General features: G+C 40.1%; 4 protein-coding genes and 1 long non-coding RNA gene across 6 annotated transcripts; 2 read left to right on the top strand and 3 right to left on the bottom strand.

Annotated features, from left to right (window-relative positions):
- The first annotated feature begins 17,881 nt into the window (after positions 1-17,881).
- Positions 17,882-38,789, top strand: angpt2b (angiopoietin 2b). Its single transcript, XM_051390108.1, has 10 exons — positions 17,882-18,200; positions 18,361-18,974; positions 23,990-24,145; positions 24,837-24,958; positions 26,919-27,151; positions 27,611-27,735; positions 30,524-30,625; positions 33,760-33,926; positions 36,687-36,817; positions 37,068-38,789. The coding sequence occupies exons 2-10, from the start codon at positions 18,657-18,659 to the stop codon at positions 37,226-37,228; spliced, it is 1,515 nt and encodes a 504-aa protein (XP_051246068.1). The 5' UTR covers positions 17,882-18,200; positions 18,361-18,656; the 3' UTR covers positions 37,229-38,789.
- A 134,426-nt stretch (positions 38,790-173,215) lies between these two features.
- On the bottom strand, positions 173,216-176,987 carry LOC127357696 (homeodomain-interacting protein kinase 1-like). Its single transcript, XM_051390051.1, has 7 exons — positions 176,913-176,987; positions 176,623-176,804; positions 176,290-176,413; positions 176,035-176,154; positions 175,787-175,873; positions 175,436-175,623; positions 173,216-175,242 (listed from the first exon to the last, which is right to left on the bottom strand). Exons 1-7 carry the CDS (start codon positions 176,970-176,972, stop codon positions 174,861-174,863), a joined length of 1,143 nt encoding a protein of 380 aa, XP_051246011.1. The 5' UTR covers positions 176,973-176,987; the 3' UTR covers positions 173,216-174,860.
- A 7,755-nt stretch (positions 176,988-184,742) lies between these two features.
- On the bottom strand, positions 184,743-414,817 carry csmd2 (CUB and Sushi multiple domains 2). Its single transcript, XM_051389619.1, has 72 exons — positions 413,847-414,817; positions 397,197-397,413; positions 376,744-376,856; positions 348,809-349,003; positions 344,458-344,665; positions 305,375-305,487; positions 303,396-303,473; positions 300,321-300,408; positions 299,057-299,181; positions 295,026-295,147; positions 292,656-292,759; positions 290,379-290,491; positions 285,749-285,931; positions 283,573-283,763; positions 283,163-283,298; positions 280,077-280,271; positions 278,340-278,478; positions 277,145-277,332; positions 276,233-276,421; positions 275,530-275,646; positions 274,795-275,010; positions 273,632-273,820; positions 272,040-272,209; positions 271,757-271,913; positions 271,372-271,563; positions 267,694-267,820; positions 257,430-257,632; positions 257,086-257,277; positions 255,892-256,030; positions 255,479-255,666; positions 252,157-252,351; positions 251,269-251,385; positions 249,255-249,368; positions 245,109-245,204; positions 244,227-244,430; positions 243,226-243,350; positions 240,595-240,691; positions 239,585-239,689; positions 239,245-239,363; positions 237,302-237,371; positions 235,955-236,071; positions 235,569-235,778; positions 234,010-234,198; positions 231,545-231,722; positions 229,393-229,538; positions 229,214-229,294; positions 228,412-228,525; positions 222,344-222,532; positions 221,264-221,410; positions 218,724-218,912; positions 217,248-217,433; positions 216,892-217,086; positions 216,404-216,577; positions 216,124-216,297; positions 215,231-215,404; positions 211,808-211,996; positions 210,853-211,026; positions 209,489-209,671; positions 206,079-206,255; positions 203,683-203,862; positions 203,307-203,480; positions 202,922-203,095; positions 201,065-201,138; positions 199,902-200,013; positions 199,431-199,610; positions 197,894-197,959; positions 197,374-197,535; positions 195,557-195,669; positions 194,792-194,879; positions 192,249-192,381; positions 191,451-191,628; positions 184,743-190,889 (listed from the first exon to the last, which is right to left on the bottom strand). Exons 1-71 carry the CDS (start codon positions 414,019-414,021, stop codon positions 191,469-191,471), a joined length of 10,806 nt encoding a protein of 3,601 aa, XP_051245579.1. The 5' UTR covers positions 414,022-414,817; the 3' UTR covers positions 184,743-190,889; positions 191,451-191,468.
- A 130-nt stretch (positions 414,818-414,947) lies between these two features.
- Positions 414,948-440,896, top strand: LOC127358295 (uncharacterized). The gene is made up of 7 exons (XM_051391276.1): positions 414,948-416,024; positions 417,882-418,020; positions 418,228-419,230; positions 420,503-420,643; positions 422,061-422,203; positions 430,173-430,244; positions 440,566-440,896. The coding sequence occupies exons 1-7, from the start codon at positions 415,759-415,761 to the stop codon at positions 440,599-440,601; spliced, it is 1,800 nt and encodes a 599-aa protein (XP_051247236.1). The 5' UTR covers positions 414,948-415,758; the 3' UTR covers positions 440,602-440,896.
- Positions 440,897-461,002: 20,106 nt separating this feature from the next.
- Positions 461,003-468,602, bottom strand: LOC127357420 (uncharacterized). Of its 2 annotated transcripts, none has more exons than XR_007882257.1 (4): positions 468,526-468,602; positions 466,058-466,238; positions 464,401-464,498; positions 461,003-462,470 (listed from the first exon to the last, which is right to left on the bottom strand). It is a non-coding gene; the product is annotated as an uncharacterized LOC127357420 (long non-coding RNA). The 2 variants fall into 2 exon arrangements; XR_007882258.1 differs by having other exon boundaries at positions 466,097-466,238.
- Positions 468,603-535,539: the final 66,937 nt, after the last annotated feature.

Below are 535,539 nucleotides of genomic sequence, written 5' to 3'. Positions count from 1 at the left end.
GAAAATTGCAACATCAAGCTTGGTTTAGATCCTATTAACCCTTCCATGCAGTATAGAATTGATCAAAGAGTTAAAAAAAGAGTCTTAAAAAATAGTTGATGCATGGATTTTAAAGCTTTAAATTGACAGAGCCAGGCTAACTGTCCCAGTCTGGCTTATGCCTGACTATATTAAACAGACAAATAAGAGTGGTATCAATCCTCTCTGCAAGGAAAGAAATAATTCCTCAAAACTATTTCTATCAAGTCACCTTCAGTGAATGAAAACTAACAAATTAGTCTTTTAGGCAGCTGTCTAATACATATATACGGAGCCTGCTTGCTACTGCTGCTCCGTTATTATGTGACAATCTGCCACAGTGCGCCAATCTTATTTGATTTAGCATTTTCACATCAAAATCTCACACACAAAACTGTATAAAACACTGTGAGAGCACATGCAAATCGCATTTCAGAAAATTGAGAGATCAAATGCACGGAACTACATCTATATCCAAAAACCTGCTGTGCTGATCTTCTCACGGGTGAAAACTGAAAAGACTCATCATCCAGTCTTTCTCATTATAAACCAATCCCCAGCCTCCTCATACTTCGAAAACAGACAAGGAAAACATTGGCCTCTCCCCATTTCCCTCAGAATCTTTCTGTCTCTTTTTCCCTGCTCATGTTTAAATTCTCTGGGGAATATGACTTAACTGTTATTTCTTTAAATGAAAGCAATCACATCTTGTTTCACGAGTGGATAGCAGATATCATAGCTTACTGAGAGATGCATGAGGCAACATGCCACCCAAATTCAACCAATACGTGATCAGCGCACATCCTCAGCTCATACACCCAACCCAGTTATTATCTGGCCTCCACACAAATGCACAAAAAAAGAACAAAGCAAGCACACACACACACACACACACACACACACACTTACACATGCTCATGCATTTAAGCGCCTAATTGAAATATTATGAGTGACCAGGGAGGTTTTAGTTCTGTGCTGGTATTCAGCTCTCAGCTCCCACTTTTTCCTGAGAAAGATCTGTTTCACACAGACAGGCTGTGTCCATTGCTGCTGTAATAAGACGCCTGAGAGAAGGGAAGAATGGAAGTCATCATTAAAGTCTGACGCAAAGACAGGAAGACACACACAAACACACACACCCACCGTATGACGATGACAGACAGGGTAAATATTATTCTTGAGTGCAGGTGTGAGGAGTAGCGGCACAGTGATAACAGAGGAGGTCATTAACAACCCAGCAGGGTGTGAGGCCGACCCCGGGCCTGTATTGTGTCAGGTCCTCCGTTGAAAAGACGTAGTTTAGAGTCAGAGCAGAGGGAGGAGAGGTACGTACTGACAGGCTGATGATGTACAGGCAGAGGATATTAGTCTGTCTGGTATAAAACATATTCATTAGGGTGTTTTGTGGTTATTCTCTCGCTGTGAAAATCGTTCCAGTCAGTCGGAGGCTAAAGCTTTTTTGACATGTAAAATCATTTGGGAATTCAGCAGATGAAGACATTTTGCGGTGTGATTTGGTTGTCGATCACAAAGCCAACAGTGCAGTGCATTATAGGGTGTGTGTGTGTGTATGTGATGTAAAGATAAATGCTCACACATGCCCTCAGACTTCCTTTCTTTTTTTCTTCAACGACATCATTCCTAAAAGTAAAATTCTTCGTCTATCTATGTGCGTCCCACTGTGAAACCACTTTGAAAGCACCAATCCTTGTAAGTGCCTTTAAGTCAGCATGAGTCAGATCCAGTTTCTCACCGAGGCCGGCCACCTGCGTTGAACCTGATGTAGTGGCAAGACCCAGCTGTACGTTGAGAACTGGCCAAGAGTCACAGGCTGACAATGCGATGACTGCTGCGGAGATGAAAAAAACACACCGTTTAGCAGCCACTGACCCCAGTCTGAGCTAGGTGAGGTGTTTCTAAGCAACAAAGCATGGCACACATTGCACGTCAGACCAAAAGCCCAGAGCTGCCTTCCACCACCACCGAAGATAAGGGATGAGAGCGAGGGGGGCAGCAGATTGTTGCTGTTGCTTTAATGTGTTTGCATTGGCTAACATGTAAGAATATTTCATGTTCTGACATTATTATGGTAGCTAGATACATTTTTATAGTTGTATCCTCCGCAAGTTTTCCCAGCCTCCCCTAAATTTGATTTAACTTTTCGGGCGCTGAAATGCTGTTTTCAGCGAACATAATTGGTGAAATATACTGGCCTGTGGAGGTGGTCTGGCATGGAGCTACGTGGTCTTTAAATCCTGTTTGAGCTCTTGGTGTGAGATTTCCAAACTTCAAACATCATAAATAACAGCAAATCCAAGTTATCACAATAGATGTGTTACAGATGTAAACTGGAAACTGTCAGATTATGTGTAAGTAATATTTTTTTGGAGGGGGGGGGGGTTATGGATTATGCTGCCACGTTGTACACATGTTGAGCTGGCCCACTCGTACGTGACCCTTAAAGGAACAGTTTGACATTTTGGGAAATACACTTATTTGCTTTACTGCCAAGAGTTAGATAAGGAGCGCCAGTTAGCTTAGCTTAAAGGAAACAGCAGGAGGAAACAGCTAGCCTGGCTCTGAACAAAGGTGACACATTCTGCCCTCCGACACCCCCGACACCTCCAATGGGAGCTAATTAACATATTTTAGAGGCGTTAGTAGGTGCTAAGTTAACTGCCTGCAGCTTCATATTTAGTGTGTAGATAAGAGAGTGCTATTCATCTTCTCATCCAACTTTATACACAAATTCTGTGTATTTGTATTATTATTGTATTATTGTCACATCAGCTATTTTTTATGTTTCATAAAATCTGAGGAATGTTGCTCAGTCTTTTTTCTTTTGAAAACGTTTGCTATCCTTGCACATCTAACATCTACTACAGCATAATAATGTCTCCTGTTCTGTCATGGCTTTGAATTTAAAAGATGCAATAAAGTATCAGACATTTTCTGTTCCTTACAAATATGTACTGTGGAGAAGCCAAACTCAGAACCAGTAAGCTAACCTTAACTCCCCTCTGCCCTGCTGTAGTATAACGGAGCTCTAACACCCCGCTGTTCGCCGTCTACACTGTTATCTACACCCAGCCAAGAACAAGTCCGGGGATATATATATGCTGGGGATGTTTTAGACCTGCAGTACACTCCGCTGGAAAAATAAAGGGAAAATGTTGTGTTAGTCTGACAACCGTGCAGCACAGGAACTGTCAAATTGCATTGATGGAATGCAAAATAAATCCACAAGGGAGCGCTGGCCAATATTGTCTGAAAAACCACTGCAACCAAAATGAGCCAAGACAACCGAACAATGGTCATGAACAGTCCAGCTCTGTGCCCCCCGGGTGATCCAAAAGAATGACTTAAAAGGATATACCAGGATTCAATTGTATCTGCTAAGTTTCAAATGCTTACATATGTGTGAATGTGGGACAGAAAGGAGGGATTGTCTATGGTGGACGTCGTCCCACAAAGCTGGTGTGTCTTTCTTCAAAGTTAAGATGACATTTGATTTGTATTATTTTTATTGTCAGCGGTATTCTTCGAAGTTATTTAAATTGCACAATTAATTAATCACTGTATGTATGAAGATAAATATGATGTCGCCATGGTGAAGTGGTGCCGTGACATAACAGGAGGCAGGACAATTTCATGCAGGTTTGATGTAATCAACTTCATTTCCTGCATTTAGGTCTTGAGGAGGTCTTCATGCAGTAAACCTGACATGTTTTCAAAGGGCACGTTACACTTGTCATTCCATCTTTATCCCCTGTTCATACACACACGCACTCACATTTACAGATATCAGAACTACAAAAAATGCAGATAACTTTCACACGCTAAAAAAAATCCAAAAAAAGATTGAAGGTCCCTAATTTAGCTGCTAAACAGCCAGATATATTTCTCAGGAGCTGGTGAGGACCAAAACAGATTGAGCTAAAAGGAGATTGAATATTGAACTGGTGATCAGAAATAGAACTCCAAATGAAAGCTAATGTTCAATGTCTGTTGGATAAGTAAAGAAGCAGCTGGTTGCTAAAAGGTAATACGTCAAATGCTCCGCAAGTGGCCAAAAACAAGTGCTTTAAAAATAGTCTGGACTAAAAGCATGTGTTATTATAGATTCATGGATAACAATAGCAGTACGACAGCTGTGGCTGAGATCATGCACAACGAAGTTAACAAATCATACTAGCCGTTTTCTGAACAGCTCAAGAGCAGCTAATACTGCTGGTAGTGGGTCAGTGAGTTCAGTTTTACCCATTGTTAGTATTCCCCACATCACAAGGACTTCAGCCCTGGATCTGGATTCTGACTAAAAGTAAAAGAGCTTAGAGAAAATCCAAAGAGGACTGTATATGTGGCCATTCCTAGACAGCCGTGGTTGAGACAAAGATCCACTCCCATGACTCACAGTCTGAGAGATAATGAGATAAAAAAATATTTGCATATGTGGAGACACACACACACAGACACACACTTTAAGGATAATTTACCAGTAAAGATTCTAAACTGAAGTGTCAATTTCTACATTATAGAGTTATAAAATATAATGTTAAATAGCAAAGACGTACCTTAATTACTGTATTACATTTGGATGACATGCACAAATGGATTGTTAACAATGCCATATTTAAATTGTTAAAGAGAACTGTAATTAAATCTTACGCCTGCTGCGACATTCCAACATCAGCTCTGAATTGGATTAAGCAAAGAATAAAGCAGAGAATGATTCATCTTTACAAGCGGTAAGCACAAGCTCTTGTTCATATTCTAGCATTTATCCTCTCTTGTTCGTATACGTACTTAATACGTACTTGAACAAATTAGTCCAATATGGTCCAGGTAATCACTCAATTGTACCAGAGAACACACAACCGAAAAACATCCAGCTGGCTGCCTGAGCCTGCAGTGACACATATAAGCTTATATACTATGAGGTAAATTAAAGGACACACAGAACAGTTGCCAGGAAAACATACACATCAACACTTCAAATCCAACGCTGACACAATACGTTTTTTAATCCCTGGCATGTTTCAGAAGCTCCTTGAAGCTGAGGGCTCCCTGAATCCTTCAACCCCCCTCCAGAGGCACCTCTGACAAGCACTAGTCTCTTAACTATATTTCAGATCAACTTTAAAGCTGCACTACTCAACATTTTCATATTAAATACGGATCAAATGATCGATTTGTTTTGTGAAAGGGTTCGCTCACAGTGACAAACCCAGTCAGTGAAAAATACCTGAAAAAACCCACACTTCCTGCCCGGCACCAACAGCAGACAGACAAAGTTAGCTGGGTGAACATAGCGGAGCATTCAACAACTAAAATAAACGAAAATAAGTTTGAATATCGGCCTTACATTGGTCAGCCAAAAACACAACTCCAAATCATTGTTTTGCTAACACATTTGCCATATATTTTTAAAAGTGAGTTTTAAGTTTTACAGCTTGTTGTGCTGCCCCAAAAGAATCAATAGACCTTTTTCACAGCAGCCATTTTGATATTAACTAGTAAGCACAGGTGTTAGTATCAGTGGTAACACATTTGATAACCCTACTATTTCATGTTTTCCACAGAGGTCCTAAAGAAGCAGCACACAAAGCTAAGAACACAGATTTTATAATTCAGCCTTATTCAGTGATCTTGTGTGTTGCACTTGTGTTCACAAACATTGTTTTTTGCCATGTGACGTTTATACTAGGTTCTGTTTTTGTAATCTCTCCGAAACCAATAGGAACAGATGCAATAAACTGCCTGCCTATATGTTTGTAGTCATGTATGTAAAGCCTGCCAATGGCCTACAGTCTCCATTAGGCCAGAAGAAGGGCAGAAGGCTCTGGTTTAGTCATCTGGACCTTCCACAACTACTCTGGTGTGTTCAGTCCAACTTATAAATTAGAAGTGATTACTTTGTAATGTATGACATAAAGCACTACTGACAAATAGGGCACAGTTGGAAATCATCATGCTTGAATAAAAAATATTGAGTATCGTAGTAACTTAAAAGCACCTATCTACACACACTTACAGACACACACCGCAGCTGGTTAAACACACATCAATTCGCCTTCACATTTACAATCAGTTGCCTAAGATCCCATGCTGACATTGTCTGACATTTAAGTAAAACACATTAAAACTGGCTAATAACCAACATTCCCCAAACAGCGCGTGCACACACACACACACACACAAGCAGAGTCAGACTCTTGAGTAACACCAGATGCTACATAGCTGACTTAATATCAAGCGGTATTTAGTTTTTTTTGTTTTTCCTGGGGTCTATGCTAATGAAAGCTACAACATGCTCTCCGAAAATTGAGCAATGGGTTAGTTCGGGCAAGACATAACTACGTCTTTCTTCTAACTTCACACAACCACGCCGTATTGTAAAGTAATAACAACAACAAGAGATAGTGTTTTAACTTTTTGTTAGATGTTTCTCTTTAGGTGCCCGGGGAGGAATGAGCCAGGATGAGCATATGGCTCGCTGCAATCTCTCTGTTTTCCATCTCGCAGGTTTCTATGAAACAGACCAGCTGTAACATTCCCATCATCTCCTCCTCCTCCTCCTCCTCTTGTTGTCCAGACACCACTGCAGAGGATTTTCATCCCATCCCTCAGGGTGATCTTGTACGATAAGACTTGCTAGTTTCGAGCCTTAACCCCCAACCTGTGGATTTGTGTGCTCTTATAACCAACTTCTTCCTTGTTTGGACTCTGTGAACTCTTTCTCCCTCCATTCCTACTTGTCTTCATTTGCCTTATCTTTGACCATTCCCCTTTTCTGTCTCCTGTCCGGCTCCATCAATCTCTTTATCTTCCACTCTTTCATTCCTTGTCATTCCTGTCTTCTCCCAATAACAACCTTCAGAGCTCTCGCGCTGTGCATTTGTCACTGACATTTTGGTGAGAGTTGTCATACCCTTTTCTCTCAGACTGCATGGTTAATTGAAGCCCTATGTGGCCAGTGATCCATATTGTTGACAACATTTTACTTTAACACCTCCATCTGAATTGATACTTCCTCCATATAAAGACCTGTGTGGCCTGACATGCAGCACCTCACAAAGTGGTTTTTGGGTCAATGGACTGTGGTATACCATGTTCCTGTAATATTTTTTATTTTAGCATCACGCTGGGCTGCATGATAGATGTAACACAGATCAAAATATGTACATCAGAGTAAAAAGGCTTTCTATATTTAAAGTGTGAAAAGCAGATAGGAAAAAGATAAAATTGAGATACTAGAGGCGGCTGCCATAAAAACACAATTTCCTTGTGCACTCAATTGCCAGGCAAACAAACCCAATTGTGTGAGGTGTACTTTTGTTTAAAGAAGAAAATGACAAGGTCAACAATCACAGCGATTTGGAAGTAACAGCTGTTTGCAGAAGTAAAGAAATTCATATATCCCTTACAAAAGGAGAATTGGTCATGGAACAAAAATAATTTTATATGATGGAAGCATGCAGTTAAAAGACTCAATATTCAATCAGTGCTACACAAAAGAGGAAATAACATGTTTGATAGAGGGGCCAGGGACAATTTCATGGCACAAGACATTATAATGAGCTTCCATAATAGCACACATTTATGTGTGTGTAATTGTGTGTTTCAGCCCATGATTTCTCGCATTTCTAGGACATTTTGTCCTCACCACAGTTCTCCTCTTTCCTTTACCTGCCACCAAATGCTAACTGACTCAGAAACAACCTGGGACCTAGAATTGAATTCGGAGGCAGGGCTGAAATTGGCATTTTCGTTCATGCAAGTCTAAACAGACCAATGTTGTTTTCATATTGTTTGGATCCCACCTGATGTCAAGGCCACTTTTCCAGAGCTGCTATTGTAGCAAGGAGCCGTGCAATGAGTAAATGAGAAAAAACAAACACACACACAACCACACACAGCCCATTCTCTGAGTCGGAGCAGTCGTGAGTAGTTATCAGTATTGGAGGGATCTCAAGCCCTCCCTCATCACCATCAATCTGTCTAAATGACTCTTCTCCCTGCCCTGTCTCTCCACTGCTGCTGCCGCTCGTCCATTTTGTCCACACATTTTATGTCCCTCCAGGTCATATCAACATCTCTCTCCCTAGCTCTCTCCCTCTCTTTAATTCCTTCGTTTACAACCACTTATCTGCATGCTTTTTTTAAAACATTTTTTTCACCGTCATTGCTCTTTCTTTCCACTCCTCTCTCTCTCTCTCTCTCTCTCTCTCTCTCTCTCTCTCTCTCTCTTTCTCTCATTCAAGTGCATTTCTCCCCCTTGATGAAACTGCCCCATGACTAAGCGAGCCCCAGTGTGATGGATAGCCTAATGGGAATGGATGAAGCATTAAAAGCATAATTCACAGGGACATAATGTTCCGAAGACTTCAGTGAGATCCACTCAAGATGGTCCTGTGTGTGTGTTTGTGTCAGATTGGAAGATTATCTATGTTTGTGTACGAATGGAGCCGAGTTTGCATTGCATGTGTGGGCATAGATACACATTGCCTTCATGCTTTGTTATATCTCAGATGTTTTGTGTACAGTTTTGGTTCAGCATCCCGTTAAACATTACATATGGAGGGTCATTTTATGTTCATTTCAATGTGAACCAGAGGCTGTCAGATGTAGCACAGCTGTAAATTATCCGTCTCTGTGGCACGAGTTTGCCATCCTCCACTGCCCACAATGTCTCATTACATTTAGATACATAAATAATGAACTGTATATACTATATACTACAAACTAGTATACTATATATATATATATATATATATATATATATATATAAAAATATATATATATTGTTCGTATACATATTGTTTTCCATCTATCTCAGAGGCTGCACATGTCTCACTTTCTACTCTCAAAACACTAAGGATGGGAGAGCCATGTCAAGTTAAAGTTAGGGAGATAGCCAGATCCAGCCTTAGCTAGATTTATTTTTTCCCCCCGCCCCTAGCTGTAGCCAATTTGTAATTGAAAAATCCCTTTTGACGAACCAACATCTTGGTAATTTAGTTTGTTCTTCCAAATAACACAATGAGGCAGGAGCTACTTCCAATCTTATGGAGATTAAAAAAAGAAACCGCTTAAAGGCCTTGTTAAAAGTTAGGCTAACTTAATAGAATAGCAGTAATGGTAACTGTGATCAAAACTTTATGATATGGATATTAATAGTGGATGGAGACAGCAAAACAGATACATTTAATTCCTACTATGAACTAAATGATAAACAAATATAAATAGTTTATTTTCCTAAACAAACTCTTTAAAGGACAAAGAAGACTTTCTGTTTGTACAATACAAACAAAGGGTCTTACCAGTATTTCCCTTGCATTCCTTGAAGGTTGTCCAATGGCAGAGTGCTCTCTCTACAGTTTTTACCCCTCATTTATGGTATATATGTAAATGAATATTCAATATTAAAAGGCATACAGTTTAGACATTACAACATTTCTATCTGTTATGCAGTTTCCCAGCCAGCCTAAAAACTTGAAATCCTGTTGTCTCAACTGTCTCAACAGCTCTTTGCTGAAAACTTGAAATTAAAACAAAGGTAAACACATACATTTGCACTGACACACACACACTCTTTAATGATTAAATTAAGTCATCTGAAAGGCACTAATGAGCTCCAATCAGTGACCATGTTACCACCTCTGGAACCGGACACTAGGAGCCTTAAAATGTACATGGTGCACAGTACACACAGTACACACAGTACACACACACACACACACACAAAAGATACCCCCTGGAGTGAAATAGTGAAAAGTGGAAAACTGCACCCAGGTGCTGGTGTCAGGAAAAGGAAACTGACTAGTGAGTGTGTGAGGGGTCAGAGGTCATGTTGCATGTGGAACACATGAAACCCTCATGTAAGTACAGACATGCAAAGCCATATGCAGTGTGTATAAGACTGTTTTTTCTCTGGTTCTGTCTCAAACATGCAACAACCTTAATAACCCCACCATTTTACAAAGCAGTGACACATGCCTACACAACAGTTGTAATACAACACCATTATCTCGACACGGCAGCACATTACAAACAAACTCACTTTCTATGGCATTCAGTAAAAGCAAACGGATTCAAGCCAGCATACTCGTAAGTACATATTTTTCATAAGCTTGGAAGGTGGCAATGGTTGGGCTATTGGGCCGGACTTCCTGATCCTCAACACACAACAAAGGCAATGTGAGAACAGCTGGGGAAAAGCAGCTGCTTCCAATATGCATTTCATCCATAAAATACTTTGTATTACCTAATCTCACTGCACAACAAGAGAGGTGCCTCCTAACCACATACACAAACACACACACACACACACACACACACACACACACACACACTCGCTCCCTCCCTCCCTCACACACTGCAGTTTTGAAATCACATATGAAGCATATTACAGGTCTTTCTAGCCAGAGTCAGGGGATGGAAACAGACATGTTAAAGGAGCAAAGGTGACGTGAACTGCGATTGCATGAGGCAGATGATTTTCCCGATGGCTTAAAGTTTAGCCTCTGTTGCGACATCATCATTTTTTATATAATTTGTTCATTCATTGCTGTGATGACGCACTAACCCAGCATCACGACCAATTCTGTTAAAATTTTGCATAAGTCATTGGGCAGGAAGCAACAGTAGTAAAAAAACACCACATGACTGTGTTCATCTGCCTATTTCTCTAATTAATTACACCCAGGCTTCTAACAGGTTCTCGTGGTGTTTTACAAGAGACAGCTTGCTATGAATAATGGTCCCTGGGCTGTGTAACAGGCAGCTCTCACATAGCAGACTGCATGTGTCACAGACGGATAGGCACAGCAATTTAGTTGGTGAAATTTATAAAGGGAAAGCAAAGTTGGGACGTTTTTCATTCAAGAGAAGTGGATCAAATGGGGAACGAATGAGGAAGGTCGATGAGAGACAGACGTAGATCTGGACCTGCTTTGCCTAATGTTCCTATTTTTATGAGGGCTGTTAAATCGTCTATGTAGAGTGGTTGGCAGGCCCGAACATACGCTGAGAGCTACATTCTCACAACTCTTTACCTGTCTACTTTTAACATTCGACTGAAGTTGGAACCTGTTTTCCAAGCGCTCATCTGTCAGCGCCAATATTTTCTCGGTCTGCCTAAGCCTCAATCAATTACACACAACTACATTTCATTTCTTAATTGCAGTAAGGTTGGGTTTTATGGCCAATCATAGATTTTTCTTGCCAGCGCAGGAATTTCCTCTTTGGAATAGCTGGGTTGCTTTGATAGGCGGGTCAGGAGAGGTAAAGCTATCCTGTGTCGGGAAAGAAGAACACCAACCATTCTATTTGTTTAGTCTCCATGGAAATGAAAGTGTATCATTGTGTACACAATCAAAAGGGTCCACGGGTGAATCACACTCCATGGCATTTGAGTTACAATTCAGTCTCCAGCTCTGAATGTGTGGCTTTGTTTGTTTTGGACCTGTCAGTTTGTGATTATGTCATCATCGAGCACCTTTGCCCAAGTGATCTGGCCCACATCAGGAGTTTGATTTAGCTGCCCTGCATGTCTTTAATGAACACCAACTATAGCAGGACTTGTCTCACTCTTTGGTTTGTCAGATGCGGTTCATTCAAGTTCATCTTATTTTCAGTTCAAATTAGTGAAGCTAAACTTTGTTTTCTCTTTAGAACAGCTCCCCTGGGCTCTCTGTTGCCTGGTTGCCTGGTTCTCTCAGAAACAGCATGAGGAGAGGCAGCAAAGCTATGCTAACATCATGATCGTTGTTATCATAATTATTATTAACCCAGTGCAGACAGCAACAGGCCAGCCTAAGCTGGGTGCTTCTCACATTTCTCTCACTTACCAGCCGGAAAAAACAGATCTTTAACAGATGGTCATTTGTGAGTGACAGCCTGAGCAGATGAGAGTGGATGAGGGTGTTAAGTTTTTCGGACGGGCCTTTAAAGGAGGAACTTTTAAGGGGAATCTGGGGCAGGTCTGTTTTCTCTTTCTGGTCTTTCCACCCTGCCCAGGAGGAAGGTCTAGATTGCTGTGTGGAGTGATGGGTCCCACTGCGTGAGGCTACGGATGGGTTCAGAGTAGTGAAAACTTTCAGAAAGTTTGGCTTCTAAAAATAAAATAAAATACTGGCCTCGTGTTTTTTCCCTTTTCTTGATCCTATTTAACACGATTGCTCTCATGTTTCTCTTCATAGTTTTATTTCTGTCACTTTCATGGCAATTTTCTCAGGGGACAGGGTTGGGTGACAAGTGGTGCAGACAAGGAAGAAACCCAGTCATTATACTCAGACTAGAGGGAGCGGAGGCTGAATGTCACCTTCAAATCCAGCAGGCGGATTGATTCAGGGTCTTGAGGGAGCAGCGGGAAATACCTCGGCCTGACAGGAGACACTAAACTAAACAACCAGCGTTCCCCTGGGAGAGCGTTAAACTGCAGCACACTATGAATTATCGGCCCAAGGCAATTTCTTTTTACATCATACTTTGTTTTATATGGCAGAAAAAAAGTGTTTATCTTTGAGATGTACATTTCAATAAACAAAGCACTTAACCTTATATATGAGATGTTTCCTTCGAATTTCCAGGACAAACCTTAAAATAGTGCAGACGACTGATGTAAAAATATATCAACACAGGTTTTTATAACAACACAATTCATCACTTAAAGGACATTTTAGTGTGTCTGGTAATGAGATTTCGATCATATGGCTAAGAATGTAACAGTCCTTATTATTTGATGTAACCTCTTTATTGTATTCACCCTCTTCACTATCTAAACTTTGCACAAAAAGTAAGGACATTTGTGTTTGGTTGATTATTTCTCTGTGGTAACAATGCTTTTTGGCAATAAATCTTATACCGTTGGAAAGCCTGTTTAGTTCCCTTTCAAATGGTGCCCCATTCGGCTACTGGCAGGCCATTCCATCCTCTCCACTCCCACAATCTGGAGGTGGTCTCTGATAAACCCCGCCCTGTGGGGGCGAGTGTTGTCATCTTAGAGGATAGAGTTCGGTCCCAGACTGTGGAGCTATGGGATTACAACTGGTTGCAGAATCTCATCTCTATATCTCTCTGCATTGAGATTGCCTCCAATGATGACAAGCCTTGTTTTTCCAGTGAGGGAGATGGCGCCCCACACCATCACACTGCCTCCACCAAAAGATGTTATTCTATCAGTGCAGCAATCAGCATAGCGTTCTCCAGGTCTTCTCCACACTTTGACCCTACGATCCAACTGCCATATTCAGAATCTGGACTCATCACTGAACATAACGTTCCTCCACATGTTCTGGTTCCAGTGCACATGTTGCCGACACCAGCGCAAACGGGCCTGACGGTGAAGGGCAGTCATGGCAGGAGTCCTGGCATGACTGCCAAACAGGCACCTGATTGGCATCACCTGGGGGTACCAGAAGCTCAAAACAAGTGTCAATAGCAACAGCAAAATAACCTGTTTGGCAATGGCAGAAAAGATTTGGCGAACTTTTCATGGGCGCAACCCACATACTCAGCGCTGCTGCTCATCCCACAAATGCATATTCCTTACAAATGGGGCACCATTTGAAAGGGAACTAAACAGGCTTTCCAACGGTATAAGATTTATTGCCAAAAAGCATTGTTACCATAGAAAAGTAATCTACCAAACACAAATGTCCTTACTTTTTGTGCTAAGTTTATTTTCTCAAGACTCCAAGAGAACTTCAACGATGTAGTCACAAGCAAGACTAAGCGTCGACAGCCATGCTAGCAGCTCTGGCAGGCTGTAATTAGTAGGGCTTGAGCTGAAGGTTAACATCAACATGCTAACATGTTCACAAGGATAATACTAACATACTGATGTTTATCCAGTCATGTTCACCATCTTAGTTTTTAGCGTTAGTATGCTAACATTTGCTAGTTGGTACTAAATGAAAACTACAGCTGAGCCTGATGGGAATGTCTTTAGTTTCCCAGGTATTTGGTCATACATCAGACAAGCAGAAATTGTGAACCGATTAAGAGTTAAGGGACCACCAAAGTTATCTTGAGTTATCTTGAGGGGGACATGAATTTCTGAACCAAATGTCATGGCAATTCATTCACTAGTTTCATGTTACTAAAAACCTCATGGTGGTGCTAAAGTAAAAGTGTATCACTAGAAGTCTGTAGGGTTCATCATCTGTGAATCATTAATTTCTGTACATGTAGAAGTTGATATATATTAGTTTGGACCAAAGTGGACCCACTGACCAACACATATCTAAAACGTTCGGTGGAGGATCACCAAAGTCGTCGGGATTCCTTCTCTGGGCACCAGGATATTGGTACCAAATTACATAACAATCCATCCAGTAATGTCACTTAAAACCGAAATCGTCCAAGTCAGGAAGGTCTCATCCTCTGTAGACCATGAATCTCTGTACAAAATTACATGGGAATCCGTCTTACACTTACACTGGACCAGAATGGTCAGACCGACATTGCCTGTACTGTATGTGAAATATGTGAGAAAGGGAAGAGAACATGTTCAAATGTTTGTTCCACATGTATCTGGATGCATATTTCATGTGAGATAGTATACGGAGTGTTTGAGAAAGGGATGTAGGCCTGGTTTATGAGGAGATATTTTTTTTATGAAAGAATACTGGACAGCAGTCAAACTCCTCTCAGCACACAGCAACAACTACTTTTCACTTTCCCTCATAACCAGTTGTGTAACTGAAAGCAGACTCTGTTTAATATTAAATATTTACTCCCATGTTGTGATTGAACACTGGAAACAGTCAGATCATACATAGTGCATTTCTGGACACACAACAGACTTCATACAGTTTGATTGTTCAAGCCATCTCCATAAATAATGATATCAATATATCTATGACTGGGTTAGATTGCCACTTGGTTTATTCCTGCTCAGTCCTATCCTCTGCCAAAAAGATCTAATCCCATCTTCCTTTTCAATCTGTCTATATGAAAAACTAGGTGCAATAAAACACAAATGTGCTCTTTTTTTATTCTCCAGAAAGAGGCCACAAGGGGAACAATGTTCGGAGTTCTCCCTCTGGATATTACAGTGTCAGTGAGTTTGCACGAGATCATTACTTAGCTGTGTCCTGTTACCCGATACACTTGCTATATGCATCTTTCATTTCACCCCATACAAGTCCCACATGTAAATATGTTATAAACCTAAAAACAGCAGCATACATGTTTGTGCACACATCATCTAAGTGGGAATACATCCTTTTTTTCAATTATCTTGTGTTTCTTGTATCAAAGTGCCAGATTTTTGCAACTGTGGGACGTACTGCACATAAAAAGTGACATCTGATTATTATCCATGGCAAGAATAGATACTACAGGGAATTCTTCCTGCCGTGAACAGTAGTTGGACGTTGTTTAATTTAATCAACATTCAAGTCAATTTGTCTGACCAATGTCTACAGTGAGACGCCGCGCAGAATAAAACAAAACCACACCATAGTTTAAGGCTGAAGTAAAGCATCCTTTGTTTTTCTACAGGAGAACAGCACCACTCACGGCTCTACTTGTGAAATCAGCATCATCATCTGTGCAGTTAATTTACTAATGAAAGTCAGTAAATTGTGCCGCGTTCGCAAGGTGGCCGCTGTATATACAGTCCATGCATGACCGGGATGAATATGAGTTGATGCATATCGCTATAGATCCAAATCATTGCTATTCTGAGTGATGGGGCCACACACTGGGCTTTAAAACTGCAGGGTCATTAAGCGTCCACACAACAGTGGCAGTGTGGAATGCTCATCATGCTTGGGAGATAAGGGCCAAGGCCCTACAGTGCATGAAATGTGTACGCAAGATTAAGATGTCCATACTGTAAACTCCTATCCTAATGCAGTATTAACATGGGAAAAAAGCAACTAGAAAAATGTTGAATTTGAAAGTCTAATATTGGTTTGTTCCTCTTTGGGAGTATTGATCACAGGAAGCAAACAAACAGCCTTCCTGTCGGAGGTATGACAGGGCAACTTCCTCTCTTGCTATCCTTGGAGAGTTGTTATTTTGCTTGTTTGAGTCAGTGGTAGTTGATCACTGTCACAGGAAAGTATTGAAAAGAAGCAGGATGTATTGAAAGTGAGTTTGGTGCCCTGCTGTGACTACATCCATTCAGACTATGATTAAGTGGACAATCTGTGCTGTAGTGTGGATTGAATGTTTTATAGCACAGCGGGCGATAAGGCCAGGAAGGCATTTATGATACATCAGAAAATAGAAGCAATAGCAAGGAATGAAAGAACATCTGCAGAGCCCATAGAAACAGAACAAACCGTGGATGCCAAGCTGAATTAGGCCAATTTCGACTTTAATTAGTATATGAAAAAGAGCAATAACATTCTATAAACACTTGAACCCAGGCCCTGAACCCAGCTTCTACCATTGTGTAGCTCTCTGACAAAGCCTATAGTCAAAGAAAAAACTTTTTAGCCCTGAACCGACAATGCCATATAGCAGATTAGCTGTTAAAAATATTCAAGTTGAATTGAAATTAAAATGTATTTTTGCTAAGAAATTGCTATTTATGTCATTGTCGGTAATTATTTGGCTGTCAAGTGATTAGCGTTCTCCAAGCTAGGGAGGTGACGTTGTTAACCATTGCTTAGCCTCATCATTTCAGGTTACAGGACAACCTGCTGACAGTTTTTACAGTCTGGATATTTGGCATTAACAAAACTGGAACCTAACAGACTCACTCACTCAAACACTCAGTAAGTGTTAAAATAACATGAACAAAAGGTAATGTCTAAAGGGAATTAGTGCTAACGTTAGCAAGCTGACTAGCTTCTACTTTTCCAGTGAAAGATAGTTAGCCCACATTGCGAGCTTCAACTTTTGGACTGGAATGCAAACGTAACGGCACAATGGTTCCTTCCAGTTGTTGAATGTTTTTTACAGAGGCATAAATTTGTAACAGTTGATAGCCAACGCTATATGAGCTTTCAGATATCAACACTGCCATGGGAAATGCCAACCGAGAGTCTTGAAGCTTAAGACACGTAGACAACAAATATTTCCAAAAACACGTTTTGAAAATAGACACAATAGCTGCAGTATCACTGTAGTTAAAGGGTATTTCCTTACACAAAAAGTGAGACGAATTTCTGGCAAACCAGAGAAAGCAGCAGTCAATTCAGCCAACAACAAGAGGCAGAAACAGAACAACACATGGTGTTACACCGCAGCCTGTGTCAAAACATGGAAACCAAGTTCTTCACCAAAAATAAAACTCCAATAGCAAGAGACTTAGACCAAAACAATATTTAAAAAAACTGACAAACTGACATTTCTGTGGAAACAGCAAAATATGTCAGAGCATGTAACAGCCTGAGGGAAAAGCAGCAGAACAACAACAAACTACCTCCTGTTTTCTTGTTATCTCTTTCCTTATCCTATGGCACTCATCATTACCACTATATCACATTGTTAACTATCTAGTTTTAATAGTTCTGTTTTGAATGATTTCCTTGTAGTATTTGTTTTTTTAAACCACAGTATATTATTTGTCTCAACATGAAGGTTAATTCTTGACCACATATTTGTAATAATTTCAAGATTCCCTTACAAGCTTTTTCCAGAACTTTTGACCATATCTCACAGCCTTTTTCTGACAAATGCAGTCTAGGAAATCATTTCTTTTTTTTTTTTTTTTACCTTTTTAAATATACTTGAACCTATGTATAACACATTTGTGCAGTACTGCACTTAATTAATTATGGTCATGCTAATAAAGCACATTTGAATGTCAGAGAGAGAGAAAAAAGAGGGAGAGAAGGAGAGAATGGGAGGGAGCAAAAAGTTGTCAGAGAAAGTTCCTAGTTCTTGCTCTTGTGGTGAGCAGAGTGGCTGTGTGTATTTTTGTAGCTTCCTCTTCGAACCCCCGCAAACAGGAGTACCGCAAGAGAGAGGCAGAAAGTGATAGAGGGAAGGGTGGCTGAGTGATTATGTGCTAAGGAGGTGCATGTGTGTATATGTGTGTATGTGTAGGTGTGTGTGTAGGTGTGTGTAGAGAGGTTCGCCACTCTCTCTCTCTCTCTCTACTTTAAGAGCTTTACCACTTCAGCCAACATCCTGAAGCGGGCCACTCTCCACTCCACCCCTCCTCTTCCATCTCCTCCGGACCAACGCATGGACTCCAGCAGCTTGAAAAGAAGGCAGTGAGTAAAGCAAGTTTTCAGAAGAGAGATAAATGGTGGGGGGAAAGTCTGCTGTTGGTTTCCTGGACTGAGCTGCATGCGCTGGCTGATTGTTAGAGTTACAATAGGAGGCAATCCCCTTTTCCTGTGTGTGTTTTCTGTCTGTCCTCACGAGGAACAGCGGGAACAGGAACTGGGCAGAAGAAGACTTCTGGATGCAACAGCAAAGAGGAGGACCAGCCAAAAGAGGAGAGGAGAAAGTGATAAAACAGAGACAGGAGCAGCAGGGGCTGGACTGAGAAGACAGTAGGAAGACAGAGTCTTGAGGGACACTTTAACAAGAGTCGGAAAAAGATACAGGAGAGATAGAGGGCCAAAGGGGAAACTTACCTGACCCACTTCTCTGCTCTGCCAGGTGGAGTGACCTCCTTCTTCCCCTCTCCTCCCTCCCTCCCCTTTCCCTCTCTTTCCCCTGACATGGGCCGCCTGTTGGCCCTGACCCTCGCCTACCTGGCCTACCTGCTGGCCACCGCGATTGGCTCAGAGCGCCGACAGCACCGCGTGCAGCACGGCGCCTGCAGCTACACCTTCATCCTCCCTGAGGTGGAGCACTGCCATCCCTTAAAGGACTTCCAAGTCACAAACACCCTCCAGAGGGACTCCCCACCCGAGGCAGAGCCCGATACAAGCCAACCTAAGCCGGGGCAGGCCCAAAAGGAAAGGCCTTCCTGGCAGGAGAGGAAGCTGGAGAGTCTGGAGAGTGCCATGGAGAATAACACCCAGTGGCTACAGAAGGTATGTCTCTGCTTTGCTGTCACACTGACTTCCTCTTGTCTGTTTCCACATGTCACATTGCAGCCTGCAGACCTTCAAACTGAATTCTGACAAAAAGAAGCATGGGATGTCCACAGGATACACTATCCAATAACATCTGTTGACAAGCCTTCATTATTGATAAGTTCAGTGCTTAGCTGGGATTTTCCTGGATGCTTGCTGTATGCATATCTGGCTCCATGACAACGCCTGGTGTACGAGTGTGTGTCTTTATTTAAGACCACTGGGATGCCAGAACTCCCTGTTGCATGCGAGAGGAGAAAGACAAGATGAAATAAGTTTGCTCATATCAGACGATGCCAAATATGTCTAACACAGTTAAACCTGCTAAATTAGTATTCCCCCCCAAAAGGCATCAAGAACATGAAAACTTCACTTTTGACTCATGGTTTAGCCCGTTTAAAACTTCTCTGTACCAGACTCAGCTGACACACAAATATAACACTTTCCTCAGTGAAAAATATTTGTTTATCTGCTGGAGACACATTTCAGCTTCTCTCTCCGGGCTGTTGGCCTTTGCAATTCCATTTAGCTCAGATTATGACTGACTAAAATGAAATGATGCGATTAAAAGTGGCTTCACAATAGTGTTTTCATTGCTAAGGTCATCAGGGCACAGAATCAGTGTTGGGCCATTGTCTGGGAGAGACTGACTGACATGCCACTGCTCTCCACCCGTCTCTCTATTCTTGTCTGCATCACTCACAGAATATTTATGGTATACACTAATCCTTGGGCCGATTATAAGGGTTTGTGTCGAGTGTTTGGATTGGCCGTCTGAGAGCAAACATGTTGATTATATTTCAGGATTGGAAAATGGGGTATTATGAGTGCCAAAGCTCTTCCTGTGCTCCTGTCACTTTCCACTCTAGCTCTCGCTCACCACAAAATTGTCTGCGTTTTTCTTTCCTTCCCTTTCCCCAGCGTCCATTTTCTTTTGACACCCTGTTCCTCTCTATCCATCTCCCTCACTTCTATCTGGACCGTTCTGCACCTCCGGGATGATGAATGTGTCTCAACTCACACCTTGACTTCTCGACTATCAGATCTCGAACTCTTTGTCTATCTCGCTCACGCTCTCCTGGCACGCACTCGGAATCGCACATATGAAAACATACACATTCAGTTCCCCTGTGTACACTCTGTCTGATGCTCAGTCTATGAACTGGAGACCTAGCTTCCATGGGAAGCATCCCATGAGGCCACAGTGTATGTGTATGTGAGAGAAAGAGCGAGGGAGAGAAAGTGAGGGAGCACACACACACACGTTCCTTCATGCAGTTCATTATTCATGCATACATCTCGCAAAGCACTAAATTGTAAAATACAAAAGCATCACATTTTACACATGTCTTGGACATATTCTGTGTAGCATGAAGTCTCTTCTTTCCCACTCTCTCCTCACCAGAGCTGTGATATGAGCAGTCATAACGAAAATACTGTTTAAATCAGAAAAAGCTCTGCTGACACATATCTTGTACTGTTGCCAAACTTCCTCCACATAACGTCTGGAATGAACACAAAGATCCAACCTTTCACCAAGTTACCCCCAACAGGCCACAGTGATGCATAAATGATCTCGCTGTAGGTGGGATTTCCACACAAACACAGCGCGACCCTGGAGAGCCTCTTTTAGATATGCACATGGGTATACTGACCTTTGACCCCAGATGGCAAGGCCTTTTCAGCACCTTGTGGAGCTCATTAAGCCTATCTGCATACGCCTGGGGAGAAATTGGCAATATGCATGCGGAAGAGCTTGAGGCATGTGTGTCGGTGTGTCTGTGAAACTTTATACGATCGCACTCAAAGCTCCCCAGGGATGGTATGATTCTTACTGTGAGCCTTCCACCCAAAACCCTTGAAAGAAAACACACACCCACACACAAACTTAAGAGCACACAGACTAATTCAGCATGTTCCGCAGAGGAATCTGAAAGTAGACGAGTGCAACAGGACTGTATTCATGTTCCAGATTCCTTCTTTGGTGTTTCCAAGTAGAAACTAGTATGTTTGTTTTCTTTTGTTCTAACCCCCAACGTAACCCCCCCCCCATCTAGTCCCTTTCGCCTTCTCCTGCCCTGAGGGTTTGCAAAAAGGGATGTGAGCATGCTTTTGTTAGTGCTTTTAAGAGCCTGTGCGGATTATGCTAATGCAGAAATATTGCAAAGAGATCATGGTGGCTACCCTTGGCAACCCGATTTCTTGGCCCAGTAATATTTCATTAAGCCAATACTAAAGTATGTCACACAAATTACTCACATTATCAAATTGGTCTCCATTTTCTTTTATTTCCTTAAACATACACCCATTTCCTTCTTCTTAAACAATCTCAGACTATCGCCTTTAAAAGTCAGTTTGTCAAAATTACAAAAACATTTTTCTTTCTATATATCTCTAGGGGCATCTCGGCAAGATATAGTTTTGGTTTTATCTGGCCAAGAATTTGAGATTTCTACATCTGTAATGACAGCGGTGAATGGAATTTTGTTTGTGGTGCTAAGAGCATTGAAAAAATGCTTTAAACAAGAAGACTTTACTTAGGCACAGCAATGCTTTGAGCTAAATGCTAATGTCCATATGCTCAGCATACGCCAATGCTGCTGCTTAGCAGGTTTAACTTTTACCATGTTAACCATCTTAGTTTCCATTGTTAGCATGCAAACATTAGCAAACCAGCACTAAACATGGAGGACAGATGGGGCTGTTGGGATTGTCATTCGTTTGGCCATAAACCAAAGGACTGGACAAATCACCAATGCTATTACAATACATCCTAAGGGATACATGTCTGTATCAAATCTTAAGGCAATCCATCCAGTAGTTGACGTTTCACTCAAACACACAAATGTCAACCTCATCATAGCACTACAGGAAAAGTCAGGGGGTCATCAAGGTAATTAAGATATATTATATTGGGACTGTAAATATTTGTACAAAGTATGGCTCCAATCCATTTAGTAACTTTGACCTAGATGAAATGTCAAGGATCACAAAAGTAATTCCGCTAGGGACCATGAATGTCTGCACAAAACTTCATGGCAATCCATTCTATTTTTTTTTTAGATGTTTCCACGGAGACTAAAGTGGTGGATCGACACTGCCAAACTCCAGACGAAAACAATTCCACAGCAACATCTCTCTCCGGAAAAAAAATCCCCAAGAGCATGCTATCAACCACTCATTGGGACAAACTAATTAAGAGAAAGTAATTTTAATGAAAACTGTCCACAGTGAGATATATGGATTAATCAGAACAACGCAGAGATTGTTTCTAGAAGGAGATTTTGCTGCTTATTTTCGTAAAAAAAAAAAATGCTTCTTTGTCATTTTAGTGCGCTGATCTTTAAGGCCTACAATACACTTAATGTATCTTGGGCGAAAGGTGGATTTACATCGTGCGGCACTGCCATATCAGTCATTTTTTGACAGAAATGTATCGTTCCTCACAATCATAGCCATCTTTTCTCAGCCCATCATTATCATTTTCCAGAGCACCAGATATGTTCCCCCTCTCCTCTGCAATTGTAACTGAGAACAAATGTGTCTATTGGCTCACCAATTAAGATATCAAGTGATACTCCAAGGATTTTCTCAGCACTGATCCCTTCTATGTTGCTAGACACAATAAGACAGAATTATACTGTGTCCCAAATGTGATTTATCTGGCAGCATGGAGCAGAATGTGACAGAGCAGCAATTAATGCAAATGGCAGTGGGAGATGGAGTGTATCAAGACCTCTGGATTGAGTTCTATCACAGACGGCTGTAATAGGCACACTTTGGACAGGCGGCTGATAGCAGCTTCAATACACGAGGCTGATTATGATGCAGGGATCTTTGGTTCTTCCTTTGGAGTTGGCTTTAATCCGCTTGGTAATCTCTTCATAACCTTCGTTATGAGGGGATTTTTTCGGCCGTCTCAGTTGTCCTGAGGTAGCAAAATGTGAGAGATGGATTTACAGAGCAAGTGGGAGGAGGGGGGGGTGTTTTAATGAAAGAGGGAGTTAGTGAGAGATCTCAAGAGGAAGTAAGAGACAAAGAGAGAAAGACTACAAGGAGGCAAACAATTTAATTGGCCATTCATCTCTATTTGCCCACTTGAATCAGTATTTTTATACTGCATAAAAAATAGAAAAATCCCTCTCCTGTGGCAATGCATTATCATAATCTCATTCCTCTCTGAAATGGGCATTTGCATTGAAAAAAACAATCTTATTCTCATTTGAATTCTCTTCGATTTTTGCAAATACCGACCCATTAGCTGGATTGTTTTGAATGCTTTCTCCTTCGAGACTTCATTTTCCAGTCATGTGGTTTAATGAGTAAAGTCTGATCACTCCCTAGAAAAGTCATAAATATTATTGTTCAATATTCTACTCTGCCTTATTGCTAGGCACAGACCATTGCCCTTTAAACATCAAGCAAAACTTCATTGTTCACGGTCGGAAAAGCTAAATTTGTCTTCAAGATGCCGTTTGCTCCAACCGACCACATTAATAAGAAAATCTATTTATTGGAGCAAGATGGATGTCATCCTATTTATACTCCTGGTGCAACATATGATGGGTTTTGCCAATGCTTCTTTCTCTGGGCTTGTTATTTATTACAGAGTGCAGGCAACTATCCCTGAAGTCCTGTACACGAATATCATAATGTCAGCCTCTTAGTGTCATTACTGCTCTTTTTGAAATCCCATTGAAATGCCTATACACTGCATAATTATTAATGTAGGGGTTGGTATGCCTGAGGTAGAGCTGCAGATGAATAGATGGATGGCGAGACACTGTAAGCACCCTAAGCATATTCTATGACTCCATTGTAATACCTGAAAAGAGTTGAAAAAGACTCCAGGGTTTCTACTTTCACACTGCATTAGTCAATGAACATACCTCCTTAAATATGATTATCACCGCAATGAAACCAGGGGATCTGACATCCTGGATAATATTCTCAGTCTGTTTGTTCTTTTACAGCTGGAGAACTTCATCCAGGAGAATGTGCGCTCTGGGATGGAGGAAATGAAGAGAACGGCCGTACACACCCAGACAGCTGCCATGCTGGAAATGGGAACCAACCTCCTCAGCCAATCAGCCGAGCAGACCCGCAAACTGACAGACGTTGAGACCCAGGTGAGCCCATCAGGAAGCGTTTTAGTGAGCCTGAGATAACTTGTTTGCAGCCAATCCAAATGAACAACTGTGCGGGTCACACCCATGCCAAAACAAATGATGTCACTTGCGAAACACTTGGCGAATAGCTAATTGAATGTAAATCAGATGTAACCCGCTGAGAAGCCATGCCCAAAGGTGGCGGCAACTGCTTTAAAACAGCTGGTATTTGGTTCTACAGGGTCTGATTGACACAACGAGCTGAGCTCGGTGTCTGACAACAAGCCAATTAAAACATAAAACTTAGTAGCACAACACAGATGTGTCTTCAATCATGCCACAGAGCTGTTATTACAGATTGGGCTGTTTGGTCCCCATGCTTTCTTTTTCTCTTATCAAAGTCGATATGAAACCGCAACCTGTACAAATAGCTGAGCTGCTTTGTTTAACTTTTTGTTTCATCTCCAACTTCAAAAACATGTCACAGGTGTGAGGTATGAGATAATTCTTGCACACGTTTTCATTCTAAGATCAAAGAAATAGCATTATGAGCCTTGTGATGTGCTGTGCGACATTACTCATCCCCAAGGGTAATTTTTAATAATTCAGCTCCATCAGTCTTTTCATCAGTGTCCCTCATCACTCCCACCCATTCTTCAACCTGTGACAGTTATTCTTCTGCTATTTATTTATTTATTTGATCAATCTATAGGTGTTAAACCAGACCAGTCGCCTGGAGATCCAGCTGCTCGAGTACTCGCTCTTCACTAACCGGCTGGAGAAACATATTCTCCTGCAAACTCAGGAGATCTCGCGCCTCAGTGATAAAAACAGGTGAGTACACACACACACCTCAAAATAATTTTTTAGGCACTGCAACACTTCTGAGGTGGGTTTGATGGTAGATTTAGAGAATAGGCACTTTATTTCCCCCTTTTCTCAAACTTTTGGACAACACAAGGTTATATTATGCCGAAATTTGAGTGTTTTTTTTTTTTGGATATTCTGTTTGTGAGTCTTTAGAGACTGTAGGTGGCGCTATTTTCTTTGCTGCTTTTCCCTTACTGATTCCAAATGAGCTGTTGTGGTTGCTGTAGGAAACATAACACACATCTCTTCTTGAGCACCAAAGAATGGATCTCAGGAAAAAGCTACTTGACACTGGGTGGCATAAGGGCTTCAAAAATGTTGTATTCTGAATATGGTATGAAACAACAGCTGGAAAAGAATATGCTGAGTGACTTCTGCAGATCTGAAAAACAGGGCACTTAACAACCATATAATGTGTATTGTGCAGGCATGTGTGTGTGTGTTTGCCAGTGAATAGGCAGTGCATGTTAGGAGGGGTTTCCCATTCTTCTCTCTAGGAACACAAGGTCAAATTAAGGCCAGCAGGGTTTAAGGACAGGGTGCTGGGCGGTGTGAAAGGGAGCGGGTTGTTTTCTCTCTTTGTATCTGATTGTTTATGTCTCCATCCATCTGTACCAAGTGTGACTGTGGAGAACACAGTGCCCCAGCTCTAACACCTGTTACACATCTGGCCCTGCTAGGCCCCGCTCTGCCCTCTGGCCCTCGTCCTTCAAGTCGGTGACATGGCTCTGACATGTAAATAAATGAATTCATCTTCACAAGGATAAACGCCATGACGGGACCCATGAAATTAGAAAGGTCATAGTAGATTTGCAGCCAGCCAGCTGTGGAATAAAAAGGAAATGAGGATTGCAGGTTGTAGGGGGCTACTGCCGCTGATCCTTGAGGGCATGAAGCCAGAATTTGAACCGCTGCCAACCAAAAAGAGCAGAGACATGTTTGTTTTCACAGGCATTAAATGTAAAATACTATTGGCAGGGAGATGAGAATTTTGTGGAAAGAGTGTGAGAGCAGTCTAATAGCAATATATATTACAATAATAATAAATAGCACAAGATCATAAGCATAACAATTTAATTGCCCAGGATGCAATGTGATCCAGAATGCCATGTTTGTTCTGTCAAACCCTCTAACTGTTTAAACATTGCTGTGCTGGTTTACCGCTGCGCACTACACATTGACTGTTCCTCAAAGTAAAATACACATAATGGAGAACAATTTGTTAGCTCGGTTTGCCACTTTTATTGAGTGTTCCCCCACAAAGCAAATATGAAATGGAAGGGATGCTAAAAATGATTTGGATTGATCCAGCTTTCCTTCCAGGCCACATACTGAGTCGCTGCCTAAAGCGGGAGATTGAGGATACATGTTAGTGCAGCGGCTGTGTGTGCACAGGGCTGAAAAGTAGCTTGTTCAATCTGGGTGGCTGGATTGTTTCAATAAATAACTGCTGCAGAGTCGTTAGTCAAAGCCATAAAGATCCGGCAGCAGGGATTTATGATCTTCATTTGGAGGTGGGGGTGTGGCACTTGGGCACGCACGCACACACAGCGCACACGTTGTCAGATTGTTGCCTCGTGGCTATGATCGAGAGGCTTAGCATGCAGGCCCATCTGTGAATGCTGCTGCAGTACAGGTGTTTATATGATGTTAGCCCAATGAGACTGTCACGCTCATGTCTATTAGTCATCCTCATGTAAATGTGCAAGTTTGTGCAACCTCTGCTGTAAAGGTAAATCCTGAATGAATGGATTTTCCAACTGCCACCACTCTCTTATATCTTCTGCCACCCGTACCATTCAATATGCATTTTAACACTTGATATGATAATATGTCTTTGTACTTTTACTTGTCTCCAGTGCACTGTGATGTGTCTTCAGTCAACACTAGACTCATAATGATATTTTGCTTTTGGCTTTGGCAGTTTTCTGGAACAGAGGCTCTTAGCGCTGGAGGCTCGGTATGGGAGGGAGCTGCAGGGCTTGGAGAGCGAAAAGCAGCAGCTTCAAGAGCTTCTGGAGAGGCAGAGTCGACTGGTCAGTCAGTTCCAGGGTGAACTGGGAAGCTCCACACTCAACAGCACCACGCTACAGAGACAGCAGGCCGTGCTCACGGACACCGTTCAGCAGCTGCTGGCTATGGTCAACCACTGCAATGGTAAGGCTGAGGGGTTTGCTGTCTTTGTATGAGCAAATTGTACTGCCAGCATTTTAAACAAGAGATAAGATAGATGGAAAGATATATTTACATAAGGAAAATGTTGTGTAGGTTTAAAAGAGAGAAGCAAATATTAACAATATGAAATAATGAAGTACTTACTAGTATGTACAATTATACATTGCATTCCTATGATTCATTACTAGTGCAAAAAAACCCTGATTAATAGCATCAATAAATACCAGAATTTAATGCATGAGATTTGTGGTTTCATCATTTTACAACAAAAATCACACCTAGAGCAGCTTGTAATTCACCCTACGTACATGCATGCACCGCAGACATTGCACGCTTAAGCCACAGCTTAACATTACAAGAGAACTCACATATTGGGTTGGGATTTGTGTGCAAAACCCATAAGGTTGCCATCTGTAAATAAATGCCTGTATGTTTTTACAGAAATCTCCAACGTTCCCAAGGAGGAGCCGCTTAGTTTCAGGGACTGTGCGGAGATCCTGGGATCAGGAGCGACAGAGAGTGGAATATATAGCATACGTCTCCCCAACTCCACCCAGACTGTCAAGGTAGTAAAACTTTAAAGGTCACTGGCCTTTTCTTGCAAATATCACCTAACTTCCTGTGACGTGAAACTTTTTTGGTAAGTTCATATTTAGTACTGGCGTAATTTCACTCCAGCCTACATAATGTAACGCTCACACACACTACATAATGGCATTCAGGCGGCTTATCATTATTTGTCGGACCGCAGTAAACACTGGGAGGACAAACTACTCTGATGTAATGGTAATTTGCAGGGGTTTAGGGTATGGAGGTTGATGGAAATGCCATGCTGGGTTACTGAGAGCTAAAATAATAAGCAACAGGAGCATTATGCCCCGCAGGCTTCATGGTGAGTGAGTGTGCACTGCTGAATGCAAAGTCAGAAGAGCTTAGAAGGTACCTCTGCTGACCTGAAGTAGCTATTCCTTGCCAAGTCAACCATGACATCCACCAGCAGGCTATCCTTTCTTTGAATCACAGCATTCTTGGCTGGGTTCTTCACTCTCAGAGCTTTCCACAGAAGAGGATGGATAACAGTGAAACAGTTTTTTGTTATTCATTACTTTCAGTCTAGTTTGCTGGCTGGCACCATCTCCTATCGACTCTGTTTTCCCCTGTTCTTCCTCTTCATTTCCTGTGGGTAAGGCAGCCAGGTGTTAGGCATTGGTGCCATGTGTTTCCTGCCAACTGGGGCCAATGTACGTTTCCACTGATGTTAGTACTCCCCAAATCATTGCTGCTTTCAATCTATGCCATCTAATTCCAATGTGGCTGGTAATCTGGGTGGCTGCGTAAAAGAAGTGGGGCAGATACAAATTGCCCCATTTTCAAAGCAGAGAGCAGGCTTTTTCAGTTGGACAAGAGACAAAAAGCATACACATGTGCGAAATGCAGATATTCCTATATGAGATCCATTCATCTACCTAACTCTTAATGACCAATGTGAATAATGATGATGTTTATAAACCAAATAATTAATAGTTTGGATCGACTTCTTTTTCAATTTTTCAGAACTCTGTTGTGCATACTTTTGCACAGGGCTCATAAAATTAAACACATTAGGGCTTCTTTCTCTCTGCTTCTCACTAAACACATATTGTGAAGTAACATTTTCCCCCGAGAGCCATTTACAAACAATAACTACTGCATAATCTTTTTTTAAAATCATAATAATGCTTTAGTTGTCTGGATTTCTGCATTTTATTGTAATGGGTTTGGCCCCATGCAACTCCTTGCTGGCTAATAATAATAGTAAGTGAATTTGAAGTATTAAATATGGATCTGATCAAAATCAGAGTAACGACCACAGAATTTTATTTTAAGACCCTGTTTTTATATTCAGCGTGATGCCTTTAAGGCCAGACCAATGGCTTAATGTCCTAGAGGATAATCACAGCATATTGCCAGTCTGTTCTGTTTTCTGAAGTCAAAGATCTGAGTGCCTTTTGACCTTGATTTAGCTTTCCTATTCTGGGAAAGAGCTGGAAACTCTCATTTCATTTCTAGCAGAAAATAGCCAGGAGAGACGTTGAAATCGAGAGACCCCTTGGGATGCTGTGCACATACCAGCATCTATACTGCATGACCCTTGAGACAGGTCAGGGCGGTTGTTTGGTGAACAACAGTCAAGAAACCGGTAAAGCAAATCAATTTGGTTTCATCCATAATGATCCACACTGCAGGTTGTAGAGGTTGTAATTGAGTCAGAAATGTCACTGGCAATATCTATAATTTGACGTGAAAACACTGAGATTCAAACACAGTGTCTAAGAAAAGTACCACCCGGCAGCCTTGAGGTATGCAGGCTGAATGCACTTCAATTAAAAAGGATTTCAGTAACAAAAAGCATCTAATCTTACCACCCACGGAAGAAATTCACACAGTCATTTAATCACGATACCTAAGGGAAGCTGGAATATGTCCAGTTTAACACCTTGAATGTGTAAAACAAGTCCCTTAACAAGTCTAGATTTCAAATTCTGTCACTAGATGAATAAGTGCAATTCATTCCTATTTGTTCTCCCAAACATACAGTATCTACACATGGCAAAATATGTAGTCAAGTAAGAAAGAAAAGAGTGTGTGTAACCAAAAACACAGATGCCTCTTCCTCAACCCCCACTCAAGGGGATAAGAAAACATGTTGATACATTAGTTTTTCCTTCCCACCTGGGTCATATCATTGCGTGTCACCCTGAAATGTTGCCCACCCCCACCCTCCAGAAGCTTCCACAGCATTCTTCAAATTACATAAACACTAATGGTGTGCTATATTTCTTGTCATTTCTTGCAATTTTTATCACAACTTTCCACTTGTAGACCCCTCCAATGTTGTAAGATGTGATGTCATCTCAATTTGTTTTTGGTTGGTTAGCCTCCAGTGTTAAATAATAATATATTTTAATTTTGTATGACAGCTTTAAAGATCCCCACCACTCACAAATGTGTTTTTCCTATGTTTATGTCCCCTAAAATGTCAGATCTGACTTTACTGACTTGTATCTCAGCAGCTGGTGGAGATTAAATAGTAAATAATGGATTTACATTTGCTTGCAACACAACTCCAAAGCAATGCTCTGCTTCTAGTGAATGTGTACAATTATTGAGACAAATGTGGCTTCTATTAGGAGTTAATATATCAATGTTGTGTTTACCGCTTGTTCCGCTGCCCCCAAGTGGCAAAAACAATCCACTATTTCAGCTTTAAAAATGGGAAACATCTGATCATATCAGAAGAATCTCACCAACTCTTTTTGTGTAACCCAGTCCTAAAGAATAGAATCTTGGTGTAATGTGCCTTTATTTTTACAGGTGTTCTGTGATATGAAGACTAGAGGTGGTGGGTGGACAGTGCTGCAGCATCGGAGAAACGGCTCCGTTGACTTCCATCGTGGGTGGAGGGACTACAAAATGGTGAGTTCTGCGGAGGCTAGGGTTAAGGTGCATCATTGTCAGTATAGGTAGTGTGGATCAGTATTGCGGGAATGACAGGAGGTTCCAATAACGTCCACGGACGGTTTGGCACGGAGAGGCGTGGGATACCGGCTAGCCTGTGATCCCAGGTGACCTGCGGTTGTTGTATTTGGCCGCCCTCATGTTCTCTACCACCCCCCATGTTATTGCACCTGCTCTCGCTCCCTCTCCCTGTCATACTCCCACACACCCATATACACACGCTCGTGCACAAACACACACACAAGTCATGTACTTCATTGACCCACAGAGCACTACTGTTTGTATCCATCTTTAAAACCCCAATAGCTTTCCCGTGTAGGGAAATTAGTGTGTGGTGATGAAAGTAACAACATTTCCAAATACAAACTGGATATAATAAAATTGTCCACAAGAGACTCTAACTATATTTTGTTTTTGGACTTACATTTAGATAATGCTTTTTTCTATCTCATCATAACGTTTTCTCAATAGAATCGATATTGTGTTTGCGCAATAAAGAAAAACAGAGAAAAACACATGCTTGTAAGCCCTTTCGACTGTGTTAAATTACACACGGAACAAATGAGCGAGGCTAGTTTGGGATTGAGCGGAGTAGCAATTTGTCTCTCACCCACGCCAACAAATCAATTGCCGCAGCATGCGTAGGAAATAAAATACAGAGAAGACTGTGACTACAAACAGAGTGAGGAAGAGAGTGACCACAAAAAGCTTAAAAACCTCTTTCAAGAACAATATTTTTACAAGTGGATGATAAATATTTGGTTCCAGTTGGGGCGTGGGAGCACAGGGGCCCTGTAGATGGCAGATAACATATGTACTGAAATACTTCACTGCCTTCGTCCACACTCAATATTCTCATAAAATGTGGTCAGTGTTGATCAAATGTTGCACCCAGGCCTGCTGGTAAAATGATAAATGCTCCAAGGCTCTCAATATATATTTACTCTCACTTACGACCAATAACAAACAGCGAGTATGACAGCTAGACAAAGTGACTTAGAATTCACAGGTAAACAAGGAGAAAAGGTCCTTCTCTCACACCGAAGAAAAGAATGCTTCGAATCTGCAGATGTAGAGTTTGATTGTTCACAGTGAAGGTGTAATTATAGAAGTAGTCAGTCCTAGTTATATGCTTATTGACCAGATAACATATGCATCCTTACTGTCTTTTTCACACTGTGAATCAACTCCTCACTTTCAGTTGTGTCAGTCAAGCAAATTTCCAGCCCTCCGTGAAATTCAATAATTGAAACCATATTTCGTCCATCTTTTTAAGGCGAGATGCCTTTGAATGGGACGTTACATGTTATTGTCATATCCCTGGAGTGACCCATTTCTGTCAAAGCCAAAGCGTGTATCTATTTTCAATTAATGCTGCGGTTTCCTTTGTGAAGTCATAATAATATTACTGTGCCTTCCACCTGTTCATATCGTTTAACGTTGACAGTTGGAGTTACATCCTTGACATTTCTCTTTGATATACCAGTCTCTGCATATTCCACCTCCCTATGATGTAGCCATGGTTTAATAAGCTCAAAGAAAAATCTACAATAGTGTGTCTTAGTAAGGCTGCCAGAACAGTTTCAATGTTTGTTGCCTTCTACACGTCTTTAAACTCTAATGGAGGAATGAACACCATTCCTCCAAAAGATATTTAATCAATGGATGTTTTGATGATGGTGGAGAGTACTGTCTAACATGTATGTCAAAAAATCTCCCAAGCAGTGTTTGAGCCATAACAGTGTGGGACGGGGTCACTGTTCCAGCCAAAGTGGAAAATAAATTCTATTATGAAAACTGTAAACCTGTTGAGTGTGAATATAATAGGTAATTAGACCTGACCTTTTTATATTAGACATATAGCAATAGCATATATAGCATATATCTGTATCTAGAAACCCAGATAAATGTACTGTAGTTCACATTTAGAGATAACACTAGACTACCTTCATTACAGGAATTACTAAAATGACTTTTTTCTGACTTGTAGTCTAATCATTGCATTTACAAGTAGCATATTTAATGATGACTGCAATGTAGTTTCCAGTTATGGTTATCACAAAGAAGTGAATAACAAGTAACATTTGACAGTTGAAGTTGAAGATATCAATAAAGAATAAAGAAAAAAGATATCCGATATCAGTCATCTAAATTGATTCTGTTGACAGCTCCCAGTCTTTTGGATGCTGAGCTAATGTTACAATTTCACATACTGAAGAAGGTTCTACTCAGCTCTGAATGTCTGGAGACCGCAGAGAATAAAATATAAATGTGATGGGGTTAGAATATAACTGAGGGATTGTTTCCTGTCTACTAGCATTAGCTGATGCCTAATTGATATCTGGCTACGATGAAGCTAGCTAACGTTAGGTCATTTACTTATATTATTTATCTATTTATACATTATAACATAAATCCTAGTTTGGCAAACTCTCTATTGATACAGCTTATACAATCTACAAACGAGAAGCCCTCTAACAGCATTGAACCAGCTACTAATTTTGAGGGGGGCAATTCAGTGCAGAGAGGTTATAGTATTAGGACATTTTATGTTTTAATGGGGTAATTCTTCATGCTCATTAAAGCACGTTGACCCCCTGTGTGACCTGTATGGAACAATCTGCATTTGTTTAGCTTCAACTGTCTGTATTTTTAAGTAGCAAAGCAGAACATTTCTTACCTAAATGTATTTTTTTTTAATATATATATTCTTGCAGTTTATTAGTCAGTGTTGTCTTCCATTGCCAAAAATGAGATAGAAAACTTGTGTTCAGGTCCAGCTCCAAAGTTCGAACAAACAGACCACAAAGCCAGTTTTTATTTTACTGCAAGTGTTGCAGGCATAGATGGATCACTGGTAGGATATTAGGGCAAATTAAAGTCTCAATTGACCAGTCCCTAGCTTTGGGAGTATTTCACTTCATAAACTTAGTGGACAGCCTTAGCCCATCAGAATGATAAATGTGACTTCTTAAATTGAGGTCCATTTTCGTATTAACTCCAAAAACACTTGGCAGGTCCATGGTAAAATCAGCCCCCTTGTTAGAATATTTTCTTTTTCTATTGTTTCTCTGTCTTTGTGTCTAATCCAGGGCTTTGGAGAGCCGTCTGGGGAACACTGGCTGGGGAATGATATCATCCACAAGCTGACCAGCTCCCAGGAATACAGTCTGCATGTCCAGCTAAAAGACAGAGAGGGGAATGAAGCCTTCTCACATTATGATCGCTTCTGCATAGACGGAGAGGACAACAACTACAGGTAACCTAACAGCATGACATATTACTCTAATTTATAACAGAACATGCAGGCCAATTTAATTTGGCTTGTAATGATGCTATGCTCAAATAAAAATTCACTATTTGAATCATTAAATGATCCAATTACCAAAAGTGTAAGTAATTAGTACATGGACTTCTTTCACTTTGTCAGAAATCAGACATGAATAGAACCATAATGAAGGTCCTTCATTTCAGTAAAGTGTCTATTGTGAAAGGCATAATTGCAATGCAGTAACACCCTGTCAATCTCTGCCTTCTCTCTGGGTGCAAGACTCTTAATATCACGATGAATTGGAAATGGTTATTGACCTTCCTATTCTCTTCTTCTCTAAGCTTGCTTATCCCTGAGCACTGAAGTTAAGGAACCACTTGGACCATTTTTAAGAATGCCATTCAAAATGATGAGCTTAGTGGAGGGCATGCAGCCACTGCCTCCATTTTTCTTTTCCCATCACCGCAGCTACCGCTGCCCCTGAAAATCCCCAAAGGGGAGCCACATCCACTGGAGTATAACAGGAACGCTTGGCAATACCTGCCCCTGCCAGGAACTGACAACTCAAACCAAGCTCCCCGCTAACCCTGCAATCACTAACAAGATTATGTGTGGGTGTGCTGAAGTCATGCTTCCCCCAAAAACAGACAGAAATCAAATACAAACCAAAATAGTTCAGTTTAGATTTAATTTAAATTCACAGGAATTTGCTCTTGTTTTGGGGAAGTTTATGGAGATTGATGCTCTGAGAGATGACAAATCATAGTCATATGTGGGTGTATGCCTTCCAAGCTCCCTAATAGTGCAGCAAATTGCATTTGCTTGAGTTTGTTCCACATAATTAGCGCGATGAAACTGAATGTTTCACAATGTTGCTGTAGGCTACACCGTGTGAGGTGAAGCACCTGAATGAATATAATCACCTCTGTAGCTTGCTACCTCTGAGATCATGTTCTGTGTAACTAGTTCAATATGTACCAGCTTTACTAGCATGCTGAAGATGCTGGCTTCATTTGTGGGTTCATATTATAACTCCCAAGTCAGAGCTGTGGTGCTATGCAGCCAGTCAGCCAAAGCCTCCTCAGCTGCATCCAGTCGCTCCCTAGAGCAACATGGAGGTCTTCACCTAAAACTCAGTAACATTATTCATACATTAATCATCAGCATGACAGACCACTTTCCCCTTTGAGGTAGCCAAGAATAGCCGTTCTTATAGTAAAGGCATTCCTTTTAATGCAACAGTACATTTGTCATTAAAGGATACGATAACAATATAAAAAGACAGTCACCTTGAAAAGGATTAGCCTGTGGTCTGCGGTATTGGCGGAATAGCTGAACTAATACATCAGGAAGTCATGGCTAATGCAAATGTTTTGGGAAGTAGGAAGAGCTGGCACAGTCCACGGGGCCACTCTTTCCAATAGGATATCCTGTAGCCTGTGGTTGCCATCCTGTCTAATTTGACAGATTTTAAATTTCTCCACACCACCGATACTTCATGAAGAGAAAAGTTAAAGCCGTCTAACGAAATATCCCCCACATGTATTATTCCAGCGTCTCTGCTTGTGCCATCATTATTCCTGTCCCCTGCACTGTCATTTCAAACTCCCTTCTTGCTGCCCATCATGATGTGTTGCCCTGCCCTCTGAACTTACAAATTCAAGAGGAGGATTCTTCATTTAGTCATCACAGACAGCGTGCCCTGGGCTATGGAGGGGGGTCACATAACTCAGGGGAGAGTCCAGTACTAACTAGACAGAATGACAGGGCAGAGGAGAGGCCAGACAGCAGGGCTGACCTCCTCGTCCACTCTCTTCAAACCAGAACTGGCACACACACACACACACCGATGGACAAACACACACACACACACACACACACACACACACACACACACACACACACACACAGATTCTGCTGGGCCGCTGTGTGAAAATAATTGAGCAAATCAATTTAACTTGGGCAGAGATTTCTTTCAGACTGTTTGGGTTGTTTCACAAAGCACAGCATGGAGGAAAAATAATGAGAAGTTCTTTAGGTTAGTTTTTGTATTGATGTTTGGCAACTAGGGGAGATGCTACCTTGTATTAAAAAGTATTGTACATATACTAAAAGGGCTATAATCTCCTCCAATGGTTTAGAGGTGTTTACTACTTTATATTGTTTCACTATTTTTTACTTAACTTTATTATCTTTGATTGCGGGATCATTTATACAGGGTATTTTGAGTTGAATACTATTAATATGAATAATACACCACCTAAAAGTACAACCCTCTACACAAACTATAAATGACAAGGTGGAGCTGCAGTAGAGGAGCATTGGATTTTGCTCTACTTAAGATGCTGTCTATTTGCACTATTTGCCCAACTTCAGCTCTAATGTCAGGTATGCCCAGAGGCAAATCCGACAAAGAGTGAAAAATTAAAAGTGAACTACAAACTGTCTAGAAAGTTAGACTCACCAAGTTAGATATTTTGCCTCTCTCATCCCTTTGGTATCCTGTGGTATTAAGGAATCACAGACCAGCGGATTTGGTAAACATGATTGTGCTGTGTTCAGTTTACAGACATAACATTATATGATGTCAGAGGAACTGAAGTTCAAACATTTTTTCGGGCAGTAACCGCTCGCTGCCATTTGGAGCTGCCAACAAGCAAAGTTGCCTAACGCAGTTTAAATAATGCATAAAAGCACCTGCGGCAGGGTTTTTTTCTGAATTTCTTTTTCTGCACTCTCAAAATCCAGCCTTCATGCCGAGGGCTTTAGTGGCACAGCTGGACGGACCAGCAGCCTCACGCACACTGGCACCCAGTTCAGCACCAAGGACAGAGACAACGACCGCTGCACCTGCAAGTGCGCCCAGCTGGCATCTGGAGGTACGCAGCACCCCCACAACTTCTGCTACTCATCTACCGCCGTCTCAATCTGTCTCTCCTTATAACCCACCTTGTTAAACATTTCTATCCACCCCCTTGTAAATGTCCCGAAGTGCATTTCATTTTCCCTCTGCAGCAATATAAAGTTACTGCTGACTTACAGCTGTACATTTGGGTGTTGCATTTCATGAGCTTGAATTCAATTAATTCAGACTTTTTCCTTGAACTCTCTGACATATTTCCTCTGCAGGTTGGTGGTTTGAGGCTTGCGGTCCATCCAACCTGAATGGCATATATTACCCCGGCTCATCCAGTGTGGTTCGCTACAATGGCATCAAATGGTACTATTGGAAGGGTCCAAATTTGATGGCTACAATGACAACCATGATGGTGCGCCCTGCAAACTTCTGATGGCGTGATGTCAGATGAATGTCACCTCCGATGAATATAATGAACAATATCCAGAAAATGGTATATTATGGGAGGAAGTTCAGATCAGACTGTTGATGGTTTCAGCTTTTGGACATCTTGGAGGGGTGCTTAAGCACTTGCCTGGGGACATGTGCAGGTCCTCAGCAATTCCACTAACAATATATATTCACAAAGGTGCCCAGACTATATTTAAGGGAGGAAGGAGATGGAGGGTATTGAGCTTTGCTACATATGACAAAACACAACGGATCACGTCAAATTATGCACTTACATAAGACCAGTTACTCAAACCAATATTAAATTCAACTGATCAACCTAGAGACGCTTTATCGCTATAACTATTTTTATATCAAAGTATGAAAACTTATGTTGTCTGTTTGCTGTAAATACATTTTTGAAGCGATATGGCCAAACTGCAATGAGTCACAGTCTTTTGTATAGTTTACAGAAAGTCAACTAATTAAATAAACTCTTTACTATAAAGTCTCGATTTCACACTAAATGGTTTGTGAACTTTGATCTTGGTATTTGTGATATATGTAATGTCTAATATTAAGTTATAATTCCTATATTCAATGCCCTGATTGTAACTCTATTCCAGTAGCATCACTTGACTATAAAACATCAGTACCTGTTTAAAACTGTAGTTCAATTCATTCACATTATAACGTAAGATAACCTACAGTGACTTCAGTGGTTTACCATTGTTAATAAAACAACACCATAAAGAGCGGCAACAGGCTTTGCCCTTTGCTGTATCTTCCAAAGGGCTTTTCAGGATGAAATATCCCCGATTCTTTCCAGGCACACCTCTCATAAAAGTTTATTTGTGAGAGATTTTGCTCATAAAAGTACATCATACACTTTCACTGGTGTGATTTACTTTCAAAAATGAAACATTTTGTAATAACATCTGGGAACGAAGTTGTAAATTCAATTTTTACTTTGTTTAAACAATAAAATAACACATAGTCTTTGGCGCCTATAATCCACAGTGCCAGGTGCTTGTTACCATGTAGGCTACATAAACTCCAACAAGCTACACATGCTGGATGAGACGTTCTGGCCATTGATCTGATGAATCATCCAATAACACTGGTCCCTGTGGTGCCCATTAGAAAGCGGATGGGTTTCACCTCGACTAACAATGACCTGGATGTCCCAGTGTACGCTTGGGGACAGCAGCCATTGCTAACTGGAAGACGACACACAAGGACATGGGCTGACCGGGTCTACAACGGCTGCTAATTGTTGCGCTTCATTCGCTAAAGGACAGACAGAACATTACTGAACGCAATTCATTTCTGACTGCTGCAAATTTAATACAACTGCAGAAATGAGACAAGCGTAATGAAGTGTGAGTCAGGCCTTGGTGTTTTGACATGTCCTGCTCTTTCAAGTCAGTCTCGGAGATACTTAAGAAAGAGAAAAATATTTGCTCTCTGGTTATGGAAAAAAATATTGTTAAAAAAATAGGAAATTATTCTTTTGTTTTTTTTTGTTTTTTTACAAATAAATAGCTTCTCTGTGTGTGACTTCACTGAATCTCTGAAGGTCTTTCCCAGGCTCAGCTGCCTTTGATTTACAACTCCATTAGGAAATATGCAGGAGCTGCTCATGAAAGTAAAACTAATCAAAAGGATAACAGCGCTGTTGCTGTGCTTGACCATTGTTTAAATGTGTGTGTGTATAAATATATGATGCAATCTGTGAGAAAACTACAAACATAATCACAAGTGGATCCAGTGCCAGCAGCTATATGGATGTACAACACACTGGTCGTGACGATACACCTGATACACCGGATGACATACTCTACAAGCAGAAACGCAACCGCACACACACGCACACGCACACACACACACACACACACACACACACACACACCTCTCTCTCTCTCTCTCTCTCTCTCTCTCTCTCTGCTTGCATGCAGTGACCCCATTGCTAAACAAGTTTATTACGACCTCCAAGGGCCGGACAAGCGATAGATCACAGCGGGGGAGGCCAGGGGTGAATCCATCAAAGCGACTTTAATAAAGACCACTTGATTTGGCCTGCTGGCTGAACAGATGAAATGGTTGTGTTCGGGTCCAGTGAAGCAGACCAGAGTCTGGGCCGCATTGCTTCTCTGCTTGTCCCAGTCCCTGTTTATTAGGTGGGTTATTTGTAGGCACAGAGGCAGAGAGACAAAAGAGATGGTAACTTCAGAACTGTGTTGCCATATTATCAATATTTGTCTGCTGTATATACTGGTTAGCACAGTGGTGGACTTAAGGGGAGCAGTTTATTTTCCTGTTTTTACAAATAAGGAATGCCTCAAATAGATTCTTACAATGAGAGATTTGACTTTCATCCCTATTAGCTCTTCATGCACAGTGTAAACAGTTCTACAATCTAATGCTTAAGCTCTGCTTTGGCAGGTCCATCATTACAAATCCACATAGTTGCTCAATCCCACAAGACTTAATTTAGAATTCTAATAAGATCCCAAGGTTTTTAAACATTCCGAATATGCCATTTGAGTATAGAAACTGCTTATAAAGTGATGCAAAACATTCACATTCTTTGAAAGCATTCAGATTTTTATTTTTTACTCAGGGCCATATAATTTGAATGGACCAATGGAACAAGCAGATACAGGGTATACAGTATATGTGATGGTGTCAAACAATGGGGGAATTACATTAACTAACTTTGAAGAACAGTTACATAAGGGAATATTTTCCCATTTTGGGAAATATGCTTAAAGGGTGCGCATTTCTATGCATCCTTTCACCCGTGATGAGAGCTCACGCAAATCTTTTCAGACATGGGAATCCGCAATCAGTTGGCAAAATATGAGACAAAACGATAATGGCAATTGAGGCTTTTTTGCCTCAACTGTAATATCCAAAAAATGTTAAAAACACACAAAGCAAGCTCCCTGTGCCCGGGGGAAAATATTTTGCCAAATTCCCTTTCAGAAATCCGATTAAATTCATTACGTGTCCGTACACATATCTCTGGAAACACAGAATAAAAGATAAAAGGTGTGATGTGTCGACAGTCTTCCTGACAATGTAATCCATGAAGAAAAACTGTTTTTCTGTACAAACTGTGCATTTTGGATTTTGTCACCTCAACTCATCAGCCTCCATTGGTTAGCCGTGTTATTTTAGCAACACTTAAGACTGTGGGAATGAAAGGCATAAAAAAATTATGATTTCTCAAGAAAACAAGCTTTTTGGTGGATTGATATATTCCAAATGAAACACTGACTCATAACACCAATAATTCACTGTCAATAATGTGTGACAGTATTTGATGGGTTTATTCAGCCATTACCAAAGTATTTGTTTTTCCGTTTTCTGCTTCATGTTTGCTGGACTGAGTGCACCTTTATTCCAATGTAGGTATGTCTTTACACTACTGTTTGTACAAATGAAAGACAGAGAGCACAGCATGTTACATAGCAAGCTTTAGATGTGTTTTGTCACCTTTGGAGCCAGCTAGCTGTTTCACACTTTTTACAGCTGCTGGCTGTAGTTTCATATTTAGCCCGGAGACATCAAACACACATCATAGAGTGGTATAAATCTTCTCATCTAGCTGTTATTGAAAAAGCTAATATTGGTCATTTAGGAAATTAGGACTCAGAATGTCCAAGCTAAATAAAAATATTTTAAACCCAACAATATGATGTGAATGTTTAGTAGGAGCCGTTGTTGTGCTGCATTTTTTGCGTGCTGTGTCAGCATTCAAGCATAACAAATAGTTATGTCAATAAAGCAACTCCATTCGACTTAGTTGAAAGAGACATAGAGAAAGAGGAATGTGTTTGTTGGTTTGGTGGAAGGGCAGAGGAGGGGACGGGCATGCATGTATCCTCGTAAACGTTGACCCGCTATGTATATTAACTGATGTGTAACCTGGGCAGTTTCTGCCCCGCTGGTGCTTTAAACCTTGCCAGAGGATTTATCATCCAACCCAGCTAGACAGATAAATGCGGGAGAGGTTAAAGAAAAATGTACAGACTGCAGGAGAGAGAGAGAGAGAGACTGAGAGGAGCAAATGGGGGAGGCAGTGCCAAGTGCTCATAAGTCCTTGTCTCTCCCTACTCCTGCTCCAGTGTCTTTGATTCATAAGGGGTATGATGGCTGGCCAGGGCAAGGGCCAGGTATGGTGTTTTGGCAGGAGGAGGAAAAGAGGGAGGGCCGGGGACTGATTTGTAATAGTCGTCCTTGCTTTGTGGTTTACTGTGTCAGCATGCAGCCCATTTAACAGTGGTCATCGAAAAAGCAATACCATCCGTATATCAGCCTGTCACGTGCGATTCATCAGCTCCTATGTCTCTTGAGTTTTTCTTTATAGAAAGAGAAAAGGCAAAGCAGCAGTTATCATGTCATGTGTGAAAAGGTGAAAAAAGGAGTGGGGGTGGGGGGGATGCCACCTCAGGCCACTTGGGGGCACTGGTGGCACAAAGAATTTCTTTTCTCCCACCTTTCTCTCTTGTACTTTGTCGAGAGATGTGAATGTGGCTGCCACTCGCCGCGCCGTCTTCTCTGTCTTTCCCTCCGCCACAGGTCTGGATTATATAACTATGCATTCGTTAACACATCTTCTGCCATGTGCTCCCTTCTCAGCAGATGGTTAACTGAAGGCTACAGAGGACATTAAGGAAGGGGGGGCGGCGACTTCCTCAGGGAAATCACATCACAATCTCTCATAGGGAAAAGCGCTTTAAATCAATATGTGGACTCACTTAAAAAAGGCTGACACTATATGTTCATTAAAGGTGTATATCTGTCAAGTAAGCAGTGTAGTTTTGAGAATCAAAATCATAGCTGACACACATAATAAGGTAAACAGTACACAACTCTTTATTGAGGGAGGGGTCCAATTAACTGTTAACCTAATTGAACTGTCTGGCATTTCTGTTGTTGCATTAGCTTGCAGGCTAACCCTCTGTTTTCATCTCTCTTCCTCTCTAGCTGTCTCCAAAAGTACTCTCACATCACACCTTCCTTTTTAATGCAAACAGCATGTCTTCCCGGACTGAGTGATAGTGTAAATAAGACATAAAGGCAGGCAGACAGGGTTGAGAGGCTCAGTTGCTGTTCAACTAAATGTTAGAATGGGCGAGACGTGAGATTTGAGCCGGTTTTTGAATATGGTATGATCCTTACAGACACGCTGATCTGACAAACGGCCGTCACACTGGAATATTTACGCTTTACAGGGTTCACCAAGGATAGCAGTACAAATAAAAAAAAAAAAAAAAACATAAAAACATCAGCAGCAGCAATTCTGCGGACAAAAAGGCATCATAGACATAAGAGGTCAGAAGAGAGTGACAAGATATGCTCATGCTAACTGACAGGCCACAAATGTACACTGGCTTAGTGCAACCGTGATGTGCAGAGGGATGACTATACCTGGGTAAAGCACATGGAGCTATACAAACTACAGATAAAGTTCCATATCGTGTGATCTCCAATAACTGGAAACTGAAAATATGTCACCTTGTTCAACAAATCCCATCACATAGCACCAACTGAGCATCATCTGAGCTCCACAGCGTACTGACAGATTGTTGCTGACCAACGCTCAGCCATTTAACACCACAGTCTATTCTCTTTCAAATGGATGCTTCCAGCAGGATAATGTGCCATAAGATGCATTAATGTGCCTCCAAAATATTTGAAGGAACTGTGTGATGCTATCAAGTCAGCATGGGCCAGGATCCCTGTGGAAAGCTTCCAGCGTCTAGCTGAGTCAGCACTTCAAGGAATTCAAGGTTGTTTAAAGTGACATTATGCAACTTTTTCTACCTTAAAATAACAGCTTCAGAATCATTTTGATGCTTCAGTGACTTATAGGATGAGTGGTGCCCCTGTCATTCCCACTCTGCTCCCTGTACTCGCACTGTGTAACTTTTGGCTCTGGGTTGGGACGAGTGCGTAACACTTTATGGCACTGAGCCACACACTTCAGCTATGTCAATGGTTTTGATGAAAGTAGATCATATTTTATGGAGAGATACAGAATTTCTGGATGGACAGTGAAGTAAACTGCTGCCAGCTGTAAACTAGTTACCTCAGTTAGGGCTTGTGTCCATATATATAGGGTTTTTCTTGTGTGTGTGTGTGTGTGTGTGTATGTACGTGTGTGTGCGCGATTTATTAACACACAGAAATTCAGACTTTAAACAATAATTTAATAATTTATACAGGTCATCACCATCTTAATACTTAGTATTCACCACTTACAGAAACATACAGAGGGCAAAGCAGAGCTGTATTGCATTGCTTTATAATAGAACCATTCATAGATGAATATATCTGTATATGTGTGCCTGCAGAGTATTCTGCGTGGGTGTGTTTGCGTTCACCTCAGTGCTCAAGTCTGTTGAAATGGCAGCTTGTCTCTCGGGCAGTGTGTGTCTGGCCATGTCCTCTAGTATGTGGGCAGAAAACAGAAGGGCTACTTTCTTGCTTTCTGTCCTGAATTACAGTGGAAAATGTGGCACTGTGAGATAAATGTTTGCAGAAGGATATAAGTTTACCTATAGCATCGAATACCAAAGGCGACCACCTCCTTTACATGTTACACTGCTGGTAATGGTTTGATTAGGTGTGGAGTTTTTTATGTAATTAAGGCAGACGTGAATATGATAATTGATCCTTTTGTTCTTGAGTAAAACTGTTCAAATCTAAATTTTGAGACTGAGAAAGTCTGCCAAACTGGTCTATTTCTGTCCCTCTGTGTTCAGTACCTGGCCAGACCAATCAGAACAGGTTTCTCTCCTCATCAGCCCAAATGCCAAGAGCTCTGCAATTACTGCTGTAATTGGCTTGAATTGGCCATTAGTACTCAGCTTGAGTCAGAGTCCAAAACATACATCCACAGACAGATGTGAATTCAATCAAACAACCCCAGTCCCTCACTAATGCACTGGCTAGACCTTTTTTTTAAACTTCACAGAGATTAAAACAGTGCGTTCCTGCTCTTTGATGAGTGGGAGTTCAAGTACAAGAGGTTTTGTTACTTCAATTCTCAGAAATGGTTTTAGCAAATTTTCAAAATGAATAACGAGCTCGACAGTGATTATGGAAGTGGCTGTCAAGATGGAGATAGGATGAAAGAATGTGACACAGAATGAGACAATGCACGGTAACGAGAAACTTTGCAGAAACTTTGCTATATTGTCACTTTAAATAATTAAGCCATCTTCGCTAGGTTAATTATTTTCTTTGATTCTACTCATGCATGATGCCAATTGTCATTATGAGTCCCTGACACTCTTCATAATATCTAATACTTGTAATCAGTGTTGTTGGGCGTGCTGAGTGTCAGTTTGTTGATGTGGGTCAGACATAACAGGTGTCTGAGTTTACAACTGCCAATCATAATTGAACAGGCTTAAATCACTTGCTGCTATTAATTCTCCGATTTCATTATGTGCAGCAAACAGACGGCTGTGCTTCAGTTATCCATGATCAGAACCTAAGTGCCATGCTGTACTGTGAAACCACACTCAAGAACATGTTTCTATACGGAGTTCTTTAATCTAATTTGCCCTGAAAGAGGCAGGTTCCAAGAAAATGCAAGTGGAGCTAGCTGAGATGTTCATGCTTGGTCAAGGTAATGCATCATTAAATGTGTAAATAAGAGCTATTATTAGCAAGCTAGAGTCACTCCTCTACTATAAAGCAATGTAAACTGAACATATAAAGTGGTTTATACCACTTGACAGGTTCATCTCACAATTCGGCAGTCTGCACAATCCTACAAGCTACTCGCCCTGTTTATGTCCTGTCCCTGTCCCTTGAAATCATGGACGAGGAAAAGCTGATTCATTCAGTTGAAATGAGGGGCTGTCTATGTGATACCTCTTCAGTACACTATAAAAACCTGGATCAGCAGAGAGCTGCAAGTTACCGGTAAGAAAATGTGTGTGTTTTCTGTCAGGATGCTTAACAGAGTGTAGCTAATGTTAGCTCGTTTTACAAAGTAGAGATGTTGGTATGATCTGACAGATCTATCATCAGCTAGCTATTGTTAGCTACTGTTGGTTTACAGTTGGTAGAGGGTAACGTTAACATTAACATGCAATTTCAACACATCGATTATCAGAGTTGAACAACGTTAATCAAAGTCTGTTTCAGTTTTGTTATTTTCTAATTGTATCTTTAGGAGACAATTAGAAAACAAACACACAAGGAAATTTATATTCACACAAATAGGCCTATAGTTGTGAATTGATAAACTGTATAATGTGATGAGAAAGAGAAAAAAGAAAGATGACTGAGAGAGAGAGAGATAGATGATTGGTTGTGCAGCAGTAAAAAAAAACAGTAATCACATACTATAATAAGTCTATAGAAAGAAGCAAAACCATAAATACTGTGCCACCCCTGTGGCAGGTCACTTAATATTTGCTACTGGCATTTTTTTTTTCCTGCCTCTTTTGATATTTATGTAGAAGCCTTTACTGCATTTTTTTTTTTTTTTTACCAGTCACAGACAACATTTACCCTGTGTTTTGGCAGGTGGCAGGCCTTAATTTCATTCCATTACACCAGGGCTATTCATCTAGGAGTTCGCGCCAAAGCCTGGCATCCAGCCCCCAGAATGGCCACTGATGATTATTTTATATATTTACTGTACTACAAACTGGGTGTCTGATGTAATAAACCCAGAGAGAGGCAGTATTAAGTTACAGCTAATGCAGGCTGAATGTTTCCTACTTCTGCAGCTTCACATTAAAAGCATTTAAGTTGACTTTTATTATGAAGAAGTCATCACAGGAAACTCAATGTGTTTGTCGGTGTGCTTGATGCTGGCTGTACGCTATCGTTCATCTCTACAACACAAGACAACGGTCATTTTTTGGCATTTCTGACAGTGGATCAGTTTGTAATTTGTCAGGGAGTAATGGAACAAGAACAGGCAGCCACAGTGAGCTGTTAGATGGAGAGCTGCTGGCGACAGGCTGCACACCTTCAACTTCTCAGCCAGGAAAACAAAGTTACTTTCACTGTCAGTATACAGACTCAGACACAAACTGGCTAACAACCTAAACAAACAATGCCTTATTATTTAGATTGCTTAGACAGATATCACCTGCAGCCAGCTCTAGTAAATAATAAATGCAGCCCCTACAACTCCTGCTCACTATCATTATCCGAGCTAACTCTTAACATACATTAAGATTTTCTTAAATGAGCGCTTGCTTGACACCTTAACCCTAATTTGCATATTTAAGAGATATAAATTACATGACACTTTGATTTGCATATCAAAGGTGTTTATGTAATAGGCCATGCTCCACACTGGAAGTAAAATACTGCAAATGAGACCATCCCCATGGGGCAAATTCTGCTGAAGGAAATCTGTTCACAAAAAATGGAGTCTAAGGAGAGTAGTCTAAGTAAAAATATATTCTTATTTTTTAAACACAACACAAAAACCATGCTGCCTATCTGTGCATTCCTCTACCACTACATATTCTTAATATTTCCATAATATTGAGCTGTTCATTTAAAATTTCTGAACTAAGTTTCGGACTTTACAAGTCCTGGATCTGCTCTAAAGTCAGTTAATAATAGAACAAATACATCAGTATGACAGCACCCATTGTGATTTACTTGTAAGAACATGTTCTGATACCGGCCTACATTCAAATAAATACAAGTAAATCTTAGAATGTGTGAACGACTCCTTGCCCTTACAGCATTTTAAGAAATATTGTGTCAATGGACCAATGCCAAAAAGTGTTAAACCTAAAAACTCTAAATCAAAATGATTTTCAGAGTGGGTTTTCCTGTTAATACCCTCCTCAGGTCTTGCATTTTCAGTTAGCAGTAAATGTTGTAGCACAAAAATAAGGGATGGAACAGTCAGATGTTTCACTTCCCCCAAAAGAACCCATACAATCCCTTTCCCCAGATCTGAAAATCTCTTAAAATAGCTCAAATACATCTCACTCTTGTCTGTGAAACCAAAAGAGCATGCGCATCACTTCTTCCTCTCCTTTATTTCTACCTTTGTTTCTTCATTTTTTTCCCTCCCCCTATCTGTATGCCCCTCACTTTCATCCATTCTCTGCCACACAACACACTCCCATACACATGGACACTGCGAATCACTACACACTTGTGACTTTTCATAGAGCTTTGTAATGGCTTTGATCAATAATTGATCAAGAGAATTTTCTGTCTGTTCAAAGAGTGTAAGGAGCATGTGGAGGCAACCATTTTCACTTTCTCCCAAGACCCACGCAAAGAGCAGCCCCATTGAGCTTAGCTCCACAGCCACCCGACACACAAACTGGTTCCACAATAACATAACACAACATCTCTGCATGTCTGACATTACCTGAAGCTCTGGGACCTGCCAAGTCATATACATCCAGGCACAAGACAGCAGACCAAGGTAACATGTCACCTACTGAGATCTTAAATGTCTCGGGAGCTGAGATCTAAAATGTCATGGCCTCGGGGTTCAACTGCTTTCAGATAGGCAATTCTGCGTGAGAAATCTGTCCGGGTTCAATGTCTTAGCGTTGCCACTGTCACTTGACAGCTCTATTTTCTAACCCATGAAAAGGACATGTCAGGTTGTCTTAGCAGTCATTGTTTCTCTGTTGTGTGTGTGTGTGTGTGTGTGTGTGTGTGTGTGTGTGTGTGTGTGTGTGTGTGTGGATGCAGAAGTGACACGGAAGGTAGACAACAGTAGAGAAAACCTTTTTGATTATTTCCTCTTTGGTTTGCCCATTTTATCTTTAACTTTAGATATGATTTAATCACAAAATCTTTGCTGGCTACGTTTTAAATATCTGTCAACGCCTTCGAATGACCACAAAGTAAACAGAAAGTGCTACAAATAACAGACTTGTGAGTTTGGCTCTGTTGCGTGTTAGCTGGTGCAGTGGTGCTGAGTGTTCTTCTTCACTCTCCTCTGTAGTGCCTTGTGTATGAATGTGTGCAATTCCTGTGTGTATACGCTCCTGCTGTAAGAAAGGATTCCTCTGCATTCCTCTGCCCTCTCTCCACATGCCCAGCCTCAGGGACCCCGAGACGAAGGAGAGGATGGAGAAAAAGAGAAAAAAAAAAAACAAAACACTGGAAAGTAGAATACCAAGCGCTGTTGTCTAGGAGCTGTTTACTCTGTCTGCAGGCTACATGCTGTGTTTGAGCAAGTGTGAGTGTGAGTGTGAGTGAGTGTGTGTGTGTGTGTGTGTGTGTGTGTGTGTGCGTGCGCGTGTGTTTTGTGTTTACTCCCCTTGCTTGTACGGGTACCAGGTGTGCTATCGCAGACTGAGCAAGAGACAATACTTGTCACTGAGAGAGGGAGAGGGGTAGTGAGAGAGAGAGAGAGAGAGAGAGAGAGAGAGAGAGAGAGAGAGAGAGAGAAAGGGGGCGAGAGTTGGCGGAGGAAAGTGAATGAAAAATTCATACGACTGCAGGTCCCAAAAGCCCTTCTGTCTTTGCCAGGAGTCCTCAGCTTCAAACTGCTGGGCAGGGGCGATGGGACTGTGCCAAAGAGATGGTAGGGACACACACACACACACACACACACACACACACACACACACACACGAAGCAAATGGAAGAACAGGGCCAAAGGAGGTGTTATCTAGGAATCTGGAGTAAGCTGAAAGGAGAGTCAACAGCACAACAGCAGTATCCCTTAACATCAACAGGGTGCACAGGACAGAATCCTAATAACATCCTGTTCTAGTGGCAGCCATTACAACCAACCCACAGTCACTCCTGTAAATGAGCAGAGTGATGCAATGTGTTTGTCTCCTAAACCTGTGTGCGCTGAAAGAAAGGTTATATGATTTCACCCGTGGTCTTTATTGTACCCACCCCACTGAAATAGTGTAGAAAAGTGATTTGATCCAAATTAAGCTAAATGAGAAGCTCAATGCTGAGAGAAATCCCAATGCAGGCATGCAAAATAAATCAGAAGATAGGGATCTTTGTCATTATAAAGACAACATCTAGATGCATACCAGTGACACAGCCTTGAGCTGACAAAGACGGGAAAAAATGAGGGGAAAAAAGGAGCGAGTGAGAAGAAGAAGCCTCCTCTTCTTTACTCACTACTGCAGCGTTGCCATAGCCACCACTGCATCCTTAGGATGCCAGGGCAGAGCGAGTTTGAGGAGGTAGAGCAGATGAAGGAAGCGGGGGAAAACTTTTACAGCTCTACCTCTCTCTCACTGTGTGAAAGTGGGTCAACAAACACACACTGACTCACTCTCTCTCTCTCTCTCTCTCATACACTCACACACAGTACCCATCATTTTCCAAACTGCTCAGTTCTGCTTGTGTGTATGAGGGGATCAAGCACTCTGTGAGGTGGGGTCTTGAAGAAATCTGGCTTTTCTCCAAGGGCACATGGAGACGAGCAGAGAAGCAAAGACAAACATGCTGTGTTTGACATGGATTGCCCAACACCCCTAAGATGTGCATCAACAATAAATCCAATCAGGCTTGTCAACACACTCTGCATGAGAATATTTAATTAATTTCATTTTGTTGCACTGTGCTGTGAATCCATTTTTTAAAAGCAATTAATACTTTCATTCACTGTCCTGAAATCATTATTATTATTTTTTTAATTAACCAATATATTAGGTGTTAGCTTTAAAATACCTCGATTTATTATAAACTTGATTACTTAATAGTATGTCTTACTGTGGATGACATGTATGTGAATGACATTCCGAGTGAATTGGGGGCTGCCCTGCTTAGAATTGTAAGAATGGTTATTACGCTAATTGACATATCTAATGCTATCAGTGCATTAGTTCCTACATGCCATATATAGGGATTCAATGAAATTAAGTATTAGTAATTCACAATACAATTTACGTGTCGTTGGAACAACTCATCACCTGTATGCAACAATAAACTGTACAAATGTCTGCTATGTGGTTGTAGGCCATAAAATGACATATAAAATATGTAGATATAAATACTACCTGGCATAATGTTTTTACCTATAGAGAATTAACACATAAACCTAATTCTTAGGCTACAGTATTTGGGGTGAAGTCAGAAGAAACATTATTTCAAGCTAAAAATTCAATTACAGACAGTTGAATCTACAGGTATAATTTTCAGACATTCTTTTCCATTATCAAGGGAGCAGAGACAATATATGACCATGTTCGACTGCCTGAATTTGTTTTGGATGTAGGGGTTTTGAGAAAACACAATACATTAGTGCAATGACACTTTCTGTGTTGCACAATTAAAACACATTTTTTGTCCAGGTGGAAGGTAGTTCCAAAAGACCCCCAGTTTTACTCTTGGCTGGGCAGTAGGAAAAAGCATAAACAGAAAACTGTGGGTGTTCTGTCATGCTGGAGCAGGAGGATAGTGCATAATAGGCTAATGCTACAGACTACTACTCCAAAAGAAAATGGAAGCTATTTATAAGGCAAAAATATACACAGGCACAAACAATATTTAAATATCTATTACAATTTCATACGTCACATGTTCTGTTTCCACTTATCCATTCTTGATTCCTCAAAAATGTTCCAAACAAAACAGTTATGTTTCCATTTACTGTAAATCACTAGTTATGCACGCCTTAGTGAAACATGTATAGTGTTTAAAATCAGACCAAAGATAATGAACCAGAGGTAGCATTTAGAAGTGTGGCAATGATCCAGGACAGACCGTGGTGATCCAGCAAAAAGCAACATGCGATTGGAACAAAGCTTTTGTACTGTCTTAGGTAATGGTCATAATGCCCCAGAATATGTTCATGCTAGTGCATCGGTGTAAAAGTGTGTCCAAATTGTACAGTATGACAAGATATCATAAAAATACCTATTTTTCTTAGTTTTTCATTAACAGATTGCGGATTGCAACTACCTCAGTGGTTGTTAAACTCGAGAAAAAAACCTGAATGGCCATATAGAGCCAGGTTTGTTCTGGGCTACTGTAGAAACACGGCGGTTCAACATGGTGGAACCCCATGGAAGGTGACCCACGGCATCTGTAGATATAAATGGCTCATTCTAAGGTAATGAAAACATAACCATTTTTATTTTCAGGTGATTATACACTGATAAAAACATACTAATAAAAATAAAAATAAAATCTAAACAACTCTAAGGAGAGCAAAAGACACTGAAAAGACATCTGATCTGAAGCACAGATTGCCACACCTGAGGCATGCTTGGGTTTCGAAGTGTATCTGTATTTGTGAGGGTATCATGGCTGTGTGAAAGGGACAAACCCTCTTTGCAATGTGTTGACTCCCCAACCCCCAATTTCACTATAGGTTTAGATGTAGGTCATGAAGTCCTTCATCACCATGAGTGCGGACATCCATCTGTAAGCACTATTGGTTTATCCTCATGGTCAGGATGGTCATTTCTCTGTCAGAGTAGAATCAGTCCCTGGAGAGCCGGAAGGGGGCATTTACCAGCATTGTAAGACATATGGCACATAAACACATAACTACTCACATGTGCACACACATACACAAACACTCGAGCCATTTACCAACATGACGCAAACACAAGAGTGATGAGAACAGACGCAGATGTCAAGGAAAATCACATATAAGCAGAAGAACTGGTTGGGGACGGGTGTGTGTGTGTGTGTGTGTGTGTGTGTGTGTGAGAATGTATGTGTGTGCACATGTGTGTGCTCTTCTCCAGTGCCCCACATCTCTTACAGTGACATGATGTGCATGCGGCGGGAGCAGGGGAGCACTCAACTGAGTCATAGTCCTCAGGGGGCAAGTGTGATGATCAAGAGGACCTTTGGGAGAACTGAAGCTTTACCTAAACAGCCTTCCACTTATTCCCAGAGTCATCTCTTTTACCACTTGCAGACCTGGCCCCATAAATTCACCGGTCGGGTCCCTGTGGAACCATACTGATGACGGACCTTTAGGAGTAAAAGTTATCATAGACTATTATTCTGGTGGGGTTGGTGGAAGATATGTGTGATCTCCAAATGTGAGACAAAGCCCGTGTAGGGACAGAGATTCTGTTTTGTACAGTACAGTACGTATTTTTTTTCTGACCCCATCACCCTGCAGCCTTATTATGCTCTTATGGCCTCACTCTGTTCTATGCCACTACCCCCACAGAATCTTTGCCTTCCTGGCTACCCTGAACCCCTGCGGATTGCGGTGTCCAGAGTTGAGGCCTAAAGCCTTAAGCATCGCCATCAGGCACCAAGACAGCAGCTGTGCATGACACATGTTCACTAAAAACTCCTCTCTCCGCTTCATTTCACTGCTCCTTACTCTTCATTTCCCTCCTGGTCTTCCAACCCACCCTTTTCCTTTTCTCCTTTGGCCCACCACCACTCCATTCGGAACAGGTGATCCCCCAGAGGGCCAGTTTTAAACCCTTCACTTACTCTCCATGCTGTTTCCTCCTCCAACTCTGTCAACCACCACGGAAACCCCATTGTGAGTGACAAACTCAGACATCTGTCTCAAGAGCCGGCAGCACAAACCGAGGAGGATGCCTCCAAGAAAAGGTCCAAACTTGGTAGAAAAAAAGCCAAGGGGCAGCTGCTGCGTAACACTTTTCGAATCTTATCCATCAAACAAGTTTGACGGCATTGTACAGTATGCTACCCAGTATAAAACTTTTATTGATAATACTTCTAATACTCTCCTAAATCGACCTCATTGTCCAAACAGTGAACCCTATACATTAGTAGCCTAATTCTAGATTCACAGTAGATGCAAGGGGTAAATGGGAGTTCCGTCGTAGATACCAAAGGTATTTGATTTAGACCTCATGGGTGGATTTCTCCCATTGATGGAACCATCAGCGGCTACGTCAATAGCTAGGCTGTAACCCTGTAATGTACAACTGCAGTATAACTCAAGCTTAAAGGTACAACATTTGGTATGCAAGAAAAAGAAATCTCAGTCTGCAGTGTCAAATTCCTGCACTCTCCTGACCTCCTCCCTATGAATTCTGTGCAGTATAACAATGTCACACTTTTAGGATTTAAACTAATCTAAGAGGCAATAATTCACTCCAAAAACACAGTGGTGTATAAATACTCTTAGTTTAAGTAAGAAAGTCATGGCTATGGTTAAATACTGAAAAACTCATTGAGTTACATCTGGTGCATTGAGTCAGCATTGACTTTACCATGACCACAATCTTTCCCCAATCTTAAAGTGCTCTAATTGCATGTTATTTTTTTTATTTTTTTAGCTATGTCCACTATGAACTGCACTGAAAGTTTGCCTGACTGACACCAGGGAGAAACAGATTTGTTTCTTTCTTACCAAATGTTGTTAGGGTTAAGTTTGATGTATAGTTGTGCTTTACATTCAATGTGAAAATGTCTTTGCTATGTTGGCACAGCGTTTCCTACAAAGCATATATGTGGAAGCAAACAAGTTGCACTGTATGTATATGAATGTAATCTTAAGGTGACTAGTAATGATAGTTTTGGTGTGTCAAAAATGATACACGCTTCCTCACAGCTAATAAACAATGAAAAAACGAACATCCATTATGGGTACAGCTACAAATGTGTACGGCTTTGTAAGGTTGAAAATTCCATTAGCAGTCTATATTATACTCTTTCCATGATTGATACCTAACAACATAACACTTGAGCTGCACACGAGTATAAGGAAAGTTGGCTGTAATGCAGTGTCAGAGAGCTTCATCACCCTAAGGTGCGCAGAAATGAAATCCATCAGGTCTAAATCTAGCATCGATATCTCTCAACACTGGGCCCTGACTCCAGCAGTTTGTTCCATTACCATTCCAGCAGGTTTATCTAGAATATGCCTTTTCCAGCTCATTATGCCCACTTTAGGCTCCCATAAGGTCATTAATCCCAATCACTGTGTTCATTTTCACACATGCCAAACCATTATTCCACACTTGGCATATCTTTTTACCCTTCTGTAATGCTCTCTTGCACGTACATGTGCACAGACAGACACACATATCGCCACAGTTTCCATCTACTTAGTCATTCTGTTTGTGTCACACTGTCTGCGATTGCATAATAACATAAAATACTGTGAGGGGGATCATAAGATGATAATGATCAGAGAAAATCTTGCCAAATATAGGCTTATGGACTTGAATTTATCTGTGATGACACATTTCAGCACCCTTCAATACTATGAGTTAGATTTGTGAAGCAGCTTGCTCGTGCATAGATGATTTGCCCTCATCCAGAATATTTGTCAGGCTGAAGAGCTTTCCAGCCCAGCGCTCAATGTCTTATAGAGATTACTACTGTTTTGAGAATATATTATATAATCTGCTGAGGTGCCCCTTGGCAGCGAAGGTAACCGTAAACAATAAATGCACAGATCAGTTTTCTCTAGTAACATTTGTTAGTCACTCAACTGTCCAGTAATTCATCCTTAAACAACGGGACGTCGTGTTAACAGAGGAAGAGGAATAGACATCTGGGTTCATTAGCATTCTTCAACACCAGCAGAGAACATATTCAAGTAATATGGTATGCAAGAAGGTATGAACAGCATGTGCATGCTTGTGAACCTGAGATATGAGTTGAGATGTGAAAATGATAATGCCTTTGAGTTTCTGTATTTGTAAATGATCAATGCTAGGGTGCTGAACTCAGTGTGTGCAGCATTGGGGAATCAGTTGCTAATGCTAATGAGCAGAGCAACAGGACGGGGATCAGAACACACAGTCAGAGAAAGGAGATAAAGAGGGAAGATGATCAATGAGTGTGATTTGTGCCAAAAGCTCTGTGCTAGGGGATTCATATTTCTTCAGGGGGGGTTGGTTGTTAGATAGAAGTACTAACAAGTGCAGTAAAAGATGTATATAATTTAAATTATTTGTTTCACAGTAGCATGCAAGCCTGTAGCAAACCCTAGTCTCTCTCTCTCTCTCTCTCTCTCTCTCCCTCTCCCTCTCTTGCTCTCTCTAACACACACACACACTGAGATGATGACACTCACTCTTGGCAGCTTAGTATTCACACACACCCACATGGCTGTGAGGGAGTAGCCCTGCAGAGGATGGAGAGGAGAAGCATAATAGGAAAACTCATTTGAAGGGAACTCAGGAGCCCAGGACCACATTAAGCTCAGCCGCCGGCCTGAATGAAAGATCATGTCGAACTTGTCACACAGTGAGTATGTGTGTGGGGGTGGGGGGGTGTGTGTGTGTTTGTGTTTGTGTGTAGAAGAGAGAATGAGAGACTGAGAGGATAGAAACAGAATAAATATGATAAGAAAAGATGAAAAAGATGTGAAAATCGAATAAAGAAGGCTGAGTGTGCAAAAAAAAACGAGTATTCAACACAGTCCCCTGGCTCTCCAGGCAATGACATTTTTCAGTTTCCATCCTTCATTCAATGGATTTCACAGTCCGCAATTTTAACAGACAAACTGTTTTCCTCCAGTTTACTCCACAGTTCTAACAGTTATTGATTCTTCTGGGCCAAAGCAGTGTGTATTCAGACCTGAATATGACACATACCTGTACCTGGTGGGAGCAACGTTCTTACTTAACTTTTACTTGGCCAACAACAAGTTCTTTAACTGAGAAAGCACACGTAAACAGAAATGACAGCACAAAGCAGCAGAAATATCTTATGTAACAGAGTATCTCAGATCATGATCCCGTTTCCTGCCAGACAATCCTCTGTGTGAACGCCTGCGTCTTCCAAAGCCCTCAGTCAGGGGAACACTGGCTCTCATTCCACAGAGGGCGCTCACCTCCTTTTTTTCCCCTTGCACTCTCTGTCTCCGACTTGAATTTCCTACAGGCACCAAGATGACTTTGGCCCATTTTCTTTCATTTGGTCGAGGTCAGACTGGAGGAACACCTGTGGGATTCACCCTTTGAAGAAAAAAAAAATCGTTCTTTTACTTTCTTATTCTCTACTTACTTTGTCCCTCCTTTCCACCCCTATTTAGCCAAGGTCAAAGAGACAGTTGCTCCTGCTGGCCGTGGTCTCATGTCTCTGGCCGGATCGTCATGCAGAAATTGAAAGCATGGACATCTTGGGAAGGTCCATCTCTGCATTTAGACCGCTTCATACATCCACACTTCCTACTGTTTCTAAAATGTCAGAGCGGGGGGGGGGTCTCTGAATAAAACATCATCTGTCTTTCACTCTAGAAGGATTTACCTAGGAGTGAACTCTGTAAAGTGAAAATCTCATGACACATCAGCTCAAAGAGTGACTGACCCTTCCAGTAACTTTTGAAATAAATTCAATCACAGTGACGCCCACGGGGGAGAGCAACAATGCAGCTAAGAGATGCATTTTACAGATCACACACTTCCAAGCTGCCTTTGGTCTTGGCATATTTTGAGCTGTGATATCTTTTTTGAAAAATTAGTTTTACTTGACTCAAGCTGACTTAAGTTATATCAAGCTCTCAGTTTAGCATGTTAGGCCAAAAAGAATCTCGGGGTGAACTGCAGTTTTCATAACAAGAAGTGTCAGAAAAATCACTATTAGCATGTCTACTGTTTGAAGTTTTCATAACTAATTCTACATTTTTGATATAGTACAGTTTTAGACTTGTGACTGAAGAGAATAATGTGAGTTAATACCTCTCAAAATCTGACAACTTTGTAATAATGTGTTTAAGAGTTTTCTTATTATAAACTGGTGGCAGTATGATGAATCAAAAGAGTCCCTACCGCAGCAACCCTGGTTTGATTCCAACCTTTACTGCATGTCATTCTCTCCCTCTCTCCCCAGGTTTCTGTCTATCTTCAAACTATCACTATCCAAATAAAGGCATGAAAAGCCACTCAAATATATATATATATATATATATATATATATATATATATATATATATATATATTTGATTGTGTTTTATATGTTTTATATTCAACTTTTTTAGTCATTTTTTATTGAAAATACAGCCACTAATCAGGTAAATACAGGATGAAACAGACAACGTTGGTAATAATGATTAAACAAAGTACAAATCACCACCACCCTCAGTAACAGTTATGGACTGTTACTCTGCTCAAAGGCCTTGTCTAGTTTGAGGCAGAAATACTGTGAGTTTCTAGAAAGCCACAAAAAGAGGATGCCTTTAATGGATAAAGAAATAATGCAGCCTTTTGTAGGTGTGTGTTGGACATCTTTGTCATTATGAAAACACTGGATAGTCAGTTAAAAAAGAGAAGCTAAAAGAGGAACAATGAAATAAAGAATAATAATAATATATTTTTTCTAGGTGAGACCATTAAGGATTAAATGTGCAGACATTTTAGATAAAACAGAAATTATTTCCATGCTATTAGTGATGTGCTCTTCTCCGGTACTCTAACTTTGTATAATCGATTAGGCAGAGCTCACGGATGTGACATGTGTTTTTTGCTTGTGCCTTTCTCAATAGCTGCTGCTCAAACTACAATTAGGTCTTGCGACGTCCAACCCCCATGACTTGGAATGAGCTTAAACAATCAATTCCAGTAGTGAGTTCCTATTGAGTTTTAATCAAGATTTCTACTTTGTTCTGTCTTCTCTCACGGTTGCCTGGCCTGCAGATTTCACAGGTCAAGGAACCATTCAGAAAGCTTTAATTAGCTTTCTCAAGCTAATGAGTTCTCAGGCATCATACAAATTGTTCTGTCAAACCCTGACTTTGAGCCAGTTCTCGGATTGTTTGGATGTGAGCTCAACAGAATAAAGGACTTTTAATCATGTTCAAATTCATTACCCCCCAAATGAGTAATGCTTCACTCTTCTCAGTCATTTTGCCCCTTATTCGTAGTTAAAGCTGCCCCTCTGCCCGTGACAGACGCTAGCCGACCTGTTTAGTGTGACTTCCATCATCATTACACCGGATAGATCCATCCCTGGCACATTTCGAGGGGGAAATTGTAATAACAAGTCGAGGCTGATGGACTGAGAGCGGGAAAAGGAGGCGACGCAGGAGGAAGGTAATTTCGGACTTCGGAGTGAATTTGAGCATCCGTTGCCTTCATGAAGACAGCAGGGCAGTGAGGAAGCTCAGACAAAAATATGAGCTTTGGTTTAAAGATGAAAAATGGCCATCTGACCCCATTCCCTTTTCCCCAGATCTCATTCAGCTCGGACTAAATGGGGATGGGTATTGCCTAAACCGATAACTTGCCGGACCTGAAGTGCCTTTTTGGAACCAGTTTCCGGGGAATTGAATTTCAATCGTGTGAGCAGTAAATGAGGAGGAGATTTATGTGGCTGTGCGTGGGAAAAGGGTATAACAAGGCAGCAGCCGCAGACACTTTACACTTTGTCACATCCACAAAGAAGGCATTAGGGCTTTGACCCACTTCAAGCAGGGCCGGAATAATGCTGCTGCTCTCTAATGCCGCCATAATGGTCGTTGTCATCATCCTTGTCAACTTTATTCACGCTGTCTTTGTCATTATATTCACGGGTGAAATTTCTCCCCAAGACCATTAGGCTACTATTAATCCTATGACTATTTATGCACATTGTTGATTCCCATGCCCTATCATCTTTATGATGCTGTTATCGCTTGGGGAGGGGTGCTTTGAAGAAGAGGAGCCATACAGTAAAAAGACCAGCCGTTATTTACCTCTCTCCATCTCTTTCTCCCTATTCCTCCATCTCTCTTTCTTCCACTAGCTTCTGATGTGAGACTGATAGAGCTTGGAGCACAGCCACTCGCTGTCAGAGCCCAGCTAATGGAATCAACATGGTTGACGGATAAACCCACCGAAAATAAGTTGTCAGAGAGCTCCAGGCCCTTCATCAACCTCCCTGCCGTGTGTGGCACTGCCTTGACCCCTCCCAATGCCATATCAGGAGGGTGTTTTATCTTCAGCATGCCGAAATTACGTTTCAAGTTTTTATTTATTAATGTATACTTTTTGTTCACGGTGACATAAAGAATTGTGTTATGATTGTTCTTGGGGTCATAAAAAAGGCTCTGAGGGATGGGTTTACCCTCTACCTACAGCCTGCAGCTTGTCCACCTACCATCACCTCTAAAGCTCATAATTAATATGCTACCACTTGTTAGTTTCATCCACACAAAAATTGAGGTGTAAAAAAAACATGTTGTGGTTTTATGAGGGGTTATTTCCTTAACTATTTCCTTGGCCGGACAACGTAACTTCTCAGACTCTCTCTGACGGCAAGACTCCAGAGAGTTAACTCGCCCAGCCATAAAATAGTCCACTTTTACGCTTTCGGTTTAGTATGAATCAAATAAACGAGATATAACGTGTTCATTAGTGAGCTTTACAGGGTTCTGGTAGTTGGATTTTGTTACTTTTGGACGGAGTCGGGGGTTGCTCACTCTGTTTCCAGGCTTGGTGCTAAGCTATGAGATTTGAGAGTGGTATCAATCTTCTCATCTAACTCTCGGCACAAAAGCAAATAAGCTTATTACCCGCAAAGTCGAACTATTGCTTTAACATAAGCAGCAGGATGCAGCGAGTCGGAAAGTTTCTGAATTCTTACTGTAAATACACAGTCTGACTCCAGAGGAAGAGATATGCATAACATTGAAAATATAAGCTAATGCATATGAGGACAAATTTGTGTGGAAATGTGGAATGCCAGCAGAAAAACAGAGGTAAGATAAGACCAGTGAGGCCAAGGTAAACCCGAGTACAAACACTGGGCCAAATACCAAGATACCATAAACAATGACCTTATGTTTATCCAGTTGAATAATTCTCAGACTGTGTGATGTGTACCTTTCTACAGGGCATTGCAAAAATTCCCCTCTGGCCAGCAGAGATAGAAGGAAAAGGAAAAAATGAAGAGAGTGAACTGCTTCTGAGCTCAAGAAACACGATGACTTGCAGTGCCCTCTCTCCCAAGAATGTACCAAAAGCTTTACTTACTTTATGCCTTAAAGGACCTAATGTTCTGTGTAGGAATTCTGCCAGTATGCCAACTTAATCAATACTGTATGCAAGTAAAAGAAATGCTCTCACCGGGACTTCATTCACAATGGACAAACAACACATCTCCCGCAGTTGTACCCGAGAGATGGCATTGAACATTGAAAACCTAGTGTCTACAGTATTTGTTTCATGTAGGCCTGTGCACAAGATAGACAGATCTTTTTAAAAAATCTCTTTTTTTCCACATCTACAGCGCAGTATGTTAGGGTTTCTCTCATATGACGTATCCCTCATCCAGTTGCCAGAATCCATGAAAGCGGTTGTGCTCAGTGCCAGCCTGCTGCTGTGTTCTCTTACTCTGGAATCGATGGATCTGGGCTGATCTGTCAAACGGAGGAGGCTGCTCTAGCCTTCTTCATCCGCTATTCATTTTGAGAAAGGTCCTCCAGTTTTCCAAACATTGATTTCATTAACAAGAGACACTGCGATGTAGACAAGTAAGAAGAACTAGGTCAAGGATTTCACACATTCACTGCATCCCTGATTCCTTCTGTGCAGTACCTCAGAGCTCCACCAGGAGCCACTGTAGATCCATCTGTGCCACACAGAGACAGGCAGGAAAAAGAGTGGGGGGCATGCAGGGAGGTAAAAGGAGCTCAATGTATTAGATCAGCCACCCCACTGGTTTTGTGTACCGACAGCTGTGCTCTATAACCCACTTGACAAGATTAAAAGTCCAAACATATAAACAAATAGACAATCTGCATCCTGGCTTGCAGAGGCTCAGTCATCGAGCCCATGCTCCCTCACTCCGTCTTCTATCTGCACCTTGTGAACTGCAGATGAGACAGGGGAAGAGTGCTGGAGCATAATTTGGGGCTGCTTATAAGATCAGAAAATGTGACCCACTTCAATGTTGCACTGACTAAAAGACGCAAGATTCTCATAATATTTCAGGAGGCGCTCCTTCATAATCTTGAATAATATCCCACGCGTGTGGATAGAAAGAATCTCTAACCTCTCAGTGTTTGGCTTGTGGGAGCCGGTGCATGCCTGTGCCATTGTTTGCAGACGGAAGGAGAAAAAAGAAAAGCGAGACAGAGAGAAATGACAGATGACAGATCCACAATGCTCAGCAGCACATCTCTCACTACACAGCCACACAGCCAGTGCTCCTCTAAGCTAAGGCATCCATCCATCCGTCCTCTTTGCTCGCTGGCGCTTTGTGTTTTTTCGTTTAGTTTGTTTGTTCTGACATGTTAATGGGACAGCTGATGGACTGGCAGTCTGATCCAGCTAGAGGGGCAGGGGGCTGCTGTGTTTATTTTATTCTGACAGCGAGGAGGAAGGTCAGCATGCTCATAGCTCACCTGCCTTCTCCTTTCTTTCTCTCTAGCCTCGCGTTCTGCTCCCTCGCATCCTTCCAACCTGATTTCTGCCTTTGTCTCGTTTGCTTCCATCTCCCACGGTGTGTATTTGGGCACATCCGTCTCGGCTCATTTCCTCTCTCATGTTTGGAGCTCCTCTCAAACATTTCCCCAATGATTGACCGACGGCTGCAAGGGAAATTGGGACAACAAATTAGATGAACTTTGATGCAATACCGAAAGTAATGCCCTGCAACAAAAGTAAGAAAAGCTCAAATAACACCTTCTGCAAGGGGAAAAAAAGGCTAAAGGCAACAGAAGCATTATGAAACTCACAGGACTAATCTCTAGAAGAGTTTCTACAGCCTGCAGACTGCCAGAAGGAAAAATGTTTTGAAAGTAAGTACACTGAAAGAAAATACAAACTAAACATACACAGAAGCAGACACATGCATTTGCATACACCAATACTGCTGACTTTAAAGCAGGAATCTATCAAACATTCTCCTATACAAAAAGTGCAGATGGAAATTTAACTCCTAGATTATGTTGCAGCTTCTGAACGGATTAAATCATTTTGAATTCTCCACATTCTTTTCCATCTCCCAATTCCAGAGAGATGCCTTCAAATGGGCCAGTATTAATGGCTGACTAGGCAGGCCGGTGTGCTGCAAGCCACAACAAGCCCAGACCACATTAGGCTGCTGAGACAGAGGGTGATGGAGGAGGTGGATAACTCACATTGAGCAGGGAGAGCCACAGCACAGCCACGCACCACTAATGGCGCTGAGGAGTGCCGCAACTCTCCACGAGTCTCCTTTTTCCAGCGCTTTTATTTGCTTCAGGCCTGAGAGCAAGCGGGAACGCAGAGCTTTGACCCGTAACGCGGACAGGTCAGGTGTGTGTCTGTGTATGTTTTTGTGTTGTTGTACTGTAAACAAATCTGACTGTCCTTGAGTGAGGATTTTTATGATATCAATTTAATCATTTAGATATACAGATTTGAACAGCTACCTGGTAAATGCTAATGGAAAAATGGTAATGATTCTGAATGTGTCTGAACAACCAGCTCGGAGACTGAACACTTTACTTTATTTCAACACAGTGTAACATCACACGTCTCGTTCAAAACAAGGCATTAATAGCTGCCAACATCACAAAAACGACGAAAGATGATATATAACGTTATCAGTTACTTACAAATAAACTCACTACAAACTCACTATGTCTCCCATCCTGTCCCTGCCCGAACCCTCTGTGTCCTTATACCTAGAGTCAAACTCCCCGCTGGGTCCCCCACTCCTCTGCTTGTAGTGTTTAAACTCTCCCTGTCCTTAGGGCTTCCAGTCCAGCTAGAGTCAACTAATAGGACCGCTAACTAGCTAGTGGCAGCAGATAGTACAGTTAGCATATCCAACAGTGGGCCGGTAAGTGGCTCCCTGTGTTACAAAAGTAAAGGTCTGTGTTGCAACAATCCCATGATACTTTGGTCCTGGTGAGATAGCGCAGCTCCCGAACAGAGTTTGATGTTGTATTTATTTATTATATCCAACTAATGAAAAGTGCGTTGACTAAGACTCTTCACATCGATGTGGGGACAGACGTAATGATTTGCAGGTTTAATGAGGAATACTTTCTATAATTTTGGATAATTTTGCCGATGGCATATTGGCAGAGAGGAAGCTCTGCTTGCATTGAGATATTTGCTATGTTCTATTGTTGGAATTAAACTGTCAATCGATTCTGTAATGATGGCATAATACATTTAGTAAGTTTTTCAATCATTTAGCAATTCCAAACTTTTAAATGCAACTGCTCGTTACATGATTTTTTATTTCTTTAAAATAAGGTAGAAAGAGTTAAAAGCAAATGAAATGCAGTATTTTCAATCTGATTCTAATATTTACCTCTGCCGAGGAGGTTGTGTGTTTGTTTTTTTCTGTCAGCAGGATTATGGAAAAACTACAGATTTTCATTATACCTGATGGAAAGGTGTACCATGGGCCAAGGGAGAACCCATTAAATTTTGCAGTGGATCCAAATCATGGGGCAGACAAATTATTTTTCACTTGCGTAAATATTACAAGATAGGTTGGTTGTAATACCGACAAATATAGTGGTTGTGCTTGCAGATAGATTCATATTAGACTGGACTATTGGTCTACTGCCCTTTCTAGGTCATTATTTTTCATCGCAGTAACCTAACTCAAAGATGGTCTGTACAATAAAATACATTTAGAGTCAGATGAAACCAAGACAGACCTACCACAAGATTTTATGTTAGTATAAATTCAAATTCTTAACCACTATTTAATCAATCTGCTTATCGTGAACTATAAAGCTAAAATATTAGTTTTAGTGATGTATAGCCGATAGTAGAACGTAAAGATATATTGCGAGGCAGTTAAAGCGCAATACAAATATAAGATACATAAAGATTCAAATTGGTGAGATGAAAAATAAATCATGACTCAATCAATTTCACTTCACAAAAGAAAATAGGCATTGTTTTGCACAGTTTATATACCCTACCACAGAATAAGAAAATAAATAATCTATAATTTGATGAAGATGAAAAAATATATTTTGTAGATTTTTGTCTGACAATGTTTTTCTTTTTCATTTTCAATCTCATTTTGTTATAAATATTGTGAGAGAATTGCACTGAAGACCCAGTATCGTAAATTGTATTGTTTATTGTAACATCCTTACCCACAGTTATGTAAAAGCATGCTAACCATGCCATACTCTAAATAGAAATAGAAAGTGAGTAACTACTATCGCCCACCGTCTTTTTTTCCCTGCTTATAACTAATTTGTCACTATTCATGACATGCCAGGTCCAGCTGCAGTCTAGACTAATAATGCTATTAGAGTTATTTGTCTGTGAGCGCTTTGTGACACCAGAGAAGGTAAATAAACACATTAGGCACTTTAATGTGCTGAATACCTTACTGTCAGTCATCAGAATTGGATTTCCTTATGCGGGCCCACGAAGAGCTGATGATGCAGGATGACATCACCAAAACTATCAAATACATGACTCTACTCCTCTTAAAACCAGTAAGTAAGTGTGAATGTGAACCAGACCAGAACTACAAGGCCAAATGGAAGTAGAGGTGGTTAACTGATGGTGATGAAGTTTTCTAAAGTGTGTGTTTGTGTGGAAGTTAAAAATAAGTCCATATGTTGCAGAATATGTTGGATAGCCAGTGATAAATGTGAAGTGTCCCCCAGTGAATGTAATTCTGGGAATCACGAGGTATAGAGTTTCTGAAATTGTGTAACAAATCCATAAAAATGCTAAGAAGATAAACGGGGCTCTAATGTAGCCATCTAACAGACCATTGGCAATAGCCAGTAAACCTCAAACAGATGAAGAATTTCAACTCTCCGTCATTGGGAAGAAACAAAAAATAATACAAGAAAATATCACACACTCTCTTCAGAAGATGCCAGATAACAAATAAACAATCATTAGACAGGGAGAGAGAAAGAGTGACTTCAAGAGAAAAAGAGAAAAATGGAACGACTAAGAGAAAAAGAGTGAAAAAAGAAGAGAGAGAAAATAACGCTTGTTGTTTTCCGCCAGTCCTTAATTATCTCTCTCTGTTTATTTACTCTCCATCCATCCCCTTAAAGCTGTAGGGCCTTTAACACCCTTAATCAACCTCTCTCCCCAGCAGGGCCTGTAGCAACCATCTTCACTCGCCTACGTAATTGACTCTTCGTGTTTGAGAGGCAATAAAAGTTTATGACTATTAAACATAACATCAAGCGGGCTGTCTTTTTACCAAACTATTAGCGGGGGGAAGGCACGTTGTGAACCGATAATTAATTGCTTACTCTGGGGATGCCTAATTACCAATTGTTGGTGTTATTAGCTGATTAGCGGGTGGATTTGACAGCCCTGAAAGGCTGTCAGTTGACAGAATAGAGGATGGGGCATCCATTGGTGCTTGGAGGTGCTGACATAATTGGTCTTTATTTTTTGAAGTACACATCTTGCACACACTCATGGAGACTGGAAAGTGACAGAGCTCTTGTGTGAATCCCAAGGCTCCTGGTTGATTTAATAGTGGTGGACTGAAAATAAAAAGGCTAAAAAGATAATTGACTGCTTGTTTAAGCTCAGACAACATGACTCACATGTTGGATTCTTTAGTGAATTATGTAATATTTAGACGTATGGTATAGCGAGTGACATTTAATCAAGTGTTTCCCCACATGCTCCATCCCTCCAGGACATTCTATAATTGACACAATCTCATCCAGGTATCACCTAGGGGTCAGCACATATAGAAAGTGACAATAGCCACTTTATTCTCTGTATAATTGGGTGTATTTTTAGGGTTCGGTTTAAAATTGATATGGGAGGCAGGGGCGCTGCTCAGTGATCCATCCTTTGGTGCCAACCTTGGTGGCCGCAGTGACAAATTTAGACATAGAGTGTTCTCTTCCACCAAATTAGATCAGGCCAATGGGCCATGAAAAACTTGTCTCTGTGTCCCTGGAAACAAGTGAAAGCCAAACTGCTAAAGAAATTAACTTCACAAGTCAGAAATTCTATCAAGACTTCTACATTCAACCACATTTTGCCATACTGTATGAAGTTGTTACAGCACGGTTGTCGAGCTACCCAAACATGGATAAAAGATGTTACATAATGAATCATGGTATTTAACTGTGTGTTGATATTCTTTAAATTATGTTTGATTTTTGAGTCATTAAACATATATTAAAGAAGAAAAGGTTATTACGCAAGTTTAGTTGAAGGTTTTAATCACTTCAAAATGATGTTATGGAATCTATTTTATGGCCAGCCCTTTAAAATTTTTACTCCATTAGTTCTAACACAAACTCTTACACAAAGAGAGGACGCTTAATTCATTTGGATGTATTGATTTCCATTTATCTTCAAACTCCAAAACACAAATATCAACTGTACACTGGCATACTGTCTGTCACGCAGCATAAATGCACAAAATACATTTTTGCTTGTCTTTAAAGAGTAAGTACATTCTGCTAGGACAATCACTCCCAACATATCTAAAAACTGCAACAGAGCTAAAAGACCACCAAGGCCACGAAGTGTGTGACGACGTGTGGGAACATTGTCCGACCACCCCACAGTGTGGCATGGGCAGCGATGTGCATTCTCGTGGTGCAGCTAACCAGCCTTGAGCAGCTACTGTTGGGGTCTCTGTTTTCTCCCCGTTCTGGCTGTGGCAGTCACTAAAAGAGCATTTGTTCTGTGGATACCGGTGTTGTAACTTGTGGAGACTTGCTTACAGTTACCAGCTATGTGTGAGAGGCACAACTGGGGCTACATAGCTGGTAACTCAGCTCAGCCAGTGTTCTAGTATTAATGCTTGGCACCACAGGTAAGGGGGGTCGTTGAGTAAACAAAATGTAACACAGTCTGGCTATTACATCACCATTGAGAATCTGGCTTAACTGAATTCTCAAGTCCAAGCATACAAGCTAATTTCCAGCAGGAAAGGCACTTTTTACAGGTACTATTGGAAAAATCCCCTCAATTTACACTAGACGGCAAAAAAAATCTATGTGATTATGTTCAGCGCATGTCACTCATTTTGAAACATGTCATTTATGTCTCAAGGAAGTAAGCCTGCCTGTCATGGTTTATGTAGATCGGTTGGTGGGAATGTAAGGATTTATCATGAGACAATTAAATCGAGATACAAATATGTGAAGATTCAAAATGGTCAGATGAAAAAGGAATCCTGATACCCTTTTTAAACAACAGAGGGCGCTATCTACTTTTGACTTTGCTTGTTTGAAGACCTATGTCACTCGTGTCAGGAGTAGTGGGGTGCCTAGGCACTCAGTCATTTCAAATTGATGCAAAAGTTTTGTTTTCCCTTCCAAATTGAAGATAAGGGTCTATAGAACATTTTTGGTCCAAGGGTCAAGAAACCAGATAGAAAGAAAATTGTTTTTTGGCCCATTTTCCAAATGGCCACAATCGAAATTATGAATTTTTAAAAAAGGTCCTAATTTTCTTAAATTTGCTATGTAATATTATTTGTATTGCTATTTTAAGCCAGTACTGTGTGGGGAATCAACTATTGTTCAAATATGGAGGTTTCTGAATATTATGGTATGGCAAAAACCAAAGATGGCTGCCAATTTGGATACTTTTTTCAAATTATATATATTAATAGCTAAAGTATGGCTGCTATGCTGAGGAAGAAATTGTTTTCATTTTAATTACTAACTTTGTACAATGTCCTGAGTATTGTGAATAAGGGAAGATGTTTATTATTTATTGTATTTCATATAAAGTATTTTGATATAATGTGTGTCAAGAAGATTCCATAATCTTACAAAAACTCCATGGCCTTTAGTTATTTATTTTCTTATTTCTTATTTCCTTATTTTCTCTCTTCTACTGCTTAGATGTGATTGTTAAGTTCATTAATCTGTGTGCCTCATTTGCAAAGTCCATTCAGTCCATGCAGGAAGAGTGAATAAATGCCTGAAGAATACAGTACTTTTTTTTAGTTACTGCTGACTAACCCAACCCTAACAGAGAAAAAATAAAAATAAAAAACAGGTATTTTATGAGATGGCAGGGCCAACGGAATGGCAGTTGTGCATTCTGTGCCAAAAACAAACGGACGAAAAACTTGTTTGCCCTCTTGCGAATCCAGTTGCCAGTCGTAGAGAGGGAGCATACACTGAAATTATCAGCCTTGCACGTCAGTTCAGAGCAATTGGTGCTGCTCCCCACCCAGATGTTGAACTTCCAGATGAAGAATCCATGCAGCAGAACCGTGCATCCTGGCACAAAACATGTCGTAATGTTTACAGGCCAACAGCACTTGACAATGCAAAAAAACGTTATTCTGAAGGATTGCTTCCTGCTACAAGAAGATCCTGCTGGACTGGTGCACCTGTAATATATGTCTATTCTGTGGTGATGAAACAAATGCAGCAGACCATTCTTTCCAGAAGGTAGAACTAACCCAACAGATACATGACAAGGCAGTTGCACTGGGGGAAGATCGTATTGTGGCGCTCCTTTCAGAAGGAGATCTTGTCGCTATTGAAGCGAAGTATCATGTAGCATCAAGTATGCGTAAACAAGACACAGCTTGTGAAAACCTTGAAGTCACAGCAGAAAATTGCTCCAATTCATACAGGAAGAAAGAAGAGGTCACAGAATCTTTGCATTACATGATCTGACAGATATGATGACAGAGAGACTGGAACATCATGGAATCCAGAAAACCGTGAACTGGACACACCTAAAAGAAACAATCCTCAAACACTTTCCGAATTTGACAGAAGAGAAAAGTACCTGTGACCAAGTTTTTATCTTTTGTTCAAAGACTGCTAGGAAGATCATATCAGATGCATCTCAAACACCAGATGAGGAAGCACATACATTACTTATAGCAGCATCCATTCTCAGAAAAGCCGTTTTGAATCATGACACTCCATTCAGGTGTGATGGTTCATTTCCCAAAGGCTGCGAAGAATCATCTGTTCCACAGCGTATGAAGTATTTCTTCCGTCATCTCCTTGCAGGACCCAAATTATCACCTGAACAAGAGAATTCCCGGGAGATCCTCTGTGTGAGTCAGGTGACCATGCTAAATATGACTTATCTTTCCTTGAATTTGAATTGTGAGCCTCCACTTGCAGTGTTCCTGGCCCTCGAACTGCATTTGCAAACAAGAAGCAAGAAGTTGGTTGAACTCTTACACAAATATAATCTGAGCGTGTCATATAAGAAGGTCCTCAGCATTGAATCTAGCTTTGCACAGGCTATTGCACATCAAACAAGGAAAAACGCGGATACAGTCTGTCCTACAAATTTGCGTCAGCGCTAAGGCTGCTCAGTTAATCAAAATTTGATCATGATTAAGATTTTGGGGCCAAACGATCTCAAAACTAATAAAATCGGGGGGAAACAATTTTCTTTACATTTTCTGTTGTGGAACGTTGTATAGAAAAAAGCCGTGTCCCAATTCAGGGATGCAGCCTCTGAATTGGGACACAGCCAGAGTCTGCTTATTTCGCGCATGCGTATTTCCGTCCCTCCCCCACAGCATGCACTGCACATGAGTCAGTCACGTTGTTTTCGTTGGAACAGGTAACGCGTAACAGTTAATCAGTGTTTCCTCTAGGATTTTTTGTAGCAGTGGGGGCAGGCCCATCCGAACAGCGGCAGAAATTTAACAGCTCCAACATAGAGGAAACACTGGGTAATTTCAAATGTTGTGGCAGTGCACTAAAATTTGAGAACACAAATTGTTTTTCTATGGCTTATCATTTGTGTTATTTTATTTAATTTAACTTTTTGTAGAGATTGCAAGAGTGCACTATGACTGTCAATGTAAAAAGGAGACTTGGAAAGTGTAACTGAGGACTTCCTTGCAAAGTGTTTTTGACAAATGTCCAATAAATGCAGCATGTGTCTGAAGTTTAAAAAAATAATCATTTGAATAATCGTGATTTCAATTTTGACCCAAATAATCGTGATTATGATTTTTTCCATAATCGAGCAGCCCTAGTCAGCGCATATTTACAGTTGCAGCCCTGGATAACCTGGATCATAATCCTACATCATGTACTGCAACCTCATCCTTCCACGGAACTGGCATCTCACTTTTTCAGTTTCCTATAACACAGAAGCCTGGGTTGGACCAAGAATGTCTACAAATCAACTCACAGAAAACAGAAGCAGGCAGCAGTGGACCAATCCTGCCTCGCTGGTATACATTTGTACCTCCTGTGGGCAGAAATCTAGTCACCCAACCTCAGGTTAAACTTATGCAGCCAGTGGCAACTAGTTCATTTGATGTGGAGAAACAGCATGAACAGGAATGGATGGCTGCGGTACATGACACCCTTTATGTGGATTCTGATACAGAAAATGGTACTCCAGCAATGTGGACTGGATTGTGGAAGTTTCCGAAGAGAGCTCAACATTCAAATTTTGGGTGCTTGTACACAAGTACCAACAGATCATATTCATGTTTATCCGAGCACATTGGGAAAGGAAGTTTGAACTCATGGTCATTACCCTATGATTTTCTGTCTATTTTTGAAGTTATGCTCTGATACTGAACAAAATATGGCTTATATCGGCCATATGCTAGAAATATCAGTTGCTACTCCTGATCCTGAATCAATACATACTTATGTTCAGATCAGATAATCTGATCAAAAGTTATAACAGTTACCATATTCTGTTAAGGCTGGTGGTGGGTCGGGAGCCGTCAACGCCCCCTAGAGGGTAATTTTTTGATCGGCCTGCTTGACCCTCGAACCAAAATTGTTCTATAGACCCTTACAATCAATTTAGAAGTGAAAACAAAACTTTTGAATCAATATGAAATGAAAATGAGAAATTACCCATACACGGAACCCCACTAGAGGGATATCAAGTCGCTTTCACTTTATATAGAAAAGAAAATGTTTTTGCCCAGTTTATACCCCACCTCACAAAAAAAAATTATTTGATAAAAAAAAATGTAAGAGAAACATTTTTTTGTAGATCATTGTCCTTGAAATAAAGGACTCTTTTGAAGTCATAATTGGTCTCATTTTTTATATTTGGAGAAAATCATATCATGAACCCAATATCCTGAATTGTATCAAATCATGAGTGTATTATTGTTACACCCCTATTGGTTAGGCTTGCCTATTTACCGTGCAGTTCTTTGTCGTGTTCTCTATAACCTGTTGAACCTGCTGCTTGCGATAAAGGAACATAGAAATAAATGCACTTAAACTAGGAACAAAATCAATAAATCACTCTCCTTCTATATTATACAATCCATGTCTAGGGAGGCATGATGACATAGGTGAAGAAAAAAATATAGCCCATAAGAGATACAAGAGATACTGAAGGCAAGAGGGCTGGCAACAAAGCAATAACAGAAAGAGAATGGAGACAGAAAATAATAACAGGTTAAGAGACTTTATTTTTCTTGTTTCTCCGCACAGGCTGCAATTCCAGAGCAGAATATTTATCTAAGTGCTCCATAAGAGGTGGTATAAAGGCTTAAGAGAACTTGTTGCATTAATGAAACGGAGAATGGTAAGTCCATCCTCTGCTACTCTTACCCAACGGATAGAAATTGTCCTTGTCTGTGTGTGTGTACGTGCGTGTATGTATGCAGAAATGAACAGATATTAGTTGGCAGAAAGAAGGTGGTGAGTCATCCTATTTCTAAATTCAGGGATCGAGTGAGTGGAGGAATTACTTTTGACAGAGGGATTGGGATCCAAATGAAGCTTCTTCTTTTTTTATCAGTAAGTTAAACGAGGCCAAATCCTATCATTTTACAGTTGCTAATTTGACTTGGTGGCAGCCGTGTTTGATCAAAGTTTGGCACAATTCAGAGCACATTTTGATCAATTTCAATGCCGTAGTTAGCTGAAGGAATACTGTAGACCAACACTTTAAACATGAGGCAACTCCAAATTCAGATTAGTGACATGTCAATATGATATTAAATGTCAAAACTGACTTTTGACATGACGTTGTTTAATACCAATCAGCATTTCAGTGTAATGAAATAATATTAGAAGCTCCTTTATTATTTGTAGCTGTGAGTACAAGCACCATCAGAAACATTCCCTGTCTAAAGTAAAAGTATTATCAAGAGAAACTGGAAAACTCTACAGTAAGACAGCACACACACAATGCCCTGCAGTGTAGTCTACTGCGCTGTCAACATTTTTTTCTCATGTTCATTGCCTTAGCATCATAGTATAATGAGCATCACACAGCAGTCAGGTTTCCATCCAAATATAGCACGGATTTTAACAGAATTTCAAGAAAATCTATAGAAAAAAATTGCAATAGTGCATGTTTTCATCTACTACGGGTTATGCAAACATTAGGAGTTTATTCATTAACATGGTGGCACTAATTCTCCAGCCAGCTGCCATTAAACCACTGCAGGAGCAGAGCAGCAACATGAGTCAAACCTCAAATGGTCAGAAAGCAAAACATGACACTTCAGTTAATGTTTAAGTCACACGCTTCATGTATGTCATGATCTGCTTTATAAGTCTGTTTCCATTGGACTTTGTAGCATTTTTCTTTGATCAACTGAAATATTTAGCTTTTTTTTTTATTATAAATGAATCACAAGTTCTATTTCTGCCCGACAACAGTGGAGACAGGTAAAGGATAAAAAGATCTTATTAAACGCAGGACATGATGGCTGTCGGCAAAAACTCGTTTTGCTGTATGGTAAGTAGGGTGCTTCAGAAGATGGAAGATTGAGGATTTTTGTTTTGCATTTGCTCAGTGTCTTTTGAAGGTTATGGTATCTTAGAGATGCAAACGTATGCAAATTATTTGAGATAAAAGATTTATGTGGAAAGTTCAGGGGCTGCCTGAATTCTCATAGATTTTTTTCTTCCTCACAACATGTGGTCACATAATTAGTGCATTTAAGCATTGCAGGTTGAAAGTGCTCTTGATGATCAAGGCTTATCTGACTAGAAAACTTGTTTTTATGAAGGTAACACAACTTGCCCTCAGGCAGGGTTAAAGACTTCAAATAGGGGTTGCTGGTGATCAGTTTGCTAAATATTGTCCGCTTCTGGAAAAAGAAAATGAGGACACAAAGTTAAAAGAAAAATCAGCTGAGAGTCGAGAGAGAGTGAGAGAGAAAAAGAGAAACAGAGAGAGATAGAGAAAGAGAGAGGGGTGATTAGGGCTGGCATTGGATAGAAACAAGTTCTGATTTTTGTAACTCTGATGGCCATAAACCAGCAGAGCAGGACTACCTGCGGGACGAGTGAGCCAGAGACCTAAGGGCCATGTCTCTTCTTAACAACAGAGCGCAGTCTCGTTCAATTACCGTTAACTTACAATCAATAAGATGACCTACAACACATGAGTGGAACTTGGCTGCCTTCACTGATGCCTCCATTTTGGAGAAAAAGAAAATCTTCTTCCACTATAGATTTTTCCCGTGTCCTTAGGCTGGTCAATTACATCAATAACTCCCAACAACAACACCAACAGAAGAAAATAAGGTGAAGTAGCTCCTCTGTGAGTTCAGTCCCCCTTCTTTCTTGACGTTCTGCCAGGCAGGTTGTAATTTTTATTTTTTGTTCTCCTTTTTCCCTTTCACAGCCTTCCTGCAATTTTGTAGCCGTCAGAGCCTGGCAGCATGGCAGTTTTACTGCACTCCCTCACTGCGTATCACGACAAGATGGAATCACTGCCTAAAGGTTGGCAGTCAGTGAGACATGGCCTGTATGCTAATGACAGCACAGGAGGGGGGGCACTATACCCAGGCAGAACTGGTGCCAAGCCTCCGTGCCAGTGTGAGTTACAGAAGCAGCAGTTTGCTGAGAGCAGTGGGAGGTCTCCATGTAATCACTTCACTTTGTATTCAGTAGACAGTAAAGTCACAAAAAACAACTTTTTTTGGAGATGAGAGTTGATGCATCTGAAGGGAACGGGAAAAGGGTGGGACAGTGTTGGAAGTTAGAGATGGTGTATGTCTCAGCATACACATTTATGAGTGTACATGTACAGCACCCATCAATCACAGGGAGCAGTACTGCAAAGCTGACTTTCCTACTTTTATTAAAACGCATGCTGTGAGAGTGTGATATGTACCCTTTTTAATACCTGGAAGTTATGCTAAAGAGCAGGATTAATAAAATCTCACCCATAATCAAGTACTGCAGAGGTCACATATCACAATGGAGGGGCTTCCCTGCCGTGCATCATTAGCATCCCTTGTTACTAATCCCTCTATCCTTGCCTTAGTGAAGTTTAAAAGAAAATCCTAAAGAAGCCCGCTTTCATTCATCTTCAATAATATCCCCTTTGTGGCACTTTGAAGATGATTTGTAATTGTTAAGCCTCTAAAGTAAAAAGGGTGCAGAGTGCAAGCTTGGACAAAAGTTTTTTGGAGCAGTTCAGGCAGACAAAAGACTAAAGACATGAATGGGATGAGCGGGGAGGATGGAGTTTGCTGCAAATGGGTGGAATAGCGCAGACGTAAGGTCTAAAATGCTAAATGGAGGGTCGGTTCTGTCAGTTCGGGAGCAGGAACTGAAGCTGGTTCTCCAAGCAGGAATATCAGAGGCACAGGAAAGTTCAATCTTTTATGGGATATTTGACAATGCAAGTCATGTGGAGAGATATTATTAGATATTATTCCACCCACCTTTGTTTCTGCCTACCAAGCAATAAATGGCAGATAGCTATTTTATATGACCAGGCTATGTCTGCATATATGTATGTTTCTTAGCTGATACCTCAAACAGCACTAGTCTGGGCTGTGTTAATGAAGCAAGTTCAGCAGAATATTTGTGATTGGTGGTTTTACAAAGAAAAGACTTTCACAGGACTAGATATTAAGTCTCAGAAAGCTGGTGTCCACTGTGCTCTGTCGACACAGGACCTAATAATGTGCTGGACTGCTGTGCGCCTGTAAGTGAAGCTCTTAATTTCTCAATTTATATTCCAATCTTTCCCAGTGATCATGAGCTTTGGGTGCAAGCATACAAGTAGCCAAAAGAAGTTTCCTTTAGGAGGAGTCTTTACGGGTTCCCTCAGTTCTGAGAAACTGGGAGTTGTCAGACGGGGTCCAAACAATACTCAGTCTAATCGGGTAGGGTAGGGTCTCATTTTATTGAGGTTGGGTCTGTGTGTCAATATGTCGGATTCCCGAGTGGATCAGAGTGGACCGAAGTATTCTAGGTGCAGGAAGTCAGCTGCCTATCCCCACATTTTGCTCTATTCCTGGGCGTATTAGAAATGGGTTTGGCTGTCCTCAAAATGCATTTATGAACCTCAGATTCAGACAGGTTTTTAAACGGGTCCATTTCAGATCTGGAGTAATATCTTGGACCCATGGAAAGCTCATGGGTCCCTCTGCATGGACACGGTTAGGAGGACAGGAATCTGGAAGGAGGTAAGAGTAAGACTGCTGCTCCTTAACACTGAAAGAAGCCAGTTATGGTAGTACGAACATATTCCCAGCACGTCACACTAGACCCTGGGGCAGACCTAGAAGCACTAGAGGGAATATATATCCTATCTAACCTGGAAATGCCCTGGGATCTCAAAGGAGTGAAGGATGTGGCTGGGAAGAAGGACAGCTGGACTAGTTTGCATGGCATAATGCCTCTGCAACCCAGAACCATATAAATGGACTGATTGCGGTGTGCACAGCCATCATGGTTGCAGAAGTATCTGTACTGTATTATAACAACAAGTTCCATCATCCCCCAAACAAATCACATTTGTTGAGCTTTATAGCTCCTGGACAGAAACCAAACCTTTTTAGCTAACCTGGTTTCACGTAAATGTGCTGTACTCATTTTCAAAATTTACACTGGCATGATGCATGTGCTGCAGTAAGGGCTCTCTGTGCACAAAAAAATTACTTTGCACTGACAAAAGTGCTCCATTTGCTTTGTCCTCTCCCAGTCAGCTTTAAAATAAGCCTGGAATTTTGTGGAACACTCTCTACATGTAAACACTCAACCCGTACGGGTTGTAATGGCTCCTAATCAGTAAAATATATGAACAAAATGAAAATGTAATTTCAAGAGCAGGAACTGATGCGAGGAAAATACCTCTTTCCTCTTACTGAGCATGTCAGGTGTGATGAAATGAAAAAAGGGACATTAGCAGAGCAAATAGATGTAGTCAGACTTGCATGTGACACACAGTGGAATTATGTGGATGGCTGGCACTGCAGGGAAATGGAGACAGATCTGCATGCCAAACGATTGATTGTTATCCCCTGGCTCAGTTGAACACGACCCTTCATTTATATGATAAACAGCTAAATTTAATCCAAGCACTTGTCTTTTGCTTTTCTTCCATCCCCTCTCATTTAGCTGTGCTGTTGCATTATCAGTCATCCCTCTATCCTTGTGTTTGTACCCACTCATTCTCTCCTACAACTCTCTCCCTTAGCTTATATGTCGCCATACCATCTCTCTGTCTGTTTCAAACAGTGGTCAGGTGTAGAGGGGGGAACCATTTGGAAAACTTGCCATCTAATAGGCATCCTGTAGCATTACCAGACACCTCAGCGTTTTGTTTTACTTAAATTAACATGTGGTATGGCCTGTGGGAACAAAAAGGGTGTCATATTTGTGTGTACATCGCAGCATGACTTTTGATTGGGGGTGTAATTTACATTGATATTTGGCTGCCCCTGCTAGTTACACCACATACACATACAGACCCATAGGCAACCTCAGGCCACGTCCCACTGAGTGTAATGTGACCAATGTAGCCCCCAGCACAGTTATGAATAAGATTACATTAACTAACATGGAGTCAATTAGACACAATGACTAAACTAGACCTCTGTGAAGGTGAAAATACTGATACCATGCCAGTTGTAATTACTCTGCCAAAAGATTCTTGAAGAATGTGTTCACCCATGTCCTTGTGTATCTGTGAGTGTGTTATGGTGCACAAATTAGTTTTCGTGTGTGGCATATTACTGCAATTATAAATAAAATATTCTCTATTTGTTGCCCAATGCAACCACATTTTTCTTTTTGTTCATTTATGTGACTTTTAATAGGCCAGTGTTTATCTAACAAATTACACATATTTTTCTACAGCTTTCAAAAGTGCAGGAAAAATGCATCCCAAACCTTTCACCGAGCACAGCTAATGAATCACGACACGCGCACACACACCACATAGGCACAGAGAGGCTGGGAAAAAAGTCACAAGAAACACACAAAAAGTTCAAGCGCTCTTTCAAGCCAGTGCAAGATGTGGGCGAGAAGATAGAGAGGCACCGAAATGAACAAGAAAAGGACAAATGTGCACATCAGGGTTGTTCCAAAACTTAAGTCTTCAACAGTCCATGTGACTCGTGTATTCACTGAGAAGATACATTTAAAAACTGTGAAAAAGTTACACTTCTGACGCACTATGATCAAAAGCGATTAGACATATTTTCAAAATCTGTTACTTTACATTAGTGTGGTGACTCTGCTCCCCCCACCCCCCATCCCTTGTGGTTCAGAAATGCACAGTTGCTTGATGTTGGCCGTTGATATAATGAGGAGCTTTCTTCCTGCACAGCACCTTTGATATGTTAAAGCAGTCAGACTCACCAACTGGCAGCAGCATCTGAACAGCACAAGCTTTACCTTCTGGAAACTGAAGGGGAAAGAAAGGGAGAAAGATCAACACAGAGAGAGAGAGAGAGAGTGGGAGGAAAGGGGAGGGAGAGCAAGATGGAAGAGTGAAACAGGTAAAAGAGTATACATTTACAGGCCCCTTTCACAGAAGCAAATGGATGAGGTTGGGATACCATAGGGGAGGGCAACATGGATTACATACTCATGCAGACCCACTCATGGATGATTGACAGTGCCAGTGGCATATCCATGGAAATACTTTTGAAGGGCTACAAAACCCCTATGGGCAGCATTGCACAGGAGCTCCCTCTGGGTGAGTGATTGGAGAGGTTAAGTTGAGATCAGGCTCACTGCCTCACCCAGTAAAATATTACTGGTGTTCATATCATATAAGTGGACCTCTCTGCTCCTGTGAAACAATGAGGAAAAGCTGGACCCCTGCCTGAACACTTCCATATTTTATTCTCCTTCCACATAAGACAAAAAAGAACATTAACATTCATTCAAATAAGATCTAATCTTGGATAGCCATATACACTTCCTATGTAAAAGGCAGACAATAGATCCAAAGGGTTCTGCTGTCATGTGTTTAGAATTCCATCTCAAACTTGGAGCCAGTCAGTGGAAAGGCTCAGTCAATTTCTAGCCTTTCCAATTTTTCAACAAGAATTTCCATCATTTAAAGGTGTGACTAAGTATGAGACTCTCATCCTGGACATTGTCAGTGTGCTGCAAAGTCCTTGTGTTTCAATAATGCCACCTTTTTGAGGACTGGAGAAGAAAAAAAATTGATTAATTTCATTGTAGGCACTGGTTCATTTTGGACATTTCTAGACTTCATGCTGGGGAGTATGTGGTCTTTTATAGAATATTTCAACAGCAACACATTCTGGTCGCACAAATGGCTGCAAAACACTGTCATATAACTAGAAAAGAGCAAAGAATGTGTTAAGAAAAGAAATAAATTCATAAATTGATGACAAATGTGCCTGTGTGTTTAGCTACATCAAACAGTTAATTAGGAAAACAAAAACCATCAACATACTTAGATTTAATATTTTTCTACATTTATACGTTTTCGGAAATCTGAAGATGATGATTGCTAATTAGTACAGCAAGTGGTAAGAGCTATTTATGCTGCACTTCCCATATTCAGCCGGGTTTTGTATGTTTAGCTATGATGCCAATCATATCTCATTACAGTTATACTGACTGAACATTTAATTTATGTGTTACAGCTCAAGGCTTAGTTTGATTTTTTTTTTTAAATCCCAACTCAAATGTAATTGGCTTTAGTAAAACTGTCTATGTTTCACAAGTTAAAAGGGGCACTCGCTGATTTTAACACATGAATTTCAGTTTACTAATTAGAAGTACTACTCAGTCTGTGAAGACAGATAATATTTTCTGTGGCTCTTATGGGAGCGTTCCAAAGTCTGAGAAAAATTACCCAGATGAAGTAGCTTGGAGACTACAAGCGAGTTACAAACTGGGGCATGATTTATGAAAGCGATTACCAAGTAAAAGATGCTGTTGAGATGCATTATGGGAAATGCAGGATCCAGTGCTTTTCGAGCTTGACCTGAATTGGGAACTAAGAATCAGGATAACTGCATTCATTTTGACCATTGTTTTTCAGGGTGCCACCCAAAAAAAACCCAACTTTGTAGAGGTGCAAGTTGCTAGTGTACCTCTTTACTGATTTTACAGTGACTGTTATGACCTCAAATGGGTCTGGGGGAGAGGGGGGTAATATACAGTAAAACTAGATGAGGAATATGACTCAACTTGTTTAGAATTTTTAATATTTTGGCAGATATAAAAACTTAAATCTCCACAAATAAAATAACAATACTAAATTAACTACACTCTGAACTGAACTCCATATGCACACAAGATAAAACGGTTGCAAAAAGTAGGTTGTTCCTAAGATACAAAACTGTCACCTGAAAGCAGCATACAAAAGCTACGTCCTGACAAAATAGTTCACAATGCACAAACACTCTGGGTGCAAGTAAGCAGCAAAATAGTAGAAGTGCAGTTCATTAGAGTACCCCCGAGATGGACTGTGGTTCATTCACCAGCAAATAGCACAAGGGAGGAGGAAGAATTAGAGCTGAGACCCACAGAGCCTGAGGAGCAACACAGTACATATTAATACACTTCTATCAGTTACACCTTTACCTGTGGGGTGATCTAACAGTGACCTACAGCAAAAGCCACCTTATTATGACTTATTATACATGTATTCATAACTTTATCACTTGAGACTCAAAATGAGGGCAACAAAACAGTCATCTATGTATCTACAAGGCTAATAAATGTAAAAAAAAAAAAAAAGTTTTGCAATTCTCTTCATTCTATGTGCATGTTGGAGGGCTAATAAACAAGACCCATTGAGGATTGTAGAGCTGTTCAAGAGTGGGACTGTGGCTGAAACTGTCCTTAAGCTTGCAGCCTACCTTCATATTTCTTTGTACTCTGCCTATGTTATTGCAAAGGGCTGCACATACTGCAACTGGGATATCTGGGATGTTTGAAGATGTACCATGATTTCCTGAGGGAAGGCTAGTGGCTGACATTGTGGATGGGGAGGGGGGGCATGAAAACTATTGATGTACTGGGTAGACTTTACCATCCTCAAGAGAGACCTGGTCTACACAGCAATGTGCTTTTCCACACTGGACTCCGTTGGATCCTTCTAAAATGTCTCCAGATTTATAGCTTAGTGAATTCCCTCTTAACTTGTATTGCAAGTTTGAGCTGCCCTTGTAAAACTGTCTTTTTATCTTTATACTCACCATGAATATCTTTTCAGCGTCGCTTAAAAAAATGGTTCTGCTAACATAATTCTCACCAAAATAGTCAAAGGGAAAGCTGTGCCATCAGACCTACAGGATATGAAGTAGAAATATAATCTTTAAAAGGCATATTCACACGGTTTAGTGAATCACTCATGCAGACATTTTGATTTAAATCTAAAAAGTAAAACTTTTTTTGTGTTTGAGCCTTTGAAGAAGTGGCCTTGGAGAACTAGTGGTGTACTCATCCACTCTCTCCCTCTTTTAATTTCTCTCCTCTGTCATCCTGTCTTTGTCTGTCTCCGTCTCTCTCTTTCACCTTTGTTTTCTAATGCTTTGGCTGGGGAAATGATGAGGAGAGGCAACAAATGATAGGAGGGACAGTCACCCATCTGTTGGCTGATGCATTATTGATTTGCGGCTCCCATCAGGGTGAAAAGTGAAGGTTTCTGTGGGTGGAGTCACACAGACCATACACACTGATAAAAACACACCCAAATACACGTCCACATAAGTCTGCATGTGCGTGAGCTCACATGCAAACAAGCTCACAAGGTTTGTCTGCCTCTTGTTCAATTATTTCGATATACGTGTGACACATTCAGATGGTTATGGTCTGTTACAATTCCTCTACATAATAATTAGGCTTAATAAGGCTCTGTTTCAGTCAATTTTGAACCAAACAACATCTGACACTTTAGTGTCTAGGTGCTCTGAAAAATCTTGCAACAAAAAAAAGCCTCCTGAGAACTTCAAAGGTTACAAATGAAGCAGATGATGGCTGGACAGTTTTATGATATGTTATCAAATGGCTGTACAAGATGACAAGATGCGTCAGGAGTGCTGAGGGCAAATTAGACAGTAGATTAATTATGTTGAATACGTGGCCATACCGCAACACGCTATAAATGTCCTCATCTCCAGCCTGTCTGCAGCAAACAGATGACTTCATAAACAGACAGTGGAGTACGGTCTGTTTCCTCAGGCAAACACGTGTATAGGTGTGTTTGTGTGTGTGAGAATGTGTCACGGAGCTGTATCCACATGCATGCGTGTATGTGGTGTGTGCAGTCCGAATGTATCCTAGTGATGAAAAAGATGAGGAGTGATAAGTCATTTCCACCTCATAAGTTCGGTTGGTGTGTATTTGTATTCGCTGTGTCAATGCATATACACCACGCCCTCTTGCCTTCCTTATCACATGGTATAGTGGTTTTGTCAGCATACTGTGGTGTAACCAGCCTGTTGTTACACTTTAATTATGTCTTCTCATCCTCTTATGCTTCAGGTCAATGCACTGACAGCACAGTTCTTACATGACATCATTTTAAACCGTGCAATGTCATTGTTTAAAACTGAATGGCAGAAGTTTCAAATACATTTTTTATACTTCTGCCTTCAGGGGGTTTTGCCTGCAACTCCTATAGTGGGACTGCTATACATAGTGATTTATTTCAACTGGGGTCTTATTTCTGTAGCTGTGGGAATCATTTCTAACAGTTATGAAAACATCTGGCCCTACCTGTTATAGTTGTTTGCACCTAAATTCCTGTGCAAAAAGGTATTAATGTTGTCATAACTTGTGCGCCACTTTTGGTTTACCTCTAAATAAGTATTTCATTCTAGAAAATAAGAATAAGAAGGGAAAGGAGAAGGAGAAGAAGACACATTAGATTCCAGTACTTGCAGTGTTTATATCCCTAATTATTGAAAGAGTATTCCAACAATTAATACTGCACATCCATACGGACATATTGCACATCCATTGGCCTGCAGGAACAAATGTGTGACCTCCAACATTAAACAAAGCACCTAAAGTTCATATTCTGTCCAGTTCAGCTTCCTCACTCTCTCTTCTATACAACCTTGAGCCCAGCCCACAGGAGGGAAGTCGAAAATATATCAACCTGCCAGATGTGACTCTACTGAGAATGGACAATGTGTGGTAATTGTGACCCTAGAGGCAAAGGCTGAAAAGGGGAATGTATATGAGAGACTGCATGCAGGATAGTAACACTGTAGCATACTTGTACCAACCACAAACTGCCTATTTTATCGTTTAGCTATGATGGCTTGTTGAGGATAAAAGAGGCTTTTGTGTGTGTGTGTGACTACAAAAGCATGTCTGCATATGTAGCTAGGTTTGGATACTGATCTACCCCTCCACAGAGATTAGAGACATATCATTATTTTCCATCCATCCATCCATCAGCCTCCGGCTCCCATGTAAGATTCTTCCTCTCTGCCCTCGGATCAGGTGGAATAATGGAGGATGGAGTAGTGCGCCATTCCAGTCATTCAATTACACGCCCTGGACATGATTCCCCATGAATCGCAAACACACACGCACACATACACGCACACACACCAGCGAACTCTCTCTCTCTCTCTCTCAATCCCTCTCTCTCTCTCTCCTTTTTCCTCTTATTGTTGTAATGGAACTCTGTAAATAAGGCCATTTCGAGTTGAACAAGCTTCAGGATGAATTACACTATATAGGCTCCATGAGTCAAGGCAGCAGCGTAATGGATTTTTCCTCTTTACATTTTTTTTTTCTGCCTGCCTCACTACAGCGTTATGTATTCTGCCAACCAATGTATGTAGTGTATGAAGTGGCAATGTGATGTGTAGGAACGAAGGATTAGATTAAAAAAAAAGAGGTCTATTGCTTGGAAGGCTAATAAACTCAGTGTTTCTGTTGGGCAGAGGAGAGATAACTTTGTCCTTGGCTCGCTCATAACCTCATCAGAATCGCTCAATGAATCACAGAGCGCCATAACTCATGGCAGGGGCAGCTGCGATACAGTTTAGAAATACCCTTGGTGGAAAAAGGCAAGCTGCATCTTGGGTGGAACCGAGTAAAAAAAACATGTTGGAAGACATATAAAACACTAGCACGCACCTGCATTTGTTTCTTTTATATATAGTTCTTTCTAAATCAGTTTGTGATACACAATGTGTGAAACAGAAACACGCACACACAAACTCTGAGCGCATGATTTGTTGCAATTTAACGTGAATGGGTGGTGAACAGATAAAAAGTTGATCCTCCTACTATATGTGCCCCAACCTTAATTATGTACTGTATAGGAAGCATGTACAATTCAAGTTGAAACCAGACATGGTACAGTATGTTGTATTATTCTTATTAAAAAAAAAACACAGAACCAAATACTTTTTTTTCTCTTTGGTAATTTTAACTAGATTTGCCACTACAAAATGGAAACTATGAACAGCAGCTAGAGCTGGTTTTAATTATTCATCACACATGGCTTAAAAGTCTCATAACAGAGCGGTTCACACTTTAACCTCAGTCACTGTCTCATCCCGCACCCTAATTAAAAAGCACACAAAGCCACAACCAAAAATGTGCCTGTCCGAAAGTAACCTTTGAGGTCCCTGTGTTTTTGTACACTCACACAGACACACAGGTAATGTTCTTTGGGAAGACTTTCCAGCTTAACTTGTCTCAGACAAACTCAGTAGGGGCTGAGCTCCTAGTTGTGGATGAGAACTGTGCAGCAAACAGTCTTACATTGTGAATTAACAGGATTAAGTGTTTTAAGAGGCTTGTCAGGTAAACCTGAACCTGCCTGCCTAAAGACTGAGGCTGACTCTGAGCTACTTTCAGCCACTTTGAAGTCTCTAACTATCTCATCCATGACTGGCATATCAGAGAGCCTGTACAACACAGCTACACTGGTACAACACTGTGACTTGGCATGCACTGATATCAAGCACATGAAAAGTGTGCACAAGAAAAGCGTGTACACCTGCACATTCACAAACACACACAGGAAAACCTGGGTTTTAGACACTGGAGGGGTGTTTGACATATTCCCAGCTCTTGGTTGTGCAAAGCCTCAACCAAAAAATTCTTGTGAGTGTTTCAGTTACTAATTTTGCAGCTACGAGACAAGACTTCAAAAGAGGAAGAAAAAAGCTCAAGCTCGCATAATATGGATCCACATTCACACTGTACAAAAAAAAGAAAAATAGTTTTAATAACCTTATACTATAGAGGGATTAAAAGAAATAAAAACTTCCAAGAAAAAAATGAAATAATAACAGTCCATCAAAGGAACGTTGACATTTTCCTCCTCTCTTGGTTCGGTGTAATACCTCTACAAATACAACTTTCTCCCTGAGAAAACATAAAAATGCTTTGTAAACACATATTCTCATTTGTTTGTAGCGAGGAAAACCTTCACATTCTGTCTAACAAGATATTAGAAGCTTAGTCACATCCCTGTCAGACTCTTAACACTTAAACACATTACATCGTCCATTAGTTGACTTGGTTAGCTGATCACCCACAATTAAAAAATAAAGTGGAAAAAATGGAATAAGGAAACCTAGAAATCTCTTGTGTGTGCCTTTGATTTCAGAGGCATGAACTGTGGGATGTAGCAGGCTGGGGGATGGGTTTCTGGAGGCAAAGGGGACCACATGCTGTTAAATAGGTCTACTTCAGGGATGTCATGTCACAGTTTTTAGACAAATGGCCCATGTTCTTGAGTTTTATTGAATGTAGTTTACATCTCCCACAGTGGCGATGTACTGTTGTCTAACAGCCCATCAGCCAAATTAAAATGACTTTTCTCTCTTGCATCCTATTATAAACACAGTTTAGGACAAGTGAATAATAGCTAGACCGAATGGCTTTGATGTACAAACATCATTATTAAGTCAATGTCACTGGGAATTTTGCGAATAATTATGAGTTGACCTTTCAAATCCTTTGTATGACCCTATTAACCAAATCAAATCACTGTTAAAGTCAATATTTCATTATTGTAATAATAATGAATGAAAGGTGCTTCAGGACAAATATGAGTATTTGGAATACTTTCTACATAAAGCTGATTTGAGTGGTAGACTGGTTTTCAAATATTAGCAAATCTTGTGTGTTGGGAGTGTGCAAACAACAAAGTTTCTCTTATATCCTCCCAAAAAATACAAAAAACGTTGGATGTGGGAAAACACAGACAAAGCACATCCCCTCTCCAAAAGACAACACAGTTCGCAACTTCCAACTGCTGTGAGAGCAGAGCGAGGGAGTCAGAGGACTGGACTGCGGCTGCTTGGTGACAGGGGTACAGTTAAGTAAGGTTGCCTTGCAGTGGGTGGTATCACCACAGATCTCCTCAAAGCTTAAACAGTGACACATTTGCTCCCTCTCCTCTTGGATCTTCCTCTATATTATTAATGCCTCACCCAGGAGAGGGAGTTGCCTTCAGCTAGTATCAAAGGCCTGTGCAGACACAGCACTTCCTCCTTTATTAACAAAAACGACTCTCAGATCGAGACTGCACATCACGTACGGAGAGCAAAGAACATAGCCAGGATCAAACAATGTGCGAAGGAGGGAAAGTCTCAATATCTCGACTAAATCCGTATGGGTCTAAATCTTTTCTCCCCCCCCCAGTATTCTCCCTTTACGGTTTTATTTTTTTATGATGTCCCATTTTTTCCCTTGGTGGTCCATACTGTGTGCATCCTGTGGTAAGGATGAAGTTAATGATAATAATTGTGTGGATAATGACATGTGTGTGAGTGTACCAACATGAAAAGGTGTGGTAGTATCCATCCCAGTGTGTGAGGTAAATTTTGACCAAATTCTAAATGGGTGTAAAATGCAAACAAACAAGTTGCAGTTTGTCTAGTTGTGGTGACACACATTTGTATTATGAGGGAAAATACTACTATATATCTGAAATGTACATATATAAAATGTGCATGTTAATTCATGGAGTAAAGCTGGTCTGGGTTTGTGTCGACCACAAGGACATTTGGTTTTGTGTGGAAACTACTTTATCCTGAAATATCCACAGCCAGAGCAGGGCATACTCTTGGGTCATTCACACGGAGAAAAAAATGTTCCCTAAATTACAACAGCCCCTCATTTCAAGTCTGAATATTGTATCCAGAAATATCTCAAATGCTACCATCACCCATCAAGCTTTGAAACCAGCAGAAGTAGTCTGCAGCAGACTGCAGTAGTTGCTATGGAAGCACGTCTCCAGTGTGAATAAACCTAGCCCAGCAAAACTTCGCCTCATCAGATTTTCTTAACACCTCACTTGAGTCACTTTCCATCACATATAGGGAACCTCACCACTTCACATGTGACTGAGTCTTATTATTGTCCAATCCTCCCTTGCATATTCAAAACTGATCTGCTGACAAAACGTGCTGAAATAGCTCAGACCTGATGGTTATTTCTAACAAAACATTTGCAGTCAGTCACTTACCTTAGTGACAAAGTATTTTAGCTGCTTCACAATACAAGCCCTGCAGTGGTTCACATTGGACAGGATCCATGATAATTGACACAGGCATTAAAACTTGATTGTAGTATGGAAAAGAGGAACTGGCCAATCAGAAAACAGCACCGCTCTTCTCTATTAGAAAAAGTAACAGGAATGTGCAGTAAGAGCTGTAATACTTCATGTGCAACATGGGGAGCATTTAAAATGTCACCTCTTTAAATAGCTACATACGTTGGGTAAAATAACTTTCTGTGATGCTGAAACAGCTCAGACTAGGACAGGGACCAGCACAGTTTAAGACAGAAATAGCTCGCTAAAGCATGACACACTGTGCTGACGGGAAATTGCAGCATAGCCTATAAAGATTCATAAGCAGCAGCATGCACTCTGGTCCCTGTTTACTGTCACCAGCTAGAAGTTATACTCTTGACTGAAGTAACATTAGTGATGACCTTTAACAAATGTCAGAACATTTAAATTTCATATTAAAGTCCTGTGATGACGGATTTATTTATGTAATGGAAGTGGGCCCATAACATTCTGGTGATTTAACCCCAATTTGTGTAATGACCAAGGAAGGAAGCTTCAGTATGGAAAATGCTTAACCTTTATCAGGGAGTATGTGACACTGTGGTGTTTCTGATTCAACTGTAGCAGCAGTAAGACACTATGACGATAATCATGTAGTATGAAGGCAGTATATTATAGTATACCAGCTACCTACTAGCAGAGAACAGCAGAGGCAGGATCCCCCTCCGTGCTTTCAGAGAAAATCGGCACCGCTGCACTGTTTTCTTTGGGCTGAACGTTCAACTATGTTTCACTTCCACCTCCTTGTAAATGATGTCAGGTCATGTGTTCCTATCTGCAGTCAAAGCCAAAATGCCTCCTTTGATAGCATTCAACGTGCCCGAGAGAGTATCTTACACACGGAAAGCGGCGCAGCAGCACTTTTTGCCCACTGTGACTCGGTGCTGCTTTACTCTTTAAGGACATTATGAAATTAAAATATGAATACGAAAGCTCGCTGAAGGTGACATAAACAGTTTGAAGTGGAAGATAAACCTTGCCCCATGCTCGCGTGACAGCTGAGAGGTGCTTGAGCCAGCAGAGCTATTCACAACATTAAAGCTCATTAAGGCCCTATAGTTACCTAATTAAAATGAAAGATTGCTTGAGGAAATGCTGTGAAGAACTATGTACACCGCTCAGTGCTCCGTAAATGCAGTTTATATTCTCAGTTTCCTGCACTCCCTTACACTTCCCAAATTTAATTTTGATGCGATAAGTGAGCTAAATTGAAGAATGTCATTACCAGAGGCTCTCACGGAGCGAGCAGTTCCCAGGTGGTGCTACAGTCGATCTAAAGGGCACGAAGTTTAACAACTGTATGGAAAGGATGTGGCAGGTCTGCTACCAAGAATGTTTAAAGATTTAATTAAAAATAACATTATATACTAAATTTATTCCTCTGATTCTTCTTTGGCCCGATCAAAACCTGCAGTTGCTGGTTGGAGATGGCTTGCTTGCACACGGTGCAGAGGAGATGGAGAGACACTGACTCTTGTTTCTTTTCGTGCTGTTTTCAGTTTTTTTTTTTTTTTCCCACTGATTGAGAAAGTGGATGTGAGGTGTAAGAGCCTGTGAAAAGTAAAAATAGCCTGAGTCACATTCGATGGCCGAGTTAACAATCCTGTGGATAACACTAGTAAAATGCTAAACAAATGTCAACCAAGACAGTGAAACAAGCCCAGTATTTCAAACAACTTATCCAGGTAGCTAATTAATTACCTTAAGATGTCAATGAAGTTGTTGATGCCTGACTTAAAGCTCTGTCGATCATAAAGGGTTCAAATTCAGTGCTGACTGCAGGCGTGCTAAACTTATCTGCAGCTGCCAAAGGTGACTTGGCTCAAATACAGTAATGTTACACTCAGCTTAACTCAGCTTTTAAATGTGTTGTATGTTTGACCAGATGTTTCTTAAGTTAGACGTGTTACCCTAGCCAGCTTTGCCTTTGCATTTACATAAAGTGACATAAAGTAAATCTCCCTCTCTTTCTCTCTATACTTACTCTCTCACACAGATGTTCTCTCCAGCACCAAACATTGGCAGCAATTGATTTAACATGAATCGTACTCAGTAATACCAATGTAATTTGGTCTCCTAAAAGAATTGAATTTGGTTCCCTACCCTAGCTGTTTGCCATCTCATCACCACACTAAAACACTAAAAAATAATAACTACATCTACAAACCACCTCCTCATGACTGTTTTTACTGTTTCTCACCTCTGCGAGGTCTCTCTGAACTCTATTAGAAGATAAAAGTTGGAACCACAATCAGGAACACTATAAATTGCCAGAGGTGTGAATTAATTTCTCTAGGGATCTGTGACTTTGACCCAGAGTTTTTCAACAACCCTCTCAAGCTTAAGAGTGACACTGAATGTTGGCCAATGTCAATGATAGGCTGTATTAATGCAATAAAAATGGTCACCTTGCCTAGTTTTTTTAAACACTTTTTCTTCTAGTGCTACCATGTGGATGATCTATGTAATTTTTATTGCCTGAGGAGTGTGGGAGATTTGAAACTAATCCACAGAATGTGATTTCCCTTGGACCTGTTGTCTCAAAGGTGCAGAACATTTTCAAGCAGAAAAAAGCCCATCTTAACTAAGATACAAGGAAAAGTCTCTTCTCAGGGGCCCAGCCCAAGCCTTGACCCCCCCAAAAACAAGAAGTGTGCAACTGAAACTAACAATAGTGGCGAGTAGTGTGTATAAAGACAAACTACAGGATAAGGTAGGATTAATATTAGTGCAACGTTGACTTCCAACTAGGTTTACCCCCAAGAACCTATTATAGACAATAACAATTTACCCTTGAAGTGCAGCAGATGTTTGAAAGAAGAGAGTGATAGGACGTAGTGACCTCAAATATAGCTCAAATCAAAGTTTTACTGTGCCAGGCTCCAGACTGCAATCAAAGAGAGAGTCTTTTTTTTCTATTTCAAGAGTTACAACTCAACTTATCATCTGGCTGTGATTTATCTGAAGCTCAGTGAGAGCATTTACAATTTTAAACACCTAAAAGCTGTGAATTCCCACATCCGTTCTTAAGCATGCTCCCTCGCAGCAGGCTGGATCTTTTCTAATTCTGTATCATACAGCCTCAAACTGCATGTTCAAGCCATACATTATTAATATTTAAAGCAATAGCACATATCTGAAACATCCTGTCTCAGCCGTGAGTGGAAAATTACAATTTCACCCCCTTTCTGTTCCAATCTCAGAGCTCTACTGCTGCTGCCAGAAGATCAGGTGTCAACTACAAGGAGATGATATACCTATTAGTATGATGAGCCAAAATTCATTTTGGGCTTCTCATATACATACATTCTCCTTTTATATAGATACATTTTCACTCTCACATTCATACGTTGTCACATACATATAATTTTACTCACATTTTTTCTCCTTTTACATGTATGCATACATACTACTTTCATATTCATAGATTTTCACTTATTCATTTCGAAGACAAAAATGTTCCCTTCCACATATATGTACTCCCTACTCTCTACTCTTTCGTGTCTAACACATAAAAATCACTCGACACATACATACAGATGTGGTGTATTGGTAGGTGCCGCCTCCCAACTGCAAGTTTCAGCTATTTCCACAGTTTTAAATGGGATTGATTGACTCACAGCAGGCCACTTCAGAATTAAACAATATTTGCTTCTCATCCATTTTTCTGTGCTTTTTGAGGTATGTTTGGGGTCATTATCCTGCTGAAAGACCCATGAGCTGCGACTAAGACACAATTTTCTGACACTGGGCTTCATGTTTCGCCCTAAAATGCCTTGATGGTCTTTTGGTTTCATTGTGCCATGTACAGATTCAAGGCATGCTATGCCTGAGGCAGCAAAGCAAACCCAAAACATATCTGAGCCTCGTCTGTGTTTCAAGGTAGGCAAGGTGTTCTCTTCTTGTTCCTTTCTTTTCTTGTTTGTTCTTTCTGTTTCTTTGAAGGCTCTATTTTTTCTTCTGTTAACTTAGGGTTGGTGTGAGGTGGTGTGTTTTTGTCAAAACACATGCTAACAAGCCACAGTCCATCTGGGAGAAAGAAAATTAGAGCTTTTTTGGTCCAATTTGGCTTTTTTGTGCCTACCTCTTAGAAGTGGGGTCTTCCACAATAGAGCCCATTCTCATTCAGACAATGACACATGGTGTTATTTGAAACTTTTGTACTTTGAACTCGAAGATCGACTTGGATCTTATTTGAAAATGTCCATGATTCTGTTTTTGACCATTCCCCAATCTTTCTGTTCAGTCTTGTGCTAATCTCTTCAGGCCACTCTCTGCTTTTCCTTCTGTTTTCCTTCTTCCATCTGCTGTTGCATGTGTCTGCAGTCTTTTCACTGGCACCATGAGGACACCTGGTAAGGTAGAGGGAAAGTCTTGCTGCACACACCAGTATCCAGCTGCATCAAAAACTGAAACACACTGCCAAATAACCTCAGCTATAAGCTAATTGTGAAATCAATTTCTTTCCAGTGACGTCAGCAACAGAATCAGATGTCTTGTTAGCAGAATAGCTACTTAACCATAGCCTAATGCTAATAGACTGAAAACTAACATGAGCTAAAGTGTGCTAACAGGACAGGTAATCAAGTAACATTCAATTTACCCATACACTGTGTGACAGCATCCTTTGAGGGTCTTGTTAGCATAACCCCTTCACCCCAAACACAGAAGAACAATCTGTCTGGAGAAATGTACAGTCTGTTCTATAAACAGAAGCTCCCAAAGTCCAACTCAGTGCGAGTCCAGGAGCCGGGAAAGGAGCAGGCCAACTGTCAATCACGGCTGTCAATCAGCACCCACACAGTAAACATCACCGAGCAATAATTTCCAAAATGACTCCCCGCACACTTTTGGTGGGCCTGAATTGAGCGATTGAGACAATAATGACTTGTGGAAAAAAATGACTGACTTAGTATTTCTAGAGACGTTGATGCTTTTTGAACTGAAGCCTGGATTTTTTGGAGCCAGCATCTAGCTTCTCAGCCAAACACAGTACATAAATGAGCCACCTGCCTTGTCTTGCATGCGTATATTTGCTTCAGATATACATTATTTTCTCACATAATTTTAATAATATTAAATGTATATATCAAATCTATGTATTTGAGCGTCAATGTAAGATTGTGTGAGTTAAAATATATGTAAATGTGAGTAAAAAAATGTATGGTTATATGATTGGAATTATATGTAGTTGCTAGTAAAATGTATAATTGTGTGAGTTAAAATATTTGAGTAAAAATGTATGACTCAGTTAAAATATTTGATTATATAAGTTGAAACGTAAGACTGAGTGAGTTAAAGTGTAGGATGTTATCAGTGTGAGTGTGTGTGAGTGAATGTGTGTGTGTGTGTGTGTATGTGTAGTAAAGTAAGAGTAAAACATTTATTTGTACAAATGAAGATGTATGAGAGAAGAGTAAAAATAGATATATGTGAGAGGTCCAGTGTGTATTTGAGCTTTCTATATTTCCAGTGTTCACTATAGCAAGACTAGTTTACTTCTTCCTTGTATTTCGATGTCAGTTGATGACAAAATAACTACACATTGAGAGATCCGTTTTATATTCCTCTCTGTGCCTCCAGGGAGCCTCAATCAGGAGAATCTACAGCTCGGTCAGCTATCAGAGTGGAGAATGACACTTCAGACACCCAAACTGATTTCAGAGTATATACACGCAGATGGCATTATTGATTACTTCAGATTTTATAACACGTTGTCAGAGTTGAAGCATACTTTTTATGAGCCAGAGTCCACTGCTGAGGAAATACGACACAGTAGAGCAGAGGTTCACTGCTACAATATATATGGCTGGCAATGTAATATATCATTTGGGGTGGTTATGATTGATAAATGTTGCTAGCATACTTACTATCAGTTGTCTTATTTTGTAATTTATAAGATTGGTCTGTTCTAAAATCCTGATAATGTTTAGCTTCCATGTCCTGTGATGTGTGAAATGTTTAGTAAACTAAACACAAACTGCCCAAAGTACATGAATTCAGATTATAGTCCACATTTTTCATGCTTCAGGCTTGCAAATTTGATGATGATGCACAACTGACTGAAACACTGGTACTAGCAAATGCTTAATCCTACCATATGGTGAAATTGGGCAAAATATGTAGGGATGCACAATAATTATTTGGGCAGATAAATTAACAGCAGATAATGGGAACTGTATATTGTTATGTATTATCCCAATAATTAAATTACAGCCAATGAATTATCCGCCCATAATAAAAAAATACTTATTTTGAATAAATCCCTCCTCCCCCTTTCACCCTTCCTTTCTCTTCAGCTATCACTATTGATTAAAGGCAATATTAAAAAAACAAAGTATGTTTACAAAGTAAGTAAACAAAGTTTTTTGATGTATACCTGAAAAAAATAAATCAACATTTGAATAGTCAGAACAGTTGTTTGTTTGTGTTGTGCTAATAAGAGCTATGGAATATAAAATAATATATCTTTACACCCTACATCCAAGCATTTCTTACCCTCAGGTCTACATAAACTTAACAAATAACTTTGTTGTTTTTTTTAATTACAACAAAGTTTAATTATTGGTTATCTTACTGTTATCGGCCATAAGGAATAGGTTATTATTGGTTATCGCATCAGCTGGGAAAAAATCCATATTGTGTGTCTATTTTATTAAGAATTTAAATATTTCATTTTAGGCTCCAGTGCAACCAGGCTACCCTGATGAGACATATATATATCGACAATTGCCTGTTGTTGGGTGTTGGGCTGACAGTGGCTGGTTGGGAAATTTTAACATATCGCCTAACCTTACAGTGTGTATCCTTGGGTTGAGAGGTAGAAAGGGAGGAAGACAAACTAAAGGAAGAATACCCCTTGCCACCTTAAGGACAACATTATTAGTCACAGGAAGACTGGAGGAGTCATGCACTGCTGAATGTTATTTCTCTCCCCCCTATCAGTAGCCTCATCTCTCTGTATCTCACTTCTACCCTGTCTTGCTCACTCTTCTAGGGGAACTCGTTATCTCCTAGCAGAGAGGTCTTTGGTCTTGCAGAGGCCAAGGAAAGGATCATTGGTTCTGTTTGTGAGTGTGTGTGTGTGCCTGTGTGCCATACAAGTGCTTGAAAGAGAGGGGTGCGATGCCATAATAAAAGCATTAGTGAAGAGGTAAGGGTGGAAAGACTGAAATAGGATGAAATATAATGTCAAGAGAGCCAGAGATGAACTGGAGAACTTTATGTAAGGGAACTTCGTTTTGTGCTACAGCTTCTTGCTTATCTCTTCTATATCCTTGACTCCTTCCATGCCCCTTCCTTACCTTTGTTCCATCTTACCCCTTTTTACTTTCTTTTCTCTTTTCTTATTGCATTCAATTTTTTTCTACAAACAGGCTGTCCTTCAGTTGATCAAATTCAACTTCCTTTTTCATCCCACCTTCACTCCTTTACTGAATTACAGCAGGCAAGCTAAATATATTGACTGCCAAAGAAAGAACAAATAGGCAGGAGATTATATTCCCATTAAAATCTTGGCTGCTTACATTGTTATTGACATGGCAGAGATCCTTGCTTCTGTGAGGGCAAACAGTAAACCTGTGCATGTATATGTGCACGTGCACACACACACAGGGTTTTAAGGATGGTGTTGGTTTCAGCAGTGGCTGTTAGCACTATCCAAACAACACATCCACCTACCAAGAAGGTCTGGTGCTGGCTTTGTTGGGGTCTCTTGACAGCCCACCACCCCCTTGTGTTTCTTTGAAATCAAAGCTCTGAAGCTCCCTTTGGATCACACAGAGCCAAGCTGTGTTACAGAGGCAGCTGTGTGTACATATGCACACTGAGACAGTGTGATGTAAGTAAATAACCCAGCAGGCGCACACACAAACTTGCTGTAAGGACAAAAAAACACAAAATTGCACATAAAGTACTTACAAGCATGAACACACCCTGCCTTCACAGCAAGCAGAATTCACCATGAAATGGAATGGATGGGCTGCTGTTCCACTCATTGGTCTCATGGTGTGTTCATGTAGGTTGTCTATGTGAATGAATGCAGTGAGTACTTGTGTATTTGCATGTGGGGGGGCTTGCTTGTTTATCGGAAAGACAGAGAGTCAGGAGAGAGGCTGTCATCCTCATTTGGTGGGGATGATGCTGTGAAAATGATGTTATTCACCACTGATAGGTAAGATGTGAGCCTCTGTGTTGCTGTCATAACAACAGACAATATGAAAGTTCAGCATCCAGTCATATCAAATAATTCAACTTTCGATTTGTAAAAAAAAGATGTATCTGGGATGTACACAAACCTTTGCAGAGCACACAGAGACACAGACTTATAAAGAGGAAATTGACATTTCTCCTATGGGTCTTCTGAACTAATTCGTTACCAGCTGGGCTTTTAAAAGAAATTCAATCTGCTCAAAAATTATGTTTAACTTAACCGTACATCTCTATAACCCAACCAAACCACATGATGCCGAATTCCTCCTGGTGTTTTTTATTGTTAGCTAAATAAAAAGGGTCATCTGCTGCCTCTGTTGCATTGTAACTTTTATAATAACAATTAACACAGAATCAGCATCTGTTGCTTATTATGGACATCTCAACATTCTACATAAGCAGTGACACTGGGAGGTTTACAAGTCGGTTTGAGAAACAGCAATACAGGGTTTCCCGCAGCACTTTGAAGCTAAGGCGGCCGTCTTAGCAACACACGCCTGCCACCTAAACTACGTCGTCAAAAAAAAAAAAAAAAAAAAAGTAGGCAGAGCGATGTGAGCAATATGAGCAATATCCGCCTTGTTACCCTATCCTGTTTTCTCCCTTTCATTCCAAACCGTGACCAATGCCAGTCTCCCTTCTCCGCAGAACGCATTAAAAAAATAATGAAAAATGTGCCATGAATTTATAATCTTTAAATATGTGATATGCCTCCGAATCGTGTGATGCGTCCGAACAGCGGCATCTGGTGGTTGTCATCGTGCTATCTATCATCGTTCGCCAAACATTCTACAACATTTTTTATCCGGGTGAAAAGAAAACATTTTTGGGTGAAGACATTCATCTGGCATTTGGATAGCCTGTCGCATCGAGGTAAGATAATTATTCTAAATTATCCAAATTCTATGAATACTTGAATAACCTGTAAACTGTTCGCTCGAAGTATCTGAAATTATTATGATAGGCGTAATGTTTTCTTATCAAGGCTAGTTGCGGTTACACATGGTTTTCTTATAGCCATACGTTTGATGATTGCACGTGATTTTCTCTCGCATTGTACACAGCCAAATGGAAAGAAAAACGCAACCAAAAATTGCGGGCTCTCCCCCCCCCCACCCCCGGTCTGACGGCCCACCACCTTGACTAACACATTTCCTGCGGGAAACCCTGCAATGTGCACCTTAAAATGAATTTATGTTTTTAGTCATACTTCTGTTCAGACTGTAGCAATAACTGTTTATCAGCAGACTCAATTCAAATTATTAAGGTTTAATTAAGAACCACTTTAGCAGTAAATTGCTGTAACTCAATAAATATTTAGTTCTGTAAAGTTGACCAGAATACAAATTCATTTTAAAAAGAAACTCATTCCATTCCTCATTTTACTTCTTTGTGATTTTAAAAAGACTGAACACATTGGTACACAATGTTCATCATTAAATCTATATTGTATCGGATATTTAATATCTTAACACTGAAGTGCATTAATGAATGAGAGAGTACACAATTCTTAAACTTGAATGGATGGGCTAGCAGTGGGTTTGCTTTTAATAGTTATTAAATGACAGTTACTATTATAGGCTCTCATCTTTTTGTTTGCCTTTCTCTTTGGTGCACAAGCATTTGTGGACGGGGTTGCAGGTGGCTGTATGGTGTGTGTGTACCTGTCTTCTAATCAGTAATGACAGAGCCTGATAGCATGAAATATTGATCGGAGGAGTCCCACACCATGGCACCAGGGGAGTGTCCAGCCAGGCATCGAGGACCGGCAGACAGGCTTTTAGAGTGAAAAAACACTGTGCATATCACACTCGTATCCTCGTCTCATTTAGATGGTCCTCAAGGCCCCATCAGTGCTCTTTTTTTCTCTCTTTCTTATCACACAAGACTGGCCTCAGACTCATTTGTGACAGGGATACTTGCTTACTTGTTTGTCTACACAGTTTTTTATGTCTGCTGGGAAAAGCTGCACGTGTGCAGCTGATACTTTTAAACTGCAGGTGGGAGTTGTATGATAGAAGTCATTTGACTTTTCTGCAACATACAGGAGGAAGCTTCATTTTGAACAAAAAAGTCTATAAAAAGCCTAAAAGCCTATATGAAATTGTCCTTTCTCTAAGTCCCCTGACTTGAATTCCATTCTTCATGCTTCTCTGTTGTCGGCTTAAGTATTTTAGGGACTAATTAGCTTTAGGTCTGCAGACATGCCTCAAAGTCAAACCTTCTCATGAAAACTTGCTTTTATGACTTTTGTTTAATTCTGCACTACTGAATTTTTGTATAAGTTAGGCCTTTATTTCATTAAGGGCAAAATGTTGGCTACAACTTCAAGTTAAGGCTAAGACATCAAACTATTATTTATTTTTACTTTTTATTCTTTGTGTTGTATGACCTTAAATTAAAGCACTTGACTGTTCTGTGGTGGTGATACAAAAAGGAACACTGTGAAGCATAACGCTGTCAGAAGAAATGGCTAAGAGACTTGTGTTTAATTAAATGTGACGCTGTAGACTGTCTCAGTTCTTAAAGCTTCCGCCTCTCCCTCCAACATACTGTATCTTTTTTTTGTGCAAGTGCTTATGCTGCCATCTTGACTAGGACTCTGGAAGAAAACATCTTATATCTCAATGGCATCTTCCTGGCTAAATAGGATGAATAAAGAAAATAAATGGCTAATCTACCATCTGTCATTTTCCTCTCTAAAATATTTTGGATAAAATATGTGTTGTCTTTCATATGGCCATGGCTCCAAAGTTCAATCACTTGTAAAAGAGTCTTTAAAACATCACAAAATACACTTGATCTTAAACACTTATTTTGGCATAACAGTGGGGACCAGAGAGCACACAGATACTGAGAAAAGCCTGTAAAAGCCTTGCATTCACCCTCCTTGCCTCCTGTGCTTTGACAGACTTCAAAGCAGAGAAACTGCCCATCTGCCTGGGTGTAACACTGGCTTCTAGCCTTGTGGTCCCCGCAGAGAGATAACCAGCCGTAGCTCTAAACACCCCCAGACAGACCCTTATCCCTCTGGCTTAATGTCCTTGCGGCTGAGGGTAATGCAGAGAGATGGATGGCCCCGACCTATCCCTCCACGCCGGGGTCCCTGGCTGTGAGATTGCATGCCTGATACTACCCTCCATCTCCCTGTCTGTGACAACCAAACTCCAACTCCCCCCTCCTCACCTCCTCCCACAAAACCTCCCAGATCGATGCGGCTCACTGATGTGCCGTCCGTCAAATCCATGGGCTAAGCAATACACCACATACCCATAAGGAGTGATGGGTGCGAGACAGTGCATGAAATGGAGGTAACACACACACACACACACACACACACACACACACACACACACACACACACACAGGACTATGTGCTCACCAGTTCCTGAAACGGATCACTCAATCTGGTGCCAAACGATGAGCATTTTTTCTGGCTGTTGTGCCATCTTTCTACCTGGCTCTCCGTCCCTCGCTCTCTCTCTACTCACATCCTTGACATGTCATGATCAAATGGGTGCTTGTAGAGTTCAGCGGTTGACCTGGACTCCAGGCGGCCGCCATTCCATCACATCCCCCTCCGTCCAACTTGCATTCTTTTATCACTTCATCCCTCCATCACCCCTCCATCACCTTACATCCTTTTCTCCATCAACAAATCCTACCATTTCTCTTCCACTCGGGACGGATAGTTTCCGTATCATTCACCTTTATGTGAACAACCCCCCCCCCCCCCCCACCCCCGGCCCTCCTCCCCAACTCATCCCGCTGTGCTCCGCAAGGTATGATAACTGACTGGCTGAGAGGGTAATGGTGAAATGGAAGCGTGGCCACCAGCATGAAATGAAAACATGGGTGATCCACGAAAAGAAATCTATCTTGAACAGATGCCAAGAGGAAGATGAGCACCTTGATTTCACCACATAATCCTCAATCGCTCCACTTTCCCAGATAGCATTATAAGATACTGTACTTCAATAGCTGGCAGACTGGCAAAAGTATTAGCTTTGTAGAGACAAAAGAGCAATGAGACACCTAACATTATATATGCTCAAGATGCAGTGTATCGTAGTGGTTGAAGTGTATAATGGGCTATTGCTCTCATACTCTGATGACTCTTTCTATTCTATTTCTAAATAAGTAAGAGCATTAAGAACATACACACATGCATGTTCAACTAAGGAATTTAAAATAATGTACACCGTTACCCCCAATGAGATCATATGCCCTTATACGTACATACAAACAAGCCTGAATAACTTTTTCATCAGCTTCCTCATGTTCCCCAGTACTCTGTGTCACTTTACAAAAGCCAAGACTGAAAAGCAGGATTTCATTTATATGTGCAAATTGTGGTTAAAGTTCACTCCTCTCCTGAATACAAATAACAGGATTCCAAATGCATGCCATTATCAATGGAAGTAGATGAATGGCAAGAACCGAAGCAATGGTTCCCTTTTGTTCCACAATATCATCCTTAACAGTCACAAAGAAGAATAATAATGAGATAATTTAACACTTTCACCCTTTTTACCTCAAAGTTTGTTTGCAGGGGACAAAAACTAATAAAAGACTTCTGTATTTACTGCTGGGTATATTTACAATGAACAGGATTTTACGAGTCATTGTGAGATCCGGCAATTAATGATATGACACACACGCAGGAGGACTTGTTTAAAGTCAGCACTGCATATGGCAGAAGATACGAGCTGTGGTTACGGGCATCAAGTCGACTGTGGGTGGCCAAAGGTATACAGAAGGGGAGCTAGTGCACCGGTGTAAATGCAGGGCCCTGTGTGAGCAATAAAAGAGATATTTACTGTAAATCTTCAGCTGCTAGGGGAGCGATAAACATCACAAACACAATCAGCTGCTGCTTTAGTGCTGCCTACGCATCTGTTCTTCTCCTGGGAAGAAAGAGACAGTGAAGAAAGAGAGAAGGGAGAGTGAGGAGGGGCAATCTATGGCTTCCTCTGCATTGTAGATACACTATAGATAGTGTCTACTGTGAGTGGCTGAATGACTGCACAGGAGGGATGATTTTTTGCCTATTTTTTTGTCAAATCTCTGTGGATTTTACATATGGTATAAACATAGGATACTGAATTCTGAAGGGAGAAGAAAAACCCCTAAAATAGAGCTCATAATATTGCAAGTGTATTAGTGGATGATCATCCATCATAAATCAGTTACCATGCACCTTATCTTAGAGATGCCATCCATCAGAGTCACCATTTGTTTAAGTGATTCACCTTTTCTATACCACTCTGGCATTCTCCTCTCATCTAGTGCTGCCTATACAGTGATTAGGGCTAATGATCCACTGGGACAATAAAGCACGCCTGGAGGTTAACGCAGAGAAGCCCAATACATGCAACACACAAGGTTGTGAAGATACCCTACGTGTTAGGGTAGCTGATTGTGGAAAAACATTTGATCATAAAAATATGGGAAGAGCAATAATTGGCTGCAAATAGAGAGCATATCAGGTATGTCCATTTGTAAAATTAAGCTAATGGAGGGGTAAATGAAATGTCAGTAGAACTACAAAGTAACTCAAAGTACAGATTAGCAGTGGAAAAACTGAGTGAGTCAAGTTAAACAGACTCTCTTATATTACATTATATTTAACTTCAAATCAAAATGAAACGATGCACATATAACAGGGATACATGGCTTACACAGGTCTCTTGTGTACGGTGGCCGACAAGGGCAAACGCGCCGAAAACGGGCAAAAGCGCCGCAAATGGCAAAACGCTGCACACACAGGAATGATGTAAAACCAAAAACACACAAATACATAAAACAAATGCAACAGAAAAATGCTGCAATCACAGAAACGAAATAGAAGCAAAAACTTTCAAACCCACAAAACAAATGCCAAAGAAAAAGGCTGCAAATACCAAAAACACACAAAACAACAAAACAACTCCAAGAGAGAGAGGCTGCAAATTCGCTCCACAAAACGGAAGTGTACCAGGCCACTAGGGGGACATGAGGGATGGACCAGTCCTGTGGGACCAGACCCGAAAGACATTCTTCTATAATAATATTATAATAATATTCTTCTATTATTGAAGAATATTCTAATAATTCTTCATTATAATATTCTTCTATAATATTATAATAATTTAATTATATTAATAATAATATAATTGCCTGGCGCACTTCCGTTTGTCGAGCGAATTTGCAGCCTCTCTCTCTTGGAGTTGTTTTGTTGTTTTGTGTGTTTTTGGTATTTGCAGCCTTTTTCTGTTGCATTTGTTTTGAGGGTTTGTAAGTTTTTGCTCCTGCTTAGTTTCTGTGATTGCAGCATTTTTCTGTTGCATTTGTTTTTATGTGTTTGTGTGTTTTTGGTTTTACATCATTCCCGTGTTTGCAGCTCTTTTGCCCGTTTGCGGTGCGTTTGCCCTTGTCGGCCACCGTACTTGTGTATCTATCAAGCTGATATTAAGTACAGAGTAGTATAAGAATAGAACAAACCACATAGAACTGGCTGACAATGTATACATTCACATAAAAGCATTTAAATTGCTCAAAAATAAATAAAAAGAAATACACACCGCCTCATCAAGTGACTTATCAAAGCTCATCCTACCAGACTACTGCACAGGCTTCAACAATCACACAAGGTGACTCGACAGCTAACGTTGGTGTGGACAGCAGGCAGAGACAAACTTAAGTAGCCCTAACGTAAACAGCTATATTAAAGCAAACAGCGTACATTAGGTTTTACTCCATACAAGCAACATAACCACAGCATAGTAATGCTTAATCTAATGGCAGCCACGGCGAGCAGAGAGCAGAGAGGAACAGGGCGGGTTTGCCTCATTCACCTGTTTGAGGACTTTCCTTCACGGTGTCCAAATGTTCAATAAGCTTGCCACATCATTTCCCATTGCAATTGAGGCCTTCCACCTTCAAGTGTCCATCTCTTTCTCCACCCGTTTGCAGACTTCATCCTCTGTTTAAACGCAGGCGAAGGTCCAGTTTCAGTTAACATTAGATAAGTTAGCTAAAAACCGGTTCTATGATGAAGTATGCTTGCTAACATTAGGCTAATAGCAGTAGACGTTGCCACGGTATTCTTCTATATTTTTACTTGCAAGTTGTGATAATGTCCTTTTACATTTTGTCTTTTGAGTCTTTTTCTAGTCTTCTACTTCTTCAGGTTTAAATGGCAGTTGGCAAACCAGCTTGTATGTGCATTACCGCCACTATTTGTAGTCTCAGAGGCGTGAAATGACTCATTAAGGAAGGTAACTTCTCTCCAGGCTTCTGGCTCCAGCAGGGCATTACCGTGTTTCACCACAGAAGCCGACTGATTTACCGTATGTAATAAGAGGGGCGCTGTTTCACCATTTTAAAGAAACTGAGTGCCAAACAAATATACAGTCAATTTCAGAAGGAAAAGGGTGTACTCTATTTATTAGAATGATAGCTTCTAGCCTGGATTCCCTCTGGGAAAACATCCATTAAAAAACAAAAAAAAAATGTGAAAATCAAAATTAAAAACATATTTTAAATTAGATTAAATTAGGACTGTAGGACATGATCAGCAGATCACATGTATTTTAACCATATTCTGAGCTGTGTTCATTGTAGCAAAACCTCCTTTTCAATTGATTGTTTTTTACAGCAGAAAACACAACTTCTGGATGTGTAGGAACAACAAATCTGGGTGCCATTTAATCAAAAAAAAAAAAAAATTAAATAATATTTTCAGTGAGTCAAAAACAATTACCCTTACCTGATGATTTCTAGTGAATTCTGACTTTCTGTAGGTGGTGCTGTTTTCTGTTGCTCATCAAACCCACATATTCCAATCCATTGTTCACCTATTTGTTTGAAATATAAAACACATAATTGCTGTGCACCAGATGATTTTACCCTGGAGAGACCCATTACATGCACATGTTTAGAGCAGATTAGCTACAGATTAACAACTAATGACGCTCATATGAATGGCAAATTCAGTATAGGTCATGTCATGTGGCACTGGTGCCAGGGCAAAGAAGAATGATGGAGGGAGAGCTTGATGAAGGTGAGAGCATGCCATCTGTGCAGCTCTTGCAATTTCTCACCTCACTGATGCACAACACATCTACCCAACTCCTTCTCTTTTCTACTTCCCACCTTTCCTCAGTCTTCTCTCAAGCTGGCCACCATCCATCTGCAACCTGCACAGCAGTCTACTTCATACTTTCTTTTGATGTTTTGCAAATCAGTCTGTGTTTAATTTCCCTATATGCTTACATGTATTCCCACTCACTTAAAGCTGAGTTAAACATCTGGAAGAACACCAGTAATTATAGGGTTGCCCAATTAATTGGAAGGTCACTGACATCACTTGGCAGTTCTCTACAATAACATCTTTTTTCAGTTTCCAGTGGATAGAGACAGAATGGTGTCCCATAATCACTGATAAACATCTGCTTTTCTCTTTTCTGCTACTTTTTATTACTTGTTCTCAAACTTCAACATATATGAAGGTGGATGATATGACAGCCCTCTAAAAGTTAAGCCAAAACATCTCAATTGCCCCCTAGTGGCTGTCTGCAGTATAGGTCACAAAGTCTGCTGCCTCCATCTTAACAGATGGGCCATCTGGGAAACAAAAATTTCAAAATACACGTCAAATAAACTTTCCCCGAGATTTATTTTCCACATGTAATTTTAGGTGGTTCTGATCAAGTTTTCCTATCAGTTCGCTTTTAATTCATTATTTTAAGGTATAAAATAGGGGTTCCACATCATGATGAGCCTTACTCATGATTGAGTCGGCCAATGACTTTGATTCCCTGGCGCCAAGCCTGATTACTACTGCGCAGACTCTGGCTCTGTGTGCCAAAAGATGGCAGCGGCTGTATCTGGGATATTTTGGCTTCATTTTTGTACAGTGGGAGGAAGTGGAGACATGACGTCCATTTTTTAAATGTTGATCGTCTCAAACTACAAAAAGGAGATTTCCTATAACAACTAAATCATGGGAGGATAATTTATGACAGCTCTGATTTGCGATTATATAGTTTATTTCATTATTTTCCATTTAGCTTTGTGGACTATTGAAAGAATTGTTCCTTGGACTGCTCTGTGTGTTACTAGGCACTAGAATCAGTGAAGTGCACAGAAATTGTTACAGAAGATTGTGTACTTGAGACAAGGATATTCGCACTGGAGAGGTTTTCTGAACTCCACACCACTCTGCCAGTGTCTTCAACAAGATTTAAATTAACAGCTAACTCTCCCAAGACTCACTGAAACTAAATCTGTGACATCATGTGCTATGAGTGCAAACCTGTACTATCAGAGGGCAAAATGTATGGATTTAGCTCAGCCAATTTCAGTGGACAGCCTGAAGAGAACTTCCCTGAAATAGAAATGGAGATGGCCACTGATTAAAGGCCCGTTGTGTAACATTTAAGAGGATCTATTGGCAGAAAATAAGTATATATTCATAGATGTTTTTATTAGCATATAATAACCTAATAATAAGAATCATAGTAATATCAGAGCCCATCTACGGAGAGCCTGGCCACTCTCTATTAAGTCCCATTGTACCGAATTTTGGTTGCAGTTCCACCAGAGTTCCACTGGGGGCGATCGCCCATGAGTGCAGAATGAATGGGAGCAGATGGAGCTAGACGGCTAAATTTGTCTCTTTCACCTGATTGTCATTGAGAAATCTCAGATTTGATTGTAGTTTTTGCAAGTTCAACAGGGGTTATAGGTCGAAAGTTGAATGAACGAGTACTTATGTCCTTTCGATTTCTTACAGGACGAGTTGTTGTTGCCCATAACACGCTAGCATTCTGCTAATGAACACTGATTGGTCAGTGAAGGACTGATTACGACCAGAGATCCCGCTTGATGGCATCGTGGCATCCGAAGCGTGTTTTTTTAACACTGCAACTTTTTTTGGGTTACTGGCACTTTTATCTGCCTATCATTATGTCTGAGTTATCGATGCCTCGAGAGAAAAGGAAGTGCAGAGCGCGGTAGCACAAAGTGACTCGAGGCTTGCCGTAAAGCAGTATCTCTGGCCGTACGATGTGTATGACGTCATTGACATTTTAAAAGACTTTTCAAAGAAAATAAGTGACTCTAAACAATCTAACACCCAGCAATCTGTAATTTCTTTGCATCCCCTTTCGAATGCAACATTCAAATTGCTAGACAAAAAATTATATCCTGAGAAAAGTGGATTTTGAGGGGTATAGCTCCATAGACCGCCATTCATTCTGCACTCATCCTGTGAGCGCCCTCACATGGAACCAGAGGTGAACTGCAACAGTTCAGAAGCTGGAAGTATACCAAGAGTGGAACTTCTCTCCTTATTAGACATTCTCTGGTAATATTGTTACTGAGACAGGTTTATGTACAGCGGGAGTGGGTCCTCTTCCATGGTGGCTGCCATTTTGAATCACTATGTTTCTACAGTAGCCCAGAATGGACAAACCAAACACTCCCTTTAGATAGGGCCTTTCGCGTTTTTCGAGAATTTTACAGCCACCGTAGTTTCTTTTTCATGGAAGAGGAGGGTGAGGCGATTGGGTTGTAATCTGCAACTACACCACTAGATGCCACTAAATCCTACACACGGTCCTTAAAATATCTGCTGGCCACCTAAATCTTGTGCAAACATTTGAGGAATTTGCTGGGCTGCTGTCTATCATCTGCGTTGATTTTGACTTTGTAGTTAGTGTTTTTAACATTCACGTTGACCACCCACAGGACAGCAGCACTAAATAACCATGTTGTATTCTGGATGACTATGAAGTGACTCAGCATGTGACGGAGACCTCACACAGTAAGGGGCACAATCTGACTTAATCATCTTCAAGGGTCTTAACAATTCTAAGGTCGTAATGACTGATGATGTTCTCTTCAATAATTCCCTGTGTTTTCTTTAAGATGGCTATCTCTGTGCACACAAATGTTTAAACAGAGGTAATCACAAAACAGTATATCACTGTAAATACTGGTGAATTATTTATTCAGGCCCTGTCTTTAACACCTGTCCCCGATTGGGACTTAGTCAATGATCTTGTAGATCATATCTAAAATTACGAATGTTATTGGTGTCATTGCTCCCACTAAGGTAAAGGTAGTCCCTGGTAAGACAAAACCACCATGGAGATATGCCATGCTGGTAAAAATGTAAAAGACAGTGTCGAAAAGCTGAACAAATAACCTATTAAGAGAGACTTTGCATTTACATTTTGGAACAGAGAAATGCAAGGCAGTCCTTCTCCATTGCCAAAAACAATAATAAAGCACCTGTCTTATGTGCTGTTGACAGGCTGACAAACCCTTCTGTGTCAGGAGCCCCTGAACATTTATCCACTTAATCGTGCAATTAATTTGGATCCTTTTTCCCTGACAAAATTCAGAAAATTACACAAGCTCTCAGTTCCTCCATATCAGATATAGGTCTGTCCTTGCATTTAGTTAAAACTAATTCAGTTAGCATGACACAATCAACCATGTAACCTTGAATTATATTTAGCAACATTTGAAATCTTCTTGCTGTCTTAGTTTTCTGCCTACAGGCTTTTTCAAAAATGTTTTAACTAGAGTCTACACTATTTCCCACAGGCCCTTAATACTGCAGTTATTAAGCCACTCTTAAAAAAGAACTATCTAGACAACTCATTAATGAACAATTCTATGTCCATATCAAACATCCAGTTTTTTAAGTAAAATCACTGAAAAGGCATTTTTAAACAACTTAACACCATCCTGGTCCTAAACAATGTCTTTGATGTTTTCCAGTAAGGATTTCAACCACACCACAGCACCAAGACTGCTCTTATTAAGGTCTTGAATGACATTAAACACATACAATGGAAAACTTTCTGTCTATCAGTGGTGCATTCACCACATTTAACTAGAACATGCTGTATGACTATACATACTGGAAAATTAAGTAGGACTTTTTACAGTGCTAAAATGGTTTGAATATTATTTAAAGGATGGGGACTACTTTGTGTCAGTCAGTAATTACATATCCGAGAGTACAAAAATGACACGGAGTTGCCCAAAGCTTCTTTCTAAGGCCTCTGCTATTCAACATCTATATGGTCCCACTAGCACATATCATGGAAAACAACAAAATAAATGACCATAATCATGCAGATGACACACAGATTTATAGAAGGCCATCATCAGGTGACATAGAAAGTGCATTGAATAAACCGATTATTGAATGTTCCAAACTTTCTTTCAGTTAAACAAAGATGAAACTGAAATGCACCCAGAGAAGAAAGATTCAAAGCGCAAAATTACATGTAAAATACAACAATAAAATGAAAAGTCATAAAACATGAGTAAAAATAATAGCCACGCAATAAAAAGCAATCAAAATAAGAAATTAAATCAAGTAAATAAAGTCGACATCTTACTAGGTGTCAAAGGCCACAGAGAAGAGATGGGTTTTAAGATGGGTTTTAAAAACAGACAGAGAAGAGGCCTGTTTAACGTCCAGAGGCAGGTCATTCCATAATTTAGGAGCAGACACAGCAAAAGCACGGTCCCCTCTGAGCTGCCGCTTAGTTTTAGGCACACTCAGGAGCAGCTGATCATGTGACCTGAGGTGAGGTAGGACGGGGAAAGACCATTCAGGGATTTAAAAGCAAATAAAAGAATTTTAAAATGGATCCTAAATTGAATAGGCAGCCAGTGGAGTGAGGCTAAAATGGGGGAAATGTGCTCATGTTTACGTGTGCCAGTTAAAAGATAATGTTAAAGACAACAAACCAGGCCAGACATCTTGTGTAGTCAGGGACAAAAAAATAAAAATAAAAAGACAATTGCAAAATCAGCCAATTATCACATTAAGAATATATCAGAAATTAAAGGAACTTTGTTTCAGCAGGATTTAATTTATGTGTATGTGTATTTATGTGTTTATATTCAGCCGCCTCGACGACAGTCTCTCTAAAAAACAATAATCAGACAGCTTGAATTGATAGCTGCTACTAGAGTCCTAGCTAAAAGGTGGATCACATCAGTCCAGTTCTCAGATCTTTTGCACTCGCTTCCTGTGTGTCAAAGAATTTATTTAAAATCTCTACTGTTGGGAAAAAAATATTGTTTTTTGGGGGGAATATTATGGGGGGAATATTATGACTTTATTCTCATAATATTACGACTTTTTTCTCGTAATGTTACGATTTTATTCCGGCAGACCTAATATTATGATTTTATTTTTGTAATATTATGACTTTATTCTCTTAATTTCCCTTTTCCCTCCCATTCTCTTAAAAAATTTGATTCTTAGTCTGGCCCTAATACTCCTTCGTAATAAGGCACTTAATAGTTTAGGGCCATAATACATTTCTGATCTGCTGCTGTGAATTGTCCAGACCTCTCAGATTGTCTGGGACAGGTCTGCTTACTGTCCCCAGAGTCAAAACTAAACATGGAGAAGCAACATTAAGTTTTTATGCACCAAATATCTGGAGCAAACTCTCATAAAGTTTAGCTCTGCTCAAACTCTCAATTCTTTAAAATCGGGGCTTAAGACTTTTCTGTTTGCCACTGCATTTTATCTGCACTGCACTGTAGCTGTAATGTGCACTTTTATTCTATAGTTTAGTCTTATTCTATTTTATCTTATTTTAATCTTCTAATTTTCTTTTTAATCCTTTTAAATCTTATTAATGTGTGTCTTTTTATATTATTTTTATATTACCTTGCAATCCTTTGTATTTTGTCTTAATGCCTTTATGTAATTGTCTTTAATGTCTTATGTAAAACACTTTTTATTGCCTTGTTGTTGAAAGGTGCTATATAAATAAACTTGCCTTGCCTTATGGCAAAGAAGAGGTCAGCACCCAGGGACAGGCAGTGAAATTTTATCTTGGAGTAAACCTGTCTTAGAAAAAGCTGAGAATGTCTTGTGCACAGGCCCATTTAACAGAAGCAGTGGAACAGGGAGAGAAATGTGGAACTGGGAGTAGGAGAGAGAAAAGGAAGGAACAAAAGGCAAGTGCAAAGACAGCTATTTCACACTATAAGGAAGAATACAGACTTCCAGACCATTGGGTCTTTGAGAGAATAATAAAATAAAAAATAAAATACTTTTATAAAAATAATATCTACTACTCACCTGCATTAGACGTTTTTGTTAAATCTCACCAACATTTTAGGAGTGAGGAAACTACATGTGCACTCAGGCCTGCTCAACACATAAGTATTTTTTTTTAAACAAAGCCTTTTTTATGTGTTTTGACCTTTTTAGGTCACTGAAAACAGACCTTTCAGATAACTCCTTCCAAGAAGAATACCTTCTCTTCAGAAACAGTTTTCAGTGTTGGCTGCTACCAGTAGATTATCTCCAACCTTAGCTGTGTTTAAATATGAATTACTGCAAACTAAGTTGTTGGCTGATCTCAGTACATGTGGATGGCATCTGATACAAATGATGAATGCTAAAATGTATATTCTTGCAGGTGTAACTCAAAATGCTCACTTGTGTTTGAAGTTATGATAGGTTATCCGTCTGCTTTGGCTGTCTCTATCAATTTCTGTCAAAGGTTGAAACTGCAAGTATTAAAAATACTCTGCAAAGCAAATATACTTGCGAATAGTAATCTATTTCAATATTATATCAAATTAACTAACATGAATACGCAGAGATCGGAAACACTCCACACGCAACTATGTATGTATGGAGTACAATAATTGTGTGGGGGCAGGTCTTGCTACTTTATCTCTGTTGACTTCATGTTTTTTTTGCATCAGATCTACTTACATTGGGTCTCTGCCCGTGTTCCTTAGCCTAAAGCACCCAATTATTGCCAGGGACTGTCAGTGGACTTACATACTGTACACTGTGAAGTTCAAATGATCACAGAACCAAGGTAATCACGTTTACTGTGACTCCTTTCATATGTTTTCAATTATAAAGATCACCAGGGCAATAGAATACACACTGCAACATATCTTGTTTCTTTTCTGTACAGCTCTAACAAGAGACGAGGCTGATTTACAAAAGAAAGTATGTTGGTCTTTGAAGTACAGATCAGCAACACAACGTCCAAGGCTGGCTTTTGATCACTGAATGCCTTCATGTAATGTAAGTTGTTCCTACAGTCAGTCCTTACTGAGAAAATGAAATACTGTGCCATCATTACAAGAGCTTAAGGATGAAATAGCATCCATTTACTCATGAAAACAGACATCAATTTCTCACCCACGCAAACGTGCAGTCAATAAATCCTCAGACTCTGAAAGGTCATATCAAATTAAACTTTTTCAAAATGTTTTTAAATCTACATAAATCCATTCTCTAACAGCTTTTAAATAATGCAGTGATGTGGCCAGTGGTTACAAAACAGACAAGATTCAACAACCCACAAGCTGGCCTCCCTGCATGCATCCCCTATCTTCAAGGTTACTGCCGAGCCATTTGTTGCGCGTTAGATAATTGACTCTTAGATGAGGGATAACCATGATTTATGGAGAAAGAGAATACATATTCCTCCATATCTCAGTAGTGATTTATGGTGTGATAGAGCCCAAGTGATGGCCATTTTATCTGATTGTACGTCATGCAAAGTAGTCGATCAAGTCTGCGCAATCAGTCACACTTCGTCCCGGCTGAGATGACAAGGATGAGAGACAGGGGCTTCTCTCTCTGGATTTCTTTGGTCTACTTAAAGCTCTTTAAGGCAAGTTATTATATGCAGAGCTGGGTAAACCATGGCCAACTAAATTACACCCACTCCAAACGTACGCTGGATTTATGATGTGTGTGATGGATAAACCTGAGACCTTGGAGTGGCATTCGTCATATGCATGGTCTGCACCGAGGCACCACATTTAAAACATATTTGATCTTTTCACACGCTTATTTTATTTTCTGCTCTGTATTGTAGCTTATTGGCCTTTTTAAATGTTCAAATTGATTTTATATGTGGGTCTCTTTATCATTAGTCATCATACAGAAGGACTATTTCCCAGCGGTTTCGTAATTTACTTTAGATTAGCCCAATATTGAGGCGTCTTCCTCTGAGAAACTCAATATTTAATTTGACTGTAAGTAACTGACAAGGAGAAAAATCTGAACTGCCTCTTGACCTTTAGGATGCAGATCCTTAATACTTCAGCGAGTGTGTGTGTTGGGCATTTGTGTGCAACTGTGGTGCTATCAATTATTAATTCTCCATATCTAATTCAGGATCCTGTCCTCTCATATTCTGGAGTGCTCTCCCCGTGTTGAGAAAGAAATGGAACTCGAGGTACAATACATGCCAAAGACCTTGTTGAAATTATTTGGTCCAGATACCTACTGTCCTCTCAGATTTATTGCTGGATATTTGGCAACCAATTTAAAACACCTCATACTACCTTTAATCCAACCCAGTCTTCACATCCACCACTGATTCAATTTAATAACACTGCCTGTGGCTGTACCTCTCCAATTATTTGTCATATTAACCTTTTTCTTGCCCCTGGCTTTCATTGCCTCTGTCCATGCCTGTATCACATTGTTTTCTACTGTTTTTTCTTCACTACCAATTGTCTGGTTTATATGTGCACTTCCCACACACAGAACCTTACAATTCCATTTCCAGATGTATCCATAATACACATTCCTGCTCAAAACCATATTCTCACTGCCATATCATAACTCATTTTCATGCCCAAGCATTACCCTCTTCACTGATGAAAATCATAAGAATAAATCTTTTAGGTCACTTTTAAATAAAGTAGACACATCTGTTCTATAGTACCTAGGGATGACTACAGTACGGTATGTGGTGAGTGATTAGAGTAATCACAGTGGGGAGCTCAAAGTGCTTACCCAGTGTTCCCTTTACCACTGGTTGATGTACAAAGAAGAAAAAGAAATGTGAAGTGCAGCCTGGTAATTGAATTTGTGCAAATGGTGTGTCATAGATTTCTGCTACACAATATAGTCGAAACAATGTGTTAAGTTGGGTTTAGACCACTTTGTTAGCTCAAAGTCTTGTCAGGTTTGTCTGCATCCATGTGGGTCATATTTTATGAGTAAGGCCTTCAAAGCACAACAGGAAAATAGAAAGACAGTATGATGCACTAGCCTGGCAAGGTAACGGTCAATAATAGATGAAATAAGGAAAGAAATTCTAAAGGTTTTGCTCATTTGTGCACAAAACACAAGTGGATTATAAAAGCCAATAAGCTAATCCCCTTTTCCTTATGTGATATGCAGGAATAACAAAAACTGCAACCAATTAGCAACACATGGCACTACATTGTCTCATCATTATAAACCACCTGCTAGTCCACATCAAGCTCACCTTTGCCTTTTTCCAATATGGCAACTCCGAACTTCTTTCCCACCTGAACTTCACTGTTCAAACTGTCAAAATCCAAAACAGTGTGTACAGGCAAATTAGCATAGTTTGTCTGATATGTACCGAATCAGTGAGCCAGCATGTGTAATCAACCTTACAGTCTAAAAGCCTAAACACTAAATTTTTTCCAGGTTTCTTTTGTATTTTAAGGCTATCTCCCGACACCCTCCCGTTTTGTTGTTTCTCCCAGGAAACTCCAGTAATTAGCATGGCCCTCAAACTTTATTATGAATAATCATCATACACTGAGTTTGTCTGACATCATCCAAGTTGCCAAATTGTCTATGAAACACAATCTACACCTTACAAATCAATCTATCTGTCACAGCAACCTAGCAAACAGGTGGGACGTGTGTGCAGATGTGCCAGCGACAATATACGCTGTTGTCAAAATGTCAGGGCAGGACAGCGTCCCACCTAAAAAAAATCTAAATACACCTGCAAATTTAAGCAGAGTTGGATTGAACAGTTTCCATTTACAGTATCTACTGCCACACATGTATACTCATGGACACACAGAGAGAGAACTTATGTGCACAAGTGGAAGATAGGGGATGTGCGAATATGGGCTTAAGTGCTGACATGATATATTTGATTGAGAAGTGTAATATGTTAGTAGATTAACATAATATGACATAGCTACATGGGATGGAAAGGGTACACAAAGCATTAAGGATACCAGATGTACAAAGAGGGGGCATATTGGTAATGCAGGCTTGAGTCAGAGACACTGAAGTCCCCACCACCATTAACTCCACATTTAACCATGAAATGAAAGCTCAACAGGAGGCCACAGTTTGTTGCAGGTCAGGACACCAATGCTCTGCCTCTCAGCTCCTTTTTTCTTGCTTTTCCTCTCTGGCTCCTTATTGAGAGACTATTTTAAAATGTACAGACGCATACACCATATGTATTATGTATATATCAGTATACAGAAGCACACAGATAAGGACATAGGCCTACAGTATACACCATGCATATTCTATATAGCAAGTCAGACAAGCACTGACAGGAAAACATGTACTGTACAAACACATACTCACACAACCCCCCCCATACTCTTCTTCTTGCTCACTCTGATTGACAATATTCCAAGCCCAAGCCCCTGTAGATATCATTTGCAGGTTCATGCGCCCACGCTGTCAAGTTCCAGTGTTTGCCTTAAACAAGAAATGAGATACAGCAAAAAACAACACAGCATCAGCTCCGTATACTCAGGGCAGCACTCTATCTGCCAACCCAGGCCTTGGCAACACACCTCTGCTCTAAGATGGCAGCACCAACCCTGCGGTGCAGCAGAGTTCCTGGTGTGAGAGCTGATCAGACCCTCTCTCCATGTTGTGTTGTGTGACAGGACACCCACTACTTTGAGGTTTGGACAGTTTTTCCACTTGAGCCTGTGCAAGAAATGGAAAGAGTGGGTCTCATATTTGACTAATATAGCGATAACAAGTCAAAATATCATTGTGGAGTACTTTAAAATACAACAAAGACAACCCAGCTTACACTTCAATTGACAAATAGCCAGAAACAGATGGTTAAGAGTGTACAGCCATGCTAGGGGCTCAGAGAGCCCATTTTTAGGCACAGTAAGGCTTTGAACTGAATGACGATTCAAAAATTCAGATGTTCAGTAGGTGTAATATACCCCTGCTCCCCCCTCCCCGCTCCCCCCTCTCTCCCACTCTCTTTAACCGCAACCAGTTAAGTTGGACAGCCGCTCACCTAGTGCCGGGGTCTGCTCGAGGTTTCTGCTGCATCTTTGCATTACTTTGCACAATGTCTAGTTATGTCTTACCATTGACTATGTATGCAATCGTGCCACCTGTAAAATGTGCTTTACGTTCTGACTGAACACACAATCCATTTATTTATTGATTTATTTAACAGGGACCATGCACATTAATAAACACTGTTGCAAATGCACAACAGTTAGCCAAGAGTCTATTTTTCATCTAGTCACTGGACAGATGTTACAAAGCCACCTTAAAAAAAAGAGAATATAAGATTGAAATTAAAAAGTTACTGAGCTCATTTGTAGCATGAAGAACAGCAATAAAAGGAAAATATTAATGTTAATACAAAAAATGCAAAACAATAAAATGTGAGATATCAATGGTAATAGAAATATGACTAAAAAATTGCGCTGCATTATTAGACCCTATCTGAAACAAGCAAAGCAAAAGACATAAAAAGCGCACACAGCATAAAATACATAACTCAGTCTGACATAATTAAACACATGTATGCAGGTACATGAGGATCAGACTGGCGATAGCAAGCTTGCGACAGGTGACTGCAGACAACAAATTAACTTCACAGCACAGACAGACTGAGGAAAGCAAGGGGAAATTGAGTTTAAGTCCTGACTGAGGTGAGTGCTTTCATTAAATGAGCTATAAATAAACTGTATGTCCAGATCTCTAATAGTTGCTAGGATAGAGTTGCATTCTAGTGCACCTTTAACAGAGAATGCAGACTGACTAAAAGCACCTTTTCTCTGTGGGATAATGTAAACCCCTTTTGCTGTTTCTCTTTGAACCGATTTTGAACAAACGGTCTGAGTGGAGGAAAAGTAAGGTCATAATGTTGTACACAAGACAGATATCATCATCATATAACATTTTAATCAAGTTTTCCTTACATTTTTAAAAATTCTTTAATGGAAATGCTTTTCAATGATCTGTGTTTATTTATACACATGTAATGGTTTTAGAGTAGTGGTGCAAGCCCGCAAACAGGTTGTTAAACAGTAAGTGATATAGATGATGTGAACATGAAATTTGACAGATTGAATCTGACCCAGTTACAAACCTTTTTCACTTGAGCATTAAAAGAAAGTTTGGAATCAATCAGAACTCTGAGGTACTTCCATTTAGATACAATCTGTAACCTCTCTCTTGATACCAAACATTTAGCTGTACACTAGAACTGTTTGTCTGGGTGAAAAACATATGCATACTGATTTAGACAAACACGAACCACCACCAGTTTCATTAGAGTTCATTAGAAACTTACCATACATTTTGGATGTTGGTGTCAGGACATACAGGTGAACAATCCTTGATTGATAATGGAAATACCAATGGGCCCTGTATAGATCCTTGTGGGACACCTGTGGACAGACAGAAGGCAGCTGATTTATGATTCTGTACATTAAAGTCAGAAATTGAAGCCATAAAATGTAGACATGATAATTATATGATTTAATATGAAATGTCTTCTTGGGCTCAAGAAATACAGCTCCAACAACACCACCTTTATCCTGTTAGCTGTCTCAAATGAATGGTTGGATCAGAAACCAAATTTCATTAAGTGCAGGACAAAATAACTAGTATCTAAATGACAGATGATTTGCTCAGCTACCAATTTCTCTGCAACCTTGAACACTATAATAAGGATGCTGATAGGCCTGTAATTAGAATTAGGTAGAAAGCTGGAGCTTGTGGAAAAGTCAGGGGGATCACCAAAGTCATTAGGATGCATCCTCTGGGCACCACGCATATCTGTACAAATTACATGGCAATCCATCCAACAGTTGTTGAGATATTTCAGTCTGGGGATATTAAAGTTTGGGGTTGTCCATTGCCATCCTTAGAGTTATGCTGTAGGGAAAAATAATAAACAAGAATATGACTACTATTATGGGACCATTATGATAAAGTTTGTTTTGTAGATTATTTTTATAAAATCATACATACAGACACAGGGCAGCCAAATCCACTCCTCTGCACATACAAATCTCAGTTTCAGTGGAATCCAGGTTTGACATACTCAACTCAGACCTAGCCACCATGCCCTCGGGCTCCCAAACTAAAGAAATACTTGTCCATTTGAAAAGTTATCCTGTTGACTGCACTACCACTATACTGCTTGGTCACCGCTTTCACTTGGCCTCCCATGAGAGTTATGAGGAGAGACTTGACAATATCCATCTCTCCATGCACTAGTGAGGACTAGAGTGCTGCTTGACACAACACTTGGCTCCCCCTGTTAAATAAAAAAAGGCTTTACATTATGACTTGTACCTTAGAGTAGGCAACTTCATCTTTATTTGATTCTATTATACACCTTTCTTCTATTCAATCATTAAATGACTAAGGTCCTGCCCAAAAAATGGCTAATGCCATCTAAGCACTAGAATGTCCACACATTCGCAGCTGGCTGGACCATGTGGTCTGTGTGAGCCAGGCTACTTATTAGCAATGTTCAGCAGAATCTGAAAGCTTAATGGCTTGTTGTGAATGTCCTTGCTTGGCTCAGCTTGCTTAAGTGCTTGTGTTTAATTTTTCATACCGGATCCTTTTTGGGATGTACAGAGGGGTCCATCTCTAACATCTATTTGTTTAAATTACTGCTCAAAAACATACTTTCATTAATATTCTTTTATCTCAGTTGACTGCTGCCTCATTCATGACATCTGCAATTAAAAAAGTAATGCGTAGCCATGATATATTCATGCATGGAACGCAACTGTGGCCATGACTTAGTGATGTGTGTTACATCAAGTATGTAACATGTAGGAACCAGATCAGCATTACATGGCCTTACTTGTCCTTTCCATCTGCATGACAGGTTGTGTAATATAGCTAATGTTAGCAAGCTACTGTACTGTATGTACAATTTTTTTGCATTGATGTTATAATACAGTGCTGTATTGTATGTGTGCTTGCCTGTAATAGCTGTGGCACGTAAGATTGTCTATGTACTGAGCCAGTCTGCTACCTGTGACATTTCCTTCACATAGATAAATGTAGTTAAAAGCACAGCTGTTCTGGCTCTGGTCAATGAGGAATAGAGAATTATATTTGAAGATGTTTTTCATTCATCCATTTCAGCCTTTCATTGAATTCATCTCTGCTTTTGTTGTGATTGCAACCATTATTTTATTTCTTATAAATGACTCTGTGAGTGTGAAACAATTCTGACTAATTGATTCTAAGTATTAATTTTATCATTTTTGTTATTTGAAAGAATGCTACACAAAGGAATTTTCTGATAGTAAAATGTGTTTGTGATCATCACATAATCCAACAGGTTTTATTCACAAGCTTACAAATAAACACTACAATCTAATTACAATACAATAAACAGTGTAGCAATCATACCAGATGTTTTGTAGAATAACTTCAAATGTATTCTGTTGCTTTAAGAAACAACTGTTTTTGTTTTTTTGGTGCAAAGCTCCAAGGTTATTTGGTAGGAAAGAGTTACAGTTATTAATGTTGTACCAAATTACCTGCATATCATTGTGCTAATGTGTCTACATATTTGACCTTTCCTTCATTTTATTTATTGCATTGTTTTCCAATTTGGAGTCACCTTCTGCACTGTAGACCTGGACCACCCTGCCAGAAGCACCACTGCGGCTATACCACAGTACTGTATTTTTGTTGGAAATGAAATCGAAAAAAGTTCTTATTGAACTTTATACCCTCAGTACCTTCCTGCCAGACAATTGGGTCTATTAAAGTAATTTCATACAGACAAAGAAGTAGAGTTTAAAATCACTCAAACTTGCAAAGTTCTTTGCACGTTGTAGTTTAGTCGCAAGGATGACGTAAGAAAGTCAAATGAAATGGGAGAAAACGTGAATTTTTCCTCAGGTTAGATCAACTACAAAATGAACAGCCCTTTCCTCCAGACATAGTGAAATATTTAATCTCTTATGTATAATTGATCCATCTCTCTGTAAAATATATTTTTCTATTCCATAAATGCACAGCACTTCCTGAGTTTTGTAAAGCCAATCCATGCCCTATAATTCGGAGTTCGCTCTGAATATTTAGCATCCTTGGACTCAATGCAAAGTTGGTGAAACATACTTTGTAACACATCTTTTCAGTCAGTAGGGAGGGAGTTGATGCCCCACAGCAAAAGCTTTTATCTTGTTTAAGCAGAAGAAAGTGTAATGAAAGGAAAGGAAAGAAAAAGACTATAATACCTAACTCCAGACTACCTGGAGCTAGGTATTCTGTTGGGGCAAAAAAAAAACCTCCACAGCTTCAGCAGTTTCTTTCATGAATGTTATTACCTTACTTCCAGACTCTTATTGTCTTTAACACATTTAGAAAAAGCATGTTCCTCAAGCAAATCCTCCTTCCCATCATTCTACATTGTATTTCCTGACTGCTCCTCATTCTTCTTGTCAACAGTGTGCTACTGGAAGCCTATCCTGAGGTTCTGATAAGAGACAAGGCTTACTCAGTGTGATCAGACTTGTTTTTCATATTATGTTGCCCAGTAAACAAAATCAAACATTTATGAGAGTTTTATGCAAGGCATCAGAAGGACCCCTGTCTGTGGCTGGACTGGGGATATAATTTGCCTCTCCTTACCCGATCTGACCTCATCCTGCTCTGGGCACTGGACTAAAAGCGCTGCTGGCTTGTTAGCGCGCTGCCAGAGAAGTCAGCAGGTCACCATGGCTGACAACATACCTTTGAACTTGTGTACCCTCTCTCTTTCTCTCTGTCTGTTTTTATATTCCATCCCTGCATCTATGGGCACTGACCGTGCTATTCAAGTCCATCGTCCATCCTCTAACATGTTCGAAACAAAACAGTAATGTTTCAGTGAAATGATCCACCCAAGAGTCATAAACCACATCATTTAACCACTTAACTCCAAAACTGATACCAGCAACCTCAGTCAAAGTGGCTGAAGAGACTTTCAGTTTTTTTGGCACAGCTCATCTGAGTCCAACCAGCTCCAATCCACTCTGCTCTGTTGGGCCAAAGTTGATACAGAGCCATCAATTCCATTAAGCACTGGCCTGATACACGAAACTAAAGCTCCCCTTTACAGCAGGTCTCTGAACCCGATAAGAGTTGGCAAGGAAAGAGACTGAGTTGTAATTCATGATATGTCACCGTCTCAAAGTTTCCCTGCCCACCTTCTCCCCATAGATAACTCCAGACAGTTCTGCTTTGTGACTTAATTACAGACTGTGGTAAGTCTGAGATAAAGTCATCTTGTACAGGGGCATTTAATTTGTTCTGGACTTAAAGCACAAATATAGCAGGTCTGAGCAAATATTGAATGTTCTTATTGATTTCTTCAATTGTCTTAATAAAAAATACACCTTTGGTGTGTGTCCTTTATGATCTTCTAGGTTTCACATCCACTAACCTGATAAAGAATGTGGCTTATTTTCTCACACTGCCAAACTGAGCCAAGTCTGTGTCTTAATTAGACATAGACTTATGTGTGTCTGTTTTTGTGAAGAGTAGCACATCCAGTCCTGCTCAATCATTGCCATGCCCTCCTGCCAGTACACTGATGTACAATCACACATGACCTTGTTCTGTGTGAGTTGAAAAGATCTTTTACATTGCAGCAGATGTGGAACACCTTATAATACTGGCAGGTTAACATGCTAACATTTGCTAATTTGCACGAAACATAAACAAAAGCATTGAACAAATTAAAATCTTGATGGCTAGATCAAATGTTAATGAATCACCTGAGTGTCTATAATAATAATTATTATTATATATTATATTATTGCCTAAAAATTAGGCTAAAAATCAGTCAACTGCTGAGACAACAAAACATAGTTTTGTGACATGTGATTAAGAGAGAAAACACAGGTAAAACAAAAAGTACTAAAACCCAGATCAACAGCAAATCTGGTGGCTGTCTTTGGAAATAAAACCTGTGTCTTTACTGATCCTCGTTTTATAAAAGTGGATAAAGGAATCGATACAATCAGGGCAGATTGCTGTGTTAAATCAAAAAACTTCTAGTACAGCCCTGCAGAAGAATATATAGGTCCCAAATTCCCCAAATTGTTCTAACTAAAATCACACTGCTACCTACTAACATATAACATATATGTTAGTAGCTAACATATATTTGACTGCAAAGCACTTTGTAATATCTTAAGGTCTTTTGTCCTCTAAAGGGCTTCTAAGCAGTCACCCTGACTGGGATCATTATGAATTACATTAGATTTCGAGTATATATACCAAAGGGAATGATTTCCTCTGTGTTCTTGAATATGTTTATCCAAAGAACAATTTCCCTCTTTAAAGCAGTCTGTGAAATACACACTCTAGGAGGTTGATCATATTGAAACAAGTACATGAGATTGCGAGAGTCTGACTGAACGGAACTTCCTTTTTTTCCCTCTATCACACACAAATAAGAAGCTCTCTCTTTTTCTTATGGGAAGGCTACAGTCCAAAGAAATGATAATTGTCTGCATGAATACACAGGGATTTAAAAACTTAAAACTGGAAATGCTGTGTTTGTGCCATATTATGTTTCAAGGTTTGGAGTCGGTCTCTAGATGCATCCAGAAAGATAAAAAAAACAAAACTTGGAGCTGGATGTGGAACACAGTGTTCCCAGCGCACACTACAGAAGCGCATTTGATATTCTAGTTGTTTGAGCTTGTGTACAGATTGGTCTGTTGGGCAGACAAAATGTGCTACTGCAGAATTTAAATTTAGAATGATGTCATTCTTTTGTAACCTTACTCATTTTAGAGAGCCATTGCTGAATGCATATGTTACTGACCCCAGGTTTAGGTGCTTTTTCCAAACATATTTGCTTGTATTTTCCAGGTAATTTTACTAAAAGCTGGTTCTTGTGTTCTGGCAATAACTAAATTGAAATACAAAAAGCAAATACTCTCAGAAGTGTCTGCTTCCAGTGGCTCATTATATCAGTAATTATGTCAGTAAACAAATTCATAGTTGGATGAGAATGGACAGCAAATAAACAGTGTCCAAGTTCTCCGAATGCTGTCCCTCAGCAGCATCATCTTGCATTTTTAGTTTTGGGTCAGACATACTTTCCCAGCCCCTTATTGCAGATGGTGATTAAATCTTTAATTGTCAAGGGGAGGCGGGACTGCGGAGCAGGGAGAGGAAAAACTGGCAAACAGATTTTTAATTATGGCCCACTAAATTAAGATACCCAGATTCAGTCCCATATCTCCGGCTGATCTATTCCCCCCCCCCCGCCCCTTCTCTCTCCTCACTCCAGTGCCCCATGGCTCTGATTGTATTATTCATTCAGAGAGATCATCCGTCATTTCCAGTCACCGTACAACATGGCCGCATATCATAACAGCTCAGGAATGAGAGCGGGAGGGACAGGGAGATGAAGAGTGAGGGAAATTGGAAATGGCCAAGAAAGAGCAAAAATTAAATTCATATCTGAGGATTGCTCTACTGTTGCAGCCTCCAGAAATCCTCCATTAGATGAGGAGAGCAGTAAAATAATTAACACTGTTTCTTTAGAACGATGATTAAAAGCTAGTCAAAGTTTACATACAGTATAAACAAGACATATTCATGTCATGTAGTCATGTACACAGGGTGTTTGTTAAGATAATTCTAATTCAATGTTGAGCAAATCACTTATTATGGCAAAGAATGAGTCTTTATAATACTCTGGACAACGTGCTTCATTTGTTTAATAGTCCATGACCACAAATTAAGACTTGAGAGTTTGAAATGTGACACAGGCAGATTTCCAGGGTGGATATTGTGTGTGTGTGTGTGTGTGTGTGTGTGTGTGTGTGTGTGTGTGTGTGTGTAAAAAAAAGCATGTGAAAGCAGCCGCACAGGCTTGATATAATTACTGGATATCATACCGCTCTCAACATGTCTGGAATCCAATTGCCTGCACTGACATGAAGGTTGTGCTCAGAGAATATTTTTCTCCGTGTCCATCTGTCCATGTACATATGTGTGTGTGAGTTTGTGTGCCAAGTACAGATATGCACATACATGTATTTGCATGCAATGTGAGCATCCATCAGGCATGCATGCATTTATGTGTCTTTATTTTGTGCCATGGCTGTGTGGAGCCATGTCTGTCACAGGATTAGTGCATTCACTATAATCCTGCACAGACATAAAGACAGCAAGCAGAATGTCATTGATGTCTCTGGGACATCATAACAGTGTATCAGCAGTGGAAGTGACACGTTGTGTGTGGTTGAGAAAATGTGGATTGAGGAGACGGTCTGCCCCAGAATAATGACACCGTCAGTCCAGAAGCGAGGGCCTCAAAACAACATATATGTATTTTAGCAGGTGTAGAAATTATGACTGGAGCAAAGGAGGACATCAGGTGACGTCATTATGGACAGAAAGGTCCATGTAGGGAGTACGTCTGGGCGGAAACAAAAACGGACTAAAACATTAGTCAACTTTTTAAAGAATGATCATGTTTGTTCCCTTATATTAACCATGTGTTTATTATTGTAATCATGACAAAGAAGGACCTTTAACCTTAAAGCTGCAGTCTGGAACTTTTGTACAGCCGACTGGTATTAAGAACAATTACGTGGGAAAAAAAGTTGTATCTATGGTTTGTCCTATTTACTGGAGTAGTGAACAATGTATTCATTGCACTGGAACCTTATTGGGATTTTCCAGGTACTAGAAAGGACCACGTGTGTTACCAGGGAAAATGAGTTATGGCTTGTAAAAAAACTTTAAATTGTGGAAAATGCATTAAAATATACAATTATCAATTTTTTTTATGTCCTTGGCAGAGGCGACCTCTGTTACCCATCGTCCGGTTCTGGCCTCCACGTCATCCACTTATTCCCGATAATGGACACTTTGTCTGGCATTATCCATTACTTAACCATAGTTTTGTCATATCATAAACAGATATATTTTCAGCAGAGATTTGCAACAGTTTTTGAAGGCACAGACAAATGATGTTGTACTGCCAATAGCAGTGTCAAGGAAGCGCTTCTATGTGTCAATCCAAAGGGCATGGACAAACAACATATTTTGTCATTCAGTGTGGAGGACTTGTTGGGATTGATGCGTACCAGCTCAGCTTGAAAAAACAAACCCTTTTTCCAGTGGTTACAAGAAGACTCAGGGATGCATTAACCAACACATAACTGTATGGGTATCTTTGTCAAAATCCAGATCAGATATCATTGCTACTGACTTTGATTTTTTCATCCAAATTAGGAGATGTCATTTTCCATTAAAATGTTATTGATACACTGTCACTAGTTCCAGGCACAACTTGTGCTTACTTTTGTATTATTATTATTATTTTTCACTTTAATCAGTGTATCAACATACTCTGTAATATGAATCATTACTGTATTTTTTACCCCATTACATGAATGAAGGTTTCATTGTTTGCATTGTTAGTAGGACTGCATTTGTGAAATTTTAGTTTAGTTTTTTTTACAGTATATACAGTGATAAAGGTGAAACAAAAAAAGTAAAATGCAGCACTTATAAATGCAATTCTTAAAAACTAATGTTTAGTTCACCAAAAAAAGTGTTTTTATAAGGGCAGAGTAACAATGAACGGAGTATCTGCTACAGCGCTTTTTATTTTCTGATTGGACAATGAAAAGTCGTGCCAACACCACAAAGACAGAAGAAACCAAATCCACCATTCTGTTGCTGCCAGGGAGAGTGAACCTTGGCGGAGGGAGTGAAATGTTGTTTTAAACAGGCAGAGTGAGGACAGCCTGCCCCAGAGTTTGGGTCATCAGTGTGGTCATTAAGCAGACTGTAATGGGCCATGAGAGAGGCTGTTCTGCTCTGGCGCCGGGCCGGCCGACCTGTGGATCACACCAACATTATCAGCCGACGGATCGCACCATTATGCCCTTGATGGAGGGGAACTCTGGATGGGTCTGGAGAAGACCGAAAATGGTTGAAGGCTGCTGAAAATCTGCAGACATACGACAAGCAGGTGTGGGAGTGGGCAGACACTGCAGAAACACACATTCACATGAATTATGTGAATATCCTTGTTTGGGAGTTTTGGTTGTGTATTTGTATTTGCGAGTCTACATTTAGTAACATTAACAGATCAAACAGCTAAGCTTGACATTCTAAGAGAAAACAATTTTTCCACCTCTCTTATTTTTATTTTTATTAGGAAATGGTGGCATCTGGAACCAGACCTACTCCCCTCTCCAGGCGGGCTGTTTTCTACTGCACCTGTGTTCTTTAGTGAATTCACATCCCTTTTCTTTCCTATTATTATATTTCATACAGGAAAGCTAAAGGTCACCGACATCTGCATTCAGCGGGGAAAGTTGGAACGTGAGGGATTGCGTAGGAGGACGAGACAAGAGGATGACAGAAATGCATTCACCACTACAAACGCTAATCACAGTAAATGTCAACCCAGCCACTCACTCCTGCCACCCCTTCCATATTTAGGCTATTTCATTTCCTGCCACACACTTGTCTGTCTTGACAAAATGAAATGTTAGATGCCTAATGAGGCAGTTTTAATAAGAAACCTAGGAACTAAAAAAAGAAATTCGTAGCTACAAGATTATCTCGGGAAAATAAATAAACCACCAACCCTGATCCGTCCTGTATTCCAGCATTCTCCATCTGCTCATTATTTCTTTACCCTATCCACCCTGTGTTAGGTTTCTGCTGAAATATTGTGTCCTAGGGCAGAGCATACATAGGTTCTCATGTTCTATCAAATAAATACAAAGCAATTTCTTCAATGATATCCATACAGGAGAAACAAAAAGTGATGCTTTCTGTAGACACAGTTTGCAAACAATCCATCCAAAAACTTCAACAAAACCCCCCTGCATCCCTTGAAGTTATCTCTTGTCCATCGGTCCAAGGTTTTGATGGCCAAGCATGTAGCCAGGAGACATCACAACACTCATTAATCTTAGAGTGACTTTCCTGGTGGGAGTTAGGGAATTGCGGCCTGTTATGTCTCTCTCCACATCTACTGAGTGCTCAGTCCCGCTGCCAGCAATGGTCCGAAGAAGCAAAGAGGAGGCCGGTCTCGATGGAGAGGGATGTGGGCAGCATAAACCCACAGCAGCTCTAGGACAACACTCATACAGCACGGCAGTTGGCCAGACAAACTGCGCTGAGAGTCAAACTCACTCAGCATGCTGGTGGAGTTCACTGATTTTCGGAGAGACTACACATTTGGTGTGGAGATGATGTGCACAGGGGGCCGTTTCTTTTCTGAATTCACAGTATCAAAGATGGTTGATTTCACAGTTAGGGCTTATTTCTCCTCATTTCAACCTGCCCTCGCTCATGCAATCTGCTTCATCTGTTTTCCTCTTTGTCACTTATTAGGCTTTCATAGAGCGCACACAAAATGTTTAATTTGCCAGCCAACCAATCAGAGCAGGAGGTCTGGACATGCCTCTAATTGTGGTCAGTTGCCCAACTATTAAGCTGCTTGCCAACAGGAATTGAGTTAGAAAAAATTCTCAACGCCACAAGAAACACCTCCAATGAGGACCTTCAAACAGAGGACAGCATGGAAATCAAATAAATATGAAGAGACCACAGTACCACACAATTAACAGGAATCTTATGAAAATAAATGTTGCTAGGAGTTCAACTTGTTGATGGAAAATATTTCTCATAACTTATTTCAAAGTAGAGCCCATAATCCAAGCTTCCCTTTGGTCTAAAATACATTATATGTTACACATTGATCATTTCGGAGCGTGTACAATCAGCTTCTTAAGATTAAATTAACTTTAAAGAAAATATAATAAACTGTCCACGTTAATGTTACAGGGGAGATCAAAATTCTTAAGGCATGCTTTTTTTGTTTTCAATCACAGTGATTGATTCGTACGTCAGCAGCAGAGACATTCAGAGGTGAAACGGTCTTTTTCCAGTGCAGTCCCACCATGCCCTTGTATTCTGACCTTATGTCCAATCCATCAATTACCTCTCTGTTTTTAAACTCATTTATACTGACTAAGTACATGCTGCAGCTAGCCAGTGCATGCACATACAATACATACATACAAATACAATGTTGCACACAGGTACTGTATGCACGCGCTCACACATTCATGCAGACAATGATTAATGATCAGGCTTGAGTGGGTTCACTCCTTCAAAGGCTACTGTTTAAGCCAGGACTGATTTCCCCCGCATGACTACGTAGAGTACTTTTATGCACGTTTCCAAGCACTCCCACACATTCACAAAGTCTACAAAAATGGCCATGTTGTACTCAAACTGTTCTACTTACTCTAGCGTTAAACATGGTAGAATAACTTGAACTCTGATTTTAATATTATCTGACATTGGTGAGCAACAAGTTACATTAAAAAAGATTATCTGACAGAGCATAATCATGTTACATTCTTAAAATTTTACTCTAAATAATGTATCATTGCACAGATATGGATTTGTCTTATGCATGGACTAGTAAACATTCATCATGCATGCCAACCCTTTTACCCAGCTAAAGAAAATGTCTAAATAATCAGATCAAAACTAAGTCAATTTATGTCTACTACAAAGAAATAGTTTGAGTGAATTTACTTTTGTGCCAATGAGAAGATTGATACCACTGTACGCTAACCATGAAGCTACAGCTAACAGCCAATTAGTTTAGCTTAGTAGCTCGAAGTGGGGAAACAGCTAGCCTGGCTCTGTCCACAGTGACAATGGGAAGTCACTATGTACAAACAATAGTTAACATTATTGAGAATTAGTAAGTTTTAGAGGTGCTACCCCCTGCTTCTAGTCTTAATGCTAGTTAAGCTAACAGGCTATCTAGCACATAGAAGTGAGAGACGTCTCAAGGTCTTCTCATCTCACAGTGCAGATTGCAACTAACTGAACGTGTATGTATTTATATATTTAATGATCTGGGAATGAGAACAAGCTGTCAAGTGTGTAGGAGAAACTAAAGTAGACACAAAACTCAGCCAGTGTTTGGTTTGTCTGTTCTGGACTACTGTAGAAACTAGGCCTCCATGGAAGGCCTTTATTCAGGAGATTATACACTAATGAAAAAAATACATTAATATTTTATTCAATTTTTGCAAATAGATCCTCCTAAATGTTACACACTGGACCTTTAAGAAGCAAACTCATTTTACAGATGCCTATGAATTTTGAAAGAAAAGAACGCTGCTGTTATGCATTGGCATGTGAATGATGAAACTTTTGCTTCTCCTTTCAGTCTGTTGTAATTGTTTTAATTCCGTCTGTATCTCTACCCGCCAACAGTTTCTGACGCCTGTCGTACAAGAGCCACTCTTAGCAAAATACAGCAGCATCTTTATCCCCGACTCTCCAGAATGCCATGCCCGAAGGATAGAAAAGACCTCAATTCATCATTCTGTGAAGAAAATTGCATTGCATAGCCTAAATGTCAAATGCCTGAAAAATGTGTAGAATGCGAATCAACAGATTGATAAAGGCAAATGCTGGGTTGGGTACTATTTCACGGGAGTAGATCATGTCAGTTATGGAGCATGGGCTTGAAAATATAAGGAACCAAGGTCAGTAGTGAAAGACTGAAATGATATTTCACACCTCCCCTTATAGAAGAGCTTCCCTTTTGAATAATCACACCATTCAGGTCCATCATAAGCTCACTATTATTGAGTAAACTGTTTTCTCAGAAAGGATATTTAGAATTAACATTCCTGTTGATGCATTGCTTTGACCCTTGGCGGAGAGGGTAAATGTGATTTGTGTACAGTGTGTCAGGCCATTGCTCATTTACTGTACTGCAAACATGACAATGAATAGCTAAATTAAGGCCACTTATTGTACATGTAAATACAGATATAGAGAAACCCATGGCAGCTTGCCATGACATGCCCACAGTCTATAAGTGAACCTTTGGAAAGTCTCATTGAGAAAGCCATTAACTGGGCTATGATGCTTGTCACCCTGCATTTGATCAATGCTCGGATTTTAAAGCCTCTTTTAAAATGTCACATCTACTTAATATCACATTATTCACCAGATAGAGTCCAGGCCTTTAAGGGTTTTCATGCCTTCTAAAGCGGAGGAAATTCTCTCTCTCATAAAAATCTCAGGGCAAATGTCACCTGAATGGTAATTTGTACATCATGGACTTCATGCCATTTTAAATGTCCTTTTCACATACAATGTGCTTGGAAGTAAATATGTGTTTTTTCCTTGAGGTTTTCACTGAAGAAAATTACATATCCTAGGTAAAGGAAATTTCAGTTATCAAATTGTGTGTATCACATTATAGAAAACATATAGAACCTTCAGTCATTCAGGTAAAATCTGTAGGATATACTACAAATACATACAACATACGGTATTATGAAAAAAGCACACTAACTTGGCACTGAGCCTTTATTTTCTGATTTTACCTTATCCTCCTACAAGAACATGAAACTAGAAGGCTTAACACTAGAGGGCTCACATGCATTGCCATACAGAAGAGCTCCTTTTTGTTCAAAGCATTGTGGGGGTTGTTAAAAATCTCCTGCTATCACACAGATGACTGTCCAGTGTATTATTGATTATGCTTTATTGTGCCGAAACATCCCTTTTATAGCCGCGGACAAAAATCTACAGAGTAGATGGAATGTAACATCTGAATTTATAAGCAACCCTCCATCATGTCTCATGACACCAGAGTGCAAATTGAGGACAGCACAAACTCAGACGAAGGATTTTCCAGAAATTTAGATGAATTTAGAAGGAAGGAGGGTGAAAAGCGGGTGAGAAGGAGTAAGGAGGATTTTAGAGAGGCATTTGTGTGTATGTGTGTGCATGAGAGAACACTAATATGTGACTGTGTCTGCGTGTGTGCATTCCCGTGTTTCCTGATGTCCAAGTCTTGTAAAGTTTGTGGTTTTTGTGTGCACGCTCTATCACACCGGCAAGTCAATCCTACACGGTAGCAGTGCATGTGTAAGCCTTTGCAAACTGAACAGCTGGTGTCCCCTGTGGGAGTCATTAGCAGTGAAGCTCATCCTTTTGTCACACACTCCAGTGTCTGTCCCTCACCTCTCAGCCCAACCTCGGGGCCCATCATGTTCCCCATGCACACCTGGCTTTACTTCCCTCTTCTCTCCGACAAGGCTCCTCTGGCTGGCTGCTCCCATAGAAACTGAACTAGATAAATAGAAAGAAAGGGAGAGACAGTGAATGAACAGGAAAGAGACAGGGTGGAAGAAAGAGAACACAGATAGGGACTGGGTGGAGGGAGAGAATGAGGTCTGTCAGCTCTCTACAACCTATTATCAGAGTCCTGGAGGACGCTCCTACCCCCCCCGAGCATACCTTTCCTTGTACAGTTAAAGACAAAAAGAGAGCTCACTCTCACTTTGTTCCTCTGCACCAGCTCCCATGTTATTTCCTTAAATCCCTCGCCTCCCTCACCCATCAAGCCGGCCAGCGCGACCGCCTGCTTGCCTGCCTTTGCTCACCGCCTCTACGCAGTCATGCCACAGGGAGAGTCGGTTATATGAAAGCCCCCTCTTCTCCCCTAATCTCAGCGTGGCAGAGAGGCTGGAGCTGGCTTTGCTTCAGATACACAGACCCCCGCTCGCTTGCCTCTGCCCAGAAAAAAATCTCTACTCATAGTTACCAATGACAGCATGCCAACATGCGCTCGACACCAACCCAACAAGCCCCAACGCTTGTCTCCTTTATGGCTCAGCTCTGACCCTACTCAACCTTGCATGTACTTATTAAGATGTAAATTCAAATAGTTTGTCTGGGCCTCCCTTCAGCATTTGCAAAATAGATATTTGAAAATGCATTGGGGGTGCTAAGAGGTGGATTGTAGAGAAGACAGGGAGTAAGCAGGTGGCTGGATTTAGGGATGAGTACTGTTCCAGGAATTAAATAGTTCTCCAATGGACATGTCCCATGTCTCTTCTATATCAGACTGGAAATGAAGTGCAATTGATCCCTGGGGTAGATAGTTTGAGAAACAAAATACTTTTTTCCTGTTAGGCAACTGACTTAGAAATGCTGTTGTCATGGTCCGCAATTGTGGGAAATTAACTTGTCCCTGTCATATAATGTATCTACTGTACTCACTTGGGATGGTTTAGGATCCTTCCCATGAGGACCAAGGCCATTCCTCACTGGATCCGAACGGAGACAGCGCAGATTGGGAATGAACTCTCTTTATGGATTTTTGCTCCAAATAAAGTGGCTTATTCCCTCCAAATGGCCATGACCCCAACACAATTAACCTGGCAATTTGTCACTTTCAAGGGCATCCACTGGGAGTTTGGGGAAATTGGCCAACTTGTCATCATCCTTCACTTCCTGATCGGTAATGAAAGAGAGGAGAGGTGATAGATGATGATCTCTCTCTCTCTTCATCCCTTCTTCTTTTACCTCTCTCCAATTCTTCATCTTTCTGATCTCTCCCTTTTGTTTTGCTTGTATTTACTCATCACCAAACAGATGTTTGAGAAAAATCCACTGTCACAGGTTTTACTTAAGAATCACAGTATACCCTTACTAGCCTGTTAACCACTACTGCATGTGGAAGTGAAGCGACATGGGCCCTTCCAACTGGATGAATGAAAATACCATTGATTTCCTATGAAGGCACAGTGCCAGGCCCGATGCACAGGCACATAGGGTAGATCAGGTGTTAATGAATATCAATGTTAATCTAATGAAGGGGCAGAAAAAAAGAGGTGTAGGAGGTTTTTAATGTAATTTCACTTGTTAACTTTCACAGTCCTAATAATAACCCATAGCTTTCCTTGGCAACTATTCCTTTACTCAGACACAGGGGAGCTTTTACTTTATCACAGTCATTCTTGTTTGGCCATATCCCCCTCCAGTGGAGTGATTATCAGGGCGTTAGGGTGAAGCTTGTCGTCTCAACACACACCAGGTCAAAGAAGACTGTCCTCCCCTTGCTCTGCAACCATTGTTAATTCTCTCCTATTTTATACCATTGATCTTCTGCCTCTCAGCCCAAACATCCAGGTCTTTGTGGAGCTGTTAAGCTGCTCTACTACTAGACTTTCTGCCCTCTTGTTGCAAGCACAATGTCGATCTCAAACTCCCAATGAATTGCCAAGTGGGTAAAAAAAACAAAAAGAAGCAAAGGTGAGGTAGGCTACTTGGTACAAATAATGGAACTGCCTTCATGAAAAACACTAATTTACAGCTATTGTGCATTAATTTCCCTTATATTTTGCAATGCATGTTCTTTATGTGGTTTAGTTACTTTCTGAAATACAAATGTTCACCCTTGAATAATTGCTGGCCTGGAAATTACTCTTAAGCAAGAACACGTAGATGTGACAATGTTTGTGAGATGACATGTTACACAGATAGAAGAGTGTTCATTCCAAATATTGGGGAGGAAAGACGACATGCAACAAAAGCCCCTTGCTGGATCTAAGCTTATGGTAGGACTTTTTTTTAGGCACTTTTGACCTAAGGCCTCCAAACTGACAAAATAAGTCATTTGTCCTTGATATATGAGGTTGTTGTTTTTTTTATCTGATACCACATCAGCAGAACAACACTGTTTTTACTATAAATCAGTTACAATGTGATTAATATGATCTGCCGTTACTATGGTTAAGGTTTGTTCAAGTTTATGCACAAAATCAGATGGTTGGGATGACGATAAGAGAGAAGTGTCTTCAGTAAAAAAAAATTAAAAAAATTAAAAAGAAAAAAGAAAGAAAATTTCTTGGGTTGGGAAATACTGTGCTGGCTCTCCATATGAAACTTGACCATGTGTCCAAGTTACATGCTTTGAAAACCCATCCACCCAAACCTCATCCCTGCAAGGTTTTTTCTTCCTGTCACATGGCAACAACAATCATGTTAACATAAAGAGGGTGTTGTAAACATTTAAACAAATGTGGAATGACATCCTCAAATTTTCAAAATGTACATACATTTATATTATATTAGAATTTGGTCACTTAGTGGTGATTTATACGTAAAATGTAAATCCTTGGTTATTTACATTGTTTATTTCCTATCAGCTTCTTCTTTTTCACTGCCTTGATGTGCTACTGCCACTAAGTGTTGTTGCTGAAATGACACGGCAAGACATGACTGGGCATTGAGTCACCCGTGTCTGCCTGCACATGCAATAATAAAAAACTACTCCACAGGGTAGTGTGACGGCCCTAGGGTTGGGCTTATTCTGTTCCTCTTTCTTGGTTGTTTAAATTAAACAAATTAAACAAATTAAATTTAAAATTTAAATTAAACTGTATTGATTATTTTTGTATTTACGTAATTAAATTGAGTTAACTATTCACAGACTGTGTGATCTCCCTCTTTGTCACACACGTTTGAGCCAGGTTGTGACAGTAGATTTAAGTTTATCCCAGCTTGTTGAGTGGCCTCAATAATATTAACGTGAGCTTCAACCACATGATATGTTTTTTTGTGAAGCTGCTATTTTTAAGGTCAAGAATGGACCTTCAAGCTTAATTTTGTATCCTCATTATAAACCATTTTAGCCAATTAACTACAAAACGTACATCTTCTAGACAACTGGCACAATAAACAACAAACGCTTATACTGAAAAAAGCTTCCCTTAAACAGATAATAAAGGACATAAGTGAGTCTTTGTTGGAGTCAGCTACCCTGGAGAGTCATCCATCCCCCCACCCATCCCTTTTCTACCTGCTTATTTAGCACAGAACTGCAGTGGCGACAGGGCGAGCAGAGAAATCCAGACATCCTTCTGCACAGGGCGAGCAAAGAAACCCAGACATCCTCTACACAGCGGCGTCCTCCAGCTCCTCCTGGGGGACAGCCAAGCACTTCCAGGTCAGCTGCAAGATGTTCTCTCTCCAGTATGTCCTGGTCTGCCCTGCAGGTCCCCTCCTACTCAGTTGCATCCACAGCACTGCCAAAGGGAGCCGGCAGGGAGCCATACTTGCTACCTCATTTGGCTTCTCTCAGGGTAGAGGTGCAGTGGCTCAGTGCCGAATAGGGGTGGGCTGTTCGCATCATAGTCTGAGCTTAGACCGTAAAATAAGCCCCACTACTAGTGAAACATTTGACCATAAGTGTTGTTTTTTATTTTTAAAGGTTGCTGAAAAAAGGCATACTGTCTACTGAGAGAAGGTGGCTATGATTTTTTCACCACATGCATACCTATGTGTAAAAGTTACTGAAGCATGGGTGATTTCCCTTTATATTTACGGTAAATTAATTAATTTAGAACAAAGTTGTTGATCTGCACCTGCATCATGCATTGCTAGAGGATCAATGAAAACAACCCAGTGCAAAACTAAATCACAATAAAAACAATATGGTGACCTGCCTGAAGAAGGATCCTTAAGGCACAATTTGTAAAACTAACAAAACAGTAGGCCTGCTACCTAAACTAAAACAAGAGAGAGTCTGCAGCCATTCTAGAAGCTCTGTGAGAGTATACTAAGCTACTGAGGTGCTTTGAGCTAAATGCTAACATCAGCTTGCTAACAATAACAAGGCTAACATTATGATGTTTAGCAGGTACAATGTTTACCATGTTCACCGTTTTAGTTTAGCATGTTTGCAACATTCGCAATTTCAACCTAATGGTGTCACGAAAGGGAAAGTCAAGGGATTGCCACAGCCATCTTCTGGAGACCATGAAACTGTACAACATTTTGAAGAAATTCATCAAATATAAATTTTCTGGATCAAAGAGGTAAACTGATCAACAGACCAACTAGTGAAACCTGAAACCCCCCCCCCACCCCATAGCCTACATAGAAGATCAAGGTGAGTTGCCCATCCTGATAGAAAATTGAGGAACCGCTGCAGTTTATCCTTGAGACCAATCTAACAAAATGGTTCGAGTTTCAAAGCCTGCACTGACATCCAACATAATCAAAATGCAGCACACACATCTGCTGCTAAAAGGAGGTTGTTGGTCACTTTGTGGAGGCCAGACTCTGTGCTATCAAGTGCTCTAAACGCAGATTAGAATTCCTCAAAGATATTACTTTGACTAATAACAGACTGTAATTAGGTTGATAGATATAATTCTAAAATCTTGGGTAAAAAATGTCAGTTTAGAGATCAGCCCAAACTGTGCAAGAGACAAGAGGTCAGGCCTCGCCAAACTGATTAAGGGATGGGGTTAGTGAGTGAATCTGTTATTTTTGAAAGGCTCCACAGGATTGTTGGTTCATGAAGATGAAAGTTGAGAAAACTAAGCTGCTCTTGCATCCTTACATGCTGCTTTCTGATATATCAGCCTTAAATCCTTCATAGTACTGTGGGACATTTACCAGCATCTCATTTATGGAGAGATTTCCTGCACTTTATCTTCACAGCCCGAGTGTTGGCATTCAGCCACGACAGGGATATTTCTTGTTTACTGTGTTATAAAAGGGCAGTAACAACAGGAACACACATACTGTATATATTATATTTAGAACAGTAGCAGTTTGTGCTGCAAATCTAAGCTTGCTGTGAAGCTTCAGTTCTCATTAAAGCTGAAAAACTTTGACTTGATGCAGTTAAGCTATGAGTTCCAGCCTGGCAGACTACAGGTGACAGTTGAGTCCGCCCTTAGAGCTTTCTTTTACAAAGATTCAACCCATCCATCCATCTGTCGGTATTTCCCCCTTTCAACTGCTCTCACCGTTACCCCCGCCACATTCCCCTCCACCCTTCACCCATCTTTCACAGCCTGTGGAAACAGTTTGTGGGGTAAAAAAAACGCTGGATTTGACTCAGCCAAAAGCTCTCCGGCTGAGGGAGTCAATAATTCTATTTCTCTACTCTTAGTGCATGCAGACCCCCCCTCCCCTGTCCACATGCCTGCATTATCCTAAGCCAAAGCATCCGAGGTGTGTAACGTAAGCCTCTGCAGTGCGCCTCATGTTTCATAAAGAGATAAGGGACACTAAAAATACCCATCGTGTGTGGAGAGATAGCCAAGCATTAGGAGAGGTATCTACAGCGAGCAGCCAGCAAAGCACAGTTTCCTTTAATTCCAACCACAGACATCTAAGAAAAAGAAAGTGGGATCCCATAGACACAGGCATAGATACTACTTTATACAGAAACAGATTGAAAATATATAGTTAAAACAGCTCTGTGTGGATGTATTATTAATATTAATCTGCTCTCAAAAACCAGAAATAGAAAAGAAAATAATATTTCCACTGAATGACGCCATGATATAATGTATCATATGAGGATAAAAAAAAGAAAGAAACAGAGTAGATACGTGACTACATATGTTTCTGAAGAAATCCAAGGAGATTAGTTTTAAGCTCAGGTCTATTTAGATCATTAAGACTTCATAAAACAGGTTTCCTACATTCATTTGAGAATGGAAATTGAGTTGGATCTCCAAGATCCAACTTTTTCTCTAGATGCTATCTTAACCAAAGATTGATCCCTGACTGTTTGAGCTGTTAAACTCATTGACACCTCTCACTATGAGTAAAGTCAGCTCTGATGCGAGTCTGTTCAGGTAGTGGTATATAACATCATTCAGATAGCTTTTATACCTTACAGCTCTATGTAGGATCATACATTAAAGCTAAAGGAGAACTATCATCAAGCTTCATGCTGCTTCAACTAGTCTGTCCCTCTCTGTATGCACAAGGCTGGGACACAGCATGGTGAGTGTGTTTGCACTGCTGTTTTTATTGATGCATACAGAGTACCAGAAGTGCAGCTGTGAGCACACACACTTCCAAACTAATTGGGGTGTCTGTCGTCATTCAAACTCTTGGGGCAGCAGCTATTGTACGTACATAACCTGAAGTTACATGTAGCTTGTTAGAGTGAAACTGTGAGTGAAAGGAAGGCAGATCAAGATTTTTTTGGCTTTGAGCAAGTGTTTGTCTCTGTACCCATCTGTGTCCCCTCACACTATCCAGTGCTCAGTCTGTTCTCCACAGAGATTACATTTTTTATACATGCTCAGACAAACAGATGGAATAAGACAAGAGAAAATGAGAGGCAAGTATATAAAAAAAAAAAAAAAAAAAACCTGGCTTCATTTTTTGGGACTATCAGGAGATCTTAAAATGAAACATTTATTTGTACCAAGTGAATCAGGAGACTTGCCAGCAAGTTTTTTTCCTCCAGCAAACGTAGCCCTTATGTGGGCAAATTTAACACACTACATTAAAAACTCATCAGTGTTCTTAAAAGTGTCTTGACCCTCAGAATTATCAGCAGCAATCAATTATTCAGAGTCAAACACTGAGTGCTGATTTAGCTGAAGAACTTTTACTTAATAAAAAGTTTCCCCCTCTCAGAAGAAAGTTTCATTCATCATTTCTAGTTTGTATGATGTCAAACACTAGTAAGGAGACTTTTGATACAATTTGATGGAGCTTGTTGCACCAAAAATATTCAAAAATAAATCATATTACTTTCTCTTGTTCTTTGTCCTCTTCTACTTCCTCTTTCACCTCTACTATTTTTGTTATTTTCTTCTTTCTCCACTTCAGCTTCTTCCATTTCCTATTCCATTTCACCTTTTCTTCTTCATCATCCTTGTTCATTTCCACCTATAATTTTTCTTTATCTCTCACTATATGTGGTCTTAGTTCTGTTTCTACATCAGCTTCCACATCAGCCATGTTCTCTTCCATTGCAACTTCAGCTTCCACACTTTTACACCTTTTACAGCTACACTTCCTCCTCGTCTTCTTTTCCATTCTCTCACCCTTCCTTTTCCACTACTGCTTCCATCACCTCTTCTAAGTCCCTATCTTTGTCTTCCTCTACCACCTAGTATTTTTTATTTTTCTTCTCCTACTTCCACCTCTACTTCTTCTTCCATTTCAACTTCCATTTTTCTTCTTCAAATTCATTTCAATTTCATCTTCAACTTCTTGCTCATCTTCTGCTTCCACCTATTTTTCTTCTTCTTCTTCCTAACCATCCACTTTTATTTCCTTTTAAACTTCCATTTCTTCTTCCTCATCCTATTTTATTTTAACACCAGTTTCCCTTTTCCTTCTTCTACTTCCACCACATATTCTACTTCAATGCATTATTTTCCCCTTTCTCTACCTTCAATTTTGTACTTCAATCTTCTTCTTTTTCATATTCCACTTTTCTTATTTTTTCCTCTTCTTCCTCCACTTCCTCTTTCAATTATATTTCCTCTTTTTCCTCTTCCTTCTATACTTATTCATATTTTCCTTATTTTAATATCACAATGTATTTATCAAGTTACATTCTTGTGTACCTATACAGTATTTCTTCATCCCCAAAAGGTCACAAGCATCATAATTAAAATAGAATACAGTAGACTCACAAACACACTCAACAATAAGATATGTTTTCCCTTCACACTTTGCTTTTACCTTTCTGCTTGTGAAGGTGCAGACTGATTACAAATTATACAGTTCTGGTTGGCACAAACAAGGCACAGACTTCGGTTTGACAGGAAACAGATTACAACTGCAGGGGCAAAGGCTTGAACCATTTCCAGTTACTTCGGATCTTCTCCAGACCTCCACCATTTGGATTTCTATCAAGCCAAAGTGGCTGTTGAGTCATCGCTTGCTCCTCATCTTAACTGGGATACGAATGGAAAGAGATTACTGTGGATACACTCACCTAGCCTGCCCCACCCATCCAGCATTTCATCTCTCAGTGTGATTAAATGGGAGACATTCACACCCGATTTGTTAATTCATCAAAACGGTACCTTGTGGGATACAGAGGTTGTATTAATCACATTTTGGGCAAATTCATGTTGGCTTGCATAAAGCTCAAACAGGCATGCATTACAGATTAGTCTTCTGGTGAAGGTGCCTCACCAGAGGCTCATCGCATTAATATATTACCCCAGTCACAAGGTCTGAAGTGAGAAAGAATGAGAGAGAGAGTCAGAGAGAGACTATGTGTCTATTGATGGAGACGACAGTGAATACAGATGATGAACTTAGAATATCAACCAAAGATCTATGAATGCTTTTTTGAGAAGCAAAACCAATTTGAAACACAATAAATGGAGTCAGAGATATAAAACCTGCTGATTTGTGAACTTTTCTCACAGCCCTGTCCTCTTTGAAGAGACTGGCTGCTAGAAGTGAATTGTAATCAACTGCAGAAAAGCAGCACTTTGCTTGTTAGGAAAACTGCTTAAGGCTTATAAAATTCCCACAGGGGAAATGGAGGTGTGGGCCTGCTGGTCATTTTGTTTTCCCCTCCTTTGTCATCTAATTTGTCTCATAACTACAAGGTTTTGTAAGAGTCATTAGAAGGTAAATCCCCTTGGCTCAACTTGCCACAGTAAAGCACTGGCATTCAAGGCTTGATAAATGGACACTCAACACTGGTTATTATGATGAATGGGAATTTCACACTGGTAACAGTGCCAGGTATGGGAGAAAAAGAGCCCCGAAAGAAATTCCTCCCAAAAGTGCTGCCAATGGCAAATTGAAAACGGATGCCTATAGGGTCAGTTGACATTCACACTATTGGCTTTTATTGGATTGTTGGACTTGCTTGAAGTTAGGCCAGGGTGTAGGGAGGTGCTTTGACAAAACATGATCCATTTCCCAAAAAAAGTTTGAAAAAGAAGTCCAATACCTCTAAAGCCTGCTGGGAGTCAATAAACAGATGAGTTGTTACCATGGTGAGCACAGAGAAGTGAAGGTCCATGGTTGTGTACCCATCGGTACAGGTTGCTGGGGCCTGTGCTGCAGACATGGATGCAGCCAACCAATACATTACAGCAACCGTATTATCATTAGAGAAGTACATGAAAGAGGGAGCAAGAGAGAGAGGGGTGACGTTGCAGACAACAGTGGGTGTCTGATGAATGGGGGATATCAAGCAGGGAAGAAAAAAGAGAGCGAAGGCATGAGCAAAAGGGAGCAGAGAGATGCAGAAGCGAGGGAGGTACAGTATAGGGCAATTTAATCACAACCATCTCAGTTGGATAATAAGAGAGGAGCGAGAGAGTATAAATAGTGAGCGAGAGACTAATGGAACTCATTTTAGTAGAGTATTTAACCTATTTCAGAGAGAATCCAGGGTAATCAATTAAAAGTGCTTTTAGCCCAGGCCTCAACTTTAATTACTCTTCAAATGTGATTATTCTCTGACATGCTACCTTAGTCCTAGAAATAGATATAATATGAGCTACATTAAAGTGTTGGCTCCTGTAGGCTGCAACCAGAGAGACAGACCCACAAAAATGCCAAAGGCAATGATGGCAATACTTCATTAACTTTGGGTATACATGTATTTTATGCCAGTTTTACTGTGCATATTCCACAAATGTCAATGTATATCATTAGTGAATTTGGTGAACTTATTTTTTAGGCTGTCATATAAAAAGATTATTTCCTTTTTTGAAAAATATTTCTAGGACTTAGCTGTCATTGTGGTGTTTTTCCACTGTTAGGACATTCTTTATTTAGTAGTAGTGGTTAAAAGGCAGCAAGACTTGCAGCAATCTTGAAGACATGAGCTCCATCAGTCTGCAACAACAGCTACAGGGATTTCGAGGAGCATCTGTCACACACCAAATTCAACTGAGTCAGACTGTCTTTGGGCTTAGTGACCCACATCATTCTTCGTCAAGTCATTCTACACAAGAAATGTCCTCTTGCCACTACAGTTCTATACTTAGGTCATTTAATGAAAACTGAACCATCTCTATAACGAATAAGTAATAAAATAACCATCCACTATCAAAGACTGTAAGATACAGTTGAAAGCTATGGAAAACATCAATCAATTATTTCTCATCATTACCTGTCACTTAAAGTAAATGTAGTACTTTTTTCACTTAGTTGATTAGTCTGTAAGCATGCTGTTTAAAACTGTCTACACTGAGAGGAAAATATTGTTAATGTATTGAGAATAATAGTTTGACAAGACCTTTTGTTCCAGTTACTTCTACTGTGAGATTTAAAGAGCAAACTTTTTACTGTATGTTTTACCATGCTAGTGGCATGTCTCTAGAGATGGCAATGTCTTTCAGTTGGGTACCACTTTGAACTGAAATATCTCAAAAACAATCAGTTCCCAAAAGATGAAACTTTCATCTTTTTGCTAGCGCCACCAGCAGGTTGATGTTTGGGATGACTACTGTTTGGATGGATTATCATGAAATTTGGTGCACAAATTAATATTTAATAAATTAATAGCACCACAACCAAATACCTATTTGTGACTTCTATGTGCAGTAGTTCAACTGAAGTGCTTAGAAACAGGGATACAAAACCTAATAATTGTCTAAAAGTCTTTGTTGTTTGGCAGGTCATGACAGCTGACCTGTGGGCGCTGTGACGGCCTAAAGTCCTCTACCCTCAGTCACAATGCCAGCAGCCAGTTAAAACCGAAGCCTACAGGTGTTCAGTCAATATGTGCTCACAGTCCCCAGGAGGGGGACATAGAGGTCTGTTACAGTCACAGTGCCGGTCTAGTGGTAGGCCTGTTTGTTTGAAAGTCAACCCAACACTAATTCACTGCTCTGAATCACTCTCAGAAGGGAAGAGGGATAGAAACAGCTGGAGGGTGTACTTCTGAAAATATGCAACTTGGCACTCGCAGTATAGTCCCAGTGAGACTGTGTTTAATGTTACTGTTTGCAGAAACATGTGTACACACAATGTGTAGATATTTGAAAATAGAAAATAGAAAAAAGAAAATAGAACAGGGGCATTGATTTTGAGTTGTTAATTTTGTAAAGCTCCCTGTTATGTTATGTTATGTTAACCTAACCCCAAAACCTGCTCATGGGGCGCCTGTAACGTTGCAGCCCCAAACCATCCACCATCTCTCTCCCCTTTGCATGTCCACAAGTGCATGAAGTGTGCATTTCAGCCTGTGTGTGTGTGTGTATAAAAAAGAGTGAAAAGAACAATTTTGCCTTGGGGGTCAATAAAGTATATCTTCTTCTCTTCTCTTCTTATCTGTCACATCTGATAAGAGCAATGGGACAGATTTTCCTGTATATTACATCTTTCATGCAAACCCAGCAGGGAGAATATCCCTTCCTGTCACAGGGGACATGCATGGACGACGTGTCCACTAAAATACAAGCAATGTTACTGCCACTCAGTAAGAGAAGTGATGCTCAATGGCACACAAGCATTTCCTTGAGTGCTGAGTGCCAATTAGGAAGCTGAAAAGAGGTAAAACTGCTTCAAGTGATGGCAATGGGAATGTTTCTATGTTGACATTCACATACTTCTTTAAGAGGGTTCTTGTCAAACAGCTCTAAAAGCATGTATTCGACAGTTAATATACACACTTTGAATCCTTACAATTTTCCTTTTAGTAGCTAGGGACATACTATATGCTGCTGAATCTTATGCCTGGATCTTGCTAGTTCTTATGTCAGATGCAGGAACAGCTAACAAAACACCAACAATCAAGCAAAGGAGAAAGTTAAAGCTGATGTCTAAATACATGGATAATCAGGTAATACAAAGCTGTACACACAGGAGAGTGCACCGTGTGATTCTCAGGGGCGGGGAAATTCAGTGAGAAAGGAGGTGTCATTTAGAAAAACAGAAGGGATAAATGGATACATCCGCCATGACAATGTGTGCAGCGATATTATCTATAGATACCCAGCAACACTGAAACAGAATTAATCAATTTTGTATATAAATATAATAGTGATTATGTTGGAATTCTCGTGGAAAGCTTTTTCCCATATATGTAACTAACTAACTACCAAAAATGTCACGTGGTTACACACTTACTGTTTCAAAAACTCAAACTACGTTGAATACTAGCATTTACCTACTAAGTTGCTAAAACTGCTGGCACATACTGTTTTGCACATTCACATTGCCCAATACAATATTTCTGTATTATAGTGATTAAAATGATTCTATCTATGAGTTATAGCATCCTATATAGTTCTATTGAGACCTTCTACTTTTATGAGTGTTGTATGTCACGTTTTTTTCAACTTCAAGTCACTCCAGCTTTGGGTCGAGTAACTCCTAACTAACACTCCTCCTAAAACTGATTCAAGAGAACAACCATAGCTGTAGACTCACAGCTTTCCACACCCATCCCACTGGATGAGCACTCTGTGACTCAGAGATGGCTTGACAGATGGATTATATCCCGGTTGTCGGAGCCTCGCTGCCGGCCATGGGGCAGAAGTGTTTGATAAAGGCATGTCAAAACAGTTGCAGAGTTCTCGGACTGAGAAGTCCACACTGGGGGAGGGCCAAGATCATGTCAGCCCCAGCGCTGTCTCATGCATGGTAAAGGATTGTGCGTTCACTCGAGGTGTTGACAGAAAAGAGGGGAGAGCAACAACTTTAGCATGCTATGGATGTATTATTTTGATTCTTAGAAAGCACAATTTTGTTTGTTTGGAGCCTTGCAAAAAACATGCTGACTAACTGTTCTCTAGCGACCTTCCATCCAGTTTGAGTGTGTTTGTGTGTGTTGGGAGTTGGTAATAAAGAAAGGTGGGGGCTTCTATAGACACAGAGCAGCTTAAGTTTAATTGCTTGTGGTGGCAGTCAAAGTCAATATGCTGGTCAATGGCCCGTGCATCCCGCAGGTTCATTTCCCCATAATTACTCTACATGCGCCTAGCCAATGCATAAGTCTGTCATCATTAAAATAATAAGAATGGGTTGGGCAGGGAGGAGAGCAGGAAGAATGGAGGAACAAATGCAAAAGAAATGAATGAATCAATACTGCAGACAAGAGGACGAGATGGCTTGGCACAGCAGAGGTACAGAGACACAGAATGTGTTGGGCAGGTCTATGGGTTCTCAAATGCACGCATGATCGGATGCAAACAATGAAATACATGTACATACACACGCACACAAAAAAATAAAATAAGAATAGGGTTAGAAAATCCATCACTAAAACTTGCTTGAACAGAAGAAAGTTTGTTGTCCAATAACTGATGATTAATTTTATAGCTTTTCAATGTCAGCTGTTAGTGATTGCATTTTATATTTAAAAATCTTTTTTTTAAATGCACACAATAACGGCCAACACAATTATGATGACTGGTATGTCTGACAGCAATGAATAATAAGGTCATGATGAACATTACAATATGAATAAGAATTCACCAGGCGTATTTTAATGCAACTGCCCATGGCCTTACTACTTCAAGCAAACTGAAAAAACATTCTCTTTTGTGATAAGTAAGACATCAGATTTGCCTTTCCCATTCAGCCCCCCTAATTTAGTTCATATTTTGGATCAAAATACTTGGACGGAAAGCTAGTTATTGACAGAAACGTAATAAGCATTCCCAAAGCACCAGCTCAGCTCATTACAGTTTCCCTGAACCTGCTGGATTGCAGCGTAATGCAGAACAAATACAAGGTGTGTGTGTTTGCGCTTGTGCTCATCTGTGCGTGTGAGGTGGTGTGCGTCCGCCGTGGCGTAGCCATGTGTTCTGCAGTTGCTGAGTGTAATCCTCGGCCTTTACCAGCTGCCCACAGGTCTTTCAAAAACGTCTCACTCGAATTAAAAACAGGTGGACACAGTTTGATTAGCTTGTTAAAACACACCTGCTTCTGAAGGGCGAGGCACTACAGACACATACACACATTTACACACACTATACACACAAAAAAAACTTATTGGGGCCTGTGAAGCCAAGATAATTATTATAGGAGGAAATATTGGCTGTATTAAAGGGTTTTTACAGTAAAAGACTGCAATACTAATCTCCCTAATGCTCAGGGGTGACAATTATGCAAACAAAAAGACAATATACAGTGGACTCACTACTTGCTCACAGTCATTTGTTTTGTGCTGAGTTGTAAAAATGTTGGTGCTCATTTTATGCATGTTGGCTTTTCTTTTGAAATGTGCCGGTTATATACACTTTATTTAGTTCAGCTGTATTACTTTTATTTCCTAAAAGAAGAGGAATACATATGAGCTGTCATATTGCTACAATAGTATAACTCTACTGAGAATTAGAGGAAAGAGATGAAACAACTTGCACTGACAGTCACCACACGTTTTCTATTTAGCAATATAATAAATGTGAAAGGTAATGTGAAAACTGTATTGGTACTTGAAAAGCAACACGCATCAGCACAGTATCACAAATTCAGAATTTCGGCCTCTAATTTTTTGACATGTTTAACCCTGTAACACCCCTTTTGTAAAATACAACGTTACCTTTAGCCATTCTAAAAAACAATCTGTTATATTTTATCTTATGTTTACCACATTTACATAGTCATTGGGTCCTATTGTTCAGTCTCACAATGCTATTGGATGGACATTGTTTATAAGTCCCGCCTTATGGCCATGAACTCACTCAACTTCTCAAGGTTTCTTCGAACAACATCTCTTGTTCATTGGACTAAATTCATCAGATTCTAGTAAGTAAAATGTCTTTTACATTTTTTTGGTTGTTATTACAATGTCCAGAGCATGTACATATGTAGTTATTGTGGAATAGATTCATCAAATTTCATTTAGAGCTTGTTATATATTTGTGCAATTCTACAACACTGGGTGAGTGTGGTAGTCAAAATAGCAGGCTTGTTGCAGTGGGCCCAAACAGGTTGCATTCCCTCCACTACACCACTGCCTCTAACAAAGTATTTTCTTTATACATGGACAGTATACATTCTAACCTTGTGTTGTGTTCTGGTCAAATTTGACTGATTTAAAAGTTTTATCTCTAAAAATGTAGTTAATTTGACCAGACTGACCTAAAACCATGACTTTGTCCACAAAAGGAACCAACAGACAATTCAGTTCTGGGAAAGGGAAAATGTTCCTGAATGTGGGGGGATATAAGTGGGGGTATGCATGTTTTCCTTTTAGTATGATAATTAGAGAACACAAAACGCAGTATTGTTATGTCAAGGCAGTATTGTTTGACTAAATGGCTGGGATTGGGATGCATATTTCTTTTAGCATGATAAGTAGAGAGCATAACAAGCTGTCAAGGCAGTATGAAAGTATCCTATCAAGGGAAATTCAGCAGCATCAAGCGATATATGCAAGGCAAGCCAAACCCATGGGGATTCAAAGTGTGGGGAGAACTGGAATCTCTGGCATGATGTATGACGTCTACCAAGGCAATGTCAACGGAATACGAGCCAAATCTGAACTTGGATTGTCAGGTGATGTTGTGATGAAGCTTGCTTCCACACATCCAGAAGGTCAGAACTACAAAATGTATGCAGACAACTACTTCACCTGTGTTCCATTATTAGTGAAACTCCTGATCGGGGAATTCATTACGTGGGAACAGCCAGGCAGGTGCGCCTACCCTACTGAACCTTGAAGACGAGAAGAGCTTGAAAAAAGGGAGATGAAGCTATGACGTCAGAGTGGAGGGAATCACAACATCTGTGCTGTCAAATGGTATGACAACAGGGCCGTCACACATCCTTGCTTGAACTGAACCTGTGCAGAAGATTCAACGCTGGGACAAAGCCACCAGAACCCACATTGAAGTGAGAGGCCTTACATTGTGGTGCCTACAACAAGTACATGGGAGGTATGGATTTGTTGGACCATTTACAGCCAAATATAAGTTCCCCATCAAATCCCGTCGCTGGTACATGTACATCTTCTGGCACACCATCATCCTCGCTGTGGTCAATGCATGGCCCTCTACAAGCGGGACGCTAAGCTCTCAAGATGTCTAGCAAAGAGACAATGAACAGGAGACAGGAGTTTCAGGCACAGCTAGCATCCTCTCCATCCCGGTAAACACAACACTCGAACTCCAAGGAGGAGACCATCTTCAGGCAAAGGGAGCCCAGCATCACAGACAGGACATCAGAAAGCCCTCTGAATGCTCAGAGAGACCATCCAAGAGAGCACACCTTACATTGGATGTACGCAAGGACCCAGTTGCACATTTCCCAGTGAAGACAGGGAGGGACGCTGCAGACACTGCAATAAAGGATACACCAACACCAATGCAGCAAGTGTGATGTTCGCCTTTGCTTTTCAGAGGACAAGAACTGTTTTGGGACTTTCACTAACAATGAAAGTCAGTCATGAAAAAAAAAAGGAATGAAGAAGTTGCTAGAAAAAGCTAGAGTTTTATCCTGTTTAACAGTTTTTTAATAAATGACTTCATAATAATATGACTAATGTGTGATTATTATTAATGTTATATACCTTTTATGGGGCTAAGTAAGCAATCAACCCTGCAAATTAACCCGTAGTTGTTCTGAATTGTTGTTCAGACAACATGAGTACAAATACAGAAATTCTGCTCCCACCTAAGCCCAATGTTGCAATATTACAACATTTCTCTATAAACTTACATAAACATTATTTTTTTTAAAACTCTGTAATTTCTGCATCAAAGGCCTACTACAACAACATCTGAAAGGTAAAATAATTTTTTTTAAAGGTTTTTCTATATTTGGGTCTTATAGGGTTAACACTGTTTTGTCACTACCATAAATACTGTATACAGTTTATTTAGAATGGAAATTAGCCCTCAAGCTTTATTTTTGGTATCCTCAATATTCTTTTTATTGTTTGTGGCAGTTATTTACATGTATTGGTTTGTAAAATTAAACTCAGTTATTCACTCCTATTTGATTTTATTTCATAGGTTCCTCACATAGTCTGACCTGGAAATGGTGTCCTAGACTGTAAATTTAGAAACTGTGCAGACTTGATTGTTATCTGAAGTACAGACACCAATCGTAACAATGGTGGTATTGCAATACATTAATTAAACTAATAGATGGTCTAATGATTCAGAAAGTATCTTGCGGTTTTATGGTGTGCTGTGATGTTCCCACTGGCTGCATTTAAAGGCACCAGAGACATTCTCTGGAAAAGCATTTTATGGTATGCCAGCAGGTTAACAGCTATTTGAAAGCCCATTGAGTCATTGTTACATTTAAACGTTCTCAAACATGAAGCGTTTTATTTCAGTGTCAGCCTTTACTTCAGTGACCAGCATGTAAATGTAAAATATGTGTGTGTGTGTGTGTGTGTGTGTGTGTGTGTGTGTGTGTGTGTGTGCGGGCATTGCAAACCTATCTAACAGTGGACCAGAACTTTGTAACACAGTCACAAATAGGGGACTAACTATCCAACAGGGGACATTTTTTAGGTGATGGTGTGAATGGTGAAGAAACCAGTCTCTTCAAACATGATTTGTTATTATGTTTCTATGACTCAATTAATTTTATCAGAATACATTTTATTTGATTATTGTATGGAATTACAGGGATCCACTGTTGGCTGCTACAAGTCTCCACTTAGATAGCACTGAACGACATTCGACCTCCAGAATACGTAGAAAAGAAATAAGCAAAATGAATTATTCTTAGGAGAAAGTAATAATCTAAATATAATATAATCTCTAGTGCTGTTATTTCTATTTTTTATGTTTTATTAAAGTGCCCACTGTTAAATTAGTTTTTATCGATCCTGGTGGAGCCTCCTGCCATGGTCCTGCTAGATTGCCATTGCCAATACTATTGTTGCTGTGCACCTGTCTGTCTGTCTGTCTGTCTCTCGCTCTCTCTCTCTCTGTCTCTCTCTCTCTCTCTCACCCCAACTGGTCGAGACAGACGACCACCCATCTAGAGCCGAAGGATCTGTCCTAGGTTTCTGCCTTTTAACAGGCAGTTTTTCCTTGCCCTTGTCGCCAAGTGCTTGCTCATGGTGGTACTGTTGGGTCTCTGTAATTAATATTTTAAAGAGTTTGGTCTAGACCTGCTCTATTTGAAAAGTGTCCTGAGATAACTTCTGTTATGAATTGGCGCTATACAAATAAAATTGAATTGAATTGAATTGAATTAAATTACTGCAAGACAAACTTGGGTAAAAGTTTATATTAAGGCACACATATTCCCCATTAACTAATTACTTATTTGCTTGCATATTAGTAGCATATTGGCTAGTCATTATAAAGCACTTAATAATGCCTTATTCTGCATGACCCTATACTACAACTACTAGGCTATAGGCCACTACTGTAGTCATTGGTGAAAATGTATAGCTTAATTAATTATTTTTTTTTACCTCATTGTTGTCATGGGAAAAATACATCTGCCACTGGTTGGCTCCTTCTCAGCATCCACAGCATCAGCAACATCCGCTGCCTTTAAAATGTCTGGACTATTCACCACTCAGAGGGCAGAAACTTGGCAGCAGCATCAGTACTGTCCTCGGCCCACCAATCTCTACTGTACTATTCTGTTAGTTTTGTTAAATTGTTAGTTGTGAATTAGCTTGTAAATAGATTGGAGACTTGTGTAAATGTTATTCTATTTTCTTTGTGGTTTGTATATAGTGGGAGTTGTAGGGGTGAACTGCCATTTTTTTTTGCAATATTTTCTCCTGTTTTTAGGGAGTTAGAGTTAATAAATGTCTTTAGTTTTATTTTTACTTTCACCTAGGAATTAGGAAGCTCTTGTTTTGCTAAGTTAAATCTCTGTTTGTTTATTGTTTTGGCCTAGGTTACCCTAAAGTTTGTTTCTAGTCTTTGTTACACTTTTAGTTTATAATTGTAAAATAAATCACCCTTACTTTCTTGGTAAATCCGTGTTTGGGTTTGGTATGGGGACAGGGGAGAGAAAGTCCTTTTTCTTACTTTTATGTTACACTCCGTAATTGGCTGCATTAAGTTCACACTGATACTCAGTATCAGTCACTTTATGGATTTTCATTTCCGCCTTCAATAATAAGTATGGTTTAAACTTGAAAGTGAAAAGTGACCTGAAATAACTTGTTATATTTTGGCGCTATATAAATAAAATTTAATTGAATTGAATTTACATTCCAGTATTGTCAACTAAAGTGTTTCTTAAGCACATACAGTTTAACTGGTATGTTTGTGTTTAAATGGGCATTGAAATGGTGATGAGCTATCGGCAGCTCATCTCAGAACCATCACAAAATGATACAGATCTATGAATATGGCTATATGTTGAGTTTTTTTCTGTATAACTTGTAACAGAAAGTTGGTCCACACTTGGACAAACTCTGACATTAACCCCAACCCAGCTATATACATCCAACCATGTACGTTCTTTATTATCTATGTACATTTCATACAATAACCTTGTGAATGTTTTGCATGTGACTTTATTCCTTGTACACACAGCTTTTTAGGAAGCATTACATTTTAAAAGTCTTCAGTTCATGATGTGGACATAAAAAATGTCCTCTACACTGAAGTAGTGAAGTGACCATGCAGCACCCAGGTGCTTCACAGATCCTAACTTGTAAGGTTTTATTCAGGTGAGCTGCCGCTGACGAATGAGTGACTTGGAAGGGGTGAGGGGTGTGAATCTGTACTAGACAATCTGTGTCACTCGTTATTGGTCTGCAGCTTGGGGGAGGGTTTCCGGGTAGCTGACGATAGTCGTTAGACCTTTTCACATTGGGCTTCAGGGTTGTTTACTTATTAGTTATTTCACTCAGTTGCTTGCTCAGAGTGAATTGTCGTCTCTGTAAATAATATTATAAAGACTACAGCGTAGACCTGCTGTTTATGAAAGTGTCCTGAGATAACTTCTGTTCATATTCAATTGTATTGAAAATTCTCACAGGCAAGATGTCCAATTCAGAATGACTGAGACATGGGTATGAAACTACTAATCTACTGCGGAGTGGCATAATGATGTGTATGTGTAATTTAGTAGCACAAAAAAGCTAAGTTAAATTACTTAAATTGTAATTGAATTATTTGAAGGAGAGAGTGAAGGAGACTGACTCCAGACCAACTCTTACCCAGCTGAGCTATCCAGAGCCTGAAGTCTTTTCAGACAGGTCGGCTGCAAGACAGGTCTCTCTGCTCTCTCTGGTCTATACGGTCTATTTGTTGCTCCATTCTTTTCTCAATTAGACAACAGACTGCAGGAAATAAAAGAAAAATATAATATTAATGTAGTAATACTATATGGTGATGTAGGATTTTGTCAGAAGGGCTGGGAGAAAATTACTAAATGGATTTATGGGAGCCCTTAAGCTTCAAAAAGTATTAATAGTATTGTTTTTACAAAACTGCTATGGATATTTTAACATTCACACATAACATCACATAACAACTACTTATATATGTATTTCATTCACCATTGATTGCATTGTCCATTGTGATGATGTCATGATTTATTTACTCAAATTTAATTGTTGATCATTGATCATAATGAAGTTGCAATTACTAAAACAAAAAACACTAGGTCTATTGATCTGATCCAATGTCAGCTTGTTAAGCAGTCCAAAATTCTGGCCTGTGTGCAGGTCTGACACTGAGTCACCTGAAGCCCCTCTGCATTGATGTACAGTAGATGTAAATTCAGTGTGGGGGTTGGGAAGCCTTATCTTTACACAACACCTCCCATAGTTTTTGTGCACACACACAAACACAAGGGCTGAGCTCCTACTCCGAGGCCAGACAGAGAGCCATTCACCTGTATTAATTAGGAAAATAAGTAAGTGTTGGATCAGGCCTCGGTATTAGCAGATATTACATGGGGATCAGGCAAAAAAAGAGCAGTTGAAAATAGTTTTTTGAGAAAATTGAGAAAAAGTCACAAAATTTGAAATTGTTTGAGTGGAAGTCTAAGTGAGAAAAGATCGAGATGATTTTAGTGATAAAAAAGATTAAAATTTCTCTAGGCCAAGCTGTTTTGGTGTTGCTCCAGGAGAAGAGGAAAGAGAGCTGGATAGGAGTCATGCTGGCCAAGCTTGGACTTATGGCTGCTCCTGGCTAATGTGGCTAACCTGATTTTGGATGAAATGGGACTCAGGCTGGCCAAACAATAAGAAATAAGAGACTTTCGTGCCCACATCTTTATAGAGACCTGCTCCATCAACATCCTGGATCAACACTCGACAGGCAGACTGTGTTCCCTGCCAACAAAAAGCCAATAAGAGTAATTAATTAATGTAATTGCACAAAGGTTGTAGAGACGACGGAAACAAACACTCAGCAGAATACAGACAATTCATTCAGATAACTCAGGCAAAGTGTGCACCATAGCACCAAACAGAAACTCCCACCAGACAATATTTTATACTTTCTTGGAAAAAAAAGAAAGTTTTTTTTTAATTAATGCAATACAGAGCAATTTAATTGTCAGGCATATCAAAATTAAGGATGAATAAGGACAGAGGAGCAATTCAGCACAGCAAATTATTTTTACTGTTTAAAAACAGAATAAGTCAGTGTCTTATCTGACCTTGCTATATTCATAATTTAGTTTTTAAATGAATGCCCTAAAGATGCCCAAACTGCCAAAACAAAGTATAGTTGACAAATGATTCCAAATCTGCCTAAGATTGAGAAATGTTTATTAAGCAAATACAAAATAATAATTGGGGCTGTCCCCAACTAAAGATTTTCCTAGTCGATCACTAGTTGTTAAATAAAGCCAATGGTTGACTAGTCATCACATGTTAATGATATTGATTTAATTATTGAATTATATATATTTTTACACAGCCTGTTAAATGACAACAGAAAAAGTGGTGTTGAACCTGAACATATAAGAACAACCAGCAAGGAGACTGAACATTTAATTCATTTGATTAATCTCCTGTCTCTGCCTCAACCCACCGTGTCTTAACTTCCAGAGTCATAATAGTCGTGTTCAGAGCTGGTGTAAATCAGCTGGCCTCTGTTGGTCCACTCCACTCTGGTATAGTCAGCTAATAAGACTGCTAACTAGCAAGTGGCAGCAGCTAGTACAGTAAGCATATCCAACAGTGTACCCACCCTGTGTTACAAGACTAAAGGTCCGTGTTGCAACAATACTTTGGTCCCAGTGACAAGGCGCAGCTCCCAAATAAAGTTTGAGAATTGTTTTTGTTTTCTGCGACTATCCAACTAATGAAAAGTGGGTCGACTAAAACTCTTCCCAGCAACTAATGATTAGGTCAACTGTTAGGGGGCAGCCCTAGATATAATTCACAGGATTATAAAATTCATGCATACTTCACAATTCAACACGGGTCATAAAAAGAATATGAATTCCCCTAAGAGAAAATTAAAATGAGTGAACTATTGTAATAATATATAATTAAAGCTTATATAAACAAATTTTGTTGCAAACACTGCAGGCCTTCATATTAGTGCATGCAGCCAAGTTACTTGCAGGTAAATCATTATTTATTCTCAATTAAGGTGTCCATGATTATTTGTGTAATATTTATATCACAGATGAATGTTTAAATATTGAAAACATTACAGTTAAATTCCATTTATGAAAGAATCAAAGAAAGTCAGTAAACAAACATTCATTATTCATTCACTCATTAGGTGAAATCATGGGTACAGGTAGTGTACTGCAGTGCAAGTCCCCTCTTGGCAATTTCTTTAAAAATAAAGAAAATTAATATTATGATAAGAGACCTTGAAAAAAAATTCTATTGGAATTATTTTGTAAATGATCAGAAATTGGGGTTCCCTCTTCAATGGTGTAGACTGACAGTCCACTGTTGGTAATAAAGGACTGTATGTGTGTGTGTGAGTGTGTGGGGGGGGGTAGCTGAGCTTAAACAGTATTGCAGAGTAATTCCCCACAATCACCAATGGGACAAGGGCAATTGAACCCTGGCACTTCATGTTTTAAATGCTCATTTATGCGTCAAATGTACCTTTGGAAGATAATAAGACACCATAATAGATTTTTATGAAAATGCATTACATGGGAGGGAAGCTAGTGCACGTAAACCCTCTACCCTTCCCCTTGTCTCACCCTTCAACAAATCCCTTTCAAGCAGCTATGCTCTGGGTCCATAAAACTTCTCCATATGAATATTTAATGTACAACTCATGTAATGCAAATTCAACTTTGTTTTATTTTTCCCTCTGCCCAGTCCATTATTTTGCCAAGTGCTGCCACAGATCTCGGTGAGAGCTGCGACTCCCTGGTGAGCGTCCAAAGGTTTTGCACACACACAGCCTTTAACACAGTCATGACTTAAGTAGGGCTGTGGGAAGTAGGGGTGCTGTGGGTGCTACAGCGCCCCCTGCTGAAACAAGGTCAAGCTGCAGACTTATATGGAATGCAGACTAAAATGCTTTGAGAAATAATTAGAGATACTGAATAATTATTAATTATTACTATGACACCAAGCATCATCGTGCTTCGTGCTTGGTGTTATAGTAGTATAGTAGTATAGTTATCGGATGTTACCTGCTCAACCCCTGAGCGAAATATAAGTGGAGCACCCAGCTCAAGGTAGAGCATTTGGTTCATTATGAGCAGCCACTGAGCAGTTTAACACTATCATTAAACAGAAATATAACACTGATACTCTTGCTGCAAAAAATGTGATAGGCGATATAATTGTGTGCTGTGCAAATTGGGCTTTTGGACCAGTTGAAATATGGTGCAGTGCGCTGTGGGGCCTGGTAGTTGCAATATTGACATTTTATTGACACTTTTTTTACCTGGCTTCACTGATTTTGCTGACAGTGATGTCTGCGTGCCCAAAGTCCACTTGCTGTGACAGAGAGTTGAAATAATATAATGTAATGTATTTTTGCTGTTAAAATATTGTACGTATTTAGATATGTTCTTACGTAGCAGCCTTTTGAATGTGTTAAATTATGCCATGGCTATTTATATGTTCTTGTCTGCCGTGCATTATAATATATTCATATTATAGTAGCCTATTACATTAGAATGTGCCATTATGAATTTAATTTTTACCAAAAAAGTGTTAAACAAACTTGTTAAACAAAAATCAGTTCATATGTATGAAGTACACATAAGCAGCTCCCACTACAGCACCTCCAATTTAAAGCCTCTTCCCACAGCTCTGGAATTAAGTGTTCAAATACACAAGGGAGCAGATACAGATTTTATGCATGGTTTAGCATTGTTTGAATTGGCTGGATGTTAATGCAGACCACATGTATTAGTTGTAAATGGATTTTGAGTTTTGGGAAATGAGATAAAGACTTTTCTTATCTGTATGAAGATTCACAGTCATCCAGGTCAGTAGATATCTACATGTAGAAGCCAAAGCACATGGACTTTCAGTGTTGTTCTTGATGACGTTTTACCACTTTAATAGTCCAGTGTGTAACATTTAGAAGGATCTTTTGACAAAAATGGAATATAATATTATAATGTGTATATAATCAAAAATCATTATGTTTTTATTACCTCGGAATGAGATGTTTCCATCTACAAATGTAACTGAGTCTGCCATGTTGAATTACCATGTTTCTACAGTAGCTAGAATGGACAAACCAAAAACTAACTCTAGATAGGACTGGTTTCGCAGCCAATTTAGTTTCACCCTCGTGCTTGGAAAGGGTGGTGAGTGAGTTGCAATCTGTAACTACACCACAAGATGTCAGTAAATCTTATACAGTGGTCACAAGTGTTCATTAACACCTTGATGTTGCAGAAAAGTCATGTCAGTTGTTAAGTGAGATGGCCATTATGTGAGAATCATCCGGGCCACATTTGTTAAAAAAAGGTTCAATATCAATATCATATGCTTATTTGCTTTCTTACAGAGAGTTAGATGAAGAGATCACAACCAAATGTCTGTCTGTTAACTATAAAGCTACAGCCAGAAGGAGATTAACTTAACTTAGCTTAGTTTAGCATACTGTAAATACAGCTAGCCTGGCTCTGTCCAAAGTTAGTCCACACAAACACTACAAATGGAAAAAACAACCAATTATTCTGCATTTAACACATGTAGTTAACATTCTTAATAGCTGTTTTATTCAAGCAACTTTAATTTCAAGTTCTACTTTGCCACAACTGATATCTCCTTACTTTCAGAGCCACCTCCTTTTAATGACTTTCTGATTAATACCTGCTATTACATTTACATATTACTTTACATAACTAAAGAACCTTCCTACAATGATTTATAGTAAATTGCCTTAGACATGCAAACCAAACTATTTGCATACTTTGCTCCCAATATTTGTCACATGCACTGCCAGATACATCCACTATTAGAGAGAAACATGCATAAAGGAAATATTTTATTTGAATTTAATTAATTTAAGATGTGCGGCATCCGATGAGCTTAGCAATTTCATTCAGCTTTTCGTTTACATGCAGACCCTAAATGATGACTACATTTGCCAAAAAGCACTTTCTTTCTTTAGGGTTTTTTGTATACTTTAGGTTGCAGTTGTGAAGTAACTTTCAATGACTGATCAATGAAATTGGCAAATCACTATCGACTGTTTAATAAAGGCCACTGTTGTTCTGATATTGACAAAACTGCCATTGGTTTGTGTGTTTTCTAAGCTCCTAAAGTCTAGTTTCAGAATTCGTAAACGGCAAGCAGGTGATGGCAAACCACAGAGGACATGCATTTATATGCTAGTCTGTTATTATGGGCTTTGAAACAGCAGATGGGCAAAATGGTGAACCGAGGTCTGCCCAGGCCTAACCCTCCCCAGTCCCTCTGTGCCAGCACTGGCTTGCCAGGCTAAAAGTGCCAGAGAGCTAGCCCTGCTCTGCCCCATGAGGGGTGTCTCTGTGTGGGGTGGCAAGGGATTGGCAGAGGAATCTGTGGAGCATGGGTAGCCGAGGTCAGCGTGTGTGGTGAGTGCCCTGCGGCAAGTCAGTTCCATATCCAAACCTCTGCCTGCTTTGGCAAAAGAAAAAGAAACATGAAAGGAGGAGGGGAGGTGATAGGGATGGATGGATGGAGACTACAAGAAAGGAAAATGGAATTTTGACCTGTTGGTAGTGCTAGAGGACAAGTGACAGGATCATAAAAGGTTCATCCTCTGGTGACTATGACTGTCTGTATCACATTTATTTTTACAAAATTTATTAAGATTTCAATCTGAACCAAAGTAACCAACTATACAATAGACATTGCCATCCCTGAACCACATCACTAGCATGGCTAAAAATCCCACATGAACAGACATCAACTGAATATCTTGTATAATTCATAACCAGTCTGGACATCCTCTCGTGACTATCTGTGATTATGTAACTAATCAATATTGTTCATGAATATATCAATACATTTGCTGAAGGAAGCCATCAATGATCTCTCTCATTTTCTGGTCACTTACTGACCTGAGTCCTTACTATGTAACTTGAACACCTTTTAAGAATAAAGTGGTGGCCATCACTTAATAGAAATATTTACCTGAATATTATCATCCATATTTTTGCACCCACACTTCTTGGTCTCTGCAGGCACTAGGGAGAAAATCAACTGGTCACATGGCTCATCTGTATAATATCTGCAGGAGGGCGTGTGTGGATGATTGTGTGTTTGACAAGGGTTGGGAGAGGGTTGATGTGCGAAGGAGCAGCACTATCTGAAACTGGATCTATGCTAGTTAGCTATTCACATCACAACACTTTGCAGAGCAAAATAAATGACATTTGAAAAGCACGTTGCAAAGTCATATTGTTTCTTGGCTCTCTGCCTATAATAATGAGAATCTTTAGTCATTTTAACAGGTCGGTTTTAATGTTGGTGGAGATTTAGCAACACTTTTCTTGAAGTTCCCTTCAGCTGGCCCAAATAAAAATCATATAAAAAACATTTATGCTCTATTCCAATTATTCGTAAAGCGAGTACAAAAAAGATGAATGCTATTTGAAGTATTTGAAGTCATTAGTGTAATGATTTAATTATTTATGAGTGCCTAGGCATAACTTAGTATGGGAAAAGCTTTCAAGATATTATTGAAATGAAATGCAAATGGTTTTTCCTCTCTGTGCATGGAAACGCCTGGAAAATAGATTTTGAGTCAGCTCTTTCTGTCTATGATGGGAAGAGAATCTAAGCTTTGTGTATGTTTTCCGTTGTCCTATTTTTGTCTCTTCAATTTTTAGTTCTCCCTATTCTATCATACAGGAGCCTGTCAGACCCTTTTCCTGCCACTTTACTTCCCCCCTCCACCACTGTGTGCATGTGTGTCTACATGCTGTGTCTATATATTCAAGATTAAACAAATACAAGAAACAGAGCAGGTTGGACAGACATGAACCTCAGCATAGTCAGTGTCTGAGAGATTACATTGCATTTAAATTCAATGAGAAGGAGCGTCCTCTTGATTTCCACTGTCTCCAGCAGAGCCTTATCACATGGACAGACATTCTGTGCTCATGCTTTTCTTTGATATCCTTCATTTTTGTGCTGTTGCCAGGTACTTTTATTCCCGGGATGATGGTGAACTTGCCAGTCAGCTTGTGCACATGCTGATTCCTTGGTACACGGGGCATAATCCTCTGTGTGTTTCGTTCTCGGCTCAATCATCTGGAATGACAGAATTAGAGAGGAACACAGCCGAGCACAGTGCCTGCAGGGCAGAACAGTAGTCTTGTAACTTTGCATAGTAACTGAATGTGAGCCTTAACTGGTGAGTGCTTGGCTATTTCTGACAACCTTACTTTTTATCTCACAGGTATTATTATATATTATACCTTATTTTGCCTGACAACTCTTTTCCACCCCTGTACTGACAGCATAACTTACTCCATAATGTGCATTGATTGCCTCAACCCCCACCGTAAGTCATCCACAGCTGCCAAATCCATACATGACATGGGTTGGTGATAGAGCGATCGGGAGGCGAAGCATGATTTGTGTGGTGGTCACAGCATGCACAGTAGATATGACAAACAGCTTCATTTCAACATTTCCTCTTCCTTGCTGCTGGAACTCCTGATGTGAAAATCAGATCTCTTGAATAGATTTGCATTTCAGCTAAAACAAAAAACTCAGCTTGCTTAAACACAGTCGTCTTTCTGCAGCTTACCGGCGCAGCTTGATGGCATTTTGCAGTTTGTGCAAAAGTACAAATAAATACTGTGTGAAAACATAAACTGTGAAGAGCTTTCCGTAAATGTATTGATACAAAATCACTTATAGTCAGTGGAAGAGATATTCATAACATTGTTAGGTATTGCTACTTTTACTTAAAAGTATGACAGAAGAGCAGTTCAGATGCGCTAATGTTGTCCTAAACCTTAGTAGCATCCGGCTCGGTTCATGCCGTAGCTGCCAGTAGTGCCTCATAGGATGCTGATTGACAGTGGTCTGAATCATTGTAGACAGAGAATATAGTCAAGATACATGATCCAACAGCATATCAGTAACCTAAATAAATATTAACAGCCTAGCTTCTTTGACATTAAATAACTTTACAGAAACTGAAAGTGAAACTCTTCACCAACTGGTTAATCAAATCCATTGAATTGTGTGCGGACATGGTCATCATTCACTGCTGGGCAAAACAGAGTCGCATCCACCATTGAAGGCTTCAGAGATGACTGACCTCCCTGAGACACAACTCATTCCCCATGACTCCTCGTCCTCGTGTCTGCATGTATGGGCACAATGAAGTTGATGTAAATGAGCCCACCCAAGCATGGTATATATTAAAAAACCTGGCTGGAATTGACCCAGCATGTCGAGGCCTGTAGGGCTAGCAAATCTGAGTCCAGCTGCCTATAGCAAGGTTAGACCTGCCATCCATAGACCTAGACCATCCATATCAGTTTCTCAACACTTTGTACTCCCTACTAGACTATGTCAGCATCCAAGACATCCACAAATTAAGCATGGGAATCTACCAGGAACACTTGATTATAAGGGGGAGGAAAAGGTCAGGCCATTCATCACCCACATACCTGGTCATTACAGCAACACCAGTGGAGACTGTGACAAATGAACCCTTCTCACTTTAATGGACTTGGCATTCTGGTATTCTGAATGCACTCTCCAGCGCAACTTGGAGTCAACAAGCCACATACAGTATATTCACTGTAGAGAGCTTGAACACTTGTAACCTCTTCAGCCAAGACCAATTAACAAGCACCTACTTAGAAAAAGAAATACGTAATGGATGAGAATGTGGGAGGAAATGGATGAATGAGAGAACAAGCATTGTGTCATTATGCAACTGTATAAAAGAGGCTTTGTGGAAAGAGAGCATGGGAAAAATTTATACTATTTTCCTGTGCCTCTGTACTCTAATCCTCTACAGCTTTGTGTTTCCTTTTTGTCTTTCTTGATTTCCATCTTTGTTCAATTCTATGAATGTTACTGTGTACCAGTTGGATTTGTGTGGGCATTTGAGAATAAGCATGTCTAATGCTTTTCAAATTGCAGAACAGCAGATCCTATTTCACCTAAATATATTCTAAAAAATTACTGCAATTTTGGCAACAACTCAAGCCGTTCACACAACAGGAGTGTTATCAATGAGGGGACAGAGCAAAGCGGCTCTTCCAGGGACCTTGCATTTTCCCCAAACTCTCCCACTGTGTTTTCCCGTTGACAGCACTCTTTGCTCTCCGGCCGAGCCCCAAACACAAGAGCGAGCCCCCAGTGGCAGTAATTACTGCACCACTCAACCGAAATGACAAATGAACAAATGTCACAATACCACAGCCTGCTCACTCCCTCTTTGCTCCAACAGCCTCACACACACATACAACCATTAGGGCCTAGAAATCCTCTCTCTTATCCACACACACAAATAATTAAAGTTTTACTGCAGGAAGACAATCGGACAGAGCAGGTGAAGGCTGCGACAGGTGCACACACCCCCTTTGTGGTGACAAACTAAGAGATGGAACGAAAGAAAAGGAGCAGAGGGATGAGAGACTGGTAGATAGCCTGTCAGAAAGCAGGCAGCCATGTCCGTAGCAGCAGGGTCGTATGCCGAACGCTAATTACATTGATGAATGGCGTTGGCTGTGTGTCCCGCTACCAGCGATTTACGGCCTTGGTGACCCTAACTATCATCATACGTGAAGGACAAAGCATGCAGGGTGCAGAGAAAAAGAGAGAGGAGGGAGAGAGAAGCGCTCTCTCTCCAAAAAAAAGAAAAAGATTTGATGCTTGTTGACATTACCCGCCTGTATTATCACCATTTCATGGCGCCCACAAAGCTAATTGAATCTGAACCTCTACCCTGCACTGAATCCTCTTTACTGCTGGCAGGGCCACCTTCATTACATTTTTTTTGTAACCGAACACTTCACATTTGACACATGACTCACTCAAACACACACACACACACACACACACACACACACACACAGAAGATAGAACACATTAACACAGCTTAATTTCCACTGTGGCTCACCCTGACAAAAGCCACATAATACATGTTTACTGGTTGTGTGTGTCTGTGTGTGAGAAAAATGGGGAGGGATAAGAAGGGGGGTGGTTTGTCACAGGATAAATTCAAGCCTTTTGCTCACATCATGTAAAGGCTGAGACGGGGGAAGCAGTGGATTTGTATGTGTGATCACATGTGTGAGGGTGAGGCAGAATTGAAAAAGAGAGAATGTGATACAGAGAATACTGAAGATAAGAAAAAGAATAATATTAATGCATGTATGTGTGTTTGCACATTTCTCCATGTGCGTGTTTGCCTTTTTGTATGGCAGGACAAGGGCAGGGTGCCCTGTGATTGATTCTCCCCGTTTTCCACGTACACATCATCAAAGGGAGACATGGTGATCTTGAATACAATTAAGAAGGCTCAGCCCTGACACTACTGTAATCAAACAGACCGGGGGAGAAGAAATGAGCATGTCAACTCCGGCTGCTGCATCTGCACTTTCATCTATTGCCCTTTTCCCATGCTGTCAGTTTTCTGTCGATGTGAGGGATGTGTGTACAAATCGGGGTGGATGACAGGTTTAACTTATCAGGCCTAAGTCATCTAGCATCTCTCCTGTGCAATACTTCTGAGAGAAGCAGGGTTTAAAATGAAATATTCCACTCAGCTTTGCTTTGAGGACTGGCCTGTGATGCTACAAGATTTATTTCCGTTTTTCATAATTTTTCAAGAAAGAATAGGAACATCAAAATTACTGTATTAAAAACTTTTTTATGTCAGAGCTAAGACTGGTGACAACAGCTGACGGTTGCTGTTAATGCTGCATGGCTTCCTTGACTGTGTGCTGTAAACTACTTGGCTAACTGCATTTTATGGAGAGGAAGTTCACCTGAATGCCTCATCTGCAGGAAAAGAAATCAGTGGTGCCAAAAAAGCCCTTCTTAGTCTGCAAAGATCTTGAATTCTTCAAGTGATTAAAAAACTGAATTAGATGTAAAGAGGTAAGAGTTGGTTACTTGGCCATATTTTTTTTTTAAATAGAGGGAGACAAAAGAAGATGAAAGCATAGAAAGCAGGAGAAGATGTGTTTCAAGTTTAGCTTTTTGTGGCAAGTGCAGAAATTTCCAAGGTGACACATGAACTATTTTTGAAAGACTTTATCACTTGGTATGAACTCTTGACTGTAATTTCAGGAGCATTTGGAATGCAACAGAGATTCTGAGATCCACTGTTAGTCGAAACTGCTCAAGTCTTCACTGCAGGGGCCAACTCTCTATTTGGGCCATTCTGACATCCATCTGTGCCCATGCAAACCTATTTACAGAGCACATTACAGGCTTAAACAATGAGCTGCTCAGCCTTCAACCCATCTCAAATGGCAGCTTGCTTGACTTTTACTGTGAGTGAAGAGTAAAATATTACAGAAAAAATACTGGACTGAATTAGCTACAGGGTTTTAAATAAAGTACAGTTGGCACAGGAACATTCATGTGAGAATTATTAAATCAATCAGGAGAAGATTCATTGTTCATCCCGTTGGCTGCATGTGACCATTTATATATGAAAATTATAGCACTCTGAATGAAGTTCAGGCTAAGACATCATTTTGTAAATGGATATGGAATTATTTGCCATTATTAAAACATTTATTTGAAAGAAAAAACTTTGCCAAGTGTGTGATGAGTGCAAACTGAGAAGGTGTTGAAATTAAGCCATTTTATCCTTTTACTCTGATTTTGAGGCTCAGAGTGAAGAAGTGCCATTTCTTTCTCTCTCTGAACCAAGGTGAACAGTGTAATTCATGAGAAAAAAAGTTATTTGAAAACTAATTCCTGGCATCTATACTATAAGGATCTTTGTCTTTAAATGTAAGGTCACTAAAATATTTTCAAAAGCATTTTTAACTTCAGAACTTCAAGGATTTGATTATTTTCATATTTCATCTTTTTATCATTTAGCTACTCAGAAAAATTTTACGTGAACATGTTTCACCTGTTAGGAAATTAGGAAAACAGAGATGCCAAATCCATCACTACTGTTGCCTTATAATATATTAGATTACACAGCCAAGGTGGATTGGTTAGGGTGCTGCAGAGATGTGTCCTAGGAAACAGTCATTTTGGACCATTCTGCATTACAGTACATGATCAACAGCCAGCAACAACGTGTGCCAATCCAGCTGATCTTAGATAAAAAAAAAAAAAAGTTGCTGGCTTTCTTTAATATTTACCCATGCAGCATTCCTTTCCTAAACTTAACACACATAGCAGTTTAATTGCATACTTGTAGCCATACCTTAAGCATAGGGTTGTTGTTGTAGGAAGAATCTAGCAAAAAGTGAATTTTCAAAGATTGTAACTGAATGTTTTCAGAATTGTTAATTATGATTGTTGTGCTAAAGTGGGTTGGCATTTCTCATTATATTGCAGATTCTGATTTATGTTAGACAGCATAGAACTCTGTATTTTCTATCAGAGACAAAAGAAAAGACTAAAAAGGACCAATCATCCACATATTTCTGAAGTTTCACTGAAGCCAAAAAAGTACTTGTAAAGGTTTCATTTGCAAAAACCGACATCTACATTTTGATTGATTAGGTTTTTGTTTTTCATAACATTCCTTTGAACTGAGATCAAAATGAACTGAATTGGGCACCCGGTTAGCTCAGTGGGTAAAGCTGGTGACCCATGTACCGAGGCTGAGTCCTTGCTGCAGCGGCCCAGGGTTTGAATGCGACTTGCGGCCCTTTGCTGCGTGTCATCCCCTCTCTCTGCCCCCCTTTCCTGTCTGTCTTCAACTGTCACTATCATAAAGGCAATAAAAAGCTCAAAAAAATACTTTGCACTTGCTCTCTAAATTTATGTTCCAAGTTCTGTTATTCATCTACAAACAAATCAATTGGTAAGAAACAGTGTGAGCTCTGTCAAAGGGGCCTCAAAGCAAATCAAATTCCTCCACAACCACTCGTCACATATTTTGTGTTTAATATGTGGAAGTAGAAAAGAAGACATTGTGATTTAAAGCTGGCAGCCTTCAGTTTCAGGGATTTAATGTCCAGCGGCTAGTTTAGCCTCGGTGACTGCACACAGCTCTCCAAAAGTGCCACTCTTAAATGGGCAGTTGTGTACCCTCCAACTCAAAACAAAACTAGGTGACTTCTGAATGTACAGTGTTACTGGGATTAGTAACTATATCGTAATTACTGAATTGAAAATTGTAATCCCTTACACTATTTATTACCGAAAAAAGTAATCACTGTAACATGTTAAGTAATGAGTTACTGCTGAACATTGGTTTGGAAAAAATATATATTTTACAGTTTTTTAGATTACGAACAGTCTGGATTATCTGGGATAGGTCTGTTCAGTCCTAGGGTTTGTACAGAACATGAGGATGCTGACATTTGTGCTTTAAATAAAATGGCCTTGCCTAAAGAAGTAGGCTGCAATGTTCAATTCACCACCAACTGAAAGAGTTGAATGGAGAAAACATCAGCTTAACTGGAGTGAGGTTGAGCATGGCATAGAAGAGGGAAAGGCTGGATAAATAAAATGAGGGAGTGTCAATCTGTTGAACATAAACACATTAAACGTATGTCATCCAAAATAATAGGATTAATATTCAAGGGACAATGAATATTGACAGCAAATTTCATGTCAACCTTATTGTTACTTATTGTGGATCAAACTGTTGGTTAAGCGGAAATTTAACCTGACAATGTTTCATAAAGGATCAAGGGCTCACAAAAATCCTAAGGAATCATGGAACCATGAATAAACACCTTCATCTGGAAAAACATATTATGCGGACAGACTGACCAAACATAGATTGATTGACATTGCCTTCCTTAGGCTGTACTAGCAGGGCAGCAAACACATGTCAGATGTCATATTAAATGTCAAAGTCCATTTTAACAGTTGTCCATTAAAATGGATTGAGACACAAATAACTGCCTGCCAGATGGATCTCGGAGCATAAGGGGGAAAAAAATGTGCTTTAAAATGCAGATCCCAGTAGATGACAGAGAATATAATATAGCTAAAATCCTCCACAATACAGGGGAGGACAGCCCCATACACATAACTAAAGAATAGATCCAGATGCCGTCTCTTCTCGCTGTAGAAAAAAAGTCTGCAGCAGAAAAAGAGACTGTATCCTCATTCACCGACCAAGCAAGAAATGAAGTTAACGCTTGAAAATCATCCCAGAGATGATGTCTCTGCTGCATCGTTTTCCCAACCGTTCTTCCAGTCACTGAAAGAGTGATAAGGATTAATGATCATGAGACAGCTGGGCCACTTTGGAGACGGGTAGGACACATAAAATAACAATTAATGCATTTAATTAATAGTACAACTTGCTACAACGAAATCATGTACATTAAACCTCAACATATTACTGGTTTGAGAAAACCTTTATCTTGACTATAGACTTTTTTCACAAGAGCCATTTTGAAATATTAGGCTAAACACAGCTGTTACCAATGATACTAATTAAGGTTATGTTCCATTTAGTGTAGCAGAGCACGATTGAACCAACATGCACAATAGCAGCACCCTGTCTCTGACCTGCATGGAACAGAGCCTTAAGTAGTATCACACCTGTGTTCACCTTACTATTTCATGTCAAAATGGCTGCTGTGAAAAGGGTCTATTGGTGGTGATGTTTTTGGTCTACTTCTCTGTGTTTTTACAGTATAGATGGACTGTTTAAGTGTGTGCAGACTGTGCAAAGTGTGCACAATTAGCTGTTGACATTATTAGTTAAACAGACAGAAGGAACTATGTTTGCAGCAGTATGCATATTAATGTGGGGCTCTGCTTGTGGCATGTGCTGCTGCTATGCAATTTACAAGAGGCTGTTTATAACACCGGCCTCTATTGTTAACTACAGAGAGCTGTTCTGCTCAAAAAGGTAAAATGATGACTCTCAGTATAAAAGAAAAAATGAAAAGTAAAGGCAGCTCTGTGGAAAGAGTCTGCTGGAGGTCACATTGATTAGGGGTTCTCAAACAGCCTACAAAAACAAACTGAACAGCATATCTTTTAATTGTACTTTCCTGCTTTTCTTGCTAATTGAAGCCCATATGTTAGAGCTGCTCCCATCCTTTAATTGATTTCAACCCATTCAGTTAGACATGTCACACAGCTCAGCTCAGTCTCTCCTTGCTCTCTCAGTTCGGCTCGTCATCTTCTTCTCATCTTTACTTCTCTTCAGCCAACAGACAAGTTCAGCTAGGGGAGGACTGTTGCCAGGCAACAGCCCTGAGTGTATGATTAAAACTTTGATTTCCAATCTATCACCTGAGAGACTGATGTGGCTCCTTTCCTCTGATGCTCTGCAGAGCAGCTGGGATGGACTCATGCACAGCAGCTCCACACTCGCCAAATGAATCTTTACTGTGAAATGAAACATTTGGTTCACATGGAGTTGGGCTAGCTCATCTTCAACCAACTTGACATGAAGCTACACCTTCAGAATGTCATTTTGTACTGTGGTACAAACTTGTGCCTACCTAACTGGGTTCATTTGGGGATTTTTGGAGGATTTTGTTTCCCTCCTCCTGCACATTGAGTCTTCAAGATTTGCTTTCATTCTGTCACTTTGGTCTTTGTCCATTGTGCCATGACTCCAGATAAAAGTAACTCTAGTTAGGGTACAAGACAGATAAAAGGATGTACAAAAACCTCATTCATGTCTGCTTTGTTGAATGACAACGGCCACACTGGTCGAGGTGTTACAACCAGGTTTCATCATTATGTTTGATTATAATCTGTCTGAGATTTTCTGGGTGACTATTTGAAAGAGGAATGGAGGAGGAAGAAATGTAGCGTGTGTGTGTGTGTGTGTGTGTGTGTCACACTTTTCAGGTTCCCAGATGATGAGCAGTGTGAAGGCACCGTAAGAGTTTGTCCGCCGGCAGTATAGTGAAACATGAATGACATATTTATCCCTGGCAAAGGATGTCTGTATAAAAAATGACAGATGTGTGTGTATGTGTGTGTATGTGCGCAACATGCATGTGTCCAGTATCTATATGTCTGTGTATGCTAGCGATCTGAGATTCATCTAAATGCTTCCCTCTGGCATCCATATAGGTAGGAAATCTAATCTAGAGGCCAAAGATGATAAGATGGTGGCACGTCACAGAGGCAGGGATGAGACGAAACTAAGATGAGTTGTTGAGCTAAAAGGAGAAAAATGGAGGGGAAAAAAACCAGTGGGGAGGTGAAATGGAAGGGAGCTAGTGACAGACATTTTGTGGCTTCAGGAGACAGGATGAAAAAGTATAGAGGTATGAGATTGCAGTGAGGAAGGAGACACAAGGGGGCTTCACAATGGCCACCACATTAAAAGACAAGATGGGAAAAGGGAAGTGGAGGAGAGGAGATGCGCAGAGTGTTGACAAAAACAAGCATCTGTCAGTATGACGGTTGAACCACAGTGGACATTTCATGGATACCCAGGTCTTCACCCCCAGTTTGAATATGTTGTATTTTCCCGTCTTGTCAAACAGATGGCAGCTCAAAAGCCAGAAACAGCTATTGTCAGTGTTTCAACAGGTTGACATTTAGTAAGGTTATATATGCAAAAGAAAAAAAAAAAGAATCAAAACACATTTTACAACATTTTCCCATAACAACTAACCTGTACATGGAACATTTTGAACAGATTGCCCTGACAATAGCTTTCACTCCACCTGACATCTGGTATGGGTACGTGGTTGACGCTTTCACCAAACAGCACCTGTCTAGCATAGACAGCTTCATCCAACACAGAATTAATGAACCAACACAGTACGATAAAGAACATAGTGTACACTTACACAGCACATTTACACAGATCTGTATCTCAATATCTCAAAGTGTAAAACATTTAGGAAGATCTACTGGCAAATATGGAATACAATATCAGGTATGTTTAGTTAGTACCAGACACTGGACATGAACATAAAAAATGCTTAGTTTAAGTCTATAGTGATCTTAAGAAAACTAAAGTGTGACTACAGATTTATTATTTTGATAGATTTTTCATATGTTGTAATTGAAGTTGCAAATACAAAATTGTCTGTTGATAGTTCTATAAATAAGTGCCAGGGATCATATTCTTCAAAGTATAGCTTATATCTGTAATTGAATACCACACACACCATGTGATGTTCAATAGGGTTATGGGTTATGTGTTTTAAAAGGACCAGTGTGTAGGGTTGAATGACATCTAGCGGTGTAGTTGCAGATTACAAACCCCTCGCCTCACCCTTCTGTTCCAAGTGAGTAGGAGAAATTACAGTGGCCATTCTGGTCTACTTTAGAAAGATGGCAGTTCAACATGGCAGACTCTGTGGATGAGGACCCCCTCCCTCTGTAGATAAAACCAGCTCATTCTCAGTCTCACTTGTTGTCCTTTGGCTTGTTGCATTCCCAACCTGTTTAAAATGGACTGTTAAGCTAAGTTTTCTCTTGGTATTCACTAAGCATCTATCTGTTGGTTGCATCTATCATCTGTGGAGGAAGAGATACACAGAGCATGTCTGCGGTTTCAGCTTGGTGAGGGTGCTCCAGAACACAGGGCAGGAAAACCCTCTGCAACACAGGAAGCCGGAAGGCGAGAGGAGACATGCAAAGAGAAGCAGAGGAATGGAATCAGTTTTTTATTGCATGTTTTGACTGCCTGCATGTATTGACTGCCTGCATTTAGCTGCCCCCCCTTCTGTCTTCAGCTGTCACTATCCATTAAAGGCAATTAAAGCCCCAAAAATATACTTAAGAAAAGAAGAGATGGTTTTCAATATGATCCACATCACTCAGGTCTTGTCTACACAGGTATGTTTCACATCCAGCAACTCCAACCTTATTTCAAGTGTCAGGTGACAGTTTATACATATATACACATTAAATTAGGCTTAAATCTTTGGTCATTAGATAATCAATGTTGTTTTGGTGTTTATTAATATTACAGTGTTTATGTTGCACTTTGAATTCAGTGAGAGGCTTGATCCAAGGCCAATTTTGGTTATTTTAGGCACAACTATCTTCTGAAGTAGTGCCACGGTACCATTTTTCAAAGCACATTGAAGACTCCATAGTGCTTCAACTACACCCACAGCAAAATATTCTTCATTTTGGCCACATAGCAGGCCTCTCCTTACACTCTGTAATGAGGGAGAAGGATCACTGGAGTCAAATGTAAAGTGTGTGGGTGGTCAGCAATATAAGTATTGATCATATTATGACATTTTTTGCTTGCTTCTTCTTTGCATCAGTGGTCTTTGGTGAAAATGTGGGAGCGGTGTGTTCATTTTAAAAGCTTGCTTTATAATCTTCTCTTTTTACCTGCCTTTGAAACATCATATAAACTCTTAGTGTGGCTGGTTGTAAAGTTAGCAACCACGTTATAGTCCTGCGGGTAATGACTTTCGATCAGGTAGCTGATTGCAAAAGTGCTTCGAGTTTTTATAGAAAGATGCTGCTCCATCTGAAAACTTCCCTCTTCAAGCCTGTGTGTCATTTTAAGCAGATTAGGATGGCAGTCACTGGCCACTAGCTTTAATTACAATATCACAGAAGGGTGTCATGTTGCTTGGCTATTATACAGTACAATAAAAGCCTTGGAAAGCAAAGCTGTTGGCTCATCAGGTTTAAGTGTTTCTTTAGGTGCTGTGAAGTATATAGACTGAAAGACTGATGGTTTGCAATAATTTCACGAGGACAATAAAATACTGTATGGATTCATTTTATGCCACTACAATTAAACTGTGACTTTAACAAGTGTCATTTAGATTATTTCTTTACTCTATACATAATGGCTCTAATGTGTCATTTATTATTTTATTTCTTGAGGTTTTCTTTCTTGAGGTTTAATAGAAAAGATATGTCATTTCAAAATTAGCAAAGAACATGGCAAGTGAATGAAAGAACAGTAATCACAGCGGCCACAAGAGACACACTATAGCAAAGTCGCTGTTTGCCTCTGGGAGTGCACAGTGAGCCAGATACAGAAAGAAACAATGATAGAGGGTCTCACCAACCTGTCTTCTAGGATCTCAGAGGCCTTCACTTTTGGTCAATCCCTGCTTGTGAAAAAAATCCACATATCTTGAGTCCTTTGCTCGGCACTAATGCAACCACAGTAATGCTGTTGAAAAAGCTCCACAGAGTAAGTGGTGAGCAAGTGTTGAACCATGTGTACAAAACTTTGTACCTACCCTTTCTGCGAACCTGTGATACCATTTTGTAAAAATAATGATGAAATGTGCCTTTACTTTTAAGCATCAGTGGGGTGGAGTGACCAGGGTGTTCACTCACACTTGTGTGGGATTTGAGTGGGTGTGCTGCTGCTGCTTCATCCACTCTGGGGCTGACTGGTGACAGAGTGTGATTGAAGTGGAATGACTGATAGTCTGATTTTACAAACGTCTGAGAAGCTGAACACAGAGCCGTATCCAGCAGGCGTCGCCCCCTCTGGGATTGGTGTTGCGTGTTCATTCGACCAGCGCCCACAAAAGCAGCTGGCTGGGAGCTTTTTCATTACAGAGAGTGTAGTTGATTGCATTTTCTCCAGCACTCTCTGAAGTGCCTAAATGGAGCCACTATATACTCATCGCCTCACAGCCATCACTAGGTGCTGCTACAAGTCTCCATAAGCCTGTCAATTTGGGTGAAAAAGCCAAAAAAATAACAATCATCATCAGAGCTACTTGTAGTTTTCTACATTTTTTTTTAACTTTAAGTAATCGCAATAGAAACTAGTGTCCTTCAGTAGTCTCTGGACTGGACTCAATCTGTCATCAACATTTAGTCGTCAGTGCCAGAACACGAAGAGAAAGATACGTAACCACAGTCAAAAGGCAGTGAAGGAATCAAACGTCTAGCCTAATTGATGTGGGTCGGCCATGTGAGAGGAGTGTAAACACATTAAACTGTCACTCTCTAAGTTACTATTCTTAATGGGAAATCAGCTAATCAGGTGTAATATGCATCAAAGTGCATACACAGACAGAAAAGGAAGAATGGAGAGGCCAGCTTTACTGCATAGTTTGGTTTCTCTAGTTGGATTTAAGGCTGAATGTTGAATTTGCAGGATCTAAAAGTGACCAGGAATATGATCAAGCCATTTTTCAATCAATTTCCACATGGCTTGACATGTATAAAGCCAGAAGACGACCCAAATGGTGAATTTGCTCACCCAGCCAACGTCTGATCTCTCTCTCCCTCTCCCTCTTTCTTTCTCTCTTCCACTTCACCATCAATGTCTTGGACAGAGAGGAAGCCCCGCAGTGTGTGCTCCCTTTGCTTTACAGATTTATGTATGCGCACACTGTGTACACTGCTGCAAAAAATATATAAAAAATTGTTTGCCATAAAAAAAAATGCAGAAATGATCACAGAGAACACATAGCTAGAACACATAGAAGAACAAGAATAAATATTTCATAATTGTGTGGTCATTAAGATAAAGTCACATGTTGTATTAAATTCCCATATCTGTAAAGAATATGAAGGAAAAACAAATCAATATTGTCTGCCTGAAACCATTTTAGAATGTGTGCAAAGGATTGAAACTACTTATTCATTCAATGATTATTTTAGCGATGGAGGACAGAGAGTCAAAGTGATGGACAGTAACCCGAGGAAAGCATTTCAGTCAATAGTATCCATGATTTCTTAAAGACAGAACAACTAAGGCCAATAAGATGTATGGGATTATAAAAGGGCTTTGTAATACCTGTTATACATATGTTTTTGTCCCTGCAAACTGATTTCTTTTGCTACCTTATTATCTCTCCCTGCTGCTCTTATTTCATTACAATAACTGAAATAAGCCTTAGCTACAGGGATTTCGGGCAAAATACCTTGGATCAGCTGAATTTAATTATAGATGTCTTAAATATCCTCTAATCTCCATAAATAAGTACATGTTTTATAGATGCCTCATTCATAATTTATCTTATGTCCAACTCCAAGGGGGTAGGGAGTACAAGTACTGAGAAATCCTCATGAAGAATTAACAATGGGCTCATCTGTCACCTTATTGACCCCACACAAAGCTGATTACTTCCCATGTATGTTGTCCCGTTTCTGCTAAGTTGCGTATTGTGTGAAGAACGTGAGAACAGAATTGGGGCAGAAATGACAGGGTCAGGGGTTAAAACACTGCGAGGGAATCAAAAGCAGTTGGCATTAAATTGGGAGCTGTTTTAGGTGTCGAGTACTTTATTGTTAACAAATGACAAAATAATAGCTTCTTTCTCTCTCCCTTGCAGACTATTCGATGTTTATCTAGTTACATTATCAGAATCCAATGCAAAATGACACAGGTAAAAATTTGTAATGATACAATAGACTGGATTCCTTGGATGTGATTCAGTTCAGCCACACACACAGAGGCTACAGGCTAGCTGAATTGATTTTTTCCCCAAAGTTCATGCAGAATTCAGGTCGGATCAGTGGTTCTGTATTAATTTAGCCAAATCACTGACTCTTGATTTCCTGACATAACCTATTAATCATCACATCCCTAGAAATGTGGGATACGTCTTGCATTGAGCTGCATCTGGATTTGGGTTTAGTTTTCCTTATTTTTTTATTACTTCACTTTATACTGTATGATATCTTCTTTCACATGAAATCTGTATATAGTTATAGCTAGCACCATCAACAGGCAATATCCATGGATTTGCACTGAAACACTAAACGGTTTACAGAGAAAGAGTCAAAGATTATAATGGCATATACAAGGATGTTTGACCCTTCCTGACAGGCTTTATTTGGAATCACATGTGAATGCAGCATGTCAGTGTTACGTGACACACAAAGAGTGGCATACGTATCTAATTAATACCTGACACTTGTTGTTTACCACCTCCCACGTGGTAAAGAAGGTCGTAGGTAATCAGACATTTGTGTCATTAAAAGAACCAAAACTATTCAAGGATACATGGGTAGAAACAACTAGCTTCTCCTGACGTAAAATGTTCCAAAACTGCCGTAAAGATCAGCCACTTGAGATTGGCGCTATTAAAATGAGGGGGCAAAGTGCCTCGGTTGCTATAGCAACATGGCTTTGGAAACAGTCTTGTTTGCAGAGCTATTTTTCAATCCGGCAGTGAAGAGGGGCGTTGTGGTTTGTAGTGGTGCCTCCCTGTCGAGTGCTTATTACCTGACTGAATGAACAGGCCCCCGCATGTCAGAAATGTCACAAGGAGCAAAGCCTGCCGGGTCGGGGCTTTGTGTGACAGCAATGAACCCATTCAAAAGTTTCCTGTAATGTTCGACACATTCCTATGAGCATGTCTTGTAGGTCTGCAACTGCTGAACTACTGATGATTGTGATGCTTTTAACACTTTCAAGTGTAGAAAATTTAAGAAATATGGTGACTTGTTGCCTTCATGCATGTGTTAGAATGTCTATAACATATTGCAGCTGTTAAACGTTTGGCACATTGCTTATTTAAGAATATTCAAAACAGCATGATAAGCAGCAACTTTCTTTGGTATGTCAGAAGAAACAGTAAGATTCAACAGTAAATTCAGCTATTTGGCAGTTAATGTTACATTGTGATTATTAGCATTGGGATATCATTTATTTATGAATTCTAATGCACAAATGCATTAGTGTTGAACTTTTTTGATTAGACATTCCATATGTATTACCTATTAATCTGCAGATTATTTTCTAGGTTAAATGTCCATCACAATTTTCTTAGATTTTTCTACACTCATAAAGATGTTAGCTTACAACATTGTCAGATTAGGAAAAACACCTAATTCTCAGTTTTGAGAAGTTGGAACCATCTAATCTTTGTAATTTTTGGTTGAAAAATGACTCCAGTGATTAAGAAATCAACTCATCAATTAATAAAGTAATTGATTGAATGGATTCAGCTCTGATCTATTAACAAGCAACACTATCTTTCTTTCTGTGAGAAAAAATTCCTGTCTGTCTGAACACTGTTCATGTAGGGTTTTAAAGACACACTAAAAACCCCAAAATGTATGTCCCTTTCATATTCAAAACATGTTGAGAATAAAAATAATCATGCCATTGATTTGTGTGTGTGTGTATAAGCATGTATGCATATATACACAAAATTAATTTTGAATAAACCAAACTGATGCTATCTTTTGAACAACAATTTTAAGATAATTATGCACATTAGGATCAGAAGGGTTCACTTTAAAATTTTATTATAAAAAAAACACAGAAAAAATAAAGTTTGTGTGACCAGGCCTCAATCGAAATGGAATTGCAGTTACAGTCACAGGTTCCCTGTTAATGGCACTGCTTGCTTGTTGTCTTCTTACTGATGTGAGGTTCTAGAAGTCAACAGTCAGATTTTAAACACACTTGTGACTTGTTAGAGCAAAAGAAAAATATTGTACGTCCATTAATAATCTAGCTACAGTACATATCTACTCACCTCTCCTCCTGTCCTCTAAACACGCACACACACAGGTTCCTCTTTCTGTCATTATCTGACTTAAGATCAGAGGCTCTTTTGTATACCACACATTGTCATCATCAGCTGCAAAAGCTTTTGCCTTTCTTTTCAGTACTGACCAAGCCCGACTCTCGGTTTGGGTGCCTCTTGCAGGGCTTGGGCTATGGCGCTTAGCTAAGCGGCTCCTCAAATCAGGTAAAATGTGGGAAGTGTCGGTAGGACTGTGGCTAAGTTTACTTTTTTCCCCCGACTTGACTAAACCTGTGATTTGGGTTCTAGTGCTGGGATCATGGGTGCTGCTGCAGGTGGCTCTATCTGCACTGCTTTTTCTGACCCTCTTGCTCTCATGATCTGGCCTCTCATTGTAGTCAGAGTCTTCATCATGAGTCATTTTCCTCTTAACCCTTGGTGAGACGCAACTCTGGGTCTGTCTGCTGCTGCTTGAGGTGGATGCACCTTTATGTAGCCTCTTTCTGTCATCATCTGACTGTTCATAGCGGGCAGAGTTTGTTTCTTGATGCCCCACATCTTCACCGTCAGCATTCTTTCTTTTAATCCCTGACCCTATGCAACTTTGGCTCGGGCTGCGTTTGGAGGGACTGATGCTGTGGTGGGATGGCTGCAGGGGATGGCTCCTCACAGCGGGGCTAGCCTGGATGTAATTTGTAGAATCCTGGCTGCTGCTGGAGGTGGGTGGCCCTGCGTAGCTTTTTCTTTAATTTAATAAATAGAAGGTCACATTATTTATAAAATGACATCAAACTGAGCCTCTAAATTCTTATAATCTGCTCTGTAAACTGATTGATAATGATGTGACTGTTGTATGTGAGCATACCTGTGCCATTTAGCCTTTAGCCTTTTGGAAAGATGAGAAGTTTCATTCATATTCCCATCTCCATCATCACGCTTTCTTTTTTCCCCAGGACTTGACTAAATCCGTGATTTGGGTTCTAGTGCTGGGATCATGGGTGCTGCTGCAGGTGGCTCTATCTGCACTGCTTTTTCTGACCCTCTTGCTCTCATGACCTGGCCTCTCATTGTAGTCAGAGTCTTCATCATGAGTCATTTTCCTCTTAACCCTTGGTGAGATGCAACTCTGGGTCTGTCTGCTGCTGCTTGAGGTGGATGCACCTACATAGCTTTTACAGAGCCTCTTTCTGTCATCATCTGACTGTTCATAGCGGGCAGAGTTTGTTTCTTGAAGCCCCACATCTTCACTGTCTGGATTATTTCTTTTAATCCCTGACCCTATGCAACTTTGGCTCGGGCTGCGTTTGGAGGGACTGATGCTGTGGTGGGATGGCTGCGCGGGATGGCTCCTCACAGCGGTGCTAGCCTGGATGTAATTGGTAGAATCCTGGCTGCTGCTGGAGGTGGGTGGCCCTGCGTAGCTTTTTCTTTAATTTAATAAATAGAAGGTCACATTATTTATGAGCCTCTAAATTCTTATAATCTGCTCTGTAAACTGATTGATAATGATGTGACTGTTGTATGTGAGCATACCTGTGGCATTTAGACTTGACCCTTTTGGAAAGATGAGGTGTGTCATTCATATTCCCATCTTCATCATCAACCTTTTTTCTTTTTTTCCCTGACTTGACTAAACTCTTGGTTTGGGTTCTAGTGCCGGGATCTGGGTTGATGTAGTGGGCCTGACTCTGGCTGCTTCTCTTAGCAAGAGGAGGAGGAAGGTTCTGCTGAACAGCCCTGGAGGAGGTCTGCTGTAAAGACCCACTCAAAGCTTTCCCACTGTTAGAAGTCAGGGCCTGCTGAAAGGTGTCCATTATCTCAAAGCAGGACCTAACACTGCAAGACAATGAAATATTCTCAGCCAACGTCATCACCCATATGACGACAAAATACATATTTAGATAAAGAAAAATACGTCTTTGATGTCCTCTACATGGCATGTAGTTGGAATGTAGCTTTTGTGCAGCAGCAAAAGTGTAAATGGGACATTAATAGTAAAGATTGTTATGTAATTACAGTATAGACTTACTGGGAGCTGAGGGGGTACATGCTGACCATGTGGCACATGGTGGTGAACTGATGCTCCAGCACCTGACGGGGTGTAATCCGTTCAGTGGCATCGAGCTGAAGCATTCCTTTTACCATGTTCACAAACATCAGCAGATCAGTCATTTCTGCAACTTTATCTGCAGAAATCTCTGGGTGGATGACCCGGACCTGGAACATGAATAAACAACAACAAATATCAGGTCAGGACTATTATTAATCACCTCCAGGGGTGAATAAATCCCCCCCAGGAGAGTTCGGATTCTCTGTATGCTTCAGGAATACGTTCATTTTTTAAATATTTTTACTGCAAATGATCACAAAGAACACCTACATGCAGGAGGTCATCCAGAGAGCTCATCTTCAAGATCCTGGTCTCCACTGATGGAGTCCCCACCTCTCGTTGGAACTGTTGTGGTGTCTGCACAGATGAGTTTTTTTGTATGGGTTTGTAAGTAAAGTTGAAATGTGAAAAAGAAAGAGGAATACTTAAACCCATCAGCTGTCTGTGGGCATAAATATTTCTCACAGACACACACACACACACACACACACACACACAAAAAAAGTGGTGGTAGGTACCTTCAGTTTCCACAGACTGGTGCCCGAGTTGTAATCTCTTTGGAAAAAGCAGCAGGTCTTTTGTGCAAAAGTGAGCAGGTGGTCAGGTGGCTGACCTTGAGTCTCCACTATGTACCTGATCTGAAGATACAACACATCATCACATCACACTGGGAGTCCAGGTCAAGGGTAATTACAAGTAAATCAGATGACTCTGGTCATTTCAATAAATCATGAAATAAAATTCTTAATAAGGAAAACTCAAGTAGTACTTACCATATCATATTCACTATTGCCGGGGTAGAGTATAATGCCGAGGTACAAAGTAACAGCCACGCAGCCCAGGGACCACATGTCTATAGCTTCTGTGAACGGAAGACCCAAAAGAATCTCTGGGGACCTGGAGAGAAGACAACCAACCATTAAGACACTTTACATTATTTTATACAGGCCTCTGTATTACTCTCAACTTGGAGTACTTCTACTACAATTGCAGTAAAACTCATCAGAGTTTGAATGTGCAAGAACAGGATGTTTATCATTCTTAGTATAGCCACTCTATCAGCCACTAATACATCTTTGAGATCCAATATGGTTCCAGTTACTCACCTGTAGTGACGGGTCTGAATGTACGAGCCCACGCTGGCAGCTGATGTGTCGCAGGCCAGGCCGAAGTCAATCACCTTGAGTCTGTAAGGCTCCCTTACATGGTTCACCAACATTACGTTCTCCAACTTGAGGTCTGCATGTATTATCCCAACAGCCTTCAAGTGGTGGAGTGCGTTGGCGATCTGAAAGGGTATCAAAGTCATTCATTTAATAATAAGGTCAACAATATTCGATCAGCATTCATTTTTGAATTGTAAGGTAATGCAGAAATAAATTGCAGTAGCACATACCTGCTGGACAACAGGCCTAATCTCCTTTAGAAGGAGAGGCTGGAAATATCTTTCCTTCATGAAGTCAAAAAGACTTCTGTCCAGCGCCTCAAACTCTAGGCAAATATGTCCCCTGTCAGTGAAAACTTGGTACCATCGAACTAAGTTGCATTTGTCCGGGTCCAGCTTTCTCAGTTTCAACAGGGTGGACACCTGGGGATACAGGATTTTGTATTAATTTGACCCACGTTAACAGGTGATTGTATAATTCTAGGAATTTTTTAAAATACAATTGATGGAACTGCTTTACAACACTGTCACAAAGTCCAACTTTGATAGGTGCACCAAGTTTCTTTCCTACCTCTTCTTTTGCCTGCATGACAAAAAAGCCCTCATCTTTCATCATTTTGAGTGCTACCATCTTCATGTTGTCCATCCTCAGGCATTTTGCAACTTTGCCGAAGGTGCCCTGCCCCAGGAAAGACTGCACCAGGTAGCTGCAGCATTCGGAGGCGAGACAGCCTCCAATGACTACCTGGTCATCTCGGGCAGGTGGAGGGGACGACATCTTTGAAGGCAACAGAGGGTGTGACACCTGCTGCTGGGAGCTCAAAGCTGCCTAGGATGGATGAACACACAACTCAGACACAATATAACACATAACAACAATAATATTAATATTTCTATCACAGGATCACTGGCTTCTAAATGTGATAAGACACAACCAGTGAAGGCAAACACATAGTAAATAAAATCAATCAACAAACTAAGGATACAAACCAAGAGCGGTAGCTGAAGTCACCGGGATTTCTTCTTATGAGTTTCTCCTCAAAATATTATAAATAAATGTATTGCGAACAAGATCAGACAGATATAAGTCTGTTGAAGCTTCCGATTCAAAAGTATTCAATAGATAGTTGTTCAAAATCTCAAGTCTAACAAAAGTTGTGTCTTCACTCTCTGACCATACCAAACACACTGATTCCTCAGAGGTTGCTGCACTCTCAGAATGTTCAGAATTCTGTTCTATGTTTTGTTCGCCATTCTGTTCTATGACATGGCACTCTGAATTAACCTTAATGTAAAATAGATTGAATTATTATATTCATTTTACATGCAAAGATATTTGATTTAATATTTTGCCTAAAATAGAACAGTGCTTAAACAGAACATCTGCATTAAGTACTGACAGTCAACTCATTTTAAACAACTGATTTAGATATACATATACAGTAAGGTATTTGAAGGCCTCCATTATAACACAGTATTCAATTAAAAAGGCCTCCAGTTTAACATGATTATGGCTCATTAACTTGAGATTTACTCCTAACTGCATTCCATTGTACTTCTATTTACTGTCATAATTGGACACAGTAGAGAAACATTACAAAAAACATCCGCTCATCGATGTAATGACGCATATAAAGCAATACCCTGAGTAAAGATAAAAAGATAAACACAAAAAAGAAAAACTCTTGTGAAAGTGTGATCAGGAACAGCATCATCAACAAACAGGCTGTATTGGTATGACCCCATGTCCTTTAATAATAAGCAATTATAGCCTGTTGCAGCTCAGTTATATTAAAATGGCAAGAGCTGTCCCAAGTGATGATCCCATAAATACCCTGTTTGCATGTAAAGTCTCTAGTTCTCTATCATAAAAAGACCTCATAAAAATGATCATTTATAGATAGTATGGTGTAATACTAAAATATTAAATCTAAGTAAATATAGGGACATGGTACTTTAAACTGCATAACTCAGTACATTAAGCTGTTAACTCTACAATATTATCACCTTATAAAGTTATTATGGATAGCATGGTAGCGAGCAGTTGCCTATTTACATGTATTGCAGACACAGAGAAACACTGACAATCTTTGGAGGTCTGTTTCTGTATCTTACAAATTATAAATCCAATATTCACTGTTCTTTTTGCTTTGTTTTTGATCTCTATCTCTAGAAGAAAATGTATTTTAGTGTCATTGTAATTTCCACTGTGTTCAATAGCAAGTTAAGAACTGTCTATAATTGTGTACGTGTACAGTAGCTAGTCTTTTTGCTTAAAGTAGATGCCTGTTTTAGAGAGGGTAACAATTGCTTAACTGACATTGCAAAATTTGCTAATGAGTTCAACTTGACATGTGGAACGAAGTTGTAAATAAGGCGACATGGGCACAGTGGAAACAAGTTATGAAAACAACATTAACATATTAACACCAAACCTAAGTTAATACTGTACACTTGTTGCTTTACACATAAAGCAGTTATGGAGCAACATTAGCATTAACGTGGAGCTGGCTACCTGGCCAATTTAAGGTTGAGGGTAGAGTATTAATCATTTTACAACACAGGGTTGTATACTGAGATTAAGTTCTAGTTCCCTTTATGCTACTTACATAAATCAATAATATATGCAAAAATGACAAAAAGTAAATGGGTGAATAAATAATAGGTCCAATATTAACTTTCTTTTTATTCTGTTTTGGGTCTTAACCAGTTCCAGAGGGAAATATCCAGCTCTTTAGCTGCTAAATGCTCCACCATGTCCAGTGTACAGTGGGGGTTTTAGGAGCTTTTTTTTTTTGTTGCTGCTTACAAGCGGGACCAGCTGAAACCAAGGAGAGCAGAGCTGCAGATTCTAATTCTGTGTAGGCTCATCTCTGCGACCGACCCCTCGCTAACTGATAGTAGCATCCACATAGCACAATGGTATGCATGATCTGCCATCGCTGAATGTTGTACTTAAACATCACGGGAACTGTTTGGGATTAAGCTATGTATCCGTGTATGACTGCCTTTCATTTTCATAGCATAGACCCAATTTCCCTCCAGGGACTAATAAAGTCTATCTATCTTACATGAAAAAATATCTGTTCAAGTTTGTCATAACACATTCAGTGTGAAATAATCAAAATAAAAACATTTCACTCAGCTGCCTCATCAATAACTCTCTTACCCACTGATTTGACATGAATTGCCCTGATAATAACACAAATGTGCTAATGAATCAATTTGACAGTCACACATGGGAAGATGCTTGTTTCAAGTTGACTGAAAAGGAGGAGAGAAAGAGTGGGAGAGCGAGAGGAAAAATAAGAAATAGGGGAAGAGAGGAAGAGTTGATTCTAAGTCTGCTTCCACGTTTGTGCATCTCCCTTCTGATGAGCCTTGGTTATTATTATCCCATCATGCCACAGAGCCCTGACAGTTCCCTATTAGTTATTGTCCTATTGTTATGAGCCAAGAATGGTGGTAATTGGAGATTCACTGTTGATTGTTATCATGGAGCTAGGATTTTCTTTTTACTCATTCATTATTCAAGATAATGAGAAGTTTTCTCTCATTCTAAGGCTCACAAGCACATTAACAGTTGTTTTTTTCCTCAGCTTTCTTTCTTTATTAAACCTGCATTATTTGGAACAAAGAAGGGCTGAAGAGATTATTGTTATTGCCATTCTTTACCAGCACAAGTTTGCAGCTTCAGCAGGGTAATGATTGAAAACACACACAGATGTTTAGAATACATTTAGATCCGAATGGGAATTGGATTTAAAAAAAATGTCTCATATATAAGTTGATTATAATGTACCATCGTATTCTTATAAGCTCATGACAACTACAGAAATCCCAGATTAGAGAGCTTGGTCTGTAGAAACGCCAGCGATATTTACTCATAATTACAGTGAGTTAGCCTTCCCACGGTGCACTGACTCATAACTAAGCCAGCCCCCTGCTGACAAATTCAACTGACAGAGCAAATATATACTTCCTCTCATCAGTCAATCCCTTCATCCTTGGTCCAACGTCTTCTGGGACAGCAGAGGGTGGATTTTGCCTGATATTAGCCAAGGCCCAGGCCAGCACACTAGGGGGATTTGCGAGGGTAAACCTCCTGCTTTGATGTCTCTTCGAATATCCCGGCTTGACACAGTAAAACAAGGGCTAGCAGGAAATTGAGTGGACTGATCCAAAAGAGATGCCCCTTCTGACCTTGCTATCAACAAACACAGGGAAAGCAATTAAACGAGGGTAAAAATAGGGAAACAGATAGTAATATCATGTTAGTGCCCCAATTGTGTGTTCATTACAGAAAAGGGAATGTGTGCAGTGCAGGAAATGATCCATATCCACAACATATGTACAGAATTATCAGTGCAAAAGCAGTTGAAACAAGAAACAATACATTTGTATTTGTCTGTTTCAACACTGTATCATGCTGCTAAAGGAAGTAATGACTCAATCTATAATTTCTCAAAAAAACGACAAAGCCGCTGACAGGAATTCGAGTAAATAGTTCATATATATATATATATATATATATACACACACACACACACACACACACATATATATATATATATATATATATATATATACACACACTAAATTAAGACGGTGACTTGGTCCCAAATGATCTTCACAATGAATTGCACAATCTTGTTTTTCGGTGTGGCGTAATATGTTTCTCTTATTAAAAAAGCAACAATGGGAACATGGCTGCCGGACACCTGGGTAATTGGAGGAAGCTGTCGTCTCCGGCAAGACGGCGGAGTGTATGGCTGTCAGTGTGATGTGTCAGACTCAGCACAGCAATAAAAGTGACAAAGCTAATTGTCGTCTTGCATCTCCACGCTCAAAGAAACTCCCAAGACCTCTGAAAAGCTTTTTCGCTTCCATTCTTTCCTCAGTCAGAACTTCTCTCATTGATATTAAAAGGCCTGAGGGAGACATTTGGGTGGCACAGTAAAAAAAGGGCAGTAAAACTGATGTTGACGTTATGCTGGCTTCAGAATGCTGGCTGGTATAATATGGGTGACTCAGAATATAGTCAGGAAGAATTAGCATTCTATCACATCGACTCATGGGAGCCATGATACAGTAAGAACTTTGCAGAAGCAATGATGCACATAAAGAGAATCCTCAGTGAGCCAGACCAGCAAGGCACTTTCATTCCCAACTCAGAAACCCAAGAGTGGATCCTCACCACAGCACTTGAGCTCACAAATGACCTCATCATGAGGACAAAGCATTATACAGTGCAACTGAGAAGAATCAGATTTTAATCTGATGAGGAAGAAAACATAAGAGTTGGTAAAATGGCAGCATGTAGCATTTATCTGCCTGGAAATTAAATTAATGGCTTTTACAAAAATCCACATTGTCAGTCGGTGATAAAGTGGAGCGGTGGTTAAGTTAATACTGTGCATTGACTTAGGAAACATACACTGAGGCCATGTACAGTTTTTAAAGTCCAGTCTTGAGGATGGAGGGCTAACTGGCTGCTGTGAAGGAACACTCTTGCAGGTCAGGGCAACTTGACAGGGCTTGATTAATCACTGTGGGAAACCTGGTCGAGAACAGGAGTGACTAATGACCCATGTATGGCTGTTGATTTAATCAATCAAGAAAAGGCTCTAACCTTGCCAATGCTTGGGTGAGACATAGCTACACACTCAAGCACACATATACACACTCTTATTTGAACCAGCAGTAGTCGTTCAAATATTTTGTGTGATATGGAGTGCTCTACTTAAACCACAGTGTTTGTACTACTTTTTCACTGAAAGAACACTTCCTGCCTTTGTCATAAAAGTTGTTAAAAGTACCGTACTTGCTAAATGTAAAGGAGAAGGTATGAGAAAAAAATGATGTAAAGTGTTTTTAACATCTTCACAGGGTGTGACACTTCTGCATATGAGTCTAAAAGATTAGGGCATTTTCTCAGGAGGCTATTTGTACTTCTACTATAAAAAAAAAAAAAAAAAAAAAAAAAAAAAAAAAAAAAAAGAAAGGGCTGCAAGGCATTTTCTGCTGCCATTATCAACTTTGCTGCAGTGAAAATGAGAACTGAATGCAATTCTGGAGGCGTGCTTCTATGTCTATACTGTTACAATATACAATACATTAAATCACGAAATGCAGAGAAGCCCAAACTGTTTTATGGCTATAATGTTCAGATCAACAATGCATTATTTAGTCAGTTAACTGCTGAGATTTTGGGCTTTTAAAATCTCATCTTCTGTCTCCTGCTGTGTTTTGAAAAATTAACATTTTCAGTAGCTCAAACATTAACAGCAGTACTACCAGTTAGAGTCTGGTCTTCTTTCATATTGTCACTATAAAAGACAAACTAAAACATTTAGTTTTCTTGTACATAAACTTTTTTACTAATGTTTCTGTTCGATCAAGTAGGATAGCTTCCACCTTGGTTTCGTTACAGTCACTGCGTTAACATGCCCATTAATAATTTGACTATACCAAGATGAAGGCAATATCCGATTACTGTACCTGCTATGTAAACACTTTAACTAGGTTAGCTCAATTAAATCAAGGATGACATTGGAGAAATATAAACACATTAAGATTTCCATCACCTATCAATATTTTAAATCACTATGACATGCACTGGAATATGATTTGTTTTCCTCTTGATTGTGTGCCTGCACCGGGTGAGGTCACAGGTCACTGAGTGAAAAGGGAGTTTTTGTACATGGACTGATGAATGCTGGCAGAGGTAAAGGTAGTATATGCAATGTCACATAGAAAAACTCAACAGCTAACACAAACAATGTCACACCTGTCATTTCCCGTACTGAACAAATGATCTTGAATGGGCCTTGTTGCATAAGCTGTTCTTAAGTTCACATTTAGCCTGGTTATAACGCTGCTCTAAAGTGTTTACTGAGCAAAGATGTTTTAGCATCTTGCATGTGCAATTTCAGCATTATTGTTGCATTATGCTGTACTGTATATTGTATGTACAGGCGTCATTTTTTGTATTTTTATACTTAATAATAAAATAACTGGACTGAACTGATTTACATACCACTACATTGTAACCATTGCATTACACAAACAAAGGACCAGTGTGTGGGATTTATTGAAATCAATTGAATACGGCTTCCTTTCCAAACAACAAACTATGGCGGCTGTGAAAGGCCCTACTGGATCTAGAGCCACTGTTCGGTTTGTCCGTTCTGGGCTACCGTAGAAACATGGCAATTCACAGACGGATTCCGTAGAAGAGAATCCACTCCCTCTGTCGATAAAAACAGCTCATTTTAAGGTAACAAAAACACAATTATTATTTTCAGGTGATTATACACTAATGAAAACCTTTATCTATGAATATTATATTCCACTTCTGCCATTAGGTGCCCCTAAATGTTACACACTGGACCTTTAAGTATTGATAGGTTATACAATTAGTTATTAAATATTTATATCTACTAACTGCTAAGTGTAACTGTTATTGTTGGAGCTAACTGAACCAACTGACTGAAGAGTGAAACAGGTGCAGTAACAGGCCTGTTACACAGCAGACATTTTGACTTGTCATAGTAGGAAAAGCAAAGTAACATCATTAATGTTGTTCACTTACAGCATGATGGCTGTGTTCTGTTCAAGTGTTGCAGTAAACTATGACAGTAAGCCAGCATGCACATACATGATTAATTTGATTATTTATAGCACTGTGATTTTCTCACTGTAAAATATTAAAATCAAAGATCGGAGGCGGAGCGTCACAGTGTGCAAGTGTGCAGGTATTATGACATATAATATATATGTATATTTAATATGTGAGAACATCTGATGTGGAACTCAAACACATACAAACATACACTAATGCAAAAGACACAAAGCTTATATACTGTATGAAGAAATACTAAACTCTATCATAACAAGGAGAAGCAGATATCTTATCTAAATATGAGAAGCTACACCAGGAGCACTGATTATATACAATGGCATTGCTCATTACCCCCAGAGGCTAATTGTGAATAATTAGCTAATGGATTCCATGCTCGAGGCAATAAACATTCAATCAATAAATACCCTGATGGAAAGTAGGTTTTATATTTTATTCCAAAACCTTCAAAATAAGTTTCAAGTTCAAGAAAGTAGAATAAGCTTAGACACAATGCAAAGCATCATATACAGACGGATAAAATACATTTTATATATTGCAGACAAGCCATGGTGGGTCTTACATATGTACAGTATGTATGTAAACTTTTATGTACAATCTTTTTTACATATACAAAAAGCCTTGTTTCTATTTTTCTTTGTATATATTTATATATATATATATATATTTATATATAGAGATTTTTCATATACTCCCCACTAGCATTTGTACTACAATAATGAAAAAGAAAAACATTTACATATATGTCAATCCATTTTTTCTTTTTATATTACAAATGTATTTTCATAAAAATATATCTCTGTACAAAAAAAGTTTTTATTCGTTAACATGTCGTCTTTTCTTAGAGACACTTTCCCTCTATAGTTAACTCTCTGTAGTTACACACAGTCTGCTCAAGTCCACGTTTGTCCATTTCTTTACAGGTAACCCTTTTGGTGTACAGCAAGACATCGACACTGAATCTTTGTCTTTTACTGTTTTGTTGTTTTATTGAGGCGTTCAAGGGCCGTGTTGATCTTGTTTAGGCGCTATGGGGTGTCATGAGTTTTAGTCTCATTTAGAGGCTAGTTGAGAGATCTACTGGGTTGGCATGAAATAATGTTATGGAAAAGAAAAAAAAAACATGGGACCTTGTAATAACTTTGTCGCCATTAAAAATATACAGGAATATAAAGTCTGTGGTAATAAAAAGCAGCTCTCTGTAAATATTTTGCTATATTATACTCTAGATAAATTGGACATTCTGTTTTTATTCCAGGGATGACACATTGTGGCAGCACATTTTTCCACTGCTGCACACAAACAGAGGAGCAGTTGTGGGATAACAGATATTAACACAGTATAGATAGATAAATTCTGATGCACTCAGTGAAATGAAATACATTCAGTAGTTTTTCTGTATTAAATCCACTGATCTCATCCCAAATCATGGAACTACCAGTCCATTTTTTATCTCCATTTATAGAATAAAATCCATCTAAGCTCTGAACATCTCCTTTCCCTCTCCCCCATGCTTGCGCCAGCAGACACACTAAAATGGGCTGAATAGTGAAGGCAAATTGCACGGAATGGCCCTGAAAAACACAGCAATAAGTGTGGATGTCGTAGCCGTCAATATGCAGTGACAATGAAAGATGGGAGATTAGAAATGATAGCTGATGTAGAATATGTCACACCGCATGACTGATGGATTGCTTGCTTTTTCAATACACGTACACTGTGGCCTGTGCTGAAAAGTGAGAGCTCTAGTTGCAGAAAGAAATTGGGAAGCTTTTGGTCTACTCCCTGGCTGTGAGAAAATTCAGTGAACTCAATGGGAACTCAAAGAACATAGCTGTGGTGTGCTTCATTATAGAAGAGATGGTGAGCAGGAGAGGACTCAGAGCTGTGTCTGGCTGATAACAAAAATGAACCACGGATGAACAGAGTTTCTGTCTTAAAATATGCAAAGAGAACCAGGAAGTAGCCAGCTGCTATCAAGAAAGACTCTCTTCAAACTCTTATAACACGGCTCCATCCAGAACTCACTGATCTTCATTTTCATATAACTGTACTGAACTTTCTTTGAGAACTTTCAGGACTAACCCAGATGGGTTAAAAAGAAAAAAAAATTCTATAGATGTAGCGCCCATTAAGTAAAAGCTCCCATTTCTGCAAAATTCCCAGCATCAATTTTTTGAAAATGTCATGTTCCCCATTAAAAACTTTTCTAACTAGTGAAACTAAATGAAGCAACATGGCGAACAGATTTCTTCATTTTGTAATTTTGCCTAATTCTAATTTGGTTGAATGTATATAACTCTCTTTGGTTGAAAATGTAACTTTTTAAACTCTCAAAAAACACACATGACACAAACACTCAGCCAAACATGTAGGCAAGCACACAAATCCGAGACAATTGTCCTTGCACATAGAAATACAGTACTAATGAGCCCATGTCTCATTTAGGATTGGGGGGGAATTCTGATGTTATCTTATTAACAAGCTAAATTTTTTCCTGTAAGATCAAAACCAGTTTCTTCAGCAGGTGTGTATCTGTGTGTTGGGGCTTATACAGGCAGAGATGATAACAAGGACTTGATGGAAAACCAGAGCAAAGAGCTGTGAATTCATATCTGAGAGAAAAACAGTATAATCCACCCAATCTTAGTAAATTATGAAGTTTGGTTTTCTAAACACAAAAATGGAGCCACTTAAGCTGGTTTATCACATCATGGGGTTGTACCAAGGCACTATAATGAAGGTAAAGTGCTTATTGGAGACTGGAATAGGTAATAAAAACAAACATGTAAAAAGGTATGAGTCTGGCTCTTTAAAACCATTTCTGAATTTATTGAGACTGAGCCCTTATTTGTAAAAACAATCATAGTTGTGTGAGCTTATGCTTCTGTATTTTGTTTGTCCAAATCTACAGTCTAAATCTAGTCAAATAGAATCAGTTTCATCTAGGGAGCGGGGGCATCATGTTCTATTGCAATGGCTAATCACATTTGTTTGTTTAATACTCAACGCAGCTTAATAATGTGTTGCATAATGTGTGTTAAATGCTGCCATGGGAGGAATGAATGGAGGGGAAAAGACCACTTTAAAGTGGCCTTAAAAGAGACTAACTGGAATGTAATGAAGCTATTGACTGCTGAAATATTTGGAGCCATTTCAGAATAAAAATAAATGAAATGCACAATGCCACTGCCGCACAAAACTATGAGAACTGAGTACCACTGTCTTCAAGATAATGTGAGTGCAACTGCTCCTCTCCCCGTGAAATCTCCAGGGTAATTCAATCGTTTCCTTTTCCATCAATTCACGACCAGAGCAGGCAAGGGGCAATATTCTATCTGTACTGTTGAGATAAGTGAGAGCTTTAAAAGTAATAAAATTGTAAAAGCAATTACCGACCTACAGCGAAACTGATTGAAGGAACAATACAGTGATTGGTTTCAAAGGCCTGGATTTCTGAGGGAAATTATGTACTGTAGGTGATTTTAAAGACTTCATTAAAAATACCTGTTGGTATGAAGGTTGATTTTGACTGTGAAAGCCACAGCTGCATTTATATATCTAATGTATGATAATGTACCAAAACAAGTCCATGCAAGTCATTTCCCTCCTTAATTCTCACTAAAAAGAAGGATGTCAAAGAATACATGGTAAATCAAAGAAGTATGGATGTTTTAAACTGCTTCTTTTTGGATTCAAACGTTACATAATTTAGAATCTGTCCTGTCATAATGGCAAGATGAATTCAGGATTTGATATGGGTTTGACAGTGAAGCAAGCCTGAATTAAAGCAACATTATGGAACTTTCCTACCTTAAAATGACAGCTTTAAAATCCTTTTAATGCTACACTAAGCAAAGTTGGTGTTTACACTGGCAGCACAGGAGCTTTGGACCACAGGAAGGAGGACATTTTAAGAACTGGTGACAGGAGGGTGGTGCCGGTGTCTAACGTGACCAAACTGAACAGGTTCTATGGACATAGCAAATGACAGAGGCGAGGAGACAGAGGGGCCATTAGAGAGGGGTAAATCTCCAACTGGCTTTGTGACAGACGGCGATCGGGCCTTCTTGCTGTTGGACTACTCAGGAATATTAGTGGGGTTGCTATCTATTGTTTTGCTGCACTTGCTTGATGTTTGACTGTGCTATCAAAGTTGTCGACTTGCTAGTTTTTTAACTTAAATGATGTAATCTTATAAAATGCATGAGTACAGCTGTCCTTAGTTACGACAGTATTGCAACTGGGCGCGCCATATAAATACCAAATCTTACAAATTGCATGTAATGGTTCAGTTTGCTGCAGTGAAATTTGAGCACTATTCACCCCACTCAGCATCCACAGGATACACAGGTATGGGGATAGTAAGTGGTAAATAGCTGGGAGCAGGGTGTTTGAAATCCAGTAGGTTTCTGTCCTTGGACTCCACCGCACATGTACATTTTACACACACACACTCACACATTATAAGGGTCACAAAAGCATTAACGTTTGGAATTCTCTCTTCTCAACAGGCATGTCACAAGCCAATGTAGTCCTGCGGTTATCTCTGATGACAGTTCCCTCCTGTGTCGCACTTTCAAAACAATATTTTCTGTATATCACTCCCCAGTTGAGGCATAAACACTTTTTTCCATATCATATTTATCATTTCCAATTTAATGCATGGGAGTAATCAGCATGCCAGCAACTCCCCTGCTGTCAAGCCTTCTGCAACGTTTTTATGACGAGCGAACACAAAACAAAACAACCCTGCTCTCTTTTTTTTTCAAAAGGATGGAGCTGTCAGAAGTTAACTTGGAGGAAAAGACCTGAATGTAATCCAGAGGGGAACAGATCACTCATCCATTCTTCAGAGTGGAGCGCCTTCAGTTGCACATTTCGAGGGAGTTCAAACATGACCACACTTTGATCTTTGTTTTCCTGAGGCCAAGTGTAGGGAGCTCATACTGCATCTTGATCTCAGGGAAAATACAGTACGTACCACCTTTAAGACACAGAAGCATGTGAAGGTGGACCCGGGATCAGAAAGAAAGTCAAAGAGAATGTGCCACTTGTTGTTCTCTAACTGGATGCTACAGTTTTGTTCAGATTTTTAGAAATGAAGGACGGTAAAAAGGATGTGGTCCCGAGGTGTTTATATATCCATGGAAATATATTGTATCGCAGTTGTCATCCCTGCTTTGACCCAGCCAATGTCTTTTTCTCCTCAAGTGCCTCAGAGTGACAGTGGCAGGAAGGTCTTAACCGATGCTAATGCGAAGCAAATCTGACAGTATTGCCTCGTTTAACATTTTTATTTTGGTGCATCGGTTAGAGAGGTGGATTTGTCTATCCACACTTTCTTTTCAGTCTCTCCCACACACAAACATGTAGTGTAAGTGATCGCACATGAATCACTACAAACAAAGAGAAAGTAGATGGAAGTTGGAACTAGAGACTGATACTGGCTTCAGTTTTAATTTTCTCAGTGAATCTATACATTGTCAGTGTTTGTTTTATTGTGTGTCCAGAGCATCCATTATAGTGATAATCCTACACCCAATCCTCAGTATTTCTTCAGAATAAAATCAACTAAAATAAATGTGGGAAAAAAATTCTGTTGTGTGTTTGGTGGAATCTTTGTGGCTCAAACAGACAGGAGATATTTTGGGTAGATTGCAGATGCAGCCGCCACACAAATGCACACAGTCTCTCACTCACTCACATATACACATACATTCTCTCTACACCCTCACTAAGTGCTTTTTTCAGCAGCCCTAGCTACCTTTTAACCCCTGCTCTGGACACAGCTGCTTCAGCAAGCAGAATTTCCTCCCTGCTTCAAAAAAAAAAAAAAGGACTGAGTCAAGCTCAAAAAGTAATGATAGAATGTGTGTCTCCAACATGGCCTTCAAAACTTACTGAATTTTTAATTCATCCTCAACCAGAGACTCGGGCCCACTGATGAAACCTTTCAAAAGCCTCAGGAGCAGACGGTAAGGGAAAAACAGGGTTCCCAATTACTCATCACAGAAAGCAAGCAGCGTATAAAAAAAGAGAGCCAAAAAAAAAAAAAAAAGGCAAATGAGAGAAGAGTGAATCGAAACAGTCCAGACAATCTCTTTCTGTCTCACACCGGCCAACACGGGGCTGTCCACTATATAGTTCACTTGCACAGAGATCTCTGTTAGCTACAGGTCAATTTTCATGACTTAAAGTTGACCATAAAATTCCCTTTGGGTTTAGGCGGAGGGCGGTGAGTAAAGTCATCACAGCTTTGCTTCCAGCATCGCTCCTGCCGGCTGCAGTTTCAGGTGGAAGCTTTTCCTCGAAATATGGAAAAATGATTAAGAAACCATGTAAAGTTACAAAAAGCATTTTGTTGGTGGTGTTTGTTATAGTCCTTCTTGCCTTCACATGGTTTCTTTTTTTTTCTCTTCTCCAGCAGGACAGTTGCCACTGGAGATGTTTCTTGAATGTATGTCAGCGAATAAAATAATCCTTGTCTTGCCCTCTGCTCGAGGAACTATAGATGTCCTCTGTTGGCAGGCAGGCGAAGATGTGGTGCACTTCTCCTCCCCTAACTGAATCAAGAATGAATGTATGGATGTAAGGGGTGATGAGTGAGTAGGATAAAGGACGAGACAAGACACGGAAAGACAAGAGCAAGGAAAACAGTAATTAGAAAACAGAAAAGCAAGCAAAAGGAAAGATGGTTAAAGGGAAATAAAATAAAAAAATGGAAGCAATAACCGCAAGAATGGATATTAAGATGAGGGAAATCACAGGAGATAAGAGAAAAGCATTCATTTAATATTCTCACCAGTGTTCAAATAAAAAATACATATTCTATCTTTTTCAATAAAGAATAAACAAACCAAATGAAATTCATTAATATGAGAGATACAGATCAAAGGAAATGCAGCAGAAAAATTCAATCACAGATTTTTCTATCCTCAGAAAATTCTAGAGGGATTGTGTAAAAGGTTTAAGGAAGCTGGATGCTGAGGATCTGTGTCTTGTTGCTTCAGCAGTTTTGATGCCTTAGATGTGTAATTAGCTCTAGCAAGCCACAAGGCGATAAGTTCATCTATTTTAAGAGAAATGTGGTCCAGATGATCTACCTGGTGGTGTTTGAGTCTTACCTGTGGAGGAAGCAGTTGCTATACAGCTGTGCACACTGTGCTGACTGTGAACTCTGTCTCATTGGCCATGATGTCAGTAGGCTGAATGTTGCGGTCATACATCGGGTTCTCGAACGTAGCTCGTCCATTAGTGTTCTCATGGCCCACGTAACCATTGAAAGGGACTTTGGGTCTTCTTCTGAAAGGGGAAAAATCAATATAAAACACAATACATTTTAAGATTCATTGATAAGTTGTTGTCTGTAAAATCTATGTAAATTGTGAAAAACATTTCAAAGTTCTAGATTTGTCTAACAGTACAATGGTATAGGTATAAAATCTAATTAGAAGCTGGAACTAGCAAATGTTGATTGAATTATCATTATTTTGCCAACTCATTTTCATTGAGTCAACAAAATGACAAATTGACTGATTGTTTCAATATGAAATTGCTCACTCACTCATCACTCACTGTATCAAGCAGACTACTACTTAACTGTGTCTCACTGTTATGAACTAATTAGTTTTCTAGGCAGGGAGGGGTGTTTTCTCTTCATATTTCAGATGATGATTTTCTCATTTTGAGGGCAACGTATGCCTTAGTGGATTGAAAATGTTGGAAGGTGAATGCAAATGTATCTTTCAAGAAAAATCCAGCAAGATTCTTATCTGAAAACAGTTAACTTTGCAGAGGCTGGGTAAACCTTGACTAAAAATGTTTCCAACTGAGACAGGATTTGTTTTGTAAATATTAATAATGTTATAATGTTGCTTGCAGATGTTGGGTATTGTGAAATATATCAATGGTGTGAACCTTACCTGTGTTTGTAGAGGTACAGAGCAAAGCCAGCAATGATCATGGCTATAAAAGGCACTAGGATGGCTGCCGCCACTGAACTGCTGTTGGACGCAAAGTTGTAGCCTGGGTTTTCACTGCCGGGATCTAAACTCTCTGGAGGAAGAAGAAATTAGACATTGAGCCCTTGCATTAGCCTCACGTCAGTATAATATGATTTCAGCAGCAGACAATATAATCAAATCCCATAAACAACACAATTAAAAGAAACAAAATGGAGAATATCACCTTATGTCAAGAACTAGTGATAAAGGTTTAAGGCAAATAAACGATGAAATATGAAATAAGAAATTATAATGGCTAAGGGTGGGCTGACAGGAAGGCTCCAATCATAGAGTGAGCACACAAGTGACTTTTATTTTTTTGGCAATACTTTATTTTCATTTTCCACCCCTGGTAATGTCAAATTCTATTATCCTAACAATGACTCTTAATTACTGACATCAAAGGCCGACAGCTATTAAGTCATTTTAGATTCACTCTGTAATTTATGGAGGTGCGTGTCTGCAACAGCAACAGTGGAGGAGTGGCAGCCCACCTGTTTGCTGCAGAATGCCAAAAAAGCTCCAATAAAGGACAAGTGACAAACAAGAAGGAATTCAATTAGTGGGTTCTGTGGTGTTTGCCAATCAACCTCCTGCTGCATGAGCATGAGCACACAAACAGATGCACAAACACACTCACACAGGCAAACCACACTCGCAGTTACGTCGCCGCTGAGTTAAAACAAAAACACCTCAACAAATTGAGCAGGATAGTTTCCAAAAAGTCCAACCCGCTTCCCAGACTCATATCTGTTCCTCTCATACACACTTAAACACACATACACATGAGTGCCCTGGCACCAGCCCCAGTCCTCTGTATTAATAAAGAACTGTTTGCTCAATCAGTGTGCTGTGGTAGGGTGGTGGAGGGGGTGTGTGTGTGTGTGTGTGTGTGTGTGTGTGTGTGTGTGTGTGTGGGTGTTTGGGTGGGGGGTGGGGGATTCTGCACCTGCTGTTCAAGCACCTCTCTCATTAGAGCAGATTTTCACATCCACTTTTACTGTGTTCCCACAACTTTCTGCGTGCGTACACATACTTAATCTGCGTTAACACCAATTCCAAATTGGTCATTTTCTAATTTCTGCTGATATCTGATCTGGTTTTGTAACTAACCTTCTGTTCTTCAGTTTATCCTGCAGCCAATATGGAAGAAACTGCGATCTGGGCTTTATCTTATAATAATGCTAAAATGCTTTTTAATATCTGCTTAACTGGATTACATATAAGATCTGTGTCACATATGGAATAGGGAATAAAACATCTGAATGCATTTTGGCTTCATGACAGTTTTTCCTTTCATATATAGCATCCCCAACCTGGCTAAGACTGTCAAGGCATTTTTTAATAAACCACCACTGATGGCGGATTTAGGACTGCGAGAACAAATGCGTGAATATTCAATTTAATGTGTATTAGATTACTCCACAATCGTGTGTGTCCACTCAGAAGAGAGATTAAGTCCAAATTTAGTGGTTTCATAGAAAAACGTGAAATTGATAATGAAGATGGATAAGAAATTATGTTTAACATCCAAAACCTTTCTTTATCTTTCTGCAAATCATGGCAGTTTATGCTGATTTGCAGCTAATGTTTTACATAATTAATGGGTCTTTGATCAAATATACCATAGATCTTTTTAACTGGATTGTAACAGTGGGTGGCAGTAGTAAACTACTGTTGTGAACTGGTAAAAATCTAACTCCTCTAAGAAGAACAGCAAATTACCCACCCTTTTATCAATACTGAAGTGGAAAATTCATGCATCTTTTTAACATTAACCCAAAAAATGTACCTCAACAAAGATAGAACCTTAGATATTCTATATTTCTCTTCCATGTGTGCCTAATTTAGTTCACACAGATAAGTGGGGAGTGTATGCAGTTGGAGCTGGATCAAACCACAGAGGGGAAAAAATATCTCACACACACATATAACTGCTCGACTGCAGCACCCATTCAGATCCATAGAGTCAGGACGTACAGACTTGATGTACACAGCAAAGATCACATGGCTGAGATTTCTAGGTCACAAACATGAAGCGGAATATATGGATAGCTGCATAACCAAAGTTGCTGAAGGAACCAAAGAATGACACGAAGCAAAGAATGGATGATATTTACTGTATCAAAACACTACCCACAAACTCCTGAAGGAAAGATTTGGTGCAGCTGCTTTGTGTGTAAGTGTAGTGTGTGTGTGTATGTGTGTGTGGATGTCATTTTCTAACAATTAATCATGTTTGTGAACTGTGTTTGCCTCTTTATGCTGGATTCACAGGCAAATTCTCCCAAAGTGTTTTCACATTTGTAAAAGTAAATAATACTAAATCCAACACAGCAAATTGCATACTGCGAAAGCACTTGCTGCTAAGCTTAAGGACACAACACATAGTTTAAGTTAAAGATTTCTGTTATATGACTTGGTCACAGTGACTTTTATAACCAAGTGGTCAGCTCACTCACCCAGTCTCTGGAGACCAAATTGGCCAAAGCCTTTTCCTCTGACAAATCCCTGGTACACAAAGGAGTTGGATGCGGAGATGTAGGACACCTAGGGAGGGAGAGGAATGGAAGACAGACACTTTATGTGTCACATCCAGGCTTTACAAAGGAGCGCATCATTAAAGTGTCAGCAGCTGGTGCACGCAGAAAATGAAATATCATGTCAAAGGAGCTGAGAGGCACTGTTACACAGCTGACATTTAATATGATGTTTTTTTGCTCAATAGCAAAAACATAAACCCAATCAACTGTGCCCCACACACACAAGTATGTTACACTTTGCACAACATGCTTGTGCGTAAACACTTGTGTGCTGTGAGGCACGTGAAACCACACATATACTGTGACATGCTTTTTTAATTATATCTAGTGTGAGAGAGTGTGAGTGTGTGTGTGTGTGTGTGTGTGTGTGTTGTAGATGTTTGTGTGTGTGTGTGTGTGTGTGTGTGTGTGTGTGTATTTGAGGTGCCTAGGGTTGGGGGAGAGGAGTGGAGGGGGGTCTGCACAGTCCTGATTACCAGGCAATGATTTAACTGACATTTTAATTAAAGAGAAAACTCTTGGTGGGCCCTCCATCTCCCTAGAGTGACAAGGTTAGTGTGTATGTGTGCTTGTGCATATTTCACAATAAAGCAGTGTGTGTTTGTGAGTGTGAATGTGATGTAACACCTCTGCAGATACAAATAGAGGTGCAGGTACTGAACTTGACCCCGGAGTTGCACTTACATGTCCGTCGAGTGCCCAGTTGTCTATTTTGAACTTGTTGACAAAGATCTCCACAGGGCCTCTGATCTGGTGGACCTGTAGCAGCAGCTGAGCCTCCTCCCTCTTATATGTGCCTACAAGAAAAAGGGTTTACAGCCACACTTAGACAAGCTGAAAAGGATTATGTTATGTATATATGTGACACTTATACACAAGAAATTCAAAAGCTAAAACTGATTCATCCTTTGATCGTGGCATCATGTTGTGTGTGACTCTTTCCTCGGTGTCTAGCAGCTCTTCTTTGTTATCTATGGCAGAAAGTCTTACTACAGTCTTGACTGAAGTTCAAATATAAGTATAACTTTAGCAGCAATATAAGCATTGAAATTACAGCACAAACTATGAACATCTAGATCATGTTCAATTATTAGTTCGTAGTCGTACATAATTACAAATCTGTGAGCAAACACTGCATTTCACAATGTGGCTTCTTCATGTTTGCTTCTTCAGTAGCACTGCTTAAACTATCACTGAAAATAAAATGAAGAGTTTGATTGCAACTCTTTCATTTTCCTTTGTGAGTGCACAAGGGGAAATGAAAGGATGATACATGATGCCAAGACACCAACAATGTCTTATAAATGTATTTCATTTCACGTATTTATAACTCCAGTTCCATTTGTGATAAAGCATGGCTGGTTGCAATGGATAAAATGTAAAATAATCAGTGTTTTCTTGCTGTATTAGTCCATGTCAGAGGAAGGCAAACTACAGGTGTGAACACATAATTAAGGATATAATCTACAATATGTTTGTTACTGTCGAAAAAAACCCATTAAAAGACCAAAACCAACAATATCTTAGTCCATCTTTAAAAATCAGACAATCACTGTACTTTGCAGCAATTTTCAGCTGTAAATTTGTTGTACTAGTGAATGGCACCATGTGTAATCAACTCAAAATAATACCGTACCATCATCTATATCACATGTAATACTATATGCATCGGGGAATGTAGCAACATGTCACGCAGTGCAACAGTATGGCTCACTGATGTATTTTGGACAACAGTGGAGCTCTATGACACAGGGGAACGAGCTACTGTATATCAAGCTCTGGTTACAAAGGCAATACCTGTTAATAAGATCCACTCCTCGTTGGGTTTGGCATTTTCATGTGATATGTCGATTTTTAGACAACTACAGAATATCACAAGGCTTATTCTTTATAAGACATGATAATGTACCCAATTATGAAGGGCTAGCAAAAAAGGCCAGATTGTTTATCTGAGACTATTATACTATACTATACTATAGTATACTACTATATTGTTTTGTGGAAGTTTGGTGTGAAGATTCGTACTGAATGATTTAACAATAAAGCCATGTAATTTATATATTTTGCAAACACAGCAACATTATTTTCAGCAGAGAGTGTGGCAATTGAGAGCATGAAGAAACCAATTTTTACTACACTGTGATGAAGACTGATAGCATCCAGGTACAGAGGAGTGAAGTGTCCAAGCCGTTACTGATGCAAATTTGTGTCTTAATGACCGCAGCTGCACAGTAATTATGCCACAGGGAAAAAAATAGAATGTCTGCTGTTCAGTAACAGCAGCAATGATCTACACCATGCAGGGACCACACTAATTTCTTGCTCCTTGTACTCAATTCAATTTATCTGACAATTATCTGTTTGGATAAAACCCAACACAGGTGTATTTGAGTGTGGGTGGGGCGGTGGAGGGGTCTCTGATATGACAATATGGTCATACAGGGTGAGTGTATGTGTATGTGTGAGGTCTTGACTGTGACTTCTGTTTCTGGTGTACCAACCGGCCAGTTTGAGTTCCACTCCGCTGTGGTCGATGAGTGTTCCGTTAACCCGGTTGCTAAACGGTTCAAAGGCAGTGATGCTGAGCATAGCCGGCTGCTTCTTCCCCAGGTACTCATAGGATCCCCTCCACAGAGAGTTCTTAGCGAATACACCACCAGGGACTGAAAGAGGTGAAGGGTGGAGAGAGAGGAGGCAAAGAAAAATATGTTTTTGTTTAAAATCATGCCAGGTGACTTCACTGGTTAGTATGCCTTTAAGCTGAGGAGAGGGGAATCAATGAAAACAAATAACAGGATGTGAGTTAAAAGTGGTGAGAGCAAACCTTAAAAGAGGATTTATCATTCGGATACATACTGTAATTTGCATAATAATGAATCAAAAGAATACAAATTTTTTGATGAGGGTTCCCATCTGCTACACCTACAATATCTTTCCCATTGACAATCACATATAGAGGCGAAACCAAAATATTTAAAGAAAATCTTAAAGCATCTTAAAGTATAAAAGAACATGCATTACCTGGTAATTTGGAGGGTGGCTCCTGCACTGTCCCCACTGGGCTCTTCCCACTAGGGCGATTATCAGCTGAAAAAAAAAGAATAAAAATTACATGTTTATCCTGTAAAAAGGCGCACTGTATTCCTCTGAAAGTGAAAATTAAAGATCCGATTTTCTCTTTAAACACAAATGCTGTAAGGTAATTGTATTAGGAGGATGTCACCATCAGCACTTCCTGTCTCCTCCATGACTAATAACCCCTGAGGTGGCCAGAGTGAGGGCTGCCTGCAACAGAACTTGACTCATGCATCAAATAGCGGCCCTGTTGTCCCCTGTGGGTCTACGGCTAAGTCAGAGACATAGTTTCGCTGCTTCAGGGAAAGCACTTTAATAATGCCTTACTGCTCACACGGGCCTCAGGACTACACCACAGTAGTAAACACACACCCACACGGACAAACAGAGCGAGGAGGGCTTAACACGCGACTGCAAACAAAGACAGGTATACTGATGGTAGTTTATGAGCACAAACATCACCTCGGATAAATGTATACAGACAGAAACAAACACACATGCACACACACTTCTAGAGCCTTGTATTTTATTAGCTGCCAGTCTTTTGAGCTGCCCTTCCATCACTGCGCCCACAGGCACTGTTAATATCCTGTATGTGCTAAGGCCAGTTCTCTTTCTTTCCTTCACTCTTAATGGCATGGCCTTAAAAATACCCATCACCCTCTATAATTTAGCAATGGCTTGGCATTGAATCCATCAGAAGGATATCACCCTCTAGTACGCCTTTCTCTTTAACCCATTAGCATTCGTCTACCCTAGATAATTGTGTGTCGATGAGTCTATTTCTTTCCTATATGTATTTAGGCCAATGCTTTGGGGTGTCTTAATGGCAATCTATTTGTCTGCTAGACCTTGTTAAGACTGCCCCACCATTTATAAGAGGTACTTCTGCTAACCTAATCAATGGGATGCATTGGCCTAATCAGGTTTTGCACCCTTGTTAATGTTTCAAAGCCTGTGTGTGTGTGTGTGTGTGTGTGTGTGTGTGTGTGTGTGTGTGTGTGTGTGTAATTCCATGCAGTGTAATTGTGCGATGGATGGTCCATCCTACCCTGGCATGTGTCTGAGAATAAGCAAGTGTTAACAGAGCTATTCATCAACATTAGCTGAATCCCCAATTTCCCAACCTGAGTCTCCACTGAATCCCGCACCAGTACAGCCCCTAGTGGTTTCAGTAAAGGCTGCTAATGGAAAGTGCACATTATAAATATGAGGTGAAGTGTTTTCAGTGGTTAATCCATCTGTATGCTTCTCTGGGAAAGTGGGTGGCCATGTGCACACATTTGTAGTCTTTTGAGGTTTGGGAGAATGTATCAGTGTGTGTGTTTTTGCCAATATGTGTGTGTTTGTGTTATGCAAGTAATATTGTAGAAATTTAGTGGCAGCAAAACAAAAATGGTGCATGTGTGCCCGTGTCTTTGCATATATAATATCAAGTATTTCTCTATATTCCCTTATAGATGTCATGTAACCATGTTCATACCTGCACAGAGAGGTGGTTTTCCTGTCCAGCTACCATCGGACCGGCAGGTCCTGTGCTCTGATCCTCCGGCCAAGTAGAAGCCAGGCTGACATGTATAGATCAGCGTGTAGCCAAGGGAAGGCAGTTCAATGGCTCTCACATCAGACTGGGCCGGCAGCTCTGGCTGGCTGCAGTGGTGGGCTGGAGAAAGAGTGAAGGATTAAAGAGACCATAGAAGAAGAGAGTGGGATTTTAGAAAAACAGGTTAAAGTGGGGATGAGGAGGGAGAGGGATCAGAGGAGCAACAGATAAGAAAGAAAAAAAATATGGTGGAAGAGAAACAGTGAAAAAGAGAGCCAAGGTGGAGATGCGGGGTCAAGGAAATGTATATGGGATATCAGATTTTAAAGTAATGCAAACGTTTGCTCAAGGTTAGGTTTTCCACTTAACTATACATATGTTTTTGCAATATGAGCAGACCTGTGTACTTACCGATGCACTCAGGCTGAAAACCACTCCAAGTGAGGTTGGGCAGACAAGTGCGAGAAATGGAGCCCTGCAGTAAGTATCCCTTTCTACAGCTGAAGAACACAGTGCTGCTGATCTGTAAAAGGATTGACATGAGGATGTGAGGATGTAGACGGGACAATAAGTATACATATTGTACAGCACACAGAATACTGAACCATAAAATTAATCAAATTCTTAAAATTACCTTTATTTTGGGCTTGGTCGTCCAAAAAGGTTTATTATTATTTGTTTAAAATTAGCATTAATTTATTAACTTGTTTCAGTACGTTTTAAAGCAAAAAAAAAAAAAAAAAAAAAAAGAGTGAAATCACTGTTTGGTTCCAGCTTCTCAAATGAAAGGATTTTCTTTTTTTCTTTTTTGACATTTTATACACATTAAAATAATTGTTGCAGCTCTACTTCTGTATAAGTTATAAAGAAAAATAACGAATGCTGATGGTTTATTGACTGTGTCATGTTTTTATTATGTAAAGAATTAGTAGCTGGAATACTTCTGACCAGTAAGCATAAACCTTGCTACCATTTCCAGGTGAGACTAGTTTTACTGTACGTGCACAATATTTACAGGATTTATTAAATCATCATGAATAATCATCTTTAATGAAAATGGTGGGATATAATGTAATATTCTGTGGGGGGTGAAAACTGAATTTGTTTTTTCTAAACTTGGATTTGAAACAGTAATTTGTGATTGACGAAGTTGGGCTAAGGATGAGTTAACACTATTGTTATGTATATTTGATGAAGGTTTGGTCATTCAGCGTAGGTGACAAGTCTAATACAGTTATCTTGGCCATCATAAAATTGATCTTTTTTGAGGGAGGACCTTCAACATTACATTACTTTACTTTCATAATCTCGGTCTGTCAGTGTGCTCCAGTCCTTTTGATTCCCATGGGAGTTTGCTGTCCTCAAATTGAGAAGCACCTGATTTACTTTTTATTTTTACCTGACTGTTGGGAGACACCCTGAAAACCCTGTTTCATAAACATGCTTTATGATAACAAGAGAACAATGGTCCTGAGCTGAGTGGTGCCGTGCGTTCTCATTAGATCAACAATCAGGTAGTCATTGACTCAACCTTGCAGTCCACATTGTGGTAAAATTAAGGTACAGTAATATACCTGGTAGCCTTGGCTGTTGTTCTGATTTCCAAAGAGAGGAATGCCAGGATCTCCACAGGTAGTGTGACTGGGATCTGAAATACACACACACACACAACACACACACACACACACACACACACACACATACATACAGAAATTATGTGATAACTACTCTCATGTTAATGCAGGTTCCATTTAATACAACATGTCACCCATGACAAATAGATATATCACCTTAGAGACACTGTATGGGGAAATTACATTTTCACAGATCTGGTGTGAAATAAGGACTGAAGGAGCAAGTTCATAAATTACTGTATACACTCACATACACGAATCCTACAAAGTCTTTTATTAGTGATCTGAACCTCTGCTCAGAGCAACTTATAACACAAACTCTCTATCAGTCCACACACCAATTGTACATGTTGCATGCAGTTATTCTTAAAAGTTGTTCTAATCTAATTTTGTCTTTGCAGCTTTCAATGAATAGGACAAGCTAGGAAGCTTCATTCAGCTGCAATTCTATTCATTACAAAACTGCACAGATTTACCATTATCATTATACACTAGTTCCTAGGGCTGTATGCCAGTACAATTTCTCATTTGAGTGTAGTGCGAAATTTCTGTGAAATGATCATCAAATCTAGGTGTTGAACAAGAAGTCAGTCAAGAAGAGGCCAGTCTTTCCAGTGAATTCAGAGCACCTCAGAGGAGATTATGTGAAGCAAAATCAGCGGTAGCTACATACACTACTTTACATTACAATACTTTAATTGATTAAATCTCACTTAATCTTAGTTTAACCCTTCTCACATGTCAGGCACTATGGCTTTTCAATGTTGTCAAAAGTAGCTAATAAATGATACAAGGGTAGTGGAGTTACTACTGACCTTTGGCTATAATGAATTAATGTTTTTGTTATTGGGTCATTTGTTGGCATGTGTGCATATTTTATATCACAACAGACCCTTAGGGCAGGAAAAACTGATTTATTTGCAATTTGTTTGAGACCACACTGTGATTTCCTTGAGTGCACCTAACAGCAGCATCCACATTTATACAAGCAAGGAACGTTTATCACAGCAGGGAACAATATTACTGATGATACGAGGTCAAAACATAAGTCTGAATTTTGTTACTGTTACTGGGACTAATTTTTACAAAAGGGTTTTGCAAGTATGCTTACATGCAGGTCGCAAACAATGGCAGCATCACGCTTCACAAATGCTTGATGAATTTGTCCCAAAGGGGTCTTGAATGCTCATGCATGGGCCACAAGGGCAGTGTTTGCTTTGATTAGTGAAATGTGTCAATTAACATGAGAGGAAGTGATCACATGTTGTAAATTGCAGCTTGTGTGTTGTAAATTTGGTAAAACAGGCCCCCGGTGCAGTCTTGCATAGACAGACCTACAGTTTCTCAGACAGACATTAGGTCTACACGGTTAAGAAAGATTTGACTGAATTCACGGTAAGTCTGAAATAGGTGATATAAATATTCTGTGTTGTTTTAATTAATTACACCGATCAAAATGGAAAAACAGAATCAATACAGCTTGTTAGCTGCATCGAATGGTTTCTGCATGCATTATTTCTTGATTGCAAAAGGGAATCAGGACTACAAGGCAGAACATGAGGGGGGAAATGCAAGCCAGCCAATGGGAGGCTTCTCTCCCACTGATACCACTGTTACAGCGTTATATGAAAGTAAGTATAGCACTCAATGTTTTTTGCTCAGGTTAGTGAACAGGAATACAGGTCATGCACACTGTTGCCTAAAACCTCCATACCCCACCTGTATGTCATTGCTTTGATAATTACATCAAGCGCTGTAATCTAACATATTCAGTATCTTAACTATACCGTAGCTTACCTATGCACGAGGGTTGTGTGCCACTCCAGGTGCCATCATACTGACAATATCTCCTAGTAGAGCCCACCAGGACGAGGGGAGGGTAGCAGGAGAAGGAGACAGAGGACAGATAGGTGAATCCTCGGTCCTCCCTCCTCCCCTGTGCTGGCATCCCTGGGTCTCCACAGAACACAGCTGCAAAGATGAAGCAGGAGGGAGGAAAGAGAGAAACAGCAGAGGTGTGTGTGAGCTGACCGACTAACCATATTGTGTTTTAATTCAATATTTTCCAAGGGGGCTGAAATGTCACACAAGTAACATACACATTATACATGGTTCAAAGAAATGTCAGAGAGATATCAGTGACGTGTAATATGATTGGGCATTCCAGCGTGGTGCCACTTACGGAAGCACTGGGGTTTCTCTCCACTCCAGTTGCCATTGCCCTGGCATGTTAACACAGTGGGCAGGGACAGCTGGTAACCTTGGTTGCATGAGTAGCTGATGCTAGAGCCCCAGGTGAAGTCTGTACCGACAACCTGTCCATTAGGGATGGTGGGTGGTGGACCGCATACGATTGCTGCAAGGAGACAAAGAGGTACAGAATATGCAGGACTTCATGGATTCTGCATATTGGTTTTTGATGACTTGATGCATTCCATTCCAACATTATCTGTAATAGTAGCCCTCTATAATCACTCCTTCCTTTCCTGTAGCCTATGCCATTGTCTAGATTTATCTCATCACTGAATTGTCATTTAAGTCATGCTACACAACTTTACCTTTACAGAGTGGTTTGGTGCCATTCCAGGTGCGGTCCTTGGTGCAGATGAGAGTTGAGGCCCGGTCAGCATCCATGGTGAAACCAGGAGAACATTGAAAACTCACTGTGTGATTGTAGGTGAAATCATTGCCCAACCTCACCCCATTGGCTGGCACCCCAGGGTCACCACAGTTGATTACTGCAAAAATAAAGTAAGTAATAATAATTAAAGAACAAATGAAAATGGGTAATACAATTTAACAATGAAGACAGATGTAGTGGAACACAAAGAGAGAGATGAAGAGGTTGCTTGTTTGGGTTAAGGAAATGGGAAAAACGTTTGCTACCTCATCATGAGCCATATTATTTGATGACTTAATTTGTTTTATATTCGATTGTACTTGGTATAACAGGAAATCAATATTACACACTTAGGATGAAATACAAGAAAGTAAACAAACTAAAACTGCACACCAGTTGGAGCCACAGCCTTTATGAACCGTTATATGCACTTGACCCAAACAGTTCACCTCACAAACAAAACTTAACAATCTAAAAAGCAACATTGTTACAGTGTATTCACAGGTAATTAGCACCTCATTCATTTATGAACAACCACTACACACTACACATTCATGCTTTATCTGAAAGAATTGTCCCTTTACTTTAATTTTCACAGTTTACAGCTGAGAGACTAAATCTTGTGATAAATCTTGTACAATAACTCCCTAAAGCTCCAAAATGAACCACATTTCTTCTTGATTATACTTTGACACCCTGCGGGGAAAACAGTGTGACTGAGTAACAACGGTAGGAATTCCACTGTGTGACTCAGTAGCATGATGGCTCGGCTCTGCTTTAAATGTTTAAGACAGAAAAAATCCAGGGCACGGAAGGACAACTTGGGCTCAGTTGCCTTGGGACTAAAAGGCATTATTAAATGCATATAACCAAAATTCCCAGTAGGGTGAGGAAACTGGGCCTCTTGGAGGTGTAGTGTCTCCCCTTGACTGAGCAAGCACTTACAATTTCCCTCTGGGCTGGTAAGAGTGTGCCGCCTGGAGCCACAATGTCTTTCTAAGACTGTGTACCCTGTAACAATACCTACAGGGCTGAGATACAATGAGATAATTTCTCCTCTTGCATAACAATATTCTTAGACTGTCACTGGCAAAATGCTTTGGTTCGTGATACTGTAGTTGCTAAATAAAATGTGTAATCGTGTGTACATTTCAGTTACCGTATGTTAAGATGCAGAGAAGAACTCTTACATTTCTAGTAGCCACTTCTTTCAAGTAAATCCCTTTTTAGCATACCATTTCTTCTCAGATCAATAAAAATCATTCAACCAAAAGTGCTCCTATTCACATGTCCTTTGCTCACTGAAGTTGTTCATCTAAAGTGGGTCAACATGTACCCTTTCACTCCTATGGATTACAGAATTCTGAACTCCATAATGGTGCTGCTTAGGGTTTATCCTCTCCATTCAGAAGAAACTGGTTCTCTTAGTGACCTCTATTTGCCAGGGTCTCTTAGCTCTGTACAGCAGCTGTGTGTCTTTTGTGAGGCATGATGATAAAAGGACGTCAGTCAGGAGTGGACCATGCCTCGAACCAATTTCCCCCTACTGAGCCAGGGATCCATGAGAGTCTTTCATCACAAAAAAAAAAAAAACTGCCATTACAAGCGATTAGCATAATCTCTATAAACAGATATTTGCATATGAATGCAGAATCTGTAGGCAAGGGACAAGATTTTAGTATCGGAAGCATTCTGGTTTCCATTTTTGGTCTGTTTGTAGTCTGAGTAGTATTGACCAATTACGTTTGAGCAGACTTTGGTTGGATGCAGGTAAACAGTCCGTGTCGAGAGAAAAAAAAAGTTTTTTTTTCTTTTTATTATATGCAGAAACCGATTTATAGAGATTAGTCAAAATGTTGTCTCATCTCTCCACTCCACTCTCTCAAGTTGGACTGTTAACGATGACCGGTGCACGGAAGAGAAAGTCTTAACCCAGATATCTGGAATAAAACAGAAGCCCCAAGACACTAACCGTTGTCATGAGAGGTTAAATCGTTGTTAAAATGATAGTCGTTGATAGTTTTGAGATTGTGATTAGCATGGCTTCCATGTTTTCCTGCATTTCTTGCATAACATGAAATATCTTGAATTATATTACCTATTTAACCTGTATTTCCCACATCTACAACAAATATGTCAGAGCTATTCACCAAAGTGTAAACTACTGTTCAAGTACAAATTAAGATAACAGGCTACAGGTAGACAACTCAGAAATGTTGCTAATAAGAGGAAACATAATAGCATTCTCAGCTGGAGCATCAACTTCCATTTAAATATGGACACACAAGATAAGAAATACATAGATTCACTTTGTTTGTGAGAGCTGTTAAATACCGGAGCACTCTGGCATGTTGCCGGTCCAGGTCCCGTTAACAGTGCAGTGTCTGGTAAGCAGGCCAGTAGAGTAGTAGCCCTCCCTGCAAGCGTAAGTGATGGATCTAGAAAACGTTAGGCCATCATGGATCAGGATTTGGGCATTCCGTGGAGTTCCAGGGTTTCCACAGGACATCACTGAAAACAGAACAGAAAAAGAGAGGGGAGTAGGAAAGGATTAGATAATATTCAATTAGAGACTATATCCTGGGCCACCAAAGGAGAAAGCGTGTCCGTTAAAGTTTGTTATGTTTGTGTGGTATGGATTGGGGAGAAGGAATGGCGCACTACCATTGCAGACTTTGAAAAACAGAGACCAAAGTAATTTTCCACACCCTTAGCTTCTTCTCATTCCACTCCTTTTTCCATTCACTTATCTGTGGTCAACATATCCACCTACCAACCTAAATGCCTAAAACTTATATTTATATTCTTGTACACCTTAATGTAGTAGCAAAAAATGCATAACTTCGGTATTCACTAGAAGGCAATCAACGGCCATCAAAAACCTTTTGCATTTTCTGGGAACCATTTTGTTTTCTTAAAAGACCTAATTGACTCACTGACTATCCTGTTTTTTATATGTATTCTAGACTTATTATATAAATTATACAAAACATAGGTTGGTTTTCTACATTTCTTTTATACTCCTTCATGTGTCTGATATGCGTTCCTCACTCAGTTTATTTTCCCTTTCTCTCTGTTCTTCATCCACCCAACCACCACCCTCATCATCTTCCCCTGCGTCCTACTTCATAAGTAACTTTGATGGACACATCCTTTGCTTAGAAAGTCCCTTGGTGTCTGTCCGACCGCCAGCGATGTTTCTGTTCATTACTGTCTCCAGCTTGCCCCAGGCCCTCAGAGCCCCGTGGGCTGCGCCCTCCTGTAATGACCAGATGTGGCCTGGCCCTTGAAGTCTGTGCCAACCGAGAACAGGTGGGCAACCTCGGCTAGTGGGCATACCACACAGCAGAGAGGGAAGAAGACAGAGTGAAGCAAAGGAGAGAGGTGGTGGTAGTGTGTGGAGTGGGGTTGCCTGTGTGTTTGAGTATGTGTGTGTGTGTGTGTGTGTGTGTGTGTGTGTGTGTGTGTGTGTGTGTGTGTGTGTGTGTGTGTAGGGGTTTGTTAAGAGTACAAGTGAAAACAGCCTGGGAGACAGGATGAAGCTTCTGGAAATACCATACTGCATACAAGGATGGGGGAGGAGGAGATGTGTGTTCACAGACAGTAAGAAGAGAGCAGGGGAAAAAAAACAACATATAACTGCAGATAGAACTTGCCAACTTGAATGCGGAAAACTGCAACGTGAGTTTATTGAGGTTTTATTATTTTAGTGTTTCTGGTAGATGACTGAAACCCCCTGGCCTGCTGGCTATCCAAAAATGTAGGTTTAAACACACACAGAAACAAACAAACGAACAAAAAAACTTTGTATTAATATGTATAAAGTTGATATAAAAGTCAAGCGGACAAGAAACATAACTGATTGGCAACAAACATGAACAGCTGCTAAGATATTGTCTGTCATCATACATATTGTTGATAGTAAGTGATCTGACAATTATCTAAAACGATCACCTCTTGAGATCATCCTTAACATGCTCTTTCTAGTTTGACAATAGAAAAGAACTGCACTTAGTTCTTTTCATTATTTGTCCTTTCTCAGCAATAAGAATAGAGAGTGTAGGGCCTGGATCGATCGGACACGCACAAACTACACATCTGCTTTTCAGGTGTTGGCAGCAGAATGGATGCCATGTTGCAGATGGACGAAAATTAAAAGCCTCATGGTGTTAAATCAATAGAGAAAACATTCTCTGTTATGTCCCCCATTCTCTCTTGTTCAATCACTGTTCTACATTTTTGCAAACACACACACAAAACGCATGCAAAATTGCGATTGTATCTTTGATTCAATTTGCAAAAGCAGAAGTTAATTACAAAATAAATGTCTCTGACTACAGTATTAGCCACAATCTGAGTGAATTTAATGGCGGCATTTGTTGAGATCAGCTAGCTCTGAAAAGATATCAAAATGTAGAAATGATGAAATATAAATACCCATTAGTAAAATTTTAAAACATTCACTAAGGCCACAATTAACTCCAATTTGTGGGAAATGATGGTTGTCTATTACCCCTGAAATTAAAATAAAAATCTATGGATAAAAAGGTTTGTAAAACTAATTCAGCTGGACTAATTAAACAAACTGCTGAGGAAAGGAAGAAGAAATGTCCAAAGTGCATGAGAAGTTCAGTGAATATTAAGTTCAACTTCAATTACCACACAATCACAGCTCTCCAGCTGGCCTGCTTTGCATGTTACTAGATGGTCAGATATTGTTCGTTCATTACTGCTCGTAAGAAGTCAAACCAATCAAACCATCCACCCATTAATTTTCCACCAGTTATCCAGGTTTAGTCTGTAGTGGTGGCAATTTAATCAATAGCCCACACATGATTTTCCCCAGTGATGTCCTCCAGCTCCTCTTAAGGAACCAGATGGGATATGTAATCTCTCCATAGTCTTCTTGGTCTGCTCAAGGGTCTACAGTTGGACGTGTCCAGAATACTTCCACAGTATATGGGGGAAGCATCCTGATTAACTCAACTGGCTGCTTTCAACATATAAGAGCAGTTGTTCCAACTACTACTCCAAGCTCTTTCTTGATATCCAAGTTACTCACCCTGCCCCTAAAGGGTTTTATTTGTTGTACACTACCCAAAGCCAACAGTCACAAGTGAGAGATAAAACCTAAATTGACTGCTAAACTGAGAGCTTCTCTTTGGAGCTCAGCTCCCTCTTCACCACAAATTGGTAGATGCCACACAAATCCTGCTATTGATCTCATCTTACCCTCACCTCAACAGACCCCAATAGTTGTACACTTCTTCACTTGGGGGAGGAACCTTTAAGAAATCATAAACAGAATCACTAATAATACTCACTGTGGACATACTTACAACCAAGTACAGTATGCATACACAGCCGGACCAGACGAAAGGGCCGAATAGATAGGAGCAACGTTTTCAGTACCTTATATTTACACAGCTACCACCACAGGACATGGTTGTATTGACCAAATACACGAAACACATATAGATTTGAGGCAGAATGACCATAACCCCTCCAGTATCTGTGCGAGGGTGAAGGGATGAGGCTGAAAGCTATATTTATCCTCCAGAAACCAAAGTCTGAGAGATAGCCAGAGTCTCCCTCATAGTACATTGGCAAAAACTTACTGAGCAGTGTGATTCTGCTGTATAAATGGGATCCACCATCCCCTTATACCAGTCCATGTTTGCCAGAGTAGACAGCTATAAAAAGAAAAACAACAAAAAAAAGAAAACACTGTATATATTCCTTACCATGACACTCAGGTTGGGTGCCGATCCAGGTCCCATTGGCCAGGCAACTTCTATCTGGTGAACCCTTCAGCATATAGCCAGGCTCACAGCTAAAGCGTACAACACTGCCCACTGTAAATTCTTCTCCCAGACGGATACCATGCACAGGAACGCCTGGATCGCCACACAGCCCGGCAGATTCGCCTGGAAAAGATAAAACATATTGTTTACAATATGAGACTATCACTCATGTGGACAACACACATTAGAAATGTATTAGCCACATGAGGGATGTTTTCATATGAAAACACAATAATAATTAGATTAGAACAGGAACACAGACACCTCCTCACCCAACTGCCATCGAACAGGAGAATAATATTCCCTTCCTCCCTGCAGACTGACTAGCTTCACAAACACATTAAGTTTCATTATATATATTTGTTCAACATGCAGAAAATGTGCAATACGATGTCATTTTTCATTTCACTGACCCAACATATATTTTGCACCTTGCTCTATAATCCCACATCCTCCATTTTAAAACAATCACAAAGCATTTAATGCTGCTCCCTTCCACATTTTACAAGGCACTGGTCAACCTCACTTTAACAGTGTATAGCTGAGAAAGTTGGCAAATCTTTAGAAAAAGGGTTGTGTTTATTGCCCGTTGAGAGAACACTAGCAATCCCCGGAGATATATATGAATGTCATGAATTGTGACATCAAACTGTCAGCGTGCTATTTATTGTTGTGGGTCTGTGTGCGCTAGTGTGTGTGTTTCTGTCATCGTCTATGTTTGTGTCACATCTTTGTGAATGTGCCTGTATTTGTGCCTTCACACATTTGCATTAGTAGACACCCCCATGGCCTTTCTCATGTATTAGGTATACTAGACGTTGTGAAGCAAATTGTTGTAAGGGGATAGAGAGTATGGGGGCTGATGTCTTTATAGTGCTTCATAACCCAGCTGAGGTGTGGGCGTCCCTGTTCCTTACTCTGATATGAGCAGATTAAAGGAGTTTTATGGAGGACACTCTCTTTGCCCTTGAGCTCCATCTTTGGTCCACCTACTTCACTCATTACCTGCTAACAGCTGCCACCCAAACTCTTTATTTGTTGGTCTGATATTATGAGGGCATCGGTGTGACCGGGTGTTGATATTACATCGGAATTAATCAAGTATTACAAGCAAGAAGCCTGACAGAGGATGAGAACAGCACCAGCACAAGCTTTAAAATATTAAAGATCAAATGTGTTGATTTCAATCTTTTCATTTAAGTTTATCTTGAACATTAAGACAGAAAGCTTTTACAAAATAAGGCTATTTTCAGTTTTATCCTTCCGAACCATCCTACAGTCGATCTGGGTGTAGTTTTCCATACCAGAGCAGTGTGGAGGTGAGCCGCTCCACTGGCCGTCCAGCTGGCACATTCGTGTTGTGTTGCCGATGATGGTACGCTGGCCGATGCAGCTGTAGCGGATGACTGAGCCTACTGTCCGACGGTCGCCTGAGATCTGGGCGTAGGGAGGCATGCTGGGGCGGTCACACAGCACCACTGTCCAATCAGAGCAGAGAGATAAGAGAAAGAGACCAATGAACAAGTGAAACTGCTTTAAAGCCCATGATGAGGAACTAATAAATGCACCACATACTTATTATATTGCCTTGTATTAGGAAAACTATAGAGTGTAATAATGTTGGGGGACATTAGATTTGTGTTTGTTAGCACTACATTTCACAGTATCAGACAAATCAGTTAAGAGACTTAATTCCATCAGAATGCTTCATAACTATCACACTGAGCCTGTTTTGATTATAAACGCAAGATTTCTTATTCTGAGTAGAGATAAACCCAGTAGGGCTCAAATAGGTTGGTAAGTAAATTGATTAGTGGTTAAAAACAGTTTTGTTTTATATAAATGTATCATTTCAGTCAGTTTGTAAGGAAAATGCAAAACGTTTGCTGTTTCCTGCTCCTGGCAATTTTCCACCTTAATTTGTTGTATCTGGACTTTTGGTTGAAAAAAAGTTATTTGAAGAGTAAGGGATACTGTGCATTTTCCACTATTTTCTGACTTTTCATATACCAAATAGATTGATTTATTGTAAAAATAAGCCACTAAGGACTAATGCTTACATTAGTTAGTAATTCGTATTAAACAGCTTATGCTGTTTGGTTACAATGATTTGGCACAAAAATTCTGCTCAACATAAAAGCTAAAATAGAAGGACAAAATCTGATTTCTGTTTTATGGAAATCAGTTTAAACTGTCCTCTTTTTCAGTATATACAAAAATGATTCATGCTGCAGCACAACCAACCCCTGAGGTACTCACACAGGCACTTGGGCAGGGAGCGATCCCAGGTACCGTCCCCCTGACAGGAGATGGAGCTGGTGCCCAGCAGGTAGTAGCCTGGGTTGCAGCGGTAGGACACAGTGGTCTGGAAGCTGTAGCGATGCGGCCCGCTGGGCAGAACCTGCCTGATGCTGTTCTCTACATGGCCTGGTTCTGTACAGTTCACAACTGGAGAAAGTGACGCAGAGGAGGGAGGAGAGTAAAGGAGCCAGAGAAGAAGACATCTTGATGGTCAATTTTATTTATTATTATATTACTATCCTGGAAATCTGTAATGATTATATGTAAACTGGTACAGGGAGTTGTTTTGTCTTATTACAATAATATACCATTTATGATATAGATATATGACTCCCTCACACATACAGGGAACATGCCCATTTTATAGGCAAGTTTTGTTTTGCTTTTCTGCTTTTATGCCCTCTGTCCATTCCCTTCCTCATCTACTACTTCCACCCATCCGCCATCCACCCATCCATCCACCCCAATCCAAATGAAGTAGGAGGCACACTCCGGAAATAAACATTTGCTTCATTAGAGCCAGTCTCCTGCTGGCCGCCATGGTGCAGAGATGGTGATGGATGGGGAGCTCACAGGAGAAGAGGCACCATGTCAGTTTAGCACCAGATGGAGAGAGTTAGGGAAGGGGAGAATGAGGGATGAGTGAGGAGCGAAGGACAGCGAGGGGGGTGCTGTACAGAGCTAGAGAGGAAGAGACCCTGATGGTGCAGAATATATTAAAATTCATGACAGAATGTCAGGCTACGATTGCTACCAGCACCGATTCATCTTGAGTGTCTCAGATACAAGACAAAACCTTACACTGCCTCAACAAAGTCAGAGTACACTGAGGAACAGTTGCTGTCTAGTCTTTACTGTGAACCACAACTAGATGTGTACAATGATGCCAAAGCTCTAATGGCTTCTGAAACACTGTCTGGGAGTGCCCACGCAGCCATTATGCCCCAGTTTGCCTTGCCAGTCGCTCCCCATGAGTGTGCCTTTGCTACAGCCAAAATGAACCCATTGTATGCTAATGTACCTAAAAGCCCGCTCATTTTCATGCTCCCAAGCTGGCCAGCACAGCTAAATCACCCCCAAAATACCTATTATAATGTATTCCTACCAGTCGAGTGCTGACCCATGGTGCCATCATTTATAACTTACCGCATAATAACACTACAAAGTGTATTTGAAGCAGTGGAGCTGCTACAGCACGAGACTTTCCAAGCTCGGAAATTCAGCTTTGAAAAAAAATGTGCTCGGGCAACGCAGGCTCAAAGGCGATCCAACAGTCATCTAAAACGACTGGCCTCCTGGTAAATTTTTGTGTGTGGCCCAGTGGGAAGCGAGAGAGGAAGCGAAAAGGATGAAAAGAAAAGAAGAATAAAAGTACGAGGGGAAGAAGGGCTGAAGTAATTCATCTCTGTTCCGCTCAGAAGTGGGGACCCCGGTCACCCTCTCCTCCTCTTGGCCACCTGCCAAGTAACAGCTCTGTAAGTGGTGTGTCAGAATGTGTTTTTTTTTCTCTGTCCTGCGTCTCTTGCCTTTTATTGCTGAAAGACAAATAAACACGAACGAGCCATCCAAAGAAGGCGGTGTTGTGGCTCTGTTACTTTGACTCAAATTGGTGGTGATTAGAGAGGGATAGGAAACTGGCTGGGCCGGCAGTGATCTCCTGCTCCCTGCATTATTGATGGAGCCTACAGACTCCTGTAGTTAAAATCTGGAACTTCGAAATCATTACCTTTGTCTGACTGACTCCTGTGCCACCCTCACCTTTTTTTTCCTGCCTTCTATATCTATCCGCTGCTTTCTCTCCCTGTGACGGAAAAGCTGATGGTTTGGCTTAGCTAAGGCTAAGGTGAGATGGATGAAGCGGATGTCATCCCAGCACTTATACTTTCCATCTCAGGGGAGGCAGTGCACGGCAGACAGGAGAGCACATCTCACCAAATATGTCTCGAATGCTGTAATTAAGGTGGACCTCTAAGCTACTTACGTCTCTACATCAACAGTGAGGATAATGTGTCATCAAAACAAACGCTTATACACGCACGCACGCACACACACACACACACACACACACACACACACACACACACACACACACACACACACACACACAATGTCTCATACAAAATGCAACTCAGAATCAGCATCTGCACGGAAACAAGGCCAATGCTAATATGATGTCACTACTAGAGCGGAGAAATTGAAGGCGTATGTCTGGGAGAAATTCTCGCCTGCTTATGCATGCAGCCGCCAAATGCACTTCTCTTTTTTTAACAACTAAGGAAGGATTCCTGGGAGACGTGTAACCTCCTCATCCCTTCATAAATGTCTAAAAAAGGCCAAATCCTTTCTCTCCTCATTTAAAACAAACTCATAAGTCAGTCCGTCACTGCTTCTGTCACTGCCTTGTCACAGTCAGGGCCCGACCTTGCGAGCGCCCTTTCTATGCCTGTCACAAAGCCCTCCGTTAGCGGGGACTTAGAGACAGACGTGGGTACCGAGATACATCGCTTGTCGCAAAAACACTGCCAAATTAAAAGTCCTTGCCTCGCTTATTCAAAGCAGAGCAGGGTACTTTTTATTCTGAGCAAAAGCCGGGTACGGGTCTCCAAAGGGTGCTGTCTTTCATACAAGCTCAAGGACCCTGTGATTGTTTTTGGCTGTCTTTGCATGGTTATTAACCAAGTTTGTTTCCCTGACAGACAGGTGAGCCTTAGGGTGTATCAGAGGTAGCAGGGAAGAGGAAATAACATCAAATGTAAATACTATCCGGAACCTCCATGGACCATGAGTTTGGGACCGTGATAATTAAATAATCCAAGCTTCTCTTTGGTTTTTCATTTCAATTTCCCCTAATATGCGTCGTTTAAACTCTTCCTCCCTCTGGGTGTCTCTGTGCTTCATCTCCGCTCTCTCTGTGATTGGGGTCATGTCTGGTCACAGAAGATATGACCTTGCACAATACAATAGGTAATTTAATACCTACCCGCACAAATGGATGAAAAGAGAAAAAGAGGACCACACCCCTACAATGTCAGCGGCTTATTTAACTTTCAAATTATTGCACAGCATGATACACACAAACAGGAGAACTGCTACGCTACGACTTTGCTTACATTGCTTATGTAGCTGTGCTGCAATCATATGCACAGAAAATGATTTGATAAACTGGGAGCAATTTGTTCATTCACATGACAATAGTACAACTTGGTCTGAAATTGCTTTTTAAAAATAATTTACTGCTTACTGGAACCAATGAAAGGCAGGATCAGGCACATATCTCTGCTAGTTCTTTGCATTTATCCTCCCATTCATTGGTAAGCAAGAGGTTCTCCAAAGAAAACATAGACGCATTATCTGACAAGCTAACTTCTACCTGACACTTACTTTTACACCTGGGAAGGGCGTTGCTCCACTGCCCGTTGGCCTGGCAGGCAGATTTTACAGCCCCCTGCAGAACATATCCGGTATTGCAGACAAATCGCACAACATCATTTAAGTTGAACTGGGTTCCTTGGGTCATACCGAAGGTAGGGTTGCCAGGATGACCACATGTTATAGCTGGGAAAGCCAAGGAAGAAGAAAATCATGTTTACACATATGCAGAGCAGTTTAATTAAATCTGAAGGTTTAATATCAAACACCTGAATATTGCAAAACATTGTTGTCACAACAACAAGCTTTGTTGTACGGACACAACAGTGAATGCTGATTCAAAAACCAAAGGCCCTGCTGAAGAGGCACTGGTGGCATGTCTCTAATTTTGTAATTTTGTCTTTGAAAATGAGCAGTATTATAGTAGAATACATTGTATTATTTTGAAATAATTGCCCCATCTTTGAAAACGTCATGGCAAAACACAAGAGGCAACGTGGTTTTTTACAGTGTATTTTATGCAGGAGCTTGTGCTGCAGCGCTCGGTAAAAATGTTCAATAACAGGAATTAATTGGTGATCAGTACCAGAAGGCCTGGGTCTAATCACGCTAAATTGGTAGTCGTTATTGGCCCTAACTAGCCTGATAAGAGCATCCCTAGGCAATATATGTCTGCACTTATTACAAATCATTGAGCAGCAACTCAATTAATCTGAGAAAAAGGAAACTTTACTGTTCTTAGATTTCAGAGTTCTTTTGTTGGCTAGCTGTCTTACCAGCCTTCCTAGTAGAACAGGTTAGTCTGAAGCCCTACTCTCTTCATCTTAACAGCACAGAAGTCTTTAGATAAACACTATACGACCTATAACTTTACTTATAACTAACTGTTCTCTGTGATCACTTACGGACACAGACGGGACTGCGTCCTGACCAGCGGTGATCCTGTTCACAGATTCGCACTGACACCCCGATGAGACGAAATCCTGGGTTACACTGATATACGACGCTACCTCGATAGTTATAATTCTCCCCAATGATCTGTCCGTTTACTATAGGCTCCGGGGTGCCACAATGGCCAGCTAAAGATGAATAAAGAAGAAAAGACATATGTGTTATGAATGACTTTAGGAGAAAATTCAAAGACTTTATGAAGTTATAATCATTTTTGGGTGCAGAAGATCTCACCTAGACACTGGACCTGTGTTCCACTCCAAAGCCCATTGGACAAACACTCTCGTACCCGAGAGCCCACCAAGGTATACCCCGTGTTGCAGGAGAAAATGGCAGTGGCTCCGTACACAGTCAGTGTCCCAATCTTGTTACCATTTGGTGGAGTCCCAAGGTCCCCACAGGAGATGACTGAAATGAGAAAACAATGTCATATATTACGAATGACCCATATGTTCAGAATATAATCAAAAATATTCATTTGTTCTGTTTTGAAAAAGGTTTTGTTTGGTTTTCATTCATTTTGTTTGGTTAGAAGATTTCTGCCTGTTTAGTTATATTTTTTCTTAATATCACAGTGGAATAAGATACATTTACATGGTATTATTTTTCTTGCTTGACAAATTACTTTTTTCTGGCAGAGATTTTTCTATTTCTTAGGGGGAATTACTTAATTTAAGATACTGTAGGAAAATCAAACCATGGCATACGCAGTTAACACTTACTCTCGCACACTGGCCGTGGATCTGGGTAGTTCCAGGTGCTGTTGGCCTGGCAGCGAATTACCCTTTGACCCCTGTAGTAATATCCTGGGTCACATATGAGCATCATTATAGCGTCATATTGGTTTTGAGTTCCATAGATCAGCCTCCATCTCCCATGCTCCACAGCAGAATGGCCAATGTCTGGGCAGGTCACAGCTGGAAGATCAGATGACAAACATTGTTAGTTCAAATATCTACTTGAGTTTGGTGCTGTTTTATTGTAGGTATCACTGTGTTTAAAACTTTAAATATGCCCAAGTTAAAGAGTTTGTTCTCTTGATAATACTGCAACTAAATACACTGAGATAAATACTTACGAACACATCTGGGTGGAGCCTCAATGGGGCTCCACCTCCCAGATTCTTGACAGATCACTGAGGTGGTGACAGGCCCGGCAAGCCGAAATCCGGGATTACATTGGTATGTGGCCGTGGCACCTAGAGAAAAGTCCTGGCCCACAATACTGCCATTGACTGGAGGCACTGGCATTCCACAGGACATGACTAGAAGGGAAAGAGGGATGTGACAGGAAGGTAAAGCAAAGAAAATATGGTTGGTTAGAGTGAAAGCACAGGTAGCAAAGTATATTCTCATAACCATCTTTGTATTCAGAGCGCCTAGCTCACAATAGGCTTCCTGTACAAACACACTCCCAGAGCAGGCATTGATTTGCAGTAAACATTAGCTCGGGCTGCCATCTGCACAATGGTAAACAATCGAGTCTAGAGAGAGCACATGAAATTCATGTGGAGATTACACCTGGTGCAGACTTGAACGGACAGTGAATGGCTGCCCTGCTGCTCTCCGTTTTCCCTTCAGCTGATACTGTTAATAAATCTGGTTGGAAACTAGGCTCTGGTAGTAGTCCATGTTTTTGTGACGGAATATAAAAGAAAATTGAGAATTCACTGAAAGTGGAATCAATGAAGATGGTGCAACAGCATCCCAGCCTTCTCAATCTAAAATGACATTTTTTTTAAGCACTTTTAAATTAAAGTAGGTATATATTGCATCAAAAATTATGTCTTCATTCATACTATTCATTTTGTTTTATTTTAAATAACAATACCTTCAAACTTTTATAATGTCAGTCTCAGTCAAAAGTAGATAATTGCTATTGCTGATTCGTTCACTAACAAAAAAGCACAGTGATAAGCAGATAACTGTGACTGTAACCCTAAAGACTGACTTATCAAACAATTCAGCTCAGGTAAACCAAATGTTGTTAATCTGATTCAGTGTTATCATCAAAGCAGTTCTGAGGCATGGTGAATTGAACTTCCTTGAAGCAAGCCTAAGGCTGAGGGGCTGTTTGTGATGGCGCACTTTCAGCTGAAATCACACTTTGATCCAAGGCAAATGGATTCAGTGATTGTTTTTTCTATCAACTCAAATCAGAATGACTGAACTTACAAAACACATTTGCTACAAAAATGTCTTCTTTGACTCAGCATGCTGGCTAGGCTGTGAGTGTTAAAATCCTGTTTTCTTTGCACAGTTTTAAGTTTAATTTCATCACTTTTGAAAAGTGTGACTAAATGCTGAATGAGCTGAGTCACAAGGATACGACATGTACCAAACGTGACGAAATGTAACTTAATTGAAGAAAATTCTTGTTAATTTGCAAAAGCAATGTGAAATGATCCAGCCCCAGCTAATTTTACCAAGCAGATTTGTCTTGCTTAAATTAAGAAAAATAAGACAATCTAGTCTATTACCTATCTGTATCTATGTTTTTCTTAACAACTTCCAACCTTCTTCCACATGACCTGCTGCTGTGATTGGGCCCTCACCTTGGCAAAGTGGCACTGGTGCATTCCACTGGTAGATCCCATGTGCAGTCCGGGTGCATGTGGCACTGCTCTGGCCAATAAGCCGGAAGCCCTGGTCACAGCTGAAACGCAGGGTGCTGCCCAGCTTAGTGCCTGTCAGACTGTGCACTGTGCCATTTACAGGATTGTTTGGAGGGCTGCAGTAGGCCGCTATGAAAAAATAAAATAAATAGGTACAGATATAAATATGCATAGTGATAGAATTGAGTGCAACAAGCATAAAAACCCAATAATGACGCAAGATGAAAGTTGTTGTTGAGGAGGTGAAGGATTAATGTGCCTTCAATAGCATAGAGCTCCAGATCTCTTTTGCATCCGTCTTCTACGCCTGGCGTGGTAAAGGAGGATATGTATTAATACAAGCGCTACAGTGCAATCTCTTTAAGGCAAAGACTGCAGACTAGAGGCAAGGGAAATTGATTAAAGGAAACTAATGTTCTATAAAGCGAAACAAGAGTTTGTCAGCGGCAGCAGAGGAGGATCATAAAAGTGATGAATACATAATAACAGGAACAAAGTATCTGTTTTTGTTTGTTGGCTAAATTGGTGGCTGCAGTAATCATTTATCATCACAAATGTTGCCAGCAACAGGTCCACGGTTCCCAAAGAATGAGGACTCTGAGGCCTAAATTACATTTTGCACATGTCACAATAACAGGGTTTTACAGCACACCTGCTGGAGAATAAAAAAAGAACAGTCATTGTGAAAGCGTTTAAGAAAACACATTGTGAAAGCATTTAAGAAAATATAATAGCCACACTCTGTTGTGATGCAACAGAACATGGCTATTTGACACAGAAAATGGTGCTCGTTGTTGGGAGAGATTAGGATGGAAGTGGACCATGGACACAAAAAAACGTATTATCCATTACACTTAATCACTGTGACCACTTTATAGTCCTATAAAAATGCAAATTACGACTCAAACCACTCACATGTGGCACTGGCTATGGCCTCTCTTTCAAGTCGGTGGAAGATTTTTAGCACCATGCAATCAGATAAAACTCCCTTACAGAATAAAAACTTGAACACTAAAGCCATGTCAGTGGTGTAATATGTATTCAGCATTAAGAGATGTTGCCGTCTCAAACAAATTGTTCCAATGAGACAGAGTGTGAGACTTTTTAAGTGAGCCGACAGTGGCACTGAAGAGATAAAAACAAACTTTATGTGGAATTTGACACTGATGTTCACTAAGACAGATGATACACAGTAGGTGCACTTCAGGCTTCGGTTATTTTGTGAAGTATTCAAGTTTGTCCTCTCCACAATCATCAAGGGATGCATTCTAATTTAAGTCCCACTTGATGGCTACATTGGTAAGGAATAGAAAGCCAAATCTTTGAATCCAATGATATTTAATAAGCCAACTGAGCTACTGTATGTTTCTTGGCAAGGTTTTTTTCCTCTCAGTCACTGTGACTGGCGACTCCTGAGTGCAATTCTTCACTTTTATCTGTATCTAACTCATTTGCCACTCTTTCTGTGTTCCTCGCTCCTCTGCCTGATATAGTATACAGCTTGTCTTACTGCAATCAGCCCTGCAGCTCAGAGGAATCAGATCTACATTGGCAGGTGACTGGATTCGAATAGATAATAGAGAGGAGGAGAAAGAGGGAGGAGGGGGGGGACAGTGATACAGAGAAGGGGAGGGACATATAAGCATGAGGAATCATGTCTATATTAGGTGATAAGCGTAATGGATGGCTAAGGATGGAGAGAAAGAAGAGGAAACTGAGATGGGGAGCTGCTAGAGGAGATGTCTGCAAGTTGGTGATGGAAGACCGGCTCATAGAGACGAAGGATGAATTGATGAAGAACACAGCAGAATACATTGAATCTGCCTGCGCCATCTGTTTCTTCCTCCCCACCAAGGTACTACAGAAGGCAACTCCATATTGACCATGGCAACTTGTGGGTTCTCAGCCCTCTCTTAGTCCTTCTGTCACTTTGCCTGCTATGGCAAGATCCATCACGGCTAAGAAAAAAAATAAAGTAAAAGAGGCAAGAGAAAAGAAGGGGCAGAGAAACGACAGAACATCCGGTTGGGGAGACGGAGAGCACCGCTGAGAGGAGGAGAGAGACGATTAGTCAATCTGGCTGAGTGGTGTTGATACAGAACGGAGGGAGCCTTTTAAATATTTACACAGTCATAATTCACAGCGAGTTATGCAGGTGTCGTATACCAACAGATCCTTCATGGGAGCAGGACAAAACAGAAGAATAATAAGCAATGCAAGAAACAGCGTTTACTAATTCCCAGGCCTGTGCTGCACAGCAAGGAGCGCCGCAGAAGCCTGCCGCCCCCGTTAGGTTGTCATGGAGATGGGTCATATTTCTAGCTATTTCAGCTGCAGTTGGCAGCCCAAATCTTGGTCTTGTTGACACAGTAAACCAAAAGAACCTCTTCTTCAAGTAAATCAATTCCAGATGGACCACTGTAATCACGCTTCATATGTAAAAAAAAAAAAAAAAAAAAGCCTGTCACATCTTGACGCACCTGAGTAGCGTATGCGAAAGCCTTTGTGGCTGGTGGTGTGATCAAAGGACCAGTGCAGGAAGACTTTGTTACTGGAGCTGGTGATGCTCAGTGGGTTGGAATAGTTACCACTGAGGGTAATCAGGAGAGGGCTCTGTCTTGATGGGCCTGGGTAAAGAGAGAGAGAGAGAGAAAGAGAGAGAGAGAGAGAGAGAGAGAGAGAGAGAGAGAGAGAGAGAGAGAGAGAGAAAAGACTATTATTAAGAAGAATCCATCTTTGAAAGCCTCATAACTTTGTGCAAAAGAATGAGTGCGCCAATACTTTTATGTGAACCGCCACTAGCACCACTGGGCCCTCAAAATAATGCCTCATATCTCTATCATCTACACACTTAATGAATGTAAATTGATAAAACAGAGAATATAATTTATAAGCATTTCCCATTTCCCACAGATTGATCTTTTTAAGTCTGAATTTTGAAATGAATATCATTTTGCCTACTGATGGCTTTTATGCATTTTGTTACACTTGTGGTAAATTCAAAATTAGTTCAGCTACTAATTAAAATACAAAAAAGATTTCTTTCCATTATTGGCTTGGCAGCCCCAAGGTTAGGAAATGTCTGTTCCCCTCCACTCAGTAGCAGATAAAAAGTACAAATCAGGAACACTAGTGTACATGACCGCCATTTTCTCAGAGCAGCCTGGCAGAGTTGCTGACTGTGTCTCTAATCAAATGCAAATGTAACAGGGCAGATGTAGATGTTCTGTCACCATGAAAGGGAGCCTGTGTGTGACTTTCTGTTAGTAGAAGCAGAGAGATTTGTTAGGGACGGTAAATTCAGCTGTCTGACTCATTTTAGCCTTTAATTGTGGATATTTGTGAAATTTAGTCTTTGGTCAAGGAAGTGTGGAGGGAGGGGAAATAGGGTCCCATAGGGACGTAGGGTCAATAGATCACTGAATAGTACACATAGTGGTATCTGAGGATTTAACAGGATGCTCTGTTAAACTGTTTTCGATAAATAAAAGGTCAAAATAATAAAGACATATTACTGTATGTGACCACTGGTATACATATGTTCAGTGACAGTGACTCACCATCAAAGATCTCCAGCTCATCAAACTGACGGCTGGTCTGGAAGTGTTCTATAGTGAAGGTGATGTTGTAGCCAGGTTCCACTTTGACCACCCAGGAGCAGGACTCAAAATGGGGAAAACCGTTGCCTGGTGACTGGCTCATGATGACGCCTGTGGAAGCTGTTAGTACCTCATTCATTGGACAAGTCACTGTTGAGAGAAATAAAAAGCAGAGACAAAATCATTTCATTAATTTTAGTTGTAGGTTTATGCATTGTTGTGCTGTGTCATTTCATAATCGCACACATCTTCTAATGGTTCATTCTTTTTAGTGAATTTAATTTACCTTGAAGCACAAATTGGATTGGTTAGGATCCATATTGTTGTTTGAGGGCAACTCAATGTGACTTAAAGCATAGCTGGGATAATTGTCATTCTGGTCCTGATGCTGTCGCAGAAAACAAAGCTGTCCATGGAGTTGGTCCAAAAATCAGCTAATATATAGTATTACTGACTTGCCATGAGCATATTCCCTCCTCTTTGACCTACAGCATGTGACATATGTGATGCTAACTTGCCGGCTAAATCTGCCTGGAAGCCCCATGCACGTCTGGTCTGCACGTCTCTCACCCACCCCGCCCCTGCCATTGGTATTCTTGTGGGACATCTCCATGACATCCTTTGACATTTTCTAGTGGCTTCGTCTGTATTATCAGACGTTACACAGCATTCCTGTCGGTTGCGTTTTGTTGCAAAGCTGTGAAGCCAGCCTCTTAATCTGCCAGAGCTGTCTGCATACACAGTGGAACCCCAAAAAACAAGCTACAACATGAAAGGACACCAATGCTTCAATGACAACACAATGCAGCTGTTACATTGTTTTTTTTCTCCTCCTATCACTTTTGCTACTCACCTAATGGGGCTGAGTACTGAAGAGGTAGAGTGTGAAATAACTCCACTGCAGAGAAAGATATACATTTGTTTTTCTTGTTTGTTTGTGATTGCTTTTTGTAGCTTTGATACCATAAACCTACATAAGGTAAAGGTTCTCTCTTGTGAAATTAACTGCTTCCTATTGTACATCAGTGCTTTCTGCATTGCAAAAAATCTCAAGGGCCTTCTTTGGCATGCATAATAGTTTTAACTGTTTTAACACTGAAGCCCTTCTGGAACTCAACCTAACAGCTTGTTAAGAGCTTCACAATTAACAAATTTCAGACTCACAGCACAAACAAATAGATTTACCTTGTTAAACACCAGCCAGAGGCTTTACTTACAATCACAGCAGAAAGCAAGAAAGAACACCGTAAGATAAGTAAATGTGATTAAAAACCACTTCAGAAAGCATGTGACCTGGTACTTTTCGCATGCGCATACATTTCGTGTGCGAGTGTGTGTGTCAACAAAGTGTGGCAGAAAATGTAGCTGGGGGTGTAAATGCCCCTGTTGTGTGCTGCAATTTGAATACCGGAGCCTGTTCTGCCTCAGGGTAAGGCAGCAGTTGGCACCTGCAGGTCCTTCATTACAGTGGCGAAATACTGAACGCTCTGAATCCCATTCTAGCAGTGCCTCCTTTGTGGGACAATGTGTGTGTGTGTGTGTGTGGTATATACACTTGTTTTTGTGTACGTGGATGGGCCGTGTGTCTTTTGGCTTGTACCACCTCCTCTGCGTGTTCGTAGGGAGAAGGAATTATCAAATCCACAGGAAAAACAAAATGATGGCAGACAGCCTGGGTTAAGCAGCATTTGAAAATAATTCTTCGCATTTCTTTTACCGTGCTTGGCAGGTCAACCAGGTGGGGTTTATTGCCTCAGGAAATCTCAGATAATGTCAGGTAAGCTGTCACTCACAGAAAGGCATGTTAAAATGAGGGATGTACCTGTCAAACACTTTTTGCCATTCATTGTTTTGGCATTAGCTGCAAATCCCAACCAAATGTTGCCAAAAGGACAAAACAAACACTACATGTCTGCAAATGTTTTTTACAATAAACTGTATTTTGTGATGCTTTTTATGTGTTTATTAAATAGTTGAGATGACAGGCAATGAGGGGATTGACATGTAACAAAAGTCCCCAGCTGGAATCAAACTCATAGGACACCAGGGTGCCCCAAGAAACAGTAGTTGTTACTCGGTAATATATCACACTTGTATATACAGTAAGGTGAAGTAGTGGTATAATATAGCTATTGCACAAACTCAAAACATTAAGGGAACATTTTCGCAAATGGTTATGGGGGTTACATTGCTGTTTGAGAACAACATCTCAGAGAACCCAATTTCTACATACGACAATAATAGTACCATCATGCTGCATATGAAGTGTAAATTTAAGTGAAAAGAACTTTTGCCATCTAACTTGTGAAGTGACAGTCATCTATTCTCATCCCAAATTCTAAGAAGACAGTCACCAAGTCGGAGAAATCATTTACAACCTCAAGCACCTCAGTGGATGCGAGTCAAAAGGCTTAAATCCATCACTGATAGTGAAACTGATTGCACCTGGAAGGAGCATATAAAATCTACCAGTGAAGTTCATTAAACAATCAATTCTCTGAGGATGAGATGTGTGCTGTCAGTGACCTTTCAGAAAGCTCCAACGTGTCTTCAAAACTGCTTTCAGCTAGTCTTGGAACTGATGGAAAGAGACAGGCAGGGGCTCTTATCTATAGGCTGCTACTTATTAAACTAATCCACTTTGAAATGAAGCATCACTCTGTTTGGCTGTAAACAAAAGGGTATTAGGGGACAAATCTGACAGCTGGGAAAAAAGCAGCTTCAACACACAAGGTGAGATCAGCGCTGATAGGGCTCAAAATGAAATTTCACTTTAATGAGACAAGGAATGGAATAAACTGGTAGCAGGAATGGCAATCTGCAAGACATCCCTTCTGTTTTTGTATAAATCGTTCATGGTATGCAACAGCTTCCAAATAAAGAAAATGCAGTGGAGGGCTTCGGTGCAGACAAGCACAGATGCACACACATCTGCATCCCCACACACACACACACACACACACACACACACACACACACACACACACACACACACACACATTTCTGCACTCCAGTATCCAAGTATGGGCGCACATGTGCATACATCCACAATATATCACACTTGTAGTGCTACAGCGCTGTTCAGATGCCTTCACTTGTGTTGGTATTTAATTAGCATAAGCTGAGGAGCGATAACAAGCTGATTGAAGGGGATGGGCCACAACATAAGCATTAGTGTGGATCAGGACCTAACAACTCTGAGACGTCAACGATGACAATGAAGATGTGAAAAAGGGGCAGCTGTAATCCATTCTGTGGGGCAAAAAAAATTATCTAGGGAACAAAAAAAAGGAGATACATGTAAGGGCGAAAGGAGGCGAAGGGACCGAGTGGGATGAAGAAAGCTAGCTAGCTGGGAATCTAATGTGATGGGTGATTATGCAGGTTTTAACCAGAAATCTGTCTGGGGGATAAACACAGGGATTTGGGATCATCAGAGCTCATTGTGTTGCATTAATGAATTCAAGCAACACTTTGTACTGATGCTGTTGCTTTGTGTGTGTGTGATGTTGGAACTCCCTGTGGTCTCAGCAGACAGGAGATGTAGTTAAGGGCTGTGGGTTCAGTACGACCCAGTTTAATCAAATAGCAGGCAAATCAAATACTGTACAAACCAACTGGTTGCTCCAATGGCATTAAATACGAGAAAACCAATTTGCCATCATGACTGGCAATGATCATCTGGATTCAATTAAAAAAAAAGTGTCTGTCTTTTCTCTACTGGCCTGTGTGTCAGTGTTGGAAGAAAGGGAAAGGCAGACAGGGAGTGACAGATCTGGGTATAGACAGACACCTGTGTGTGACAATACATTGCACTTTATTGTTGTGGTTTGAACCAGCCTCAGAGAGGGCCAAAAAAAAAAGAGAATGAGGAATAAAGGGTACATGTGTTACGTAAGAACAGAAGTCTGACGCTAGAGAGTCAGGGGAGAGAAGTGGCAAGTGAGGGAGGAGGGAGTGCAGACGGAGGGAATGCAGAGGATGAGAGAGGATATTGGCGCCGAGGGGCAAGCAACACTGCAGAACCGGCTGTAGGCTCCAGTGCTGCTCTCTGGAAGACTATCACAATGACAACATCCACTTCTGTGTAACCCAGACACATGCTAGACCAGTGTGCATGTTTGTATAGTATGTGTACCAAAGAGTGTGTGTGTATGTGTGTGTGTGTGTGTGTGTGCGTTGGGGGCAGCTAGACGTGCAGGGAGGGTTGTGCTTGTCAGAGCTAGAAGTGGTGATTTGATAGGTGCAGCTGCAGCCAGCATGTCCCCTGCATTTCAATGAGCTGTGCACTTGGTCTGTTCACTGCCCTCCAACTACGTCTCTCCCTGTCTCTCTTTCTCGCCTCGCTTTTTAACTCCTGTCCTACTCTCACTTACTTGCCCTGCTCATTTAGCAGTCTCTCCATCTTTGCCAGACAGATTTTCCCTTTTTCCTTAAGAATCGTGCTCATTCAGAATGATCTCAGACTGTTCTCTTCCCATACGTTATTATGCAACACCCTCCATCCAGCCTTCTCCTCTTCCTTCACACTAGTATCAGTTTGTTGTCTTACTTTCCTTCTCTACTCTGAACTTCCTCACACTCCACTCTTGCCTCCTTCAGCTTCTCTAATCTGTGGCTCTCCTCTCCATCTCCCTGGTCTGTGACTATGCAGGTTAAGTGGCAGCTTGCAGGAAGGGTATGATGGAACTGTTTGTCCCCAGTATAATGTGTCTCAGCATACGGGGAGCAATTAACGAGCCACACAATGAGTACAGGTTCACATCTGAGATACTGCAAGTAAATGCATTCAACTGTCACTGACTGTCACTTAAATTTTAACACAAATTTGTTTAGCTTAGCAAGGAAAAGCTGTGCGCAAAGCATGACATTTTCAAAATTCAAAAACAAGGCAATGTCAATGGATGGTTTCACTTGCACGTCTTAGCTGCAGATGGCTAAAGGTACAGTGAAGGGTCAGAAGGCAAAAGCCAGGACTTAATTGAGGGGAAAATAAACACATAAAGGATTTCCGGATTTCCTTTTCTTTGCTCACTTGAATCTTGACACTTGAGTCTCCTCTGTTCTGCCTCTCACTGGGTGTCCTGGGTACTTTGTTCCATGTCTTCATTATTAGGCTATACATAGCTCCTCTTCCCCTTTCATTGCCCTCTTTTTTCTGCCAAACTCTTTTATCTTCCTTCTTTTTCACCTCATGCTGAGAGCATTAGTTTTCTTTCGTATTTAGAACGCAAAATTAATTGCATCTATCAAATTTATCCCACATCCACCACATAACCCTCAAACAGACTAAGACACACGTTGACAAAGCAAGACAGAGGAGAGGAGAATCAAGATGATTTTAAAAAGAGAATGAAAGATAAATGCTTTTATGATATTTTAAAGCTAAGAGAAACAGAGGAACCCCTCTGTGCACCCAGTCTCTTGCCCAGAGGAAATGTATCGCACACAACATACAGTATTATGATAATGCGGTGTGTTGGGAACACTGCACTCATTGATTCCTCTGGGAGGACAATATCTCGGCATGTCGAGAGCACTACAGCAGCCACCCTCAGTCTCATGGGAGCCAAGTATCATCCACAGAGATGGAAAGTGCTACCAAGCTGATATGTGGCTGCTTCTCTGTGACTACAGGCAGAAAGAGCACCCATGGGATCCAGAAATAAGTCAAAACTTGAACTAGTGCATGAGTCTATGATTAGAGCAAAATGATATTGGCTACCTATAACCCTGCTAAAAATAAAGTCACAGAGAAACCCTTTGGCAGAGGAATGTGTCACCTGTGTTGTGATTTATTTAGGAAAGAATAAGTACTTTAGAAAAGAAGTAGCTACTCTTTCTGTACATGTACAGGACTTTAACATCTTTTAGTAGCATTCGACAGCCTCCCCTATTATTTCTCTGCTGGTGCACTGTGTTGCCAGTCTGTGAAAAGTCATCTGTGTTTGCTATTTGATCAGCTGAAATTTATTTCCAAGACAGATGTTCTAGCCATAGACATTTAAAGTTTCCAAGCATGCACTCACCATCACATGAGGGAGGAGGCCCCTCGAACTCCAAGTGTGTCCCCAACCGGCAGGTCAGGATGCTGTTTCCACTTAACTGGTAGCCTGCAAGGCATCGGTAGCGCACTATATCACCTGAACAAAGACAGAGATGGAGGAGGGAGAGGTACAGTCAAAGACAGATCAGACATGGCGGCAACAATCCATATCATTGGTACAAGCCAAAATGTTCATACACACTTATCAGTGCTTCTTAGCAATGATTGAGTTATCATCATCCATTGTGTTTCTTAGTGGAACACACAGTGGTGAAAAAGTTAACAGTGGAAAGAAGTACTGTAATGAATACCCACTGGGCATCCCACAGATGAAATACTATGTCAGTGTTGCTGCCTTTGTGTATCTGAATAATAACAAGTCAAGGAGGTATGCAAATAAACAGATAAGGAGAAATAATCTCCATTGTCTTCTACAGTGGAGAAAGAGAGCACCTGCCTCAAATCCCTCTGGCTTTCTGACAATTTTGTCATAATTGTTCATTTATACTGATGCCTCAAACTCCTTTATGTAGTTTGAGGTGAGTCTGCATTCCGCACCATTGCCTTATGGGATGTGTAGTCAATATCAGACTCTGTATCCCTGTGGAAATGTAAAATGCTAAAGCCTGAGGGTGAACTGACAGTGGAGGTAACTCTTTATGAATGCCACAATTCAGGATTTCACTAACGTCTAATACAAACATTCAGCAATGCCTTGATAGCGGTGTTTGTTTGTGTCTGTATGTGTATGGATGTGCCTGTTTGTGACAGCATTTCCCACCTACCAATTTTAAACTCTTTGCTTGCCATTAGGATCTCTGCATTAGGAATGATGGGGGGTGGCAGGCAGAACTGCAGTCGGTATGCTTTATCGAGAGGATCAAAGAAAAGAAAGGAGTCAAACACAGAATGTGTGAAATATTTGGTAGAAATAAGGATCAAGTAAGAAGAGTAATTTACATACCTTGATAGCTAATACGAAACAGTCCACCCTTCTCTGTGTTACTACGGAAACGTATCAGCACCTGATTGGATGTACTACTGGGCGGGTCATTGGGCTCCCCATCAGTGAACACTCCCAGTTTCCTGGCTGTCTCCTGTGGTCCATCCCTAAAGAGAAAAAAGGTCATAAGTCAACTATTACTTCAAATATAACAATACACTGGGGTAAAGTGATGATAATTAACAGTGGGGATTTTCTGTCAGCAGCCTGTGCTCAAATGCTCACTCGGTCTCCAACCGTAAAAGCACCTCAAGGCTCTGTGACGCATATCTGTGAGAAAACCAAACAAAGCCACATGCCAGATTATTGTCAAGCAGCTTCCAGCAGCAGAATATAACCAAGCTGCTCAATTCATCATACCCAAAGCAATTACTCTGGGCTGCTCCGGGTGATTATGTTGAAATAAGGTAAAAATTACAGATAAGCGCGGAATGACAGGTCTGGATTGCGCTGTTTCTGCTAACTGCCATCAAATGGGAGTGTCTCTGGAAGCGGTGGCCCAGCCTTGGCAGTCCCCTGGCGTGGGCATGGCCGATTAAGCCAGCTCCCAGATTCCTGCCACAACCATTCAGCTTAAAAACCATCTGTCTTTGGCTGTCAGACTGGGCATGGGAGATTACAAGCAGCTCTGGAAACGGCTGGCTAGGGACTGCTGCCTGACAGCACTCTGGCCAAGCCGCCATTACGGGGCCCATTTCCTTGGCTCAGTAGTTCAGTGGATAGATACACAGAGGTGGAAACTGGAAACTGGGGAACATGATAGTCCCCATCTTGGCTCTGTATGAGCTTGCTGGGAAAGATCAACACAGTGGGGGCCGTTTACAGAAGAGCAACAATACGATAGAAAGTGGACAGTTTGGCTCACTAAATCCACATTGCCTTAGCGACATAAACTCTAAGCGGACTAAATCTGAATCTTCACACAAATTTCTAAAAGCAGCCCAAACGGTAAAACATAGATGTCACTGCACGCCATGTGGACTTTTCATGTGGTCGTCAAGTTGCCAGGTTGGCTGGCAGTCAGATCTCCGGTCTTACTGAGAGCTGGGACCTTTGGAGCTTGTCTCAGGGAGAGGGGATCAACTGGGACTGGCAACCATCATGTATGCAAAATCCTGTCTTTGGTCACACATATGGCAAGCCCAGCCATGCCTTCTGGAGGTGATGAAAGGAAGCTTTACCCCGCAACACTCAGTAGGGATAAAAGACATACACCTACCACATAAACGTCCTGACACAAACATTAACAGGCAAAACAAGAGCACACACATTTCCATCAACCAAAACCTACTCTCTGTCTCCCTCTCTTTCCTCTCACACACATATTTAAAGAGCAGGAAACCACCTACTGCTCTGATTGGTCCTCCACGGTTGATTGCATTCCTTACATATTAGTGTTTGGTATTTAATACAATTGATTTATACATGAAAAGTCAAAACCCACAGAAGTATTTGTATAGATATCCATGAGCTTGAAAAAAAGAAGTATAACGCGGTGAGGATGTGATTTTGAAAGAATAAAATAATTTGTGTCTCAGGGAGAAGACAAGCTAGGAGGGAATGGTGGAGAAGAAAAGAGCAACAATGACACAAGAAAAGAAAGAGATAAAGCCATAAAGACAGAGAGATTAGCTTTTAATCTGCAAGGTTTTTGCCACTGAAATGGATGACAAAGATAAGAGATACATGTGGTGTGAGGCCATTCTCTACTTGTTAGTTAGAAAACAAGCTGCTGAGCCATATAAAGAGGACAGTAAATGAAAAGAAGGGAGGGGGCAGGCAAAGGAATTAGAGATTAACTATCTGGACTCAGTTTTGCAACAAGTGAAACAGAGGTGGACTTGGGGAAAAAAGCAGAAGGCGTAAAGGTTAAAAAGTAGGAGTGGGTAACAAAGAACTGAAAGAAGGGATTGAAAGAAAAGGCCACGTAGGGGTGGCGATAACAGAAAAATGGAATTGCAAATAAACAAATTAACATGCAAACATTTTAATAATACGTAAGAATGTGAAGTACAGAGTTCAATATTTTGAAAGTACACAGTACTTAAAGTAAACAGTATTTCATGAAGGGATTTCCACACATCTGCAGCCTGTGAAATCAGTAATTTCTTACCAGACGGTGATAAAGTCGTGTGGCCCATGAACCTGAAGCAGGGAGAAGTTGAGTTTGATGCCAAAACCAGGAGCTACGGTGATCAGCCAGGAGCAGTCAGCTGAGCTAGGGTACTCCTCTGGGTAACCTGGCGAGAAGATGGTCCCATTGTCCGATGTGATGTTCCCACCGCAAGGCACTGAGAGAGGGAGGGAGGGGGAAGGGAGAAAGAGAGTATATATATCAGTGGGCCAGGAGTACAACAGGACGGATCCATAATTCAGCTGCAATCTTCGGAAAAAGGGGATTTTGCATCCCCCTCTCTTTCTGCTTCCCTTCTCAGTGTCTCTCTCCCCCTCTCCTTCACTCTTCGTCTAGTGCCCAGGCGCTTGTCTGAGCTAAAGATTAGCCAGTAAAGCCTGTTAGCAAGTAGGGACTTGGATGGAGTGTTTTGCTAAGATAAGGCCTCAACCCTTTCCCACTGGGGGTGAAGAAAGAGAGTGCGAAGATGAGGCAAGGGGTTAGTGTGGACTTTTGAGGTGTGTGTACATGTACAGTATGCGTATGAAGAGTGGATATGCATGGGTACGTAAACTCGTGTGTGTCTAAGTGACGGGAAAGGTTAAAACGTCATGTTGAAAACTATTACCTCACAGGTCCACACATGCCTGATATCCTGAGGTTACAAAATACAGTAACACTCATGCACACAAATACAAGCTAACCCTGCAACCAGCCTCAAATCTTCATGCATAGAAATTGCAACTATATTTCAAACATTCCTCAAGAACTCAGGAGGTTCTAACCAACTTAACGATTACGAAGCTTAACATTCCCGCTGGTGCCCTTAGAGAAACCCCATATTCACTGTGGTGGAGCAGGGAAAATCAGGAAGGAGTGGTAATCGCAGCAGTGCAGGCATCTCAAGCAACTCAGACAGGGTATTCAGCTTAACGGCACACCCTCGGACACCTATGGGTATACGATCATTCCCAAAGCAGACATTGCATGTTTTATCCCTCTGTTTCTCTATCAGGTTATGTATATGTTCATGTTATACAGCTGCCTGCTTCACCCCTGTGGCTAATAGGCCACTCTGCTGCTGGCTCACCTGTTAAATGAGCTATCGATCAGATGGTTTGATTAAACCCTGGACACTCCATGGATTTGCACCTCTGGCTCACGGCGAGCTACTTAAACATGATGTGTAAAGAGTATGTTGTTGCTTGAAGGGTTGGTGAACAGAAGACTTGAATCAGTGATGTCTAATTAAAATACATAGTTAAAAACAAAGATCTAAAAAGGTGTATCATAAAAATGTGGCTAAATCTGGATATTGACAGGCAATTGGTGACAGTTTTAGAACTATTTGGTCAATTTTGCGACCCCTAATGGTTTTATCACTGTGAAAAGAAACTGGGTACCAATCAACTGACTAATCTAAAAATTAGGGTGAAAAATAAGAAATGTTGTCATTTGCAGTAACTTTAAATGTAATATGACAATAATTCAGTGAAGCAGAAGTGTGTATATATGTGTGTCTGTTCAGGTACATTTATCCCATTAAAACTCATGTATCTCTAATAACATCATCTCCTGCTATATCACTTCCTCTGTAGCCTTAAAGACAATTCAATTACACTCACAGTCAGAAGCATCCGGCTAACTTCTCCTGGTCATTTTAGAAGGCAAATACACAGCACACACATTCACACAAACACACAAAATGTGCACAATTTATGCATAAACAGACACAGGCATGTGCAAACGGTACTGGGATATAGAATACTGCAATATGATGAATATTATATAATCGCTTGTATATAATATGCATATGAGCATGTTCCACACATACACGCATGCAAAATCACACACATGAAATTACCCACAGATACGTATAATTTTCTCGAATAATAATTCAAAAAAAAAAAATAGCTGTGAAAGAACAAACTATCTCCTGTTCCCTCTGCCTTTTCACTCTGTTGCTACTTCTCTCGCTCACATTTATCTACCTGCTCGCCCATTCAAAGTTCCAGTGTCATAGCCATCACCTCCCTCGATAATTTTGCCTGCATCATTGAATAATTGACAGCGAGAGCGTGAGAATGTGGGTCAAGGACAAGGCAAAAGAAAGAGCAACCATTACTTTCTTCTCAGTTTACCCTCTCTTTTACTCATCTTTTATTTGTCTCATTCCTCTTTAGCACAATATTGATTTTCATTGAAGACTACTTTGCTTCATTAATGGGGGATGATAATTCAGTTTAATTGCATTATTCATAATAGATAATCATCATCTCCACAGCCGCACTTTGTACTAAAGATGTAATAGCTCAATATGTTCAAAACAGGAAGTTATCGTGTTAGTTCTTTGGTTCTGCGTTCATTAGGCAGTATAGTTGGCCACTATTTAGTGATCAGATTAATATATATATTAAATTAGCAGATTATTGGGGTATTGATACGACAATTCTCACATCCCTTACCTTCGCAGCGAGGGAAAGGGTGATCCCAATTGCGGGTGGTGCCATGCTCACAAGTGAGGATGGAATGTCCCATTAGCTGATACCCAGGTAGACACTCAAAGGAAATGGACTGGCCCACATTGTAGCCAGCGCCCACCACCACTCCGTAGCGGAAAGGCTCTGGATCAGGACACTCCTGTAACTCATAAGCTGAGGGAGAGAACAATAGACACATCAGTCGATTCAAATCAGTATTCACCTTTCCAATGAAGCTAGAAACTTTTATATAACCACATTTAGTATTATTGCAGTAACATAATTCACCTAAACATTAGGTAGCATGTTAGCATGTTTAAACATGTCACACGACGACCACGGATTTGGCTCAACAAGTGACTGCTCTGCTTCCCTGGAGCATTCTCTGTTTTTATTTTCCACCTTTAATACCCCTTTCCTCATCTTTCTGTTGTTCTTCCTCCTTGTGCTAAACATCCTACTCACTCATCTTTCCTCCTCATTCTCAGACAGGGCTTTCAGAGAGAGAAAAAATGCCAGGGGCAGGTTTGACTTCTGCCGGAGGAGTATGATGCAGTCATCAGAGGTAGTGTAGGTAAATAATTTGTACTTTTTTCCCCCCTTCTGGATACAAAAGCAAAGCAGCCAGTGAGCCTTGAAGAGCCAGGATATAAATATGACTAAAGAAATTGATTTCTATGGATCACAGCTTCCCTTTGTAGGAGATAACTCATGCAAATGCTGCAAAAGGGGGGTATTTGCAAATATAATGCTTGATTTATATGCTAATGTACACATAATTATGTAAATGCACAATGCTACCTTTCGATTTGCCGGCTCGTTTGTTGAAGCACAAAATACAAACTTTGTGTGCCTGTTGCATTTGCAGACAAGGGCAATTTATTCCTTGCAGCCACGCGGATATGCAGTGAGGCCTTTTATTGGCACATGGTGAAGAAATCTTTTAAGTGATCAACACTTTTATATACAGAGATTTATAGATCTGGGGAATTTACTGGCTCTGTCGGCTGATTAGTCAGACACAGTGAGTTCTAGGGCTAATTCAGTAATGTTATGGCTTTACAGGCGTACACCTCACAAGTGACACTAATAGTACATAAGTGAACATGAAGGCACAAAGGTAACACTCAGAGAGATTATTATTTATTTATCATTCTGCTGTTATGAGACATAATCAATCCCTGTGAGTTTCATTCTTATAATGATTATGTGATTGTGTCAGTTTTCTTTTCATTTCCTGCACCTATGCTGAACCACATTTCAGCCACAGAAAAGGTAGTTTTAAGTAGCCATGAAGCACTAACTAATTTGATCAAGCTTTGCAGAAGAAAGTGACTCATAATACTGATACTGGCTCAGTTCTGCAATTAGCAAAATTTAGTCTTGGTGATTATGCTCACTATTATAAATATATATTAACCAAGTCTATTTTTGTCTGAGACAATCCTAAGGCTGATCATTATTTCCTGCTTCAATCTTCTGCATCTTCAACTTGCAGCTTTTTAAGGACACTTTCTCACACATGATCCTGTTTGCTCTCTTACCCTGGTACTCGAATCGGAAACCCGGTTTGTTCTGTGAATGGTCACTATGGAAATATACTGTGGTCTCATGGGAGGTGGTGAGAAGGGAGGATGGAATATCTTGGCCGCTGAATCGGCCGATAACTGCGCTTGTATCAAGGGGCCCATTGCGTATCTCAAGGAAATCATGGTTGGCCTCGGTGGAGAAGTTGAGGAACTGCATGTGGGCTCCTGGGAGAAAAAGAAAAAATAAACCTTGAGAAAAAATGTAAAAGAAATTTAAAAAGGAGATGCCACCCACTTCCCGAAATACAATGTACATTCCAACCGTAGATGTTGTATAATTAAAGGTTCTTGAGTCTGGAAATGCCAAATGCATGCTGCAAGAACATCTTCACGTTTCTCACCGTAACCAACTGGCAGGTAGACTCTCCAGGTGCAGTCACTGTTGCTAGGGTAGTTGCCAGGGAAACCAGGACTGAGAATCATGCCCTCCATCTCCTCCCGGATTCCACCACATTGAGCTGGCAGAGGGCAGACAAAGCATTTCATTAGCATCTGCAAACAGTTATTCACCCAGATTAAAATAACATTACAAACATGCTCCGAAACAGTTCTATGTTTAGTAGTAAATCTGACCACCATCTCATCAAACGGGAAACTTTTCCACCAGATTTCCACTTTGGAGGAGGTGGAACTTTAAGGAGGGGCTCAACATTTCTGATTGGTTGAGCACTGGCAAGATTTAATTTCCACCATTTTTAATCTTGTATTCTTTTATCTCACAATTAAGGAACTCTGGAACTTTTTTCTTTCTACTTAAGATGTCAAAGTACCATATACTGCACCTTTTGCTGCTCTTCATCCTTCATCTTAAACCACTGACACATACATGTTTTATTGACTGAAATCTAGGACTAAGAGCTAGAAAAGAGGTGAAATGAGAAAAAAAAGGGTATGGAAAGTGATGAGCTCAAGAAAGATGAAAAGAGCGAGAGATCCTGACACCAAAATTAAAAAGATTAAAGGATGCTGAAACTAATGGTAAAAGAATTAGCTGACTCAAGGAGAAAAAAACAAACAGTGAAGAAGATTAAGAAATAAATGGGACTAACAGCTGACATAAGTCAGCCGAGGGAGAAACCACACAGAGAAACTCAGGGTGCTGTACCATTGTGTGTCTGTAAGGAATAAGCGAGGGGTTAAATGTTATCCTGTAGCAGCACAAAATGCCTGAGGTAATCAGGAAACTGCTGATGCCTGTGAACACGATGAATCTTCCCTCTACATCAACCAATCATGGTGTGAGATGGAACTAATTAAGCAATAGTAGGTTGTTCCAATAAGTGGGACCCGTTTGTCAAGGCACTCTTCCAGGCAGGAAGACTTGAGGTACAAAATGGAGAGTGTAGTTTAATTCAGTGTGTGTGCGCTCAGCTTTCAAGGCAGAAATATCATACTCATTTTAAAAAGGTACATAAGTTCTCATAAACTCAAAACAAAAACTGATGAAATATAACCGTTTTGTTTATATCTTAAATTTTCTTCATTTTCTGATGGATTCAAGAGCTAGGTTATGTCTGTCATATAAACTGTGTGAACTGTGTAACAGTACCAGAAAGCTAAAACATATTTTTTTAGTACATAGTGGTACTGTAGTCCAGTGCTTTTGTTCAAAGGCTTGCACACTTCAAGTTTTAAATTGAGAACTTGGCCACAGATGCTCTGTATTATGTAGGAAGGTATTTTTTTACCTATGCAGAGAGGAGGTGGGTAGTTCCATCGTCTGACAGTTCCAGGCATACAGGTGATATGCGAGTTCCCCTGCAAGGACCATCCATTCACCGATGTGTGCACACACAGACACAAATACAAAAAGTGCAACAAAGATCAGAAGATTAATTAATTTGTTCTTCCCACTGTCACTCATCTGTTGCTCCAGTTATTTGAGCCTGCTGCCTGTCTCCGCATGACTTCATGTGGCGACTAAATGACTAAATCCATCTGAAGTGACAGAGAATTATAGAGACAGGGAGCGTCACTGGCATTTTAAGGTGATCACATTTATTGCTGCACTGCTAAAATAAGCAATACAGCATTTCTCAGAAAGTTCTGGAATTGAGTTTCAAGGCTAACTTGACATCAAGATTAAAAATGAGATAATAACAAAAGAATCTGATGTAAGGACATAATGGACTAACTTAGCTGACCTTTTCTGAAAAATATTTCTACAGTCATAGTCAGAGAAAGCCTGGCACCCATGGTAATATAAGAGTCTGGAGAAGTTTAAAGTAGACACCAAAACAACATGAATATGAACACTTCTGAACTCTTATAATGCACTCTTTTAAATGTTGCACTGATTAAGGACTGCTACTGCAATGGTTGATAATTACTTTACTTATACCTTTATTTCTAATCATATAATTATTAATCAATACGAGTAGGACACAATACAGCACTTGTTCATACAAAAATATGTAGAAAAGCAAGTGCAACACTGGTGCAGTGTGATGCAAAGTGATGTGTGGCTACATGTCTGTGTTTTAACAGTACGACAGTTATATTCGGGTACATTTACATAATTCTCATGGATAATGCAAATACTGTGAGAAAAGCAATATTCTGGTCATTGATATGATTGCAAGTTAACAACATAACTTAAAACTGCTAGCAATAACAGACAATATTATTGAAGTATTTTCTGATTGTCCAGAAAGAAACATATGATTGAAATAATGATCTCAACCCTTTTTTGCTAAAACCTGCTTCTTGTCCTGCTGCTATCAAACCAAAACTCTTTGTCACAGCTATTGGTCTTTAACAATTAAAACATGCAAAGCAAAACCAGCTGAAAAGAAATGAGCGACATGAGCCAAACTTAATATTTCTGGGTGGGAACAGAGTGAACACTGGGGGGAACACTTAGTCCCGGTGGACCTGTACAGTGTTGTGGAGTGGAGAGGGAACTTTCAAATAGAATTTGTTTGAACTACTGCATCCAGTGTGTTGCACAGATGTCACCATCTGTCTCTTGAAGCCCAGATGACTACAGTGGAAGCACAGGAGAACTGTGCAGAATATAGTCAAACTGGGAGGCTGTGAAGAAGTAGGACTTTATAGCCCCTCATCCTATCAATTATAGGCAGCAGAGGGGGGATACCTGTCTGATGCCATCCTGCCTTTGCCTTTATACATATTTCAGCAACTTAATGGGAAAACTGTCATGCATCATAATGTCCAGGGTGGATGACAGAGATGAATCATAACAATCATTCCTTTATATATAAAAACACTGAGCTCAGCACATGCATAATTCGGTCAAATGAAAAGAGATGTAAATAAGGTGCATAGCTTCCATAACTGGTATCTATTAATGCTACGGGCAGAGTACTCTACTTATTAGTGCCATTATGTACACAACATATTTACATTAACATAATCAGAGCATACACTGGGGCTGAAGAATCAACAGATAACCTGGCTACAACATCCAGTTCAACCAGTCTACCTCAGTTTATTTTGTCTGACATTTTGATTTATCCACTACAGTAAAATGTGATCACTGCCTGCTGAGGTAACTGAAGAAAGGGAAGACTAACAGGGGCGACAGTGAAAAAGGCAAGAAAGGGATAAGCATCAATGTGGTTTCATGGTCATTTATGGCAGAACCACGTCTGAAGCTAGGAGAGGCTACCTGTAGAGTATATCCAGGTTCACACTGGAAAGACACCACATTATTCATCTGAAGACGCTCCCCAACCTTGATGCCATTCATAGGAACCACAGGCTCTGGACAGTTGGTCAGAGACACCGCTTAAGGAATAAAGAATAAATGAAAAGACATCAGAGACAGAGAAAAAGACAGGGAATATAATAATTATACAGAAAAAAATATAAAATGTAATTGAAATCTAACTAAAACAGTGCAGGAGAGATATCACAACCTGGGGAGAAAGGCAGCCAGCAAAAGAAATGTTCTCGAAGGTGTTGCTACTTTACATCAAGTAGTATGAACTGTTTTTTTTTTTACTTACTTTTGTATTCCAGCCTGAATCCAGCCGCAGACACACTAATATCAGAGAAAAAGTGGAGGTAGAGTTGGTTGGAGGTGCTGTTGAGGAGAGCTGGGACCGTGGTGCCTTGGGGAAAAGAATAATAGTAGAGTTTAACAATGCTATCTGGTGCATAGGCTGACGGTAACTAACTGTATAAGCTACTGGCAAATATCTGAAAAGTGCTGAAGCAAAAACACATGCATGGATGGTTGTTTATAGGTGCAATAGGATATCTGGGGAAACAGATGCATAATAGTGTGACCTACTCGATTTTAACAAGACAAAGAACGGATGCATTTGTTTCTTCCAATGTGTGGGTATGTAATCAGGTGAAAATAAAAGAAAACTACTTCTAAAAAAGGATACAACCATCACATAAAAACATCAGAACTACTATGATACTGCATGACCTAAAATTGGCTGTTTAATAACAAAAATATGTCAATATGGCATTTCTCTTTCATCTCTTCGCTTTAAGGTCCATCTAACATTTACTTTTAGTCTGGATCCAAGCACAAACAAAAGAAGAATTCCCTGCTGCTGTATCCTCACTGTGAGGGAAATAACACAGATTCTTTAAATCCACATAGAAAAGGCTAACCTTTGTAGAAATGTAACAAGATTTTCCCACAACCTAATGTACCAGCTGCCTTTGTACTCTTTGTTTACTTTAATTTAGCAATGTTACAATTCCAACTGTGCCAAATAAGACCCTCATTTTTAATACTGTACATGTTGGTTAACAAATACAGTATGTGTTCCAGGTCGTACGCTGCTCTGTGAATATTAATTAGGCTATGATGTTGCTTCGACTGTGATTTTGGGAAGTACAGATGAGTCGTTTTAAAATCTGTTTGATGTCCAAGGTTGATTAAACACGCAAGAAAATAAATGCACACACGCACGCACGCACGCACGCACGCACACACACACGCACACACACACACACACACACACACACACACACACACACACACACATGGCAATACCTGAGAAGCTGCCAAGCATGGTGTCAGTGTTGTCTCCTCCGTCAAACACCTCCAGTGAGTCCCAGTTCTGCTCTGTGACAAAGCTGATTACCTGGATCTGAGACAGGGAAGAGTAAGAAGGATTTAAGGAGCAGAGCAGTACCAGAAGGGGTCAAGGGTGTGTATGTGCATGGAGATCAAAATTGAGGTTGAAGGGCTGAAGATTAATGAGTGGGAGAAGGCAACATGAAAAGGTGTATGTGAAAATAGGCGACCCAGTGCAGGACTAAAAGCGTGGCTATTTGGCTAGTTACTGCTCTCACCTTAAGAGTAGTAGTCGTGCAAAACAACATGTAACAATCCTGTCCTGTGTACTCATTCTGTGTTTCACAGGCTCAAATAACTATATCAACTTTTACAGTACATAAGGTGAAAAAAATGTAAGTATCAAAGCCATAAAAGACTTCACACATAGCAAAAGTACAGAATTCTCCATAGACAACAGTTATTGTGCAATACAGTATGCCTTTCGCTTTCTTTATTTTGGAAGGCTGTGTTCAAGTGATGGCATTGGAGTTGAATTAAAAAAATGCATGACAGCTGCAGAGAACATTGGATATTTTTCAAAGAAAAGCATACTGAGACTTGTTCTTCTAACAACATAAAAAAGAAAGCACATACTGTAAGAACAGCATTCTGGAATCTCACAAAGGTTGTCTAAATGATGGATTTCAAAACTTATTTTGCAGTTGAATGCTAACCAAAGGAAGTGGCAGGCTCACTCCTAATACTGTAATTGCCAGAGCACTTAAAAATGAAAGCAAATGCGTGAAAGAGACTACTCTGTGCCATCTACAATGTCTCCGTCCGTCTTTAGCCAAAATTCATCAATTTCTTCAGCATTCTATGTGTCCTCCTTTATTCTTTTACTCTCTCCAAGCCTCCCTTTCTGTTCCCTCTCACATCCATTCCTCTGCCCTCTCGTCTGCCTCTGATGGTTATAGATCGGATACGAGCCAATTAAAGGGGCGGTAGGGGCTCTGGCACATCCTGGGGAGACGACGCAGATCACAGATTGATCTTTCATTAGGGGGCCACGGCAAATGTGCCGGCAAGGCACCTCGCTCCTTTAAGTTCTCCTCTGGATCGTGACACTCCAATCTAATGTGTCTCTGCTAGCTGGTAGAAGGGGAGCAACAATGAGTCAGACAGAAAGAAAGAGGATGATTAAGGGGTAAGTTGAAGTAGGAATAGTAAGGATGAGGAGGATTCACACGCCACATTTTGGTAGTACAGGCAGTGTCCTGTTTGCAGTGAGGGAGTGTGTGGGTGTGTGTTGGTGGTGCAAAAAAGACAAACTCTCATATAATTACCAAACTGTACTGTTGTCAGTCATGTATGTATACAACCCAGGTTCATGCTGTTTGGCTTTCAGAGGGATTCTTTCACCTCAAAGCTATTGCGGTATTAGTGTGTCGTGCAGCATGCTAAATGCAGCTATGGGCCATCTTGTGCATTTGACCCGCAAGGACAGTCAGCTGAGGTAGAGGAGCTAATAGCTGAGGGACGGCACTGAGGTCATTAGCCACAGAGGCTGAAGCATAAGCCTAAAAACTTTCCGTCAGGCAGATCCACAGGGACCCTGCCCAGGTTCCTAGTGGAGTTCCATCACACACGCATCAAAGAATAAGAATATGCAAAGTGAATTAACTCCCAAGAAAGAAAAGTAAAGTAATTGAAAATGCAATTATATACAAATTTATTTCAGGTTGTGCAATTTTAAGTTTCTGGCATAGTGAGCTGCAAAATTAAATTCTGCAAAGTCTATAGACTATCATTTAGCAGCTCTCCTGTAACCTTAGATCTGTAAATGCTACACCCTATTATACTGTGGTTAGGTCTGTTAATTAGCCCTTGGTAAGCTGAAACCATATCAACACACAGGAGCTTGTTGTCAAGACCATGCAGAGCTGTAAAGGTTACAGGCCAAAGGTAAACAATATCTGTTAATTCCTGTAATGGTCTGACCAGAGAGACCATTTTAAAAAGGTGGTTTACGTAATATGTTTAAAGTGAACAGATCACTGCAGCTCAGCCTCAGGCTGTTCATTAAAGGAGACAGAATCATTGGAAAACTAACATGCTGACAGTAGGAAGGTAAAAAACAAAAAACAGCACTTTAAATCAGAAATCCATTGTTATTACATTGCAGGCCTGTAAGTAAATTTTTGTATTGTATTACGAAGTGCATTATTATTATAACACTGCTTACCTGTCATTTCTAGACAGTGTGTAGATAGGTTGCAAATTTTATACGTCTGCAGTATACGTGCCAAAACTGAATTTCTCTTACCCTTCCCAAAACACAGACTTTGACTTCTTGTAACATCTAAGGACTTTGATCCTAACAGTAAATACTTTGGCACACTTCTTCCTCATGAGCTATTATTGTGACTTTCCCCCTTTTGTGGACTACAATCAGAGCGTTACTCCTTCGGTTTGGATAGAAATATGGGACTGGATTTGGGATGGGTTAGGGGGTGTGACATATTTACACACGTTGTAAATTAATCTGTCTCTGATTTACTCATGGATTTAACAAATTTCTGAAAATGTACATTGATTGCCAGGTACAGACTCTGTCATACAAACCTGGATTCCTGAACCTTCAGGGACTGTGATCTTCCAGACACAGTTGAGGCTGTTGAGGTAAGGCTCAGGAAAGCCCGGGGATAAAATGGTGCCAGTTCTATGGGTCAGATTGCCTCCACATGGAACTGCAGGAATGAAAAGATGCAAGTCATATTAGCAGTGTGCCAAATGTATCACAGCTACCAACTGGATGTACAAAGATGCAGGGAGAGTAAGATTAGGTATATGCATACACACATGAATACATTTGCACACCGAAATGACTATAAAAAATGCTAATATTAATCTTCCTCCTTAATCTTTTTTCCTAAAACATAGATGTGATTCTGCTAGAGGGATTAAGGAATTGTCTCAAAACAAATGTCAAAACAAGATGAAGATCACAGTTAACCAAAAGATTAGAAAGCAAAGAGAAGTCAAATTATCTTCACTTTCTGCTTGTTTTAGGAAAAATAAGTTTTTTAAGACACACTAAACTTAAATGATTTAATCACAACTACATGGAACTTTGGAGTCTGATCCACCTGGCAAGTGCACACACATGCACATTGTACTAGACACACTGTAACACTGTGTTTACAGTCTTCAAACACTGTCTTCCCAGCTTGTTCTGCACATTTACACATCTGGTGACAGCGGAGGAGCATCTGCTACAGCTGTATGTAGTGTGTGTGAGGATGTGTCTTTCTATATACATATGAGCATGTGTCTGTATATTTGTGACCCTCAGCAGTGCCTGCCACCTGTGTGCCGCGTGGCTAAATTTCGCAGTATCGCTACAGGCGACGGCTGGCAGCCCACATCTGTGTCAGAGTAACGAGAGTTTGACACTCAAGGCATCAAGTGAGAGAGACATTGCGACGGAAGCACGGGTGGAGAGAGTGAGGAAAAAAGTAATGAAACAAACAAACAAATAACAGATGAAACCAAGAGAAACAAACAAATGAGTGTGTAGGTGTTTGTGTTTGTGATACTTTCTGTATTTGATACTCATGTCGTACCTATACAGCTGGGTATGGAGCTGTTCCATTGTGCCAGAGCATTAGGAACCGTCAAACACTCAATGGCACTCGATCCCTCCAGCATATAACCTGGACTGCACTCAAAGCGGATCACGGCGCCAACAGCAAAGTTGTTACCCATACGGCGGCCATTCCGGGGCTCAGGGACTGAGCTGCACTGGGTGGCACTGGTCCGTGGCACAGCTTTGAAGAAACAAAGCGACAGACAGGGTGATTACAGGTGGAGATTAGGTCATTATCTGTGACATTTCCAAAAAATGATACTCTCTGTTACTGACTATGATAAGTTCATGATATATTAATCAATTAGTTTTCCAAACACTCAGCACTTGATCAATGGAGAGATTTGTTAGAAACGTTAGTATAGGTGTGACTGTCAGAATAATCACAAACAGACCATACTAAATGTGGTATTCAACTTCTCTTTGCCTTGTGGTTCTTTCAGCTTTCAATAAAATGCAAAAAAATGAATCATTTATTCATTAATCTTTTTCCAGAGCAGTCATCGCCTTTGGATATCTGAAGCAAATGACATTTCTGGTACAGTGCATTGTTTAAGGAAAATAACAACTCAAGAGAAAAGTCCTTCTTAGGGGAATAAAGGACCAGGGGAGTTTAAACACAACCTTTTCAACAGACTGCTATACTTCTACAGTGTTACTGCTCCAGAGCGCACACTTCTGCCGACACACGCACACAAACATCACAAATGAAATAGTGGCTGAAGGTGAATCCTTTCGAAATCACTCAGCAAGTCATCTATTATGGAGGGGAGCTGTGGCTGTTAGAAAAGAGGGAATCAAAAAGAAACAGGGCAGTAGGAGTTGTTTGTGTGCATGTGCTTGTGTCTTAAACACTTACCCTGGTAAACCAGGTGGAATCCTCTAGAGCTGGATTGGCCTTTGGAGGTGAAGCGGATCAGGATTTGGTTGGAGGTTGCTAATGGCAACGACTCACCTAAGATGTGGAAAAGTTAAAAGACACAATTTGCAATGCCATCTTATCAGCTAGGCAGTTAAATAACTAATAGTTCATGCATCTGTCTGCTACAATTCAAGTAAGATGTGAATGTTAGTGAATATTTCAGGGAGGGAATCTGTGTGTCCACCATGAAACTTGCAAAACAACAATCTGCTAATGATTGGGTGAAAGAGGACATACTGGGGTTCTCTGAATGTGGATATATTTGTTCATGTACAGCAATGCAGGAAACTGTGTGATTTCAGTGAAAATTAGCTGTTCAGTCTAGAGCAGTGCAATGTGACATTAGGTTTCCCAGCAAGACCTACTGTTATGAAAATATAACATGCTTATACGGCTTTGTAAGACATATCACAATATGGAAATACTTGGAGATTATTAAGATTATGCTAATATTGAATACAGAACAACGCTTATCTGCTATGCTTATTGGATAGCCAACAATTTCCTTCAGCTATATCGTGACTAAATGGGGGTCCTGATTATTGGCACTGATAGCATGTCACAGGAACAGCTGACCGCAGTCTGTCTACGACACATCAAGTCATGTCCTGGAAGCTTAGAAGCTACTTTTGATCAGCATATGTATGAACCTTAAACAACATGTCAGCTCACTGTCATGTTTCTTGTTTTACCCAGCTCAGAAACATTTCTAATTTACGGTTAATTTCTTTGGCTTGTCTCAGCTGGACTACTGTAACTCTCTGTTCACATCCCCAATTATCAAATCATTACTGGAGAATCTGCAGCTGGTTTCAAATGGTGCAGTAAGACTCCTAAGTGCTGTAACAACCAGCTGCACACATCACACCTCCCTTGGCTTTATTTCATTTGCTTCGTGTGAAATACAGAATCAAATTCTAGACTGGGTTTATCACCTGCAGTGTAAGGCTCTTCACAATCAAGCTCCTGCTTACATTCAGGGCTCTAAGTTCACCTGATCAGGGCTTAGTCGCTGTCCATCTGTCTTTTGTCATTGTAGCTTTCAGGTTTTAGAACAGCATATTTGGTCAGTCAGGTTTGCTTTTGAATGTAACTGAAAACCTATTTGTGCAGACAGGCCCTTCGTTAGTGTTTTGTTTGGTCTTTGTGTGTGAAATCTGTTTTTTAACTGAAATGTAAAGCATTTTGTGAGGTTTTCTCCACAATATGACATATCCATAAACTAAACGCTACATTATGGGCATATATATTGAGAAAGGGGTTCAACACTTCATGGGGTTTATGGGGTCTGTATGTTTACTATAAAATGATTCCTCAAAGAACATTTAACTGTGCCAAAATGCAGAACCTCTCACTATAAATCATATCCTCAGAAAGATTTTATGATATGATCGCCTGCTATCCTCATCAGCTCATAGTGTAATTAAACAAAAGGAAAGCCCCATGATGTATCCACTGTGGTGGAAAACTATTTGTTGACTGACGTCGAACATGATACGAAGCGTGAGCATCTCTGTCTCTGCCTCTCTGTCTTTTTCTCAGTGTGCTGCTGACTGGCTCTCTGCAGTGGATCTCATTACTCTGTGTCTGCTTGCTGTCACACTGTAGTGGGAGGCAGACGTGCTTAACCCCAGAGGCAACATCTGCCTGTCTGCGTGTGTGCGTCAGTGAATCTATCCCATGCATGTTTTGCTCACGTTTTCTTGTGCGAAAAAATCTGCTCTTAAGTGCAGTATGCTGAGATATGGCAATGCCAATTTATAATGCGTCATCACTGCAATTGTTCCGAGTTCCACTGTAGGATCCCCAAGGCATGCTGGGTAGTTTATTAGAGGAAGCCCTTGCTGTGTGCTATCATGGTGACAGTGTTTCATAATTTGCTGTGCAGTGCAGGTATTCATCTAGACAGATCAAACGTGTGTCAGCATGAAACTTATCAACCCTCTGGCCACTTTCCAACTCCTAACCACTTTGTCCTTAAAGTGATCCTTTACGCTGGCAGATATGACTTTGACTGGAAGTCAATAGTCAAAATTCAATGTGCTGCTGTTGGTGTGCACTGGTTCAGATACAGTATTCATGGGGAAATTACATGATAAAAGTAATGAAACTTAAATGTAGTTGAACTAAAATGTATTCCCTAGTCACACTTAGAATGGTGACCAAGAGATTGACAATTGCCTTTTTTTTTTAAGTCTATTCAAAAATGACCATTATGATAAGTCTCCTTGATTTCTTGATTCAGTCCTTTCGTCCTTTCTGCCACAAGGTATCATTTTCTTTTGTATGTTCCACATAACTTATTCAACTGACCCTTTCCTTTCTTTTCCTTTTATTCTGTTTGTCACCACTGCCTCTGACAATTCACAATCATTGCCCTTTCTGCTCACTATAGACTGACTTGTCACACCAGACATAAAAAAAAAAACATACTGTTGAATGCTCTTGTGAGACTAGGTGATATAATATGCTTTTGGAGGTCAATGCAGGTGTTTTGACTACTTTGAATCACTGTGTTGGACAAATAATATCCTGTCAGTAAAAAAATCATTACCTGACTGCCTATTTACCTCCCAGAATGGCAGCTTATATATTTAGACTGTATGGGTGAATTTCTTTCTTTATAAGCTTGCAGAAGTGTATGTTAGTTGATTAGTGAGCTTCAGTGTATCTGTATGGTAAAATGCATCTGGATTATGCCTAATTCATGCTAGCTCTTCAGTGGCCCTGTGTGTGTGGGCTAAAAGTCTCTCTTCGCTTGCCAAAGTGTGTCAGCTCTGCTCTGCCATGCCTGGTTAGAGAGCTCTGTGAACCTGCCGCCAGGAGTCTGCAGTTAATATAGCGTCCTGTTTATTGAGCTGTAAACTGGATTTTCTGAGGTCGCCCTGGACACAAACCAAAGTAATCATTTTGCTTTTGTCAAGCCACAGGGCTAGGAGAAGGCTGAGATGGAGAGCTGCCCTAAACTCACAAACCTTTTCACCCGACCCCCCTTTAAAGGTTGTATTTCCCCTATTCAATCTATTTCTTTTGTAGTCCATTAATACAGCTGTGGCATTAATCACATCCATGCATCCACAATTTTACAACACTGTTGCAACAGAAATAATTCTCCTTCACCTTTGCACTTTTAACCTTACAACAGTGTTTTTTTTTGCTTTTCACAATCCTCTTACATGACTGCTTTTATTCAGTTCTTCTTCATGTCTTCTGTACTTCTGTTGGACATGTGTTCAGAAATGTCTGTAAAAAAGGGCCATTTATAAAGCCCTAGGGACTAGTTTAGATTTAGAATTTAGGATTTAGGATTAAGGATACAACAAAGATCAGGATTATGCTCAGATAAAGGTAAAAAAAAAAATCTAAGTAAGTTTAGGGTTTAGGGCCAGCATTAACATCATACCCTTGCTTTAAAGTTGTTTTATGATAGTTATGATAGTTGCGGCAATGTTAATGCAGCTTTGAGTACTTTGTTTCAGGTCTTCATGCTAAAAGTCGGCAGCTATTTTCTTGATGAAAGAGGGTGAGGAAATCTCATGTCTCTGGCTTAAACCCGGCACAACACTATTTGTCTACATAATAACATGCACATGTATTCAGACAGTTGACATGTGTTTGTGAAATAACAAATCAGGTTTAAGAAGGATCCATGCGAGTCTTCTTGAGCCTGTCTGCTGATGTTATCCCTGTGACTCTTTTAGTTGTTGTCACTGGTGGATTGTTTTACAGCTCACTGGAGCCCACCTGCAGCCACGGCAGCTCTGCATGTGTCAGCAGTTTGTCTCTAAGTTTAACTTGATCCTTTTGAAAGGGATAAGGCTGAGACAACAATTCTTTCATTTTGTCCCCTCTCATGTCAAAAAATAATGGCCAAGAGGATAAAATAGTCAAATCACATTTGTGGATCTGTTACATGCTGAAGCTGAATAAAAGCTGTACAAGCATGTAGTCTTGCCTAGCTGCAGTTCAATCTAAATAGCTTCTATATTCCAGAGTTTGATATCTGCTGAAACTTCAAACATAGCAGTTACCCAAAATTTGAATGCATAAAGACATCTGAATGTGTGTGTTTTGTTAAAGTACCTGTGTGTGCTCCAGAAAGGGAGCTGAGAACACGGGAGTGCTGTGTCGCCCCATCATAAACCTCCACAATGTCATTCAGAGCTGTCTGGAAGAAGGCGAATTGGCTGAAGACCACTAGAAATGACGGATGAGGAAAGAAAATTGACATCAGAGGAGACAGAAATTAGCTTAAATTATTGACTGCATCACACTCACTCTGAACACTCAAACATCCATTTGAAATTACACAGAGCATCAATAAAAAGCACTTTGTAATATCCACTTTCAAAAAGAATATTATCAACAGCAATTTCAATCAAAATGTCTCTGCTTTAAAGCAAGGTGGATAATACCACCAGTTATGACAACACAACCCAAAACTGATATTACACGACTAGATCAGCAAGCCTGTCTGGACTTGATGGCTTGTCAGTAGATGAAAGGCTTTGGCAATGACAGCCAATCTGTTGCACAATGTGCAGCTAAAGCTCCATGATGGAGCTTTCATCCTTTCAACCAACCATTTTTTTTACAGCTATTGCCTGAATATATTCAGCGTCTCACATTTATTCTATGTCTAGTTTACTTGTGGCGAATATTGCAGGTTAAATAGAAGGATGAGTATGATGAGGGAGAGAGGGAGAGGGCAGAGGGGACACAGGACCAGTGCTCTCCATTAGGTGTGATCGCAGGACCTTATCATCTGAGTTAAACTTCAATATGAAACCGCATCTGTTTTCTCCTGCTCAACTTCAGTGATTTCCTTTATTCGTACATCATCTTTATCTCTATCTATCATAAGAGCAGCCAGTGGTTGCAGTGACACCCACTCCGTCGTCTGCGTTGAAATAGCCTATCATTAGGGCTGGTGCATCAGCTTAATGAGAAGCGGCAAGAATGGAGGCGAGAGCAATTTTGGCTCCGCACGACAAAGTGTGTTGCCCTGGGCCTCGCTGTCATTTTCCAGGAAAATGCAAATGTGGACTTTAATTATTTCAATTTCCTCTCTCGGTTTGAATCTGTTGAGTGAAATATGTTGCCGACAGGGTCCAAGAGGGATGGGTGCCCAGTCATTTTGGAGCCACGCCGGACCTCTGAATGGGCGTCATGACCTCGACATTCAGAAGACTGGGGTGAAGTACCCGAAAGCTAAACACATGCCAGGCACTGCCGTTTGGTGTAATTTAACAATGATGGGATTTGAGCTTTCCCTTAGAGAGGCACAATGCTGATAGCTCATTAAAGAGCCAGAGGGAGGAGAAAAAGAAGCATGGAATAAAAAAAAGAGAAAAGACGGACAGAAAGTGAAGCAGAGACACATCATGGACAAGTAAGTGAAACATGTTTGCTTCTGAATTTGCATGTTTGAGCTGTGTCACCCTTGTGCATTATTTTGCTTTCTGAATAATTTGCTGCTCCTACAGTATCAGATCACTTATTGGAAGCAAGCTGTGACCTTTAAGATGGAAATGCCAAAATGTAGAGAAAATCCACGAACTCTGGATCTCCCAGACACCAATTATTTTTGGTTTGTGCGTGTGTATATGACAGACATTGTTCTACCTGATGTGTAAAATAGTGAATAAATTGTTCCACCAAAGTAACATGAAAATATGTGTATGGCAATGAGACGGATGGATATGGGAACTATCAATCACTGTGTGATTTTACTATGTAAAAATGCATAGAATAACTCTCTGACTAAAGAGTTTTAATTGCACACACAATATGGTGTGTGTGGGAACTTTTACAAGTTTTGTTTGTTCTGTCCTACGCATCTATCGCTGAGAATATTCAGGTGTGAAAAAAGCTTTTTCTTCCTACATTTATTAGGTTCCACAGTGAAAAAAATAGGTAGATTTAGTGAAGCTCTTGAGCACAGTTTGAGCCTGATAAGGGCATTTTGTGCATCTTAATTAAACACACATGATTACCCACCTGTACACACTCACAGGCGCACGCAAAAATGCACATTTAAAATCTGCTAGGAAAAAAATGACCAAATACAGTAACACAGTTCTCTTCCTTGGCTTACCATAATCCTTGGGCACCACTACAGAATAGAGACAGGTCCGTGCACTGCTGTAGTTGCCAGGGTAACCAGGAGACAAGACCACTCCCTCCAAACCTGAGTACTGTCCACCACATGGAGCTAGAGAGAGACACCGAGATGAGACGTGAAGAGACAGGGCAGAGAGAGAGGGAAGGTCTAAAGCCAATAGTGTAGGATTCCATTTCTCCCCCTACCTCCTGCTTTCCCATCCCCTCTGTTCCATTACTCCTAAATTACTTTTCTTGTCTGATTGGACTTTGGGTGGAAGATGTCCCTGGTGTTTGCCACAGTGAAATTGCAATGTTTTCCAAGTGTCCCTCTGGGTTAGTCTGGGTGAGATGAGGCCCGGATCTCCTTTCCCTGCTTAAAACACCTAAAAAAATGCTCTGAGCACGCTTGTATCTTTGTGCAAGCGCTGATCCCATGTCTGTGACTGTGTTTTGCTTGTGTGAAAATGTGCGTGGTGTGACCATGTATTCCACCTGACGTATAACTGAGGCTTCACAATGTAAGACCTATATTCAGTGGCGTCTGGGATCTTTTACAAGCTTTTTCGGGGGAATATGCACAGCGTGTGTTAGTCGTGTCGTGGGAATGTCAGAGAGCAGCCAGGGTGACGCAGGTTTGGTCGTGAGTGTGAGGAGCAGATATGCAAAATAAGAAACTCTCTTCAAACTGCAGATTAAATTAAAGCTACACCCTCAGATCTATTAACATTAGTAAAACCCACACGGCTCTTCACAAATGCCTGTAGGACACAGCTCTGTGCAAAAATACACATAATCATACGTGCATGTTTACATGTGATAAATCTATAAACACTGATGTGGTTTGTGTTCCTAACAACCGTCTCCAGATGTCAGTGTTTACCAATGCAGATGGGTTTGGGTTTGTTCCAGCTTGGCTTGCCATCTCCCCCCATGATGCAAGTGAGGGTTGGGTCTCCCTCTAGTGTGTAGCCACTGTCGCAGTGGTAGGTGACAGTGGAGCCCAGCTTGAGGTCGGTGCCCACCCGTGTACCATTGCGCACCAGCCCCGGCTCGAAGCAGGACTCCCTGGGGTTCTCTGTGGAGAGAGGTAACACGGTGGAAAATCAGCAACAGAAGGGAGCGCACGTTGGTATTCAATAAAGGGATTTTTGCATCAAGCTGCAGCGGTGATACTGGAATAGAAATTGTTTTCTGCCTAAGGTTCCTGATATTCTCGGATTTCTCACTTCCCTTACTCGTTCCATTTTTCCCCACTACTCTGTGCTTTCCTCTTTCAGTAAATATATCTCACTGACTGCCACTTTTCTCTCCAGCCCTTGACGGTGCCCTTTCATCTGTGGCTGCTGGAGGTATGTATGGCTGTGAAGACAGACAGGCAGCTGATTGAGAGTGGCATTGCTCTGGCCCAAGGTCTGCTGACTTCACACAACCGCCTCTCACACAACGCTTCACTGTGCAGTCAACTAGAGAAGACAATGCACATACGCAAGCTTTCTTGCACGAGCACACACACACGCACTCGCATACTCGCCCTCAACACACACATGCGCTGTATCTAACCACATATCAATCATCACTCCTGAGGTCGTAAGAAAGATGTCTGGCTCAATCTACCATCACATTGTTCTTAGATGGAAAATGTGCATGTGAGAGGAGGCCTGTCAATTTGGCACACTTCATGCTCTTACAGCTAAAATAAACACAGAAAAAATATCCAAAGCAATTTAGTTCAATCTTAGACACAGTCCACTCTCACAGCAAACTTCAATATTTGATGACTTATCACACGCATACAAAAGGGAAGGTGAGTGAAATGGTTTTTTTTTGTCAGGAAAACTTCAACTTACAATTTAGTGGCAGACAAAAATAAGTGCAAGAGCCTCAACTACCACAACATCAACTAGTTGAAAGCAAACTTTTAACAATGTTTGTATTTTAAAAGCATCTATTCATGAAGTTTTTTCTTGTTCCACCATCTGCCATTCAGAGAAAAGGTTTAATTTTCACTATGAACAAAAATAATATTTTAAATATGAATAATTATATGTAATATAATAATTGTAAAGTAATAAAGCCTATGTCTACATAAAGTTCTAATGATTTATTAATGATACAATGTACAAGTAGTACCTTCGATTAAGTCCTAGTTACTAAGCTGAAAGCTGGGGACCTGCTGACCAGACTGAAGGGCTGCCCTTCATGGCTGAACAGAGTGCAGGGGCCCGGCATGTGGTCTGTCTGTCTGTCACCCAGGGCACCTGTTCTAGACAGGTTGAGCCCTTTTGTGGGCTGATTTAGACCTGAACCTTCCCTCACCACCTACTTCATTAAACCGGCACACCTGGCAAGAGACAGTGGAGGCGTGATGGATGTAGCAGGCATTAGGTGTGGACGGGCCCTGGACACAAGCTAACGGTGAGGAAGGTCGGTTGCCGCAGAGAGACTGGCCGATTTAACAAGCCTTGCCCTGGGACATTTGTAGGTGTGAGAGGAAGTGGACGAGTGGCATCATCTGTTTTAGAAAATACTCAAAGGAGTTTAAGTGATGTGATGTGAAGTGAAAATGAGCCTAGGAGTTGGTGAAGGTATTGGGTTTGACAGATGTGAGTATGAGGGTGCTTGTGTGTGTGTTTTGTTCCTGCGTGTATCTGTCCATGTCTGTGTGTGTTATTCAAATGTGGCTCAGGCATGGAAAGTTTTTGCCCACATATTTCCCTGGAGAGCCTAATCAGACATGGCCAGAGACACGGAAACAGAAAGACATAACGATTGCTTGGTAAAGAGGCTGACAGCACCTCAGGCAGATTTTGTAATGCAATTTTCAGCGGCAGGCTGACCAAATACTAGCTGGGCCAACTTGTCAACTTGCTTCCTCACCAAATAGACCCAAACCCACAGCCAAACACGCTTTTGTGCCATGTTGTTTGTCTGAAACTGAGGAGGTAATTTATGTATTATTTGGTTATGGTTCATTAGTGTGGAGAATTGGAAGTAGGGAGAGGGAGTTTTTCTGAGCCACACACTGGGTCCATCTGCTCTACCAGCTTGGCCATACAATATCACACACTGTATCACACACTGCAGTAAATATCGATGGGAGTGAGTTAAGGGGTAGGCTCTATAACACTGTCTTACCAAAACACTTTGCTTCACTCCATTTATGTACTATTTGCAAATGAATCACAGAACTGCATCGCATAAACAGGTAGCGTTCTGAAATCGGTTGAATTGCTTATACAGATCAAATCCCATCTGAACACCAGCCAAGAAACAGAGAGCTCAGGGTCGATCTGGAATTGGTTAAACGTCTGATACCTTAAACAGCTCTAATTGAGGCTGGGAGATTTAGGAAGATTTAACACTGTTCTCTCAAGCAAAGCCCTTAACGAAGATGCCCTGTCTAATTTAGAGCTTGTTCGACGTCTGTATATTTGTTAGGAAAAGGCTTTAACCTACAGCCACTAAGGCGTTGCCACTGCAAGGGTGAAAGGCAGAAAACGCAGGTGTATTGCATTAGCCTTAAACCAACAGGCCCTCTTTCAAGAATGCCTGTGATCATTCTGCACCATGTGTGCAGCGCAGAGTAACTCGTGTGAGCAAATAAATCTAGGTCCACCAAACAACATGCTGCGGTCAGCTAAGCTCAGACATGAGACAACAAAACGTTGTTTGCTCTAATTTATGAGAAGCCTTTTGTGCAGCTGCAAAGCACTGATCAAAAAGATCTTAAGCACACATGCTGTCGGCTTTTCATTTTCATAATTCTTTGTTATAGTCGGCTACTGGAGGGGGTGCAGATCAATAATGACTCCCAGGCAGACCACGGCACAAATGGGAGGGTGGTGAGGACGCTGCAGCACAGACACCCCATTCTTTCTCTGAAGCAATTTTCACACAACTAATCTCACTCGCTTTGGACTAGACACAAGAGAAAGTTAAAAAGAAACAATCTGCAAGGTCGATAAGCAGCAGAGGGTAAATCCATTCTCACTCTGCCAGAGGAAGAATTTTAAAACATGAATTGTTTAGGGGATAAAGCCCCACATACTATTTAAAATTCACTGTTTTGTTGAGAATCTTAAGGCACTGCGCTCTTAAAAATGCACACACAGACACACCAAATCCAAGTTTCCACTAACTTTATAGTTTTATCTAATTAACCAAATACTGTACTTTTCACTGTTCCAAAAAAAGATGCCCACCTGTGTACTGCAGCACAAATCCATTGCTACTGAGGGAAGCATCACTCCGGAAGGCCAAGAAGAGCGTGTTGGAGCTACTCTCAATGCGATCTGGAACGTCTGTGCCATAGAAACTACCTAGCAAGGGGCTGAGGGAGTCCGGCCCATCGTAGATATGTAAGAAGTCATAACTGGGCTCCAAGCTGAACCTGTTACAGAAGTAAAAATGAAATGTACATAAACATTTGCAGCTCACATGAGATATAATAAGGTAAAAAACACTGGATAATATAATAACTGGTAATATGAATAAATTAATAGTGTTTTTATTTTGTACTGTTGTATAAAATAGGTATACAACTATGATTGAAATGTCCAATTTCAAACTCCTAACACGCGATTAGTGTTTAGTGTTTTAAGCTACTGAAGCTTACTGGTTGAAGCTAAGAGCGATGACATAGTCCTGTGTGACAGTAACTGTCCAGTCACACTCCCTTCCATGGGGGTACGGTTCAGGATAGTCTGGAGACAGAATTAGTCCACTAGGACCTGTCAGGTTCCCGCCACATGGAGCTATGAATAGAAAGGAAATTGATTAGTAAATGCAGTAGTAAACACAAGAACACCAATTTCCTATTGTGGATTCATCCAAAAACCTATTGTCACATAAAAAAATATTTAAATAGTTGTAGAATGGCTAATATAACTATTGTGAAACTACTAACTAATATATAAGTGAGATAATATATACTACATTACTAACAACATTTTTTGTTTTAAAGACAATCATTATTTAAAATTACACAATAACAAACAGGCTTCAAAGCTACACAACGTTTTTAAACGTTTTAAGAAACACCAACTTTCAAAGTAGCACATACATAGTTTTTTGTTATTCATTGCTGTATGTGCTATATAGCTTCCCTGCAGGAAGTTTTAGTACTAGACACTTAATTGAGACCTAACTAATGCACATTGACATTGCTTACCATGATCTCACTGCCCTGCACAACCCCTCACAAAACAAGATCAGACTAATTAAGCTAAACACTAATTAGACAAGGCAGTTCATTTGAGGGTCTTAATTGCTATTGTTAATTCACATTGTTTTGTAGAGCACCAAGTGTGATCAAATATAAAAAAGTAGAAGAATACAGGTCTGACTGAGAGGTCTGTATTGTTATTGAGAAACAGGATAATCAGATCTCTCTGTCTGCTGCAGTGACTTCAGGAGACATCTAGGGAACACGGCAATCGGGTTTGCCACTTAAGATTCACTTAAGGAGTCTGTTAAGTAATCACGTTAGGAATCTGTATTGTCTACTTGTTTCACAGAAGTCAGACCAGGACAGAGGCGATACAGTAGACTGCATTAGGCAGGTTGTGGGGCATAATATACTTTATAAGGTAAGTTTCATTTGTATACTGTTCTCTTCTGCCTGTACACATTATACCATTTCAAATCTCATGACTACATACAGTTTACACAGACAAACTTTAGGAATATACTGTATTTCACTCACTGCGTAGTCACTCAGCAGTAACAAATATGTGACAACATTCAGACTATGATCATATTCATTGTAGCATCATTAGCCATGACTTATGATTACATGCTGTGTTAGTACCTGCACATGTCGGAGGGTCTGGCTGCCAAAAGAAGCGACCGTTGATTTCAGTGCAGGTGATCCTGTTGGCTCCCTGCAGGATGTAGCCAGGATCACATTGGAACGCCACATGGTCCCCGGGCTCCCTGCTGTCCCCGCTGCGGGTCCCATTAGTAGGCATGCCCGGGTCATTGCAGGAGGTTGCAGTAGAGACTGAAGGAGCAAGAGGAGGCTTAATCATTGAAATCATTGAATAACTTAGTTTTGTCTCTCTCTAAACCCAGTTGTAACCCAGCCATTTAACCCATGTTCATCTAACATTTCCCTTTATTTCCGACCCTCATGCCATCATTCTTCATACTCACCAGAGAACTGCAGAGCGAAACCCTGCTTGCTTGTGAAGAAGTCAGTAGTGAACTGCAGGCTGACAGTGTTGAAGGTGCTGTGGGCATCTGGGGGAAGGGCTGAGCCACTCAGCTCCCTCAGCAGGACCCCTCCATCCTGGGGCCCATCCCAGATCCGAAGCACATCGTGGACTTCCTCCGTGTGAAAAACCAGGAAATGTAGACTGTTAAAGACAAAAGATATTTTAGAGGCCATGACAGTTGAAAGATTACACCCACTCTGATATATATATATATATATATATATATATATATATATATATATATATTTCTCCTTACTGATAGCAGTCTCAGGCAGACAAAAAGCTTTTTATTTTCTTACCGAAAAATTAAAATTGGCTCTCACTATTTGCATTTCATTGTGTTCAAACCAGCCTCGGGTCCTTTTAATGGATGATAATTGTAGCAAAAGTTCATATCATGCAGATTTTCCATTAACAGTTTTAGTCAAGAGAAAAATCTAGGCTCCAATTGTTCTGTTACATAATGTTATTGGTACATAGAATTTAAAAAAATCAAGGTTCAGTGTTTTGTTTGTATTATGCGAAATTCAATATCACGATAACACAGTAGAAAGGTACAAAAAAATATAAAATAATTAAAAATTTGGCTCTTAGCAATACAATTTACAATTTCTAAAATGTAGTAAAAGATGAGTCAGAGCAGAGGAGGAGGACATAAATGGATTTAATCAAACTACTAAGTATTTAAAAAGAATCAATGCACACAAGTAATGATGAGATTAAAGGAGAAATACAAAAACACAGTTAAGGCCAAGCATAAAGGAGGGAGACAAATAACATTTTAAAGTGAATCACAGACGCCAGATCCAGAGCATTGAAACGATGTTTCACAATGTCAGTCAAGCAGATACGTCTGCCACGGCATTTAATAGTTTGAGTCTAGACATCAGAAAGATGATGCTGTCAAAATATCTACCCTTCACTTTGGCGCAGACAGCTGTCAGCTAGCTGGTGGTCCACTGGATATGAAATGCACTGGAGTTGTATGTGTGTGTGTGTGTGTGTGTGTGTGTGTGTGTGTGTGTGTGGGTGTGTGTGTGTGTGCGGCAGCCTCAATGCAGTGAATTCTTAATGATATAACGCTGGGGTGTCTTGAGAGTGAGCATGTTTAAGTATGTGTTTTGGACTATCTCAGCAGGACTTAAGTGATAGAAACTGGTATTTTAGAACTAATGAGAGATTGGTGGTAATGTTGACATAGGCCACTCAATATAAAACTTAAAAGACAAACAGTATTCTCAGCAGCTATATCCTGCGGCAAAGTTTCAAATACTTACAAACTATTATTAAAACAGGGCCTGAATGTCAGCTTATCTAATTTGTGCCTTTGATTTATTTCCTCTGAAACACACTGCTGTCTCAAAGGCCTTCAAAATAAGAGAAAAGAGTGGAATGCACTGAGATGAAGGTGTACTCAAAGGAAACAAAAATCGTGTTGAACTGAACTTGACTCACCTGCTTCACACACAAAGTGTGTGTTTATCACAATAACACTGTTCTGTTTTGTTTTTTTATCCAAATGTCCTACAGCAAAAGAAAACTCTGTCTCTAATGTTGCCTCAAATTCTCACCCTGGATCATGTGTAACACCTCGCATGCATGTCACAGAGATACTGAGATTGCAATGGGTGAGCTCACTGGTTGACACTACTTTCATCCTGGTAACGTAGTTAACACAAAATAAAACAACAAAACGTATCCAAACCGTATGTAAATGCATTATATTTATGTCCCATGTTCCAAAATTTTTAATGATTCAAAGAGCTTATACAAAAACCTATTATGAAAATGGTTTCATTATGAATATTCACTGAAAATGATTTTTCCCTAAAGCAAATTCCCTAATTTTTCAATAATTTCAGTTGTAATGCAAAGCAAACAACACTTATTGTAATAAAATACTCATACAGCACTTGTGGGTTTTTTTGTGTAGTCTGTAGAACTCTATTTATTCTATTATTTCGTCCACAAGCTTAAGCTTAGATTATTATAAATCTGTCTTGTAGCCATTTTCTCAAAATATTTTAGTAGTGTTGAATCTATGTCTTAGTCGTTTGGAGGAAATAGTGGTACTTCTTAGTGCTTTTAGTATCCTCATCCTTTTACATACACACACGGATGCACACACACACACACAGGCGCGCACACAGGCGCGCGCACACACACACACACACACACACACACACACACACACACACACACACACACACACACACACACACACACACACACACACACACACAGAGCCTTGAGCTACAGATGATGCAGAGGAGAAACAGCAACCCACTGATATGTCGGGTTTAGCAACAAGTTCCCACCGTTTCTGCATAATTGGTGTCAGACTCCGATTCCCATACTGTCTGATGTGTGAGCAGCAGCCAGAGGCTACTCAACAATGGGCTGTGTGTGTGTGTGTGTGTGTGTGTGTGTGTATACTGTACATAACCTTCTTGACAAGTCTTCGCAATGCCTGTGAAAGTAGTGCACATAAAACAAACAGATGCAGACAGGCGCACCAGTACATATTCACGCAAATGTACACTGGTAGGTATATTTGAAGGGTAAGTACCATTACACGCCCGTATATGAGCATCCACTACAGGGAAACAGATGCAGGAACAGAGACACACATACATATAGTACACACTTAACTTCCTTATCTCTGCAAAGCAGCACATCACGTTTCCAACATTCATCATCGAAGAACTGGCATAAATACTAATCCTGTTCTATGTATTCATTCATCTGCTTACAATTCTCTTGCTAATATTCACTGAAGCATAGATAATACTGTGATATACAGTAATCATTCAAAGCTCAATGAAAATAACAATATTTTGCATTAAAAAGAAATTAAAAATATTCATACTAATACATTTGAGCTGTAAGAGGAGACAGAAGAGAGAGTAAGCTAAACCTGTTCTTCTCCTCAGTACTATGGGCTTCACAGACAACCAATTAAAATGACAAATTACATGGAATACATTTGTGTTTTCGCTGGTGACACAGAGAGTCAAACCGTGAAGTTTATAGTCTATTAAAGACACCCGTTCAGCAGCCCAAAGCTTGGAAAGATGGGTGTCAAACCACTGAATGTGGGTGTAAAAGCGAGCCCTCTTTAGAAACTACAGCTGAGGAGCAATTGAGCAGGGAAACTGACCCTGGGACGCACCGGCAACAGCAGTGCTCCTTGGCAGCTCCCAACCACCAGCTGCCAGACCTTTTGCAGATACACATTTACTTTTTTTAATCTACTTTCAGGAAGGTTCACAAGATAAAAAAAGTAGTGACAAATAAAGCAATAACAAATCATTAGATACTGCAATAATAAAGTAACACTTAGGTAAAAATCAATAAAAAGGTGTTTGATTATCTGCAGTGCTCATTCACAAACTTCTCATACAAAGACGAGGAGTCAATATATGCACGATTTCTCACACATACCCATCCTGGTACGCTACAACATTATATAATAATTAAATGTTGGTTAGAGTTAGAGTGGTGACCTACTAATCTCCATCTACCATTCTGGCTAGTTCCTTCACTCCCAGCTACCAAAGGTTATGCTCAAAGGCTTTCATCCCTGTCATGTAAGTGCCTCAGGCAGTCAGATGCCTGTTATGCAAATGCTGTTATGAAACCCTCAGGTACTGTGATCCTTTTAACTACGCTCCACTTCCCCATACCCTAGACAGGAGATGCTGAGGTGTTTCACAGGATTTGCCAGCACGAGTAAAACAAAACGAGTTTTGTGGTATGCGTGCCTGTGTGTCTTCCTGCATAGACTATCAATTTGCATATTTACAGCATGCCTGTGAATCGAGACAGATGTGAAGATGTGAGTGAGCATAGAAGATGGTTCGGAGGATTTGCATGAGCAATGTCGGAATCAGGCTCCAGTCACGTGTTGGATCCATGCTTATGTGCTGACGGGTGCTCACGTTCTAATGCAACCTTCAGGACTGTCAGACACCGAATGGCATCGTGTTCTATTTCCAGATTTATGTTTTAGAAGGAAGACGGAAAGGTGGGTGGAGAGGCAGAGGTACGTTGAGGGAAAGCAGAAGGTGAGGGAGGGAAGGGAGGGAACAAAAACAAGACTGATGTTAATCATTGCTAGGTTGCTGGAAGAAGGGGATGATGGCAGGAGGATAAGAGGTTGATGGAGAGCAGAGGAAGTTTCGAAGGATGGAGGGATTTGTGCTGAGCGGTTGGATGGATAGGATGGACGTGGGCTGCATGTTAGGATAATTGGTTCCTTTTATACAAGATCTAAATAGCCTATCTCTCCTTGTCACTTTCTAAGAGTGAAGGCTGGGGGGCGGGATAAGGAGATAGTGAAATAAAAGATGGTGAGAGGATAAGTGATGCAGGACGGTAGCAAGAAAAGATGTTGATACTGTCATGTACAAATCTCTCCGACTTAGTGGAACACATGTAGGGCATGTCAACTATACTTTTTAGTTAACAAGCCAATGCTTTTGGTCGTTTTCGTGCTCTGGGATGCAGACGCTGGTTCAACAAAGTGCTTCACAGCTAGTCATTCAAAGTTGTTCACTGCCGAGGAACTAGAAAGAGAAGTGTTAGCTACCGGTGGGGAAAGGCCATTTAAATACAACTTCAGGTAATATGATGGATGGATAAAACGACAGGCTGAGAGAAGTGGAATTACTGTATGTCTCACAGAGGAAAAGGAAATCTGGGTCTCTGTGTGCAGTTAACATTTTGTGGAATCACAGGAAGCCATGTTTTGAAGTTTACAGCTAAGGGCTCTCCTTTACACTTGTCCCCTTCTTAACGGGATAAAATAGCTCAATCAAGTGTCAGAGGAATTGCTGGGAGGAGATGAGACGGGAGAAGAGAGGGATGGAAAAGATTTCTCAGGTCCTTCTTTTTTATTCTGCCTTAATTATTTTGTATTCATATGAGAGAAATAGAGAGAGAAACAGAGAAAGCTGAGACTTTCTCACATGAATACAAAATAGTCTAGCTGCAATCACAAGTCCTGTGGGGAGTCTTCAGAGTACGTGTACGTGTGCATGAAGATGATAAATAAGTTAGTATGTGGGGGGGGTGCATGGATGTGTGTGTCTGTGTGTGAGTGTGAGGGAATGAGGAAGAAGAGGGATATAAAGAAAACAACTGTCTGCTTTCTCACAACTAATTGAGATTGTGTATAAAAGCAATGTCACGCTGCGAGCTACCCTCATCAATATGTGTGGATGTGGCCTCTGTGGAACTCTCCCTGTGGGATCATCCTTCCAGGTTGAGAAACATCCATACCAGAGGCTTGAAAAAGACGCCAAGCAGCACAATCAGAACGTCTTGACACCTTGAGCTGAAATGTGGTAAAAAAAAAAATTCTTTGTCCAATTTCATTTACTGCAAGGCACATGATGTAATAACACATAAGCAGTGTTATCACACGGATAAAAGAAGAGTTACAAGTAGTTTTATGCAGGAAAAGGTGTGAAATTGGGAAATAAATCAGTGATATAAAGGTAGAGGTTAAAATACACACGCACACATCCTCGGCATGCATCATCCATTTATCACATTCATTCCTTATCACTCAACCCTGTACCAAAAACCAAACTCCATATTCTTAAAATCCCTCCTTAAAAAGTACACACAGCCAATACAACTTCACTTCCCTATTTTGAATAGTTCAAAACTCAAGAAGCACACCTACACCAACAACCTAGAAATACATTATATATGAAATGTTGTTTTGGGCTGTGCAAACCCAGTAAAATGTATGTGCATATTCATTTGAAACTCAGGGCACTATTTCTGTGATAGAGCATGACAAATGTTGATGCATTACATTTAAAATATGTGGCTCCTTAAAGGAGAAATCCATTCTAAAAAGAATTTACACACAAAATGCTATTAAAAAAATAAATACTTAAGCGCTCAGATTTCATCATATTTGAACTAAGTCTCTCCTTAAGCTGAACACTACTGACAGTACTGACGATCTTATCTAAAGACAAATCCTGGTGCTACTCCATAGACAGTGAACAATGGAACAACTACTAAGACACTATGACAGCACCAATTGTGCTTTACTTGGGATTTGGATACTCTCAAGAGGGATCAACTTTACTGTCCAAAATCACTGGATTAGCACAGAGAATTTGGTTTTACTGTAGATTCTGACCTGTATCAGATAGTTTTTTATTTTATATTAGTTTTTATTTTTTACGTTTCCTTTGAATGTTTCTGATATGCCATCAACCTGCCAGGGACTGCAGATGAAAATTAGCCTGTATGGCTAAATCTGGCAAATTTACATAGTGGATTTAAGTCCTTGTGTTAATTAATGTCCATTGTCCCTTTTTTGAATAAATGCATACATAATATAATAATGTGTGAAAGAGAAAGACACGATAGAAGAAACCATAAGAAAAAGCCAAAGCCACACTCTACTATAGACAGAGTTCAACAATGGGCCTAATTACAATTGCCTGCTCTTCACAAACTGTGTTAGTCCCATTGATGCCTTGTGACCAACAGTCAAGACTGTCATTTAGCACTGTAACCCACACAGTGCATCATGTTTTACAATGAGCTCTCCAATTAGAGAGCATGCTTCTTGCTAAATACTAAATACCAATTTTCAGATGAATACATATGGCTTCATTGTTCAGTGTAGCATGTGGCCTGGATCCCTCCTTTGGTCTCTGTAGCAGTAACCACTGAATGTTCCATCAGTGGAATGGCTCATTGCCTCCCTTATCATCTCTATTCCTTTTACATTGTTATCATCTCTTTATGTCTGTATTCCACTCTCTGCCTCCCACCTATATGCCCTTCCCATCAATATCTCTCAGCAAACCAGTCCATAGGCTTTTTAAATGTCTGCTGTCACTCGGCCCAACTCTTGGCCTCTCTCCTGAATTCTGTAAGGTTTGATTAGTGTGCTACCTTCAGCTACACCATTTGATATACAAGGAATCCCTGGGCTAATGCATTGCAAATTCTTCTTAATAATGAATTGCGTGGGTAGGATCAAAGGCATGGATATGGAGCATACCTTGCAGAGGAATGTCAGGGACCAAGAGGTAGTGAAGGCACTAATGAACCTAAACTAGCAATCATGAGGGACCTAGGAATGTCAGATGTGCAAGTTATGGGACAGCATGTTCTCACAAATAGATCCATGCAAACAACTGCATAGAACTCTACTATATTAAGCTAAATGATATGGTGCAGTAAACAAAAAAATATATATGGTGCAGTCTGAAAGTATTAGGACATGTATTTATTTGTTTTGGATTTACACCAGCATGCTTGATTAGAAATGAAACAATGATGAAACCGAAGGTAAAAAGTGCCTGGGAGTGCCAAGTAAATACTGGCCTGACAAAGTATTACCAGGGTAGATGCAAATCTTCTAGTGAGGTCAGTAGACCTAACCTAAATATTAAATATGAGTACCTTTATTTAAGTTTATACTGAATAGTAAAAATACTTCATGTCCCCTAAAATTGGTGAGATGTGTTCACAGAAAGTATTTAAGTGCTGCAACTCCTATTTAACTCATCTGATGTGAATGTAAACAACCTAAAATTAAAGCGAACAGTCATCATCTTTACCTTATAGTCCTTTCATTTTAAACAACATTATGCAAGAATTGATATTTTTTTCTATTTGGTGCCACTACAGTTTCAGAGTGCAATTTACTTATACCAATGTGGTAACTATGGACAACTGTAGATGTGCATTTGTTATGATTATTACAAAACCAGTGAGTTGACAACTTTGCTAACACAGCTAAGTATCAAGTAAGTGCAACAACACAAGACATAGCAAGCCAGCTAATACCTCTTACTAGTCTGACAGCAAGAATGCTACTCGACGTCTATCTTGCAGCCTTTAATTTTGCAAAGTTCTCGCCAACGACTAAAAGCCAGTCCGAGATTTACTCTTTTCTGGTGGCCTCTTGCTCCATCACTCTCACTTGTTTTCTTCACAGATTCCTCCCTCAATGTCCTCTTCGTTTTCTTGCTGAGCCAGGTTTATTCTGTTGCCCATTCTGGAGGCGCTTCCCAGCAGGTTTCCCTGTTGGCTTCCCTTGCCCTGAGCATGAAAACCTCTTCCTCCCAGCGGTCCAAAGCTCCCCAGTCCTCCAGGCTTCCATTCTGGGTAGCACGGCTATCTGAGCTAACTAGTTCACAGCAGCTACATTTAGTGGTTAAGTTACTTTAGCAACACATAAAAACTTTCTGTCCATCAGAAAACATCAGAAAACAGACGGAGGAATCTTCATAAAATATTACCCAGTTTCAACAAAATATGTGACATCGTTGGCGGTGTGTTATTTAGCGCCATAAGGTGTAAAGCACTTCTCGCAGGAGATTCAACTAAAGTTACATTGTGCAAGGACAGGCGTACAGGGCGCCAAGTGGGAATGAAAAAGGCACCATTCACATTACTACAAGTCAGTATGCCATCAAAATGATTTTAATGCTGTTATTTTAAGGTTAAATAGTTACATAATGTCGCTTTAAAATCCAATATCCTGGCGTACAGAGCAACGGTATATAGTATAGTATAGTATGATATAGTATAGTATATACATAAATGTTCCACTATGATAAGCATGTGATCCTCTAGGAAAAGTTAATCCAATTTAGAAGAAGAGAGAGATTATAGCCCTCCTACTTAAATCATCTATTGTGTTCTCTGCCTCTTCCACATGTTCCTTCATCTACACATGTACTTATGGATTTAACAGTATTCTCCTTGAAGAGCACTGTTCCTTCAAGTAGGCTTATAAGATTATTACATTAGTTTACACTGCTGCTTCATGACAGAGCATAAACACAGTTAATATTCTGAATACATCCCATGCACTTTGCTTGTTCCATGCCTGTGGCTTAATGGCCCTCAATTTCAATGCTGCCAAACATAGAAGCCATCATAAGCATTCTGATATATGACCGACACTGATCTTAAAATGCCGGCATTCCTTAGTAGCTTAATGGATAGAGAATAACACTAAAACCACAATGCTTAAGGCTTCAGTACTCACAAAGATACCATATAATATGCACTTGTGCTACTGCACTTTGGTTTAAAGAATTCAGCAAAACTTTACACTACGAATGTTTTTTGAAGGGCAAGGGTAACGTTAACAGCTAGGGTTTGGATTGTTGGATTGGATCTAGTGAGGTTAAGAAAAGAAAGTTGTTTCATTAACAGCACAATTATACCATCTAATGAAATAATTGGCAATTTGCATACGCTGCATTTCATGCAAAATATAGTATTGCTGACAAAATAAGGGTGCTGTAATGGCCATACGTCTTTGTTCTCCCCACTGAAAACTACAGGAGCACATCCACAAACAAATATTTGCATAGATGAATGAATGTACTATTATAGTTTATATATGTATGAATAAACAAGTCTGCACGCATGAATGCATGCAGAGATAGCTGTAGGTGGTGAAAGCTGAAGTATGAAGCAAATTATTAGCAGTCTTCCATTACTTGAGTCAGATTCAAATTCAAAGTAAAGAAAATGTCATCATTTTCAAGCTGTGCCACCTGCTAATGATCCCAAGCGTGTCTTCACAGAATAACCCCGTAGCAACTGACACCCTGGGGCAGCCAAAGAACACATTCGACAAACATCTGGGGATCCTGAAGGATGGGCTGCAGGACATGGTGGTCCTGCTGCCACTACAACCCTGAACCCGATCAGCTGCTTGACAATAACAGGCCATCAAGAAGGATAGACAATTTATGGAGAAAAAAATATATATATAGGAAATAAATGTAGTGTTAAAGAATAACCTTAAGTTGTTTCAATTTTCTAGAAAGATTAATAAAAACAGCCTTGCAGGATTTTGCTTGCTTACATTTCAACAAATTCTGTAAAATAAAGCAAATAACATACATACATATAAAAGCCAAAATTGACACACTTGACTTTCTTTGGTGTAGTCTAAACCTGGAGGCTCTGAGGTGGTATTTCCCCTCACCCAGAAGTAACTCAACTATTGGCCAATAGCAGCTCAGTGAAGATTGATTACACAGCAGCCTGTGAAAGTGATGAATAACACTGCAAAAAGGGTGGCTAAATTGGAAGTATATTGAAAGGTGGTAGATTGAAAGAAAGTCTGGAAAAGAACAATGTAATCAGAAAACTAGAAAGCACAGAAAAAAGGAAACATCGTGTGTTGTTCAGACCTGATAGTGCTTCCAGGAGCGGCCTCAACGGTCCACATACAGTGCAAGTTGTGCTCATATGGAGCTGGGTAGCCCGGAGACAGGATACGACCAGAGGGCTCATCCTTGATGCTGCCCCCGCACTCCGCTGGAAAGAGGAGGGAAAACAGAAAGACAGAGAAATTAAAGAGGTGAACAATGAGTGGGGGTAAAAAAAAAAAAAGTACAACATAAGTACAAGCTCATCAATGTTTGAAAGTCAAATTAATAAAAGAAAACAGCAAGGTTAACATACTTAACAAACCAGAAACTGCATCATCCCACTTCCAGTAAAGTGCATCAGTTTCCTCTCATCATTATTAATTATTTGACATAGCAGTGGCATGCTCAAATGTGATGTGCTTCATCATCTGGTTTGCAATTTGAATGATAGGAGGGAGAGCAGCCAACTCAATATACTCTATGTGCATCTCTTTGGCTCAGCGGAGGCAATACGCCATCCCAACCAATGACCTCATCCTGTTGCGAGTGAGAGTTGATGGACTTGTTGAACTGAGCAACACAACATTTAATATATTAGACTTGAGTTCAGTGAAACTCTTAAAAGAAGACATTGTGACTGATATGGCTAAATATTTAAGTATATTTTCAGGTATCAATCAGAAAAGATATGTGTAGAACAGATACACAGTTGCCATAATGGAAGTATTGTTGATATTAGCACCTATTGGGCAACATGGTAGTTAATAAATCATTTCGAGTGTGGAGGACTTGTCATGAATCACTTATTCATCAGAGGAATGTGCTCAGGGTGCGTTTGTAGTAGTAGTGGTAGTAGACAATATGATGCTTCTGGTATCATATCAAGGTTCAATAAGCCCTCCCCTAAAACATAAGCTCAGTCTTTCAAAAGGATCGACAATAACACAAACATGCATCAATGAAACTACAAAGCAAAAGGCCAAAACATTTTGTCAAGAACAGTGGGAAGAACGGAGTTTCTTTCCTGCCTTAAAAGTAATGAATTGCCATCAGAAACGCGTTGTGACTGAAAAGCAATTTTCAGCCCCCCTTCAATTACTACCTCCTACCCTTATCCAAAAAGTGAATGAAAAAAACAAAAGTGTTCTCCAACAACATCAGACCTGAAGTGTTTTTTGTTCAAATTTTTGAGGTCATCTCAGCTGACAAGAGGAGGGTAAAAGTGTTCTTGTTTTTTTCCCTTCTCCTGAGAGGAAAATAGATCCTTCAAACGGGAGAAAAATGGAGGAATCATACTGATGGTGATGGTGATGATTGTGAAATCCATCTGTGGCAAGTAGTACTGTTCCTGTACTGAAATACAGCAACGATGGCAGACACACACAATCAGAGACACTTGGCAAGAAGGAAGTAACTAACAGCTAAGGAACTAAATTAACATAACTTAGTACACACACACACAAAGGGAAACAGAGCACCAGACAGGGACAGGCTGGAGTTTCTCCATACACATCTGATATAAACATTTTGTCACCTTCCATTTGACAAACAGGCCTTTCCTCATGTTTGGAAATAATTTTTTTCTTTGTGTCTCTCGTTGTCTCGCTCTCTCAAACTCTGAACCCTCATACATTATACATTTAAAAAGCAATAATCACCAGAGTTGGCTTCTTAACATTTTTGCTGTGCATGCACTCATACACACACATACTGAAAACAGAGTATATATATAAAGAAATGCTTGAAAGATTCAATTGTTATTTTTGCTTTTACTGTCTTGGAAGGTAAAATGCAAAAAAAAAAAAGTGTGAGCATATTAATCTTTGCACTCTTGCTGAGGTTTTAGTCTCTCTTCAAGCTTTTTCCCCTCTGTTATGCTTTTCTTGTTGAAGAAAACTTGCTGTTTCATGAAATGAAAAGAGAAGACAGTGATCTATCACAGTAAGACAAAGCTATTTCTTTTCTCTAAGCCTTATGACCCCAGAAACTACTGGTCAGTGCTGCCATGGCAATTTAACTCCCTCAGCTTGAAGGGGTAGAGTTTCAATCTTTGTCCCCATATACATATTTCTAAAATCAACATAGGTTCTCCCTCTCTTTCTGTCTCACTCTCTTCTTAAAGTAGTTTATAAATGTAAGATGTGTTTTAAATATATGGAAACAAAACATCTAAGGGACACCCTACAAATCAAGGTCAAAGTCAACATTTTACTTAAGCGTCACACAGAAACTATGTTCTGTCAGTTAGACAGTGATATATAAATGTGTGGTTATCTATAAAAAGAACATGGACGTGCACAGTAATATTAAATGCAACCCTGTTAACAACCCAGTGTCCAACCCAGAGCTGCTCAGGGATTCAACCTTGCAACTTTCCTCTTCTGTGACTTTCAGGATATGAACTCTCTCTACTGTTTTCAACCCGATTTCATTCTTCCCCTGCTCGCCATGTCCATCTCATCTGTGTTCAGTGTGTCCTCGCTGCTAGAAATAATCCCACCATTACAAGCAGAAGCAGTCCCTCATCTGCTCCGAAATTCACTCTGGCTGTTAGGCTATCATCTGCAGTGAAAGGGGCATGGGGAGGACAAACGTGTTCAGAGATATACAGTATGCTGAATGTTGTTTGTACCCAGACATGAAATTACCTGTCAGTTTGGGTTGAAACGGGAGCCAAGCAATATTATTCTAATCACCTTGGCTGATGTCAAAGAACACCATCGTGCCTGTTTTCCTCACTGAGCTTCTGGCTGGTTTCTGAGAGACTCTGTCAAAATGTCGCCCAGGAGAAGATCCAAAAAATTGCTCTGGGGTTTGTTATCATGACACCATATAGGTGGTATGTGTGTCAGTTTAATAGTTTTGAAAATAATACCACACACCATGTTTTTGTCAGCTGGCAACAAATGACAGGTGAACTGCAAGTGAACTCTTCCAATAATATCATCAGATAATATAATAATTTCATACAACTGATTGTGAAAGTGTTCTCGCCTCAGACGGCTAGGGGTTAAAAACCTGCCTATGTGCTTAGTGTGCTGTTGATATGGGGACAGTCTTATTTGAGAAAAAATAATTTGGAATAGGGGAATTTGCAACCATGATGCAATGTGAATATGTGGAGCTAAATAGACCACAGTCATTTTCAACGAGATAATGCATTGAATAAGGTGCTAGGGAAGCGCCCCAAAATAGGAGAGCTGAAACAAACCACAGAGCTTTTACTAAACCTGCACCAGCATATGCACATTGTTATTAGGATGAGGAACTAGGTCAGACATTGTAGTTCAGTTAAAAAAAACTAAAACTGCTTCGGATTAAGAGCGAGCAAAACAGTAAAGCAATCACTGATAAATACTGTAACATAATGCAATACAACACAGTGCTATTTTACACAGTTGTAGAGGAACCTAACACAGCGTAATGCGACAAATAGTGATGTAAAGAAAGGGAATACTACACTGTGATGTAAGGCAGGATAGTACAGAATAGCATAACATTACATAATATAACATTTTATTGGGTAACTACTAGTTAGACTGCACATTAAGACTTTTCATACAAAACATATTTGTTAATACATTTAGATTAATTGTTTTTGATTATGATGACAACATAATTATATATGTATGAATGCGATACTCAGAAAGAGGTTTTTTTGCCAATAGCAAGGACACACTTAATCTCTGCAACCCATTCAAGGAGCACCTGACTCACCAACACAGAGTGGGAGGGGGCTGTCCCATGCCCTCCTTTCCCCCCTCAGGCAGGTGAGCGCCTCGGGGCCTTTCAGGGTGTAGCCTGGGTCGCAGCTATACGACACGGTGCTCCCTGCAAAATGACCCTTGTCCTCCCGCTTGTAGCCGAACTGGGGAACACCTGGATCCTCACATTTCACCAGCTCAAAACCTTGGAGAGACAGTGAGTGTAAGTACGTGGATTAGGAGTGTGTTGAAGAAGAAAGCACGAACGTTATATTTATGTGGCAGAAGCAATAAGGAGGGTTGGAAAATGAGATACAAGCAAATAAACATATGTGTATATGTAAATGTGAATATCAAATGTAAAGAAAGGTGTGTTTGTGTGTGAGAGTGTTACTCACTAATAAAGTGCAGTTCAAAGCCTTTACTGGTGTTATCCGCATTGCTGATGAACTCCAGCCACATGGAGCTGGAGGTGGAGTTCAGGGTTGTGTCTAGCAGCTCGTTGCCTGTAAACACCCCCAGCAGACGAGCCTTATTACTGCTGCCATCAAAGACCTGAAAAGGACAGAGGGGAGTGTGAGGAGTCATCTGAATTGAGACGATCAGGTCTGCACACACACAGGTATGCTAACAAGGCACACATAGGAGAGGGTACAACTCCCCGTGCCCCAACCCCCTTACTTTAAGCATGTCATCCTCCTCCAGTCTGAAGTCCCGTGCTCGAAGCTGGATGCCTTTGCCAGGCTGCGTCTGGATGGAGTAGATACACTCGTGGTTGTTGCCGTAGTAACCAGGGTAGTTGGGCGAGAGCAGCACCCCTTGCATGCCGGTCACGGATGAGCCGCATTCAGCTAGAGAAAAACAGAGGGAGCAGAGAGACAGACAGAGAGAGAAAAAAAGAGACAGAGAGAGAGAGAGAGAGAGAGAGAGAGAGAGAGAGAGAGAGAGGGAAAGAGAGGAGAAGGTGGTGGTGGTGGTGTTGGAAAGAGCAGAGGACATGTCAATCGCTATATGCTTGAAACTCAGAGTGTATTTATTCATGCTGTCATGCACAGGGAGATGGGAGAGCTGATGGGGAGGGGAATGTGGTCAGTGACTATACCTGAATGTTGAGTTGCACATCATCATAATCACAATGCAAACTGAATATGATTAACAGTAATTTCAGGTCCCTTCGAAAATTGCTTTTTTCTGAATCAAATCAGGGAAAGTGTAAAAAAAAAAGAAAAAGGGCTGCTGTTTTCTATAGAAAACTATCTGCCATAATTTAAATGACCACAAATGTACCCAGAATGTTAACCTTATGAATGGAGTAAGGTAGGATGAGGTGGGTGATGGGACTGTACATGTACAAGTATCTATTTTATTTTTCAAATAAGGCTGAATATGATTGTCAGTGTGAAATATAATACACTGTGTCATCACTGTCAACTTTTTATTAATTTAGATGTAAAAAAGACCAGGAAACAACAAAAAACATCTTTATTCCTACAGATAAATATGCAATAAGAACAGGAGCAAAGGAGGCAGTCGGGTAAATGGTAACAGGACACAGTTTGACCTACTTTACACATGCCTGAACACCCAAAACTTCACCAACTTGTAGTAAACTGTATGTAGTAAACTGTAATTACTTAGTTCCAATAGAGTGTAAAAATATTCACAGTTATAGATTTCTTCTATGTTTGGAAAACAAAGAAAGTGTGCAAGTGATAAAAGTAATGCAAGAAGTTCACAGTTGGTTCCCTTTTCCAGTTACGGTTCAACAGTATTTTGGATATACTGAAACTAGCCATCCTTGTCATGGTTTGCGTCAAATCTATCATTAGGACCATTAGGATACAGTTGTTTTTCATATCCAAATAGTAGCGCAGCTGTTAAGGTTTGGTGCATCATAGAATCAACATACTGACCCAAATCTCTGCAGTTTGGTTCGTCATGTTTCACAGCCATTAGCAACAAGCAACATCAATAATTAACATATTTCAGCTCTTTAATGTCATCCTCATTAGAGCTGCTGCTCTATATAATTTGGACAAAGTCAAAAAGGCTGTTTCTGGGAAGCTGTCCAATGAAGAGACATAACGTGGGTGGATGGAGAGACGATAAGGAGGAGAATTGAAAGGGAAAGGCCTCGTCTTCCGACGTGACTGACAGTTTTGTACATTTCTTAATGGGTGGGTGTGTGGGAAAAGGCTAGTGTGGCAACATGGCATGATGAGGAGGGTAGAGGGGGAGAGACAAAAGCCAAAATAAAGCATGTGACCACCTACCAACACACCTTGGCAGAGGGGAGCTCCACACCCGCCTCCTGCCCCCTAAGCAAATCACCCTCGCCGGACCCTCCAGTCGGTAACCCGGGAAACAGGAGAAAATGAGAGCGTCGCCCACTCCGTACTGCAGGCCTTTTCTGGTACTGTAGGGAGGGATTCCAGGATCCTCGCATGGCTCCAAATCATACTCTGGAAAAACAGAGACAGAATAAGGTGTAAACATACTGTGTTTAAAGATGCATTAGTACATCCATTGTTTTGTTGTAGCTGTTTTTTTTCTTTTTTGTAGAAGATAACATCACATTTAATACCATGTCTTTTGATGTTTGAATATGAGAAAGTGTTAATTGAAGTGATTAAGACTTCTGGTTCTGCTTTGAAAGGTTGAGAATGTATTCCCACTGATAAACAGGAAGGTAAAACTTGCTTACATGAATTAAATATTCACAGATCACGTATAAACAACATAAGACTTAATGTAATTTTTTGCAATTTATTAAAATGAATAAAGCACCATGTGCCTTTGAGGGTCCATTCCAAGTATTGTATCTCAACATTAAGGCCTCCATCCATTAAGCCATAGCTTTTCATCCTCCCTGTAAAGCTACATATTTTTTAACACATGTGGTATTTGGCATTTCAAGCTTTCAGTGATAGTATTATGTTTTAATATTCCTTTTACTCTGTCATAGTGCTCAAATCGAAGGATTTGAGAGCAAAAACATGTGAAATGATGCTCTTAGTAGGTAAAAGGCCATCTGTGCTCTATCCTAATTGATTCATTTAAGATTGATCAATTATTTTTATGTTAACCATTTCATTATTCACTCTTGAGTTGCTGTAATTACATAGTTCTAGGACACATACTAGATTATTATTTGCTTCTTGTCAAATGGTGGCCTCCCCTTAAGCAAGCATCGTTGTTTGTGTCAATTACCTATTGAAACTGACTCTTATTATTAGAAGTCTCTGATCATACTCAGGAGCCTGAGGAGTCCATTCTCAACATGAAACGTAAGTGCTTAATGTTGTAACCCTTCTTTTCCTTTTCCCATCATTTTATTCCCGGCCTATTTTAAATGATTTGCTCATTTATGGCTCAGTACTGTGAATAGCACTTTCAGATGTCCCTCTTTTCGTCTCTCCATAGTTCGAATTCAAACCTGAGAAAGTGATGTTGAATCCCTCGTAGGAAACAGAGAAATCAGAGAGGAAGCGGATCTGAGCTGTGTAGTTTCCAAACAGCCCTGCGCTTAGAGGCGGAGGCAGTGTAGAGCCTGTCAGTTTCCACAGGGGCTGAGAGAAGCTACCGTTCTCTGTCACCAACAAATGGTCATGAGGGCTCTCAAGGTGGAAGGTGTGGAAGGTGAACTGGACACCTGGATAAAAGAGGAAAGAAGATCTGATCTTTTCTATATTTTTGATCATCGCACAAGTCAGTTGGAAGTCTTAGTTTTCCCATTATTATAATCTTCAAAAAAGGCATTCCTGCAAGCTGGAATTTGCAATTAAGCAAGGACTAAAACTAATTACATGTCTACATCTTATAGTGACCCGAAACAGGCCTAGAGGTTTCTGTGAAGTAAAATATTCTCTGTTTCACAATGCATACAGCATCAATTCCCTGTCTTCCTCCCCTACTATCAAAGACATTACAACCACACAGAGAGCATCTGCAAATAAGGCTGTGTCAATTGGATGTGAGCGCTCTACCAAAGGTGACATGAGTGGAGAGTCGTCCCGTAGCACTGTAGCCCTAGGCCAGCCTCTCAGTGCTGCAGACTTACAAAGACAGCTTGTTCGGCAAAATAAAAAGGCCACTCAGTAGGGGGAAATGACATTGTAAGGGAAATTGAATTTGACTGCTGCATGTGTTGACACTGAATTTCTCTGCTAACCTTTGCCATGGGAGGTCTCGATTATCCATGTGCAGTTCAGGTTGTGCGGGTAAAAGTCTGGGAAGCCAGGTGACAGGATGGTACCAAAGTTGCCCTGGATATAACCTCCGCACAATGCTGGCGACACAGGGCAAATAGACACAGCGGGAGATGGACGAAGGAGAGAAATGAAAGGAGAGCAGAGAGGCAAAACAGACTGGATGAAGACAAAGATAAATTTTCCCCCCAAAAATGGCAAAACTTGTCTGAGCATTTACAATGCGGTAAAATGCATTTTACAAGAGGTGCCCTTCAAGACAGCATAAAAAGGAGAGAGCGGTATCATCAATATCATTACAGAGAGGGCAGAAATCAATACTATCCTTAAATATAAAAGCATTTACAGATGAGGAAAAAGGGAAACATCAAAGGGTAAGATCACCACCGTACATATAAAACATTTATGATGAAATGAGGCAGAAACTTTTAAAGTCTAAAATAAGAGTCGTTGAAAGAAACGTTATCATCTTATATGGATTTTATAATAACTCAGGAATATATAGCAATCTAAATGTGATGCAATATGAAGCAAAGTGCTCAAAACGATTTCTCATGTTTCGTCTGGAGCAACGTACAACAATGAATTTAGCTTTAATTCCATTTATGAATAAGAGGAAATCTGGCAGGAAACTATTAATTTCTAGCTCAATATTATGGAACGTACCATCACAGCTAGGCAGGGGGCGGCTCCACTGAAAATTGGGTTCACATTCTAATGGCTCCGTGTCACTAAGTGTGTACCCTGCCTCACAGCTAAATGTCACCAAAGCGCCCACATAGAAGTCATTGCCGTGTCGCTGTCCGTTGACAGGTATACCGGGGTCCACGCAGTGATCTGACTGTAACTGCAGAGCTAAAGAGGAAGGACACAAAAAGACACATGATCAATGACACAGACACATACATACTGAAAATCTAAAGAATTAGGATGATATCCTATTTTCTATAGGTCAAGTGGAGGTCAAAGAAATGTTAAAAGGCAGTTTGCTTTCCCAAAGCAATCCTGATATATTATTTACTTGAGCATCCTTTTTCAACAGGAATAAACCAACGAGAAGTTTCAGCACTCTTTCCCGCTCCACCTTGCATAGTTTCTGCCTAAGTAACGTCCATAGTGAATTATTGAAGCTTTGCAGAGATTTACCACAGAGAAAGTGCAAAAGGCTACCAGTGTGAGCCACACGGGTAGAAACGAGCATAGGGCTGTCTTAAGGGGTGAATTTACAGCATGAGTGAAGCCTTGGGTGTAGGAAAATATTTTGCGTGTGTGTACACATGTGATATGTGTATATGGAATCTTGAGCATGGCAATGTCTGTAATGGCAAGGATATCTGACAGAATAATCTCACCCCATTTACTTTCTAATTATAGGTGTTCTAATGAGAATGGCTTCATGGTGAAATTGAGAGCCTGCAGAGATTGTATTTACAACCAAGACTGAATAGGTCTGTAATAGATTAATTTCTATTAGGCTTTGTGAACCGCTGGTAAACAAGCTCTCCCTTAACAGTAAATCTATGCTCTATCTTTGGGTGTAAATTTGTCTTTGTGTATTCACAAGATCGAAGCCCTTACTTTCGTAACGTATGCGGAAGCCGATGTCAGAGTGGCTCTTGTCAGTCGAGAAGAGGAGAAACAGGAAGTTGGAGGTGCTGATGAGGAACTGTGGAACCTGGGTGCCCTGGTAACTACCAATTAGAGGTGAAGATGGAAAGCGGCCATCGCGCACCTCAAGGACATCATAGTTGACTTCAGTGCGGAACCTGAGAACAGAGAAATACGTTGAACAAGGCTTTCTTATGCTTTTGCAGTCTATAAAATGTCTTGTGTCATGGTTAACTGTCATCAGCTTCAGTGGTGGGGCTGGGTGAACAGTATTGATTTTAACTAACATTCTGAAAACGGGAGGGTTACATTTTATTATTTCCAATTTGCAAATGGTGAGTTTCAGAAAATCCTGAGACATTTGGCACGCTTGGGTGAGTGCATCTGTGAACTCTGTGTGTGTGCGCGTGTGCATGCTTGTTGTGTGTTTCCGTCTTTGTTGCCAGAGCCACTTCATCTTCAAAGCCATGAATAAATTGCTTAGTTTCAGAACCATGTCATCTAAATGAAGCGGTTTGTGATATTTTATTGATGTTACATAAAAATTAAAGAGCAACAAACATTTATGTTGTATTCATTTTGCATGGCGTGCTATTGTGACAGGGACGAGGATGAGATGGGCTCGCAAGGATGAGCCTCAGTGAAACACTAATGTACCGTTTGATCCTACGACTGTATGTCTAACTCTCTCACTCTCTCTCTCTCTCTCTCTCTCTCAAACATCAGGACAAATTACCTTCTCTCCCATCTCTCCAGTTCTCCTTGACAGATCATCTCCACTTACATATGCATGTACATTTAGAAAATTGCAGGTCTGGTGCAGTTTCTGTGTGTGTATGTGTGTGTGTAACTGTAAGGATGTATGTGGATCTTCAGGGAGGGGGGTATCAAATGAAAGGATCAAATTCCCATTTATGAGCATTACTAAATAAAACATGATGTTAGCTTAGTTGGGGGTGTATGTTGATATACATTAGATCGCCTGCATCCCATCAGAAAGAAAAGACAGAGGGACAGAGGAGGATATTTTAGCAATAGAAAGCAGAGAGATAAATGTGAACACGTTGAAACCATGAAGATAAAAGCAAGAAAAGCCCAAGTTTATTCAGAAGGAATTTTTTTTTAAAAGAGTGACGCGACAGCGGTTGCTATCAGGGTGACTCACTTGTCGAAGATGATCTTGATGGGGTAGCCTGGAGGAGCCTCAATGATCCATTCACAGTTAAGGGCCTCTTTATAGAGTTCTGGCCAGCCAGGGGAGAGGATGATCCCGCTGGGAGCCTTCAGATCCCCTCCGCATGGGGCTAACCGAGAGAGAGAAGAAATAGAGATAGAGGGAAAGAGAAGATAGAGATTGAATTATGCATGTCTTTCCCAGCTGATGTATGACAACGTCCATAGGTGATCTTCAGCCGGGGGTTCATCCCATTTCTTCTACTAACAGGGGCTATCTAATGTAAATTGGTGACAGCTCACTTCAAGGTTAACCATTTTCCTATTATTGTACGTATGTCTGTGTTCATACATGCACAAGGGCGTGCGTTACGTATCCGTGTGTGCACGTTTCCTCCCTTATGCTGCTGTATTTGAATCTGTCATCAAACCCCTCCTACAAAAGGTGCTGCTGTCATCTTCATCAAACAGAGAAAAGGGAACAGCTTTGATCGCCGGCACAAAAGACACTTGAGCACATCAACCCCTCTCCCATACCCTCATTTTTGCTACTGTTCACTTTACTGTGCATCTCTTTAACTGCCTATCCTTAACCAGAACACACAGGCACAGTGGACGGCTTAGTTACAGTGCCAGCTCCTTGCTCCCTTTGAAGTGGAATGATTTAATCAGCCAACTCAGCATACTGAAGGACATCTATAAAACGCATTACGCTACAAACGAAGGGGTATGATAGATGGTCTCAGAGGAATACAAAGCTGCTGTGGCACACAGGGGGAAGTGACATGTTTTAATAATGGTTTCTCCTTTGCGTATCATGAATAGTGAACCTGATTAGGACTCTTAAGAGTCATCCTAGCTATGTCTCTGCGTGATGTTCTATCCTACCAATGTCCAAGAACCTCAGCTGCTTAATCTTAGCTTTGTCAGCTATATTGGCCTTTTCTGGTTTGCTGGAAATAGTTCATTGAATATTGAGTTAGAGAAGGGTAAATGGATGGTTCAGCAATCTGTATGTAAGTTTGCAGCATCAGATACTTAAAAGGACATACCTTCTGTATTACCACCAGAACTACCCACCCTTCAGTCACATCTTAGTGATCCTGAACATTCAAATTATTTCAAATCAATGAATTCAAACAAACTGAAATAATGCAACCCAAAATAAGCGTCAAATCAGTTTTTAATTTGATTTCTGGTCTTCCCTATTACTCTTTACAATCCTGAGATGCAGTGCATGCTGTATTACTGGCTAGAGTAAACATTAAAAACAAACCTACTCCCATTTTATCGGTTTATAACAGCTGTATATAAGCTATAACTTAGTGAGTACCTAGCTAATGAGGTGCTAGACCACAGGATAAATGCTTTCAGAAGGAAAGATATGCACATCTTCCTCTTAATGACTTAAATCCTCTGCATATTTACCCCGGTAATATGTGGATTTGTCTGAGCCCTACAGATAACTCTGCCAGCTCAAACATAACCGCCCGGTGCGTGATATTGGATAAAAAAAAATGGAATAAATCTCTCTCATTTTGTTAGTATTTACAACTAATATTAAAACCTGTGTCAGATGCATATGGGTGATGTGCGTCCCCAGCAAGAAGCTTTATCTCATGCCACTTTCTTCTTATTGATTGTACCTAAAATGGTCAGTTTAGATAACAAATATCCAAAAACATGTTGTAAGATGGCAGTCACAAAGGGTAACACCTCCCTTACTCACCTTCACAGCGGGGAACCGCATTATCCCAGACCACATTGCCATCCTTGAGAATGCAGGAGATGGTTTGCGAGCCGTGGGTCTTAACAAAGCCCTCCTCGCACAGGAATGAGATGGAACTGCCTAGCTGAAGGCTCTCACCAAAGCGCTTCCCATTCACTGGCACACCAGGGTCTGGGCACTCATTATGGCGGAATGCTTGAAAATGCAGAGAGGAGATGGGGTTAGTGTGGAGGAGAACACATAGGTTTGAGGTGAGAGTGTTCCTTCACTCACATATCATAAAAATAATTTTTAAAAAAACCTAAAAGCTGGTTTATGGTATTAAAAAGAAATAAAGAAACAAAAAGTGTCATCCTTTGAAAACACAAAAGAACAGGTCAACTGTAATTCTGCTGGTATTAATCCTTGTCACATATTACTTTTTCTCTGCAAAGATGCTAATTTCCATGGAGATTCTAAAATAATTAGCCAAGTTTCTTGACAAAACTTTTTTTTTCTACTGTCAGCATTTAGCAATGCCAGCGTTTAACGAGAAGAAATTTGTTTCACTTAGTGAGTCACATTGATTCTCCCTGCTGCAGTGATTCCAGAGGGTGGGAAACCACACCGTATGCAGATATGCAGTGCCATGACGCTGCTGAATGATAGGTGGAGTAAATAAACAGGGGAAATTGTTTTCATACGTCCTCAAAACTTTATCTATCAGGACTCTCAATGAAACTTCGAGTAGGAACCAGTTATAAAGGCCACGAAGAAATGCAGTCACACAAGAAGAGGCATAACCCTGGAACAAGGCATGTAAACAAATACATCACCTGCGCCACTATCTCTCACTTACTCTCTCGCTCTCACTCTGGTACACACATACGGGTAGGTGACACGTGTAGGTGTTGATGAATCCCTCTTCTAGATCCACTGGACCCAAACAGAGCGCCAGCCACACCTCATCCATCACGATCATCTTATTTATTAACGTGCCAAAAATCCCCTCAATACAGTTTGGCATGTCCTTAATTAGCGTGAATGATGGAAGTTGTCCGCTCAGCCCCACAGACCCCAAAAAACAGTCCTGCAGTTAGATGACACTGTTCTCAGGAACTAACCATCATCTTCAATTAACTGCTCCTGACATTAATTCACCACACTGCATTGGTTATTTATTTATTCATCTAACTCGCTAATTAATGCATTAGCCGCCATGTGTTGTCCGCATTGTGGCTTTACAGAGGCACCTGGGTTGCGTTGATGGCATGTCTGCAAATGAGCTACAGCAAGGGCCCAAAAGGATTCTGGGTAGGCTGAGGTATGATATTTTAGCAACAGCATAAATCGTTTTAAGAAGCAGAAAACAGGAATTCCTGAGTAAGAATTTACACACCATCCACCTCAGTACACTGGATTAAATGATTTCATGAATAAAACCATTAGTTGGTAAGTGATCAATACTGTGTTAAAGATGTTGTCTAAATAGTCCATATAAAAACATGATCGGCTACGTAGCAGGTATAAAGTATAGCCCTAAAACAGACATTTTGTGTCATGCCTCATTTAATATTAATGCCTGATAATATTAATACTAATACAACTATTATAATTACTACTAGGATGAGAACCTCCAAACTTCAGACATAAATGTGAGATGACGCAGATTTAGAACAGCCTGAACATACGCTCACTAAAGAGATCTGTAAGTGAAACATTTTGCATGCACATCCCTGCATTAGTGAGGTAAAATATTTATTTTATTATGATTTTCAAAACTATAAACAACGATTCACTTTTTTTTTTTTTAATTTACAAGGAAAGATGGTCTGTTGATTATTGAAACTTAACTTGAGAACACACTGGCTCATGAAAAACGACTACAGAGTAGATCTCTTCATGAAACAGAAGTTAACAAAAAAGTCAAGCATATATTCATGTTCTATAGCTGCTTATATGATGATTTATGGGCAACACATTTTAGTAAAATGTAATTCATTTCTGATGAGTTTTTATGGTTGGATGATTCTAAAAAAGTTTTTATTTGTTGAGTTTTGAACAGAAAAAAGTTATTTGTTTGCATGTTATGTAAGAAGTAATGTTCTTGTCTAAAAAATGTCCATGTGGGTAGGGTATTGTATGTGCATAATACAATATATAATAAACTACTATACTACTACAAATATAAAGGATATTCTAAAGAAGAATGCATATATACACATATACACACACACACATATATATATATAAAAGAGAGAAAATAGGAGGAACAACTACGTGGCAGTGAAACGCGCGGAAAAACGTTAACACCACAATCTAGTGCCAGTGTTTGGTTTGTCCCTTCTGGGGTACTGTAGAAACATGACCCACAACGTTTGTAAATATTCTTTTTCTAAGGTGACAAAAACATAATGATTCTTCATTTCAGGTGATAATACACTAATAAAAGCATATTATATTCTCTTTCTGCCAGTAGCTATGAAATAGATTTGTGGCTTTACAGGGTTAGGGTTAGACAGTCTGTACAGACATATTTATTTTGGGATGTGGAAGAATGCAAAGATCAGGCTCATTACACAATGGCACATATGCAATGAATGCAAAAATCCTGCTGCCAAACCCTCACGGTACAGTATATCCGTGACCATGAAATGGGTTTACCAGCATGCAGCCAACGTGTACTGCGTCAGAGTATAAAACCCATCTGGAATTTCCTCAGAAGTCAGCAGCTACCCAGAATAGAATATAATGAGCACTGCCGCAATGTATCTGTCAGGTAAGGATGCTGCATCTTTGTTTGGGTTTTATTTAGATGTCAAGTCTCTATTTAGACAATAAAGACAGGGTTTTTTGTCATTTCTCTATGTGACTATGTAAGGAATGTGTTGCTGATGCCTGGAAAAGTTTATGCAGTCTGTGGGAGACAAGGCACATAAGATATGGCAGATGATTCATGAGGCCTATTGCACACACACAAACACACAAACACACACACACACACACACACACACATACACACACACACACATCCAGTCAGGGTATGTTTTTGTGATAAGCTTTAAAGACTTCCCTTTATCTCCTTTGAAGTAGCATTCAATACTTACTTGTAAATGTGATGTTAAAGCCTCTGTCTGTGTAGGTGTGGTCAGTCAGGAACTCCAGTCGGGCCACATGGGCACTAGTTGTTATAGAGGGAGGCAGGACGTCACCGGAAAAGGTTCCCAGGATAGGAGACTCAGCCTGACAAAAACAGATCAAGATTTTCAGACCAAAGGTATCATGAACTAAAGAGGGAAAGAAGTCAGAAAGTAAACAGCTCCTAAAGAAAGGTAGACAGATAAAATGGGTAGCCAGTCCAATGAGGCTGGCAGGTAGATGTTTAGCTCGTACACATAATTGTACAGGCTGCTTCTCCCACTGACATGCACAATGACTGACAGACAGGTCAATAAATGAGGTCGCACAAAGAGCTTTTCAAAGTAACCGAGGACAACAGCTTATTTTTCAACACTACCTTTCCCCCATCCTTGATCGAGAGGAAGTCAAACTGTTTCTCCATGCTGAGGTCGTTGAAGGCCAGATTGATTCGGCTCTCAGGGTTGGTGATGATCAGCCACACACAGTGCATATTGTTGCCGTACTCCTGAGGGTAGTTGGGAGACAGCAGCACCCCGGATGGAGTAGTAAAGTTGAAGAAACAGGAAACTATAGGAATGATGAAGAGAGATAGACAGAGAGAAAAAGAAATAAAACAAAGCAACATAAAAATAAGTATTGTTTACAAGGGAGAAAAACAGAAAATCCCATTTACTTTTGCTGACTACAAGACAGTCAAATTTGATACATTTTATTGAACCATTAGAAATCCACCTTACATACTGTAGACGTCTAACAGATCAGGGAGGAAGTCATATCTTCATATTTCACAAGACAACGCTATAACCATCAATGTGTTGCCTCGTAGCACAAGCACATATAGGTTTACAATGACAGTAACTGTATGCTTACAAAGGATTCATTGGAAATGAAAGTAATGAAAAGGAAATACATCTGGATAAAAGCTGCCAATAACAACATATAACAAAATGGTATTTTGTGGCTTATTGTAGCAAAATTGTTGCTATTTATCCACCATTATATGGGAAGAGGTACCTACTAGCAACAATATCTTGTTTAAGTAAGCCCAGTGGAATGAAATGAGGAATGGAGGAAGCCTCAGTAATTTTGACAACATGTACCAGAAAAATCATTGTTTCCAATCAATGTCTAGCTAAAAGCAATATGTTGGCAATGAAAATGAAAAATGGTCTCATCTCCCTCGCTGACTACCGTCAAGGCTGTCGCTTGTCCCCAGCTGCTCCAATGGATGTAGTTGGAGGGTAACAGCACAATACCTTGACGTTACTGGGCAGATGCTAATTGGTCTAGCTTCCGTGTACTGGGATCTACCAGTTGTAAGGAGGTGTTTCAAAAACTGAGTTTGCAAAATGTATGTAGGTTCCCTTAAGACAACAACCTTGAACTTAATTGCAAGCAACAGGGACGGAGGATACTTCAGTTGAAGGTCAACTACGAAACAATGAAAGGTTGCAGGGGGATCTGTAAGATAACTTGAGTCTTAGTCACTGACACAAAACACTACATTATTCACAAATGCACATTAGATAGATATTTAAATATGTACGGGAGCTTTACAAAGTCCAGCTGTGGGACTACAACTACCAGAATTTGCACCCAAGATTCACTTTTAATATGAAATGAATCATGGTCAAATGTTTACCCAGCAGTGCAGGAGTCATTATTCATATTATCATCAGCCTCTGTTTCTATTGAGAGATGACAGGGCTTCTCCCTTCCACTTTTTGTAATGTTATGGTAATGACTTTATCTCAATTTTTACCTTTCACAGTTTTACATCCATGTGTGCACCTAGCTATTGTATACACTGCAGCATGTTGCTAAACACAATGCCCGCTGACCTAATTGTCATCAGTAAGTAGCCCAAGGTAGCAACAGTAAGTAAGAGTTGGTGAGGTTTAGGATCAGTCAGTTTAAAATAAAGTAAAATGGCATGAAGACTGATCACTGGAATATATAAAGGATATAAATAAATATCCCTAATACCTAATGCACATGCAAACAAACAAACAAACAAACAAGTAGGCAATATGCATCTATACATTTAGAAAAGGACATCATCTTATAACATGATCAACTTCAGTAACAAAGACAAGCACACTTAATTGCATCTACATGACTAAAACAGTTTGTTAAATGCTAACTAAACAATGTTTACAGGGGTTATGTGGCCAACTTGACTCTTCTATGTCATTCAGCTCAGTGATGTTTATCTAAACACTGCAGCTTTTTGTCCACCCTATTATCTATCAATAATACAACAGTGGGCATTATCTGCATGGTCAGCTCTCTTTTCCTTTTCCTCTCACCCTCTTACTGTCTCACTCTCTGTGTTTCTCTTTCATGGCGTTAATTAACTAATAAGCACTCCTACTGTTTCCAAATCCACAGCCTCTGCTCTGCAAACTGTAGGGATAATCTGAGCATTTGTTATTCAGCAGTCATCTGCACAAACATACATATTTATGTCCATGTGTCCATGTGAGTAGAGTCGTACTCATGCACGTGTACACATGTAGAACCTGAATAGCCTAAGGCATCCAAGAACTTACAAACACAGCTGGGTTTCTTCGCCGACCACTGGTTGTTCTTCTGACAGGTGATGTTCTTCTTTCCCACCAGCTCAAAGGCAGGCAGACACTCAAAGTAGAGTCTGTCCCCGTGACGAAAACCTGTCCCCTCCCGTTTGCCATAAGCTGGGATTCCAGGATCTCCACAACTGCCTTGGTCGATTTCTGTGTGGGCAAAAATAAACACATAGGCAAGAATATTCGGTTTGTAAAAACTACATCCATCCACGCACACAGCATTACTGGCTGTAGCCTCTAGCAGATATTGACAAGATACAACAACATAGGTCATCAGTAATATGAAGATGCAGGATCTTGCACTAAATCAAAACAAACCACATAGTGCTGTTTCTCTACAGTTCCAGTTACAGGCAAATGTGGGTTCAGCTTATTAAAATAGAGTTGCTATATTGTGACAGGACAAAAGTCAGGCCACCCAAATACATTAATCCAAACCGAATTTATTTATCTATTTTTTAATGTATGTTTTTCCTTTAGCTGACTTAAAGAAGCCTGCAAGAATAGTGCATTCATGTGCAGTCACATAGACTGGGAAAAAATGACTTCCCTAATCATTCTATACAATACTGCTCTGCTGCCAACTCTCCACTGTTGTGTGTTGGAGCTTTATAGCAGCCCATTCGCCACACTCTTCCCTCGGGGTAGAACAGGAAAATAAATTATCAACTTGTGGAAAACAGAAAGTACACAAAAGTGCACATGCAGAATAGGATGTACCACTTATTACTGAAACACAGACATTTTCATCTCACCAGAGTTAGAAAGTACCAATGTGGATTTAATGTCTGTGTGTCCAGTGCAGTGATAGCTCCAAGATTTAAACTAGGTAGGTATAGTTATCTTAAATCTTTTTTCTTTTTTCAAATATTTCTTAGGGCTTTTATTGCCTTTAAATGGATAGTGACATCTTAAGATAGGCATGGAAGGAGAGAGAGAGAGAGAGAGAGAGAGAGAGAGAGAGAGAGAGAGAGAGAGAGAGAGAGAGAGAGAGTGTGTGTGGGGGGGGATGACATGCAGCAAAGGGCTGCAGGTTGGACCCAAACCCTGGACCACTGCAGCAAGGACACAGCCTCGACACATGGGGCGCCAGCTCTACCAGGGGAGCCATCTGGGCACCCCAGCCTAAATCGTAGTTTCAAAAAAGCATTACAGCAGCATTTTATTCACCGATTGCATCCTGTTAGCTTGTTAGGAATGTTAAACAGTGATATTACTAAGAAAACACATCGAATATCTTTTAGAAACACATCTAGATTTTGTTACTGGTTACCACAGCTTAGTCTTATGCCATCACTTGTTTGATACCCTTAAAGCTACTTTATATTAGTTTTGCTGCTGAAACAATCCGTAGCCAGTTTTATTGATTAAATAATAATATAATGTGCTGGCTCAGCTCATATATGCCGAGGTGGTGGTGCATCAGTGAATTCTGTTTTACGGTTCAGATTTTGGTCATACTGACACACTTGACTGAGGGTAACATGAGGAAGAAACACGTAAGCAATAGAGAAAAAACAATGTTCAGGTCTTGTTGTGAGTCATTGTAGCATTAGAGCTTGTGTCTCAACCAAATGTGGGAGATTGCATGGAGTGAGAAGTACCTTCTGCAAGTTCCCAGCACTGTGACACATCTAAAATAAAAGGAGTGCTTCTTTTTAAGAGCACACATCTTTAACAGTAACCTCTGTAGGTTAATGCATCCCTAGCTGTGGAGTGTCCTGGGTCTGCTCAATAGTTGCTGGCTTTGTCAAAACTGTGCATCAAAGACATTCACCTTAGTAAAGACTGAGCGGATATAGCTGAACGGATGTCTCAGAGAAGAGTTCAGACAGACTAACTTCTACATTTCATGATATTAAAACGTGATTTTGCCATTTTCTCGTCATGCATTTAGTTTTAGTATAATTTAGTTTGCCACTAAGTAGTCTTTACTCTCTATTTATCCTCCCAAAATGTTACTCACTAATGTCACAAACCTGTCTTTCTCCCTCTCTCTACTCCCACAAATATATCCCTCCTCAAACTGTGTGACAAACGTTCTCACTTGCGTTGGAAGCTGCCATGAGCACTTTCAGGTGCGCACACACACACCTCCGTGTCCACCCTTGTATCTCAAAACCACGCACACAAATTTCATTATCGCAAGATTTATGCAATCCTCTTTCTTTCACTCAGTCTACTTTCTACTTTTCTGAGGTTGCAGATTGCAGATGGGAATGCTGAGGCATCCTATCGAGGCATCCGGATGGGGGAACACACAGAGCGAATAAGCTCATCCATCCAGGAAATGATGGCAGGGCTTAATACGATTTTAAACCGCACCAGGGGTGATGCTGGGTATAAATCCATAGTCAGCCCTAATGATGATCATCATTTAGAACACATATTTAGAGCTCACTGCTGTTTGGATGTATGGCTGTCCTGAGGCAGCCTCATCCACAAGACAACTCATTGATCTTACGTGGAAGTCACCTTTAAAGGGAGGAATGCTAAAACCAAATTTTGAGGTGAGCCTGAGAGAAGGAAAATATATAAAGGGAATGCACAAGATCCAACAGCAACCATATCTGGAAGAACACTCCAGCTATAAGACAGACACACAAATACATACATATATATGCAAATGCATAAAGCACAAACACAGTTATACAATAATATACTTGTTTGTCACTGCAACAGACTCTCTCAGAAGACCTCAAATTCCCTCCAGTGCTTTTCTCACGTAAGCCCTCTCTGCCTCATGGCTCCCTACAATTAGACCTTTAGGGAAAATGGAGGCAATAAATAAGAGCCCTCTGAAGTGTGTGTACGCTGGTGTGTATGTCTGTTGTCATACATGTGTTTGTGAATGTATGTGTGTGTCTCTGTGTATGTTGTGTATAAGAGAGCAGACAGGAGTGAATGCATTATCATTTGATTCTCATGAATAAGGGAAGAGATGTAATGGGGTATTTGTTGTCCCTGTCTGTCTGACATTCAATAGTAATCCAAGCATTGAAATGGGACTCAAACTCACATTACTGTCAACAACTACACTGCAATCTCTTAAGGCCTAAAACGACAAAAGGACTTTAATAATCAAGTTTATTGGGATAACGCAATATTGCATATGTCTCAATGGGCTTTACAGGCCCTGCATTTCCACCCACAAAATTAAAACATTATATGTGAAGTATCTATAATCAGCAGTGCTAATTTTATATGGCAATGTAGTAACCATAAGCAAAAATACCAGCATATCTTATCAGTGGATACCAGCCCTATTCGAGCACTGACTGATATGTTGTAAAAAGGTGGGGCAACACATTCAACTTTCAACCAGAAACTCATTACACTATGCACTCTGCAGTCTGAACAGGCTCTAAAAACCCTGCATATGGGCGTAACTAAATCCGAATGTTTCAAATTGTACATGCTCAGTGTCTGTATAAAGCACTGCAGTGGTTAAGTTTAAACCTACACATTAAAACCAATTTTGTTTGCAATTTCAGCTGAAAGATTGAGGCCACTGCAGAGCTTGTGCAATCCACACTCAAATGCATGGGTAAGGTGGGAGTGTGTGTACTGGTATGACTGTGTTTGCAATTACACTTGATGATCAGGCTTAAAATACAAGTAATTGAGAATGCAAATTAGATTTTGGGTGCTCCAATCTGGGAGGTGAAGTGGTTCAAAGCGTTTCTTCCCCTTCATTAAGTAGAACTCATTGTTTTAATTACACTTTGGTTCAGCATGCTGCTCCACTTTCTCTGTTATTTTTACTGATGAAAAATAAGCATCTGTGGGCAAGGGAGAAGACTCGCTGTGCTTCTGAGAGGCAAACGGCAGACTTATCTAGATGAAGAACTCTGGCAAACTCCCCATACTCGTGTGCATACACACAGACAAACAGAACACACACGTACATATTCACAAACTCACACTGTCGTTCTGTTTTATCTGTCGCTCGCACACACGTGCACCCACACACATAAGAGTACACACACTAGGATTGGGCAACAGGACAAGTGTATCAGCTATCTGCTGCCTTGATGGCCCATTGACAATTTATTTTACAAAAATAAGTGCTTTTATTATCCTGCCTCATTAGCACTCAAGGCATCAAACATGACACAAATAATTAATCTGAAAGCATAATTTGTGCATAGTTGCAATGGAACCAACAATTTGAGGCTTCATTCACTGAGTCCTTGCTACAGTATGTGTTTGATTTAAGGGCTTTGTAATCTAGCTGTAATAGTAAATGCAGCATGCCGTGCGGCAAGAAGCTCACATGGCAAGAAGCACCATGCCTATTTTGTTCTGAGGCTATTAAGCTACATTACAAAATTCTTAGATGAGACAGATGCAGCATCTCTAAACCCCAATGTTTTTCAAGCTAAACTCAGGATAATGAATGCAGGGAAGGACAATAATGTTACAGTCAACTGAAGCAAAATGTGTTCTGTCAGAGCCCATGATGTCAGCTTCGAGCAGTAAGTCCCAATGCACAAGGACGAATGACTAAAAAACAAATTTAATTCTATACGAGGTTAGAACAAATAGTTACTTTTTAAAATGCAACTAGCGACAGTGTTTAATGCATCCTTACCTTCGTAAGACACCTTGAAGCCCAGGGAGCCACTGGTGTCATCTGTTTTGAAATTGAGCCACATCTGGTGACTGGTGCTAACCACAAGGTCTGGAGTGGTGGTACCAGACAGGCTACAAAGACAAGGGACAAAAGGACAGGATTCTTAAACAGACATTTCTTCAAAGATGATCTTGAATGTACTTTATGTTTGTGCTATATATATTTTGACTGCAAGCTGTGTCAACTGTAAAACCTAGATCAGTTGTTTCAAATATTATAAGCAGTGTTTGCACTTACTGCAGTAAATCTGGTGTCACTTTAATAGCCAAAGGCCCTCATTCCACAGCATCATTAAAAAACTTTAAAGCAAGCAGCAAAAACAACACCTGAAGTTATATATTAAACTATCTGACTTTTCTCATCAAAGAAAAGTGCTCTAAAACTGTTGCAGGCAATTCCAGTCTTTTTTTTATCCTAAACCTTTTATTCAAAACAGTTGGGGACAAGAAAGTGGAAAATGAAGGCAAGATCAGTCAATGCCACAGAAGTAATTTAATCCTATTTGAATAGTATTTCCACCCAACTCTAATTAGGAAGTGTGTAGCTCCAGAGTAAGTGATTAAGGGTTCTAATTTTAGTGAAGACACACAGAGGATGGTGAGAGTAGTAAGGAAGTAGTCTCTCGATAAGTTTGGTGCATCTTTTGTCCTTTTCATGCCTTTTGGTAATTTGGTCAGTTCCTGTTGTCCATGCATGCTTGGAAAAGATGCAATATTTAGTGTGTCAAAAGAAATTCCAGCATGCATTAGAATATGGGTATTTAAACCTTAGTCAATCGATATAAAAATAATCAACTATTTTGATAATGGATAAATTGGTTAAGTAATTTTTCATGCAAAAATGCAGCCCCTCAAATACAGAATTTTCCTACTTTTCTCTGTTTCATATCATATTAAACCGAATATCTTTTAGTTTTGGACTGTTTAAAGACATCACCTTAGACTTTAAGAAAAAGGGTTGGGCATTTTTGAATATTTTCTGACATTTTATAGACCGAACAATCTGACCGATCTATTAATCTGGTAAATAATCCACAGATTAATCGATAATAAAAAAGAATCGTTAGTTGCAGCCGTACAAGTTTGGTCAGTAGTCTCATTCAGTCAGCTCATGACAATTATGTTCTTTCCACACAAGGCCATTTTCCCTAGGGGAAAAACGTTTGAGGCAGATTCACACCAAATTGTTCTCTTCCATTATCAAACTGTCAGTGCACGGTGTCTTTCAAGTGAAGGAGAATAGGGGATTTGATTGGTTGTGACTCACTGCCTATTAACCACCACATTTATGACTGTGCTGCAGTAGGGTTACATGCCTCTGACCTTAAAGTTATACACCCTATACCCTGCACACGCTTGCCTGCACCACTGAATCACAAAAATATAGTCCCAAGTTAAACTGTGCTGATAGCTGCAGTATATTCTCTGGTCCTAAATTGTTCTAGTTTGTTTGCGTGCAGGAGCGCATCTGATCTCAATGACAGAACTGCTTACTCTACTTTCATATCATAAAAAGTCCATAAGGACGCAGGGAGTCCTTAATTATACAGATTAGGTCATTTTCAGTGTGTGCAATTATGTGCAAGCACACTAAAGTATTAAAGTGAGGAAGACCTTCCCCTCATCAACAACCCCCTCCTCCACAAACCTCTCCCTCATTTATCTCCCACCTCCTCCCAGTTCCCACCCAGGCGAGGCAGCCTCGCATAAAAATTGATCTATAAAAACTTTATTAAGGTGGTAAATTTCAGCACAATTAATAACAACATCCTGTGAATTGTTATGGAGCATCTGCTAGTGCAAACTCCATTAGGGGGCATCAATATGCAGTTCGCAATGCTGCACCACATGGCTGTGATCTTGTTTTTAACATTGAAAAGAGTGATGATTGACAATGTGGTGTCTCATCTATTTTTCATGCACTACTGCATCAGGTGGTGATGAAATGAAAGAGAAACAGTACAAGAGAGAAAAAAGGGCTGGAGGGTAAAGGGAAGGGAGAGGGGTGCTGCTGGCTGCAGGGAAGCGGAGGAGGAGAAAAGGCATGTGTGCCAAAAAGAAGAAAGGTGAAGAGGAAAGAGAAAGCAAAACAGAGAATACGATTACACGGGACATGAGTAGCAAAAATGTAAAATGACTGCTAGAGACGACAGTGGGGAGTAAAAGCCAGAAGAAGTTAGAGAACAGAGGCAAGATTAAAGGCAAAAAAAAGATAGAGGTCAAAGGAGTCACTCACACATGGAAGATGGTCTTCTGGTCTCCCACCACCTCGCCGTCTCCCACAGTCAGGGTGTCATAGCCTCGCTCCAGGTCAAAATCCTCAAATGTCAGCTTGATCACCTGGACAACAGCGGGGACATGGCCAAGACAACCGTAAACGACAGATGCTTGAATTCTCCTGACACCAGGTGCAGAGGAGAGACACCTTTCCATCTGTGACTTTCCATCCATGTGTCAATCTCTTTTGAATACATTTCTGGCACACTTCCATTCACACCTATGTAACAGCTGTGTACACTGCATGTAAAGCATCTGCCCTTTGCTGTTATCAATATATTTATTTTCTTGTAAATACTCACACACCTTCACAGGTCTCCATGCATCCAAACACTCTTATTTCCTGTTTCAGCTTTATTTGATGTATACGTGACCGTGCGCTACATCCGACTTCCAGTCTGGCGATTATGAACCCCCTCCCACTAATCGAATATGTGATTGCCTGCCAGACGGTCTGCACGACCCCTACTCTTTGCTCATCAAATCAGCAGGGTGCAGATGCCTTTGTGGCCTACTTAGCCAGACTCACAATTACTTAAAGCGCGTCAGGAGATGTGGCAGGTGATGGAGGCCACAAGGTGAATATGTATATCATAAAGGTGATACAAAAGTTTTAGAGATTATGTATGGGATTTTAACACTTAGGGGAAACAGCCCTATTCATTTCATCTCATTTATATGCTGCAGATGGGAGTGTGGGAAAGAAGGTGAAGCCAGAAAAAAAGTGTACCCTAGCTGAAGGAAAAAACAGGCGACTCTAATAAAGGAAGACAAACAAATAAGTTTTGATTATGATAGTGTAAAATGTTGATAAATAAAGACAAAAAAGCAGGATAATATGTGAGACTAAATAAATAAAAAGCAAAGCAAGAACTGTCTTTGTCTCCTATTTTAAATTGGCTGCCACTGATTTCCGCCAAATTCCTAATGTTTTCAGAAGACCGAGAGAGCCAGGCCTAATGAAAAAGCTTATATAAATGCAAATTGCATTCTGTCCTATGTTAAACCCAGTGCCTAATGAAAATTGCCAAGGTGGAGAGAGGAGATGGATGGTGTGTAGGCAAAATAGGTCAGATCACTCGATAAATAGAGTTTCATACCACAAACTCATCTCCCATCTGGCAGCCAACAGGTGAGGCACAGAGGGGGAGGAACTGACAAAAAAAGAAACAAACAGCAACCATATATCTACTTTATATAAGTTGCAATCTCTGACGACATGTCTGACATTTTGATTGTTCCAGAACATACTCCAGTGTCCCTGACGCTGACGGATAAACACTTAAAAGAGTGTCAACTAAAAACAGCAGCATTCAGTACACTCACGACATTTTGAAGGAGCAACACTTGACAAGAACCCACATTAGTCATAGTGTCACGAGGTTGCATTTAGGTCTAGAAGAGCTGTGTCACGTCCCTACCCACCTCCCTTTGCGGTTCCGCCTCAGTCTCTTGCCTGACCTAACGTCTCCTCTGGCTGGGCCTATGCGCACAGGCAGGAATAGAAGCCCATTACATCTCTAAACAGGAAGAACAGCCTCGCTCCATCTTCATCTGGACTAGACACAGAGCGAGAGGCAGCCCAAAGTACCGTTGTCTGTTTCAGCAGGCTGCCCGCCGAGTATACCCAGGGGTGTCTATGTGTGTGTGTGTTTTTACGCGTGCAAGCAAAGGGTGGGATTGGGTGGGTGTGCATTGTGTCTGACTACCCACTCTGCCTTCCCTCTCACCTCACACAGCCTCGCTTTCACTCGGCACATTGCAATAGGAGAACAGATTTGTTAAAGCGTTTTGTTTGAGTTCAGAGAAGGATATTTGGCAGGAAAGCAGCTGGGTGGCCTTGAACACTACTCCAAAGTCAATGGTCTGAACAGAGTGGCAATGACACTTTCATGATATCCTCTGAGCATGCTCTCAAAACCTCTCCATTACTCTTCTGTCCGTTTTTACTCTCTTCTTCTCTCCCTCACCACAGGTGTTTCTAACAACTCTCTTTGTCTTCTGTTGGCTCAGTTCCAGTGTTCTTTCTCCCCTCTTTCATTTTCCTTATCTCTCACATTTCTCTATGAGACAGCTTCTGTCACATGGTGTGTTCAACAGCCCCCCAAAATGTCCTGTAGCAATTATCAAAAGCATAAAATGATTCATGTGCGTCAGAGAAGAGTTTCCTCTAGAGTTCCTCGTTAACAGGTGCAAACACACCAGTCAACTGTTTTTCAGTTCTCTGGCAGCTAACCGTGCTACTTAACACACCAATGTAACCCGGGCGGTTACAGCAGCAAAGCTAAATTAGTACAGCACTGTTGCTCCCTGGTTTAATGACTTTTACCTTAGATGTGTCTGTGGCTGTGATGACCCAAGTGCAGTTAGCATTGTTGTCGTACTGGACAGGGTAGTTTGGAGATGTGATGACTCCGCCCGGCCCTTTCAACTGACCTCCACACATTGGTGCTACAAGGGGAGACACAGAAAGAGGAGAAATGTTTGGTCAATATCAGTTTAAAAACAAACATTCTCATTTATAAACAACTAAAGACGAAGGATGCGTCGAAGCCTCTCCTGGATTGCATGTTAAATCTACAAGTCATGATGCTGTCTAGCTGCTAGTGGTGCCTGTCTATCCCTGAACTGCCTCAGCCTTCACCCCTTTTCGGGTTTCTTATTACTCATGCTTGCAATTGTAATTCTACCTCGTGAATTATGTATAATGGATATTTCATTTGTGTTTTCTGTATTCTGTTCAAAAACGCCCTGTAGAGGGATTCAAAATGTTCATCTTAAACTTTACCAAGCAGCATGGATAGCATCCCAAAGAGCATAATGAGGTTCCTTCAGTGTTCCAGACGGAAATGTAAGCAAGCATTGCTTTTGAAAGTTGAAGCTGTATGGTGAATGCTTGGAAATGATAGCTTGTCCTTTTTTCAAACATCAACAAATTGAAGATCTGAATATAATCAGCTGCTGTGCACCCTCTAAACACTTGCCAATTTAGATCTTTATGGTCCTCTGCAATTGTTAAAATGTTTTTCAGGCAGCCATTAATATAGTTTGGTACTGCCCAAGTAAACCTTATGTATGGGAAACGTTATCAGGGGAAAACAAAATTAAACACAAATTGAGTATCGCACCTTGATGTTCTCATTTGAAAAGAGAGCAGTTATAGCAAACCTCAATAAAGGACAATGTGACTTTTCTATCATGGCCTCAGGGTGTCTGCATGGCAGAACTGTTAAACACCCCTTCAAATTAAAGCAGAATTCCTAATGAGTACTTTAAGGGAAGTGAGTGTGTACGTGTGTACATATGTGGGGGAAACCTGAAAGTATTTGAAAGGACCCAAACTAGCTACCCAGATTTTAATGAGTTACGTCTAAGAGAGGTCCTTTGGGTGTTAAAGCCCCACTCAGTGGGTCCATGCTCCACCCCTCTCCCACCAAATAACCCCTATTAAAATGTAAAAAGAACTTTGGCGAAGTTAAGGAGAGAATAAAGTAATTAATTTGAGTTGTTCTGACAGTGAGGGTGACCTTAATGAAAATAATACAGCAGTGAGGAAGTCCACCGAAGCTATCATATCCCCTTCTATTTTTTTTTTTAATCATGGGGATCATCTTGCTTGATACACTCCACCCTGTGTGTTCAGTGATAGACAAGAAAGTGCAGCAGGCCACCTAGCAATAAAAGTCCATGACGAAGAAAAATTGCGGCAGCTCAGTGTGACCAGAAAGACAGTGTGAACGAAAAGGGGCTGTGAATTTCATTTCGGGACAATGAATTTGAAGCCAGAGATGAAGTTTTTTCCTGTGCTAATGATAGTGCTGTTCAATTTAATGATGACTAATGCTAATTTAGGATACAGATCTTCAATTATTCCTGGATGATGTTTAATCTTCATTGAGGCAGAACAAAGGCACAGTACCAAAGGTTAAGTGAGGATGAAGGAATGAGATATCCTCAAAGGGCAATTTCACTGACATTACTGTGGATGATATGTCAATCTTGAATATTTCTTTACATAAAACAGAAAAAAAAAATATTGTTATACTGTGTCCTTCACTCAAAAAAAGCTCCATTTTTAGTTCAAATAAGAACAGAAGACAAAAGTGCCATTATAAGGCCTTCATCAATGTGTTTGGTGTCACAAAACACCACCATCGGATGACTGACAGTAGCTCAGATGAGATGAAGCACTACCAATCCCCCCAAAGACATAATCCTTCTAAGATCATGCTGCCCTCTCCATAGAGCTGTAATTTAATTCTGGTACAATTGGATCAGTCTAAGACAAAAGAAAGAATGGGGGTGTCTGTGAAATGCTGGATTTTCTCAGAATACATTAACTGAAGTAGAGTAACACAATGGCCCAAAGGTGATGTTAAAGTGGACAAAATGCTGCAGTTGATTACATTAGACAAATCTGTCAGAGATTAGGGTGTTCAAAAGCCCTAACCGGGAAATGGTACAAAATGGCTGACAGAGATCTTCCTGCTGGGGATAAACGTAAATATGGATGAAAAATCCCCCTATTGGTCTATTTGAATGAAAATCAAACAGTTCAAAATTAGTACAGTCCCACCATACTTATCTCAAAGCTGGTCTGTTAATGCACTTTCTGATGTTTTTGTCAGCATCTCAATCTCAGAATTGTTTGGCTTAATTACTTCAAACTTTTGGAGTTATCACTCAGCACTCAGTAATTACAGGGACCTTTTGGAATACTGATAGAGCATTTAGTGCTGTCAAATCAATGAAACAAATAATCAACCACCACCACACCTGCCAAGTAAACCTGCAATAAATGATGTTTTTGGCCACTTGGGAGCATCTAGGTACTAACTAGAGCCAGAAGCCAGTCTCTAAACACTTTGCTCAATAGAGACTGAAGACTTTAGCTCAGCTTTTGTTGCCAAAACTGAGTTTAAAAAAAAAATCCTGCACTGCAGAACCAATCCAAAGTCTTAAGAGTGGTGACATGCAGAAGTTGTGTGCTTGTAAACACTGCTGTACCATATAGAGTTGCTCCATCCATTTTCAATGTTTTAAAAAGTAATTTGCTAAAGCTCCAGCTTGTGTCATTACGGAAGAGAATAGGAGAACATTGTTTTAGGTAAGGCCAAGTAAGGGTTGTTTGCAGCCGTTCCCGCAGCTGCTCAAGCAACTACTTTGCATTTAGAAATCCCCAGATGATTGGTAGGTGCTGAGATCTAATATCGTCTGGTATTGCGAGACTAGTTTCTAACTGTATCTGTATGCCATATGGCGCAGAGCAGTGAGTGTAGTCTGCCTTTTTAGAAAGATGCGGGACAGAAAGCTCAACGATAGGCTGAAACTTATAAAGCTCTGTAAAGCAGAGAAACCATTTTCATGTTTTCACATTGTTACTGAGCGTATTATTATACATTGTTATAGCTGCTTTAAGGAGATGTTAATAGAATATCTAAAATTGGCTTGTGTCAAATGTCTATTTGACTCTTCCCTTGACCATACAGTACATTGCTCCTAGGAGTGGAGCACACAGCATAGTTAAGAGATACCATGGCCTATTTTTTGTTTTTGCCACACAAATCATAACAAACCAGCCTTGCACTGATCGGGGTTTCATTTGACTTTTTTTCTCTGTCCGTACTGAGTGCTTTTAGATTGGTACAAACAATCCGAAAACTAAAATAATCCCCTCCAGGAAACAATGCCTTCAAACCATATTGTGTACATTTTGGAGTCTAACTACTAAACTGAAATACTAAAGTCAGAACCAGTATGCTGAATGTCTTGTTAAATGGAATTTCTGGGTATTAGGTTTAGGATTTTTTTTTACTTTTGAGCTCTAATGGAACACTACCATCAAATTGAAGTAAAATATGAATATGTCCTGCTCCAATGAATACACTTCATAAGTCAGATACCCATCAATTAAGCAATTACACTACCAAAAGAAAAAGTCAAGAATCAAATCTACTCCGATTAATTCAGTTCACTGAGGCTGAAAACTGCAGAGCACACGAGCATCAGGAACATCATTCAGGGAGCCTGACCGCTCTTCCTGCCTGTCACAAAATGGTCAGAAGTGAGGAAGACATGATTGATTGGTAGCACTATGCCAGCATGGCTAAACAGCAGGAAACAAAAGAATGCTGGCCAAAAGGTCAAAGTCAGGCCAGTTACAATAAAACTGCAAATACTGAATCAATAAAACAGACAAAAGAAGAATATGGACTGGGCATGCACACAAAATGACACAATACTCATAATTAAACACGTCAAAATCAGGGCATCCGAGTAAGAAAACATAAATGGAGGTCACATTGGGACTACATCCATTACACATGTGCACAGATGAACAACCCACACGTCACTCCTTACCTCTGCAGATGGGCCGATCGTCACTCCAGCCTACATAGCTGTCTGTCACTCTGAGACAAATGATGCTCTTCGAGCCTTGCAGTTCATACCCCTCGTCGCAGGAGAAATGCACTGTGGCTGTTCGCCTGCAGATGAATTGCATGCAAAGAAAAACACACAAACCTCATCACAAACCTTTCCTATAGCAGTGGGAGTGCTGATGAGGTAACAGGTAAGAGTAACAAGAGAAAATATTTACTGGCAAATAAATAAGTAAATAAATGTTCTCCTTTACTTCCCAGCTGTGATTCCCAAAAGTGCTGCATTGTGGGAGATGGATGTTAACTATTTGTCTTTGTTACAGTTGACCACTGATAGAGACAATAGCTCTGAAAGGAATAAAACTCAATAATCTCACCGGTAATATCACCGTCCCACAGAGGCAGCCTATTAGTGTGCAGTGACTCAAATAGTAAGGTATTTGCTTTAGTGTACACATTTCTCTCTCTGGTTTGGTTGCAGTGGCTTTATGGGGCATGACATTGGGTAATGTGCTGTATGCTACAGCACATTTCAAGGTGCAGTCCCTGATTTTGTTGTAGCACCAAATAGTCTCCCCAAATTTCAAAATGTCTTCCCAGTTCGCTGTTGATTAAAACATAACTGTGAACAAAGTTAAAATCATCAACAGTAAACTGGGACATAATACTGGAATAAAATTGGGACAGAATTTTAAAAAAGCACAATTACAATACCGTGGCATTGCTGACATTCGTTGATTAATGAAGGTCCTTTTATGAAAAACAGTGAATTTTAAACATTTGAAAACTAAATTAATGTTGGAAGCAGAACTAATTAAAACTCTGATATTATTCAATTTTAACACAAAACAACTGAACTGACAATGAAATACTACATTAAATGAAGAACAAAATCTTAACAGCAAACTGTCACAGAGCACTCCAATACCACTGACACAACTTAATTAGGCCTTGACGAATAACTTAGAAAACTGAAGGCCTTGTGCTGAAGGTTCAAGTTACTTTGAATAACTGTGACAAAAGTCATATCAAAAAATTAAAAATGAGGCTAATGAATGCCATAGCTGCAACAAAGTACAAAAGAAATTACTTCTCTAACAAGCCATATATATTTATACTATATAGCTCAAACCTAATAGGATAATGGCTTGTATCAAAGTGAGGTGAGGTCTTGGAAACCTGATGACCATCTTTTCCACCCAAGATGCTAATTGTTCCTAAAGTAATTCTTTGCTTGCTTTTACCTGAAGTCTGAACCTTTTCTTTTTCCTCGATCCGGGATCCCCGGGTCTGGACACATGTTGTGCCCCTGCGCTACACCCATCTGAGACACTGACGGGAAAAGAAGAGAGAGACGAAAAATAAGTACAGTAACAAAAACAGTACAGATTGTTCAACAAAAGAAAGTCTAAATAAAACACTATTATAAAAAAAACAAAAAACATTTTTGCTGCATTAAGGATAAATTCCATAAATATGAAAATGCCTGTATTAACATTTGTGCAGGTTTTCACAAGGTGGCTGGAGTACCCTTACCTGGCCATTGTAAAAGAAAAGGTTAATATAGACAGTCCTAGAACCACAACCTGACTTTAGCGAAAGGAAATATTGGAAAGTTTGGATAGATGTCAATGTGAGTCATGTTTCCCATAAGAGCATAAAAAGCAAATAAAGTATATTAAAGCTCATTTTTATGAGTTTGTTTGATGTTTACTTTCTGCCCTGTGGTGGTCAATAGTCACTTCCTGCCATTTTATAATTATATATAGTATATATTTAATTCAATTCAATTCAATTTTATCTGTGTAGCGCCAATTCATAACAGAAGTTATCTCAGGACACTTTTCAAATAGAGCAGGTCTAGACCGAACACGTTATAACATTTACAGAGACCCAACAGTACCACCATGAGCAAGCACTTGGCGATGGGGGCAAGGAAAAACTGCCTTTTAAAAGGCAGAAACCTAGGACCGACCCTTCTGCTCTAGGTGGGTGGTCTTCTGCCTCGACCAGTCGGGGGGAGAGAGGGAGAGAGAGAGAGAGAGAGAGAGAGAGAGAGAGAGAGAGAGAGAGAGAGAGAATTTCTATTCTGTTATATTGTGTATATATACATTTAAGGATAAAAAGGTTGATGAGTTGTAAAAACTGCGGTAGCATTTTCTTATTGTCACAGGAGAAGCTCTTGATATTTGCACTCCACTAGCTTTGCACACATCGGCTTATTTGGCATACACCTTGACCGTTTCCCTGCTTAACATTTAAGTACATCTTATCCCAGTGGACATTCCTTGTGGTGCTCTATTCAATCATGTCACTAGGTGCAAAACAGTGGAAGATAAAGTGCTAGAAGGGGTCAAATAAACCCGGCCAATGAGGAGACCCGGCCAATGAGGAGACCCGTCTGACTGACTGGGAGGGGTCAAAGGTCTGCAGGGCCAGAGCAATGTGACACCTGCTTGTTGGCCAGGGTCCCAGTTTAAGGAAAGAAAGCAAAGAATTTAAAGCAAGGCTCAGTGGTGTCAGCAGAGGTAATGAAAGAAAAGGCAGAATAAAAGGTTACTTACTGTTGAACAAACAGGAGGACAATGTTGACTAACTCAGGAATATGTGACTGTCAGGCTTACTCACATATTGTACTGTACAACTGTATTTTGTATTATTGTCTACGAAACAACTGATTAACCCCTATATTTGATATGAACATCTTAAGATGAGAATTCAATGCTAAATCAATATTGGATAATAGCAGCAAACAGTGATGTGGTGATGGAGATCCAGTCTAGAAACTCAGTTGTTGGGGGTGGGTTAGGAGTGGGAGTTTACATTTATTGTTATTTATTTATCCAATATTTGGTAAACATTGCTTTACGTGTGAAGAATACATATCAATACACCATTTATGATTGTTATAGGCTGAAACTTGTTTTTTTATACATACCAACAATTTTCTGAGGTTCAAATATTCATTTAAGAAGATTTTCTTCTCGAAAAAGTAATGAAAGTTATTTTCACTTCATAAAAGACTTTCCATACTGTTTGTCTTTCCATTAGGGGTCACAGTCAAATAATGTAAAATAAAATAAAATTCTAAAGATACGGAAATGTGAAGTGGAAGAAGGTAAAAAGGCAATGCATTAAAGCAAAGCCAATGAAAGAAAAGAAGAAAAAGTGATTTTTCTGAGAGATGTAAGGTTTGAAGGCGAAAGAGTGGGAGGTAGAAGTGGATAAAATGAATTGTAAATGGCCTTAAGGCAGGATTACCATTAATGCACCTCTTTTCTGTTCAGCAGGTTGTTCTTAAACCCTTCAACATCCATCTCTCTGTGCCACTGTAGTCAGGTGGCTCACGACTGTCAAGTTGTTAATGTTACAGATGTTCATATAAAGCTGAATGGGATAATGAACAGTGAACTCAGAAAGACGGTGAGAGAGGACAAGGGCGAGGAAGACTGCCTGCCATCATGAGAAGAGTAGGCAATGCAATTACTGCTGTCCATTTGCTATTAGAACTGCATCTCCAGCACAGACTGCGTGTCCTTTGTGTCTGTACCTCTTACAACAGTCAGCATTCACCCTGTTCTCTAGCCAAGAAGTAGAGAAAAAACTTTTACATGACTTTGAACAACAGTTTAGACAGGTGAAAACCTAAAAGGGACTGTCTGGTATCTTCTCCAAAACATATACATACAAGTTGTGCAGACAGCAGTTGTTCCATTTTAAGACTGGTGGATTATTCACTGTCAGGATTGTTGTTTTCTTGTACTGAGGCTGGAGTCACTTGTTTAAGTAAATGTGCAATGAAATAGAAAGTTCAGTTCCTACTGCAGCTCTACAGGCAGCAGTATCCTTAGGCAAAAATAGTTATGCCTATAACAGTACTGCCAACTCACACCGTGAGAGCCACTGTTTTCAGTCTGCAGTGCAGTGAGAAAAAGGTTGCAGTGGTGGCAAGTGTTTGATGTCATTTGATGCCATTGGCAGGGATTTTACCCAGGTAGAAAAAGACATTGTTCGCATCTGCATTTGTTCAGATTTAAACATTCCCATGATATAATTAGAAGTACATCCATTGACACTCTTCTCAAGCAAGAAAAAAATGCTTGCTTTCTGTTTGATGACGCCAAATTAGAGCTGGTTTGCTTTTTGTCACACTGTGCCAGGTACATCGCAGTCCACAATTGTATATTGAAGTTTTCTTCAAATTAATATTTTTACAGATAACACCAAGTTATTTTCTCCCTTGATAACTCAGGAGCATATTGCACTGGTATTGCATGTTATTTGAAGAACAATGTTGACAGTAGAGGCTTGTAACTTACACACGGATATCTTGTGGTGGTTGTCTTTGCTAGGCAACATCTTTACACCTCGAGACTTAAGTTCAGTCATCTTCTTCACTGTGGAGAAAAACAGAGCAGAGACATATAAGACAGCAATAAGTGCAATAATGACACCCACACATTTCAGCAGTGCCTAAATGTCTGCAGTACAGTACATAATATATACAGTACCATACACAATTTCTGACACCCACTACAACTATATTCACAGCAGCATTACAAGGCAATTAAACAAGAATGTCTTGCCAAAAATTGTCAAATAAGAAAATAATTGCAATTGTGTGGATAGAAGGGTGCAGGGAATATTATCATTAGATTATTAGCACTAGCAGGCACGGTATATGAGGGTTACCACTAATTTCTATACAATAAAAAGATGAGGTTTAAAATTATTCAATTTCAGAAAATAAAAAACAAAGCCATCATAGCAAAGTAAGAGGCTCATCTAAATGCATATTTATTCATCAATTTCAAAAACACCATCAGCATTGTTTGTGCACCCCATCACACTCATCCCATTTAAATATTTTGACGGTTCCTGACAATGAAACTTTGTTTTGCACAAATGTGATTGTTATCCTTTGCTCAGTTTCAGCTGCAATGTAATTCAAAGGTAAACTGAGTCATGTGTCAAAAAGTCTGTTTACTAAGTGTCTGGAAGAAAAATCACAATAAAGAAGCTCTTTTCAGTTTTGTAACCCTGATTAGAAAAGGGAGAAAAAAAGGTATCATCATGTTTCTAATAAGGGAAGTAAGCTATAAGGTGTGGGGTTTGATAGGTGGGGTCGTTCTGTAAAATGAAGGACACTGAAGAGGAAAAAAAAAAAATAGAGCCAAAGAAGATTTTCAATCAACAGTCATTTCATCACTCCAACATGCCGCTGCTGTGGAATCATGGGAGATGTCATTATGAGAATGGCTGGTGGGGGAAGGAGGAGATGAAGTCAGTGTTTAATCCAATTAAAGTATTAGTCTCCAATTTCTCTCTGATCTTATAAACATATTTATTGAACACTGAACCTGTAAACCAATAGGTTTATCTTTATGCTTTTTCTTTTCCATATTCTTTATCCCTCAGTTTCTCCCTCTTGTTCTTTTATTTTCCAACAGCTGATGGCTGGAAGTGAGATCCTTAGAGATCACCTTTTCTGTGGAGGAACTAATCATTTTTTCCCTGCTCATCCCTTCTAAAAGCTGACCCCTGACCCTTTATGAGTAATCAGACTGGAAAGGGACATATGGGAGATAGGATTTTATGTGTGTGTGTGTGTGTGTGTGTGTGTGTGTGCTTGTGCAATTGTGTGACACTTGAATAATAAGTCTGCAAATCTTGTTATTCTGAAAGCAATCACAACTATTCTAGTGAAATGATTTCACTTGCTTCAAGCACACTTTAAAAACTGGCAAAATCTTAATAAGACAGATCATGATAATTTAAGGAAATGCAAGCTCATTTGTACTAGAAACAAGACGAATGCTGACAATCTTTTTCTTTATTGGACATTAAAACATATTGATTTTTTCCCTGTTGACAGCGGTGCAAAATAAAACAAAAGGCACCAGGGTCTTACTAAGGTCTCCAACACTTGCAATTTCATGTCAATCTGCCTCTCACATTATGAGATATATTAAATCTTTTATGAGGAAAGCTCATGGAGTGTCCAAAATTTTGAGAGATGATCCTGTAGGGAATACACATGTTTCATCTCAGGGCTGTCAGTGACCGGATTTGTGCTATTTCTGGAACACAAGTGCAAACTACATTAAGATTTTGGCACTAGAGAAAAGTTCACTGGGTCACCATAAATATTAGGATTTATCCTTAGGGGGCCAGGGATATTTTTACAAATAAATTTCAAATAAAAGTTAAACATGACACAAGATAGTGGATGATTCGATGTGATGGTAAATGATTAATGATCGTCCTTTTAAAACATCCGAAGCTCTCTTTATCTTACCTTGGTACTGGGCGCTGAAACCTCTCAACTTGTGGTTGCCATCAGAGGTGAAGTGCAGTCTAAGCCAGTTCTTGCTGCTAATGATGGGTGAGGGGAGGTTGGGGCCAGTGAACCTGTGGACACAGAGACAGACAGAAGAGTGCCTTTGATTATTAGCGTTTTAGCACATTAGTGTTTTCACATGCAAATGCGAAAGTAGCAGGTTGCAAACCACAGTAATATTTAGCATAACCTGTGCACTCAGAAATGTATTTAAGGTTAAAGGCTAGGGCTAAGCACAAAGACATGTCCTTAGTACATCGACCCAGACTTATTTTACACTTCTTTTGTTTAGTTTGACAAGGAATAGCCTCATGCACACTAGCTAGGAGTACAAAATGTTAGGTATATCATATCTGAACTTATTAATTACTGTAATTGCTGCACACATAATTTCTCCCTGTCACTGTTTTGTTGAAGGGTTATCTGAAAATAGAAAGTAATTTCTCTATCATCTTTTATTTACTCAATCAACTGCCATTGTAAGACAGGATTGTGTGTGCTGGTGCTTCTGTTTTGTGCCATAAAGCAATTATGCAATCCATCAGATTTCCAATAAAGTCATGCCCAATGGCAGACAGTATATTACAGAGTCTGCCAGTCTTCTCAGTGATTGTCTTGTTTATTTATGGTAATTATACTACTGTTTCAAAATGAATGTGGCAATGGACTTAGAGATGTTAAAATGCTTCACCTTTAAGATCTATTAAAGGGAGGGTCTGGTACTCAAGGGGAGCTGTAATGTTAATGACTCTTAACCAAACTGTGTGAACCAATAAAAAATGAGACCAAGAAACACCAGCATTGGCATTTGCAGAGAAAGGACACTCATTTTATTGCTTTGAAAAAGCAAGAGTGAATTATACTTCACAAACACTTATAGTGCCTCCTGATCTGTATGCTAATGAGGGCTGCAGCTTACCAGGCACTTCTTCAGTTGTTAAAGCCAAAGTCATTTGGGGACACACTTTGAGACACACATCTCCATGCACACCAACACAGGCACACGCACACATTCACACACACACACGAGCAGTATGTGCATAAATTCCATTTCCCCACCTGTAAATTACATTTTCCCACTATGTCCACCTCATCTCCCCGACCTGCGTTTCTGCTTCACTCTATAGAGTAGATACACACTGAGGTACACCTCCAGCTCTCATTAACAGCAATGGGGAAAAAAACTTGCACAGTAAAGAAAGTGAATTATATTCTAAATTCTAAATTGTATTAAATAATTAATCAAAACTGAGAAAGACACTGGAAAAGACATTTGAGACGTATTTTGCAAGCTAATAACTACTCTTCTTTGAGGGCCAAAACATTTCTGTGTAGTGATGCCACAGGGACACAAGAATAAAACAGCCTTAGGCATACAGCTCCAACCAAAAAAGACAGGGATCTACTATGAAGACATATTTCAGGGTGTTTGGATATGTGATTGACTGCACTGTAGAGCTCCCTTAGGATCAATTAAAAGCATGTAGGTTTCTGGATGTGGTCAAAATTATCTTTTATTTTCATGAAAACAGAGTCCTTCCATTTCTTAAGCCAGTTCTCACTGCAGTGGGGCCACCACCTCACTGTACAGCAGCTCAACTTATCAGTTAAGCTGAACACAAACTCACGTAGAGGGTCAGAGGGAGAGAGAAAACAGAGTGGAAAACTTTTTTTTTTTTTAAAAAAGACTGTTGGGCCGCAGGAAGGACAAACCGCAAGGGACAAATGGGACAACGAGAAAATCTGTAGAAAAAGATGTTTTCTCCTGCGTCCTATTGCTACTTGCTCAAGCAAAATTGTCAAATTTGGCCGTTTTTGGGGCATATTTTGGGGGTAACTTCCAAAATTGCACTATCCAGTGGCTGTACTACTGCTAATGTTAACAATGTTAACAGTTTCATGAAATGACTTAAGGTATTATCAAAACTCTTACATAGATAATGTATAAGAACAGAAAATTAAACATACAGTTTATACCCCCTTAATATGCCTTTCCAGAAAACATGATTGCCAACAAGACAGGCGCAGGGACGTTACTACATCATTTATGTTAAACTCTTGGCTCTTGGGTGTCAATTTCATTCGCTGAACATTCCACTACTACCCCTGACTTATGGCTTAGTTTCTCTTAAGCATAATGAATGGGTAACCTAAGTAAACCAAGAAAACAATATAAATGTCTCACATCAATTCAATCACATACACTCTCTATTGATGTTCTCTTCTTTTTTCTATATATATTTTTAAACATGGGCACAGTAAAGTTATTCATCTGATCAGATTATTATTTTTTTCCTTCCTTTGACCTGGAGGCTGCATGTTATGATGAAAATAAGGCAGAAATGCGTAGCCATGTCGTACAACGCTGGCCTTGATTTACAACAGCAAGTGCAAGACTGATAAAGTGAGTCGGCATGCCTCAGGAGATGTTTTATCACTTGAGAGAAAGAGAAAGATGGAGCATTAAGGAGGCTAGTGTCTGGCACATGCATTTGGAGTGGTGCTACTAGGATGTTGAGATGCCAGAATCACCTCTGGGTCTAAGCACATAGTTGGTCCTGAGACAGCTAAAATCCTAGGTACTAAATCTCACACCAATCAATTACAGTATATGATCCCCATTACCTACATGCACACACCAAACACCAGCGCCAAGATTTTAATGCAAACTGCTGTGTTCAGTTGTGTTGAGTTACTCCCCTTTTCTCCATGGGGACAAATGAAAACCTTTTTGAATTAAATGTGAGCTGGAATCAACTCATATTAACAAGCAACAAACAAGCTTACGAAGGCCTTAAGATTCTGATAAACAGCTGCAGTGGCAGAGGATAAGGAACTGATGAGTATGCCATTAAGGATTAGGTGATTAATAAATACGGGATGAGGGATGCACCGACCAGCATAAATATAACTTTGACCCAGTGTCACCTCTACTTTTCCCTGTCTCATTTTTGTGCTGAAAACATGAAAGTTTTAGGGTGAATGTGACCAGGGGGAGCAACAGAAAAAGTCCTGAGCTGGCTGATGGAGGTCTCCTGAAGGGTGTTGTGGCTACTTCTATAGTTCCTTTTCACCTCACCCTTCTTGCTCTCTCTCTCTGGCTGACCATATTAGATTTTATGCGGAATTGTCTTGAGAGTGCAGTGCTAAATCAGTTTCCATTTCCAGGCCCCAAAGCTCCCATGTCTGAGTGAGACTTTTGATGATTGTCCAAGAAATTTATTTTCGGCAAGGCAAGGTGATGGAGGCAGCCAGTGGTGTTCTTGACTGAAGGGACTGAGCTGTGAACCACACACTGAAACACAGAGCTTTCTGAAAAACAGCTATGTTTGGATGCTGTTCTTTTACTTCCATTTACACTGCATGTTTCAACATTCATAAAAGAGCTGCAATGGTTTAATGGTTGCACAACTTTACAGGCAACATCCAATTTATGGGTATCTTAAGTTAGATTTGCAAATCCTTGTTGCTTAGACTTGTCTTTTCACTGTCATATTATGATTGAGGGTCTGGGGAAAATAGGCAAGACCAGTCCAAATCCATTTACGTAACACTAACACAGAGATGCTTTCCATAATGATGTGACTCATTAAATTGTTAATGCCTTTCAGGATTTTGAACAAAGGTCGTCATCATCAGGCAATTCAGCAACCTTTCCCAACGGAATAGGTCTTTTTTTCTGCTTTATATTCATCGTTTCATGTCATCGGTTTTCTGTTCAGGGGGCAAGGTGTCAAATTACTCTATGCATAATCAGTAATGGGCGGAGTTTAGGTGTCAAAGGTGACTAGCTCCACATTAGGATCAAACGCTTTAAATCACTGTTCAGCGCATTAATGCACTGAGATATAGCATCTGATGACCATGTATGCGTTGTTCATGTGTGGGTGTTTGCATGCGTGTGGTGGGGAGAGGGCCGATTCTGGACGAAGAACGTCTCTGTTAATTGCAGCTACTTAGGCAGATCAATCAGAGCTCTGCTCAGTATGCAGGACCTGGTCTTTACAGCAGACCGGGGGTCACAGTGACATTAAAGCCAAAACTTTCAGCATTTTAATGAGGCTATGTGAATTATAGCACAGGCCAACACATCCAGATGTACATGCAGGCACACGTCACCACTAGCAAACATTCACAGTAACAAACAGAATACCCCCCACTCCTGTGCCATTATCCCTAACACACACACACACACACACAAATCCACATATATACACGCCTTACCTTCTGAGGTAAAACTAATCAGTGTGGAAGACCCTTAAGTCCAGAATGGCAGTATTAAAGCACTGGCAGTGGAGCTGTAGCTGTGACCTTCAAATGTAACTGAGAGCAGACATACACTGGGGGTTTAAATGAACCACCAGAGCCCCTTGCTCCAACCAACACAGAGCCCTCAACACTGTTCATTCATTTCTTCAAACAGCAACCACCCAGGCAGTAAAAACCATCAACCTTACACTATAAGTTAAGGCCAAAGTATTAAGAAAGGTCTTCAGGGCAGTTATGTCCCATGGGTCCATGGTGCACTGGACTGAAGCTCCGAGTGCAAAAGCTGGGCAATGCAGAGGAGGTTAAAACCTCCACTGGCCAAGCCAGTAAAACTGCAGACCCATCAGAGCCACATGCCTACTTTCCCCTTAGACCACCTGATCTAACAGAACCAAAATGTCTGTTCTTCTTCCTCTCTCAGGCCTCATGTATTATTCATGGGCAGACCTCTGGCCCCATCAGAAAGCCTTGTTAAATCTTCTGAGGGATTCCTTTCTTCCTCTTCCCACAACTCATTTTCTGCCCTCACAGAACATATAATATGGACACTGACTGAAAGAAATTTCCTTTTGGGAAGAACAACTCATCACCCTTCATCTTCATTCCCTTTCCCTTATTCTTTTTCACCCCATTTTTTAAACATTTCTTCAACATTATTTTGAAGCTTCTTGCCAATACATTTTTGTCTATAAATCAATTTAAGTCTAACCACAGTAGAAGTTAAAACCCACCTCAAACTTGGGGATAACTCTATGGGTACAACTGCCATATGACCTTACCATCCATAACCAATCGTAATCGTCAAACACACATTTCCTCCTCAATCTGGACTTTTAAAAGACCACAATGCTTTGATTGAGGATATACTCTTCCAATTTTAATACCCATGCAAATTAAAACTAACCTTACTGGCTACTCAACCATTCTGTTTCATTTCCTTCACAAAGAGAAATGTATAGTAGCCACACCAGCACAAGTCTCAAGCTGAATAGGGATGAACTTATTCACATCAAACAATGTGTCATGTCTGTCAGGGACATCAGTGAAGTTTAGATCATGGCAAATATCTGTTAAATTAATTGTGAGAGAAGTGTGTAGAGAAAAAAGGAAGATGAAGAGTTAGTTAGGTCAGGAACAGTTCTGGATGGTTGCTGATAAATACAACAACTAATTTCCGAAGTTGATTGCAATAATTGCAACCTACATGAAAGTTAGCATATACCAAAGTTAACGTTTGAGGAGCAACTGTGATCAACCCAGGACAAAACACTGGTTTGGAACTGGCTAGCCAGTTAATGGAGTTGGCACATTCACTAGCACTTCAGAGGCTTAATCTCTATTAAAAAAAGCAAACCTACATTTTGGCCCATACCTCAAACTGATACCTTGTAGAACACATGGCTTCTGTTTTGCTTTAATTTGGTTCAGTCAGTGAGATTGTACCCTGTTATCATTTCTTAAGATAATAGAAAACATATTTTTATGCCATGGAATTTTAAAGTTCTCCAAAAAAAAGACCCAAATTATTCACCCATCGAAGCTAGTTTTGAATGAATCTATATTAGTTTTTCATGCACCATGACCTTTCTCACTGCTTAAAAGTATGACAGAAACTTTTTGAGATATGTTGATAATAACTAAAAAGGCACACAGGCAAGCAAACAAAATGGGAAACATAAACTCAAGCAGCTCAGTTCATGGAAGTAAAGAATCTAGTGCCACTTGTTCCGCAATTGATCCCAGCGTCAGTGTGATTTATTACTCTTGTTTGAAAAGTCAAGGTGGATATAGGCAAAGTCACAGAGAGCAAAGCGATAGGACTGAACTGCTATCGAATGGACTGTGGAACAATGCTGATGAGGAAACCATACAGAGCCTAATAGCTTAGATTATTGAATGTTTGCCTTCAACAAAATGACCCACACAGTCACAAATTACTTGTTTGACTAAGATGAAGCAAAAGACAAATACAGACATTGTCAAACTAGTAGCTATTCTCCTCATTTCTTATCGTCTGTTTAATTTCTGTCAAACTCTGCTGACATGACGCTTCACCATCATCGCCAAGAAAGGTTGCTGAAGACGCACACGCACCCTCATACACAAACAGAAATGCACACACCGTCAATCACATCACACACACAAAAAAAAAGAACTGTGCACTTCTCAATAGGTGTAATCGTCCGCGGGCGGTATTGGATCTGTGGTTAACGGGAGAAAAACAAATGAGTTTCCAAGGTCACTGTTAAAAGCGGCAGTGATAATTGAGCCGTCCCTGTAGATCTATCAAAGACAACAATAAACAAATGCCAATAATATCCCTAGGGCTGACTACAGGGACATCATTTTTCCCTTTTACAGGAGGCTTGAAGCAATAGATACGGAGTGAAAGAGGTGAGAAAGACACCATCATAGTGTGACAGAGAAAGTATAATTTTAAACAAATCATTCTCAGGGTTGAAACATACTGTAACATACAGTACATACATACTGCGTGCGTCCCTCCCACTACATGAAAGCTCACACATTATTCTGACAAACTTACCTACCTTCACCACTGTTTGGAAGCAAAGGGTTTTTGTAAAACATCAAAGTATATATAATACACTAGTGACCCAGAGAAGCAGTGCCAGTGACTGCAGCACAAGCACTGCAAACTGAAGCTTCAGTGAAACTGCTTTGACACTTCCTCCAAAGAAACCAAAATCAGCTATGTATTGCAACATTAATGAATTTATCTTATTAACAAGTCTCGCCTGTGTGGATCCAACCCCATATACCTAATATCATAATTTAAAGTTATTAAAAACACACAAAGGCACACTGTTTTAGTTAATTGTTGTTATCTACAACATTCATCTTTTACAATACGCCACTACACATTCACCTGACTGGTTTGTTACACAGAACCATCTAGGAAGTTGTCGTTGGAAACTGTAATTGGATGAGCAATCTGTCTGTCACTGTCTATCACTGGAAAACTTCCACCAGTCAAATCAAGGAACCATATAATTTCAAACTCTTATCAAAGCCAGACAGGAGGAGAGTGAAAAACATCTTTTCCATCGAGAAAAGCCATTGGTGCCATTCTCTGCTATTCTTAAAAAAAAAAATACTCTCCAGTTCCAGCAATCTAGTATTCTACCCCATGTATTTAGTTCCTTTTTTAAAAAGGAATACATTTTGTCCCCACATTTTGAGAGTTGGATAAGAAAACCAGAATCATTTTCATATTTGTAAAAGATATAGGAAACTACAGCTACAGTTAGCTTAGCTTAGCATAAGCAGATGAGAGTGATATCGATCTTCTTATCTAACTCTGCTCTAACACTGATAAGAAAGCATACTAGAGTATTCCCCAAAATGTTGAACTTTTCCTTTAAAACAAATGTGAACATCTTAATATAAGAAATATTTGTTTACAAAGAAGTGACATTGTCTTATCCTATCTGTGTTCTTTTTCACTTGTAATAATATTAAGCACTGAAGGTTTAATATCAGCTCATCTGTCAGTTTAAGATAGATGCCTATGCTTAGCTGGGCAATTCCGTCTCTCTTCCATATTTACCCTATCTCTCTCTCTACCACCTTGTTGTTTGTGTGTATGAACTGTTTTCAGAGTTTTTCAGGGGGAGTCTAAGATGCGGCAGTATGGAAGGAGACAGGTGAAATCACGCTAATGATACTGAACCTGGCAACACTCATATCCCCCCAAACACAGCTGGCATATTGTATTCCCTTGATACCAAAGCATCCTGAAATAACTACATTGTTATGTTAGGAGAGAAGAATCTATGGTACTTTGCATGCATGTGTTTGTATTTATTTGTGTATGTGTGGGATCGCATGGTCGTGCACATTAGGCACCTGTGTGAAAGTGTTTCAACAGAAAAAATAGCATGTCCTCACTAGGCTGACAATCAAATATGCAAAATAAAAAATGTATGAATAATCTAGGGCTGTCCCAAAATTGTGGAGTAAACTGTTAGTTGATGAGAAGAGTCTTATGGCTCATTCTCATTGGCCAGCTGAGCAGTGCATGGCATCTCTGGCGTCTGTGTTTGACACACGCGCGGCTAAGAAAATCATCTCTTCTTGTTTAAGGGTATAATTGGACACTATAACATCTGCCACTTTAATCAGTCCTGTCCTTTGGCTCCTAAACATTGCATTAATAAATTGTAAAATATGACTTAATTCTGATGATGTACCACTTACATATACTTACCTCAAATTACCAATGCTAATGGTTTCAGGAAATGCCAAATATATGCATCATATTTTATTATTTTTGAGGTTCATGTGGTCATTAAATGCATGCATGATTTAAAAGGAGCCCATTAGTAACAGTAACTTACTGGCATTCATAAAACTAAATGGCATATAAACCTATGTTGCTATACAATCTGCTCCCATGCACTTTTTATAATGAAGGCACTGAATAGTGCACAGTCAGAACTTTCCTTTTAAAACAATAAGCCCCAAGGCTCCCACGTATTAAAGGGTAGTACAGTACATAAAGGTCGACGTAAAGTATAAAGCAAGCTAATTAACTACAAGTGGGAAAAATATACAAAGTAATAACTACCATCAAAATTAATCTACATTTATTTTGAAGGGCTATTTGTAGGGATAACAAAAGGGTTATTCTGTTATTTTACCGCTTTTTACTTAACACAAAAAAACAAATCCTTACACAACAGTCTGCTTGAATCATCAGAGAATGAGTATGAGAAAATAGACTAGCAGAGGATTCATGATAGGGAGACATTTTTACCACACCAAAGTGCTTGGAAAAAAAAAACTTCCACCATGTCTATACTTGTACATCATTTTGTGATTCAATGGGTACCATCCACACACTTCAGTTTTTCTCTAAATCACCCACTACTATTTTAGCTCTCACATCTCCCGCAATGTCTCTTATCTTTTACTATTGTTAGTTATCAGTGATTCCTTACTCAATTCCCACTGCCAGCATTTTCTGGCATCTTTTCAGATGGACTCTGGAGAGGCTCTCTGAACATAAATAAAGAAGACTAAAACTATTTTTTACCTGCGCTAAATTGATGACAGCCCCAACATGGATGCATTGCCATTTTCGTCAAGTCAATTTTTGTACTTGCACCTGTTCCTGGATCCAAATTCACCAGCTTGTACCAAAGTGGGTGGACTGAAGAAACTTCGGTTGTGATTATGCAGATCAGGTGGTGCAGTGCAGTTTCTGAACACTTTTTGGCAAGACACTGTATTCACATTACCACCTTGTCTGACCAATTCTAATCACAAAGCCAAGCACATATTAAGGAATTCATGTGGGTTTCATTGGTGGAAGCCATAGGGTGACCTTTACAAAAGCATGTATGTTGAACTGTGGGTTTTTATTTTGATATAAAATTGCATCCAGTGCAAGTTTGAATGATTATCAATATACATTTTAAAATGCAATGAAGGCAGGGTCTGACTGGATGGCTTATTCTTAATAATATTATCCTCAATAGTCTGTAGGATATCTAATGTGCTGTCCCTTTTAGTTGATTAAATTCCTGAAGCTATCATACAGGAGAGGGAATGTGTGTGTGTGTGTGTGTGTGTGTGTGTGTGTGTGTGTGTGTGTGTGTGTGTGTGTGTGTGTTTTGCAGTATCTAATTTGAGGCATGCACTGTGTATTGCTGCACACAGGTCAACAAGAAGCAGTTAAAGGTCCAGTGTGTAGGATTTAGTGTTATCTAGCGGTGTAGTTACAGACTGCAACTCCCTTGCTTCACCCCTCCCCTTCCCAGCACAAAGGAGAAACTACAATGGCGGCCCTTTCTAGAGTCAGTGTTGAACATTGGACCTTTAAAACTAAAAATATTTGATTGCACTACTAGGTAATATAGTTGTACTGATACCTTGTTTTTCCAAGCATTACCCATGGTCAGGAACTGTGTCTCCAGAAATGTCTAAAAAGGGACATAATATGCTCTTTGAGGCATATTTGAGGTGTATATTTGTGCCTTGCAACTCTCTCCTCTTTTTGAGGATAAAATCTATTTTCTCCTCAGAGAAGTTGGCTTCTTCCAGCCCATTAGGAAACTGTCTGCTGCTTTTAAATTGGATGAGAGGAGTTAATTTGATTTGAGGCTGATCATCCCTCTCAGCCTGTTTTCCAGTGTGTGTTGTACTGCACCAGCATCACCATTGTGCCTCCAGTCACCACACATGTATGTTGCTGCCATGGGTTTGTGCTTGCAGACAGTTTCAGAAAAACAAGATGTCTGTCAGTTTTAGCATCAGGTTTGTAAAACTGTAACACCACAGAAACATAAAACACACTGACTATACAGAAACCTGTTTGAGTTGGATCGTGTGAAATGAATAAATATCATGCAACTGAAGGGCAACATTTCTGACCATGATTTAACCACACATGAAATAACCACTTAATTCACTCCTTTGTAAATCCAATTTGTTGGCTGGATTGGTGGCTAGGAAAATTATCTAATAGACAGAATTCAGTGAGGTGTCGAAGCCAAAATCTGTGAAGTAAAAGCCGTCTATATTAGCATGACCATTCAACACAGACATAAAGACGAATAACAAATCTTACTTAATGTTACTCTGTATTGATCATGTAGCAAAGCAACAATTTCTAAAAATGCATGAGCAAATTCAATCTACAGCTGTGAATTACTCTGGCCTTGAGGCAAAACTAAAACTGAGCTCATAAAAGTCAACTCCTCATGTGAAGGTCCTTAAGATGGGGCAGTCTAATTAACAATCACTTCAGTTTTCATGTCAGTGTGATGCTAACAGCCACTAAAGGTTTTAAATTGCTTCCTCTAATCTTTCTCAGTGATTTCCTCATTTCTAGTGCCCCCTCCCCCTTTTTGTAATAGAGCTTATTTAAACTAAAACCTTGAGCTGCGGGGGGAGATTGTCTCAACTTGTAAAGTAAAAGTGACTTTCCGATCCTGATTGTTAAGCCACATGTTTGGCTGTCACCTGCATGTGGTAATGACCCACTGAGACGAGCTGGAAAAGGATAGTGGACGAACCCCAGATGGACATCTGGTGTCCCAGTTGCTTTCCTCTTTCATCTCATCTAGATTTGTCTGTCCCTTGTGGCATTGCTCACTCAATACCAACCATATTACAATGCATCTCTCTGTCTCTATGTCTTCATAAAATGTAGAACTTCGGTTTGGTTTTTTTCAAGATTTTCTCAAAAAAGCACCATCTCACTGAGCTTGTGAGGATAGCTTTTGAGATTTCCATGATGGGAGAAAATGTGGGAGAAAGATGGTTTCATGGTGGGAGGAAGAAACAGGCGAGAGATGAGTAGCTTCCAGAGTACATAGAGAATGAGTCATCCAGGCACCAAGAGCTGCCAAAACTCAACCACGACCTTTATTTTCAGTGCCTCTTCCTGCATTGTCCCTCCTGCTGTCCACCCACAGTATCCTTTTCCCAGGAGCCCCATGTATTTGTTTTCTTTTAATTAGTTTGAGGGTCGCTGACAAAGCCATTCTATTGTGCACCCATTCAAAGATTCTTCCTAATGCATGAACTGCAAAGTATGGGATGCAACAAAAAAAAAAAAAGATAGAGAAGGCCTTTATTCCACTGCTGTGTTCGCTGGCCCTTTGTCTGGCTTTCACAGTTCGTTTTTTAGAGATTAGCATTTGTTCTCTCTCTTTTGCCATCACTCCCTGTAATCCCTCCCTCTGTCTTACTCTGCTGCGCCATGCCTACTTTTGGGAAAATATGCAATGCAAATGGGTGCTATATTCAGTATTATCTGCTCTGTCTTTCTCTTTTCTCAAACACAACAGGATGAGAAATGAAATGGCAGTGAACAGTGTGCCTCTAATGTCCTAGATCTAGGGGCTGTAGAAGATTTAGGCAAAGAAGTACATATGCATTCACAGTTGGAAAGATTGTTAAAGTTTGATCAGACAGGTGGACTAACAGAACATGCCAATCCCAAATCCATATGGCTAGCACTACTAAGAGGGATGGTGAAATGAATGTATATTACAACTATTGTTGGCTGGCAGGTGACTGAGACGTGAGCATTAATAGCAGCCTCTTAGAGCTTGTTGATGGGAATATCTGATTTAGTCAGGCTATTACGGTGTAACACAGATTCATACCTAATGCAGACAGGTGTTCTCACGCATTTAGTCATACTTACAAACGTGAACATGAAAACACACATATAGGGATGCATTAAGAGGCCCAGATGTTCAATGAAATGTAGCAAAACAGTGTATCACTGTGGATTTTATTATCACCATTTTATTATTATTTAATAATATTAGACACATTAAAAAAACACAAAATCAGCTCAATTTGGGCATGTGGGTGAGTTTTGCTCTAAATGTGTTCAAAGCAATCTTTGATCATCCTTCCACATGTTACACTAAACTTCAAACAGGCCAGGTAGAATTAAGCCTTTGAGTTATCTGGGCAAAGTGGAAGTAGGCCAAGTTCTCTTCCATTATACAGAAGAGAGCAGAGATATTCACCCTAGCTGATAGAGCCTGATCTCTTCTTCCATTAGCCTTTATTGTTCTTCCAGTCAAAAACCATTTGAGGGAGATAACACACACTCATATAGGTTTTTTATGGTTATATACTTTACTCTGCTTTAAAGTTAAAGTTATTAATCTATTTAATGTGTTTCTGCTTTATTTTCTTTTATTGTCCCCGACCCAACGTTGAGAGAAGGCGATTGCAGGTAAATATTAAAGTCATCAATAAAGTAAAGTGGGAAGAGAAAAGATGGGAAACACCTCGAGGTAGAAGAAAATAGAATACAAGAGGAGAGAAGAAAAATGGAGAGAAGAGAGGAGCTTTCTCTTTACTTCACCCATGACCGTGACCGGTTTGTCGTAAAACCACCATCCAATTAAAAGAGGTCTCTACATCTGCTTCCTCCTGAGTCAGCACTGGCCTTTCACCCCCTAACCTTCGCCATGATATATCCACTGCCTCTGCTTACCGCAGGTGTGGGTTACGCATGATAGAAAGTACCCATTAACTATGTGCGTTTATAAGAACAAAACAGAATACAAGGAAATTTAACTGTACACATTACATACTATAGATGTGTATGTGAATGTGTGTGTGTGTGTGTGTCTCATCTAACATAACAGAGGCGAGGTTAGTTATACGTGGACGCCATTACTCTCTGTCAGAGTGTTCTCAGATGGTGTGTACATATGAAGAGTTATGTTGTACAACTGCACTATAAAAAGGCTTTACTTTTATGTCTTCTAGATTATGAGCACAGCTATGTGGAACAAAAACAGGACTATACAACAACCATAAAGGCCCACTGTGCATGTATAACACTATGCAGTGAGTCAGTACTGGCTCTATTACAGTTGTTTTGCTGTTCTTGACCGATTAAATATATCGTTCTATGAGTTAACAGTAACTGCCTGCACAGATTTCAGACACAAAAACTTTGGCTGTGGGTCACTTTGCCTCTCAGCAATATTTTCTGGGACATGTCATTTGCTTGTTTACATTATCCATCTTCACCATTCTAATGAAAAAAAAAAAAGAAAAATGCTGTTGGCAAAAATTAGCCTACTGCAAATGCAGTTCAGCTGAGGACAGTTGTGTAATTTCCAACCTTGCAGTGATTTAAAGCAAAAATGGTGCAAAGTCAGCCTTAAATCCCGCCTTTCACTGTCACTCCTTTCAAAGATGAATAGCCCACTCAGAGATGAACACAAAACGCTTGACCACACATTAGAGATACCACTTTGAAGAGGTAAACATAAGGGTTTATGCAAGGTTAAAAAAAAAATCTTTAAATATGCATATATACTATATATATTATATGCAGTATATGTGTGTTATCAGAATGCTTTTTCGATGCTGCAACCATAAAGAGTTGTTTTTTTTTACAAATTACAAAAAGAAGGAAAACTAAATATCCCATTGATCTTTCTTTATAAATGTATGGTATTGGAAAACAAATCCTAGTCATGTGCCTACCAGTGGGTCACTTGAAAAACAAGTTTTGGTGTTACCAATTCTGTTTAAAACTACTGCTGAGTTTGGCTACTTTTACTCTGGGATTGTTTCAGTTTCTCTGGGATTTGCTTTGAATAAGGCACATATTTTACTGTTTGGTATGCTGCTCATGATGATGAAGATGATGACAATGATAATTACAATGCATGTTTATGTTAGTGTGTACACATGCATGTGTGTATGTGCACTGTGTCTATGGGATTTTATGCTGCATGCCCCTACTTTAAGCCAACCTCGGGAAAACATGGTGCTTTTTGCTGTCACTGACAAACTTACACTCTACTGTAGGATATATATATATAAAATCTGGGTCCATGGAGGACATTGCAGTGGTTGCAGTATGTGGGCAGACACATCATCCCCATCCTCATTCCCTCACTGTGTGGATTAATGAAGCCTTAATAGCCAATGTCATTAGGCTGGGTGGCCACAGACTAGACTGCAAAACCCTAGAGATTCTTTCATAATAATACACTGTAGGCCAATATATAGACAGAAAGCAAAGACTGAGTCCAGGAAGATGACACTATACAAGCGCTACTCTGTTCTGTCCCAAAGGACCTGTCAATTCAGAGGAGATCTCTGTCAATCCAAGTGCCAATCACCTGTTCAACCTTGAATTCCATCGAAATCCACAGGCTGCAAGTCAATGATACAATGACACTCAAAAAGGTGTAAACATGACTTCATTTCACAACAATTACCTTAGAGTCGTTAGAGTGGAAATACATAAATCACTCTTTTGACATGTACAGTATGCACACACACACACAGCCATTCATGGGCAAAAGCCTGGGCCAGCAAGGCACACAAACACAGTCAGAGACACACACTCAGACAAACACTCTCCGTGGAGGTTCTAACTATGTTAAATGACTAGTATTAATCACCTTTCTCTGTCTCTGTGGTGATTATGAGCACATTAATCAGCAGCATGCCTGCCAGTTGGAAGTGAGCAAGCCGGGCAGAACAAGGGATGGAGGAAAATGAGTAGAGTGGAGAAAAACACTAGGGGAAATAAAGTAGGATTTTTCTTTTCTGTAACATTAAAAACAATGTAAATGCCAATCTGGGTGGAAATAGCAAAGATGGTAAAGAGTGTAATAAGAGCAGCTGTTCAAATATAGACAGGAGCAGCTTCATTATTCTGAGAAACCCACACCGACCTTCTGTGGCCTTCAGCAACACTTTTGTTTGAACGCTCACGCATAGAGATGCTGCCTACTTTCTTCTGCCATACTGAAATACCCAGACATGTAGTACACCTACTCAAGAAGGCGAGGAGGGGTTTTTGGTGTGTATATAACTCATCCGACTTTCCTCAATCAAAGAACTTGCCAACATAGGGTGCAATAATACAGACAGCTCACCATTTGGTACAATTTACAATACAGGGCTCACAGCTAGATAGTCACAATTCTTTTGACAAACCTTGCACAGGAGAAATAATAATTTTACAGCAAATCCCTCATTTATTCTGTTTTAGGTATAAAACGTGTAAAACCAGTGTTTCTGCTGTTACTGTTAATAGATTTGAAGCAGATCCTTGTCTCCATAAAATTTAACTGCTTTGATAAGAACATTCTCATGAAGATAAAGAATAAATGTCTAAACATGGTTGGAATAATATTATCTAAAAAGCTGAGGCAGTCATAAACCTTAACTTCTATAGCAGATGGTGGTGAATGCTGCTGTTCAGCAGATATATAGATGTAACATAAATGCACAGAGTCAATGGAAAGATGCATACACAGAAGGAAAATTACTCTGGGAGACTTAAGGTAAGACATGCTTGAGTTGCAAATGTTTGACTACATGAATGTACAGAGATAAGAACGTTGTACTTTTCAGGGTACTGACCAAATTACTACAAAATACCGATTCATTTTAAATCAATCAGCAATGCTGGTACCTTGTTATTGTTGTAATCATTATTATTATTACAATTACTATTATTTTAGTATGTCTGAAAGTTTGTATGGGATACCAGTATGTAAGTACGTCAATTGCATTATATTTATGAGAAATTATTTGCACTGGTGTATGGTGACAGCTGCCTGCTGTGCACTACAACACTCAACTTCCATTCTCATCACCATTTCATTTTGCAGCAAGCTTTTAAGTCGTCACGGCACTCATTGGCTAAACAAACAAACTTTATTTGCCTCTCTCAAAATAGCTCCACTGAAAGTGCACAATAATTGATATTCATTTCAACTTGAAAATTTTAAATGGTAAGGCATTATAATGAGAATGACGGCAGTAACATCAGTTAATTGGGACAGGAGTAACCTAATGGCAGCACAATGGCGACACTGTCGTTAATTTCTCTCTCATTAATATTAAAGCCCCAAGCAGGAAGCACTTAAGAGGAATTGAATAGGTTGTGGGGGTGGATGTGTGGATGAAGTGGCTTTGAAGGGAACTAAATCAGTATTCAGTGTATAATTAAGCAAATAAAAAATAAATAATAATAATAATACAAAAGCAAAACAGTAATGTATAGCAGTATGATAACTAACCAACACTTCTACAGCAATATATTAATATGAGTATAAATCATGCTGAGGAAACCTTCTGTGCTATATAGGGATGCACCGATCCACATTTTTTCACTTCCGATCCGATCCCGATACCTGAATTTGGATATCGGCCGATACCGATACTATTCCAATACCAGAGCTCTGTTTGCTTTAATATTATTATTATCATTATTGTTGATTTTATATGAAGCTGAAATAAACTCTTCTCAACAGGCAAGTATGATATGTACGTATGTATGCATGTATGTCCCAAAAGGCAAATTGAGGTAAGTATAAGGTCAGAAAAGGAAGTCAGAAAAACTGGAAATCCTGTTAACAGGAAGAATCTCATTCTGAAAACAAATATTCAACTGTAAGGATTTCAAATTGATTGTCATGTCAATATTTATTACATTGCAGTTTAGACGCTTCTAGGCGTATTACTGCCCTCCTCAGGAAGTCACTCTAAGGATAATGTTACTGCTTCAAATTTTCATATATAGCCCTGTATCGTGTAAGAACTGTAATACTACTTTTACAATCAAGTGGTGACTCATTTTGACTCGTGCTCTTTCGTGTGGTGCTTTTTTAAATGTTTGATTGCGTTCGTGGTGTTGTATGACGCGAGGGAGCTTCCGCCTCTCTGAATCATAGCTTTACCAGCTGGCTACAAACGGAATGGATTTCCTGAGCGGAGGCGTGTCTCATAACTCTGTCTCATTGAGCCGCACCTCCGTTCAGGAAATCCATTCCACAGTTTGCAGCCAGCTAGCAGACTGGCCGGCAGGAATCACTTGTGGAGTCATTTCAGCAGACAACATTAAAGCGCAGACATGGCTCATGGATATCGGATATCTCTGCAGGTTAGATCAGGAAAATCCGATGTGTGAATTATGCTGGTATCGGTCCCGATACCGATACTGGATCAGATCGGCCCCATCCCTAGTGCTATACCTTCTTTAGCATTTATAACTCATTAGTATGTAGCAAAGGAACCTGCAGATTTCTACATAGCCTGCACCGGTCTACTGGCATGTCATTGTTGAAAGCTGAGAGTCAAAAGGAATGCAAAGGCCAAATCATGTCAAGAACAAGTATTGTTATTCTGCCTTCAAGCTTTTTTATTGTATTGCTAAAAGGAGAGTAGCTGTTAGAACTAGAAGGCCTTGTATCGAGGGATGGAAACATGGTCCAATAAATTAAGTATGGATCATCTTCATCAGAATGTGGAGATGGTATGGTGGATCATTTAAAAACCAGATCAGTGAACCATATTCACAAGAGAAAATCACGTTCTAAAATGGAAGAAGCCACCATGCAAACACTGCAACAGACATCTAACATTTATCATTTGGTACAGCACGTACATCTCCCTTATATCAAACTACATATGGTAAAAACTATCTCTCATGTCTATTTGATACCTCTAGGCCATCAGGGTATGCCTCAGCCTTTCCATGGTGAATGTGATTATAGTTGCTGTGACACAGACCTTGTGTTAGCTGTCAATCAGCATCAGTCTTTCCCTGACAGAGAGAGCCTGCGGTAACACAGTCACACGGGTAAGTAAAGTACTGTATGTTGCTATCCTGACGGAGAGGGACAAAGCCATGAGGTTGTGCCTTGCCTGAATCTACTGTCCTGTAGTGAAACAGGCCAAAGTCACCAGAGGATAATAACAAAAACAAAGGTGTTGACCATTTGCCTTTGGCAAGTGGGTTTCCAGTACAGTAGTTATTTCTGTTTCAATGCTATTATAATTATAGGCCCTTTAAAATGAAATCCCAACCATTTGTGTAACAGGTATTTTAGAGTTCCAGGGATACACAAGGTGTATTTTGGGCAGAAAGCCAAAATTTGATGGCCAAAGTACATTTTTGGTGGCCTAAATGTAAACTTATGTATGGCTACTTTTACTTTTGATACTTTAAGTACATTTTTCTATACTAGAAAACGTCTCTTACTAACGCAGTGCTTGCGTATTATAATATTTTCTATATGTTTAGTAAAATAGTTACAGACAATTTCATCTTAAAAAATATTTGAGTCAAGTTTTAATCCTACAGGACCACAAAGTTACCAAAGTAATCGCCTGAAAAGAAAATGGATTCTGCAACTTCACACTAAAAGCACTTTTATGAGTGGGGAAAGAAGGTTGGGAATAGGGGAATACTTTCTTTGAAGCCACAGAAACTGTAATTCCTTGCTCATCATTTCACTATATTTCTACTGTTAGCGGTAATACGGTTGGCTCTTAAATGTCCTGTTTTAATATTATTGTATTTATATTGTGAGGATGCCACCAAGAAAAAAGAAACGTTCTGTCTGTTTACAATGTCCTCTACGCAAACAATGACAGCAATGACAATGCCAGCCTGTTTTTTTGAAAAAAGGTAATCAAAAGGTATTTTATCAATCTGAGCAATACTTGAGTCTCTGCACTGTCTACACAATGACTAATGTTACATCTCTAAATGATATGACATCCCAGATGAATACCCAATGGAGATCATTAACCGCTGCTGACAGATCCTGTGTTTTAATAGCAGGAATTTAGTTTGTGGTAAAAATAAAATCAATCATATTCATTTGCCAATGTCAAGCTGTTTTACATAAATGTGTTAGAATCCAAATATGAGAATTTATTTATAACTGTGAAGGAGGAGCAAATACATGTATACGTATGAGATGCAGTGTATATTTCTGTCTTTCCAACTCCACTCTTTCTTTGCTCATAAAGAAAACTCAATAACAACAAACAATCCCACTGGACTCAATTAGCTACAGTTAAATAAATGGTGTGACTTTAATGCCCTGCCCATGAGCACCCAAATATCTTCCAACAAAAAATATATCTCATGTGTGTAGGCGTGTGCAGGGGTGCATGCATGTGTGTGTGACTTTATGTTCACACTTCCTCTGTCTTGGGATCTGCCACAGAGCTCCCTGAGCAGCAGTGTGTGCCTGATAATTAGCCTCAAATTCACCACTTCTGTGAACACCCGGCTGGTTGGAAGAGAGAGGGCTGCCTCAGGGAAAGGTGAATGCTAGAAGTGACTATCATCCACTACCTACATCCAGTGACAACTAACAGAACTCAGGTTTCGCAAAAACAATACAACAATGAAGTCATTTCTTTTCCTGTTTATGATTCAATTCAATTTTCAATTCAATTTTATTTGTATAGTGCCAATTCATAACAGAAGTTATCTCAGGACACTTTTCAAATGGAGCAGGTCTAGACAGTACTCCTTATAAGTATAGCCTCTGAAATTTCCAACACATGCACATAGAAGCATTAACAACCAACAAGTGACCTGATTTTGACCGGCTATTATAATGGTTCACACACTGTTGTGACAGACCAACTACAAAAAAGGTTTGGTAAATGACAAAGCAAATGATTGAGTGTAGGGCTGTGCGATATGATCAAAATTTCATATTTCCGATCTAGGTAATTTCATATTAAGATAACGATATATATCATGATAATACGTTTTTTGTAAATTAAATTAATAAATATAATGACCACATGGAAAGGCCCATTTTCATAACATTTTGATTTATATACTAGACAAATTAAACAGAGAAAAGTGTTATCGTGTACTGAGAGACAAGATACAAGCATGGACAAAGTAAAGCATTCGGTACCATGTTGGTTTACCTTTCATCGTTTCGACAGATTCATTAACAACAAGCCTCCTCCACACGCAGCTCACCTGCTGTTGTGAAAACAGGGTCGTGGGTGAAAAATCCTAAATGCAAGTTGTGTTTTCTGGGCAACAAAACATACTGTTAGAAAGACACAGAAAGAGAAACAGAAAGAGGAGGGACAGGGCAAGCCTGTGTGCGTGCAGAGGGGTGCAGAGTTGCTGGCATGTGTGTATAGGGTGAAGAGAAAGAAGGTGAGCAGAGTAGTTTGTTAGTAAATTCTACTGAACTACTTGCTTTGCATTGCATGCCTGCCTTATCAACCCCTTCAGAGCACATCCTTTTCTCATAATACTCCAGAAGAGTGTGATTTGTATATGCAACAATAGTTGTTTTTCTACTGTCACAAGATATGCATCATCATATCGCAGTTTTAATTGAGTGAGTGAAATTCAGAGTAGGAAAACTGCTAAAACATGCAAGGCAGCTGGACGTGAAAGATCACAAAATCAAATCACACGGGAATACCTCTTGCAAGGCTTCAAGCTATGCACAGTGGTTTAGACCAATCAGCATCCTTTGAGGAACCACTGGCAGCTACAGCATGATCTATGAGCAAAAGAACTGCACTGCAGGCTTTTCTCGATGGAGAAGATGTTTTGCTCTCCTCCCGATAAACTTTAGTTAGAGTTTGATTGCATTATATGATTTGTTGATCTGATTGGTTGTTTGCCTGTGATAGATGCTGACAGACAGATGGTTCATCCAATCACCTGACAAGTGCCTGTTCACTTTCAACAACTTCCCACGTGGTTCTGTATAACAAACCAACCGGCGATCCTGGATGATCTGTTCTATATTTGTTCCATCCATCGGGTTGGATATCTAGAGAATACCTCTATGTTCCGAACCGTTGAAAATACAGCCATATTATCAGTCTAAAACCCACATGCCTGTCACATCCCCTCTAGTCTGTCCTATTTAGCTGAATGCCATGCTGATTTCAGGTATGAACAGTGCCCACAGTAAGTAATATTACAAAAGAGAAATACAAAAACTGTCTATAAGACCAGTGGCTCAGTCTGGGGTCAGGACCCCTGAGGGCCATGAAATAAGAAGAAAAACAAAGGATGATCATGTAATTATACCTATATTCTTCTTGTGTATTAATGAACAATTTAATTCCCTGCCTCTTGGCCACCTCTGAAATGAATCATATGAAGCTACCTGAAAGTAGATAATATTATAGCTGCTTTGCATAGGCAGTTTGCAACAGGGAACAGTAGATAGAATCTTAAGAGGCCAAGAGCCAAAAAGGATGACAATGTATTGTGCATGAGAATAGTTCAAAACACAGTGTAGATTGCTGAAATCATGGTGCATGAATTCTGGGTATTGAGTTGATGTTTTGCTGTCATTTGGAGCTGTTAAAAGAGGGAGCTGTCAAGTGAAGCCTCAAATCTGATAACGTATAGCTTATAATCATGTGTTAAAGTTGTTAGGGTTTTAAGCTGTAGAGTGTAGAATGTAAAGCTCTTTCCAATGGTCTGTACATGCTCTTTGCTGAGATTAAACATAATGAAAGCCCAGCTGCTGCCTGTGTGATCTATCTTACTGGGTTACAGTTTTTCAGCAGCAGCCCAATCAATGAAAGCTACTCTGCCATTCAAGAGGTTTACATTTCCTTTAGATGATAGTGATTATTTTTATAAAATTAAAGAGCAAAATATACAGCATATTTCAACAAGTTAGTGAAGTTAGTAACTTGTGCATCTGTTAACCTATAAATATGTGATTGTAATGTGCTGTGTAGTGTACTGTAGTTATACATCATATACATATACGTCTATTCTATATTTACTAAATTCTCATATATGTCTTTCCAACTATAATGATCAGATTTCTCCACGGGATTATACATTTATTATCTAATCCAGTTTAATTCTGACAAGGAACATAAATTGCTTGGCTCTGGGGAGTAACGTACATTTGGCATTAATATTCCCCTGCATATACCCCACAAGACCTGGGTAAAATTGTTAAATGATCATTAATAAATTCTGCCTCGAATCTGCTTGTAGTACACAATGGTTAGAGTTTCAGGGTAAAATGGTATTTTTCCTAGTTCCTAAACCAACTCTCAGTTCCATTTTAATTGTCCAATTCTCAACTGGCATTATTAGATGAGGAAAACCAATCTGCACTGGCAGCTACAGTAGACAGGATAAAATAAGAAATGGAATGTAGCTGCACAAACCCAGTTTGACCTCGGTCTGATCTGAATACCCTGTACCCATTATTTCACTTCCTCTCTATTCAGTCAGTCTTTTTACTCATGTTAACAGTCTCACACTTTCAACTGCCCTCCTGTTTCTGTGGCTCTTCATCCTCCACAACTCTTGCTCAGCCTTGTTCTGTGTCCTGCTCTCACATTGGTGCCAATGTTTGCTGCCCTTCACACTAAGAAATCAAGGTACAGGAATGGACCTAAAAGTGCCCAAATGCTTTGTCGCTCCAGCTGTACCCCAGCAGGGAACAAGCACTTTACCTTTGAACATGGTACATTTTGTACCCCTAGTGACATAAATGTACCTTTATGTCCTGGTACAAAAATGTTCCCATTGAAAAGGTACAGAATCAGTACTTAATGAGGTACAGCTGGAGCGACAAAAACTTTTTAACCTTTATTTATTCAGGGAAGGCTCACTGAGAGGAAGCCTCTCTTTTGGAGGAAAACCCTGATTACATTCGCACTGTTACAACACAGCTGTTGGGGTTAAGGGCCTTGTTCAAGGGCTCAAGCTTGCTTCTATAATCTCTAGGCCACCAATGTCCATTTATAATTATTCACCAAACTTTATTTAAAGAAATAACAGTCATATTAGTTTACATGTTTTAACACTTTCCAGTACAAGTTCATTGCATTGTTCAGCTAGAACAGATTTTTCCATAACAAATGAATGCTGTAACGGCCTAAATCAAGCTTTAAATTCTGTTGAAGTTGAAGTTGTAAGTTAAAATTAGTCCCCATGGAGGAATACAAAGAATGAGAAAATAGATCAACAATAAAACAGTGATACTACTTAAATAAAATAAAATTGGTGATGGCTAGTGGAAGCATTTCACTCTGCTACACTGACAATTAGCTACTTGATTAAAAGAACAAAATCACTTAAATAGATCCATTGTTTACTTTCAATACACGCTGAAGAAGGGCATCTTGCTTGAAACGTCCGTGTGGCACAATTAAAGACTTCAATTGAAGTGCTGTTCTAGTTCTTTGCTCATGAAATGATTCCCAGGCCACACAGACCAAAAATTGAATGGAAATGCACCAACAGCCTATTATATTTCAATAAACCCAACTCTCTACTTAAATCTAGATTTTGTGGTCACTGGTTTGCTGTAACATTTTACCTTTAGCTTGTTAAAAGTACAATTATGTACCATTTCTGTCAGCCATTATTTTGTACCTTTAAAATTAAACAAAAGGTCCACAGTTATTCAGGACCTTTTTCGTACCTTTTTCTGACAGATGTACGTTTGAGTACAGAAAGGATACCCCTATTTCTCTGTGTGTGCATGTGTCTCTGCCCCTCCGCTGTTTCCCTCTTCTCTCTTCTCTCCTTGCACCTTTGATGTCAGGACCACAGCTAAAGCCTGAGCTAATCTGCTGTGGGGCTTCCTGAGCCCTAACCAGGCCAAGGGTTGGAACCAACATGGTACATGGGCAAAAGGAGGAGAAGATGGAACCAAAAGAGTGAGAAGTACACTGCAAAATAGTATTCACATACAACTCCCTTTAAATTAATTGTAATTCATTCAATTTTTACATTTTTCACTTCAACATCAATAATATTTCAAGATAAAATCACAAGTATAGATCAGTTTAATATTGTATATCATATATAGAGCAGTATGGCAGTAGATATAGTGGAAGCAACAATTTATAGAGTTTCTAGAAGTATTAATGAAGGAATAAGTACAATAGAATGGCTTAGAGCAGGCCAATTAAGGATCCTGGAGGAAGAACGTGCTGTCAGGGGAAGCATTGTTATGAAGGATGGAGAAAAGATGAAAAACCAAGATGAGAATGGTATATGCTGTATGGACTGGGAAAGACAAGAACTAGAGGAGGGAAAGTCCAAAGAAAGACTGTGTCAGCGCAGTGTATGAAAAAAGGAAGGATGCTACAGAGGAACTAAATGTATTAGCTTTGGTGTAGCCAATAGCCAACCCTCCCATTCCCTCCTCATGGCTTCCACTCCAAGAGAAGAAAAGGCAGAATAATCCCTCAGCAACACTATTTATCTGCCTTGCTCTGATGGTACTATTTATAGCACATTAAAGGGGTAAAACGCCTTTTCTTCACCTTCGATATGAAACATAAAAATACCCTCCAAAGTTAAAGCTCTACTAACAGGATCAAGTGTGTAAGCAAAGGCTACTCAAACAAAAAGAGGCAAAAAAGAGAAAGGAGTTACACAGCTCTCTGAGTCGAGGTTTATGCAGAAACACAGAAACACATTCAGTAAAAAAAAATTAAAAATACTTTTTTTTTTTTGCTTCATAAGATAAGGCACACTTAAGGTCAGACCTCATTTTACTTTACAATGCAAAGAGAATTCATAACCATATAAAGGAAAGGAAGTTTCTTCAAAGAGCACCAACACTTCTTTATGCTGACCCAGTCGTTTCACAACAGTACTTTCATAACCACAAGAAATCAGCCAATAATATTTTACAGAGATATCCTTGCCCTACATGCAATTCCTTGTGTATCTGTAGCCGCTAATAAAGCAATTTCATCATCAAGGTTTGCTTATTGTACAGTGAGTCTTTTCATTTTTAAGTGCATTCAGATATAATTCTGTAGATGCAATACTGCAGATAAGATAAAAAATAATTATTAATGTGAAAAATGAGAGAGGGTGGATGCTGGTCAGTTTCATTTAATTTCAAATCTCGAATCAGTTCTAGAAAACAGGATTCAAATGATTACGAGGTAAAAAAAACCAAACAGAGTCAAGTATACAATCCATGCTACCAAACCTGCACATACAAACCAATAGATCAAACAAAGCACTCCATTATGCAGTATCACAGACCCAGGGCACGTCAGCAACCGTAATTAACATGACAAAACAGTGTAAACAAACAGAGAGGAGAAATCATCTTTACAGGGCATAGTTTGGACCCAGGCCTGCAGACACGACCACTATGCCTCCACTGTGTTTATGAACCAAGTAAACAATCTAATGTAATGCAAAATGTAATTTTTCTGTTTATTTAGGCATATGCACAAGACAGCAACAACTATACATGTTTACACATGTATTCTTGTATTGGACTACAATATAGCCCCCAGGCCTTCAGTCAACCGATCAGCTGATCCATATCACCCATGCAAACAGCGCACTAATTAGCCATGCTAAGACAAATCGCACTGTTTTTTCCTGGTTCACTGGCCGCAGCACCTTCCGTAATCCTCCGTTATCACACAGTTGGGGAGGATAGTGAAGCTAATAACACCATGATATTAGGAACACTGATCTGCAAGTGATAGAACTGGGCAGGGCTAGCCGTTAATTCAGTCTGCATGAGCCCCAGACCAGACTAATCCCTATTGTAATTATTTTTTCTCTTTCCACCCCTCCCGCCTACACCTCTTGTCAATGTTCTCTAATCAGACCATCTAATTAAAAAACAGGAAGGGTGGCAAGCAGGCAGGCTCAGCACTGAAAAAGACATAAGGCTGCAATGTCAGTAGTATATGAGGTACACATGTTGGTAGAGGATGAAGCTGATAGCCTGTGCTACAAGGTACGTTAGAATTGACCGCATGTTTGGTGCATGTGTGTGTTTGTGTGTGTGTTCATTCAGTTCAGCCTTTAAATGTCAATACCTAGCAACTCCATGAGAACAGCTGAATGACCTTAACCAGTTTAAATAAATTCAATTACAAGAAACAAACAGATTGCTAAAAATGCACTTTGGTGCCTGTCACCACAGACATTTTATGTTAGAGCTGTGTCAAGAAAAAACTTTTTTTGCCTGTCTCTCTGTCTTTGCTTCTGTCTCATTCTGTCTGTGGGGAAAGTGGTATTAAGAAATATTGCAGTGCTGTGGGATCAATATGATGCTGACACCTCTCTGGCACTCTCTAAAAATCTCTACCAAGCAAAAACCCACTTACAGAGGGGGTCTAATGGATCACATAACCACTATATCACTTTAGCTTTGACTTAACCCCTAAAGAAACAACAGCCTTGTCTGCAATGAATATAATTGGTTATTCAAAAAGAAAAAAAGGCAAAAAAATATCTGACTCAACCTCTAAGTTACAAAAAAACTCCTTATGTAAGAACCCCTAATAATGTAACAAAAAATGCCAAATAAAAATCTAATTGAATAGCTTTTCTATAATGCAATAAAAATGCTGAAAACATAATGTACAAACTTTTTTCCTATAATGTAACACGTTATTACATTTTGTGGTTGTTGCAGGTTATTATGGTTTGTGGCATATCACACAAGATATTTATCTATACATGCATTATATACACAGTAAAATTATGAATTTCTGCGACTGTCCAAACTAGCCTGAAAAAGTTTCAAATCAAGGCGCTGACTGCCCCTCTATATGTTCGACAGTGCAGCTAAGGCTTTTTACGGTGAGGGCCGACATTGCCTGTCACCCTTTGCCTCCCTGCGTTTATTGATGCAGTTGAGAAGAGTTTTTATGGAGGCACGCTGCTGTGCGGCCTGTAATTGCTGGTCAAGGCACGTTCACCAGAGTTCATAAAGGTTCCTCTGTAAATATATTCAGGTTGGCCTAGTGTCACCGCATACAAAAAAAGACTGATGAATGTGAAGAGGAGGGGTATTTCACTGCTACTCCTCACACACACAAACACAATCATAGTAGCACCAGATGAGAAGTGAATACATACTGTACAAACTCTCTCTCTCTCTCTCTCTCCCACGCATCTCTCTCACACACACACACACACACACACACACACACACACACACACACACACACACACACACACACACACACACACACACACACACACACACACACACACACACACACACACACACACACACACAGCCTGTCCTTCTGTCCCAAAGAAGATTAAGATATATTACACTCCAAACCAGCGAGCACGTCCTTGCTTTATTTCACCTTGCCAGGTTCCCTCCTTCTTCTCTCCTGATCCCACTTTTCTTCTTTCATTACCAGCCACAAATGTGACCTCTCTAAGCCTAATATACAGGAAAATTGTATGAATGATCATGAGTTTTTAAGCGTGTAGAGGAAGACTGTGTGAGTGATGTGACCTCAAAGGTGAGAATGACTCAGTCTGTATGTCCGCTGCATCAGCAATGTATATGTTCCCAGGAGTCTGGAATGAGTCAGCCATTAGTACTAAAAAACAGGTTGCAACCTGTCTGTATTGCTGGCCATATGCCACAAATTAATCTTCCGGTTTTTAAAAAATCAGAATCAGATTGTTCTGCCAGTGGGTTTGAGTTTGTTCTACTTCCAATGCAGTTTCACGTGTTTGGGGGATTTTGTAGAAACAAGCTCCATTGTCTACAAACAGCCGATCACTCTGCTAGTATCAACACAATGGTGCTTGATTCAACAAAAGCAAGCTGATTTGCATTGGAAAGGAGAGGAATTATCTGACGCCCTTGGCTGATGTTGTCACGTTAAATTACTTGTCAAGAAGGCTAGCTTTCCACTGCAGAGGCAATGTACTGTATGTGGTGTGTGTGTTTGTGGCCTTTGTTCTTATATTTTGCTAGTTCTGTGAAAATGGGAAGTTAGAGACAGAGAATAGGGATGTGTTGTGGTTGAGCAGTGACCCAGATCAGACAGTGACATCTCCATTCACTCAGGGGATGCTCAGGGACAAGATGTTCTGCTCTCACTGCAGCATGGCCCTACTCCAGACCCACATTAAAAGTCATTTTGTTTAGTAAACATTCATGTTTGTCATGCCATGATGTCTTTATTGAAAATGTTTTACAAAATCTATTTCTTTTCTTCTCTATTGTTGTCTGGTTTGGAAATGTGACCTTAGCTAGTAGGTTTGTAATCCGTGTCTGAGGGGTCAGTTAAAGAATTGAGGTAAATAATCAGGCCCATTCTAAAATCTTAAGTTTGCATCTCTTGAGGTAGTACATGGTGGATTCCGAGTTATGTTTAGGATTATTATTCTGTTGTAAAAGCCATCCTCTTTTTTAGTTTCAGTTTTTTTTTTTTTTTTTTTTACAGATGGTACGATGTTTGCTTCCACAATTTGCAGGTATTTAGTGGAATCCATTCTTCCCTCAACCTGTGCAATGTTTCCTGTGCCACTGGCTGCAAAACAAACTGAAAACATCCTTATGTTTAACAGTTGGTAAGGTATTCTTTTTGTGAAATGCTGCTCCTTTTTTTCTGTCCAAACATACCTTTGCTGATTGTGGCCAAAGAGTTCTATTTCAACTAAATCAGTTTACAGCACTAGTTTTTCAGAAACGCATCAGGCTTCTGTAGATGTTCTGTTGCATACTTCTGATGATGGAGTTTATGATGTGGACGCATGTAAGGTTTTCTTCTACTGACTCTTCCATTAAGGTTTTGTTTGTGTTCACATGGTTGTTTTGATTTGCCTCTCTGACCAGTATATGACTTTTCTTGGTCTTCCAGCTCTCATCTTGACCTCCACAGTTCCCCTTAACTGCAAGCCAACAACGCTTTGCTATCTTCTTATAGCCTTCTCCTGCATTGTGGCCATCGGTCACTTTCATTTTCAGTCTTACACAGCTGCTTAGAGGAACCCATAGAGTACTTGTAAAGCCTGACGGAGGGGCCATTCAGATGTAGGGTCTTTGCACGCAAATACATCATTTTAAAAACCTTCAAACTGAAAGTGACAGTGTCGCGACATGCACAGTGCATCGAGATGGAAAAATCTCAACTATTTACAATACAGCACCACAGGTCATGTGAGGAATTAAACAATCGCCTCCACACTTGCTGCTGTTGTGACTTTTAATTAGTTAAGCCAGTGAGGCATCATCATCTTAGTCATGCAACCCGCAGGTTTAGGTTGCCAAGTAACAAGAGGCGCAACAGAAGCACAACCTCCCAGGTGCCTTGGATAAAAGGATGAAAGTGGCGTAGCTGGCGTTTTCTTTTTCAGGCGTTATATCTAAACAGCCCCTTATGTTATCCCAAACCTTTGCACATGCCACAATCATGTTTTTTTAATTTTACTTTTGTTCAATTTATGACATAAGATGTTTGCTGAAATATTATATTGCATTTTATGTTCCATAAATCCATACATCCTAAAGGGTTTGTCAAACTTCTGCATACAACTGTAACCTCAAGAGTTTCAGACTGAATACTAGACTACTTTAAAGGACCTGTTGCACATTTCTGCACTGCAGCAGAGGTTTGTTGAGTGCTTGTGTGCACGCGCACACACAACGTTACACAATCCAGTGCAATACAATGACTTGGCAGTAAAGGGCTGTGTGTACTTGTCCTCACTGCCCTGCTTTTACAATCTAATTGCTTTAACCAGTGTCCTCTACAACAGACCACTGAGTGCACTGTGCTTGTGGCAAATTGATTTCATATGTTGCTTTCCTTCTAAGCCTCTCCTCTCAGCCCCCTCTCTTCCTCTCGCTCTATCTTGGTTAATTACTGTGATTGATTAATCGACTGTTGTGACGTCCCTCACAGTCTTGTGAAGCTTAGTGTGTCGCCCCAATCACACTCTCTAAGAAAGACTGAGGGAGGTCAAGGTTAAAAGTATACAAATCTGGTAGAAAACAGTGGTGTGAGCAAGAAAGGCACTAAAAATCAATTTCCATACAGCCACTATTCTCTTTTGATCAGACCATAACAAAAAGCCTCTGAAGCAAGCTTCTTTAGGTTGGCAGCACTTGACCCAGGAAGTGAATTAAGGGATCAAAGCTGTGAGATGAAGCATCTGTGGAAGCTGCAGACCGAGCCTGAGTGCATAACTATTGTTTTCACAAAAGTGACAGATGATGAAAGGCACAGCGAACAAGAGATTGATTGGTGTATTAACTAAGCTGATCCCTGGACTTGCAGTAGCAACAGCTCTGCAACTCCCCTCTTCATATAATTAATTAAATAATAAGTAGGAAGACAGACGACACTGTTAAGTAAAAAGGACAAACAGACGCTATGCTCCAGTGTCCTAAAAGGCAGAATTAAGATTTTTGGGGGATTATAAATCAAGAGAAAAACAGTGAAAACACTTGCATAAGAGGATTATTCACAAATTCATTCTGTAATTGTCTACTACAGTTGTACTACAGTCAAGTAGCTACTGAGATATGGACATTACTTCAGTGTCAAAGTTCTCCCATGAGGACATGATGAAAAAAAACTTTTTTTCTGCAGTAATGAAATAATGTATTTAAATAACCCTACAATCCATTTGCAGGCCCAGAGAGCCAATGTGCGTAACTTCAAATATGTCTCTGTGTACAAATCATAAGCCATTAGTGCATCTGTGGGACTGTTAAAAGCGACAGATTGGATCCCTGTGGTGCAGTGCTTAGTAAACACAACTAAAGAGACACCCAGTCAGGGCACTGTGATCTGGGCCATTACCTCCAACCTCTGCGTGTTCTGTGGTCTCACTGGGATGGGGGGTGAAGTAACACATGGATAGACATGCTTACACAGACACATTGCTATCCAGTCTGCTTGCCTCAGGGGAGCTAGTTTATAGGTTAGACTAAGTATTGCCTAATAAATGGCTGCACCTGCTGTTTATTAACATAACGCAGGTGATAAATGATGATGAATCATACATAATAATGAAGAATAGAGTGCCATCCCTTATTCATTTGTTGGAAGTTTGACAATGTAACTAAAACGGACCTTAACTTAAGAAAAAAAAAACACACACACAAGCAAGCTTTGAAGGTTGACAGAATACATGGGTAAGCTTTGGCCCATTTTCGCTAACCTTGCTCTCTGTACTCCAAATCCCCTCTCCTCTCCAGCTCTTAGCCTGAGCAATATGACAGAGGCAGTAACAAAGTGTGGAGTTCTGGGGTGAGCCAATCTGCAGCACAGCACCAGGTGTTGGCGATAATGTTCCGCTGGAGCATTTCTTGGCGGGTGGCATAAAGTTCATCATAACTGAAGTTTTGATCGATGGCACGTTGCAGATTGAGTCCTCAACCAAGTGCTGCTGTTAATAAATTCTGACTGCACAAACAGACTTTGAGGGTCCATGGTAGAGAGACAGTCAGAGAGACTGGCAAAGACAGATATTGATCCAACGGTCGAGCACAGGCTGATAAGCCAATGTTTTAGATGTATAAAGCTGACACTGCAAAAAAAAGTGATTGAATTGGTAAAAAAAAATAAAAAAGTCGTAATATATATATATATATATATATATATGAAGACAGCAGAGCTGACCACTGGAAGTGTATTTTGATAACTACGGGGCAAATTAAAATTAAAATAGGTAGATCTGGTTAAACAGAAAGCAATTCAACAGATGTTTCAAGAACAACGTCTAATATTCAGGTGACACATATTCTTTCCTAAAATATTAGCTAATCCATTATTTATTCCAAAATATATATAATATCTACGTACAATATATAAAACCTGAATGACCTATAGATTTGATGGAAAATTAGGAGACAGAATGAATCACTGCCTTTCATTTTGGTGGACACAGGTGCAAATGGTGTAAAGAGCTCTACTGTATGTAATAATTGCTTTAGGTTTAGAGGTCATAAACATCTGCACAAGTACAGACTGTCCACTTTGATAAAAGGAGAAAAACTAAATTTGTATCAAAAACACCTTAGTTCCTATCCACATTTTGCAAAAGGAGGCATCACGTATACAGTCAGTCCAAAAACTAATAGAAGAATTATGGAGTCTACAGTTTGTTATGTTTTAAAGTTATCTGAAGGCTGCAGAATAGTGGAAGGAGGGGCTGTGTGATTTGACAATATATATTGTGTGACAAAAGAAAAACGACTATCGCTTCATGTTATGCTCTATAACTTATTTTGTTGCGTCTCAAATCACACTCATCTGTCTGGAATTCATATGAGAAAAATATGAGCTCTGAAGGGGTTTATGAGGCAGGGATGCAATGCAAAGCAAGCGTTTCACTAGCATTTACTCACAAACTACTATAATCTGCTCACCTTGCTTTCTCTTTCCCACATACACAAAAGCACACACCAGCAACAGTGCTCTGCGCACACACAGCAGCTTGCCCCACCCAGCCTCTTTCTGCATCTCTCTAGCAGTATGTTTTATAAAGAAAAAACACAACTTTTTTTCATTTTCATAAAAGCAGGTGAGGAGCATGAGGAAGAGGTTGATAATGAGCCTGTCGAAACAATCGAAGGTGAAACCAACATGGTACCGAAGGCTTTATCTGGTCTGTTCTTGTAAAATATCCACCATCCCTATGTACCAGATAAAAAAAAATTTCTCTCACACCTGTCATCCTCTCTTCCTCTCCCTCTCTCTTTTTTCCTCTCTCTCCTGTCCATCTTGAGCTTTTATATCTAATAAAAGGCAAAAAGCTGTCCAAAAATATAAATATATTTTTTTTAAAAAGGCTTTAAAAAAGTACACAAAGGTTCTAAATAAAAGAAGAAAAATATGAGTAAGTAGCCTGTATTCTATTTGTTGAGTACATAATTCAAGATGTAATAAGAAATAGACCTTTCCATGTGGTCATTTTATATAAACAATGTATTCATTAAATTTACAGAAAATGTGCTATACTGTGACACGTACTGTATCGTTGTCTGGATATGAAATGACCTATATCTGTACATGACCTTTTGGCCATATCGCACAGCCCTAGTGGAAGGTAAAGTGGTAGATGAGTCAAGAGAGTCGGTGGAGGTAGACCGAAAAAGAAAGAAAGAACAAGCAAGAAAGAAACAGGGATCTAGATACAGCAAGATAAGAGGATGTGATAGATGCGGCTGGTATATATAACCCCCTCACAGCACGATCTGGGGGATCTTTTTTTTGTTGTTGTTTTCTTTGACGTGATGATCCTTGACGTGCGTCAGGGCTTCATTGCCATCCCTCACATCAGCCGTGAGACATTTCCATCTCAACCAATGTTTATCTCCATTTTCCATTGTAAAGTTTAGAGGAGGGGAGTTGTGGGCTTTTAAGTATGCACATCATCCCCATTGCAACAGACATTCAAAGTTAAGAGAATACATGAGTCAACAGTAACCAGTGTTTGTGAATGCACAAATCAAAAGCAAATCTTCTGACATGCACTGTAAGAATATCTTGGGCTTAAACTCTGAAAACTTTACTCAACACAAATTATGCTTTTCATTATCCTTAGTTTACTTTTGTTTTGGATGATTTGTTTGTGGGTTTTATCATGAGAGCACCACTTACAGTAAAGGACTATAGAATGTATAATGAACGACTATAGACAATCTAACCAAACAATCCACTCAGACGCTTTATGACACCCACATACAAGGGAGAGGGAGAAAGAGAGAAGAGAGAGAGAGAGAGAGAGAGAGAGAGAGAGAGAGAGAGAGAGAGAGAGAGAGACTGACTTAGAAAGATAAAGGGAGACGAGAGAGGGAGAGAAATGCCAGAGTCAGACCATCCTAGACGTGACCAGACTAGTGATGTTGCGGTGAATTACCGGTAAAGCTCCAAAACGAAACGCATCCTTTACGCCGGCAGTCTGTGTTGTGAGAAACAGGCCACAGCATGAGACAAAAAAATGTATTCAGCATTCACACCAAGAATATACGCCCACTCCACTTTCACACAGTATCCATTTAAAAACACATCTATGCAAAGTGCCCCTGCATACGCTGCCAATACTCTGTATTCACTTGCTGCAAATAACTGCCTTAGTGCCCAAACGTGCAATAAATTATGCTTTCAAGCAGGGGACTATGGGGATCACAGGTGGGAAACCGCCTATTCTTGTGCTGCCAGGCAAACAATGGTCAGAGAATATGTTGCACAATGACTCACTTTCATACACACCCTCACTGTGACTGTTTTATTACAGAAAATACTTAAAAAGGAGAGTACGTCTGGCAGCCAATTGCTTGATATGATGTTGTAGAGTCCCACTGGGGAAACAGTATGGGTGCTTTACCCCCATGATGAATAGCAGTTAGTATGCACACAGACCGATTTACATACAAGTCTTAATATGCACATATTCATACAGAATACATACCTATACTCACCAATGCACACACATCTGGCAATGGATCAGTAAATCAGAAGTAAATTATAACTGAATCTGAGCTGCAGTAAACCCAAACTTAAATCTCATGATCTACAACATGAAAAAAAAAAAAACTTTACCAATCTCTTTGAAAATAAAAGAACAAAAGTTGTGGCATTCATCTCCACAAAAAAATGAAACATACTCATATTGCTGTAACTCCCATCGGAAACGAGGGAAAACAGCCCCTGGACTTAAAAAGCTGTTCCGAAAGACCATTCACTCACTCTCAGGTGAGTCAACCTAACAGCCAATCAATATATATCCAGTGTTCTGTACTCGCCTCCAACAATTCTTTATCTCTTTCTGTCTCTCTCACTCACTCACACTCTCTCACACACACACAGACACAGGTTGGGACATGATGACACATATCAGCTCCGCAGGGATAATCCATATGCTCACTAAATGTCAGTGTCTCAAGTCCATAGGGTATAGGGTTAAAAGAGAGAGGAGAAAGGATGGTAGGCTACCTAGAGGGATCAAGACTCATTGGGCTGTCAGATCTCCTAACAGGAAGAAATAAGTTGCATTTACCCAGGGAGCTTTGTGTCTTCAGCAATGGATGCGTAAAAAAAAAAGAAAGAACAGATAGCCCTCATGGGAAATAGAGTTTGCAGAAGTAACCAGAATGGAAAACGTAGACATAAGTTTTGTTTGAGGAACACGTTCTTTAGAATGGTGCCATCACTGAACTGTGAGGTGGCATTTTTTTCAACAGAATGCCATTTTTGTTTGTAGAACCAAGGGAGTAATGCCAATATTCAGAGTGCCTTCAGCTCCAGATTCAGGCACTTTATACTATTTACAGTACCCAAGGTGCTGCAAGAGTTGCTTTCAGCATCTCAAGGGAGCACTAACTGGTAGATGAAAATGTATCATGGTGCTTTTCAAAACAATTGAGCGCCAAAGAAAATTACAAGTCAAATAGCTGTGAGTTCCACTTAGTAGCAAGCGGGCGAATGAGCATCTGGCAATTGGCGAGCGTCAGGCGTTATTTACATTGCCTCAAAGTGGATGGTGATGGGGAAGAAAATCAATGTGGATGCAAACAGTGTAATGGCAGAGTAATGTGTTCCCCTGGAACAAGCAACACCGAAGAAGTCCTGTCAGGGTAACGCCGAGTGGAGGCTGAATTCAGTTGCCGTTTTTACCAGCCCTTCACACTGCCACATTCAATCCACATGCACATCTCAGCTCCTGAAGTCAGTCTTCAAGGCTGTCTTCTCCTGCTGCCTCTTCAGAATGCTAACTGTGCCGGGCCGCCAATCAAAGCGCTGGATGGTACGGTAAACAAGAATGTAAGTGAGCAAGATTAGATTCACATATGCAAAGGGGTGATGTTCTTGATGGTGATTGATGGTGTTTATTCTTGTTCATTCTCTTCCTCTCAAAACACACACTCAGACACACAGACACACACATACACAACAAGAGAACAGGGAGCATGCAAACTTGACCTGCTTTCATTTGAGCTGTTGTGGATCGATCAGGGAAGCATGGTTTTGACCCTGATCCCTGGCCTCTCTTCTCCTATTGGATCACTCAACCTGTCCATCAGGTATCAATCAATACTGTGCCTAGAACTCCCCACAGGTTGAATTAAGTAGCCAGTGAGCTGGTGGGAACACTAAACACACTATTAAATCATAAAAGCACACAAACACTCGTCTTGGAAAGCAGCACACTCACCACACCACAATGCAACAAAGCACTGCAAAAAAAAAGCAAATAGGAGTAATTTATTAATGTGATCCGCACAAAAATATGTACAGATGTACAGAGGAAAATAAACATTCAGCAGATTACAGTACGTTTAGGTAACAGGTAAAGGCTGCACTGAAGCAACAAACTCTGCAGGACACTTTAAAGGGAGAAACTCCCTCCATACAGCCACAAGACTGAGATCAGCAAGATCAAAACATTATACAGAGAGAGTTTGGAAGGCTATTTTACAGCCTACTTTGTTTATTAGTTATTTAGTATAAAATATATATAAAATGGGCTATATTAATGTAGTAAGTATAAAAAACATGAAGAACCAGCTTGGTTGCAGGCAGTTTCTTTCTTAATGCAATGCAGAGCTATTTATCTGTATTGTTGAGGAAATCATTGAGGAATATTGGATCAGGACTCAGTATCAGCAGATATTAAATGGAGATCAGGGGCAAACAGAGAGTAATACATATTTCTTTCTACAATCATCTTAATGATACAATGCTTGGGACTGTCAAGGATTGTAAACCCTAATTCAGTGCACTTCTGAAATAGAGAAGCAGCACTTAACCATAACTTTTCCTGTACAAACCAATGTGATTAAATCACTGACCAGTCCAATTATATGGTGAGAGAGAGAGAGAGAGAGCACAATCTACTACTGAGTAGAGGGCTTCCTGAGCGATTCACTGAGAGGATGTGAGCTTTAGGTCAGCACCATCATAGCGCTCCACCTGACCTCTGTAATTGGCCACCAGCTGGGAAGTCGTAATCCATCCACCCATCTATCCAGTTTCTCACCTCTCACGTCGAGCCTCTCCTCCAAAGGTCCTGCCCTCCTCTCGACTTCTCTCCTCTGATGTTTGCTGATTCTTACTGTTTGACCCTGTCACCCCCTTCGTCTGTCCTTACTCCTCCCTGCTAACTCTACAACTACAGAGACCCAACTACCTAAACAGCTCAGAGATAAACTTATTGTGTTGAAAATAGGCTGGTGAGCTTTTATGTTTTGGAGAAAACATTCAACACTTTTGAAGTCAACACTATGTGGGTAAAACCCAAGCCAGCATGACAAGAAAAAATTAAACAATAGAGGCAAGCCAGCATGTCTGCACCATGTCCTCTGTCCCCTGTGCTGCCTTTTCCTTGCAATGTGCATGATCAACTGTGACTTGCACTCTGCATTGCTTGCCAATAGCCCTTCTCCCTCTTTTCTAGTCACTTTCCTCCTACTGTTTTCCCTTGCTCTTTAAGACAGTGCAGCCATGCCGCAGGTGCACCGCCATAGGCACCCATGGCAACAATCACCACAAAGATGACAGGCTCAGTAGAGATTTTGGCGCCCCATGCGACAACAGAGAGAAAATCAAAGTCTGGGACAAGAATCTGATGACATTGTAAAATGTGCAAAAAGAAGCATAGTCAGGCTGCCGTCTGTGGGAGTCTGGGAAGCGATCAACTCTCAGTTGGCCAAGCAGAGATTCAAAGAGACTCTAATATCAGGCTACAAGGCACAATTCTCAGTTTTAAAACCGCTCAGAGTCAATCAAATACTTCTTGGGAAGTGTTTTTGCTTAACTACTGAGTGAATGAGTGAAACTGACACAAGTTTCCGGGGGCCATCTCAGTCTAAGATGACTTCTCATATAATCTTTTTGAACCTGGTTCCTCTATCCCTCTGTCTTTCTGTGTGTGTCTGTGCATTTCAAGTGTTTAATAGCTCATCCAGTGCTACCCCTTGTCCCATCCTGCCAACTGCCTGTGGCTATAACTTCAAAGTCTCCTCTGTCTTCTTTTGTTTATCAGAACTGACCGTCTCCTACATGATCCTGAAACTAGATCTGCATTTTTATATTTAATTTAAGACAAACAAAGTGATTCTCTTGGTGTGTAACATCCACCTGTATTCACCTCACGTGTATTTTTCATGCTAATATTAGCCTTCTGAGTGAGGGTGGAACAAAGTGACCAAGAGAGTGTGAAAGAGTACATCTGTTTGTAGTACAAGTTCTTAGAGCCAGCACAAATATATGGAAGTGTGAATACTTATGTGCACATGTCCATTTGTGCGCATATGGGCTCAACTGTGTGTGTGTGTGTGTGTGTGTGTGTGTGTGTGTGTGTGTTTGTGTGTGAAACAACACTATACGGCTGGTGGTGGTAATCGAGCTCACTAATTACTTCCTGAGCTGAGAGAGTTGTCAGTGAGAGGAGGAGCTGCCACAGATGGTGAGAGACCCACACTGACACCAGGATATCCTACCTCTTCATCATTAGAGCTGAGCATGTGTGTTTGTGTGAGACTGAGTAATTGAGAGAATGAGTGAGAGTGTGTGACCAAGACAGAGTGTTCAAATTACACTTTAAAACTACAGACCTAGCCAACACCCATCCACTTCCAACCAGATCACCCCTTCCTCTGCAACAGTGCCTGTGGGCAGGTGGTGCACCAGTGGAAGCTTCCCTTCCTGTCCCTAGCTCAGCTCGCTCTCAAGACAAAATGCTGCAGGCTGACTACCGTACTCACCACTGAGAAGAGCCCTCAGTGCCGCTGACCTCCAGAAGGTCGTAGTCGTCCTCAAGCTGAAAGTCAGAGAAAACCAGGGCAATGGTGTCTCCTGGCTCGGCTAGCACAGTCCAGGTGCAGTCAGCATTGTTGTTGTACTCAGCTGGGTAATTGGGAGTGGTGATCACCCCACTCTGGCCCCGCAGTGTCCCGCCACACCCATCATCCGCTGCAGGGAGCACAGGAGAGAGAAAGTTGTGAAACGCTTAGTAAAAGAGGGAAATATAAACAAAGATAATCACAGACTTGAGGTGCAGAGATAATTTAAGACAGACAAATGGAAACAGTAGGACAGACAAGCTAGTAAAAGGTTAATAAACACAGACTGCAGCTTAACTGCAGCTAAAGGTCAAGTTTGACCCATAAGCAGTCATATTAAAATTCTGACTGGCGACTGAAAGCTTATTCAGTACCACAGTGGCAAAAATACAAAACGGGCACTGATTATATGAACACTCCTTCTAAAGATAAGAAACACTCACATACTCCCACGCTGTCCTATCAAGCTCTTGGGACCCATCAGCTTTAGGACTACAGAACTTTTTCACTGGCAGTTAACATTTTTGAGACTGACCATCTTCTAAAATGTCATTATGGACCTTTTTCAACAGCAGCCATTTTGACATGGAATAGTAGGATAAACACAGGTGTTAAGAATGATAATAATAAGAATTATTTCATTCCATTCAGTGAACCTTAATTAGTATGTATGTTGAAGATTTTAACTTGTTGCCCAACCCTAATACCTACAGATATAAAATAGCTTGTCTAGCAACAATTAGGCTACAAAAGACCCATAATACAACGCTCACTTAAAGTAATCATTCTGTAATACTAGAGCTAGACCTTCCTCAATTGAAGAAGACCTGATGTTGTAAAAATGCAAATAAATGTCATCATAAACGACATTTTCAAACATTCTACAATTTTCCAAAAATACATTACCTGTATATATGGACTAATAAAGGCTATGTAAATGCATAAAATGTCAAAAAAGATTGACTTAATTTGACAGATACTGATGAAGCTCAATCATTATAAAGCTCCTAAACTGAGATATATATATATATATATATATATATATATATAGAGAGAGAGAGAGAGAGAGAATTTTTTTTTAATATTTAGTTGGTACTTTATACACACACACACACACACACACACACACACACACACACACACACACACACCCTCAAACTCTCTTTTTTGCCACAAGCCAAAGTGCAGATTTTCAAATTCAAGAGCATGAAAATATGCAATGAGTTACAGCATATTGTTCCTTTGTCTGCAATTTTCGCCATAGGCCAGAGAGACACCAGTCATAGGATTTCAAAATGCCCTACAGTGCTTTTACAGTCAGTAGGGAGCTGGGTAGTGCGTGTGATGCAACCTAATGCAACATGGGGGGGCGGGGGGTGATTAAATTCTGATTAATTCAGATTTGTGTTAATCAAAGCATCTCTTCCCTCCTCAAGACTGCTTTAAGGAGACCATTAAATAATAAAGCATGCATTTAATATGTTGCCAGGATAATTCCCCTGCCCAGTTTCTGATATGTTCATTACAGCTTTAAACAATACAGTATGGTTTGATATCTGAACTGCAGTTCCTGTGTGTGTGAGGAACAGACTTTAAAATATGGTATGTGTGTGTGTGTGTGTGTGTGTGTGTGTGTGTGTGTGTGTGTGTGTGTGTGTGTGTGTGTATAAATCACTACAGTATGTACTGGTGAACAGGGGGGACACATCAAAAGAGGTTTTGAATGACACTTCCACAATATTATTGTTTGTGAAATGACGTGTGTGTGTTTATGTGTGTGCCTCTGTGTCAGGGCGGTGAGGGATTCATTAGTGGGCGACCGGCTAGCTGTGTGTGGTGTTTCAAAGAGGGGAGGAGGAGCTCAGAGGCGCTGGGCCCTGTCTATCATCCATCCTACCTGTCACCACAGCAACCCCCCTGAGGGAGGGCAAGGGAGTGTACGGACGAGCGGAAACTTGTGAGGTGTGAACTTGAATAGGAGGGAAACCACGACAGAAGGGCGAGAAGAAGGGGATGAAGAGGATGACAGGTGACAAGCGAGGATGGGCGAGAGAAAAGCAGAGGGAGGGTGGACAATGAGGAGAGAGAGAAATGGCGAGAGGGGTGACAGGTGATTGTTGCAGTGGGAGTGACAGGAAGTAGAAGGCAGACAGAAGAAAGGATGAGGAAGTGCATTGATATTCCACACAAGACGGTTTCTTCACACTTGAAGGGAAGTCTCTGACTCCAAACTCTACCCTTCACCTTGACTCTTTCTGTCGCTTTCTCAATTTTGTGGCTGGCAGATGCAAGCGCTCTACGACAATGGAAAACTAAAACTGGCCACACCATGGACCTATTAAAACCAAAGAACTGTCAATACGAACACCTCAATAAGTTTGGTGTGCAGAAACGTGTTCAATTCTTTCCAAAGTCAGTTGTAAGATTCAACCCATGGGTGAACAGTACATATTTTCAGGCTGTCTCCAAGGATGTCATGGTAACCAAGATATGGGGAAGCATGGGCAACGTATGCAAGCTATAAAAAAAATATGTTTAATGTCCATCAAAAATGCATGTGCATATACAGAGGAGAGATATGCAGCAGCAAAAAGGGTAGGTATAATTCTGAAAGAGCAGACAAAAGAGAAATGGTACAGACTGTGAGCAGATTGGGGTTAGGAGAGTGTGTCACAATTAATAAATGAGTGATGTTAAATCACTTACAAGTATACCCATGAGATTATAGCTAAGAGAACAAATTGATGAGCATAAGACAGGAAATAGGAAACGTTATCTGTGCCATCAATGGCTGGCTATCGTCTATGGTCCGACAGTGCTGGCACGTTTGCCCTTTCCCGATTCCAGAATGGTGACCGTGCCAAAATGTTCTCCCCCACTCCCAAAGTACAGCGGGAGTTTTGCTCTTACACATATGGGCAGGCTCTATAATTGGACTGACATTAACAATACATTATGAAGGAGCACTCAGGTGTACATGTTGACTTTTAAGTGGCACATAGACCTTAATTAATCACAGGGGAAATTGCCAGTTTCTAAAACTTGTTGGCGTGTAATTTCAGCTGAAAAGGTGGCATAATCACACCCTTTACTGCTCAAGCAATTTTTTTCTCTTTCGAGAAGGAGCCTGGGTGAGCATGGAGGAGGAGAATGAAAGAGCTGAGTTTGGGTCTGAACAGCTAAATGTTGGTGCATTATGGACCAAAGACGAGAGATGACGGAGTCCCTGACAGTTTCTTACATAAAAATGTAAGAAATTGTGAAGAACAGATTATCAAATGTACGCATAATAATTTTGGATTTAGATGTGAAATACCAGCATGTACACGTGTCTGCATGTGATTGGGTGGGTGGGGACTGTGCTGGCGCGCGGTGCCCAGCCATGTGTGCTCCTATGTGGGCTTCCTGACTCCCGGCCTGGTTGCAGATGGCACGGTGTCTCAGCGCTCTGCTCAGCAGGCATACTGACACAAACCATTGGCCACATGGACACAGAAAATGGACATACACAGACATGCAAACTCTCATGTGTATGACATGAGCGTTCTTTTCAGTTGTGTAAGAATTCACTTTTGTACAAAGTAAAATCCTGCAAAATAATGTACAATAGCATCACATTTGCCTACAGTGAACTATTTTCAAGAACTATGTCATGTTGGGTCAGACGACACACACTGGCAGGTGTCGCTGCCGCAGGGGGGCTTGCTAACTGTGAGGGAAGGACAACTGGCACAAGCACCTGACTGGGAGCTAACACATGAGGTCCTGTCATGGTAAATAAGATATCAGCGTAACCACAGAAAAACTTGTCAGGTCATGTGGAGGCATGTGTAATCGTTTCAAAAACAAGGTCAATGTTGTTAACTACATTACTATGATTTTTTTATGTTTACAGAGACATACAGTGTCATGTTGACTTTCACGTTCCAGCTGTAGGAGTAACATTTTTAATGATAGGACTACAGAGGTGCATGTTCCTTACGAGCCTTTCTGTTGTGGGTTATTACTCAAACTTCTTTAATTCAGTTTTACAGTTAAAATAACCTCCCTATGATTTTACTGACTGTTTTATTTGTATTATTTATCTATTTTCATCAAACTTTATTATATTATTATATCTGGCATATCTCTTTCTGTCAGCCCTGGAGTCTTACATCTCCTTACAAAGCCACTTGAATGTCATGCAATTAATTAATTTTGTGGACAAAAAGACTTTATTTTTAGCCTAAGGACAGGTTATGATAGACAGCTTTCCAGTATCCCTCCTACATACCTCTGCAGTAGGGAAGAGGAAAATCCCAGGCAGCAGTACCCGCTGAAGTGGCAAGGCAGGACAGGGTGGTGTGACCCTCCAGCACATAGCCCGGGCTGCAGCTGTAGCGGATTTTGTCCCCGATGTTGAACGTGGACCCCTGCTGGTGGCCATTGAGTAGCTGTCCAGGATTACCACAAGTGTAGCTGGGCAGAGCTGGAGAGAGAAGGGGGAGAACGGACAGTTAATAAGGCAGTTTGTGGTAAAGTCTTTGGCACTACGTCACGTTAGTACTGACAAGAGCCAGAAAATGAGACAAAGAGAAGAAGAGTCTGGTGACAGATAATGAAACACACAGGCGTCTGCTCATGACAACATATCTAACCCTAGTAATGACTCACTTCAAAAATGCACTAATAAAGTCTTTTCCAGGCCATGCACAGACAGTTCAGGGTAGTACCTTAAGTGCTCAAGTGCCACAACAAGGCAGAGGTTATGGAAGCCTGCACAGTCAGACACTAAAAATACCACATGTAACAGTAGATAGTGAAGATTTACATTTTCCTTTTTTACCCTCACTCAGTCAGTTATGGATCTCACGCTGACGGCTTGTCACGGCTTGACCAATCATGTACTTGCATGCAAATCAGCGAGCCCAGTATTGACAGACCCTTGTCTAATTGTGTGTTATTATGGAAATCAGGTTCAAAGGAAGTTCAGCCAATCTCTTTCCCCTGAACCTCTTGCTTCAGTCTCTCAGTAAAAGACACGTGATTGTAGCTTCTGTTCCCCTTGGTCACATATAGCAGAACGGATAAGCCTATCGTACCTCTACAATATTATATAGGCGTGCAGGCAGTAGATGTTCTGATGTTGCTGCAACTCCAGTGACTGTGACATTTATATTATTATGTATTACTCCAATGATTAAATTACAGCCAATAAATTAATAAATCGGTTGATGATAATTTATTTTGACTTCTTATGCCAAACGTTTGATAGGCTTTATGTTCTATGAAAGCCAAAGTATGTCTGTGAATTCTACTGATGTACTTAAAAGAACATTTTCAAGAGTCAACTGTTCTTTGTGTTTTGTTTGTTTTTTTATGTGTGTGTAGTTACACTTGGTTTGGTCAGAGGTATAGAATGTTGCATCATCCATTCATCCATCATCCAGCCTTTCTTACCCTCAGGTGCGATACTCTGCAGATTGTTAACTTATTTTTACGATAATTGGTTATTGTATTGGCTGAAACAAAATCCATATTGTGCATCTATACAAACAAGAAATCCTCAGAGTATGAATAAGACTGCCATGTCCAAACATGCATTACACGCACACACGCACACACACACACATACACACGTGCACTCTGTCATACAGCTTACAGTCGCAGTCACACACTCCCACACAGTAAGGGAGCTGGCCAGTGCATGTGCTGGACTTTGGATGAAACTCAGTCTCTCCACAGGGGCTTGCATGAACTCCAGAGAGGACAGAATGGCTCCTATACAACAACACAGCTTACTGGCAACTCAGCGCCGCATTCAATGCACACTTGCTTTTCTGTCGGATTTGTCTAGCTTCCTAATGTATTACAAGAGATTATAACATTTCAGGCCATCACACGTTTTTGGCTGCACAGAGAAGTGTATATCTTTTTGTTTTAACATAAATAAGTGATACATGAACTGTCTTTTTCTGGAAATATTACAATATTTTGTTTCCTGCGTGTCAAAAATGCTTTAATAGAGAGCTAGTTTAAAGTTATAAAAAGCATTGTGCTGTGTTTGTTTTCATCATTTCCCCTTTCTAGCCCAGTAAACTAAAACTTCCTTACAGCAAGGTCTAACAAGGACGGATCAATCATTTTACCCAACAGTGCATTCCACAGAGCTTGAGCGGTGGAATTAACTGGCTGGTAAATAAATAGACTGCAAACAGTTTGTGTCCAGTCCACTCATCAGACAACAAACATGACCTCTAAGTGTTTGATTACAATGTGTCTGTGTGTGTGTGTGTGTGTGTGTGTGTGTGTGTGTGTGTGTGTGTGTGTGTGTGTGTGTGTGTGTGGGGCCCCTCACACAGGTTACCGTTGCTGTGAAGCTGAGAAAGTGCAAGCCTTTAGTGACTCTCACTGATCGTGTTGTGTGAATTTGTTTATTCATATTTGGTGGTCTATATCCATAGATTATTCCAAACAAAGGCAATCTAGTGGTGGGAAAGGGATACAAACTGAGTTGATCAAATAGCATAACAAGTTTTTATCGTCCAGTATGTATTCTATTTAAAAATAAAACTGTAAATACAATTATTATTATTATTATTATATTATTATTTGTGTAAGGATTGTTGGGGTAATGGAGTTTTTTGTTAATGCTCACCGTAAAGAATCTGCATTTATTATTTATTTCTTCATGTAAATCACTTTCTGATTAAAAATGTGTCGTAAATATCCTAATAGGCTAACACAATCCAATTCTAGTGCTTGTTTTACATGGATTTCCAACCTAAAAATACACATGCACAAAGTAGCTCAAATCCAGTATCAGCATTGTTGGTCAACAGCAAAACATATCAACCAAATCCTTGCTGTCACTGACAACTTTTCCCTACTTTTCTAAAGACGCTTTTACAGGGTAAAATCCACAATGACTCACTTAAGGCAGCAGACTGCAGCTGCATGTTGCACTTTTAGTTAAATCCCAATCAGTGATTTCACAGTAGGTGTTTTCCATCATCTTTTGAAGCTAGAACACCTGCTCAAACATTAAAGTTTCTTCCCTAAATGACTCAGTGTTGATTTACCTGGAAGTACCTGGTTAGTATCTGGGTACTCCACCTCTGGCTTAATCCTATACTCTAATGACAGACTGACTTGTCACTTTCAGGCTCCACTGTGCCATAGCCTTTATTTTGACCAGCCAAGGCCATCTTATTACAGCTTCCCCTCCATCACTACCAGTTTAGCATATACACAAGGACTCTGTCTGATTAGCATATTAGCCGCTGGGACTGAGGCTTCAGCGCTACTGCATGGCCACAGGGGGCCCTGGTGGCATGCAGGTGACCACTTCACCCCTGTGGCTGTGACCATGTAAGGCTAGCTGTTGTGTCACCAAAGTCTGAGTCTGAGCAACATTTATGAGACTGCGGGGGAGGAGGGCCAGCTGGGACAAAATGCAAGAATAGAACGGTGGAGCAAGGTATAGGAAGAGATCACTTTCTCACAGCAGACATTCAGACATGTCAAACAAAGGTGTGACTAACATTAACACTGGCTGCATTCCATTTAGCTGTGCCAGTGCCCTCATAGTGTACATGCTGACTTACTGACATGGACTATTGGCACACCAAAATGGAATGGAGCCATTATTAATGTTATTAGTTACACTTGTGCATTTCTTGCTATGACAAGTCAAAATGTCCGCTATGATGTGTCCCTATTTTTGGGTGGAGTACAATCTGAAGGAGATGACAGGTGCTGTGCGCAACGTGTGTGTAAGGCTGTGGGAATGACAGGAAGGTGTGTGTGTGTGTGTGTGTGTGTGTGTGTGTGGTGTGTGTGTGTGAGAGAGAGAGAGACGGTGACAGAGAGTGGGAGAGATGAACAGGATGACTGATTTCATTGCATTAGAACTGATTGAGGGCACAGCACTGTCAGAGTCTAGATGTAGAAGTATGAGCATGCATGTGCTGTGTGTGCGTGCGTGCGTGTGCGTGTGTGTGTGTGTGTGTGTGTGTGTGTGTGTGTGTGTGTGTGTGTGTGGGCATGTAAGTGATTTTCTCATCACACTCTCCATTTCAGGTTATTAGTTTGGGCCGTAAATTAAGTCTAAAAGTGCCATTACAGGTGCAATCCCCAGAACAGGGCTATGCCTAGAGCACTGAAATGGCAAATACTTTTTTTAACCTGCCTGAAGATCTATATTCTCTTTATTCCCACAATGTGAATTTATCTGTAACCAATAAACACCACAAGTAAAAAACATTGACAGTATTTAATATACTGCATCGAAGCAGTGGCACTCATAGGGCATAATATACCTGAAAATGTTTGGTTTTTTTACCCTCTTTGTTCAGACACAATTATTTCCCCTCCAAGACTGATTTGATAGTGGTAGAATTCTGTAACAGTCAAAAATACAATCCATGTACAGGTAATGTCTCTCTTTACAAATAATGAAGCAGGAGAACCTTATGGAGTATCTTTAAACCCAAAATCAGGAAACCTAGGCAGTGCTGTATAAAACACAACCAGCGTATTTTTGCACTGTGTGCCTTAAACTCATTTATCACAATCTCTTCCATTTATACCCGCAGGCTAAATCCTTAACAGAGAGAGAGAGAGAGTATGAAAAGGGGAGATGGAGAGGAAGAAGAGGAAGAAGAGAAAAAAAACACACACACACACACAGAGACCAAGGAGAACTTGAGGGAAATAATAAGAAAACAATTTTAAATATTTGCGAGGCGACTCCACATTACTCTCCATTAATTTCCTCTCCTGCACACGCTTTCATACATCTGAATTATTTCACAAATTATTCCACAAGCTTTACAGCTTTCATGGGAAACCTCAGCAGCACTTAGTGGTTTCTATTTGAGAACAAAGAGGTGCGTTCCTTCCTGGGGGTCCAGCTTCTGTCATCACGTGGACTATCACATCCCAACCCCCCATGCCCAAACCCACAACAGCAGCCCTTAGGTGTTTGTCATGGCAGGTCCATAAGTCACTGGGATGGGAGACTGTGACATGGCCTGTCCCTGGAGCCCGGATGCTTTAAGCACTTCCACTGCTGAAACGGCAAAGGATGCTCCTCGTCCATCAATGCATCCCTCTCCACTGGCTAACAGTAGAAGCATACGAACACGCTCAAGTGCGCACAAGCACATACACGCTGAGAGCGAGGAGCGCTGCCATCCATCACACCATCCGTCCCTTACATCATCTGCTTACATTCCTTCCTATTTCTCCTCATATCCTCTCATTCCTGGTGACTAGGACAAAGGACAGTGGAGGAGGAGATGGTATGAAGCACGTCTCCTGTGGGATGACCTTTGACCCTAATAAGACTGATGCTCTCTCTTTCTGGGAGTCTTCAAGCCTGTTCCTCAATTTGTCTTCCTCGCTTTCTCAGGAAAAGGGCATAGGTATATACCCTTGCATACTGTAAAACCCATTTGTCACAAAATGGTTCTTAAAAAAGCCTGTGCTGTAAAATAAAGAGATCATGAATTTCTCAGCACTCTGTAGTAAGAGATTTTGTCTAAAGAAGTGTTTCCATTTTTAATAGATGGATATAGTTGCTGCAAACGGTAGACTGTGAGATAGGCAAGGGAAATAGAAAGAACATATTGGTTTATTGTGCCTCTTAAGTTAAAAAGACTAGTTGAAGGTGGAAGTCCCTGAAGTAAGTCAGAAGTAATATGCTGTGAGTGCATGGCAAGAAAGAGAAGAATTAAAGAGAGGAGAAAAAGTGTGTGAGATACAGAGAAAAACATGTGAATATGACAGTTGGGGAGACAAACCTGTCTCAATACAGTTGATCCAACATCACTCTGTCTGCCATGTATCAAACAGCTGCAGGGGGTGCGTGATTGACAGTGTAATACAACAGGAAGAGTATCTACACATAAATATCCTTGAAAAGTACTGTGGAGGTGCAGTGTAAAATGCATGTGCCAGCCAAGAAATTTGCTCCTTTGTCTGACATGACTACATTCCCTAGCATTAACTTTTTCTTTCCTCCAATCTGTATTTTTTCTTCAGTGCTCCATCTTTGTTTAAATAGACAAACCAATGAAGGGGGGAGGGATGGAATTGTGTGGGACAGTGATTAAGACTGACTCATATTTTGAAGTAAGGGGGGGGGTGGAGACAAAGATCTAGATAGACAGATGGTAAGGAATAAACAGTTGCAGGGATGTTGGGAGAAACAGCACTGTCATCAATAGGAAGGAGCTACATTCTGCACCACCTGGCTCTAAATTAGTTTCCAGCAAAAGAAAGCAGGACACCAAAAGACAATCTGACCAGTGACTCGCATTATTACCATTGCCATTACCACTCCGTAGCCATTTATGTGCCCACCTTTGTTTTCATCAGTACACCTCAACACACCTTTTCCATCTTTCTTTAGGATTTCCTCCCACTTTTCATTCCTTGTCCTGTGCCTCCTTCCTTTCTCTCTGTCTTCCTGCGATGCATTTGGAAGTGACATTGTGAGATCGATCCCAACACGTAGGTGCATTAGCTCAATAAGCAGTTTCTGCTTTGTCAAGCAGCAATTCAATCAATGCCTCCTGTTCCCTACACATGGGCTGGACAAAAGCTGGCAACTCCCATCACTTCTGCTTAGAGAGGCTGAGGAATGCAGAAATTAACTTTCTTTCTATCCAGATAGCATCCTACAGTCGAGTGTGTCCTCGTGCACTAGAAGTGAAGCTTTAAATTTTAGTCTGACATAAATTATTTCAAAATGATCTTCTTGCCACAATATTTCAACAAGGCTGATGTTATTTTCACCACAATCCTCAGATTTTAAATACTTTCTTTAAATACTGTCACTAACAGTAAACTACTTGGCTTTAAATTCATCTAAATGAGACAAATATGTGGATAATTCACACATCACACATTAGCCTGTATAGCCATGGAGCTTCTCAGTCATATATGAATATTGATCAATACTTATTGTGTTTAATTACTAATGTTCGGGGATGAGATTTTGGTTATTCGTAAACATGGCTATATGTAAATAGTGCTTTGAATTAAAACTCCCAGTAAACAGTCAGCATGTAAACAGTAAACCTGGCCATAACATGGAGAGTACATCTTCACAGATTGTATCATAAACTCTGTATTTTAGTGTATTTTCATCAAATTTAGAGTTGCAACTGTAGTTAATAAGTAGGAGAAAATATTCAGTTGCATATTATCAATGGGATCTTGGTTATAATGGTCAGGATAAAAATGTATTTATTATTTTTTTATTTTATCATTTAATATTATTTATCTATTTACTATTAACTTTATTGCATCTCCATTTACTCTTAATAGAAATTCACTTCCTACCGACCAAAAATATGCAGATAAGCTTTATGGTTGAAGAGCTATTCCTGATTAATGTTGGGTATTTTATTTTGCCATTTTTTCCTGGGGATAGGGCACAGGCTTAAAGTAGGCTAAATAAAGCCGTGAAATATGACTACTGACTTCCAGCTTAGTGGTTAGGCTGATGATCTTTGTTAAGGGCTACACAAATATTTACACAATATGTTTTCTCTGGATAAAAACTAAAATATTTACAAGTCTATAACTGTAGCAGTGAAACATTTGTATTTGTTTTTGTGTGGAAGTCTGGCAGTAAAGAATTAATTTAACAATTCATTTTAGACAGATGCTGCATGGCCTGGTTTTTTAGGCTAAAATCGAGACGTTAATACTTGGAATACTATCAAGACTGTCACAAGCTACATTTGCCTTATCATATTTTTATCACAACTTATAAGTTAATTACTGTGTTGTGTAGCACTACTGGAATGCTTCAACTCACATTTTAAAGGAGCAAACAAACACTTTGCCTAGGCTTAGATCTAGGTACACAAGGGAAGACCCTTATCAAACTTGCCAAGTGTAATCACATTTGAGTGTTTTTATATGTTTGTAAAGGTGTATGTGTACCTGTTTGTGTGGATAATAGTTGATGTTGCACTACGTGGCGCTGCCTGAATGGTTTGGGGTGAGAGATCCAGCTTTGAAAATCCCTGTCTGATTTTGAGCTTAGCTGCAAATAAAGCTTGTCTAGCTTGACAAGAGAAATTCTGGTGAGGATGAGGGTTTGAACCTCTGTACACACACAATCACACACGTACAAACTAAAATGGACTCTACATATCCTTATTTCCCACGCACACAACAGCAGGTGCAGTAAAAGGGCCAGTTGCTGTGTGGGAGGCGCTGAGGTGTGAAAGAGAGCTCATACAGAATTGATGGCTGCCGACAATGTCTGCAAAACAGAATAATGTGCCATTCAGTAGCCATTCACTATATATGAGACTAAACTAAGAGGGATCAGGGAGCATGTGAGACCTCAAGGAAAGCCAGAAGACAGATGAGAGACAGGGCTGGGGGAGCTGGGAAGAGAGATCAACACATCTGTGTACAGCCTTGACTCTGTCTGGCTTGAAGTATCTAAATCCCCCAGACTTTTCAGGCTTATCTCTCCGCTGGCATTACTCTTTCAAACAAAAATCTCAGAAATCCTGTGGTCACACCTGCAAGCTCAAGTATACATGTGCACACAGACGCATTTATCCATAATCAAGGAAATAACATGTGAGCACTAACTGCATTGGTTTACTTTTTAATAGCTGGCTAGTGAGGCTCTACTACTGCACTGTGTCATCCATGATAATGATGGTGTACATTGCAAACAGTCATCTAGAAAACAATAACAAATGTGTAAAACAAGAAAAGTCTATAAAACATTACAGTATATTTATTTCATATTAGTTCAGCAAGGTAATTCAAATTTACACAATTTCATAGAACAAGGTATTTACCAAATGTGCTCAAGGAATGTCAGTGTATAAACTTCTCCAATTATACCTCAGAAGTAAATTCATATTATATTACACACACAGAAACTTGATCTCAATCAGTTCCACGCAGTGGAAGGTTTATAGATTTTAGATTTGGGGGAAAAAGAGCATTGGTGTCAATCAGTGCTTGGTATTATCTTGGGAATTAGTCACAGGCTGTGACCGACAACATGTGGCATACTCCAAATGGGTGGTGGTGGTGATTTACTCCTATTTGTTATGTACTTTCATGACAGTTTGAATTTAATGCATTTAAGTAAAACTATCAATATCATATTGAACAATTGTTTTACTGCTATTGATGAAATGTCTATTGCCGATATATAATGCTATTGTTTTATTTCCCAGGCCTATGTGTAAGTGGATTTTCACCAACAAGTGATTCTAAAGGAAATTTCGGCAAAAACTTTAGCATTCATCCTAGGGTTGGGTGACGAATATATCAGTTATCGGCTGAATCCATTACTGGTTGGGGGTTTTTGGGCCATTTTTAATTTAGCTAATTTAATGGTCTGCCTCCAAAGAATGGCAGCCACTCACACTGAGCCAAAGAAAGGATGAGAGGAAAAACAGCTGAGGGGCCAGTGTATTTCCACATCTGACTGCGGTAAATTAAAAGTGGTCAGTTGGAAAATTTTAACATATCGCCCAACCCTAATTCATCCTCTGGGAAAAAGGCAATATCAACAGCCAATTTCATCTCAATTTGACCAGTATTTGTCAACACATCCAGTTCAACACCATAGTGTGAAATTCACGCAGTCAGACCAACATCACCATCCTTAGGCTTTGCTGTTAGGGCAGGAACTAGATGCCTTCAAACCCTGCTATCTTGTTTTCCTGCATTTTGTCTGGCTTTGCCCTCCGCTTGGCCAATCCTCTCTCCCCCTCCCTCTCCAGGTTGCCTTGGAAACAGTAAAGGCCCACCAGAGAGGACTTTGTGAAAGGGAAAGTGTCGATGCGTAAACATGCAGGTTTGTGGGGAATATGGCAAAACAAATGCACCTCTTTTCTTAGAATGCAGTAAACCTGGAAACCCCTCCAACATGTTCAGCAATCTTGACTTCACACACTCGTAACTATCCAGGGTCTTCCAACTTGCGTCGCCGTGTTTATTTCATACGTCACGTGACAAGGGGTTAAAGCTCATCACATGCGAGAACATTAAATATCCTCTGGACAATTGTATAGAAGCATCCCTCAGCTTGTCAGAGTAACAGGTCAAAGCCAATTCAGACATCAACTCAATATCCTATTAACCAGTCTCTTTCAATTCACTTTGGTTTTCCATCAGTTTAGTTATCTGACTTGTGCAGAGAATAGACCACTACAGCAAAGGTTTGATGAAGCAAAGGTGCATTGAAAAGGTTAATCAATACCTTTATTTAACCTTGGCTTTTCCCATAAATTTCTCACTTTCTTTCTCTCAATGTCATCTTATTTAGTGTAAGGCAAGGGAATCCCAGATTCAACATACTTCAGACTTTGAGTGAAAAATCTTTTTGATCCAGAACCACTGGAATTAACATCAAAAGCATAGCTACTTGTGATGTACTGGTCTGTTTTATGAGGTTTACAGTGATAATTTCTGTGTACAAACAGTACAGACACTAAATGGAATAGGTTTTTCAGACATGATTATCATAATCAAGCAAAAGACTGGTAATTTCATATTATTGCTAATTTGACAGATAAAGAAGTAAGTAAGATAAGTAATAAGTGACACAAACACAAAATCCAGAGGCAGCCAAACACTGGCAGTTAAAACAGCATTTGACAGACAGGAGTTTGAAGCCAAAAATGCAGCTGAAATTGCAGATTGAATGAATGGCGTTTTAATATGCAGTCATTACTTTACTTCTGAATTATGTGCTATTTTGTTGGTAAAATGGCATAGACTCCCGATGTCTGTAGCCCCTTACATCTCCACCAAGCATGGGGCCAACCACCACAAGTCAGAGCCCTGTCTGAGGAGCACAACAAAGCCAGTGAGGCCCAACATCAATTTTACTGGTCAGACCTTTATGACCAAGGAATTACAAAGGATAGCACTGTGTAAATATAGACAACTTCCAAACATATGCTGACGAATCATGCTGCTAACAACCACCTCATTGTCCCTGACAGAAGAGGCAGTTCATCAATGTTTGTTATGGAATTTCTATACTGGTAATAATAAACTCTGATTTGTGTTTACCTGTATGATTTGGTTATTCACAGTAATCAATCAATAGGTCTCATAAAGATTGGCACCTCTTTAATACATCTATAAGCCATACATATATGATCAATATAAATGTATTTCTCATACACATGTTTGGAATACAATGGCTCACATTCTGTGCCAATGCTCACATAAAGGCCTTAATGGTCAAAAAGGTCAACAGTATTTTAGTATCTTGTGCATGAGTGAAGCCTTTTTACTCTTTGCTGTTCTGTTTTTGGCTCAACACTAACTCACAGGACTGCCTTTAGTCTGTACGCTCCGCTTCACCAGTTTAATCATTCTGTCACCCTTATTTCTTATAGACAGCTGGCAATGCATTACAGTTTATTTTTAATAGAGTAGGAGCTTCAGTTGCCTTTGCTTCCATATGACAAAATAACAAGAGACGTAAACTATATTAGCAAAGAATCACGAGCTGTGAAAAACCCCTAAGAAACAATTTGTTGATATTACCATAGTTTCTGAGAGGATTCCCAATTTTAATGGAATGTTCTACCTGCATTATAAGTTGTTTCACTGCTTCCATTTAGATCATCAGTTGCAAAGCAGCCTCTCTCATCAATCTCTCTCTCTGTGATCATCATCAAGCAAATCACAATCTATATAAATCGTTTGTAATACTTTAATAAGTTACAACTGGCAAATCATTGAACTTTAGTTATATGGGATGAGTCACGCAATCATAAAATCCATTCAATAGCTGTGTTCCGGTACATGGCTAACTCTCTGTTGAGCTTATTATGGATGTGTGCGCTTCTGACTCACTAATATCATCAAAATATGATAATCCATCAGAACACGCCCTCCTCTCTATTTAACCTTCCATTTTCACACCATTGGATATGTCACTTCATTTTATGGTATACTTCACCTCAGGCATTTTTCTATAAGAAGCACATTATGTAATCATCTTATCTACATATTCTGTAAAATCCTTTCTTCCTATATACCCTCCAGCCCCAAAAGAATCAGGATGACTTGATGTGAAAGGAGAAGTTTCCTGGTATTACTGGTTCCCTGTTTCCTTACAATCCCACCCTGTAATCCCCAAGCTAGTCTCTTCTTTTGATTCCAGACCTACTGTTAGGGCACAGTTCCCTGGGGATGCACCATTGTACAGTCAATGTTTCATCTTTTATGTTTCCTTTGAACTTAAGATCACGAAAAAAGACAGTTATATTGTAATATACATCAATACATTTAGTCTAGAAGGAAAGATTATGGTCAAATACATTATTCAGATCGCCCAATATCCGACGAAACATGAACAGTGCTGAAAATCCATACACATACTATTCAGGGAATGTGCTGCAGCTAAAAAGTGGTATTGGGAGGTGATCCAAGAAAAGCCCATAAATAAATAAACCCTGTGATCACCTCATTGTCACTCAAACCTCATTGTTCAGGATCTACCCACCCATGCATAAAGCGCATAAAGGAAACAAAGCAGAATTCCACTCTTAACTCGCAAAAAAGATGCCAAATTTATTTTCCACCCACTCTTACAAAGATGGCTCGCCCCAGAAATCCTCCTTTTGACACAACACCTCAGTTTGTTCCCAGTCTTTGGCTCATTACACAAAATAGCAACTGTGAATTAAGGCCTCAAATAGACCACGTAGCGATGCCAAATGATGGGTAAGAGATAAACACAAAACAAACAGGTGTGCCTTCATGTTGCGCTTCAGTGACGGCGCGTTTGCACCGTGAGCTTGAGCAGGAGCTTGTCAGGCAGGCACACACAGAGGCAGACAGTGAAACACACTCATCAATGACAAAAATCAACACAAGGCTAAACACAAATGAGCTAAAAGCCTAGTTTTGTGGAAATATTTGTCTATTTCGAAGCAGTCTGCAGACCGGAGGAAGGTTTATTTAGGTTTCTCCATGACACCTCCCGGTTGTCTCTCTTCCCTCCAGTAAATCAACTTCAAATGGCCCAGGCTGTTTCTCCGCTGTCGGTGTCAAAACAGTGGAAATGCAACTGAGTACAGCAAACATTGATTCTCTATAAGTGAAGAAGTAGTACAAACACAGCTGACCCAGACGATTGTGTTGAGGGAATGATATTATGCGGTGCTTGTGTGTGTCTGTCTGTATGTTTGGCCCATATTTTTTTCCTGGTTTATCTGTCTGTGTCTGCCATTCGTAAAGATTCAGCACTGCCATTTATCACAGTATTGACTGAATTATTCACAGTCCAATACAGAACAATCAGCAGTCCTGTAGCTAGTCAGTAATTATGACCTCAAACATATATACTAACAGCCATGGTAATTCAATTAAATATGCCATAAGACTCTTAGCTGCTTCGACTACAGTCACAACTTCCCAGAACAAATGTACTAAACCTTAAATTTGACCTTTAACATTTAGGTGGCTAACAAGTGAATACTGAACAGTCAATGAGGTCTGAAAGAGATGAGTGGAGGGAATTGGCAATGGTTGATCGATAAGTCCGGACCTGATGAATTGCTGCGCATCGGAGCAGCCTAGTAAACGGAGAAATGATTAAACACAGCAGCCAAGGAGAAGCTGCTTGGTTGATAACAATTAAAGCAATGAGAGAGAATACACTGGTTACTGTTCACAACCATCGCTGGGTATTTCATCACGGATGGTAACATGCATGCAAAGCAATCTTAATGATGTATTAGATTACACAGCTGCTTAATGATAAATGTGGGTTTATTGGAGTCGCCTATACTGCAGTCTCCAGTAAATACACTTCATGCTGTTAAAAGTTTAATTCCAATCAAACTAATTGGGAAGAAGCACTTGAGGGGAACCAAAAGACTGCACCAAATACCCGACACAAAAGATAGGATGATTATATACTGTCTTTCTGAATAACTTTTTAACTCCAACAGCTGAACATTTTCTGGATCAATAAACTGTCACACCAATGTACCTGCGGGAGAAGAGGGTGAATAAGCCAGTAAATACCATACTGTCACAAACAATAGATGAGAAGGTCTGATACGGTACTGCCTGGATTTTCTTGTTCATCTCCACGGTCACAGCATATCCACAGACCTCCTCTGCTTCCCACCTGCCGAGTGTCTCTGTCACACCGAGCTAATATAAATAGTTTTATACCATCTCTCCCTTTCTTTCTCTCTTTCTCTGTCTGTGATGAGTGACTGAACACAACATGAAAAATGACAATCCCAGCACATCTTGCCTTCTTCACACCCTCAAGGGCTCCCTTCCCTGCCAGTCTGGCCTTCAGTTACCCAAGCATAAGCGGACACTAATTCGCTCCAAGTTTCTTCAACCATATTGCTTACACCTAGCACATACTCTTGCATCGACACTTGGCAGTGAAGAAGACAAATGCCAATTAGATAAACAAGAAAAGAGCACATAAGTCACAGGGCTTTCCGTCAGGCACTACAAAGGGTTCTACTTTTTGCTGCTTGCGTGCTGTAAAAAAAGCTCCACGAACAAAAGGACATTCATAACCCAGGTCTCAAATGCGGACACACATTTTAACATCCTCTACACACACACACACACTCACACGGATATTCAGAAGCACGTTCCTTCCTCATCCCAGCTCAGAAACAATGACACCCTAATCCAAGGACAATACGGGCACTAATCCACACAAAACAGGGATTGTATGGAGAGACAAACGTGGGAGTGGGGGAGAAAAAGAGCTAGCACGCTAACAAGCAAAGGAGGCTAATCCTGATGAGAGATAGAGGCTGGGAGAGAAGGATAAAAAAATATTGTTTAGGGAGGGCAAGACAGATGGAGCAGGAGAGAAAGTAGGGGAATGGAAGTATGAAAAAGACAGAGTATGTAAGGTTCAGACATAAATGGTCTAGACACCAGAGTACATTTAATAAACAACAATTCTGATTTGGTAGCTCTGTCAACGCTCAGAATAACATTCCAACAATGACAGTTGTCATTACAGTCAGCAAAATCAATGGCTGCTGGCTGAGAAGATTTCTGATTTCCAATATATTAAGTTAAAAGTTAAAAAAAGAGGCTATGAAAGACATACCTATTCAGGAACACACACACAATATGTGCCTAGCCAAAGCACCTTATTGCCACTGTGAAAGAAAAATTATTTGGCTCATTCAATCTTCAAGCAAAATGAAAACCCCAGAAGTTAACATTTTTAAAATTAAATAATTATTGTTATAACTAGTCAAAGACCAGTCATGTTCTTTTCAATTGAACAAAAGTAGAGCCAATCGTATCTGATTGTAATTTATTCTATCACAAAGCTCTGCAAGTTGAAATGAGCTGAAATTTAAATGACGAATTCACTTACTGTTATTGAAGTTACTGTGCACATTGTATAAAACTGGATTTATGCTAACAGCCCTCATGAAAAAGGGGGCACAGTTTCAAAAGGTGAACTATCACCCTTACTTACAGCAAGCCGGCTGATGGGGGCTATCTTAGGCTGGAATTAATCACATCAAAGTCTACGATCCAGAGAGCTAAGCAGATGACATTTACAAGAGGCCGAACAAGGCGCTTAATTACACACTTTCATAAAGTGGCAGAATTAGTGTGCCAGACTGATACCACACATAAACAGTGGACGAATAACAACACTGCTAACCTTTTGGAGAAGCCAAAAACATAACAGGTAAAGGACATGAAGTGTTTTGGGTGACATTTTTTGCGGTGAAACCCAAATTACAAAGTGCTATGTCAGAGGAGAAGTGAGAGCAGTTCGGGTTCCCGGTGCTTTTTGGGGAGATGAGCTCACCGACTAAAAAATGCATGGCTGTGGAGAAGGGTGAGCGCTGCGCATAAGTAACGGTGCAGCAAATGTGCCGTGTGGTGTTCCTTGTGTTCATCTGACCTGTTTTTTGCAATGATGAATCTCCAACAGGGTGGAGCAAGATTCTCATAGCTTCATCCATTACCTCGCAGCTATGAGTCATCTTTGTCTTTTTATCTCTCACACTTTGATCACTGCATCTCTTTTCTTTCTTTTTCTATACCTATTTTTCCTCTTTCCCCTTTCCATACCCACTACCTTTCGATCTCTCTATCAGTTCTTTCTGTGGCTAACCCCTCTCCACTAGTTGATGTCTCTTTTCCTGTGTTTCCCCCTTGTCTTCCCCACAATCTCCCTCTCTTTGTTAGGATGCAGTGAGGGTAGGCTCTGTCAGTATGTACTCTGTCAGTGTGGAAACAGCAGGGAGCACAGAAGGCCTTTCACAGAAGCCAAAATAAAGACAGGCATGCAAGGAACACCTCAATGTTCATTCTTCCTGAATCCTGACTGCACAGACAATCTTGTTTGTATGTGCAGTACAGCAAAGTACACAACCACCCACACACACAAACATCCCGCCCACTGCCCTAGCAGTCACCTCAGTCTGTCAGTGCCATTGTCACACTGCTCACACCTCAGTTGCCTTCCCACAGTGGGACAGGATTCCTCTGCTGCGATCCACCATCATGTGTTCAGCCCATTACAAAGTCACATATGCACTCTCATACAGGCACAACACACGTATACACTACACTCTCACACACACACAAATGCTGCTTTCTCCAGGCACTCAGTCAAACATCCCTGTACCACAGGGTCACATACAGGCCAGCAACTGTCAAAATGACAGTGCTCAAATTTTATTCCCAGATGATGAATTAATTTAGTGAAATGGACATGTACAGTAGCCTATATAAAATTATACATAAAACTGCAGCAAATAGTACACTAATGGCTATGTACACATTTGCATCCCTATAATGTATATTGTATTCAGTTTTGTATTACCGGATATCTTCAGAAAGGAGCAAAGACAAGTGGTCTAAAAAATGTGTTATCGTCACCTGTGCACACCCTGCATTTTTAAGCCACTGAATAACTGAGCTTTACCAGACAGACTAAAAAAAATCACCAAAAATCAAACAAAATCGAAATGACTATGATATTGTCAGCGAGCACACGTTTCTTTCAGTACATGGTCTTATGCCTGGTGAGAAATATATGTGTAGCCGCCCACGCAGGCAATTATAGAGAACCGTATAGATGGATATATGCACACACATTTTGGGCTGCTCTGAGGTACTGCAAACAAACTCTTCCAAAGCCAAGGGTTCACAGGGATGGATGACCTTTCTGTACATGCTCCACTGCGCAGCGGTTGTATTGTGCTATGTATGAATGTGCACTCCTGTGTCCACTTGTGTGAATGGGTGCGCTTGAATGTCTTCTGTGCCGATGTGTCCGTTTGTCTGTGTGCAACTCTGGTGTAGGAGTGTTGTTTTCCATCTCTTATGTGCAGAGCAAAACAACAACTTGTCTTGACCGCAGACTGGACCCTGTCTTGCCGCCCATTCACCCAGGAAACAAATAGAGGGCAGGAAGGAATGAGGGTGGAGACCCGAAAAAATTAGTGCGTCTTTGCAGTGCTGTGCAGAGCAGACGTGCCTGGCAATGACTTGCGGGGCAATGGGAACTGTCAAGAGCTCTCTAAGCTCATGTCAGTTCTATAAAAAGAGAGACAAAGAATAAAGAAAATATGAAAAATAATCCCAAAAAGGCTCAGATGTGGGATTCAGTATCAAATATTAACATAATGTGAAGCAGGAAAGAGACGACTGAGAGGATTTGAACAACATCATCACTCTTAACTGAACCACACCAGTCATTTTAGGTTAAGAACAATATAATGCATGATTACACTTGTACTAAGTCTAAAGGTTGACTTGTTTGACTTCAGTCATTATTCGGAAGAGGGTACAAATTATTTAGATTGTTCAGACGTCAAAAACGTGGTCTCTATGGAGATACAGAGAAATAGAGCCAGGAAGGATTATTTTGCTCATAATTATCCTAAATGATTTGAATAATGAGCAATCCACTTATTTAGTAGTAGAGATGAAAAACTTACTAATGCATCATGGGTAAGTTGCACAAAACTCATAAACATATCTTGAGAATGTTGATGACTCTGAATGTTTGTGGTGCATTGGACTATGGATTTAGAGTATGTGTTTGTGAAAGTCAGAGTGCTTGCCAGACATAGTAGTATGTGTTTATGTAAGTGTGTGTGTGTGTGTGTGTGTGTGTGTGTGTGTGTGTGTGTGTGTGTGTGTGTGGGGGTATGAGCCGAAACGGTCTTCATTAGGCTGACGGAGAACTGCCACACAACAATCGGCCATTAATTAGGTGTCAGAAGCATTTAACGGTCAGACACGCTGGCGGCCGATTCCCATGCCAGACACTAATAACAGCTACAATCTGCTAGAGCGGAAGCTCGGCTTACCCGGATGTGCCAGACAGCCCACACTTTACAAGAAAATTAGTAAATATATTCAGTAAAATTACAGCCATAATAGCTGGGCTTCCACTTAACATTAACTAAGTTCAGGCTCTTGAACCCCATTCTAATAGGAAGCAGTTTGTTCCTGACTCATGCCGCTTACTGTATCTGCCTGTCATTGTGTCTAACACATTCGATATACATAAAGGAACCAATTGTTGCTTGGAGCAGTTTTTTTTTTTTTTTCGGGCAGTGACTACATTGGACCTGCAGTGTCTTTGACAAAATTAGAAAGGCATTCAGCTGTTGTGAGGGCAGGTGTGTAATTAACAGTCCCACCAGAATCAACAGGGTATTTCTGGCTCTTGTTTCCAAAATGAAAAACTGTGATGTGATTGACTTTGCAATCAATTACAGCAACTGCAGTTACATTTCAAGTTCAAAAGTTTTACCAAAGCTGGTATTTTATAGATAACCATAACAACATGCAGCAAAGGCTCAGAAAAATAAACAATAGTGGCGTCAGGTTTAAATATGCTTCTGGAATAAATTGCAACCCAAACACTGTTTTGTTAGAAGGCTAAGTAGAAGGCTTGCAAGGTTTTACTGTTGAATTAATTCTCTAAAAAATAGTGGATGAAAATATCTGAACCTGGTTAGTCACGGAGGACACGCAAACACACACAGGACAACACACACAAAAAAAGTTTTGTTTGCACAAGTCCAGGTGAGGATTTCACCCATATGGTTTAATTGAAATAACAGTGGTGAGTCACTACTTGTGGGAGAACAGACGTCAAGAAACAAAAATTAACTCATAATATGCCTGCAAACACACAATAAAAACTGGACTGTGGCCAAGTCTGGAGGCATCTACATGGCCCTAACCTCTTACAGTAGGTTTCTGTTCAAGGCTCGCTCAAACTCTGGTTGACATTTACAATCCAAATTACAAAAGGCTTTGGTGCTGCTATGGCAACTGTACAACTCCAATGACAGACTGGAGATGTCTGAAAATAATACAGGACTTTTGGAGACCTGAAGACCATTATCCATTCATGTTCTGCCATTCAGTATTTGCACCTCTCGTCAAACTCATCATTTGGGCATATACATTTTTGTAAGATTTGCTTCATTTTTATGTTACACTCATCTTTACTGATTTGCTCTTACTTCATACTGAAACAATTAGGCCTTCTCTTTAAGAATTATCATTTCACTCGATACAGACATTAAATACAAACAAGCAAGCAAATATTATTTTACCAACCTAGCTAGTGAAACAACACTTACTCAACGTAACAGATCTTTCTCATGCAAGCAGGGTCCAAAATGAACAACCACCAAGTGCCTAATTCCAGTAAAATGTGGATTTGGCCAGAAAACAAATTGGGAACACCTGCAAGAAGAAGGCTAGTAAATAATTCTAGGGTCGTGTTTACATTGCTGTGTTTTTTATGTTTACCAGGTGAGACTTATGTGACCCTCACTGCCCATTCTTATTGTATTGTACTAAGTCAGCACATCAAAACAAAGCAACTTTCTACACAATGTGTGTCTATGCCGTACCAAGCACTTGCGTGAGTTATTGGAGATGTGGCAACAATTTCCTGGTGTTAAGCCACCAAAAAGCATGAAGACAAAGAGGATCGCGTTGCTCCTGGCTAAAATTTAAGCTCAAACCCAGATGATGCAGTTTTATGGACGGTAAAAAATATTTTTGGCTGGTACATTTTCTCAGTTTACCTGTTTTTGGCAGATGAGAGAAAAAGTTAATTTTTCAACCCTGCATGGCAGACATTTTGACTATTCAAACACAGTTGTACATACATGATGGCTGAGTTACATATAGGTGTTCCAGTGATGGAGTGTGTACAGTGTGCTCATGGTCTATTTGCATTGCTACAGCAACTCCAGCCGTGCTTTCCCTGTTACGACAAGTTAAAATGTCTGTAATGAGAATGGTCAACAGTGTCTGTATACTGGAGATCTGGACCACTCACATGGACCAGTGAATAAATATTTCTTGTCTGTACACTGAGTTGAAGGCAATATGCCCTGCCTACTTAAAACATGCATGTTATTATTATTTCTTTCTTTCTGTTTTAATCACTTCAGGTCCAACATCATAAGGACTCAATGAACGTGTCTCAGCAGAAGGGTAAAACCAACCCTCTGAAAGAGGAAACAAAAGAATGATTAGCATGCACACACATACAAAGTGCATTCATAACCTGCTCAGCCCAGAGAGCAGTCAAGGTAGTTAGACCGTAAAGAACTACAGTCAGCAGAAGTGGTGTTTGGGCTTTGAAAGATATCAAAGCTTGTCGGAGATGCCTCCTGAACATATTTACTCTATTATAAACAATATTCCACAGTATCTGTTCCACAGAATTAGTTGTGCATTTTAACAAACTCCCTGCCTAATGCGACTGCCAGCAGCTTGTTGGCATTTAAAAAGGCTGTGGCCTTCTCCGCTCCCTGACCTTCTGCCAGAGCACACTAGAACACCATACACCATATTTAGGTTATTTATTTAACATGAATACGGTATTGCACTGAGGAAATATACATTAAAAACATTAACATGGTACACTTCTTTCAATTTATTTATATTTTGTAGTATATACTTACAGCTCTGTTTACACACATTCTAATAATAAACAGAATAAAATAATTTATAAATTACTTGATGATTTCAGGTTTTCAAGTTTAATATTTCACTCAAGCCTAATCTCAATTATTATCCATTCAAACCATTCAGCCCAGCAGAATACACTGGGTGTGATGGGTTACATTCCATGCATTTAATGGACTTATGAGACATAGTGCTTTTTCATTTACTCTGTCATGAGTGTAAAGTGAGTTTAGTTGAATGCCAAGAACAGTCTCATATCACATTATGATCACTAGAAGTCACTTCATCCTAACTTTAAGTTGAATTTATAAGTTGGAAAATGGTTTAATGATCAGATTTATTCTATTTTATATCCTTGTTTGAAATAATTGTTTTTTTTTTTTTTTTTTTTTTTTTTTTTTTGTTTTTTTTTTTTTTTTTTTTTTTTTTTTTTTTTTTTTTTTTTTTTTTTTTTTTTTTTTTTTTGTTTTTTTTTTTTTTTTTTTTTTTTTTTTTATTTTTTTTTTTTTTTTTTTTTAAATTTTTTTTTTTTTTTTTTTTTTTTTTTTTTTTTTTTTTTTTTAAAAAAATTTTTTGGTTTTTTTTTTTTTTTGGGGGGGTTGGTTTTTTTTGGGTTCTTTTTTTTTTTTTTTTTTTTTGTTGTCCGCGGCCGGGGTTTTTTAAAATAAAAACACACAGGTTTTTCCCCCTTTCCGACCGTATTCACGGTAAACTTAAAGCTATGGAGGCTTCCCCTATTTTTTTTTTTTTTTTTTTTTTTTTTTTTTTTTTTTTTTTTTTTTTTTATAATTTTTTTCCCTCTCCCCCCCCCCCCCTCCCCCCCCCCCTTTCCCACTTTTTGAGAAGTATGGTCTAGATCAAATCATTAATGAGAATGTTGGATTTCTCATAATTTAATTTCGGAAAATTAAGAACGGCTACTGTGAAACTGCAATTTGACATATGAGTCAGAGCAAGGTTTACTGGTTATTGGTTTTCATGATAGCAGTGTGTTAGCCCATTAATTCTCTAATACTCACTTGTCCCGAAATTCCCATTACTCCAACAAGTGGTGTCAAATTCTTATTAAATATTATTAAAATTTCACTGTAGTAAATTAAAAACACACATGAAAAACTGAAAACAATATTCTATTGAAGTCCAAACCTGCAATTATAACATTACACAACCTATCATTATGTATTTTTTGATTCATCCACGTTGGAGTAACTTATTCGGTTTAGCTGCATTTCAGCTGAACCTGTCCTTGTTTTGACACAACAAAAACATGATAGCAGCACAATCTGCAACTGTGTGCTAAACCTCTAAAAGCATAAATCTCACCTAAAACTAATGCTTACTGACAGGGAAAAAGCTCCATAACGTCTATAGACCCATACATGGAATAATGGAGCAATACAGACATGCACTATGTGTGGTAAACGTGCTCCGATCAGGGTTTTTGAGGCAGATCACCGATCACTAGAAGCAGTATCGCCCATTACCGATCACAGTTTACTGGGTCAATTTAAAGCCTTATGTTTATAGTGTACACACACACCTGCACTTCCGTCTCACACACACTGGCTTGCTGCCCTCTCTCTGCTCCTCTCTAACACAGGCTGCATGTATCTGCTCTGTTCACTTTGTTGGTCAGCAGTAAGTTTTATAAAGTCTACCTTTCCTTCGAATAAATGCTTCAGGTGATCGGCTCTTCTGATCGGCGTTTATAGAGATTGCCAATCAAACTAATCAGAGGATTAGTCGATTACTATAGGTGGTAGATCAATCAGAGCACCCTTAATGTGTGGAATGGAAGCAAACAGGACTATAACTAAAAAACAATAAGAGTAGAGAGTTTGCAGCTGGCCTGATAACCTTTTCGACTTCTTGTGTTAATTTGTTTACATGAGTTACATGTTTGCTTTTGTTATTATTTTTCTTCTTGCACAATGAGGATTATTTCATGCTGGAGGCTACTACATCACATTTAATCAAAAAGTGGACTGCTTTGTTTGCAGCCAAATAAGACTGACTTCATTGCTAATATTGTGAGAGGGCAGTATACATCAATAGAGGAAAGACAGGAATATAATATGGCTGCTGAATGATGCTGAATAAGTAAGCAAAATCATTCAAACAATCAATGTAAATTGCTCTTTGTCAAACAATTACTTTTGTGCATCTTTTCGAATCAAAGCCAATTTTACCAGAGTAAGCAGCAACAACATCCAAGGAAAGTATCTCTTAGGGGCTCAGCAGGTTACAAAAACCCCTTTAACCCCTCCCTTCAAATTACAGACACAAGCACACAAACAGAGCCATAATATACCCCTGAGTAAAACGTGTGTTAGTCCCCGTGGAGGGAAAATACAACATTAGGATTGTCGGATTTCATCCAGGTTTCTACTCTTCCTTCGCTACTGTCATCACGCCTTCATCTGGCCAACTCCCAGAGTTAAGGGGATGAGCCTCGTTTTTCAATTAGGCAGTAGGCACTAGACTCACGAATGCTTCACTGCTTTCTCATCACCCTCATCTACTTGGCCCCCACGTTCCTCTATCTCATGCTAATAGAAAGGAGGGGTGGGGTCGAGGGGGGAGTTGATAGAGACACTATTGTAGAGCAGTTCTGATGGATGCAGAAGGCTATGTTTGCTGGAAGGACTCCCTCCACTGCTCCTTTACTTTCAGAAAAAAATTTATTGTTATGTTGACTTATTGTTACACCAAACTCCTCATATATTGATTGATTGGTTCACATTTTATTCAGATTTTACTTTATGAAGCCCCCCTCTTCATGATGCAGTTCTACGAAATACGTAGTTCAAATGCATTTATAATTCACCTTAGACTCTGATGCAGATCTTAGAACTACAGTAAATAATTAATTTAAAGTAAGATATATGAATACAAGCAAGGTTGGTTTAAAAAATGTATAGAAAAAATTACTTGAAATATTGTGTGCATGTCTTTTTTCCTTTTTCAAACACCTGCAGTGACTTAATGCTGAGGAGGCAGACTGAGTCGTGCAGCAGGGCTGGCTGTGTTTTTTTCTTTGGCTGACCCAGTTGGGAGGCACATTGAATATGCAACTAAGACACAGACGGAAGAGAAACTTGGCGACACATGACTGAATAATCATCACGGTACTTTAATATTCAAGAGAGAGAAGGAGTGCGAGCTATAACATTAGGGAGGAGGCAACAAAATATGGGAGCCACGGAGGTGAGAGATCCGAGGAAGAGCAGAAAAAGGGGAGAAGAGGACTAAGGAAGGAGAGAAAAAAGATGAAAACAGACAACGGCGGAGCGCAAGGAATGCAATAAGACATGAAGAGATAAGAGTTCTCTTCTATTCCCAGTAGATACTTTCAGAAGCTCAGCAAATGTTCCTAATTCCCTCTGCCTCCGTTAGCCTTCTTCTCTATAGCTACAGATTAAACATGAATAAAGAGTTAGCAAAGAGATGGAGAGGAGAAGGAGAAGAATAAGATGGAAAAAAGGAGTCTGGTGGTTGCCATGGTGATGAGAGGGGAGAGATTCCAGAGTGGTCTCGGCCATTACACAGTGTGTTGGGGAGATGGACTGTGCAGCACTTAGGCTTATTGCAGTGTGGGCTGAAACAGAACAGATATCTAATATAGACGAGATGGGCTTACACCAAAATGGTGGATGGTAAGCACAGTCCTAATAAAGAGAGGCTGTAGAATACTGAGGTTTTACTGCCAAAAGCTGTGCTGAGAAAAGCCAATCAGGCTAAGAAAAAAAGACATTTATCCCATTTGAGAAAATGGAAGGACATCCACTGAGTAAAAGCCACATACTCAGTGACATCTACACAGAGACATATTAAGGCACACAGACAAATGTCTGTATATACGCGCACACAGACAAACGTATCCACATGCATACATTAATCCTGTCCCAGTCTGTAATAGTCAAATACAATCATTCTATCTACAAAGCCAAGAACAACAATTGTCTTCCTTGCTTAGGCAGTGGGTCATATGTAATGAGCAGGCACAACAACAGCTAAAGATAGGACAGTGGTTTCCTCTCCAATCTGCATGACATCGTGCATTAACAGTAAAGAAACAGAGCAAGATCAATTTCAACAAACTTGTCGCCCCAAATAAAACCTACAGATGATTCCTCATGGAGTAGAGGATTAACAAAAGGGAAAATCAGTGCAATGTACCCATCAATGACAGAAAATCTAAAATGAATACAGTGGATACTTGATAAAGACCTGAGAAGTCCACTGAAGTACTTGTAGGGCATTTGTATAAATACAAACACACATACACAACTGAACTCCATGCTTACATATTCCCAACTTAATTCCAAAAAGATGTAAGCTGAAGTTTCCACTTTAACAATTAAACTAAATATCTGGCTGCTGACTACTACTGCTTATCGTTTGGAACCATGGCGGAGACATGGCGCAGCTGCATCACGGCTGTGACGCAAGTAAGCTGAATTCTGGGTAATGGCCACCTACACACAGCTGGAATTCTTTAATTTGAAAGGACATTATTCACAAGACTACTTTCCCTGAGGTAAAAATAACATCCTCTTGCACTGTGAAGAGTATGTACCACCAAATAGCATAGAAATGGAAAATTATGGAAATAAAGACGCACGCAATTTGACAGGCTGGTTATGGTATAACTTGGTCGATTAAGGAGTGTCGTTATACTACAGTTGAACTATGGACACGCAGTAATACGCAGTGCTTTCTGTAAAACAATAAAATTAGATTATGTAGAATCCCATTATGCATATAGTCTTGAGGTTGTCCATCACATTTTACTGCTGGCAACTTGTGCAGTAAGAGAACAGAGGGAAAAAAATGATTATGAGCCAAGTTTGTTTGTGAATATCTTTGGCTCAAATGGAGTGTAACAAACTGCTTAAATAAGTAACAATTGTGGAGACAGGGAAAAACAAATGAGAAAAGGGTAATCTGACAAGCAGGACTCAAGCTACACAATGCTATCTGTGAAGAAATTACTGAAGGGGTAAATACAGGACAGTGATTCGAAGTTTCTACATGAGCAGATTTTAAAACTACCATCCAACAAACGCCATATACTGGTAACTTCCTGAGATGATAGAGAGTGAGATGTCTGATCATGCACAATCATTGGTTGTTGCCTGTTCTCAAACTTGTTCCCTGCTGACCATTGTGCACTATTTCTAACTGTGACCTAATCAAATCAAAGCAGAACAGTGGCTCTATGCCAGTGGCTTCTGGTCAGACTGACTTTATACAAAGCAGCACAGAGCCGTGTGTCAGCTTCTGTCACATCTTCCTGGTGTGTCTTTGCTTCCTGGGTAGTTCAATAGCAAAAAAAGAAGATCTATTGTGAAAATTTCCTTTTTTAAATTTGAAATTAAAACTTCAAAATCCCCCTTTATCTCTTGCTTCAGACATTAAAAATATCACAGAAAATGGATGGAGTGGCATATATCATATTTAAAAACATATTTGCTTTGGCCGGTATGGAATATACACTGAATTTATTTTCTGGTTTGTTTACGTAGGTCGTCTTACCAACTGGTTGATTTTAAGCCTTGTGTTAATTATAATCAGTAACCAGATAAAGCAGGTCTAGCCACAGGGTGGAGGTTCATTATCTCTAGTGGGAGCCCTAGTGGGATTTTGGCGGCACAGAGAAGTCAAAGAACCCATGTGCGCCACGAGGAAGAGGTTCAAAGGAAGAGCAAAATAGGATATCAGAATTAAAGGAAGCAGTAAAGGGATGTGGTTTCACTTCATGTGAGGAATAAAGAATAGATTGCCAAGATTCAAGTGTGCATATCCTGTGTAATAAAGGCCAACTGTAGGTGGTCTTCAATCCATTCAGTTACTTTCAAATGATGGTGTGCTTTACGTATCTTCTGTATTTCTCACTCTCCAATTAACATTCACTCTAACCTACAGGGCAGCACCACGTGTCAGCACAGCGGGGCCTTTCTCTTCTCCCATGTGACATGGGTCATTGCAGTTGGTCTCGCCAGTGTCATGTGAGGTGGGTGACAGGTAATTATGGCTTTGCACTCGCTTCCTCTGGTACCCAAAAGGTTCGAACCGCCCTCAACCTGTCTCCCAGGGACCAAAGTCACCACAAGATTTGAAATGTACATTACTTTACATCATTCACTCGGCTTTATTGGTTTATGTGTGTCGCTGGCTGTATAGTGTGCGCATGAGAGTGTATGACTGCATGTAGTACAAAAAAGAAAGATAAAGTAGCAGCTAAAGCAAGCTAAAAGTCTTCAGACTACCAAAATGAAAAACCTTTTTTAGTGTTAAATTTCTATAGCTACCTGTTTTTAAAAAGTTTAGTTAAAAACATTTGCAGCAAGAGACAATTACATCATCCAAGGTCAGAAGCTAGACAAGTCTGACAGTTTTGTTTCCACTAGTGAGAAAGAAAGGCATGACGCCCCAATTGTCTCCCAGTGGAGTTAACAAACAGTCTCTTTGCTCTTTTGTCTTTGGTTTTATCTAGTCACGCAATGTGGTCTCAGGCCTCCCGAGTCGCTTGATGTTGCTTCATCGAGCCACATCCCCACAATCACAATATCTCAAAAAGACTGACAAACTCCTGTCAGGTAATTAGCCTAATTAGTCATTCGCCTGTATTTCCTCCCCCTCCCCAAGCTCGCCTTTCCTCCTGCGTGGGTTTGAAGAGTGCCATCGTTAATATCATCCCACCATGGGTCATAAAGCATTCCTTGTCACCATGATAAAGGTCCCGGTCCTGGCCTGGGAAGGGAGAGATGATAACCTAAGCCGGATAGAATGGCTTTAGATCTACAATTGTTCAGTGCACACTGCTAATTTTGTACTATAATATGAGTCATGGTATACACCATATTCTCTCCTCCTCGCTTTTTTAACCCCTTTTTATTTGGACATTTGAGAGGTTTTGCTCACTAGCACTTAAGCCTTTTCCCATTAAGGTATGGAACACTGACAAGAGTGGCTGAAATTTCCCACCATATTGAAAATTATTGGCATAAATTGCTGCCATGAGAGCCATGATGTAAAATTAAATTAAGGAAGATTTGACTTGAATATGAGTCAAACATTATGAAATCTCAAAAGTGACTTATGTGGTTTATGGCACAAGTACTTTGAGATTGAGCTTAAATGGATCGCATCCACATTAACGCTGCAGGAAAAAACATGATTACTTTTCCTTTGGCTCATAAACAAATAACAAGGAAGTTGTTTTACCTTCATAGACGGCTTTGAATCCCTGTCCGCTGACCGCATAGTCAGACAGTAGCCACAGTGTGAGCCTAGAGCCTGTACTCACAATGGGTGAAGGCAGCTGGAACCCTGTTAACCTGAGAACAAATGGACAGAAGGACAATAACGGTCAGACAAAAAAAAGATCCAATCAACAGCACAGTTGGTTGCAAGGTCAGGTATGAAGCCCGCTTCCATCAAGCCAGCTGTTCCCTCAGGCATTCAAGGATAACTTTTTGTATAACGAGGCTCTGAATCATCCACAAATTATTAAAATGCCAAGACCTCAACAGGACAGAAAAGCTCAACAGATTTCCCTCAATCAGTGAAGACAGAGTAACTGCGATTATGTATCCCCCGTAAATTAGAAACACAGCAGCAGCCAGTGTGAGAATGAACAAACATAAAATTGTCGGACTCTGAGTCAACAACCATTTCTAATAACCAACCAGTGATTTTTAGATGTGCAATCAATGTCAACTGGAACAGAAAATATGTTTGCTATTTTTACCAGTAGTGTCCATTTGATCATGTTTAAGTCTGGTATCTTAAGTACACAATTTTCTTTTCATGTTGGATGTCACTTCAAGGCTTGTTTCACTATCAGTCTAACACTGTTCTGAAAACCCACTTGTTAATATGGAGAACTACACTTACTTATTTCAGTGCTTCTGTTTTCCACTTTAATATCAGTGCTGTTACTCAACTGGACCTGTATTTATTTTTTTATTTACCATCTCAGAGCAGAAAATTGGTCCTAACTTGCCCAAAATTCGTGAGACACATATTTGATCTTATTTTTAGATAAAGAAGTAAAAATATTTTTAACCATATCTCATATTAGGAGAAGAGCTGAGCTGTTCCAACTTATAAGAAGTTCCCAACAAGTCAACGATAGGAGAAACATCTACTCACATTACTACAGGCGTGAAAATTACAAAATTAATGTTTTGTTAGTTTAAAAATAAAGATACTGATTGAATTGAAACATTTGGTGCCTGATTTTGTAATGGATATAATTAGTTCCACTAGTTATTAGTAATAATCCACAAACTCTGTAGAGTTTAAGTTTAAGTTATTATTCATAATTTAGGACATGACATTTGTAATTACTGCAACTTGAAGATCCAGTAACACAGATATTCAACAATTGTTTAATTATAATACAAAATAATACATTTTAAGCAATATGGTGCTTGTGTTGGATTTGTCAGTGTCTTGAACAGCTTGCAAGATATAACATCACAGAATATTATTGCTCTAAGCACAGACAAGGACACAATCCATACCACAGTATCGACAAGTATTGGTTATGCATGCATGGTCTTTGATGTTGTGGCCAAGTGGCCTAGGTGTCCATCACTCACAGACGCCCCCAGGCTATGTCAGCAGACCAAAACACTGCCTAAATTATTGCAACCAAGGCACATGCACATTTAATAAGACTTCTTACACAGTAAATACAAAAACAAGATGTAATTGGCCAAACAGCGCAAGATCTACTGCTAGACTGAACTCAACTGGGTAAAAGTGAATAAAATTATATTTAAGAAGAAGACGATATACTTTATTAACTCCCCAATTGGGACATTTTTTAAAATCATTTTAAGCTGTTCAGTTTGATCATATTTTTGCCTTTCCTAGTGCATTAGTACACAAGTGATGCTATTTTCTGCATTTCATTTTGTTTTTACAACAATAAATATTACAATAAACTAAGATAATTAATTTGGTTTTATGGTGTGTAAAACTTTGATGCTATTCACCCTCAAAAGGAGAACATCATAAATAACTTCCAAGTGCTGCTCTGAGGTGGTTCTAGGAGTGATTCAAAGGTACTTAATAAACATGGGCTCATGATTCCTGCTTCACTGGGGTTTTGTGTGGTGATGCCCGGACCTGGAGCTGATTAAACTGGTGACAAATGTAATCTTTTCTTTGTACAGAATGCTGAAGTGATTTAATTGCTTTTCCAGCAGTTACTAAGTACACAGGGTTTTTTTTTTTTTTTTCCAATGTTAATAATAAATAGCAGTTAAACAAACAAGTTAAATTGTTTACGCATAACGCCCATACCATCATTATTACCTGCTCTTATTTGAGACTTCTTGGCAATAGCTATAATTAATATAACTAACTTAACTCCTGGATAGTTTTGCGCATTAAAAAAAAGTATACTAAAAATGAAACTTAAAATAAAGCCAAAGCCATAATTCAACCTTTATATAGCATGAAGCTTACCTTTATATAAATGCCATGATGACGTTATTATTTTAATTAGGATAAATGTTTGTTTAAATAGCAATGTAAGACGTTGAATATGAAAATAAAACTTATCAGTAACGTTATTCAGACGGTCAGTGTCATGCGGATATTAACCAGCTGTAACTTGTTAGCCAATTAACATTTCCAAGTTAGCCACACTGCAAAATGAAACTTAATTAAAGTGTCTGGTTGGGTTAAGCAGCTCTGCTACGTGCCTATGTGTAAGTTCTGTTCAGCCAAACAGAGAGAAAAGCACCACAGTCTCTCTATAATGTTAGCTAGTCCTGTTCATAGTTTCAGCAGCTAACCGGCTAGCTAGGTAGCCCAGTTTGCGACTCCACTTCATTCACTGCGTGGTATTTCCAGACGGGGCTACTAGCTAGGTTAGCAGTGACCGGTATCTTATAAATAAACATTTAGCTAAACGCGTCAGCTTAATAATTTAAGTGTATCACCTCTGAATGAGCGGCTCCGGGGCTTCCGGCTGAGGAGTAGCTCCTCCATGCAGTCTTATGAAGCTAGAACTAAGTTAGATAAGCAGCTACGGTCAGAAAGCTGTCAACAGTGTCATTAAAGGCGTCAGATATCTGTCACACGTGACTTAGCATGGTACAGTAGTTTGTAATTTTTGAGATTAACGAAGTCACCCTGGATCAGTTATTCATTGGGGATGGTCATGGATAATGGTTTGGTGTCCTCTGGTTGCACACAGGTGAACTGCATGAAGTGAACATGGCCTGAAGGTGCTGTTTTCAATTTAAAAATGAAAAAATAATAATATATATATTATTATCCTATATTATTGTAAGTCCCAGTATATCAAACTACTTAAAATTTCTACACTCACACACACACACATATTATAGGCCTAATCTCAGTATAAATGACCATATCATTAGACTTTGCACTGATCAAAATAAATAAATAAATAAAACACTGACACTATCTGATTCCCTTATTACTCTAGAATAACCAAATCAAATTATTGTCATCCTGATTTTCAGAGGCAATGGCAAACAGAATCATTATGTTTGGGGATGTTTAATAAAGTTCTGTAATGAGTAGTATGGCAAATAAAATCTCAGAGGGACTAATAACCAACGTACTAAAATTATGTTGAAAACAAGTTTTGAGTAATGAGCCTTGTCTTATTAGGACCAGCTTTCAACAGCAGCTTTACCAGGTTCAGCTATTAAATCCATTTAACATGTTTGCCACCCACATACCGGCACTATTCACATACACACGCACATACTAATTAAAAAACAGGTGTCCACTGTTCATTTGTTGCGAGTCAGGTTGATTCATCCGTGCATAGACATGAATGTGTGTGCACGACATAGATCCCTGATTTACAGCTTCTAATAAATGTTGTTCACCTTACCTTTAGCTCATCCTTAAAATTTCCCTACCCAAGTGCCGCTTTAATTTTCATTTTATGTTCCCACTCGCTGCATGTGTATCCCACTCTGTACAATCTATTACATCCCTCCCTTTTATCTCCCAGTGTTAAGAGAGGCCTCAGCGTTTCACTTAATCCTTAAGTAGCACATTGGAGGTGGGGAAAAATTGCAAAACACCAGTGCTGGAAAGATGAATTGGACGAAAAAGGGAAGAGGACTTTAATATATGCATGATTTCACTCCTCTCTGTGAGATTGTCACGGTGGGATATCAGCTAAACGATGGGACACATGTTCATGCAAATAGCCCCTTCGCTGACCGCAAATTGAGTTGGAAGGCAGCCATCTTGGTTCAGCAGCGCACTGCAGGCAAGGGGGGGTTGATAGAGGGTATGATGGCTGATGGGTGGGGGTGGGGGTTTCTACTAACTGGGGGGGATTCTTGCCGCATCCAAATCGTGATCATCTGGCATAAGCCAGATATGGCCCCGAAATCATTTTTCCAGGCTAAGAGAAAACAAAATGGATACCGTCAGAAAACACACAGAAACTGGCTTCACATGCGAAGGCAGATTAAATATTGCAATGTGATATGGGCTGTGGCAATCTGAGGCGTGCAGCCAGTATTGTGAAAAAGCCAGCTGGGGGATTGCCCATTATCGAGGAAAAGATGTGAGATATGATTGTAACTGAGCGATACAACAAAAAATGGATTTGCAAGCGCAGGTGTCTCAAGTGAGTGTAAAATTGATGGAGGGAGGGTTGAAGAGAGTGAAGGGACAGGACAAGAAGAAAGAAAGAGAGGGATAGAGAAATCAAGGAAAATAGTACAGTTATGGGAAATCATTGGCTGTTTTCTACTGTAAAGAAAGCTGAGTAATCTCAGGAATTAGGGCCTCTGAGGAGAAGAACAGGTGTATGTGTGCATGGCTGCATCCACACTTAACAGTATATGCTGTGTGTTTGTAAGTGTTTGCATAATGTGTGTGAATGTCTGTGTCTGTGAGTATGCGCGTGTATGTGTGTGTGTGTGTGTGCGTGCAAGCAAGCACGCACACACAGAGCAGAGGTCTATTAAGAGGGTTTTCCACCTGACTGGCCACAGCATCTTCTCAATGAAGAACCTCTGCTTCCAATTATCCCACCACTATACCTATGGGAACTAGGGAGGGAGAGACAGACAGAGAGGGAGACAGTGTATACGTGCAGAAAGATGGCTGCATAAGAAAAGAGAGGAGCTATTGTAATGAGGAGATGGCAGTGTTGAAGAGGAGGTTGAGGGAGGGCAGAGTATGAAAAGTAGGGAGGTGAGAGAAACACATCAGTATGTGGGAATGTAAAAGAAAAAAAAGAAAAGAAAACTCCAACTATGAGCCTAACTTGAGTGAGGATGAGTCATGATGAGAAACTCCTTCATTAGGCTCTACAGTTATTCAGGGATTCATGCTCACACACTCACGCAAATCCAGTTTTATTCATTTGAACATTTTCGTGCGTGTGTGTGTGTGTGTGTGTGTGTGTGTGTGTTTGTGATCTCCCCCCAAATAAATGCGTGTTTACAGCTGTAAACAGACAGAGACTAAATCAGGTCATTCGTCCTTTAATCTTATTCACTGAGTCAATGTGTGTGTATGAGTGCGTGTGTTCTCAGGGTGGAAGGTAAGCACACTGCTGATACAGCTGATTTTCCTCCACAAGGAGGGAAGAAGAAGGTTAAAAAAACCAGAAGAAAAATAGATACAGCAGCAAGATTTTGATGGCTGAGTAGAGGGGAGACATTAGCCAATAAATGATGGGTGGTAAGAGAGAGACAGGGAGGGAGGGTGTTGACGTGCAGAGTGAAGAACTGTGTGTGTATTTTTTTGTGTATTTTTGTGTGCTCTTTCTATACGAGACCCTGTGCAGCTATAACTTGTCAGCGGTCAAGGCCAGGGGCTGATGCTTCTGTTGTGCTCTGTAAGCTCAAACTCTCCACTGGCTGCCTATCACACCAACAGCAATGCTGAGAACTGGCACCACAGACTTTGCAACACACACACACACACACACACACACACACACACACACACACACACACACACATACACATACACACACACACACACACGCACACACGCAAATGGTTCAAGTTCCAGCTCTTACGTATGTTTTTGGCAAAGGGAAAATATTCTTCCAATGCTAAATTAGACTTATTTTCTTGTTGTTGCTTTTAAAAGGAGAAAAAAAAGCATTCTTGGATCCAAACTGTTGCCTTTCAGTCTGTGTGTGTGTGTGTGTGTGTGTGTGTGTGTGTGTATGTGCGTGTGTCTGTGTATGACTCATCACTGCTTCTTCTGCTTGCAGAGAAAGAAGCTGACCGTGTAGGCTAGTGGAGGTTAAAATGTCACTCCATTCCCACACACATGATTTGATTCCTCCAACTAATAGGAAGACTTTCACAAGCAATTACACTGTCTTTCTATCAGCCTCCTTATCCTTTCTCTTTGGGTAAGCTGTAATGTACCGCATCACTTTGCCCAAGGGTGTGATCTGGCCTTGATAGAGTTTTACAGTTAGCCTTCAGCCCTTTCAGTTTCAATTTAAATTCCTGTAATTCCATCCAAAAGGCTGCAAAAGAGGTACCAGTCATCACAGTGGAAAGCAGTTTGGCAGGGGAATAAGACATTGCAACCTCTGACATATTTATAACCGTAAGAGTGGACTTTAAAATGTGAAATTTTCTTCATTTCTCCTGCAAGTTTTGTTGTTACATCTCAATGTCCAGAAAGCATGCAGCTCCACAACAAAAGGTAAACCTCGCTGGAGGCAGCAACAATTTGTAAATCTCACACACAGCTTCCCACAGGTCCCACATCCCATCAATATTTCAGACAAGACTGACATCTTTTTGAAAGGAATGGGCAAATTCCTTCTGTCTGTCTTGTGAAGAAAGACGGGGTGTAGCATCTAGCTGCTTGTTAATATTCATTCGTGAATGACATCACAAGGTATTTGCACATCGTGGCTGAACAGCAAGGGTAGGAGAGACTCTCAGATGTCTCTGACGCTGAATGCTGATGGTGAGATAATCAACCGCAGTCAGCGCCAACTGAGAGACAAACCGCAGTGAAGTCATTAACAAACCAGTGTCTCCAGAGAAAGAGAGGGAGAGACGGCAAGAGAGAGAGGCTGATATAAGGGAAAAAGCAGAGAGGAGGGGAAGGTGAGAGGAGGAGGAGGAGGAGGAGGAGGAGAAGGATAGGAGTGGGAGGAGAAAATATTAGCAGTGACTTGAGGAGATTTGAACAGATGAAGTACTCCAGAGAAAATAGGAACAGCTAAATAGAAGTGTGTGGGGGAGTTTGGCTGGGAAAAACAGACAAAATGTGAAAACTTAAACAGCAAAATAATGGAATATAAACTCCAGAATAGAGAGACGAAAAGGGGTGAGAAAGAAAGCCAATGCAATGATAAAAAACAAGTGTCAAAACAGTGATAGATTTTTGGGCCATAAAAAGGGCACGGATGGCAGCACAGGACTGATTAGTTGTAATTTGCTGTGCAGAAGTACTAAAGTCATCGGCAGCTAAATTAAAGGAGGTGTAAGTGTGACTGAGTGGAAGGGTTTTGGAACGCTATACCAGTGGCTTTACCAGAGATTGGTGCTTCATAGTCTTAAATTCTATCGGTGTCTTCAATCTAATTACACCTAAGGGTTGGAGTAAGTATGGAGTTATTCACACACGCACACACACACACACACACACACACACACACACACACACACACACACCTATACACATGCAACTTAACTTCTCCTGCAGTGTCTGCCGGTCAGTGATTGAGAGAGTGATGTGACTGGTTTATCTTCAGGCTATCTGCACTCCATTAACAGTGTATTACACTGTCCTGATGCTATCTGCATCTGCTCAATGCCATAGATACCTGTGAGGCAACACAGATGGCTGCACAATCCCTCTTGTTTAAAATATACAGAATACTCAGCCAATAATGCAAGCCCATGCATAGTGCTTTAATGATTATTTAAATCCTTCAATTCTTCACAACACTGCTTGATTTGTTGACAGATATGCATATGGACATGATATATGTCATGAAGATATCCCCAATTTGGAGCCTCTGTATAAAATCTGCAAATGAACAACATCAAGGCTCTGACAGCAGAAGTAAGGAAGTAAAAAATAATTGCATTCTTTGTTCATTCGTTCCACCTGTGTAGAGACATAAGTCAATTACACTTACAGCAAACAAATCAAGGCTGACAAATAAAACAAGGTGGCGTTCACACGTCCACTGTGTTTCCCGCCGCTCCGCACAAATCGCTTTGCAATAATCCTCGGGGCAGAAAACAATTAAGGATAAAATAAAACTAATTCAATGTCGTGCCACTCTCGCCCCTAGGAAAGTGACAAAACTAAGTAGTAGCCATGAGAAATGTTTACTCGCTTGTACCTGTGTGCAAGGTCTCTGTGTGCGTGTGTGTGTTTGTGCCTTAGTACACAGAGCAATTATGACACCCAAGGATGTAGTAAATGATCAAGGAGAGAAAAAGGGCAGACACAAGAGACCCAATTGAAAGCAAACAAGACATGACCACAAACATCATACAGCTATCCTGCATTTTAGATATCTGTATCTGTATCTCTTTTCTTAGAGATAATAGAGGGTGTTTGGTAACAGTTTTTAGCATGCTGCACAAAATTAATTAATTATCACTGTAGTATAGTTGTTGTGTAAAGACTCATCAATGTGAAAATGGTACTAGCAACAGTAGTAGTGTGACGGTCTGGACATGCCTAAATAAACAGATTATATAACACACAGCACTAAGAAGGTCAAATAATGTGTTGATGAGTCAGCCTTAGAAGCATCAAGATATTGATGCATAACAGAGAGAGTTGGCTAAGCCCAGTGGTGCAAGGAATGTAGCATGATGGAAAATGTAAGCGATAAAGCAACCAAAAAAACAGACGTACACTTGGGTAACAAGGTAATTGAGTGCAATTTTGCCTTTCCCAGAATCTCTAAGATTAAAAGGATATGTTATTTAATCAAATTTCAGGACTTTGCCACTTAGTATATAGCACACACCCAATCCCTCTTTCAGCAGAGGCTTTTCCTTCTAAACTGTCTGACTCACCGTCTCCCTTTGCTCCTTTCTGTGCAACTGTATACAGCCAAAAGTAAGTCAACAGCCCTGTCAGCGTACTTGGTGTACTTGAGCTAGGTAGGTAGCTAGCAATGTAGAAAGATGTTGTTCAAGATGTTTTTGGCTACGTGGCATTGATTGTTCATATAAAGACTCTATGGAGAAGGAGCATGTTTGCATGTATGTGCAGTGTAAGCCATTGAGGTTTCTTCCAAAGAAATTGCATGCAGATCTGAATCTATATTCCAAATATAATTTGTACTGCTCTGTCTCTCTCTCTTTCTCTCTCTCTCTCTCTCGCTGTGATCTTCAGTTGCTCCCTCGCTCTGCAGAGGGATGCCACTAATAAACTCCAAAACAAGGTTGGGCATAAGATCTGATTAGCCAGCAGGGCTAACAGGGACACAATGACCGATGGAGCGCCCAACCAATGCTATTTACTTTCTACCCGTTGCTCTTCTTTCATTCCTGTGGCAATGATGATCAAAGAGCAGCAGAGGAAGGAGACAGCAAGGGAAAAGAAAGAGGAGGGGAGTTAAGCAGTGGTGTGTTTGAGTGTGTGTACAGCACTGGTACTGAATTAGCAGCAGGCTCTCAGAAACACGGATTTGCTCATATGTCATTCAATTTGTTTCTCTATAAGGTTGATGGTCTATCCTTTACCCCCCCCCCCAATTTTACCTGTAAAAAATTAATGCCCTCTATCTCTTAATTTAGTCCTTTTTGTATAGAGACCGGATTCATCTGTTCTATTTTAGTCCTTAACATCTCTGCGCTATTCTGTAAGTAATTTCTATACATTGAGTTAGATCCTTTATGATGAAATCAATGACAGTATGTTTACAGCAGAATATGGAGCATTAACCTTTGACTTTACAACAACAAAATAAGCACAAGTGCAACTGGTCACATGCAACAAGTGTCTAATTACATTCCGGGCAAATCCTTTGGACACAGTACGCCTAGTGTGTACGTATACGCATGTGTGTGTGTGTGTGTGTGTGTGTGTGTGTGTGTGTGTGTGTGTGTGTGTGCACAATATGTGCGCTTTATCCATTATCACATTTCACAAGGTGTTTGGATAACTAATTAGACTGCTATGCTCTGTGTCTCCAAGGGATGAACAAGAAAAAACAAAGGAAAAGGGTGAAATCAAGGAAGAAGAACGTGACTGCAGCAACACTGAGGAAAAAACAGCAGAATCAACACAGAATGGAAAAATATGCCGGGGATTTGCCTAAGCCAGGAAACAAATGGTGCACAAGGAGAATGTCTGTGCTTCACAGTCCCATAGAAACCAGCTAAAGGGAATGTATTTCTTCTGTTTTTGGGCTCGTGGTTAGGGTGGAAAATACCAAAGGTTCCATGCCACCATATTGTTTTCGTTGGCTGTCTTTCTGTTGTTGTTTTTTTCAGCTGTGAGAGTCTGTGGTTTTACAAAATGATTTTAAAAACCTTTATTGAGATCAGCCTGACAAATAATTTTGCATATCCAACAATCACAAAAGGACTAAACTTTTGAACATTTGCTGATGTGCTTTAGGTCAACAAATATAGTCCAACAATTTTGGCCACCATTTGAGTTTTATCAAAGCTATAGTGTCTACTTCTTCTACAAAGTATATAGCATATGTAAACTTTGGGATGCTTCTATTCTGAGTATTCACTGATGACAGTGATTGCATTGCTCTTGTGTCCAAAACAGCCGAATCTATTGATAGGTTTCTTGAATATTCCTGCATATTTGTTAGTAGTCTCATGTCATTTATTTCCCCCTATTTGTCAGTGAAGACACAAACAGGGGGTGGGCTGCAGCTCTGCAGGTCTTCCTCTAATCATGACTGAAATTGCTCAGCAGGCAGACGAGATGATCGTCTTACATGTGTATTGACGTACTGTCGATGTGTTTTTGATTTTCCCCTGGAATCGCTGCATGCTTTTAGTCATATTTATTTTAAATTTGGTTGTTTTCTTTAAGAGGCAAACACTATCTGAACCAGCAAAGTCACAACGCTGCCCTACATGAAGATGTATGCAAGAACCTATGAAAAGCAACAAATAGGTTGTATCTTTTTCCTTTATCACCAGATATTCCAATTCATTTTCAAAGCAAGACATTAACAACATACATGACAGCAAATGGCAGAACGTATTATATTATTTGGAAATAGTAACATAACAAATAAAGGAATATGCTACATGTCTATTTGCTGTGGGAACTGAGTACATTTTTCAAATATTTAAGGCTGCAGAGATATTTATGAATTTTTGAAAAGTGTTCGAGAGCATGCATATGAGATGTGTTAATCTCTACTTGCATATGCATGGGAGCCAGCATTATGGATACACTGGACCAGCATGGTTTAAAGCTTTGAATATAAAACTATCTACAATTCACTGCAGAAAACAGCTTTTTTATGGGATAAAATGATCACACTGATGAACTGTAGATTACAGGTACTTCATTTTAGAGCAATGGTTAAAAGACTTTGGCATCATTATGCATGGGGATAATAGCCACAGATCTACAAGAATGTGACAAAGACATTGTTACTTTGTTAAATATATTGTTTCGCAAAATAGGGATCACTTCCACCAATTTCCCTAACCAAAATGTGAAAAATTGGAGTTGGTGTTATCTGAAAATTCCTCTCTTTCTTACATAGATAGATTGTCAAGTTATGTTTATCATCATTATTGAAAATTAGAAATGCTACTTGGTTGCAGCCTGATCAATCGAATATTAGTGGAAACTAAGAGAAGTCATGCAAGCAATGAAAAAATATATGTCAAACCAGCTACCCAGTCTGCTCTCCCCCTTCCACAAAGTTAAATCCAGAAATGCTGTACACGTACAAACTGCTGCACATGCGCACTCGGGAGTGGTGCAGTGCCCCAGGTATTGCAAATTGCAAATTGTGACTGACGTGATTTGCATAAGTTGTCATGCAAATCAACAAAATGAATTCCCTGCAATGAGAAAAGCATAACATCCGCCTCCCACCATCCCTTTGTTAGGTATGTTCATCAATTTATATCATGAAATTCTTTGTCTTAGTTCCTGTCATATTATGTGCTATTGCTCTGCACAATGAATGCTCTATGAATCTGCCAAGTTCCAAAAATTACGACAAACATTTAAACGGAATAATTGCAAATCAGCTTTCGTATACAGGGCTAAGTAGCAAAGATGGCCTTGTGTTGACTGATACTGTATAAAGTTGCTATTATTTTTATTATATGAGCTATACACCCCTACCTTTTCAAAATAAGATATCATTAACTCAATATATCTGATGTGGCCGAGTCTCATTTTGCAAATGGTTCACGTGAGCATCTTCATCGACTGACACGGGCAGCAGCTAATCATTTTCTTATCTGTTGGTAATATATCTTTGGGCCTTTTTGCCTTTATTGATAGGGCAGCTCAAGATAGACAGGAAAGGGGGAGAGAGAGGCGGGATGACACAGAACTCAAGGCCACAGGTCAGACTTGAACTCAAGAAAGCAAGAACTCTCAAGAAGAGCTGGGTACATGGGGAACCGAAATAAAAACATTAAGTTATTTTAAGCTTTCTATTGCTAAAACAAAGCTATATATATATATATATATATATATATATATATATATATATATATATATTATATAGTACATACTTTCTTTCCCTTTTGTTGTTCTTAACTGTAGTTTTCAGTTGTTGTGTTGTGTTTGTAGAGGTTATTTGTCTATGTCTGTTATATTGTTAGTTCCTATGTCTTTATTAGAGGGTTGTATTATATGTTTTTATTCCTTAAAAGCCAGTGACTATAGGACTGCAAATGCGCTACAGTCCTGTACCGATTGCATTTTATTTAAATGTAACAATACATGCAGTGTCCCTGTCAAATGAAAAAAATAAATTCAGGGTGCTGCTGAAGTGTATCCTGTTAAGAACATTGATTGGCCTGGGGATAGGAGAATGTCAATAGCAATACACACAATGAGTGATACACAGGATGCAGGATATAAATTCACAGCCATCTAGTTGATTATTTCTCTAATCTGGGGTTACAGGGCCTAATAATTCTGCCTCACAGGTGAGCTGATGTCATAAATCTCAACATCGTTTCACTTTTTCCCAGCACGAGATGATGAAAAACAAACTATCACTCTTCCTCCTGTTTTTAGCAGACCGTCGTTAAAGCTGGCGTTGATAAGTGGCAGTCTCTCCATTAACAGCCCAGACTCAAAGGATCCATAAATCCTACAATGTGTGTGTGTATGTGTGTGTGTGTGTGTGTGTGTGTGTGTGTGTGTGTGTGTGTGTGTGTGTGTCTCACTGTGTCTGCTTGCACATGTCTGGGGGTGTGTATGAAAAAAAAATCTAGCTACATATCTCCACAGAGTGCATGTATGTGTGTGTGTGAATGCTGTTGAATAAGATGCTCAATCATGAATACCACAAACAAATAAAACCACGCAGCCTTGAAGCCATATTTCTCACACACACAGAGTCAAGCACTCCTCCTTCTCTTTTGGGTATGCACTCCTTGCATGCACAAAACGTGCCAAACATGTTTTGCAAACACACATTGAACAAGTGTTCGCCACAGCATGTTGCTGTAGTCATTTTCCAAAGTATGTGTTGTGAAAGATTGATTGCCAAAGCCTTCAGTAAAGAAGAATTATCGCAGGGGCAAGTGTTCAAGCAGGAAGTGCTGTTGTACGTCACCCACTCTCACCGTGACCCACAGACATTGTCTCTTTACGAGCTTGACTCACACACAGTACTCACTCACACATACGTATGAGACATGGATGCACACTAACACACCAAATGCCGGGAGGAGAAGGACATTTAATTAACACAAGCTTTGATGATGCATGCTAGCATTCACTACTGTAATGGATAATAATCTCATAAGTAATATAACCTAGATGTGATTAAATAAAAAAATTATAGCTGCTCTAAAGCTAAAAACAAGTGTTTAAGAATATTAAATAAAAAACAACCATCTCTTTTTATGTAAGCAGCTGGTATCATTTAAAAGAAATATGATAAAAAATAATGCAGTGGGTCCACAGTATAATAAAAACCTGTTACAGTCTAAAAAGTGTGTAACTACAGTTTTATCGTAAATGATATGTTGAACTGATTTTGGTGTAAAGCTACAACTAACAATAGTTAACAGCTCAATCACTATTTTTATATAAATAATGCATGGAACCACTGCAGGTGGGCTGTGGATAACAAGGGGGGAATTATGGAGTGAAGTTGAATGAATGTGATTTATGCTGAGTTTGCTGATGCTATTGTGCTGACCTTTATTTAACTTAAATTCAACTTGGATTGTTTTTTATTAGCTTTGGTTCCTCTGTGATTGTTAATGATTGGATCCTGAAACAGCTGCATTAAGTAGACACAAACATGGCTCCAAATGAACGCTAATGTTGCTCCAAATCTGCTGGAGAAGTCAATAAACCAATGTTTGCCAACATGCTTTCCATATTAGGTTAAAATATGAATATGTCAGTGTTATATTCACAACTTGTTTCTGCTGCCACCAACTGGCCAAAAAAGAAAAAAAGATTGCATGTTTTTACAGGTTTAATTAATTGTATTTAATAAATCTTTTAGTCCATAAAATAGCCACGATGCAGAGGAAACCTCCCATCTCAATTTCTCAGAGCCTACCCTTTTTTGTCTAACCAACAGTCCAAAACCAAAAGAAAATCAATTGACATGGTACAAAACAGTTGAATAAAATAGGATTTGCTGATTTTCTCTATCATCTAAGCCTTTTTCAGTGTCTATATTTTGTTGCTTAAAGGATCAATTTGCCAATCAGTCAATCTTCCCAAAATAAGTGGTACTTTACAGCCTGTTTTCATGGTCTGATTTTAGATAACAGATTCATGTAGCTAAAAAAATCAAAACTTTGAACTACTTGTAGAGGAAATATTAAAACATGTACATAATAGTTTTCCCCTCTCATGCATAGACTGTACAAGCACTTGTGCTCTCAAGTGCTTGCCAAAAAGCAAAAACGTCTCTGAAACCTTATGTGTCTGAAAAATTACAGGGCTAACAGTTTTCCAGCCCACTGCCATTTACTCTGTGCTTAAAACGGTGTGTGTCTGAGTGTGTGTGTTTGTGAGTGTGGTGTTCATTTTATCTGTATTCCAATAAACCTTGATTTTGTTGACACTGAATCAGCTTGCTGGGAGGGACTGCACGCAAGCCTAGATCCCCTCTGTAAGCATAGTCTGAGCGCGCACACGCAAACACACTGCCTCTCTCTCCTTTCTTCCCCTCCACACACACACAAACACATCCACACACAAACTCATATTGCGACACCCCAACCTCACAGCACTGGCCGACTGTAGTGTTAATGCCACTCCCAGCACCATGCACTAGTGCTCCTTATTTAGGTCCTATCGAGCCTGCAGGCTGAAAATCTGTCCATTCCACGCCTCCTCCTCCTCCTCTTCTCTCTCACTTCCCCGCCTCTGCCAGACTGCCGGGCCTTAAGTCCCTCCGTTCCATCACTCCATCACTGAGAAGAAGGCATGTGGAGAGAGATGCCTTCACACTCCCCAATAGCTTTTCCCTCTGCTGAAATGTACTCAGTGTTACCCAATTGGCAGTTACAAGGTGAAATGTGACACAAAAGCGAGAAAAAAAAAAAAAAGGATTGCTTTTTACAAGTAAGAAATGTGTGCTGTCGTACAGAGTGACAGTGAGTGAGCTGGTAGAGGTTCAGTGTCTCACTTAAGGTTAAGTTGGCTGTTACTTTAGTCATGGGAAGGTCTCTGTGGCTACTGTGCTGCAATAGAAAAGTCTCTCTTTAACCCTGGTGTCTTGGGTTGAAGAGAGCCTAGGAGGACGTTACATAACAATAATTTCACTGCAGATAAATGACCAGATAATTGCTAAACTGGTCGTTTTACTGCATTATTAAAATGTAATTAACTATTGCTAACACAAACAATTTTGACAACAGACAGGATGGAATTGCGAGAAAGGGATTTTTAATGTTAAATTGAGGAAAGCCACACCATGGATTTTGCAAGTACAATTCATGCATGCTTCACTACTTTACTGACCATTTGTCAAAAGATGCCACAATTATTTATATTTATTTTCTGCCCTTCTGGCAGCCACTAATTTCCATATATTTAAGTGTGTTCAAAACCTCCAGAAACTATATGCAGGCAATCCATCATAGTAACAATTTCATTTTCTGAGGTTTTAATGCAGTTGGACCTCTTTGAAAACTGCCCATTCAACTGATGCATTCAAAAATACTCTTTCTTCACAGAGCAAAGAGTTACATTCATAAGCTGTATTGTTGTAAAATCATTCTCCCTGGACAAACAATAAGCAATAACATGGATTTTGTGAAAAGGATTATGTGAATCTCAAGGTCCACCATGTTAACAAGGCTGTGGTTTGTTGATTCTCAAAGAAAAAGCAGTCAACATGAAAATTTACATAACAGGTTGTGTTTGCTGTGTTACCACATGCCTGCTGTGAGTTTTAAAAAAATGTCTTTTATTGCCTTTAATTGATGGTAACCGGAAAGGGGACACACACACACACACACACACACACACACACACACAACACACACACCAGCAAAGGGCCACAGGTCAGGATTTTTTTTTTTTTTTAAGGATTTGTTTGGGGGCTTTTATTGCCTTTATGATAGAGACAGCTGAATTGGATTCGAACACTGGGCCCCTGCAGCAAGGACTCAGCCTCGGTACATGGGTCGCCAGCACTACCCACTGAGCTAACCAGGCGCCCACCACAGGTCAGATTTAAGCCTTGGGCTGCTGCAGCATGGACTCAGCATTGGTGAAGCGAAAGCTCTACCAGGTGAGTTAACTGAGCGCCCCATGGCAAGTTGTTTTTAATATTTTCTTGAAATAGTTGGAAACCAATTGCTTCTGAAGATTGGAAACCAATCGAAAGAAGAAATACTTTTTTTGCAGGGAGTTGGATGAGAAGATTGATCTCATGTTTTTAGGATATGTAAGCACAGAGCTGGAAAAAGGTTGTTATGTAGCTTAGAATAAAGACTGGAGGCAAGGGGAAACGGCTACCAACGCTTCTAAAACACAAATTAACTTAAAAAAAATATCTTCTTCATTAAATCTGTACACAGACAGAAAGTTAGAGCTAAAGTTTGATGAATAAGAACCAGGCACAGACCATTCCTTCAAGTATCAAATGAACAGGCTGAAAGATGCAAAAACAGCTATTTAGTCCTTTACAACTGCACCTTAAGTTTATTAGGTTTAATTTTACATTCAGACTCAAACTGTGGCCATTAGAAACATCTTCTGAACTCAACTGCAAAATAGAAAAATATGTCAACATGCAAATAGGTGGATAGGATTAAGTTTTTACATAGACGTCTGGACTACTTAAGTCAGATTTCACCTTGAGGTTTAGTTTCGTTGCAGTTCAATCTCCCCCCGTGGTAAGTAATTGATAGCTTCCACAACACTCAAAGCGCAAGATGCACTTAACCACTCAATCACTCAATCACTACACCATCTCTGGGAATGAATGCTCTGCTTAATTAACAGCTATCAAATATTGACAGCAGCTTGCGCTTGCCATTTGGAACATACATGTATATCAATTCCTTTTTACATTTCAAACAATTGAAACTTCCATCGAATTTTCTCTCCGCTTCCCAGGTGTCAGCTGGGATCAGCAGTTTAATGGAGTGCTGCAGCAACAGACTGACTCATATATGCATTTCCAAAGGAGTGACTGTGACTCATAAAGCAACTGCTGCAGGAGTGCACACACTCACAAACACACCAAGGTGCATATACGCAAATATATATAGCTGAACCCAGCATTCTCATGATAACATTTTTCTGTGACAGCAACGAATAAATTAATGGACAAACAAACAAATTTAAAGGACAGTGACTGCTTTGAAAAAGAAATCAAAGGTGATCATTTGAACATGAAATGAGTCAAAACATTCATTTTTGATGAGTACTTGAGATTAAAGGAAATAGTCTGTGCTTTACAACCTATAGCATGGTACACATGAAAGCCTGATCAAATTCAGTGAACGCAGCGTGCAGGACACAAAATGGAGAACAGGCAGACGAGATAAGACATTAAAAATGATAGGTGAGGAGGAAATGAGGGGAGGTTAGGAAAAATTGGAGGAAGAGGAGCAAGAGAGATGGAAAGAAAATTACTTTTGACACAAGTGGGAGATGAGAGCAAAAGGAGGGCTGAATTATCAAGCATGCATCTTTTAGCGTGTATAAAAAAATGTGCCCTTGAATGTGTGTGTGTATGTTTGTTTGTGTGTGTGTGTGGTGTAGGTAGAGTTGAGTGTAAACATACATGTGTGTCCTGACAGACTGCTGTTGACTGGAAAGAGCTGCTTCCAGCCTATTCCCAGCCTTTCCAAGCTCACTCATAGATAAAGCTTGAAGTCTCACTTTTACAAAATGCCTCCTTTGAAAAGAGAGGAGCTCTGGTCAAAGCCAACACGAGCAGAATCTAAAGGAGATCTGTGTTCCCTACAAACTCTTGAACACTCCAACTGCTTTTCCATCTCTCTCATTTATTCTGTATTTTTCTCTCTTTTCTTACCCCCCACCCCCTTTCCTTCTCCTTCTCAAATTCATATTCTTTCCTCTCACTTATTTTCAAAGCTCTTAGACGGAGAGAGTGGAACGCTTTCCCCCCATCATCCCACTGGAGCATCAATATACAACAGAGCCCAGAGGTCCAAACAGGAGAAAGGCTGAGGAGAACAGCGCAACACCAATCCATAATGGATTTTCTTCTCTCTTTCATTTGCTTTCTGCAGGGAGATGCAGTGGAGGCACCATTGGCACAGAATAAGAGGCGCAGGGAGGGGAGGGAGCAGAGAGGAGGTGAGAGACGGAGAGATTTCGATGGGGAGAAACAGAGGCCGACAGAGACTCAAAACAGTGTCAATAACAAAAGCCCTTAAGAGTATTTCTCTCATCTGTCTCTAGAGGATTTGCGTGACATATGCTTTCAACTATTTGCAAGGCCAAGCTCATAGCAGAAGGTGAAGGGAATTAAAAGCAGCTTTGGTGTAGCTTCAACTGATCAGATGCAGAAATTGTCTCTAATTAAGTTGCCCTGTAAGTGAGGGACTGCCAAGAGATCTGATATTAGAGTGCAAGCAATAATATCCAGAAATACATAAATGCATCAGTGAATAGCAGCTCTGTGGCTGTATCTTATAATTGCAGCTAATACAAATAGAAGTGTGGCTCTTTAGATGGCAATCCAGCCTAACAATATTTATTTCTAAAATCCCGAAAACATGTAAGCTCTGCAAACCAGAGAGCCAATATTTTCAGTTTGCGATGTTAGCACAAGGCAGCCCTTTCTGAGGCTGTTAAATTGACGGTTGTACAAGAGGATGAGACTGTTGATTCAGAAATTGTTTGTTTGAATCTTCACACCCAAGTGAGCTTCATTTAATTTTGCTAGGAGCTCTGAAGCACAAAATGTGCCCATAATCCCACCGTATAACCTTGGATTGTGTCATAGACTCCACAGAGTCAGCCTTCAATTAGTCACTAAAAGATCTGCTTCAACTGCCTCTAAATGCATCACTGATTATAGGCTTGATTATAGTTTTGCCTCTTTTCAGGTTTCCAGTCCACTGCCTTCATCAATACCCTTATGTCCAAATGTCTCTATGAAGGACATTTTCAAGTTTAAGACAATTTGGGTCTTAATAAGATGGTTTTGGCTTTTTTTATTGGTTACAGTAACTTTGTACACACTACAATAATTGCAGAGATATAGGAAAACAGTGATAGATGAACAGACAGGTTGCAAACAAGATGTTAGCTAGATTAGCTACCACTTGGCTGTGTAAGGAGATAAAAACAAAATCGAGTGAACCTAAAATGTCACTAATAAGCCCTCATTGTGTGTACGCGATAAACTGAACCAGGAGGTTAGTCTGCAACTTCCAGTCTTTATTTGAAAAATCTCTGATTGTCTGAATGCTCATGTTTCTTGCCTCATCTGCCTTTTGTTTTGGGCAATATCACAGTGTTCCCAGATCTCAGCTCTTCACGTCCCACTGTTCTGCCTGTTGGACACGAGCACTATGTAGAAGTTTTATGGACTGCTAGTACTACAAAATGTTATGCAGACATAATATGTTTCAATAGATTAAACTCTCTTCTTTTTTATTGTGGCGATCATGACCAAAAAGAACGCCCTATCAGATCAAATAATCCTGATGGAAATCACAGTTTTCACTTCATTGCAAGCATCTAATGATCAAAAATAGTCCAGTTGGAGGGGTTAACTTGTTGGGTTCAGTGTCCTTATTATCAGTAGGAATGATTTCCATATGAATGTGATTTACCCATTTAGGTTTATTGTAATAAACCTCTCACAATCATACCTTCGTTATTGCAAAAATTTAATTTCCATGCATATGTATCCTTTAAATGTCAAATTACTACATAACTACATTTAAAAAAAATGGGTTTCCTGTGGGTTTCATGACAGCTTTATGAAAATCTATATTGGCATTCAAGTCAGATAAAACCTGCAACATAATAAAAACCAACACATATATGCACATAATTACCTTGTCCGCAGGTTCCCCGGGCTAGGTGGCCCGTCATATACAGACAAGATGTCAAAGTCCTCCTCTAGGGCGAAGCCTTGAAACACGAGCTGTATCCGGTTGTGCTCAGCTGCCACAATCACCCATGTACAGTTGGCATAGTTAGGGTAACCGTAAGGGTAGCCGGGGCTCTCTATTGTCCCATTGGGACTGTGTAGTGTGTAACTGCAGTTCTGAGCTGTGAAGAGAAAAAAAAGAAAAATAAATGATTATTGCGTGTTGAAGCAGCTAGCAGAGTGCAGAAAGTTTTGAAGTATTAAAAGAGCATAAAACCAAATAAAAGACACAAGAATGGAAATTATACAAATCCACACACAAATGCACTCCCACAGTCAAACAGTTTGCACCAAGTGCTGCAACATCCATTATCACCTACAGCGTGCAGCAGAAGCCATTAATATAGCAGTGCTAAATGGCTCACCCTCTCCCTGCTTCCCCACCTCTACCACTTCCATCGTCACACTTGTTCACTCACTGGCCCTTTCAACACATTAGTAATAGGTTCCCACGTTTATACATGACATAGCTGGAGGGGAGAAGATGAGGGGACAGGAGGGGAGAGTTAACACACGCACACACACATACAACACACACACACACACACACACACACACACACACACACACACAAAGAGAGACACTTGATTACTGCATTAATTGTACTGATCTTGGATTTTAAATGACAGCCACTCATACTGAATTCAATCTTAAATTTCAGTCGTGTGTGTTGCCATTTATCAGTGCTATATGTGTGTTGGCCAAGCTAAATGACTTGTCTTCCGCTGATCTGAGCACAGCCAAGACATTTAATCAATATTAGGGATTTAGTTATAATTAATCGCTAATGTGGACTAATGTGTGATTGCACTTATATTTTGTGCAGCTCTGCATGTTGTCAGTGTGTGTTTTCAGTGCTGATGTGCAAATTAGCGTCTGTATGTGCATGTGTGGATTTTCTCATTTGATCCTCATATTTAGATATATTTAGTGATAGTTATCTCCTCCAATCAAAAAGAGGTTCCCGTTAAAGTTAATTTCCATCCCCCAGACAGCTAAATGTGAGCGGTCCGCTTTTAGTCTGCCACTGACAGGTGACAAGAGAATAAAATATGAAAACATTGTGCAATCACACACCATGAATAGCCTCATGTGTTGTAGCTTTTGAACTAAGACAGCAGGAACACAACATGTCCAGAAGTTATAGCTACACAAAATGAACTTAACATAAATAAATATTCTCACAGAGGTATTAAATTAGAATGTCATGCAAGAATACATGCTATTTATACAAATGATCTGTATTTTCCCCTTTGTTTGCTTCAGCCACAAACCTGAATCATAATGCAGCCTGATTAAAATGTAATTAGGAGAGTATAATTGGAGGACATCTGTTATCTGCATAACACACATTATTCAACAACACAAACAATGCAGCGCTCACAGTAGATATGATTTTTGTTTTGTTAGTTTCCATACTCATAACTGTGTAAATGTCTGGAATAAATCAGTGCATTAGAATTAGCTATACTACCTGAGCATTTTAAAACAGGGCATTAAAAGACAAGAATCTTCAGTGAACACACTGCAGCTTCGAAACATGTAAATGTGAAGGCTGGTTTGTTAAATCCCACCAGGGGGATGTGTATCCCTTATTGAATACTTGTGAAACATACAGATCCTGTGCTACTGTGTGTGCACTCTCTGATGGTGGAACAATCTCAAAGCAACCAATCTGTCCAAATTTTCACTCTGTAACGTGCCTCACAAAAAAAACAAAAAACAGCGGGGATTTACAGGTAATAAGGCACCAAGCATGAAGACAACAGAAGATAAAAAGAGAGCAATTTTCATTCATCTCAGTCTTACTCACAACCGAAATGAATAAAAGCAGATTTCTTTCGCAATGTACAGAGAGAAAAAAAGAAGAAATGACAAAAAGAATTAAGCATGGACATGGATAATCCCTGGTTAGCCAGACGAGTGAACCCTGCATTTGTTTTCACAGCAATAATCAAGCCCAGTGTTTAAGATTTCTGGGGCAACATGCCACATCAGGGTGTTTATGAAATTCGGAGATGCCGCTGGTACAACACTCACTGACACGCACAAACAAACAAAACCAATATTAGCTTTTTGTTCCAGGTAGCACAGCAAAATGGTATCAGTTTTTTCCGGGGAGGAGAAAAGGGGGGATAGTGTCAGGGGTTAGAGAGCCAGACTGTCTGGATGGCATCAGCAACAGCAGGAGGATAATAGCATCTCCAGTCACAGTATATCCATCATGCCACTGTTGACTCCCTCAGGGGCCTGTCTCGCCGAAAAATGAGCAGGGCCCTCCCTTAGCCGCCACTTTTCAGCACTTCATATCTGCTTGACCTCTTCCGAAAGACGCTAATGTGTGTGCACTTAAACCCTGGCCACTTGAATTAACTTTAGTTAGGTGTATAATGCTGCAGTGAGAGTTCAGCTCTTTGTTTGCTGTTGAGATCTGCAAGTATTACAATTCATTCTTATGGAAAACTGTACAATGAAATGAATAAAATAGTGTTTAATTACATTAGTGGTAAATAAATATGACCTTTATTGTGGGAAGTGCTGAAAATAACTGAGCATCACAGTATGTAGTCCTTATATTTAACCAGTAACAAGAGACAAGAACAAAGCAAAGGCTATCTTCATCAGATTTTTCATTAAAGCCTTTAAATAGGCACAGCAAGTGAGCATCCACCCTCCCAATTACCATCAGGTCAATACTAATATCCAGGTAAAACCTCTGAATCCACATCCCTACCTGATTTTCATATACACAGCCTGTTCAATAATCTCCTCATCATCTCCTTCATTACGGGTCTTCTATCAGACAAATGCCAATCAATGGCTCATACAGCGGCCTGATGGCAGAGCTTGATAGGGGTTAGAGTGGATTGGGAATCTCTTGCACATAGGCAATGAGTTAGGGATGTACGGGCTGCTGGGCTGAATTACAAAACAATACCAGGGAGGTTAAGGCAACTGAATTGGTATTAATCAGTAGAATAGAATTTAAATGCTGGAAGACAGAAATGATTCTGTGACTCTCGAGGACAGACAGGTTTTTCATATATGTGAGTGTTATTAACATGCTGTACATACTGATATATGACAGGTGATCAACCAGGCAGTAAAGCTTGAGTTTAAATTAATTAAGTGAAGCTAAATAATAAAAAATAAAAAAACATGAGAGAGAATAAGTCTACTGAGTCTGCCAGAGCTCCACCGAATGCTATTTTGAAGTGTAAGCACACCTGTGCCAAGTGACCGACTCTTAAATCGATAATGACGCACACAATCTGGGATAAAAGACCAAGATAGTGCTTTTAGAGAGGCTGCTTTTTTGGCTGCAGCCAGAAACATTTTATCCTTGCTGAAAAATACATGGCCAGAATTGAATTGGACAAAAACAGACACATCAGAGTTGACTTGAGAATCCACTTTTGTGAGCATTAAGGGCCGCTTTACAGAATCATCAAGTTTGATTTTCACATTATGCAGTAATAACCACCACAAGATACAAGTGCGGTTGAGGTAAACTGAGGAGTCCACTCTCTCTGTTCTTTGAAAACCCAGAGCCTATGATTAAGTAGATCCTGCACTTGGGGCTTGGTTGAATTATTTAAGCCTTGCCCAGGGTGCATTATGAAATTAGCTGCTGGGAGCTGTTGACCTACTGTGAAGCCCCTCTGTGTAAATCTGCAGAGAAGAGCCCATCCTGCAGCTGACCCTACTGACACACCATAAAGACCCCATAAACAGACTGCTGGCCATGCTGTTTTAGCCCGGGAAGACCACCAGCAAAGTAGAAGGTCATGTTTTCTCAAGTTGTGCAAGTTCAGGTAAAGCAATATGAATATTGAGTAGAAGCAAATAAGCTGTTTCAGCAATTAGGAAAATTGCAAACTTGTTCTGGTGGTTGGTGTATTTTATCCCTCAACATGTCTATGGGAACTATTTGCATTGGCTTGTACTGGGATGTTAACCATGCTTGATATCTGTGGATGTCCAACAGATATGTTGTCCACTGCTTAGCCCACTGTGCCACTGGCAGCATCCGCTTGGCACCAACCATCTCCGGCGTGTGTGCTGCCAAATGGGTGTACAGGGAGAGGTATGACCTTGCTGGGGCAGCACTCCAGGTTCTACCTGTGTGTGTTTGTGTGTAAGAGCTATTGTTTGCTTTGCCAGGGCAGTTGTTTAGTAGCGGGCACACAGAGATGCGGCAGTGCGCTGTGACACTTTGATGAATCGATGGTCACTGTGCTGTACACCGGCAGGACAGCAACCCCTCAGAGCGGAGGAAGGAGACAGGGAGAGATCAGAGGAAAGTGAGAGGCTGACTGAATGTATGGACATATGAGAAAATAGATTTGGAAGACATGACGTGAGGAATAATAGAAGCAAAGGTGAGATGAGGGACGAACTAGGGGGAATGAAAAATAGCAGCAAAAAGGAAAAGAGAAGGAGGGTTGAAAATGTGCGAGAAAGAACATGTCAGAAGGTCAACGAGAGGAAGAACAACATCCAATGGGAGTAAATGAGTTGGAAAGAGGATGAAGACAACGCAGGGGGATATGTTTTTTTTACCTATTTTCTGCATCTCGTTGCCATTCTGTGCTGAGGTCACAGTGTGACATTCACAGCAAGATAGCACTTAATCTGCACTGTTAGCGAATCCTAGAGGTCTATTTGGATGGATGCTTCAGCAGTGTGTGTCTGTGTGTATTTTGTTGTGTGACTGGGAAGTGAGACAAGTGCGCACACATGTCTGTGTATAGAGGTATCAGCTGTCTGCACATGTATGAGTGTAATCCCTATACCCTGGGTGAGTATAGTGTCACATATCTGCATGCCACTCCTCTACTTAGATGCAATTACACTGACTACAGTGACTCAATGGGAGGAAATTTCATCTTGGCAAACATAATCCCAACATCACATTCACATAATACCATAAAGACACAAACAATGCTTGCAATACAAAACTGAAAATCTCCTTTCTGGACTACTATCTCTTCATCCCTCCCCGCCTCGGTCTGGTCTCCTCATCTACGATTCAAATTTGCCTTTGGACAAAAGACAAAGACGGAGAGACCGTCCTGTTCTTGCAGTCAATAATAGAACTGCTTTACGTCTGATGCTGTGCATGATGAATACATCTGAAGAGAATGAAACTTATTGTTTGACTCTTTAGAAAGGTCCTTCGGAATTTGATGATGTCAATAAATGTAAGGCTGCAGCTCAGAAACACCAAAGAAAATATTGAAATGATAAACGAGTGCAACGGAAAGTCACAGAGTGCCATTGTTCCAATTATAGCCATAACATGTACAGAGGAAACCTCACTCACAAGAACCATGCACTCACTCATTCAATTAAGACAGGACCATAAACTACTTGTTCTAAGTCTCTCCCATCATATAGCTAAAATACAGAGTTCAGCTCTTTCCTTATTCTCAAGAGAACCCATAAAGCCTCCATACATGAGGTCTATCAGGGGCTATATCCATACAAAATAAGCCTCCCAGTGGAGCAAACATGGAATAATTTCCAAGTGTCACTTGGGGTTTATCAAGTAACAAAACTATACACTATCAAATATAACCTACCCCATGAGTAAACTTCAAACAACCAAATGTTTTGTGTGTGTGTGTGTGTGTGTGTGTGTGTGTGTGTGTGTGTGTGTGTGTGTGTGTGTGTGTGCGCGTGCGTGTTGTGCCAGTAACTGCCTCCCTGGTGGGGAGATAAACCCTTCCGCCCCATAGATCCTCTCAGCACCACTATTTGTCTCTTGACGTGTCAGCGCATATGCGCGCCTTGACCGCATCATATCCGAATTAACCTCTAGATGGCTGCCATTAAAATGGAAATGGGTGAGCTCAGCGATCCCACTTGCCTCCATACATTAGGCTAATGTCCGGGCCAGGACGACACCGTCTGCCATTACAGACAAGCCAAATGCAGTGGAAGGCGCTTGCGATAGGCTTGCTCCCACTTAGCCCCCCCCCCCCACACACACACAGGTTGTTTCCACTGGGCTGAATGGTAAATGTTGTTTCCTTAAAAGGGCAGAAAAATGGAAGTTGCATTTCCATAATGGTGCACATTCGAAGCTCGGAATGGCCTGCTGCTGCATGAATGTGTGAAGCAAAACAATGATCTGTGGAGGCACACACAGAGAGAACACTCAAGCAAACACATACGTGAATGTATATGCCAGCATACACTGTCAACTGTAACTCAGGGAACACGTGTCCATATCATACTGAGAACTCCAGTTATGGCATTCACATCTCGGGCTCTGGCATTTACAGTATTTTAACGATCTGTTGACGCCTATGGCAACACATAGCTAATACACACACACGCGCAAACACACAAAAACACAAAAACACATTGTCACAGCAACATAGCTGGAGGTTGAAATGTGTGGGGTGAGAAAATAAACAACACCCACGTGCAAAAATGCAGCCAAAGATTGAAGCATCAAAGAAAGCGGCTGCATGATAACATGTAGACGAGGCGTGCATGCAGAAATGCAAACGTTGCTGACTGTCGTCAGGGCTGGCAAAAAGAGGCACAATGGAGCATGTGTTCTCTCAGACAGAGAGGGAGAGAAAGGGGGAGCCAGGCAGTTCCTTCCAGCTGGGTCATATTTAACCAGCAGTATTTTCATGCCAGCCAAAAAGGACCTGCAGCCCAGCCACCCACTCCCCCACAAAAAAAAAGCCACCCACACACTTTCACACAATTTCATTTTACCCAGTTCAAACACTGATTCAACAGAGATACTTTTGTTTCTTCATAGTGCCTTCTCTTCTTATCAGTACATTTAAATAGCCCTATGGTAAAATGGTGTTTCTGTGAACAAGAGCAGCTCCTCAAAAACCCTCGCACCAAGGTTTCAAGCTGATCAATAGAAAAAAGCAGATTCAGAGTCAGGCATGTTACGGTTGATGTTCTTCCCTTTTAGAGAGACCCCTGTCTTTGTGGGGGAGTTTATTCAGCACTGATACAAATGAGCCTCCCACACAAAACAGCAAGGCTGGATGCCTGAAGAAATGCATGTGTGTATTTGTCAGTGTGTTTTCATGTTTGAGTATGTGCACACATTTGTATCATTTGTAGAGCTATTATAGCACTTGAACGCAGCCCTGCCCCTTTTTCTTTCTCTGCCCTGGTTTCCCTTCACCTGGAAGCCCTCTCCCTCTTTGGAAAACTGCAAGAAAGCCACATGCTCATTTAGTCAGGTAGACCGACCCTCTTAATATGTTTGTAGTTCTTTTTAGTTTTGGAATCATTTTAACAATATTTGTTCTTTATGTATTAATACATTTTTATATATATATAGGTATTTTATAGTTATTAAAATGTGCAATTACCATTGCTTTTTATGTTCTTAAAATAACCTTCTTGTTTCTGCTAAGACGGAATGTTTGAGAAAGCTGGAGCTGGCATAGTCTGAAAGAATATTCACTTCAAAAATGTAAATTGACTAAAACACCTGCAAGTCATCTATTGAATGCGTGTGGCTTCAAATGACACTGTCTCCATTTGGAACCTGCCACTACTGTTTTGCCTAAGCCTTTCTTTATTGTAACATTGTTTTATTTTCTTTAATATTGAATAGTTATCTTGTCTTTTTTAATTAGGGCTTCTGTTTTAACTTCCTGTTTGCCTTTTATTGTATTTTAGCAGATAAGAAATTTCAAGATAGTTGTCACGAGGCTTTAATTGTGCTATTTTTATTCATAGCTTTTAGTCAAAACCCTTAACTCTTTACTTTATAGGGCATTGCCGGTAGATCTCACAGAGTGCATGCTGAATGAGCATGGCCTTTCTCCCCCAGCACAGTTGTGGTAATTGCATTGTCATCTCCCTTTGGTTTGCTTTGTGTGTGTTTGGTGGTGCACAATTGTAAGTAGCGATCTGGCCTCCTCATCTGTGTCTGTGTCCTTGAAACATATATTTTTTTTCTCTTTTTTATAGAAATGTAGTGATAACTGCTGTCACTCTTGTGTTACCCTCTGTGGGATTTGAATTACTAAACTATGTTTTTTAAGCATGGGGTTGTTTTAATCTTGTGCACCATCCAATAAATCTGCCCATTTTAGACTGAAATCAACATCTGTTCTTTATTTACAAGCTTATCTGGGTTCTCTAACTTCCCAGCTCGGTTACATATTGATGAGTAAAGAGAAGAGAGAGAAGTGCAGTTCAAAGAGCTTCAGTCACTGCTCCTGTCACAGAAACTGTATGTTGTTCCCATGACAACAAGAAATTGGCGAACACATAAAGATAAAGCCCTTTCCTTAATTATTTGTTATTGTTTGGGTCCACCTCAACACTTAATCTCACGCATGCACATACATCCAAATGCACTCATACACATACACGCCTCAAATCATTTCTATTTTCTCTTCCATTCTCCCTTGTACTTATGTGGGAAAAAGGCACAATTATGTGTGACACTAATGTGTGAAACAGTGAAAGTCAATTATCACCTCATTTTCATTCTGTTCACATCTGATGGCTTGGGTCTTTGAGCTAGACTGAACCTATGCTGAAGAGCCTCTCTTAGTTACATCCTGTCGTGTATTTGCACTTAAATTACATTAGAAATCAGTGAAAAAAACTACACTTTCGGTATTTAACCAATTAATAGCATTAACAGGAGGTGAGGCAATGCAATTATGGGTGTGTTAAATGTATGAGATGGATACGCATGTTGATCCATATGTGTGAGTGAGTAGCCCATTCATGAACATTTGATCCCCTCTGAGGATTGTATATTAAACCCAAGAGGAAGCACTGATCCAAAGGTCAGGTCATGACCGTCCCAGCAGGACTATTCCATCTATCACTGAGAGACGGATGAGTGGCAGGCGATCAATCAGCCTGACTTCAACTTACTGTAGTACACTTTCACCTTTCAACTCAAATCCTAACTGCCTCCCAGGAATATTCAAGCGTGATTGATTGTGAGAACGTATTTTGGCAGTGTATCCGATAGAGAATCCAGTCAAAGATGATAAAGCCGATAACAAAATTAAATTTTGTATTTCAGGCACAAGGTTGCATCTAATTTGCACAAAATTCAGACAAAGCTATTCAACAAACATTTGCCTCTGTGTCCCTGAATATCATTAATAGAGTAGCTGGCTTTGTAAATTTAGCCCCAGTATAAGATAAGACATTTCAGAATGTCTCGTAGGGTTTGCCATCGTCTACATGACTTTCTATGACACTGTATTTCTGAACTGCTTGACAGGTAATTCTGTAAATGTATGTAGCAAAGATAACAGGAGACACTTTCAACTCATTTCCACTCATTAGGAATTTAGTTTCTCTGTGGCAGCGAAACGCGTAACATGAGCCAGCAGACAACTGCTGTAACGTTAGGTTCAACTGGTTTGGACACTGGACACTTTGAGGGTGATTAACTCTACACACTTCAGACTGAAATGCAACATTATAGCTTAAAACTACCTGTAGTACAATGTTCTTTTAAAAGAATAGTTAGACGTTTTGGTATATACGCTTAATGGTAGTCATGTCAGGAGTTAGTCGAGATAATCAGTATTCTTATTGTTAGGTGTTTAGACTTACCATAAGGAAGTTACTGCTCCCGCCCACAAGGGTTGCACGGTTTACACTGAATGGTTTTTTTTTTGGAATAAACTGATGAGAACAGAACCTGTTAATTAGTTATATTTAGTAGGTGGATTTTGTTACCTTCAGACAGAGCCAGGCTGGCTGTTTCCCCCAGTTTCCAGTCTTTAAGCTAACCAGCTGCTAGCTGTAGCCTTCTTTTACTGCACAGGCATGTGTGGTATCAATTCTCTCAGCTCACTCTTGGCAAGACAGCAAATAAGAGTATCTCCCGAAATGTCAAATTAATTGCTTTGAATAAACAGAAACACAATAGCCACTACTCACTGCAATTACAGCATCATCTTTGTGAATATCTAAAATATCTGGACCACCAATTTTTAAAATCTTTTTAAAATTATCATTATTACTATTAAAACTTGAGCCATAGAAATATGAATGAAAGTAAATATGCTTTCAATGCTAGACTCAAAATTGACCTTACAAGAGTAGGAATGTAAGACACACACACACACACACACACACACACACACACACACACACACACACACACACACACACACTCACTCTCTCCACATGATGACTCTTCCTCTTTCCCAGAAAAAGACGACTGACAGATTGCCTATACGTTGAACAGAGAGAGAAGCAGTACAGGAAAGGCAAAAAGACAAGGACAAGGACAAGATACCTCTTGCCCAAGATCTAATCTTCAATCTCTGGGATCACTGATATCTGATAAGAACAGTGTAAATCAGGAAGCTAAAGAAACCCCTGCCTGAGCTTTGTGTCTATACAAGACAGACAGGGCATCTACATCTGTCTCTCACTCTGTGGGGATTTACAGTAGCTGGAGCAAATTCCCATGTCCGATAATAACAGGAAGATGAGAATCTGAATCCAGATAGATTGAGACTTCCCTGTTATAGCTATGCACCCATACATGGCTCAGGGAGATGTAAGCTCTGGATTTATTTATTTTTTTCATTTTCAGCCATAGTTACCCAGAGAAGACTGACTGAGCATATAGTTCTTTTCCTGACATGACTTGCCTCGCAGCAGTTGTACGGCTGTTACAGTAGTTGCACATATTCACAAGTGGGAGCTGCCCAGTACAGCCAAGCTGTTCTGCTACTGGGGAATATGTGTAGGAAAGGTAAAATGAAAAACCACTTTCTTCTCAAGGCACTTTACCATAACCCCTCCATTCACCACCCAGTGTCTTAAATGCACCTGAGCTGCTAAAATGCTAACAACAGGAGAATGTAGTTAAACAGAAGAGCTCACAGGAATATGTTGTAAATTTGAAACATAAGCACTGCCAGAATAGAGCAATCGTGCTAGATTTATATTCCCTAGATAAGTTAAGCAGCCAGAATGTACATTTATTAATTTAACACCGTGCTCAGGGACATGCTGATAGTCATATTTAAAGGAAACGAATATTTCTCATTTGTTTTCCACCAGGTTTTTCTCTGCTCGTGTCGGATTTGAACTATTGACTTTACAGCCGGAGCCCCCAGATATACAAGAGCCTCAGCTTGAATGTGTATGCGTCATATCTAATAAAGGCAAACTATTTTACTATGGCAGTACCATCAAACTCAAATACCATTTTTAAGTGTTTAATAGATGAAATAGTGGAGGAAGCAATTGAATTGTACTGAAAAATGAATTGGATATTCCTCATCATCTCATTGAGTGCCAATTTAATCAAGCTATTCTGCAAAAGTGCATCTGGATATAAGTTCATAGGGTCTAATGGTCCAGTTTGTGTGTGTGTGTGTGCATGTGTGTAAAAGTCATTGAAGCTGTTTAGACTGGTGAATGGCTGCATGAATGCATTTAGGAATCTGTTTTTTGGGGGGTGGTGAGTGGTGTTGTCTGTAACTGTACATGAATTAGTGAGTGAGTATGCGTGTGTGTGTGTGTGTGTGTGTGTGTGTGTGTGTGTGTGTGTGTGTGTGTGTGTGTGTGTGTGTGTGTGTGTGTGTGGGTGAGTCAGTGTGTTGCTGTGATCAGTGTGACGAAGCACAGTGACAGAGCGCTGGCCATCTGGAGACAGATGACAGTGTGAATCACCAGAGAGGAGGATGGAGGAAGGAAAGGGGGAGGTGGTGGGATGGATGAAGGGAGGGTACGGAGAAGGTATGACGGGAAGACAGAGAGAGAGAGAGAGAGAGAGAGAGAGAGAGAGAGGGAGAGAAGGGAGTGGGGTGACACATCAGCAGGTGGGTGGGGAAATGAGGGGGCTCACGAGGACAAAGCATTTGCGCCATCTGAAAGCTGTGCACGTGCTCACATGCACACATTCCGTCTCTCAGTGGCCCTTTTTAAACTAGCTAATGACCTGCTTGTCAACACTTTAGTCTAATCATCCTAGAGTGAATGGGGGTGGCAACTCAACAGACTCATCCAAACACACACACGCACGTGCCCACAAGCTTACTTACACGCTGTTAGTTGTTGAAATAGGAGCCTGCTTGATGCCTGATAAGAAAATGAACCCTCCAAATAGATCATTTACTAAAGAGGGGGAAATCATTCAAAAGGCACACAGAAACATAGGGCCCAGATTATCTCTCAGCTGGTGGAAGCTTATCGGCCCTCTACTTCAACTGTAGCCTCCCCTTTCTGCCTCTTATTTCTTCTCACAGTAGATTCTACCCAACTGCTGTTTTTTTCCTCCCTGTGCCACCTATTTACAATCTCCATCTTCATCTTGACTGCCACTCTCTCTCCCACTCCGCATCCCTTTTTCTGCCGCTCAAGTAGGAAAAAGTAACAACACACGTCTACTTTGCATTCCAGACATTTCTCTATTTTGGGTAAATAGATAATGTCACCTGCTTCTCAGCTCCCATTCCATCCTTTATTGCTCAACGGTGAATGTAGAGACCAGATGGGAGATGGGAAGCATCAGAGCGTGCAGGTAGTGGAGGATTTGAGATTGAGAGTAGCAGACAGACAGGTGGGAGACATGTGAGAAACAAAAGGAAAAAGGGATGCTCATATACACACACTATCAAAACATGAATGTGAAAGACACATGGGACTGTTTGTTATGTTGAAAGGACATACAGGAAGTCAATGCAACACTTTTATCAAAGTGATCGACCACTAAGCCAATATTTATCAAATCGGCAACACAGTGCCTCCGTGATGGTAGTCTATGGTATGGGGTTTAGGATCCACATGGATCCGTGAGGGAGAATCCTAAGCAAAATATGCAGCAAAAATGATGAACGCCGTGATAATAAATGACATACTAACGAACGATTATTTCACTATCAATTAATCTGCCCATTTTTTTCTCAGTCAGTCCTTTGGTAGATACAATGCCCATCACAGTTTCTTAAAGCACAAGTTGGCATCTTCAGATTGCTTCTTTAGCCCAACCAACAGTGTAAATAAGTCCAAATTTATTCAATTTAATATTACATGAAACAAAGAAAAACAGCAAATCCTCACATGTAAGAAGCTTGAATTAGGTCATTTGTGCTTTAAAAGGACTCGTTGCAGGTTAATTTTTCTTTCAGCTCACTTATTATTTTAGCACTACAAACTATGTCAACAAGATAATGAATGAGTATGACTGTCCTTCGTACAGAATTCCCTCTCACAATGCCTGAAATGTAGAACAGCTACTAAAATCAGGATAAAACCAACAGCAGAGGCCTTGTGATATGATCTTGTAATAGGGGTCTAAAGTCTGTGTCTAATTGAGGGTTCAAAGCCATGAAAACATGGGAGAAATCCCAACTTCTAGAGCCAGCTAGCCCTCGACTGAGGCGCAGCTGTTGCTGAGGCTGCTGGCTGGAGGAGCTATCCATGGTGCTGAAGAGAACTTCAGCTGAGTGGTTAACTCAGCTGCGCCCTTCGCTGTCCAGGGTGCTGAAAATGTCACCATACAGTGAGGTTTTGGGGATCTCCATGGGTCACTGGAGCCGGCGCCGCGTTAAATTATGAATAATTCAACTTAAGTATAGCAAAGCAATGACCTTCCCTGTAAGAAAAAGTCTATGAAAACTAGTAGATTCCACTCTCATCCCTCAGTTTAGACACTGGAGGATTCATTACTAAATCATCAACAGTGTTTCCAAATAGGTGTTCCCAATTAAAATTGCATCAATTAGAGGTCCACGGCCTTTTTGTGTGCCTGAGGGTCTTTAAAAATGTTCAAGTTTGAGTTTGTCATTTTTGATTTGACTTCAAAAACGACTTTATACCAAGGTTTTTCCCCCCTGCGTTACTGCATCGAAACACACGCGGGCCCGTGCACAGACACAGGCACAGACACACTTTCGCCTTGTCTCTTTCTTCAGGGGGCCCATGACTGCGCGAATACAAGCAAATGTCATGAAGTAAAAAAGATAAAAAGGAAAGGGGCATCAAGCCCTCCAGTCCTCATAACATTACTGCAAGTTGCATCACGAGCACAACGCGGTGCCTTTATATAAAGGAGAGCTTTGGCTGAGAGGAGAGGAGGACGACGGAGCGTGATCTTGCGTGTAAATGGACATGCTGAGCGACTGTCTCATGCGCCGTTGACGACTGATCTTATACCGGCCGAGCTGGAGAGGAGAGCCCAAACACGTAGCGGATAGGCAAGACACGTAACCCTCAATCTGCCTCCGCTTCCCTCCCCTTCCTGGCCTTTGCATTCTCTCCTCTGTACGTTTAAATGAATAGAGGTTGATTACCGCTTATTGAGCGACGAGTCCACGGGGACAGTTGGTTTTGATCCCGTGGAGAGAGCGCACAGCTCTCTTCAATAGCTCTTTGTCAGAAAAACCTTTAACACATCTCTATCTTTGGCAGCGTGGCCCATGGGAACTTCAATGTGGTTACAAGGGAAGGCTGAAACTTGTTTAAAGTGAGGCTGGTTGACAAATGAACGCTGCATTGAAGCGCTGTCATACACCTGAGACACATCTATGATGCTTATCAAACATGGCCTGGTTATGATCAGCCTTCTCATCACACACACGTATCTTTAATTGGCAAGTGTTGCCTTTGGTTTTGATAAAGTATGCGGGTGGAGAGAAACGCCACGAATCCCAGGCCCTCTCTCCCCTCTCCGCTCCTCACCTCTCAGCATAGTGTGAGGCTCTGGTGCCGCTCAATGGGAGGATGGGGCAACTGCTGGTGGCTGCTGCACCGAGGGACGCGCCAGACCACCTCAACGCCGGCTGGCACGTCGGATTCAAACATATTTATTGACACCGTTTAAAGTAAACGTTGTTACGGGGAGGTAGATAGATAGCCTGGCCCTTTCCTGCTCTTCGTAAATATGTGCAATAAGTTAGAGTCGCTTTACTGGCTCCAAAAGTAGACTCAAACGGCAAGAGAGTGGGCAATAAAAAAAGCTCCCTGGACGCAAATAAAACAAGAAGCCTCCTACGAATATAGCCGCAATGAGATTTACTCCACAGGAAAGTGGGGGGGGAGATTTGGGACTGAGCTGTGTGTGATAAACCTACATCACACCAAAACCAGCTGGGTGGCTGATGACACAAGTTTGATCAAAAAGTGGGAGTTATGTGGTGGGAGACATGAGGGGGTGACGTATCTGTAAAACAGTAACGCACCAGCTCAAGACACACTCATACAGTATGAGACGACACGACCTAACTGTGCTCTGTTGATGCTGAAAATGTGCCCAGTTTCCACTCACTCGTGGATTATCTGTTCTGTCCACGCAAAGGTATGAGTGGGCGAACACAGAGCCATGACTCACTGTCAAATTCATATTGTGGCCGTGGCAGTATTCTTGGCTTTTGCTAAAAATAGTGCCCATTCTGTGGTGTGGGAGCCAAGACAGTGATAAAACGGGTTGGCTTTCTTTGCCAAAAAGGACCTGCTCGGGATGGCAAAAATCATTGCGGCTCTTCCCCGAAAAGCCCCGGCCTCTAAATAATGCCCCAAGCTTTTCGTGATGAATGTCCACAGCTACGGAAAGAAAAGAAAAAAAAACCCCAACAAAACATGGATCAGTAACTGAGTCTGTCCTTTTAGAAAACACAGTAGGTTGCGAAAACGTGGAAGTAAATTAATAGTAATGATAATCTGTTGAATGCCCAGCTCCGGTTACAAGATTTCCATTTGCCATTAATCAAGGACAGAAAACACAGAGTCAGTTAATTAGGCCTCCCACCCACACACCCTCCCACCCCATACACACGCGCACAAACACAAACACACGCGCATGCAAAGAAAGAAAGAAGGGGGAGAGAAACTGTACACCAAATGTTGTTCATTGATGTTTACCTGGGCAAGAGGAGAATCTTAAGGGGTCTGAAATGAGAAACTGAGAAGGAACAGTCAGAAAGGAGAACATCCCCCTTATCACACACACGCACACACACACACACACACACACACACACACACACACACACACACACTCACACACACACACACACACACACACACACACACACACACACACCCTGTTGGACTCTGAACAGCATAACAATCAGCCGCCTGCTTGACCACCTCAACTGATTTCCTCATGCCAGCAGCGCATGCCGCACATACCCAATAACCTTCCTCCTTACCCGAAAAACCTCATCTGTAGGATGTTTATTTAAACATCCCTACAGCTCATTTAATCCAACCATCTCCTAAAAAAAAAGCACCTAACACAGTCCATTAATGAAACGCATCAACAGAGTCAAGGATAGACACCAAGCTCAGTTGGATCCGCTGTCACCAAAATAGCCACCCAACCAGCCAGCGCTCCTCTATTAATAACTTTGGGTGCTAGAACAGCGACGTAGCAGCAAGGTTGATCCTAAATGCGCCTTTAGGATGGGTGCGTGTGTGTGTGTGTGTGTGTGTGTGTGTGTGTGTGTTTGCTGATGCTGATTTGCATACAGTAAAGGGATCGGGGGAGGGTGGGCGGTGGAGTGGGGTAAGCCTGCTGCATTTTGCACGTCTTCAGCCGTACAGATGGGGGGGGGACTTACCCTTTACTGAGGCGGCCAGTAGCCCCATATATAAGAACAGCACCCGGCTCCAATGGTGCGCCTGCACTCCCGCCTTCATTAGAGCAAAAATCCGTATTCCGTCCCCTTTCCTGCATGCGCATTCCTGTCTCCTCTCAAGTCCCGTTGCTCCGTCCCGGTTTGAAGCGGCGGTCATGGCAGGGCTTTTTTACTCTGATCTGGCAGGCACGATAGTTCTCAGATGGTCAAAAAAGGGAGATTCACTCGGTGTCGGCGCTGAGAAAAATCCCAATGCATGGAGGAGGCTCGGATCTCGCAGCTGGACTGAACCATGTCATGCGGGCACCGAGGGGTTCAGAGTCTCTGTCTGAGAAGATAGATTTCACACCTAAAGGGGGGAAAGGAGGGAAGGCAAACCGAAGGGGGAAACGTGATTCAAGTGGTCACTGATCTACCACACGCGTAAAAAATCACGAAAATCCCTAGTCCGCTCCACATATGCAATAGATATTTACCGGACACACGCCAAAAAGCAGGAGATCCCTCCTTCAGTTTATCCTGCCGCACTTATTTGTCCTTCTCTTTAATTTAGCTCCCTTTAATAACAACATTTGCGGTGCCGATAATCCACGTTTAAACTCGTCATTAGACCGAGATTCAAAGGAACGAACGACGAATGATGGAGATGGAGAGCCACAGAGGTTATCCGGATCCAAGAATGAAAAGAAAAAAAACGCCCCGTTTTAGAAGTTCTCGACCAACATTGGAGTGCAGTCAGTGATCTTTCTGTACGGAGAGAAATATGCGGTATGTATGTATTCCAAGTATCGCAGCGCTTGGCCACAGCGTCGTCTCGGGTCTGTGCGACGCCAAGATTCAGACTGCAGACCTGCTCCTTCTCTGCGCGCGTCTCTCTCTCTCTCTCTCTCTCTCTCTCTCTCTCTCTCTCTCCCTCCCTCTCTTTCTCTCTCCCACTCTCCCTCTCTAGCTCGCTCTCTCCCCCTTCTATCTCTGTAGGCTGCCTTCTCCCTTCTCTTAATAATAAGACTAATACTAATAATACTAATACTAATACTACTACTAATACTACTACTAATAATAATAATAATAATAATACGATACTAAGGATTAGATCCATCTTGTTTCAATTTGTTATGGTAAGATTTAGGGGGCCCACAACGAGGCCATTGTCTCCATCCATTAAGACCAATCATCGGATTGCCCGGCAGTTTAACATAGATGTCCACTTCCTGCTCACTAAACGTGAAATTGATGCTTAACAGGCTGGAACACCTCGCCAGTAAATTTGAATGTCATTTCCACTTTTGCATATGGCCGGTATAATTAGTTTTCTGCAATGCGCCGTGCGTGGAAACAGTCGTGATAATGAAATGCGCGTTGGCCTTCAACACTACATATATGATTGAGGGCAGGAATAGTCTCCCCGCAACATTAAATTCAACTTTGCCAACACTGGATAGCTCCTGATCAGGTCGTCCTGGGACGCATCTTTGTTAAAGAAATTAAACTTTTATTATGGAGCCTTATATGAGTTATTATTGGTAAACTGTAGGAGTCCAGTACGTTTGTGTGTGCATATATGTACAGTCCAACATGTTTGAATCTAATAGCCTAAGTAGACACATAATGTACATCCATTCATTGACTGCAGTGAGTATTAGAGATTAATGATAGGACATTAAATCGGATTGTTATATGCACCAACTCGCGTCCATCTTTTTGCCATTAAAGCAACATGATAGGGAATAGTTTCATCGGATTTACACTGGCTGAAACAGCATCCTCGAACCATAATCCTCGAATTTCAACCGGTTGCTATGACAGCATGCCAAGAGCACACCAGATATTGTTTCCTTTCAAAAAAGCTGCTTCAAAATAAACAACTGAACGCTGCGAGAAGACTGACAAGCCCATGCGTGTGAACAACAGAGAGAAAATGATGCTACCAGAAGATACTTGGATGAAAGGAAGCCCCAAGCCCTTCGTGAGTGCTTTTGCGCCTTTTCCGCGCTCCACCTGGATCCATCCGCACGTGCCGATGGACAACTTTGACCGGGTCTGCAGAAACATCTGGAGAAGAGAAAATGAGGTAGAGGAGGAGCTTGACAGATGTAAAAGTTCACCTGAGAGACAGCACAGTAGAGACTGCAAGGCTCCAGACAGCAAACCACTTCACCGGTAAGTCTGTCAGGCACAAAGAAAGTCTAAAGGTAATTTTATATACAGTAGCTATTTCTCATTCATATACCCTAACCCTGCCTAGCTGAATGGTGCTCATGCAGCCACATCACTTGGTTCTCAAGTGTGGTAACGTTATCATCTCGTTTTACTTTTAAGGAATGCTTGAATACTCAGTCTATCTGATTATCAAGATGCACTTTCATTATTAAGAGTTTAAAAGTAGTAAAAGAAAACATCATTTACTAATACTTCATAGATCAGGATCATTAATTGGTTTGCTAGGTTGTGAAAAATACCATTGGCTGGTGTTTGTGAATTTCCCCACTATCTATCTATCTATCTATCTATCTATCTATCTATCTATCTATCTATCTATCTATCTATCTATCTATCTATCTATCTATCTATCTATCCATCCTTTGAAGTAACGTTAATGCAGTTATAAATATTGGAAATCCATTAATAAATGCCCCTCAGATCTCCACTTTCAAATAAGCCATCACGTCTAACGTTACATAAGTGGTACAAAGTCATTAGTACATGGTTAGGAGTTTCTTACTGCAGCTTTTATGTTAAAAAATATAAATATGTGGTTTTTACATAAACAAATTGTGGTTCATTGTACTGTAGAGGTCATCCTGAAGTTTTTGACCTGTCGCTTCTATACAAGCTGTTTTGTTATTGGCCGCAGTGTCCTTCTGAAATTCACAACATTATTTGGATAGACATTGGGATAAATTGGACAGACCTATAGAAAAAGGATGAACAAATAGTTAGGATGGATGAGAAGTTGAGACCTATTTCTAACGCAGATCTTAACATTGCAGTGTAGGTGGGATGCTGTGCGGTCATAGACCCACTGTATAATGTTAATGTACACCATCTGCTCACCGGCTGACCGGAGCTTCCATGAAGTCTCCGTTATCATAAGCGTTCCTGGTCTCAGCGGACCGTCTGTTCCACTTCGTGGCTCAACAGTCGACAGGCTGGTGACTAAAGAGTAGCCTCATTAAAGAGTCATGGTTTGAAGCGGGTGGCACATTGCACATAGAGGATGCAGCCATGGACCCAATGATTCATACTGTTTGAGGCAAAACATTGTACATACAGTATCAACTGGTTAACCTATTGTCATGTGTTGTTTATAGGTCTATTTGTGAATCAGTTAGGTAAGAATTATGCACAAACAAAGAATTATAATTTTACCAAGTGGTGGGCTAAGCATCTTAAAGGTGAAGTGTGTAGGAATTTGTGTCATCTAGCAGTGTAGTTGCAGATTGCAACTCTCTCACTTCATCCTCCCCTAACCAAACGCAATGGTAAAGCTATGGCCCGATCTAGAGCTGGTTTGTCCCTTCTAGGCTACTGTACAAACATGGTGGTTCAACATGGGGGACTCCATGGAAGGCGACCCACTGTGTCTGTAGACATAAAAGGTAATGTAAGGTAAGGCGCTATGGTAACGAATACAATGATTCCTATATTCAGGTGATTATAAGCTAATGAAAACATAGGCACTGTATTCCATTTCTGCCAATAGAGCCTCCAAAATGGTACACACCAGACCTTTAAAATACGAAGTAAAAAAGCAGAAAACTCCTCCACTGCCTCCAATTAAACCTGTCTTGAGCATGTTCATGATACAAGTGACCTTTTCTTTATACTACATGATCACCACTGTGATCAGATTTGAAAATAAATGTCACCTGCTTCTGAAACTCCTCCTCCATAGTATACAAGACTGCATGAGCCAGTTAACCTTGTAGTCCCAGCAATTTTGGTGTGATGGCCTTTCATGTATAAATGATGTGTTAACCCCTCCACACTCCTACATATGCCTCTCTTCCTGTCTAGGGCTGAGGAGAAGCAGAAAGAGACAGATGATTTGGACCTGAGCAGACAGAAGGACAAGCAGCAATACAACACTGACTTCATCCTTCCTTCCCCTTATCTCTCGGGCCACATGCATGCCTATGTTGGCAAGCCTGCACAGGTAATGAGGCCTTTGATGGCAAAAGAGATCAAACAAAATGAGGGTGAGGCAGGGTAAACGAATGAATGAATTTGGAGGCTAAAGTGGATTTCTGTGTTGGTTTACTGTAGGTTAGTTAACCTATGCCTTTAGAACCCAAAATATCAGAACATTATTAACTCCATTCTATCAAAAACCTAACTAAGCAATATTTTCCATTGTCAACAGTCATGTCAGGAGAGAGATGAAACAGATGAACAAAGTAGTATTGAAACTTCCCTTAAGAAGATTTGGGTTCCCCAATCCAGCAGCAGAAAAGACAAACAGAGCTCTGCACCTGAACCTCAACGTCTGGTGACAAATCCGATCTGCTCTGCCACTGAGAGCCACACCCCATGCCTGCAGGAGAAGGAAAATCCTTCCAAACTACCTAGGGATACATGTGAAAGCGAGGATGAGCAGAGCATAAGAAGCAGCTCTGACAGCAACTCTAGTGATGATGATGATCTTGTAACTCTACCTGGGGCGCGAAACTGCGCCACTGATAGCAGTGGTGATGACTCAGCAAGCGACAACAATGACTGTGAAGAAGAGGAAAATGATATTCCACACTCATTTGATGAATTAAGCTCTGACAGTGAGCAGGATTCCCCATCCTCTAGCACAGAGAAGGACTCTCCTCCACCATCTACTATCAAGGCTGGCATTTTACCATGTCCCACGGAGCCTCCAGCCTCGGGGAAGATGCATGGCCAGTGGGAGATTCCCCTTTCATTCCACCCACATGACATCCCCACTGCCACTTTGGCAAGCGGTGTGACCGCCCATGCGCAGGCTCCTGTCCAAAGCAAAGCAGAAGCACCTCAGGCAAACTCGAAAACCAACGTACCACCGGCAGCCTCAACGCAGCAGGAGGCTTATGACCTACTGGCTGATTTCCCAGCTCTCCAGCCCCCAAAGAAACCTTTAGCATTGGGTGTATTGCGTGATGGGAATCCCAAGACTAAAAATGCAGCAGGGAAAAGAGAGCTTACTCATTTACCAAACCACTGCCAAAAGATGGCTTCCCATCAGAGGAGGATGGAAAATGTGCCCCGCGAGGTCTTCTCCATCTGTGCAGGAGATCAAAAATCTGTGCTAGACCTTCAAACATTTGGCTCGACCAACCAAGTCAAGTCTCCTGCCATCAGCTGTGAGGAGATGAAGGCCAACAATCATCCGCCTCCTACAGGTAATAAATCTGCCGTGTGTCTCTGCCTAGCTGTGCTCTTTCTAAGCCTCTCCCTCTATTGGTTGGCATAAATAATCTGGTAATCATTTTATGCCATTCGCAATACCCTTTGGAGATACAAATGCACAAACACACACAAACATCCCTGTCTGAGAATCTCTTATTGATATTAATGACAGTGACATACTCGGTTAATTAAAGGCAGAAGAGAGGCAGCCTGTCCCAGGCAGAAACGCTGGCTCTCAGAAGTTACTGAGTCCAAATTTTGCAACAGTCCAGGTCACAAAGTTTTACCTCTTTCCCTCAGCTATTCTTAAAAACTCATTTAATGAAACTTTTTTGTTTCTGCCATGTAGCAGGCGGCTTAGCTTCACCACTTTGTTGACTTTTGTGAACTTGAAATCTACTTCTTGATCCAAAGAAGTTGTGTCCATTGCAAAAAAGCCAAATCTGAACAACCTTATCAATCAGGGGGCAGTGCTCTGCGCCACTTGTCCACCCACGTGTGAACACACACACGCAAACATTGCATTGCTTTGTGTAGGTGTTAACACACTTTGCTCGGCATCGGCGTTGCAGGGAAGTACTTCCTCAGTTGGATGACTCAGTGGGAAAATGTTTTCATAATGAGGGGATTATTTTGCAGTGGCAAAGTGAATTACACGGTGAGCCTTCCATACTGGTTGTTGGTGCAGAACAGAACAGTGGCCACAGATAGGAATTAAGTCAACAACAACTCAAGTACACTGTGTTAATTTTAGTAGGGAGTATGGCTTGTACAGTACATACAGTACCTCCTTCAAACTTTCCAGTGAGGTTGTAACTTTGCTATTCTATTTATGAATAAAAAAATAATGTGTAACCTAGGCATATTTTCATGCGAGAATAATTGAATATATATAAAAATATACAATTCAGTTACTTGTAATTCCATTTGAATTCCATGCTGCAGTTTAACAGGTGCACGGCTGCAGCTGAAGGCAGCTCTACTCAATAAATGTGCATATGTGATACATACTGCTAGCACTCCTTGAGCAGTCAGTGCTGATATGATAGAATTTACTCTCTGATAACATAGTCCTGTTGATTCACTCTGTTCATCCCCTGAGGGGGGGACTGCTGAAAATTCCTTTGCAGCAGAAAATAACAGTTCTATTAAGCTTACCCTCTGCATCACACTTAACATGACACAGGCCAGGCAAGACGATGTGCATGTGAAATGGGTACAGTGCTAATCCTTGCCCCTTTGCTCCCTTGCTGTGCATATTGCAGTTGCAGGTACAGATGGCGTGGGTGTTAATGCCAGGTCCTGGGCTAGCGCTGCCAAGGCGGGCATGAAGCAAGCAGCTGCCCCTCAGGAGAAAGCCAGACCTTGTACCTTTCAGCAGATAGTTACCATTAACAGAGCCAAAGGTAAGTTTATACCTTGGCATCTTTATCCAATGTGTGTGTGTGTTGGAAGTAGTGTGTGCAGGGGAGTGGGTATTGTGTTTCACGGTGGGCCACATGAAGAATTCATCATGATCATCGCCGGTTGGGCGCATTTATTTTGCAGCACTAACTAAGCTGATGGCTACAGCATGTCCCCTTGCCCTTTATGCACTGCGCTTCAAAGATTCTGTGTGTAGCATTTTTAAACATCAATATATCATTGTCAAATTAATTGTGATATTTTGGATTGTTTACTGGATGCAAATGAGGCTACGGTTGAGATGTGTAGTGGTCTCTATCTCATACCAGTGATATTGATGTTGATGTTTGTGACATTAATTAATCTGTACCTTTTATCAAGCTCAACACTGAACACTGACACGTCCCTAGCACAGTTTGAGGTGGTCTGATACTGTATTCATATAAATAATAAAGTGACATTTTTACAAGACAGACAAGTAATCTAATAAAACTCAAACTGCTTCAAAAATGCTATACTGCATATTATCACATCATATTTTCCATAAGTCCTCTTGCTGTCTTTCTCAAATTAGATGTTGCAAATCAAATATGGCTGTATTGAGCAGCTCCCATATCTCTTAGTTGTGACGGGAAAATGTTCAAACTTTGCTCTCAAACGCTGTCAGTCATCAGATTTTGCTTGATATCACAGAGACTGTAAATTAGTTCAGACGTGTCTGCGTACTGTCAGTCAGCTTGTCAAATTAAAAGTATGTTTTCAAATTTGCAAATGTACCAGTGTACCATCACCTAAATTGAATGAACCAGTCGGTTGTTTCTCTGGAGAAGTTGCTTCTCTGATACTGTATGTTTATGAATTGGGAGGGGACCATTCAGTGCACTTTGCATGGGGTTTTATGTGGGAAGTATGTGTTTGAACATGTTGTGGCACAAGACAAGTAACTTTTCAAGTTAATGCATTTGAAAAATAAAAACCTCTTAATACTCTAAATTAGATCAGTTAAATGCATGTTGTATAAATATAGGATTTCATTTATTTGTCATCAAGTATCATTATCCCAGTAATAGTATTCACATAGAGTCTTTATATTAGGTTAGCAGTCAATTTTTTCCAAACTAGTAACTACTATAAAGTAGGGATGTAACAATACAATCAACTCATGATTTAATACAATGAATGACACTGGGTTTACGATATAATGTTCTCACAAATGATTTTTTAAACAAAATGAGACAAATAATATTCCTTTATTTCACAAAAAAAAATCACATTTTGTATTGCGATGTGTCTATGTATGTGAACTGTCTTGTGACATATCTTTACATTCCTACTTTAAAGGACTTTTATTAAAAGGCATTTACCAATAAAAACATTGTTTCTCACACCTTTATCTTTTTCTTTTTTGTCCTTTCACAGCCGGGTATTCTGCTGTTCAGAACTTCGGCAACAAAGTGACTCCTTTTCATCAGGCGGCCAGTCCGATGGTGACTGCTACGTGTCATGGCCCTCGACACCGAAACCCAAACCGGTTTGTTAAACCAGGTTTAAACACCCACCAGGTGAAAATATGATGAGCTTTAAACTGATTTAAAAAATGAATCTGTAAGCTGGTGTGTATATTCTATACATGTATTCAATTCGATTAAGCCAGCTAGATAGTTATAATGGTTACATCTATCTGATAACGTAGTTTTAATTGCTTACTGATTATACGCATTTTAACAGTACTCAAAGTTCAGTTCTTGAAAGAGGAATCAAGGGGGAGATTTGCTTTGAAGTGGATATAACTTTGCAGTGACCCACATCATCTCAGCACTACTTATCCTGTATTATTGCTTAGTTACAGACCATTCACAGCTGATCAGAAAAACCCAGCTCTCAGTCCAACAAAGCTGCTTTTACCACACAGCTCTCCCTTTTCAATTTTTACTGTAACTAAACCATAGGAACACCACAAGAAAGCACTTCACACTTTTGTAAAAAAAACCTGTCATAATGCTATACCAGCTAACACATATTCACTGTATATATTCACAGCTATATTTAGGTGAGCCTGTGACCTGCCCTCTATCACTAAGCCAAACAGGGTGTGTGAAATACCTATGAATATAATATCTCTTGGTACTTGATGATGTGTACTGAGGGTGCACGTATCAGGGAGGCTCTCTCAGCCAATCACAATGAGCAGTCAGGAATAGTGTTTCAACTGTAATTTTCTATTCTTAACATGACTTCACTCAAACCTCAAGACTAGTTAAACTCTTGACATTTAATTTCTGATGCTGGGAAAACATCTTAAAATTCAGTCTATTAAAACAGCTTGTGTAACGTTGTAGCAGCAGGGTGTTAACTTGTAATTACAAGTTACAAGTATACTGCCGGATCCATCTACTGTACAATGACTAAGCACAGCTAAGCGTTGTATAAGCAATGCAAATTTGTGATAATGTATGCCACTGCAATGAAGGTTTTGCTTTTGCATCATTCAACAATGGTGAGTCTCACTCAGCAAAAAGTGTATCCAGCTTGTTGCAGGGCAATATAAAATAGGTACGTTGAGGCATTTAAACAACAACTGCCACGACTGGCATTACAGTTAGTCTTGTCTTCCCACTGTATGCTTGTAGCCCAACCCATATATAGATAAATGACCTCTATAATAATTGAGCTCTTATTGAAAAGCCAAACTTTAAAAGGAATAGTTGAACATTTTGTTTAGAAGTTAGAAGAGAAATTTGCTACCACTCTCATAGCGATTAACAAATGAGATACAACTTGTTAATAACTTAATTTTATTTAACCTTTGGACAGAACCTGGCTAGCTGTTCCCCCCTGTTTCCAGTCTTTATGCTAAGCTAAGCTAAATGTTGAACATAGAGACATGAAAGCGGTTTCGACCTTCACATCTCACTTGAAGCAAGAAAGTAAACAAGCATTTTCAGAACAATTCTTTTACTCTTACTAAGCATCCAAAAACCTTGAACAGACAATGTTGTTCTTTCAGGCTTTATTTCAGGGTTTTTGTCCTGATTCAGTGGGGACTTTAGAGTGTCAGGAAAGCAGAATATTTACTTCACTCTGTGTAAAAGCAGAACACCATATTTTTACTTCTCCATCTTTTCCTCTTTCTCAATCTCTCCTCATCCTGCCCTTTCCGTCTGTGACCTATTTAAATTTGGGTTGCACTTTCCTTTACCATGTGCGATGGTGACGGTGACAGCAAGGCTTACTGCACTCTGAGGTTTGCCCCTTTGGCCTCAGCACTTCCAATCCAGCAGGATAATTACTAAGGCTGCAATGCACATTCCCCCTGGGTGGAAGTGGCAATATGGGGGTCTCTTGGTGTCAGCTGAGAAATGAGATGCAAGGAGGCAAACCTGAGTATGAGAGAGAGAGGGAGATAGAGAGAGACTGTAAAATGCATGATGGTGATGGAGAGAGACATTATAAAAGTTTTATGTTTGGCAGCAAAACAGCTGATGCAGAGATGCAAGTAAATGTTTATAGAGAGTGTGAAAAAGTTATGAGAACTATTTCAGACACTGACACATTTTAAAATCTTTCTCTCTCTCACACACTCACACACGGAGGTTCTGATCACATGCGCCTACCTGTTCGTGTTCAGGTGCTGACCATAACCTAAATATTCTGCTATTAAAGTTTTACAGGAAAGAGAGAAAAGATAGAGTTGGGGGGGGAATCTGATAAGGAGAAGCTAAAGAGCTTTTTATCAAGGGTGGGAGTATGAATGAGAATGTGCTGTGAATTGGTGATAGTAATCATTTGAGTTTCTCTTAAAAAAAAAAGTCAAGGCCACTCAGGTATAACCAAGATCCTATATGTGCCCACGTTCTGAATTCTGAGTGTTTTATTCTCCCAGCCATTCACTCAGCCGCCCTAACCATTGTTTAGCATTGATTTAAACCTCTTCTGTCTCAGTAATCAAATCCAAGATATCAGATACTGCCTCTAAGAGAGAGCAATTAAGTGAAGCTCTTTTTATTGTGCTGGTGAGTTGGCATAGGCTGGCAGTTGGGTGCCACAGCACTCAAACTAACAAAAAACAAAAAACTAACAAAAACAGGGAAACAAATTGACAATTAAAAATGTTCCACTCTTGGCAGAAGGAAAAAAAGAAGTGAGTGGCCAAATTGTTTGGTTTAGCAGCCTGATCGATGGTCTGTTGCAAGTGTAGGATTGTCAGAAACAAGGCACGTTTGAAGGGATGTGAGAGGGAGGAGGGTTGGCGGGAATGAGGCTTGTGCATTTGAGCCTGTGTGCCCTTCAGCTTGTGTAAGTGCGTGAGAGGCAGAGACATAGGCCAAAGTTTTCCCTCTTGCATTCTTCTCTCTTCTTCCAGCTAATAAGCCTGTCTTTGAGCTGTTGCTAGGCTACACAGGTCTGTTGTTATTCTCTGGCAGGTGGCCTTTTCCTTCTTTAAGTGTCTGTGTGTGTGTGTGTGTGTGTGTGTGTGTGTGTGTGTGTGTGTGTGTTTGTATGCATACATGTATATTTGATACCAGTGTGTGATTGAGCCAAACAGAGAAAGTTAAAAAGAGACAGAAAGTATAAAAACAAAGATATGATGATATGAAAATATGATCAGACCTGACCCCGAAGAATTACATCAGTGTTATACAATACTTCCTCACCGCATTGTCTTGGATTTTTTTTGCTTTTGACCACTCAACGGATCTTTTTTGGTTCTGTGTGTTCGCATAATCAACCTGTTCATGCAGGAGGTGCGTTTGTGCATGATTTACCTTGAGTGTTAGAGCCTTTAGCGGCATGTCCATTTCATCACAAACCTTTGGATTCGGCTCGTGTGAACTCATACGGCTGAGGCCATCTTTAAAGTAAGGAGGCTGAAAAATCTTGTAACTAGGCAACAAAACATGGTTCTATGTGTCGTGATATGCGCTCTAAATGAAAATACTTCAAAGCCCCTAAAGAATATGGGATGGTCGTCCCTCCTGTGACTGTTTTCATGGGGGTGGAAGGAGAGATAGTGCAGAAGAAGCCTAATCGTCTCTGAGAGAGATCCATATATTGGTTTTAAGGTGGGCACGAGAGACACAGATCCGGTTATAAGTCCAATCAAGGTGTTTGTTCATAATCAGTAAATTTAATCCCTGTCTCTCTGTTTTCAAGCTTCCATGTTAACTCTTCAGTCCCTGTGAGAAGACACCTCAGACCTCTTTGAGCTTCACATAAAATATTTATAATGTAAAAAAAACATAGAAAACAAACTAGAAGCTGGTGAAACAGTTAAGGATATAATAAGTAAGATTTTCACTGCACCAAAGCAGAAGATTACCATAATATACTTGTGGGGATTTGTTGAGCATTACTAATGACTCAAAGATAACTTGCCAAGTGTTGAGGTTTTTGGCTTTCAGAGCTCACTCTCCAGTCCACACTCTGTTTTGGATCAAACCCCCCGCCCACGCGCTGGCATTTTCAAATACTCAAAGATGGATGATGGTGCTATGAGTGAGCGCCTGGCATCACAAGACAAATGACATATTATATATTATTATTGCCCCCCTGAACATGTACGAAAACTAAATTTTTTTTGGCAAAGTTGTCAGGCCTGGTGAAAATCACTACGCTACTATCATAAAAAGTGTTTAGGCTAATCACTTCTGCATAGTTTGTCGCACATTCAAAAACCTTGTATCCACGTGTTCGGTGAATAGAACCGAATCTCCACATATAGGCCACGCCCACTTCCGCCTATAATTTTTCTCTGCTATAACACTAAATGTCCAAAAACTACTTTCCTGTGTTCCCCCATGCGCTTTGTCCGATTCGCACAAAATTTTTCACGTAGCATCTGAGGACCCTCATAATAAAAAAGAGATTAAAAGAATTTTGATATTTCAAAAAACCAGCACGTTATAAAATTAGCACTTCCTGTGGATTTGTTGTCAAAAAAAGGAAGTGGACCATTTCTTCACATTGGTATGTCCGATTGACACCAAACTTGGGTCCATAGTTCCACATGTCTTCCTTAGGCATTGGGCACAATTTCAGGCCATCGCCACAAAGTGGCGCTCTTTAAAATGAAGAAGTTTATATCTCTACAACGGTATGTGTGATTAAGATGAAACTTGGTACGATGCTTCCCCATGGCTCCCCGAGGCTCACTAAAAAATGTGTCAACAATCCGCCACTAGGTGGCGGTCTGGTGGCAGTGTAAATCACTGTGCGGAGACCGTCATAGTTATGAATATGAAATTCACAGGGCACGTGAAGAGTGGTGCCTGAAGCTCACATACCAAAAATCGTGTTTGTCGTGTTTGTAGCGCCCCCTACAGGATATGTACGAAACTCGGTAGGCACGTGTAACATGCCGGGACGTACAAAAAAGCCTCTTGGACCCATACCTTATGTGAACTCCTCCTAGAGAATCTATCAGATCTAATTCAAAATTAGTCAGTACAGTCAAAAAATGTTGCTGATTAAAAGTTGTGCTATTTGTGACTGTACGTTTATCCGCGTGCCCGTGATGACGTGTCGAATTCCACCCATTGGCCATCAAACAGATAGTACTCATATCTTCAGTGTAGAGTCCCACCCTGAACACGTCCTCATAACTTCAGCGTACATGATCCAATCTCAATGAAACTTCATGTGTTTGATAACAGTCCCACCCTCAACACGTCTACATGACAATATTCAGACATAGTGATAGCGCCACCTATTGGTAACAGGAAGTATCACATTTTATACTTTCATGTTCTACTCCTCGCAGGATGATCAGATCCAGCTGAAATTTACTTACAAAATGCAAAACACATTGTTGATGATATGTGTTGACTGTGGTGAGGGGGCGTGTCTGTGTGGTGGCGGGAAATTTTGATGTACCGCCACAAAACATGAATTCGCTATAACTTGAGTGTACATTGTCCAATCGGCTCCACACTTCAAATGCTTGATAAGAGTCCCGCCCTGAACACGTGTACATGACAACATTCAGACATAGTGATAGCGCCACCTACTGGCAACAGGAAGTAAGCGCTGCGTGGCGATTTTGAGCTGATTAACGGCAGATTTTCATGTCTTGGTCTCCACGTGTTACGACGGCACGCAACGCGGCCGCAGCACGCCCCGAGTTGCGTGGAGTGCGAGGTCCCGCCCAACGCTGCTTGCAGCTTTAATTATTATTGTTATTGTTACTATTGCACTGCTTTTCATCGTGATCAATTACCTCTTCAATGCAACTGAACACAACTCTACTCTAATTAGCTAAAGCTTAGATCTACGGTGAAAATGTGACATTATGATTAATACAATTTACAGCCCATCAAAATATAAAAATAAATAATAAACATTGATTAATGACAATTATAATTTAATAAGAATGATGACACTTTTCTTTCTTATTATAATGGCATGTTAATAAAGGTCTTTAAAAGCATTTGTGCTGCTGTGCTTATGGTTTATGAAATAAAATAGCATGATACACTTATATCATTTTATTATTTATTTTATTTATTTATTTTTAACTATACACAGTAAATACAATCAAGTAGGGACATGACTAATTCCTGTTGCTTACTGTACCACATATATAAACCAGATCATCCATGTAGGGACATAAAATATACTGTGAAGTATCCAACCCTGCACTGTCTTGCAGGTTTCTACAGTAAGTTAAATGTTTAAACCTGCTATGTGTGTTTTATCTGATTATAGTATATTTGATATTATTCTGATGGCATATGTTTTTGTTTGTAAAGAAAGAGACAATCCTGAAGTTGCCAAAATCAAAGAACATGGGGTCTTTTTTAAATATAAAGAAATATTTATTACTACATTAAAGTCAAACTAAAATTTGAATTCCCCAAGCTATAATGATATTTCTGCTACTGAACACATTATTCCATTAGTCAAGAGATGATAAAACAGTTTTGGAAACATTTTTGAAAACAGTATCTAAGCCCCTGGGTGGGCATTTCCTATGCATGCATCCGCTGACTGACATCTGAGAGCTGGCATTGTGTGGGAAAGGCACTGTCAACTTCCATGGTGCACACCTGACTGCTGGTAGCCCAGTAAAGCCTACAAAAGACTTTCCCCTTTTTCTACAAAGCCACACAGCACTGGTAGCTTAAACAATCATTTCAACGGTATGTGCCATTATAATATTAAATACCATGCTGTTCATTTTTTATTTAACTTGGTCGGCGAACTAGGCTAACTAGCTCTCACTCTGAATGTGGTATCCATGTCAGCCCAGTTTGCTAACGATGGCGCTGATTTGCAGTAGACATTACTTTTACTTATTCAACACCTGCCGAATTGTTAAGCTCCCGTACACTCCGTTGTGTTTCTCACAATTTATACAAAGTGTGAGTCCAGGTGTGGTGATGGCAAATGATCAGACCAGGTAGTCCTGTGACCTCGGTGCTCTGTAGGTACTTACTGAGATTTGAATCACGACACAGAGTAACGTAACATAGGAAGTGCTCAGATTACAACATGGTACAAAACAACAGCAAAAAAACCTGCTTTCCAGCTGACCCCCTCACCCTCTTCACCACCTCTCGCATGTGATGCCCTGAAGGAGGCCCTATAGGTACCTGCACACCAAATCATCCCATTTTAGAAACAGTTTTTTCCCCACGCAATGAGAACTCTGAACACTTTTCACTGACTCTGACAGATGTACCTGCAGGTAAAACTCCTGTAAAAACTCTATTTTCTTGTCTTATAGTAATCTGTGAAGATTGTATGTTGTCCGAGTCATTGTGTCTTATTGATATCTGTCTATGTATGTATGTTACTGACCCAGTTGCATTGGTCTTACCTACCATGTTGTATCAAAAGAAAATCCCATTGACCTTGGTTGTGTGGTCATTAATGATTGATAGATTAATTTGTTAACTGCCTGTGTGGCTGATACAGTACTATTAGTGCCTCGCTCACACGATTTCTTATTTTTGGTAACTATAAACTACATTTCTCAAGTATTTAAGCCAAAAGGAACATACAGGATATGTACTGATTTCTGAGCAAAAACTATGGTTTCATACAAGAAACTGTCACATAATTCCAAGAGACAAGTGACAAGACCTTTCAGCACCATTGGCATTTCTGTGATATTGCAGTGCAGCTGTTTTGCTACCTTTCTTTATGGAAACTCTCCAAAGCAATTTGTCCAAATTGTTTTCCTGAAAATATTGTTGCATTTTTACTCCAGTTCCATTGTACTTCTGAAATATTACACACAGACAGTTCACTGAACTCATCTCTTTACTTATTCATTTGGTTTGCCAAGGCAAAGCTGCCCAACCTTGTGAGACTGTTTATCTGCGAAGGAATACCTCAGACCTACTCCTCATTGACACTTTCTTGGCTTTCAATCTAGTTAAACATTGATTCCGTCTTTCTCATCCTCAGGCATATTCTTTATCTGTCTTTTTCTCACCTTTCTCTCTCTCTCTCCATCCTTCAATCACTTGTTTATATTCTTCTCGGGCTGTCTTCTAATCACTTGTTTAATCTCCTCTCTTCCTCTAGCAGTTTGGAGGCCCGGCGCATCGAGCCAACTGTCCTCCAGGATTCAGATGTCCCCGTTTTCCTCTCCAACAGGTGAGACCACGAACAATCTCATTTTCTCCCATCCCTGAAGTTTGGAGCCAGTTCTAATCTGAATTTACGTCCAACTGTAATTTACGTGGGAGTCTTTGCATGCACGCAGCAGCTGCGACTCCGTTCTCCATTGATTCTTATTTTATTTCATGAAACTGTCAGCTTGTATTACATATAAAAAAGCTGCCATTGTGCAATAAATCTTCCTCAGTAGAGATTACACAATCTTCTGTGAGAATGATGCTAAATATAAGTCACATTAGATTGGAATATGCTGCACACATAGGAATCAGAAGAGTATGTGCATGTGTGTACAGGTATGTATGTATAGGCAAGTGCATGTGTGTTTAAAAACTTGCTCGCGCTATATAATTGCATATGGGGGAAAAAAGGGTTTTATTTGTCCTGGTGTCACTCCTGATGGATGCCCCTCATAAGACAAGCACAATCAGGGATCATTCCTCATCTATCCTCCCACTCCTTACCCTTCCTCTCCATCATATTTTATTCCCTTAGCCTAACGCTTCCTTTTTTCCCCCGCTTTCTTTGTTGGCACTGGTAGCTAGTGGTGTCACAGTGAATTTCATGCTGCCACATGTTGTGTCTGTTCTGTCCTTGTTGAGAAGAAGGCAGGCTGTCTTTAATAATAAGTTCTATGACCATCACAAGGTTACGCAAAATGGCAGAGCTTTAGAACAGACAGCTTGTCGCCATGCTCCACCATCATATAGCCTATACGTAATTTTCCACTTTTAAGAATTCTGCTTGGGGAGGATCAGAAAAGAGTTTCTTTAAGGCCACATTAATTATTTTGCCATTTTCCACTTTGCTTTGAGTGCCTCATGCATTGTTAGACAAACAGAGAATGGGAGATTGAAGGACAGTAGCAGACTACTGCCCCCCTGCAGCCATTGGATTAGCTAATACTACTATTACCACTATTGATAATAATATTGATAATAATAATAATAATAATAATAATAATAATGAAACATGAAAGCTAAAGGTTTAAAGGGTAAGCTCACCCAAACTACAAAAACACACAATTTCCAATTTACCCAGACCCCTCCTAATATTTGGCCATGCAGAGAGATATCCGTCTACTCTTATTATTACTCATTATGCTCATTGGAACTAATAAGAAAAAAAGTTCTAATAAAAAATGTGATATATATATATATATATATATATATATATATATATATATATATATGTGGCCTGGTGAAGACCGAACACAAATAAAATTATTTTTGTGGGTGTTTATTCCCCGACTGAGCTTAATAAAGAACAGCATTAATACTGTATTTTTGAGGATTTAGGACAGTTATAGTTATAACAAAACAGAATGATAACTTCTCCCTATTCCTTGTCTGACAACAAGCATCAGCTTTAACAGTTCTCCTTAGCACTTGATGAACAATGGTGTATGTAGACTACCCACAGCTACAGTAACCAGGCTCAAACTCATACAGCTCAACTTCATTAAACTGAACTTCAGACATTAGCTAACTCTAGACAACAGTAGTGGCACCTCTCTAAATAAAGAAAATAAAAAAATTTGTTAAGTACATTTGTTAAGCCACGTAACTCATAGTCACTTCAACATAAAATACTTCAATTCCATGAGGAATATAAAAATACATTCATAACAAAATATTCTCTTCATTCATACATTCTTACAATTCAGAAAAAATTTTCAGAGAAGTACAATTAACTCACTTTCACTCCAGTGTGCAGCCTGTGTTCCAAGACACACACCTGGAATTCAACACGCATATGTCTCCCCTCTAAATTAGGCAGAAAACATACAAATGGACATAGCTTATTTAAACAGTCAGCATACATTGAAATTAGATAATTCTGTTTATATATATATGCTTTAACATTTCTCACGCTAACCCCGCTGTTCAGTGTTGCCCTCAGCGTGGCGGAGATACGCACACAAATTCATTTCCAGATCTACAGAAATCGTCAGGAATACAAAATCGTAATTTAATCAATCTTAAGTCTTCTAACTTAATCATTATCTCATCTGCTGACACTTATAACCATTTTCATATTTTACCGAAATTTATAAGGATATTTATGTGAAACATAAACAAAGATACACACCACGGCAGTCAGTCACCTCCTGGTACTGCCACTTCCTTGTTTCTGGTGTCTCGGCAAAACTATGCGCTCAGGCGCGATTTTCCTTTTGCGCTGCTTATAGCATAACAATGCCCCCTTGAGGGAAAAATAATGCTACTGCAGTACTAAACCCACAACCAAACTACATAACATTTTTAAGGAGAAAACCCCTGTGTAACCCATGTTCACCTGGCTATATATATATATATATATTCATCAAAGCTATGTGCTTATTGTTTTCACAATACAGCCAAAGTACAGTATTCATAGTGTTGATCATCATGAGAAGCATCACCGTGACCCCAGTTCGGAAGGAAGGTGGTTGTGATCACAGGTGCATATCACCCATCTATACCATGTTACATTTACAGATATAACACTTCTTGCTGTCTTGTTATCTGTGACAGACAGGATGAAAAATGCATCATGTGTGATCACAGCCATCCTGACTTTGCCACCGTTAATGGTGCTCTCCAATTGTCAGCAAATCGGCCACCAAAAGGACAAAGATGACACTCATTTTGTGTCTTTATTGATGCTTCTCCGTCATTTGGAATAAAGCCATTTATTCACAGCAGTAAAAACCTCACAGTTTTTATTGTTATTAATATGTCCGAGTGCAAATATTGTGTGCATATCTTTGAAACAGCTTATTTTCTGCAGAGCACAGTGTGTATGTGAGTGTATCTGCATGTAGCCTCCACCTTCAAAGCCACTGCATGCTGATTGTTCTTTAAATTCTGACTCTGTCCTAAAAAATGTGCCCCAGCCGTGGTCATTTATATTCATAATTTGTACTGTGAGTTAAGAGCTGATCCACAGCTGATTGCGCTAAGTGTTGCGTGTGTGTGTGTGTGTGCAACATACACGTGCGTCTGCTCGTGATACCTCATACATCTGATAGGCGGATAAAAAACTTCGAAGGAACTCCAACTCTGGCCTCATTCACCTTGTGTGGTGAACAGCAGTTGCCTGAGGGGCTCATTTCTCAGTTAGCTTCAAACAGATAGTCTAATAGCTGCTCAAAGGACACACAAGCTTCATGCCGTCTACTTTATTCCTCTCTCTTTTTAGCGAGGCAGAAATATGCCTTGTTGTGGTGAAATGAGTAAAGATTTGACAGAGTCGATGAAACCCATTATTAATATTTAACAAAGCTCTTTAAACTTACATGCCGCCATTGCCTAGTTGAACCGAAAGAGAGGGAGAGGAACAACAGAGAAGTAAATGAGTGGAAAAAAGAAGAAAGGAAACGAGAAGATCCCCTTGTAGAGGTTTTAAATTTTCTGGCTGCAAGACGCTTGGAGTCCTGAAACTCCGGAATAGATGGTTGGATTTTTTTGACTTCTAAGATACTCATCTGCACTTGGAATAATGAATGTACTCGTTAATTTTCTATAAATAAAGCCTTTGTAAAGGATAGCAACTCTCGGGTAGTCTGTAGATCACATGGTCCCTTGATGTCATCACTTAGGAGAGATGGTGACAGTTTTCTTCCTCGTGTCTTGACATACTAAATGAGTAAACATGCACCCTGTGGTGCATGGAGGTGCATGGAGCACAGCAAAACTCAGCATATAGCTCACAGTCATGTGGAACGCCTCCACCCACCTCTTCACATAAAAGACAGGGGGGAGGAGATGGAAGAGAAAGAAACTGATGAGTTAGATGAGAAAAAAAGTGTAGGCTTGTGCTTAATAGATTATTCCAAAACACTCTTTGTTTATCTGATGCGCTGATTTGGTTTATCTTAAGCAGAGTGTTGCCGCAGTCTGCATGTTAAAAAGTTGGGTTCAAGCACCACGCAGCACATAGCTTGTTATACATTTTTTGTATTTGCTCAATTCCTTTTTACCCTTATATCTCTTCTTCAACATTGGACCTCATGGACCCAGCAGAGTCCCGTCACCCTAACAGCTCCAATGCCAACAACTCTTACTGGCCTTATCTCACCACATCTGCCTATTAAGTACTGATATTCTCTCATCTTCCAAGAGATCACCTGTGTGGTGAGTGGCGATGTGATATAATTTGGAGGACTTGTTGGGCTTATATATATTTATAGATAAAGTCAGAGGCAATAAGCATGTCAACACCAAAGCTGGATTTATAGTTGCACGCCGTAGCTTACCTTCTTTAACTACTGACTACACATCAGGTCTACCGGGGCTAAATACTAACCTGCCAGAGGGTTTGTTTCACAGAACCATCTGGGAAATCGTCATTGGAAACTGTTCACAAAAGGGAAGGCACTTTCAAAAAATACGTGTCAGGTGATTGGATGAACCACCTGTCCATCAATGTCTTTCGCAAGCGAACTTCAACCAGTATAACATGGTCAAACTCCGAAGCCAGTCAGGAGATGAGCGAAAACATATTTTCTTTGCCGTTCTTTGCTTTTTGCTCCGGTTCTGATATAACTGATGCAAGCGGCATCTATGCTAACCTCTTTAGCAGCCACCATTGTTGTTTTCGAGCAGTCACCTGTCACTCATATCGTTACACACACCTAGCATTAAACCATGGCTGTAGCTCGTGCAGAAGCTGCCAGTAGTTCCTCAAATGATGCTGACTATCAGGTTCGCAGAAACACACGAGCAAAGCCATAATCCATATCCACTGCAAACCTTCTGCTCAACAAATTTAGCCACGTCTGTTAATGATGCTCATACCAACGTTCCTCCAAACAAACCAGAAATCTAAAACACATCACTTTTATTGCGCCAGAGGATTTCGTAACAGCTAAAGTAAAAGGATTTCATGAACTTTCATAAACTGGGTATAGGTGAATCACTTCAAGTACACAGATCAATCTGCAAAAAGAAAGCAAAAGTTCTTTGTTTTACATGAAATGGATTACTACTTAAAGATGATGGAGAAAGAAATGGGCCTGGAGGCAAACGTCCAATTGATTGTGTTTTTATAGACTGGACTAGTTTTGTTGCAGCATTATTTGCAGCAGTAGGATATTTCATGAAAAAAGGAACCTTACGAATCAATTCTGTTTTCTATCATCAAGTGAGGCTCTTTTTCAGGTTGCATCAAAGGCAGAGAACAAAAACTGTCTTTGAAATGAAATAGTTCAACCTTTTTCAATCTGTCTTAAATTCTGAAATGCTTTTCATCAACAGTGTCTTTATGCCACTCCATTTTCTCAGAATTTCAAATGCCATTTTCTCTCTGCTTCCTTTTGTGTGCCTCCAGTGAGCATGTGGGATCGAGGTTGACGGCAGCAGGAGTTGATAACCGGAACTCCACAACAAACGTTGAGGGTGACTATCGGTGTTAAAATGTCTGTGTCAGACACAAGGCAGGGTGAGAGGTGAGCGCTGCAGCATTTTATGGTTCAGCGGTGCCATTTTGGGAATACAAGAGGAAGAAGGAAAATGAAAAGAGGGATCTGTTGTTGTTTTTTGCAGCCATTAGACCCTTTCTTTTGAGTCTTACCTCTTGCTTCGCTCTATTTTCTTTCACCCTTTCTTCAGCCTGCTTGCTGTGTGACCTACCATTACACAATCTCAACAGCATGTGCAAATTTGTGATTCTGAATTTGTGCATTGTGTATTTTCAGCCTCAGATATCCTGCAAATACATTTGATAATTGCATAAGAATCAAATATTATTTCCAAATGATTTAAGTTTGCTGACATCAGTATGTATACAGAAGGCTTGGTTTAGATCAGTGGGTCCCTTCCTCATCAACCCCTCCGTCTTGTTCCGAATATGTTGAGCAGATAATAAACTGTATTTTATTCAACAGAATTAACTAAAAGTGTATAGTGTTCCAATATTTCATTTTCATACCACTGAGTAGTTACTACAGGTTGCTTTGCCCAGGTTTGTATTGGTGCTACTACCATATGCAGGCCGGACATTTCAACCACTGATCCTTTACTTTTAGCTAACATGAACTGTTTATCCTTGTCTTTCAGGTATTTAAAGTGTTCATCCACTACATTTAGCTACCTATTGCAATTGTTTATCCTTTACATTTAGCTTACTATCTCTGCTCACATGCTAAATAGCTTTTACACACACTCAATAGCAACAAGTGGTGTCAATAATTGACTCAGGTTGGTGGGCAGCTTACTCGGTATTGTAAATAAAGTAAAGATCAGCATCACACCAATATCTAATCCTATTCTGCTGTTTATTTCCCATCTTTTATTTGAACTGAACTTTCAACGTAACCATGGGCCGGCCCTTTGCTTCATGTCATCCCCTTTCTCTCCCTGCCTTTTCTGCCACTCTCTACCGTCTCTATGCAAATAAACCAAATGCCAAAAAAAGAAAAGAAGAAAAAGATCAACAGAAGATACCAATATAGAGAGCTGACTTGAGATTATATTTGTGACGCCTACATTTGTTGGATAGGGTTTTGGCAAGAGAGCTTGTGAAAAAACAGTGTGGGATTTTTGTCTGTGAGGAAGTAAGAACAAGAAAGAGGGGGATATTTGTTGACCATCAAAGTGATGGCATAAAAGGCATATCCCTGCCAGGCCAATATTTTCCTGTCATCCAAATAGCATCCAACTGTTATCCTCGCCTTGATATTTTTTATTTGAATTTCATCGCTTGGACGTGAGCGAAGACCCAAAGACGCACACAGCTGCACACAGAGTGACGTGGACGCGTACACGCACAGTGATGTGAGCACACACACACACACACACACACACACACACACACACACACACAAGATATACATATTTATGATATCTCTCTGTCACGCACACGAAAATGCACATGTGCACACAACAACCATCCTCTCATAAGCATGTACATGCAGCTAATCACTCCTGCAGACACGTGTGCACAAGTGCATGCAGCACCTCCACTAAAGTTCAAACTGGGATCAGTGAGGACAATCAATCAGTGATTTAGCATCTTGTGACTGCTCCCAGATTTCTTCTCTTTGCCCTCTAGTGTCTTAAATATTTAGACTGACATCAAATGCATACATGAATGTCAATGAGGCAGATTTCAGTTGCCTAATCGCACACATACATACACACACACACACACACATGCATGCACACGCACGCACGCACACACAAAGAAAAGACTGGGCATGAAAACGCAGCAGGATGCAGTCAGAAGCAACTCATCTCAAAAACCAAAGATGGGAACAGAGCCCTTTGTAGTTTGGTTGTTGTACAGTGAAGCTCCATTTTTTGATGGCTTGATTGAAGATAGGTAGAAGATTTCATGTGGACACAGCGCAGGCCAAGAGAGATCTTCTGATTGTTACTTCAGGAAAAATGGTCTCTGTAGTCTTTGACACACGGGGGGGGGGGGGGAAGCCAGTTTTGATACCCTTTGTATGGTGGTGTCTTATTCTCCTTGAAAGTGAAACCAGTAATAAGGCAGCCTGAACGCAGCCCTCTGAAGAGCCTGTCTATCAAGGGTCTCATCTGAGACGAGGCCACATAGTCAGTTCCTTTACACCTCGGAATGTAACATCTGTCTCTATTTATTGCCGGTAGCCATGTCTTGAGACTCTAAAACAAATACTGGCCTTCAGCTTTATATTGATCCTTCTGAGGTTTATTCCTTGCAGCATTTTGCTTATGCCAAGACTCACAAATGAGATCATTTCAAAATGGCACAAAATCCACATATTCTGACCTCATTCCTCCAAAGACTAGACTTCAAGACCTCGGACACATCTCTAACAAAACAGCCATGATAAATGAGCAAATACAAATTAGGCTAAACTGGGAAATAACAAATGTAAATGCTGGTACTCAGGAGGGCTGAGATCAGGCTTGGAGGAATCTGCCTCTGAATGATATTTAGGGAGGTGGCTGGAAGCCAGGCATTTTTGTGTTGTGTTTAAGTTTCTGGTGGAAAATCAATTTGCTGTTTGCCAAAGCATTTATGCACTGAGTACTTTCTATGTTTCCATGGAGCTCTTGTGGTTATTAAATGTGTCTTATTAGCAGGAAAATATTTTCATCTCTCAAATAATTTTGTAGAATATACTACATTCTACAAATTATTGCTACATTGATGCTTTTCAAGAGGCGTATGTGAATGGCTGTGGGATGAGCTGCTTTCTTTACCCCTTCTACTGGATTTGAATGCAGCTTTTGTACCAGAAATCACAGATTCTATCTCAAGAGTGTTTGTATAGTGCCTCTAACTGCTTGCATTCACATAGTGACATACCATGTAATCAAACCTGTAGAAAATAGCAGCTACAAAAGTAGAGATTTTATTGAGTCAAAAATGGAAAATACCACCTTGCCAGCCCTGTCGAAGTTCCCTAGGATTCTCTAGACATCTCCAGGAACTCCAGGCAGTTGGCTCTTTTATCTGGTCTGTGAGAGATGCAGAGTTTATATCAGGCAATGAGGAGTCACCCTTGTAAAACACTGAGTAGTGCACTTTGGGAAACGTGTCCCTTTAAAGAGACGTGCCCAGGATAGACATGCTACATGAAATTACACTCCTCCCTGCACTCTGTCTTGATAAAATTGTTTGTTTGAGCCTAGAGCATTTCATTGTTTGTGCTACTCAAAGCTAAGCACTGAGCTGGGTATACAAGTCCATAGCAAACACTGGGGCTTGTGCCATAGCAAAGCCAGCCTCCTGCTTTACTGCAATTATTTTTTCAAATTCCTGTCCAAAAGATTTGTGTGCAAATATCAGAGCGCCGGAAGACGTGCGACTTTAACGCGGAACACCATGTGTGGCATCCTTAACTTGTATTTGTGTCAGGATGTCTGAGAAATTTGTGTAGTGCGTCAAGATCAGTTTGCAATAATGTCATCTCTTCTAGTTTATGTAATTTAATTGTGCTTGGTGTTTTAAAAACCTTGTGAAATGGAGAAAGGATCCAATCTCTTTCCTTGACTTCCTGACAAACATAGTATCTCTAATAACCATAATAAGCAGCTCTAGTAGGTGTGAACAAAGTTTCCAACCTCTGAACACCGACATTCAGCACCCTGTGGGTTGAGATATACCAAATCAATTATTACTTATTAAACAAACATTACTCACTGCAGGTCAGAGGAAATCACCAGAGTGACACAAATGTTCAAAACAAGCCTTGAACAAGTCAGGCTATAAATTAATTTATATGATTCATTTTACCTACCTAAATGTTTGATGTTTATAGTTTTTGTTTATAGAAAACTATTATTGTTGGAAATCAAAAAGTTGACTGTGCTTTTTCTACAGCTTGTGATACAGGGAGTTGTAAAGCTTTTATACTTCCAGTTGTTTGTCCTCAGTCTTTTATTGTGTTGTGGCCACTAAGGGTTCAGAGTCAGGATCCTGCTGGCAATGAGGCCAGCTCTGTACTGAGTGTACAGGGAACCCATAAACAAGCACAGCATGCCTTTCTCTTACACTTTCAAATGATTATTTAGTCTGTTTCAAAACTTTCTTACACAACACTATCAGTGATGAGAAACATATCAAGTTCAGAAGTAAGACCATGTCAGTTTGTGAAGTAGACCAGGGCCCACTTTCCTAATAATGATGGATTTTAGACGTTAAAAGTGTTTCTACTGCTAAATGCTATTTTTAGTTTTAAATGTGGTTAAAACAAAGCAAAATGTATAGAAAACAGTTGGAACTTTCAGCTCGCTGTAAATGTTAGTAAATGTTAAAAGGTTCTGTTTGAGGCATTGTTACTCTGAAGCACAAATTAAACCTAAAACCAGGCATTGACAGGCCCTGTGAGTTTTATGTCAGCAAGCATGTTGCAAATGACTGTACAGCATAAATAACAATTAAAGAGAAGATACTGGATACCTAAAGAGATAAATATATTCGGTTACGGTGGCAAAGGAGTACAATGACAAGAGAAATTAAAAGTTCAGTAAATTTTTTGTGTGTATTTTTCAATTTACATCAAATGTCTCTTAACAGGCAGCATCAGTGGTCATAATAAAAGCATAGAATTAGAAATTGTCATGCAGGTTTTAGAGCTTCTTAAGAAGCCTTTGGCCTCCTATGTGGTAGGGGGCACTTGTTAATCTATGATCATTTCTAGGGGCATCTTAAGTTACAGTGCTTTTGGGAAACACTGTCATTTCAGACAACGACATCAAAGCTGTATATGTATTTGCTCAGTCTCCTGTGTCCTCCTGGTCAATCTCTTTACTTACAAAGGTGTACATTTGTGTGTAAAACAGATCACACTGAATTTCCTGTGTGCTCTCTTTCTGTTTTTCAGGACCGAGGCAACCCACCTAAACACATCCACATGTGAAGACAGCCAGTGTGACACAAATTGTGCTGCTTAAGACGTTGCTGGAAATTATGAGATAAATCAAAAAATGAATAAATACTTGAATATTTTCTTCATATGACTATAGTTAACGTTTATGGGTAATCTGCTATTTTGGGACTGAATCACAGTGAGATTAATCAAGGGAGGCAGAGGGAAAGGACACATCCCAGTCAGTGCTTTAGTTCATTAGTGAGCATCTGTATGCTGTGCACACACAAGTCAGACCCTAAATACAAAACGCAAACTGTATGCACTTTCCAAATGAATTGAGTGATGCGTAGTAATAACAAAATCTCATTGTGCTGTGGTGATAGTGAAATGGCGATTATTCAACAGTGCAGTCATTTTCGCCAGCGGACCTTCTCATACATAATGCATCCAAATCATTGCATTTTTTCTCCATTCTGGGCTACAATGCATATTTCATCAAGTCAGTGAAATATTAAGCACTCTTATGATTTGATATTCTCTTCCAAAGGGGACTTTAGTTTATATATTTTCTTCACATCACTCACACTTCCTCTGAGACCAAACTTCCGGGGATGTCTTTATTTGGCGTGTTTGTTTGCCGGAGAGACGTTTGATTGGTCAGTGCTAGAGTAATGATCAATAAGGCAACCAATCAATTCAAGAGATTATCGAGGCTAAGAGGCCATTGATCCTTAAGAGGGCCCAGCCACTGAACGGCAGGTTGGGCTTCTTCCAAAATTTGATTGAAATTAGAGAAGCTCAATCTGCGCGGCTTCTCTTCCTCCCTCTGCCCTCGAATTTCAAAATGTCAACTCTTATTCAGGTGAAGAGATTGATGAGGAATTGGAGGAGAAGGAGGGGAGATGGGGGGCATTTAGTCAAAAATATAGAAAAAAGATCTACTTCTTACCCCTTAGTCTTACATTGGAATGAAAATACTTGACAGTTAACTGTTCGGAAGTCTTACATAATTTTTCTGCGCTGTCACTAAGTTGCTATAGTGTATTTTTAATGGTGCTGCCTTGTCATAAAATAATCTTCAATTAATGAAAAATGATCACTTTTTACACAAATGTCAAAAGTTATTCGTTGCTAAATATGAAAAGGTTGCTGGGTATAAAAGTTTCAGAAGATGTGGTGGAAATCTGACATTAGCCTTAAACATTTTTGTCATTTAAAAAGAAATCACCCTCTGGCAGATGTGCAAGTGATGTGACTTCTAGCACCTTTAAGACATGCCGTTGAGATTTTAGGGAGACGCAACTCACACTGTCTACTTGCAAGTAATTGTCACCATAATTAATAGAAAAAAGTCCAATGTTGCTGATATCGCTCATTAAAAAGAATTTGTTTGACATTTAGGAAATTTTATTAGCTCTCTTGCCAAGATGTCTGTAAGCTAAATATGAAGCTTCAACTAAGAGATGGTTGAGCTGTTATAAAGACGTGGAGCCAGGAACAGCAGCTAGCTTGATGCTGTCCTAAGGTAAAAATTTGTTTTTTAAATCCACTAACCAGCATCTCTAAAGTTCACTTATTAAGAGCTGCCCACGCTCCTGGTAGTTTTATGCTAAGCTAACTGTCTCGTGACCATAGCTTCATATTTTATGGACAAATATGAGAGGGGTATCGATCTTATCATCTAACTCTGGACAAGAAAGTGAGCATAATCCTCAAAAAGAAAGCATTTAGCAAATGTAGGTCTTTACACCTGAGTGTCATTATCCAACAATTTAATTTAACCAAACAATGAGTAGGCTAAGTTACTCCCCCAAAATGCTTGTCAACTTAAAAGAAAATCTATTTTCCCCCTGCCTGTCATCGAACCTACACTTTTACACTGCTTTTTGCAACTAGGACACAACTGTAAGAAGAAAGCAAAAAGATGGAAACTGACAACTGATGGCACCCACTAGTACGAACAACTAAGACAAACATCTAAACACATTTTTTGCATTCATTCAGCCACTGTGCATAATGAGCCAAGGACCGCTTTTCTTTTAAACTCCTTTTAAACACGGGCATGAATGGGTTGAACATTCTTTTAAGCTTGTGAATATATCTATGCTCAGGTTCAAGGTAGTTTAAAAGTCCTGGCAAAGATGCTCACCAACCTGAAGGACCTGTCCCTGTCCACTCTACATTATCAGTTTGCTCAACACTGTTCCAATGAAAGCCAATGAGACCCCAGGAAACCAAATATTGTAGTGTAAAGTGGACCTTTTAACCTTTAATCTTTTTCTGCTGCCTTAAACATACTACATGGTTATGAAACAGTCTCAATTCAATACTGATGCCTCTATATGAACTACATAAACAAACAAGACCGTCAGTGGATTTGACCGGATTCCCCTTGAATACCATGGAACAAAAAAATTAAATGAGGCCGTGGAAACACTACTGCTTTTGTCCCCAGGGGCCGCCAGAATCAACACAAAATGAAAGCTCTTTGTAGCTGCTTTAATGTCAGGCAAATACATATGATAAAGTTTATAAAATGATGGTATCCAGTGCACGAGCATTGGAAGCTCTTTATCTTGGGTTTTTATCATGTACCATGTATCTTATGACATTAATTGACCAATCATCATTTGTGAAAAAGCACTGTTAAAGGTATCTAACATGTATCATAATCTTCCCAGTGCTGTCTGAAATATGGGTTTCTATTTTGAACTTTACTTTTAGCACCCTCATCAGGTGTTTTGAAGCTTTTGAAGTGCTAAGATGAAGCATCCTTCCATGTTTTATCAAAATCAGTTTTGAATTTATTTAGAAACTTTGCTCTTTAATTAGAGTGCCCCCCTCAGGGCAATTACTATAATGTGTTATAACACCAGAACACTGTGCTGATACAACTTCCCTCTAAGCATCATTAAATTTAGGCCTGTGATGTCTGTGATGTCACCTGAGATATAATGTCTGACGGTCGATTAACACAGCCGTTGACTTCATTCTGTGGTGGACAATGATCTATTGTGATATTCAATCTGGGCTTTTGCATATCTTTTGTCTCATATGCATCATTACCACCTGTCATGGAGAGGAGGTTATATAATCTGGTCAGGCCCTGCTATTAATATAACTTCCAAAGAGTGAAGCTAAGTTTATAAAGAAAAAGTGAACTGATATCTGAGTTACAATTGTCCATCGGTAACCGGCAGAACAAATGCCTGACACTTTCTGATTGACCTCATTGTGCCAATTAGGTGGTAGAACAATCTCCATAATAAAATCTGTATTTTTTTGAGTAAGTGCCTGTCAAATTGTCTTTTCGTCTTGGCAATATCCATTTCATTATAGTGACACTCGTATTTGAATACCAACAAGGCTGCTGTTGTCTCACAACGTGGGATGCCAGCATGGCAGGTGTTCAAATTGATAATATTGGCCCAGGTGCAGCTGATTTGGGTAACAACAAGAAATGGTGTGACTGAAGCAGTTTCACACACTCTTCTCAAGCCTGGACTGTTCCTTTCATATCATTAGGGATAAAAAAGGGTTTACAGGAGTGCTTGCAAATTTGACCTTTAATAGCACTTTTCTTTTTGGTAAAATAATCAAATGTAAAACTTCTGTTACAAGCCCACCAAACCTAACCTCAACAAACCACCTTCAGTGCAACCTTGTAGATAACCCTGAGGGACTTTCCTTAAGTCGGCTTCATAGGCTATCTTACTCCCAAGCTCCCAACATGGTCTACCACTTAAAATTTCAGAAAACCATCTCTAACCTTATGCCTAAACTGTAGCACCTATCCTATCACATATTACCTAAAGAAATTTAGAGCAAGTGTTGCCTAATATGACTTTTCAACACAAATTTTGTAAGGAAGTTTAGTTGCTGATGACTTCCAGTGATGGAAGAAATATTTAAATCCTTAATATTAATAAAAGTGCAGTAGTAGCAATAACTACTTAAAATATCAAAAGTAAAAGTAGTCATGATGCAAAATTGCCCTTGTCAATATATCATATTATTATTAAATCATTAATGCTATATATATTCATAAATATAATGCTTTCTATTATACTATGTATATATATATAGTGTTTTAAATATTGTTGGGCAGTTAAATATATTATATATAATAAATATATAATCATTATTTTATAAATGGATGATATGTTTAGTATGTAAAATCTTTATCTGAAAAGTAACTATAGCTGTCAGGAAAATATCAATCAAGCAATATCTTCCCCTCGAAATCTAATTAAGTAGAAGTACGAAAATGTTATCAAGTGAAGCATAGGTACCTAAAAAATGTATCTATCAACAACAACAACAAACAAATGTAAATATACTTTCTGATTTGTTATTTTTTAAATATCACTCCAGCTTACTGGTAAAGTAGGTTTTAACTTTGCAATCATTTTCCAAAAGTGCTGCAGAGTAAAACATATTCAGCTGCAATAATTTATAAAAGGCTGAAAGAGATCCTGGTGGAACTGATTAAACAAAATAGATGCTAAAACCACCTTTTCATATTTATGCTAGCCTGGAGGATAAACATCTTCTGCCGATGTCACAAAACCACACTGACAACAAAAACTGGACCTTTAAGACAGGACAGCGCAGATCTAAGCCGGTTCTTGCAGCTATGTAAAAAAAGCCAGATTACTTACAGATTACATCACTCACACTACACTACACTGCGAAGCAAATCAGAAATGACTAGATTTCATGGTGTGCAGTACGCTGACCCCGGCCCCTTTACTGATGCAGTTCAACATGATACCTCCTGCTGGTTTTAAAGTGTGTGTTATCAGGAGCTATGTATCACAAAATAAAATGTGCCTTCAAATGTAAGGTAAAGAAAAACCTTAACACACACATATAATACATGATCGCTATGTTTTTGTAGCATTATTAACAACAAATAGAGGTAGTGATTTCTGGTTGAATGGGTATAAGCCAGCAAACTGATGGCTTGCCAAGGGCAGTGTTAGCTGGCATTGAGCTAGAAATGCTGCATTTCCAACATCGTTAACATAATTTTAACCACTTTTCCGTCTGAAAGGGCTATAAGAATCTATAATGTTATCCATTGGTATGTCTGAAATGCCAAGTAATTTTTCCAGGCCAGTAGCTGGACTGTATATTTCGGCTGTTGCAATTTCTCACTGCTGCTGCTTTGGACCATTGCTTTTTTTAAAATTGCATTATTTGTAAATTGTATGTAATTTGTTAACAAGTTACAGTATCAACTTTAAGTTAGTTGCCTAATTAGCTGTGTTGTTTTACAGCATTACAAATGTGATAAATTGCTGCCTTTTTCGGTGTTAATGGCTTTTCTTAAGGTTGTAACAAACTGCCTTGACGAAGCCATTGTGCAGAAATGTGCTGGCTGAATAAAATGCATACTCTGGCCAAACTGCCTTTCACCTTTGTATTTCTGTCACTTGAGCACCTAGTTGAACTTGTGATATAATGGGGGAGAGCGAAAGCAAGAGCAGGCGAGAGAGAGAGAATGTGTAATTTGTAGAGGCACTCACAGTTGGTAAGCATGTAACAAGCTCTTAGCTAATTTTCACTTTTGTTTCAAAATACATATTGCATAATAATCACTTCAATTATGTGTTAATGTATGTTAAATTACAAGTCCTGAATTGAATACATGGATAAACAGTCCCTTTATAAAATGATTACAGCTAATGTCTTTGTTCAGTGGTGTGGTTGACTAGTGACAAATTGACTGATTCTTATGATGGAGATACTGAGATGGAGAAGTTGCTGATGAGATGCTGGAAGCTGGCAAGGATGATTTAGAGGCTCAAAAGCGTGGCAGCGATTAAGTGTGTTTTGTGGGACTTTGTATTTACCATCTCATACTCTTTGCACAGCTGTTAACCTGTCATGAATGTTGGGAGTGTCCTTCAAAGTACTGTAGCTAATGGAATATTTTTTCTACAGCCCACGCTTTCCACATTATCCTTCTTATGGAGGCAAGTGCAGTGACCATCAGACCTCTTTAAGTCACAGTACACAAGCAAGCAGAGAAAATTGGCTTCAGCTATATGGATTTAATCAAATGCTTTGAACATGAAAGTCTAACATTAGAGTCATTAATGAGGAGAAAGTTTCAATATGACAAGGACACCATTTATAATTTTGAATGTCCATGTACTGTACATACAGGGCTGTGCAGGAGGAAGATTCATGGCCCTTTTTGACCTGCTGTGAGAAGGATGACTCACCGAGAGACAAAGAGAGAACACGAAATAGCAGAAAACAAAAGAAAGAAAGAAAGCCCAAAAAAAGCAAAAGAAAGAAAGCAGTGCAGCACTATCCCTGCAGTGAAGTGCTCAGGCTTAGCTGCTAGCTGGCAGTGTGCATGTGTTGAAATCAAGTGAAACGCTGTATACTATAGATTACCTAATGAGGACTGTGCCTTAAAAAGCTTGGCATTTCCAGCACCAGCTCCCCAGCATGCACATGAACTTGCTGATGGTTTTATTCAGATAAGGATGCAACCAACAAGATGAAAGAAAAGTCAGCATTTTAGTTGCAAAAGTGACTCTGCTAGCCTTTCTCATCTTCCTCTTTAGTTTTGCGTGTGCACGTCAGTGTATATATGCGCACGTCATTGTTTGTGTCGACCCCCACCCACCCAGAGGCGTCATAAGAAGTGTTCGACGTGAGAGAGCCTTTACTCATTAGCCGTCAGCGTCATACCTCGCAAACAAGAGAGGAGGAGGGGAGGGAGGGGTAGGGAAGAATAAGGGGATGGGACTTGCGGGGGTGAGAGGGGGAGAAAGGAGGAGAGTGCTGAACATGAGAGCATAAAAAGCATTCAATTAAGACATGAACTGCAGGGTTCATTAAGCATAGGCAAGCCGATGAAAATGACCATCCATCAAGAGAGAGTGCCGTGGCAGCGCTGCACAGTTTGTGCAGGCATGCGCACATACAACATACTCAATTACTACGGGAAAAATTCCCATCCTTGCCTGTTTAAAGTAGAATGTAAACTAATAGCACACATTATATCACTGGTCTACACTGTCACGTATTGATCCTGCTATATGAGACTTTGTGGCTTTTCTCCACTTAGTCTCATACTCACCATTTCTCTTGAAGAAATGAACATTTTAAGTGGTCTACCGCTTTGCCATTTTATTCTATCTGCTTCAGCAGCATTAAGTGAGTGCTGTGAGAAAAGAGGGTGAATTTGAAAATGTTTTGCTCCCATGCAGGTACCCACAATAATGACAGTGAAATGGCTCTTTACTACTGGCCTAAACTACCTTTAAGTTTTGAAAAGGATAGAAACAGGCTGTTAGTGAGCAGGAACAACAGCACTAAAGATGAATTACGAATCTGTATATCCATCTCCAATCACATCATTGTGTGTACAGCACGCAGGCATGGGGGCACTGAGGGCATGCAATATGGAATATGACCACATTGCGAAATGGAACATAATAATAATACATAGCCAAAAATTCCATATCCTGTCAGAATTAAAAATTATGTTCCTGCAGGTGTAATTTTGAATAAGTGTAATATGAAACGATTAAATGTGTGTGTGCTTAGGTCGGTACATTCCTGAGGGTTCACCAACTCATATAAATACTTGAATCTCGCTCACTTCCTCAGCACCCAAGGGCACACATGCATACAAGGGACTGCAGCGCTGAGACGAGCCGTTAGCCCCCTTTGGAATCTATTCATGCATTCACAAAACTGCAGCATATGGGCACATATGGTAAACTCAGGTATGTTCGACAGAGATACAAATCACAGAAGACAGTGAGCGTTAATAGCTGAATGCATGTTCTGCTCTTTGAGGAATCAGTCGCCATAATATGTATTTCACCGCGTTGAGAGGGCTGCAGGCTCTTTCTTCATTGTAAGCAATCAAAGCAGCTGTTTGTAAGTGGCCATGCCCTCAAAAAGACTCAGTGCTCTCACTCTTTTCAACGGGCTCTGCTGTGTTTGAATGTATGTGTTCTTGATCCGGTAGCACACACACCAGATACTAGATTACTTTTTTGTTAATTCTGCTTACAAATTTATACAGCACCTACATTTCCTTGTTTGTGCTTTTAAATAGCAAAAATAGGCTTTTTAAGAAGGATTTTTTTGTATTATTCTTTGAGAGCTATGGTTAGCACAGGAAAGCCTATGTATGTTGTTGAGACTGAGGGTGGTTACAATGTCTGTATGATGCCATTCTGTTTTTATCTTTGTATCCACAGGCACTGTGCATGTAAATATATTTATGTGTGAATGCGTCTTATTGTTGCATAACTGCTGGTAGAAGAATGCCTGTTTTTAAATTTCTCTGAAAAAAATTAAAATACATTTTCTGAAGAAGGAGCCTTTATTTTCCATTACTTCCCACAGTCAAAGTCAGGGAACATGTGGCTAACAAATGCACAAATCCTGCACTCCTGCTTTCTAAAATCCTGTTTAATATGTGTTGTATTGCAAGACAAAAAAATCTGGAGCTAAATAAGTTTGAACCTGTTTGAGTGTAAATGAAAATAATTGCTTATTTTTACTGAAGCCATGATCCTTCCTTAACCTAAAGAATACTGTGGTTACCATGCATGTATTGCGTGAACTTAATTCAATTACTGGCATTGAATATAATCCAGGGTTTTGCATAATCATTCAATAGTTTGTGCCATAAATATTCTGTATCTGCTTGTTGCAGCGATTCATAGAAGCTATATTACCTATAAAGTGAAATGTTCAAAGCCAAGGCATCGTCAATATGGCTGCACCGTATAAAATTGCTGCTGTCCTGTGATAGCAATGTATGTCCAAAACCTTAGAGTTTCTTTTGCTTTTGAAAAGCTGCCCTGTTTCTAGCTTTTGCAACAATTCTCAAATGCTTGTGTAGCTTAAAAAGTATTTTCTCAACCTATAATAGGACACTTAAGTTTATCTGAGACACAGATTTTTAGGTTTGTCCTAAAGGACCATTGTGTAAGATTTATTGGTGAAGTTGCAGAAAAAAATGAAAGAAAAATGCTGGTCCCATCTAGAGCCAATGTTTAGTTTGATTGTTATTAGCTACTGTTGGTTCAACATGGTGGACGTTGCCTTCTTACTTGATTCAAGTATGACCTTATGTGTTGGCTACAACAGAGTCTATTCACAACGTTAATTCAGTTTAACAATGAACAGATTTAATCAATAAATAGATTACTGCTTTCACAGTTTTGAACTGTGTGCTTAATATTGATATGTGCCCTAAATTGAAAAACATAAACAGCAAATCAGTGGCTACCAAGTGTTTTGCATGAAGTCTGTGGTATTTGCATTTTAATTGGCTGGCAGAGCTAATGATAAAAGACTGTAATTTAACAGCTAAATATGACTGGGAACCCAGGCAAAGCAATTAGTATTCTCTAAATGTCACGTCTTTGTATCTGGATGCATAATACACAAAATTTATTAGTCACTATGGTCTCGCAGAGGGACTGTTACACAATGTAGGCACACCTTGGGTACCTGTGCTCTACCAAAGCTTCCTCAATTGTAGAGATATATCACTTCAAGCAAAAACCAACAATCCCAAATGTGTCTGTTTCCACACACTAAATATTCCCACAGGGAGTGTGAAGAGTGCATTAAAGCTGTCTTTTCTCACCTAGCAAGTTCTAATGCAATTCACCTGAAACAGACTACAGACAGTGCAGAAAGCACAGTAGTGGCAACATTTGCCTAAAAGGCTCTGGAATTATTTAAAAAAAGCAGAGCTATCCAAATGATCTATTTGCAAAAACATCATTATTAATGGAAGAGTAAACAAGTTTAAAAACTCTATGAAGGTTCTCCTTGAATTTACTCAGGATTTACTCATTGAGCCATTGATGCGAGATTAGTTCTGATGGCACATTTTAATGCTATGGGAAAAGGAATTAATAATTTAAAGCCTAACTGTCATAATTACAAACAGTGGTTCAGATGATTGGTTTCAAGCTTTCATTTGATACAACTTGAGAGTTCTTGGCCTTGCTTCTAAGTAAATTCCTTGTTGATATATGAGAAGTTATACATCAAAGTGGGCTGAAAGAGAGAGAAAAAAAGATAAGTAAAAGCGCCTCAAAGGGGCCATTGAACATAGTACAGGTGGTTGCAGTTCATTAGACAATGAAATATTGAGACATAATCTTCTACGTGTTACCTTCTAATAGTGTTTCGGATCTATTATTAGCTCATTTATTGCAATTCTAACACTTGGAGGGGAGGTAAACAAGATCAGAGTGCCATGAGTTTAAATAACACTCCCAGTCATCCCAAAGGTAATTACACAGAGGTCAATGAGCGGAGGATGACCCAAAAAAAATAAATGGGCATCAGCAATCAATATTTCACGCTTACACACAGACACGGACACCCACTCACACACACACACACTTACACACTTGTACGCGTCGTCCCTGCCAGGGAACGACTGGCTCATCTGTACACTCCTCCAGACTGCTCAAACAGAACACAAGGCCAAAATTACATTTTAATGGCCTTTTTCTCTCTTATTAGCACCGCAGCGTCTTTGAGTGCGTGAGAACAAAATTAGGCTTTCAACCTTTTCCATTCCTGTGTCATTTTGCCTGATGTGATCAAGGCTTCCTGCTGACCCACCCACAGCTTTTTGCTCATATACACTTGAATTATACATTACGCCAAAGAACAATCGAAGTGTAATGGTTAACAAGATTACCTCAGTGCATGATTCTCAAACACATTTTCATATAATGGTGTAATGACTGTAAAATAAGGACATAATAGCAGTGGCTTTAATATTTAAATGTTTTGTTTTTAGTGTGTTTTTTCCCAGTTAGCCAAAGTTTGGGAAAAATTTACATAAATATCAGAAGGATTAGAAAAGTTGAGCCTCAATCTTGTTATTGGCATTAATCAGGTTTTAAAATTAAGACAATGAATGTTTGTGCATAAAAAACCTGAAATTAGCTAAAACACAAATTATCGGAATAGATTCAGGCAAACCAGCCAATTCAAGAATGGTATATAAGAAAACTGTGTATCTTTTGGTCATTCAATTTTCTTTTCAGAAACTGATATTAAATAACATGTTTTTTTGATTTTTGCTTTAAAACAAAACATTTTTTTTTTTTTAAATAAAAGGCCTTTTTCTTTTTCATGGTCAAACAGGGATGAGAATTTTAACAATGGTTTGATTTTTAGTTGTTTTTTTTGTATAACAAAATATAAAATAATTGGAAAACAGAAATAAAAACAGCCCCCTGGAGACATTGGAAGTGAAAGCCGGACATGTCACTGTTGGTAATGCTAAATGCAGTCCCTCCAGAAAAACGCGATTATGCGATCGCATAATTCAACTTATAATCAGCCAAAGTCTGCACATTTATTTATTTTCAAAGACGCCACACTTTCACCGGATAAATCGCCGAAATTAATTCAAACGTGTCCATGTTAACAATCAACAGTCTCTGCATGGAAATGACTGCAATAACTATTTCGTGGCCACGCATTAACTATCTCATTGTCACGAGATAATAACCAATGTCACCAGGGGGGCTCCGTACGTTTCAGAGAAAATTATGAGTATAACTTATTTGAGCTGATTTTCCATTTAATTTTCTTTCAGGTGTTGGCAAATGATGTCTTACTTGACTGCAGTGAGATTTTTGCAGATGACAGGCCTTTTTTTTTGGCTAAATTCATATCAGAGTAGAGTTCCAAAGAAATATTAGGCTGGGCATTACTCAAATGGATGACTCTAGTCTTCTGCAGTTTTTAAATTTTTCAATAGAGATTCCTACAATGTTTGTGTGACATTATTTTTATGCATTTTATTTGATAATTTCATTTTAATGCACGTACAATCTGGAGAGTATCAGCGTCAGCAGGCAGGTAAAATCACAGGATTCACAGGACCAGTAATTTCCATTCATTGTCTATATGAGCTGCCATGCAATGAATTCAGATTCAGCAACTGAATCTTACTGAATTTTCTTGCCTAAAATGCTTTCAGAAACATATTTTGGTGAACACACATTCTGCAGTGCATTTAAAAGTTGGTGTGTTCCCTTATTGTTGAACGTACTGAACTGCATGTGAATGATTCCCACCTCTACTTTGATTAAACTTTAATCTGGGGAGCAAGTTGGGTTAAAATTATTGACCTGAATAGGTCTCCTTTTGTGAACACACCTTGTGGATACAATGAAAAAAGAATTACTTCTTGTTCATGGTTTTTGCAACCCCATAAGTCAGTTTCCATTTGGCAGATTTATCTTCTCTGCATGCATGTCATATCACACATACCCTACTTATTTTTGTGTTGTTGTAAAATACTAACACTAAGGTGTTCAAGGATTCACCAAAACCATCAACTTTCTACAGGCAGTAGCTTGACTGAAAGTGTTTTCATATGGGAGTAAGTCTGCCTTTAAGGCTTTGGCTCTCTCTCAGGCTATGATACCAAACAGTCCTTCACGCCTGACTGCTTTTGATATTCCGTGACTCGCTTACTGTGTACTGGAAAGAGGTGAAATCTGAGATGAGCCAGAAAAAGGTTTGTGGTTAGATACACTGTTTTTAAAACAAAAGCCTCCTATGCTTGAACTATTCTTCTTATCTTCTTATATGTCTTCTTTTCCTATTAGTTTTTAAAAATCCTCACAGGGTTAATGCACTCTGTAACATTAGGTGTGCTTTTACAACTCACACACACACTTAAGCTCTCTCGCCACTTGTTCCAATACCCTGCTAAGCTCTTTGGTCCCCACTGTGCTTGGTATTAACTCAGTGAGAGTGTGTCTGATAAACATGATCAGAGATTTCAAGTCAAGCTGAAAGTCAGCATTGCTGAAGTTGAAAACAGTGCACTATTTCATATGCTATTCTCCAACAGTGCCCTATTTCTTAATCTTTTGGATTAAAAATATTAATCAAAACCAGCTGAATTTATTGTGTTACTAATAATATATCTGCAATTAAGATTTTAAGGCTTTTTCTTATTATTATATAATTATTCAATACAAGAGCCACTGAGAATGACTACACAAGGTTGTTTCAGCCCTGCAGTGTGTAGGAGGACAAGTGACCAAACAAGATAATAAATGAGAAACGTACTGAGTGTAAATGATCAATGATCAACCCTATCTGTTATGCTAAGATAATTGGACCCAGTGAGCCAATGACATTGATTTGTCAAAGCGCTCACCTGTGACCTTGTTGTGGGCTGAAGCTTAAATAATTATTTATTCTAATTGCATTTACACATTAATTTGCTGCCTCCATTTTAAAAACTATCTGTTGCAACAATGCTTGCTTATTTGACTGTATCCTTCTTTCACTTTTCGCGCTGTATCAGACATCAAAACTATACCTTACCCACCCCTTTGACAGCCAGCACCATCTGTAGGTTTCTGACAAGGAGAATTCAGAATCAACACAAAGATGAGCAGAAAGAGTGCAATGGAGAAGGGAAAGAAAGTGAGGACAAACCCAAAGAAGAAAAGCACTGAGAATTGTTCCTTTAGTTTGGTGCACATATGCTGTTTGCATGTTATTGCCAAACCTGGTATTACGGAGTAGTGCTTAGGATGACAGGAGGAATATTTTCACCTACTCTGTCACCAGCAATCAGCAGAGAGAAGATGGTCCTAATCAGAGAGCTGCTTGACAGCAGAAAAGCCTCTCCTCTAATGATTCAACCGTTTTCTGAAGTCGAGATGGGCAGATAGGCTTGGCATTTCAGTGGATAAGTTAACCTCACTGAGCAGGAGTCAAGGTTATGGACTGTAAGGGTTTTAAAGTTTTATTTCGTACATTTTGCATATAGTTTGGTCACATGAAACATTAACTGGCTTCTTAAAATACTCTGAAAAAAGACTGGCTTCAGTTGCTAAAAATATACTTCCTAGGGTACTTAGTGTTAAATGAGGTTGATAGTAAGCACATTTTAAACCATGCTGGCACTCCAAACTGTCTGCAACATGATGCAACTAGTGAGGCTGTACAGAAAAATTAAAGGTCCAGTGCGTAACATTTAGAAGGATCTATTGGCCTAAGTAGAATATAATATTTCATAGGTGTGTTTTCATACGTTTATAATCAACTGAATATAGGAATCATTGTGTTTTCGTTACCTTAGAATGAGATGTTTTTATCTGGAGTCCACCACGTTGAACTGCCATGTTTCTAGAGACTAGCCAATCGTGTTTTTTCATGGTTTCTCCTACAAACTTCACAGCCTGTTCTCATTCTCAGGTCGTCAAATACAACCCAAATTGTACTACAATTTTACATTAATGAGTAGTGATTACATTAGCATACAGACAATACATTGTTTCATCCCGCTAATGCAGCTCCATTCCTCAGTATTATCAGTCCTCAAAAGAGATTTATCCTTTTGGAACGTAATTAATTTCAAATTTTAATAGTTTTTAACTTTTTTTTAACTTATAATGCCCAAACTTGTTTGACTGTTGTTGCTACAAATGCCATTCTGCCACCTCCACTCAAAATAGCTAAAATATTGGTGTCTAAAGCTTGCACTTGGATCAACCTCAGGGCAAGGATCAGCACAGCAAAATCCCCAACTAAACCACTCCATAAAGATCTCTGATCGGTGGCAAAATGGAAAATCCCTCGGTAGAAAGCATGCCATTGGGAAAGTTACCCAACATCTCTGAATGATTTCAGTGTAATTCAAATAGGCTTAGCAAAAGATATGGTATCTTCAGATATGACAGTGGATTCAGAATAAACTCCCACTCTAAGTTTAATTTGTCATCTCTGGCTTCCCTTTTCTATATGTTATTTATAGTGCTAAAGCAGACATGCAGTGGAAAAATCTGTTCGCTAATCAGTGTCAAATGTAACTATCATCACTTCTTCACAGCTGTCAGGTACAGTACTTTGCCTCAGGACATTAGAGGAGTTTGTTGTATCTGGATATTTAATGCTTTAATCAGGGAAGGTTGATGGCAGTAACTGCCACATGAACAGTTTGTCAGATATCAGAGGAGCAGATGGGAAATGTTGCCTCGTTTAGTTAATTTCTTCATTTCATGGCCATCCATCCCAAAGTATAGACTGATCAAAATCTATTTCTTAGTTAAGTGCATTTGAAGTGCAACAGAGAAAACTATTTATTAAGGCAATGTATGCCTGGAGCTCCTAATTATCGCTGAAATATAGAGAGGCCTTTTATAATTCATAATAAAAACAATGTTTAGGTTCTTATGGCACCTGTATGATGTCCCTACTGTATGGCATTTGGTTAGGTTAAATCAGCTTAACACATCTAGTCTTTGCTGACCTTTATTTTTCACCTTGTCTACACCCAACCACACGTATTGCATTCTAGCCAGATGTTTAAATGATAGAAAAATGTATTTGTCTTTTCAAAAGGATATGAAATCTTCTCTCCTCCTAAGTGTAATTGTGTTAGTAAGTGGTCTGTGGAAGTAGTCTCTAAAGTGTCTGTCCCCTGTGATTATGGCAGCTGAAGTTACATTATCGAAAATGACGTTACATTATAAAGTGATATATTGCATTGTTGCATTAAGTGTGGAGAAATGTTTACCATTAGCTGAACTGACATTGCAATTAGCCATGTTTCTTAATGTCACATATGAAGCAATGGCTCCAAAAAACTTCAAGACATACAGTCACACAGAAAGCATAATGTACTGTCTTATTGTTCATCTCACCCTCTATCAGTGCTTTATCGTTTACCTCTCTGAGCTGCTGCACCCCTACACTCCCAGGCGATCTCTCAGGTCAGCTGACCAGCTGCTCCTGACAGTGCCTAAAGCTAGGGGCTTAGGCTCAGAGGGGATCGAGCGGTTGCCGTTGCGGCTCCTAAACTTTGGAATGGATTGCCGCTGCACATTAGACAGGCCTCCTCTCTGTCTCATTTTAAAACTCTTCTTAAAACCCACCTTTTTTCTTTGGTTTTTGACACCATGTAGAGCGTTGATTTTATGTGTATACATGCATATTTTATTGTGTGCGGGAAGTGCATTTTATTTATTTTATTTATTTATTTTATTTTTCTAATGTGTACTTCATCTTTCTATTGTGCTTCTATTGTGTTATCTATTTATTCTGTTAATCTCTTCCTCTCTCTTTCTGCACTCATTCATGTCCCATTACTGCATGTTACTAACTTCACTTCTTCCCCGGAGTTCTTGTGCTTTTCTCGTCTTGCAGGTTCTCATTGATCCTGGTGGAGCCTCCTGCCATGGTCCTGTTTGACTGTGCACCTGTCTGACTGTCTGTCTGTCTGTCTGTCTTTCTGTGTCTGTCTCTCTCTCTCTCTCTCTCTCTCTCTCTCTCTCTCACCCCAACTGGTCGAGGCAGACGACCACCCACCTAGAGCCAAAGGATCTGTCCTAGGTTTCTGCCTTTTAACAGGCAGTTTTTCCTTGGCCTTGTCACCAAGTGCTTGCTCATGGTGGTACTGTTGGGTCCCTGTAAATAATGTTATAAGTCTAGACCTGCTCTATTTGAAAAGCTGTTATGAATTGGCGCTATACAAATAACAGTGAATTGAACATTGAATCTTTTTGTGCAGCACTTTGGAAACCTTGTGTTTGTTAAAATCGTGCTCTATAAATAAAGTGGATTGGATTGGATTGGATTACCTATGTTATCTTTTTTTTGCCAACCCTGATTTGCATGCAGCCTGGGAAAACCATGATGGATAGCGATCAGAATTATGATGTGGCAAACAGAGATGCATATATGTTGCTTTACTGTGGCTGGACGGAGAGTTATGGTGTGACAAAGATTATAATTTTTGTTCTGTACCAGTCAACTCTACAAAGGACCCATGTCCATCAATACAAGACTTTTGGAGTAACAATAACTTAAAACCAGAAACCTTAAAGGCACCCACTGACAACAAAAAATACAAAGCAGACAACAATATGAAGTTCATCACAGTCCGCATCTCAATAGTAAACTCCTCTTCAGGATGCACGCAAGCAAAAAAACGAAAAAATAAAACTAAATCAGCTTGAGAGTGAATGCAAAAAGTTGACTCATACATACAGACATCTTATTGACTCTCTGGAAACACCAGAGTTACTTCTTAAAGTCCGACCAGTGCACTGCAGTCAGCTCCAGAGAATGGACAGCCTGGGAGCTGGGTGATTTGATAATGGATTTATGACTATCAATATAGCAGCAAACCACTATTTGCTATGTAAAGATATGGCACAGTCATGGTGCCCTGAGCTGAGAATGTAATCTCAGTCCCTTTGCCTGTGTTGCTATCCCAGTCTTTCTGTGCTTTGTTTATAAATCCTGTCTGGCAATGAATGCATTTTAGTGCATGTTTCCAACTGAGGAGAGCGACTGTTTTTCTTATCTCTGTCTGTGTATTAAGGATTTATTTCAACCTGACCAGAGTTGGTGATTGCTGGACCAGTTGAAAGACAAAAAATATATTTATATAGTAAAATATATTTTGTTTCTGTCTAGTTTTAGGTAAAAATAATGGTTTTATCGATAGAGTGTCGATTGTTGTGCCCATTATTTTTATTTAAAATGCTGGTGCTCTAGTGCGACACCTAGTGGCAAGATAATTTCATATATGTGACCTTTACAGATGCCAATTGCTAAAGCCTCCAATGAAAAACAAACATTCTCAAAAGCTACAGCTGCGTGATGAGATTACAGTAGGTGAGTAGCAGCAACAGCCGGTGGTGTACAGGCTGGTTGGATCAGAGGTGGGTGGTGGCAGCAATCACCTATCCAAAACGGAGAATATCAGTGGTGCTAGGTGGTAGCCATGACAGCAACCATTTAGCTGTATGAACTGTAATTAGAGCCATCAAACACAGGGTGACTTAGAATCCACATCATGATGGGGAAATGCAGTTGCTGTCAAATGTGAGATGTGGTTCCAAAATGGACTAAGTGTGTTCATCAGTGAACTTTTGAAATTCTAAACTAGTCTGACTTGCATAACTAAAAACCAAAGCAATTACTACCAGCACAATAACACATTACCCTGAGGCCCCAAAAAGTGTGACGTTTGGTGTCTTGTGCCTCACTTAGTCGATGCAGCACAATCCTTCCAATCAATACAGTAATAAAACCATTCCATGCTTTTATTACGGGAATAACCTAGCGAGCATGAGGGGGCTGATCCTGCTCCCATTCCCCTGTAAATCGGTCTTCCATTCCACTGATTCCACATATGTATTCTGAACGCCGCATTTTGACCCTGGAGCACTCCTCCCTCCACCACCCCAGCCCCCACCCTCACTAATCGATGAGGGAGGGCTCTGCAGTTGTTTAACCTGCCTGGCTCTCCCTCTTGAGTGTGGAGCAGGTGACACATCACATTAATAAATAAATAAGCAGGGGGGAGTGGAGCACTCATCACAGCGCCAATGATGAGACAATTATCTCATGGCAAACAACACTCTGCCATCACCTGCCACAATCGAAGCAATCAATAGGGCTTGGAGGGGAGGTGGAAAAGTGGGGAGCAGTGTGGGGAGGGGGGATGTCGGATGTAAGAAGACAGAGGTGAATAAGACTGAAAGGAGAAAATCCACAGGGAAACATAAACATAGACGTAGAGCACTTTCAGGTGATATAAAAGACCCTGGTGGCCATATTGGAAGTCAAAGCCCTTTTTTAATATTGAGCGGAAGGAGCTAATTACAACTGTGCTTCAACCTTTCCACAGAATTAAGCATTGACAATTTGACTATAACTAATTATTTCACTCCTCATACAACTCCACTTACTAGTATTTTTCCAGAGCATTCATAGCATCAATGAAATGGTTTCATTAAAGCTCTACTAAAAGGTTGCAAGTGGATTGGCGGTCAAGAATTATATTATTAATATAATAGCATTTAACGATTGACAAAGTTGTTAAAAAACTACAGCTCACCTTATTTGATTATATTCTGTATTTTTATATTAACAACAAAATACATGACTACTTGTAGTTTAAAGGGGTCTCTTGTTGAACTCACAGAATTATTGCCAGACTCTAGAGTTCCTCTCAGCTGGATGAGTTTTATAGCATCTTTAAGTTTATTGTTTTGGTTTTGGGTTGTGCAATTTTATTATCATCCATCGCTGTCAAAAACCCACTGTACACTATACCTGCACAGCACCAAACAGCAGAGAGACAAGGCTAGCTACTAGCTGGTGGAATTAGTGGAAAATTTTGCTGCTCAAGATATAGATATCTGATATTTCTCCATGCTCTCTTCTAATATCTAATCTAATTGTCTAATCTTTCTTCTGCCCCTGCCCATTCTCACAGCTGGCAAATTGACAGGCCTCAGTCTGTCATGTTTATGGCATTTACACTTGAGCAGACTTGCACTATAGTGTTTCTTACCAGCTGCTAAAAATGATCCCTTCTTGACCGATAGCATGAAGCACGCTGTATACAGTTGAGCATGATTATGTTATTCAGCTGATTTTTCATAATTTGCCTTATTACAAATGTAAATGTGATTTTGAATAAGGTTTTCTTCTTTTCTTTCCTTTGGAAAAGAGCATGGAAGTTCAAGCTTCACTACCACTGCATAGTCAGTGGCTAGGAAGTACCAATTTAATTCAGTGGGAAGGTTGGAATTCAATTTAATTCTTTAATTAAGAACTGAAAGTCAGATCTTGTACAGTGGAATATAGTGCATTTTAAATACCATTTTTAACAGTTTTAACAATTTTTTCTGATCCTTTTTACATACAAAGCTGTGACTATATGGACAAATATGTCTTATTTTGAAACAGTTTTTTACACTGGGCCTTTTAAATTGTGATGTTCCTCAGCTGACCTACCACAGCAAGACTTTATTTGGTATCTGTTTTTCTGTCTGCTTGCTAGAAATGTTATCATTATTTTTACATAGCAAGTGGAACTATAACGCCTACTTCGGTTGCTATGTGACACAACAGTAAGACCTCTAATACACAAAGAGCAGAGGAGTGACAGGGAGGAATGGATCAGAAAGGAGAAAGAAAGAAGGTTGAAAGATTGAGGTACAAAGATAAAAATGGACTCAATACTGTGAAAGCTACAAACCATAATCTTCTCTGTAGGTGCGCCTATAGTCACAGACAGCCATTTAATCCAGTTTTGATGAAGGTGGAGGAACAGTTTAACAGGTTTATGTTTGTTAAGTTGGGAACAGCACTCTGAAGCAGGCCATTTTATAAATTAGAGGCCATTAGGTGCTTTTCTCTCCTTTATTCTTTCAGCCTGGGAACTTGGCTATGATGAAGGGAAATGGTTACATTGTCCCCTTTCACTGTTGCTTCCAATATATTTTCATGAACTCGTAATATGTGTCTTGTTTCCAGCAAGCTGTTAGGAGACATTTAATAGTCATTAGGCAAAGTGTTCAACACACTAGAGTGCATATTTCAGTGCAGTTGGTACTGTGTTAAAGTGTGTGTGCATGCTCACAGAGTATAGTGCCTGTTAAGATTATTATTACTAATTTCTTTGCAATATGAGAAGTGATGATATCAAGTGTCTTTGCATTTTAGTTTGGCACTTACATACAGTTTGTTCAAGTCAAACATTGCCACTTCACACAACATATTATGTTATCAATGTTTTTCTGGTTGTCACACAAGTTCTCAATCAAAACAAATCCACAGTCAATTACTGTCAGTGGCAGAATACTAATATTTGACACCCCCGAATGAGGAGGTTAAACTTCTAAGACCTCATAGCTTTTATTGTTAATTTGATATTGATAAAAGCTTAAGTAAAGGCTGCAAACTCTGCACTTGAGTTTGCCTTCTCAAAGTCAGGCTGATGAGCCATGAGGACTTGTCATTGTAATGAGCAAGCCTCATTATGAATCAAATCACCCTGTTCTCTTAGGAATTGGGCATGAAGAGCACTCTTTTAGGTAATTAATCCAGTACAGTGGTTTATAAATGCTGTTACTGCTATCAGTACACACACATTAGTGTACAGGGCTCCATTTGCTCATTATCTCGGTTAAGGGTCAAAAATATGTTAAATGAGACCAACACAGCTTCTATAGGTATTACCACTTAAAGACCTATTAGAATTTCATAACAATCATTATTGTTATGTAGATGATAATGAATAAAGATTTGGCAGAAACGGATAGACTGAAGAAAGTTTTCTTGCACAAGAGCACACCCTTGACAAAAACTGTGACATTGGAACATCATTCATTGTTTAAAAAACATATGTACTCCAAGAAGAATGCAAAATATTTAAGTGTCAAGCAGGAGAGCTGTCACTTTCCGAACATCCATTCTAACTTCTCCCATGCGACGCCAATTCAGGGTATCATTCAGGCTGTCTTGTTTTGTTTACTCCTCCATGCTTGCCAGTTCAAATGACAAACAAGTGATATGCTGGAAAAGGAACGCTCGAAAAAATCTCTACTCTGGGAAAGCTGTCATCCAGAGTGTTGATGTGAAAGTAAAGTGGGACAGAGGGGATTGTTACATGTTACAATAAAAGATGCATTTACTCTCAAAATCAATGTTTAATGTGTCAGAACTACGGCCACTCTGACTCAACTTTGGGTTCAATTATTAACAGAACAGAACAGGACTGCTGACAGCTCAGCTTCCTGTCAGATGTAGGGAAGAAAAGACTAAAGAAATGATTTTAAAGTCATAGCTTACGAGTCACTTGATCTGATATAAAATGTGTGTGTGTGTGTGTGTGTGTGTGTGTGTGTGTGTGTGTGTGTGTGTGTGTGTGTGTGTGTGTGGAAATGGCCGCACACCAGAGTGTGTTTAGATGGGGTTGATGACTGTGCTTGATGTAGTGGCATCTCCACACCTGCGCTGCCATCTGTGCCCCTGCACCCCCTGTGACCGCTGTGCCTCCTGGCATACAACAAGTGTCGCACGGAAACCTTGATGAACACATCTCACTCTCCTGTCCTCTGGAAGGAAGAGACAAAGACTTTGGTTTTTCATGTGCTTTAGATATAACAGAAGCAAAAACTATTTAAAGGTCCAGTGTGTAACATTTAGGAGGATCTATTGGCAGAAATGGAATTTAAAATAGTATATAGTTTAATAACCTAAAAACACAACTCATAATGAGACGTTTTTATCTACAGAGGAAGCGGGTCCTCTTCTTTGAAAGCTGCAATGTTGAACCGTCAGGTTGAAACCTTATTCAGTTGATTGCAATCTACATATGGTCCTTTAAATAAATAATTTGACATTTTGGTAATTATGCTCATTAATTTTCTTGGCGAGAGGTAGATGAGAAACTAAATATCTCTTTTATGTCTGTGTGGTAAATATGCAGCTGCAGCCAGCAGCCGGTTAGCTTAGATTAGCAGGAATCAGGGAACAGCTCTGTCCAAAGGTAACAAAATCGACCAACCAGCAAAGCTCCCTAATTGACATGTTATATCTGGATTGGTTACAGTAATCCCTACAAGAACCGAAGTGTCAAAATGACAATTTGTTGATTTGTGAAGAGTTGTTATGTGTCAGGCAACCAGCAGAGACTCCATGAAATTGCAGGTTGTTTTTACCCTTTACCGTTTAAACACCTGTTTCCAGTCATTATGCTAAGCTAGGCTAAATGGCTTATCTTTTCATCTAAGTGTGCAAAAAAGCAGATTTCCCCAACAGCTGGTCTATACCTTTAATTAAGAGCATCTGCAAACTCAACAACACACAGCTACACTTCAATAAGTAAAATATATACTCAATACTGTATGCCCACTCAAATGGATACATCTGAGAAATACATAAACAGAAACCCAGAAAAAGGAAGAACAAAAGAACAAAAGATGATGGAAAAGAAAAGAAAGGCAAATAAAAATAAAAAAGAAGCCAATAGACAAAACAGAAAGGAAGAAAAGCATAAATAAAGGAAGGAAAGAAAAAGGAAAAAGAAACATGTTGTGCTGGTGAAGTTTATTTGAGGATATTTTCTCTGAAAGTGGTAAAAACCTCCTCTGGCCTACAGAAAAGAAGACATAATTAATTAGACAAACACACAGCATCCCCCCGCCCACACATACTTTCACAATGACAATGCAAGCTTCTCAAACAGAGCCACCTTTGCTATCTTACTCTGTCGCTACTAGCTGCACCGTTTCCGCAGCACGCCGTGGTGTCCTCGCCTTGAGCAACATTGAGGGACGTGGCTGGAGCATTTAGTGCACTGCTCGCATCTACAATAGCAAAGAGAGCCACCAGAGAGGGCTGCCACCCCCTGAGGGGCACTATGCACCTCCTAAGTGGATCACTCTGCGTTGTCACAACGTTTTCATAAAGCTCAGTGGGACGGGACTGTGTACTCCTTTCATCACCGGCAAACCTAAATGAGCTTTGTCAGGCTCACTAATGCACACTGGTGGCTCTGCAACTTTTGCTGAGTGTCTACACACGTTTATGTATGTGTGTATTATTCCTTTACTGTGTGTTCACACTCTGTGAAGAGGGGGGGAAAAAGCCTCAAAACATTCACCTTGATGTACAGTACTTACATGTGAGGCCCCCCCCCGTAGTTTGTTTGCAGTGTGGTTCACAGTACGATCAGAGCTGGTCAAGGGCAGAGTTGGACGCTAACTCAGCAGGTCAGCGGCTCTAATTGCTGCCGGTCATTGGTTAAATGTTCCCCCTGTTTCCCCCTCACGCAGAGCAGAGACATTATAATGATGAGGGTAAAAGACGGAGAGGGGGGAAATTATGGAATCAGGGAGGAAAAAAGTGGAAACGGAGCAACAGTGAGCATAAAAGTGAAGTGGTGGGGGAAGAAGATGTTAATCACTGAAGCAGTGAGGGCTTGAAGACAACATATCAGAGTGAAAACAGGAGCGATGAGAAGGATGATGATGGTTTACTGACCAGCAAGCCACAAGTTCACATGGACTGCAAAATCATCTTTCTGCAAGGCATTGCATCCTCTCCCCCTCTGAAAGCGTCAGCTAAATGCAAAATCAAGCCTGTGATGAAGACGAGAAAAGAAGTAAATGAGTAAGGATGGTAACTGATGAAGGCTGATAATGAGGAATATGACAGGTTGACTGAAAATACTGGGAGTAATTATAAGGATAGCTTTGATGCTTTCACTTTCAACCACTCAGTATTTTCTGCTCTTTGAGGTTTCCTGAGGTTAACACAAATCTCACTGATTGAGTGCATTACTCTCTGGCAGGCTTCGCATTAAACCACCCTTTTTTTCCTTCCTATTCTAATCTGTAGCCTCATTACAATATGAATGTGTTAAAAGAAGCCCATGTGGATCCTTTGCTGGCATGTCAGTGTCTTCAATAGAGGCTGGAGCAGCAGAGGTGTGGGAAGAGAGGGAGCAAGGAAAGGGAAAAGTTACAACAACAACAACGCAGGGATGATAATGGATAACGTTGTGGCTTTGATGTCTTGTACCTGTGCCTGAGATGGCCCATATAAAATCCCAATACAACATGTTTATACGTACTGTCTCTCTATTATGAGTAATTATGTATTCAACTATGCAAAACACATGTATATTTTGTCTTTGGACAAACTTTAAGTGTGCTATCTTTTTCAATGCCCACTTCATTTCAGCTTATACATCCTCCTCTCTTTTCTTCTGTTTCGCTCTCTCTCTCAAACATCGTACACACACACACACACACACACACACACACACACACACACACACACACACGTTACCTCTATTCCTCTCTCTCCCTGATATCCATCTCTCTGCAGGCTTTCTGCCGGTAGGTAGTTAGACATTAATCCCCCCCTCCGCCCCGGTGTCTGGGTCTGATCGCTCCCACCACACCGCACCTACGACCCCTTGGCGTATACTTGCATCCTCCTCATGAACTTACATACGCACACCACTCCTCCTTCAAATCACCTTTTTCCACACAGCTTTCTCACTCACCTCTCCTTCCTATCATCCAAATCCTCTCATTTCCATTCATTTCCTCTCTCCGGCCTATTATGGTTTACACACCTTCCCTCTTCTAGTTTCTGTGCCCTGATCTGACCTTAAAATCACAGCTGTAATAACAATTTAAGACCTAAAAAATGTATTAAAATGTCTTGAATGTAGTTATTAGAGGTTTCATTTCTCCAGACAGGAGACAGACAGGATTATTTGTGCTGCATACTCACACTTGGATTAATATACAACAGGGTTAGTCCTGTAGCACAATGTGGATTGTATCTGTTTTATTAGTATTGTAGCACATTGTGTCTTTTATCTGCTTTATTAAATACAATTGGACATAACAATTCATTTCCTGTTGTCATTGTCCTTTCTGTAAACTGTCCATTGCCTAAGACTTTTATTTCTTTATTGTGTCATCATTCTTTATTATATGGTTCTTTATTACGGTTGTGGATCATTAATATGATATCTGGCGCAGTACCACTCTAACTGTCAAAACACTTACTTTAACACTTTAACACAACCAATTTGAAGACCTCCTTCCCTCTTTATATTTACATCTTCATCAATAGAAATCCTGCTCTTAGTGGACAGTCCCTTTGATTTAAGTAGACTAACCTGAGGGCCATCATCATCATCCTCAGTCTCCGAACATACCTGCCATCCCCCACCTCCTCCCCTCATCCTGCAGCTCTCTCTGTAGCTAATGACAGTCAACCTCAGAGGGAAAGCAACAACAGAAGGAGGAATACAGGAACAAAACAGAGACAGCCAATCCCACGTCTGGACCAGTGCAGATCTAAATATAGAACATAAACACCTGTCACTTTCAGTGATTGCATGTGTATGTCGAAACAGAGACACACATGAATGTTTGCATGCAATCTGACAAATGAACCATGCATTTTATTCAATTACCTATACTTATAGGAGAGTCTGTGTGTCCTTGCCTCTGCATGATAATGTGGTTCACGGGTACACATGTGCAGCAGATGAGTGGGCTGTAAGTTTACGGTATGTGTTTGTGTGGAAAGGCAGAGGGAGATAGGAGGAATATTGTATACATTCCCTGCGATGTCATTCAAAATCAAATACTGCTCACCAAGGATGATTTATGCCGCTTCATGTAAGCATACATATGTACTGAAGGAAAAACCATACACAGCCGCAAACACTTACAATGGTAATTTCACACACCATGTTCAAGACTTGTCTTAGGATGTACATAAATTCCCTAAATAACAATTTCCTCCATACTTCGACACAGATAGTGTTTTCATCTATTTCATCACACAAAAGAAATATATAATATGTGGCATTAAACAGCCACAGCTCTTTGGCTTTACATTAACACACTGTGGCCAGGCCTCCTTTTTTGATGCACAGTCGCACGTAAATGCAACAGAAGATGAAAAGCAGTGGGTATAAAACAATAATAGGTAGGTACAGAGTCACACGTACTGTCACAGAGCTTGTGTTAGTCTATAACTAGGCCGAGCCTGCCTCATCTGCGTAGCAAACACACACACACACACCTACACACACATACACAAACACAGCCAGTGGGTAATTTTAGCAAACAAAAGAACCAAGCTGTGCACCGACTACCATCTTAATGCACCCTCACACAAACGAGCGGTTTTGACACAATACCTTTCGATAACAATGTATTTGTGTTTGCGTTAGCACTGCCACTTCAATCAAGGCCTCTTTGTCTGTCTCTTGCCACTTTGTCCGCTCTCAGGGACGCTTCAGCACAGAACAATCTTAAGGACATTCAGTGTGATAACTTGAGACTATTTCAGAGATGGGCTTGGTACCATGCTAGTGACTTTTTTCTGTGGAGCTTAACTTCTTAAATACACAGTGAGTGCGGCTGGTAAAGTTCAGAAAAGGACAGAATTGTCACTTTAACTTTATGCTATTGTGTCTTACCTAAGTGTACTCTTTTTCTTCCAATGAATATATACATGCATGCATAAAAAAATCCATACATTTGCTAGCACATACACACTAACACAAACACACACGCGCACACACATATAGAGGCTTTGCAGATACTTGGCTACGGACAAACTGCTTACACACCTCTCTGGGTGCCAATGCCTTGAGTCAAATTATCCAACACTTTTCACACAGGGAGCACTTACACAACTCTCTCCCCGCGGGGGCTACATTGAAGGTGTCCTTTTGCTAACAACACTATCATGGATACACACCTACAACGCATGTACACACACACATCCCTGAAAACACACTCCCGCACACACTTGCATGCAGACACGCGACTGTGTGCACACCGGTGGAGTAATTACAGACATTTTAATCACTGAACTCCACTCCTGTGGGGCACAGCAGACATAGCAGGGAGTGGGCAGAAGAAGAGGCCCTTGACTGATTTCAACCTTGGCTTAATGATTGTCGTTTGAGCCTGAATGCTTTGCTGCAGCTACTATGGCAGATGCCACTTCTTTTCAGGGAGCCATAGAAGAATCAAGGATACTCTGTGATGTGTAAAATGGGTTTAGATAGATTGAATGCAGCATTTTTCTATTCCGGAGAATAAATAAAGACATTCATGGGTGTAATATTGGCCAGGAAACTGTTATGAAATTTAGTTAAATTAGAGCACAATAATCATTACCAATATTTGAACTGCTGGAAGGTTAGTTTTAAGCCCTGGGCATTATGACAAGATTGAATTTAAAAAGGAACAAATGGTACATTTCATTTGTCTAATCAGTCCCACATTTTATTAAAAGCAATTTTTAGAGACTTGTATTGTTTACCTCCTAATCACACAGGATTTGCCAGTGAAATAACTTAATCCAGCTAAAACCAAACCTCCAGCTTGAACTTTTCTGCTTTTGGATAGCATTGCATATATCAGGAGATGGAGCACGGCAGAGGAAATAAAACCCTTAATCACTTACAAAAACAGTATTAAAAATAAATAACAGAGAGACTCATACTGCACCACTTTCCCTCCACACTGCATATACTCTAACTTTTCCTAACTCAGTTATCTAAGGTGACACACTGTAAGTATGAAAAACAACAGGAATGGCTTCCTGGGATCATATTACCTGAGTTTTGTTCCATATTGGCGGAAGAAGAGGAGGAGGAGTACACAAAGCCAAGGAGTGAGTTTTAGATTGCTGGGCCCAGCTGCCTGAGAGGACGAAGCCTCTCCTTGACCCCCCCCCTCCCCCCCTCCCCCGCCTTGCAGTTCAGTAGATTAGCTGGGGCACAACAGAGGCCAGTGCTATCGCCGGCTTGCAGCCTCCTCAACCCCACTGGCCACACAAGATATCGCTGACACACACACACCCCCCCACACAAATCTGTACGCTACTTACGGCCACGCATGAGCCACCCACCCACCCACCCACCCACACACACACACACACACACACACACACACACACACACACACACACACACACACACACACACACACACACACACACACACACACACACACACACACACAAACAAACAATATCTTTGGCCCTCATTCCTGTCACTGTGCCTGAAGGTTCATTAGTGACACTGAGGCCTCTTCAATAGGAGCAGCCCTTTCAGAGCACCGTAAACACACACACACACACACACACACACACACACACACTAACTCAGACATGGTTTGCTGATTCTATATACAAGTACACACATCTTCATGCCCATACTGTATGTATATGCCTTTGAGTTAACATGTGTAGAGAGATAAAAGAGTGTTTGTCTCTCTGACCCTTACTGACAGTGTCCATGTGACTGCGATCGTGCAGTACAGCTCTGAACTTGCATTAACCAGCAGGACTTCATAGTGTAAGAACTGATGTCAAGATCAACAATTCACTATCTAATTACTTCAAGGTCAATTACAGCAGCACGCCGCTTTGAAGTTTTCGCAATGGAACATCAAAGGTGTTTTTTTTTTTCCACCTCAGGATTTCAAAGCAGCAAGATGCCATAGAGTAATGTAACAAAAAAGGAAGGATGTGAAAATGAGGGTAGACATTCTGATTACATGATTTCAGTGCAAGAATAGGGAGAGGGGAACATGAGAGAAAAAGAGCAACATTTGTCATATTTCTTTTATAAGATATTGCACGGGACTTGTCGTACATGGTGCGTAAGGTACATGTCGTGTTCACACACCGGCTTCTGATGTAATACCCTTGAGAACAGGTTAATGTATGCCATGATCCTGGCGAAAGTTAGAATTACGGCTAAAATTACGGCTATGAAGGATAATTAAATAATCCTGCTGTGATCAAATATAACACGTGTTCTGTAATTACCATTTGCTTTTAGTCTTTTGGCTTATTTGTCATTTTCTAATGATGCCTTGCAGTTGACTTTGAAAAGTACATGTTGAACCTCAAAATTTCTAATAATACTTTTGAATCATTTTGAATAAAACGTTATTACTGAACCGTGTAAATTGCTATAATTTGGAAAAAAGAAATCATTACCAGTAACTATTAGGGGGGTGGATTTGTTCAAGTATTTGACTTTTCTTCTATTATTTAGACCGTAATATAATTTGTCAAATTATTTGTTAAAATGGCCACACTGGGACTTCCTGTAGTCTCTCAAATACAATGAATTTCTGGTTAAACTTCTTCTGGGTACTACTATAATATGATATACACACAGCATCTGATGACAGAGGTCGCTGTCCTAGTTGAATTTCAATGTGCAACAGTCAACCCTCCTGTGTGCACAAGGCCTGAAAGTAATTGCACATCCCTGACATCTGTGTGTTTGTGACATTTCACATCTTGTTTCTAAAGGGGGTTCATCTGCCAAGCTTCATGAAAAATGCTTGCTTAATGTAGGCTAAATTACCAATGGTGTCTTACAGGATAACATTCAAAAATGAAGAGGGGCTCAACTTTTCCTAGGAGGCACCACAATCCATACAAACAAAAACAATGCCTAACTCACACACCACTGCAGACACAGAAAAGATATTTATTTAAAATAGTAACTGAAAGAAATGTACCACTGTATTGTGTTCAGTGTTAAAATGGCATTAGCAGTCTGCAACACAGACAACAGTTTAATAATAAACTATGCCTGAGGCACCATGAACCAGGCTAACACTAGTTACACAAGTAATACTAGATTTAGCAGCTAACACTATGTCCCTAACCCTGGCTCTGGATTCCTCTTGTATGAAGGCAATAACTGATGTCATTAGCTGCTTGCAATGACATGTGCCCAGTTTGTGTGGTTGAAAATACAAAATTCTAATGGACGACATGGACCCCAGAACTGAGGAAACCACTCAGCAGCATTTCCTTCAACAATGTGTCACTGCTCATATTTAGGATGCTTTTTTTGGAATTTTTTGTTCAGTAGGTAGCTACTTTTTTGTGACTCAGTTACTCAAAAATGTCAAATGCTGTCAAATCCGCACTAAAACAGTATTACGCTCAGTCCCCTTTAAACCTGTATTGTACTGGTACAAATGTATTTGTATAGTTTTTGTATCGGATGTTAACCATCTAGATATGTAACAAATTGTCTGATCTTCAGAAGATGTATAACAGAGGAGTCCCCACCACATCAGTCACTTAGAGTTCACTGTAGGAACAATGAAGGGCCCGTCCTAGCCTGTCTCCACCTTATAACTTCCCAACATCTAGAATCCACTAATCACACAGTAGTTTACCTCTTCATTGGGCAGATGACAGTCAGTGCCACTGCGTGTGTGTGTAGCCTATGTGCAAGAAAAAGCTTGAGGGGGGGGTATGATGAATCCATCTCCCTGCACCTTCCTGCATTAGCATTGCTAATGTGAGTAAGTGGTTTAGGAGTGGTGCCATGAGGAATACCAAGTCAATCTGGCCACCAGTGAATGTGTAAGGGTTGTCTGTAGTTAGATGGCTTCACGCTCACCCACACACACACTATCCTGAATGTCAATGAAGAACTGCCAACAACTCTGCTACTCCTTCATCAGGGGTCACACAGAGAGAGGAAACTAACTGCAGGCTGTCTGTGTGTGTGTGTGTGTGTGTGTGTGTGTGTGTGTGTGTGTGTGTGTGACACAGAGTTGTTTCTGTGCAGAGTGTGTGTGTATGCATGCAAGTGCTTGTTCATTCAGGTAGGTGTTTTCATGTGTCTGCATCTGTTTGTGTGTGTGTGTGTGTGTGTGTGTGTGTGTGTGTGTGTGTGTGTGTGTGCAGGATACCAATGTGTTCCAGCGCTGTTTTTGGAATGCGGCTGTTAAATAGACCTGGTGGGGTCTTGCATCCTTTATAAGGAAGGGTACAGAGGAGACACGAGGGAAGCCAGCAGCGCTGTGCTGATGTCCCCCCCTTGCCCTTGAGTGGGAAGCCTTCACAACATGTCCCCTCTGTTCTTGCCATCATACCTGGAGGTACAATGTGACACGGTCCCAGAAAGCCCAGATTGTCGCCTCGCTTTTCTGACACCCCCCGAGTTTTTCCATCCATCCATCACCCCTGACCCCCCCACCGGTGCTGCAAAGCATCTTCCCACAATGCAGCAGGGCAAGATGGATGAGCTGGTGTCGTAACACTCCATAGGCTGGCTGACAGTCCCATGAGCCGCCACACTTAGGCTTAGCAACTTCTGGACTGTGGCCTGATATTTTCTAAAGTGATATATGGGATCTAAATAATGTGTGTTCTGCATATCGCCACGCAGCCATAAACTTTGCATAAATATCATGCTAGGTGACTTTCATAACCCCAATAAAAAAAAGTGTACCAGGTAAAAAGCAGACTTTAGAGAAATTAAGGATTGCTTTGGGTGTGCAATCTGATACGTAATAGTAAAGCACTTTGAAAAGTCGCCTTTTACAGAAATCCTTGTACTGTACAAAGGATTCCCACGGGGGATCAAGTCCCATACTCTTCAATAGGTGTGTTCTACATATATACACTAAATTGCAGAGCAGGCAACCTCCTTTCAAAATGAAATGGAGGTCTGGCCCATGTTCAGCTACATGATTATGGTAATCTTGTGGATAAAACATGTAAAAGCAGTAGTGCTTTCTTTAGGTCTGACAGCTTCTTTGTGGCGAGAGATATCCATGTTGTAATCTGCTCACACCATTCCCCAAGGAGAGAAAGATGTGGAGAATGAGTAAGACAGAGAGACATAGGGAAAATGTATTAGTGAGAGAAAAGGAATAGAGACTGAACCTTAACTTCTTTTGTCTGCTGCCAGCTAATGTTTAAAATGAAACTTGAAATGCTCTGCTTCAGTTCTGTCTGCTACTGTGACACTGTCCCATGTGAAAGAGGCTAAGCTAACATACTCTACTGCACACCTACGCTATATAAAGCACTTTGTCTGTGTAGATGTCTGAATAAGTCTTTTTCAGCACGAGACCTGTTTCTCTCACACAACCTATATCCACAGTGACACTGTATATCTAGGCATTTACATGTCTGCTGCCATATGCATTGACCTTTTCTCGCCATGTAGAGTGTAAGTACAAGTGATTGCTAGATACAGCGGCATGGCTGTCAGGAGGAGTCAGGGAGGTCACCAGTCTGCATGCATTATTTAACAGAGGCGGACAGCAGGTCAGGACCTGGTAAAGGAAGACCAGACGCTCTGTGAGGCTCGGCTCTATGCCAACAGTCGCCCTCCTCTGGCCAATGTGGGAGGTAATCGTATATGAATTCGCTTCCTTATGTAAAACGAAAATTCACAGTTTTTAAGAGTCTAAAATAAAATGTATTTAAAAGATATATATAAATGTTCTTACGTAAAATGTCACATGTGAATATTCAAAATTTCTCTTTTTTATGTAATTTGATATTCTTCCTTATGCTGTGTAAATCATCTTATTTAAATGATAATTTACATAGGCATATTTAGAATTTTGATTGCCCCTTAAGATGCAGAATCCCATTTTTGAGGGGGTCCTATAAACACGAATACAAAACAAAACATATGAACAAAAACAGCATTACATAACAAACATTCACTGCAAAAAAAAAATGTTAGAAACTGTGACCTTGAAAAGTAATGAAGATTATTAAGTAATCAAAAATGAGAAACATAAACAAGATGAGAAAATAAAGATGTCTTGAAACAATGGAAATAGATAATGGATCTAAAAACAGTGGAAGATTATTCCAGTTAGATTGAGCTTCATATTCAAATGAACTGCATCGAATTTCTTTAACAATTAAGCAAGTAAATTATTTTCTACACTAAAATTGTGTATTTTGACATTAATTAATTGAATTACACTCGCATGACCCAAATTATATTTACGATATATAATATTTGTTTTTATAGAAACAAAATGCTAGGGAACATTTTTAATCAACCTAATAAGAAAACATTAATTACAGTCTGGCATGGTGCAAAATGTTGAAATAGTTTGAACAATACCTGTTTGAATAGCAATTAAAGCATGAAGTAAAGCGAACCCTGGTCTCTTGTTGGCCCACTGAGGGTAGTAGTAGTAGTAGTAGTAGTAGTAGTATTGAATTTAGTTACTCTTTAACAAATTACATTATTGTGTTATCAGTGCTTATACAGTATCTGCATGTAATATCCTGTTTGTTTTTACATTATCCATAAAAGAGATGATGGTAGCTGATCAACAAGAGAAGCAGGAAGTTAAAATCATGCTCACATAAACTGATTAATTAGATCCATAAGTCATCACAATGAATATGCTGTGGGACTCTAGCATCTGTGCTTGTTGAAATTACAGAATGTGCTTTAAATGGAATAAATGAGGTCTGGATATTGCCTCCACATGAAGCAAACCATGTATCAAGTGAGGAAATGAGCAATATGTTGAAATTGGAGTTCTGAGGTTTCCAGCACAACTATTACCCAAATGGGAGGGAAAGCAAAATCTGCTTGCCCATAAAATGATAGATTGCCATGTGACAATTGAGAAAGAAGATGAGATTGCAAAGCAAGGCGGGCATTCTCATGTGAGGGATGCAGTGCAAATAAAAGAGGAAAGAAATGAAGGATAAGAAAGAGGGTAGAATCATAAATGAGGAGGAGAGGGAAGTGCAGAGGTGCGCAGTGGCAAGAGGGGGCGAGTTGAGAGGAAGTCTGTAAGAAAGGAAAAATGAATGGGTGAGACAAAATGAGGCGGACGAGACAAAGGGTGGGTTCGAGGGAGAGTGGGATGGCCTCGGGGGTTGTTAGTTTTAATTGGGCCTCAGGCTCCAGGACACGCAGCGACAACATCAAAGGTCAGATATACATCAAGCACTGCTGGGAAATGTCGACCCACGTGGAGAAGGGCCGCAGGGCAGAGAGGAAGAGAGACCGAGAAAGGCCATTGGTAGCAGATACATTTTAGAGGAAACTAAAGGAACTTTTCGAGACTTTGTAACAGATAAGTTCTGTCGAGGGAGAGGTGGGTAACGTGACTTAATTTGAAGGAAATCAACAGTGAATTTTTCTTATTTATCTGTGCAGCCAATGCCTGATGTATCTTACTCCTCTGTGGCATAGATCTACATTGTTAGTCATCCTTTTTTTCAAAAATAATTCCAACTTCTTTTTTTAATGTATTGTTAATAATGTTTTTTAATATTATGATTAGCAGGGAAAAAAAGGTCCTTGGGGAAGTATGGGAAATGCTACTTTTCATCTCAGTCCTGTTGTTGTCTGTCTTTGATTGACAGCAGCTGGCAGCTGGAGGGGTGTGCACACCGTAGGGAAGGAGAGGCAAAGTAAACAAACTTTTGCTACATGTCATCGGAGGACAGAGTGTTGTTTGTGGTATTGAAGAGGAAAGACCACATCAGCATCCAACTGCACAGAAGTGACATTTGCAGGTACGCTTACATGCCGTTTAAGGTACTGCTGCTGTGCACTTAACAAGCTAGCCTGCAAACTGATGTCAGCAGCGCACTTTTCCCCTGGTGGATGTTTGTTTGGTTCCTCATTTAACAAGCTGAGGTATAAGTTAGATAAGAAGAAGACATTAGCAGGAAAGCTAAAGTGGCCCTTGTGTTATGCAGCAAGCTGCTGTGGATCAGTGTGGCCGTCTGCTCTGCCTCTGATAAAATTCTGACATTCCAGCTTTGTGCAAGATTTTATTGTCTCAAAAACTAGAGGGTGCCATCATGAAACTAAAAAATATAAGATATAAATAGCTCCCTTTTGGTGTTTATTGTTTTCTCAAAGGAGAACCCAGCACAAGTGATTTACAAAGCACATATGCAATTCAAATGCAGGCTTACTTGCATATCTTGTGTCTATAGTGACCTGGGACTATATTACAGTAATGTGTCGAATTCATTATTTTCATTCAATTAAGCACTCAACTTCCTGGTATTCCTCAAACTATTTGTTTTTGACAATGTTCCAGTCAAAATGTTAAAAATAATAAAAAAGCATTGTTTGGTTAATTTGTAATGGGTCGTTTATAGGTTACTTATTATATATACACACTTAATATTTAAGGGTTTTGATGAATGTAGCTCTGGAAATGAAGATGTATCTGTAGCTACTGATGATTTTTGTGAAACATTTTAAATCAGATAATTAAAAGCAAAACTGGAGCATTATAAAGCTAGCTCAGACAAAATGTGCTCTGAATGGGAAAATGGCCAAGTAATGGTCCCAAAATAAGTTATGGCTGATGCAGGAACCTCATATAGTTACCTCAGTTTCCTTGACCTTGCTGCTATAAACATGCAAATAGTTTTTCTGGACAAATTTCAGAAGCATCAAGTGTCACACTCCCCAGGAAAACCATGGCCTTTGTGGCCATGGCTAGAGAAAATAAAAAGGTGCCACGACTTCCAAAACCTAATGGATGCTCTAAAAGTCTTTGGTTTCAGCTAAGGAACTCAAAACACTGCAACCACAAAACAGCTGAGGAGTGCATGCAGTGTGCACACATGTTGCAATGACCATAAGCCAAGTGATTATGATTTGTGATTACTGTGTTCACTAATTTGGGTTTGGTAGGTCAATAATACACTCTAAAAACTTAACAAACAATATCATTTCAATATGGCTTAATCTGTGTATAAATGCTGGATCACTGAGGACCCTGAGGTATGTGGGAAGGTTTGAAAAAAACAACCATTTAATGGTAAAAACCACATAAATGAGCCACACTGTTACACTGGGTGATATGGTGCTTTGTTATGATGAACACAGGCACTATAGTTAATTTTAGTTTTTTATATTTTTTTTTTTTATTTATTAAAATATTTTAAAAAAATTTTTTTTTTTTTTTTGAGAAGGTTTTTTAAAAATAAATACCCACCTGTTAATTTTTTTTTTTGCAGTTTTGAAAGATTTCAGTAGGAACAAATCTTCTGAAAAGGGAAAAAACCCCATTCTTGGGGGGGGGGAAAACTTCTGAAGCCCACTCTCCTGACCCCTTTCTAATGTAAAATTTGGGAGGCTGCGTCCAACAATTTCTTTAACTTTTCAAAAAGCAGGGTTTAAAACTTTTCTCTCTCTCTTTTTTCTTTAAACAACTATTTCACTTTTTGTGTGTACAACTGAGTGAAACACCTCTATGACTGCCTTCCAGCGGAGACTGTGTGAGAAAGTGTTATCTGTTACTGTTATGACCATATTTGTATGATTATCACACCTTGCCCCTCTCTATGGCGCTCGGCTTTTCACCCCTCCTGAACAGCTATAAACACTTTTGCCCTTCGAATGGATCAGACAACACATTGGACAAACTGGTTCTTTCAGAGAATGGTTGGTTTTGATCTTTTCATGGGATTTATTGACAGTAAGGAAAATATACAATAATGCCAGCCTAATCTTTTGAAACCAGGAAATTATATTCAAGATAGTAGAAATGAAGAAAAGTGTTGATCCTCAACCTTAATGGGGTATCACATACTACATGGCACTAAAAGCACACATTTTTTTTTATCAGCTGTTTTGAGATTATGTACCATATCATTTTCCAAATCTCCTGACACTGGGAGCTCATTTTATTTAAAACTGTGTATCACTGAGAGCCACTTAAAGACCTTAGCGTTCCATTTCCTGCAAGAACAAAATAAACTCGCGTTGCACAGGAATGGTGATTAACTCTGTTGTAGTTGTAATGATGGAAGCAGTGACAGGTTAGCTGCTCTCAGGGAGATAGTAAAATAGTGTTAATTGACAGTGGCCTCCTCAATTACTCTCATGTCAAATGTATGAGATGTGAGAGTGTGTGTTTAGGAGGGATAGGTGTGTGTGTGCTAGTGTGTGTCTGTGTGTTCATGTGTGTATGGTTGTATTCATAAGCTTGGTGCATTCATACTTTCAGTGTGTGTATGTGATGCATAGTGTATACAGACAGGATAACATCAGGATTAACCCAAAGTGACACCTTCTGATAGACTTCATGTCAGCCTCATCCTCTGCGTCATTACTCCAACTGACATACACACAGAAATGCACACACACACACACACACACACACACACACACACACACACACACACACACACACACACTGCTGCTGTCTACTGTGTAACTCCATAAGATTGGCAGAGTGAGCACAGCAGGAAGAAGTGCAAGGGTTCTGAGGAATAAAGAGAAGAGACTGATTCTGCCTTTTATTCACTGTGATGACATCAATCATTTCTCCCAGATGGGCCTATGATTTATTATTAATGGGGTTTTTTGATTGTGTATATGAAAGAAGTACATGTTCCACACGATCCTGAGGTGCATTGGTGACAATGAACTATTGTTTGTGTTGTAACATGACTTGATGGGCTCTAGTGTAATGTGTAGGCATCAGTCACGAAGTACCTAACAGCAAAAATGTCTGCGGAGGTACAGTAGATAAGGTTATGTCACTCTGAATAGTTGTGTGAAAAAGTAATATTTTGCTATTCAGCACTCTGTGAAAAAGTAATTCTGTATCACCAAAAAAAAAAATCAATCGTTATTCAGTTAAGCAATGCGTTCATATTTTCATTTGGAAAGGTAGGTATATTTGTTGGGTACGTTTTTCCTGGGTAAAAAAAATCAGTTGGTTCATTAGCACCGTCAACAAATATTCCAAATTTGGTGGATAATCTATTTTGCAAAAAGCTAAAGATGAAGAAACTGGCATTTGAACGTGTCTCATGAGTTTTCAGTAGGCCTAGGCCACTGCACTGAATGCACTGCATGATGGACAGGAGTCACACAATGTCACTTTCACTGACTGGCAATGAATCAATGTCGGCAGAAAGTTCACAACCCAACTTGGCCGCAGAGTTGCTTCAATTTCAAGCCTTGCATCCACCATGGAAAATAAACTATATAGGCATGGCATGAGCTTACTGCACATTATCTACTGCCCCATAATGCATCTCATTTGACTGGTCAATGGCAGACTGTCAGGCAGACAGTTTTTTATTATATAGCGCATTATTTCACCACAAAATATAAGATAACATGTAACCTGAGACAAACTCTAAGATAGCAACATAATCATCCTCCTCCATCCTCCTCCTTGCATGCATATGCTTCCTTTGCTCAGCAGCCTCCTCTTCCACTTCTCAGTAAAATATACAGACGGTAGCTGCTAATACTGTAGCTGCTACATGTTTGATATTAATGTTTGCCATAATTCTTTATTCTTCTTTAAGTCAAACATGAACCTGAAAATAATACTGGAAAGTATTACATTGAGAGGAAATGTTGATTTACATTTGTGATAGACCATTTTCATTCAGCCATAGCAAGGACTGTAATTTACTCTGTAATGGGGAGTATTCAGACCTATCGGAGTTTGTTGAACACAGCCATAGTCTTACACAGGTCCAGTTTTGCAAACCTGCACCTGCTGAGCTCAGTGCTGGAACTGACCTGTTACTTGCCATTATCTCCATGTAAGATCTAGATCTAGAGCCCACGACCCAGCCCATGATTAAACACACATACTACACAGTTATATTTTTACTCGCACAATTTAAAGTGGAACATGTAGAAACATTCATTTAAATCATAATTAACCATAGTCTATTTGGCAGAACCAATCGACAACTATGTTGCTACTCACTAAGCTGCTGCTGTGTCAACAGAACCAACTGGGCAACGATTCAGCAATCTGTTCCAGTTTGCTGAATCCATCACCACACACAGTTTCAAACTATCTGCTTGATATTAAGCTGATTTAGATGTTAAATTAGCCTGTTTAATCATTTTCATTTCTGATTTCTCCAGAAAACATATTTTTTAACATATTTTTGTTCTCACCCACTGCCCGCCCGCATTTAGTCCATTCCCATAGCCATGAATTTCTATGAATACCCTGCATTTTTAACAATAGGCTTTTATCAACTAACAATACTGGTCTGTCCATATCAGTTAAAAACCACAGTGATCAGTACGAACTGTGCGTGTTACATGTTTTAGACAAGAATGTGATGGTAAGTTTGAGAGACAGATTGACACAGCTCTACTTTTAGTATGCTCTCTGGAATCACAATACATTAAGAAGAATCTTGTGGATTATGATAGAAGCTATTTTTTGTGTTTTTCTTTATCTTAGCTGCATTCTGCTCAGTAAAGACTAGACACCATTTTTTTAAGTAACATAAACTCTGGCAAAGTTTAACATCCCCAAGGTATAAAGGAGCTAAGTGTCTCACCCTGAATGACTGACCTAAATTTTGTCTTGACACATCCCAGCACTGTGATGATACATGTAGCACCAGGGAAAAAACAACCCGTTTATGTAGGATTTTTATTTTTCTTTATATCTAAGCAAGAGATATTTCAGAGCCACAATTGTTTTATTTCACTTTTTTTATACTCTAAAATCCAGAGATCCTGGCGAAATATACAATACAGTACATACTGTAAATTTTTGAATACAGCGTTATTAACCCACTCTGATTAGTATATGGTTTATGACTCATGAGTGAGGCGTTTCACATGCTGATTATGCCCCTAATAGGGCACACTTTATGAAGATGTGAGAAGCTAAAGAGACTGTGGTGACTGTGTGTAGGAAACACACAGAGAAACAGATCCTGGATGTGACAAATAAGTTAATAATGAGCTTTAGACCATGTTAAATCCTGAGCAGCCATGATTCAGCCAACTAACGCACAGTACCATCCCTTTGTACCTATGGCTAAATTGCATGTGTACATGTACTGTGGCAAGCTACAGCAAACAGCACATAAACACGCTACACCTCAGTTGAAAATGGTATCCAGCATAACTACAAGTATGTGTTGTAAGTGGAGCATATGTTACTTTTGGTGCACTGCAGCAAACACCAACACGCCTAACTTACATCAAGAAAGCTCAATTTGTTTTCATCATTATTCCATCAGGGGAAATTTGATATTTTTATGTAAGGTGCTTTTCTTTTTTTGGGGGGGGCCCAGTTTTTTTTAAACCAAAATTTTTCCCCCCCTTTGGGATTTTTTTGGGGGTTATTGTTTTTTTTTTTTTTTTTTATGGGGGGGTTCCCCCCTTTTTTTCCTCAACTTGAGACGCCAAGCTCATTTTGGCTGATTGCCAATGCCGATATATGCACATATTATTATGCCTACTCTTATTGCAATGGGCCGTGCAAACACAGATGCAGCTAAATGCAACCACAGCTGTCCACCCTTTCTATCAGAATCGCTACTTTGGAGATAATAGCCTGGGCAATAGTGAGCTTCTCGTTCCATTATACTTCCTTGAACTTTATAGATACTGACCACTGCAGACTGAACCCCACAACAGAGATGCTCTGACCCAGTCGTCTAGCCAGCATAATTTGGCCCTTGTCAAAGTCGCTCAAATCCTTACGCTGCCCATTTTTCCTGCTTGTACCATCAACTTTGAGGACAAAATATATCCCACCCCCTGACAGGTGCCATGATAACCAGATAATCAGTGTTATTCACTTCACCTGTCAGTGCTCATAATGTTATAGCTGATGGGTGAAAATGTACACATTAAAACTGTAAAATTCATCCTACTTTAACAGGCTTGGATTATGCTCTCCCTGAGATAATCCTGACAACAACCAGGACAAATCTGACAAATTGTAAAAATTCAATAATCTTAGTAATCTCTGATGCTTTTGACCATGGGGTTGAGGTGGTTGCAAATTTTTAAGGACTGGAGAAAAGAGTGCTGACAGGTGCTTTTGCTTGTCTTGTAATGATTGAGTCATGTTGAAATGATGATGATCATGAAAATCACATGAATGAAAAAATCACATCAAACTTTCTAAATGCTCTCGAAATGACCCTTGCACTGTGTTATGTATAAATTACTCCATGGTGATTTCAAGGGAGAAAACACAAGTAGGCCTTTTTAAAAAAGCAATTTAATGGCCCTTTCAGACACAACGCGATTTGCCTGATGCCTGAGATTTCCTACTTTGCAATATTTCTTAATTAAGTCCTGAATGCAGGTCATTATGTACATTAGAGAACAGACCGTGGACATTAGGAAGACTGACTTCACTAGTAAGACATAATGTCAATAGCGTATATGCTGACACAGCAGCTGCAGTATTTATCTAGTTTTTCTTAATAGTGTGTAAATAATTGACACTGTTCTTCTCCTATCACACAAAGCAGTGTGCAGTTCATGACTTTGTTGCCTTCTGTCTGTAGGACCATGAAATGACACAGACAGGATTGCAGGCAGAGTGCACAATGGAGGGTATCAAACCATCCATCTATATTTAAGTGTATCGGTTGAGTCTCGTTCAGTTCCTCTCCTCAGGCTATAATAGAACACAGAAGCTTAAGATCAAGTCCATTTTGTGGAAAAAAAACCAAAAGCAAAATCAAAAGTTTATTTTTTTGTGTCTGTGATAAGTAGAGACCAGTCAATAAAGGGTGTCTACGTACAATCTTCAATTTCTTCATACTGGAGATATCTTACAAACAGAATCTTTTGCCTCCGATCCCCCATTAGCACCCAAGAAGTGCAATTTGAATCTTTCCACCAGCTAATGCTACACTTGCAGACAGTAAAAGAAGCAAAATAAGAATAAAACCACCAGGGATGACATTTGTCCATGGAACATATGACTATACTACTATATGACAGCACTGAAACATGGTCTCACTACATTACTCTGTAGCTGTAGATTGCCTGGCAAACAATAAAGACAAGCTGAAGAAGTGAGCTGTGTGCGAGAGTATGTATGGAGTGTCTGGTATAAGCATTTAGTGAAATATGAAAGCACATATAGTCTATTTCTCTGTCTATGAAATGCGTGCATTTATGGATGATTGACTTGAGTACACTTTTGTGAAAGCAACACTACATAAACTGTCATAAAATGTTAAAAGAGTTGAACTTATGATGGAGAGCAGACCAACACCATCCACTGATGGACTTTATCATCCAATAAAATTTGCCCAGGCCGCTTCAAAAGGTTTGGAAACACACCATCAACAATTAGATCTTACAATACAGTATGTAGTGTGAATGTGACAGAAGCCAAATGTCCCATGCGATTGCTGTCTTTGTGTATTACTTTGTCTACTGGCAGAGATAAACATTGCTTGCTAAAAGTGAGCTAGATTCATTAGCACATGATAATTTAATCCCAGCACTGATAATTATTGTGCTAATTAATTGTAGAAGCATTGAGGGTACTGACTGGCAGTGAGGCGCACATTTCATATTGATATCAGTTTCACTTAAATTCATTTCTTTCAAGCTGAAACCAAGATTGCAAACATTTCTTTGGCTTGATGAAATTCTCGTTTTACTGGCAACTGGGGGGGGGACTGCTTTCTCTGATGCATCACAAGTTAGTTATCTCAGTTAATCATGCAGGTAGTGGTCCGATTAGCTGGTTCCGGTTCTGGTGCCCATTCAGGTGCTGCTCCCCACCAGCATGCTTAATTCTTGATATTTTTAGATTGATGTACAGTTGGTCTTCTACATTTTAATTAGAATTCCACTTAATTTTACAGCAGAAAAAGTCTGAAATACTAGTGTTTTATAGACTGAGGAGTTTAGTATTTCATTGCTTCCTGTTCACAGATCAGCCATTAAGTCATTCAGACCATCTATTGCCCGATGACCTCAACCCCCCGTCATAAAAGCAAAATGATGTAAAAAGGGGACATTGGATAAATCATACGAGGGATTGGATGTATTAAAAAGATTCATTTAAAACCTTTTTTACTACTAAGTGTGACCCTGAGGAGGTTTGTGGAAAGCAATGTTCTGACCTCAGCAGCCAGCGGCCATTATGACACAGACGCAGGTCTGTTAATCTGAGTCTTTCCATCCCGACACCCTGTGGGGTGTCAGCAGCCACTTTGCAGCTGGAGACTCGAGTCAACACCTTGAGAACCAGCTGGTGGTGACACTTTTGGTGCTTTTCAGAGGCACCTGTTGGTCATTTAGGGACAAGGTAACCAGTGCAGGAGAGTACAGAGTCCAGTTCAGACAGATGCTTTAAGTGGCTGCCAAGGCAACAAACAAAATAGATCAGCTGTGTTTCAGTCCTCAGCCAGGCTGCAGTTATCATTAAGGGAAAGGGAGAGAAAATGTTTTTTTTTTAATTAAGCACTGAGCCCATGGGTGAACACTAATGGTGCATGTTGTGGCAATGCTAGAATTGAGCCATACAAATGACACACCTTCAATTACCGATGGTCTCTCCATTTATAGACATGAATTGACTTGAATATGGCAGAGACGAGTGTATAGTCATAAGATGTGAGCTCATATGCATTATAGAAAATAAAGTTAGAAAAGTGTTGCCAGAAGTTAATTCTCTGGTTAACATCACAATGATCTTACCTTACATCATCAGCCACACCACCAGCAGAAGGGAACAACTTGAATGCCTGTCTGACAGTTTGATTTAACTGACTGGGCTATAGCCAATGATGCATTTTGGGTTTTTCACAAATTAGTTTCTCTTCTTTTGAGGGATTTTTAAAAACTGTTTAATATTTCAAGAACTGAAGGGTGGAAACATTTTGATAACTTGAAAATTGAGTCCATGTATATTTATTTGATGAACTGAATATTTGGAGGAATTTTATGGATTTTTCAGCTGTAAATGTAGACTCAAAAGAAGATGAAATCAATAAATATAGTGTTGTTTTCTGCCGTTGATTTTTCTTAATCAAAAGAAGAGAGCATTGGGATTTTTGTGACTTTTGTTGTTGTGATTTAAGTACTAAATTACTGAGCTCCTTGCATATTTACACTGATATGCACACATTTTAAGATGAATTATTATTATTTTGAACTAAAATGTGCTTGCTGATGTAAGCAGTGTATCATTCTTTGATTTGTGGAATAAAAAATGAACTTCAGGATTCATTACTTTATTTTCTTCTAAATTGTTTTTACAGTTACGGTTGTGTGTTGTGGGTTTGAATCATTACTGACTTGACATGACAGTGTGTAATGAAATTGACTTGACTGGTACCACCAACCTTAAATTTGTCAAAGCATCACAGTGTGACACAAGAGAACAACTGAGCAGGAAGAAAAAAGGAAAACACACATTTACTGTAATTAATTAACATTTGTTCATGTCTGGGAATTTACATGACTTTCTATGTAGTGATATTTTACTTTGGCTCCACTACATTTAGAAGGAAATAATGCCTTCAGGTATTTGGTAAAGACAGATTTTTTATGCATACATGATAACCTCATAAAATATTATACACTGTTAAAATTTAAACTACCCAATAGCAGAGTAGTTAGACCAACAACACTGAAATGCACTTTTCCTGTTATTGCATCATTAATCTAACACTGAAAGCTACAATTCTTCAAAATGAACATTGTTTGCTTTTGACCAATTTAACACTATTTGCATGATTTAAAAAAGCACTACATTGTGGTAGTGATATTTAACTATAGGATTTTAGTACTTTTTCCACCACTGCCACCCAGCTCCTGGCTGAAGAGAGCATAAATATTATCCTGTAGAGGTAGAGGAGATGTAGGCCTGTGCTTCAATATATCTAAAGGTGACTTAAACAGATGAAAATAATATTTAGGTTCAAGTAAAAGGCATAGAAGAGCCGAGGACACAGAGGGCAGAGAAAGACCAAACACCCCCAACCTGAACTCATCTGACTCAACTGAAAAAAACCCAGAAACTTTTTTAGTCTGAGTTTGGGAGGAAAATGAGGTGAAAGAAGCTATAGATGAGAAGAAGCTATCCCTTGTGCTTGCAATGCAGTTTGACAGTTAGAGACACCTGGGTCATTCAACTTCCAATATTTCAAAATTTCAAAAAAGTATTTTCTCGGAAGTGTCAGATGGTACCAGCAGGAGAAGTTCTCCTTTAACAGATTTCTTCTTTTTTCTAGAATTGGTGATGTCTGTATGGGGAAATTACATTTACAAAAAGATAGATTTTCTCATGTTATGCAACACACTCACATTTTTATATAATATGCATTTTGGAACCAGAAGACCTTTGCATTTATTTGATGTATCAGAGTGGTGTGTAACTTTGATGAAAACATAATAAACTGTTTACCTACACATGCTCACCACCCTGACACGCACACAGGTTCAACCCCACACTTGACTTTTTTGGCTGTTGATAAAGACACTTAATCAGCAGCTCCAGGAGAACATGGCCTGTATACTGTGGGGACAGAGTGTTAGCGGGCAAAAAAAAGATGGTTCTAGTTCATACACATCCTTTCTTCCTCACAGTTTCTTTTAAGGTTGGATTTGGGAAAGATTTAGAGGGATTCCAGAGAGGGCACAGAGATCTGACTGTCCTCAGGGTTTGTTTGAAAAATGCTCTTTCCTGGGGTACCGGCACTTTGTTTTGGTTCACATTCCCCTTACCCCCCTTTACACACCCCCTACCTTCTTCACTGGTTTGGTTTCCTTCTCTCTCTCTCTCTCTCTCTCTCTCTCTCTCTCTCTCTCTCTCTCTCTCTCTCTCTCTCTCTCTCTCTCTCTCTCTCTCTCTCTCTCTCTCCCTGCTGTACCTGATTTACTCTCTTTTTGAAAATAAGTCAACAGGATTTCACTTTGCCCTTTTCCTCGGGCTGGCTACACATGATCAGTGGCAGTTGCTTTGTGTTAGCTTGAGCCATCACTTTTACATACACAAACAGCATGGCTCAGTCAGTTGGTTGGTTCCACCCACTACACTAGTCCAGACTAAAATATCTCAACAACTCTTGGATGGATTGCCATAACATTTGGTACAATTCTCTATGGTGCCCAGAGGATGAATCCAAAGGATTTTGGTGATCCCCTGACTTCTCAGTCATCATGAGGTTCACATTTGTGGATTTCAGTGAAATGTCTCAGAAACTATTGGATAGATTTTAATGGAAGGCAGAGACAGATGTGCTCTCATTCAATGTCATTCCTAATGGAAAAGCAGCCTCACAGCAAGGAATCCTATCAACAATTGCCAAGTGTGTATGACCCATTAGGATTTCTCTCCCCCCTCATTTTGACTGAAAAAGGGTGCTCCCCCCTGAACAGGATTCGAGTTATAATCTCAGCTTTGGGGGGTCTCTAAAACAAGTAATGTTAAGGGCGGAGTGAAGTAATAGCCTAAAGGGTGCGCTTTCTGTGAGAGAGAGAGAGAGAGAGAGAGAGAGAGAGAGAGAGAGAGAGAGAGAGAGAGAGAGAGAGAGAGAAACGAAGCAAGCAGTCAGTACAGGCTGAAAAATGCATTATTTGTGATTAAAATAATGGTTGTTGGTAATGTATTTACAACCCCCACAAATGTATGATTTTACTGCTTTCATGGGAGCTCAGCTCTCCCTGGCTCCCACATAACTCAAACTCTGCCCCTGAACTAAAGCCAAAGTTGGATGCATGGCTCCACAAACATATTTACAATATAATTAAACAGCAATCCTGTCTGGAAAGGCATTAAAATCTCTGGAAAGCAGCACATTTTACTGTGACAGCTACAGCTATAATCAGTGTTTTTATAATGTTCTCACATTGTCATTTGATACAATGTGACAATGTAAAAGGGGACCTACAGAGAATAACCACCCGGATCTGCAGCTCCCCTCAGCAAGCAGGCAAAACACCAACTGTATACTACTTTCTCAGTACCAAAAAGCTAAAGTTAGCAATTACCTGGTGAACAAAGCATTTAACAGGTAAATAGCAGGATATTTCCCTCAGGACTATGTAGAGACAAAAAACAGAATGAATATCAGAGTTACATTTGCAAAGTGGCCTGAAGCCTAACTCCAAATGAATTAAAATGTTGCTCGATATCTGCTGGATGTATAAATAAGCAATAGTTCGCTAATAAGTTGTTTCTGCTGCCCCAGAGTGGCTGAGAAAGTGCTGATGTCAAACTCCCAGTTAGTGCTACCTTGGGAGTTTGGTCCAAACTATTTAAACTTTAACCCCACAGCTGACCAAGTTTAAATGCATTTAAAGTGTCTCTTGAGATACACGCAGGGGTTCCAACCGGGCCCTATTGTAAAACCGGATCTCAGGGTTCCCCCACCTGCCAAATCCCACTTTGACCCCTGAATACAAAAGCAGTCTAAATTAAAGAAACCCTGTATTAGTGTTTCTACAGCATGAATTTAACTTTTAAAAATGGTTATAAATAACTTATATAATGACTCATAAGTGTTAAGCTGAGCTTTCGGTGCAGACTTTAACCCAGCAGTGGGAGCAGCACAGCCTGCTTATCACATTTAGGCAGCCTTACCTGTCATCTTTCCCGCTCCCTGATCCCTCTCCCTTGCTTCCACGCTCTGCATATTACTCTGCTTTCTTCCCTTTTCCTGTTGTTTCTTCCACGGTTCCACAGTGCTGATCCTCTTTCCCATTTCGTCCATCACTCTTCATTGTTCACATGTCCGTGGAAGGTCAATTGATCTGGTTTGGGACTGTGGGAAATGTTTCAACTGATTGTTCATGACACACACGCACACAAGGCATGCACACACACACAATGGGCCCTTCACTTTATCAAGGGCGGAAGATAAACAACTCTGGATAGGGTGAGAGACAAGGTGGGGATGTTAAATGTGCTGCTCTAAATGTCTTCACACATCGCCTGTTAACTGATGCTGAATAAGGGCATCTGTCCTTCTCAGGAAGATCCTGTGGTGTGGTGTGTGTGTGTGTGTGTGTGTGTGTGTGTGTGTGTGTGTGTGAGCTGGTATGTGTGCTTGTACGGGTGCACATATGACCTTTGAAGACTTGCAGTGTTTGCAGTCCTTTTCTTTGCGACACAATCGACCAATTAATCAAGAGGTCAGTGACACAATTTATTACAGTAATAGAGCATGTTTGATCTGGGTTAGAACAACGGTGAAAACAACGAACAAGGAATTAAATGCAGCAATAATAAGCATCTTATAATTGAATGTACCAAACTACTGATCTGCAGTGGCTTGTATATAGTTTTCTTTATTATTTAGGGGAAAAAAACACTAACACTGTAACTATAAAAGTCAAACAGTGGCATTAGAATACCAATTTGAAGAACAGAAGGAATCAGCCATAAGGGTCCTCTGTTATGTCATTCTGGCTTATCAGATAGGGCATTTCCTCTTCACCCAAGATTAAACAAAGGTGAACTGAGAGGAGTGTTATTTGAAATGGCACTGAAAAAGCACCCAAGATGTCACATACCCATGCGCACAACTAGTGGCAGTAGCAGTAACTGTAGTTCAGTCAGTCAATGTGTGTAGAATGACTTATGATAAGTGATATACAGCATGAGCGATTGCATTCTCTGACCTTGTCACTCCCTTCAGGCATACATTTGAGTCTGCATAGGGAGAGTGTGGAGTGATAATAACTAGCAAGACTAAAGGTGGAAACAGGTGTGGGGGTGATTTAAATGCAAGGTGATCAGGAGCAGTGATGAATGTGAAGATCCTTACAGCGATCAGTGAGGCTCTGGCAGCACAAAAATGGAGCAGAGCACTGACATTTCAAATGTAATTGCAAAGGATGTCAGAGATGTGTATTGGAGTATTAAATTTGTCACTTGTGAGTATGGCTTTAATTGTCTGCCTAAACAAGCTCATGGGTTTTGCTCCATTAATACCAAAAGAAAAGTTATGGTAGTCATCCCTACAGTATTAGTAAAAAATAATAGTGTTGCAGTACTAGCAACAGCTGCAGTAGTAAATTTAGTAATAAAATAATGTTCTTCCCTGGGCATGGTATAGCCCGCTTGGTATTAGGGCCAACAATGACAGTTTCCTCCTTGGCTGCCATTAACAATTATTTTGTTTATTGATTAATCTATCAGTCATTTTTCTACAATCTCAGAGAATAACTAAAAAAATTTACAATTATGTCAAAAGCAGAAGTAGAAAAGCTGCAACCAGAGAATGTCTGGAATTTTAGATTTTTTTAAGCAATTGATTGGTTTTCTCAAACTGTGGACTATTAATTGTCTTCTAAGCCTCTACACACAGTTAATTCGGGCTGGGCTAGGGCTATTTTTTTTTTTGCAAAGACCTGGCTCGGGTTGGACTCGGAATAATTTTCTCCTTTCATTCCTTCCATACATATATGTGCAGAGGACACATAGGCCACTGTATGAAGGCTGCTACTGCATGCTATGCTTCCCTGTAATAGATAGTCGGTTTTAATATTTATGGACATGTTTGCCAGGGGCGTTGGTAGTTGTGTTCAAGGCCTTTAATAAATGTACCCCTTAGGAGCGTGTGTTTATGTTTTTGCGTGTATCAGAGAGAGAGAGCGGCTGGCCGGATTCTGGCTTGCGCTGAAACATTGCAGACTTTGTTGGTCTGGGGCTGGGCTAGGAATGGAGTTTTTGGCTATTACTTCAGCTCTAGTCTCGTCCCTCAGAGTCTTGCAACTAAACGGTTAACACATGTTGTCATGCTGCTGACTAAAGACAAACTTGCTGTTTAGATATGCTTTAGATATGATTTGCTATGTGTGTCACCTCACATATTTCTCCCAGTGTCTGCCGTTTGCTCTCCTACAGACAGAGCTGTTACTTACTGCTGCTTCACATCAAACATTCCATAGCTGAACCACTGGGAGGCTTTTATTGTGAAGCACCTATAGAAATGCAATTTATTTGTTATCAAGAGTTGCAAGGCTTTGTTATCAGTGCTATGATTTAATAGCAACTATTCTACACAACGAGATATGTTAATACTAAGTGCTATTTGGTTAGTGGATCACTTAAATGATAAAAGAAGAAATAGCTACAGTGAGCTGATCTGATGAAAATGCCAGTAGGCTAGCAATGGTAATGGTAGTAGTTGTAGTAGTAGTAATAAAAGTAGTGTTAGCTGTAGTTGGTGCTTTGAGGGGAATTCCCAGTGTTCTCTGTGTGACATTGTCAGTTTGGCTCTAGAGGCACAGAGAAGAGAGATGAGCCCTAGCTCAGGAGGTTAAAGTGAAAAGAAGTGACAGAGAGAGGGGGGTCAGAGACAGGAGGAGAGGAAAGGATATTTGAGGATACAGAGAGAGGAAGGGTTAGGAATGGACAAGGACAGAACGAGAGCTGACTACCTGTGTGTGTGTGTGTGTGTGTGTGTGTGTGTGTGTGTGTGTGTGTGTGTGTGTGTGTGTGTGTGTGTGTCTATCTCTTCTGCTGTACATTTAAAAAGTGTCTGGCTTCAAGGTGACCTCTGTCACACATTTAGGGAGAGAGAGAGACAGAGAGAATGGATATAGATGGATGGTTTCATGGCCTTTGCTTTACACTTGCCTGCAGGTCGGGCCAAGTTTTTTCCTGGTGCTACAGAAAGATGGGAGGGAGGACAGGAACAATGTCCTGCTTCAGGGGAAAATAGGGTCACATAAAAAGAACAAAATGAAATCCACTCTCCATCATCAAGTGACACCAGAGTATCTTAAGTGTACATATTCCTAAACACTGCATCACCACCACATAGACTAATCTGCTGGATGGTTTTTGCACTCAAAGTGTCGAAAGACAACTAAATATTTCACTGACTGTGAAAGCATATAATGTTTGGATTGGATGGATTAAGGTAGTAGTCTGTGTGAATGTGGATGTTATTTAGTCTAAATACACAAATCTGACATTGGATTTGATACAGGCTTTGGCAGACAATATATATCATGTAATGTCCCATTTAGTTTGACCTCAACTGGATGGGCATTAAACCCAAGGTAGCTCATGATTATAAATCAACAAATTTACAATCCACGTTTTCCTGATCTGTAAATATGTAATTATACATCATATTATAGAAAAGTAGACATCAAACAATCACACAATAAATTGTAATAGTGTAATTCTCTTCTATGCAGCTAAGAAATCCGCTCCATATGGCAATATTTTAATAAGAACACTAAATCTAATGACTACCTGTAATGTGAAAGGTTTGCAAGAACACTTGAGCCCAGTGAAAATAATCCTCACAGTCTGCAGATCTATGCAGTTTTCAGTCACTTTCAGGTCATAAGTTCATTTGTTATTGTAAGTGCTTCATTGTTGCTATGAGTTAGTTTTGTTGTCTTGTACTTTTTGCTACTTAATGCAACTTTAACTGTAAAACAAAACAACACGAGTTCTGCATTGCTCAAGAGTTGCCAAGGCCAAGTATTCTCCCGGGAGCTGACATTTCTCACATTCTGCATTTCTCCCTCTCTCTTTCTCTCTCTTTATCTTTCTGGCTTGTCCTCATATCACTCCCTTGCTCTCTCCAAACCAACAATGGGTGTTCAAAGCTTCATCATGCAGAAAGCCTCCCCTCCTGTCTGCCCCTCCATCCTTCGACATTCTGCAGATAACAATCCATAGGTTAAGCACTCTCCAGATTTCAAATCTCCTCCTTTTCTCTACTATTATTCCTTTTTATGTCTCTACTTTTTCTGCTCCCTATTTTCTTTTTTTGTCCATTCTGTCACAATTCAAGTCATATCATTAGTAATATTTAGCGCATCATTAGCTTGCAAATTGTCTTGGCTTATAAATGTCTCAGAAAAAGTGAAAGGCCCCTTTGCAACCAAAATGGAGGTGCTGTTGCCTGTTCACTCTCCTGTCTGCATAGCTGATTCCAAAACTTCCTCTGAATAAGAAAAGAGTGCCAAGTGTGTATTTTAAGTCATTTTACAAGCTAAAAGAAAAAGCTAAGATGTTGGAGTGGAGGTGGAGAACATCCCCCCCTCCCTTTTTTTCAGGCTTTGAGACTTGAATGACTGAAATGTCTTGCACAACTCTGATGCTTGGTTCTGGCATGGCTAGACAGACAAATAGCTTGCTAAATAAAACCAGAGAGAGCTAAGCTTTGAAAACTGGGTTTACAAAGTGCATTATAGGGTAAGGGCAAACACTCTGTCACTTTTTTTTCAAATGCATTTGGGAACCACTGGGAGAACGACATTTATGAACTTCCGGGCATGTGAAGGCACATGGGGAGTTAAGAGGTCGGAAATATAGCTTGCAACCAACCTATTCCGGGCTTTAAATGTGACAATTAAAATTTTAAAATCCACTCTAAAACTAAGAGGCAGCCACTGCAAATATGATGGTGAAGGATAGGTGTGATGTGCTCTCGTTTCCTGGTACCTGTTAAAATCCTGGTGGCTGTATTTTGGATTAGTTATAGAGAGGAGGGAGACTCTTTGCTGCAGACTGAGAAAGAGGAATAACAATAATCTAGCAGTGATGAAATAAAAGCATGAAAGACTGTTTCAAGATTTTTGTTTGACAGAAATGGTTTAGCAGGCCTATGATAAAACAGTACAGGTCATTTATGACCTTAAGAGGGGCAGTTGCTGTACTGCAGTGAGCTCTAAAAGTTGATTTGAAACAATCCTCTCCAGTATAGGTCAAAAACTGTTCAAATTATTTGAATTTAGTCGTGTTTCTTTAGGGGTTGAACAGCACCAGAGGAAAAAGAGCAATTTAAATGTTCAAGGAGAAACTATCTTAAAAACTGTCCACAGAGCAGTGAGAAGGGTTCGTTTTGTTATCAATATCTAATGGTGTAGGTTGAGAGACAATGTGGAAAAGAGCTTAATAAGTATCAGACCTAGCAGTTAATCTACATGTGAGGTAATACGAATAAGGGAGATCTTTTCAGTAAAAACACTCATTGCAGGTTTTATTTTATTTTTGTCTTGAAAGGTGCAACATCATCAAGGATGGAGTTGTAGATCTATGTACTGACACTGAGGGCTGTTAAAAGCTTTATTAAAATTACTGGCAGTGGCACAATAAAAACAAACAAAAATTAAAAAGCATACTTCAACTATTAAAAAAAGGAGGTAAAACCAAATTAAAAAATAGTAATAGTGATCAGAAATACCGGGAACTAGTCAAGTTAGATAATGTAAGACCATAATATAAAACAAGATCAGTGGTACAGCCCTGACAATTGGTGAGAGAGATAAATTAAAAGAATCAATCAAGTATAGAAACTAAGTGCTTAGACTGTTAGAGGTGCAGCAGACATGAATATTAAAATCACCTAGAATTAACAACTTGTCATATCTGGGTAGGATTATTGATAGGAACTCTGAGAATTCATTTATTAAGCCAAAGGAAGATTTCAGGGGTCTGTGAACTAGAAGACACACAAACTGGATATTCACACACTTAAATCAATACAAGAAATACTGATATTATTTTTAAAGAAAGCATCTATCCCTTCCCCGCTTCGCAAAAGTCTAGGTTGATGAAAAAGTAAGGAGCCAGGAGGAGAGGCTTCTAATAAGAGGAGTAAAATCCTCCAGTTGCACACACAATTCTGTTATTAAGCAAATATCTTATGTTAAGTGGCCCTGTCTTTGATATATCTGGCCCTTTTTTATTGGGAAGTAGAGGAGATGTAGGCTGACAGGGAATGGGAATGAGGTTAGAAGGTGTGACCGTATGGGGAAAGAGATGATTTGTTGAGCACCTGCTCTGTGACTGGTCACAACTGGAATAGTGCTTTTAAATCACAGAAAAGGCCAGCAGGACCCTCACTGTTGTAGAAGTGTGGAAGGGGTCATGCTGAGGTGCGTGTCAGAGAGAATTAAAAGCTATAAAATTGATTAAATTAGAAACCAGTTGCTTGGGACTTTTACGATTTGGTTGGAAGCCGTCCAATTTGTAGAGGTCTTGTTGAGTCCGGAAATAATCAAAGTTGCTAATAAACCAAATCCCACTACCAAACAGAAATTTTGCTGCCACTGGTGAAGACTAAAACGTTCAGCACTCTTTGAAAGAGTAGGGTTGAGGCCATTATGCACTTTTTTACCCCAAACTTCAGGCACAGAGCTACTCCCGGTGGAAACTGCAAGCTTGGATGGATTTGCAGGTGAAAGGAATAACCAACAATGGCGAAGTGGGGGGCGGTGACACTCGACCGGGAGCAGTGAATTGTTGGTAACTGCATTGGCTGTACTGGGTGCTCCCAGGACAAACACCTTTGGGGGTTGAAGCAAAGGAGTCAAGGAGTCCATAGATTAAAAATAACTTAAAATCGAAGTAAAATCCTCCGTAAAACAAGTGGCTAACTTAGCGATCAGGCTAAAAACAAATAAGCTAGCTAGTACCAGTCGGGGCAGTCAAGCCGCCCATCCAGTTGACAGCTAAGTTAACTTAAGATCTGAAGGCTATAGTCTTTTACCCAGTTAAAGATCTAAAAGTGCAACTTAAAATGTGGCTTAAAACTGGTTTAAGCCTAAATGTCCATTTGTGACAAAGCTTTGCATGCAATGCATGCACCGATTGATGGATAGCAAAAGAAAGCAAGAAAAAAAGAGGACTTAAGAACAAAAAAGGTAAAAACAGGACACAGGATGGGTGTAATACAGCTGTGAGTTGTGTGTTTTCTCACTATCCGTCAGCTTATGGTTTACACAGGCTTTTCTAATGCATCAGTGCCCTCAGCCTGTCATAGCTTAGCAATGTGCCTGCCTTTAAATATATGAAAATCTGCTCCCTTCGAGCGTGCAAATCAGCATTTTTGGATCACACAGACAGACACAGACGCATGCAAACACATACACCAACACTTACACACCATACATAGATGCACATTCACACACTCACCAGCATTACACACACCATGCCACGTGCACACACACACACACACACACACTCTCTCTCTCTCTCTCTCTCTCTCTCTCTCTCTCTCTCTCGAAAGTCACATTGCGATGGCTTGAAATGCCTTTTATGCAGATTGAGTACAAGCCCTCAGCTGATCAGAATCTAGCCTTGAATTTGATATGCAACTGAAAGGAGCAATGTCATTCCAGCTGGGCAAGAGTGCCTGTCAGACACAGACACAGCTGCCACTGTGCAATTGACTTTCATCCTTTCTGTTACTTACTCCACATGTGTGTGTATTTCTGCATTTATTGGTAAACCCTTGTACTGTAAATGACTTCATATGGACTGAAAGATTTTTTTGAAAAATCCTCCAAAGTAAGGACATTTTACCAATTATATTGTTTTGGGTGGTTGGAAGTTGGTTTTAAGGTAAGATTGAGGGTTTGAAGATTCAATACATTCAATGGTACAGTGCAAAAATATGTGTATGGGTAGACTAACATACTGACATATTGAGGGAAACACATGCACACCCACAAACATGCCAGGTATGTCCTATCTAGTAAGAGATTGCTCACACTGACCTCTAGATTTTGTCCCATGGCAACAGATGTTGTACACATATGTGACAGTGTACCCTCACACACTCATACAAAGACACACACACACACACACTGCTGTCGACAGAGTGATGACAAGGCCTACGCAGCAATATGGAGCTCACTTGTGTGTAAGACCCTCTTTGATATTCTGTGCATGACTGGCTGGCTGAGGTTAGCAAGCGGATCACATCTATTACCTTGCTAATTCTACAGCTTGGCCTTTGCATAATAAGATGCATTTTTTTCTAAGAGAGTCAGAGTGAGAGAGAGGAAGAGAGAGAGAGAGAGATAAGGAGAGAAAAGAGACAGGGTAAGTAATCAAAACATGTTGGCAATGACTTAATGAGTGAACCTTGCCATTGTTATATTGGCCTCAGATAGTAATTGGGTTAATGAAAGTGTTTTTCACTGCTTTGACTCCTGCCTGATGACAAATGTAATGTTCCCACTCGTTTGCACTACCCTCCACTGATACATTAACCTATTGCATGTGCCAAACATGATAATATCCAAGGACCAAGTGTTAATTATTGTTAATAATCATGTTAATTGTGGGTTAATTTTTCTACACTGATTTTCTCTAGGTTGCTACTTTCTTGAAAATAATCTTTTCGATGAATGGTGGTTTGGGTTGTGTGGACCCATATAAACAGATAATTGCATTTGATTCATCAAATGTTCTGCCAAGGCAAACCTTAAAATAACTTATGAACCTATTTAACTTGTCACACCCTGAAGTGCTAATGTCATCATTGCTACTTGAGATTTCACTAAGTGAAGTTGTAAAATTGATTTTCTCTCAAAAGAAATTAACCCTGAATTTGTATTTTTTATGTTTCTTTAAAATGACCAAGACAGAACAACTCAGGCCATTGATATTTAGTTTTTAGCCATTCTTAGTTACCTGTCTATCTATTTATTTATCCATCCACTTGTAAGGCAGTTATTCTAATCACTGCCATGGTGCCAGGAAGGTGGCACCATGAACATCAGGCCAGCTGCAAGATTTAGTCCCTCCTGCATTCAGGTGTACCCTTGGATCTCCTCAGTTTTGCCTATACATTTAAAAAAAATGGTAACTAGGAAGCATTTCTCCTAGTGCGCAAGCAACCACCTCGAGAAAAACAATTCTTGAAGCTGCTTCAAATGAATTCTTCTAATCACTACAAGTTTGTGAGCACAAATGAGAATGGAAAGGCTTTGCGCATAGTCAACTCTCTCTTTTCAACCGTACAGCATGACCAGACAAACCGGTATCACGCCAACTCCACCATGGCAGTTTCATAAAGCTTGCTGAGGTTAGTTAGGTTTAGGCACAGAAAACTAGGTGGTTAGGTTTAGGAAAAGAGATAAAGGTAACTTGAGTTTTGGTTTCACAAGGGATTTGAGCAGTCTCTTGGGTGAAAGCCCTGTGTTTGTTTGAGTCATCCATCCAACCTCCTTCAAACAGACTTTTTTGCTCCCTGTACTACTGCTTGTACAACACCTTCATACGTGCATGTATTTTTCATGACTAGGCAAGGCAAACATGACACTGAGACGGTAGACTAGGCTCGACCTGAAGTTAGTCTCTCAATTTTGTTTCCATCACTGGCCAAATATAGCTGACCCACTCCATTTGGATCACAATAACATGGTTGTTAGCCTTCTTCACAACTACAAAACACATAAAGACCGTACTAACACACATGACAACTTGATTTTCTGTCAGATTGTAAAAAGCTGGACCACTGTTCCATCTCTCTGGCCACACTTATCCTTCTGAATATCAGATAATCTGTATTCTTCTAGGACCTTGGCGTACTGTAGGTTCTCCCAGGTAAACTGAGTCATGTGACTCTACAGTAGCTGGAAAACATCCTCCAGTTCCTTTTTTGGAAAATAGGGACCGCCAACTCTGTCAGTCCAAGAGCACTGTTGCCCAGATACATGAGGTGACTTGTCAAGCATGATAAGCCCAACAATATCTGAAAACCTTTGAGCTGGTCAGTGTGAAATAAAAACTTGTATCTTTCAACTCATTTCACCTGAAAACTCTCTTCCAAGCTTAACTTGCTATTAAACATGAGTACCACACGTCTCACGTATGCATTTTCAATTGACAGTGACACTCCTTGGCTTGTAAACTTGCGTGTGGGCTGCAATATGAGAACCTTCCCTTATTTCTTTTTAATACATGTATCATGTTACTGTTGCTTGGATGAGTGCACACTTGCATATGCAAACATAGCAACACAGTGCTCTATGTCCTCATTACTATTCCCTAGTCTCCTTTAGAGCAGTGTTTACTTTAGAAAAAATTCAGCTTCAGATTACAGCCGATTACAGTCTAATTATCACTTGGTTACCACAGATACTTTTTTGAAGGTAGCTAACAGAGCAGCTATCGCCAAGGCCAACTCATCTTGCATGCACCATCACAAGATAAAAGAAGAAGTGCAAAGAAAATAATTATGAATGGAAGAACCCCTTTTTTTAAAGCAGCATGCTATTCTTTCCACATTGGTGAGCACAAGGCCTCAGTTGCTGCGGTTTTACAAAACAAGACTGAATGGTGGAGTGGGTTAAGACTGGCCTCCTCTAAACAACATGATCAAAAACAAATAGAGAGGCAGCCAACATTACAGTGAAAGCAGAGACAAAGAAGCCATACTTCTTTGATGGTGAAAGGTTACCAGACAAGCAATACTGCAGAAGTGGAAATGTTAAAAAGTGAAAATTGTTATTTACAGGACATAAAGAAAGGAAGGGGTAGAATGGCTGCACAGAGGAAAGAGAGGAAGAAGAAGGTAAATGAGGTCTGAATTCCCTAATGTTTGATATGGTGCATTCATTCTCATCATAGATATGTTATGTAGCAGGTCTTGTATGAGAACTTTAGTTTGGACTAGTCTGAAAGGAATTTGTAGACGAGCAGGCAATACGGATGTTGGTGTTATTGTGATGCGAAGCCTCGATACCCGCTGGTCCGCCTTGGTTTGTGAGCATGATACATTCTGCATGATGAAACCTTGGAGGAAAAAAAAAAAAAGAAAAAATTTTTTTAGGAGCAAATGAAAATTTCATGGCCCAGTGCCTCCATAGCTCTTCCATTTCGAGTTCCCACCCTCAAAAAATAATCATGTTAACCCCTTTTCTCATTGTATGTGCTCCTTTCTATCCCTCTCATGTCCAACAACAGAGTCAAACTATGATCCATAAAAATCTCATGCAAATGAAATGAAACACTACTCCTTTCCCACATTTTTCTCTCCAAAGGTTTTTGACTGCACTGTCTAATTATGCATCTCTCAAGCACTCTCAATTTCTTGTTACAGTTTTAAAAGGGATGCTTATTGGTTCTGTATCTAAATAGGTCTGTGTGAGAGCAATTGTGATGCCATTTCCTGCTCCAAACAAAATGTTTATAGTTCAGTGCACGGTGCTTGTTTTTATTTTTTTAAATGAACTATTTGTTATTTAAAGTTATGGTTTTGACATTAGACTGGAAAGCAGAGAGCATACAAAAAAAATAACAGGTTGCTATTCAATTCTGATGGAAGGTAACAGCGGAACAATTACAAAAACAAAAGTGGAGAAAAAATGGACAGAAAGCCTGAGAAACAAAGACATGGACACTACAAGAATGAGATAAAAACAAGTTGAGGGGCATGGTTTAGCAGAGGATAATCACATGTCAATTCTGAATCTACTTTCTTGCACTTTTACTATTGTAAATGGTGGGATTGCTTCTTGTAATGTACAAATACAGATGATATATTGGGTTTGACAATTTGTTTTTTGGTTTTGATATGTTTTAACCCATGTAAATGCCCACAAATGCCCATTAAACAGAATGTCAGCATTTTGTCATTGTTAAATTTCAAATATGCATTGGAGTACAGGGCTGGGCCCACAATACAGTAGCGTAGACAGGCTCAGTTAAGTTTTAGTTAACACTGTAGTCTTGATTATGTGTGAGTAATGTGATAAATTGAAAAATACAGTGACAATGTCCAGCAATTTTAGAGGTGCAGGTGTTTTTGAATGTGCGAATTTGTACCTGTGCATGTAGGTGAGTGTGTGTTTCATTCATGGTGAGTAAGTGGATGAACTACACATTGACTGTCTGTACTCACAGGTCTGAATGCAGCCAAAGGTTTAGCAATCCACAAGGTCTGAAATGGGCTTTGCTAGCACTTGTGAAGGACAATATAGGCTGAGACAGCGTAGAAAACAGGACTAAGAAGAGAGGACAATGGAGACATGTCGAATTTGTGAACCAAGGCGAACGGGCTACTGCTTAATCCCATCAAGACCTTGCAAATGAAGGAAGGGAAAAAAAATCACACACACTGTTGCCTTGAATGTCTGATTTAAATATCTTCATATTTTACTGAAGCATACTCTAGCTTCGCCATATCTTAAATCATCCTTTTACACAGTGGAATCAGGTTAGCTGCAGTGAAGTCATGCATTTGTCCTTGACTTATCAAGTGAGGCTGACTGATTCCAAGCAATCATTTGCTCCTATTGATCAAATTGATCTGGCGCTCACCTCACTTACGTTCTCTGACCTCTTAAGAGTTTTAGTCTGAGCTTCCCGTCTGGTTCTATAACTGCTTCTCTGCAAGACAAGCTGCTAGCCATCTACAGCCATGGACACTTGAAGGGACTCTGACTATAGCAGTAGCCCTGGGAAGCCCGCAGTGTAACTATGTCGGCCCTCGTCTTTTATGTTTCCATTTTCAGTTTAAAAGGAAAAACGCTAACGAGCAGGAAAAAAAGGAAGACATGGAGGGAAGACTACTGACTACACAAGAGACAACAAAAGAAGACAGACATGACAAGAGAGAAGAGTCGAAGAGAAACTGAGAGAATAAGACAGTCCGCAAGAACAAATCAATTCAGATCTCCTCGTTGTCTCTTTAAAGCCAGCTAAATTTCTACAGCAAGGCAAGCAAGGGACATCTGGGAGACAGATACAGTGATCCACTCAGCCTGAAAATGACCAGCAAGACAGGCCTGACAGAACCAGTGAAACAAAATAGTAAAGAGTCAGTATGGGGCCAAATATACGTAAGTCTGACATTTAGGCTGGAGAGAAACTGAAATGTACTACAGAGATGGACAGGATGAGGAATCTCTTCTTGTCTCAACATGCTGCTTTCACTGCATGCTTTTCTCCACCAGCTATCAGTCACAACATCCTTCTTTATTTATATGAACTGTTATTTACTTACAGTATATACTTGCTACATTTTCAAAAAGGTACAAACAGTGTTCTAACACAGGGTAAGCTTCGACAAAGCAGTCCTCAATACCAAGGGAGGGGGAATGCCGTGTTTGAAACACACTGAGCATTAGTGTTGGGTCATTTATTTATGTAGTTACTTATTACATTCTACTAACTGTGAAAGTAATAACATCACTAATTACTCAGTAGCAAACGCTGCATCACTTTCATTGCTATCCGTTTATCAGCCAAGCTCTGACAGTGCCTTCCGACGTCAAAATATGTGTGTGTCACATCTTGCCATGTGTAGGAATAAAACAATGCAATGTGGTATAACAGGAAGCCAGCCCACTGTTTGGTGGTATTTACTGACCAACTGCTAAATTAGTTCCAGGGACTCCAGAAGTCAGATCAGGTTTTCATGCACCTTTCAACCATGAATGAAAACCCAGGCAAATCCTGAATGAAGGTTGAAAAGTAATTAGCTAGCCAACTAAGAAAGCACATCATGTAAATAAGTAAACTTTAGAGTTACTGGATGGCACATTCATCTTCTTGTAATGGAGGTGTTAATGTACAGAAATAAAATGAATGTCACATTTCTTGTCCAACTCCTGGTGAGACCAAAATACATAGGGCACAGACATGACATGGGTGCAGCAGAGCAGGTTTTTTTTTACCTGCTACACAAAAATTTTGCAGTGTGTGGTTTCATGTCAGCTTCACTGTGTGCATACTGAAGTGAACATTGAAACTAGATTGTTTTAACTGCTTGATCAAGGATACACATTCACTGATTTATTTTAATGTGAAATATGAAAACACCAAAAGGTTGCTTTGCAGAGTTAAGTCTATTACTTCTGACTGCTGAGCACTGTTAGCATATCTATGGCCGCACTAAGACCAACATTAGCCCAGCGTGAAGGAATGCAGCCCCCTCATTCTGATGACAAAACGGGTCGTTCCAGCAAAAAAAACTGAACCAGGCTCACCAGGCGCTGGCCAGTAAAGTTCATACAAGCGCACATTCTGGGCAGATTACTTTGCAACATGAACGTCATATTTCTTCTGTTTATCTTGGGATTGTCAAAACTAAATATAACATGATTGTTGCTGTGGTAACTTTCCAGAGTAGTAAACTCATAATATTAAACTACTGTGCAGTGATTTGGAATAAGATAAAGCTTCAAACTCATGAATCCATTACTCAAACTGAACTTTTTGGATTGTGAAATAACACGTCCCCACCAGCGTAGCCCCTCCAACTGAACAAACGGCAGACTTTTAACAGCCGCCTCTCAAAGCTACAGGGGGCGAGTAGAGGTGTGATCAGATTATCGCTTTAAGATTTTATGTTTCCTGTAGCTTTAAATTAAGCACATTTTGATTAGATGTTTTGGTGGCAGATAATATGAGAAACCGGCACCTCGGCATACCTAAGGGTTTAGCTATGTGACACCCCTCTGTGAAACTGTTAAACGGGAAGAAATTGCTTGGGAAATTTGGAGAGATGGAGGGAAGCAGGGCATTTCTACAAAGGCAACCAACCACTGTATCATTACAACATGAAAGCGAGAGCCTTGTTAAAGGTTGCCGTCTGCCACATGCCCCAGTAGGCCTCGTGCTCCTTAATCCCCCCTGCTGGGCTCGTAAATTCCCCTTTAATTAGAATGCAAATACCACTAATAAGGTTAATATACCAAGACTTGTTTTCCTGTGACTTAGGCATAGAATGGGAAGGAAATTAAATGATCCCAAGAAATTGAGCGGAGGTTCACAAATGTCACGTATGGCAGAAGTGGATCAGTGGATGTGTGTGTTCTCTTTATATTCATTGTCAACAATATTCTCTATAGTGTTTTTATTGGATATTAAAGTGAGAGTAACAAAGATGGAGAACTTAATAGGAGAGAGAGTGAGACAATGAGGGAAAAACAAAGATAATAAGAGGCCAACAGGAAGTGAAGGGAGAAATTTGAACATCACTCATGATTAGAGGCAATAAAACCAATGGTGGTCCATCAGCAGTAAAATATAGCCCACAGGAAGGTTATGCTCATTTTCTTCTGTGTCTGTATGTCTGCATACATGTGTGTGCGTGCGTGTGTGCTTGGTGAGTGCATTCTGCCACACCTTCTAATACTGTTGATTTTTATTTTCTCTCTGGAAATAAAGGCTCATCAGGCTCCCGAAGTGTGATGGGAAAGTCATATTAGGATGTTTTGGGGCAGATGGAGGATGCCTAGAAGAGGGTGTGAAGAGCGTTGATGGGAGGAGAGAAAGTTTTAAGTGATGCTCTAAGAGCCATTACGGACTGTTTGATGAGGCAAATATGGGCAGCGCAAGTATCAGCAGAATGACACCTGTGAAATTAGAGTGGCGATGGGGTAAACACTGAGTCAGGGCTCATGTAAGGCTCATAGAGTAACAATTGCAAACAAACTGCTGAGGCAGAGTACATCGTGCCACAAGGTTACCTTCACCTTCATGAAACTTTAAGGAGGCATCAATGTTTAACGGTTTTACGGCAAGTGATTACCCCTAAATAAATGCAAAGCTTTGTCAGCCAAATGTTGCACCAATCAAAGCTAATGTCGTCAACTTGCCAGATTGTTTTCCCCTATAGCCCTCTTGTCTGCTTGACACTTTTCCCAGATTGATGTGTGTATTGCAAGGTAATATCTTTTAATCGTGGGTTGGATATATAACCCAGCCAATCCTTTTTTTTATTTGATATCCTTGTCATGATTGATAGATATCATCAAAATTAAAGGCTCAACTTTGAGGTCAGGAAGAGTGATTTGCTGTCAGCGCTTCTTTAATAGTGAGAGGAGAGCCGGCGAGTCGTTTCTCTTTGGGGACAGTGAGAGAAAGAAGAGGGGGTGGAGGAGGTGGAGGGGGGAAAGGAGGGAGGGATAGCAGAGGATGAGAAAGGTAGAGGAGAGCGTCTTATGAGGTTATTAGGTTTTAATCAATATGGTATATGGCCAGAAGATGATTGGAAAACAAACCTAATCTGGGAAGCAATACGTCTCTCATTCATCTCCCTGGCTGTCTCTCCGGTGGATCTGCCTGGCTCCTATCGCCACCTTTTTCCATTCAATACACATCACAGCGAATGTCGCACTCCTGTATATAACAACCACTTAAAGGAAGCAAACAAACAAACAAACAAACAAACAAACAAGCCTCTGTGACATCTGAGAACCTCCCAGTTGATGTGAACTTGTGGATTTTTTTTTGTTTTGTTTAAATCTACATATAGAATTTTAAATCATGAAGCTCTCCATTCAGGGCCAGCATCAGTTTCTTTGCTGTCTACTCCAGACACATACGGTGTAGGCCGATAATAGGTATTAAACATGTGCACCAAGCTAAAGCCAGTTTGTGTGTCACTTTAGCATGTGTTTGCAAGGTTTCCCATCAATAATAGGTGGAGACATGTTAACAGAAGTTGATGCATTCCATTGAATACACTGTGGTCAGTTTTGTGTGTGAAAATTGAGTAAAAACCTTTTACATTTATCCCAATAGGCAATTTTTTAAAGGTGTGCATAAAAAAACATATATATAATGGCTTACATGGTGCACTCTGCACAATGAACATTTCTGCTGAAATACTGTTTTTATTTATGAAGGATTTCACAATTGCTTTCACTTTCTTATTTTCACTGTTAAGTTACTGAAAATGAAACTCAATACTAATTTTCATTAAAAGCCTGCTGCTCTGAGTTTCAGAAAAATAAATAAATAAAGGTGTGCATCACAAAGGTGTATGCTTCCCACTCTCCTATTTGCAACATTCACACACAAGGTATCAGGGAGTTGCTGATTGATTTTAGTTTTAAGCCCTGTGACCACAAATAGAGTAGTGACTGCAAGAACATTACACAAGATGAGTTTTCTTTGCATGGTAGCAGGGCTGGTGATGAGGACTTCTACACTGAGATAGATTAAAAATTTGCTAATAAGTATATCCCCCTGGGTAGACACCCCAGGACATGATGGACCACATCTCCCATCTGGCCTGGGGGCGCTTGGGGTTCCCCCAGTAGAAACTAGGACATTTCTCGGAAAAATAATCTGAGCCTCTCTGCTCACCTTTTTACAACTGTGGCCCTTAATGAGTATTCAAAATGGATAATCAAGTGGAAGCACAAATTTCTAACCACAGCTTGCAGGATCTATAATAACACCTTAAAAATTATAATTTTTATTCCCGCTATTTTGCAAAGCTGTGTTAGCATACAGTGCTTGCACACCATTTAACCCTGGTGTCTGAAACTATGTTAGAAACTGTATGATTATTTATATGATAGAGCAAAAATCTGTTATAGAGGTTTGACAGCATGGAATGATTTGGTTTTCTTCTGTGAATGTTATCTGAATACAAACATGACACCAAGTTCAAATGCCACCATCAGGTTGGTTCTCGGATCCATTTAAAAGCCACTCACTCAAATACAAACACACATGCCTCAGTGGATAGAGTCACTCATGCGTAAACACAACGGGGCACTGCTGCATGTACATTAAATCTTTTTTTTTCGCCATCTTTTCATCAACAGGTCTGCAGATCACTAAACCTGTATTTCTACACAGCACGAAATGGTATGACATTATACATGACATAGAATGCATAATGCACAGCTGGCACAGCTGGCTGTTTATTCATATATTCACTTTCACAGGCGTGCTAAACCCACAAGCTCCTTGCATTTGTGATGACCCTTGCTGTGTCATTTTGGGTTTGCTGTGTGATTTACCCGTCTCTCTGCTCACTCTGCAGGTAAATTGTTTGTGTAACCTGGAACACCTGAGGGCCCCAGTGTGTTCCCGGGTTATTTAAGTCTGGCTGCAGTGCATCTCTTGCTCTCTGTCTACCCTTCTCCCCACAGGCACAATCTCTTTTTGTTTAGTATGCTGCTGCCTTATGTTTCTTATGCGTTTTACACCACAACACACACACACACACACACACACACACACACACACACACACACGTACACGTACACGTACACACACACACACACACACACACACACACACACACACACACACACACACACACACACACACACACACACACACACACACACACCTATCAATCATGCACACTTACATTACTGACCATACAGACATCCACACCCCACATCTTAATAATCCTTAACTGGCACTTAATGTACTTAATTTGGTTAAATTTGGCTGGTTAAAATGTGTTTTTGTTATCTTGGTGTGTCTCCTGTTTGTTGTGGCTTAAGAGGTGGGTGATAACACCATCAGCACTCTGCTTTAGATGGATGCAGTCATGCCCATTTGCAGCTGGCTGATACAATACTAACACTCACAGTGGAGCAGGTGGGGGCACAGTACCTTGCCTAAGGGGACCTCAGTGGGGGTTGTTTAGGGAAGAGGGAGCATTCAATAACTTTAACCCTGCTATTTTTACCCTGTACACCATGTGTGTTACATCAGCATGTTATTATGCACAGATGCGGATGCGACAGTGCCCTTTTCCTCGCAAACTGCCACCACATCACCCCTTGGTCTTTCCACATTGTAACAGAGCCCAGGAGAGGGATGCTGCTACAGAACATGACTAAATATTTCAGCAGAGCAGATGGCCAGGACTTTGTCAGTACTGATGGCAAAATGGAAGAATATGTAGAAACTGGATTCTAAAGCTCCCAGCAGGTTTATTGCAACATTTTGACCAACATGAGTGACATCCATACTGAGACTGCAGCCACACCACTAATGGGGGAGGAATTGAGATCATTGCGCCAACAAGCAAGTTTATTGGCTACAGCTAGCTAGCTAATGAAGCTAATGTTAGCTCCACGAGACAGCTGACTCCTTTGGAAAATTACAAACCTTTTAAAAATAAAGGCTACAGGATAGGATACATGATATCATGCAAAAAATGAAAAACTACATGTTCTAGGCAAAAGGTTAGCATCCTGACCTGATCCATGTACAAGACATGAACTTAAAGAATAGCATTATTCTTGTTTTGCTGTGGAGAGCTAGTTAATCCTCTTGGTATGAAGAAAAATCTAACAGACTTGCATTTAGATAGTTGGCTCGAGCGCCACTGTAAGCTTCCAAAGGTTATTTTCCTTGAGCTGTGTGAGGAACTGGGCCCAGCTTTAGAGCGACAGACCAAGAGAAACCATGCAATTCTTCTCAATCACTTTGCAACTCTCTTAATTGCATTGCAATATTGTCAATTGCATCAATTATATATTTCTGTGACTCTGAAATAGCAGGACGCACACATGTTGCCAGCCTTTGAGGGTAGAGAATGGCACAGATTGCGCACTCTCCTGTGTTCCTGGGGAGGCACTGGGGTTTTCATCCGAATCTGTGCAACATTTAATTAATGAATTGACTGTTGAATTTATTTTAACCTATTTAATAAATCAGCCAACTTACCATGTTCCATCTGTGCATCTGTGTCTCCCTCCTGATCACCAACAATTCCATCCAAAGCTGTGTGGCCCAAAAAAGAAGCTACGTATTCATCTGCTGTAGATAAAGCAGGGGTTGTCGACCCTCCTCCTGTTGCCCTCATGTTTTCCATGTGTGAACTAATGCACTTTGTTGATAGACTTTTTTCAGTTCAGTAATTGAAAACTGAGACCACCAAACACAACACACCACTTCTCAGATGAGTGGCTCAATTTCACATTCATTGACATTGCACTTCTTCTTTGTTGTTGTTTTCATTGCCATGTCTAATAACTTGGTGCAAACAGCGTTTTCATATGCAAATTATTAATTAAGGAAGCGTGTACATACATTCACGGCTAAAGACGGGAGTGGAATTTGGCTTGTGTATGTACATACAATTTCAAGATGATTGAGATTTATAAAAGAAGACCATGTGTAGAGATGCCTTTATAAATAATGACAAACTGCCAATCAATATCCCCGATTTACACAGTTTCACAAGTAAAACGGACTCATTATCCTTCAGTCCAATATGAAGTCTGCCCTGGACTATACCACATAGGAGAACATCGTGGTTGAATGAGAAGCCGACTTGTCTTCTAATTACTCCAGTCCGCCACAGCTGCGGATTTCACTTCAAGCAGTTCGCTGGCATACTCAGTAGAAAGCAGGGAGAGGGACAGCAGGTGATCAGTTTAGGCATAGGAGGTACTCATAAGAAAAATAAAACCATACCCAGCTGTACCCCCTTACACTTGGTAAAGAAAGACCCAGGCTAAATGTCTGCTTTATTGTTTGTATTTTTAAATGGTGTCACTTCAAACGCTGTTAAAGGTGGATGGAATACTTGAGTTGCTGAAGCCTTAACTTCCCCAAATCCAATTAACAGCAGGGGAGATTCACTAACATTACCCCTCAGTCTAGTCTAGTGTAGTCAGATCTAGCATCCAAGACCATCTTCCACAGTGGTGAACACAGTGGATACACTATCATGAACAGGAACAACTGTTAAATCTATTCCTTACACATTGCTGTTGTACTTTTGACTTTGGAAAAACGATAAGTGTTGTTCTGCATACTGTGTTGGCATGTGAAGCTTGATGGGTCTGCAATGTATACATCTATTGCTAAGTTGTTATTGGACAGTTGCTGTTTTAGCGAATGGTTACTTGTTATTATGATTTACAGTCACTGATGCAACAAAACTGACTAGTCAGTATGTGAGGTAGACATTAGAAGGTTTTTAAAAAAGTGTCGTTTTTAACACCCAAAAGTGAACTATAAATGCAAATTATAAGTGTTTTGAATATTGTTTCAATTTTGCTGTGAGGTTTGCCTCTTTTTGCACCCGACCCTGATCTGGATGGGAGGTACACACATCTAGTTGTATTTTACAGCAATTTGTCAATGCCGTCCTGACGGCTTCTCCATTTGACTGAAAAATGAAATATTCATTAAACAAACACATTGCCTCTTTTCCTCATCTCAAAGCCCTGGATAACGAGTATGTGGAGATAGAATGAGCATGTTAGGGGGAGCTGGAGCAGTGATTTAGCATCAAGTTGAAGGCTTTTTTAGTCTCCTCAGTCTTTAAGGAGGAAAACATTGGAACACAAAAATGGTTGTGGTTGAGATGACACTGAATTATTTAATGATGTCCTTCTGCTCTCCTCTTTGGAGGTGCTAATGCAAAAATATCTGAACAGGATGTTCAATTACACTGAAGCTAGATCTTACATCTTTTTCTGTGCAACCCTAAACCCTGGAAGGATAACACATTGAGATTGTTAGTCTGACTCCATAGTTAACCCTTTTTTTCCTTTTTCCTACAGTTGGATGTTTGAGAATTACTGTGCAAAATTATGTATGTACAGAGTTTGACACTAGAACACTCATATCCATCTGCTGAAAGTGGAAAGTTTCTCTGTACTCATTCAAAATCTTATGTTAAGAGGCGGGGCTACAAGCATGATTTATGACATCACAATTAATTTGGAAGTCAATCCTGGTCCAATATGCAAGTGTGACACATTATTGTTCCAAGCAGGGTATTTTGTATATTTGTATGTGCAACCCTACTCCAATGGAGGGAATGGTAACATATCATTTACTGGCATATATCAATAAATCAAAGGCAAATCAACATGTTTTGTACATACTGCATGGGTACCTGTCAGTATAAAACTGTCTGCTGAACTGCAGGAAAACTCTCTCTGCCTTTCTTTCTCTCTCTCTCACACACACACACACACACACACACACACACACACACACACACACACACACACACACACACACACACACACACACACACACACACACACACACACACACACACACACACACACACACACACACACCTACACACACGGATTCATAAGTGAACACCCCAAGTGATGGAGCTTTCTGTATTTGGAGGAGGCCCAACTCATTAGGGTGATTGTCTAAGAAGCGCCTCTGACCACAGATCATGAAGTGCATAATTGGCCCTGCATTTGCAGTGAAGAGGGAGAATATGTGTGTGTGTGTGTGTGTGTGTGTGTGTGTGTGTGTGTGTGTGTGTGTGTGTGTGTGTCAGCCTGTTTGTGTGTCTGTCTGTCTACATGTCAGAGTGAGTATTTAGTTTGAAAGCAGAATTGAGATTTAAGTAAATGCAATTCTTTTGCTGTGATGTAAAGTTATTCTCCCATATTTCTACTGACGATGGATCTTACATCATAATTTTCAGGTCATTACAAAATTAGAAATGGGCTGGGTCAGAGATCTTTAATCTGCATTTCAAGTCTGAGAAGTTTCATACCAAAGTTGTCAATATTTGAACTCCTGCGGAATATATTATTGAGTACGTTTTTTGAGTAAGTTACTTCATGAATTCCAAATTACATCTGAAGGAGGATGGCATTTTTTTAATGGTATGCTGTAAAATGCTGCATTAGCTTTAGTGGACAAAATGACTGATGAGTCTGTGCATTATAGGACAAAAGGAAATATGCAGCAAATTGTTAACACTTTTGTGTACGATGCCCATATTAATAATAGAGTTTCCTCATTGGCGGAGATAGATATATAATGCATTAGCTCTAGGCAGGGGGGGTCAATGAATCATAAATAAGACTCTGAAGATCAGCATCAGTAAGAGGGATCTGTCTGTTTGACACTGTCTGTTTTCCTTTCTGCCTTTTTCTCAGTCAAAAAAACCCAACACCCAAATCTCCATCTTCCACTTTTAAAAGGCACATTGGGTAATGATGGAAGAAGATAAAGGAGGAAGAGAAGCATGCAGCAACAGTTTAAGTGGCAGGATAGAGAGAGATATGGGCAGAAAGATGAGTATGCACAAGAAAAACAGAGAGACAGAAAGAGAGATAGAGAGGAAGAGTTAATAAAACTGCATTAACACTACCGTAATGCTGCTTTACACCTGAATGGGCATCTCTGCACCTTGATACATTTATGTTCTAATTATCTGCATCATTGAGGTTGATTGATTGGCCTAATATGATACGCATGGCACCAATTTAGCAAAGAAACCAATCTGTGACAGCTTTTGTTGGCACTCACATCCTCCTTCACGATGTTAGAATGTTTATGTCTTCTGTTCAAAGTCAGTTTGACTCGAGCCAACTTGTGCTGTTTACGAGCACTGATGACTGAACATCATCAATCACATAAATATCTTGGAAGCACTTGTTCTTCTCTCAGGATGAACAATGATAAGATTTGTAACCGTAATTAATGGCAACGAGACTATTTATTAGACGAGAAAGGACTTGTGCTGTTCACTCGTGTATGAAGTGTTCTCCCATTCATTGTGAGCTTGACAAATAAACAGGTGACAGGAATCAAATGGCAGATGTATGTAATTAAATGGTAGCAGGAAATTCTGTTTCCATCCCGGCAAGAATATTCTCTTTGGAAAATTCAGGAATGCACTTTTATCATTGATGCTGATGTATCTATTAACTATCAAGGGCAATATCACAGATATAATATATCACTGTATGAATTGATTATTACACACATGGTGATTGCTCCAGGAAAACCAAGCCCCAAGAGAGTGGGGCTTTGAGACCATACATTGCTCTGACCTGAGTTTAGCTCATATTTATTCTAAACCGTAGGCAAACTAATGGGTATATTCAATGGCACCCATCTAAATGGATGTAGCTGCCTGACTGTGGGGTGCATGAGTATATGCATTTTGTATTTCCACCGCATCCCCTCGCCCTCTACAAACTCTCTCCAGAAACTCATCACATTGTAGCACATTACCGGAAGGATGCATCCAGCATACTGCAAGCTTTAACAGGAAATCATTAGCATTAGATTTACCATATACCATACCATAACGGGGTTCATGCCAAAGTGACCTTGGCCACAATGAATTATAGGAAGTATGTTTAAATTCATCCTAACAAACATGTACACACACATGTACTGGCTGATGCACACACACATACATAAACACATGCCTGCAAACCCACTGCATTATAGTGAGGTAGCGGCTCTATTTGACCGAGCACCAGTCACCTGTGGAGAATGAACCACTTTGCAGGCGATCAGCGCCATCATAAAACACAATGAGAACGTGTACTGGAACACCCAACCTTTACTGTGATCACATCAGAGACAAAGCATTGAGGACAATGGTGCGAAGGGCAAATGGGTCACGGATTACCTCTAGTGACCAATGAAATGTGTTACAGCAATGGAAGCCTCTGCAGTCTCTCCCCTGGACACAGTAGCATTGGAGACTTCAGTCCCCTGCTCAGCCAAGATTGACGACGAACATGAAAATATATTTGCTGTGATTTTGTAGGCAGTAAAAATGCTTTGTGAAAATAAAGCAAAACGCTTGTACAGCAGTTCTTCAGTCGCTGGATGGAGACATGAATGGAGTGGACATGTGGTCATGCGTGGAGGAGGGCCAATCTTAAGAGACCTCGCCACTGGAGAGTAAATCATTTAACCAGCACAGAAACACATACTCAAACATTTTCATGGAGAAGGGTAAAGAATGGAAATGGCTGTCTGAGAGGGCTGGTGGGAGGAAGAGCTTAAAAAGTTATTACACCAGGGAGTTTCAAGTGCTTGGTGAGAAAGAAAATAAAAGCATAAACATTCAAACACAAGCATGTAGGGAGAGTTTGTTTTTTGAAAACCTTTCACGCATGCATACTTTAAGCTCCTTCACTCAATTTTTTTGTTTGGTTCTTACAGTTGGATGTTTGAGCTTCACTGTGCAGAATGATGTGAGTCTGACTCGAAAAGGGTGTTTTCACATCTGCTGAAAGTGGAACGTTTCTCTGTGCTCCCTGAAAATCAGAAAAAGCCTGATTTGTGACATCACAAATAATTTGGAAGCCAATCCTGGTCCAGTATGCAACTTATACAAGTGCGATGTAGAAACTCAAAGTCACCAGTGCACATACACTGTGAGCAACACTGTATTGCTGTTGCCGTTTTCACATTGTATGCATATGTCCAAAAATCCGAACAAACGAGTCTCTAGATGCAGCAGTATTAATCTTCCACTCTGTTCTAATTTAATGCAGAGGCTAAGATACAATGAGATGTGCCAGATCAATTCCGCACCCCAGCCTTCTGTCACTGTGTAATTGCGGATGGAGTACTCAGAGCAATTTGACATTAGCAGCACAAAAGCCCATCTTGTGGTAAACACATTATACCCCAGTCAGGTGACACACGCATCTTCAGGTTCACACCAGTTTACTTACCTGTTATATTGCTGCTGTGCTGAGTTACTGCTGAATTCACAAGCTGATCTGAGGAAATGGGAGTGCATTAAGATAATTTTGGTAAGGGAGGTAATAAACAAATACACACAATGTATGATTTTAGCATGCACACAAGCGACTGCACTTGCAAATGATTGTCCCACATTCTTATACAAGACAGATTCAGGTGGTGGACAAAATGCTGTTTAACATGAAAAAAGGTTTACTTGAGAACAACACTAAGAGTATACAGCCATGGTAGTGTATCTCAGCAATGCTTTGAACTAAACATTGCACATGTAGTTATCACAATGATAATGCTTTTGATATTTGGCAAGGGTATTCTTTTCCATCTTATGTTTATTCTCATGTTATCTATCTGTCTATCTATATATAAGTTTCCCCAATCGTAATCATTCTTAAAAAAAATCTTAAATTTGCTGATATTAATACTATTTTAAAGTCGGAAAATCTGAATTAATAACTAATTTACACAGCATCAGCAATGTTAAAATATTAGCTATTTTTGCATTAAAAACAAAGTACAACGGAAGCTATAATTAGTTTTTGTAGGTATTTATTTATAACCATTACTGATGTATAATGGTGCTAGATGAAAGATCAAGGGTCAAAAGGACAAAGACATTAATCTTTTGGGGATCATGGATGTCTGTACCTTAATGGTACGGCAATCCATCCCACTGTTGTCAAGATATTTTCAAATTTAAAATGATGTAGTGCTCGAGGAAAAGTCAGGGTATCACCAAAGTCGGAGTGGGATATGAGTGTCTGTATTGCATTTTATGGCAGTCCATTCCATAATTGTCGATGAATTTCACTTTGAACAAAAATGTCAACCTCCTGATGGCATCTGAGGATCTCCAAAATCATTGTAAGACATCATCTGGGAACCATGAATATCTGTAAAAAATTCTGTTCCAATCCATCCAGTAGATGTTGAGATGTTTCACTGAATATGTGAAAACATTGACTTTGCTCCTGGACCAGGCACCTGCAAACTTCAGTTTACTGGCCTCCTATCATCCACTGTTGCTGTAAGCGATTGCAGATTATCTAGAATGCTGCAGCACAGTTTGTCTCCATGTTCCCCAAATTCTCCCACTTTACAGCCCTTCTATCTGCACTCCAGTGTCCCCCAGTGGCTGCTCCAAGACCAAAAACACTGTTAGCCTTTGAAACACAGTAGCAAGGGCACAGTAGCTCGATAACAACAGATCATGATTCAAACCTGCACTCCAGCCCAGTCCCTGCGTTCACACACAACATCTACTACCCATCGCTTTGGTTGGTCCCATCCTTCTTGCCCCCTCAACGGTGGAATGATTTTCCGACCTCAGAACAACAGAGTATTTCCTTTTGCATCCATTCTGTTTTAACCCTTATCTCTAACATCCAGTCCTTCACCCAGCCCTGACTCCTGACTTTAACTATAGTTTATAAGGGTCAGCACTCAACTAACCATTGCATTCACAAACACAGTAACAGTGCCAAGCATCTATAATAGTACGGTTCTTCATGCTTCTCAATTCATCTTGGAGTATTTTTTGTAGCATTCTGAAATATCTGTTTTCCTTGCTGATGCTTGGGAGAAATTTTTGTATTGCACTTATTGAGCAATGCCATTTTTAAGAAGCATGAGGCAATAACAATTCCAATGAGGACAAATAGTCAACCAGTAAAAAGGAGCACAGTCTGCAAAATCATCAGTGATCCAAGAGCAGTGATCAATCTAAATCTAACTGAAAGGGCCAAATGGAGTCATTTGAGCATAGTTGCTAAACATACTGTTACTATAGAATTAAATAAACAGTCATTGCTTCTCTGACCAAATGAACTTCAAGTGTACTTCATAAGCTTCATGACAGAGCTGCCATTCACAAAATGCATGCATCCTAAAACAACTCATAGGGATGCATGAAGAACAAGAGTGTGGGCAACACATGGGACAGACTAAGATATTTGTGTTTTTCACTTTATTTTTTATGACTTGATACTTAAAGAAAGCCAATGGAAACTTTACTTCCAGTTTCTGTGAGCCAGGATCAGATATGTTGGTCGGATTGATGCGACTGGATGATGGCCAAGAAAATGAGCCAGGTTTTCACAAACAAGGTTCAACTTTAGCGTTAACACCACATTTCCACATTGTATTTCCATATGGAGAGATGATAATGCCATCATAAAAACTATTAAAGAGGGATTTAACAAGTACCAGGAAGAAGTGAAACGCTTGTCTAGGCCTCCCCAGTCACCACTATTAATCCTAATTGAACTTTGATGTAGCATTTTGGGGCATAGTGTGTGGATAACCTACGTGATCCTTCAAGCAACAGGAGATTTTCCTTCATAAAGAAAACTCACATATCTCCCTAAACACAGTTCAAACTGTATGACACCACTACAAAAAAGACTGAGGATAATCTGCAGACAAACAGTGTTGTACTCCCCATGAGACGGTTGGTTTGGTAGGAGATTGTTATGATTTTGCATGCCCACTTGTATCAGTTTGCATTATTTATGCATTGCAACATGATGACAGCAGTGTACTCTCATTCAGGATTTGATGGCAAACTGTAACACAGGAAGACTGAGAAAGAGAGAAAAAAACTGTAAAGTGCAAAAAAGTGTAGAACCTAAAATAGTACCACATATCTATAGAAGATGTTGAGACCTGTGAGAATAAAACATTGAAAATCTCCTTAGACTTTAGAATACAAATCCCATTATCCAGTATGCTGTAGATCATGCAAAGTACAGTAACCCATAATGTAAGAAGGTCATTTTATTGCTGTGATAGATCCCTATAGAAAATGCCAAAGCCAGTGCAAGGTGTTACCACCGAGAATGAAGCTAAAACGCTTTATTTTGTAGATACACTGCATTTGAGTGTAGAATTTCAAGATTGTGGGAGAGGGCAGATGCCAGAATAAAAAGTACAAACAACTCCACTTTCTTTTCTAATGTTTACAATAATTACATGAAAATACATGATGGATTGTAGACAGTTTGCCATTTCATTTGAAGACTACACAGAGTTGTGACATTTGGTAACAGCAAACCCCTGGAGAGTCCATTTTGTATTTTTCCTCTCTTAGCAGAAATCATGGCTGAATACTACCCTGAAGGGCAGCTTCAGTGAATAAACCTCAACCTTAGATTCACAGTAAAACTAGGGTAAACATCTTTTTGACCATCTGCTTTCGTTTTTGAGTGGCACTGTTGAACAGGACTAAGGAACAATTTAAACCAAGTTGGTAGTTTTTGTAGAAGCTGCTTGTGAGAATTATTTTAACCTTCTGGAATACACAATAGATAAATTACATAGCAATTCAGTTGCATCTACACAAAACCTCTGTTTTGTTATATCCTTCTATAAGGTATGATAGTTACAGTACCAACACAGATTGGTATGACATGTTGTATTCTTGCTGGACACAAATTTGTAGGCCTCATGTTGTATACAATTATAGGCATACAGTCTATAAGCACAGGCGACACACATCTATATGTGTACACATTCACACAGTTGTATCACTTGATCATTTTCAAAAAGCCAAATAAGTGAGAGCCTGGTATCTGCATTCTGTGCATCCATGTTTTGTTCAGTGCTCCCTATTGGGCTGATGCAACCGAGCTACTACCACACTCAAATGGTCTCAGCACATTTGGACAGGGGTGCAGTATTGGCACAAAAAGTTAGGACTATTATAAGGGCCCGTGACTGACAGACATTATTATAAAATTACGTTTTGGTCGTTTAATATATTACAGCTGCAGTTGGTAACTTTTATAAAAATAACTTTTTCTCATATTTACTGAAACTTTCACTATATCCTGACAGCAGTACATCAGACAGATAATCTGTGAAAAAATCGTTCTAGTGCTCCTAATGTCGTCTACAAGAAACCACTGGATGAAAACAACCAATCAGAGCCAAGAAAGATATCAACTATCTTTCTTGGCTCTGATTGGTCGCTTTGGTTCAGGCTTCCGAATGCCATTAGGAGTGCTGCAACGAGCCAGAAGAACCTGATTTTTGTCAGGGTATAGTGAAAGTTTCAGTAAATATGACAAAAGACAAATTTCTCATACATATTACCTACTACAGCTTTAAAAAAAAAAAGTTAGGGGAAGAGAAACAGTTAATTAATTTTTTTTAAATTAAGCATCCAGAGAGCCTCTATATTGCCCAACCACCTCCACTTTATTGACATGAAATGGTAATGGTAGTAGTGCAACGGAGAAGTTCTGTGGAGCATCAGCTGCGTCAGCTTCTTAAAAATGTCTGGCTTCCAAAAGCAAAGAGGAAGAAAAGAAAGACAGGACAGATAAAACAAAGGGTGATAGTATGTCACCCAATTTTTAACAAAGAAAGGGGGGTGTAGTCTATAAGTGGTGGAAATTAACCTGTTAGCTTAGTCCATGGTGAAATAGGTGAGTGTTTACATGTTGTTCCTATTTTAGACACATTTAATCAATGCAGGCAAACATTTAGCAAGATATTCATCCTAAATCAGTTGTCTCTGACCCTGCCTGGTGCTAGGCCATGAGACATAGCACTACCTACTTATTTAAGGTTATTCATTAATGTTAAGAGAATTTTCTATTTAAATTCTATTTAATTTCATCATTAAAACTACATTTAGACTGTAAAAGATGAAGAAGCACATATTTTATAGAGACTGTCAGTCTCATCATACATGTATTGGACTGGAAGAGAGTTGCAAGCTTGCAAAAGCAGTTATTTAAATCTTTGAATGGGTCGATTGGGTTGTGGAGGAGAGTAAGCATGGCCTGTGGTGGTGGGGCCCAATATGATATCTTTACATGGGGCCGTGGCAGCGCCCATGAGATCACTACCTGCTGACAGAGAAAGCATTTCTCCTCATATAATTATGACTGGGTGCTATCTTCATTGGTTGCCTGTTCACCTGACTCCAACACCTCCATTTTCATATAAAATATTCACTTGACAACAACAGAAAGCAATGTTAAAAGTAAGACAGCTAAAATCCATTTGGGTTTTGATTATAACAGGCCTTAATGGAGGAATGGTATAAAAGTCCAAGAAACAATGCAACCTTGCAGGTTTCTTCACTTCTCCTGTTCTTCCCCTTCATGTACTGTTTGCATAGAGAGCAGTGGAGGATTACACGTACACAAGGCGGCCTTCCATCCTCTTCTCTAGTGAAAACCATTCTGGCCCCACAAATGCATTCAAGTCAGTTTTAAATAATGTAGCCCAAAGACCAAAAATCACAATTCTGCCTCCCAACAACCAGATCTCAGAAGCTCGGAAGGTCTTAGCACCTCATCTGCTCCTTTATCACATTTTGAAGTAGATAAAAAAATGTATATCAATTTTAAAGTGTGGCTTTAATAATTAGTGTAAGTTGTATTATGAAATGAATAACGAATTACCTTAGACCTTTGCACTATTTTATAAATTATGTTTGCTTTAGGTATATACACATACTATATACAAATGATATACCGTATTTAGTTGTTGTATTAAAGATTTTTTTTAAAAACAAAAAGATATATATGCTTTTCCCAATGGGATTCCTTCATTACTATCTCTCTAATCAGAAACTACAAACAGAAAGTAATTTGTAGCAAATGGTAAATCACTCATTCCCTCATCTTCCTCCTGATTGTAAGGTACCATTACTACTGTCTGCCCGCAGATGATAAGATATTGATCAACGTCACACCTCTGTCAGTCGGACTATTGGACCTTTGATGAAGGTCCGAATAGATAACAGGAAGGGATTATTATGACAGGCGATAACATTTGATTAACAATTAATCTTTGCCTGTGTTGCTACTTTGATGGAAAACTTTACAATGGAGAGGCATTAGGGTATCAGAACAATAGATTTTGTGTTTTGGAACATATAGGTAAGCATTGGTGTTTAACATCCATGACAACAACAGGGACATGAGCGCTGGGAGTGTTTCCTCTCTTTGCCAGTGCCCTCCTACATTCAGCTTGTTAAAGGCAGCCCCATGTAAGCACCCTGCCAGCCTGTTAGGGGAGGGATAATGAAGTAATCCATAGTCATTACTCAACCATCACCCTTGGTGTGCACAGGCCGCCATGGACCACTTAGTTGTGTGTGTTACTGTGTGTGTGTGTGGAGAAAGGCTGCCAGCGAAGGCATTAGTTGCGCGGAGGGTTGGAGGAGGTCGGTATGGGACACAGGGACAGGGTCCACAGGGTGTGCTGAGAAAAAGGGCGACGGACAGGGGGCCTGGCAGGGTGTAAGTGGGGCTGTTGTGGTATACTTTAATTACAGCTGAAGGATAATTTGAGCAGTTATTGATCCCCCCTCCTATGGCTGAGGAGGAGGATTTCTCTCTGCTGTTATGACCTGCTGGCCCAGAAGAGAGGCATGGGTGAGGAAGGTGGGAGAAGAAGGGAGGAAAGTGCAGGAGGACAATAGGAAGAGGTGGTGGCAGACAGGCAAGGAGGCTTTATGTCGCCATAAAGTTCAATATTATCACCCTGACCACTCGCCCGGGGACTAAACCTGTAAATAAGCAAGGCGGCACATGCTACATTCCTAAGGATGCTGATTTAAGACTATTTGTTTTGGCCACCTATTTATTTTGCATGATAATGCAATGGCACAATTACAAGAGGCAAGCAGGGAGAAGGATGCAGGCCTGATACAACATCTAACACAACAGCATGACTCACAGCCAGACCCAAAGCCAATTCCCAGGTATTAAAGTGCTTTAAGTTTTATGATCCCCTATCACCAAACCTAATATAATTACCCTGCAAGGGCACTCTGTCTTTCAGCTACAGGGGGCGAAATGGTATGCTTGAAGAAAGGGGGTGGATGCAGCAGTGGCAGTGGTAGGTGCATGAGTGGCTACTTGGGAATGAGAGAGGGCACGAGAAAGGAGAATTTTTTTATGCATACTGAGCCCCTCACCAACACACACGCATGCACACACAACCCCAACCTTCTTACATGGTGTTAAGTGGTAGGCCATCATCGTATGGGCAGTGACCTTAGCCATGTTGTTATTAATTGCCTTATTATTTTAATTAAGGAGTAACACCCCGTGTGAAGTTGAATTGACAGAGCCGCCTAAGAGTCTGTGTAATTAATAGAGTCCATTCTGAAGGTCAATCCCTAACGTATCTGTAAGGATGAAGACTGTGCAGCGGCTCCTCTCTATCATCCTGCATGTTGTTGTATGAGACTAGTATGATTAGCTCCTGTCACACCGACCCATAAGTCATTCCCCGCCTGACGCCTCAATCTCTACTCGCTCTGCCGAAATGTGAAATGTGTCACTGTGGTCACAAGTGATATACACAGCCGTTATGAATAAAATAACCCTCGTTAGGATGTCCAATACTGCATTATCTCTGTCCCTGTCTCTCGTGCTCGTGCTGTGAGACTGTAGCTCCATTGCCACAAGGTCAAGCTTTGAGGTGAAGAGGTTATGTTTTGTTCTGTGTACATCCTCTAGAGGTCAGGCAGCAGTTTCAGTGATTACTGCATTGCCCCTTTTTAGCATGCTTATCCTGGAAATGTTCCTCATTTCTCCATCATCTTGTGAATGACAGATGGTGAGTCTTAATACACTTGCAGAAGTGAATGCAGTGGCAGCGATGTAATGCATTCTTCTTTTAAAAGGTTCATTAAATAATTGATATTATTATTATTATTATTATTATTATTAATTATTATCTAATCTGTGCACGACAAGATGTTTAAAAAAAAGACACGTTAATAAAGCTTGACAAAGCAGAGGAACAAGTAGGGCAGCTGTCTGGGTATTGGAGGGACAGGCAGACAGTGGCATCCACATACATACACAGTGGCATACACCAGCCAGCTAACAGGACTAGATAAAGAGACTTATCAGTCATCAGAGGTAAGAAGAGAAGAGACAGAGAGAGGGAAGTTGATGAGAGAAGTGGAATGAACAGACCTTAAAAAGTATGGTCTCTATTGGTTATACAATTGCTGCTCTTGCTTAGTTTCATGAAAATACCATTTCTAATTTAGAGAATATCTGCATTATGATCTCAAAGAGAATTTTCTGTAACAAGGGCATTTTTGTCTTTGAAACGTCTAACTCAATTCCCTGCACCTACTCTGAAAAGACAGCCATCTGATAATGTTGCATCCCTTTGGGGTAAAATATTGCTAGGAAGTGAAATCCAAGAAAAGAATGCTGGAAATAATCTAGCAGAAAATCAAAGCAACATAAAGGGAACAAAGGGAGCGCCTGCTCTGCATCAACACAGTTGAGAACTTATGTGCATTTTGTACGTATAAGAATTTTTTCAATGCAAATTCTTGCAACTGCCTACACGTAGATCACAATGTAACGACAAATGAATGCATTCAAACAAAACCAGCAAGCACAGCAAGACCTGGTTCTGTCAGTGTCACTGAGTCAAGTCTTATATCAAAGAAAACAAGATCTGAGTTTCACGGTGAGGCTTTGTTTTAACTTCAGACAGAGAGTGGAAGTGATGGCTGTGAGACAACAGCAGCGAGACTGCTCTCTGCAGAGACACTAATCCTCGTGATGGCATTATCATCCACACATCAGCCCACTATACAGTAGGCAGGCGCGAGTGTAGGACGGCACTCACTGTGACAGCTGGGGTCTTTATGCTTGGGAGGGAGGAACAGCTCATTACTGGAGATGTTTTCAGTGTTTTGATGGGTAAATAGAAAAACTGCTATCAAAAGCCAGCACTGACAGCCACCGCATTGCCTCCCACTTAATCTGGATATGCATGAATGAGAAAAAGGATAATATCATCAGCATACTGTCATATCCTTTTCATAAAAGGAAGTGGAAATATCAGCTGCCCCTTTTTCAATCAGTGATTTGTATATCAATGGGCAGCTGTCAATGGGGGCACTTTGAAGTGGCGGTTGCAAGATAAGGACTATAATTAGCCCCTCGCTGTGAGTAGGTGAATGGAGCTGCAGGTAAGGAGAGGCTGATAGTGCCTCGTGCCTATCACTCCTAGTCTTTTGCCACCTACTTCAAAGAGTGAGATGAGAAATCAGTGGGTGTAAAAGTCAATCGACTCCAACAAAACTTGTGGCGAATGGTTGCAATCTGACTGTGGTGCGGTGATTGCGTTTTATCGTCCAAACGCTTCAGTCTTAATGCGTCGCTGTGTCATCAGCTGGCAACTCACCCTTGTACCCCTTGCAGATGCTCCTGGCAAATTCATTGCTCATCAATCCATCAGATGGATTTTTATTTGCCTTTTTATTTGGCGAGGGATTCAGGAGAGGGTAAGGTATTGTGTTCAGGGAAGGACAGCATCCCATCCTAATCACACAACAGGATAATATATATGTATATATATATATATATATATATATATACACAAGATATGATATGATATATAGCATATGTATAATAGAAACTTGACTATACAAGAAAGATATACATACAATTGATAATATATTATATATTGTAATATAATAATAATAATATATTGTATAAATATGATATATCATATCAATATGGTTTATATTAACAGATATCACATATAATATGAAGTATATGTTCCACAGGTAGATTTAGTCCAGTTCTGTGATTGTGGATCTGACAGAGGCAGATGAGTTATAGAGTCTTATTGCAATTGGGAGGAACGATTTTCTGTGCGTTCCTTAGAGCAGCGGGGTTAAATGAGTCTGTTGCTGAAGCTTCTCTTTAGCTTGTCCAGGGTTGTGTGAGGGGGGTGAGAGGGATTGTCCATGATTGCCACCAGTTTTGCCAGCATCCTCTCCTTCACCACCTCCTCCAGGGTGACAAGCTTAGAGCCAACAACAGACTCGGCCTTCTTAATGAGTTTGTTCAGTCTGTTGGCGTCTTTGCCTTGATGCCCGCACCCCAGGACACCACAGCAAAGAAGATAGTGCTCGCCACGACAGACTGATAAACATCTGCAACATCCTGTTGCAGACATTGAAGGACCTGAGCCTCCTCAGGAAGTAAAGCCAGCTCAGGCCCTTCTTATTAATGGCCACTGTATTTGTGGACCAGTCCAGTTTATTGTCAAGTGTGACACCCAAGTATTTGTACGCCGACACCATATCCACATCGGTCCCGCCGATGCTGACAGGAGAGGGCAGGTGCTTGTTCCTCCTAAAATCCACCACCATCTCCTTTGTCTTTGCCACGTTCAGCTGCAGGTGGTTCTCCCCACACCCCTTCACAAAACGGTCGACCAGGTCCCTGTACTCAGCCTCCCTCCCACCCTCAACACACCCCACAATAGCCGTGTCATCAGAGAATTTCTGAAGATGACGCGACTCAGTGCAGTACTTAAAGTCTGCAGTGTAGGTGGTGAAGAGAAAGGGAGAGAGTACAGTTCCCTGGGGGGCCCCGATGTTACTAATCAGACGGTCAGACACACAGTTCTTTAATCTCACAAACTGTGGTCTGCCCGTCAGATAGTCATGGACCCATGTGATGAGGGGAGCACCCACCTGCATGTTCTCCAGTTTGGCCTTCAGAGGTCTGGGCTGGATGGTGTTGAAGGCGCTGCAGAAATCAAAGAACATGATGCAGACTGAGGTGTTGGGTCTGTCCAGTGAGGAGCAGGTGGATCATGGCATCATCAACCCCCACATGGGGCTGATATGCGAACTGCAGGGGGTCTTGCAATTCGCACACTAGTGGTCTGAGGTGTGGCAGCACCAGACTCTCCATTACCTTCATGATGTGAGAGGTCAGTGCTACCGGCCTGTAGTCCTCCAGTGCCACAGGACGTCCTTTTTTGGGCACTGGGACCAGGCAGGATGTTTTCCAGAGCGCTGGCACTCTCTGAAGGTGCAGACTGAGGTTGAAGAGGTGCTGGAAAACTCCACAGAGCTGGCTGGAACATGCCTTCAGCACGCGAGGGCTGATTCAGCAGCTTTCCTCTATTTGAGCCTCTCCAGCTCTCTCCTCACCTGGCTGGATGTGATGTGAAGTCCATTTTATTTGTCTTTTGGATCTTTGTTTGTTGCTATGACAAAAAAAAAGCTTGTGTCACATCTTAAAAATGGTCTACAGTACATTTATTCTCTCATAAAAAACAAAATAAAAATATCTTATTATCTAAGGTGAACCCACTAATGGGTCAGAACAAGCATAACTTAGTGAATGAATCACTCGACTCCTCATCTCTGACTGCTGCCGTGCTGCCATCACTGCAGAGTTGAGTGCACGAGGAGCAAAGTTGCAGCTGTCCTTTTAAATGGAGCATCCCTCAGAGACTTGATTGGCTAAACAGATAGATGCAGATTTTAGGTTTGCAGACATGAGTGCCTCTAGGCCAGACATCCCCATTAAAGGCCAAAGCTTGTGTAGAATAGAGCCCTGCCAGATTTAACTTAGCTGATATATTCTCCTCCAGTTTTCTCAGACTTTGTGTGTTCAAGGTTAATTTACTACTGGCATCAAGAACAGACAAAAGTGAAGAAAATAAGGTGAGAAGAAAAGAAGGTCTGGTTTTAAATGAATTTGTCTGATACTGATAGTATCAGGATCCTGCTGTCTTGATACGCATATGTCTATGAGTACATGTTTGTGTGTGTGCTTTGCTTTGTGTTTTTTACTTGGAAAACCAAGTTTAGGTCAGATCAGGCTTTACACCATGCATTTTTTTCTTGGCTGAATGACAGCGATCCCATTTGCTGGATGCAAATTAGGAGCATTGTCAGCGCTCCTAATTCAACACAGCTGCCCTTTCTTTAAAAAGTGTGGCTTTTCACAAAAGTGTTAATAGATGGGAAGTTCTCCACAGAGGAAGTGATCCTTTTGCGGATAAGAATGAGTAATGTTGCTAAGAGCAAGTTCCACTCAGTGGGTGCACATGAACTTTAACTCACACACTGTAGTGTCGACTCATGAAGTTGTAACTCATTTAGAAAAAAGCTAGTTGCCAGCAAATGTGAATGGCCTCATACTGATTCATACAATCAATTTGCTTCTGGCAAAGAGGAGATATACAACAAAGAAAAAAAAAGATCTGCAAATGGAACAAAACAGACAGGCCCCAGTGTCTTTCTGTTGAGTAATCAAATAACTGACTTAAAGCAGGAATAATGTACAGTATAATGTGTCATTTTCACAAATGTAACAAATCCATGCAGAGAATGCACAAGTGGGAGGTATAACCTAACTTAGAAAATAGTTAACCACAGCAGAATTCCACAGATCTCAAGTGATTTGTTGCAAAAATAAATCTTAGAGACAGCACATCAGTAAGAAATAACCCATATCCATTTGCAAGGCAAATTTCTCCTCTAGAGAAGTAGCCTAATGTACAGTACAGAAACTTGATGCTTTTTTGTTCAGAGTGAAAAATAACACACCTAAAGGCTGCTGCAGGATTCAAAGAAAGTGTTGCTTTGTTGGACGGCAACAAATTTGTGAAGGTATTAGGTTCCATTTCTGCCATAAATGAGTTGAAGCATACCGTTTTTGGATTTTTCTGCATACATTACTGTCGTCTTTGTTTAAAGATTTGTCTTGGTGTTGTCCTGACATTGTACATCCCTTCTGTAGTTTGACGTTTTTCATTGATATCGTTTTATCTTTGCACATCAGTTCTGTTGTTTGTTTATTTCTGTTGTTTAACTTTGCATATCACAAGTGGCCCACATCATGATGAACCAATCAGTTTAAAGTAATGACATAAGAGTAAAATCAGTTACTGTTCGGTTCTGTTTCCAAGCAGGACTATAACATCAAGGTCAGCACAGTTATCCATGCAGTATGACTAATGTGGCCTGCGGAAATGGGAAATTGGGCACCAGCCTGTAGACTATCATACATACTTACTGGTGTAAACTCAGATTATTGGGGAAAGTGGGTCACTAGAAACCATGTAAATGCTTTAATCTCAATATTACTTTAATCTGGTTATCCAGAGTAGCCAGGTTGTGTGAAAATATACTGAGTTTTGGCTGACTTATCCCAACCAATTTTCTTCCTGTCATGTTGGCGAGGCACTTCTTAATCAAACCTTTAATGTTATGACTGGACTCATGGAAGAGGAACAAGCTTAATGACAACTGGCCCTGTCTGTTATTACAGCCACAATCCCTAGAGAACAAGCACTTGGCAGGTAACAGAATGAATGAGACCACATTAACAGAACCCACTTGTTGTTTCTTGTTGATGTGACTGGTGTGACATATTGTTTTACGGATTACATGAGAGATGTATGATGTGTTGCTGTTTCTTGGGGGGACTCTGTCATGATGGATAGCCTCTCGTACGCACACCTTCTCCTTTATGAATCATGTTTCTGCGGTTGTAATGAAGCAGTTGTTGTTGAGTTGAGTTCATTTACTGAAAATGTTGCTTTATCTAAAACTCACCTGTCAGCAAAGGAAATCAAAGATGAATAAACAAAACCCATATGTAGGCTATTTCTCTACTATAGTCCATCTTTGTAATTTAGGCTGCTCACACAAGTGTATTTTTACTTGAAACTCTTGCATGGTGTCGCTTTGATGGTAAAAGCTATAAATAATTCTGAATAATCTATATGATTTAGATCATCTAAATGGAGCACTGGCATTCTGCATTGTACTTTTTTGCATAATTCAGTTAACATTATACATTGTTATCCCTGCTCATGGTTTTCCAAATGAATACATTTGTTGACATGTGCAGTGAGCCTCATGAGCAAACTTAAAAAAATTATCTTGATTGACTGTTTAATACTCTGTAAATGATTAGATTGTTTATCACACAGCATGACTCTATTCTAATGCAGGCTTCTTTGGCAAATAACATTTTCATAAGCGCCTACTGTTTGTGTTGCTTAGACAGATGTGTATTGTGGAAATAAGCTTTCATTTGGATATAATTCAGCATTGCAAAAGTAGAAAATGCATGCAGATGTGTGAACAATAAACTGATTTTGTTGCATTTATTTATTTCTATTTTGTACTAACAGTATGTAAATGCATACACTGAAAGTGTCAAGTGAATCACTCTTGCTGCATATTCATATGCATTTTGATGAATTCATACTATGGATTTCACACATGGTTTCACAGGGGTTAACAATTGATGGTGAGACTGGGTGGTTTCCCTAGTATTCACACAAGTGTGTCTCAAAAAGCATCAGCCAGCCAGTTTCTCAGTGTTATTTTTCACTTTAGGGAGAGAGATAGGGTGACATGACTAAAACCCTGCCTTGCTCCCCAAAGGCGGCACATGTCAACCATCTTCTGGGGCCTTGTCAGCAGCCAAAGGTTTTAATGGAACTGTGTTTTGGGATTTGCACATGTCGTCCGTGTTGTTCGAGAGACGGAGAGTGTCAAGGGGGAAAGAGAGAGGAGAGACCTCTTTTGAGTGTCAAGCTGCTGAAAGGAGACATGGCGTCCGTCGAGAGAATAGCTGCTTCAGTCCTCTTATCCTTTCCCTCCGACACACACGGATGAAAACTCATATAGTCAGCTTCCCTCCCCAAGATGTTCTCTGTGAGCCTCAAAGCTAGAGATAGGCCTGGGTGTTAGGTGATTGAACTGCTGGATGCCTATTCTACACTTCACATCTTCATTTAGCCAGATTGAACACCTGCTGCGATTGGGAAATACGATTCAGTTTTTTCGTACTTGGCTTTGTGTTTCAACTACCTATGTAGTTTTACTAGGAGTTTTTTTAAAATTTCATATATGGTCCTCAGATCCGATATTCATCAAAATGTTTTATTGGAAGCACATTTACAACTGGTTGTGAACACTAAAGTAAAATTCATTTAAATGTCAAGATTAATAGTGACTTTCAAATGAGAACACAGCCAGTTTTCCATCTGTTTATATTGTCTTAATAACATTTGCTAATGTTTGTCCCTCCTGCCCCGCTGACATTTGTGTCATTAAATCAGAATGATAACATTTCTGCAAACTCCCTACTGAAAAGCAGCTGTCTGGCACATTTGGTTATGAAGTCTGATTTTAACTTACTTCAAAACACACAAACTGAACTTAACTGAGAAATAACCGACATAATAACCATGCAATCATTTATTCTTTCATTAAGGCTCTTGCGTTTGAGCTTTTTAGTTTTTTAAAACTATAAACCTCAATAAATGCAGACCTCCTGAATGAATGTATCATTAATGTTGTTATGAATGTATTATGAATTGATAGTTTATGAAAAGCTAATGAAAGTTACTATCAAGAAACCATGATGACAGATCACCCCCACCATTGTTTTTCACATGCAGATCAGTACCAAAGTCACAGCTACTGCACATGACCTTGTTGTCAATTGATGAAATCCGAGTTGGGCCCCCCATTTTCCTTTGTGACCCTATAGCTGTTCCATCAAAGCAATAGAATATATGTGCCCCAGTGCGCGCTAATTGCAAAGCAATGACACACCAGGAGTGTCTCATGTTGGCCATCAGACGTCTGCCCCGAATGACTATCGCTGCAGAGAATGCCTGTGGGTTACATTGTAAACAATTAACTTGCCATTTAACTTGCATAATTACCACTGAATTATGTTGAAATTCTCAGGGGACATGCCTACATTGGTCTGTTATCTTATGTTGGCATGTGAGTAACAATTATTTTGTCAGTTGCATATTCTAATTATCTAATAATCTAATATTCTGTTAATTGATTATTGTTTTTTTTTTTATTAATCATTGGGTTTATAAAATGCTGAAAGTAAAAAATACCCTTCACAAGTTAAACGAGTTGAAGGTGTAATAATTTTTTTTCACAAACAGTCCAAAACCTTGAAATATTCAATTTAATTTAGTTAAACTACCATTATTTGGATTTTTTTTGTTTGATTGAATTACTTAAAAGATTACGGAATTATATAAGTAGTTCCTGATTCATTTTCTTCTAATCAATTGATCAACTAATTATTTTAGCAGTTTGTATTTTTACTATATGTGGGAATTCAGGCTGAATATTGCAGGTGTTTGTGGGCTGATGTTTAACTCGCTGATAGTTGTTGCTGATGTTCAGTAGCTTTGAATCTGATCATTATCACGTGGAGGAATCAGTGTATTCAAGTGAATTCTATACTTCACAGCATTCAGGCCTAAACAGAGGATTAAATTCAAACTTGATTCTCTCAAATGAATACTTAAAGTGGAACTTTGGCAGATTTTTTCCCGAGTCTTGAACGCTAGATGTCACCGAGTACTTTCGATAGGAAAAACAACGTCCAAAACCGGTGCTAGCAAACTGGAGTTCCTGCAGCTAATGATCAGAGCTCCCAGTTAGTTATAATACACTTCTTGGGGGCATATCCTAAAGAGTGCCTTTCAGTGAAGCAAGCGATGGAAAAACAGGTAGGTGACAGTACTTATAAACACTTAATTTAAACAGTTTCTGCACAATGTATGAGTTGAAAACGCATGTTGTCATCGACAGTACTCGGTGACATCTAGCAATCAAGACTCGGGTAAAAATCTGCCGAAGTTCCCCTTTAAAATTTGGTACAAATAAGAAAGTTTTCAAAGATGTGTATCCATTGTTCAGTCTGTCTGTCTGTCACACTATGGTTCAAACTGTGATATCTCAACAACCACTGGCCAGATTGCCATGAACTTAGGTACAGATTTTAGACAGGTGATTTTTCCTGCAGTGAGAATAATGTCTTTTTTTATTAGCAAATGCAGAAGCAGTGTAAAAAAACCTCAAATTTCATAAGTATTAGGACAGTTACAGGTAGCTATTCATTGTAAATTGGACCTGGGGTTGAGGCCCGGCACTACCCACTGAGCTGAAATTTTAAAAAAAGGTACTTAAGAGCACACAGGAGAAAGCTCAACTGTCTTCTGACACCATGCAAATGCCAACTAGAACTGATTCCAACAGAAACTAAAAAAACTACTTCCTTGTGTGTCATACAGTGACTTCAGCAGAAAACTGTCCAGCTGGAGTAGTGAAAATTACAGCAATCAATGCATGTCATTTTGTTATTGTGTGTGAATTTTCATTAATTGCTCTTTTTAAGACCAAGGTTTCCACCTGAATTAGACTTTTGTCAGACACCTCACAAACTAATCAATATATTTCTGCTTACGTTGTCTTGGATATTCATTATTATGGTGGTCGGCCACCAATGAACAGGGGGCAAGGGCAAACGCGCCATCTTATTTAAATGTTCAGGAAAATAAAATATCCACTCTCTCTGACGTAACGGTCCGTGTATGTTTTGGTCATTGGATTTTCCTTTCAGAAACGGGTAATAAAAAACAGAAAACGAGTGGTTATTTGATTTTCGTTTTAAAATACAAAAATGAAAATTGAAATACAAGGCGTTTTTCTTTTTCATGGTCAAAAAGGGACGAGCGAAATTAAAAAAATGATTCGATCTTCATTTTCTATTTCATATAACAAAAAATAAAATCACTAGAAAACAGAAACGGAAAAAAGACCTGTTTTTTCATATTCTGAGACCGGATGTTGTCATTTACAGGACCGTGCTGTGTAGAAGAAACAGTAGGCTAGTAGACTGCGGTCAATCCAGCCGTGAGTCCGATCTCCGTGGTCAAATCAGCCGCACTTAAATTTAGAGTGTACAAGTATTCTCAGCATTATGGTAAATGCGGAGAAACAGCGTATTTACTTCCGGTTTTATAAATAAAGGTATTTAGAGCCGTAAGCTATAATTAAAATATGTTACATTAAAGTGTTGTGCCCCTGATGAATAAAAAAACACTTTATATCAAGTATACTGCACCAGTGTGGAGAAATGCCAAAATAAAAGCCTCATATTTATGCCTCCAGAGATTGCATATTTGACCGTATTTGAGGTACTGTAAAAACATATTGCTCAGTGTTTCCTGGCTACCGATGGTATATTTGACTTTTACACATATGAGACTACAAACATACTTAATATCAAGCATTTTTACTGTACCAATTTGGAGAAATTCAACAATAAAAGTCCATATTTGTACCTCCAAGTGGTATTTTCTTATATTTGAGCTACTGTAAAAACATATTGCTCAATATTTCCTGGCTATGGGTGAAGCATTTTCATTATACTTCAATAATGCTGCAGTAATCATGACAAAATTTCACACAAATGTTTAATAACATCTTGATAATATAAACACTAAACACTAAACACAAAATCCTACACAATTCTAATTTGTTTACTTTTCACACAAAATGCAATGCCAGTCCACATTCTTCTTATTTGCAGCTCTGCTGTGTCCATTTGTAGGTAAAAGGGAAAAATAATTAGTTTTAACTTCAAAACACCATTGTACCTACTGTCTCTTCCTCACATATTATTTTTTATATTATTCAGTGTGACAGCTGTTGCAGGTGGTTCCACATACAGTTTACATTTTTACAGTAGCTCAAATATAAGAAAATATGGAATGGAAGTATAAATATGGGACTTTTATTCTTCAATTTCTCCACATTGGTACAGTAAAAATGCTTGATATTAAGTATACTTGTAGTCTTAGATGTGTAGAAGTCAAATATATCATCCATAGCCAGGAATTATTGAGCAGTGTTTTTACAGTAGCTCAAATATATGAAAATACCACTTGGAGATACAAATATGGACTTTTATTTTGGTATTTCTCCACACTGGTGCAGTAAAGATACTTGATATAAAGTGTTTTTTTATTCATCAGGGGCGCATGAAACACTTTAATGTAACATATTTTAATTATAGCTTACTGTTCTAAATACCTTTATTTTGAAAACCGGAAGTAAATACGCTGTTTCTCCGCATTTACCATAATGCTGAGAATACTTGTACACTCTAAATTTAAGTGCGGCTGATTTGACCACGGAGATCGGACTCACGGCTGGCTTGACCGCAGTCTACTAGCCTACTGTTTCTTCTACACAGCACGGTCCTGTAAATGATTTAATAATCTCCTCTTTCCCTTCACAGAGAGTGGAGTGAATTTGCAGCATTTCTCTCTTGCAGTTGTTTTGGGGTTTTGTGTGTTTTGGTATTTGCAGCATTTCATTTGGCATTTGTTTTGTGGGTTTGAAAGTTTTTGCTTCTGCTTCGTTTCTGTGATTGCAGCATTTTTCTGTTGCATTTGTTTTATGTGTTTGTGTGTTTTTGGTTTTGCATCATTCCTGTGTGTGCAGTGTTTTGCCGTTTGTGGCGCGTTTGCCCTTGTCGGCCACCGTACATTATCCCTAGAGGATGAATTCTAATGTTTCTGGTGACCTTTTGACATTCACTCTAATACAATCATGAGAGCAAAAATGTGCAGTCTCTTGTGGACGTTAACAGGGCTTTTGATTTTGCAGCTATGGTCAAAGATTAACCTCTATCATTGGGATGTAGATACTCACCAGCCATTGTTCGGTATTAAATCAAAAGGTCACTATCAAACCAGTAAATATCGGTCTGTCCCTACTGTGAATCAGATGCAGCACACATACTTCATGCTGCAGCACCAAACCTCTCTCAAAATCAGAGACGCTTACCCAACTTAATGTCATAATCCCTTCCACTTCATCAGAGCAGAACTACCACCATGACGGCTCAGCTCGCTTACCCCGTGGAGAGAACACTCAACCATCCAGCCTCATCAAGTCTATTTATCAGAATGATCTCTTTAAAGTCAGCTCTCCCCATCCCGTCGCCCTACTTAAAGCCATGTCGTGTTAGTGCCCATAGATCGTCTCCCTCATTCACGTCGCCACATCACTGTGCTTATTCTCTCATTATAGAGCGTGGGGCATCAACTCCATCTTCACTAGGATTAATGTAACTGGAAACTTTGTCAACATGTATGAACATCTCCATTGGAGAAACTTCGCTGCCATTAAATAACTCTCATTTATCAAGCAGCAGTACTTCCCTGTTTCTGAAAAATGGGGTTAAAATGAATTGGCTTTTTTTCATTTCATTTCTGACATAACTGTCAAAACAGTTTCTTAAAAGCACTCCTATGCATAATTTAGGCTCATTTAATGATGGTTGATTGTCACTCTGGCAGTTCAACTAAAAGTTTCTCAATTCTGGGTTGGATTAGAGTGTGACTTTCTATTCATTTGCAGCCCATGTGACTTGCTCTGTTGTCCCTTAACAATACCCTCCTCCCTTTCCTTTCCTTTTAGTCCGAGACATTCCTAAATGTATTCCCACAATCCTGTTTTACCCAATCCGCGTAATTACTCTCCCAGAGGATTCCAGTCCTTGGATGAACCATGGTTTTTCTCCTCTCGCTTGTTAAACGTGAGAAAAAAGCCTGCCACAGTACTCTGGAAGACTGAAAAGAGAACATCAGTGATCCTGCAAAAGCCTATGTGGAAAATGAGCCACTTTCCCACATAAATATGCTCTGTTTCTACCTTACTTATAGTAGAAAGTTGATTCACAGTAAAATGTATCTAAGGCCATTTGTTATTTTATTTGTTTTCTATCAAGAAACATACCAGAAAGAACAAAGTACACTGTACTATTTACACACTAATGCTTGTTATTACTCTTTAAAACCTTAGAGAGATGCATAAATATTGGATTCTGATATTTTTCCCCATTCAAACCCAGGGGCCTGGACGAATAGAGGAACAGTTTTTATTTCCATTTTCATGTATACAACTAAAAAACACTTCTCTTAAGGCTACTGGACACGCTGATCATAAGAAGGTCACTAAATATCAAGGTCGAAGGTTACTATTTGCAAGGAGGAGAAGGCTTTATGAGGATGTTTGGATAATCTCATGCTCAATGGGTGTTTGTGACTCCAGGCCAAATTTCACATAGGCCATTACGTAATGTACTCATAAAATACCATTGCATGCTATTATCAGCAAATGGAAATATCAAGTTTATTTTCTAAACAGTGATGGGATAATGACAAATTAGGAGAGACAGGGGAGTCTTCTGCATCTATGTCTGAATATAAAACTAAATGTATGTGACACGCAGCATTGAGCAGTTGAGTAGTAAATGCATTTTTTCCTAAATTGGTTATTTTTTCCACAAGTTTCGAACTCAAGTACAACTGGATTTGCACTTGAATGGCATGCATTACTGAAATCCTTCCAAACATACAGATTTGCAGCGTTTGAACTGACATGGGCACTGTAAAGCCTCCCCTCAGCAGGTTTGCCTCATTTAAATTAAAGTTGCAGCTGTCCAGTCAGGTACCAGTTCTGCATAGAAGCACAATGTGAAACAGAAAATCATCCCGCACTCTTTTACTGCATCCCTTCACACAAGACAAACAAAGTTATTATGCTTTTTTCTGACTCATAGTTAATACCTGCTGTGAGATTTTAACAACAGAGTTTTGTTTTCGTGGCCAAGATTAACTTCTGCTTGGGCTCAGCAGCAGCACAGCCCTACAAGAAGTTTTAACTTATCCTGCAACCTAAAGGACCAGATCGATGCATCTTGCACCCTCATTCATTTCCCATAATGCACACGGATGGCATCTCATTAGAACTCCACACCCCGACTTTGCAGCAGGCTTTCTTTTCTAAATATGTCAGTTGAAACTGAGATAACCTGGATGACATCAGTGTGACATCATCAGAGTTCTTCAGACTTAATAAAGCTCCTCCAAAGCCACAGAAGACATTTTTCAACTGTTTTCATAAGCTGAGTAGTGCTTACCGTTTTTACACAACATCATTCTGATCTTCATGTGTAAAACCACCCTTTGATTTGCTTTCAACTGTATTAAACTGTAAGAACTCCATTAATCAATGAGCTTACTAAACTGCAGGCCCTCCATGTTTATTTTATCATTTGTCCTTCAAATTTAATTGAATTGAATAGCACAAACATAATGATAATTCAGTAGTCAGCAAAAGACCAGCATACATACAATTATTCTTCAGATTAATTAGACTAGTACCCTCTAAACTGAGGTCCATTAAATAACATAACATCAATAAGATTTTCCTAAACCTAAAAACACCTAACATTTTGCCAGTGTAAGGAAATAGGCAATTTCCTAAATGCATATATTACCAGCTCATTTATTAAACATTGCAGCCTAAATAATGTGATGCCTCCTCTCTGTTCCTGTAAGTATGGGCAAAATACAGTTGGAGAGGGGTCACCATCCCTTGCCCCCGCTCAGGCTAATCACCCACTCTGAGACTGAGAGGTGAGAGGGCTGATGGCAAAGAGCACACACATGTGCTAACCTGAACCCCCACATCACC

The sequence above is a fragment of the Dicentrarchus labrax genome, unplaced genomic scaffold (assembly GCF_905237075.1).
Source record: "Dicentrarchus labrax unplaced genomic scaffold, dlabrax2021, whole genome shotgun sequence".
Lineage (NCBI taxonomy): Eukaryota > Metazoa > Chordata > Actinopteri > Moronidae > Dicentrarchus > Dicentrarchus labrax.
Note: the sequence above shows the minus strand (reverse complement) of the source record. Positions and strands in the feature narration are given on the sequence as shown.

Excerpts from the sequence above, each read along its gene's own strand:
- csmd2 (XM_051389619.1), bottom strand. The coding sequence starts at position 414,021 with ATGACCGCCGCTTCAAACCGGGACGGAGCAACGGGACTTGAGAGGAGA. Across the intron at positions 267,821-271,371 it reads CCCCCTCCCACTCTGTGTTG|CGGAGTGCGGGGGCAGCATC; the intron begins GTGAGTCAGGTG and ends TCCTCTTTCCAG. Across the intron at positions 256,031-257,085 it reads AGACCCTCCGACATGTGCAG|CTCCATGTGGCGGGAACCTG; the intron begins GTACTAACACAG and ends TTCTATTCATAG.
- LOC127357696 (XM_051390051.1), bottom strand. The coding sequence starts at position 176,972 with ATGAAGGAAAGATATTTCCAGCCTCTCCTTCTAAAGGAGATTAGGCCT. Across the intron at positions 176,805-176,912 it reads TTAGGCCTGTTGTCCAGCAG|ATCGCCAACGCACTCCACCA; the intron begins GTATGTGCTACT and ends ATACCCTTTCAG. Across the intron at positions 176,414-176,622 it reads ATTCAGACCCGTCACTACAG|GTCCCCAGAGATTCTTTTGG; the intron begins GTGAGTAACTGG and ends TCTTCTCTCCAG.
- LOC127358295 (XM_051391276.1), top strand. The coding sequence starts at position 415,759 with ATGCGTGTGAACAACAGAGAGAAAATGATGCTACCAGAAGATACTTGG. Across the intron at positions 418,021-418,227 it reads ATGTTGGCAAGCCTGCACAG|TCATGTCAGGAGAGAGATGA; the intron begins GTAATGAGGCCT and ends CATTGTCAACAG. Across the intron at positions 430,245-440,565 it reads CCCGTTTTCCTCTCCAACAG|GACCGAGGCAACCCACCTAA; the intron begins GTGAGACCACGA and ends TCTGTTTTTCAG.
- angpt2b (XM_051390108.1), top strand. The coding sequence starts at position 18,657 with ATGGGCCGCCTGTTGGCCCTGACCCTCGCCTACCTGGCCTACCTGCTG. Across the intron at positions 24,959-26,918 it reads CGCCTCAGTGATAAAAACAG|TTTTCTGGAACAGAGGCTCT; the intron begins GTGAGTACACAC and ends TGGCTTTGGCAG. Across the intron at positions 33,927-36,686 it reads GGAGAGGACAACAACTACAG|CCTTCATGCCGAGGGCTTTA; the intron begins GTAACCTAACAG and ends CTCAAAATCCAG.